The 576,716-nt window shown below is 40.9% G+C and overlaps 3 protein-coding genes, 6 long non-coding RNA genes and 5 pseudogenes across 38 annotated transcripts, besides 37 other annotated features; 6 read left to right on the top strand and 8 right to left on the bottom strand.

Annotated features, from left to right (window-relative positions):
• Positions 21,638–22,211: an enhancer, noted in NCBI's record as "H3K27ac-H3K4me1 hESC enhancer chr13:24269883-24270456 (GRCh37/hg19 assembly coordinates)". NCBI's record gives its function as "activates a minimal SCP1, AML or CMV promoter by ChIP-STARR-seq in primed H9 embryonic stem cells {active_cell/tissue: H9 hESC(primed)}" and the evidence as "EXISTENCE:reporter gene assay evidence [ECO:0000049][PMID:30033119]".
• Positions 41,862–147,543, bottom strand: TNFRSF19 (TNF receptor superfamily member 19). Of its 10 annotated transcripts, none has more exons than XM_047430440.1 (11): positions 147,107–147,543; positions 132,410–132,499; positions 127,703–127,805; positions 124,500–124,610; positions 101,910–102,088; positions 91,163–91,248; positions 58,741–58,905; positions 57,465–57,590; positions 49,873–49,975; positions 48,858–49,263; positions 41,862–44,583 (listed from the first exon to the last, which is right to left on the bottom strand). In XM_047430440.1, exons 3-11 carry the CDS (start codon positions 127,769–127,771, stop codon positions 44,575–44,577), a joined length of 1,254 nt encoding a protein of 417 aa, XP_047286396.1. In that variant the 5' UTR covers positions 127,772–127,805; positions 132,410–132,499; positions 147,107–147,543; the 3' UTR covers positions 41,862–44,574. The 10 variants fall into 10 exon arrangements, with proteins under 10 accessions (XP_047286396.1, XP_047286397.1, XP_047286398.1 ...); XM_047430441.1 differs by lacking the exon at positions 147,107–147,543 and adding an exon at positions 138,426–138,595; XM_047430442.1 differs by lacking the exon at positions 48,858–49,263.
• Positions 63,160–63,299: an enhancer, noted in NCBI's record as "active region_7460". NCBI's record gives its function as "activates an Ori minimal core promoter by ATAC-STARR-seq in GM12878 lymphoblastoid cells {active_cell/tissue: GM12878}" and the evidence as "EXISTENCE:reporter gene assay evidence [ECO:0000049][PMID:35858748]".
• Positions 63,540–64,041: an enhancer, noted in NCBI's record as "H3K4me1 hESC enhancer chr13:24228053-24228554 (GRCh37/hg19 assembly coordinates)". NCBI's record gives its function as "activates a minimal SCP1, AML or CMV promoter by ChIP-STARR-seq in primed H9 embryonic stem cells {active_cell/tissue: H9 hESC(primed)}" and the evidence as "EXISTENCE:reporter gene assay evidence [ECO:0000049][PMID:30033119]".
• Positions 78,272–78,773: an enhancer, noted in NCBI's record as "H3K4me1 hESC enhancer chr13:24213321-24213822 (GRCh37/hg19 assembly coordinates)". NCBI's record gives its function as "activates a minimal SCP1, AML or CMV promoter by ChIP-STARR-seq in naive H9 embryonic stem cells {active_cell/tissue: H9 hESC(naive)}" and the evidence as "EXISTENCE:reporter gene assay evidence [ECO:0000049][PMID:30033119]".
• Positions 84,721–85,529: an enhancer, noted in NCBI's record as "OCT4-NANOG-H3K27ac-H3K4me1 hESC enhancer chr13:24206565-24207373 (GRCh37/hg19 assembly coordinates)". NCBI's record gives its function as "activates a minimal SCP1, AML or CMV promoter by ChIP-STARR-seq in naive H9 embryonic stem cells {active_cell/tissue: H9 hESC(naive)}" and the evidence as "EXISTENCE:reporter gene assay evidence [ECO:0000049][PMID:30033119]".
• Positions 85,530–86,338: an enhancer, noted in NCBI's record as "NANOG-H3K27ac-H3K4me1 hESC enhancer chr13:24205756-24206564 (GRCh37/hg19 assembly coordinates)". NCBI's record gives its function as "activates a minimal SCP1, AML or CMV promoter by ChIP-STARR-seq in naive H9 embryonic stem cells {active_cell/tissue: H9 hESC(naive)}" and the evidence as "EXISTENCE:reporter gene assay evidence [ECO:0000049][PMID:30033119]".
• Positions 96,426–96,925: an enhancer, noted in NCBI's record as "H3K27ac hESC enhancer chr13:24195169-24195668 (GRCh37/hg19 assembly coordinates)". NCBI's record gives its function as "activates a minimal SCP1, AML or CMV promoter by ChIP-STARR-seq in primed H9 embryonic stem cells {active_cell/tissue: H9 hESC(primed)}" and the evidence as "EXISTENCE:reporter gene assay evidence [ECO:0000049][PMID:30033119]".
• Positions 99,056–99,557: an enhancer, noted in NCBI's record as "H3K27ac hESC enhancer chr13:24192537-24193038 (GRCh37/hg19 assembly coordinates)". NCBI's record gives its function as "activates a minimal SCP1, AML or CMV promoter by ChIP-STARR-seq in primed H9 embryonic stem cells {active_cell/tissue: H9 hESC(primed)}" and the evidence as "EXISTENCE:reporter gene assay evidence [ECO:0000049][PMID:30033119]".
• Positions 130,511–130,680: an enhancer, noted in NCBI's record as "experimental_32745 CRE fragment used in MPRA reporter constructs". NCBI's record gives its function as "activates a minimal promoter by MPRAs in K562 erythroleukemia cells, with activity observed for both the introgressed and non-introgressed 13:24161499 variant alleles {active_cell/tissue: K562}" and the evidence as "EXISTENCE:reporter gene assay evidence [ECO:0000049][PMID:34662402]".
• Positions 137,975–138,034: a silencer, noted in NCBI's record as "silent region_5175". NCBI's record gives its function as "represses an Ori minimal core promoter by ATAC-STARR-seq in GM12878 lymphoblastoid cells {active_cell/tissue: GM12878}" and the evidence as "EXISTENCE:reporter gene assay evidence [ECO:0000049][PMID:35858748]".
• Positions 138,235–138,714: a silencer, noted in NCBI's record as "silent region_5174". NCBI's record gives its function as "represses an Ori minimal core promoter by ATAC-STARR-seq in GM12878 lymphoblastoid cells {active_cell/tissue: GM12878}" and the evidence as "EXISTENCE:reporter gene assay evidence [ECO:0000049][PMID:35858748]".
• Positions 142,955–143,104: an enhancer, noted in NCBI's record as "active region_7459". NCBI's record gives its function as "activates an Ori minimal core promoter by ATAC-STARR-seq in GM12878 lymphoblastoid cells {active_cell/tissue: GM12878}" and the evidence as "EXISTENCE:reporter gene assay evidence [ECO:0000049][PMID:35858748]".
• Positions 143,575–143,744: an enhancer, noted in NCBI's record as "experimental_32734 CRE fragment used in MPRA reporter constructs". NCBI's record gives its function as "activates a minimal promoter by MPRAs in K562 erythroleukemia cells, with activity observed for both the introgressed and non-introgressed 13:24148435 variant alleles {active_cell/tissue: K562}" and the evidence as "EXISTENCE:reporter gene assay evidence [ECO:0000049][PMID:34662402]".
• Positions 149,108–149,619: an enhancer, noted in NCBI's record as "H3K4me1 hESC enhancer chr13:24142475-24142986 (GRCh37/hg19 assembly coordinates)". NCBI's record gives its function as "activates a minimal SCP1, AML or CMV promoter by ChIP-STARR-seq in naive H9 embryonic stem cells {active_cell/tissue: H9 hESC(naive)}" and the evidence as "EXISTENCE:reporter gene assay evidence [ECO:0000049][PMID:30033119]".
• Positions 149,620–150,132: an enhancer, noted in NCBI's record as "H3K4me1 hESC enhancer chr13:24141962-24142474 (GRCh37/hg19 assembly coordinates)". NCBI's record gives its function as "activates a minimal SCP1, AML or CMV promoter by ChIP-STARR-seq in naive H9 embryonic stem cells {active_cell/tissue: H9 hESC(naive)}" and the evidence as "EXISTENCE:reporter gene assay evidence [ECO:0000049][PMID:30033119]".
• Positions 155,821–156,050: an enhancer, noted in NCBI's record as "active region_7458". NCBI's record gives its function as "activates an Ori minimal core promoter by ATAC-STARR-seq in GM12878 lymphoblastoid cells {active_cell/tissue: GM12878}" and the evidence as "EXISTENCE:reporter gene assay evidence [ECO:0000049][PMID:35858748]".
• Positions 157,281–157,460: an enhancer, noted in NCBI's record as "active region_7457". NCBI's record gives its function as "activates an Ori minimal core promoter by ATAC-STARR-seq in GM12878 lymphoblastoid cells {active_cell/tissue: GM12878}" and the evidence as "EXISTENCE:reporter gene assay evidence [ECO:0000049][PMID:35858748]".
• Positions 185,438–212,701, bottom strand: LOC124903135 (uncharacterized). 2 transcript variants are annotated; one of them, XR_007063720.1, is made up of 3 exons: positions 212,501–212,701; positions 192,606–196,284; positions 185,438–186,816 (listed from the first exon to the last, which is right to left on the bottom strand). It is a non-coding gene; the product is annotated as an uncharacterized LOC124903135 (long non-coding RNA). The 2 variants fall into 2 exon arrangements; XR_007063721.1 differs by lacking the exons at positions 185,438–186,816; positions 192,606–196,284 and adding an exon at positions 201,714–201,881.
• Positions 191,044–191,639: an enhancer, noted in NCBI's record as "OCT4-NANOG hESC enhancer chr13:24100455-24101050 (GRCh37/hg19 assembly coordinates)". NCBI's record gives its function as "activates a minimal SCP1, AML or CMV promoter by ChIP-STARR-seq in naive H9 embryonic stem cells {active_cell/tissue: H9 hESC(naive)}" and the evidence as "EXISTENCE:reporter gene assay evidence [ECO:0000049][PMID:30033119]".
• Positions 209,592–210,119: an enhancer, noted in NCBI's record as "NANOG hESC enhancer chr13:24081975-24082502 (GRCh37/hg19 assembly coordinates)". NCBI's record gives its function as "activates a minimal SCP1, AML or CMV promoter by ChIP-STARR-seq in primed H9 embryonic stem cells {active_cell/tissue: H9 hESC(primed)}" and the evidence as "EXISTENCE:reporter gene assay evidence [ECO:0000049][PMID:30033119]".
• Positions 224,962–225,462: an enhancer, noted in NCBI's record as "H3K4me1 hESC enhancer chr13:24066632-24067132 (GRCh37/hg19 assembly coordinates)". NCBI's record gives its function as "activates a minimal SCP1, AML or CMV promoter by ChIP-STARR-seq in primed H9 embryonic stem cells {active_cell/tissue: H9 hESC(primed)}" and the evidence as "EXISTENCE:reporter gene assay evidence [ECO:0000049][PMID:30033119]".
• On the bottom strand, positions 230,491–248,443 carry LINC00327 (long intergenic non-protein coding RNA 327). Its single transcript, NR_038995.1, has 3 exons — positions 247,764–248,443; positions 247,265–247,441; positions 230,491–231,720 (listed from the first exon to the last, which is right to left on the bottom strand). It is a non-coding gene; the product is annotated as a long intergenic non-protein coding RNA 327 (long non-coding RNA).
• Positions 251,113–251,272: an enhancer, noted in NCBI's record as "active region_7456". NCBI's record gives its function as "activates an Ori minimal core promoter by ATAC-STARR-seq in GM12878 lymphoblastoid cells {active_cell/tissue: GM12878}" and the evidence as "EXISTENCE:reporter gene assay evidence [ECO:0000049][PMID:35858748]".
• Positions 251,383–251,662: a silencer, noted in NCBI's record as "silent region_5173". NCBI's record gives its function as "represses an Ori minimal core promoter by ATAC-STARR-seq in GM12878 lymphoblastoid cells {active_cell/tissue: GM12878}" and the evidence as "EXISTENCE:reporter gene assay evidence [ECO:0000049][PMID:35858748]".
• Positions 256,582–256,751: an enhancer, noted in NCBI's record as "experimental_32713 CRE fragment used in MPRA reporter constructs". NCBI's record gives its function as "activates a minimal promoter by MPRAs in K562 erythroleukemia cells, with activity observed for both the introgressed and non-introgressed 13:24035428 variant alleles {active_cell/tissue: K562}" and the evidence as "EXISTENCE:reporter gene assay evidence [ECO:0000049][PMID:34662402]".
• Positions 257,281–257,330: an enhancer, noted in NCBI's record as "active region_7455". NCBI's record gives its function as "activates an Ori minimal core promoter by ATAC-STARR-seq in GM12878 lymphoblastoid cells {active_cell/tissue: GM12878}" and the evidence as "EXISTENCE:reporter gene assay evidence [ECO:0000049][PMID:35858748]".
• Positions 268,490–269,329: an enhancer, noted in NCBI's record as "OCT4-NANOG-H3K27ac hESC enhancer chr13:24022765-24023604 (GRCh37/hg19 assembly coordinates)". NCBI's record gives its function as "activates a minimal SCP1, AML or CMV promoter by ChIP-STARR-seq in primed H9 embryonic stem cells {active_cell/tissue: H9 hESC(primed)}" and the evidence as "EXISTENCE:reporter gene assay evidence [ECO:0000049][PMID:30033119]".
• Positions 276,299–276,799: an enhancer, noted in NCBI's record as "H3K4me1 hESC enhancer chr13:24015295-24015795 (GRCh37/hg19 assembly coordinates)". NCBI's record gives its function as "activates a minimal SCP1, AML or CMV promoter by ChIP-STARR-seq in naive and primed H9 embryonic stem cells {active_cell/tissue: H9 hESC(naive and primed)}" and the evidence as "EXISTENCE:reporter gene assay evidence [ECO:0000049][PMID:30033119]".
• Positions 276,800–277,300: an enhancer, noted in NCBI's record as "H3K4me1 hESC enhancer chr13:24014794-24015294 (GRCh37/hg19 assembly coordinates)". NCBI's record gives its function as "activates a minimal SCP1, AML or CMV promoter by ChIP-STARR-seq in naive H9 embryonic stem cells {active_cell/tissue: H9 hESC(naive)}" and the evidence as "EXISTENCE:reporter gene assay evidence [ECO:0000049][PMID:30033119]".
• Positions 284,253–389,125, top strand: SACS (sacsin molecular chaperone). 16 transcript variants are annotated; one of them, NM_001437336.1, is made up of 11 exons: positions 284,253–284,340; positions 306,215–306,735; positions 342,686–342,836; positions 346,790–346,877; positions 349,468–349,553; positions 352,678–352,789; positions 359,474–359,620; positions 361,948–363,436; positions 364,079–364,170; positions 371,118–371,144; positions 376,265–389,125. In NM_001437336.1, exons 2-11 carry the CDS (start codon positions 306,716–306,718, stop codon positions 387,817–387,819), a joined length of 13,767 nt encoding a protein of 4,588 aa, NP_001424265.1. In that variant the 5' UTR covers positions 284,253–284,340; positions 306,215–306,715; the 3' UTR covers positions 387,820–389,125. The 16 variants fall into 16 exon arrangements, with proteins under 16 accessions (NP_001424265.1, XP_024305105.1, XP_047286213.1 ...); XM_024449337.2 differs by having other exon boundaries at positions 284,253–284,561; XM_047430257.1 differs by lacking the exon at positions 359,474–359,620.
• Positions 284,434–285,001: an enhancer, noted in NCBI's record as "OCT4-NANOG-H3K27ac hESC enhancer chr13:24007093-24007660 (GRCh37/hg19 assembly coordinates)". NCBI's record gives its function as "activates a minimal SCP1, AML or CMV promoter by ChIP-STARR-seq in naive and primed H9 embryonic stem cells {active_cell/tissue: H9 hESC(naive and primed)}" and the evidence as "EXISTENCE:reporter gene assay evidence [ECO:0000049][PMID:30033119]".
• On the bottom strand, positions 289,086–298,984 carry SACS-AS1 (SACS antisense RNA 1). The gene is made up of 2 exons (NR_103450.1): positions 298,654–298,984; positions 289,086–290,988 (listed from the first exon to the last, which is right to left on the bottom strand). It is a non-coding gene; the product is annotated as an SACS antisense RNA 1 (long non-coding RNA).
• Positions 333,536–333,765: an enhancer, noted in NCBI's record as "active region_7454". NCBI's record gives its function as "activates an Ori minimal core promoter by ATAC-STARR-seq in GM12878 lymphoblastoid cells {active_cell/tissue: GM12878}" and the evidence as "EXISTENCE:reporter gene assay evidence [ECO:0000049][PMID:35858748]".
• Positions 333,786–333,845: an enhancer, noted in NCBI's record as "active region_7453". NCBI's record gives its function as "activates an Ori minimal core promoter by ATAC-STARR-seq in GM12878 lymphoblastoid cells {active_cell/tissue: GM12878}" and the evidence as "EXISTENCE:reporter gene assay evidence [ECO:0000049][PMID:35858748]".
• Positions 339,346–339,485: an enhancer, noted in NCBI's record as "active region_7452". NCBI's record gives its function as "activates an Ori minimal core promoter by ATAC-STARR-seq in GM12878 lymphoblastoid cells {active_cell/tissue: GM12878}" and the evidence as "EXISTENCE:reporter gene assay evidence [ECO:0000049][PMID:35858748]".
• Positions 342,058–342,867: a silencer, noted in NCBI's record as "silent region_5172". NCBI's record gives its function as "represses an Ori minimal core promoter by ATAC-STARR-seq in GM12878 lymphoblastoid cells {active_cell/tissue: GM12878}" and the evidence as "EXISTENCE:reporter gene assay evidence [ECO:0000049][PMID:35858748]".
• Positions 342,908–342,977: a silencer, noted in NCBI's record as "silent region_5171". NCBI's record gives its function as "represses an Ori minimal core promoter by ATAC-STARR-seq in GM12878 lymphoblastoid cells {active_cell/tissue: GM12878}" and the evidence as "EXISTENCE:reporter gene assay evidence [ECO:0000049][PMID:35858748]".
• On the bottom strand, positions 343,939–344,532 carry RPLP1P13 (ribosomal protein lateral stalk subunit P1 pseudogene 13; annotated as a pseudogene).
• Positions 392,793–557,447, bottom strand: SGCG (sarcoglycan gamma). Of its 5 annotated transcripts, none has more exons than NM_001378245.1 (9): positions 536,972–537,019; positions 526,558–526,708; positions 514,066–514,260; positions 483,243–483,344; positions 467,238–467,325; positions 438,477–438,596; positions 422,468–422,540; positions 397,195–397,318; positions 392,793–393,587 (listed from the first exon to the last, which is right to left on the bottom strand). In NM_001378245.1, exons 3-9 carry the CDS (start codon positions 514,258–514,260, stop codon positions 393,414–393,416), a joined length of 876 nt encoding a protein of 291 aa, NP_001365174.1. In that variant the 5' UTR covers positions 526,558–526,708; positions 536,972–537,019; the 3' UTR covers positions 392,793–393,413. The 5 variants fall into 5 exon arrangements, with proteins under 5 accessions (NP_001365174.1, NP_001365175.1, NP_001365173.1 ...); NM_001378246.1 differs by having other exon boundaries at positions 536,880–536,976; NM_001378244.1 differs by lacking the exons at positions 526,558–526,708; positions 536,972–537,019 and adding an exon at positions 557,309–557,447.
• On the top strand, positions 393,582–407,070 carry LOC107984585 (uncharacterized). The gene is made up of 2 exons (XR_001749787.2): positions 393,582–396,389; positions 405,840–407,070. It is a non-coding gene; the product is annotated as an uncharacterized LOC107984585 (long non-coding RNA).
• Positions 396,216–396,305: an enhancer, noted in NCBI's record as "active region_7451". NCBI's record gives its function as "activates an Ori minimal core promoter by ATAC-STARR-seq in GM12878 lymphoblastoid cells {active_cell/tissue: GM12878}" and the evidence as "EXISTENCE:reporter gene assay evidence [ECO:0000049][PMID:35858748]".
• Positions 396,316–396,505: an enhancer, noted in NCBI's record as "active region_7450". NCBI's record gives its function as "activates an Ori minimal core promoter by ATAC-STARR-seq in GM12878 lymphoblastoid cells {active_cell/tissue: GM12878}" and the evidence as "EXISTENCE:reporter gene assay evidence [ECO:0000049][PMID:35858748]".
• SDAD1P4 (SDA1 domain containing 1 pseudogene 4) lies at positions 448,814–450,719 on the bottom strand (annotated as a pseudogene).
• Positions 449,275–449,484: an enhancer, noted in NCBI's record as "active region_7449". NCBI's record gives its function as "activates an Ori minimal core promoter by ATAC-STARR-seq in GM12878 lymphoblastoid cells {active_cell/tissue: GM12878}" and the evidence as "EXISTENCE:reporter gene assay evidence [ECO:0000049][PMID:35858748]".
• Positions 470,576–471,823, bottom strand: TATDN2P3 (TatD DNase domain containing 2 pseudogene 3; annotated as a pseudogene).
• On the top strand, positions 500,506–500,608 carry RNU6-58P (RNA, U6 small nuclear 58, pseudogene; annotated as a pseudogene).
• LINC00362 (long intergenic non-protein coding RNA 362) lies at positions 547,083–548,126 on the top strand. The gene is made up of 2 exons (XR_007063718.1): positions 547,083–547,403; positions 547,903–548,126. It is a non-coding gene; the product is annotated as a long intergenic non-protein coding RNA 362 (long non-coding RNA).
• An 831-nt stretch (positions 557,448–558,278) lies between the features above and the next one.
• On the top strand, positions 558,279–570,229 carry LOC124903134 (uncharacterized). Its single transcript, XR_007063719.1, has 2 exons — positions 558,279–558,789; positions 569,739–570,229. It is a non-coding gene; the product is annotated as an uncharacterized LOC124903134 (long non-coding RNA).
• Positions 565,269–565,367, top strand: RNY3P4 (RNY3 pseudogene 4; annotated as a pseudogene).
• Positions 570,167–570,336: an enhancer, noted in NCBI's record as "experimental_32684 CRE fragment used in MPRA reporter constructs". NCBI's record gives its function as "activates a minimal promoter by MPRAs in K562 erythroleukemia cells, with activity observed for both the introgressed and non-introgressed 13:23721843 variant alleles {active_cell/tissue: K562}" and the evidence as "EXISTENCE:reporter gene assay evidence [ECO:0000049][PMID:34662402]".

Genomic DNA, 576,716 nt, shown 5'->3' with positions numbered 1-576,716 from the left:
AAGGTCCCAGTACTCAGTTCACCAGGCCTCTATTGCACGTTATGTTAGTTTCCAAACAACATTGAAGCTAAACATCTTTGTAATTAATCTTTGTGTACATTTGTGAAAATTTCCTTAAGATAAATCCCTACAAGTAGAATTTCTGAGCCAAATGATATTAACAGGTTTAAAACTTTTGACTCACTTGGCCATATTTCCCTCTACAAAGTTTTATCAGTTTATATTGCCACAAGTAGTACAGTGTATGAGAACATGTTTTCTTAACACATACCCACTCTGCCTATTCAGTCCTTCCTTTTTGATCTTTGTGAATTTGATGGGCAAAACATCTGTGCCACAGTGTTATTTCAATTTTGAGCAGTCTTAATGGAGGAGTTGTTTTGGGGAACCAAGGTATAGAACATGTGAAAGAAACTATCTGAAGAGACTGAGCAATGTCTTCAAAGGCCTGTAGCCCTGCAGCTGCCCCTAGTACTTTCACTTTTGTGAATAATTTTATTTTCCAACCATGGAAGCATCATCGTGAGGTTGAAAGAGGATCATTCTTGGAAAATACAATTACTTAACAGTTATGTGACCTGGGACAAGTTGAGCCTAAATGTCCTCATCATAAAATGGAACTAAGTAACCCTCATAAGAATGACGTAGTGTATGGACACTGTTTGGCCCAGAGTGGGCAGTGAAAAAATTGTGGCCATTCTGGAATAATCTTATAGTCTCTATGGTGGGGAGATCTGAAAGCCGTTTTCTTTCCCCTTCCCATTTTGTGTATGTATCTGCCTCCACTGATCTGCACAGGGAAGGGAAGTGGTTGGTAACTCTCTGGGCACTCAGGATCTCTACACTTGGTAGTTGCCCAGCAGCCCATCACTGTGTCTTTCACCCCTAGGGCTCACAGTGACATTTTCTGGCCCCATCAGGGTGTGCTGCACACCTGTGTGGAGTCTTTGCCAGGTGAGCTCTCCCCATCCCATCCCTGCCTTCATCAATAAAAGGCTGAGTCAGGGAAAGGGAGTACCCAGCTCTCCTCCCCACCTGTTTGTTTGACTTTGGTTCCCACCTACAACTCGCCCTTGTCTTTAAACACCATAGAAAAGGTCTTGAATTCCCCCTCCAGTGGCCCACGGGTGTCCTGTACTGGCAGCACACACAACACTTCCAGACAGGAGAAGATCTGGCAGTTGTGAATTTTTCTTTTTCATCTTTTCTTTTCCCAGACTTGCTGCTGCTGCCACCACTAGCACTGATGCCAATACAACCACCTCTGCTGTCACCCTCAATGCACTGGCCCACCCTATAAGGCCCCTATCATCTGGCTGCCACAGGCATCCTCTTACCACTACAGTCAAGCTGCAGTCTCTGTCACCACCACCAACTGCAGCAAGGTGAGCCGCAGAGCCATGCCATCTGCAGGCTCCAGCCTCCAGTGTACCACATGTGGCTCCTCCTTCTCCTCTAGCCAGGCATGGAGCAGCTGGGCAGGCAAAGCCAGAAAAACCTAGAACAGGATGGAGGAGGTGGTAGAGTTAGAGCCTCACCTTGTCATGCCCGCCACTGGCCAGTTTCAGTGAAGGCACTCGCACCCTCCCTCCAAAGTCCAGCCTCTCCTTTTGGTCTAAGCGGCCAGGAACTGGGGCCTGGGGTGGGGACTGGAGACATGGCAGTGCCCGGCTCCCCACTCCACAGGAACCCCGGGGGACAGGGGATACCTTCCTCGGAGGGTGGGAGCAGCAGAAACTGAGACCCAGCCAACCCTCTCCACCCAAGTGCCCGTTCCCAATGCCTCAGCCTACAGGGCCCTCTCTCCCCATGGTATCTGCTACTCCGTGCCCAGGGGTCCCAGGTGGTCTCCACAACACAGAGTGAGAGGGCTCAGGCCAGGGAACCACGGTGGTGTGGGGGCCCTGCTGTGTTCAGGATTCCTGAGGAAATGCTGTGCGCCTGCGGAGCTCCACCAGGAGCAGGACGTTGTCGCCCTCTAGAGTCTGGAGTCCAGGAAGAGGAGAACAGCCCCTTCTTTGGAGGCCACCACTATTCGCTGCCACCTCTGCTGCCCACAGCCACCAGCAGTGCAGCCCCTGATAGGGCCCCCGACCCATCCCTGCCACAGGCATTCCAGCACATCGTAGGGCTTCAAACCGTGCCCTCCCTGGCACAGGCAGTGCAGTCCCAGATAGCACCCCCAACTTGCTACCCTCCATGGCCCCGTATAGTGCCCCCAGCCAGCCCTGAGCTGCCTGATAACGAATGCCCCACACCCCTGTCAGTGCCCCCAAACTGCCCCCCCCCACCCCCGCCAGTATTCTAGCCTCGGATAGCTCACCCAACCCAACCCATCACCCTGCCGCCAGCAGTCCACAATAGCGGACATAACCCGCCTCCTGGCTCGGGCAGTGTAGCCTCTGGCAGTGTAACCACCCCCCGCCACCGCCATACCGCAGCTGGCCCCACCGCCTGCAATGCAAACCCGGATAGCACCCCAAACCAGCCCCCCTTACCATGCACAGTGCAGCCATGGGCAGTGCAGCCCTAACAGCACACCCAACCGCAGTCTGCGGTTGCCCCAGAGAGCATACCTACCCTGCAGCAACTTTTCTACCACTCTGGCCGATCTGCAGTTTCCATCACCACCACCTACCACAGTGAGGCGAGCAGCACTGGTGCAGGCTTCAGCCTCCAGAGTGTGGCAGATGGCTCCCTCTTCGTGTTCTCTAAGCCCGGCACAGAGAATGTAGTCCCACAGGCACAGAAGAGCCTGGAATGGCTTGAGGCCTCCTCAGCATACCTTATATACTGAGGTTATGGGAATGTGGTTCCTGGTCTCCAAATTTGGATTGGATGAGAGTAAACCTCTAGACCTACTCTGATTGGACTTTATTTTCATGATCTAATTGGTTGTCCTCAGGCTTGCTCTCATCCAATCAGAACATGTAGTCCAGAAACCTCATTTGCATAACATCTGTATATAAATGATGCTGAAATCAGCCCATTTAAGGCTCTTCTGTGTCTTCCTGACCAGCTGCTCTGTTCCCAGCTTAGAGGACCAGAGGGAGAAGCCACCTGCTACACGCTGGATGCTGCAGCCTGTGCCACTGTGGCTCACATCGCTGTGGTTGGTGGCAGCAACGGAGACTGCAGCCAGCTGGAGTGGTAGGAGGAAGGAAATAGTTTTGGGGTAGATGGAGGAGTAAAGAGGGTGGTGAGTGCCAAAGGGAAAAGTGGATGGCGGGGCGAGCAGAAGAAGGAGTTGCAAAAAGATGGTGGGGAAAAGATGGTGGAAAAAAGTGGGTAGATGGAGGCGGAAAAACAGGGAGACAAACAGGAGGGGGAGAAGGTTTGCAAAGATGGTGGGGAAAAACACTGTGGGAAGAAAAGAAAGGCAGTGGGGAAAAACATTGTGGGTAGATGGAGGGCAAGAAAGAGGGTGGCAAGTGGGAGGAGAAGAGAGGGTGCTGAGAGGGAGGGGGAAGAGAGGGTGGTGAGCAGGAGGGAGAGAAGGTTTTGCAAAAAGATGATATGGAGAAAAGACAGTGGGGAGAAAAGTTTTTGGGTAGATAGAGGGGGAAAAGAGGATGGCAAGCAGGAGAAGAAAAAAGAGGTTGGCAAGCTGGAGGGAGACAAGGTTTTGCAAAAAGATGGTGGGCAGGAAAAGAAAGACCGTGGAGAAAGAAAAGATGGTGAGGAAAAAGTTTTTGGGCAGATGGACAGGGAAAAGAGGGTGACAAGCAGGTTAGGGGAAAGAAGATGGCGAGTGGGAAGTCAGGGTTGGGGGGAGGCTTTGTAAAAAGATGGGAAAAATTGGGTGGGTAGATGGAGAGGAAAAGAGGATGGTGAGCAGGAGTTGGGAGAAGGCTTTGCAAAAAGACAGTGGGGAAATGTTTTTGAATAGATGGAGAAGGGAAAGAGGGTGGCAAGGAGAGGGGGAAAGACGTGGGGAAAACAGTGTTTGGGAAGATGGAGGGGGAAAAGAGGGTGGTGAGAAGCAGGAGTCGGGAGAAGGCTTTGGGAAAAGATGGGGGAAATGTTTTTGGGTAGATGGAGGAGCAAAAGAGGGTGATGAGAGCAGGAGAGAGAAAAACAAGGTTGCCCAGAAGAGTGGGAAATGATGGTGGGGAAAAACGTGGGGAAAAGTTTTTGGGTAGATGGATGGGGAAAAAGTATGGTGAATGGGGGAGTAGAGAAGGCTTTGCAAAAAGACGGTGGGGAAAAAGTTTTGGGGTACATGAAGAAAAAGGCTGATGACAAGGAGAGAACTGAAGGCTGTCAGAAAAAGAAAGTGGGGAAATAATGGTGGGGGACAAAGGTTTTGGGTAGATCTTTTTCTGATTTTTAAATCGGGTTATATGTATTTTTGCTTTTGAGTAGTTTGTGTTCTTTATCTATTGTGTGTATTAACCCCTTGCCTGATGCATAGCTTGCAAATACTTTCTTCCATTCTCTAGATTGTTTCTTCATTCTACTGATTGCTTCCTCTGCTTTGCAGAAGCTTCTAAGTTTAATGCAATTCCATTTGTCTATTTTTGCTTTTGTTGCTTGTGCTTTTGATGTCTATTTAAAAATTCCTTGTCCTAATCAATTTCATGAAGCATTTATCTTATTTTTTATTTTCTAGTAGTCTCATAGTTTCAGGGCCTACACTGAAATTATCTTTATTTTGAGTTGATTTTTGTATATGGTAAGATAACAGTCTAGATTGATTCTTGTACATGTGGGTGTTGGGTTTTCCTAGCACAGTTTATTGAAGAGATTGTCCTTCCCAAATGTGTGTTCCTGGTGCCTTTGTTAAAAATGAGTTGACTGTAAATGTGTGAATTTATTTTTGAGTTCTCTATTCTGTTGTCTGTCTGTCATTTGTCTATGTCTGTCTGTTGCTCCCTCACTCTTTTTTTTTTTTTTTTTTTTTTTTTTTTTTTTTGCAGTACCATGCTGTTTTGGTTACTATACATTTGTAGTATATTTTGAAATCAGGTAGTGTGATGCCTCCAGCTTTTTTCTTTTTATTCAAGATTCTTTTATCTCTCTGAGGTATGTTGCATTTCTGTGTGAATTTTAGGTTTTTTTTCTATTTCTGTGAAGAATGTCTTTTGTAATTTAACATGGGTTGCATTGATCCTGTAGATCACACTGGGTGATATAGGTATTTTAACAATATTCTTCTAGTGCATGAACATGGGATATCTTTCCATTTACTTGTGTCTGCTTTAATATCTTTCATCTATGTTTTATGGTTTTCATTGTGGGATCTTTCACCTTTTTGGTTGTTTGTCCCTAGGTATCATTTTTTTGTAATGAAATAGCTTTCTTGATTTCTTTCATAGGTATTTCACTGTTGGTGCATGGGTGTGCTACTCATTTTTGTATGTTGATATTGTATCTTGCAACTTTACTAAATTTATCTAGTAGGTTTTTTGGTGGAATTTTTAGGGTTCTTTATATATGATCATATCAGCTGCAAACAGAGACAATTTGACTTCCTTTTCTTCCAATTTGGATGCCTTTTATTGCATTTTCCTGTCTAATTGCTGTAGCTAGGACTTCCAGTACTATGATGAATAAAAGTGGCAAAAGTAACCACACTTATTCCGGATCTTAGAGGAAGAGCTTTTAACCTTTCTGCATTGATCATGATGTTAGCTGTGGGTTTATCATATATGGCCTTTATTATGCTGAGATATGTTCCTTCTTGCACATTTTGTTGAGTTTTTATCATAAAGGTATGTTGAATTTTATTGTTTTCATCATCTACTGAAATGATTGTATGTGTTTTTTTTTAAATGGAGTCTCACTTTGTTGCCCAGGCTGGAGTGCAGTGGTGCTATCTTAGCTCATTGCAGCCTCCACCCCCAACCCCACCCCCTCAGGTTCAAGCGATTCTCCTTCCTCAGCCTCCCAAGTAGCTGGGATTACACCGCCATCATGGTGGCCTGGCTTCTTTTTGTGTTTTGGGGATGCAGGGTTTCACCATGTTGGCCAGGCTGGTTTCAAACTCCTGATGTCCAGTGATCCATCCACCTCAGCCTCCCAAAGTGCTGGGATTACAGGTGTGAGCCACCATGCCTGGCCTTCTTTTTTTTTTTTTTTTTTTTTTTTTTTTAAGACAAGGTCTTCCTCTGTAACCTAAACTGGAATAAAGTGGTGAAATCATACCTCACTGAAGCCTCGAATTCCTTGGCTCAACTTTTCCTCCCATCTCAGCCTTCTGAGTAGATAGAACTACATTTGTGAGTCATCAAACCTGGCTAATATTTTATTTTTTTGTTAGAGACAGGTCTTGCTATATTGTCCAGGCTGGTCTCGAACTCCTGGGCCCAAGCAATCCTTCTAGCTCAGCCTCCAAGGTGCCTGGGATTTCAGGCCTAAGCCACCACACCTGACTAGATTTGTTTCACTTTGACGTCTTTGCTAAGTCTATGGCTATAAATAAAATGACTATTCAATTATGACTAATGAGAGGCATGGGGAAAGCCAAGCCAGAGGGGGACTATCAAATTTTGTTTTTTCTATATATATTCAAATTATGATGGTATACATACATTGGAGTATATTTATGCTTTCCTGTAACAGTCTTGTAGGACCCTAAATGACCTGAATTTATCTTCGTAGATTGATTGGGAAAGGAGGAATTATTGAGAGACAGGAAATTGTGAAACAAGAAATTATTCTAATTCTAGCACTAAGATACCCAGAATGGCTTCTCATTACTAAGAATGGTAGAAAAACTCACCCATATTCCCTTCAGTCGAAATGATGCAGTTTTATTGGCATAATCACTACTAAACATCAATAGGTTTTGTAACTTTGGATTTGGCACTATTTTTCCATTCAGTGAGCATTTATTGACTGCTGTGCACCAGGAAAAGTCAGAGCTCTGCCTTTGCTGTGGATGAATGAAAATAACCTCTTTCATGTCTGCACTGTCTGTTAATGTGTATGAATATATGTGTCTGTGTGTGTGTTTCTGTCTTTTTACATGAAAGGGACTGGCAGCTTTAGACCTATTGCTGTTGTGAATCTTCATGAACCTATATTTTGCCTCTCTGCAGTGGACCCATCATTACTAATTTCATCCTTTTGCAACAACTGTTTGCATTTAGATAATTGTCAGCACTTAGCTACCAAGGTTACAGAAAATGTCAAGATTCAGAAGAAGATATACAAATTTTTTTTGTAAGGCCATGAATTAAAGCAGTAACACTTGTCTAGACCATTAAACAAGGAGATACATTTGTATGTAGAAAGTGACTGCCCTTGTGTCATTAGAGTCTCATGAACCTGTGACTATTACATTCATAAAAAAGTGCACTGTCTTAATTCAGTTGGTAGTTCTCATCATGTTTCAGGGATTTTAGTTGTGATGATTGAAATAGTTGCCTTTGGGTAGTTTGTATTCCTGTTTCATCAGAGATTGGCTGAGACTTGTCTTTTCTGTTTACATTTCTCTTGGACTTGTTTCATCTGCTCTTGTTTGCCATGGAAACCTGTCTGTAAATCATATATATACATATATATACACAAATACATGCATATACATATATACACACATGTATATACGTATACACACATATGTATATAGATATATACACATACACACATATGTATATAGATATATACACACATATACACATATATGTATATACATATATACACATATGTATATATACACATGCATGTGTATATATACACACTGCATGTATATACACACATGCATGTATATACACATACGTGTGTGTATATACACATACACGTGTATGTGTATATACACAAGTGTATGTATATACATATATACACACGTGTATGTGTATACACACATGTATGTATATACGCTCACACATGTATATACATATGTACATATGTACGTGCATATACACACATGTATGTATATGCATATATACACACATGTATGTATATACATATATACACACGTATGTATATACATATATACATATATATGTCTGTGTGTGTGTGTGTGTGTGTATATATATATGGCCATATAAAGTGTGAAAAAGCATGTTTGAGAGAGAATACCAAGGGTGTGGTCAAGTGACCATTTGCTAAAGAGATTACCCTGGATAGAAGGGAACCAGATGCTATTCAAGATAATGGGAGAAAGATCCTGAATACATTCCAGAGATCTTTGAGTCTTCCCCACCCATCACAGCCCCAGAGATCTAGGAGGGCAGAATGATTTCAGAGGATGGGCCTGGGGTGCCCTCCAGAGGCTTGCTGCCTAGAGCTGCCTTGGTCCCTGTTTCCCACATTCTGCCAAAGTGCCTGTGGATTGCCCCAGCTATGGCTCAGCTATTAATAGACTCAGATGTGGTTCAATCTGCCACTCAGGAAGGTGCAAGTAGTAAGCTTTGGTAACATTCGTGTGGTGTTAATTCTGCAGCCACACAGAATGCAAGAGCTATGGGGGCATGCCTACCTCCACCTGGATTTCAAATAATTTTTCAAATATTCTCTGGTGCCCAAGCAGAAACCTGCCACAGGGGTGGAGCTGTCACAGAAAGTCCTCACTAGAGTAATGCCTAGGGAAGCTGTGGGAGTGGGACCACCACCAAGACCCCAGAAGTGTAGAGCCACCAGTGTACAATTTCAGCCTAGGAAGGCTACAGGCGTTAGAATCCAACTCATGATAACTGCTCAGTGGACTGAACCCAGCAAAGCCACAGGGCCAGCTACCCAAGGCCTTGGGTGTCGAACTCCTGCCCCAGTGTGCCCAGGATTCAAGACATGGAGTCAACAAAGATTCAAGAAAATATATTTACTCAGTGCCTGGTTCATTGGTACCCAGTAATTCATGTCCAGGTTCAGTGGGAGGGATATGAAGCATGAAGAAAACTCTATAAAATAAATGTTCAAAGAAGTATTATAACTACACACAGGTGAGGTGCAGTGGCTCTTGCCTGTAATCCCAGCACTTTGGGGGGCTGTGGCGGGTGGATCACCTGAGGTTGGGAGTTTGAGACCAGCCTGACCAACATGGAGAAACCCCATCTTTACTAAAAATACAAAATTAGCCGGGCGTGGTGGTGCATGCCTGTAATCCTAGCTACTCAGGAGGCTGAGGCAGGAGAATCATTTGAACCTGGGAGGTGGAGGTTGCAGTGAGCTGAGATTGCGCCATTGCACTCCAGCCTGGGCAACAAGAGCAAAACTCTGTCTCAAAAATAATAATAATAGCTACACACAGATGAAGGTCATCTGTGTTGAAGTACAATGGCAATCTTACTGATGAGTCTTATTGTCTCACCTGGATATTTGCATTAAAAGACTGCTAACATTTGTAGCTGAAGCTTTAGTGCAGTTTGGTATGATTATTATGAAGTTAATGTTTCTGAAAATTTCCTTGAACTCAGAGCAACATATTCCTATATTCATTTCATAAACTTATTAAGCACTTACTGTGCATTTGCTACATTTTAGGAGCTAGGGATACAGCAGTGAACAAAACTGTCAAAACTCTCTAGCCTCATGGCATTTACATTCCAGCATACTGCGAATGACAAAAAACAAAGATGCTACATAAACTAGATGAAAAGGTAACTGCTTCTTTTTTCTTTTCTTTTTTTTTTTTTTTCTTTTTTGAAATAGGATCTTGCTTTGTTGCCCAGGCCGGAGTGAAGCTCATTGTAACCTCGAACTCCTGGGCTCAAATGATCCTCCCGCCTTATCCCCATGAGTAGCTGGGACCACAGATGCAGATGTATGTCACTACACCTGGCTGATTTTTTACTTTTTATTTTTTTGTAGAAACAGGATCTCACTATGTCTCCCAGGCTGATCTTGAACTCCTGGCCTCTCGTGATCCTCCCACCTCAACCTCCCAAAGTGCTAGGATGATAGATGTGAGCCCCTGTGCCTGGCCTGGTAACAACTTCTATGGGAAGAATTGGCGGGAGACTATAGAAGCTGGAGAAGTACACAACTTAAAATAGGGTGGTCAGCGGTGAGCTCACTGGGAAGGTGACTTGAAAGAGGCCAAGGAAAGAGCCATTTTGGTGTCTGGGGAAAGAGCAGAGGAAGCTTCATGTCCAAAGGCCCTGAGGTGGGAAAAGGAGCCCGAACTGTAGAGGGCAGTAGATAATGTCTTCAAGCACCAGACTCTGCTGAATACTGACAATATATTTTAAAGAGCACAAAACAAAGGATTTTTTTTTTACTCTTTATTTATTTTATTCATTCATTTATTATTTATGTACTTTTTTTTTTTTTTACTATTTTTTACTATTGCCTGACATTCTGCTTCCTTTATAACACAAACACCTGTTCAGTACCATAAAGTTAATTTGATCACTGTGCTCCCCTTCTGTATTTTATTAGAAAATATTTAAATAGAATTTACTAGATTCTGTGTGTTTTCCAAACACACTTTATAAATATAAACTCTCTTAATTCTCATAACCACCCTATTAGGGTAGGTACTGTCGTTATTTCCATTTTGCAAGGGGGTAAACTGAAGCACAGAGAAGTTAGGTTACTTGTCTAAGATCATACAGCTAATAAACACCAGAGCCTATAATCCCAGCACTTTGGGAGGCCAAGGCGGGAAGATCACCTGAGTCAGGAGTTCAAGGCCAGCCTGGCCAACATGGCAAAATCCCATCTCTGCTAAAAAATACAAAAATCAGCCGGGCATGGTGGCAGGTGCCTGTAATCCCCGCTACTCGGAAGGCTGAGGCAGGAGAATTGCTTGAACCTGGGAGGCGGAGGTTGCAGTGAGCCAAGATCGCACCACCGCACTCCATCCTGGCAACAGAGTGAGACCCTGCCTCAAACACACACACACACACACCAGAGCTGTGCTTTGTGCCCAGTCCACCTGGCTTTGGAGTCCATGCTCAGCCTCTGATAAAGGCACATCCTCTCCCAGAGGTGTGCTGGAGCCGGCTTGGACCAGCCCACAAGAGCCAATTGTGTGCATCTCTTGCCTCTTCTGCATCAGTAACATCACTTTGGTACTTAAAATTAGCCACAGTGGGAGTGTTTACACCACGGAAGTCGGCAAATGCTGTAAGTCCGGGCCTTGCATCCCCAAAACCTGGTTGTTGCACATTTACCAGCACGCCGTGATTCCCTGCCATCTTTTGCACCCCAATTCGGGTTGAAGCCCCTTGAAGCATCCCCCTGACTTCATCCTACCCGACACCCCCACTCCAGCTTCACCTGCCCTTCTGGCATTGTTACGTTACAACAGGGCTAACATCTGCCAGGGCTGTTTGACCACTGAAGTGAATGTTCTATTAGGAATTTCCAGTGCAGCATAGTGGCAAGAACAGGCAGTGATTAGGTGGACCTAGGTTCGAATTCTGACTCAGTGAGATACGTGGCTAATAGCAATTTACTTCCTGTCTCTGTCCACTGGTCTCCCTCATCCGTAAAATGAGACATAACAATTTGCACCTACTTGAAGCCTGGTTGTGGGGACCTGGAGCAAGGCCAGAGTCAAATCCAAACTCATGACCAGGCCTCCGTGGCCCCACAGAACACCTGCTTTTCAGCACCACCTCTCACCATCTTGTGCTTGGCCCCTGAGGCTCCACCACATCCCATCCTGGGAATTGGACCTGCTTTTCCTCCACCCAAATCTCACCACGGATGTGTGTGACTGCTTCCTCCATGTGCGGTCCACTCAAGCCCAGCAGCTCCACTCCAGGCCTCACTGCCACTGCCCACCCACCCCACGTGGCCTCCTGTGCCCCTCTGCTGTTTCCTCCATAGCACTCACAGGGGACTGGAAATTATCTAACCTATTTTTTCTGTTTTAGAAGCCCCTTGATGGCAAAGTCCCGTTTTACCCCTCCCTGTGTCCCTAGCACATGGAGTATCACACACTAGCTGAGTGGGGTATTGGGAAGAATCTTCCAGTCCTCTGGGATCTCAGGGAGTGGAGGTTGGTGGGGGCCCTGGCCATGTCACCACTGGCCTGTATCTGGGCCAGTGTGGAACTGAGCTGCGCCATCCATCCAGGGAGTCCCGGGGCCCTGCACTTTATCCAGGAAGATGGGGGAGAGGGTTCAGCAGAAGCTGCATTGTCAAATATTTATCAAAGCCTTTTGATTTGCAAACTTGCAGTTCCAGTGAGCACAGAGCAAACCACTCTCTTTCAAATGGCCTTTGGCAAGACCTCCAGCCTGTCACTGGATGCTGAGTGGGAATGTGTGGGCAGAGGGAGCACTGCTGTTGAAATCAGTATAGAATTTCCTGACTCCTGAGCCTTTTTTTTTTTACTCTTTACATTTTGTTTGCTGCAGCCAGAAGAGGAATCCTCCCCCATTGTCATCCTACCTTTAAGGCATCCAGCATTTTGCCTGGAAATCACCAACCTGATTATCGACCATGCAGAGACCTCCTGCCCTTGTGGGGTCACTCCCCAAACCTCAGCATTTTCAGAGGCTTTAAGAACTCACAAGCATCCTCTGATAAAGTGGCTTATAATTTGTACAAAGCCTGCATGGAAAGTGGTAGAGGAGAGGTCCGAGGGAAGTCACATTAATCCTGTGAGTGGCCATGTAGGCATTGATAGGACAGAATCACTTCTTGTGTGTTAACCACGAAGAGCGCTTAGCAGGCTTTGCGCAGAAGCTGTCCTGGGCTGTGGTGAGAGCTCTCTGTCATGGCCCCATCATCAGCACTTAGGTGACAGGGAAGGGGCACTGTCCAGGGCTGCAGGGGCCAGCCGTGATGGGGACCTAGGTGTGCTCATCTTTAGTGGTTCTGACGGTGTGAGAGGCTATTCCAGCCATGGACACAGGGCTATGGGATCTGGCTTTGATGCTGCTGTCTCTGGGCAGGAACTCCAGGCAGGAGGCCTCTACCCAAATACTATGGCCAGGGAAACCAAACAGTATGTTATTTTTCGCGGGCGTGCAAAGCATTGTGGAAACCAGCCTGAAACGCGTGGCTGAGGCCCGTGGCTTGATGGGTCCTCCTAGCTCCTGTGGTCTTCCCTGGCTGGATGCACGGGGGAGATGAGTGTCCTCACGTTTTTGACAGTGGAGTGAAGAGAGCTGGCCAGGCCCACCCAGGGGTCACCACATGGAGCAGGACGGAAAGTAAAAAACAGGAAGATAAAAAACAGGAAGAAGAAGGAAGGTGAAAAACAGAGACCTTCGAACACCCAGGAGCCCTGCTCACCGATACCTGTGGGCTGACGGTGACTGGACTCAGCTGCTACCTCGCTCCTTCATAGAAGAGCCGCAGGAGGGAGGAGCGGGTCCCCTCCACCAGGGCCGGCAGCCAGAGGCCTGCACCTTCAACCCCCTAGCCACAAAAAGTAGCATTTGCTGGGAAGTGGAGGAGGGAGAAGGAGAGGGAGGGACTGATTAAAGTATACAAAATTACAGCTAGATAGGAGGAATAATTTCTAGTGTTCTACAGCACTGTAGGGTGGGATTTTGAATGTTTCCAACCCAAACACATGATCACTATTTGAGGTGATGGGTAAGCTAATTACCCTGACTTGATCACTATGCACAGTATGCATCAAAACTCACTCAATATACCCCATAGACGTGTACAATTATTATGTATCAGTTTTTAAACATGTTTTTCAAATGTTTTTTAAAATCCTTGGGGTGGGAGGGGTGGGGGCAAGGGGAGGGAGAGCATTAGGACAAATACGTAATGCATGCAGGCCTTAAAACCTAGGTAACAAACTTGCATGTCTGCACGTGTATCCCAGAACTTCAAGTAAAAAAAAAACAATTCCTTGGGGGAAAGGATGCATATATTTTCAAGAAGCGTGGGTGAATGTATTATAAATTAATTTAAAAGTCAGTGGCTTCTGAGTTAGGACTTAGTAAGTATAGAGTTTCAGTTTTCCAAGGGGTCAAGAGTTGTGGAGCTGGAAGGTGGTGCTCGCTGCTTGGCATCATGAGAGTGGGTAATAACGCTGAGCTGCGCACCTCAGAATGGTTGGGATCGTAAGTTTCATGTGTATGTTGCCACAATTTAAAAAATTGAAAAAAAAAAATCAGTGGCTCTTTCCCTACCTAAGAGATTTGTGAAGACTTGTCCCGAGGTAGGATTCTGGACTTTCTAACCCCAGGCGTCCTCTGGGCATCCGCTTCTCCCTAAGCCCTAAGGTTCCCTTCCCCGTGACCTCTAGGGCGAGAGCCTGAAAGAGTGGTTGGACAGCTGGTCCAATTCATTCAGGTAAAGGACTTCATTCGCTTTAAGTGTCAACTCTTTTGGCTTTCACCTTTTTGGGTAGCCTGTTTTCGTAGAGCTCACTTTTTGTTCTCAAGCTCCCCGAGCACAATGCATTTTGTGAGCCAAATCATTAAAATAGGACATTTGTTTTTTGTTTTTTCTTTTGGCCACAAGTAAATACACGTTTAAGCAATAGCTTCCTACAGCTCTTGAATTATGCAATATAAAAATGCCAGTGTGTTTTAATTTTAGTTTTCTAGGTCATGTAATTAGAAAATGATTTGAATGAAAACAATGAAAAAAATGTAATATATCTTTTAATCTGTGAAACAAGAATGAGAAAGTTATTTCTCATCTCACTCTCCAAAAGTCCCAGGGCCTTGTGCCTCTCTGTGCCCTGGGCTGGCCTCACCGTGGGTCAGTCCTGCTCCCGCGCCTGCTGCTGAGCTTCCTGATGCCTGGCCCTGCCCATTCAGACCGGATTTGTCCAGATTCTCCCAGCATTGTAGAAAAAACAATCGCTCATATTTAATGAGTTCTTTTGTGTGTGTCAGACAGGGTTCTAAGGGTTCTACGTACACTAACACACATAAGCCTCATGAGCGACTGGGGCTACAGAGGGTCACCACCATGCCCAGCTACTTTTTAATTTTTACTTTTGTAGAGATGGTGTCTGGCTCTATTGCCCAGGCTAGTCTAGAATTCCTGGCCTCAAGCAATCCTCCACTGTAATTACAGCTGAGAGCCACTGGGTCCAGCCTATTTGTAATCCATATTTCATAGATGTGATGCTTAGGCACAGAGAAGTTAAGCAGCTTGCTGGGGGCCACACAGCCAGTGTGACTCCAGCCTCCCCACTTTTCATTCGGATGTTATACTTCACACCTTCGGAGAGCTGCCCTCTCTGCCTTGGGGGACCTCACCCCTTCCTCTGCTGGGTAGAGTCCACTCCTTCTGCAAGAACCTTCACATTGCTTGCTCTATTCGAGTCTCCCCTGCAGGCTTGGGCCGGCGGCTTCCCTGTACCTCCAAGTTCTCGCACTCACCTCTTGGCGCTGGAACCTCGACGTTCACCTCCATCCCCTTGTTCCTGTGGCCCCGCTGAGGCTCCTGCTTTCCATTGTTCGCATTTTAAGCATCTAGCACAGGCTAGGCATGCAGGAGCTCAAGAAGTATTTGCTGAAAGCATGAAAGAGTGGCTTGCACAGTACAAGCCCTGGCAGCAGGGGCGGGGCAGGGAGAGGGACCTGTTTTTCATGGGTGCTCAGGGCAGTGGCTCTTGTGCCTGAGCTGCCTGGGCCCCCATAAGCCGGGCCTCCCTGAGCTCCCCACCCTCTGCGCTGTCTGTGGTCCCTTCTGCCCACCACTGCTTTAGGCACTTCTCTTGGCTATTTCGAAAACATGGGCAGAAAGCGGATCACAGGAAATTATAGAAAGACCAGGCCTGAGCAGGGTGCGGGGCTGAGGGTGGACTCCAAGTGAGGAACAGTCTGTATCATGAAGCCCTCACAAAAGTCGGGGTCCGGGTGTGCGAGTGGGCACAGGCTGTGCAGTCCTTGAGCGGCTCAGCCTCTCCTCTCAGAGGTGGCGTCCTGACAGTGACAGTCTGGAAAGCCCTGCACAGAACCCCAGTCCCTCTCTCACTGAACACACCTGGAGCTCTTAGGGGCTTATGAGCGCCCTGCTGTGCAGATCCTGTTCCAGATCGCAATGCTGCATGCCTGCCAGGGCACCTGCTGTGCTGTGAGGGCCATCTTGATGGCCCTGAGGCTCCCAGGTGTCCCCACAGCCATGGCCCAGCACCCTCAGTTACGGCCTCTATGTCCAGCTGCTGGCCGCTGTGTCTGGCTGCTGGCCTGGGCAGTGGCCACGGCTCTTAGTCACCGCTTGCACAAGTTCTTCTGGTTCTGCTCAGTCCAGCCCTCCTGCGCCTGGCCCTTTGCGGTTGCTTTCTTTCCAGGCCCCTCCAGTGCATCTAAACCTCTCTGCTGTCCGAAGGCCCTGGCTGTGGTCTCTGGGGGCTTGTGGGGAGATCGCTTGCTTCCTCAGTCCATGACTTGATACCTCAACTATGCAATTCAGAATTATTTGTGTTTCGTGTGGTTGTTTCGGCTGTATCACGTTGCAAGCTCACATATAATTTGTTGGCCGTTTTCATTCCCCTGAGGTCTCTTTCAGCGTTTGTATTTTCCAAATACTTTATCTCCTTACCGTTAATAACTATGTTTGGGATTCTTGTCCTCCTTGGTGTAATAGCTTGCATTTTTTCCACATTGGACCTCCCTTTATTTACTGCCATTAATTACCGCCTTTTGCTATTTACATCATCTTCTCCTCCTGAGTGGGAGTCTGATTTAGTTTCAGCTAATGGACAGCCACCCACCCCAGGCTCTTCCAAGGGGAGGCAGTGTCAGAGGGAATTAACCCTACTATGGGGCTGACAGCAATCCATCGGTCTTCTCCTGGCTGAGACAGGACTGTTCCTCCAGGTCCTGCCCACCACGATCCATCACTGAAGCTGATGGAAGGACTTGGAGATAGGATCTGTGATGAAAACGTGAAATAACTGGGGCTGCTTCACTTGGAATGCCCTGTGTTCTTCTTGCGGGTGAGAAGTTATTACATCACAGAGGAAGACTAATTCTATTTCCCATCTCTTTTACAGGGTGTAAATCGGTTAATACCAGAGTAAGGGGTGGCATTTAGATTTGAGAAAAAGCTTCCCAATAATAATCTTGAGGCATGAGACAGGGACAAAGGAAGGTTTCCTGCATTGGGAAAGGGGAGTTCTCTTCCTCCAAGATCTTCAACAATAAAACAGGAATTCTTCTATCCAGAAGGGCCTAAATCTTCACCCCTTACAAAATGGGATCCTTAATGCCTTTAGACTCTCTCAATATTTTCTGGCTTTGATTCCAGCCCTTTGGACATTGTTCTCAATATTATGCTTTCCTTCTACTCTATGCTAGCCATTTATCTCAGTATCTTTAGAGTCATTTTGATATAAGAACAAATGAGTCTCAATAGGTTTACAACAGGCATTTTAAAATAAGGAACCTTATTTGATCTTCATACATCTCATGTCAGACATTGAAGATGGTTTGCTTGTGTCTGCCATCTTGGGATCTCATGTACCACATGAAACTGAGAGCTTCAGTTGCTTCAGCCTGGGAGTCAGTAACTCCAGGCAAGGATCTCAGCCGTGGGACAATGGGAACTAAATCCCTACACTGCTGGTTCTTCCTAAGTACTGCACCCCAATGTCCAATAACCATGACAGTGCCGAAAAAGTGGAGGACGCAGATTATGTATGCCTGAAACAGATTACGTGCTCAATACATACATTGGTGGCTTATGGTGATAACACAATGATGGAAATGATCCTAAGGCAGCTATTTTTCCTTTCTGTGTCTCCATATAGACATATTTATATTTATATTCAGGACTTAATTATATATACATGCATACTCAGAGATATTGCGGATTCCATTCCAGACCACTGTAATAAAGTTAATATTGAAATAAAGTGATTCACACAAGTTTTTTGGTTTCCCAGTGCCAAGAAAAGTTATGTTTACATTATACTGTAGTCTAACAAGTGTGCAATGGCATTATGTCTTTAAAAAAGTATGTACCTTAGTTAATAGTTTATCGCTTAAAATGCTAATAATCATCTAAGCCTTTAGCAAGTCATAATCTTTTTGCTGGTGGAGGGTCTTGCCTTGATGTTGATGAGGGTGGTGGTGGTGGTTGCTGAAGGCGGGGGTGGCTGTGGCAATTTGTTAAAATATGACAATAATGGCCAGGCACAGTGGTTCATGCCTGTAATCCCAGCACCTTTGGGAGGCCGAGGCAGGCAGATCACTTTGAGGTCAGGAGTTCGAGACCAGCCTGGCCAATATGGTGAAACCCCGTCTGTACTAAAAATACAAAAATTAGCCAGGTGTGGTGGCACGTGCCTGTAATCCTAGCTATTCGGGAGCCTGAGGCAGGAGAATCGCTTGAACCCAGGAGGCAGAGGTTGCAGTGAGCTGAGATCGCGCCATTGCGCTCCAGCCTAGGCAATAGAGTGAGACTCCATCTCAAAAAAAAAAAGACAACCAGAACTTCTTCCAAAATTGGAGTCAGTGCTCTCAAACTCTGCTGCTGCTTCATGAACTAAGTTTATGAAGTATCCTAAATCCTTTCTGTTCTTTCAACAATGTTCACAACATCTTCATTGGACTAGACTCCATCTTAAGAAACCACTTTCTTTGTTCATTCATAAGAAGTGACTCCTCATTCATTCAAGTTTGATCATGAGACTGCAGCAATTGCTTCACGTCTACAGGCTCCACTTCTCATTCTAATTCTCTAATTCACCACATCTGCAGTTATTTCCTCCACTGAAGTGTTGAACTCCTTAAAGTCATCCATGAGGGCTGGAACCAGCTTCTTCCAAACTCCTGTTAATGTTGATATTTTGACCTCCTCCCATGAATCACAAATGCTCTTAAGGGCACGTAGAATGGTGAATCCTTTCCAGAAGGTTTTCAATTTACTTTGCTCAGATCCGTCAGAGGAATCACTGCCTATGGAAGCTATGGCCTTACAAAATGTATTTCTTAAGTAATAAGACTTGAAAGTCAAAATTATTCCTTGATTCATGAGCTGCAGAATGGGTGCCGTGTTAGCAGGCAGGAAACAACATTCATCTCCTTGTACACCTCCATCAGAGCTCTTGGGTGATCAGGTGCATTGTCAGTGAGCAGTAGTAATTTGAAAGGAATCTTTCATTCTGAGCAATAGGTCTTAGCAGTGGGCTTAACATATTCAGTAAACCATGATGCAAAAATATATGCTGTCATTCAGGCTTTGTTTTTCCATCTCTAGAACACAGGCAGAGCAGATTTGGTATAATTCCTAAGGGCCCTAGGATTTTCAGAACGGTAATTGAGTATTGGTTTCAACTTAAAGTCACCAGCTTCATAAGCCTCTAACAAGAGAGTCAGCCTGTCCTTTGAATCTTTGAAGCCAGGCATTGACTTCTCTCTAGCTAAGAAAGTCCTAGCTGGGGCCGGGCACGGTGGCTCACGCCTGTAATCGCAGCACTTTGGGAGGCCGAGGCGGGCAGATCACGAGTCAGGAGATCAAGACCATCCTGGCCAACATGGTGAAACCCCGTCTCTACTAAAAATACAAAAAAATTAGCAAGGCATGGCGGTGCACACCTGTAGTCCCAGCTATTTGGGAGGCTGAGGCAGGAGAATTGCTTGAACCCGGGAGGCAGAGGGTGCAGTGAGCCAAGATCGTGCCACTGCACTCCAGCCTAGTGACAGAGCGAGACTGCATCTCAAAAAAAAAAAAAAAAAAAAGTCCTAGCTGGCATCTTCTTCCAATAGAAGGCTGTTTTTATCTACATTGAAAATCTGTTGTTTCATGAAACCACCTGCATCAATGCTCTTAGCTAGATCTTCTGGAAAACTTGCTGCAGCTTCGACATCAGTACTTTTTCCCTGCCTCACCTTGTACTTTTGTGTTAACAGAGCCAGGCTCTTTCCTTAAATCCCATGAACCAACATCTGTGAGCTTCACATTTTCTTCTTCAGCTTTCTCATGTCTCTGAGCCTTGACAGAATTGAAAAGAATTAGAGCTTTGCTCTGGGTTAGGCTTTGGCTTAAGGGACTGCTGTGGCTGGTTTGATCTTCTATCCGGACCACTCAAACTTTCTCCATATCAGCAATCAGCTTGTTTCACTTTCTTATCATTTGTGTGTTTACTGGAGTAGCACTTTTAATTTCCTTCAGGAACTTTCCCTTGCATTCACAACTTGGCTAATTGTTTCTCAAGAGGTCAAGCTTTTGGCCTATTTCAGCTTTTGACATGCCTTCCTCACTAAGTTTAATCATTTCTAGTTTTTTTATTTAAAGTGAGAGACATGTAACTCTTCCTTTCACTCAAACACTTAGAAGGCCAATACAGGGTTATTAAATGGCATAATTTCAATATTGTTGTGTCTCAGGGAATAGGGAGGCCTGAGGAGAGGGAGAGAGACAGGTAATAGCTGGTCCATGGAGCAATCAGGATAAATCACCATTTATTGCTTATAAATCACCATTTATTGCTTAATATATCACCATTTATTGCTTAAGTTCACCATCTTATATGGGGTTAGTTCATGGTGCTCCAAAATAGTTACAATAGTAACATCAAAGATTACTGATCACCTTAACAGGTATAATATCAAGGCTAGGAGTTTGAGGCTACTGTGAGCCATGATTACACCATTGCACTCCAGCCTGGACAAACTTGAAAGATCCCATCTCTACAAAAAGATAGGAAAATTGGCTGGGTATGGTGGCACACACCTGTAGTCTCAGCTCCTGGGACGCTGATGTAGGAGGATTGCTTGAGCCCAGGAGTTCAAGGCTGCAGTAAGCTATAATCACACCACTGGACTCCAGCCTGGGCCACAGATTGAGACTCTGTCTCTAAAAAACAAACAAACCAACAAATAAACAGATATAATGTTAATAATGAAAAAGTTTAAAACATAGTAAAAATTACTAAAATGTGACACAGAGACATGAAGTGAGCCTATACTGTTGGAAAAACAGCGCTGATGGACTTGCTTGATGCAGGGTCGCCACAAACCTTCAATTTATAAAACATGCAATATCTGCAAAGCGCAATAAAAGCGAGGTGTGGCCGTCAGGTCCGTCCCAACCCAGGTTTGCTCTATGCAGCCAGAACACCTCACCCTACCCCCACCCCCACGGACGCTCATACAGTTGGGTGGATTTTCCACCCCAATGCTATGAAAACAGAAAATCCACCCCATTCTCTTCTGGCCTTTTTATTTTTGAGGAAGAATGCTCTGCAGCATTGTAGCTCTGAGAAAGAGGGAGGATTCCAGTGTTCCCATGACTCAACGTGGAGGGTTCCCATTTCCATGCCTTTCTTCTTTCACTGCTGCTCCCAGCTCCCACCTCCTGAGCTGGGCATCAGGAATCTTTTGTGTGTAAAGCACAGGAAGGACCCAGCCCAACCACAAGTGACCGGCTGGCTTTCCTGTGATTCCCTGGGCCTCAAGGCCAGTGCATTACCAATGCCGTGGGGTCTTCAGTCCAGGGGGCCTCTCCAGCCTTCCCGATGCCTCTGCCGGGTGCTTCTGCTGTATTTAGAAAAGCATTTGGTTCCTCTGATTAGGTAATGTCTGGTAAGTTCCCAAGGAAGGTTTCATTCACATTTTCAAGTTAAGGTGAACTGAGATGCTTTAAACTCAGTGAAGCCAGAGGACTTGGGGCCCAATTCCGTCCTTGGGCAGGGGTGTGAGGGAGCTCCCGTGGGCAGGCTGTCCAGCATCAGTTTAGACCCCGTCCCAGTAAGCACGATGAGCGCTGTGAAATGAGAAGGGCAGGCTGGGCTGAGGGAGGGAAGAGCAAGAGGTAGGAAGGAAAGAATGTCTCAGCCCGCACCGCCCCTGGGCGGAGGCGCATGGTGCACCCCAGCCACTCTGTCGGCCAGCCCCTCCTTCTCTGGTAGTCCCCCGATCTCCCACTCAAATGAAGATCTGCTCTCCCTCCGAGCAGGCAGGCCTGATGCTTCCAGCCCGCTGGCGGGGAGGCCTGGCGTCTCGCCCTAGAGGGGCCCATGACGCGATGGGTGGGGCCCCATTTGAAATGAAAATGTGGGGTTCCTGTTCAAAAGAGTATTAAGAGTTCCGAGGGTGACGGCAGGCCGAGCAAGAGCCCAGAGGTGCTCTGAGCACAGGCCCTATGCCACTTCCTGCCGCACAGCCTGAGCCGCCCCAACCCCCGGGGGAGGCAGGTTTGTCAGCACTCGGCCTGGACTGAATCCGGATTAAATTGCGCTCTGCAGCACAGAGGCCCCGGTCAGGCGCCCGTGGGGGCACAGGCCTGCACCTGCTGCTGATATGCACTTCGAGAGCGGGCGGGCGCGGCCTTGCCAGAGGGCTCTGGGTTTGAATGAGGAAGCAGCGCGGCGGGGCGGCCTCTGCAGGAGAAGGTGCTGGCGGCAGGGAGGGGCGCGGACGCGGCCCAGCAGCTGGCAGGGACTTCACGGGAATATCGGCCGACAGCCCTCGAAGAAGCCACAGCAGGGAGGAAATTTTCCCTCTGCCCACTTCAGGCCAAGATGGCTGGTGTCGGATGAATGCCCCGGGGTCACCTGCTGAAAAGAAAAAAACCCAATGCCCAGTCTAATCGCGCGCGCAGGGGCTCCGGGCCCTCCCGAACCCTGGCAGCCCCGCAGGGCCCTTTGTGCCCGCGGCGTGTGGAGCGCGGAGTCTCCGGGAAAAGCCCCCCCTTAGGCAATCCGGGCCATTTCCGAGGCGAAGGCTGTGGCCGGCGAGGTGCTGGCTGTCTCTGAGCCGGCGCTCCAAGGCCGACACCCCTACCTGGAGAGGGCCCTGGGCGCCCGCCGGCTGGGGACCCGGCGGGCAAGGCTCACAGGAATTCCCGCCCAGGCCTTTCTGGAGGGGGCTCAGGAGCCAAGCCTGGAGTGTCCCCAGCTGACTTTCCCTGGATGCCTCCCCAGGTGGTCCTGCCACGACAACAATCAAATGAAAACTCAAACAAAAACACCAAACCCCTTTTATTTCCTGCAAGCATTAGCGCATGTCTTTCCAAAAGGCTTGGCCTGCGATCCTGTAGGCATGGAGGCCCAGGGGTGCGTTCTCAGCCGGCGGGGCCCCTCCTAGGGGCCTGCCCTTTCCTTACCCTCCAGCCAGTGTCTCCCGACCCCGGCTCAGCAACTTCCCAAGTGGGCCGCCAAATTGCACAATGTCATATGTCCATTCCTTCATCATCTTCCCTGTTAGGCACATCCTATGTCCTCTTAATATACATTAAGGCCGGGCGCGGTGGCTCACGCCTGTAATCCCAGCACTTTGGGAGGCCGAGGCAGGCGGATCACGAGGTCAGGAGATTGAGACCATCCTGGCTAACACGGTGAAACCCCGTCTCTATTAAAAATACAAAAAATTAGCCGGGCATGGTGGCGGGCGCCTGTAGTCCCAGCTACTCGGGAGGCTGAGGCAGGAGAATGGCGTGAACCCGGGAGGCGGAGCTTGCAGTGAGCCGAGATCGCGCCACTGCACTCCAGCCTGGGCGACAGAGCAAGACTCCGTCTCAAAAAAACAAAACAAAACAAAACAAAATGTGTATATATATATATATATATACACACACATTAAAGATATGGGAAACAGATACCTATAAAATCACACCTGAGATGAAATAGATAGTAACATTTTTCCATAGTTGTTTTAGAGGTTTTTTTAAATAAAAACATTACAATTTCAGCCACTCCCCACCTCAACCCTCAACCCTTTACCCTACCTTTTCTTGGCAACTAAATCTATCCACCATCTCAGTAGCTTCTTTTTTCTTTTTCTCATCAATAATGATACCAATCCTTTTTTGGTTATGTCCTTTGTAAATATCTTCTCCCTGTTTGTGGCTTAACTTATTAATTGATACATGGTGACTCTTTTGATAGACAAGTATTAAATTTGAATGTAGTCAAATATGTTCATTTCTTATAAACTGTTCATAAGCAGTTTATATTTTTAAAGTCAAATTAAAGAAAGCTTTCTCTACCCAAGGCCAAAAAAGATACTCTCCTCTATTTTATTCTAAAAGTTTCAAGCTTTGCTTTGAACATTTAGATCTTTAATTCACAGGGAATTTATTTTTGTGCATGGTGTGAGCTAGAACTCCAAGTTTATTTAAAATGTTCACATAGAAACCAACTGTCCCAAGGTCCACTGACCTGCGGTGCTGCCTGTCACATGTCACACTTTCATGTATGGATGGCCGGTGTCTGCACTCTATGTTATATTCTTTGTCTGTTGTGCAAATATCAGAGGTGTTTGAACCAGAGCAACTTCATCTTGAATAGGGGCTGGGTAAAATGAGGCCGAGATCTACTGGGCTGCATTCCCAGACAGTTAAGGCATTCTAAGTCACAGAATGACCTAGGAGGTCAGTACAAGATACAGGTCATAAGAACCTTCCTGATAAAAACAGCTTGCAGTAAAGAAGCCAGCTAAAACCCACCAAAACCAAGATGGCGACAAGAGTGACCTCTGGTCATCCTCACTGCTACACTCACGCCAGCGCCATGAGAGTTTACAAATGCCATTGCAAGGTCAGGAAGTTACCCCATATGGCCTAAAAAGGGGAGGCATAAATAATCCACCTCTTGTTTAGCATATAATCAAGAAATAACCATAAAAATGGGCAAGCAGCAGCCCTGAGGGCTGCTTTCTATGGAGTAGCCATTCTTTATTCCTTTACTTTCCTAATAAACTTGCGTTCACTTTACGGACTCGCCCTGAATTCTTTCTTGTGCAAGACCCACTCTCTTAGGGTCTGGACCAGGACCCCTTCTGGTAACATTAACACTGTACTATCATAATTATTTCCTTTCTCTAGTGTCTTGATATCTAATAAGTGCTTTACCTTGTTCATCTTCAGGAATGTGTTGGCGCTTCCTGACACTTAGCACTTCCAGAAAAACTTTAGAACGTCAAGTTCAGTTTTAAAATGATGAGGGTTTTGATTGAAGCTGTATTGCATTTATCGTGAGAAGTATATTAAAATCTCTCATTGTAAGGATAAATTAATAAATTTCACTGGGTAATTCTGTCCATACTGTATGTTGAAATAACCAAAAGGATGGGAATCTAGTTTTAAAGAGTTTATTTAAGCAAAAAGCTTGAAATAGTCATCCAGGAAACACAGACTCCAAACACACAGGGTCATGCTCCGAAGTTAAAAGTTAAGTTCTTGCTTATACAGGAAGAAGACAAAGAAATTTAACAGGATTGCTTTTTCCATCAAGGCTGGTTTATGAGTTACAACAAATTAATTAGTTACAGTTTGTTTTCTTTTCCGCAGGGCTTATTTTATTTTTCATAGCTAGTTTTCATTCTTTTGGCAATTTAAAAGAGTGTATTTTGTGTCAATCTTAAAACAGCATGATGGTCAATGAAATCTACATGTGAGAAAGTTAAGGGGGAGGTTAATCTATCATGGAGATCAACAGTGGAGACCGAGGAGGTCTTCCCCAGCACTCTTCGGTCATTTACAACATTTTGCCTGCAGGTAAGGAAGAAAGCTTCATCAGAGAAACAGAGGTTACAGCTGCCTTGGTTACACCTGGCTATCATGTGACTCGGGTTCTTAATCACATTCCTTTAAAGGGGCTCAAAATAATCTAGAGTTCCAAGAGTGTAGATTTTGAATTATTTATTTTCACAATATTTGGTCCGTATTTCATTTGTTCACTTATATATTTGAGCCTATACCATCAGGATCACATACTGCTATATTTTCCTGTTGTATTCTTGTCATTATACATTGACCTTTCTTTACCAACTCTAATAAAGATGTGTTGCCTTAAGTTCATTTGGTCTGATGTTAATGTAGCTATTCCAGCTTTCTGTTCCAGATCAGCATTTGCCTAAATATTTTTTCCCAACTGTTTAATCTTTCCTTTTTTTGTTCTAGGTATGTCTCTTATAAACCTCCAAAACCAGAGCCAGATTTTGTTTTTTATTTAATCTGGCAGTCTTTGCATTTGAATGTTGAGATTAGATAATTTACTGTAACTATGATTATTGAGATATTAATGATGTGATTTTATACTTTCTATTTACCATCTTCTTTCTTCTGCTTCTCTCCTTTCCTGCCTTCTTTTGGATTTTTACATTTTCTTTATTCCAACTATTTCCCTCTAGTGGTTTGGAAGTTTATACAGTCTGGTTTTTTTTGTTGTTGTTGTTGTTTTAGTAGTTTACAGTTAATTTTTTTTTTTTTTGTGACAGAGTCTCGCTCTGTCCCCCAGGCTGGAGTGCAGTGTCCTGATCTCGGCTCACTGCAAGCTCCACCTCCTGGGTTCACACCATTCTCCTGCCTCAGCCTCCTGAGTAGCTGGGACTACAGGCGCCCACCACCACGCCCGGCTAATTTTCTGTATTTTTAGTAGAGACAGGGTTTCATCGTGTTAGCCAGGATGGTCTTGATCTCCTGATCTCGTGATCCGCCCGCCTCGGCCTCCCAAAGTGCTGGGATTACAGGCTTGAGCCACCACGCCCGGCCCAGTTAATTTTTTAAAACACATACTTGACTTACCAAAGTCTAACGTTAATATCTTTAACCTTCCTCTGAATAACAGAAAGATCTTAGAAACTTTAACTCTGATCTTATCCCCCCATCTTTCATGTCACTCTGTTGAGAATTTTAGTTCTACTTTCTTTTTCTTAAACAGCTTTGTTGACATATAATTGACACTAATAATATTGGTCTATTTAAAGTGTAAAATTTGATGTAGTTTAGCATGTGTACACACCTCACCACAGTCAAGCTAGTAAACACCCAACTTTGTTTTCAAACCCCCATCAGCCAGAATTATCATCGTTATTTTATATAGCAAATTCATATTGATATGCTCAGATATTTATTTTTTATTATTTGTTTGCTCACCATTGCTTCTTTCACCTACTCTTTCATCCATGTTAATTTCCTTTTTCTTCAATAAAACTCTAAGTTTTATTATAAGTTTATGGTTCCTAAGTGAGGCTCTGTAAGTGGTAAATTCTCTTTACCTGCCTCAGCCTCCAAAGTGCCTCCCAAAGGTAGGATTACAAGCATGAGCCACTGCACCCAGCTGACTCTGACCCATTCTAAAGGTGGCCTAGAATGGGTCAGATTGGGTCTGCAGGACTTCTGGGGGGCCAAAGGCATGTCAGGTCCAGGACAGCCTCAGTACTCCACACAGGGCTCAGTCAGTGCCGGTTGCATGGACCTGACACTGGATGGAACAGATCTCCCCTGGGGAAGGACCTGCTCATGGCTGATGGAACCCAGGTGGCTACTCTGTTCTTTTCCTGACACCCTCAGTGACTAATATAGGCCCTGCCCTGGACACCAGCTGAGCCACAGCCTCAGCCCTTCCTAGGACTGAAGGGGAGGCTGCAGCTGCAGATGCTCACTGGGACAGGGCCTGTCAGCTCTCACTGCAGCGCCTGCAGCTTTGCCAGCTTCCTGGGATAAACATAGAGCACATGCAGGAGGGTCCCAGTGCCCCCCCGACCAGGGAGTAAGATTTAGGTTTTTTTGTGGGTGCATGATGGAGTTTCCCTCTGTCACCCAGGCTGGAGTGCAGTGGCGCAATCTCAGCTTACTGCAACCTTCACCTCCTGGGTTCAAGTAATTCTCCTGCCTCAACCTCCCTAGTAGCTGGGACTACAGGTGCGCACCACCACGCCAAGTTAATTTTTGTATTTTTAGTAGAGACAGGGTTTCATCATGTTGGCCAGGTTGTTCTCAAACTCCTGACCTCAAGTGATCCACCTGCCTTGGCCTCCCAAAGCGCTGGGATTACAGGCATGAGCCACCGCACCAAGCCTAAGGCTGAGTTGAAGAAAGCCTTCTTCTCAGCTCCTGCTTGCTGAAGTAAACTGAGCTAAACTGAGATTTCTGCAGCAGCCGTGTGCACAAACGTCCACCACAGTGTGCCACAGCCTGGCCTCCCTCCGCCCGGGTGCACTGCAGACACTGGTGAGTGACACTGAGAGGCGGGTGCCACTCTGTGTCTGGCAGGCCATCCCCAGCTTTCCTCCTGCTCTCCAGGGGAGCGTGTCCCCACAGGCATGCATCTCAGCAGAGTGTTGGGAAAAGCATCCTCCTCTGGAGATCACCATGGTGAGACAGCCCAGGCCAGGAGCCGGGTGCCCTTCCCTCTCCCACTTGCTATGCGAACGCACGGAAAGATCTCAGGAGCTTTGGCCTCAGTCTTCTCATCTGTAAAATGACAAGACTGGATGAACAGTCCCCAGATGCCAGTTTTATGAGAATCACCTGGGGCCCTTGTTCCACCGTCGAGGGGAGCCTCAGTCTGTTTTGGCTGGTCCTGACTTAGATAATAGACTACATTTAAAAAATACATATTGTGGTAAAATATACGTAAGATAAAATTTCCCATTTTAACCATTCATAAATGTACAATTCAGTGCCATTAAATACATTGACGATGTCATGTAACCATCACCATCTATAACCAAAGCTTTTTCATCATCCCCAACAGAAACTCAGTATCCATTGAACCCAGAGCTCTCCCCTCTTTCCTCCCTCCATTCTCCTTTTTGTCTCTATGAATTTGCCTACTCTAGTGGCCTGGAGTAAGTGCAATCATACAATATGTACCCTTTTGTGACTGGCTTACTTTCCTTAGCATAATGTCTTCAAGGTTCATCCAGGCTGTAGCGTATGTCAGAATTTCCTTCCTTTTGAAGGCTGAGTGATATTCCATTGTATGCATAGGCCACATTTTGTCTATCCATCCATTCATCGATGGGTGGAGACCATTTCTGAGAGAGACAAAAGGACTAGCGATCCTCCGCGGTCCCTGGCAGCTCTAACTGTCTGCAATCTGCAAAGCTTTTCTAGGAGATGGAGTGTTTGTGTTCCAACAGCGACCAGAAATGGTGGTGGCGGTGTTGGGGAATCAGCCAGGTCCTGCTGCTTTCCTGGGATGAGAATAAAATGAGGATGGAACCCTGGGACATGAACAGGAAATTTCAATGCTGTCACTCAGTCTGGAAAGTCACTTTCTAACTGCACTGCAGGGCAGGAAGATCTTGGTTTAGGGAGTCCAAAATTCAGGCTTCAAATTACAGCTCTGCCACTTACTGGATAAAAATGTCTCAAAACATTTTCTACCATTTTCTACTATTAACTGACTGTGGAGCTGGTTAGTTCATCTCTTGGAGTCTGCATTTTGCATTTTGTAAAACAAAATTAGTAACATTACACCCAGGATGGATGTGAAGATCAAACTGAAATAATGCATGTAAAAGTGTTCAATAAGAGATGAATTGTTTTCAAATATCACACATTATTTCAGCAGAGCCCCAGGTGAATACATCACATAGGGATGGGGACACCTTTCTGAGAAATGCATCGTTAGGCAACTTTGTCATTCTTCAAACATCATAGAGTGACTTACACAAACCTGCATGGGACAGCCTACTGCACACCCAGGCAATGAGAGCCTGTTGCTCCCAAGCTACACACGTGCACAGCATGTTGCTGTGAATACTGTAGCCAGTTGCAACACAGTGGTATTTGTACACCCAAATGTCTGCAAACATAGAAAAGGTACAGTAAAAATATGATATAAAAGATAAAAAATGGCACACCTATACAGGGCACTTATCATGAACTGAGCTTGCAGAACTGGAAGTTGCTCTGGGTGAGTCAGTGAGTGAATGATGAGTGAATGTGAAGGCCTAGGACGTTGCTGTACACTATTATAGACTTTAGAAATACTGTACACAGACACCACACTAAATTTATACAGATACATTTTTCTTTCTTCGATAATAAATTTAGCTTACTACAATGTTTTTACTTTATAAACTTTTAATTTTTTTTTTTTTGAGACAGAGTCTTGCTCTGTTGCCCAGGCTGGAGTGCAGTGGCATGATCTTGGCTCATGGCAAGCTCTGCCTCCTGGATTCATGCCATTCTCCTGCCTTATCCTCCCGAGTAGCTGGGACTATAGGTGCCCGCCACCATGCCCAGCTAATTTTTTGTATTTTTAGTAGAGACGGGGTTTCACCGTGTTAGCCAGGATGGTCTCGATCTCCTGACCTCGTGATCGGCCCACCTAGGCTTTCCAAAGTGCTGGGATTACAAGCGTGAGCCACTGCACCCAGCCAATTTTTATTTTTTACCCTTTTGTAAGATAGCTTAAAACACAAACACATTGTACAGCTGTTCAAAAATATTGTCTTTATCTCTTTATTCTATGAACTTTTTTCAAAATAGAAAAAAATTATTTGTTTTTTTTTTTTTTTACTTTTAAACTTTTTAATTAAAAACAAAGTCACAAACACACACTTTAGCCTTGACCTACACAGGGTCAGGACCATCAGCATCACTGCCTTCCGCCTCCACGACTCATCCCACTGGAAGGTCTGCAGAGGAAATAACAGGCATGGAGCTGCCATCTCTATGATAATGCCTTTTCCTGGACCCTCCTGAAGGACCTGCCTGAGGCTGTTTCACAGTACAAAGTCTAGCTGTTGATTATCGAGATTGTTTTCATTTATTTTAACAGCTCTTTTTTTTGTTTGTTTGAGACAGAGTCTCGCTCTATCGCCCAGGCTAGAGTGCAGTGGTGCGATCTTGGCTCACTGCAACCTCTGCCACCTGGGTTCAAGTGATTCTCCTGCCTCAGCCTCCCGAGTAGCTGGGATTACAGGCACGTGCCACCACTTCCAGCTAATTTTTGTATTTTTAGTAGAGATGGGGTTTCCCCATGTTGGCCAGGCTGGTCTCAAACTCCTGACCTCAGGTGATTCACCCACCTTGGCCTCCCAAAGTGCTGGGATTACAGGCTTGAGCCGCCGCACCCAGCATTAACATCTTTTTTTTTAAAAAATAAGTAAAAGGAGTATACTCTAAAGCAATGATGAATAGTATTATAAACACATAAACCAGTACATAGTTGTGTATCATTATCAAAGTATTATGTACTGTACAAATTGTGAGTGCTATACTTTTATATGCCTGGCTGCACAGAAGATTTGTTTACACCAGTATCACCACATACACACAAATAATGTATTATGCCACAACATTGCGACAGCTGTGACATCAGTAGGCAATAGGAATTTTTCAGCTCTGTTATAAGCTATGGGACCACTGTGGTATACGCAGTCTGTCTTTGACCTAAACATCATTATGCAGTGTATAATTGTATATTCGTCACTTCTGAAAGAAATGTCCACTGTGCAAAGTCTAGCTGTTAAGTATTGAGATTGTTTCTGTTTGTTTTAACAAAAAAGGCTTGAATATTCCCTTCAGAGATGTGGTGAGGGACGTGAAGGAAAGGAGAAAACAATGAAAGCAGCAACTGAAGAAGAAAAGTCTTCTTTCCACGAGTATTAATTCTAATCCCCTCCCCCAAATTAACCTTATGCTTCTTGAGTCTTGAAGAAACACCAGGATCCCATTTTTCTCTCAGGACCTCGGGATTAATTTTACTGACATCAGTATAACACATTCATTTGCAGAAAGATGCAAACTGAACCAAAAAGTGATAGGCAGGTGTCTCAAATTTTTCGAGGCTTATTTAGCCAAGGGTGAGGATGTGCCCAGGGGGAAATTCACACATCACAGTGTTACAGGAAAGGGGTCCCGATCTAGACCCCAGAGAGGGTTCTTGCATCTTGTGTAAGAAAGAATTCAGGGTGAGTCTGTAGAGTACAGTGAAAGCAAGTTTATTAGGAAAATACAGGAATAAAGGAATGGCTACTCCATTGACAGAGCATCCCAAGGGCTGCTAGTTGCCCGTTTTTTTAATTATTTCTTGATGATATGCTAAACAAAGGATGGATTATTTATGTCCCCCTCTTTTAGACCATATAGGGTAACTTCCTGATGTTGTCATGGCATTTTTAAACTGTTACGGCGCTAGTAGGAGTGTAGCAGTGAGAATGACCAAAGATCACTCTTGTCACCATCTTGGTTTTGGTGGGTTTTAGCAAACATCTTTACTGCAAACTGTTTTCTCAACAAGGTCTTTATGACCTGTATTTTGTGCTGACCTCCTCTCTTATCCTGTGACTTAGAATGTCTTAACCATCTGGGAATGCAGCCCAGTAGGTCTCAGCCTCATTTTACCCAGTTCCTATTTAAGATGGAGTTGCTCTGGTTCACAGGCCTCTGACATTTCCCCCCCTCCCTTTATAAGAGAACCCTTAATCCTAGATAAAGATCCATCTTCTGTAACTTCTTGAGGCTGAGAAGTGGCGATGCTATTCCTGCCCAACCATTAGGGTCTCTTGTATTCAGGGTAGAGCTCAGTCAGAAAGCGTCAGTATGGCGAGGGCCATTCAACTTTTTTGAGTTCCAACAAAAAGTTTTATCTGGAAGATTAACAAGTGTTCAATTTAAGACAACATTTAATAAGCTTATTCTGCATTCCTACACAAAGAGTACAACAGCAAGATATTTCACAATAATAAAGCAAAACAAGTAAAGTTATTTCAAGTAAACTAAATAAGTAGGCTTTCCATGAACTGAGTAACTGCTGGAATCAAGCTGATATGGGGTTGCTAGTTGATTCTAATACATGTCCAGATTTAGAATACTGATCCAGATTTCTACATTACCCATCTCTCTTGTTTCTTCTGAGCAGCAGTCAGAGCTCACTGGTTGGTTCATAGGAATAAACAGGATTAGCCTAAATTGCAGAAACAAACTTTAAAAACAACTGATGAGATTAGAATCTAATAACAGATGTTCCGTAGTTCTTGAAACATAATATTTCTCTCTCCAGTTTCCTATTTTTACTAAAAACAAATCACGGTAAGACTGATTTGTTTTATTATACTTTGCATGACTATTTGTGTAAAGTGCAGCAAGAATACTTATTTTTCACATAAGCTTTTTTTAAATTGGCTTTGATGGAACTCTGTTCCACAGAAGGAGTTTTAGATAAGACTTTTTTTAGAGCTGAGCCCTGCCATCGGTTTGTACCCTCAAATACCTATGAGCTGGGTGAATTCCTCTCCTCTTGAGGTTCCAAGATAACTTGGGGCTCCTGGACCTGTTAGAAAGTGACATTCTTTACTTACCACAGGTCAGAAACCCTGCACAGGGACTGCATAGGCAAGGTATAAGGCATTTCCCCAAGTGGCTTTTATTGGCTTTACAAGTCAGGTTTGATTCCTTAAAGGAAAGCATGCCATTCCAGTCAAAGCATTGGTAAAATAACCAGTTTTTCCAATTGTATCCTGTTACAAAAGAAAACAGATTCTTATTGCACTTACACAAATAACTATTTGCCATAAATTAAGAATACTCACAAATAGTTTCCAAACTCTGAAGAAATCAAGTAGAGAGAAACAAATACACTCCAAATTTTATTCACAGGAGTGTACTTTACTGAACTGTTAAAAACTGTAAATAGCTTCTGTTAGTTCAGTCTACGCAGTTAACTCCTGTTCTGATATTCATGAGCATTCCACTTCTCCATGAGAGTTCTGAAAATTGTTTCCTCTAATGTCGCAATTTTTAAAGTTATCAGAAACCTGCATTTAAGAACACCTGTCAAAGCCCTGTAGTTGATTATAAACCACCTTCTAAAAAGGAAAAAAACAAGACAACACTTGTTTGTGGATGACAAAATGTCTTAGGACAGCCGCGGTCAAAAATATGATTGACAAAGAAATTTGGTTACCTCTGTGGCATACAATGATTTTATGTAACGATTGTAATTATTAATAACATATGGTAAGCCATATTAGAATCATAGGAGTTTCTCATAATTTTTGGACACATACCAGTAACATATTTATACAAATACAACCCAAAGAAAGCCAAACACCATTTTATATTTGACAATGCTGCTTGTATGATTTTTTTAACCAAATAAGCCAAATGTCACTGTTGCATTAATGCATTATTGATGTCAAACCCCATTCTTAATAAAACCTTATAGACATATCTACCCAGTTTTACTGTTTGACCATAAGGTAAGATTATCATAAACCTTTTATAACATTTTACAATTTTTGTTAAAAAGCAGCTCATAAGCAGGATTTTGCTCTAAGAAAAACCTGCTGTGCTTTCATTCGAATGTTCAATTTATGGAAAAAAACAAATAGTACCCCTTTAATTTTAGCCAATATGTTCACACACAGAATTTCTTGTACAAGATTAATTTTTCACAAACCTTCCACAACTTGCTTAAACCTTTAGCTTTATCCTAACTTAAAACAATTCTTTAACCCTTTTATGTAGGCAAGAAAATCCACATTCCCATGACTTCTTAATAATCTTTTGCTAAAAGTACATTCTACTTTCCTTACACAACTTACATGTAAAACTGTTTTTTCAGTAGTTTCAAATACATGTCACACTGTTAACTCTTAGCAACTTTTTCTTTTGGTGAAAACTTTGGTAAGTTTGGGATTTTAATGATGTACTAGGTGTGGAGCCTAGCCCAGGACACACCAGGCAGAAGTGCAGATAAGGATTGACTCTTTCCAGCATAGCTGGGGGGCCTGGCTAACACCACATGTCCCCAGGCCTTAACTGGAATATAATGCTCCAAAGCAGGTAAATTGAACAGTTTTCAAAAGCCAAAAAAACAGTTTATGACCTTAAAGCATTTAGTAAACTTAATATCTGACCTGCGTAATTTACACCAAATGTTTACATTATTGAAGATATTTTTATTTTACCAATAATCTTTAAAACTCTTTATTTCCCAAAGATTAAGTCACATGAACTAAATAAAAGGCATTACATTTTTTACTTTTCTCACAAAATATTCTATTTAAGCTCTTATTATTACTAAACCAATTAATCAAAGTTCTTTGAGATATAAACATCACACACACAACATATATAAATACATAGAAGATAAAGGACTTATTACCTAAGCCAGGAATTGAACTCTGAACTTGGGCTGCCATTGGGAAAAGAGAAAGCCCATTCACGTGGTTACAAGGTCAAGCTCCCAAGGACATGACTGACCAGTTTGCTGGGCTGTCTTGAAAAGCAGGCTTACAGGTGTCCTAAGCCTTGTTCTATCCTAAGGTACACCTCTCCATGACAGAACAACACAGAAAGACCCACGAAGCACATCGATTTTGCTACAGCTTACGACTAGCCTCACAAATCCTTTTTCTCATTAATCAAAACTTTATGGGAGATAAACGGTGATTTTTACCATTCATTCAACCAGTTTGCACAGAGAGAGGAAAGGCAAGGGAGAAAAGCACTGCTTGTGGCAGGGTGGGGAAGGGGAGGCACTCAGTGAGGCCAGAGAAAGACCCACCCATGCAACAACCCTGAAAAGTTCAAGTGGTTGCTTGTCAATAGCAAAGGGATCTTTTACAGGAGTTCCATCAGCTCTCAAGTTTCCCCTTTTTGGGGAGGAAAAAGCTCCCCATGTCCCATGATACTGTACATGCTTAACCCTTTCACCCATAGCCATCAGCAAAGAGTGAAAGGTGATTAATCCAAAGAGAATAGAGGTTAACATCCCATAGTGCCAAACCCATTCTTAGCCAACAGGGATTTTACTGAGAAGGGTTTTATGGAATGGGGCCTCTAACCCTCCTAAGTTGGCTCTAATCCAAGGTCGGTCAAGCATCCTTGCCTTTTATTAAGAGAGGCCTCTAACCCACTCTGTCTTAGGAGAGACTCTAACTCTCCTAAGTTGGACCTCTAACCCAATTCCATTCTTTTCCCAAGTACCCCACCACTTACCCAAAGTTGTCTAATCAGTTCTGCAGTCTATTTCCTTTGGATGGGGGGGGTTTCCTCAGTATCATCCCTTACGTGGTTCATCAGAAGGATGTTATTGGACCCCACCACTTATCCAAAGTTAGCTGTTGGGTCGGTGGGGGGTTCCGCACTATAGTTGCTTCTGTGGTAGCCAGAAAGATGTTACAAGGAAAGGGGTACCAATCCAGACCCCAGAGAGAGTTCTTGGATCTCGAGCAAGAAAGAATTCAGGGTGAGTCTGTAGAATAAAGTGAACGCAAGTGTATTAGGAAAATAAAGGAATAAAAGAATGGCTACTCCATAGACAGTACCCCTGAGGGCTGCTGGTTGCCTATGTTCATGGTTATGTCTTAAAGATATGCTAAACAAGGAGTGGATTATTCATGTCCTCTCCTTTTAGACCATGTAGGGTAACTCCTGATCTTGCCATGGCATTTGTAAACTGTTATGGCGCTAATAGGAGTGTAGCAGTGAGGATGACCAGAGGTCACTCTCATCACCATCTTGGTTTTGGTGGGTTTTGGCCAGCTTCTTTACAGCAACCGTTTTATCATCAAGGTCTTTATGACCTGTATATCTTGTGCCAACCTCCTATCTCATCCTGTGACTTAGAATGGCTTAACCATCTGGGAATGCAGCCCAGTAGGTCTCAGCCTCATTTTACCCAGCTCCTATTTAAGATGGATTTGCTCTGGTTCACATACCTCTGACAACAGGGGCATCTGTGACCTCTGCTTTTCCTAAAGGGGGCTTTGTGAACTTCAGTATTTAAAGGGGAAAGAGCAAGCAGGAGGGGGGAAAAGGGAAGAGGTGAGGCAGTGAAACCAATGCTTACATCTTGTGCAGCTCTGTCTAGCTTTAGTAAATCTACATTTCACATGTGAAAAGATGGAGTAGAGGAGAATGTCAGCTATGCATTACCTCGAGCACAGTAAATCTGCATTCTACGGATGATAAAGCAAGCTTGTGAAAAGAGGGAGCAGAGAGAATGAGGCTGTGAAGCCAGGTTGTGAAATTACAGCTGTTTAGGAAAACATTATCAGTGACTCAGTTCCCAAGCTTAACTTTCCCTTCAGCATAGTGAGTTTGGGTCCTGGGATTCTACTTTTCTTTCACACAACACTACAGTCACGAGGGAGCTGTTGCCTTTTAGTTCTAGGCCTTTAGAGAGCACCAAGTGTGCATTCTCTCACATCTGATCATCGGATCTGGGGATTCTTGCATTTTCCGGGTGGCTTCTCCCTCAATTTTATGCTTGGGCTTCGCCTCTAGTAGGCCTATTTATTAACCTAGTTGCCTCTCAGTGCATTTATGTGTGGTTAAAATATCCAAACAGCTCTCAGATGCAGCCAGAAGCTTTCTGTCACTTCAATAATGCCAGGATGCTGGGGAGCAGCCGGAGTAGTCTGGGAGACAGGAGGGCAAGGGTAACTCCTCCTGAGCTACAGAAGGCAATGATGCAGAACCAGCTGCAGGCAGGCTGCACGGGCTTTGCTGTCCTCCCCAAGCCAGGGGCCAGCCTTCTGGCCCCATGAGTTTCCCGTGGGGAGGCTGCTCAGCCATGTGAGGGCAGGGAACAAAAGCAGCAGCATCTCCACGACAAGGGTAGGGTGCAGACAGACACCATCAGGCTAGAGCTAGCTAGCTTTCAGGTGAAGGCGACTGGCTAAGATTTAGAAATGGATGCACAAAGCTAAGATTTACAAATGGATGTGCCAACACTCATTGCCCTGAAGGCTGGCCCCGATCTGGTGGTAGGGTTGCCTGGAGCTCCAGGCTGGGCAGGACCATGAGAGTGCATCCCAGGCCCAGGATAAAAAGGCCACGAAGGTGCTTGATGCAATCCACAGGCACAGGAAGGCCATGGCCGCTTGAGCGCAGTGCACTAGCCTTTTCAGCCTTGTATTCTCAGGACTCCAGTGGAGCGTTGGTTTGATGTCAGCAGGTGGTTCTGCTGAGTCCTAAACTTGCACCTGAAGCTCAGCACTGCCCTGCTGGAAATCAGGACCAGACCAACATGACCTAGATGTTGCGGAACGAGCTCAGGCTCAGTATTTCCAAACAGGAGAGAGACTATCCATCTTCACTTCTGGCAGGGGGCTGGTCCCTCCCAGTGATTGGGGATTTTCTGCTGCTGGAGAGAGGTCCACTCACCTCCCTCTGGAACTCCGAAGCTTCTGGAAGACTATTTTGGTTTTTATGTCTGTCACCCCTTCACATAGAGGTAAGTCGGTCCCCCATGGGGGAAGCTCGAGCCCCAGGGCAGGGCCCATTGGATGCCTGTTGGCCTAGAAATCTGCCCTGAGCCACCTCACCCGTGTCCTCGTGCTCCAGCCTCCCTGCACTTCTCCCACTCCCAGCACAGGCTGAGCCTTTCCACCTGCAGTTCTAGCATTTTCCACCCCTCCACTTGCCTGGTGAATACCACATGAGTCTTCATGGCCCAGTGCAGAGGACTTTCCCTCCCAGCTTCTGTGCCCCCTCCTCACTGTCCCCAGAAGGATTTGCACTTGTATTTTTACAATTAAGAGCTATTTTATTAGGGACAGGTTCTTGCTCTGCTGCCCAGGCTGGAGTACAATGGCTCTAACACAGCTCACTGCAGCCTCAAACTCCTGGGCTCAAGGATCCTCCTGCCTGGTCCTCCTGAGTAGCTAGGACTACAGGCATGCACCACCACACTGGCTAATTTTTTCTTTTCTTTTTTTGTAGAGATGGAGTCCCAGATTGTTGTCCAGGCTGATCCCAAACTCTTGTCCTCACATAATCCTCTTGCATCAGCCTTGCAAGGTGCTGGGATTAGAGGCGTGAGCCACCATGCTGGCCCAGGTCTACTTTATAAACACTTAAAAGGCTTGCTTTCCTTATATTTCTTCATATCTTCTCTGGCCCTGGCACTGTAGTTAGAACCAAGCACATGCTCTATGCTATATAAATGTATGTTGAGTGCATACATTAAGGACTGCCACAGGAAATGCATCTTACTAGAGTGAGTCTTCTGAGAGGAATTGGACCTGTGTTTAGAACTTCAAGGGAAATGATTCATCTCTGATCTGTGGAGGGGTAGCATGCCTTGCGGTGGCGCAGCCTGCCTCCCTAACCTGCTATTAAAAGATTGCTGGCAGAATGGTCTGCAGATCTTCTATTTACTGTAAATAATCAACCCAGGTAAGGAAAATCCCTCTACATAGTTCTGCTAGTTAAATTCCACCCCAAACAAAGCTACCAGAACACAGCTATTTCAGTCTTAAGTAGGAATAGCTAATGCCATTAGAAATTATGGAAAAAAGAATCCTCTCTCTTTATAGAACAAAAAATGAAACCTGCTTCAGAAGACCACCCATGGTTCTAGAGAAAGTGGTTTTGCTGATAACTTTTAAAAATTCAAGTCTTCTGGAGAGGTGAATTTCAAGCAGCCATAGATCACACTAATTCAAACGCCACTGGCCATTCATGACATGACCTACCCTTGGCCAGCTGACTCTCTGGAGTAGAAACCTTTCAACCCTCCGTTGGTTGAAGTGTGACATAACTAATGCTAGTGTGAACTGCTGCCTTGACTCAGCATAATTATATCCCTATAATTGCATACCAGGACTTACTGAAACTTGTTTGACATTATAGACAATTTTGAAACCTCTCAGACCACTGTTCACTTTCAAGACTGAATGATAAACTTAAGCTCTATTTACAGACCTTAGTCGGTGCCAAATTTGTTTTTAAAAAATGTAATTCCAGCAATTTGGGATTCCAGCAATCCGAAGTGGGCGGATCATTTGAGGTCAGGAGTTTGAGACTAGCCTGGCCAACATGGTGAAACCCCGTTTATACAAAAAAAAAAAAAAAAAAACCCCACAAAAATTAGCCGGGTGTGGTGGCATGTGCCTGTAATCCCAGCTATGCAGGAAGCTGAGGCAGGAGAATTGTGTGAACCTGGGAGGTGCACTCCAGTCTGGGTGACAGAGCAAGACTGTCTCAAAAAAATTAATTAATTAAATTAAATTTTAAAAAAAGAAATCAGACAATACCTTCTTAGTTTAAAATGGGACACATTCAGAATAAGTACCCAGTTGCAGAGACCTTAATAATAGTGGTAATAATGAAAATATGTCATTGTTATTACTGAGGGGTGACAGTGTGCTGGCAGCCCTTGCTCGCTCTCAGCGCCTCCTCAACCTCTGCGCCAAGTCTGGCCACCCTTGAGGAGCCCTTCAGCCTGCTGCTGTACTATGGGAGCCCCTCTCTGGGCTGGCAGAGGTCGGAGCCGGCTCCCTCTGCTTGCAGGGAGGTGTGGAGGGAGAGGTGTGGGCGGGAACAGGGGTTGTGCCCAGCACTTGTGGGCCAGTACGCGTTCTGGGTGGGCGTGGGCTTTGTGGGCCACACACTCGGAGCCGGCCCGCCGGCCTGAGCAGTGAGGGGCTTTGCACCAGGGCCAGCAGCTGCAGAGGGTGTGCCAGGTACCCCAGCCGGCGCTGTGCTCGAATTCTCGCAGGGCCTCAGCTGCCTCCCCGTGGGGCAGGGCTCAGGACCTGCAGCCCACCATACCTAAGCCTCCCCACAAGTGGACTCCTGTGCTGCGGGAGCCTCCCCTAGGAGCCCCGCCCCCTGCTCCATGGCGCCCAGTCCCATCCACCGCCCAAGGGCTGAGGAGTGCGGGTGCATGGCGTGGGACTGGCGCCTGCAGCCCCCGTGCGAGATCCATTAGGTGAAGCCAGCTGGGCTCCTGAGTCTGGTGGGGACTTGGAGAATCTTTATGTCTAGCTAAGGGATTGTAAATACACCAATCAGCACTCTGTGTCTAGCTCATGGTTTGTAAACACACCAATCAGCACCCTGTGTCTATTCAAGGTTTGTAAATGCACCAATCAGCACCCTGTGTCTAGCTAATCTGGTGGGGACTTGGAGAATCTTTATGTCTAGCTAGGGGACTGCAAATAAGACAACAATCAGCACCCAGTCAAAACGGACCAATCAGCTCTCTGTAAAATGGACCAATCAGCAGGGTGTGGGTGGGGCCAGATAAGGGAATAAAAGCAGGCTGCCCAAGCCAGCAGTGGCAACCTGCTCGGGTCCCCTTCCATGCTGTGGAAGTTTTGTTCTTTAGCTCTTTGCAATAAATCTTGCTGCTACTCTCTCTTTGGGCTCGCACTGCCTTTATGAGTGTAACACTCACTGGGAAGGTCTGCAGCTTCACTCCTGAGGCCAGTGAGACCACGAACCCACCGGGAGGAATGAACAACTCCAGACAGGAGGAACGAACAACTCCAGAGTGCCGCCTTAAGAGCTGTAACACCGTGAAGGTCAGCAGCTTCACTCCTGAAGCCAGAGAGACCATGAACCCACTAGAAGGAAGAAACTCCGAACACGTCCGAACATCAGAAGGAACAAACTCTGGACACGCCATCCTTAAGAACTGTAACACTCACCGCGAGGATCCGTGGCTTCATTCTTGAAGTCAGTGAGACCAAGAACCCACCAATTCCAGACACATTACTATAAAATAGTCCAGACCTCCTGGGAGAACCTTATTAGCTTTGAGTTATTTTTGTCAGAGAGTTGATGGATTTATGGTACCTATAAGCTAAACCAGTCTCCATGGACACCAGGAAAGTCCACATGCTCTGGGGGGGTTGGGGTGTGAGTGGGGGTGTCAGAGGGGGAAGAAGTCAATGTCCTTCCCTCAGAGAATCCAGTGTCAACAGCAGAAACTCACCTGCTGAGAAAGCAGGATGTAACTGTAACATTTTTTAAAGTTTTTTTTTTCCAGAAAGTTTAAAGTCCTCTCTCAAAATCTAATAATAGCCTTAAAAGCTTTACTGAGTAGAGGGAAGAAAAGGATTGCTGATCTGTGGAAGCCTCCACCTTCCTCTCTTTAGTCCTCCTCTGCAGGAGGACACCTGGCTGAGCTCCATCAAGGATACAAAACTTTCTCTTTAGTTCCTTCCCTCTTTGTGCCATAAAAGGGAAAAAATGAAGAGATCATGATAAGACCTTGATGCCAAAGCTTCTCAGGGGCCGCAGAGCACCTTCCACTAGCCCAATGCGCCTGGTTCTGTTCCCAGGCTATCCCTCACAGGTCACCAGTGAGGATTACAAATAGCCCTCCAAAAGCCTGAGGAGGCAGAGAGGGTTCCATCCCTCTCTGGAGCACATTTTTTAGTGACACAGCCTCATTATGTTGTCCAGGCTGGCCTCAAACTCCTAGGCACGCCTCAAACTCCTAGGCTCATGATCCTTCTGCCTCAGCCTCCTAGTATCTGGGACCACAGGCAGGAGCCGCTGCCTGTGCCGAGAGAGCAGAACTCTGCAAAACCCTCACACAGACTTCTGAAAAGAAAAAAACATGTCTGCATCCACAAAATCAGTCATTCTCTCACTGAACACATAAATAAGAATACCAGGTGATAATTTTATTCACAAATAAAAAAGGTATTACAAAACTAAGAAAATGATAATTTACACATTTATAAATTCCAGTATGCAAAATAGTAATGATGAAATCTAAATTGATATAAGCTACTATAAAGCAATGATGGTTTTCCTTTCTTTTTCTTACTAGCACAGACAATAGTGCTTAACCTAGGTAATAGCAATATTAACACATTATCTAAAGTAGAAAAATCTCTATTTAAAAATATATTCCATATACACAAAATTAGAAAATTCATGACTTTACTTGGTTGCTCTTGAAATCCTCCTCAGTCTTGTCAACGAGCTTCTGCAGCACAAGAAGCCACAGTGGTTATGCCCATTCAGCCACACGCATTACCCGACACAGCCCTCCTGACATCGGCACTCTAGCAGCTGAGTTTATTGAGTGCTATGGGATATTCCAACAAAGTGAAGTGCAAATTGCATTTTTTTCCTCAAATGTTTCCAAGGAGTGTAAAATATAACATTGTTGTATATTTCTAGAGTAGGTAGGGTAAAATGTCTTCATCTTGATAAAAGTTACCCAGGATTTACCAAATTCAGTAGCAAATGAAATCAATTTTCAACCCTAAGCACTTCTCTACTGATTGAAAATGATGTTTTGGGATTTTTGGCCAAAGTCTCATTCCCATCAGTCTGGCTTTCTCCAGCCAGTGTTTGTCCTTGAAGTTAATCAGGGCTCTACATATGGAAAATATATACAGGCTACACAAAGGAACACAGCCCTGCCTACTTTCATCATCTCTCTGTCATAACAGAAATGCAAACATCATCTCTCTGTCATAACAGAAATGCAAACAGACCAGATTTCAAACAGTGGCACGTATGTGAATCATGGTGAGGTCACGCGAGGAAACTACTTGCATTTTCATAGCCATTGTGTGGTCAAATCCTAAATATTTTACATGTCCAAAAGGCAATGTTCCTAAGAGTTCTTGACTACCAAAGGATCATTGGTTTATACTTAAAAAAAGAAGTAATACAGGAAAAGTCAATTAATTATGACTAGGCACTAGGTTGACATGACCGCTTGGGGCTACAATGAAACATTCTCATTTCCTATTTCAGGTGAGGGAATTGAGGTCATGAGATGTACCAGACACAGGCAAGCTAGTAAACACATATCAAAACCTAAAACTATGGAGAAACGGCCACAAGAAAGAGGGCTCATTAAATTTTACTAATCTGTCACAAACAGAGAAAACCATGGATAATACATGAGAAGATAAAAACATACTAGGAAAGACAGATACATTTTAATATTCAGTTTAAAAGTTAAAAGACAGTGACTTGGGCAGGGCAATTCCAAACCAAAATATCATAGTACCCTCGAACATACTGATGTTCAGAAGTCTAAAAAATATGCCCTGTTCAAGTAGGTCTTCTCCAGGGCATAAAGATTAAGAGTAAATGAACCATTCCCTGCTTTGTGACTGAACGGGGTTAATTTCTGTCTTAGCTCTAGAGACAATGCTAATGTGTAGATGGTAGGGGATGGAGCACTTTAATAGAAAGAAGCACCGTCCTCTTAAATCCAACACCGGATGGCTAAAGTAGGAGATGATGTGCTAACTAATCTTACACAATTGGAAGGAGCACGACAATGTCCTGGTCAAACTACACTAGGGCAGTTACAGCTGCTTCATCCAAACCCCTACAAATTGTGCATTTTCTTCTAGTCCTAACATGTGGTGTGTTCTCACGGAAGGCTACTTCAGTAGTAGGGGAACCTGATATGTTGTAATTTCTAAAGCCTTTAGTATAAGATACAATGCAAGTAAAAGGTCATTTATGTTTATAAATACCCTTTTTCTATAACCTTCTAAGCTCAGGCAGAGGGACAGATGCAACAAATGTTTCTATAGCAACTAATTTTCATATAAATATGCCAACCTTTGCATACAAGTCTCTACAATATGTGTTAATTCTGGGCAATGGGCTGCCCTTTCTCGACCACATTCCCTAGCCCAGGTGTTCTCCTGAGATCAGCGGGTGTTCATGAGACCGAGGCTGAGGTCAGAAGTGTGGATTCTGGAAAGAGCTATCCTCCTCTGTCTGATTCCTCTGATTCAGTAAACTTCATCTAATAAACCCAAGATTTAGGCAGGCAATATGAGGGCCATTCTAACCACCTATGCGAATCAGTTTAGATGATGAAAAAGTGTCCTTCTCAAATAGAAACACTCACTTTTGAACCCATTCTACATAAAAGCTAAGGTAATTTATCTGATATTTCATAGGCGGTATGAAATTATTTCTGGAAAGAAAAAGTATACTCTGGGTCTTCAGTCTTGTAAAACCACAATCACCATGAAAATAAGCATGAGGGCATTTCTGTTTCTTGTTATATGTCCACAATCTCATAGGCTGCCAGCTCAACCCATCCGTCTTTGAAGTCACTTTTGTGGCAGAGAAGCTTCTCATGTAGGAAAGATGCAGAGTATCATGAGTCGGCCTGGAGTCTTTTCTTGTTATTCATTGAGGTTTCAGCTTACAGCTGGTCTGGCTCAGAAGCAACTGGCTGAAAGGCTTCAAATGCCGTCAGTTTGGTTCAGATTTATTTTTGCCCCAGAAGCCATGCAAGGTCCAGACTGCTCAGTCCATAAGCCTAACAAAGGAGTACTCTTTGGGTTCCAGCACACGCTTCTACTGCAGAAAGAAGCAGGTTCTTTAAGCTTCCTAAAACAGCAACAGAAAGGAAGCTTTAGAAATAATGTCTTACAAGTTAAATCTGCTAAATTTCAATGGTAAAGAATTATTATGCATAACTTTTACTAGTAGTATACATGGATATAATAATAGCATATGGACAAGAAACTCATTCAATAGTATCCAAATATCCAGCTACCCATGTAATCTCAGGATAAAATAAATATTTTCATAACAATTCGTAGTCACCCAATAACTGCAGAGTACTTAAAAGATGATACCGTAACCCATAGCAATCATAATGTATTAACAACAATTCTTTTGTGGGCTTTCAACCTTATTCAAACATTTAAAGCTTCTTTCTTCTATACTGTGTTCCTTTAAAGCATTTGTAGGTAAATATTTTAGGATTCTGTATTTCCTTTCTTTCAAAGAACAAAGATGAATGAATAGTACCATTCTTTATCTGCCAACTTAGTCTTTGAATGTACTTCCATTAAACTATTAGAGAATGTTCAGAAATAGTTGGGAATAAGATTTCTCTTATAACAATCTCCCTAGCATACTCACAGTCCTTATCGGGAGAATATCCTCAGCAAAGTGTAGCCATTAGACGTGTCCTCATCACAAAGGGCACTGACGTCAATGCCGGGAAGGGGACAAGTGAAACCACTGAACATTAATTTCATGTATTAACCCTTCACTAACTTACCACTAATTTGGCATTGGTGACATACCAGGTTAAGTGTATGCAAAAAAATTATTCCTAGGTCTAAGGAGATTATTTAGAAGTAAAATCTTATGAAACACTTCCAATAACAGGAGATAGTTTTATCAAATATGTTGATTAACTGACATGATTATAATAACTACATGAACCCTTCTGTGGGAGGCAAATTATCCTCATTTTGCCAATAAGGAAAAAGTAGACATTTCAATAGATTGAAACACTAGAACCCAGGGTCCTCTCATATGTTTTCTAACCTTCTTTCTGTCTGTTCCTGTTGACATTTTAAATGTTGCATTAAAAACAACTTCAAGATATGCTTTTCCTGTAGGTAAACAGGCTGGCTTTGTTCTCTCAAATATCTCAGCAAAAAATGTTCCAAATATCTCAGTTTTGTTCCCTTCTGGAGAGATGTGTATAGGAAAAACTTGATTAAAATTGAGTCATACAAACTAAAGAAGGCTCTCACACCTATTTGCTTTATCTGGAACCATAACTATCATCAGATTATGGGTCATCTTAAATCACCCACAAGAAAACTAGTGTGTGGAAATGCAGGTTGTGTAAACAAATGCATCATGCGCTGAAATCATGGCCTTACACCACGTAAAGACAGAAGTGCTGTTTGGCCACAGCTGCTCCTTTTCCACCTCCCAGATGGACACATGTTGTTTTCCTGAGCTATGAACGAGCCCACATCATGGAGCCAAGCTAATTGAACACAAACCTGTGGAATGGATAAAATTAACAAGAAGCCCTGTGCTTTGGTTCATAATAGTGAGCTGCTGAAATCAAATTATTTTATTTTATTTTTTAAGAGACAGGGTCTTGCTTTGTTGCCCAGGCTGGAGTGCAGCGGCGTGATCCTAGCTCACTGCAGCCTCAAGCCTCAAACTCCTGGGCTCAAGTCATCTTCCTGCCTCAGCCTAAAATCAAATTCTTTATGAGATGTGAATGTGTCCTCTAGTTGGAAAATTAGCCTGTTGGGGGAAATGTGGGTTGGAATTTAGATTGGGAAAGAAAAACAGAAGCAAAACTACTTGAGTTAAACACTTGGTTGGACCTTGAAATAAAGAGGAGGACCAGGCCCCCAAAGGCCTGAAGTAGCTTAAGGTTCATTTGCTACATTTCACAGATTAGTAAGTGCAACTAAAGTTTTTTTTTTTTCCAGCATCTGGAAATGATTATCTCGTAAAATGGGCTCAAAATATTATTCACTATTATAGGGGAAAAATCAAAATGGTTTATATTTTAACGCTTCCTTTTTTAAATTCAATGTCATACTTAGATTTACCTAAATTAATCTAACAATTATAGGGCTACACATCTTGAAAAGTTAGTAAAAACCTTTCATTAATAAATTATTATACTGTGCAACTTGAGTGTAATATTTTCTCATCAGGTTCAGTTTAGATATAATTGTAACTTTCTTTTCATAATGATTTGAGTTGAAAGTGTATATAAATCATGAGAACTACCTTGCATGTCTTTGAAAAAGAGTTAGTAAGTCATGATATGCCAATCTCATCAACTAAAACATGTTTCTAAAATATCATGTTCATACAGCTGTGATGACAGTGCTTATCAATCCTGTCCCCGCCACACCACCAACATACACAGAAAAAAAGCAGGCAATGAGTTGGCTCCGGGATGACCTCGTATGAAGACGTTTCATTCCTTAGTCTTGGCAATTGACATCACAAACTTGGGTACAAGCTACAAAATTAAGGTGAGTGGTAATTCTGTTTCCTGACAAAACTGAAAAACAGTCATTAGTCAGCTGGCAGCACCGTAACCCTAGTTCTTCAGATGATCTCCTAACAAGAGAGGCACGGATGATGCACTAGACATGGCGAGGGCCCCTCATTTAGTGCTGCTGGGAGGCAGCTGAGCCCTCTGTTGCTGAGCAGGGGGGTTCCGCCTGTTTCTAGCATCCTCTGATCCGTCAGTGGACGCTCTCTGCTTTGAAGGACTTGTTACCTGCTCTCGGCTGCTGGGGCCTCTCAGTTCCTACGTTGTGTGGGGCACAGTCCATTCTTGAGACTTACACTCAGCTAGGTTAATTCTTAAGTCTTTTCTTATTTATTATCATAACAATTTTACAAATTATGGATGGCTCAAAAGAACAAGATCAGTGAACAGCCTTTCCTAACTCCAGGCAGAGCTCAGAGGTAGATACTTTGTATGTGTTAACTGCCTAATTTGTTTTTCCTTCATTCACTCGTCTCCCTTCTCTTACTTCTCCATTCCCCCGTTTTGAGAATGAAACCAATTTTTTCCCTCCAAAGCTAAAAAATGTTTTGTCTATAGAATCCCCTAAAAGTTCTCCAGATAATTTTTTTTTGTACTTTAAAAAAGCAAACAAGGTGGGAAGATGGCTTGAGCCCAGGAGGACGAGGCTGCAGTGAGCTGTGATTGCTCCACTGAGCTCTGGCCTGGGCGACAGAGAGAGACCCCGTTTCAAAACCCAAAAACCAAAAACAAAAACAAGTACTGCAGACTTAGATCAGTATGTAACTTATGAACTGATCTTAAAAGGAACATATCAGCGTTCACACTTTGACTCTGCACTAAGTCTCTGATATAATCAGGCCAGGATACAGAATGACATGGAAGTGAGGCCCCTCTGGAGCAGGCTCAGCTGCCTCCTCAGCACCCACAACCCTGATCTGGGGCAGGGAGGGACAGGCAGTGAGAGCAGCAACCTCTTTGTGGGGCAGAGTCTTGTGGGCCTGGGAGCTGGACTGTTGCTGTGACTCTGCCCTTTTACACTCAAGGCTTGACACTTTTCTCCTAGAACTTAACACTAACAATACATGCACTCCCATTTAAGGAAATGTTTACAAACATTAGGTCAAATTCAGCAAAGGCCACATCCTCACCTGAAGAAAGCAGAGACGTGCCCAGTTATCCCTGAATCCTTTGCTGCCTCCAGCTTTGCAGCACGCAGAAAGCCCCCATCTCTCTGCAGGTGCCACCCTCGCTCCACCCAAACCTGATCTTAAACCATTCCACCTGAGAGGGTCTTATGACCTGGTCTCAGGTCACAACCAACAATCAATTTCCAGCCAAATCAATCAATCCGGTAAAGCAGAGTGATCCAGAAAACAACAGCCAAGGAGAGAGGAGGGAAAAGAGCAGCTTTAGGAGACCAAAATTCACATAAACTTGGCAGTGAATGAAGTAGATTTAAGTATTGGGCATAAGTAATATATATATAATAATAAGTATATATAACAGGAAGAAATGAAGGTCAGGAATTGTCTGCAAGATGCTCCCATACCCGACTCACCTCTCTCAACCAGGGAAGGAGGCAGCAGGTGCTGTGCTAAGTGGTTGTACTTACAAAGAGGAATAAAAGAATGCAGCTGTCCACTTTGCTCTTATATATTAGCTGTGTTAGTTTTTTAAAAAAATACTTGAAATTTATTTTAAAACATACTCTACAACATACAAGAAATTATTAAAGATGCAAAAAAAAAACTCATCAGGTTCCCCCAAATCTTATGCTGGGAACAGAGTTCTGATCTACTGTAAGTCAGTGCTGTGTTCACAGGGAACCCAGTCGCTGCCTTACCTGGAGGGACGTCTGAGTGGCTGGGTGGATGACAGCACCACTCTCCTGATCTAGCTGGCTTCTCATAGTTAGTGCATCCTGAGTTGATGCTGATTCTACCAGTGTGTTGTTATATCTAGATAAATCAGTAGCTGCTGTAAAGTTTTCAGAATGAGACTGGACTGGAACAGCCCCACCAACCAAATCTTGACTGCTATTTGAATCCAAAGACGTTGAGCTTTCAAGTTCTGGATTGAGAGAATGAATGTCTTCTCCAGTGAGTTCAGGATAAGAGTCACAAAAAGAGATGTTGTCACCACCCATGGGATTCTGCATCAGAGGCCAGGCATCTGAAAACTCGCCACAGATGGACTGCGTGAGGGATCCGAAGAAAGTCGGCACCATCTCCCCGGCTGGGCCTGCGTTTCTGCACACACGTTCAAAAGAACTTAAAGTTTTTGATGGGGAGAAAAACACTACTACAAAGAAGCATGTCAGCCGTAATTTTAGGTCTTCTAAATGAAATAGCAATTTACTGCATCAGAATTCTAGTGTTTCCTATTGTTATAAACTCATCTCAATACAATAAGTCAAATTACTCCATTTATTTGAAAACTGAGTTTTGACACCTCCTTCTAATTAATATAGTTATACTTAATCCAATGTCTAAAACATGCAGTTTCCTGGGTCTCATCTGAGTTTCTTGAGTGCTGTTCTAAAATTCTAAAATATTATTCCATGGGTAAAAATTACTTACATGTTAATTACTTACAGATGACAGAGGTGTCAAAAATCACAGACATAAGACAAAAATAAAATTAATGAAGAGTAAAGTGTAAAGAATGTTGCACTGGATATGAGTGACCTTGAGAGAGCTACCTAATTCTTCCCTGAGAACTGCACCCCACCAATATCCAGAATGTCATTAATATTTAAGAGGTGATGTTTCCATCATTTCAGATGAAAATCGGTAAATTAGTAGAATGCATATTTGCACAGGGGGTTATGAAATGATTGATTGAAAGCACCTAGTTACCTTGCCTGAAGACTGGCTGCAGAATGCACCCCACAACCAAGAGTCGCCGGGTTGGGGCTGCAGGCCTCCTCACAGCACATGGATGGGAGCAAGCGCACCGGCCCTAGGGAAGACAGCACAGGTGTGAAGCACAGTGCCTCCTTCTGGCAGCTTTCACTTTAATAACACTTCAACACTGCTCTCGGAAATTTAGATGTTTCCCTTTGGGTGACTTTTGGGGGAAAAGGAATACAAGGTTCTCTTTTTTTCTTATCTTAAACAAATGATGAGCCACTTATATAAGGTACCGAGAGTAGACAGACTCATACAGACAGATGAAGAAGGGGGGATGCTAGGGGGCTGGAGCAATGGGGAGACCAGGAGCTGCTGTTTAATGGAGACAGAGTTTCAGTTTGGGAGGATGAAAAATGTTCTGGAAGGTGAATGGTGGTGATGGCTGCACCACAGTGAGAATGTACTTAACGCCACTGAACTGCACACTTGAAAATGGTTAAGATGGTGAATTTTATCTTATGTGTATTTCACTACAATAATAAGCGGGGAAAAGGAATAAAGCAGTCTGTGGGAGACCACGAAGTGAGACTTCTTGGCCCCACTGAGGACAGGAGGAGCAGGACAACTTTCCCGCTGAGTGGCCTCCTAACACAGACGAGAGCATGAATGTTCGAACCCTCTAACTCCATATACACAGACACACCATTTCTTTTTATTGCTAGGAATGTCACTTAAGGAATAAGTAGATATGTGCACACAGCTTTACAAGCTGAATATATCACTGAAGCTGGATGTATTTTGTGCTACAAAGATAATATAAGCTTAAAAATCTAAAATATAGAGATTAGATAAGAAATTTAAAAATAAATCTTCTCAATCCTATAAGCTGAAAATAAACACTCAGCTTTTTGAACAGCCTTCTTGATTTCTCACTCTGTCTATACATACATATATATATATATATATATCACTCTGATTTATAGAACCACAAACACACTAAAGCACACACACACACACACAAAGACACACACATACACAAAGGAAGACTTGGAGAAATTATACATTTACATATATAGCTATTGGAGAAATTATACATCTACATATATAGCTATATGTTTGTGTGTATCCAAATTTTCCATGAGGAATATCTCTTTACTTTTATAAACAGGAAAAAAATTATGAAACTACAGTCTCTCTTTATAAAAATGAATGCCAAATATTGAGATGCAATTGCAAGCCCGTGAGAAACAGGATGACTGGCCTGCCTGCATCTAAGTCTCCCTCAAAGCAAGGCCTCCGTCCAGACCATCTAAACATACAGTGCTCTGACCCCGCTGAACTCGCCAGGGTTTACTGCCGCTTAACAAACGTGTGTCACGCTCACCATGAGACATTTCAAAATTGTTTTAAAGCAAAAGGCACTGCCATTCCTTATAGAAAGGCTGATTCTAGGGAAAGTACACGATAAACCTGGGACTTCTTTTGGTGGCAGAAAGTAAGAAAGTGCTAAAAGAATAATGCGGACATGTCAAAATGGCACATGAGCCAGCCTGAAGGGAGTTCCAAATGAAAGGCAACATGAGCATCAGAATAAATAGTGACACCAAAGGGCTGCAACCCACTGAATACAGTCCACGAGTCTAAACTAACTAAGGTATATAAATACATAAATGGAGAACGAAAGTTCCTCCTTACCATAGGAAGCCAACTAATAAATGTGGAAAGAATAACGGAATTAGAAAGCCAGCATTTGTTAACCATCATAGTAATGACTGATTCCAGTACAAATCATCAGAGCACGCTAAGCTACAGGGTGAAAGTTTGGGGTGTGACAGGATATTTACACAGCCTCCAAGTATCCCCTATAGGATATTTATTCATTACAAAGAGAACAGCGGACATTTTATACTGGAGAAACCTGGCAGACACCCCCTTAACGAAGTGACCAAGGTTACCCTGACCAGGCATAGGCCAGATGGACAACTCTGCCTCCTGATACAGTGCGCTGAGGACTCAGCATCCCCTCAGCAGTATTTCTGAATCTAATCCTGAGGAAGCATCAGACAAACCCAAATTAAGTGTCATTCTACAAAACTGTAGAATTTTGAAAAGTGCTGGCCTGTACTTTTCAAAAAAAATCAGTATCATGAGACACAAACATTAGGAGACAATTCCAGATTAAAAGAGACCAAACATATTTGACAACTCAATGCAACAGAAGTTTTCAGAATACTTTTTGCTACAAAAGACAATACTGGGGCAATTAAGAAAACACGAATACGCTCTGTAGATTATATAATGGCACTGAATTAACACGAATTTCCTGTTTTAATAATTATGCTGTTGTTATGTGAGAGAAAATGTTCTTGTTCTTAGGAAGCAAACATTGATGTACTAAGGGGTAGAGGGACATCATATTTGCAACTGAATTTAAAACAGAAAATGAAAAACAAGTATACACACACACGAGAGAGAGGGGATAAAGCAAATGTGAACATGGGTAACGTTAATATTTGGGGAATCTCGGTAAAGGACATGTGGGAATTCTTTGTTCTACACTTTCGATATTTCTGTAATTATGACTGATTTCTGAAATTATGTCAAAATAAAAAGTTAAAGGGAAAAAAGTATCTGCCATTAAGGAGGAAACATTTGAAATAAGCTGCACTGAACCAGTGCATTGGCATGGGGATCATTTCTGGCCCCAGTGTTCTGTTAGGAGGTCACACAACAAGGCCATCTGTATATTTAATCTTTCATTTCAGACTGAAGTAAGGTGAGGCAGAGTTTATACAAACTGCCTTTTATTACATTTAAAATTTAAAATTAGAGTTCATCTCTCCAGAAAGTATTCCTACTTACTCTGACTCTAGTAACAGTGTCCACGGTATTGTATCTAGGAAAATGTAATGCTTGGGGGTGTTTAAGGATCACACAGTTACCATTAATAGTGTCTAAGAGTCTTGTCTATATAGGCAAAGGCAAAACTAGATCCACACACCACAGAAAGTGTTGTATTTTATTCTTCACCCATTCCCAAAATAGGAGATAGTAATAATTAGCAGAAAAAGAATTAAAATGAAATCTTCTTATTCCATATAGCCATATGCTGCATAGCAATATTTTGTTCAATGATGGCCCAACTATACCATAGTGGTCCTGGAAGTTTATAATACCGTATTTTTACTGTACCTTTTCTATGTTTAGATCCACAAGTACTTATTTGTTGCAACTGTCTACAGTATTCAGTGCAGTCACATGCCGTACAGGTTTGTAGCCTAGGGCAATGGGCTACACCACATAGCCTAGCTCTGTAGTAGGCTATCCCATCTAGCTTTGTGTGCACTCTACAAGGTTTGCATAGAAGCAATGCATGGCTGTATATACAACATGAGACTGGAACACTTAACTGATAATTTCTTGAGAAGACTGATTAGACAGTTCCAAGAGGACAAGTCAATCTAATAGAATATGGTGAAAACAAATACAGATGGGTTATTAGACAAAATGGTGCTATTAGTTTTGCTTCCATGGGTGATAACAGAACTGTAAAGTAGTAAGAGGACGGGGGAACTGGGACAGACTTGTAGAGAGGGTGGTTGGCTATAGAGGGTTTTAATTTGCAGAGGAGGTAAGGTGGTAGGGTGGTGGGGGAGTGGGATGTGTAAGTGTAAAAACACGTGCTGAAGAATATAAATACATAGCAAAGAAAGTTGGTACTAAACACATGCTCAGACCACAGTGCAATAAAAATAGAAGTCAAGACTAAGAAAATCACTCAAAGCCATGCAATTACATGGAAATTAAACAACATACTCCTGAATGACTTTTGGGTAAATACTAAAATTAAGGTAGAAATCAAGTTCTTTGAAACTAATGAGAACAAAGATACAACATTCCAGAATCTCTGGGACACAACTAAGGCAGTGTTAAGAGGGAATTCATAGCACTAAACACCCAAATAAAAAAGTTAGAAAGATCTCAAATTAACAACCTAACATTACAACAGAAAGAATTTGAGAAGCAAGAACAAATTACCTCACCCCTAAAGCCAGCAGAAGACAAGAAATAACCAAAATCAGAGCTGAAATGAAGGAATTGAGACATGAAAAACCACCCAAAATATTAAAAAATCCAGGAGTTGTTTTTTTGAAGAAATAAATAATATAGGCCGCTAACTGGACTAATAAGAGAGAATATCCAAATAAACACAATTAAAAACTACAAAAGGGATGTTACCACTGACCCCACAGAAATAAAAATAGCCATCAGGAACTACTATAAACATCTCTATACACATGAACTAGAAAACCTAGAAGAGACAGATAAATTTCTGGACACATACACCCTCCCAAGACTGAACCAGGAAGAAATCGATTCCCTGAACAGAACGAAAATGAGCTCCAAAACTGAATCAGTAGTAAATAGCCTACCAACCAAAAAAAGCCAAGGACCAGATGGATTCACAGCCAAATTCTACCACATGACAAAGAAGAGCTGGTACCATTCCCACTGAAACTATTCCAAAAAAATGAGGGACTCCTTCCTAACTCATTCTATGAGGCCAGCATCATCCTGACACCCAAATTTGGCAGAGATACAACAAAAAAACAAAACTTCAGGCCAATATCCCTGATGAACACCAATGTAAAAATCCTCAACAAACTACTTGCAAACTGAATCCAGCAGCACATCAAAAAAGCTAATCCACCACGATCAAGCAGGCTTCATCCCTGGGATGCAAGGTTGGTTCAACATATAGACATCAATAAAGGCGATTCATCACATAAACAGAACTAAAGACAAAACCACATGATTATCTCAATAGATGCAGAAAAGGCTTTCAATAAAATTCAACATCCTTCATGTTAAAAACTCTCAATAAACTAGGTATTGAAGGAACATACCTCAGAATAATAAGAGCAATCTATGACAAACCCACAGCCAACATCATACTGACTGGGGAAAAGCTGGAAGCATTCCCCTTGAAAACTGGCACAAGGCAAGGATGCTCTCTCTCACCACTCCTATTCAACACAGTATGGGAAATCCTAGCCAGGGCAATCAGGCAAAAGAAAGAAACAAAGGGCATCTAAGCAGGAAGAGAGGGAGTCAAACTATCCCTGTTTGCAGATGACATGATTCTATATCTAGAAAACCCCACAGTCTCTGCCCAAAAGCTTCTTCAGCTGATAAACAACCTCAGCAAAGTTCCAGGATACAAAATCTACGTACAAAAATCATTAGTATTCTTCTACACCAACAACGGCCAAGCCAAGAGCCAAATCAGCAAGACAATCCCATTCACAATTGCCACAAAAAGAATAAAATACTTAAGAATACAGCTAACCACGGAGGTAAAAGAGAATTACAAAACACTGCTCAAACAAATCAGAGAAGACACAGACAAATGAAAAAACATCACATGCTCATGGATAGGAATAATCAATTTCATTAAAGTGGCCATACTGCCCAAACAAATGTACAGATTCAGAGCTATTACTATCAAACTACCAAAGACATTCTTCACAGAACTAGGAAAAACCTATTTTAAAATTCATATGGAACCAAAATAGACCCTGTATTAGCCAAGGCAATCCTAGTCAAAAAGAACAAAGCTGGAGGCATCATGTTAGCTGATTTCAAACTACGCTACAAGGCCACAGTAACCAAAACAGCATGGTACTAGTACAAAAACAGGCACATAGACCAATGGAGTAGAATAGAGATCCTAGAAATAAGACCACACATGTACAACTACCTGATCTTCAACAAAATTGACAAAAGCAATAGGGAGAGACTCCCTGTTCAATAAATCCTGGGATAACTGTCTAGCCATATGCCAAAGATTAAAACTGGACCCCTTCTTTACACCATATACAAAAATCAACTCAGATGGACTAAAGACTTACATGTAAAAACCAAAACTATAAAACCCTGGAAGAAAACCTAAGCAATACCATCCTGGACATAGGAATGGGCAAAGATTTCATGACAAAGACATCAAAAGCAATCACAACAAAAGCAAAAATTGACAAATGAGATCTAATTAAACTTAAGACCTTCTGCATAGCAAAAGAAACTATCATCAGAGTAAACAGACAACCTACAGAATGGGAGAAAATGTTTGCAAACTATGCATCTGATAAAGGTCTAATATACAGCATCTATAAGGAACTTAAATTTACAAGAGAAAAACAACCCCATCAAAAACTGGGCAAAGGACATGAACAGACACTTCTCAAAAGAAGACATACATGTGGCCAACAAGCATATGAAAAAAAGCTCAACAGCACTGATGATTAGAGAAATGCAAATGAAAACCACAAAGAGATACCATCTCACACCAGTCAGAATGACTATTATTAAAAAGTCAAAAAATAACATATGCTGGCAAGGTTGCAGAGTAAAGGGAATGCTTACACACTGTTGGTGGAAGTGTAAATTAGTTCAACCATTGTAGAAAGCAGTGTGGCAATTCCTCAAAGAGCTAAAAATAGAACTACCACCTGACTCAGCAATCCCATTACTGGGTTTATACCCAGAGGAATATAAATCACTCTACCATAAAGACACATGCACATGAATGTTCACTGCTGCACTATTCACAATAGCAAAGACATGGAATCAACCTAAATGCCTATCAATTACAGACTGGATAAAGAAAATGTGGCATATATACACCATGGAATACTATGCAGCCATAAAAAGGGATGAGATCGTGTCTTTTGTGGGAACATGGATGGAGCTGGAGGCCATTACCTCAGTAAACTAAGGCGGGAACAGAAAACCAAATACCACATGTTCTCACTTATAAGCAAGAGCTAAATGATGAGAACACATGAACACAAAGAAGGGAACAACACACAATGGGGTCTACTTGAGGGTGGAGTGTGGGAGGAGGGAGAGGAGCAGAAAAAGAAACTATTGGGTACTAGGCTTAAATAATTAAATAATCTGTAAAATAAACGTGTAACATCAGTTTACCTATATAACAAACCTGCACATGTACCCCCAAACCTAAAATAAAAGTTTTTAAAAAGTTGGTATTACCTTTGCCCCTATTTGCCCAAGTTAGAGACCAGTTTCCCTTTGAATTACTTTCCTAAACTTTCAATCTGTCAATAGTCCAAGGGGCAATTATGGTTTGTGTAAAACCTTGAAATGGACTTCTCAGCTCTCTCTTCTTTAAGAAATTCTAAAAATAGATATATTTTTATAATAGACATATTTTTAAAATAGGCATATTAGTGTTTGGTTTGAATCAACCAGACAGCAAAGGATATAAAGTCCTACTCTACCAAAGGTTACCGTGATTTTAAATAAACTGACTCAAAACAAGAAAGACAAACATGACCCAAAAGTTGCTGAAAAATTCTAGAATTTTAACGAGATGCTTATTTCCTTTTTAATGCTTAAGAGACTCGAAACACCCAAACCAACAGGAGATGGTGGAGAATAATTTAACAAGATTAGTTTTAACCAGAAGACTCAACACAGCCACCTCGCTGTGAGGTGAATAAACCAGGACCAATTCTTGCTGCTTCAGCTTCTGTGTACCTCCAGTCCTCCTAACGGCACTTCCCTGCTGAACTTACCGCAGGTCTGCACTGAGTCACGGCGGCACTGGCAGCAGGCTCTGTGGGCATATTCGTGGAGCTGAGGTCTGTCAAAACACGACAGCTCAGAGCCGTTGTACTGAATGTCCTGTGACCGCAGAGACCCTAAATGAGGGGTGAGAACTCTGTCAGGGAACACAGTCTCCTCTCTAGTGGACCTGTGCCATTCTAGCTTTTGTATTTTTAAAGAACAAATCAGCTATCCTTCCAATGTTTGATGACTTCTTCTTACATGGAAGCACAAACATGAAATAATTTGTTAAGAAAGTTCAAAATGTAGGGTACTAATGTTGCCATTACTGAGAATGATTTTTATTTTTGCCTAGTGGCGCAGGGACATCACAGCCTTGTAAGTCTCCTTACAAAGCTGTGCAACCTCAGTGAATTCTACAGATGACCCTTAAGCAACACGGGTTTGAACTGCGCAGGTCACTTATACACAGATTTTCTTCAGCCTCTGCCACGCTGAGACACCAAGGCCAACCCTCCTCCTCCTCCTCCTCAGCCCACTCAACATGAAGATGATGAGGATGAAGGCCTTTACAATGATCCGCTTCCACTTAATGAAGAGTAAATCTATTTTGTCTCCCTTATGATTCTCTTAGTAACATTTTCTTTTCTCTAGCTTACTTTAATGTAAGAATACAGGGCATAATACATATAATAGGCCGGTGCAGTGGCTCACATCTGTCATCTCAGCACTTTGGGAGGCCGAGGCAGGCGGATCACGAGGTCAGGAGTTCGAGACCAGCCTGGCCAACATGGTGAAACCCCGTTTCTACTAAAAATACAAAAATTATCCAGGCGTGGTGGCGGGCGCCTGTAGTCCCAGCTACTCCGGAGGCTGAGGCAGGAGAATCACTTGAATCCGGGAGGCAGAGGTTGCCATGAGCTGAAGTCACGCCACTGCCCTCCAGCCTGGGTGACAGAGCCAGACTCTGTCTCCAAAAAAACAAAAAAACAAAGAAACATATAATAAACAAGATGTATTAACCAACTGTTTATCAGTAAGGCTTCCCGTCAACAATAGGCTATTAGTAGTTAAGTTTTTGGGGAGTCAACACTGACGTGTGGATTCTTAACTGCTCTCCTAGCCCTCTGCTGTTCAGGGATCACCTGTGTTTCTTGTGCCCTGCGTTCTTTCACAACTCACTGGTGCTTGTCTCAGCCAAGTCTCTTGTGGAACACTTGCACGACAATAGTAATAAATGCCCTTCCCCTAAATGCTAAGAAATGTAATGAGCTCAAAACTTACAGCTGGGTTTCTTCTCCATAAACTGTCTCTTACAATAGATGACACAGAGGATGAGCAGGGCCAGCAGGACGGTGGCCAGAGCGCTGCAGATAACGGCAGCCAGCGCCGTGTCCCGTGGGCTGGAGGCCGTGGACGCGATCTTCACGAGGTTGACCTTGCTGGCACCTGAAACCACAGGAATGGGGTCAGCATGCTCTGAACAACTGCAGATGCAGTGTTTATGGCGAAGCTGGCAGGCACCCTTACCAGTGGCCTTCCCATGCTGTGAGAAAACTGGCATGAGATATTTAAAGATGGCTCAAGCACCCCCTCCACCCAGAAGATGTCTTTAATGGGACACCTTTACCCGGCACCCCACAATGTGCAGGGTGTCCCTCTCCTCTGTTCCCAGAGCGCTACGGACACACAATCCTCAACACATTGTGTTACTAGAATCTGCCTTCAGCTCCACCAGAGCAGAATTCTTTGTGAGCTGGGGGTCTGTCATCTTTACCTCTGGTTGCCCAGTACTTGGCATGTGGCAGGGAACTAATGTTTTGTACTTAATTGGAATTACACCATATTTTTAAGCAGACTGAATGCATGTATGCTTTTTGGGGCAACTTTAGGGGAAAACAAGGAGTTGGATCATCCAGAACCTTACAGTAGACCCCAGTTTTTGAGACAGTAAACATCTCTGAATGCCTTAGCTGTTAAACTACTGGAAAACATCTAAGTTTTGGAGAAAAGACTAATACTGTTATTACACTATGGAAAGGCCGGCATAGTCATGTGCTAAGAAAGTCAAGAAATAGATCTTATTTTAGAGGGCAGTACTGCTTTGTGGTTCAGGGCAGATTCTGAACCCCATGGCCTGGGTCAACCTCTACCTGTGTGACCTTGAGACACTGACTGGAATTTCAAGTTGCCATCTGTTCAAATGGAGGTAATAATAGTGACTGGCTCATGTGTTATGTAAAGTGTGTGGGACTGGCTGTGCTGTAGAATCATTAGCCACTGTAATGATGATGATAGTAATTACCATTTTAAAACTATCCTGAGGGTACCAGGATAAACAAACTCATTTAAATCAGAGATCTATATCTAGTGCAGTTAAACAGCATATCCTACTTAACTAACCCCAAAATAATGAGAGAAATGGATTTAAAAGGGGCATGAATCTACACAGAGGGGCAGTTACATTTTCTCTTTCCCAAGCAGATGCCCTGAGTGAGCTGAGGGGCCCTCACTCTGCTTCCCCGGCAGGTGCTGCTCACCACAGGAGCCTCCCCTCGACTGAAGATTACTCCAGGTAGAGGTATAATGTGTGCTTCACATGTCATTTCAGGTTGTCTAGGAACCACATTTAAAACGTAAAAGAGAGGCAAGGTGCGGTGGCTCATGCCTGTAATCCCAGCACTTTGGGAGGCTGAATTGAGAGGATCCCTTGAGCCTATGAAGCTGCAGTGAGCTGTGATCGCACCACTGCGCTCCAGCCTGGACGACAGAGCGAGACTCTGTCTCAAGAAAAAAAGAAGAAGAAGAAGAAGAAGAAACAGGTAAAATTAACTTTAGTCTATTTTACTTAGCCAATATATCTTAAATATTGCATTTCAATATGTATTCAATATAAAAATTATTTATGACATATTTTGCGTTCTCTATTTTGTATTAAAATTTTAAAATCCGGTGTGGTTTTAAAGACACAGCTCATCTGAATTCAGACTAGCCACACTTCAAATGCTCAGTAGCCACATGTGGCTAATGGCTATCATAATGGACACTGCAACTCTAGAGATTGAAGGTCTGTGTCTATATTTGTACAAGATGGCACCTAAACACAAGCCAATTTGTCATCTGGTGCCTTTCTCCTTCTCCCTGGCTACACACCCCTCACTCCCAATAAGATCGTATGACACCTGAGACTACAGCCCCAGAGAGAAACACTTGGGTTAATATTACTGAATCATAAAAACAGGATAGCAGGAACTATCATCTTGGAGCATGAGTCTTGGTATTTCCAGTCTCAGTGATTCTAGGCCACACATATAAAAGTCTCTTATTGCCATCTGGGAAGGCACACACACCATATGTTTTGGGCTTAGATGAATAAGGCTCATAATCCAATCATACATTTTAAAGGACATTTATTTGTAAACATGTTTAATATTCACAAAATATATTTCATCACTTCTAACTCTATAGAACACTATAATAAGCAAACGGCACACACTAAATGTTCATTATACAGCAAGCTAAAAAAAATTACAACCCTGACCTGATAGAGATTAAATCTAATCTGAAACAGCCTCTATCACTGGACAGAGTCACAAAAGGCCATATGAGCACAAGCACAGCTGTGCAAACACTGAAAATGCATAACTGGAGAGGAACTTGCATCCCACGCAAGTTGAAATAGCAGCCACAGAGAAGGGGAAGTGACTTGGAAATGAAAGCATTATCCATCTGGACCAAATGGTGAAGCTGTGGGAAGCTGTCATTTACATTGGTGAGGAAGGCGTTCACTTCAGAGGGAGAAGAGTCTCCTTAGCTTAAATTTTTGCTCAAATAACCCAGCCCTACACAATATGGGGTTTTGGCAATAGCTGTCGTAAAAATGAAGCTTAATACATGATTTGAGTGGAGGACTTCAAAGTTCTCAACTGTTGTAACCATTAAGCTCATCAATTGACACAAAACTGGATATTCAGAAAAATCCTGGTAAGAATAGGGATTTTGGGTTAAAGTAGTATCATAATTAGAGTCCTTTAAGTTCTTATTGTTTAAAATCCTTCTATAATACATTCGTCAACTTATTTTCCTTAATATAAAAGGAACTGTCTCTAACTTACAGATAGGTTAAAATGTCCCAAAAGTGGAGATTTTCTTCTTAATTTGGTGGTTTGTAACTCAGGATTTATGTTCTCTAAACGTGTCTTGTTAACACATATCTAATACTATAGGGCACAATACTGTAATGTCAATGATATATAGTTGCCACAGTAATATCAATTTTAAAGGAAAAGTACATCCAATATGCCCCTTCTCCACACATTTCCCCAGGCAGTGACATCTAAAGATGAACAAGAAAAATATACAAGTTTTACTTCTTGATTTTTGACACCTATATAACAACAGGCATCTTATTGATCCAAACACCCTCAGAGAGTGCTCATGGGAAGTAGGGCTCTGGAAACTGCCTTCTTGATTCTTGTTTATATGTATGAGTTTATGGTAACACTCAGAGCAAACATTCTTTTTTTCTAGGAAATGGGTTCGTCATTTTTAGTTCATCATTTTTAGCTTTGTCACATATAGCAATGCAGACATAAATAGGAGATTGAACTGAATATCATTTGATTTTAGAACAGCTCTAGAAACTAATTCTTTTTAGTTTCTAGTAAAAAAACTATTTTCTTATAATTCTTTATGACTTGAGCAGCAAAAAACAAAAACAAAAACAAAAACAAAACAAAACCAAAAATAAGGGGGGGGGGCAGATTTATACTAGCTATATAAAGTGGCTTCCACTCTATAAAGTTTTTGTTAATTGAGATATTGCTGATAATTCCTAAGAAAAGAACTTATCTACGCTAAAGGAAAAGGTATTGTTTTGCTAACCTGTGGCAATGATACTGAGATGAAAGATTCTTTCCACTCACATGCCTTGACTAAATGCCCCATTCTAGTTCACTAAGCAGACTGAATGCCAGCCAGGAATTCTGCCCGTATCTTATTAGGATTCCGAAAGTACTTCTGAAGAAGTGGAAATAGGAAGGTCCACATGCCTTGGAAAGTTTTTAACTTTTCTGGAATACAAAATATTTCTTACTCTAACCAATTAAGTTATTAAATTCCACCATAATGTTAGCACTACCCTTTAGCAATTTACTTCAGAGCAAGGATTGTTTTCTTTCAGCTTAAATTTTACCTACATTACATGGGTTCACTTTTATATTATGCATCTCCTTAGGAGTTCAACTCAACTGAACAATTATGTCCTGAGTGTCTATTACGAGTACGACATCCTACAAGGCATTAAAAAAGTTTGAGGAAAATCTGAATAGAAGAAAAGGAAATGGAGGTCTCCAGCAAAATCTGCCAAGTGTTTTTATAAAGTCCCATCTGAACTTCTTTGGAGTAGACCAAGGTGCAGAAATCCATATCCTCTCCCCACATTGCATCCCCTAAAGAGCTTCAAGCATAGCTGGAAAGCCTTGAAACACATCTATTGGAGAGACTTGTCACACTGGACAAAGGCAAGAGCAACTTCTCAGATGCTGCAAATGAGGAACCTATTTGCAAGCCACAGAGGTGGCTAAAACATGGACACTAGCTTCTGTAGACACAGCTTCTAACACACCTTCAGTGCCTCACCCTCCTCACTAGGTAAAGTGGTGAGCGTTCATTGATGAGCTTCATTTGATACCCAAGAAAATCAAGACCTTGAGTCACATGCTCAAGGTTACACAGCAAAGCAGAGGCAGCTTGAAAACTGGATTCAGGCCTTCTGAGCCCCTCTAGTAGACCGCACTGCTCCACAGATGCAGGTAGCTTCTGAGATCAAAACATTCTGTTGGGTAATGATAACCAAAGTACAGCTCATGTTTGTTTATGTAAGGGCCCTGCTCATTTCTGTGGGGAGAACTCAGCCAGGCCACAGAGCAGTCACAGGGCTTTCCAGACTGCAGAGCTGCCCCAGTGTGCATGGCAGCTGGTTCCGCAGGAGTTCACCTGCCCACAGAGATGTTCGGGGTCCTCCGCCTTCCCATTGGTCTTGGTGTCTGCATGACGGGCCACTGTGATCAGACGTGGGGGCAGTAAGCATGCTGAGCAACGTCTGGGTGTCCTGGGGCAGGGGCGGGGGGCATTCTGTGGAGGTGACTGCATCTGGAAAGGGCCCAAGTAGGGAGGGAAATGGGAAAGGATGTGCACAGGCAGTCACAGCTGGACTCCGCCTGGGCTTGCCAGGCTCCCTCCTCTGCCTTCTACTGCTACTCCCTACTTGCTTAACCTCTCCAACTTCCTACTATGCAATGTTTAAAAACCTGCTCAACAAAACATCCTTCTTCCTGGAGAATTTTCCTAACAAAGGGCCCCATTCAGGCGGGGCTGCTTGGGAGGAAGGGAACTGTTGTCCAAAACCTGGCTCTTGCCACTTTCCACCCTGGCCACAAACAAGACTTTTTTTCACAGCTCTTAATCTCAGTTTCCTCCCTGGGCAAGCTCCTCACGCAGACACCAAGACCCACTGAGGCAGAAGGGCCTGAACATTCTATTAGGGCAGGTGAGCTCCTGCAGAACCAGCTGCCAGGCACACTCCAATAGATCTGCTGCCCAGAAAGTCCCATGGCCACTGTGGCCTGGCTGTGCTCTCCCTGCAGAAATGAGCATGGCATTTACATGAAAGATGAAGTAGGATACTTGATTTCACTACTCTGAAATTTTCTTTCCAGTCTGATCTGCTCTCTTGAACTTCAGAGTCATGCATCTCACAGCCTACTTGGCACCTCCACATGGATAAAGATGCATCTCAACTCACCATGTCCAAAGCACGTGCCCCCAACTACAAGCAAATCCCTCAACACACTCCCTGCCCCTCCCACAGATCTTCCTCACCTGTCAGTGCCTCTGTCCACAATGCTCCCCTAGACTGCCGCAAGGACTGCACCTCAGCTGCTGGAGTCCTTCCGCAATGTCACCACCTCAGTGAGGCTTCCCACCAATCTATTTACAATTGCAGTTTCTCCCCAGCACTTCCTACCCACTGCCCTGCTTTCTCTTCCTTCACAGCACTGACGATCATCTGACATTTTGTATACTTTACTTGTTTGGTTCACTGTCATTCTCTCCCAAGGTAGGAGTTGGAGATCCCACCCTGCTTCTCAAACACACCCACCAGGCTCGTCGTTAAGCTAGGTCCAGCAAGAAGCCACACTGCAGCTGAGCCTGACCATATCCAGGTTAGAGTCAGTGGGGACGAAAGTGGGCAGAAGGGGTGTGGGTTATGTGTGGGTCAGCTTCACTTAGGGAGCCATTGCTTGACCTAGACTTGCCCCTCACTGTGAGCTGGGAGGTGAATGCAGCAGCCAAGCCTTGATCCTCTGTGGGAAGCAGATGTCTAAGGCTGGCTTAGCACAGGGGGCAGGAAGCTGGGCTCTGAGACATCCTGACGCAGAGCTGCTTTCCCAGGCTGAACTGCTAAATACGAGACAGAGAAACTTCTATCTTACTTAGGCCACGATATTTCTGGGTCTCTTTGTTACAGCAGCTTAGTATTTATCCTAGCCAATTACATCTCCCACAGAAAGGACAGGGAGTTTTGCTTGTATTTTTAACATCTATAAGGGTTCCTGGCACACAGCTGGTGCCTGATAAATATGTGTTAAATGACGGAATGAATGAATGTCTATGAAATAAAAGGAAAAATCCCAAGTATTCCAGAAAGATGACTTAATGGGGACTTGTCCAATCAATAAGATGAGATTATGCCAATGATGTGTTCATTGGTTGTCTAATAACCTTCCACCTTGGGCTATGTCGCTAATGACAATGCAGATGGAAACAGCTGGAGCAAAGAACAGTTTTGTTTGCATGCACTTAGTTTTTGCAATTAATCAGGCCATGCATGAGAGAGCAAGGGTGGCTCAGATATATATCAATAGAGAATCCATGTAGACCATTGACCACATCCTTGGAATGAATATCAAACAAAAACTTAGCCTTCTCTAGTCCATTTTAAGTAGCGCTTCATGGAGTCATCACAGAAGGATCTTATTATATGCCAAATGTAATCTTAGTTAACAATCTATATAAAATGATGACTGATTTATAATGAATGCCCAAAGAAGAAAACGGGAAGACCTTCAGGAGGTGAACCACTTCTTCCAACACAAGTGCTTTGGTACCAATTTCAGGAACTATCAGGTGAGCTGGATAATGGGGACAGTTAAGCATTCACATCATTTTACCAAATTAGTCGTATTAATCTGACATTTTTACTTACTCCCAACAGTAGACAGAGGTATGGAGAAAACAGTGAGTGCCTAGAGAGCAGTTAACCACAGGAACCTATATTTGTCTTTTGTACAAAAGTTAGCTGAATTATCATCAACACCATCACAGCTACCATATAACCACAAGTGCAGGGGCCAGCCCCTACATACCCACTTTCTGGGCGCTGTAATAACCCTGTGCAGAAAGGATCTCATAGATGGAGAAGTTGATATGTATCTGTACATACTTTTTAATGCCAAACAACCATTAGGTGGCTGGATCTAGATCTGAGCTCAGGTTAGTTTGACTCTTAAAACTTATGCTTTTTTTTTTTTTTTTTTTTTTTAGCATGTTATGTTCTTTCCAACCATTTAGAGTAAAAAAAAAAAAAAAAAAAAAGACTATAGTGTGAAGGATTACTGGTTCAGATTCTGTATAGACCAGTATATTCTAGTTAATCAGCTAACACATACAATATAGCTTGACCTAATTTAAAACACAAGCATGACTTTACAAATCCAACCTGTTTTATCTAAACCCTAGATTAAGGAGGCTATTGAATTTTATTGCAGTAAAAAACAACATATGGCTTATAAACTTCATTTTATGTGTTATTTTAAAGCTCTATGTGGTATCATAAAATGAGCATTAAATAAATGTAGTAGGGAAGATCAAGTTGTAAATGAACTAATTATGCTTTCTGTCTGGGCTTCCACCTTTGAGATTTCATTAACGCCTTATGTTTTCATTAGAGAGTTTAGCACATGAAAATAACACATCTGGTTTCCTTCTGTATAACATATCACTCTGGCAACTCCAACATAATTGGAAATGCAAGCATTTTTACTTATTGGTGACTATGTTTTGACACATGCAATTCAATTAGCAATTAGCAATAAGTACTGGAATATAAGCACAAAAATGAGACATTTAAAAATATTTTTCACTGAAATATTTTATCTTTGACCTTCATATTTGCTTCAAGTAAACTACAATTCAATCCATTGCTTTCTGTGCTCTTCTACCAGCACCAGTACCATCAAAAAGCCCAAATCAAATAAAAGTTTAACAAAATTAAAACCTGATGATGAATCTATTTCTAGTCATGCTCTTTAAAAAATTATTAACAAAGAGCTCTCTTCAATCTTAATTGAGACAAGCATACAGTTCTGAAGTGTAAGCTTTATCTTGTTAATCTAAACTGGTTAAGCAAAAATATCTATGTAACACTCAACATACAAATTCCAGATCTACCACTATAGAGTCTGCCAATAAACAAAATAGTTGAATTTGTAAAATACACTTTATACCAAGCACTCTGACACTGGATACATGTGAAAGAAGAAGGCTTCGTCATTTATGTTTTTTATATTTTAGACTTTAGTCTTAGGACTATGTTTCTTTTTCAATAACCAAAAGAAATATTATTTCCAAAAAAAGCTTGTTCTGTTTGCTCTTCCATTTATATCCATAACTACATTTTTTAAATTGAACTGATTTAAAATTATAGTAAAATAGACATAAGATTTACTATTAAGAAGCTGAATACATTCACAATGTTATGCCACCATCACCACTAATTCTAGAACATTCTTATCTCCCCAAAAGGAAACCCCATACCCATTAAGTGGTCACTCCCTTTCCCCCATCCCTGCAGCCCCTGGCAAGCCCTAATCTGTTTTCTGTCTCTATGGATTTGCCTATTCTGCATATGTCATATAAATGGATATACAGTATTATACAGCCTTTTATGTCTGGCTTCTTTCACTTAGTATAATGTTTTAAAGGTTCATCCACAGTGTAGCTTGTATCGGAGCTTCACTTTTTAATGACTGAATAATATTCCATTGTATAGATACACCACATTTTGTTTAGCCATTTCTCAGATGATGGACATCTTGGTTTTCCCAGCTTTGGCTCTTGTGAATAGTGCTGCTATGCACACTCATGTACAAGATTATTCCACATATTTAAAAACATTCCACAAAGATACATTGTACTTGTTTCACCTGCTATCAAAAGATACATTATTGCCATTACACTAAAGATTATGTTAATTAATAAGTCAGTCAAAAATACTTCCTAAGCAAGAGCTAGGGGAAGAATGGAGGGATTTTATGCCAGAAGAGCTGTTTGGGGTCAATTCCTGTAGGGATTTACAGCTGCAGTGAGAAGTCTGGATTCTATTCTAAGAATGACAGGAGGTACTCAACATCAGAATACACATTCTCTTCACGTGTACATGGAACCTTCTCCAGGACAGACCACCTGTTAGGTCACAAAACAAGTGTCCATAAGTTTGAAAAGACAGAAATCATACAAAGTAGCTTTTCCAATCATAAAGGAACAAAATTAGAAATCAATGAGAGAATGAAAACTGGAAAGTTCACAAATATATGAAAATGCAACAATATACTCTTAAATAATCAATGGGTCAAAGAAGAAATCACAAAGAAAATTAGGAAATACTTTGAGGTGAATAAAAGTAAAAACACAACATACCAAAACTTATGGAATACAACAAAAGCAGTGCTCAGAGGGAAATCTGTATCAATAAATTCCTACATTAAAAAAGAAGCAAGATCTAAAGTCAGTAACTTTACCTTCCACTTTAAAACATTATGGGAAAAAAAACCAAACTAAGCTAAAAGGTAGCAAATGAAAGGAAGTAAGGACTAGGGCAGAGATCAATGAAATAGAGAATAGGAAAATAATGGAAGAAAAAAACAAAAGTTGACTTTTTGAAAAGATCAGTAAAATCTACAAAACTTTAGACTAAGTAAATAAGAGAGAATAGTCAAATTACTAAATTCAGAAATGAAAGAGAATATTACTAAAGTCTTTACAGAAATAAAAAGGATTATAAGACAATACTATAAACAGTCATATGCCAACAAATTGGACAAATTAGATAAAATGGAAAAATTCCTAGAAACACATAAACTAACAAAATGGAAGAAACAGAGAATCTGAATTGATCTATATAACCGAAGAGATTGAATCAGTAATCAAATACTTCCTGAAAAAGAAAAGCCCACAACCTGACAGCTTTACTGGTGAATTCAACCAAATACTTAAAGAAGAATTAACTCCAACACTTCTCAAACTCATCCCAAAAAATGAAGAGGGGAGAACACTTTTAACTCATTCTACAAGGCTAGCATTACTGCATGCCAAAGCCAGATAAAGCTGCCATGAGGGAAAAAAACTACAGATCAAGATCCCTTATAAAGATAGAGACAAACATTATCAACAAAATAGTAGCAAATTGAATTCAGCAGCATATTAAAAGATTATACACCACGACCAAGTGGGATTTATCCCAGGAAGGCAATGGTAGTTAATCATACAAAAGTCAATCAATACAATAAGCAATAATAAAATAAAGGGGAAAAATACACAACAAAATTATTTATGCTGATAAAGCCTTTGACAAAATCCAACACTATTTCATGATAAAAACACTCAATGAACTAGGAAACTTCCTTAACATGACAAAGGTCATATATGAAAAATTCACAGCTAACATCATATTCAGTGATGAAAGACTGAACTGAACACTTACTTTCCCCCAAGATCAAGAAGACAAGGATACCCACTTTTACCAATTCTACTTAATATAGTACTGGAAATCCTAGCCAGAGAAATTACTCAAGAAAAAGAAATAAAAGCATCCAAACTGGGAAGGAAGAAGCAAAACTACCTCTATGTGTAGATGACATTACCTTACATGTTGAAAACGATAAGGATTCCACAAAAAACTGTTAGAACTAATAAATTAATTCAGCAACATTGCAGGATACAAAATCAACATGCAAAAATCAGCTGTATTTTTATACACTAGGCATGAACAATTTAAGAAGCAGATTAAGAAAATAATTCCGTTTACAAAATATCAAAAAGACTAAAATATTTAAGAATAAGTTTAACAAAGGAGGTACAAGACTTGTACACTCAAAACTACCAAACATTATTGAAAGAAATTAAAGAAGACCAAAATATATGGAAGCACCTTCCATGTCCATAGACTGAAAAAATTACTATTGTTAAGATGACAATACTACCCAAAGTGATTTGCAGATTCAATGCAATTCCTGTCAAAATTCAATGGCATTTTTTACAGAAGTGAAAAAGCCTATCCTAAAATTCATATGGAATTTCAAGGAACCCTGAAATAGTCAAAATAGTCTTACAAAAGAACAAAGATGGAGCACTCACATTTCCCAGTTTCAAACCTTACTACAAAAGCTACAGTTAAAAAAAAGGGGGGGTGGTGTGGTACTAGAATAATGACAGACATATAGACCAATGGAACAGAATTGACAGTCCTGAAGTAAACCAATACATTTATGGTCAACTGATTTTTTTAAATGAGTGCCAATACCATTCAATGGGGAAAGGGAAGCCTCTTCAAAAAATGGTGTTAGGAAAACTAGATGTCCACCTGCAAAAGAATGAAGTTGAAGACTACTTCACACCATATTTAAAAGTTGACTAAAAATAGATCAGAGACCTAAATTCAAGAGCTGAAACTAAAATTCTTAGAAGAGGCTGGGCACAGTGGTTCATGCCTATAATCCTAACACTTTGGGAGGCTGAAGTGGAAGGATTGCTTGAGTTAGAGACTAGCCTGGGCAACATTGCAAGAACCCATCTCTATTAAAAAAAAATGTAGCTGGGCATGGTGGTGTCACCTGTAGTCCCAGCTACTCGGGAGGCTGAGACAGGAGGATCATTTGAGCTCAGGAGTTCAAGGTTATAGTAAGCCAAGATCACACTACTGCACTGTAGCCTGGGTGACAGAGCAAGACTCCATCTCTAAATAAATCAATAAATAAATAATCTTAGAAAAAGACATAGAGGAAAATCTTCATGACCTTGGGCTTGGAATGGTTTCTTAAATATACAACAAAAGCACAGAAAACAGAAGAAAACAATAGATACATCGGACTTTATAAAAATTAAAAACTTTTGTGCTTTAAAGGACACCATCAAGGACATGAAATGACAGCCCACAGAGCAGAAGAAAATATTAGCATTTCATACATCTGGTAAGGATTTAATATCCAGAATATATAAAGAGCTCCTACAACTCAACAACAAAAAACAGACAAACAAATTCAAAAGTAGACAAAGGATTTGAATAGACATTTACCAAAAGACATACTAATGGCCAATTAGCACACGAAAAGATGCTCACCATTAATAATTAGGGAAATATAAATCCAGACATGATGAGATACCACTTCATACCCATTAGGATGGCTACAACTTAAAAAATAGAAAATAACAAGTTTTGGTGGAGATGTGGAGAAATTGGGACCTGTGTGAATGTATGACTATTATGGTAAGAACGTAAAATGGTGCAGCTGCTGTGGGATACAGTTTGGTAGTCCTCTAAACATTAAACACAAAGTTACCATACAGTCCAGCAATTTCACTCCTGGGTATATACCCCAAGGAATGGAAAATAAGGAATCAGATACTTGTATATCTTCATAGCAGCATTATTCACAATAGCCAAAAGGTGGAAACAACCCAGTCGTCCATCAGCAGATGACTAGTTAACAAAATGTGGCATAGACATACAGTGGAATATTATTCAGCCTTTTAAAGGAAAGAAAACTTGATACATACCACAAAATGAATGAATCTTGAAAACATTATGCTAAATGAAATAAGCCAGACACAAAAGGACAAATACTAATATAATTCCACTTACAAGAGATACCTAGAATTGGCAAATTCATAGAGACAGAAAGTAGATTATAAATTACTAGGGGTGGGGGAAGGGAGGCACAGGAGCTTTTGTTTAATGGGTGTAGAGCTTCTATCTGGGGTGATGAAAGAGATATGGAAGTAGCTTAGTGGTGATGGCTGCACAATATCATGAATGTTATTAATATCACTGACTTGTATACTTAAAAAAGGCTGAAGTGGCAAACTTTATGTTATATATGTTTTCCCACAATTAAAAAGAAAGCTAATAGGAAGTGATTGGGGGGGCTTCAGGGTGGAGGGTGCCAGGTTCTGCCTTCCGCTTCAGAAAGATCACTGCCCGCTGACCGGGGAGGGAAAGAGAGAAAGGGCAGGCCGGGGGGTGCCGCACTGGCCCAGATATTGATGGTGATGGCTTGGGTTAAGATTACAGTCATGGAGGCTTGTCAGCTGGCTTGATTTGAGAACTGTTTGTTCTAAGAGTAATTGGATACACTGATGGATTGTGAGTCAGGTGCAAGGAAAGGCAGAATCAAGAACACACCTAGGTTTTAGAGTAAACCACTGGATGAATTAGGTGCTGTCTATTAATTTATGGAGATGGTGAAGTTTTGAGGGACCATGGGTTTGGTGGAGGGAGGAAGGAGGTATAAAACATTTTAATTGTTAAGTTTGAGATGCCTATTTATCCACGTGGATCCGTTAAGCCAGCAGCTGGACATACACAACTGAGGCAGAAGAGATTGTAGCTGGAGATATAAATTCAAAAAGCATCAGTGCATAGGTAACGTCCAAAGCCAGGGACTGATCAGATCACCTAGGTGTGTACAGTGTAAAGAAGAGGACCCAGGGCAGAATGCAGGTAGGCTTTGAAATTAGGAAGTCTGATAGAGGAGGAGTCAGCCTCTGAGATAAGGGGAAAACAAGCAGGTATAAAAAAACATATTTCAAGAAACACATAAATAAACCAAGGCTTTGCGGGATGAATTCTTCTGATTCTTAAATAAGTAGGCTACAACAGGCCAGGCACAGTGGCTCACACCTGTAATCCCAGCACTTTGGGAGGCCAAGGCGGTAAGATCACTTGATGCCAGGAGTTTGAGACCAGCCTGGTCAACATGGCGAAAACCCGTCTCTACTAAAAATACAAAAAGTAGCCGGGCATGGTGGTGCACACCTGTAATCCCAGCTACTTGGGAGGCTGAGGTGCAAGAATCCCTTGAACCCAGAAGTGGAGGTTGTGGTGAGCTGAGATCACACGACTGCATTCCAGCCTGGGCAACATAGTGAGACTGTCTCAAAAAAATAAAGGTAGGCTACATCAGGATATTTTATTTTACAGATTAGTTACAGAAAGCAAGTTTGTACATTCTGAAGAAAAAGACTGGTGATTTTTAAAAAATTAATGACCCTGCCCATTGTAGCCCCTTCCAAATTTATTATTGAATGATTCTGAACTAAAATGAAACCAAAATGTGATTTGAAAATGTGATGTCACAAAGTAAGAGGAGCAGAGCTCAGTGGAGTTAAGAGTACTGGTGATCTATTACTGAAGTGGGTTGTTTAGAGCAAGAAAGTATCATTTTTCAAATAGAGGATCACAGAAGGATTACACTAGGATTTGCATCCTTTTCCTAAGGAATCATTCTGATGTTACTTTTGAAACTTCGCCCAAATATATATATATATACACACAGGGGCTTGATATCTCTGCTCACCAGCATCTGAGACTGGCAGACATACAGGCCAGCCTATTTCCTACCGTCTGTGTTTAGGACAGCTCACCGCAGTTGTACTGCACAAAGTAGAAGCAAAAGTTCATCATGTCAGACCACAGTCCTCAAATATGCTCTGAGGGCTGCGTTTCCAAGCTAGTGCCTGATATCGTTTTCACTGCTTTTCTTTTTTGAACTGTGTATTAGTCTGTTCTCATGATGCTAATAAAGACAAATCTGAGACTGGGTAATTTACAAAGGAAAGAGGTTTAATTGACTCACAGTTCAGCAGGGCTGGGGAGGCCTCAGGAAACTTACAATCATGCTGGAAGGGGAAGCAAACACATCCTTCTTCACATGGCGGCAGCAAGGAGAGGTGCCAAGCAAAGGGGGGAAAGCCCCTTATAAAACCATCAGATCTTGTGAGAACTAACTTACTATATCATGAGAACGGGATGAAGGAAACTGCCCCCATGATTCAGTTATCTCCCACTGGGTCCCTCCCACAACATGTGGAGATTATGGGAACTACGAGATGAGATTTGGGTGAGGACATAGCCAAACCATATGAAACTGAGGGCACATCAAAACCAGTACAGCTATGCAAGCTTTTCCCCTATGGTGAGCAATGTTGCAACATTGGTTTATAAATACAGAACTTCTGAGCTTGACTCTTCTTTTAAGTTCCCTTGGTAGGCACTGCCCTAATTATCAGCCCTTTTGTGATTTAAATGTAAGTGAATCAAGGCAGAACCCTATGGTGGCCTCAAGCTGTCTCTGTTTTAATATTAATACTGATGATTCATAACTATGCTTTCATTGTGAGCAGAACTCACTCCTAAGAGGTACACTTTTATATCTTTTTTTCCCACTTAGATTGTTGTATGAACTTGTGTCTAAGGGCTATGAGCCAGGGTAAGTAAAGTGAAATGTAAAAGATGAAAGACTATCCCTGGAACAAAAGAAATGCACATTGCAATGGCACTGATGGGATCTCAACTGGGGCATTGTGGGGTGGAGGTTATTTAGTTATTTAGAACAACACAGAGCAGGACTCTGGAGATATCCCATGGAGGATCTTCGCACCTTCTCGCCATCCGGCAATTCTGATTTAACTATTTCTGTTTTCCTCTGGCTGCCTGCCCATCATTGTTTTATTGCCATCCTCAGCCTGTTACTGTGTGTTGGAAGAAAACCAGAAGAAAATGTGAAATGTCCTCTGTGAAACTGGGGGAGATGTTTATATCCGTTCTGAAATTTAAAGCACTTGGTTCCTCTCACATTTAATTCTCAAGTTCTTACAAGAGTCACTTAAAAAACAGTTTCCTTTAGATTATTAATAAACATTACTCTCTTTTACAAGGCATTCAAAGAGACAGAATTACAGCTAATGTTCCAAAATGGTTTCTATTATCCCATTTTTATCTTCTGAATTATAGGCAGAAAGGTCCAAATCTTGCAATTACATGAATCAAAGCTCTCTACTGCATTCACAAGAGCTTTCATCAAAACATGTTGCTGAATTTATAAAACAGAAGAGGTATGCTATTAGAAAAGCAGAAACTTCTTTAAATAACAACTTCTTACTCTATCAGTTCTTAGATGCTACTTTATCTCTGCTCTTGGAAAATCTTAGGTAATAGCCAGTGGCTTTAAATCTCCTCTCAGAGAGAGAAATAAGTTTATTGTTATTAGTTTGGTACTGACAGAACATTACTCTGGATCGAAGGGTTAAAGGTAAGAACGCAATATCAACAATTAATTACAAAGAATAGTTGCTTTTAATTACACCTACTGATGAAGCAGAAAAAGGCAGCACTGACTGTCTAGATAAATTAATATACGTATGAAAAGACTGCATTTGCAGAATCGATGTGGTAAATTTTCATGTGCCTGTGAACACACATTAAAGTTGGCTTACATGAACCTGATTTTAGTCAATGAGGAGTAAACTGGAAACACATCTACTCCAAAGACCTGACCTGATTTTATTGCTGGAGCTCTGGAGTAGGTATATACTAAAACTGAAAGCATTGTTTATTGATAAATGTAAGCACTCTGCTTCTGAGGGATCATAGTTTAAATTTCTAAAAGGATTTAGATAGAGCCTCCCTCCACTGGTCCATGTGTGATAACAAGCACATCAACAGGCCATCATCCCTCTTTCCTTCCCTCTTTCTTGGCTTTAAAACTTACTGGAAGATGCTGCATATTAATGGTTAACAGCTTTGCAGCCAACAGTCTGGGTTCTCCTCCTGGCTTTGCATGCACTAGCTGTGTAACCACCAGCAAATGACAGCCTCTTGCCTCAGTTTCCTTATTGGTAAAACCAAGAAATAACAATATGTATTTCACAGGATTTTTGTGAGACCTGAATGAAGTACTGCACATAAAGGGTTAGCGTGGAACCTGGCACACAGTAAACTGCCATAAGTGTTAGTCATGCTTTCTCCAATTATTGTTCAGAATCCAGACATTATAATGATTATGTCAGAATCTGGAGTGTCTCTTGACTGAAACCGCCTATACAGTGGAGAGGCCTTTGGAAACGTGACGGAATGAGTGACTTGCAACTAATTGTTGATGCATGTGTCCCCATAGCCCTCAAGTACTAAAGTTAAGAAGGAGAATTAATGATTAAAAACAAACCAAAATAATCTTTTCCAGAAGTTCAGATTTCTTTCTTATAAAAGACATAGACACTGTTATAGATAATCCTCAACTTATGATGGTTCAATCTAAGATTTGCTGACTTTACAATGGCGTGAAACCATTGCAATTTTGACATAGTGTATGATACAGTATTCAGTAAGTTACATGGGATATTCAACATTCTAATAAAATAGGCTTTATGTTAGATGACTTTGCCCAAGTGTAGGCTAATATAAGTGTACTGAGCACATTTAAAGCAGGCTAGGGTAAGCGATGCTGTTTGTTAGATTAGGCGTACTAACACTTTTGACATATATCTTCAATCTGCAACAAATTTATCTGGATGTTGCCCTATTGTAGGTCAAGCAGCATCTGTACATTTATCTAAGTATCTCAAAGGACTTCATCAAAATGATTTCTTCATTGGTAACATCAAGCAATGTTATATAACAATAAGCAACAATTAGCAAAATAATTAAGGAATATTGTGAATGAAATGGTAAAGCCATTACTAAGAAAATCCTGGCCAGGCACGGTGGCTCACGCCTGTAATCCCAGCACTTTGGGAGGCTGAGGCAGGTGGATCACTTGAGGTCAGGAGTTCAAGACCAGCCTGGCCAACATGGTGAAATCCCATCTCCGCTAAAAATACAAAAAATTAGCCAGATGTGGTGGCATATGCCTGTAACCCCAGCTACTTGGGAGGCTGCAGGAGAAACACTTGAACGTGGGAGGCAGAGGTTATAGTGAGCTGAGATTGTGCCACTGCAGTTTAGCCTGGGTGACAGAGCAAGACTCCATCCCTCACCAAAAAAGAAAATCCTTGATCTGCAAATAAGAAAACATTTAATTATTTGTCAATTACATAGACAGCTCTCAGAATACATAGCTGAGGTGCCTCCTGCCAAATTTTTAAAGAAGTCATCATGGTAAATGTTCTCACTCAAGGGATATGGAAAACAAGCCCAAGATCTGAATTTAGAAGATTTTTCTTAAATAGATCATTAGAGAATTCTGCACAGGCAAGACACAGCTGATAGTACCATAATTGAGTGTAATTTTTGTACAAAGATTCAAAAATCTTTCATGGAATCTTTTATTAAACGAACTAAAACAGTATGACTATTTCCTCCCTAGCTGCTTGGGCACTACGACCTGGGTTTGGACTTATTAACCATGTAGCAACAAGAAAATAACAGCATTAATGAACATTAAGAAACAATAACATCACATATTTAAAATACATGCAAGAAAAGAGGCACTGAAGGAAAGGAGTTTGATAGAAATGAACCTGAAGAAAAAAAGGCAGAGAAGAAACCTGTATTTCCTTGGACCTATGTTTTTAGTTCTACTATCAACATTCAAATGGTCTCCCTCACTTACTGCAAAATTATGGCAGGAAACAAAGGCTGGTGAGAGGAGCATATGAGAATTCTCTTTGTAGACAAGCCAATTTGATTTAATTCATTCAAAGAATGGATTGGTGAACATTCTCAGATGAACATCTTGGCATACAGTTTGCCAACATGGAAAGACAAAGGCCTACTTGAGAGGAGAAGGTGTGCAGGAGAAAGGTGGTTAGGAGAAAGAAGACGGGAGGCCACCTGGCCCAGCCTAGCATTTATAACCAGAAAGAGCAGCTCATCTGGTGCCTCCCCTCTCTGACTGTTTTAGTTTTAACTAGAGAGAACCACACTCTCACTCAAAGCTGGGTACAGGTTAGTCATCGAGGAAGGCTGTAGTAGCACTTACTTGGCGATAAGCTGGCAGCATGAAGTTACACAGAAATCTGGCAGTTTCTAATGATTCTCATCAACACAGCTAGCTACATTTTCTGACCTGTATTAGCATCCTGTTTGGTTACTAAAATTGATTTTTAAAAGTAAGCTAGAAGTCACCAAGTCTCTACTTGGTGTGTGGAGATACGGGACTGGTTCCCTGTCGAATCAAGACCATTATTTTCCATTGCGAACCTCCTCCAACTACACAAACAGCCTCCCACAGCATGTTTTATAACAGAGCCTCTCAGGTAGCCAAACCCCTTTCTCTTGCAGGTCAGCACCACCCAGAACGTCTCCGCTGCCTGGCTTGACAGCACTACAGTGTCTTAGTCAGGTGTCAATGCTGTCTAAAACTATAAAGTGAGTTGATGGTCCTTACTAACCTGAGTACAGAGTATTGCGCTCATGTCAGCAGAGTTTTGTTTTGTTCCTAAGCCAAAACCCCACAGTATCATCATTCATTCTGACTGCAACAATAAGTCCTTTGTATTTCAATTGCTAGAAAAATAAAGAACAATTTTAGCATATCCTTTCAAATCCAGCCATGTGCAGCGCTTGGAAATGGTCTTTCCAAATCCTCTGGGCTCTCTCCTCCTCTCCCTCCCTCCCACCACTGCCTCAGTTCTCACTGTCGCCCGCTCCCTCCAGGGCCGGGTCAGGGCACGCAGACCACTGCCCTGCTGGCCAAATCTTCCAGGGGGCCTGACTGGTTTGTGCCAGGTGGTACTGGCTGGGGAGCTACCTAGGGAAGAAGCACCAAGCATGAACTCCAAGAGCTGTAATCTTTCATAGTCTGCTCCTAACACTGGTGGGAGACTCCAGGGAAAGGGGAGGACAAATCCCCCTGGCATGTGGCTATAACTGTGCACAGCAGGGCTCCTGAGGGGAGGCAAAGGAAAGGAGCTATGTCATGAATTGGTGTCCCCAAGGACACCTGCTACGGGGGCTATATGAATTTAAATTTTTTTTAAATTATCTTTTGAGATGGAGCCTTGCTCTGTTGCCCAGGCTGGAGTGCAGTGGCATGATCTTGGCTCACTGCAACCTCTGCCTCCCGGGTTCAAATGATTCTCCTGTCTTAACCTCCTGAGTAGCTGGGATTACAGGCCCACACCACTATGTCTAGCTAATTTTTGTATTTTTAGTAGAGATAGGGTTTCATCATGTTGGCAAGGCTGGTCTCGAACTCCTGACCTCAAGTGATCCACCCTTCTCAGCCTCCCAAAGTGCTGGAATTACAGATGTAAGCCACCACACCTGGCCTTAAAATTTCCTTAAGTTTGACTTTGGTTTTTATTTATTAGTATAAAATGTGAATGTTTCTATCAAGAAAATAAAAATTAATTGTTGAGTTGAACTAAACAGCTCTTATTTCTTCTCAATAGGACAAAAATAAATTACTGATGGACAAGATAAAGACATGAAGAGTTTTCCACTCTATGATGTGCATGTGTATTAATTACACAACAGACCAGCAGAAATGTTGGCATGATGCAGCAATGAAACTCAAGGAAAACAGGACTGAAGGGCACCCGGCAGCCCAGGGACAGGAACCCGCAGCGTGATGGGAGGCTGAGGGAGCAAAGGAGTCAAGAGGATGGTTCAGAGGCACGGGGTGAGGGAGAGAAACTAAGGCAGTAAGAGGGATCCTGAAGCAAACCAGGGACCCAGGAACATCAGCAGAAGGGAGGAAGTCAGGGAGGAAGCTGCTACAGGGGCTGACGGCCACCGCAGCTGAGATCTGGTCAGTTCCTCAACCAAACTTGATTTCTGCTCTTTCCATCTTGCTTCCAGATCACTTGGTCTAGAGACCTGCTGCCCACCAGGATGGACTAGGCCAAATATGATCACGCCTGTCTTTGAGTAAAAGAAAAGAAGACCGAAAAAGCAATGACCATGGGGAGGGGCTGGCAAGGCAGGCAGGTGCACCCCAGGCCTCAGCGCCTGGCCCTAACTGCAGGGCTGACTGAAGGCACCCCATTATGCCGGAGCAACTCACTGCTTCAGGATCCTCTTTGGCACTTGCCGGATTGTAAGTACAGCTGTTTTGTATGTTAATTACCATAAATACCATCATTAACATTGAAAACAATTAAAAGCTGCACAATGGCAGCAGATTACCTACAGTGTTTCTCACAAACATGAGAGAGTAAAGGAACCTTCCCTACCCGCAAGGATGTTTTTCTTTTTAATAGTCTACGGACCCATAACGTCTTGCTGTGTTTATCTGACTGATGAAACAATGAAGCTTTTAAACTTCTGCACCGAGAAACAGAAAAGACACCATAAAAGAAACACATTATTATGGCCTTGAACATCTGTGCTGAGGGAGAGCAAGCTCAAAAATAGTGTGCTTCAACTGGCGCTGCCATCTGGGAATCCAACAGAGACCAGAAACTTGGGCCTCCGCCCTCCCAGTTCCACCACGGACTCTCCTTAACCCTTTGAGTGCCAGGCTCCATTTTGGGCTCCGGCCTCCAGCCCCTGTGAAAGAAAGCAGGGAGTGTCCATTTTCCCTTGCATTTGGAGAAGGCCACGTGGAGACAGGCAGGTGTTAGCCTGCGGACCCTGATCCTGTGAGGCTGCCTTCCCTGTCATCAGTGGATAACTCTTATTTACCTCACTGCACTATTTGAAGAAGTAATCTGTGAAATTATTCTCAGATGATGACACTCAAATTATTTCCACCCATTAACTTCCAACTAAGAAAAAAATGTATATCTGTGCACAGTTTGGTATGGTTGTTTGAGTCTAGACTGAAAAGAAAATCTGGATTTAGACAGTGCTTCCTGCTATCCTCTATGCCAGCAGAATTGATACCGGTATTAATTCACTTATAATTTTACATTTGACAGGACTTACGGCAAAGCACAAAACTCCAGGTTAGGTTAGAAAGAGAATGTTTTTCTTGAGACTTGGAACAGGAAGTCGATTCAGGACTCAGCCCCGGCATTACTGCCTCTTTTACAATCACTAGCATCTTCATTTTAAGAAACAGGGATGAAGAAAAGTTAAATAATTTGTCTGAAAATTAAGTGTTAGGACTCAAAATCAAGCCTTCTTCACAGCGAAGCCTACATGAGCTTCCATGAAAAACATCAAGTAGATGGGTTTGCATTAGTCTTGGGATATCAACTGAGATAGTTATGAGAAAATTAGTAATCAGAGAGAGCTTCCCCTGATTTTATTTTTCAGGCCTTCATCTGTGTCCCCCGGGCCTAAAATCATAGAAAACACTCATGATAATGTAAAAGCTTACGGCAGAATATAAAAGCTTAAGTTAACCTCTTTCAAATACGTGTTTCACTTGGGTTTAGGAAAAAAAACAACAACTCTAATTTTCCTTGACTATCTGAAGAGGCAAACAAAACATAGCAAATATTATAATATTATTAACACATAACTAGTAAATACATGATTTATTTAAATTAAATAAATTGAATTAAATAAACTAATAACCAACTCTTGAGAAAGGGGTGAAAAGCCACACTATTTCTCAAAGCACATACATCTACTGTGCCAGCTAAAAATGCTCTGCTGAAACTAGGAGAGTGAGCTCCTGCTTCCTCCCTTGCTCCCCTCAACTCTACTTCCAACAGGAGTCCGAGGGAAGTTAAATGTATCTTCATAACGGCCCAGGAGCCCTACGTGATGCACCTATCGACTCAGTCACCAGCTGTGGCCTCTGCTGTGGGTGTCTCTGCCTCCTCCCCTCTTTCAGGGCCCTGTCCTAGGGTCACCTTAATAAACCTTCCCTCAGCACCTTATTGTAAATAATAGCTCTGCCCTGCAGCATCGGAATCTTAACTCCCTGAGAACTGGGAAGTTGGCCTGTGGTTTTCACCAGGGCAGCCCCAGTGTCCTCATCAGTGATACGGATATCTTAGCATTCAAGATAGCTGTCCCTAAAGGAGAAGACGAGGAGATCATTCACAACCTGGGAGAGATGTGTTTCTGCAGCACTTCATTAATATCTAGACTAGCATTCTGCACCCAAAACAGACTCCCTGACATGTTTCCTGTGTTAAACATTCCAATACCAAGAATTTTAAAAAGCAATTTTTCTCATTTTGAAGAAAACCATGCCTCCTACGACCCCTGGCAATATTTTCAGGAATTATTTTCAATGGCATTTTAGAAAGTTCAATAGTGAAGATTTTTCAGAAAATCATTTAAAGAGAAAATTTCATAACATAACCCGTTGGTCTCTTGACAGAGAATGAAGCAAGGACAGGAAACATTAACACACACATGCACACATTTTACAACAGCAATAGAGCAAAAAGATGCCTAAACCATATCCCCTAGACGTCTCACTAACGGACCCCTCTGAGGCCACTCCAAGAAGACCAATGCTTAAAAATAGTCACTTTCCTTATGGGAGGGTGACAGAAATGTTCTGTATCATGATGGGGGAAATGATTACATAAGTTATACATCCATCAAAACTCACTGAATTTTACATTTAAAATGATGCATCTTCTTGTATATACATTATATTTCAGTAAAGTTCAAAAATTATTTTGAAAGTTAAAACATCCTTTTAAAATTATAATTATCAAGAAAAATGTTTCTTAAATATTTAATTAAGAAAACTGCTGCATGACTTACAATAGATAAAACTCTCATGAATACTTAAAATATTTTCTCTGAGATAATCGAAATAATAAATGAAGCAATTAAAATAATGTTTTAGACCAGGCTCTGTGGCTCACACCTGTAATCCCAGCACTTTGGGAGGCCAAGGCGGGCAGATCACTTGAGGTCAGGATTTCAAGACCAGCGTGGCCAACATAGTGAAACCCCGTCTCTACTAAAAATACACAAATTAGCCGGGCATGGTGGCACACACCTGTAATCCCAGCTACCTGGGAGGCTGAGGCAGAAGAATCGCTTGAACCTGGGAGGCAGAGGTTGTAGTGAGCCGAGATCACACCACTGCACTCCAGCCTGGATGACAGAGTGAGACTCTGTCTCAAAAAATAATGTTTTAAAAACCCAAAGTGGGATATTATCTTCTAAATTAATTAATTCCTGTTTGAAATTTGACTTCAAGCTTCCATTTTTAACTTTCTAATGCCCTTTTCAACCTTTGAGATTCTTTACCCATTTTTTCAAGTAGGATGACTCAATTACATTTTATTTATAGGTTCAGAATTTTTCTTAATTTATAAATTATTTTAAAACTCTCTTAATCCTGTCCCTCGGAGTTCACCTGGAGAGGCAGTATTGAGCTTGGCCTGTCTGTGCTGCCAGGAAGGCCTGGGGTAGGACTCACCTACCCTCCACGTGACCATGTCCTGTGGAATGAGGGCTTTAAGGAAACACACACCATGGACCATTATGTGAAGGGCAGGCTGAGAAATGCAGATGAAATGCCTGGTACCTTTCGGAATGCAAGAAATACTTGCTATTTCACACTATTCTGGAACTTCTTTTTTCCCTTCTCAAAAACGACGGTACTCAAGTAAACCCCCTAGGAAGTGGCTAGACACCCAAGTTTAAAGACAAAACGATCCCAATCCATTGGTTAAGGCCACATCCCCTGGTCTTCCTTAGACCGTGAACCCAAGAGCTGTTTTCCCACACGGTGCAGGCCCTCACATGCCACCTCAAGAGGGTGAATGCTCCCTATACAAAAAGGAGTGATAGAGCCTGAACTTTGAGTATATCCACTACAGGTTTGGCATCAAATGTGAGTCTGCTTTCCTCCATAAGCTCACATTTATTTTAAGCATTTGATGGGGACACACACAAATCACTGATCCATGTGTGTGGCCACCAATGCACTGTTTCACTACGTGTGGACTTAAGTCCACCTTATTTCACTAAGTCCACAGCTTAATGAAACAGTCCTGCTGGATTTTAGATTTTTAAAAATAAACTGTACTTAATCTGAAAAACATTTAATTTAGTGATGCCCTTTAACAAATCACAACCTGTTGATTGTGAGTAAATATTTAAACCAGCTCAATGGTTTTAAATGTCTAACAGAGACTGAAGATAAAAGCCAGAGAAATTCGATTTATTGGTGACTGGGTAATAATCAACTGCTACTGTTCTCAGAAGGCCCCACCAAAGGCTCAGGCACACAGCGACTTTGAAGAGCAGCTCCCAATTCAAGGGGTGCTGTCAACTCACTCAGTCAAGGCATTCAACTTTTCCATTTTTACTGATAACAGACAAAGTCAATGACTTACAAATATTTAGCAACTTTATGGGAGAAAACTGCTAAATTTGAAAGATTTCAATTTGAGAAAAAGGGCATTTCTTGGGAGACAAGAATCAATGTAGGGCACATGTGTTTAAGAAACTTTTTAAAGAATTTTCTGATTTCTGTAACTTTAATGAAATTAGGGCTATGGAAACATATCTGGAGAATAAGTGTTTGAAATAGCTAAATAATTATATAAACCAATTACATTTATGGTGTATTTTTTCTCTAAACAGGCCAAGACATTTAAACTGCTCAGCTATTGTTTCTTGTTTTGTTTTATTTTTTATTTTATTTTATCTTATGTTTTGAGATGGAGTTTCGCTCTTGTCACCCAGGCTGGAGTGCAACGGTACGATCTCGGCTCACTGCAACCTCCGCCTCCCGCGTTCAAGTGATTCTTCTGCCTCAGCCCCCTGAGTAGCTGGGATTACGGGTGACTGCCACCACGCGCAGCTAATTTTTGTATTTTTAATAGAGACAGGGTTTCGTCATGTCGGCCAGGCTGGTCTCAAACTTCTGACCTCAGGTGATCCACCCACCTTGGCCACCCAAAGTGCTGGGATTACAGGCATGAGCCACCATGCCCAGCCCCAGCTATTGTTTTGAGCATCCTCAGAAAATGAGGAGTTTGCTGTAACAAATTTTCAACATATTTTCAGAAAACAATTGTTTACCTCAATAAGCAAATAACCTTGAGAGGGTCATTTCTGATGTAAATCATTTTTAAATGAATTACAACAGTTTTCTGCTTTCTTGAAAAAGACTTCATGGTCAGGTGTGGTGGCTCATGCCTGTAATCCCAGAACTTTGGGAGGCTGAGGCAGGTGGATCACTTGAGCTCAGGAATTCAACCTCAGCTCTACCGAAAACACAAAAACTAGCCAGCCATGCTGGCATGTACCTGTGGGCCCAGCTACTCAGGAGGCTGAGGTGGGAGGATCACTTGAGCCTGTGAAGTTGAGGCTACAGAGATCTGTGGTGATTGCACCACTGCACTCTAGCCTGGGCTAACAGAGTGAGACTGTCTCAAAAAAAAAAAAAAAAAGACGTCAACAAGTGTAATTTGATCATCCCTGCACCCCTTTTTGGGGTCCAGAATAATAATAAGAACTGTAATTATCATACTAAGGGGTATTAGAGAGAAAACCTCAGGGGTCAGTCATTAGGATGAAAAGGTCTGTTTGCTCCACACTAAAAGGCATCAAATGACAATGTGTTTGGGGTTCTTCATGCTGCTTTTTGTGAGTTTCTGACTCCTCCCTGCAGGCTGCGCTTTCACTTCTGGCTGCCTCCATCTCTGCCTCGATTAGCTTCTCCTCTCTCTTCTAATCCTCTCCACCATGGCTGGTTTGGCTTGGTACAGTAATGCTTGCAACAAAAAATAAATGAGTTCCAAGGGAGAGATTTAAAGGTGTCCTCTTGATAGAGATATAGAGCTGGGACTCTGTGGGGAGACCTGGTTTAAGTTTTCAGCTGTGTTTATTTGGTTTCCACATAAGCAACCTTTGACTACCACTATTTTAGATTATTTTCCAGTAAAATAATGAAATCACATGTTATTGACAAAAAGAAAGAGATACAGTAAAGAAAACCAAGGAACTCTAGACAATGGAAGGAAGGGGAGAAGGAGCAACAGTAACTTAAACCAACCATAAATGGGTGAACAATGGAGGGAATCCCTGCTTTGAACCTCCCAGGGAGGCCTGGTTGGGTAATCTGTCTTCCACAAACCATGGGCTTTCCTTTGATCTCATTGTCTTCCTATTCCCTGCCCTGAAAGTTCTGTTTGGCAGTAAAGAGCTAAGTATTTAAGACTTGCCTATAAGAAGCCACCCCTTCTCTGCTGCCTCAGATACTCATTTAAAATGCATAGTAGCAGTTATGTGTTCCTGAAACAATACCCAAAGCAAGGCCCCTTAAGAGCAGCTGTGCCAGTGATCCCCTGGCTGGACACTTAGGAGTCTTGGTCTGAGGACCACAGCCGACTTGAAAACCCTCAGTAAATGGAGCCCTTAATTAGTCCTTTAGGCACTGGCTTTGTGGGCTCATCATGCAGAGGCCCCAGGAAGTCCTCTTGGAAAAGGGCTGTTAAGTATTAGCAAACTCATCAGAAACAACTCCACTGCAGAAACAAAAAACCATCCACAAACAGAGTAAAAATCACATGACATTCCCAGCAAATGGAAAATGCTTTTGGATTATCTATATCTCATCTGCGTCTCATTATGCAGTCATTTACTCTGATCAGATTCAGTAAATGTTTCAGTGCCCAGGAAGAAGAGGATACCAAGAGCTGGCTTCTTAACTCCATGGTTTGGTTGGCTGAAATACCCAGGAAAGAGCTGAAGTCAACTTGGAATTCAACACGAGGAACTTGCTATTTCTCCCCCTCCCTCCCAGACTCCCTCCTCTTCCTTCTCCTTTAAAGGAAACCTGTATTGATTTCAAAATGCTCCCAATTTATTTCCTTTTAAATTTGTTTTTGTTTGGTTTAAAAGAGGTACTCTTACTTACCAGGCACTCTTACTTTAAAATAATTTAACACTGAATGTCAAGAGACAAAAATATGAGTACCTCTGGACACAGAAATACACTCATGGACATCCATCGTTAGTGCATGAATAAGGCATGACAGCTCGCACAGAAGGGGACAGCAGTGTCACGTGGAATAGGAACAGCCTCAGAAGTCCAACTGTAGGCCACATACCTGTGTGACACTTTACCCAGACAAGTCATTATATGAAAAAAAGTATATCCGAAGTGGCAAAAGAATCCAAAATAGTATGTACAGTGTAATTATGCTCATCTTTTCAAAATCAGTGGCATAGATAGAAAAAAGACTGAAAAGAAAACCCTTAGAATGCTTTGTTTTTGTAATGATCAATGCTGCAAATGCTCTGTTTTGGGGACTACTGGGGTTCCCTTCCACCACTCACTTTTTTCTACTAAATGTTAAAAATTATCTTTAATGAGCAAATACGTCTCAAAGTTTATTTTGAAATTGCCTTTATTTGTTATTTAAAATATATTTTAAACTTCCTTTGGAAAATAATAAACTTTTAATAATGTGATTTATTACTTATTGGTGCAAACAACTGCTTGCTGTCTTCTAAGACTATGAAGCCACATACAATTCCTAAGAGTTGCAGGTCAGCCCAGCTCAGGCTTTCTTTTCTCTCACACAGTGATTTATCTGATCCCTTATCTCTCCAGAATCACGTGGCTTGTCTTACAAAGCCCCCGAGAACAAAGCAAACATCTAGGTTAAACATACTTAAATAAAGTTTTACTCTGGTGAAAACCCCTTTGAATTTTTTCAAAACCATTTGTTCCAACCACAGTATTTGTTCCAAATTAAGTAAACATTGCTAAAAGAAATCATACTAAATCTGCATTTCTTATCAGACTGAAGGCAGGATATGGTTCTAAACTTTCTTGTGTATTTTTCTCTATTTCTCCTTGAAGCTCTAAGTGGGCACAGGTGATTAGGAACTGAAGTTACTTGGGGGAACAATGCCTGCAGCAGGCATTTCTATGTAATGGGTGTCTTTTATTTATCTGCAGTTTACAGGAGTGTCACTCATCAACCCTGAGCTCCATGCCCAGCCAGTCAGTATCACACATTAATGCCATTAGTGCCCAGACAGACGGGCTATGGGAGGATTATCATCACAAATCCATTGTTATTGGGGAGGCGGGGCATACAGCTCATCTGGTGGGGGTAGGGCCAGAGGCCTCAGATCCAGATAGAGAGGGGAGAGACTGGCCTAATTCGGGTCTCTTCAGCCTTCAGCCTCCCAGTCTAGCCATCTGAGTTTCTTCTTTTTTACCCTTTTTTTTTTTTTTTTTTTTTTAAGACAGGGTCTTACTCTGTTGTTCAGGCTGGAGTGCAGTGGCACAATCCCAGCTCACTGCTGCCTCAACCTCCTGGGCTCAAGCAATCTTCCCACCCCAGCCTCCCAAGTAGCTAGAATCAAAGGCACACACCACCATCCCTAGCTAATTTTTTATTTTTTGTGAATATGGTGTCTCACTATGTTGCCCAGGCTGGTCTTGAACTCCTGGGCTCAAGTGATCCTCCCACCTCAGCCTCCCAAAGTAGTAAGATTACAGGCGTGAGCCACAGCACCTGGCCCCCATCTGAGCTGCTCAGGCACAAAACTCCATGGAACCCACTTTCCGGTACCCTTCAGTGCTCACCCACCAGGGGAGGTGAAGCCCCAGAAGACAAACATCAGAGCCAGATGCACCATGAGATCCTCCCCGTCCAGGACAACTCCAAAGCAGCAGACCCTCCAAAGAACACATCTGGGTCAGGGTATGGCCGAGGACAGGCAGGGTCATGGTTTGAAAGAAGGCAGGCCAGCAGGTAGACAGTCATTACTGAGCTTGCCCCGGGGCAGGTATCATGTTGCTGGACTACTAGTTCATTTAGTTCTATCCAAAATCTGCAGACTTGGGCATTTTCCAGAGTAAACAGAGGTTCAAAGAGGGGAGACTATTTGCCCAAGGTTACACCATCAGTACAAAGCGCAGCCAAGATGTGAATCCAACACTTCTGGCAATACAACCACAGCAGGCAGGTGGGTCTGTTCCTTAGCAGGCAGGTACCACTCCATTTCACAAGGGAAGACCTAGCCCTTGGGGAGGGGAGTGCTGGCTCAGGTCACCAGCCACAGATAGGCGTGGTACTGGGGTGGTCCCTGGGGCAGCTGACAGAAATGGGAAATCCAGAGCAAAGAGACCCATTAGGTTAGGACAGACAGCCCCGCAGACCCAGAGAGCTGCTGTAGAGCATGCAGCATACAGGGTCTCCTTCTGCAGAAGGCGTGGTGTGCCACCAGACTCCGAGCCACCTGGGACCCCCAGGGAGGGCTACTCCTGGTTCCAGAGAGTTCTTGCCTCTCCCACTACCAGGCATGTCCTTGAAACAAACCCCACTCCTTAAGTTAGCTTGAGAGGTGTCACTTTCTTCTAGCTGAGAATCTAAGCAGCACAGGAACTCCTCAAGAGGGAGAAAAACATCACTGAAGCAGTAGCTCTTTGTGGATGAGCTAAAAAAAAAAAAAAGCCCAAAGTGGAAGAAATGAAAACATAAGGCGCCTTACAAAATTTTCCCAAAAGACTCCAAAATCTCTTTTGAGGAGATTAGCTGTGTTCTGGAATTACTGCCAAGAACTGTGCCAAAGGCAGCAAACTTTCTTTTACAGAGATAAGGACTCATGCTCACTGAAGACTACCAGCCTGTCTTGCTTTGTTATTTGAAAGGCTATCAGCTGTGCACACTGCAAGTTTTACTTTGACAAATAGCTTATTCTTCCTTGCTTTCTAAAAAGTTTCATATATGAAGAAACATATACACACACATATATATGTATATATATATATACTGGTTAATTTTCTTTTTAAAATACTAAGGACTTCACCCAACACTAAATTAGTAAGGACGTCACAAGACACTAAAAGTTACATGTGAGATCTACCTTCAAAGGCAAATTTGTGATATCTGAGCTTAGTCAGAACCCAGAAGGCAGAAAATCCCAAAGCCTCAGAGTTTTGACTTGATTGTATTAAATATAAATCCAATAAATTAATGGGAAAAAACCCCTAAGACTTTCTGACTCTAAAGTGGTAATACTGACTTCACGGAATCTCTGTGCAGCAGTCTGGGCTGCAGTGCATGATTTTAACTCACCTTCCTGACAGAATGGTGGCTGGGCTGACCTACAGGCAGGCCCAGGTCACTGCATGTTAAACTGGCAAGAGGGCTTGTCCTTTGATGGGTTGTGTCGTGGCATAAAGACACTCTTCCAGTGTCCCTGACATGTTAGATTTTTAGCGTTTTCTTTAAGTGATTAATATTAAAGCAAACAACACAAGAAAGAGTCAATGTGTAGGAAAGATGAGATAGCCTAGTTTTCCTTAGGGAGCTTAGGGAGACAGTACGTTGTGGTAGAAAGAATTGGACTGGAATTTGAATATTGTCTCTGGGACTTAGCAGCCAACAACAGAACAGGATTCACCTCTCTGGACTAGTGTTCTCATTGACAAATTTGGACTGATGATAGGATTATTGAGAAAAGTAAAACAAAATAAGTAAAGCATATGCATTGTGACTGATAACAGGCATTCAATATTGCATTTGTTATTTGCAATGAATTATTTGGTGAATGTTTACCTATTATAAAAATGAGGATCGATATATGTTTTCTATAAAAGAAAATCTTACAACTTCTTTTGCTTTTCTGTCACTTCAAATGAAGAATAGAAAATAATGCATTTTGGTAAAGGACACACTAATATGGACTGCAAAATTCCATGACACTCTTGGAAAGAGAAGTACTATGTGACCTTATCAAATGACGCACTAACTTTCAATTAGTTCAGAGGGGACTTTTACCATAGCAAAAAGCAAGAGGACAGAGCCCATGCATTGAAAATGACATCAAAACAATGCTCCCCAGAAAGGCATGAGCGACCTGTGTGTGGGATAGAGCAGCCTCCTCCGTCCTCCCTCCTGCCCTTCGCTCTCCCCTGAGCCGTGAAGTGCGGCTCTCCTGAGCCCTGCTGTGGCACAGACAAGCGTGCTCTGCCACATAGAGGCCACTCACCGGTTCCCTTCCTGTGGGTTTCTATTGACCAGGTTTGTACTTAGGATTAAAAAGAGTGAGAGGCCACTCTTCTTCCTATTCAAAATTGATGCTGGTTGATAACTTGAAACAAATACCTTTTATATCTACACAAAATACATAGTCAAAAGGAGTAACTAATGTTAACATAAAGAGGAAAAGGCACAATTTTCTCATATACAGTTGTATCCCCAGCATGCAATGGAGTTCTCTTTTCTCATTTATTTGTTAAATGAGAGAAAAGAAGGAATGGATGAAGTGAACTAAGTTCCATTTAGTGACACACAGTGAGGGCAGGTGACTCACAGAGAGGAACTTCTCTGGGAAGGCAGAGATGCCACCATATGATCCTGTCTGGGGACTAGGAAAGGAAAATCCAGGAATTCATGGGGCCAGGGCACGAAGACCTAAGAGTGAGGATGTGAGCCGCCTGGTTATTCAAAGTGGCCTGAATTACAGACCCAGGGTGCCAGGGAAGGCTTCAGAAGGAGCTGAGCAGTGGCAAAATGTCTGCACTCCACTCTGAGATTCAAATCCCTGGGACCGGTTTGCTGACTGAGGCACAGAACAAAGGGACTTTCTGTCCTGCCAGAAGCCTGATTAAAGAGGACACACTGTACACCCCACAGGAGAGACAGATTTGGCTCCATCTGCCAGAGAAGAAACGTTTACAAATTTAAACTTTTTCAAAAGGCCAGGCGTCCCCTTGGCTCTGCCTGTGTTGCGTTCACTCACAGTGCGGTTCGTAAGGAGGAGGAGGGTCTCCACAAGGCACACACTCCATGTCTTGAAAGCCGACAAGTTTCGTCTTCCTATAAAATCTAGAAGAGAAAGGAAAATACTCCTTGTTAACTCTTTCATCTAAGCTTACAGTTGTGGTCATAAATTACCAGCAGTCTCCATTACCAGTTCTACGGTTAAAAGTACACAGAGGCTTAAATAATAGTATCTTAGGTAGACACATTTTTGAAGAGGAAGCAGTGGACACTTAAGAAATATCAATTCCCCTAAACGTAACTTTGCAGATGCTTCTCAGTGCACTTCTTCTATATTGGGGTGGGGGTGCAGGTGGGGGAATATAAAGTCAGTGGTCTTCGGCATTTTTATTGAAACTTAAACGACAAAATACCTTATAAATGAATAAAGAACTAGGTTTTAGCATTTGGAATTCAGACACCAAAAAACCAAGCAACCATAAAAGCAACGGAAAAATGTAGGGAAATACTCATACAATCTTGATACAGGAATGTCTTTCTAGGCATAACAAGAAACCAGGAGTCAAAGTGGAAGAGATGAACAGCAACCACACACACACACACACACACACACACACACACACAGATTTTAAAGAAATCTGAAGGGCAAAAATAAATAAATATAGCATCATCAATAATAGGTAACGGGCAAACAAAGATTGAAAAATTGTACTAATTATGGTACTGTCTATACCTTCAGTCTATAAGGTAAAACTTAAAAATCTTGATCGTGGAAATGAACACTATAATTGAAAAATAAGCAAACAACTTTCATTCCCAAAAGAAGAATGTTTCATAATTTAAAAATTTCATAATTAAACTGAAAAGCACGACACAATTAAATTTTTTTAAAAAATTTAAGATGAAAATGTTTAACTTCATTATTAATCAAGTACATTCAAATTAAAATGAAAATATATCATTTTTACTTAGAAAATTAGTCAAGTGCTGGTGTGAGTGTAGGCCAATAGGTATATGTATATATTGCCTGTGGGAACATAAACTGCCACTTTTAGGAGGGCAATTTAGCAATCTGTCACTAGAACTCAATAAAATAGTTTACACTTCTTATCTAGTAATTTCATATTTAGAAACTCATCCTAAAGAAATAATCAACTGGGTAAAGATGTATGTGTAAGAATACAGGCCGGGCGCGGGGGCTCACGCCTGTAATCCCAGCACTTTGGGAGGCCGAGGCAGGTGGATCACGAGGTCAGGAGATCGAGACCATCCTGGCTAACATGGTGAAACCCCATCTCTACTAAAAATACAAAAAAATAGCTGGGCGTGGTGGCGGGCGCCTGTAGTCCCAGCTACTAGGGAGGCTGAGGCAGGAGAATGGCGTGAACCCGGGAGGTGGAGCTTGTAGTGAGCTGAGATAGCGCCACTGCACTCCAGCCTGGGCAAAAGAGCAAGACTCTGTCTCAAAAAAAAAAAAAAAAAAAAGAATACAATCACAGCATTGTTTATGAAAGGAAAAAAGCTAATTAGGCACAATCCCAATGTCCACCAATAACCAATCAGGGTAGACCCAAGGCAATAGAATGCCAGGTGTCCTTTAAAAATGATGATGAAGACCTACCATACGCATTTTTAAAAAGTCATGAAATATCATTAAGTGAAAACAAAGGAATGCATATAATTCCATTTTGTGCAGGCACACACTTTTATTATCAATTTTCTCAGATTCTTTACCAATACATATAAAAATAGTCGTGTGTGGCCAGGCGCAGTGACTCACGCCTGTAATCCCAGCACTTTGGGAGGCTGAGGCAGGTGGATCACCTGAGGTCGGGAGTTCAAGACCAGCCTGGCCAAAATGGTGAAACCCCGTCTCTATGAAAAATACAAAAAATTAGCTGGGCATGGTGGTGGGCGCCTATAATCCCAGCTATTCAGGAGGCTGAGGCAGGAGAATCACATGAACCTGGGAGGCAGAGGTTGCAGTGAGCCAAGATCGCGCCATTGCACTCCAGCCTGGGCAACAAGAGTGAAACTCCACCTCAAAAAAAAAAAAAAGTTATGTGTATATATTTGCAATGAAAAAATTTTGGGAGTATATTATATACTGTATATGAACAGCGACTATTTCTAGATTGTGGGAATTCAAGTGATTTTCTTTTTTTCATATATATAACATAAATTTTCTATGACAAAAATAGTAATATAGAGAACAAGTCTACAAAGGACAGGTAGATGCAATTATCTTGTGAAACTGCATAATGTAGTAGCAAATCTGTATAATTTATGGTAGAAGCAAAATTTGCATTTGAAACTAGGTAAGTTATCTCAAATGCCCAGATACATTCAGAAATTGCTCAACATTCTATTTTCACTTGATTATGACAATCTTTTCAAAGGATATATAATACAGTGACTTCCCATTAGATATTAATAAAATTACTCCTTTTGGAATTTATGAAGTAAAAATTAAAAAAAAAAACAAAGTTCGAGGACTCATACTTCCTGATTTCAAAACTTAATACAATGCAACAATAATCAAAATATGTAGTACTGGCATAAAGACAGACAACTAGACCAGTGGAATAGACAAGAGATCCCAGAAGTAAACCGTCATGTATATGGTCAATGACTTTCAACAAGGTGCCAAGACCACTCAGTGAGGAAAGAACAGTCTCTTTAAGGAATGTTGGAGAAACTGGACATCCACATGCAACAGATTAAAGACCTAAAACTATAAAACTCCTAGAAGAAAATATAGAGGAAAAGCTTCATGACATTAGTTATGGCAATGATTTCTTAAATATGACACCAAAACCATAGGAAACAAGAGAAAAAATTGACAAATGGGACTATATTAAACTTAAAATCAGAGGACATAAACATTCCTATGGAATGGAAGAAAATATCTGCAAATCATATGTCTGATAAAGGGTTAATATTTATAATATATAAAGAATTCCTATAAACTCATCAATTAAAAAATCAACCTAATTTAAAAATGGGCAAGGGACTTGAATAGACATTTCTCCAGAGAAATGTCTTTGGAGAAATATCTCACATGGCTGACAGGTATATAAAAACATGTTCAACATCACTAATCATCCCTGAACTGAAAAGTCAAAACCACATGAGATATCACCTCACACCCATAAGGATGGCTACTGTCAAAACAATAACAACAAACAAACAGATAATAACAAGTGTTGGCAAGGATGTGAAGAAACTGGAACCCTTGTATACTGCTGACGGGACAATAAAATGGTGCAGCCGCTATGGAAAACAGCACGTAGGTTCCTCAAAATATTAAAAACAGAACTACCATATAATCCAGCAATTCCACTACTGTGTCTATATCTAAAAGAACTCAAATCAGGGTCTTGAAGAGATACTTGCATGCTTGTATTCACTGCAGCACTATTCACAGTAGCCAAAAGGCAGAAGAAACCCAAATGTCCACTGATGAATATGGATAAACAAAGTATTTCACAGAATGAAATATTATTAGTCTTAACAAGTAGGAGGGGTTCCTGTCACATGCTACAACATGTATAAACCTTGAGGACATGGTGCTAAGTGACACAAGCCTGTCATAAAAAGACAGATACTGAATGACTCCAATTACATGAGGTACTTAAGAGTAGTCAAATTCACAGAAACAGAAAGAAAGGTGGTTTCCACGGGCTGGGGGAAGAAGCAAAGGGGAGTTGTTTAACGGGTATAGAGTTTCAGCTTGAGAAGATGAAAAAGTTCTGGAGATCTGTTTCACAACAATGTGAATATACTTAACTCTACTGAACTGCGCACCTAAAAATGGTGAAGATGGTAAATTTTATGTTATGTGTTTTTTACCACAATAAAAAAATGCATATACAATTTTTTTAAAAAATCACAAGACAATATAAAGGAGCTTTCTTCTTTAAGAAGTCTTGCTAAACATTGTAACACATCCAGACTAATACTTTTTATCTTTTCACCCCGAAAACTTGCCCAATAGAAGTTCATTGAATTAAATATCAAGAAAGCACAAAATAGTGTTTTATACATAAAAACTCACTTCATGTAAAAAGCAAAAAAAGTTAAAAAATGTAATATCCAACATTCTCAAGAATAAATATTGGGGATACAGAAATCCATCTTTTAACACTTAAAAAGTTAGGAAAATGGGAGGTATTGATGATCAAGCATAGACACTACTTAACATTTTAAAAATAAAGAATTCTAATTGTGACAAAACAGTTTAGAGGTCTGAGCCTTCCCTGACAATCGAAGAGAATATATTTGCCAAAATTTTTTTTAAAAGTTTGAGGACCATGAGACAAATGAGGCTAGAAGGTTGTCATGTTTTGAATGACCATTTTTATTTTTTAATTAATTAATTAAATAATGTTTATTTATTTCTTGAGATGGAGTCTCGCTCTGTTGCCCAGGCTGGAGTGCAGTGGCATGATCTCAGCTCACTGCAACCTCTGCCTCCCAGGTTCCAGCGATTCTCCTCCCTCAGCCTCCCAAGTAGCTGGGATTACAGGCACCCGTTTACCATGCCCAGCTAATTTTGTTTTTTGCATTTTTAGTAGAGACGGGGTTTCACTATGTTGGCCAGACAGGTCTCGAACTCCCGACCGTGTGATCTACCATCCTCGGCCTCCCAAAGTGCTGGGATTACAGGTGTGACCACCACGCCAGGCCTGAATGACCATTAAATACTAACTAGAAATAATAAGAAATGCTATTTAGAAAGGAGGGTGAGTGGGGCTCCCGTGTGACTACTACGCATGAAGAGGTGATGCTCAGACCTAGCTCTGAGAGCAGCTATCAACAGTATCTGGTCTGCTTGCTTCTTCATTCTTTTTTGTTTGTTTTGAGACAGTCTCGCTCTGTCACCCAGGCTGGAGTGCAGTGGTGCGATCTTGGCTCTGCCTCAGCCTCTGCCTCCTGGGCTCAAGCCATCCTCCCATCTTAGCCTCCCAAGTAGCTGGGACTACAGGTGTGTATCACCATGCCCAGCTAATTTTTGTATTTTTTTTTTTTTTAGAGATAGGGTTTCGCCATGTTGCCCAGGCTGATGTCACACTCTTGAGCTCAAGCGATCCACCTGCCTCAGCCTCCCAATGAAGAGGAATTTTTAACTGAACTGAATCCAAATAGCACTGGTTAGCCTAATGAACACAGTGTTTGAAAACTGCTATTTTAAAAAAATCTGGCTGTAGACTGCTAATTCTTCAATCAGTGAGTGCATTTCTGCAAGGAGATGGCATGCCATAGAACAGCTCCGGTTTTACAATGACCTCACTTAACACAAGGTTGAGGGCAGTTACTATGCCCTGTGAGTCACAGTCAAGTCAGGATGGGATTTTCTGAAGTGTCTGTGAGACACTGGATGACAGCGTTGCTCTGTCCTGGGCTCTTGCTAGCACCTTGGTGGTTAGTCAGCCTGCTGTTTGTGTTCCTCAGCAATCCACAGCAATAGCCCCTTATCTGAAGGTGAACAAATGCTAATGACAAGATTAATCATTAGAGTAAGAGTCTAGGTCTCCTAAACAGTGTCATGGTTACTAGGGAACACCCTGAGCACAGACCAGAGAGCTGAGGCAAAGGGATGCGAAAACCCAGGCAACTCAGGCAGCTTCCAGGAGCAAGGGGTCTGCTGAGGGTAGGGTGAGGGTGAAGTGGGCACACAGCACACACGGACGGAGGCAGTCCCTGTGATTCCCATCAATCAATCACGGAAGCCCCAGCGGTGACCTCCCAGTGATATCAGACATGCACCTAAGCATGGGGCAGAGGAGCTGCAAGGTGAATTCCAGTCCTTTCATTTACAAGCTGGGTGATTCTGGGAAGTCATTTATCCACTCTGAGAACCAGTTTCCCTCTTTGTTAAGAGGGGGTGGTAGGAATCCCTACTTTACAGAGTGGTTCGGATGATAGTAAGTGCTCAATGTTAGTTGTCATTGTCACCAGAAGAAGCAAAGAGCTGGCAGGGGCCAGCCTACTCTTCAGGGCGGGTTCCAGTTCCCCTGAGCCAGGAAGGACTCAGGAACCGGCTGCCAGCAGAGGAGCTTGGAGGCCTGTTGGCCACACTCTGAAAAAGTCATGCCAAGTTTTCACTGGCCCCCAAAATCATCAATTGGCAATAATGTCCAATATTCCATTAGGACTTCCTATGGCTTAGGCACTCTGCTAGGCACTTTACATGCCTTCTATTTCTAATCCTTCTAACAATTCTGCAGGGTGGATTCTTACAGCATGGTCATTTTACAGGTGAGAAGAGTGCATTTCAGAGAAGTTAAATGACTTGTCTAAAGTCACAGAGCAGATGTGGGAATAAGGGGACTGGCTCTCTCGAATGACTCAAATTGTGGGCACGGAGGACAGATGATTTCCACACCCTACCTGCTACTGAGAGGGAAGCAGCTGGTGTCCTGGGGGACCTCGGCCTATGGACAGCAGCAGGTTCTTGCTAGAGAATGAGGCCGCAGGAGGCAGAGTGGCACCAAAAAGAGCAATGCCTGCCTTTTGCCTGACTTCTGCATTGCTTTTTGGGGAGCAATATGCATTTTGCTCACGTCTTTCTGCCTCAGTTTTTCTGTTTATAAAATGGGTTCCAACTATTTGGTTTCTTCACAGAAGTACAGTTAAACTGGAAGAGTACTTTGAAAACACTTTGAAAAGACCTGGGTAAAAGTCACTATGTAATTACGCCTGCCTCATATACTAATGCTGACTTAGAAAAAAATGGGATTTTAAAGTAATCATATAAATAAATTGTGAAACATCACTCAACTGTCTATTCACTTATAACTTTCCTATAGCTAAGTATTTACCTAAAGAATAAACAAACACTGTAGAAACTAGAGCAGTGGGCTCAAATGACAAGGACCACGGGGAAGCAGGAGGAACCAGGCACGGTGGAGTCCCGGGCAGACCTGCTCCCCTACTCCGGCAGCACAGCCCTGCATGGGCTCTATAAAATCCCAGTCCTAGGTCAGGCCTTTCCCCACCCTCCCTGGGCACTGCCTATCTCAGCCTGTACATCCCCTGTAGACCTCCTCATTTCTCTACCTCCAGATGTAGAGAGTAGACACGCACAGACAGGCTTTTATCAGGGAACTGGAGAACACGAACAACAGAGGTGTGTGAGATGTTCCGTTCATGTCCTCAATTAGATTTGCACAAGATCAAAACTCTGAGTAATGCTATCCATAGATATCATCACAGGTCTGAGATTATAGACCGTTCCTTTTTTTTTTAAGGCACAGATTTATTGACTTATACTTTATATACCACACAATTCACCCATTTAAAGTGTACAATTGGATGGTTTTCCATACATTCACAGAGTTGTACAACCATCACCACAATCAATTTTAGGACATTTTCATCATCCCCCAAAGAAGCCTCATAACCTTATCAGTCACCTCCCATTCCCAACTCTCCCCAACCCCAGCCCTTAGGCAACACTAATTTCCTTTCTGTCCCTGTAGATTTGCCCATTCTGGACATTTCAATAGAATCATGTAATATGCCATCATTGGTGACTGGCTTATTTCACTTGGCATAATGTTTTCTAGGCTCATCCATCTCATAGCATGTCAGCATTTCCTTCCTTTTTACTGATGAATAATATTTCATTGTTTGAATATATCCCATTTGGTTTTTCCATTTATCAGTTGATAGACACTTGGGTTTGTCTTAGTCGGTTTTGTGCTGCTGTAATAGAATATCACAGACTGGGTAATTTATAAATAACAGAAATTTATTTCTCATAGTTCTGAAGGCTGGGAAGTCCAAGATCAAGATGCCAGTATCTGGCGTCTGGTGAGGGCCTTTCTGCTGCACTCTTCAGAGGGAAGAAATGCTGTGTCCTTACGTGGCAGAAGGTGGAAGGCAAATAAAAAAGGAACAAATTCCCTCTGTCAAGCCCCTTTATCAGGGCATATTTGTGAGGGGAGGGCCCATCATGACCTAATTACCTCGTAAAGGCCCCACCTCTTAATATAATCGCACTGGCAACAACTGAATTTTGGAGGGGACACATTCAAACCAGAGCTTGGTTGTTTCAGTTTTTTGGCTATTACGTAAACTGCTGCTACGAACACTAGTGTACAAGTTTTTGTGTGGACGTGTTTTCAGTTCTCTTGGTTATATACCTAAGAGTCAAACTGTCAGGTCACGTGGTAACTCTATGTCTAACTTTCTGAAGGAACTCTAAACTGTTTTCCAACCTGGCTGTACCCTTTGCCGTTCCCACCAACAGTGTATGAGGGTTTCAATCTCTCCACGTCATCACCAACATTCCAATCTCTCCATGTCATCACCGTTACCGTCTGGTTTTTGTTGGCTATAGCTATCTTAGTGGGGTTGAAGAATGTGGGTTTGATTTGCATTTCCCTGATTGTTAATGATGTTGGGCAACTTTTCATGTGCTTATTGGACATTTGTATATTTCTTTGGAGAAATGTCTATTCAAATCCTTCATTGTATTTTAATTGAATTATTTGTCTTTTTATTATTGAGTTGTAAGAATATGTGAGGACATATTCTACTTAAGATAGTTCCTTACCAGACATATGATTTGCCAGTATTTTCTCCTATTTTGTGGGTTGTGTGGTTGTGTTTTGTACTTCAAAGGATTTCCTTTGAAGTACAAAGTTTAAAATTTTGATAAAGTCCAACAGAGCTATTTTTTCTTTTGCTGCTTGTATTTTGGTGTTAGCCCACTACATCTTACAGCTCCCTAGGTGCTGGGTCTCTGTATATGACCACGTGGGACCCACTAGTCTATTTTCTACTCTGTTTCCACCCTTCAGGCCCAGAGCTTTATCTCCTCTCTGGCCTCAACAAGACCCCACCCCCGGGACATCTGGTCAAAACCACTCTGATCTTGTGGTCGATCCAGTTAGAGTCTTTTGTCTGTAGTGCCTCGGAGCATGAATTCTGATGTTAGACTCCCATGATGTGACTCCCAGACTCACCACACACAGGTTAGGTGATCTTGCCTGAATAAACTTAATCCTTAATAAGTCTCAGTTTCTTCCTTCTTAAAACATTGTGAAAAGTATAGAAAATAATTCATGAGAAGTACTTGGCCAGGTGCCTGGTACATTGCAAGTAATAAATGTTTGCTGCCCCTGCAATGCAGTTTCTGGTTGTTTCTTACTTTTGCAATACAGACTGGTTTCTGATGCTCCAGGGTTTCTGCTTCCTCTCTCTTCTGTCTTTGGTCAGTAACTCTTGGCTCCACTCTATCTCCATTAAGCTCTAAGGATATTCTGCTTCATCCCATTCTCTGCATACTTGGTGTAGCAATGGCTTCTCCCTGCCTTACAGATCACCCCCCTTGTCACCCTGGCTCTTCATCCAGACTCTCTCCTCCAGCTGTCTGTATTAATCCATCCCACAGTTACTTAGAAGCAGTCAGGAATTTAACTTCCTCCTCCCTGGTGCTCCCCCTGGCCCAGGTGTGGTCCCTCTCCTTTCCCTGGACCTGGCTGCCTTATTGACAAGTCTATTTAAGGCTTCTGCGTTCGCACCTGCCCACCCCTTCCTCTGCTCTCTGTAACTTGGTGTACTGCACGCCTCCCTCTCTCTGCCACTCCCTTGGCCTCCTGGCAGTTTTTTACCCACACCAGGTAGATGCCCACCTGAGAACCTCTTGCTGGAGGTTCCTTCTGTCTGCGGTGCTCTTCCCCACCTCTCTGCTTGGCTCCGTGCCTCGTCTCCTTCAAGCCTTTGCTCAGATCTCACCTTTGCAATAAAGCCTATCCTGACAACCCAATTTACGCTGTCACTGTCCTGCCCCTCACTGTGGCCATGCCCAATCGCCCTTGTCTGCCTTAGGGTTTCTTCCATAGCAGTTATCATCTTCTATCTTTCTGCATAATTTGCTTCTTTATTATTTACTATTTAAATATTTTTTAAAACCCTATAAGAAGCCGGGCATGGTGGCTCACACCTGTAATCCCAGCACTTTGGGAGGCTGAGGCAGGCAGATCACCTGAGGTCAGGAGTTTGAGACCAACCAACATGGAGAAACACCATCTCTACTAAAAATACAAAAAATTAGCCGGGCGTGGTGGCGCATGCCTGTAATCCCAGTTACTCGGGAGGCTGAGGCAGAAGAATCACTTGAACCTGGGAGGCACAGGTTGCACTGAGCTGAGATTGCGCCATTGCACTCCAGCCTGGGTGACAAGAGCGAAATTCCATCTCAAAACAGAACAAAACAAAACAAACAAACAAACAAACAAAACCTATAAGAAATAAGCTCCCCATGGGCAGGGATCTTTGCCACTTTATTTTCTGACATAGCCCAAGTATGTAAAGCAATGCCTAAGGTGGTTGGGCACGTCTCTGCTGAATGGCTGAATGGTGTAACCTGCCCTCCTCTGATGCTAATGAGGGTGAACATTGTCAGAGGATTGCCAGTCACATGGGTCACCTCTTTTGTGGGTTGCTTGTTCATTTTTGTGTCCATTTGTCCAAGTTTTCTTTTTTACTGATTTGTAGGAACTCCTTAGATTTTCATAACAGAAATCCTTTGTTAGCATGCCTATTCATTTTCTTTATAGCCAGTGTCTGCTGCATGCATGGCACACGGTACCACAGATAATCCAGTGGTTAATACTGAAAGAAGTCACAAATACTCCACCAGCATCTTCAGGTTAATACCAGCATGCATTCCAGTTTAGAATGGAACAAGGGAATTGCCTTTTTAAAAGTTACTTAATTAAATAATTACAAGTGAAAGAAACTGGCCAACTCACCCTGGCAAGCAGTCCCCGCAGATGGCATCACTGGTGGCTGAACAATTTGCCTTCTGAAAGCGGTTCACCACTGCGCAGTCCAGACAGGGCTTGCATTTCTGGAAGCCCCAGTCCTCCTTGAACCTGTGCAGCCGGCACGTCACACACTGTGCATCCTCCCCATAGCCGAAGCCACATTCCTGTGGGGATTAACGGGTAACAGAAAGCTATTCAGACTTTGCAAGCGTGAAAAGGAAAGACCGCTAGGATGAAACGAAGACCTGGTCTAATAATTACCAAGTGTCGGCCTTCCTAGACACAAAGGCAGCTCTTTCAGCAAGTTCAAATGTGTCTTCCACTGCTAATGATCTCTCTTACTATGGTAAGTCCACTTAGTCATCCACTTTATTCAAGAAGCCGTGAGCATGAGAATAATCAAGGGTCTCTCAGGCTCCCACTGCTGCGTTACTATCAGTGGATGGCAGAATTATGGCACTTCTTCTCCTCTAATTAAGCCAGTCATGTGCATGCTCAGAAGCTAACGCCAGGGAAACATTCACACACTCACTTCTAAGGCAGAAAATCAGTACTTTGATATCAGGGGTGTTATTTTCAAAAATGAGGATAAGTGCATAAGAAATTTCATTAGCGGACAAGCCTAGAAATCAATCCAAATGGAGAGCTCCTTGAAATAGTTAGCAATTTAGTATTTCCTGAGAGTAGAAAGAGTCTTACATATTTGTTAAAAGGATGTTAACTTCCTGTTGAGACAAATTCTGTGGTACTAAAGGTCTCAAGCTTCTCTAGATTTGAACATCAGAACACACTGTTTTCCAAGAGTGGGCAAAACAAATGGCTCTCTGACCCACATACAATCATTTCCACAAGTTCAAGAACTCAGTAAACTATAGCATATCATGTAACATAATTATAATGCAACTATAAAAAGAAGAATGTAGATGTGATCTGTGTTCACGACAATTTTAAAAATAAGTTTTAATACAGAATTAGAAGTATGATTCCATTGTTTACAAAAACATTCATGTAAGTACCAACATTTATGGGTGCTTACTCTAGACCAAGAACTTTACACCATTATCTCAATAATCCATACTCCTTCCCAATCAGGGCAGCACTGCCATTTTTCCCATTTCATAGATTGGGGGATAGAGCGTCAGAGAAGTTATGTACCTTGGGCTAGGTGACAGAAGTAGTGTTAGAACCAGGATTTCAACCTACATCGTCTAATTCCAGAGTCAGGCTTCATAACCACTACACTACAGGGCCTGCCAGGTACTATATATATATATATATATATATGTATTACTTATCCACAGGAAGCGGCTGAAGGACTACACACTGTTGGTAACACCTGTTGTCGGTCTTTGTGATGGTTTCTATAGAACACTCATCATTAACAAAAAACAGACAGTGGCTTAAGAGCAAGAAGGGCACCCATGCAGGCAGCAGGCTGGGCATGCCCACAAATGCAGACTGGATGCTGCAGAGGAAGAAAGGCTTGCAAGAAACCTCAGTTTCCTCATTTGTAAACCCTGGATGCTAAAATGCAAGTCCCACCTAGTTCAACATTCCCATTTTTTCTGTAAAATTTACATATTTTAATTTCTTCATCCATATTTGTATACGAAATCAACTAAGCAGTACTTATTGGCCAAAAATTAAATGAAAACCAACTTGAAGGATAGTGCTGCCTGTACTTAATAAACTACTCAACAAAGGATTCGGAGGAATCACTTCCATCTAGATTTTTACTAATTAACTCATTCACATTTTGGGTGAGTGATACTTTCTTTCCTCCTTTCAATTACTCTGCCTGTCTTTCAAACGTACATCGGGAGTGTGCACAACAAAGAAGTGAGGAGAAAAGGGTGGAAGGTCAGCCTCCTCCTCACTCCTGAGAGCTCCAGCCACACAATGTTCTATATCAGAGGCACAGAGAGGAGGGGGGAGACAAACAACACTTGATTTAAAGAACTGATTAACAAGTTAGAATTTCTTTAAAATTGTTAACAGGGATTATCTCTTTCAGAGGAGGGGAAGATTAGAATTACGGGGTGGTCTCAAGTTTTACAGTTCTGCAAAATGTAATTTTTGCAAAAAGCATCCATTACTCTTGTAATAGGAAAACAATAAAGATGCATATTCAAGGAGAATTTCTCTGGACATGTGCTGGGTCTTTGCGGGGTGATCATTGTGACTCTGGCTCTGGGCTGGGACAGCTGTGTTTTTGCTGAGCACTTTGGTTGCTGGGAGAGCTGTGTGCAGGCACAGGCTTTCTGAAGTATAGGAGAGAGCCTCCCACTCCCAAAGTCCCTTGGGATCAAGGCACAGGTGCACGTGACCTTCTGGGGGTGGTCTCCACCTTGTTCCCAAGCTAGGGTTCTCCACAGCAAAGGTTCAGGAAAGAGCAGAGTATTTCAAAATCACACTTTGATCCAGGCAGCTTGAGGTTGTAAGAGTCTCATGTACGAGTTAAAACACAACAAAGGAAAAGAAGAAGGAGGAGAAGTACAAGGGAAAGAGAAAGGAGAATGCAGAGAAAGAGGTGCATTAACTGGAAATAAATGTCCTTGGAAATTCTGTTTCAAGCCAGGTCAACATAGGAGAAAAGTATGTATTTTCCTACATTGGATCTAAAGAGACATGAGTTTGAATGCCAGCTCTGCCACTTGTTGGCCAAGTTATTTTGGGAATTCTCCGATCCTCAGTCTCTTCATCTGTGAGATGGGGATAAGAATACCTGCCCTAAAGGTTGTGTGAGGAATAAATGGGAATGCATATAAAGTGCTCAACTCTAAATCAAGCACGGAGTGCACATTTCCTAAACAAATTATACCTATAAGTGTTAGGATTTTGGATTTTCTACAATCCAATAAATAAACCAACTTTGCTGATTCAAGAATCATAAAGCTTCCCTGGAAATAAGGGGATCATCAGACCCCAATTTCCATCTAAGACATTTTTATTGACTAAGAATCTTTCAAAAAGAAATCATAATTTTCTTAATTAAAACAAGTTTAGTGGAACACAAACTCTAATTCAACCCTATCTGAGTCAACTGCTGCACCGTGCTATAAGAGCCCTGCGTTCCTGCCAGTCAGTCATTCAACTGTGGCTCCCTGTCCTGCTGACTGTCTCCAAGTCACCTCCTCCCTCCACTGAGAAACTGTACAAGTAATCCAATGGACTAAAAGTTTTGAGTGTCACAACTCTTTTGAAAATGAACATACAACTTAATGTGGTGGAGGTCTTTGTGGTTATTTTTTGGCAAAATAATAAAATTCATTGATCATATCCCAAATACTCATGGGAACTTTCATAAAGACTGTTTATTTGGGAAATTTTACTTAAAATAGATTTTCTCTAAAGTATTTACTATTTTCAAAAATGTAATATTTTTAAAGCCTAATATTAATTTGAAACTATTAAAAAATAGCCTGCAGTTCATAAAAGTCTAAGAAATTGATGAAGTGACCATTCTACACATTGAATTAACTAGAAACCATGAAATAACTAGAAATTCAAAGAAGGTGATTCCAAGAAATTAAATTACAGTATGGTGTCCATGACAGCAACTGCTTTTTGAGTTGACTGTCATATTTCTAATGCACCTTAAACACAGACTCTGTAATTACTCATAATCCAGGCTATAAAGTAAACTACATATAAATACTAAATTACCCCCAATATAAATGTCTGCTTTGATGTTTTCATTTCATTCAGTAAAGCTGGGTGGTTAAAATGCCTTGAAATCTTCCCCATTAAGTTCAATAAATAATTACCAAGAACAAAAGAAAGAGGGAAAACAGCTGAAAGGGAAGCTCGACAGCCTCCAACCCATGGTGACATTGGTTAGCACAGATTGACACTGCCTTCACAAACTTGTGTCACCACCCTGGCCGAGATCATTTCTTTTCTTTTTATCATTCGTATACTGAAAAACTATTACACACATGAGATTTAACAAAAATAATCAAACAGTACACCTTTCTTCCCATCCCTGCTCCTTAACTTCCCACTCCCCCAACACAGGTATTGGGGTGACCTGCCAAAAATATCCTCCTAGCGTGAGTGCATGTATTTAACACTGTTCTGCAACTAGATTTGTTTTCCCATGCCATACATCTTGGACAGTGCTCCATATCAGCAAATAGAGAGTATTCCCTTGCATGGATAGAGCTGGAGCTGTTCTTACTCACCACTGCACCCCAAGTCCTGGCACAGAGAGGGTATCCATTTAGGTTTGGCCCACTGCATTTGTATTGATCAGATGACCTAACCATGCAGCAAATGAAAATAGTATCAAATCTTTTTTGTTTTTTCCCCCATAGGGATAGAAAGAAGTAATTTCCCTAGGTATATTATTTCCTGCTGCAGGCAGACAAGTAAGCAAATAAATAATGAAATGAGCTATGTTTGAGTTTAGCCTTTTGACAAGGACTCTCTCCTTGACCAAACTCTAGATAGGTTCTTAGGAGCCACTCTCTGTTGGGCCCTGTCCTCAAGAGCCCAGTTTCCCAAAAACCTGGCTAAATCTGGCCATGCTCAGTATCTTCTCAGGTTCCTCAACCCTCACCATCTCCCAGGTGATGCCTGGTCACCCTGGCCTGTCTTCAGCAAGAATCCTGTGAGGTCATTTTAGCCAGAATCTCCCTCACCTCTGACGGTTCCTCTTCATGATTTTCCATCCACCAAACCCAGCCTGCTCCTTGGCTATATATCCCCACTTGCCTGTGCTGTATTTGGAGTGGAGCCCAGTTCTACACTGAGCTTTCATTTCCTCTACTGCAACAGTCCTGAGTAAAATCTGCTGTTCCACTGTCCAGTTCTGGGTTTTCTTTGACACTTTCCAAGTTGCACTAGAGTTGTCCCTCCCATCATGGCAAGAGAAGGAGTGTGTGTGTGTGTGTGTGTGTGTGCACATGTGTGTGTGTGTCTGGTGAGGGGAGGGCAAGGAGGGTATAGGCAGAGTATGTCCATCTTTAGCCTGGGCTTCAGGATAAGGGATATGTGATTATGTTTATGGAGCATGGTCCGCCATTAATATCAATGGTAGAAATGCATTTCTGTTTTAAAATACCCCGTAGTCTGTATTCTTGAAATTATGACCTGGTACCTTAAAAGCTTGAAGGAAGTACGCAGTACTTCCCCGAATCCTTGAGAAGACATTTTTTATCAATAAACTTTAAGATGGGAAAATATATGCATAGATAAAATAATAATGCAAAAAAAGGCATTATTATAGGGCCCCTACTTACTTCCTAAAATCATATGAGAAGTGAACAACCCATGGTATCCAATGCCTCCCTCCACCTCTCCTTCCCAAAAGCCTGGTATCTAACAGGCCGGTGAATAATAAATAAATGCCTGCTGATAAACAAACGGATGAACAAATATTGTTTAAGGTAGTATTTCCTAAATACTTTAAAAAAATCCTAGGGAGCAATAGCTTGTAACGGCCCCAGCAAGGGCTCCCATGTGGTGAGGCCATATAGTCCTCCTGGGCTGCAGGATGGCAGGCAGGGTGGGCTGGGCTGGGGATGTCTGGGTGGAGTGGGGTCAGCAGCTTTCCTTATCTTGGTCCCAAGGGAGCAGAGGGCTGGGTTCAGCTGGGCTACTTCCACCCAAGCTGTAGCTCTGTCACTCTGCCCAATATTTTTAAGCCACATTTGGTGGTTTTCCAGTAGCAAAATGACTCAAAGTAAACAGTCCCCAAATCCCCTTCTCTCTTTTCTCCTTCTGCAAATCCAGCCTTTAACAAAAACATAAGCGGGTCCTACCTACAGGTTGGAGGAGCAGCTCTTCAGACCACAGGGGAAAACTCACAGACCCTTGTTGTCCAGGAAACACATTCTGGGCCTTGGGTTGAAAGCACTATTTATTTGTACAGCCAGTGCGTTATTAACTGCAGTCCTTTGAACTTTCAAAGTTAAATGTTAAATTTTAAATGTGGATGGAGAAGTTATTTGAAGGGAGAATCTAGGGCATGCAAATGCAAATGACAAATTAGATTTATGTTGCTGGTGCTTAGAAATCAACTTTTAACTTCCTTTAATGAAACAACATTGAAGAGATATTTCCCCTCAACTTTCAGTTTCTAAAAGGCTGTGCTTGAGTTTTTTAGAGAAAACTGACAAGCAAGGGCTCGTTAATATCTTACAACCATCCCTAGGCTAGATCAGCTATAATTAAACATAAATAAAGTGAGCAACACTGTCATTAAATGGCAGAAATGAATCTCATTTTTTATGCTTACAAATTAATTTTTTTAAAACTTTCCTCATAGAGACAAAAACAGTTTTCAAAAATGTAAACATCTTCAGAAATATGAAGCTGGGTATGCCCCGTGCGGAGGAAAGTATGTTGTTGTTTACAAGAGTTAATTTTTTCACATTAACTAAAGTCCTCCCAATAATTGGTTAGAAAAGTTTACTTTGAAAACTGTGCCAGAGACTTGAAGCCTGTTTCAAGTGGTTCATGCAAAAACTAGTTTCCTGATTTACTGCTGCGAGGCGATCGTGTTACAAGCACACTGTTGGCATTAATACGAGTGAGGAGGATGGGCTGGGGCTGGGCGAATTCTAGGCAGTAAGAATTAAAAGTCTAATGTGGTTACTTCAGGAAAACAAAAATCATCCTCTCCCACATATCCCAAAGTTAGGTTTATTTTTGGGAGCTGAAAGGATGCCTGATGGCCGAGTAACCCTCACCATATTTATGGTTCAGAATGCCCAGCAGGTACTACTTATGGGGCGCCCAGAACAAGCTTTTGTATTTTTTGACTCTGAAATAGGAAAAATATTCTGAATTATCTTTCTCATACACTTTCAAAATCGAAATCCTGTAGTGGAGGAGAGATAGGGTAAATATGGCTCAATGGGATAAAATCCTCAGACTCCACATGGCTCAGCGACCTGTCATATATTTTCCTAAAAATGCAGGAAAGATAACTATGTATTAAGCAAAATTTCTAAAAAAGAACTGAATGGGAAGAGATGCTGCTTGGGGCTTACAGGGAAGGAAGCAAAGGAACTAGCGAGAGGCGCCTGCTCAGAACGCCCAGGGCAACAGCATCTGGCATGAGGAGCATGGAGGACCGGAAACAGATGGGTCGGGAACTGGTGGCAAGGTCGAGCGTAGCTCAGAGGAAGAAGGACAGGAAGAAGGCTGACCAGCAAGGCAGCTCCCGCAGTGCATGTGCGTTAGGTCAATATGATTCTGGTATCTCCTTGTTTTACAGGCTGGTCCCATGCCAGAATTACTGGAAGAAAGTTAATCATTCTAGAGCTGTACTGTCCAATACAATAGCCAGACCCCATGTGGCCTCATTTAATTTTCATCAATTAAAATGAAATAAAATTCTGTAAGTGTTCAGTAACCGCAGTGGCTAGTTGCTCGTATACTGGATAGAGCAGATAGAGACCACTTCCACCATCACAGACAGTTCTATCAGAGAGAATTGCACTAGGCTATTTACAAAACGAGCAAGAGATTGCTACTCCCACGTGGCTCCACCACTCCTTCCTCCCGCACTGTTACTTACTAGCAGTGACAATGGACAAATCAGTGAACCACTGTGTCCCAGTTTCCCTGTCCATAAGATGGGGATGGTTATATTCCCTATTTAAAACATATGTTGTAAGGATTCCATTATTTAATATACAAAGATCACATAGTACCTGGCTTACTGTATGAAAAATTAGCTAATATTATCTTAGTTGCATAATATGTATTACAAGAGATAGCTCATATTTATGTTAACAGATGTCGTTTACATGAACATAGCCCAAGATATCCAAGGTAAACAGTTAAAATAAGAATCTTTTAAAAGTGGCCAAGGAAGAGAAGGGTATCATCAATCTAAGTCAGCAACAGTATCGGTGGACCTGGAGCTGCTGTGCAGACTTCTTAATACCTAATAATTGAAAGGAAGTGAAAAGAGGCTGGGACCTACTGACCACACACCACTGGTGGGTCAAGGTGTAGACTGTATCCAGGAATACGATTCCAGAAGCCCCAGCCAGCCCTGACTACACATTTTTATGGTAGAAACCTAACTAACAATGGAAGAGATGCTCAGATACCTTGGGAAAAAATAGAATTGAATGCCTTCCAAAGAAAATAATAATTAGGAGAAATAAAACCGCAGAGGAAAGTTTAACTATACCTGCTTAACCAAAGCACTTCCAGGCTTTAGTTTTAAGGCACAGGTACATGTTTGTAATTGAAAGAACCTCATGACCCAGAGTGCGTTATTTTAGACAGATGGACTGGAGGACAGAAAATGTCAGAAGTTTTAAGATACCTTTAATACAGAGAAGCAAATAACATAACAATGTTACAATAAAAGTTATTTGAAAATGCTAATGGCCTACTAAAAAATGTACTTTTTACCCACAATATAAAAAAATCTTTTGTTGTATATATCAATAGTTTGGTCTAGCTTTTCTTCTTTTTCATAATTAACTTTAAAAAGTTTTATGTTTACTCTGCTTTCAAAATTTCAAATACCATAGGTAACCAAAATTCTAAGCCTCAGTCAAAAAGGGCCCTGAGACTTGTTTAATTACAAATTAAAAGGTATCCCTCCAAACTGTCTATCTATTTATCTATTTATTTATTTCTCACTTTGTCACCCAGACTTGAGTGCGGTGGTGCAATCTCGGCTCACCACAACTCTGCCTCCCAGACTCAAGCGATTCTCCTGCCTCAGCCTCCTGAGTAGCTGGGATTAAAGGCGCCCACCACCACACCTGGCTAATTTTTGTATTTTTAGTACAGATGGGGTTTCACCATGTTGGCCAGGCTAGTCTGGAACTCCTGACCTCAGGCAATCCACCTGCCTCGGCCTCCCAAAGTGCTGGGATTACAGATGTGAGCCACTGTGCCTGGCCCAAACTATACATTTAATATCTCAAGCTTTAAAAAAGATTATTTATAAACGTAGTTGTCTGAAAAAAAATTTAAAGCTTAGTCTTAGTCAAAAGACTAAATTTTCCCTTGATTTGTAAAGCTTGGAAGTGAAAATTAGCCAGTTAAATGTAATTTTAATTTCAGTGATTTATCTGACTTTAATATCCTCATAACTTATTTTTCTTTCCTCTGAAAGACATATGCTGTTGCAAAAGGAACAATGAAAAGAAGAAATCACAAATTCATGAATGGACAATTTAAAAACATCTAACATTAAAGTAACTGCTTATAAAAAGCTCAAGCTCTCTGAGTTAAGTGGGGTGGAAAATAAAAATATATTTATGTTTTCATTTGTGTATCTGAATCCTTTGCCTCTCTGTTGTATGTTAGAGCATGAGCAAAGTTAAGTTGCTGATTTTATTTATTATGAGCTAAAACTAAGAAAAAAGACTTGGCAAAATATATGATTTATAACATATACACAAATTCATTCATTTTTATATTACCAGATTTAAGTGTCACTTTTTTTTCCAAGTAATATTTGAGATTAACTGATTTGTTCACTCATGTACTGTGTCAGGAGCTGGGTGCTCTGTAGATACAGGGTAGAAGACTGAACAACATGGGCTTCCAGGTGGACAGCTCAGGGCAGGCATGTGGTAACATGGTATACAACTGTGCACCTGAGTGGGTCCTAAGAATCTCATTTTTCACTGGCATTATTACCTTTACTTTTATTGCTCCTCATTCAATTTGTCCTGGTCTTTTTTTTTAAAAAAATTATAAATATGGGAACAGAAGATGAACAAATGAAATAAGTACATAAAGGCAGAAATGTTCTGGTTGCTTCCCTTTGGCTCTTACTTCACAGGGGGACAGCTCTTTCAATCCTTATGGAAAACTGCTATCTAGAGAAAAATATTTCTTCTGGATAGCCATGGGAATATGAAATACAGCACCTGTTATCAGATACTGTTCTCAGAAGATGGAGTATTTCTGTTTAGAAACACAATTTTTTACAGCAGTTTTTAGGTTCATAACGAAATTGAGAGGAAGGTAGAGAGATAGTCCTTACATGCCCCGCCCTCCCCCGCCACACACAAAGGCTCATTCTTATCAGCACCCTGCACCAGAATGATACATTTTTTACAATCTATGAACACATCACTGTCACCTAAGTTCCACTGTTTACATTAGGGTTTATTCTTGGTGTTATATTCTGTGAGTTTGAACAACACAGAATGATATGCATCCACCATTACAGTATCACACAGAGTAGATTCCCTGCCCTAAAAATCTTCCATGCCCACATATCCATCCCTCCCTCACCCTTACCCATGGCAACCAGTGATCTTTTTACTGTTTCCATAGTTTTGCCTTTTCTAGAATGTCGTATAGTTGGAATCATACAGGAAGCAGACTTTTCCAATTGGCTTGTTTCACTTGGTAATGTGCATTTAAGGTCCTCTATGTCTTTTCACGGCTTGATAGCTTATTTCCTTCTAGTGCAGAGTAATATTCCATTGTAGGGATCACAGCTTATTTACCCACCCCTTACTAAAGTACCGCTGGGTTGCTTTCAAGTCTTCATAATTATGAACAAACCTGCTATAAGTATCTGTGTGCAGGTATCTGTATAAGCGTTAAGTGTCCATTCCTTTGATAAAATACTAAGTAGCTCAATTGCTGGATCAAATAATAAGAGTATGCTTAGTTTTGTAAGACACTGCCAAGTTGTCTTCCAAATGGCTGTACCATTTTGCATTCCCACTAGCAAGGAATGAGAACTCCTGTTACTCCACATCCTTAACAGCCTTCAATGTTGTCTGTGTTCTGGATTCTGGATTCTGGATTTCTAATAGGTGTACGGTGATATCGCGTTGCTTAAATTTGCATTTCCCTGATGACATACTATATGGAGGATCTTTTCATATGCTTATTTGCCATCTGTGTATCTTCTTTGGTGAGGTGTTTGTTAAGGTCTTTTACCCATTTTTAAATTGGATTTGTTTGTTTTCTCAGTGTTAAGAATTTTTTGTATGTTTTGAATAACAGTCCTTTTTCAGATATCTTTTACAAATGTTTTCCACCAATTTCTGGCTTGTATTTCCATTCTCTCAACAGTGTCTTATGCAGAGTGGAAATTTTCAATTTTAATTAAGTCTAGCTTATTAATTCTTTCTTTCATAGGTTGTGCCTTTGGTGTCATATAAAACAGTCATCACCAAACCCAAGGTCTTCTAGAGAAAATCTTCTAGGAGTTTTATAGCTTTGCATTTTACAGTTAGGTCTGTGACCTGTTTTGAGTTAGGTGTGTCTAGATTCATTTTTTGCATGTGGATGTCAAGTTGTTTTAGATCCATTTGTTGAAGACTCTATCTTTTCTCCATCATGTTGTTTGCTACTTTGTCAAAGACCAGATGACTACACTTAGCTGGGTCTATTCCTGGGCTCTCTATTCTGTTCCACTGATTGGTTTGTCTCTTCTTTTGTCAATACCACACTGTCTTGATTACTATATGTTTACAGTAAGTCTTGATGTGGGTAGTGTCAATCCTCCAACTTTTTCTTCTAAATAACTGTGTTGATTATTCTGGGTCTTTTGCCTCTACATATAAACTTTAGAATCAGTTTGTCAATATCTACAAAATAACTTGCTGGGACTTTGATTGGGATTCCATTGAATCTATAAATCAAGTTGAGAAACACTGACATCTTGACAATATTGAATCTTCCTCTCCATAAACATGGAATATCTCTCCATTTATTTAGTTCTTCTTTTATTTCTTTCATCAGAGTCTTGTAATTTTCCTCATAAAGATCTTGTACATATTTTGTTAGACTTATCCCTAGGTATTTTATTTTGGGGGGGGTGCTAATATAAATTATATTGTGTTTTTAATTTCAAATCCCACTTGTTCACTGACAGTATATATGAAAGTTACTGACTTTTGTACATTAACCAGGTATCTTGAAATATTACTATAATTGCTTATTCATTCCAGGAGTTTTTCTGTTAATTCTCTTGCATTTTCTACATAGATGATTATGCCATATGTGAACAAGGAGAAGTTTATTTCTTCCTTCCAAATCAGTTTACCTTTTATTTCTTTTTTTTTATTTTGTCTTGGTGCATGAGGTAGGATTTCTTGTATGATGCTGAAAATGAGTGGTGAAAGGGAACATCCTTGCCTTGTTCCTGATCTTAGTGGAAAGCTTCTAGTTTCCATCATTAAGTATGATATCAACTCTAGAGTTTTGGTTTTGTTGTGGTTGTTGTAGAAATTCTTTACCAAGTAGAGGAAATTCCTTTCCATTCCTAGTTTACTGAGAGGTTTTTGTTGTTGTTGTTGTTTAATCATGAATGGGTGTTAGATTTTTCAAATGCTTTTTGTGCACTTACTGCTATATGTGATTTTTTTCCCCTTTAGCCCACTGATGTGACATATTACATTAACTGAATTTCAAAGGCTGAACCAGCCTTGTGTATGTGGGATAAATCCCATTTTGTCACAGTGTGTGATTTTTTTAATATACATTGTTGGATTCAATTTGCTAATATTTTGTTGAGAATTTTTGTATCTTTGTTCATGAGAGATATTGGTCTATAGTTTCTTTGTAAAGTCTTTGGTTTAGGCATTAGGGTGATTTCTGGCCTCACAGAATGAGTTAGAAAGTATTTTCTCTGCTATATTCTGGAAGAAGTTGTGGATAATGAGTATAATTTCTTCTTCATTTTTGGTAGAATTCACCAGTAAATTCACTTTAACTTGGTGCTCTCTGTTTTGGAAGGTTATGAATTATTGATTCAATTTCTTCAGTCAATATAGGCCTATACAGACTGTGGATTTCTTCTTGTGTGAGCTTTGTCAGACTGCGTCTTTCAAGGAATTGATTCATTTCATCTAGGTTACCAAATGTGTGGGCACTGAGTTGTTCACAGCATTTCTAATGTTCCTATAGTGATGTCCATGCTTTCATTACTGATATTAGTACTTTGTGTCCTCTCCCTTATTTTCTAAGTTGGCCTAGTTAGAGGACCATCAGTTTTATTGAATTTTTTCAAAGAATCACCTTTTGGTGATTCTTCACTCTCTCCAGAGTTTCTGTTTTTAATTTCATTGATTTCTGCTTTAATAGTTATTTATTTTATTCTGCTTACTCTGAATTTAATTTGTTCTTCTTTTTCTAGTTTTATAAGGTATAAGCTTAGATCACCAATTTTGGCTCTTTCTTTTTTCTAATATGTGCCTTCAGTACCCCCTGAGCACTGGTTCACTGCATCCCACAAATTTTGACAAGTTCTGTTTTCATTTTCATTTAGTTCAAAATATTTTTAAATTTATCTTGCAATATCCTCTTTGACCCATGTGTTATTTAGAAGTGTGTTCTTAATCTCCAAGTATTTTAGAGTTTTCCAGCTATCTTTCTGTTATTGATTGCTAGTTTTATTCCATTGTGATCTGACAGCAGACACTATACGATTTCTATGCTTTTACCTTTGTTAAGGTGTGTTTTATGGCCCCATATGTGGTCTAGCTTGGTGAATTTTCCATGACAGCTTAAGAATAATGTGTCTTTTGCTGTTGCTGAATGAAGTTGTCTATAGGTGTCAGTTATATCCAGTTGATTGATGGTGTTGAGTCCAACTATGTCCATATTGACTTTCTGCCTGCTGAATCTGTCCATTTCTGATAGTGTTGAAGTCTCCAACTACAGTAGTGGATTTATCTATATCTCCTTGTAGTTCTATCAGTTTTTGTCCCACATGGTTTGATTCTCTGTTGCTAGGGGCATACCCATTAAAGATTATTATAATTTCTTAGACAATTAGCTCCCTTATGATTATATGATGTCCATCTTTATCCCTGACATCTGTCTTTGCTTTGAAGTCTGCTCTGTCTGAAATTAATATAGCTACTCCTGCTCTTCTGATTAGTGTTAGCATGGTATATATTTCTCCATCCACTTACTTTTCATCTATGTGTGTCTTCATATTTGAAGTGGGTTCTTGTAGACCACAGAGTTGGATCTTGTTTTTTGACCTGCTCTGATAATGTTTATAAATTGGTACATCAGATCACTGACACTGAAAATGATTATTGATATAGTTGGGCTAATAGTTACCATATATATTACTGTTTTCCATTTCTTGGCCTTCTTATTTGTTCTTATTTCTGTCTTCCACATTTTCCCTTTTGTAGTTTTAATTGAGCATTTTATGTGGTTTCATTTTATCTCCTTTCTTAGCATATCAGTTATACTTCTTTTTATACTTGTTTTAACGGTTGCCCTAGAGGTTGCACTATACATTTATAACCAGTCCAAGCCTCCTTTCAACTAACACTGTACTACTTCACAGATAGTGTGAATACCTTATAACAACAAAATAATTCTAATTCCTCCTCCTCACCCTTTGTATCATTGCTGTAATTAATTTCACTTATGTGTGTGTGTGTGTGTACACACAAGCATACTCAATCAAATACATTGTTTCTATTATTAGTTTGAACACACTATCATCTATTACATCAATTAAGAATAGGAAAATTAAAGTTTTTATTTTACCTTCACTTAGCACTTCTTTGATGCTCTTTTATGTAGATCCATGTTTCTGACCTATATTATTTTCCTTCTGTCTAAAGAACTTCTTTTAACATTTCTTACATGGCAGGTCTACTGGTAACAAATTCCCTCAATTGATTGAGAAAGTCTTTATTTGTCCTTAACTCTTGAAGGAAAATTTCTCAGGGTACAGAATTTTAGGTGCTATTTTCTCAATACTTTAAATGTTTCACTGCACTCTCTTCTGCCTTGCATGATTTCTGAGTAAAAGTCAGATGTCATTCTTATCTCTGCTCCTCTGTACATATGGCGTTTTTTTCCCTCTAGTTTCTTGGAGGGTTTTTTCTTTGTTTTTCTGCAATTTGCAAATGATATACTTGGTGTCATTTTTGGGCATTTATCTTGCTTGGTGTTCTCTGAGTTTCCTGGATCTGCAGTTTGGTGTCTGGCATTAACTTGGGAAAATTCTAAGTCATTATTGTTTCAAATATTTCTTCTGTTCCTTTCCCTGATTAGCATATTAAATCAGAATATTCATGATTAATGCTATTAGCATATTAATCATAGTTGTTCTTGATTCTCTCTGATAACTCCAAGATCCCTGCCAAGTCTGGTTCTGATGCTTGCATTGTCTCTTCAAATTGTATTTTTTGCCTTTTAGTATGCTTTGTACATTTTTGTCAAATGTCATACATGATACACTGGGTAGAAGGAGCTGCTATAAACAGGCCTTTAGTAATGTGGAGGTGAGATGTGAAGGAAAGGGCAGCTTTCCATAGTCCTGTGCAGGCCTGTGCCTCTGTACTGTAAGCTTCCCCAGTGCCTCTCCCTTAAATGGGAGAGAATGGCTGGAGCAGACTGAGTCAGTATTTCCCTTCCCCAGGTCAGTTAGGCTCTGATAAAACCCCAGCAGGTGAGCCTTTGGTGTATGTGTTTCTCTTGAGGGCAGTCCTTGTTAAGAAAAAGAGCACTCTAGCATATTTCAAAATGTTCCTTTTCTGCCTCCCCTGTCAGAAAAACAAGGGATTTTTTTGTTTTGTTTTGTTTTGATTTTGACATTTACTATGAAAATCGGTTTGAGTTCCTGGAAGTAAAACTCACAAAAGCATGGGAGGGTGCTCTATGAGTGGGTCCTCCTGGAGTTTTAACTCTCAGACTTTTCCAAACCTAGGCTACAGCAGGCTGTCAATAACAGTGCAGGTTTCCCACCCTGGTGCTGGCTCCAGGGGAGGCTTCTGCAGCAGTGTATTGTGATTCTCTGTAGCTGCCTGCGACCTCACTTCTCTTGCAGATCTAAGAGCTGCGGACTTTTCAGTTTGTTCAGCTTTTTACTTCCTGTTGGGATAGAGTGACAACCTCTAAATTCCTCATATATATGAAATCAGAAATGGAAAAATGATTTCTTAATCAACAAAAATATTAAGGCTAATAGGACTTTCATCTTATGGTCTGATTCTCCAAAAATTAACTTAAGGTTATATTCTGCAGATTCAAAGGATGAATATAAGACAGTAATTTCTTAGAAACTATTCACTCATGTCTCAGAATCTGTGAAGTTTCATTCAGATTTTCACTGAGATTTGGGAAAAGAAGAATGTTTGAGGAAAAGAAAATGTCATCATCTTTAAACGAAAATTAAAATTCTAAGCCCCCACCATCTGAATGGACCCCCCCTCTTGGCCAAGGACATTCCAAAGTTAACCTGAAAAACTAGTTCAGGACAGGATGGAAAGGGGGCGCCAGACATGCCTCATGGTACCCTCCTCCCTTCCGGAATTACTGATGGAACAGACTCTTTCAGTCTGATAAGAAAACACTTACAATCTATTCTCTCTGAAGTCTGCTACCTGGAGGCTTCATCTGCATGATAAAACCTTGGTCTCTAAAACCCCTTATCTTAACCCTTTCTATTGACATTCCTTTCTATTGACTCTAGGCATTCCTTTCTATTGACTCCAGGTCTTTAGATAATAACCAATAGCCAATCAGAAAATCCTGCAATCCACCTGTGACCTGGAATCCCCCTTCCCCTACCTGCTCCCCACTCCCAGTTGTCCTGCCTTTCCAGACTGAACCAATGTTGAGTAATGTCTTATGTCTCCCTAAATTGTATAAAACCAACTTGTAGCCCTACCACCTTGGACACATGCTGTCAGGATCTCTCGAGGGCTGTGTCATGGGCCACTGGTCACACATTTTTGGCTCAGAATAAATCTCTTCAAATATTTTACAGAGTTTCACTCTTTCCATCAGCAGTCTATTTTCCTCTTGGGCATGATGGCATTTTTAAATACTTTGTTCACTGATCCTAGATATGTCAACCTGTTAAAAATTAATCTTTTTACACCCCACACAGAAAAATCTATGTCTGAAAGTACTTGTTACTGTAATCAACAGGGGTTGAAAAATACCTGTTGAGATGCTACTGTTAATGAGATATCACACAGACTTTGAAGGTCAGTCAGTTTCAATCCAAATGTAAAGCCCAGGATACTAAAAGCCACCACTCATTTAACACAAAAGCCAGAGAGAAACGCTATCTATCAGAAGCCACTTGCAGAATGCATAATTCTTTGTTTCCTGCTGTTTATAGATCATTGATCAAAAATCTATGAATGACAAGACTCAACTGTAGATAATGGCAGTCTGTAGGGGAAAAGGACTTCTCTTTAAAAGTCCCTTTAAATAAAAAGAAAAATCTATTGTTCCTTTTCTAACAGAAAGGCTTTGATGTTTTATTTAAAACAAAACAATACATCACTTCTCCACAACTAGTAACATCTTCAAAAGATCAGCAAATAAAGCAAATGGATGTATAGCTCTGAACGTGCTCACAAGAAAAGGCAGGCTTCAAAACATCCAAGACTGTGAAATGTGTCCTGATATAACACACACTAACACACAGTTTCTTAGCACATAGTGGTTGAAATGAATATATTTAAAGTGCTCCTGGGAGTAACATACACTCACTGTGGTGAGATCAATAATAAGACACATACTGTCAAAGGAATGTTCAAAACCATGGTTTGGAAAATGCCTGCTATCTCAGAGCATCTTTATTTAAGACACTGGCAGGCTCTACTTCTTGACAAGTAATGCTGACATTCATTTTAAGAAAAAGAAGTCCCAGTAAGTAGTAGCATTCATGATTTCTGTTATCAATGATTTAGGGTTTATATATATATATAACTGTAAGTTCTGGGATACATGTGCAGAACGTGCAGGTTTGTTACATAGGTATAAATGTGCCATGGTGGTTTGCTGCACCCATCAATCCATCATCCACATTAGGTATTTCTCCTAATGCTATCCCTCCCCTTGTCGCCCACCCCATGACAGGGCCTGGTGTGTAATGTTCCCCTCCCTGTGTCCATGTGTTCTCATTGTTCAATGAGAATGGGAATGCTTCCAGCTTTTGCCCATTCACTATGATATTAGCTGTGGGTTTGTCATAAATAGCTCTTATTATTTCCAGATACATTCAATCAATACCTAGTTTATTGAGAGTTTTTAGCATGACGGGGTGAATTTTGTCAAAGGTCTTTTCTGCATCTACTGAGATAATCATGTGGTTTTTGTCATTGGTTCTGTTTATGTGATGGATTACATTTATTGTTTTGAGTATATTGAACCAGCCTTGCATCCTAGGGATGAAGCCGACTTGATTGTGGTGGATAAGCTTTTTGATGTGCTGCTGGATTCAGTTTGCCAGTATTTTATTGAGGATTTTCGCATTGATGTTCATCAGGGATATTGGCCTGAAATTTTCTTTTTTTGTTGTGTCTCTGCCAGGTTTTGATATCAGGATGATGCTGACCTCATAAAATGAGTTAGAGAGGAGTCCCTCTTTTTCTATTGATTGGAATAATTTCAGAAGGAATGGTACCAGCTCCTCTTTGTACCTCTGGTAGAATTCGGCTGTGAATCCATCTGGTCCTGAGCTTTTTTTGGTTGGTAGGCTATTAATTATTGCCTCAATTTCAGAACTTGTTATTGGTCTATTCAGGGATTTAACTTCTTCCTGGTTTAGTCTAGGGAGGGTGTATGTGTCCAGGAATTTATCAATTTCTTCTAGATTTTCTAATTTATTTGCATAGAGGTGTTTATAGTATTCTCTGATGGTAGTTTGTATTTCTGTGGGATCAGTGGTGATATCCCCTTTATCATTTTTTTATTGTTTCCATTTGATTCTTTTCTCTTTTCATCTTTATTAGTCTAGCTAGCGATCTATCTATTTTGTTAATCTTTTAAAAAAAACAGCTCCTGGATTAATTGATTTTTAAAGGGTTTTTTGGTGTCTCTATCTCCTTCAGTTCTGCTCTGATCTTAGTTGTTTCCTGTCTTCTGCTAGCTTTTGAATTTGTTTGCCCTTGCTTCTCTAGTTCTTTTAATTGTGATGTTAGGGTGTCAATTTTAGATCTTTTCCACTTTCTCCTGTGGGCATTTAGTGCTATAAACTTCCTTCTAAATGCTACTTTAGCTGTATCCCAGAGATTCTGGTACATTGTGTCTTTGTTCTCTTTGGTTTCAAATAACTTATTTATTTCTGCCTTAATTTTGTTATTTACCCAGTAGTCATTCAGGAGGTTGTTCAGTTTCCATGTAGTTGTGCGGCTTTGAGTGAGTTTCTCAATCCTGAGTTCTAATTTGATTGCACTGTGGTCTGAGAGACTGTTATGATTTCCATTCTTTTGCATTTGCTGAGGAGCATTTTACTTCCAAATATGTGGTCAATTTTAGAGTAAGTGCGATGTGGTGCTGAGAAGAATGTACATTCTGTTGATTAGGGGTGGAGAGTTCTGTAGATGTCTATTAGGTCCAATTGATCCAGAGCTGAGTTTGGTCCTGAATATCCTTGTTAATTTTCTGTCTCGTTGATCTGTCTAATATTGACAGTGGGGTGTTAAAGTCTCCCACTATTATTGTGTGGGAGTCCAGGTCTCTTTGTGTAGGTCTCTAAGAACTTGCTTTGTAAATCTGGGTGCTCCTGTATTGGGTGCATAAATATTTAGGATAGTTAGCCCTTCCATTCCTCTTGTTGCATTGATCCCTTATACCATTATGTAATTCCCTTGTCTTTTGCAATCTTTGTTGCTTTAAAGTCTTTTATCAGAGACTAGGATTGCAACCCCTGCTTTTTTTTGCTTTCCATTTGCTTAGTAAATATTCCTCCATCCCTTTATTTTGAGCCTATGTGTGTCTTTGCACGTGAGATGGATCTCCTGAATACTGCACACTGATGGGTCTTGACTCTTTATCCAATTTGCCAGTCTAATTGGTGTATTTAGCCCATTTACATTTAAGGTTAATATTGTTATATGTGAATTTGATCCTGTCATTATGATGCTAGCTGGTTATTTTGCCTGTTGATGCAGTTTCTTCATAGTGTCAATGGTCTTTACAATTTGGTATGTTTTTGTAGTGCCTGGTACCAGTTTTTCCTTTCCATATTCAGTGCTTCCTTCAGGAGCTCTTGTAAGGCAGGCCTGGTGGTGACAAAATCTCTCAGCATTTGCTTGTCTGTAAAGGAGTTTATTTCTCCGTCACTTATGAAGCTTAGTTTGGCTGGATATGAAATTCTGGGTTGAAAATTCTTTTCTTTAAGAATGTGGAATACTGGCCCCCACTCTCTTCTGGCTTGTAGGGTTTCTGCAGAGAGATCCACTGTTAGTCCGATGGGTTTCCCTTTGTGGGTAACCTGACCTTTCTCTCTGGCTGCCCTTAACATTTTTTCCTTTATTTCAACCTTTGTGAATCTGAAGATTATGTGTCTTGGGGTTGCTCGTCTTGAGGAGTATCTTTGTGGTGTTCTCTGTATTTCCTGAATTTGAATGTTGGCCTCTCTTGCTAGGTTGGGAAAGTTTTCCTGGATAATATCCTGAAGAGTGTTTTCCAACTTGGTTCCATTCTCCCCGTCACTTTCAGGGACACCAATAAAATGTAGGTTTGGTCTTTTCACATAGTCTCATATTTCTTGCAGGCTTTGTTTGTTCCTTTTCATTCTTTTTTCTCTAATCTTGTCTTCACGCTTTATTTCATTAAGTTGATTTTCAATCTCTGATATCCTTTCTTCTGCCTGATTGATTCAGCTATTGATACTTGTGTATGCTTCATGAAGTTCTTGTGCTGTGTTTTTCAGCTCCATCAGGTCATTTATGTTCTTCTCTAAACTGGTTATTCTAGTCAGCAATTCCTCTAACCTTTTTTCAAGATTCTTAGCTTCCTTGCATTGGGTTAGAACATGCTCCTTTAGCTTGGTGACGTTTGTTATTACCCACCTTCTGAAGCCTACTTCTGTCAATTTGTCAAACTCATTCTCTGCCAGTTTTGTTCTCTTGCTGGCAAGGAGTTGTGATCCTTTGGAGGAGAAGAGATGTTCTGGTTTTTGGAATTTTCAGCCTTTTTGCACTGGTTTTTCCTCATCTTTGTGGATTTATCTACCTTTAGTCTTTGATGCTGGTGACCTTTGGATGGGGTTTTTGTGTAGATGCCCTTTTTGTTGATGCTATTCCTTTCTGTGTGTTAGTTTTCCTACAAACAGTCAGGCCCTTTGCTTCAGGTCTGCTGGAGTTTGTTGGAGGTCCACTCCAGACCCTGTTTGCCTGGGTATCATTGGCAGAGGCTGCAGAACAGCAAAGACTGCTGCCTGTTCCTTCCTCTGGAAGCTTCGTCCCAAAGGGGCACCCACCAGATGCCAGCCAGAGCTCTCCTGTATGAGGTGTCTGGCGACCCCTGCTGGGAGGTGTCTCCCAATCGGGAGGCTGGGGGGTCAGCGACCCACTTGAGGAGGCAGTCTGTCCCTTAGCAGAGCTCGAGTGCTTTGCTGGGAGATCTGCTGCTTTCTTCAGAACTGGCAGGCAGGAACGTTTAAGTCTGCTGAAGCTGCACCCACAGCCACCCCTTCCCTGAAGTGCTCTGTTCCAGGGAGATGGGAGTTTATCTATAAGCCCCTCACTGGGGCTGCTGCCTTTCTTTCCCTTTCTTTCAGGGATGCCCTCCCCAGAGAGGAGGAATCTAGAAAGGCAGTCTGGCTACAGTGGCTTTGCCAAGCTGTGGCGGGATCCACCCAGTTTGAACTTCCAGGTGGCTTTGTTTACACTGTGAGGGGAAAACCACCTACTCAATCCTCAGTAATGGCAGACGCCCCTCCCCTCACCATGCTTGAGTGTCCCAGGTGGACTTCACACTGCTGTGCTGGCAGTGAGAATTTCAAGCCAGTGGATCTTAGCTTGCTGGGCTCCATGGGAGTTGGATCTGCTGAGCTAGACCATTTGTCTCCCTGGCTTCATCCCCCTTTCCAGGGGAGTGAATGGTTCTGTCTCGCTGGTGTTCCAGATGCCACTAGGGTATGAAAAAAAAACTCCTGCAGCTAGCTCAGTGTCTGCCCAAACAGCTGCCCAGTTTTGTGCTTAAAACTCAGGGCCCCAGTGGTGTAGGCACCTAAGGGAATCTCCTGGTCTGTGGGTTGCACAGACAATGGGAAAAGCGTAGTATCCGGGTTGGAGTGCACCATTACTCATGGCACAGTCCCTCAAGGCTTCCCTTGGTGAGGGGGAGGAGTACCCGGACCCCTTGCACTTCCCAGGTGAAGTGACACCCCATCCTGCTTTGGCTCACCCTCCATGGGCTGCACCCACTGTCTAACCAGTCCCAATGAGATGAGCTGGGTACCTCAGTTGGAAATGCAGAAAACACCTGCCTTCTGCACTGATCTCGCTGGGAGCTGCAGATCAGAGTTGTTCCTATTCGGCCATCTTGCTAGCCACCACACAATGCTTTAGTTTTAAATCTTCAGTGGAATTTCAGTTGTTATTGATTAATGCAAATTAACCTTAAAAATTTTACTGTTTTAGTGAAACACTACAAATTTTAAATTATATAAAACAATGACATCTGTTGAATTCTGGGTTTGAGAACCTATTTATCTCAGTAAGACACATGAATCAAAAGTATTAAAAAAGGAATTGTATGATATTTGGCTAAAGTGACATAATGATCCAATAATTCTGTCATGGTATCCAAAGTTTCATTAATAATTAACTCAAAGAATTGAGTTAAGACGAATGCATTTTACAAACACAGATACACAACTTTGCCATGTATCCAATATACCTTAGACAACTCCATGCCTGGCCCACACTGGTTGCAGGGAACACAGTTTCCAGACCGATCCCTGAATTCTTGCTGTCTACAGTCTCCTGATTCACAAGTCACTTTACATGACTGAAAAAAAAAATTTAACAAAATGTTATCTTAAAGTATGTTAAACATTTTTTTTTGCAAGAAAGGAACAATATTTTCAATATTAGTCACACAATCACTGAATGTAAATATCAGTTCAAGTCAATTCAATGTTCACTTTAGGAAGAAAACACACTTTCTGAATAAGTCAGTGGAACAACTAAATCAATAAGCCAAATTCTTCTCTGTATTCCAGAGAATACTCATTGATTCTCTAAACAGGGTATCCCATTTTCTTGGAATTAACTGCTATCCTCCTCAGATACCCTCTGGGACTCAAGATATGACATGACTTAGGAGCTGTTCTCTTCTCTAAGTAAGAAGATATTTAAAAAAAAAACAGTTATGACTTTCTTTGATATATGACCCAAGGTCCTTTTGCTACCAGAAAAAAATCTGAATTGAAAAATTTTTCAATCTAAGAAATATAAACATATTCAAGTATAATGAATTAAATAAATTGAATAATTAGTATAGCCACAAGAGCGTAGCCACAAGAACTTCGCAATTATCGTTTAGACTTATCTGCCATGCGGTTTTGATGAGGAAGTTTCAACCCTTTTCAACTGAACTACATTTCCTTAGAGGATGTCTTTCAAATAATAATTTCTAACAATCAGGACACCAGTAAAATCCTTGGTGATGATGATAAAGATGGCAGTAGTGGCCCAACTCTCGGAACTCTTCAAAGTAGAAGTGCCATCCAAATCTGAGCTTATGCCTTTACTGATTACCACTGAGCCACTGCCTGGGACCTAACAGTATGCTTTGGTTCACAGCATAGGACTTAAATGGAAAATGTATACTTAGGCAAAAACAGAGGTTATTTGTCATTTTCCAAAATATAGCTTTTTTCTCTTATTTTTTCTGAAAACAACAAGTTCTCCTTGTAAGATATCATCCTAGAAAAGTATGTTTATCTGCTTAACGGACAGTATTTCATGAGTAATGCTGGTATTAGCAGCATCACAGAATTGGTGAAGACGTTTGGTCCAACCCCTTACCCTAAGCAAGAATGCCCTGAATAGTGCTACTGACGCGGTTCTGTTTTCCTTAATGGAAGCTGAAAATCTTAGGAGGAACTGGGGTAACAGACACTGCTGTTCTGTCTAATGCTTACCACACAGTTGAGCACAGGACATTGTTTTTGATGCATATAATTCTGTACAAACCTTCTCCACCTTGAAGCAGGAATATCTGTGAAGATATCTAACAACCTCTTTAAGGTCAAAGGTTTAATATCTAGGGCAAGCAGGAGGAAGAATTCAAGGTGAGGTTTGAGACTAGAAAATTCTTTGAGACAGACAGGCACGGTGGCTCACACCTGTAATCCTAGCACCTTGGAAGGCCCAGGTGGGCAGATCACGAGGTCAAGAGATTGAGACCATCCTGGCCAACATGGTGAAACCTTGTCTCTACCAAAAATACAAAAATTAGCTAGGTGTGGTGGTGCGCACCTGTAGTCCCAGCTACTTGCAAGGGCTGAGGCAGGAGAATCACTTGAAACTGGGAAGCGGAGGTTGCAGTGAGCCAAGATCGCACCACTGCACTCCAGCCTGGTGACAAAGCGAAACTTCGTCTCAAAAAAAAAAAAAAAAGAAAGAAAGAAAGAAAATTTTTAAGGCTATAAAGATTCTTGCCTCAACTCCTCCTCAACTCCCAGTCTTGCAGTTTACTTATTTATAAGGGGTAGGAGCTTCCCTTCCACCACAGAGAGACCGTAAAGAGAAAGAAATTACACAACCTTCCTCTTAGACCATTATTCAATGTTTAACAGCCTCCAATTACAGCAGGGAAGCTCTCCTACATTCACCTGAATCCCACTTTGTCTTTATTTTTTTATTTTTTTTATTTGTATCTATTTATTTATTTCTGAGACAAAGTCTCACTCTGTTGCCCAGGCTAGAGTGCAGTGGCGTGATCTCAGCTCACTGAAACCTCCGCCTCCCATGTTCAAGCGATTCTCCTACCTCATCCTCTCAAGTAGCTAGGATTACAGGTGTGCATCACCACACCCAGGTAATTTTTGTATTTTTAGTAACAATGAGGTCTCACCATGTTGGCCAAGCTGGTATTGAACTCCTCACCTCAAATGATCCACCTGCCTCGGCCTCCCAAAGTGCTGGGATTACAAGCATGAGCCACAGCATCCAGCCTAACCTTGTCTTTCAAGAAAACTTTGCATACTGTCTTCAGTGTAAATCTTTCTTTATATATCTGTAGATCATTATTTTATCACTAGATTAAATAAACTTTGTTCTTTTGAACACATTCATAAATCTTTTGTCAAACTTTCAAATATTAAAATTTTCCATCTGTGTTTCCTGCTTTTTGGAACCAAGAAGAATATAAACAACTATATAAAATAATAACTTTTAAAAATCTATTCTAAATTATTCATAAACTGTGTAGGTCATGGGCTCCAAATTAGAATTTATGGTCTTTTAGCTTCTAGAATATGTTACAAGAGATATATGCCTATAAAGGCAAAATAATATCATCATCATAGTGCCACAAGTAACACTGCAATTTTATGACTTCACCTACATTTAAATAAGATAATTTCAACAATTGTTACATATATCATGAATGAGCAGCAATCTTTCACTTATTAATTACATGCAAAAATAATAAAATGCCATTTGAAAGAGATAAAAACATAATATTGGATCAGAAATAGAAAATAATTTTGGGCTGGGGGTGGTGGCTCATGCCTGTAATCCCGGCACTTTGGGAGGCCAAAGCAGGCGGATCACCTGAGGTCAGGTATTCAAGACCAGCCTGGACAACATGGTGAAACCCCATCTCTACTAAAAATACAAAAATTAGCTGGGAGTGGTGGTGGGTGCCTGTAATCCCAGTGACTCGGGAGGCTGAGGCAGGAGAATCACTTGAACCCGGGAGGCAGAGGTTACAGTGAGCCAAGATTGCACCACTGCACTCCAGCCTGAGCAAAAGAGCAAGACTCTGTCTCAAAAAAAATAAAAAATAAAATGATTTTGGTACTCCTACTACTTATTAGTACATGAATTCTTTCACCACATTCTTATGAAAGAAAAAAGGACTTTACTTACCAAATAGCCTAGTAATACTAAAAGAGTGAAAAACGTTTTCTCTTGTTCTAGTAGCACTTTTAAAGCCATCTTTCTTATCAAATGTATTTATTGTTGGAGAGTTCTAAATAAAAGATAGGAAGATGCAGTTAATATTAAAAACATCAGTGACTGTGCTTTGTTTACTATATAATATCTACCACTTACTATATAGACTAGGTAATAAATATTATTTGTGTTTTAAAAGAAACCACCTTTAAAAAAGAAAAAAGACAAATAATATATAATTATTTTATAACTCATATTATGAGAATTGAAGCTCTGTTTACCTATACATTATATGCAAAACTCTTACAGGCTCTGAGTTCCCAGGCTATACCCGCCTTTATTGATATTTTCTACCCATGTTCTCTACAGCAGCCAATCTACTTCACTCAGCATGAAATTCTATTCAAATAGTGACTATATAAACCTCCCATTTATCTGGGTTTGGACAATGCCAACAGGGTAATAATAGTGATAAAATAACAACTATGTGACAGGTACTATTTTCAGCATGCTAACTCACTTAATCCTCACAACTACTCTAGAAGGTAGATCCTATCATTATTCCCATTTTAGCGATGGGGAAACTCAGAGAGGGCTAAGTAACCTGCCCAAGGTCACATTGCTAGTGAGAGGCACAGCTGGATGCAAACCCAGGTGGAGCATCCCTTTCTACAGCTCCTGTGTCACATACGCCCTGACAGACAATGTGCTATTAAATGAAGACACCAGGCTTGTATCTTGACAACTTCGTCTTCACTAAGAAGCAGACAGACAATATTTTGCATTTATGAATTCTTTCCCAAACCAGAATAGAGCAAAGTATGTATGGCAGAAAAATAAGCATTCATCTTAAAACATCTAAAAGTCATTGACGAGTGATGAAATCACAGGCACTAACCTAACATTTCAATACAAGATAAACCAAGCCTCTTTATCTTTACCAGGAATGATCTAAAATGTAGAACCAAATCTGGCTGTTTTTTACAGATCCACACATGTCCAGAGAAGAGATCAAAAAGAAAAAGCGAAGCCTCATCTGGCTGCACCATCAGGTAGAGAAACAGCGGTTCTGTTTCCTTTAAAGTTGAAGTTTCCAAAACTAACAGATCCCAAGTGGATCATCTGACTTAGAAAGAAACCAGAGCACAGAACCAGAACCATGGGCAAACAGCTCAAGAAAAACAACAACGACAACAACCAAGGAGGCAGAGGGGGCAGAGCTGCCTCCGCTGCAGGCTGAGCGGCTATCAGGGGTGAGCTGACGGGTGCCCCGGAAGTGGCTGAACCCAGATGAACCACGTCCACTGCCTGGGCAGGTCACATTGCCGGGGCAATGAAAAATCATTTACCTTTGTTGAGTGAATGACCCATTTGAAGTGAATTCAAACAGCTTTTTTCACTTTTCCAGCTACTTGGTCATAACTTTTTTTCCTGCTGGCATATCTCAAAATCAACCAGCAATTACTCAACCATGCAACTTACTGCTTGTGTAGACACAGGGTTAGGGTGAGAAGATAAAAATCACATTCTTTGAAGCACATGCTTCAGGTTATTTCTTTCATGATACGATCTTACATTTTAAAAAATGTATTAAGTTCTAAAAGCAAAAAATGTGTAATTTAGGTGGAATTAAAACTAATAAGAAAAAACGGGGATAATGCCAAAGCATTTACACAAAATATGAGACAAAGAAATTGACAAGTCAATCAGTACATACCATATTCGAGCAATTAGTCTGGATAGAATCGTCTAGTGGGATGCTACACTAACTACTGAAAAAGGCAGACAAATTGTGAAGCATTTCTTAACATTGTCACTTTGATGCTACACATCCATAAGGAGACAAAAATAGAACCCATCTCACAGGGGCATTGTGAGGACTAACTGGGCTAACACAAAGTGCTGAGCCCAGCGCCCGGAGCAGTTGCTGATGCTGTTACTGCTGCTGTTGTTATTGAGACCACTACTTATGAGCTGTGCAACCTGGAATAAGTTACTTAACCCTGAGTCTCAGTTTCCTCATCTCTAAATGGGGCAGAATGATAGTACCTACCTCCTGAAATTGCTGTGAGGAATGAGTCTAACAGCTGTAAAGCACTTTCAGGAGAATTAGCTGATGTAAACCGTTTCTGGCACATAATAAGTGCTATAGAATTGTTAGCAACTACTATTGTCCTTCATGTTAATGACATTATTATTGAGGATCAAATGATCCATTAGGATGTGACAGTCCTTGAAGACTGTAATCCGTCGGACAAATAGGAGGCATCTAGGCAGCCGCAGTCAAGTGGCAACAGCTCAGGACCTGGGAGCCTGCAGAAGGCATCTGAAGACTAAGAATCCACTAAGAGTTTGAACCAAGCGTTTATAATGTTGAGTACTGTGCTAATGCTTTAAAAAAGGATAGCTTTTTCTCCTTTCTACCACACTCTAAAGTAGACATTTATCCCCATATAATGGAAGAGAAAACTGAAGGTCCAAGGAAACAAATACGAGAACCAGTGGAAATCAAATCCAATTCATGCCTGGCAACTCCATAACAGGGCTCCTCAGCATCCCGCCATGCTGACCTAGGGTTGTGTCCTAACCCATCACCAGCATCCAGTGACTCCTGCCATTCAGGACAGCATGGCTACCTCAACAAAACTGATGAGAGACACATAATGCAATAATACATTTAATCATGTATTTATTTATTCAACAAACATTGGTTAAACGGTCATTAGGTGCCTGAAAGGAGGCAGGACTAGGCTAGAAGACACTACAACTTGTTCCTTCAAGGGAGCTCACAGCTTGGCCAAGGTAGTGATCTCCAAAACACCTTTTGACATAGCCTGGCCTAGGAGTATTTTAGAAATAAACAATTTAGCTGGTGGAGGGTTATAAGTGTGACCTTGAATTTCCTGGAGTGGAATGAAATTCCTTAAGAAATTATTTGGCATTCAGAAAAAGAAGGAAAATTTAATGAAATAGCTTAAGCGTTTAAGTAATAATATTTAAAATAAAAATAAGGCAATCAAAAGGTTATTTATTAAAATTATTTTTAAATTCTGGACATTCAAGGTCTGGCCCAAAGATAGAAAAATGCTTTTATATGCTTCAGTGTTCTATTTACTTGGAGATGATTTAGCAAGCACAAGCCATACAAATAACTGAGATTATGTACCATGGGTCTGGATGCTGGGGTTTTTACCGTTTGCCAAAACCTCCAGTCTCCACAGCATCTGTAACAGTCTAGCATGCATTTCTTGGAGGACATGTACAGAGAAACTGTTTCTCTGTACATGTCCTCCACATAAGCACTAGGGAGAAGACTAATGATGCCTGGTTTACCGTATTCCACAAGCATGAAATGTCGGCCTCACTATCTGCTATTCAACAACAATACGCAGCTTGGCAGTATCAGGAGCATGCAAAGAAGAAGGGACACAAACCCCAAGTGCAGAGCGGGGAAACATGCTGTTCAGCTGCACACAGAGTGGCTGCTTCTCAAAGCTGCTCAGCCTGCTCATTTGAGTGAATGGTAACTAACACGGATGTGTCCTAATTGGCCTCCCTCTAACTAAGATAAATCCAATAGGTGTTATAATGCACACCCCTTGTGCCTTCTTGCCCAAAATCATGAACACCAGTGCTAGCGTGTCACCACGCCGAGACAGGGGAGCACTGCCGGGGAAGGGCAGCTCTGGGCTTCATCTCTGATTGGCTGGGCGGACCTCTGGATCTCAAACCACAGTGACTGCTTCCACCAGCAGGTCCCTCAACTGTCCCTTCCTCTACAATGCCTGCCCCCAGTCTGTCACAGGTCTTCTGGAATCCCCTTAAATCTGCATCAGCATCTCTTCTTTCTGCTTCCACAGCACCCTGGACTTCCACTCACTGCTATAATTACCTTGTTACTCCTCTCTCTTTCTAGCCTTTTTGTTGCATCTGGTCAGCATGTCTTTTCTTTTTTTTTTTTTTTTTTTGAGACGGAGTCTCGCTCTGTCACCCAGGCTGGAGTGCAGTAGTGTGATCTCAGCTCCCTGCAAGCTCCGCCTCCCAGGTTCACACCATTCTCCTACCTCAGCCTCCGGAGTAGCTGGGACTACAGGTGCCCGCCACTGCGCCCGGATAATTTTTTGTATTTTTAGTAGAGACGGGGTTTCGCCGTGGTCTCGATCTCCTGACCTTGTGATCCGCCCGCCTCGGCCTCTCAAAGTGCTGGGATTACAGGCGTGAGCCACCGCGCCCGGCTACATTTATTTTCTTTAGTCACTGCAGCACTTAAATCTTTAAAATTTGCTTTCAGTATTAAAAATGAAAAATGTTCTCGAAAAATTAGACAATCTGACGGCCCTGAGTCCCACATCAAAGCAATATGAGCTAGAGCTAATGATCAGTTGTCCCTTACACGGAAGGACATATCTTTAGTGCACTAGTCTCCACCACTCCCCACTGTCACACTGGGCTCCCTTCCCTCATTTTATCACCAACCCAGCCACTGGAGTTGACCACCAATCAAATAAGATTTGAGGGCTTAATGACAAGAGCTGTGATTTCACTATAGAACTGTAACTCACAATATGTGCCCAATGCATGCTAAATGAAGAGAGAAATTCATTAACTAGGGATAACAGTTTACTTCTCAGAGTTCTAAGGGATAAAATAGTATATGTGAAAAATATGAGCAAATATAACCTGAGGTTGAAATGCAAGTCACTGTGGTAGCACAAATCCAGGTCAGAACCCCATTTCTTGAAGGTAGTGCTCTAATACAGACAAGAATCACTAAGGAGGAAGAATGGTGATAATTAGAAAGAAAATTATATTATAATCAGTAACCTTTCTGAGAATCATTTATATTTTTGATGGTGTAAATGACGAAAACATATGTGCTTTGTAATAATTCTAATAATCTGGATACTCTTTTTTTCAGAATAAATTATTTAATTTTGTTTTTTTCCTATCTCTTGAAAGCTATTTATTATCCAACAGATGCAGTGCATGCAATTGGTAACAGTTTTCATCAAAAAAACTGTATTCACACTATGTAATGAAACTATATTCAACCCATACATTTTTCTAATATGTAATAAGATGAAACATTTTTAAAATGTTGATATTCAACTGGCAGTTTTACAATTTATAAATCAGCACTGAAATAAAGCCAATGCTATAAATACAGCCTTTGACATTTTAATGGCACAACATAATCACGAATGACTTAGAAATACTGCCAGTCCCACATGCAAAGAGAATAAAACATTAATTAGAAATTTAGAGTAATGCTATTTCCAAACAAAACAATAACCCCCGGCTTCTAGCTATTCTGTATCTTAGCTTTCAATCTCACTATATTCTGAAAATCATTCTTCTTACATAGTAGAGTTGGCAGATCTCTTTGTAGCCTAGGAACTCACAAAGGTGTGCTAAGAATATACGTATTGTTATTGGCTGGAAAATGAGAATGGTTTCTCTTTTTCAAATTACAAGGTATTTTCTACTAAAAACCCTAAAAACTTAAAAATTTTCTGCTGCCAAATACAGTATCTCCAATTCTCCCAAAGTTCAAAACAGTAAGGGCCTCTATTAGGCTGCTTTTTTTTTTTTTTTTTTAAATAAAACTTAACCTAGATCCAGCAATCCCACTACTGGGTATCTACCCAGGAGAAAAGAAGTCATTATACAAAAGAGATACTTGCACACACATTTTTATAGCAGCACAATTCGTAGTTGCAAAAATATGTAACCAGCCCAAATGCCCATAAATCAGTGAGTGGCTAAAAAAACTGTGGTATATATATATGATGGAATACTACTCATCCATAAAAAGGAATGAATCAATGGCATTCACAGCAACCTGGATGGGTTTGGAGACTGTTATTCGAAGTGAAGTAACTCAGGAATGGAAAACCAAACATTGTATGTTCTTACTCATAACTGGGAGCTAAGCTATGAGGATGCAAAGGCATAAAAATGATACAATGGACTTTGGGGACTTGGGGGAAAAGGGTGGAAGGGGGTGAGGGATAAAAGGCTACAAATCGGGTTCAGTGTATACTGCTCAGGGGATGGGTGCACCAAAATCTCACAAATCACCACTGAAGAACTCATGCAACCAAATACCACCTGTTCCCCAAAACCCTATGGAAATAAAGAAAAAATAGATAAATAAAAATAAAAACAACAACAACAAAAAATAACCTAGTGCAGGGTTTTCTGAGACTAATTCTTTTTATTTCTCTAAGTTGTACATTTTATCATCTTTGCATTAGGAAAATCACTGTCAGAATTCTCAAAATGTTCAGTCAACAAGCATACTGTAACTAATGTGTTTTTCCCAAAATTCATGAATGTTTCTCTACCCTGAAATGCAAATGGAACAATGGTAGCATCAGGGACTAAGGGGACCTCAAACATCTACACAGTCTTTCTTACAAGAATTGTGCATACCCATCTCTCAAACACAGCTGTTTAAATTTTTATTTTAGAAGGAAGTCTGGATACATTCCAAAACCACTCTTTACACCATTTGTAGTGTTCTTCTCCAGTGTAAGTAGCCCCTATTATTTCCCAGTTTCCACATATGTGACCAATCCAAGCTGACCAAAGAGCTGCTAAATAACACTCAGTCTTCAGACACACAAGTTCCTTTGTCTTCTGTAATTGCTGATGGGTAGTTGTTCTCTTTTTAAAACCCAGGTTTTAAAACTTCAGTTTAAAAGGTAAATAAAGGTACATATTATGTGACATGTGGACTAGAAGATAACCCAATACTGTTTAAACATCTTACTTTTAAATGTAAACATTTTAGACACATAAAATACCAAGAACTCACTACTCAATCACTAAATCATGAAAAAAAATTATGTTCATACCCACTTTAATTTTCTTTTTCTTCACCTAGAGGGTTACTTTATCATTTTTTTTTGGTCCAACATTTTTAGCCACTGGAGTGATGAAAATTAAATCCACAATGAACTATTATGGCCTACTTATTTGAATGTCTAAAATACAACATCTGGTCACACCATTGTTGGTGAAGATTTGGAGAATTCGAACTCCCATACACTGTTACTAGAAATGAAAGTGTAACAAACACTTTGGAAAACAATTTGGACATTTCTTAAAATGTTAAGCACACACCTTTAATAACACCTAGATATTCTTCTCCCAATATTTTGGAAAGTAAACTTTCATACAAAAAGTTGCACATGAATGTTCATAGCAGTTTTATATATAATAGCTAAAAACTGAAAACAACCATGTGTCCATAAACAAGTCAAGAAATAAACAAGTTATGGTGCATGCAATGGAATACTAGTGAGCAATAAAAATGATTTAACTTTTGATACCTGTAATAATGTGGATGAAACTCAAAATAATTATTGTGAGTGAAAGAAGCCAGACCCCTCCTCCCAGAATGACATACTATACGATTACATTTATATGAAATTCTAGAAAATGCGAACTAATACATAATGACAAAGCAGATCAGAGGTTGTCAGGGGCTTGAAGAGGGCAAGGAAATATGGAAGAAAGGGATTACAACGAGTTGTAAGGAAACTTTTGGGTGTGTTTTATGTGTTCACCATCAGGATTGTGTTGGCAGTTTCACAGTATGTCAAAACTTACCTAATTATAAATTTAAATATATGCCACTTACTATATGCGAATCAATCTCACTAAGGGTGTTAGTTTTGTTGAATTTCAGTTGACATGTAATAATTGTAATATTTATCGGAGACAGTGATATTTTAATATATGTATACAATGTGTAATGATCAAATCGGGGTAATTCACATATGCATTATCCCAAATCTTTATTATTATTTTTTTTTTTGAGACGGAGTCTCGCACTGTTGCCCAGGCTGGAGTGCAGTGGCACGATCTCAGCTCACTGCAAGCTCCGCCTCCCGGGTTCACGCCATTCTCCTGCCTCAGCCTCCCGAGTAGCTGGGACTACAGGCGCCCGCCACCACGCCCGGCTAATTTTTTTTTTTTTTTTTTTTTTTTTTTGTATTTGTAGTAGGGACGGGGTTTCACCATGTTAGCCAGGATGGTCTTGATCTCCTGACCACCTGATCCGCCCGCCTCGGCCTCCCAAAGTGCTGGGATTACAGGCGTGAGCCACCGTGCCCGGCCAAGCCTGTGAATATTTAATAATCAGCTGCCACAGGACAAATATATTTAACCGTTTAACTGTTCCCTGGCTCTCTTATCACATAGGCAGCTATCAATGTATTTATTGGGAGTGTGTTTTATTCAAGTGGGCATTCCTATTCAATCTGTAGTCAACACAAATAGAACATGTTGGCCTTTTTCAGACTTTTTAATGCTTGATTTTAAATATTGATGCATCAGTTTTAAAAGGGCTTTGGCTTTTTTCACCTACTAAAGATGCCTGGAGTTTTTGTTTGAATCGTGTTAATTTTTCAGGGGTAGAATTGGCCACAGGGGATTGAGTTAAGCACAGGTTCAGAGATTGCAATAGGTGAAAAAAGAGACTCAAATTCTTTTTATGAATGTTAGCAGAATTCCTTACTTATGTTTAAAAAGTCCCCAATATGCCCTAAATTCATGTAACAGAGCTGTAACTAGGAAATTAATATATTAAGGACAGCATATGACATTACATGTCGCAATCCATTTTCCATTATAAAATATATGTAAAAAGCCTATTATCATCTGAAGTTAAAAAAAAAAGTTCTGTCCCTTTAAAAAATCTCTTTTACAGCTACTTTTACATGTGAGCAATGTTCCTTATTCAGTCTTCTGGATAGAAAAGGCACATCGACGGCCGGGCGCGGTGGCTCAGGCCTGTAATCCCAGCACTTTGGGAGGTCGAGGCAGGCGGATCACGCGGTCAGGAGATTGAGACCATCCTGGCTAACACGGTGAAACCCTGTCTCTACTAAAAATACAAAAAAATTAGCCGGGTGTGGTGGCGGGCGCCTGTAGTCCCAGCTACTCGGGAGGCTGAGGCAGGAGAATGGCGTGAACCCGGGAAGTGGAGCTTGCAGTGCGCAGAGCGGGAGCTTGCAGTGCGCAGAGCGCCACTGCACTCCAGCCTGGGTGACAGAGCGAGACTCCGTTTCAAAAAAAAAAAAAGAAAAGAAAAAAAGAAAAGGCACATCGACATTGCAATTTCCAGTGCATAATGCTCTTCATGTGTCCATAACTGCATATTCAAGATCCAGCCTGGACTCAGAGTTGCAAGACACACTCCGGCCAAAGAAACAAATAACTTTTATGATTGCTCTGAAAATACTAACACCACCTCTCAGAGTTAGCACTTACTATGGAAAAAAGTTTCCTAAAGTCAGTAAAGCCATGTGGCTTTGGTAATAAAGTAGATATGGTAAGACATTTTCATAGATTAAAAAGTAAAGAACAGAGCTCATGATAATGCTTCATGCATTGATGCCAAGGCTATATTGTGCAAATGAAAATGCATTTCTATGTTTTGTTTTACTTTCAGAACAATTTGATAAGTGTTATGCAAAGAAGCTTTCTTTTTAAGTACTCACATCTCTGTGAATGTCAAAAATTGTCTTCCACACTAGGACTCAATTCTCACCCCTCCAGTTCTATACCTTTCAATTAGATAATAAGCACTGCCTGGAATTTTTAAGACTACATGAAAGCAGTGTTGGCAAAAACGCCTAAGGTGAAACTGCACCACAGAAAAGGTACTGAGTAAATCCTGAAGTAACGCAATGTAATCCTCCCTTTTGCATCTAATATCTGATCATGAAATGACAACACTAAGAAATATCGTTTGCATGAGGTATGTTTAACAATAACTGTTTCCTGTTTACATAAAGAAATTGTTTGGTTTTGTAGTCAAAGAAACTGTCATGGGGTAAAAACTACGTCTTCATACATATCTTGGGTTAAACTGTTTCAGTTAAAAGAAACACTGAACAATGGTGATGATTTTGTATGCATATTGAGTCCTTTATTAACATGCAAACAAATGACATGGGTTTCTTACAATAGTGAACGGAGACTGGATGACTAGTGCACTACCATCAAAACAGATCACAGAATTTTGATCCGCCAAACTTGATCTCCAGGAGTATATTAGCCAAATTTCTGTCCCATGAGATGGCATTACACGCATTGTAAGAGCTGGCTTTCTCACTCTCTAAATCTATCACAGGCTCTACTCATCAATATACTAATAATTCCTGCTGAACTCTAAGGAACTCTTTCCCACAGAAGGAATATACCCTGGGCCGCTCACAGACAACGCTCTCCCGCCGCTGGCGCTGGTCCGGGATGCGGCCCCGAGACCCCTGCAGCCGCGCGCTGGCTCAGGGGACCTCCGCAGGACGCGGGCGGGCGCCGGGGCCGGGTCGGGCTTGGGCAGAGTGACAGGCTCCCAGTCGTGAGCCTCACAAGCAGATCTATTTACAATATCCCGGATAGGAGTCCAGGTCGCGTCGCTCGCGTCGCCCGCGGGGACCCGGCGTGAATTCACACGCTCCCCTCCCACCGCCTCGCCGCCTGTCACGGCCCCGAGACCCGGTCAGCCCCTTCGGGGGTTCCCTTCGCCGCGCAGTACTCCGCCCGTGAGCAGCCCCCGCCTGCGCTCCTCCCTCCCTAGGGCGGCCGCCTCCACTCCCGGCTCCCACCCAGCGGGGATCCACCAGGGCGAGGGCTGAAGACCTCGCGGGACGCCGCGCGCCGGGGACAGCGACGCACCTACCTTCCCAGCCACCTGGGAGGCTGCAGGTCCGGGCCGGAGCCCGAGGCTCAGGGGCGCGCGGAGCAGTCCTGGTTAAGGCGCAGGGCGCGGGGTTGCATGGGGGTCCAGTCCAGCGTGCACACCGTGCACCTCCCAGCGCAGGGCTCCGCGCTCTCCCGTAGCCCGGCAACGGCCGCCACCCCAGAGCCCCGCCCACTAGGAGCCCCGCTCAGGGCACCGCCCACCCGGGCCCCGCCCTCACCGCGGCTCTCGCCGTGGCTCCGCCCCCGTCCAGAGCCCCGCCCCCAGCGCACACTGCGTCAGCCGGACTTGCTCTGCAGCTGGGTTCTTTGGAGGCCCCCACTCCGCGGCTACTGAAGCGGATGAGTGTGAGGCTGACTGGGGGCTTGGGGATGGGGGACCGGAGACCACCAAGAACATGGCTGTGTTGGGAAACTTTCCTTCAGAGCAGAGAGGGAGGGTTCCTTTCCGCCGGGGTGTTCCCCACCTTTCAGCCTTTCCCGCGTGGGCCCGCATCCCAGCCAGAGGGGATACGGCGGCCAGGTCTGCGCTGCTGCGCCTGAGCTCAGGTCGGCAGAGGTCGCAGACCTCGGCTCCTCAGCCGGCAGGGACTCGCAGGTGCGCGTTCCCACGGACGCCTCCCGGGGAAGCCCGAGTTCGCCTCCTGCAGGCCGGGAAGCACTCGCCCCGAGACGGCCGCACCCTCGCAGCGGAAGGGCGTCTGCACCACAGCTGTAGCACCAGCGCGTGCGAGGCGGGGCCAGGGCCGGGGACTCACTGGGCAGTTTTGCTGAAAGGGTTAAGAGAATCGCGTCTGTAAAATACTTTTCCACCAGTAGAATGCTGTAAAAGTGCAAGCAGTATTGTTCTATTCGTTCACCCAAGATACGGTGCATGACTTTGGTACCAAGGCATCCACCGTTTCTCACGTGTTGGTTTTGACTTCCCACTCAACTGCACTGTGTGGATGGACCCAAGTCCCTGTTTCTTGTCTATACCCCAAGGCCCACTGGAGCCCCTCCATCAGTATTTGTTGAATGAATGAGTGAATAGGTTGTTGTATTTAATTGCCCAAAAGCACAGCTTGTGATCCCAGGCTTCCAACGGCGTAGCACTATACTAGGTACTTGTGAACAATGTTAAAAATATTATTCCCGATGTCACACCTTGATAGAGGTTGTATATTTCAAATCTAACACATCCAGAATATAGATCCCAATAACGACTTATTGGTAAACGATTTCCAAATGATGTACGTTATCTAATTTGAACCTCAAGGCAAGTGTGTGCTTCCCTGTCCCATCTCCCAGCGGCTACCCGATCAGACTCCAGCCCTCAGTGCACATCACTACCATATTCATTCCCACATCCCGCTGAACTTCTTTATCTGTTTCCTTCCCCAGCTACACCTGGATCTCCCGAGGGCATCTCCTAATTCCTTGATATCCCGGGGCCTAGCACACGATGGATACTCAGCACTTCTAAGCTGAGTTACTGCATCTTCCTTTGCAAGGTCTCACGCAGTCCCCCATCGTCCTCTCTTTGTCTTGGTGCCCACCACCTCCTTCACCACCATGCAGACCCTCCCCACCCCTCACCACAGCACTGCCTCGGTCATCAACCCCGCTTCCCGCCTTTCATCACTGCTACTGTCAGGCTGAAGAGTCACAGGAGGTTCCTCACTGTAAAGAATGGATTCTGCGCTCCTTAGATTAGCATTCCGAGATGTCCAGGTGCAGCCCTACACCTATTTCCAGCCTTGCCTCGCCTCTGGAGCAGGCTTTATAAACTGCGCCGCGTGGCCCTTCCTTTGCTCTCTACTTCCTCTTCGTGCTCTCCCATCTTACCTCTGAGCTTTACCTACTTGTCTTACTCCAGTTTCAGCACCTCGCTCAAAAGCCACGGCTCTCACGAGTTTTCCCTCAATTCTGAGCCTATGTATTTCCTTGCTCCAAGGTTTGTGGCAATTTAGCACTTGCCCATTGTGTCCTGTATCATAAGATTCTGTGTACTAACTTTCTTCTTCAAGGAGTTAAAAACACTTTCAGAGAAGGGGCATATTTTGTTCCGATTTGTATCTCTGACAGTATCAATCATTCAAATAAATGTTCAACCAAAGCTTTCTGAGTGGAATTGAATCTGCCAGCTCAGGAACTACCTTCTCTGACTTCAACCAAATGTTCTTCTTCTCTCTGACCTCCTTTTGTCCTTAGAGACAGTAGTAACACATTACTCAGTTCATTAGTTCTTGAATCATTTTACGTGTTTTGACTGATCTTCCCGGTTAGCCTGTTAGCTTACAACAGAGAGAGAACCTATTGTTAGCCTGAATGGGCTTGGGCATCTGACAATCTGGTCCCAATGCCAACCTGTCATTCAGTAGTTGCATGACTTTGGAAAAGTTACTTAACCTCTCTAAGTTTCTGGTTCTCCATATGTAAAATGAGTTGCTTCATTGATGGTTGGTAAGTATTAATAGATAAGGTATTTAAAGTGCTTAGGCCAATGCCTAGCACTTACTAAATAGCCATTCTTAGTAGCAATATATCCTCTTACAATGCCTAGCATCAATCAATAAATGATCATTGACGGTGAGAAAAAGGACATTGAACCTCTGGACTCCAGCTGTTAGATTCATCTAATTCTTTAAAGAGACTCATTAAGTTAAACACAGTTGGCCCTCCACATCCATGGATTTTACATCATGGCTTCAACCAACTGCAGATTGAAAATATTTGAAAAAAAATGAATGGTTGTGTCTGTACTGAACATGTACACTTTATTTTGTCATTATTCCCTAAACAATATGGTATAACAACTATGTACACAGCATTGACATTGTATTAGATATTATAAGTAATACAGAGATGATTCAGAGCATATGCAAATTTATACCATTTTTTGTAAGGGACTTGAGCATTTGCAGATTTTGGTATCCAAGAGGGTGTCCTGAAAGCAGTCCCCCTCAGATGCTGAGGGAACAAACACTATAGTTCCCACTTTCCCTCATTTGAGTGTTGTATGATTTGGAGACAGTGTCTGAACAAAAACTCAGGCACACAATTGAGCACCATAGTAGTATAAAAAGAGTTCTGTGGGCCGGGTGCAGTGGCTCACGCTTGTAATCCAGGCACTTTGGGAGGCCGAGGCAGGCGGATCACCTGAGGTCAGGAGTTTGAGACCAGCCTGGCTAACATGGCGAAACCTCGTCTCTGTAAAAATACAAAAATTAGCCAGGCATGGTGGCAGGTGCCTGTAATCCCAGCTACTAGGGAGGCTGAGGCAGGAGAATTATTTGAACCCGGGAGGCAGAGGTTGCAGTGAGCCAAAATCACGCCACTGCACTCCAGCCTGGGGGACAGAGCAAGACTCGGTCTCAAAAAAAAAAAAAAAGAATTCTGTGATCCTTAGGCTCATGCAAAATGAAACTGGATGCTTGTAATTAGGACTGGGAGCATTTTACTTCCTTTAAAACACTGCATATCATTAATGGGTTAAAATTTTTACTGGAAAAGCAAAATTGCTATGACAATCTTGATAGAGGTGTTTGTTTTTAAGATTTATGTTAAAAGTTAGTTTTCTGAAGATAGTTTTAGCAATATCTGAGCTGACACAAAGTGCATTTGTTTAAAATATTTTTCCCCAAAAGTTGAACTAAGGAAAACTTGAAAAACCCCTGAAAGAATAGTTTCAGTGATAAATTAGCTCGCTGGTAGCAAAGCTAATGAAAAATTGCCTAACTTCTAGTCATTTCTAGTGTAAATCACTATTCCTTGGGAAAAAAGTGGAATAGAATGCAAGCTACAGGAGAATATGAAATTTTGTCTCTTTGGTTTACAGTTTCTGGCACATAGTAAGTTCTCATTAAAAATTTGTTGGATGAATTAGTAATTGAGAGTGAGAATCTCAAAGAGTAATAAAGTTTTCCAAATACAGTTAAGAAAATAAGTGGAGGAGGAACCCCCAAGACCTAGCTATTTAAGTAATTCCCGATACCCACTACTGCCAATTATAGACTATCAGCATGGGGCTGAGGGAGCACCGTGAGGCCAATGCCCAGTGACTTCCTGAATGCTGCACACCAAGTTAATTAACAAAGCTGGAATCAGAATCTGGGCTTTCTGTATCTTAACATAATCTTCACCATACCATGGGTGCGTAAACCAATATATATGAAAAACCCAAGGAGGCTATTTTTATAGCCCCCTCCTGTAAGTGGAGCTCAAGACACTTACAGAGCAAAGTTGTTACAAGTTGCAGCACTTGCACTGATCTTTGTGAGTTTGGCCCTGAGTACCTCATTGGCTAGACCCTTTTCATGAGTTCGATGAGGGAAGAGACAGTCCATTGACTCTCCTTCTCTCCTTCCTGATGAACATGGTGGACTCCCCGACCTAGGGCTGGCTTGAGGCCAGGCTGGCTGGGCAGCAGCCCATGGTGCTAAGCTATAGAGCCACCAAAGAATGGGGGGCATTTAACAGGATGGAGAAAACTATCTTTATCAGAACTCCTCTCAAAGACAGTGGGTTATGTTGGAAGGAATGGTTTTATGAAGTCATTGGAAACCCCCACATGACTTCTCCTTCCCCTTCTCATCAAAGAGAAAATTTAAGTCACAAAGGAGGGTTTTAAACTACCTACTTAATCTAAAGAAGTGAGTATTGATTTTGGCAAGTGGGTGGGTTTGAGGTAACAACTTTGGAGCCAAAGCTGAATGACTAGTGACAGTAGAGGAGAAATTAAAGCACAGCCAACACAGCCACCAGGGAGCCTCCCTCTGCCCTCCCATCACAGAGCTCACCCAGGTGGACAACGTTTTAAAGAACCATCCTTTAAAGGGGACAAAATCACTCATTCTTCCAGGGTGGCTTGGACTGGCCTTGCCATCACAGAAAGAGAATCCGACTAAACCAATGCCAGATGGTTGAGTTCAGTTCACTCCTGAAGCAGAGGGAGAACAGATTATGCCTTCATGGCTTAGGGAGGTCCTTTATGGCCATCCTGACAGAAAATACTATTAAAAATGTCTAATAGTTCTTACAAAATATATAAAAGGAAAAAAAAAAACTGGAGCCCATATTTTTGGCCAAAATTTTGGCTATAATGTTTGCTGACAGTCAAGTTCAGCTTTGTGTAATTCTTAAAAAGAATGAATCACCTAGCCCCAGAACAAAAAAAATGTAGATCACAATGCTGCCACTGAATTATTCCTATAATCTTGCACATGTTATTTATCCTTGCACAAGTACTTGATATTGAATTAATTGATAATGAGTGAATTAATAAATATTAGGTCATGTTAGTAATAATCTTGTATATGTAGGAATCCTAAAGAGGGTGATAAGCCCTATTATGAGGGCAGTTGTTTGGCCATGAGAGTCCTGTATTTGTATAAAATTTTATTAGTAACTAAATTAAAATTTTTCACACAAGATATAGATAGATAGATTTTTTTTTTTTTTTTTTTTGAGACAGAGTCTCACTCTGTCACCCAGGCTGGAGTGCAGTGGCGCCATCTCGGCTCACTGAAAGCTCTGCCTCCCGGGTTCACACCATTTTTCTGCCTCAGCCTCCCAAGTAGCTGGGACTACAGGCGCCTGCCACCTTGTCCGGCTAATTTTTTGTATTTTTAGTAGAGATGGGGTTTCACCATGTTAGCCAGGATGGTCTCGATCTCCTGACCTCGTGATCCGTCTGCCTCGGCCTCCCAAAGTGCTGGGATTACAGGCGTGAGCCACCGCTCCTGGCCCCAAGATATATTTTTTCAAGGAAGAAAAGCAAAGAGATAATGAAAACATGCTCAAGAGTCTTAACATAATCAAACATGATATGAAACACATATCATATCATGTTTGAAATGCACATTGAGTTTGTCAACTGAAGTTTCACAGAATCCCACTGGGAATTTCCCTGGAGGAAAATTAACCTTTAATTATTAAACTGTTTTTGGATGCCACTGGCATCATCTAAGAAAATATCAATTCCTTCAAAACACACAAATATGTGTTGATATAATGCCAAACTCGTATGTACACACACACACAGAGGCAAACACACAAATACATATATAATTCCACATCACATTGATGCATTAAACTTTTTGTGAAAATTATTTTACGTGTTAAATTATGTTAAATTATGGGTAGCAGCTACTGTGTTTAGACAGCTTAGAAGTCCAGAAGTAGAAGGAACAGTTGGAAAATAATCAGACGAATCCAGCTGACTGACATATCTATCATGGAAACAAAAAAAAAATGCACTACAATAGGAAGTGGCTGTCTTTATTTTTCAAACTAATATTGTTCTTTGATGAGCTACAGAGTGCATTTGTTTAAGCAGTTGTTGGAAAGCAGACCCTGCATGGTAGACTGGAAAGAACATTGGACTAGAACTGGGAAAATCAGCCATGTGACCTTGTTAAGATAGGGACATTCGTTTTCTATAGCCTCAGTTTCCTCATCTGTAAAATGGCCATAAAAATTCCAATTCTGCTTATTTCATAAAGATGATGTGATCAACTCCCTCACTTCACACATGAGGAAACTCTCTTGAGGTCATATAGCTAATTGGTGACAGTATCAGGACTCAACATAAAAGTCTTTTGAAGACTTGGACTTTCTGTAGTAACAAAGCTGCCATTGAAGCAACAGATAGGAAAGTGCTTTGAAAAATGTCACATAAGGGTTTTGTTCAGTAGAAGTAATAGGACTATATCTGCCAAAGTCATTTTGTGGCAATTAATTAGGAAATGCCTTTTGAGACTGTACCTGTACCTTCAGATACAACCATCTTTATTTTAAAATCAAATACACTCTATTTCATTTCTCAACAATGACACTAGAAGTAAACAATTAACTGAATTAATTCAAACACTGAAGTGGATTTTCAAGGACTTGACTTGCCCAAGCTAGTTTTCTACAAAGCCTAAATTAATCAGATAATTGCTAATTCTCCCCTTTGTTTTGTGCTGAGGAGAGCCTGTATTTGTTAAAATGATCCTAGTAGCAGGATAAACAGTCATTTTAAAAATTTTAAAATCCAAATCTGAACTAAATGAGCAAGTTTCAGACACACTATTTCTTTAGGCACCATCTCCAGTCATTGTTTTAAAAGGCTAATTTTCTTTATCTGAATGTGAACATTAATACCACTTTTGTGATTAAAAGGAAGATTTTAAGCAAACAAATTAAAAAAAAATCAAACTAAACCGATATTGCAGGATATTGTGAACATGATTTGTTGTACTCTTAGAAAAAAAAAGCAAATGCCTCTCCTGGCATGACTAAAAACAGCAGTTAAATCTTTAAGATTAAGTTATTAATGACACACTTTAAAAATATAATCAGTTTAGCATGGCTTTAAATAACCTCCACTTAACAACTAGCAAAGTTTTAAAATTAAATAAACAATGCTAATTACCCTTCTAGTATCAAGAGGAAAGTGTAGAAAGTAATTTAATTAATTGGCTGTGAAAAATTAATTACTTATGAAATGAGACTCATTAGACCTTTCCTGTTTCATCAGAATTTCAGACTAAAGGATAACTGGTCTTATCACTTATGGTTTCTTTATGGTTCAGCTAGCATCAAATAGACTTGTGATAATAATTAAATATTTTGCCCAGATAAATTTAGGACTAGAACATTAAAAAAAAAAACATCGCGAACAAAGTAACAGTGTTACTTTTCCATTGTATTTAGTTTTTATATTTCACTGTAAAGATTTTACTGTGTGTGTGTGTGAGCGTGAGTGTGTGTGTATCATGAACTGACAAAAAAATAACAGTTAACTTTCAAATTCGGTACAGCAATATAATTTGGTTTTGTCATGTTGGGCATTAGCTAAAGTGAAAATGTGACTAAGATACTTTATGTAACATAATAACTGTTGATTACTCAGATAGTTTTCATAAACAGTTGGCAAATTTTGACTTAAAACAGCTGTCACTATAAATGTAAAGTAAATGTTAATTTAGGAATATTAACCTTGTGAATGTTTCTGTAAATAAGGCTTATGCTATTTCCAAAGGTTATAGAAAATCACTGGAGTATTTTTAGCCAAACTTAGTGCAACTTTATCCTCACTGTTTTTAAATTCTTCAGTTTTACACATAAAAGTCTTTAATCATACTTGATGGTTTTTCAGTGATTCCCTTGAGTGTACAAACTGCATAAGGAAGTGTATTTGATAGATTTACATCTTGGAAGTGAGAGAATAAATAAACTAAAGAAACAGTATTGCCAGAGATACATTTTACTCTTTTATATAAGAAAACAAAGAAAGCATTTTCAACAAGCAAAGTTGCACTGACTGTTTACTAAATAAGGTAACCTGTAAATACTTAGAGCAATTATAGCTCACAGATCTCAGGGGTTGAAGTACCAGTTGCATGCTAAAGTGAGCGCTGTTCTGTTTTGTCCTGTTTGTACAACTCATTTCCAAGTAAAATTTGTATGACAGACTGCAAACCCTCTTGTACAAACTACTAAAAATTACATCAAGTTCCATAGTTACTCTGATACACACATTCAGCATCATGTAGTATTCAGCTGTATAAATGCTTTCTAAAAAATTAATTAAAACCATTCTTTTCTCAGAACACATGCGAAAAATGCAGTGAAAGCTATAACAAAGCTTAAAACAGAGTACCTGCAACATGCTGAGCTCTTTGCAGTACTTACCCGTTCAGCAACTTAGTTTCTCCTGGCAGCACTTCTGTGCCAAATGCTTCTACCTTCCCAAAAATGTATGTCAGCACAAGCCCAGACGAAACTTCAAATCCAGGAAAATAAAATTAACCATGCAGATCAAAGGCAGACGAGCAGGGAGATGAAATGCCTGTAATCTGATCAGTGAATCAGTTGCTGAACATCAAAGGCAGGGCTGAGTTTATATATATGCATGGATATCAAAGAAAGTTCACTTTCAGCAGGTAGTTACCCTCCCACCTCCTAGTCCACAGACTCTTTTGTTAAACATGGATCACGTTGTTTTCCTCCTCTTTTTTGCAATGAGGCAATGCTGGTAGTTCTCCCATGCTTGGGCTGAGTGGCTGGATCTGTAGCTTTTTTGGTTCCCAAGCTGTGTTGTGGACTGTGTGTTGGAAGCTTTTCCTAGTGCCAGCGGGTTCTGCTTTATCCCTTTCATCTCGCTGAACTGCAGATCCCATGACATCATTCAGCGCCGTGGGACTGGTAGGAGAGCTATAATTCAGCCTGTGGGGGAGTATAGCTCAAGAGAAGCCAGAGTTTGGCTGATTTCTAATCATGTTAGACTATTGTGCCTCACACAGGACAGTTTCTGTTATCTGTCTGCCAGCTGGAAAGGACAGCAACTGCTGCTGGATGCTTCTTGGGTGATAAGATCCCTGATGGATGGACGTGCCAAATGACAGCATTTAATTGCCTCTTCGCTGATAAAAATCACAATTTCCTACAGAGACTGGGTGTCAAATATTCAGCATAGTTAAATAGCACTATGAGACCACTCTAAAAAACACCCAAGGACACTGCCAGATGGACCGATAACATTTTCACATTTTGATTCCAGTTTTCAAAGTGACAAGTCTTTAAGGATTTTAAGGAAACTGCCCTTTCTTTGAAACATACATTATTAGGATCTGATTACCAATCAAACCGGGTTGTGTTAAGTAGTTAAGCAGCAGATAACCAACAATTCATGAATAAACTGCCATCTTCCACTGGCTCACTTAAGACTTTGGGCGGAGACTTAATCTCAATCTTTGCCTTAGTTCGGGACTCTGGAAATTAGATTTTAAAGCAATATCTACTTCTTAGACATATTTCATTAATACTTGTTGAGCATTTTAAAATTCACAAAAGAAGAATTATGTAGAACAAAGCATTTGCCCTGTGATTATTCCAAAGCCATGTTATTTGCCTTTTAGGGCTGTTTCTTCCGAACTCATAGTTTGGACTTTCAACTCACTAAAAAATTACCACCTTAGCCTAATTCTTCGTATTTTAAAATTAAATATATTGCTCATTATTTAAAAATTTTAAGCTATTTTCCTTAACAATGTCAGATTCAATACAATATGATTATTTTATTTTGAGTATTTAGTAAAATAGAAGATAAGAAGAAGTTTCATCTTCCTTGAAATCCAGGATATGGTGCTTTTCTGATTTTCAGACAGTTCTTTCATGGAATGAAGACAATTTTTCTATTTTATAATGGAAACTCACTAACTTTTAGAAAGTAAGTTAAAAATATTTTTGCAAAACTTAGGGGATAGTAGAACTCAGTCTTTTTCAATGTAACTTCCCTCCTTAACTGGTTTTGTCTAATTTTTCCTGACGCGATATTTGAAAACGTTATTTATGAAGTGTTTATTTCCAGATTTCTATGATTCTTGAATAATTTTAATAGCAAAATATTTAGTTTGAACTGTTCATAAGTTCTGTATAACATTTAAATAGTCCTGTTGATTTTTCCATGTTTCTTGTATAATTTTTCTACTTATACATCATTTCTCAAAAATGCACAGGGCTCAAATAGTATTTGAACTGGCAGGTGTGATGCTTAAGGACTTCCTTAAAGCAGACCAGGAAAATTCCTGTGACATCTGGGCTTCACATACGTTTCCTGGGCATCTTGAACCCATGAATACAAAGAAAATATTTACAAAGACAAAATATTTACAAGAAGGCATGTGCCCATTTCTTTTCTGAGGTAGTCCAAACCTACCACCAGCATGGAATCCATATGCCAACAGCCTGCACTCAGGATTAAAGTTTCCCGATACACTGATATATTAAATCAGAGCAACTAGACACTCTGTAAGGCTCATTGGCTAAGCAAGTAGATTTTATGTCTTTATAGATTTCAACACCAGTAGAAATAGGTGAAGGACTGAATTCGGGTTCTTGTGTTCCACTGAAAAACATACAGGAGGCACTTGAAAGCAGGGACTTGAATGAAAACCAATCAAATGATCTTCAATTTATACAAATCTCCCCAAGCAAGCTTTGTAGTTCAAGATACATCCAACAATGCAATACCATCTCCAGTGGAAGAGTTTATTCACCAAGTCACTGGATATTATTTTGAATTGGTCCTCTTGTGGCCAAGAACTCCCCATATGTGAGATGAAAGGGGACTGAGGCTAGGGCCCCATCTGTCGCCTGGACCAGAGTGTGGCTAAAGGTCGGCCTGGCTGCAGGAGTGACCTCTTGACCTGCGGCTCATTTAGCACTGTGCCCAGCCAGCCGAGCCCCCTTCGTTGTGAGGTGTGGCCTGCACCATTGTTGTTTCTGAACAGCACCAGGAAGGGGAGCTACTACAAAGCTTTTCTCTTTCCCCTTCAAGAAGCTTAGATTAGTGTGATTAAATCAGTGTGATACAGTGGTGATAAGAGATCCAGCACTCCACTCGACATCATTGTCCGTTGTCATGACACCAAGTTACAGCATTTGATCAATGGTTCCTGTGCCATGTTGCAGTACACTTGGCTCATCTTAGTCTTTTTGTCAAGCTGCCTTTCAGCGACCTGGTTCTGCAAAGTGGTTGTGGCAGCCATTGGATCCACAGTGGGGAGCTCCAGGCTACACTTTAAAAGAAGTGGTCAGTGTTTGAGATGACGGGCATGCCAGTTACCCTGATCTGATCACTATACCTTATAGGTATAGAAATGTCACTAGGTGCCCAGGGATATGTATAATTATTATTAATCAGTTAAAAAATAAAATAAATGATTGAGAAAACTTCAGTTGTTCATATCCAAGAAGGGAGGGGCTGCCTGAGATTCCTGATGGGGAGTGGGGTCTCATGTCACCCCCAGTCGCCACCATGTGCTATTTTCTTCCCAAAACTTGGAGCGTGGTTCCTTTGCTCCTTTATCTTGACAGGTGGATGCCATGAATTCTCACCATTTTAAGATATAGATCAGGTGATAACACATTTTCCCCATAAAGTTTCATAGTTTTTTGAGTTGTCTGCATGTCTTTTCTAATGCCGTCTTTTCTAACTTTTCTGTTCAGAGGATATATCCTGGATTAGATCAGATAAACACAGATCTATTACATACATTGAGAGGAATAATTTCTGCATTTGTTTCAACTGAACACTTTTTAGAAAATGAAATAGCTCATGGTTATGAAAAGAACACGGATGCTGGAGTCAGAAAGGCCTATGTTCAAATCCCTCTTACTACCTGTACTTGAATAACAGCTTAGGCAGTGTGGACGAAGGCTACCTAGTCCCACTGAGCTTTTTAATCCTAAGCTGCAGGAAGGGGATAACACCTACCTCATTAGTGTTGCCAAAATAACAAACTTATTTCGAAAGCATCAGGCAGAATAAACCCTCAACAGAAGAGCTAAGGTTCCTTTCTTTTCTCTGTAACTATTAAAATGCCAACATTTTAGCTAGGGGATCCAATTCAAACTTCAGTATTCTAAAGGGGCAGGACAGGCTCTCACACAGCTCCTGGGCTGGTTATTCAAAGCCAAGGTAGCCCAGACATCCTCAGGTCCTTCACAATGCTGGGACCACTTGTACATGATCTGGGACCAGTAGCTGCTATCTGGGACTGTGGTCCACATAATCACAGAAAGAAAAAGGCTCAAGCCTGTTATGGGTTGGATTGTATCCCCCTAAATTCCCATGTTGATGTCTTGTCTCCCAGCACCTCAAAACATGAGCTTATCTGGAGATAGGGTCTTTACAGGGGTAATCAAGTTCAAATGTGGTCATTAGGGTGGGCCCCAACCCAGAATGACTGATGTCCCCATAAAAAGGGAGATTTAGATAAAGAGGCAGACACTCATATAGGTAGAACACTGTGTGGACATGAGGATGACCATCTACAAGCCAGGGTAAGAGGCCGGGAACAGACCTGTCCCTCACAGCCTCAGAAGGAACCAACCCTGCTGATACCTTGATCTCTGACTTCCAGCCCCCAGAACTGTGCGAGGACATACTGCTGCTGTTGAAGTCTGTGGTACTTTGTTATCACAGCCTCAAGAAACTAATACAAAGCCACTATCCAACAAACTACAAAGAGGTACAACTCCCATTTTCCTACATATTCTGAAGCCTTACATTCTCCTCATCAGCATCTGCCTCCTACAAAGCACCCCCAGCTCCAGTGGACACCCCCTGCCCTTCTGGACTCCCTCCGACCTCGTGAGCAGAAGACGCCTTCCTTTTCTTAAAGGGCCAGTTCAGGGGTACTGTTCAGTGAAGCTGAGTATGACTGAAAGTCACTAAAGGTAACTGGGATAGAACCCAGTTTCTGGCTACTGTAAATAAAGCTGCCATGAACACTTCATGAACCTGAAAGAGCCAATCCTTCCAAATGGATCCTGAGTGGCTAACTGGGTCTAAATTCAGAATGGAGCCAGGTCACAAACGTCTTCTGCATTCTCTGAGAAACCACAGGCTCGCGTGATTTGGGGACTTTCATGGCTGTCTGCTCCTATTTATGCTCCCTGATTTGATGGGTGCTGGGAAGTCTCATCTTGACTTCTGGATCTAACAAATAGACTTGTGACTTGCATTGACCAATCAAAACCAAACATACTTGCATCCCTCTCACTTGCAGAGCAGACCAGAGTGGGAATCTGGGTGGGAGCTTTTTCTATAAAGGATAACCTGTCTCTCTGTTCTCAGGGAGAGCATCTTTGTTTTGTACTGAAGGCTGGGTCTCCCTGGTTTGCAAACTGCTTACAGGAATAAAATCATTCTCTTTTTTAAGGAAGATCCTTTTCAGTGGATTTGTTGATAATACTTGTGTACAAGTCTTAGTGTGGATATATATTTTCATTTTTGTTAAGTAAATATGTAGGAGTAGAATTTCTGGATTATATGGTGTATGTATGTTTAACTTCAAAAGAAACTGCTGGCTGGGCGTGGTGGCTCATGCCTGTAATCCCAGCACTTTGGGAGGCCGAGGTGGGTGGATCACAAGGTCAGGAGATCAAGACCATCCTGGCTGGCACGGTGAAACCCCGTCTCTACTAAAAATACAAAAAATTAGCTAAGCGTGATGGCGGGTGCCTGTAGTCCCAGCTACTCGGGAGGCTGAGGCAGGAGAATGGCATGAACCCATGAGGCGGAGGTTGCAGTGAGCCGAGATTGCGCCACTGCACTCCGGCCTGGGCAACAGAGAGAGACTCCGTCTCAAAAAAAAAAAAAAAAAAAGAAACTGCCAAATTGTTGTCTCAAGTGTTTGTTCCAGTTTACATTCCTGTTGGCAATATAGGAGATTTCCATTTGCTCTACATCCTTGGCAAAACTTGATATTGTCAATTTTTGTCATTTCAGCTATTTAAATGCAGTCTAATAGTAGCTTATGATAGTTTAAATTTGCATTTTGTTGATGCTAGCACTCAATTTATATATAGAGAGACACTTTACTTTTTAGAACAGTTTTAGATTGACAGAAAGATTGAGCAGCTACTACAGAGATTTCCCATACATTCCCTGTGCCCCACTCAGCTTCCCCTAGTATTTGCATCTTGCATCACTGTGATATATTTGTAATAATTAATGAATCAATATAGGTGCATTATTAACTAGAGTTCATAGTTTACACTAAAATTCATTCTTTCTGCATATACTTCTATGGATTTTTTTTTTTTTTTTTTTTTAGATAGAGTCTTGCTCTGTCACCCAGGCTGGAGTGCAGTGGCGTGATCTTGGCTCACTGCAACCTCTGCCTCCCAGGTTCAAGCGATTCTCCTGCCTCAGCCTCCCGAGTAGCTGGGATTACAGGTGTGAGCCACCACTCTCAGCTAATTTTTGTATTTTTAGTAGAGATGGGGTTTTGCCATGTTGGCCAGGATGGTCTTGAACTCCTGACCTCAAGTGATCTGCCTGCCTTGGCCTCCCAAAGTGCTGATGTGAGCCACCGCACCTAGCCAGACTTCTATGGATTTTGCCTAATATATAATAACATGTGTTCACCATTACAGTTTTGTACAGAGTAGTTTCACTGCTGTAAAAATCCCCTGTGCTCCACCTATTCATCCCTCCTTCCCCTAGAGCCCCTGGCAACCACTGATGTTTCTAAAGTCTCTATAGTTTTGCCTTTTCCATAATGTTATATAGGTAGAATTATATGGTATGTAGTCTTTTCTGATTGGCTTCTTTCTTAGCAGTATGCATTTAACTTTCTTCTATGACTTGCTGTGACTTGATAGCTCGTTTCTTTTTATTGTTAAGTATTCCATTGTCTGTATATAGTTTATCATTCACCTATTGAAGGACATCTTGGTTGCTTCCAGTTTTTGTGATTATGAATGAAGCTTCTATAAACATTCATGTGTAGGTTTTTGTGAGACTATAAGTTTTCCCTAGGAGCATGATTGCTGGATCATGTGGTAAGACTGCAGTTAACTTTTAAAGAAACTGCCAAACTGTCCTCCAGAGTGACAACAACATTTTGCATTTCCACCAGCAATGAATGGCAGTTCCTGTTGCCCTGCAGCCTTGTCAGCATTTTGGGTTATCAGTTGCTGTTGATGATGTTTTTAATTTTAGCCACACTAATAGGTGTGTAGTGGTATCTGTTTTAATTTGTAATTCCCTAATGATGTATGGTGTTGGGCATATTTTCATATGCTTATTTATCATCTTATATCTTCTTTGGTGAGGTGCCTGTTCAGATCTTTTGCACATTTTAAAACTGGGTAGTATGTTTTTTTATTATTGAGTTTTAAGAGTTCTTTGTACATTTTGGATACAAGTTCCATATCAGATATGTGTTCTATAATACTTTCTCCCAGTCTGTGGCTTGTCTTTCTAGTCCCTCAGCACTGTTAGCTTCAATTCTTAAAGGTCCCTCAGGCAAAATTGGAAATTAGAAATACTTATCCAAATTACCAGCTAATAGAGCAGCTAGTGATTTAAACAATCTGTCAAATCCAGAAGGTGCCAAAGAAGCAAACTGTCTGTGAATCGGGCAAAACTATCTGTTACATGGTGGTTCTGATACTGACAACAACAGCAACTACCACAACAAGGACAAGTTAATTCAGCAGATACACACATGCACACCCTGCATCAGTGATGGAAAGGGTGCTTTATGCTGGAAACTGCCGCAGACCATCCAACTGCACCCAGCTGCCTTCTGCTCTCCAACTTTTCATAAGTGACTCCAAGTCACTCTTACCTGCCATATTGCCCTCTAAATACTTTACTGAGCCCAGGCTAGTTTTCAGAGAAGCTATCCAACTCATGTCTTATAATTAATCAAATGTTTTCCATTTCCTTTTCTGCCTCCTCAGCATTTATCCTGATTAATATACCAGGCTAATTACGAATCTTGGTTCTCAGTAGAGTTTGATAATGCTAACAAAAACTGTTGGTGAAACAGCAGGAAAATGCAAAAGGAGGCACTAAGAAACATCTTCAGAATAATACTACCACTACCAAAAAAAGATCTGCGCTTCATCAGGAAGTAAGTTAGATAAAGACAGGCACGCTCTTAAAAATTGATTCAAGAAATGCCTATCTAAATAAAGTCAAAACATTTAATAATGCAACCACCCATCCAATGGAAGGGCACCCAGCACATAGTTGGGGCATTAAATACACAGAATAGTTAGAGTAACTGGTGAAAATCAGGAACCCACAAAATCTATTTTGGAGGAAAAAGGGAAAATAAAGTGGTCCTGCTAAATAAAATTGAACTGTAGTGTCAGGAGGTAATATAGATGGAGAATCCTTCAATTTCAGAGAATGAGAAATAAGAGAATGTTTACAAATACAGCTTATAGTATATTTTGAAAAGAAAATTCCTAAGGCCAAATTAGATTTTTTTTCTCCTCTAATACACGATAGAAAATAAAGGCAGTTTTAACTGTGTCAGAAATCCTATTTGGCACCATACTCAGCTTATCATAAAATTGCTTTGTAAAAACTTTTTGTTTTGAGATAATTTTAGATTAAAGAGGAATTGCAAAAGTAGTAGAGGACGTTCTCATATATCCTCCACCCAACTTCTTTGTATGTGAACAGGTTACATAATTATAGAACAATTGTCAAAATACTAATCTTGGTACAATACTGTCAATTAAACTACAGAATCTATTCAGAAGATTTACAGTGAACCATTCTATGGGTTTTGACAAATGCACAGTCATGTGTCCATCACCATGGTTCCATCACCCCCAAATCTCCTCATTCTGTCTCCCTTTATATTCAACTCCTCCCCACCTTTGTTTGTTTTAAGATGGAGTCTCGCTCTGTTGCCTAGGCTGGAGTGCAGTGGCACAATCTCAGCTCACTGCAACCTCTGCCTCCAGGGTTCAAGCGATTCTCCTGCCTTAGCCTCCTGGGTAGCTGGGATTACAAATGCCCGCCACAATGCCCGGCTAATTTTTGTATTTTCAGTAGAGATGGGGTTTCACCGTATTGGCTAAGCTGGTCTTGAGCTCCTGACCTCAGGTGATCCACCCACCTCGGCCTCCCAAAGTGCTGGAATTACAAGAGTGAGCCACTGCGCCTGGCCTCCTCCCCACCTTTCTAACCTCTGGAAACCACTGCTCTGTTTTCTCTCCCTGTTGTTTTGGTCTCCCTGTGTCAGATTGCTAAGTCATATATGTGAAAGATATAGGTTGTTTTATGAGAATCTTCTGAGCTGTTTTCCAAAGTGGCTGCACCATTTTGCGTTCCTTCCAGTTATATATGGTATTCTTTCTTCCTCAGGTATCAGATTATTATAAAGCATATACTATGGCACAGTTGCTATTTCTCATCAGCAGAAATTGACTACTTATGGAACATTCTTAAGTTTATCAAGGTTACTTCCTATCTGCTGCCTGAGTCTCAGAGTTTAGTTTATATTTATTTTCCAGCTTTATAGGTAATTGAAAAGCAAGTAAGAGATACATATATTATTGGATGTAAATATAAGAAATTTTATGAGAGGAAACTGTTTTAGTCAACTTTTTACCTTCCAGTGTCCTAGTTAGGTAGGCAGATGGCCTCTCACATGGGGTGGCCTTGGCTTGAATTCCAGTACTTATGTGTGAACTTCTGAGTATGAGTAAGTTACTTGAAACTTCAGCTTTCTTGTTTCTAAAATGGGGATGATAAGAGTACCTACACCGAGGGTTCTTGTGAACACCAGAATAGTACTGACATGCAGTAAGCATGGAACACACTTTAACTCTCAGCTATTTAAAGTGTTGCTAAAAAAAATAGCCTTGTCATCTTTGATTGTAGCAGGTGAGAAAAAATTGTTTCCCATCGGAAGAGAAAGTCTCTGTAATTCTGTTTTTTCTAAGCATTTCTCGTGTTGAAACAAAAAAGATATTTTGCATTTTGGCAAACAACATGTTTCATAGCATTTGAAAGTGGAATTTCACTTTCAAATCAAAAGTTTGACTTTGAAAAAAATTATGTAAAATTAAATAGTTAAAGCAAGAAGCAAAAGCCTTATTCTCTATACATATGAGAAATCCGAAGTGTGTTAGGACGTTTTTCAGAGGGAATATTTTGTTCATGTTAAAATTCATTGTTACATATACACCATTCTTTAGATGAAGGTATGAAATTACAATTGAGATTCTCTCAAAATAGAGAGAGAGTACAAAGTTCAGTGGTTGACAGGGACCTTCTTACACAGGTATAGCTAGACAGTAAGCGAGTCTTCCACTATCGCAGGGGCAGGGAGCCCCAAAAGACAGAAGGATGTTTGGTGCTTGGTCCTTCAAGAGTACATGAGCCAGGGGTGTAGCAGAGGCAGGCATCTCCATGGAGACAGGAGGAGCACCTGGGAACACAGGAGAGGTGGTCTGTGTGTGGTGGGGCGGGGACAGTGTTGGGCAGGGCAACATTTTGTGATTCTGCTCTCCTGGAGTGGTGCGGCCTTCCTAAAGACAGAGCAGAGACCCGAGGAGCTGGGGAGACACAGGACTTCTTGCACTATGTCTAAGGGGGGGGTCATCTTGAAGGGCCGGTTGTGAAACAGGTGAATGGTAAATATCAACGAGCAAAAGATGGCGGAAGTCTCGCTGGTGAAGTCAGGAGAGTGATTAAAGGGGAAGAGCCCCAAGGCCCACTATACATGGGACTCCGGCAGGAGAGGCTGTGTGGGCAGAAGCAGAAGGTGTCCAGCCCTGCCTTGAATGTCTTGATGATATGACAGCTTATTTGGGGTCTCTAAGAGGCTGAGGATACTGGGGAACTCTCAGTTTCCACACGGTATTCTGCTTGACTAGCTGCCCTTTGCCGGGTGCTCTGCAGGCTCTTAATCAACTCCCCCAGTTCACAGGCCGGGAAACCAGGGGTCAGAAAGGCTATGTCACTTTCCAAGGTCATGTGGCTGAAATTGACCTCAGGCCTGTATGACTCTAGATCATACTATTTCACTATTATCTTCTGTTAATTAAATCAAATATATTTCTAAAAGGGTGTTTTAGTTTTCACAAGCACAGAGCTCTGCCACTGAAGTGTTAATGGCCTCTGTAAATTGCCCTGGGCTTCTTGGGCCACAGAAATCGGCTACAGGAGGCTTATGGACTCCCCCTTTTAAAAATGTTTAATTTCGAAGGCTGAGGCAGGAAGATTGCTTGAGGCCAGGAATTTGAGACCCCGAACTCTACCCAAAAAAAGTGGTGAGTGCCTGTAGTGCGTGGTGAGTGTTTGTAGTCCCAGCTACTTGGGAGGTTGAGGCAGGAGGATCTCTTGAGCCCAAGAGGTTGAGGCCGCAGTGAGCTGAGATTGTGCCACTGCACTCCAGCCCAGGCAACAAAGCAAGACATATCCAAAAAAAAAAAAAAAAAAAAAACCACGGTTTAAGGTTTAATTTCAAGCATTTTTTTCTTTTTTTGTGATTACAAAACAGCATATTTTATTATAGAAAATTGAACGATTACGGAAAAACAAAGTAAAAAAATTACCAATCTCACCCACAATTCTAATTTTCTTCTTTAAAAAAAATTATGTAAATTTAAATAGTTAAAGCAAGAAGCAAAAGCCTTATTTTGCGCCCAGAGGTAACCCCTGTCAACAGCTGTTGAACACACTTCCAGACAAATATTCTTTGGATTTGAGAACACGAGCATAGCTCAGCAACTCCTGCCGCAGCAGTTCTTCCTTACTGGCAAATACTGGAGAGAGGGAGGTAGCCGTGCTGTGCTTTCTGCCAAGGGTGTTCTTTCTCTCTTATTTATTTAACCTTCTCGTTGGTATCTTAAGTGCTACTTCAGTGTGATATTTAATACGTGAAATGCGTTTCTGCTGCTTTATCTCACAATTGTATCTATGTGCAAAGCTTTATGAAACAAATACCTCTGACAATCACCCCCTTTGTTGGGAATGTCTCTGACACTGGGGGAGAAATTGCAAAATAAGATGCTGTCCTCAAATGAGGTTCCTAAGAAGAAAGGTCTCTTGTGTTGGAACTAGAATAGAAATTGCACCATTTCCTCTCTAAAGGTCTAGCATGAAAAGAGAAACATGACTCAGAGATCAGCACATCAGAGCAGGAGTCTGTAAGAAAAAGTCAAAGGACATGCGCACAGAGAAGGCGAGCGCCTTCCTCCTCCCGACTGTTCCAATCCCATAGCACACGTCCACGCCGCTGAGCCAAGAGGGACATCTCCTCAGTGTATCTGTGCCGGTGTGTGCACACCCCTCACAGGCACCTCACACATACCACACATCCACAGACATGCAAACACAACATATACACATTTCACACACATACACACCTCACATACACCTCACACACACCACACACCACACACACCACTCACACACATACACATACAAATACACCATATACACATTTCACACACATAGCACACCTCACATACACTTCACACATAACACACACCACACACTACTCACACACATACACATACAAATACACCATATACACATTTCACACACATAACACACACACACCACACACCTCACATATATACACATACAAATACACCATATACATATTTCACACACATACACACCTCACACACATACACACCTCACACACATACACTTCACACACACACCACACCATATACACATTTCACACATATACTCACCTCACACACCACACTCACCTCACACACATACACACACACCATATACATATTTCACACATATACACACCTCACACACACACCACAGGCACTCCTCACACACCACACACCTCACACACATACAAATACAAACACACCACATAAACATTTCACACACATACACACATTCACACGCATACATACGCAAATACCTCCAACACATACACACACCTCACACACACCACACACCTCCCACATCTCACACCTCAACCCCCCACACACCTCGCACACACACCACACACACCTCACCCCTCACACACACACACCTCACACACATACACACACACCCCTCAAACACATACACATACAAACACACCACATACATATTTCACACACATATACACCTCACACATACACACCACACACTTCACACACCCCATACTTCACACAGACACACACCTCACACACCACACACATACCTCCCATACCACACACATGTATGCGAACACACCTCACACATACACCACAAATGCACCTCACACAGACCTCACAAACATACACCACACACCTCACACACTATACACACCTCACACACCACAAACACACCTCACACACCACACACACAAATAGACCACATACACATCTCACATATACACACACACCTCACACACACACAAACCACACACAGACACATCCAGACCACACACGCCACACACAAACCCACACACCTCACATATATATACACACACCCCACACACACCATGCAGACATGTAACACACCCACCTCACACACAAACACACCATACACATGCTACACAAACTCACACTAGTGTCTCCTTGTTTCTAACAGCAAAATCAAGCCATCGAGTCACCTTCAGAGTACTTAGCCTCTGTGCTGGAGGGTTTTCAGTGTTTGCATGCCTTCTGATGTCAATATTTTTAGATGATTGTTGTTAAGGTATAAATGATTTCTTTACACGTGACAGTGCAGCCTGAGCTCTCACCTTGGGATAAAGTCTCCAATTTAATTCACTGGATACATGCACACACATACCACATACCACATACACACTTCACACCCCACACCCCATGCATCACACATGTACACACCACACAAATACCACACAGAAACACACCACGCACATCACACAAACACTTCATATACCTCACACATGCACACACACACCTCTCACAGACACACGTGCACACATCTCATACAGACACCCCCTATACACCCCACACATGCACACACACCTCACACTATACACACATGCTACACAAAGACACGCTCCACACAAACATGCCACACACACCACACACACACAACTCACACACACATCTCACATAAACACACACTTCACACACCACACACGTACAAATGCCTTACACAGAAACACACACCTCACAGACACCTATCCCTCACACACTTCATACAGACGTATACAGTCACACACACAACACACACACCCCTCACTCACACACTATACACACCTCACACAGGTACACATACCACACGTGCCATACACACACTCAAGCACATGGACACTTTTTTTAAACAGGTGCTTATAATATCCTCTACTATATTGTTTTATAACCTACTTCTGTAGATTAAAGATATCAGAATGCTAGCATATTTCTTTATTGGTAGACATTATTTCCAACCGGTTATGGTGAACGACATCATAGTTCATACCTTTGTTGAGTGTGCTAATATTTATACAGGGAAAATTCCTACAAGATTGCTCGGTTTGATGGTGTGCACATTTGAAATGATATGGCACTTCCACTCTACTCTCAAAAAGGTCGGATCAGTGGATGATATTGCCAGCAGTGTGTGAAATGAAAACACGTTGTGGACGCAAAACCTCACCTTTGCTAGCATTGAATTTTATCAGTATTTTCAAATCCTTGTCAATTAAATAGGTGAAAATATTATCTCATTGTTTTAATTTGATTAATATTATTTTAATTTGAATTCTTTATTAGATTATAAGTGAAGTTAGACAATTTTTCAAATATTGACTGGCCATTTGTATTTCCACTATTACGATTTCCTATCTCTTTTTCTATTATTTAGCATGTTCTGACTGATTCGAAACAATTTTATTTATTTATTTGAGACAGAGTTTCATTCTTTTGCCCAGGCTGGAGTGAAGTGGCGCCATCTCGGCTCACAGCAACTTCTATCCCCCGGGTTCAAGCGATTCTCCTGCCTCAGCCTCCCTAGTAGCTGGGATTATAGGTGCCCGCCACCACGCCCGCTAGTTTTTGTATTTTTAGTAGAGATGGGGTTTTGCCGTGTTGGACAGGCTGGTCTCGAACTCCTGACCTCAGGTGATCCACCCACCTCAGCTTCCCAAACTGCTAGGATTATAGCACCCGGCTGATATTTATGTTTTAAGTAATAATGTAGATCTCATATATTTGCAAATATTGTCTCCCAATCTGCTGCTTGCATTTTAAGCTTGTGTGTGTGTGTGTGTGTGTGTGTGTATGTATATAACACAATCAATCAAATAGATTATTCTTGGCTCATGGTCTACTATTGTTCACGTACAGACTTTTTTTTCCCTGATTTGTTTTATTTGTTGTATTGTATTATATTGTATTTTACTTCATTTTGTTTTTCCTTCCATTCTCATGTTGAATTTTGTTTTCCATTCCCTTCCCCCAGTATTACTCATGTGCATTTTACATTTCTTTTTCCCCTAATTTCTGGATTTTGTGTTAGGATTAGGAAAGCCAGGACTTCTCTGAACTGGAGTCTCCTTGTCGGTAACAGCAAAATCAAGCCATCAAGTCACCTTCAGAGTACTTCATTTATGTGCTGGAGGGTTTTCAGTGTTTGTATGTCTTCTGATGTCATTTTTAGATGATTGTTTTTAAGGTATAAATGATTTATTTACACGTGACAGTGCAGCCTGAACTCTCACCTTGAGATAAAGTCTCCAATTTAATTCAGAAGTGCACTAGCTCATCACCTTTCCTAAGAGGGCAAACAAGCATTTCCTTCACCATGCCCCAAAGTCTCAGCCCCTTTGAATCCATTTTCCTTATGGTCACCATTAAGAATCATCTAAAATCTCCCACAAGATCCTGTCATTCCCTTTACCTATAGGGTGGAGCCCACACTTGCTTACACAGGGGCATGTCGTCTCCCCTCCACTGAGCCTCCAGCCTGGTTCCTTTGCAACTCTGAGCTTTGTATTCCACAAACCCTATATTGTTTCTCAACGTGCACCCAATGCCTCGCACAGTGCCCAACACAGGGAATACCTAAGGGTGGCATGTACTAGGCACCAAAAGAGCATTTGTTGAATGAATAAACAAGCGAGTGTGGATGCATGCATTTAGTTCCCTGTGTGCTGGCCTCTCCTCTGTGCCTTCCTGGCACTGCTTCATCCAACACCTCCTGACCCCCACGTCTCCTTGCTCTCCTTCCTGCCCAATTCTGTCCCATCCTTCAAGTCCTCCACATATGAGGAGCTGGTGATGCACAGGGGATTGCATATTTGTCATACATTGACAGCGAGATTATAAATTGGTACAGGACAATGTGGCTGTATTTTTGCATTCTAGTCTTGGGAATGCAACCTACATGTGCAAGGGTAATTAAGAAGACTGTCTTTATTTTTTTTTTTCCCAGAGACAAGGTCTTGCTCTGTTGCCCAGACTGGAGTGCAGTAGTGCAATCATGGCTCACTACAGCCTTGACCTCAAGCAATCCTCCCACCTCAGCTTCTGGAGTAGCTAGGACTACAGGTGTGAGCCACCACACCTGGCTGACTTTTTATTTTAGTGTCAGAATCTTGCTATGTTGCCCAAGCTGGTCTCAAACTCCTGGGCTCAAGCAATCCACCCACCTCTGCCTTCCAGGTAGCTGGATTATAGGAGTGAACCACCATGCCCAGCCATCCATTTCAACATTATGTGTGTATTCACCTTTGCTCTCAGTAGAGAAACTTGGAGATTAGAGAAAAAAATATCGCTCATGGTGCCATTTGCCCTGATGGCTCATGCAGAGGAGTTCTCAGCTAACTAACGTGGGGACTTCATGATGGAAATTCGGCCAGGAGAGAGCCTGGTGCACCTTTGACTCAGTTCAGCCAAGGTGATTGTTTTGTAAGGAGTACAGTCTGGGTCAAAGTGACAGAAGACGTGGGGTTGATAACAAATTCCTCATGTAGATTAATGGTAAGTTATGTTTTCTTTAGGTACTTGGGGGATTAATCAGCCTTAGCTTCACTGGTGGAGAGACAAGCCATGCCTGTTTGTGTCCCTCCCCCTTCCTTGGCACAAGGGCTTGTGCATTTTCCAGAGACACCAGCATGACACAGAGAGAGGGAGGCTGCACTGAGTCATCATCTGTGTCCTCCAGGGTGGGGCTGATGCTCCTGAGAAAGGTGCGGACAGGGGAAGGGAGGACTAGGGGAGGAGAGGAGGCATCAGGGATACCTATCCAGAATGTCCTCCGAAGGACCAAACAGAAAGACATGGACCCTCTTGTGTGGAACAACAGAGGGAACACACAAACGAACAACTCTTTTTTTTTGAGACGGAGTTTCACTCTTGTTGCCCAGGCTGGAGTGCAATGGCGCAATCTCAGCTCACTGCAACCTCTGCCTCCCAGGTGGAAGCGATTCTCCTGCCTCGGCCTCCTGAATAGCTGGGATTACAGGCATGCGCCACCATGCCTGGCTAATTTTGTATTTTTAGTAGAGACAGGGTTTCTCCACGTTGGTCAGACTGGTCTCGAACTCCTGACCTCAGGTGATCCACCCACCTCAGCCTCCCAAAGTGCTAGGATTACAGACGTGAGCCACCACACCCAGCCACGAACAACTCTTGACCGCCACACCCCTCCATTTCCTCCCCTTTCTTGCCTTTAACACTGAAACACTTTAGGGTACTTAAAATGCCTCCTTAGTCTTTCAGGGGAAGTATTACTCAGGTACTCTGGAGGCCAATGTGTATTTGATCAGAAGAAGGTCTTAGGATCATACTGTTTTTTTTGGAAACAGCATGGGCCCTCATCCATGGTTTTCTGAAAAGCACCAGGCAGCCTGCTGTAGACCACCGGGTGAAGAGTGTGCTGGCCAGTGGAGGATCCCAGACCCCAGCGGCTAAATGGACGACCTCAATGACCCATCCCCATGTTCCCTGGGGGACAGGCAGATAGCCCCACTGGGACCAAAATGAGAGGAGAGGCTGTCTTCCAGATTACGTTAGCAATTAATAAAAATTAGAAACAACCTAATTGTCTAAAAGCCGAGAACAGTTAAATTGCAGAAATACATACTGTGTAGCTATTTTAAAAAATGAACTGGTTACGTAGGAAGGATGTGTATTTTTTTGAGTCTTTTAAAAAGGCAAGTTGCATGACAATATGTATGATATAAACCCATTAAAAACTCTATAGGAATATTTATTATGTATTTGTATATATATGGAGAGAAGTAGGACAGAAGGATGCTTAACAACCGAAAAAAAAAGACTGATCTGGAAGCTTTCCCTAACCTCACCAGGGTAAGGTGCCTCTTTCCTCTGTTTTTTGAATGCTCTATCATACACTTAACCTTGCTACACCATCACACCTACAGGACAGCCCTATAAATTGGTTTGTGTTGCCACTTTGCACATTAGACCCTGAGCTCTTTGAAGGCAGGAGCCATGTCCTATTCATCTTTGTATCACTTCTATCTAGCTCAGTGCTGGGGACCAAATAGGGAGTGAACAGAGCATAAGTCCAGGAGGTGAGATACACAATTCATTACCGTAAGATGCAGCTCACACACCACAATCATCTTGTCACTTGGAAATGTTTAGGTGTGAAAGGAAAATAAAATCTCAGGACCCAAAACTCACTATGCCAAAGGGAAAAGTGAAGATTGGCAACTGAATCATATAAAACTGCCTTCCTTTTGTTCCTAAACAGAGAGCGGTAATCATAGAAGACCACCTATCTACTCAGGTGGGCTCCCTCACAAATTGCTCACAAGAATTCCCTGTGGGCTTGCAAATCTTTCAGAATACATACCCCTCCCATGAACCAACCCCAAACAGGGTTCTGTTGAATATCATCCTGACAGTGTAAATTAACAGCTTATCTTTACATGTACAGGACAAAGACAAGACTAGAAATCAACTCTCTGCCCGCCAAAAGCATATTTGACTTCTTCCTCTACTCTGTGTTTACTTTATCCTATGTAAAGTGCAGATTTACCTAGCTTGGGATGAATGCATTATTGACAGTTCCTCTACTCCCTCTTTTCACATGTAAAATGTGGATTCAGTGAGCCCCATCAAAGCCCCACAAGAATGTAACTTTTGCTTCATTATCTAATCTTTCCTCTTTTTTTCCTTTCCTCCTTCCCCTCCTACCCACTCTTTCCCCTTTAAATGGTGAAGTCCTCACAACCCTCTTTGGAAAAAACACAGGCCACAGATCCTATTGTAACTTGTGTCTCTTTTTCCTGGGCATGTGTTCAATCTTGGCAAAATAAATCTCTAAATTAAATGAGACCTGTCTCAGTCACTTTTTGGTTTACATAGGTAAAGAAGAAATAACCATAGTTTAATTTTTGGTAAAATGTTTTGTTTAGTAAGAGTGTCTCCAAACTATGTTTAGCATGGTTCTTGACAGCTCAGGAGCTTCCTGTTTCAGATTCAGGCATGCCCCGTCGGAGGCTTGATCTAACTGGAGAATTTGTATTGAGCAGAGCTGTTCATTCATGTGTAGGGGAGCAGAGCTGTTCATTCCTGTGTGGGGGAGCAGCCTCCCCTCTCAGCCCAAGCATCTCATTGTATGAAAGGCAACAGATGGGTTGACTTTTGCTCAGGCCTTGCTATAAGGCCTTTACCATTAACAAACCTAGTTTAGAATTTTAAGTAAATCCATCCTAAGCAATAATAAAAGTGTGAGACTTTGGAAATCCAGCCAAGGAAAAAAAAAAAGTCCTAAAATTTGTTTGTCATAGCTTTTAGGAAAAAAAGAGAAATGGAAACTACTGCATTTTTTAAAAAATGAAAAAGGATTCCTCTGTAAGCTGAGGTAGGAGGATCACTTGAGCCCAGGAGTTTGAGGCTGCAATGAACTGTGATTGCACCACTGCACTTCAGCCTGGGCAACTGAGCGAGACACTGTCTCTAAAGGAACAGAAAGGTAATGCTACCTGATAATAATCAACCCCACTTCGGTGAGAACCTAGGTTTTAGTCTCTGCTCTGTTTTGTGCATTTTGCAGAAGTCTCTGGCTCATGCATTTTGTAGAAGTCACCTAGCCTCTCTGATCAGAGTGGATCACCTCAAGCTTGCCTCTGTTTCTTAAAATTCATGATTCTAAACTCTGTACTCCTGGATTAACAAATGTGCTGCATATGGAACACATAAAGTGACAACAACTGTTCAAATGCTTTTCTGTTTGCAAATTTCTTTCTTTTTTTTTTGAGACGGAGTCTCGCTCTGTCATCCAGGCTGGAGTGCAGTCGCACGATCTCGGCTCACTGCAAGCTCTGCCTCTGGGTTCATGCCATTCTTCTGCCTCAGGCTTCTGAGTAGCTGGGACTACAGGCGCCCGCCACCACACCCGGCTAATTTTTTGTATTTTTTAGTAGAGACGGGGTTTCACTGTCTTAGCCAGGATGGTCTCGATCTCCTGACCTCATGATCTGCCCGCCTCAGCCTCCCGAAGTGCTGGGATTACAGGTGTAAGCCACCACGCCCGGCTTCTGTTTGCAAATTTCTATCTTAGCTTTGCTACATAAATCATATTCTTCCAAAAAGTAGGCATACTGTCATTGATGGGACCCCTAAAGATGTTAAAGAATTTGGGTAACGGGTAGAAGGAGGTGAGTTGTTAAGTACTGAATGATGGGCTAATAGAGGCAAGAAAGACGTAAGACACAGCGATCTGCAAATAGAAATTGTTCAAGGTTACTTTCTGCTAGGGGTACAGTGGATCTAATGCTTCACATTGTGTAATTTTGCAGAAACCTCAGTAGTTCTTTGCTGGAAATAGATCCTGATCTTCTGGCTACATTGTTCATTCTTTGGTGTTACCTTTACTGTTTCACATTATGTCACCTCCAAGCAGGCAAAATTGGGCTTGCCTTCCTCCCTGTTAACACCTTTTAAATATTTGTAGACTCTTATCAAGTACCAGGTATCCCCTCTCCACCAATTCTTGACCTGCACTGCCAGGTCTTTTGATCTTAATGCACAAGTCATTCCTTTGATCATTTTGGTGCCTTGTTCTGGATCCTCTCAACTATATCAACTTATTTCTGTTAGCAAATATTGCTCTGAGCATTCCAACTGGAGTCTCTGGAGAAGCAGATTCCAGAGAGAACATTTTTTTTAGTGTTCCGTGATGTAAACTCTGGAAGATCCGAGCCAACTCAAGACTTTCTTTTTGACTATAACTAAAGTTATTTCAAACTTACAGTTAAATAAGTAGCCCTTCAAGTTCCTGTCAATAATAAAATGTGGGACAGCAATAATAAAATGTGTTCCTATCAATAATAAAACATAGGATACCTATGGGTTAACAGAAAGGGCCCTCTGTTATCATCTTTGGATGATGAATTTGTCTTCACCCTCTTCTGATTTGCTTTACTGGAGCCAGCCACATATCTCAATTGAAACAGATAAGTTTTAAAATATAAATAGCATTGGGAGAGTGTTACTCTGAACATTTTCATTCCCCTAAATCCAAATGCCAAAGCCCTAAGCCCCAATGTGATGAAAAAAAAAAAAAACCTATTTTTGCTGCTATAACAGAATACCTGAGACTGGGTAATTTATAATTAACAAAAATTTATTTGGCTCATGGTTCTGGAGGCTGGGAAGTCCAAGATCAAGATCAAGGGGCCTGCTTCTTGTGAAGAACTTCTTGCTATATCATCCCATGGTGGAAGGCAGATGGGCATGAGAACATGGGTGCACATGAGACAGACAAGCTCACTTTTATAGGAAATCCACTCTCTCTCAATAACAAACCCACTCCAGTGATAATGACATTAATCCATTCATGGGGGCAGAGACCTCAAGACGTAATCACCTCTTGAAGGTCCCACTTTTCAACACTGTTGCAATAAGAATTACATTTCCAACACATGAACACTGAGGGGCACATTAAAACCCCTAGCTGAGTGTATCTGATGATGGGACCTTTGAGAAGTAATTAGGTTTAGATGTGGTCATGAAGGTGGGTCCTCATTATGGGATTTGTGCTCTTACAAGTAAAAGGCACTAGAGAATTGGCTCACTCTCTCTCCTGGTGAGACTCCAAAGATGTCATGTGAGCACAAACCAATATGGCAGCTGCCTCAAGCCAGGTAGAGACCCTCACCAGGAACCAAACCTGTGGCATCTTGATCTCAGACTTCCTAGCCTCCAGAACTGTGAGAAATAAATTTCTGTTGTCTAAGCCACCTACTTTCTGGTATTGTGTTATGGCACCTCAAGCTGACAAATACAGGGAGGACACATTGACCTAAATTTGGATCAAAACATAACTACTCTAACCGTACATATAATTCCTAAGATAAGTTTTTAATTTTGATGACTAGAATTAGAAAATAAACCATAGAAAGGGGAAAAGGGCTGGGAGAAAGTTGCAAAAAGAGGAGTAGGAAAGCTGAAGATACATAGTGTATATTTCTTTTTCTTTTCCTTTTCTTTCTTTTCTTTCTTTTTTTTTTTTTTTGAGACGGAGAGTCTTGCTCTGTTGCACAGGCTGGAGTGTAGTGGCGCGATCTCAGCTCACTGCAACCTCTGCCTCCCAGGTTCAAGCAGATTCTCCTGCCTCAGCCTCCTGAGTAGCTGGGACTACAGGTGCCCACCATCACGCCCAGCTAATTTTTTGTATTTTTTAGTAGAGACGGGTTTTCACTGTGTTAGCCAGGATGGTCTTGATCTCCTGACCTTGTGATCCACCCGCCTCGGCCTCCCAAAGTGCTGGGATTACAGGCGTGAGTCACTGCACCCGGCCATATTGTATAATTTCATAATTTGTCTCAGGGCCAGCCCTGACCTTAGGGCACCCTTAGGGACAGATCAATCCCTTATACAAATTGGTAGCTATGCTCAGCATCTCAACCCGGCGTGGCACAACAGATGGCCAGTGAAAACTGGCTGAATAAATAAATGACTAATTTTTAGTAAGAACGACTTATGTATCAGACTTGGTCCCCTTGATTTTGTCATTCTTCAGTTCTTTTTTCTAAGATATGTCTTATTTTATAGTGTGTTACTTTTATTTTTCTCCTTTATAATTTCTTTGACTTTACTCTACAAATCTATTTGTTTTTAATGATGTTTCTCAATTTCATGTGAAAATTTCACTAGCTTATCTAGCTGTTTTCCATTCAAAACAGACATATTGGATAGGGTACAAAAAATAGAAAGAATGAATAAGAACTCCTATTTGATAGCACAACGGGTTATTATTGACTATAGTCAAATGTACTTAATTATACATTTAAAAATAACGAAAAGAGTGCAACTGGATTGTTTGTAACACAAAGATAAATGCTTGAGGGGATGGACACCCCATTCTCCATGATGTGATTATTATGCATTGTGCCTGTATCAAAACATCCCCTCATGTACCCCATAAATATATACACCTACTATGTACCCACAAAAATTTTTAAAAATCTAAAAATTAAAAAAAAAACCTGGATATTATTCAGAATTGTTCTATCTTCATCAAGACCAAATTTCCTACTCCCTGGAGCGCAGCTCTTTGCATCACAAGCCGTATCAAAACACAGCATCTTAATTCCCATGAAATAAACGCAAGGGAAACCGGAGATCTCTTAAGAAATTTTCATCAGGAGAATAGAGCTTTGTAGATTAAATCAACCCCTTTCAGTTACCTTCGAAAGTAAAATAGAAAACTTCTGTTAGAGGTCAGAGAAATCAGAATCCGGCAATGCAGACAGTGCTACTTGAGGCTGTTGTTGAAGTTTGTGCCTGAGATGCAAAGAAATTCCCAAAGGAATTTTCCAACTGGAAACTGCTGGAAACAAAAGACAGACTGTTTTGGCGTCATCCGCCATATGAGTTTTAAGAGACACACTCTGTTCTAAAACGTTTTGAAGTTAGGAATCTAGTTTTCTCTCCTAGCGTATTTTTTCTGCAATGGGAAAAGAGGACGTTTTCCAAGTTGGAAAATGTTGCGGATCCTGGAGGGCCAGTGTGCCCGAGCCCGCCCCGCGAAGACTGCGCGTCTCTCCACCGCCCTGTCCCGGTTGACTTTTCTGGAACTCAAAGAGGCAGAGCCTCCGAGCCCCTGGCCGCCTGCCCTGCGGTGCCTCCGTTCCTGCACTTGCTGAGCGCCAGGCAGCCGCGAACCCCCTTCCCCTCCCTTGCTCTTCCCCTTCCCCCTCTTTCTCCTCCTCCTTTCCATACGCCTTGCTCGCTGTCCCCCAAGGGAGCGGGGACCGCGGCGCGCCGCTAGCCTCGTACCCTGGACAGCAAGGGAGGCCAGGGAGCTGGGGCAGGAAGAGCTGGAGAGCGGGCCCACCCACTTGAAAATTACCTTCCGTGTGGATCCTGGAGTTAGATACACGTTAGTACAATAATATGGAGGGGAGAGAGGAGGGAGGAAGGAATGATCCTTTGAACCATATGTTCTGTCTAAGAGTGAAAGAGAAAGGCCTTCCCTTTTCTATTTTTTCCGATTAAAATATTTAATTACAAAATATTTCAAATATCCAAAAGCATGCAGGTGGACCTCATCAAAACATTACATTTCTATTTACCAAAAACACCATTAAAAAGTGAAAAGCAAACCAAAGACTAGGAGGAGATAGTCACAGTGCATACACTTGACACAAACTTCTCCAGAATAGATGAAGAATTCCTGCAAATAATAAGAAAACCTAATTTTGAAATTAAACACTCCACAGAAGAGAATATCCAAATGTTCAACAAGCAAATGCAAGTGTCCTGCATTGTTATCCATAAGGAAAGTACAAATTAAAACCAAAACGAGATGCCGCGCTATGCCCACCAGAATGGCTAAAATGTAATCCCAGCACTTTGAGAGGCCGAGGTGGGCGGACCACGAGGTCAGGAGATCGAGACCATCCTGGCTGGCACGGTGAAACCCCGTCTCTACTAAAAATACAAAAAATTAGCCAGGCGTGGTGGCGGGTGCCTGTAGTCCCAGCCACTTGGGAGGCTGAGGCAGGAGAATGGCGTGAACCCGGGAGACGGAGCTTGCAGTGAGCCGAGATCACGCCACTGCACTATAGCCTGGGCGACAGAGGGAGACTCCATCTCCAAAAAAAAAAAAAAAAAGAAAAAAAACTATTAGTGCTGACAACAGGGATGAACCTCCAAGATATTTTGTTGAGTGAAAGAAGCTGGACACGTAAGCATATATTATATGACTATATAAATTCCAAAAATTGGCAAAATTAACTGATAATTGAAGTCGGAATTGTGATTATCTGTAGGCAAGAGTGGTGTAAACTGGGAAGAAGTACAAGAAACTGGGGGAGTACAGGATGCTGAGTATATTCTCAGCATTAATTTAGGTGGTGGTCACATAATGTATACGTATCCTCGGCCCTCCTTATCCACGGGTTCTGCATCCACGGATTCAACCAACTCCAGATCAAAAATATTTGGAAAAAATTTAAAATAATAATACCAACAATAAAATATAATACAAATAAAACAATATGGTATAAAAACTACTTACATAGCATTTACACTATATGAGGTATAAGTAATCTAAAGACGATTTAAAGTATACAAGAGGATGTGTGCATTGGTTATATGCAAATACTATATCATTTCATATAAGGGACTGAGCATCTGTGGATTTTAGTATCGTTGGGGGCGTTCTGGAACCAGTCCACCCTAAGATACCAAGGGATGACTGTACATTCAAAAGTCATCACATTGTGCACCTTAGTGTACTTTATCTACTTTATTATATGGATATTATTAATCAATTTAAAGCAAGGGTATGAAAAATCATAGACAATATGTTACTGAGATTTGTTTAATGCTAGCATTTGTTAAATGAAGCCACATTTGCTTCAGTTGTTTTTCTTGATTAAAATATAAAACAGTGCAACATATATGTGCCATCCCACCAGCTTTCCCAATCCCTAGAGGCGATGAGTGTCCTGAAGCAGGTCTACATCCTGACCATTGTGCCTTTTCTTTCTGTTTCTTTCTGAGCCTTCTCTGGGCCAGGTATTAGGCTGGTTGCTGGGAATTTAGCAATGAATAAAACAGACAAAAGCCCCTGTCTTCAAGGAGGTGACATTTGGAAGGGTGTGGGGACAGACAATGAGCAAAATATTAAGTAAAATATGTGGTTTGTTAGATGATAAGATGTGCAGGAAAGGGCACAAGGGAGGGTGTGGTGGCTGGGGGAAGCTGCTGAGTTTTGGATAAACTTGCCAGGGAACAACTCAGTGGAAAGAGGACATTCAGGGAAGAATCCAAGAGGTGGAGGAGAAGAGCTTACAGATTACTGGGGACTGGTCCTTGGCTGAGGAGGCAGTGATGGTGAAAGATGAGTGCCTCGTAGGAACAGTGAAGAGATTGGTGTAGCTTCAGAAGGCACAAGGGGAGGCCGAGGTTCAAGAGGTAAGACTGAGCTGGGCAGATGTTTTAACAGGATCATTCCAGCTACTGTGCTGAGAATAGACTCCAGGAAGGGCATGGCAGAAACAGGAAGACCAGTTAGGAGCGCAGCAATAATCCAGGGCAGAGATGCTGCGATTTGACCCAGGTGGGTGATATGGCTGTGTGGAGAGAGGGTAAATTCTGCATATATTTTAAAGATGTGTATAGTACCTATACATGCACCAACAATATATCACATTGTTTTGTGCACTTATATAATTTACATGTTTGCATTCACACTCCAGAAAGTTTTATTGCAGGCCATTTTTCTTTGAAATTCATTGATGTTGATGCATGTAGATTCTTACCTGCTGTGTAACATGGTATAGAATTCATTTATTCATTCATTTAACAAGTACTTATTGAGCACCTACTATGAGTCAAACATTGTTCAAGGTTCAGGAGAGGACAAAAGAGACAGACATCTGTGTACAGGGATCTTCATGTTGCTTCGTTTTACTGGTGACAGGCATTTAGGTTTGTTTCCAGCTTTTCACAATTACAAAATGGGCAATGGGCCTCCGTTAACTATCTTTATATATCACTCTAAGTGCCCGTATTTGAAAGTTTTACTAGGAAACCTAAAGACAGAATTCAGAGATCTATTGATCATTGCAGAATTGTTTTCCAAAGTAGTGGCTCCAGTTCTCAGTGCTCTGGGAGTTCTCATTTCTCCTCAGCTCCTAACCAGTACTTATTTTTACACTTTGGCCACTATTTTAAACTGTGGCCACTAGTGGCCAAAGTTTATTGGCCATTAATAAACTTTGGCCAAATTGGCCATTAATAAACTTTGGCCAAATTATTTCATCATAAATAATGAAATAATATTTCATTATTTTTAGCTGCAGTTTTGTTTTTGTTTTTGTTTTTGTTTTTGTTTTTTTTGAGACAGAGTCTCGCTTTGTCACCCAGGCTGGGGTGCAGTGGTGCAATCTCTTCTCACTGCAACCTCTGCCTTCTGGGTCCAAGCAATTCTCTTGTTTCAGCCTTCTGAGTAGCTGGGACTACAGGCACGTGCCACCACGCCTGGCTAATTTTTTGTATTTTTAATAGAGATGGGGTTTCACCATGTTAGCCAGGATGGTCTCGATCTCCTGACCTCGTGATCCACCCGCCTCGGCCTTCCAAAGTGCTGGGATTACAGGCGTGAGTCACCGCGCCTGGCCTTTAGCTACATTTCTTTTACTACTAGTGAGGCTGAGTGTGTTTTCCAATGCTTATTAGCCACTTAACATTTCTTCTTCTGTGAACTACCCATTCATATACTTTGCCAATTTTCCCCTTGTTATGTCTTTTACTTATTGATTTGCCAAATGTTATATGTAAACTTTGAATGTTAATTCATAGCTGGTTATATATGTAGCAATAACCTTTTGTCTCAGACCTCTTTCTTTTTGTACTGAAGTTAAATAATACACATGAGGTTTAAATGCAATAAAATTTATGATCTTTTGGTGAATCAATAAAATGTTTGCTTTCTCTGCCTTGTTTAAGGAATATTTTCCTATTCCAAGGTGAAAAGATATTCTCCAATATTTTCTCCTTGTTTTCAACCTTTTAGTTTTCACAGTCAGATTTTTCAATGCATTTGGAATTTATCTTTATGGATGGAATGAAATAGATCTATTTTTTCTCCCTGAGGACAGGCAACTGTTCCAGTATATGCAATATAACTATTTATATGCAGTAGGATTATATGTGAAATATTACTAGTAAGAGATGAGATAGTTAGGCTTTTTGACTTTTATTAAAGTAGTTCCGACTTTTTATTAAAGGTTGCTAGAACTTGTAGATCACTGCAGAAAAAACAAAAGTAAAATTCCCTCTAGGTAATAAAAGGAGCACAATTTGTTAAACAGTTCATGCTTTTCTCATTGATTGTAATGCTACTTCTATAGTATCACATATATTATAATTTAAAACAAAACAAACAGTTCCTGGGTTTTTATTTTATTCCGTAGCTTTATTTACTGTTACTTTTTGGTACAATACTTTTCAAGTTAAGCAAGATTCCTTCTAATTTTAGTTGACTAAATTTTTTACAAACAATAAATTTGTTTGAAATTATATTTCAAAACTATGATAGGTCAAGATGATCAGAAAATTATTTTCCTTTTATCTGTTAATGTGACAAATCACAGTACTGCATTTTTTCTAAGTTAACTTTCTTGTGATAAACCCAAGTTGGTAAATTATAAACTGCTCCAAGTAACTTGGCCATGAGTAACATTTATCTAGTGTTTCGCTGAAAGCAGTAAACTCTAGAAAGTTTGAGATGGGAAAAAGTTAGTTACTATCCCATAATGTCCCTACTAGGTAGAATGAAAGCAGGTCTCAGACCGAATTCTGCCAACATACCAACATTTACTAAACAAATGTTGATTTAAAAATAGGCATAAATCAGTCAGGCGCAGCCTGTAATTATGGGCTTACGCCTGTAATCCCAGCACTTTGGGAGACCGAGGTGGGTGGATCACCTGAGATCAGGAGTTCAAGACCAGCCTGACCAACTTGGTGAAACCCCATCTCTACTAAAAATACAAAATTAGCTGGGCATGATGGTGCACACCTGTAATCCCAGCCATTCTGGAGCCTGAGGCAGGAGAATCGCTTGGACCCAGTAGGCAGAGGTTGCAGTGAGCCAAGATTGTGCCATTGCACTCCAGCTTGGGCAACAAGAGCAAAACTCCGTCTCAAAAAAAAAAAAAAAAAGGCATAAATTTATTCATACACCCTGTTGTTTAATCTAGGTGACATTCTAGAGCTCTGTACATTTGGGTGCTCTGCCTACCACTTTGCATAAAAAGCTTGACAACATTCCATAGTTGGTGTCAGGCAAACAGATATTTACCTAGACCAATGGCTGGAGAAGAGACTATTTAAAGATTAAGTCTCATAGCATCATCACTAAAGGTTCAGACTATAGGATCATTGAATTTTTATGCCCTGTGCACTATAAGGATGGAGAATATGTCTAAGATATCTTAGCCAATCTTCATATCCTGAGTATTTTAAATTTCACTGGTAGCCTGTTTTTGACATGCGTTATGACAATTAATAACATCTCACATGCTGACTTATGCAATACTAGTTGGGTTCATGATTATGGAAACTATGTATATCAAAGCTGCCATTTACTGGAACAAATATAGTATCACTCTTTCTTGATTAAAGTGCTTTAGAGTAAATGATAGTCAAGTAAATCATTCATTCGATAATTCAACAAATATTTATGGTACATTATGGGTAACGAAGATACAGCAGAAGTAAAACAGACTGAAGTCCCTGACCTTTTAGAACTTACATTCTAGTAAAGGCAGCTAAAAATTAAAGAGGAAGGAGGAAGAAATTTACATAGTTAGATAGTGTGTTAAAAGCTTACAAGCAATTTCCTCTTCCAGGCATGTTGTAGTCATTATTACCAGGCTTGCTCTCCTGCTATGAACAACTAGAAAAATAAACAAAATGTATTAACCAACTGTTTACACAAGACTGTAGTCCCTGAGAGAAGGGAAGGAAACATTGTGAGACCTGCTCTCATCCTGGGTTTATACCTGAAGGAATTGAAACCTGCTGTTCTAAATACGTTCAAGGATTTAAAGGAAAACATGTATGTAATAAGGAGGGAAACATAACATAGATCGTAGAAAGGACTTGTGGAGTTGAAAAATGTAACATTTGAAAAAAAATTCACTGGGTGAGATTAACAGCAGATTAAACACTGCAGAAGAAAAAAAAAACAGTGATTGATGATGTAGCACTAGATATCCAAATTGAAGCACAGATAGAAGAAAGATTGAGTGAAATGAATAGCGCTTTAGTGACGTGGGAAAATATAAAGTGATTTAACAAATCTATAGGAAAACAGCCTGTTCTGTGGCAAGAGTGATGCCATCTTGAAGTGAAACCACCTTGATGATTGCTCTTTGACCTCTGTGTACCAAGGTGTTCTGCACTAAGTTCTTCAAACAATGTATGTAGCATAAATAACCCCTCATAAAGATGTTTATCTAACCTGTACAATAGTAACAGGTCTTGTTAAGAAAGTCTGAAGACGTGACCAGTTGCACATGGTTTACCCTAAAAGCTTGCTGATAAAGAATATTTCTGGAGGGCAGGTGTGGGGAATCCATAGTCTCACAGCTACCCAAGACATTGCTTCTGTTCATAAGTCCCTATTAAATATCTCTTTCTGGGCTGGGTGTGGGGCTTACAGTGGTTCATACCTGTAATCCCAGCACTTTGGGAGGCCGAGGTGGGCAGATCACTTGAGGTTAGGAGCTCAAGACCAGCCTGGCCAACATGGTGAAACTCCATCTCTACTTAAATACAAAAAAATTAGCTGGATGTGATGGCAGGCGCCTGTAATCCCAGCTACTCGGGAGGCTGAGGCAGGGGAATCACTTGAACCTGGGAGGTGGAAGTTGCAGTGATTCAAGATAGCGCCGCTGCACTCCAGCCTGGGTGACAGAGCAAGACTCCATCTCAAGAAAAAAAAAAAAAGAAACAACCACTAAAGAACTTATCCATGTAGCCAAACACCACCTGTTCCCCAAAAACCTACTGAAATAAAAAATAAAAGTTCTTACATTATATACACAAAAAAATTTGAAGATAAGGCATGATAAAGTTTTTTTTTTTTTCAGACAGAGTCTCTTTCTGTCGCCCAGGCTGGAGTGCAATGGTGTGATCTCAGCCTACTGCACCGTCCACCTCCTGGGTTCAATGAGAAATTCTCCTGCCTCAGCCTTCCTAGTAGGTGGAACTACAGGCGTGCACCACCACACCCGTCAATTTTTGTATTTTTTGTAGAGATGGGGTTTCACCATGTTGGCCAGGCTGGTCTCGAACTTGTGACCTCAAGTGATCTGCCCTCCTCAGTCTCCCAAAGTGCTGGGATTATAGGCATGAGCCATTGCACCTGGCCATTATAAAGATGTTTATTATAAAATGTAGAGCAGTTAATTCTAATAAAAATGAATAGCTAATAAGTAAATAATAAAGATAGAATATATAAAAAATTAATCCAAAAGAAAGGAATAAAGGAGCAGAAATAAAGGAGCCAAAAACACATAAGATAACTATAAAATAAATAACAAGATGCTAGACTTAAACCCCAATATATGGACTTATATTGTAAACATAAATGATCCAAACAATTGAATTAAGATAGAACTTAGGCCTGGTGCAATAGCTCACGCCTGTAATCCCAGCACTTTGGGAGGCCAAGGCACGCTGATCACGAGGTCAGGAGTTTGAGACCAGCCTGGCCAATATGGTGAAATCCCGTCTCTACTAAAAATACAAAAATTAGCCAGGTGTGGTGGCACATACCTGTAGTCCCAGCTACTCTGGAGGCTGAGTCAGAAGAATCACCTGAATCTGGGAGGCAGAGCTTGCAGTGAGCCAAGATTATGCCACTGCACTCCAGCCTGGGCAACAGAGTGAGACTTTGTCTCAAAAAAAAAAAAAAAAAAAAAAAAAAAGAAGCAGAAGAACTTAAAACTGGATAAAAATGCAAGATCCAACTACATATTGTCTACAAGAAATTCGCCGTAAGTGCAAAACCACAGATACATTACAATTTAAAAGGTAAAATAATAAAAATATCAGGAATAGACAGTGATCAAAAGAAAGAAAGCCAAGGTGGCTATATTAGTATCAAAGCAGCCTTTATGACAAGAACTATCAGCCTAAATGAATAGGGACATTTCATAATGATTAAATAGTCAATTCATCAAAAGACCTAGCAATTGTAAATATGCATGCACGTAATCACGTTTGAAAACATATGAAGCAAACACCGATGAAATAAGAGAAATGAAGAGATCTGCATTTTCAGTTGGAGACTTCAACACTCCTCCCTCAGTAATTTATAAAACAAATACACAGAATATCAGTGGTATTGAACAGCATGATCAACCAACTCAACCTAAAATGTATAAAATGCTATACTGAGCATCTGCAGAGTGCTCATTCTTTTTAGGTGAGCATGAACTATTCACCAAAAAAGACTATGTGCTGGGCCATAAAACAAACCTCAAATTTAAAAGACTGAAAATACTATGAAATATTTTCTCTGGTCAAAATGTAATTAAATTGGAAATTAGTAGCAAGATTACTGAAAAATCCCTAAATATTTGAAAATTAAACATATACTTCTAAATAACCTATGGTATTATATAAAGAAGAAGTCACAATGGAAATTAGAAATTACTTTGAACTGATTGATAATGAAAACAAAATATGTAAAAATATATAAGGTGCAGCTTAAGTTGTATTTAGAGGTAAATATATAGCTCAAAATGCTTGCACTAGAAAAGAAAAATCTAGAATTAATGATATAAGCTTATACTTTTAAAATCTAGAAAAAGTAGAAAAAATGAAACCCAAAGTAGAAGGAAGGAAAGAAGACAAATTAGAGCAGATATTAATACCCTAGAAAATTAAGCAAACAATAGAAAAATTACTGCCAGCAAAAGCTGTTTTCTTTAAATATCAACACAATCTACAAACCTTCAGCTAGAATGGTGGAAAAAAAAAGACCCAAATTATCATTATTAGAAATGAAAGTGGGTCACCACTATAATTCATAGAGATATTAAAAGAAAAATAAGGGGAAAATTATGAACAATTTAATGTCAATAAATTTAAAAATGTATGTTAAATAGAAGGCTTACTTGAATGACATAAATTAACAAAACTCAAACAAAATAGAAAATTTCAATAGCCTTACATATTTTTATTTTATTTTATTTTATTTTATTCATTTATTTTGAGATGGAGTCTCGCTCTGTCACCCAGGCTGGAGTGCGCATGGTGCAATCTTGGCTCACTGCAAGCTCCGTGTCCCAGGTTCATGCCATTCTCCTGCCTCAGCCTCCCGAGTAGCTGGGCCTACAGGTGCCCGCCACCACACCCGGCTATCTTTTTTTTTTTTTAATTTTAAATTTTAGTAGAGACAGGGTTTCACTGTGTTACCCAGGATGGTCTTGATCTCCTGACCTTGTGATCCACCCACCTCGGCCTCCCAAAGTGCTCGGATTACAGGTGTGAGCTACCGCATCTGGCCTAGCCTTATATTTATTAAATTTTTTTTTTGTTTTTGAGACGGAGTCTCGCTCTGTAGCCCAGGCTGGAGTGCAGTGGCGCTATCTTGGCTCACTGTAACCTCTGCCTGCCGGGTTCATGCCATTCTCCTGCCTCAGCCTCCCAAGTAGCTGGGACTACCGGCACCCACCACCACGCCTGGCTAATTTTTTGTATTTTTTAGTGGAGACGGGGTTTCACTGTGTTAGCCAGGATAGTCTCGATCTCCTGACCTTGTGATCCACCCGCCTCGACCTCCCAAAATGCTGGGATTATAGGTGTGAGCCACCGCACCTGGCCTAGCCTTATATTTATTAATTTTTTTTTTTTTTTTTTTTGAGAGGAGTCTCACTCTGTCACCCAGGCTGGAGTACAGTGGCGCGATCTCGGCTCACTGCAAGCTCCGCCTCCCAGGTTCGTGCCATTCTCCTGCTTCAGCCTCCCGAGTAGCTGGGACTATGGGCGCCCGCCACAATGCCCGGCTAATTTTCTTTTTGTATTTTTAGTAGAGATGGGGTTTCACCGTGTTAGCCAGGATGGTCTCGATCTCCTGACCTCGTGATCCACCCGCCTTAGCCTCCCCCAAAGTGCTGGGATTACAGGCGTGAGCCACTGCACCCAGCCTATTAAATATTTTACACTGTGATTTAATCTCCCTTGATAAAGACAATTCTAGACTCACATAGTTTTGGACTGGTACATTCCACACAAATTTTCCCATTGATCTTACAGAAAATAGAGAAGGAGTGAACACTTCTCAACTCATTTTATGATTAAAGTATTACCCAGATACCAAATCCAGAAGATGAGCAAAGAAAACTATTCACCAACATATGTTGTGAACCTAGTGGCAAAGAAATCCTTCTCAGAAATTTAGCCAAACACATCCAGCAATCTATAAAAAGGGTAGTACATCAGGTACAAGTGGTTTTATCCTGGGAATGCAAGGATAAAACATTATATTTAAAAGTCAATCAAGATATGTCACTGTATTAATAGAATAAACATTGCCAACTGGATAATCTGAATACATACAAGGAAAAGTATTTGACAAAATTTGCCATCCACAGATAATAAATAATCTAAGCAAAGTAGGAATAGAAAGGAATTTCCTCAACCTGATAAAGAACTTCTGTGAAAAACTTAAAGCTAACATCACACTTAATGGAGAAAGACTGAGCACTTTTTCCCTAAGACTAGGAACAAAGTAAAAATATATGCTCTTACCACTCGAGATCCACATTGCCAAAAAGAAAGGAAGAAAAGAGAATGAGAAGGAAGAGGAGATGGAAGAGGATGAGGAGACAGGAAGAAAATGATATAAATTGAAAAAGAAATAATAAAACCATCTTTAAACAACATTATTTACAATGGCATCAAAACCATGAAGGATCTAGGGATAAATTTACCAAAACATTAAAAGATCTGTACACTGAAAACAACAAAACTGTCAAGAGATATTAAAGAATATCTAAGCAAGTAATGGACAGAAATATTGTGTCTGTGAACTGAATTACTCAATATTTTTTAAAAAGAGTATTTTTCCGAAATTGATCTACAGATTTAATGTAAAGTTAATTGAAATCAGCAAGCTCTTTTGGGGATAGAAATTGAAAACTGGCTGTAAAATTATACTGAAATGAAAATGACCTGAAATAGTCAAAACACTTTTGAAAATGAAAGACGAAATTGGAGAACTTACCCTACCTGATTTCAAGATTTACTAAAAAGTAATTAAGGCAGTGTGAAATTGATATAAAAGCAGACATAAATCAATGGTATACAATATAGAGTCCAGAAATAGATTCACACATATATGGTGAATTGATTTTCAACAAAGGTGCCACGACAATTCCGTGAGGAAAAGACTCTCTTTCCAACAAATGGTGATGAAACTAGATTTCTGAATTTTAAAAAATGAACCTTAGCCTTTCCCTCACAAAATAAACTCAAAAGATATATCAGACTTTAACACAGATTTATGATTATAAAAATTCTAGAATGCTGGGCATTGTGGCTCACACCTGTAATCCCAACATGTTGAGAGGCCAAGGCAGGAAGATTGCTTGAGGCCAGAAATTCAAGACCAGTCTGGGCAACATAGGAATACTCCATCTCTAAAAAAATATTAGCTGGATGTGGTGGCATGTGCCCATTGTCTTAGCTACTTTGGAGGCTGAGGTAGGAGGATAGCTTGAGCCCAGGAGTTAAGGGTGCAGTGAGCTGTGATCTTGCCACCACACTCCAGCCTGGGCAACAGAGTGAGACACTGTCTCTAAAACAACAACAAAACCAGCTTCTAGAAGAAAACACAGGAGAATGGTTTTGCAACTTCAGGATAGCAAAAATTTGTTAGGACATCAAAACATTAAGCATAAGATAAAATACTGATAACAATATTTAAAACTTTTGTTATTTCAAAAGACTTAAAAGACCAAAAAGGCAAGCCAGACTGGAAGAAAATATTCATGCTTTATTATATGTGATATATATCTGACAATAAACTTTTCCCCAGAAGATATATACAAATAACTCTTGCAACTCAATTATAAAAAGACAAATAACTCAATTTTTTAACTGGGCAAAAAATTTGGACAGCTATTTCACAAAGGAAGATATATCAATGGTCAATGAGCACATGAAAAACAGCTCACCCCCACCATGCCACCAGAGAAATACAAATTACAACCACAATGAACTATCACTGTGTCCCCAGCAGAGTGGGTGAAATTGAAGTCTGATGACACCAAGAGTTAGCAATGATATGGAGCAATGGGACACTCAGATATCCTGGTGCTGATGGAAAATTGTGCTACAGCTTTGGAACATGGTTTACAGTTTTTTATAAAGTTAAATCTACACTTACCATATATCCCAGCAATGCCATTCCTAGGTTTTTGCCCAAGAGAAATACAAACGTAAGTATGCCTACAAGGAGACTTATATGTGAATGCTTATTTGGCAGTTTTATTGACAATAGCAAAAAACAAAAACTGGAAACAAACCAATGGTTGGTGAGAGATGAGCCACTGAGGTCCACTTTCAAACAGAGACTTGCTATCCAGCTCTGGGAGTTTGGTCAATTCCAGGTGTCAGCTGCGTTAGGGGATGCCCCATGCCCTTTGTGGAATGACCCATGTCTTGTCACTGAGCGAGGTGGGACTATGAAGAAAAAGCCATTTGTGCCGCCTCTGGACAGTTTTGATGGTCACACCCGCTCTTGGGCTTTCTGAAGCACTGGCCAAGGTTTGGTCAGACCACATCACTGTTTACCTTCTCCGTCTTCCCAAGCCTGCTTCCTCTCCCTTCTTTTCACAGGTGTTGGTCCCCAGCAAGCACACTGCATCCCAAACTCCCTCTAAGCATCTGCTTAGAACCCAACCGGAAACAAACCCAATGCCTCTCAGCCGGAGGATGGATACATCAATAGTGGCATATTGATACAATGAAATCCTATGCAGCAACGAAACGGAAAAAAAAAATCAATACACATGACAACATAAAGGACTGGAATGCACTGTGCTGAATGCAGGGAGCATTCAGAGTTCATGTTGTATGAGTCCATTTACATATACGTCTAGAACAGGCAAAACTGATCTGTAGTAACAGAAAGCAGACCTGTGGTTGCCAGGGGCTGACCATGTGGGATTAACAGGTGAGTATATGTTAGTTAAGACAATTTGGGGTACAAATAATACAAAACCCAACCAACAATGATTTCAATAATGAGGCAAATGTGAGCCTTGCATAACATAAATATAGAGATAGCACAGGGAATTTTTGGAGGGTGATGGAAATGTTCTATATTGAGACTGAATGTAACCATGGTTGGTTACATTTGCCAAAACCCACTGAATTGTATACTTAGAATGCATGCACTTTATTGTATGTAAACAAACTTCGTGGCAATATAAGATACATGTAATAAAATGGTAAAGCTGGTGTAAAGAAAAAAGGCTCTTTAACATTATGGAGAAATAAAACGTTGCAATGTTGGATTTGCTAATCTTTAGAGTTTTTACATCAATGTTAATTAATTTGGTCTGTGATTCTTCCCTCCCTCCCTCCCTTCTTTCTTTCTTTCTTTTTCGACTGAGTCTCACAATCTCGGCTCACTGCCAACCTCCGCCTCCCAGGCTGAAGCGATTCTCCTGCCTCAGCCTACCGAGTAGGGCTGGGATTACAGGCACGCACCACCACGCCCAGCTAATTTTTGTATTTTTAGTAGAGATGGGGTTTCACCGTCTTGGCCAGGCTGATCTCAATCTCTTGACCTCATGATCCGCCCTCCTTGGCCTCCCAAATTGCTGGGATTACAGGCAGAAGCCACTGCACCCTGCCCTCTACCAAGTTCCTTAGGCATTTTCTATACTCTCCTTTTTCTTGGGGGTAAAGCTGAAATCTACTATCCCATTTCTCAGAGTTTAAGACATAATTGTTGTAATCTGTGCTATAAATTCAATAATATATTTTCAGGAAAAAGAAATATTTTCATATTAAATACATACATTGAAAGATAGATCATTTTAGAAGCATTAAATTATGAAAAACGAATTATAACCAGAAAAATATGGTGATTATTTTCTCTGCTCAAATAAATTTTCAACTTGGTAGAGATGAAACAATTAGAGCACTATTGGAGCTAAAGAGCATATAGACAGTTGAGTGTCTGTTAGCTAAGACAATTTTGGGTACAAATAATAAAATATCCAACCAAAAATGGCTTAAACAATGGGGAAAACGTGAACCTTGCACAAAATATAGAAATAGGGCAGTTTCATGGTGAATTCAAACATTCAAATGCTGTCTTTCTTGTGCAGCTTAATATGTTGGCTTGGCTCAGCACAGTCACAGGTGGACAGCCCAGTTCCACGCAGCACGTGTAGACCAGGCAATATACAACCACCAAGAGGGATCTTGCTTCCTATTGTGTCCGGAATTGGTGGGTTCTTGGTCTCACTGACTTCAAGAATGAAGCCGCGGACCCTCGTGGTGAGTATTACAGTTCTTAAAGGTGGTGGGTCCAGAGTTTGTTCCTTCTGATGTTCGGACTTGTTCGGAGTTTCTTCCTTCTGGTGGGTTCGTGGTCTCGCTGGCTTCAGGAGTGAAGCTGCAGACCTTCGTGGTGAGTGTTACAGCTCTTGAGGTGGCGCGTCTGGAGTTGTTCATTCCTCCCGGTGGGTTCATGGTCTCGCTGGCCTCAGGAGTGAAGCTGCAGACCTTTGCAGTGAGTGTTACAGCTCATAAAGGCAATGTGGAACCAAAGAGTGAGCAGCATCAAGATTTATTGCAAAGAGCAAAAGAACAAAGCTTCCACAGCGTGGAAGGGGACCCCAATGGGTTGCCACTGCTGGCTCCAGCAGCCTGCTTTCATTCCCTTATCTGACCCCACCCACTTCCTGCTGATTGGCCCATTTTACAGAGAGCTGATTGGTCTGCTTTGGCAGCATGCTGATTGGTGAATTTACTATCCCTGAGCTAGACACAGAGTGCTGATTGGTGTATTTACAATCCTCTAGCTAGACGTAAAAGTTCTCCAAGTCCCCACTAGATTAGCAAGGCACAGAGCACTGATTGGTGTATTTACAAACCTTAAGCTAGACACAGAGTGCTGATTGGTGCGTCTACAAACCTTGAGCTAGACACAGGGTGCTGATTGGTGCGTTTACAAACCTTGAGCTAGATACAGAGTGCTGATTGGTGTATTTACAATCCTCTAGCTAGACATAAAAGTTCTCCAAGTCCCTACTAGATTAGCTAGACACAGAGCACTGATTGGTGCATTTACAAACCTTGAGCTAGCCACAGTGTGCTGACTGGTGCATTTACAAACCTTGAGCTAGCCACAAAGTGCTGATTGGCACATTTACAAACCTTTAGTTAGACATAAAAGTTCTCCAAGTCCCCACCTGACTCAGGAGCCCAGCTGGCTTCGCCTAGTGGATCCCGCTCCAGGGCCACGTGAGGAGTTGCCCGACCATCCCATGCTGCGTGCCCACACTCCTTTGCCATTGTGTAGTCGATGGGACCAGGCTCCGTGGAGCAGGGGGGGTTAGGGCATGGCGGGCTGCAGGTCCCAAGCCCTGCCCCGCAGGGAGGCGGCTGAGGCCCGGCAAGAATTTGAGCATGGCACAGGTGGGCCAACAGTGCTGGGGGACCCGGTGCACCCTCCACAGCTGAGCCCACGCCCACCCGGAACTCGTGCTGGCCCCAGTTCCTGCCCATGCCTCTCCCTCCACACCTCCCCACAAACAGAGGGAGCCGGCTCTGGCCTCAGCCAGCCCAAAGAGGGGCCCCCACAGTGCAGTGGTGGGCTGAAGGGCTCCTTGAGCATGGCCAGAGTGGACGCCGAGGCTGAGGAGGCACTGAGAGTGAGCGAGGGCTGCTAGCACATTGTCACCTCTCAATCCCCCCTCTAAACTGGACACTCCAACTGCTGTTGGGAATTTGGCCGATGACTGCTCTAGCTACTTCCTGCTGGATAGGGGTGATGAAGGGGCCCTGCAGTTGTAGTGTCCTCCAGAGGGGAACTCTTTAGGCCAGTGGAAGGGCCAGCAGGTCAGTCCAGGTGTCCTCGGTAGAAGTTGTTAGTTGAACTCATTTGGGGTTCCATTTGTAAGACCATCTGTAGCTTGATGGCCTCGATTCTAGAGGAAACAAATTTGACAAGAAGGTTAAAAATACAGGGCCCAAAGGCAAGTAACAGCAAGATGGCTGCCACAGGACCTAGAAAGGGGAGGGAGAAGCCATGTGGCCCAACTCCAGAGGTTGGTATAAGAGTTTGAAAGACGTTGCCTGATTTCAGAAGCCTTTTCCTGTAAACACCGGGTGGCATCTCACACTATCCATGACTGGTTAGTGTAAAAACAACAGTCTTCCCCTAAGAAGGTGCAGAGTCCTCCTTTCTCAGCAGTGAGGAGGTCTAGGCCTCGGTGGTTTTGGAGAGTCACTGCTGTCAAAGAGTCTATTTGGGATTGTAGAGTAAGGATAGATTTCGTTATTTCTTGCAAACTGTCTGAAAAATCCTTTGAGAGTGTCTGGTAGTAGGATAATGAAGTAGATAAACTGGCTATTCCGGTTCCTGTAGCAGTAACTATTCCTAACCCTGTAAGTAGTGGTATCAGTTGTATGGCTCTGCACTGACAGACTTGAGTTTTGAGGGGTACTGATAGGCTCTGATTTCCTGGGGCAATGTTAATGTTGGGACTTAGAAAGACTAAGGTGCAGGTGCCTATCCAGTTAGTGGGGAGGCAGATGTAGGTCCACATTCCACATAGGAAGAATATACCTTGGCTGGGTAGACAGAACTTTACCCTGGCTTTTAAAGGAATAGGATACACTGTTTTTTCTTTACTACTTCTATCTCTGTCTTTGACTTCTTCGTCTCTCTCTTTCTGACTGCCTCTGTCTGTCTCTTCCTCTCTCTGTCTCCTTCTCTTTGACTTCCTGTCTTTCTCTTTCTCTCTTTGTCTCTCTATCTCTTCCTCTCTGACTTCTTGTCTCTTTCTGTCTTTCATTTCTTCTGCCTCTGCCATATGCTTATGCTGCTGTTCTCCCTTCTCCTTCCCCTTTTGATGGCTTTGGCAGTGTAAGACTGCCACCTTCTTCGGTTTTTGCACTATGTACAGTAACTCCATGATTTCCTTGTGGCATTTAATGGGGGTTCCCCGAGGTTGGGAACTCCCTTTCTTTCCATATTGCAGCATGGGCATGTAGGATTACATAAGCATACTTGCTATCTGTATACACATTTATTCTTTTTCCCTTTCCCAGTACTAAGGCTCGGGTAAGTGCCACTAGTTCTGCTAACTGGGCACTTGTCCCTGGGGGAAGAGGCTTACTTTCAAGTACAGTTACATCACTAACTATGGTGTAACCTGCCCTTCGTATCCCATTCTTCACAAATGAACTTCCATTGGTATATAGGTTAAGGTCAGGATTAGCTAAGGGGACTTCTAAGAGACCATCTCGGGTGGCATAAGTCTGGACTATAATTTGTTGGCAGCCATGCTCAATTGGTTCCCCATCCTCTGGGAGAAAAGTGGCAGGGTTGAGGGCCACGCACATGCATATTTGAAGCACCAGTCTCTCAAGAAGTAGTGCCTGGTATCTAAGTAGGTGGTTGTCTGATAGCCATAAACTTCCTTTGGCACCTAGTGTGCCATTTACATCATGAGTAGTCCAGACAGTGAGATCTTTTCCTTGTAGTATCTTGATAGCCTCTGACACTAAGATGGCCACCACCACAGTGAGGCCAGCCTTTTGATACTACATCAATTTCCTTACTTATGTATACCTGCCACTGGTTGTGTGGTTGTCCCACGAGTCTGAGTAAGGACTCCAAGAGCTATCCCTGCTCTCTCTGTGACGTATAAAGAGAAGTTTTGTCCTGTCAGAAGGCTTAAAACTGGAGCTTGTGCGAGGGCCTGCTTTAAGGTTTTGAAGGCTGTTTCTGCCTCTGGTTCCCATTCTACTAGATGAATATTTGCCCTCTGGGTTTCCTTGATTAGAGTATAGAGGGGCCTGGCTATCTCGCTGTATCTGGGGATCCATGGTCAGCAAAAGCCAGTAATTCCAAGGAACCCCCGCAACTGTTTTAATGTCTTAGGGCAAGGATAAGCCAGTATAGGCTGTATTCATTCCTTGCTGAGGGCCCTGGTCCCTCTGGCTAAGATTAGGTCTAGATATTTGACCTGCTGTAGGCAAAGCTGGGTCTTCGACCTAGACCCCTCTATCCTTGATTAGCTAGAAAGTTCAAGAGATCTAAAGTAGCCTGCTGGCATGAGGCTTCTGAAATGGTAGCCAAAAGTAAATCATCCACATACTGAAGGACCAGAGTGCCTGGACTTTAGAAGTGGCCTAGATCTTGGGCCGTGCCTCACCAAACAGATGAGGGCTATCCCTAAACCCTTGGGGCAAGATCATCCAAGTAAGTTGTGATGTGTGGTCTGTGGGATCCTCAAAGGCAAAGAGAAACTGGGAGTCAGAGTGCAGGGGAAGACAGAAGGCAGCATCCTTAAGGTCCAGAACTGTGAACCATCCTGCTTCTTCTGGTATTTGAGAGAGCAGGGTATAGGGGTTGGGTACAACTGGATATAGAGGAATTACTGCCTCATTGATGAGTCTAAGATCTTGCACTAATCTCCACTGACCATTCGGCTTTTGTACTCCTAGAATTGGGGTGTTGCAAAGACTGCTGCATTTCCTTACTAAGCTTGAGCTTTTAAATGTTTAACAATATCATGTAAACCTTTATGAGCTTCAGGCCTTAAGGGATATTGCCTTTGATAAGGAAAAGTGGCGGGATCTTTTAACCTGATTTGGACTGGGCAGGCATTTTTTTGCCCTTCCAAATTGTCCTTCCAATGCCCAGACGTCAGGGTTGATTCCCTCCTCAAGTAGAGGACAACAAATGGGTAACTTCTTCCCCATATTCATGTAGATAATAGCTCCAGCCTTGGCTAATATATCTCTCCCTAATAAGGGTGTGGGACTTTCAGGCATAACAAGAAAGGCATGTGAAAAGAGCAAAGTCTCCCAATTACAACTGAGGAGGTGGAAGAAATCCCTGGTTACAGGCTGTCCCAGGATTCCTCGGATGGTAACGGACCTTGAGGACAGTCGTCCAGAACAGGAGATTAACACTGAGAAGGCCACACCAGTGTCCAGGAGGAAGTCAATTTCCTGGCCCTCAATGGTTAAGCATACCTGGGGTTCAGTGAGGGTGATGACATGAGCTGGCGCTTGCCCCGGGCACCCTCAGTCCTGTTGTCGGATCATCTGGTTGGGGGCTTCTGACCCAGAGAACATTTGTCCTCTGGGGCAGTGTACCTTCCAGTGATTGCCTCGGCATAGTGGACATGGATGAGGGGACAGCTTGTGTCTCATTGGACAATCTTTTTTTAAAGTGTCCTAATAAACCACACTGATAATAAGCCCTACTGGGTGGTGATTGGCCTGCTCCATTTTCTGTCCTCTCTGAGCCACCAAGGTTTGTTTGTCTGAGGGCCATGATTAAGGCTGCAGCCTTTCTCTGATCTCGCTTTTCCTTTTGGGCCTGTTCCTCTTGGTCCCTATTATACAACACCAAGGTTACCAGGTTTAATAATGCCTCCAAATTTTTTTCAGGGCCCAGGGCTTGCTTTTGGAACTTTCTCCTGATATCTGTGGCTGATTGGGTAATAAACTTATCTTTTAGAATCAATTGACCCTCGAGTGATTCAGGTGACAGGGGAGTATATTTTCTTAAGGCCTCCCATAGTCACTCGAGGAAGGCAGAAGGATTTTCTTCCTTTCCCTGAGTTATGGTGGACATCATTGAATAATTCATGGGCTTTTTAATAATTCTCCTTAGTCCTTCTAGAACACAGGTCAAAAGATGTTTACAACTCCAGTCCTCATGATCTGAGTCAAGGTCCCAGTGGGGATCCATACTGGGGATGGCTTGCTGACCGGTAGGGAATTTATCCCTTTCTTTGGTTGTCATTCTATCATTTACTTGACTAAGATACCACGTATCTCCAAACTCTCAGGCTGCAGCTAAAGCTTCATTCTTTTCATTAAGGCCAGGGTTTGATCTAACAGTAGCATGACATCTCTCCAAGCGAGGTCGAAGGTTTGCCCTAGACCCTGTAGGACATCTAGGTACCTATCAGGATCATCTGAAAACTTTGCCAGGTCTGCCTTGATCTGCTTTAAGTCAGAGAGGGAGAAGGGGACATGTACCTGGGTTGGGCCAAATTCCCCTCCCCCTACAGCTTGAAGGGGACATAACCGATAGCCCGGGGGGGGGTTTGTGGTGCTTTGGATATTTCTTTGCTTATTTCCTTCTGGGCAGGGGAGATTAGAAGAGGATTATCATTAATAGGAAGGGGAGCTATAGGGAGGCTAGGATATGGGGGTAAGCTGAGAGGTCCTCCTGTGGGATGTAACTTGCAAGCTTTGCATAGTTGTGTATTCTCCCTCAATGAAAAGAAAGCTTGGACATAAGGTATTTCACTCCATTTGCCTTCCCTCTTACAGAAAAGATCAAGCTTCAGGATAGTATTGTAATTTGTACTTCCCTCAGGTGGTCATTTTTCCCCATCAGAGAGGGTATATTGGGGCCAAGCCATAGTGCAGAAAAAAATGAGCTTCAGGGTTTGTGGGTCAAATTGATCCCAATGGCTTAGGATGCATTTCAAGGGTGAGCCTGTTGATGCCTGAGTGTTTCCCATCTGAAAGACAAAACTGCCTGCGGTTTTGGTTTGTTTTGTTTCTCCCCCTGCCCAAGAACCCGCAACGGTCCCTGGACCCTGCTGATCAGAATAGTTGTGCTCACGGACACAGCAGCAGAAACAACCCTTACCCAAGAACCCGCAAAGGTCCCTGGACCCTGCTAATCGGAATAGTTGCGCTCACCGACGCAGCAGCAGAAACACTAGTTTTCCTCCCAGACCACATGAAGGACCAAGGAAGGTCGGATTTAGTGGCCCTTACTGATGCATTCTCAAAAACCTAAACCCTTGCCTGTCCTCCTGGACCACAAGGGGGACCGAGAAAAATCGGATTTAGTGGCCCTTACCGACACATTCTCGAAAACCTGTTAGAGTCCTAAGCATTCCCCTGTTAGTAATGGGACCTTACCCATGTCCTATAAAGATGTCATGCCCCAAAAATGAAGTGGAGGGCCATACCCTGAGGGAGGGAAGGGATCTCCAGGGTTGGAAGAGTGACACCTTTTATCCTCACTTATATGAATAGGAAGGATAAAATTTCTGTGGCTCCCCATATCCTAGCTTCAGGAATAGCTTTTGTTAGGCTTGCTAGTCTGAGGAGGGATCCTAAAATTCCAGGTAGTCCCCCATACGACAGGGCTTTGGGCAAAAATTATGTCTTTCTGATTGGTCAGCCTGGGTGCCTAAAGAACATAACAGAGTCCTGGAGTTTATACTAGAAATCATTCTTATAGGGGAAACTAGAAAACCACCAGAGACAGGGAGCAATTTTTAGAAGTGGGACTAGCCTCGGAGAAGAGAGGTGAGAGGAAGTTTGTCTGGCAGGCATTAGGACCCAGGGGGCAAGGGTCAGGATAGATAGGATAGATGGGCGAGTCTCGCTTGGGCGACATGCCTTTGAGAGTTCCACTCATGGCCACAGGATCAACCAACTTGTTGTTGGGACCCCGGAGCTGCAAGGCTTTCCTCTCTGTTGACCCTCGACTCAGCCCAGAAGTACAGGAAAAGCGGAAGCTGGTTCCAGGCAAACCAACGCTCCCAATTCCGAAGAGTCGGGGGTTGTTAGAAAGCCCTTTACCAGAAAGCTTGACACCCGTTTCTTTAGTCCAGCGGCCATGCTAGTCGCTTTTAACTGGCCGACAGGTGCCCGGTATTTAGCCCCCAAATTCTAAGGAAAAATACGACAGAATAGCAAGCAAAAGGGGTCTGATGGTACTCACTGCTTGGCGATAGGTGACAGTCTCACCACTCAGTGATAGGCAATGGTCTCACGACTTGGTGATAGGCGATAGTCCCATCTGGGTCGCCAAAAAGCGTCCGGAATTGGTGGGTTCTTGGTCTCACTGACTTCAAGAATGAAGCTGTGGACTCTCGTGGGGAGTGTTACAGTTCTTAAAGGTGGTGGGTCCAGCGCTTGTTCCTTCTGATGTTCAGATGTGTTCTGAGTTTCTTCCTTCTGGTGGGTTCGTGGTCTCGCTGGCTTCAGGAGTGAAGTTGCAGACCTTCGCGGTGAGTGTTACAGCTCATAAAGGCAGTGTGGACCCAAAGAGTTAGCAGCAGCAAGATTTATTGCAAAGAGCGAAAGAACAGAGCTTCTACAGTGTGGAAGGGCACCCCAGCGGGTTGCCACTGCTGGCTTGGGCAGCCTGCTTTTATTCCTTTATCTGACCCCACCCACATCCTGCTGATTGGCCCATTTTACAGAGAACTGATTGGTCCGTTTTACAGAGAGCTGATTGGTCTGTTTTGACAGGGTGCTGATTGGTGCATTTACAATCCCTGAACTAGACACAGAGTGCTGATTGGTGTATTTACAATCCTCTAGCTAGATGTAAAAGTTCTCCAAGTCCCCACTAGATTAGCTAGACACAGAGCACTGATTGGTGCATTTACAAACCTTGAGCTAGACACAGGGTGCTGATTGGTGCATTTACAAACCTTGAGCTAGACACAAAGTGCTAATTGGTGCATTTACAAACCTTTAGCTAGACATAAAAGTTCTCCAAGTCCCCACCTGACTCAGGAGCCCAGCTGGCTTCGCCTAGTGGATCCCACATCGGGGCCATGGGCAGAGCTGCCTGCCAGTCCCACGCCACACGCCCACACTTGAGGAGGTGCTGAGAGTGAGTGAGGGCTGCTAGCACATTGTCACCTCTCACTATGTGTCCCTGTATAGTGAACAAAATAACCTGTTCCCATCAATCCCCTAGTAAATTTCTTTCTTCTCCTATATCATTGTTCAGAATTGGGTAATCTCCCTACCCTTAAACCAATCACTGGCAAAGGTGAATGGGATTCTCACGATGTTTTAGAGCAGTTCTGGTTAACCACATGGACCTGGGGAAGAGCCCACCTTTCCTGAGCACATTGTGAGATACCTGAACAAGTCGGGTTCTTTGTCAGGAAGGTGAGGGAATAATTATTGAGTAGGCAAGAACCAGTGTCTGCAATGAATATCAAGACTATTGCATTGTTCCTTTAAAGAGTCTCTCATATGTGAGCTTAGCCAAGGATATAATAGGATAGCGTTCTCCAGATACCACCAATAAAGCTTTATTGGAAGTGACGATACCATTGGGCCTGAAAATGTGTGCATCTCTTGAAGTGGAACATTTAAAAGGCAATGTGCTGATTAATTTGCTAATTCTTTTCTAGTCAATGAAACAGCACTCCCTTTCCTCACCATCATTTTTGTTTCATGAGTCTCTTCAGGTAGAATTCTTCCTTAACTTACACTTTATGATCTCAACTTTATTGAGTCTTCTAAGAAATTAAGAAAACTCATTTATTTTTCAAATTTTTTGGAGAATAAACATAGTAGCATCTTGACCTTAAGGAAATTTCATTATATTGGCTGACTTATAAGGTTTAAACAGGGGGAATAAGGCTAGAAGTGTAGGCTAGACCTGCAACACGAAGGCTATGTATAACTTCTCTCTCTCTCTCTCTCTCTCTCTCGCTCTCTCTCTCTCTCTCTCTGTGTATGCGTGTATAACTATAATTTTTAGAAGTTCAGATTAAAGTTAAAGTTTACAGGAAAATTCTGAAGATATTAAAGAGAGTTTGCATATACCTCATACCAAGTTAAGAGAGTTTCCATAAACCCCACACCCAGTTTCCTTTATTATTAACATCCTACATTAGTGCTGTGGTTTAAATGTGTTTCCCCAGAGTCCTCCCCAGTTCATATGTTCAAATCCTAAGCCCCAAGGTAATGCTATCAGAAGGTGGGGGCTTTGGTAGGTGATTAGGTCTTGGGATCAGAGCACTCATGAGTGGAATTAGAAATTCTTGTCCCTTCCACCATGGGAAGACACAGTGAGAAGGAGCCATGTTTGGACCAGGAGATGGACCTTCACCAGACACCAAATCTGGCAGTGCCTTGGTCTTAGACTTCCCAGCATCCAGAACTGTGAGAAATAAATTTCTGTTGTGTATAAGCCACTCAGTCCATGGTATTTTGTTATTGCAGCCTGAACAGACTAAGGCAATTAGCGTAGTGGATTTGTCACAATTAATGAATCAATATCAACACATTGTTATTCACTGAAGTCCACACTATCTAGATTTTCTTAGTTTTTACCTGATGTCCATTTTCTGTTCCAGGATTCTGTTCAAACTTCCACATGACACTTAGTTTTCATTGTCTCCTGAGGCTCCTCTTGACTGTGACAGTTTCTCAGACTTTCCTTTTTTTGAGGACCCTGATAATTTTGAGGAGTGCTGGTCACAATTGGGGTCTGTCTGATGCTTTTTTCATGATTTAACTGGGGCTATGGGTTTTGTGGAGGAAGACCACAGGGGTGAAGAGCCATTCTCATCACATCATATCAAGGCCACATGCTGTCAATGTAACTTGTAACTGCTGATGTTGACCTAGATCCCCTGCAGAGGTGGTGTAAGGGTACTTTTCTCCACTGTAAAGGTACTCCATCCCCCCACCCTTTCCATAGTGTACTCTTTGGGAGGACACTTCCGGTTCTTTTTGCTATTGGTTAAATGATCTATTAACTTGAGTGAGAATAGGAATCATATTAGTGTCAGGGCCTCTCATACCAGGCTTTTTTTGTCAAAAGTCCTGCTAGTATGACATTCCCTCTTTATTTCTTATGTGGTACCCAAGTCCCAAATAAGCTTTCCCAGCTCTACTGCATGAGCAAGGCCAGCACTTTGAGGACACTTGCTGAGAGACTGCACTTTATCAAAAATACTGTTCTCGGAGCCATTAGGTCAGCACCTTCCCTTTCTTCAGGAGCACACCTTGGGCAGGTTCTATAGAACAGGGTATGAATGGCGCCCCTGGAGTTAAGGTTGGAGATGGTTTTCTTTCTTTTTTTTTTTTTTTTCTGAGACCAGTCTCGCTCCCTAACCAGGCTGGAGTGCAGTGGCGCAATCTCGGCTCACTGCAACCTCCACCTCCCGGGTTCAAGCAATTCTCCTGCCTCAGCCTCCTGAGTAGCTGGGATTACAGGTGCGTGCCACCATGCCCAGCTAATTCTTGTATTATTAGTAGAGATGGGGTTTCACCATGTTGGTCAGGCTGGTCTCGATTTCATGACCTTGTGATCTGCCAGCCTTGGCCTCCCAAAGTGCTGGGATTACAGTCATGAGCCACCGTGCCTGGCCCATTGGAGATGGTTTTCTAAAGGAAACTAGTAACGTGGACATGCGCTGTCAGCATGAGGGTCCATTTCCTTCCCCACATAGTCATGGACATTGTGGAAAAGCAAAGGCAGCTTGGTCCTGAGGCAACAAGATCCATGCAGGAACCATGGAAGACGACAGGCAAAAAGTGACGGGAAGTCCAGCAAGCCAGGAGGGACCCCAAGCAGGCCACTTGTGCTTTCCTAAAAGCCAGAGGCATATGGAAGCCAGAAACATTTCAGAAATAGGTTTGTTCTAAAAAAAAAAAAATGAGAGACAGGAATATAAATATATTGTAAAAGAGAAGCCCACAGAGATTTGATAATAACAGTGAATGTTTTTTGTTTTTTCTTTTCTTTTTTTTTTTTTTTTTTTTTTTTGAGACAGAGTCTTGCTCTGTCACCCAGGTCGGAGTGCAGTGGCACGATCTCTGCTCACTGCAAGCTCCACCTCCTGGGTTCATGCCATTCTCCTGCCTCAGCCTCCCAAGTAGCTGGGACCACAGGCACCCACCACCATGCCTGGCTAATTTTTTGTATTTTTAGTAGAGATGGGGTTTCACCGTTTTAGCCAGGATGGAAGTGAATGTTTATTGAATGCTCATTATGTACCAGGCAGTGATCCATGGTTTACATGGTTTAACTCACAGGTTATTTGTATCAGAACTACCTGAAGGACTTCTGATTTAGTGGGTCTGGATGGAGCCAGAGAATATGCATTTCTAATAGGGCCTGGGATGATGCTGTTACTTCTGGTTTGGGGACCATGTTGAGAATCACTGGTTTAACTAACGTAATTCTGAAAAATACCTATGAGGGGGATACTGTTATTATCAGCATTTTACACACAAGGAAACAGACGTGGAGGATTAAGTTGGAAACATACTCCCCATACACACTCACACAAATGAAGTGGGAAGGCTGGATTTAAACCCGGGCATTCCAACTCTGGTTTCCGGATTTTAAACACCACACCATACAGTGTCATATATAATTAGTTCCATCAGAGAAATCTTGTCCACCTAAGATAGGACCCTGACAGACTTATTGCCATCTAATATGTTTTTTTTCTTTCCTTTTTTTGTTTGAGACAGAGTCTTGCTCAGTTGCCCAGGCTGGACTGCAATGGCACGATCTCGGCTCACTGCAACTTCTGCCTCCCATGTTCAAGCAATTCTCCTACCTCAGCCTCCCCAGTAGCTGGGATTACAGGTGCCTGCCACCATGCCTGGTTAATTTTTGTATTTTTTAGTAGAGGCGGGGTTTCACCATGTTGGTCAGGCTGGTCTCGAACTCCTGACCTCAGGTGATCCACCCACCTCGGCCTCCCAGAGTGCTGGGTTTACAGGTGTGAGTGACCATGCCCAGCCATCTAATATCTTTTTAAAGATACTACTCCCAAAGGCAGAAAACATTTGACAGTTAGTGAAATAAACTATATTGGCAAATCTTGGTTATTTAAAAAAACAGTCATTGTGATAATTGTCTTTCAAAACAGTTAAGTTAGATACTAAAAAAAGGTAGATGGGAACCAAATGGTTGGTGAACCTTACAAAGCCCTCCAATTTTTCTGGAATTTCAAGGTTGAACCTTGAATGTGGATTATTGTTTGCACTGCATTTGAATGCTTTTAAAATCTATTTATGGTTTTCTGTCCTTGCTTCCTGCTGGGTTGGGCAGGTCAAAAAGTGTTATATAAATACAACAGGAAACATTTCCAAGTTAAATTTCATTATTATGGAGTCTAAAATCTAAGGCACAGTGGGCACGTAGAACTCATCTCAGATCTAACGATGGCTGCGGTTCCTAATGGAAATGACATGCAATATACTATATGTGGCTATCAGCACTTTAAGGCCTTAAAGCTAGAGTAAAGATAACATTAATCCATAGCCAAGTCAGTTCAGGAAATGAAGAGGAAAAACAAATCCAGATCAGAATGTCTAATGTTGGGTGGGTCTTCAGTACACCCTCTACAAGCCTCCTTGTCCTAAACTCTTGTCAAAGGGAAGAGCAACCTATGAAGAGGTTCATGTAGGTGCAATCATGAATTTAAAATGTCCCTGATAGCTTGTAATCGTTTCACAGCATCAGCTGCTGGTGATGAAAAAATGGAAATCATCATCTTCTGTCCCTTTGTTTTTTTTTTTCCTATTTCAAAAAACTGGATAAATTCCCCTAGCTGTGTAATTTAGAGTCTGATATGTGGTGTCAGGAAACTAACCTTCAGGTCCAGTCTGGACCAGGGCTTGCCAATCTCGCACTCCTGACATTTTGGGACAATAATTCTTCATTGTGGGGGGAATGTCCTGTGCACTGTAGGATGTCTGGCAACACCTGTGGCCTGGACCCACTAGGCAAAAGTAACAGCTGTTCCCAAACTCCAGTCATAACAATAAAAAATGTCTCCAGACATTGCAGACATCCCCTGGGGGAAAAGCATCCTCAGCTGTGAGAACCATTGATTTAAATCAATGTATCCTCTCTCTCTTAAAGTATTGCCACTAAGGATAAGGTCAAGCTTTACAGGCTTTGGAAATAATTATTAAGTAATCCCTTTGATTTTGTTTTTTTCTATCCAATCATAAGTACCTTCCCTTATCTCTGGGCCCCAGTCCTCAAATTTGGAAGGATTGTGTGAAATCCTGCACTCTAAACTCCCCGTACTTCAGATGAAGTTCGTGAAATAATATATTTGATATTAAACATATTTAATGGATAGAAAATAATGCAATAATGAATCAAAACTGTTTGAAAAGGGAAATAATGATTTATAGAAGGACTGTTGTTCTTAGTACCACTAAAAACAACAGCATTATAATTAGGTAACTGTGTAGCCATGTGCTTTCAGAAACTCACTAAACATTCATTGAAACCATGAGCATTTGATTAGTCTACACTAATCCAGTAACTCCATTTGCTAGTTTTTGCTTTACTGTGAGTGAATTGGGGCAGTTTGCTTATCTAGAAGCAGCTTAGTAAAGAATCAAATTAAAAATATTGTGAGGTGATTGAACTAAGGCAACGAAATGAGAGGGAAAATAGACAGTTATGAGAGATTTCAGGTACACATCAGAGCTTCAAAATGATGTGCGCAGCTTATTAGAGAGGATTTCTGTCTGGAGCAGGAAGGTAAATCAGTAGAAAGAGGGCGAATATACTCAGTTTGTGCACATTTTGTTTATTAACAGGAGAGGCATATTTGTGTGTTCAATGATGTATATTGATCAATATTTTAAATGAATCAACATTAATCATGTTTAGGAAGAGTAAATGACATGTTTCTGTAAGCGTTCAATTAAAAATTTCACTGTGCACTGATTCTTGCTGGCTGCAATGCTAAATACTGGGGCAAGAAGGCTTGTAGAGAACTCAGCTGCTGTAGCCAGAGAAAACTGCAGTGGTTTCACTAACTCTATCCCCAGAACTGGTGTTGTCAGGTTGTTATCTGGCAGCGCGGTATTATAACAAGTCCTTTATTTCTGGTACTTCAGGTATACTGAACGCCATTGACATGTTAAAGGATCCTATTACATCCAGGCTTCCAGTGCAACTGATTCAGCTTTACTGTTACTATTTAAGTAGACAAGAAGCTTAGCCTGCCCACAGAACTCCACAATAGGAATTATTCTATAAAGTGTTGGTATAAGGCAATGGTGTGAAGTGGGGAAGAATGGTCTTAAAAGTCACAACAGTTATGACTCTGACATTTACCAATTGTGAACTTCTCTGGATCTCAGTATCTTTTTCTAAGATAAGCATTGTCCTCACCATCATTATCATCCTTGTATTTGCTATCTCATTGGTAGACTTGAATGAGTTCAAGTGTAGGAAAGTGTTTTGCATTCTTCTAAGAACTATACAAACTCTGTTTCATAATAACAACATAATGATAACATACAGGTCACTTTTCCTTTTATTTTAAAAGTACCTACACACTAAGTTAACTTATATCATAATTTTGATTATGAAAACTCATAATTATAAGAAACCTGAGTGAATTTCTTTCTACTTTTAGGATTTTAATGTGAAAATGGCAACATGAGAAACGTATATAGTTTCCAAGGACCATCAGTTTCAGGAACTGCCTTTGCCAGCCTCCCTGTATGCCTTCACACCCAATACCCACCCCTCACAGGAACCCTGAGCACTCTCTTGCTTTGGAACCAAGGAACTGGTGCACGTGGGTGAGAAATAGTGTTGTAAGGGCAGAAGAGTTTTGCTCTGAGGAAATATGTCAAGTCAGTTTTTTTTTAAGCCTGCAAGAATATGTCTTTCTATGTGGTGGGCCAAAGCAGTGTTTCTGTCTACCGGTCTCATCCAGGTCCTTGCTCTGGGGTAGAATTATCCAAAAGGAGACAGGTGTCTCCCGGGCCACCCAAGACCAGCTCTTTGCCACCAGCAGCACAGGCTGGAGGGAAGAGGTGCTTAAAACGCAGAAGCCTGGAATTGGAATGGAATCACGTCTGCATTCTACTTGATGCATTTGTCCTGTGTTTAGTATATATTTAAATTGACTCCACTATATTCCTAGCTGCTTCTTGCATGTGTGTGGGATTTTAATCCTACTATTTTCTTTTGGCAGAATGGCCCTAGAGATTGCCTGCGATAGGTAGATTTTTTAAAACCCCACGGATTGCAAGAATGGGCACAACAGTGAAATAATCATAGAGTGTCTTAAACAAAATAATTACAAAATAAACAAATCCATACATCAAAGCGGCGGTAAAGATTAAACATTAAATGAAAGAACTGTGTGGTAAGAGAGTGCATCAGAAACCCTAGGTTGTACTTAGCTTTCATGAAATTGAGAATGATACCATTAAAGTCCTCAGCAAGATTCTTCACACTGTTTTGGCAACATGATTTAATTTCACCCCACAGCTACTAAATTACCCTTTGCTTCTTTTGAGTAGAGCAGGATTGTCCTGTACCATCTTGAAAAATTCTGAAGTAACTTTCCAGAAATTCTCAGTGAAATAAGATACTGTTTACTGGAGCTTTCCAATAAGATACTTCATAGCCTTTAGACAGCACTGCCTTTGAAATGAAACCAGTACGAATGTTTCCAAGAGATGAAGACTGTGATTGCAAACAGCTCATTGAATGTGTGTCTGTGATGTCAGTCTAGTCTGTCATTTGGAGATAATGGACTAAAAGAAAAGACAAACGTATCTCAGTTTTTAGATGTTTTTTCACTTGTGATGCATGCTCTCCAGACACATACACACAATCAAGCACTCACTTTCATGTTGCACTATGATAAATACATAAAACCTCCTCCACAAAGTCTTAGCCTTGCTATCATTATATCAATTTTATCCATGAGAAAACCAAGTCTAAAAGGGGGAACAACTTGCCCTAGGTACGCAGTAAGAGCTCAGTGGAGGAATAACACTCAGACATCCTTACCAGTCAAAGGCTCTCTGGAAGGCAAGACTAACCTTACTGAACAGATTCAGCCAAGAATCCTTCCACTGTGAACCTCTATTGTATTTGCGGTCTCTGGAGGCTCTTATCTTGGTTTCCCAGCAGGCAACAGCCAAAACAAAATCACTTCAGGATCTGAATCTCCCTGGACCTCCTTAAGACTTCAAAAGACACTAATGAATGCTAATGATTATGACCTTAACTGATTAAATCCAGTCACAGCTATGTAATACCCTACAGGTATTATAGTGAGGCTTTTAGGGAGACAGCAGCTTTTATTTTTCCTCTGCCCGTTGAGCTTTCTTAAACCAGTAAGTGGAACTAACCCATGCTGTTCTGAGTGAGTAGGTTCCGATACGCGCATTTGGTGTAGGGGGTCTTCTCAAGACGACCGTTCATCATAGTCCAGGAAGTCAAGAAGACCTGGCAAGAGAATTTAATTTCTATGTGTTGTACCTCTGTTTCCTCAACACCCAACTCATTGCTAGATCTCTAGGCACTTAACACCATTTCAGATATCTGCTCTCTCAACCTCCTCCTTCCTCACTGGAGGTTATAAACTGGCTTCCCTCCAGGTCAGGTAGGATCTGTTAGACCCACGTAGCCTTGGGCACACTATTTTTATTTTTTAAAACTTGAGTTAGTTGCTAAGATTTAATATTACATACATATCTGCATTCTGGCTTTCTCTGAAAACTCAGAAGCTTGGGGATACCGAGCAAACATTGTCTTGGCACCGAGTCCTGGCTGATCCCTCAGATGTAGCCAGGATCCTTCCTTCCCCTGTGAAATCTCGCCCTGCTGGCCCCAGGCATGCCCCCGCCCACGGGTGTGCATGTATTTCCCATCTCTGCCCTCGCAGCACAAGACACCAATGCCCTCTCCTTTTGGAAACCTCCTTTGGTTTGTCTGACATAGGGGCTCCACTCTCTAGTGGCCTCACTATTCTCTATCTGTCTGTGCCCTCCAGCAATGACATTTTCCTCTTTCTGCCATCCTTTAAATGCAGGAGTCCTCCGAAGGGGAAATCTATCCTTGATCTTCTCTTCCTTCTCTCTCTCCACTCTCCCTTGAAATCTCATATATCTTCACGATTTAAATTCACAATGCTCTGGAAATGATGTTTATATCCATTTGTCAATTCAACCAAATATCACTGAGCATAAATGCAAGGGTGAAAACAAAACACCCTTTCTTTCCTTAAGGAGCTCAGTGATACAGATATGTAAACAAACACAGTGCAATTTGATAAATGCTAGGGATAGTGGCACAACTCAATTGACTCCACACAAGGGGCAGCCTCTGAGCTGTGTTTTGAAGACTGAGTAGAAATTCACCATGGGAATAATGATAAACCTTACAGAATTTAGTTTCTCCTGTTTTAGGAAGCATTTCACACTGCCTGCTGTACATCTTTACTTGGACATTCCACTGGCGATAAAATTAAACACACCTAAATCTGATCTTCTATCTTCTTAACCACCCCCACCCCCACAATATTCCCACTCCAAACACCAGTTGTTTTCTTGGGCTTTCTTGTCGGCTACTGGCACCCCTATTCTCCCAGTAATCTCCCTGAGAGATATCTTTGATCTTTCTCTCTGATACTCAACCAGTGGTCAAATTCTGAGATTCTTCTTTTAAATGTCTTTTTTTTTTTTTTTTTTTTTTTGAGACTCAGTCTCGCTCTGTTGTCCAGGCTGGAGTGCAGTGGCGCTATCTCAGCTCACTGCAGCCTCCACCTTCTGGGTTCAAGCAATTCTCCTGGCTCAGCCTCCCAAGTAGCTGGGACCTCAGACACCCACCACCAACTACACCCAGCTAATTTTTGTATTTTCAGTAGAGACAGGGTTTCACCATGATGGCCAGGCTGGTCTTGAACTCCTGACCTCAGGTGATCCACCGGCTTCAGCCTCCCAAAGTGCTGGGATTACAGACCTAAATGTCTTTTAAATCCACATCTTGCAAGTTTAGGTCATCAGCATGTTTTGTCCAGCAGACAGCTTCAGCAAGTGGTCCTGTGAGTGCCTGACCTCTTCAGGGTGTCTCCCCTTCTGCACACCTGTCATGCAGCCTGCCTGGAGCTGGCTCTGAAAATGCCGACCCTTTGCTCTAAATGCTTTACATGTATTCACTTATTTAATCCTCACACTACTCCAAGTTGGCAGGGTTGTTATTATCCTCCCAGAACTGGTCCAAGTCTACACACCCAGTGGGTACAGGGCCAGGATCCCGGCCCAGAGAGTCTGACCGTGGAGGCCACCCACTTGCTGAGTAGCCTATGTTTGCAGGCCATGTTCTTGCTCAAAACTCAGTACAACCCCCCTTTGCCTCCAAACACCGTCTCAGTTTGTTAGAGCCTTGAAGGTTCTAATAACTTGGCCCTCAGCTAGCTCTTTCTTTTATGTCTTGGTTTCTTTTTCTTGTAGAGTTTATCCTGAGGATTTAGCGTTAACGCATCAGACACATAAAATACGGTGCTTAGTGCTTAGAAGGGGCACTGTTGGCTTTCCTTCTCATACCCAACCCTTGTCAAATTCTGAAGCATCTACTTTCAATGTCTCTTGAATCCACACCTACCTTTTCAGTTGGGTGGCTTTTGGTATTATTTCTCTCTGTTCTGCCTCACCAGGGGTAGGTTTTGGTAAAAAGTTAATTGCAGCTTCCCCACATGCTGGGGCCTCCCTTCTACTCTGACTGGCCATGCTGTGCTAGACTGGAATCTCCTCTTCATCCATTTGGACTGATGTAAATGCCCTCACCCTCACATGCCACAGATCTCGTCCTCTTTTCTGATTCTATTTCTGTTCTCTAGCCCTACAGTCAGCCAGAACAATCTCTCCCTCCTCTGTATTTCTAGACAGCTTTCTTTATGCTGCTGAGACTGTCTTACCTCATTCGGCATTTTAGTGGAACAGTTGGCTGTGCTCTTAATTGTTTCCCTTTCTAGATAATAAACTCCCCCAAGGCTAAGAGCATTGCTTGTTCATTCTTTTCTTCCTGCAGCTAAGTTCGGTGAATAGTATTTGGTTTATACTTCAACATTTACTGAATAATGTGGATACGAAAAAATGATATGTGGTCTTGATATCACCTGGATCATTCATTTGATAAACTTAATGCAAAATTTGAGTAGAAAAATTAGGCACCAATAGAATTAGTAAGGAAAAGGATAACATATATATCATATCAAACATTTATATTCTTGGTTTTTTTTTTTTTTTTTGAGACAGGGTCTCGTTGTGTCACCCAGGCTGGAGTGCGTTGGCAGAATCATAGCTCACTGCAGCCTCCTCCTGGGCTCAAGACATCCTCCCACCTCAGGCACTTGAGTAGCTAAGACAACATATCTATACCACCATGCCAAGCTAATTTTTAAAAACTTTTTGTAAAACATTTACATTCTTAAATATGACATTAAAATATATTACGAAGGAAATACTTCCTAAGGTATGTCATCTACAAATGTGATGAGAATCAATTGCATGATGTGTGTCAATATAAAATATGCTCTCTAATACAAGTTTACGGGATTACATATAAAATCTATATTCACCCTGTAGGTGAATTTAGGAACTGCACTAACAGAGCATATAGATTGTGTGTTTGGTGAGAATTAGGTTGGAGAAAGTAACTTTTGGGGATGAAATTGAGCTGCCTTCCCTGCTCTGTGAAAGGTAAATGATAGAAATGCAAAGGAGTGTTCGAACCGTAACTAAATAAGGTGGGGGTTAGTCTCAGAGCCTAGGAACCTGAGGGGCTGGGGCAGGAAGACTGTTCAGGTTCCCAGTGTAGCTCCTGCACAGCCTCAATGGTGAGCACAGAGGAAAGGCGGAGGGCGGGTTGGGCTAGGCTGGACTGCAGATGCAGAGAAGAGAAGGGAGCTGTGGGGGTGGCCACAGAGACTCAGTGTAGGCTTTGAAGCTGAAGGGGAAGATCCTGGAAGTGGTCCCAGGGCAAAGAGATCACTTAAGGGCTATCCAGTTTACCCAAAGACATCTTTGACCATCATAGAAGGGTGACGAGTGAGAGACAATTTGTCTGTTCTCCTACTGGAGTCTGAGAACTTAGACCTCTGGTGCTCTAAGTTGAAGGGAAGAAGATCACAGTCAGCTGTCTCTGTGATGGGGAGCAGAATGTCCAGTCCTTCCAGGATCATTTTTTCATTTGTAAAGTCAGAGTGATTTTAAAGCAAGTTGTGGGCATGTATTGGTGGCAGGTGAGGGGGGACGGTCTTTCCTGGTCAGCAGGCTGTGAGAGTGGTGTTCTCTGCAGCAAAGGAGGATCATGGCATTGAAGATCATCTTCAACCTATGGGTTCTCTAGAATCTGAATACTGGAGCCTGTGACCTGGGATTGATTTAGGGTTTATGAATTGGCATAGGAAGTGGGAGAAGCATTGGGAGGCAGAAAACCTGGATTTGAATCCTGGCACTACCCCTTTGTAGCTGTTTTACCAAAGTTTGTGAAAGTCCTTGGCACACTGCCTGGCACAGAGACTAAGGATTGAATATGGGTATCGTTGATTCTTTCTTCTCTGGTGCTTACAGTGTATTAGACTTCCCCACATTCTCTCTTGTCAAGTGGCAAAAATAGATTATGCCCAGTAAATAAAGACATAAATCGAGGCACAGAAGAGTTAAGAAGTTTGACTGAGATTATATAGGAGATAATCAAGTGGATCTTAAAGTGTTCAGAATTTCTATGATCATTTTTATTTACAAAGTGGCTAACATTTTTAGTTTATTCTCTACAATATGTCTCACAGTCCAATATTTCTGTTGTTAAATAATAACAACAGTGAATTGCTTTTGACCACTTTTGATTGCACTGGATCCCATCTCTAGGATGCAGAGACTAAGGTGGAGAATGGGATTTAGGCCAGCAAACCCAGAGCCCCCACTTTAATCCTACCAGACAGAGTGAGAGGAAGAGGGTGGGGCTCATGGAGTCAAGTTACAGATAGCTGGCCTCTCTGGGGAATGGCTAATGGTCTACTGCAGGGCTGTAGTCAACTTCAGGCATCTAGGGGAAGCAGATGGAATGAGGTGAGAGCTCCGAAATAGGACATTTGGGATTGTCAAAATGGCTAACACGAATCAAGTCTTTACAACCCAGTGTGTTGGAACCATTGTGGCAGGGTGGTTGGGATGGGGAAGAGGTGGTTCATTCTGGAAGTAACATAAATTGATATTAAATAAAGAGCCTAGTCATTGCTTCTTCCAGAAGCGATGGTCATGTGTTCCATGAGTCCCCACTGAGGTGACCTATGCTTTTCTGTGAATAGTACTTCTGCAAAAAGATTTTTGCACCACCTGCTGGCAAAGAACAGTGATCTTGCTGCTCATTGAAGAAAAGTCACACGCTTAAACTGCTAGTGAGCAAGGCACAGGGAGATCAAAACTGACTTTGGTGGGAACATGTAGCTACCACTCCTGCCTGGCATCCAATTCCTTGTCACCACCTTGTTAACAAGTTTTAAATTGTGCCAGGTGATACACACAGGTGGTTTCTTTCTGAAAGTGTCATAACAATATGAGAAGATTATTCTGGATTATGTTAGTGAGAAAGAGAATATTATTTTCAGTGATTAAGAGACAGGCTATCTAGTACTCATTTCTAACATACAGACTAATCTTTTTTTGGAAAGCATGTCTAGGCTACTCTTATTTTAAAATGCTGAAGCAACATCATTTATGCATTTGTTTGTTTGCTTATTGCCAAGGAACCATTTAGATGTTCCCGATTGAGCAAGACTTCTGGAACAATCTAGGAGTTTCATGTTCTACCTTGAGAGTGTGAAGTGGCTTTCTGGGTGAGATTTCCAGAGAACACATTGAGACATTTTTATTGTGCTCATTTTGCTGCTCAGAAGGAAATTGGCTTTTCCTTTTCTCTGCAGGGATGAATAATCTGAACTCATTTAATAGGGAGTCAAACAGACTGAAGACTTTGCCCACAACAATTTCAGATTCAACCCATCTCTACCACTGTTCTTTGATACTCTATGGCAGGAAATGTGGACTGAGGAGTGAGAAACTATCAAAGCTGCAAGTGGTGCACCTGGAGTTCAGAACTGGAATATTCCTTTTCTTCCTTTCCCACACACAAACCTTATCTTGCATGAGGGAGTAGTGGTTTATGAGTAAATATGATGGAATTCAAATACTTTTCTTAAGGAAGAGTCATCCTGTTTTCTAATTCGATGCAATGCATGATTAGAACAAATTTGTTGATTCTCTGACTCTATTTTTGTGAGTTTCTTTTGATTGTTGCCGGCAATCCCCCTTCCATCCTTAGTCTCCAGTCTCTTTCATGCATTGCTACCACTCTATCCCATTCTGTTTCACTTCACTCAACACTTGTTGAATAGTTACATTGTAAAGGGTCTGTACTTGAAAGACATTAGAGGAGACACAAAAATGAAGATAGCGCTCCTACCTTCAAAGAAACTGGCCCGTACTTTGGGTGAGAGACATGCACCCAAATCTCCTTTGCACAATCATGTGTTGCTTAACGACAGGGATGCAGGCTGAGAAATGTGTCGTTAGGCGATTTCATTGTTGTGTAAACATCATAGTGTGCACTTACACAAACCTAGTTGGTAGAGCTTACTACACACCTAGGCTGTGTGGTATGGCCTCTTGCTCTTAGGCTACAAACCTGCACAGCATGTGACCCTACCAAATACTGTAGGCAGTTGTAACACAATGGTAAGCATGTGTGCGTCTAAACATGTCTAAACACAGAAAAGGTATAGTAAAAATACGGTATAAAAGATAAAAAATGGTACACCTGACCTGGTGCGGTGGCTCGCGCCTGTAATCCCAGCACTTTGGGAGCCCGAGGCAGGCAGATCACGAGGTCAGGAGATCGAGACCATCCTGGCCAACACGGTGAAACCCCGTCTCTACCAAAAATACAAAAAAATTAGCCCGGCGTGGTGGCGGGCGCCTGTAGTCCCAGCTACTCAGGAGGCTGAGGCAGGAGAATGGCGTGAACCCGGGAGGCGGAGCTTGCAGTGAGCAGAGATCACACCACTGCACTCCAGCCTGGGCAACAGAGCAAGACTCTGTCTCAAAAAAAACAAAAACAAAAAAAACAAAACAGCCGGGCGTGGTGGTGGGCCCCTATAGTCCCAGCTACTTGGGAGGCTGAGGCACAAGAATCTCTTGAACCTGGGAGGCGGAGGTTGCGGTGAGCCGAAATTGCACCACTGCACTCCAGCCTGAGCGACAGAGCGAGACTGTGTCTCAGAAAAAAAGAAAAAGAAGAAGAAGAAAATAAAAGTAGGGTATTTACCAGAAATGGAGCTTACAGGTCTCCCTCACTGCTCTGGGTGAGTTTGTGAGTGAGTGGTGAGTGAATGTGAAGGCCTAGGACAGTACTGTACACTACTGTAGACTTCAGAAACACTGTACACATAGGCTACGCTAAATTTATTTTTAAAAAGGTTTTTCATTGTTCAAAAGTAAATGAACCTTAACTTACTGTAACTTTTTCTGTTTGTTTGTTTGTTTTGTTTTGAGATGGAGTCTCGCTCTTGTCGCCCAGGCTGAAGTGCAGTTGTGCAATCTCAACTCACTGAAACCTCTGCCCCCCAGGTTCAAGTGATTCTCCTGCCTCAGCCTCCCGAGTAGCTGGGATTACAGGCGCCCGCCACTACGCCCAACTAATTTTTGTATTTTTAGTAGATACGGGGTTTCACCGTGTTGACCAGTCTGGTCTCGAACTCCTGACTGCAGGTGATCCACCCATGTCAGCCTCCCAAAGTGCTGGGATTACAGGCATGAGCCATCACATCCGGCCCAACTTACTGTAACTTTGTTACTTTATAAACTTTAAAAATGTTAAAGCTTTTTGACTCTTGCAATAACACTTCACTTAAAACAGAAACACATTGTACAGCTATACAAAAATATTTTTTCTTTATATCTTTATCCTTCAAGCATTTTTTTTATTTTTAAATCTGTTTTTAAAACTGTTTTAAAACTGTTTACTTTTTAGTTAAAGACTAAGACACATCTGTAATCTCAGCACTTTGGGAGTCCGAGGCGGGCGAATCACGAGGTCAGGAGATTGAGATCCTGGCTAACACGGTGAAATCTGTCTCTATAAAAAATACAAAAATATTAGCCGGGCATGGTGGCGGGCACCTGTAGTCCCAGCTATTCAGGAGGCTGAGGCAGGAGCATGGCGTGAACCTGGGAGGCAGAGTTTGCAGTGAGCCGAGATCGCCCCACTGCACTCCAGCCTGGGCGACAGAGCGAGACTCCATCTCAAAAAAAAAAAAAAAAAAAAAAAAGAGCAAGACACAAGCACACCCATTAGCCTAGGACTACACAGGTCAGGATCATCCATGTCACTGTTTTCCTTCTCCACAATTTGTCCCACTGGGAGGTCTTCAGGGAAACAATAGGCAGGGAGCTTCCATCCCCTGTGATAACAATGCCTTCCCCTGGAATCCCTCCTGAAGGACCTGCCTGAGGCTGTTTCACAGTTACCTTTTTTTTTGTAAGTAGAACGTGTATGCCCTAATGATAAAAAGTATAGTAATACATAACCAGTAATACAGTTGTTTATTTTCTATCAATTATTATGTACTATACATAATCGTATGTGAGATATATATATATATATATATATATATATATATATATATTTTTTTTTTTTTTTTTTTTTTTTTTTTTTTTGAGACGGAGTCTCCCACCGTCGCCTGGGCTGGAGTGCAATGGTGCGATCTGGGTTCACTGCAACCTCCGCCTCCCGGGTTCACGTGATTCTCCTGCCTCAGCCTCCTGAGTAGCTGAGATTACAGGCGCCCACCACCAAACCTAGCTAACTTTTTGTATTTTTAGTTGAGACGGTGTTTCACTATGTTGGCCAGACTGGTCTCGAACTCTTGACTTCGTGATCCCCCTGCCTTGGCCTCCAAAAGTGCCGGGATTACAGGCGTAAGCCACTGTGCCCCACCTGTATGTGCTATGTTTTTATATCAGTGGTCCTCAACCTTTTTGGCACCAGGGACCAATTTCGTGGAAGACACTTTTTCCATGGACTGGGGGGATAGGGGAGGGAATGGTTTCAGGATGAAACTGTTCCACCTCAGATCATCAGGCATTAGTTAGATTCTCATAAGGAGTGCAAAATTTAGATCCCTTGCACTCACTGTTGACAACAGGCTTCCCGCTCCTTTGAGAATCAAAAGCTGCTGCTGATCTGACAGGAGGCGGAGCCCAGGTGGTAAGGATCCCTTGCCCACCACTCGCCTCCTGCTGTGTGGCCTGCTTCCTAACAGGCCATGGACTGGTACTGGTCCATGGCCCTGGGGTAGGGGACCACTGCGTTTTTATGACTGGCAGCATAGCAGGTTGTTTTACGCCAGCATCACGAGAAACACATGAGCAACATATTGCGCTACAATGCTACGACAGCTACGATGTCACTAGGTGGTAGGAATTTTTCAGTTCCATTATAATCTTATGGGACCACTGCCATATGTACAGTCCGGCATTGACCGAAACCTCATCACAGAATGCATGACTGCACAGTGACATCATTCTCCTCAGAAAAGCACTTAATGTCATGGGAATGTGGAGGAGACGCAGATGACTTTGGCTGAGTGAATTAGAGAAGGGCCTAGAAACAGAACCAAGCAAAAATGCTGAAAAGGAAATCCATACCTTGGATTCTCATCCTTTTAAACAGACTTCCTTTCATCTATTTTTTTCCCCAATGAAATCATTTCCTCCAGACTCAAATTTTAATTCTTTCTCTCTGTTCATGTCCCTGGCTTCCCTCTCCTGAAGCCAGGCACAGCGCCTCAGCAGAGGGATAAAGGAGGCTGTGCATCAACACATCAACACTTTCTGTTAACCTCTCTTTTGACAGGTACAAAATATCCCAGTAACCTTTTGCAGAGAACAAATTAACATTTTTCATCAGCAGAAGCTGGAGCTCTTAATGATAAGCATTGTTCTAAATGTTGCCTCCCCTGGGAAGCAGACTCCAAGCCTCTGTTTGTTATTTTTAAGTGGCATCTGGAAAAACAGTTCTGATCTAATATGGAAGTCCTCGTCAATTGCCTAAGCTGTTCCACATGGAATCAAATGCATAGACTGTGTCTTGGGAGGCGGTTTCAAAGACCAAGAAATTGAATTCGTATTTGGTGACAACATCAATGTCTTCCAGGCTCCCACAACCCTTTCATTTTCCAAATAAAGCCATGAAACAGATGTGCCTAAAGCATATTGAAGAGCTGCCAGCGTAAAGCCAACCAGCCACGTTAAAAGCACAAACGGCCTCCTTCGGAGCTGTCACTCTGGCTGGTGGTTAGATCAATTGCAATTCTGCCATGAGTAAATGAACTGACACTTAGTACCTCTTAAAACAAAAGAAGTCCTGATATAAATGTGACAGTATTTTGAAATAGCTTACACAAATCTGAGCAATGCAACGTGATTGGAAAATCTCAATAGTTTTCTAACATAGAACTTAGATAATTACAGTGAACATATTTTCTCTAAAAATGTAACATTTTATATTTCTAGTCAATTGGAAATTCTTTGATCAAAGTGTTTCTTAAATGTTTTCAAGTGAAGGGAAAAATTGAGAGAAGGTATAGAAGAAAATTTTACTTCTTTCCAAAATATTTACCTTCTGAATAACTGTTATCATTAAAGAATAAATATACAGTCAGGCAATTGATAAGGGTCCATTAGCATAAAAAATGAGATTATGAGATTGCATGATCTGTTATCAATGCTTAAGGAAAGCTAATATACTTGTACAAAAGTTATATTTTGGGGTACAGTTTGGTTTAGGTAAAATAACTATCATCCAGCATTTGTTGTTCCTTCTATAAGTTTTTTTTTTAATCTAAAAGATGATTGGTAGCTCTTTTCATTTTAGACATAAAATTGTCGTTCATTTCTTGTCTGCAGAGGGGTTTGGATTTGTTGGCTCCTCGAAACACATTCCTGCTCTGTTGTTCTGCAAAAAGAAAATTTGTAAAACTGGGAACATGAGAAAGCCAGACAGACCTTTGCTCTCTTCCACGAATGTGGAGTCATAAATGAAGAAGTGAAGCATCTACCACCAGACGGTCCCACTGCTTCCAAGTGGCACACTACCTCCGAGTCAGCACGGTTTCACCCCTGGGAGTGGTTCCCCTGGGGTTCTGCCTGCAGGACATCTGACCGCTCTCCCTGTGCCCCCGCGATTTGAGGCGTCTGTCTTCAGCTCCGCACAGGTCCTCTTAGCCTATTACTCAATTAGAAAGGTATGTGCTCCCTGGCTGGCATTCTAGGATTTGTGATACTAGAATTTAAGACTTTGATGATAAACATTTGACTTCTGGTGTTTATAATTTAAACTACAAAAATTGCCTCAGAAACAATTGCAGCATGTGGCTCTTATAACACAGTAACTGTATCTATTACTCCTTAGGGGAAAACAGTTCTCTGCAGTTATTTAAACTTGAGACACAACTTGCTTCAAAAATGTAAACAATAAATTTTTTGGGTGCAATCTTCAAGCAACTTAATGAAAACTGGCATTACTTTTACTGGCAAAGCATGACAGCTCAAATGGACACTGCTTGTTATCCCAGGTCTGATATAACACCAACCAGAAACATACATGACACGAGGACAAGTTAACCTTAAAAACATTACGAAAGCTGATTATTAGTAAAGGTATTTTTACAATGGCCTCTATAGTTTAAAAACATCAGATAACTTTCAGGAAAATACCATGCCTCCATTTTCCATGTGGACTGCATTATATATTTTCCTGAATTGATAAATCTCAAGAAAAAGTATAAGTTTGTTAGGAGCTAAGGCACAAAACCAGACGCAGGGTAGGTTTAGATAGCTAATAGACAGACTTAAATCATTCGGATTGGCTATGATGGTCAAGTTACTAAATGTTAATTACTAGACCAATTCATCTCTATTTCTTTTTATACTGCATAGGCCTCACACTTTGCTTTTCTCTGTTGTGAGAATTTATGAGATCTTTGCCAAAATACAGCCCTGATGTGAAAAGTGATAACCGTGTGGGAGGCTCAGATTCTCTACCCCATCATATAATCTGATTACTCACCAGGGTGGCTGGTTACCCAAGTGGTGCGGCATCGTGCTGATTAAACCCAGGTTATGAGTTTGATTGGTGCATGAGCCCTGGCCACAGATCAGAGCTTGGCCCCAGGCGGTGGCTTCCAATGTGTGTTGTGGGATGCCAGCAGGGCAAGTGAGGGAATGGGAACTGTGAATCTATAGCTAAAATGGCATCAGCAAAATGATCAACGTATGCACCCTACTCATAGTCAAAATGTCACCTTTGGGGAGTCCTTCCCCTTAGAAGGTAGAAAATGACAAAGGAACATCATTCCTACCCTAATGGGAACAAGAAGCCAAATAAGCTGCAAGATCATAACTTTGTAGATGCCCATTAGAAAGGTGAAGTCACAAGGCCACCAAGTCAACAGGATTCTAAAGAGGGATCTGCCAGGCACAGTGGCTCACACCTGTAGTCCCAGCACTTTGGGAGGCCAAAGCAGGACGATCGTTTGAGGCCAGAAGTTCAAGATCATCCTGGACATAGTGAGGCCCCTTTCTCTACAAAAAATTTAAAAAGTAGCCAGGCGTGGAGGTGTGCACCTGTGGTCCCAGCTGCTTGGGAGGTTGAGATGGGAGGATTGCTTGAACCCAGGAGGTTGAGGCGGCAGGAAGCTGTGATTGTGCCACTGCACTCCAGCCTGGGTGATGGAGCAAGAGCTTGTCTCTAAATAAATAAATAAATATTATAACTGTCCAGTCTGTGGTCATTTGTTATAGCTGCCCAAGCTGACTAAAGTGAACCCTTTGCCACTGGAGGGGTGAAAGCAAAACCCACTGGCTTGGAGAAGGAATGGAAAACTCTCCTGCCCCCGAGACATGAGCTGTGCACCTTGGCGTCTCTGGGAGAAGAAGAAACTAAGTTTCCTTGCACCTGGAGGAGGGATGAGACACCTTCTTGAAGCCAGGATTAATCTGTGCAATGCAGAAGTCAGCTATCACAGGGGGAGGGGCAGACACTCTCACCTGACCTAGCTCCAAGGCTGAATTCTATGCCATGGGGCAGGAGGGAGGGACTGTGAGAAAGCCCACCCATTCCTTAGCCCAGTGGAGGGCCTGAGACTAAGCCTGGGTGGAGAGAACAGAGAGCTCTCCTGCCCCAACCCAATCCTCCAAGTACCAAGACCCAGCGTCAACCCCTGGGGCAAGGGCAGGAACATGGAGAGTAACTCCCTCTGTGGCACAGGCTTCCAGGGGTTGCTGGAAGTTGGGAGTGGAGCAAGAACACTGAGAAAGCCCCTCCAACATGCCAGACCCACTCTGCACACAGGAAACAGCAGCCCACAGATGGGGGCATTGAAGTCCATGCACTGAAAGTATCGAAGCAACAACAAACCCAAGCCCAACTCAGCTCCTAAGAGATTGACTTAACCCCACAAGACAGCCAGACAGAGGAGGAGGTCTGTGGATTTCCTGGCTTCCTGGCCTAACTACTATTTACCTCTGTCTCTACTGTTCTCCTGACCCACGAAGTCCAGCATGCAAAATATTAGTAGACACACCTAAAGGCAACAAAGTGTCATTTTTATATTGAAATGGTGTTACAAGTTCAAAATTTATTCTCAAGAAATTGGATTGGTTTGATTTGTATTTTCATTCTATTAAAGTTAAAGAAAGTGGGCTGGGCGTGGTGGCTCACGCCTGTAATCCCAGCACTTTGAGAGGCTGAGGTGGGTGGATCACTTGAGGTCAGGAGTTCAAGACCGGCCTGACCAACATAGTGAAACCCCATCTCTACTACAAATACAAAATTATCCCAGCATGGTGGCTCACGCCTGTAATCCCAGCACTTTGGGAGGTCAAGGGGGGGCGGATCACCTGAGGTCAGGAGTTCAAGACCAGCCTGACCAACATGGAGAAACCCCATCTCTACTAAAAATACAGAATTAGTGGGGCATGGTGGCGCATGCCTGTAATCCCAGTTACTTGGGAGGCTGAGGCAGGAGAATCACTTGAACATGGGAGGTGGAGGTCGCAGTGAGCTGAGATGGTGCCATTGCACTCCAGCCTGGGCAATGAGAGAAAAAAAAAAAATTAAAGAAAGTGAATTAAAAACAAGGACTTTGTATTTTCTGTGTTAAATACACTTTCTTTTATACTTTTATCTTTTCAATGACTGTTTAGTAAAATGAGGCAAAGATGCAAAGATTTTTGAACTCTGGTCTATGATGAAGTGGGTTATGGCTTTGTACTGAAGAAAACCAGCATGGATCAAAGTAAACTGGGTCTTTAAGTTGTCACTTATTTAATGACTGATACCTTTGCAAATTTGAAGCAGCTTAAAATAAAACTAATTAGTAAGTTTAATAGACCAAACTCATAAAAGGGAATCTTCTTGCTATGGAGGCTAGTAGAGTTATGGATAGACTATAGTGCTTGAACATGGAATTTGGTTCTTAACTTGTTAGCTAGGGCAAAAATCTAAGCTTAGTAGCCTGAATAATTGTAATGTAGGATGCTTATGAATTTAAGGATTTAAGAGATAACCTTTTTCTTTTCTTTTTTTGAGACAGGGTCTTGCTCTGTTGCCCAGGCTGGGGTGCAGTGGTGTGAACCTGGCTCAGTGCAGCCTCATCCTCCTGGGCTCAAGCAATCCTCCCACCTCAGCCTCCTGAGTAGCTGGGACCACAGGTGTGTGCCACCATGCCAGGGTAATTTTTTAAAATTTTTTTTGTAGAGAAGGGGTCTTGCCACGTTGCCCAGCCTGGTCTCAAATTCATGTGCTCAAGCGATGCCCAGGGAAGGAGGAGTGTACTCCCTCCTCACAAACCATTTATCAATCCATGAGAAACACTCAGAAAATACTGTGTTTAGCAAATTTCCTTTAAATTGGCGTAGCAGAGAATCATTCAGATTCACTATTCTAGGAAGGAAAAGACTTATAACTGAAATTTTTTTGGATGAATGATCTCTAGCTATAACCATCCTGAATCAGTTCATTTTTTCCAGAAGGAGGTGCCCGTAGAAAGTGTACCGTTTATTGTCACTACTGTGTGTTAAGTACTTTGAGATTCATCAAGAAAAAAGGCGCCATAAATGTGTTTGAGCACATAGTTCTCATGCACCAACACACACACTCACTGTCCATTTCAATACCTAATTTTTATATAGTAACTCAAATTATCCAAATAATTGCTAGTTGAACTTTTAAAGAGAATTCTTTGCATGAGTCAAAACCTTTTATCACTTCAGAGAGTAAAATTTCCCATGGGGCAATGGTCTGAAATTTATCATGGAGGCTGATGATTATCTTCAGAGCTTCTGGAATGTCTCCCAGGGTGAATTCATCAGCGATCTAGTCATCAATCACTCATTTTGCTTATTTTTAGTTCAAAGAAAATTGCAGACATTTTATGTGAGCTTTTATTTATGCAACTTTTTGCCAGCGAACTCATATGGTAGTTACTTTTTGCTTCCTGGAGGACGAGCTGGTTTTAATTCAGTAAAGTAAATGGAAATATCCAGATGTTCGCTCTACATGAGGAAGCACAAAGGCTTACATAGTTGTTTTTGCAGTATAAGTTTTTAAAAAGCTGTTTGTAATTCAATGAAGTTAGGGCTCAAGCCAATGTCTTAAAAGCGTTGCTTTAGATAATATGGGAAGTATCAATATTTCTAAGGGATATTTGATATTTTAATAAGGTGTTATAATTTTGAAATTCCATAAATTAACATTGTTACGTTACTATTAACTAGACTCCAGATCTTAATTCAAATTTCAATATTTTTTCCATTAATGTCCTTTTTCTGTTCCAGGGCCCCATCCTGGACATCACATTGCATTTCATGGTCCTGTCTCCTTGCTGCTTCTGGTCTGTGACAGTTTCTCAGTCTTTTCCCTGTTTTTCATAACCTTGACAGTTTTTAGAAGTCATGGGTCAGGTATCTTGAAGAATATCTCTTAATTTGGGTTTGTATGATGTTCTTATAATTGATTGGGATTGTGAGTTCCTAGAAAGAATATCAGAGGAGAAGAGCCCTTCTCATATATCATATTGGGAGTACATGATATCTACAAGACATCGCTGGTGACGCTGACCTTCATCTCTTGGTTCAGGTAGTACTTGGCAGCTTTCTCCACTGTAAAGTTATTATTTGTCTCCTTTCATTTTCTATTCTTTGGAAGGGAGTCACTAAACCCAGACCACTCTCAAGGGAGGGCAACTGAGCTACACCTACTACAGAGGGGAATACCCACATATATTGTATGGAATTTTTCTGTAAGAAAAATTTGTCTTTTCCCCCTCATTAATTTATGTATTCGATCATTCTTTATATAACTCTGGACTTGCATATTTTTATTTTTATTTTATACTGTGGGCTATATCCAGTACTTCATTATTTATTCTGTTGCTCAGATTGTCCCAGCTCTGGCCATTGGCAGCATTTCCAGGATGGATCCTGCGTCCCTTTGACACGCTCCCATTTTGTTGTCATTGTTTGGGCACTTTCTCATATTCTGGCATACAAGATGCACCAGATACATTCTGCAGATTGGCCCTAGAATCAGATATTTCTCCATAAAACCCTGGTTCCTCTTAGTGCAGAATGGTATGTAGAAACCAAGATCTGGACTCTGGCTGCTGGGATGTCATTGTCCCTAGACCTTCTAAGCCTTATCAGCAGATGATCATAATCTCATGAGTGTTTAGAATTTTAAAAGGTTTTAAACTGAACTTACATAAGACTTCTGATACAATGTTAAGTACACACATTCACATTTCTGATTCCGATTTAGTCACTTCTCCCCATCCTTTCTTCTTCTGTTTCTTTCAGAAACTATCTTTTCTGTCTTAAATTCCCCTCTCTGCCTTATATTCCTTCTTAGATACCTTTCCCCTCTTTCCCTTTCTTTCTCCTTCTAGGTCACGAGGGTCTGACCTAATCATTAGAGGGAAAATAATCTGCTTAACTACATTTTTCTTAGAGGCGAATGACTGATATTAGTCTAATGAAATGAATGGCTCTAAAAATCCTATGTGCAGTGAATCAATCATGAGCTGTTGAAAATATAAATACTTTAGTCAGGTGAGGTGGCTCACGCCTGTAATCCCAGCACTCTGGGAGGCAGAGGTGGGCAGATCACGAGGTCAAGAGATCGAGACCATCCTGGCCAACATGGTGAAACCCTGTCTCTACTAAAAATACAAAAATGAGCGGGGCATGGTGGCGGGCACCTGTAATCCCAGCTACTCAGGAGGCTGAAGCAGGAGAATCACTTGAACCCAGGAGGCAAGATCATGCCACTGCACTCCAGCCTGGTGACAGAGGGAGACTCTGTCTCAAAAAAAAAAAGAAAATATAAATACTTGGGCCCCTCATTCCAGACGGAATGGAAATCTTGGAGCATACGGGGGGCATGCTATGACATCCATAATTTTATAACCTACAGTGCTTATGTTTTGTGACTATACACAAACTGAGATCACTTTAAAGATACTAAGATTACTAGTGTGTGTGTGTGTATGCGTGCATGGTATATCCATTAATCTCCATTATACACCCACATCCCCACATACGCGCACATATACATACTTTTTCAGCTTCTGAAAAATCAATTTCAGGCAGGCTCCAAATCAAGTCCAAGGTGTGTTGTTTCTTCCTTCTGCCCACCTCACCCCTTTTCCCACTCTTCTGTCTGAATGCTGGGAAACCAACCCCTCTGAACTTGGCTTTTCAGCTTCTTGTGGGCTAGCTTCAAGGCACGAGAGGATGGATATCAGGAGGAGAGAGGGGTTAGGATCTTTCTTCCCCTTTCCTTCCCCATGTCAGTACCCTGTTCAGACAATAACTGTGTCCCTCCAAAATTATAGCTACTGAGCTCTGATCACACTCTTTTCTCTCCTTGCTCCTTCAAGAGGAGGGGCCACAATGGTTTTCTAATCTTGCTAATCTCTGAGTGCCTCAGCATCTTTCATGTTGCCTACATTTAATGTGGTCTACAGCTCTGTAAAGAGTCCTTGCATTGGGCCGGGCGCGGTGGCTCATGCCTGTAATCCCAGCACTTTGGGAGGCTGAGGTGGGCGGATCACAAGGTCAGGAGATCAAGACCATCCTGGCTACACAGTGAAACCCCGTCTCTACTAAAAATACAAAAAATTAGTTGGGCGTGGTCGCGGGCGCCTGTAGTCCCAGCTACTCCGGAGGCTGAGGCAGGAGAATGGTGTGAACCCGGGAGGTGGAGCTTGCAGTCAGTGAGCCGAGATCGCGCCACTGCACTCTAGCCTGGGCGACAGAGCAGACTCCGTCTCAAAAAAAAAAAAAAAAAAAAAAAAGAGTCCTTGCATTTACATCTTATAAAGCAGGCCTTTGAATGAACTTTTGTGTCCTGCTGTGGCCCTGACTGATGCACAAGGAGTTAGGCTTGCCTCGTCTAACAACAGCTGCACGGCTTCTGGGGTTGGACGAAGAGTGAGACTTACTATTTTACTATTATAATTCACGAAACACGAAGAAATCCATGCTGATCTGAAGAACGCTTTTTTCTTTCTCTTGGTCTTCAGGGGGCAAGATTAGGATTTATTGTCCAGTTTTATAGCTGCAGTTGACTTCATATCAGACTTTAAATCAACCAAGAAGGTAGTCTAGCATTTCTAATGACATTATCTCTGGATAGCCTGCTGAAGAGTTCTTGGGATTAGGAAATTGGCCCAGGACGCTACTTCCAGAGCCTTTTGGGTTGGAATGTTTCAGAGAAGAAAAAATAGAGTTGCCGTCTTGGAATCCAGCACTAGTTTATTGATTTTATATGACTGACATCCTGGCTCATGTGTGCTGGCTTTGAACGTTACAGGATGCTCCCCTACCATTCCCATGAATTGGTTTATTATATTTTCTTTCTGATTGTCCTGCCCACCCAAGATGGGATGAGATTGTTTTTATGCATTTTCCCAACTTCGCTGGCAAAGTACAATTCACTAAAACCCCAAGAGATGGGAGCAGAGTGCACCGTCAGTCACTGTAGGGCCAGACAGTCGTTTGTGTGATGAGTTTCTTGTTCTTACTACTTCATAATAAGACAGTGACTAACTAGTCTTTGATTCCTGGTTCTTAGTGATTGTTTTTCTTCTCAGCCACCCAGAGGGTTGCAAGTCCCTGACGATTCCTTCTTGAACCGCCTGTCACTTGTAACTCGCCAGACTGAATTTTCTTTCTTGAAAACTGAGATTTAGAACTCCTGGGCATGTCTGGAGTTTAGATCATTTCTAATCACAAATTAGAAGTAAATTGAAGAATGGTCAAATATAGCCCAAGTCTCAACATCAACCCTTATGTGGGTCCAAGGTCATCCTTTACTGTGGAGAGAAATAACCTATCACATGGTTTGCCTTATGTGAAAACACTTGTGCTTAGGCACTGAAGACATCAGCCAACCCACAATTACAATTCATATTTTCATAAAATAATTTCAGCTCTTTAAAACTCATATGAGCCACTCTACTTTTCGCTTCCAGTATCTTTCTTAATTTTTATTACTTCCAGAAGATTTGCAGTTCCAGAAAACTCCAGTAATTTCTAACTCCCATGACTTTAAGTATATGTCTAAATTTTTGTTTTTTTCCTAATTGAAGCCAGTTTGGACAGAAATTTTGTTGGAAACTCCAGGTTTTATGGTACCGGGAGCAAATGCTCTCAATGCTAATTCCTCTGTTAGTTTGAATATTTTTGCATATGCTTGCCTTAGTTTTTACCAAAGTTATACATAACCAGAGTTTAAGCGAACAAGCTGGTTGTGAAAAACAATAGGCTCTACCCCCCCTTTCCCCTTATTTTCTCCTCCCAGAGACACCACTTTTCCTACTTTCAGCAAGTAAGGAAGTTTTACCTCCATTTCTCTGAATGGCTGCTTGTCTTTCTACTTTTCACCTTTTCAGTTGTAGGTGATCTCTCTCCTGCAAAAGCTGATCATTTGACTGTTGCTTCCGCCCCCTCTACCACCACGCAGACTCTTCCTATTCTCCCAACTCCCAAAATAGTTCTGTTGTAGAATAATTACCTCAATATTCACCATTTACATGTAAATGCTAGTCACAGTGGTGCCATCCATGTAGTAAATTATGATCATTTTTTGTCTCTGAATAAACTTTTGTTTTTCTTGGAGTTAATAATCTTTTTCTCTTGATTTTTTTTTGGTCTTTTTATTAATTCCACTCAAAAATTTCCCAAATTGTCTAAGTTTTCCCTCAAGACTTTCGGATACATCAGGTGATCTATTAATTTCATTTTTCTAGAGCCATCTCTTCTAATTTCCTCTACACTGGACTTCTTGTCTGCACTGGGCACACAGCTGGTCTTGGGATTTCTCATCACCCATGCTTTGCCTCTTCCTGTTCTGATTTCTCTTTTCTTTTACCCCATGTCTTCCTCTTTATTGGAATAAACTGCTCCTTTTGGTGGAACTCATCTTTTGTTAGCTTTCTGCAAGAGGCTGTAAGAGCCAAAAAAAAAAAGTTTGAGAACTTGTACATTTAAAAATGCCATTATATGTCCTCATGCTTGATTTACAGTTGGGCTTATGTAATTTTAAGATGGAAAACATTTTCCTTTAAAATTTTAAAAGCCACTGTTCCATTGCCTTCTGGCTTCCACTACTGCTGTTGAGATCTCTGAAGTTACATGGAATTTCTTTTTTCTTACCTTTAGAAGTTTTAAACCTCTTCTCTTTGTCCTGGAATTCTGAAAATTTCGGACAAAGTGCCCTGGTATGATGGTGCTCTTAAATTGCGTGGCTACTTGGCTGGCTCTTTCCATCTGGAATCTCATGACTCTTCGTTCTGAGAGATTTTGTTACATTATTTCTTTGAGGAGTCCCTTCCCTCATTTTCTTTGTTGACTTTTTATGGAACTCCAATGTTTTTTTTTTTTTTTGAGACGGAGTCTCGCTGTCGCCCAGGCTGGAGTGCAGCGGCGCAATCTCGGCTCACTGCAGGCTCCGCCCCCTGGGGTTCACGCCATTCTCCTGCCTCAGCCTCCCGAGTAGCTGGGACTACAGGCGCCCGCCACCTCGCCCGGCTAATTTTTTGTATTTTTAGTAGAGACGGGGTTTCACCGTGTTAGCCAGGATGGTCTCGATCTCCTGACCTCGTGATCCGCCCGCCTCGGCCTCCCAAAGTGCTGGGATTACAGGCGTGAGCCACCGCGCCCGGCCGGAACTCCAATGTTTAACTTTTATTTTATTTATTTATTTTTTTTGAGACAGAGCCTCGCTCTGTTGCCCAGGCTGGAGTGCAATGGTGTAATCTCGGCTCACCACAACCTCCATCTCCCAGGTTCTCCTGCCTCAGCCTCCCAAGTAGCTGGGTTTACAGGCACGTACCACCACTTCCAGCTAATTTTTGTATTTTTAGCAGAGATGTGCTTTCCCCATGTTGGCCAGGCTGGTCTTGAACTCCCGACCTCAGGTAATCCACCCACCTTGGCCTCCAAAAGTGCTGGGATTACAGGTGTGAGCCACCGTGTCCAGTCCAAATGTTTGACTTTTAAGGAAAGGGGAAATGAAGAAACTTCTTGGATGCCTTCTTTACTCTGGCTGTTTAAAGATCCCAGGAAAAAGAATTAGTAGGACAGAAAACAAAATTCCAATGAAAGTCAACAAGAGAACACAGGGTGCAGGGAGAATCATAATTCATCCAGTTCTTCTCCATTCCTTGTGATTGAAGTAATTGGACTGGAATAAAAGAGAAGAGGGATTTTGGGTATCTTCCTACAACTTTCTATTGGGGATAGTGAGGAGTGGAAGTGCAAAGAAACAAGACCATCTTCTTCATCTACCTTTGGGGCTTTACAAGTGAGCAATGTGTCCCAGCAGGGAACTTGGATAGTGGGAGGTTGGGTGAATGGTCAGGGAGTGAAACCCTTTTGGTATTGTCTGTGGTGAGCTTGTTAAATCTTTGAATTCAATAATCACCTTGAGCTGAGGCTTAACAGGAAGAGAGGTGCCAGCAGACAGGGCTGGAGAAAGGAGAATCAATGAGTGAGAAGAGAGCAATGCCCATCACTTATCCTTCATTTTTCCCAATTTTTGAACGGGATGTTCACCGATGTTCACCATCATTGGCATCCTCTCAGACACACACATACACACCCACACACACAGTGAGGGGTTCACACCGACATTAAAGTGAAACTGAACAGAACCCAACATCCACACATCTGTAGTGTGCAGCACACGCACACACACACACACACTCACCGTGTGACACTGATATGCTAAGTCTCTGTTGTTGCTTAGCACTTTTTTTTTTTTTTGAGACGTTGTCTTGCTCTGTCACCCAGGCTGGAGTGCAGTGGCACAATCTCGGCTCGCTGCAAGCTGTGCCTCCTGGGTTCACCCCATTCTCCTGCCTCAGCCTCCCAAGTAGCTGGGACGACAGGCGCCCGCCACCACGCCCAGCTAATTTTTTGTATTTTTAGTAGAGACAGGGTTTCACCGTGTTAGCCAGGACAGCCTCGATCTCCTGACCTCGTGATCTGCCCGCCTTGGCCTCCTAAAGCGCTGGGATTACAGGCGTGAGCCACTGTACCCAGCCATTGCTTACCACTTTGTTAATGCACCCTGTATAGCCAAGCAACTGAGAACAGACATTGTGTTAAGCCTCGTTATGTGCTGTGCATGTTGCCTGGGCATTCCCTGGCCATCCCCAAGAATGCTTGTAGACGAGGGTCCCCATGTTTTCCCCTTAGGTCTGAGAGAAAGCCAGAAAGAAGGGACCAGTCATGCCCAACTGGTGTGTCAACCGGATTTGCCATGTCACTCATGAAGAACATAAGCTGGTGACCAAAGACAAGTGAAAAAGTGTTTCCTAGCTGGACAAATATTATTAAGAAAATTTTCTTCTACTTACCTTAGTATGAGTGAGTTGACAGATTTTCCCATGCAATTCACCACAATGTTTTCTTGGACTCCCCCACCACCCCATTTTCTACGAGACTTTCACAAACAAGTCAGTTTGTGACTTTAGTAAAATACGTCAAGAGACTGATTATGCAAAGAATTCCCTCTGGAAAGTTAAATGAGGATAAAAAGTGAGCCAGGCAGTTGAGGGAAGGTGGGATAAGAGTTGGGAGGGCATAGGGGAATTGTCTGTGGGAGGAGCAGATGCTGAAAGTCATATTCCAGGGCTTGCTTTGAAGCCGAGAGAGGCATCATGTGCTCAGCCTAAAAAGAGGGGAAGAATGTCTGTGCTCATGAACAGACCCAGCACAACACCACGGTCTGGTTCTGTGCCTTCGTAACTGGCTTTCTCCCATAATTCAATTTCAGAGCCGGTTGAAGGACGATGTTAAATAGAAACAGGATTCTGAGGCTGGGCGCGGTGGCTCACGCCTGTAATCCCAGCACTTTGGGAGGCCAAGGGGGGCGGATCACCTGACCTCAGGAGTTCGAGACCAGCCTGACCAACATGGAGAAACCCCATCTCTACTAAAAATACAACATTTAGCGGGGCATGGTGGCGCATGCCTGTAATCCCAGCTACTCGGGAGGCTGAGGCAGAAGAATCGCTCGAACCCAGGAGGTGGAGGTTGTGGTGAGCCGAGATCATGCCATTGCGCTCCAGCCTGGGCAACAAGAGCAAAACTCTGTCTCAAAGAAAAAAAAAAAGAAAAAGAAAAGAAAAGAAATAGGATTCTGGAAAAAAAAAAAAAAACCCAAGCAAACAATAATTATTAGGCAATCATATCATAATCAAATACCATTCTTTAATTCTGATGGTTTCTTCATGAAAAGTTTCTGATATTTCATCTGAACTGCATTAAAATGGTCTTTTTCTAAGAATACAAGCATTTTTAAAAGTAGTTTCAAAAGTATAATTCCCATTTTAATGTAACACGCTCAGTTTTAGAAAGTTTATAGCTGTATGCTCCACATTTTATTTATTTATCTATTTTGAAAGAGGGTCTCACTCTGTCACCCAGGTTGGAATGCAGTGGCGCAATCTTAGCTCACTACAGCCTCCACCTCTTGAGCTCAAGCAATCCTCCCACCTCAGCCTCCTCCCACCTCAGCCTCCTGAGTAGCTATGACTACAGACGTGTACCACGATGCATGGCTAATTTTTTTAAGATTTTTTTTTAATAGAGATGGGGGTCTTGCTATGTTGCCCAGGCTGATCCCAGACTCCTGGCCTCAAACAATTTTCCCACCTTGGCCACATAAAGTGCTGGGATTACAGGCCGGAGTTGTCGTACCCAGCCACGTTCCACATTTTAGTTCTAAGGAAATGGAGGTACTGGAGCTGGAGTTTCGCTTCAACTCTATTACCAGCTCTTGGAAGTAGCTATTTCACGGGCACCTGGCAGTCAGTGTGAGCACAGAGGCTGCCTCCTGCCACTGGAGTATTGAAGTTCCTGCCATCTCTTTCAAGTTTGCTTTTATGTGTCTTCATGTAATAGCTTTGTTGTTAGTGTGCTTTAATAAGGAGGATGGATACTACTAATAGTCAATAGGTAGAATGCATGCTTCATCCTAGGCCCTTTTCTCACACTCTCTTGCATTTATCTCACTTAATCCCCACACAGACTTAAAAGCTTGGTGCTGTCATTATCCCCATATCACAGATGAGGAAACTTGCCCACAGTCCTGGGCTTAGTGACCGTGGAAGCTGGGATCAAACTTAGGTTGGCCCCATGGAACTTACCAACTTACTGACAGATTGCTGTTTTGATCCTTATGGCACCTCAAAAAACAGCCGGGAACAGCACAAGTTGTATCTGCCATGGTGAACAGAGGAAAGAGATTCTCCATCCCTCATACCTAATTCCACCGCAATCTCTCCTTTTATGTAGGAGAGATTGCTCCATTTATGTAAACCTTGCCATCAATGTTTACTTTATAAATCGGGCTTTCATTCTTTTGTTAAAAAAAAAAAAGTCCATACATCATTTCTCCTTTATTATGGGGTACATAACCCTAAAAGGATGAGATTTAAAAATCACCATCAAGTTTCATTAAATAAAAACATTTAGTGAGCAACCAGACTGCCCAAGAGGCTTGCAAGGATTTACATGCATTCCTTCACCAGTGACTTGATCCACTTGGAAGAGTTATTTTTATATCTACGTTACTGTTACTGCCATCTCTATTTCACATCCGCTGGAGAATACAGCTTTCCCAAAAGCCTGGGTTACAAGGTCAGAGAAATGGAACAAGTTCAAAATGTACAGCCTTAGAGACTATGTGAACACATATACCAAGACTTCATTTTTTTTTTTTGAGACGGAGTCTCGCTCTGTCGCCCAGGCTGGAGTGCAGTGGCGCAAGTTCAACTCACTGCAAGATCCACCTCCCAGGTTCACGCCATTCTCTTGCCTCAGCCTCCCGAGTAGCTGGGACTACAGGTGCCTGCCACCATGCCCGGCTAATTTTTTGTATTTTTAGTAGAGACTGGGTTTCACCATGTTAGCCAGGAGGGTCTCAATCTCCTGACCTCATGATCCACCCGCCTCGGCCTCCCAAAGTGCTGGGATTACGGGCATGAGCCGCTGCGCCCAGCCCCACCAAGCCCTCATTTTTGAAGTGAAATAAAGGAAAAGGCTTAAATAGCGTGAAAGCGAATGAAGTCATAATAAAACAGCTAATCTCTATTGAGAGCTTTCTCATAACCAAGGCTTTCCTAAGAGCTTTCCATGAATTAACTCATTTACTGTGTATAACAACCTTACTATTGACAGTCTGCCTTCAGATCCCAGCTTTGTGACCCAAGGCTTTGTGACTTGGAGCCACTTCACTTCTCTTGGCCTCAGTGCCTTCAATTATAAAATAGGAAAAATAATCATACCCGTTTCTTACCATATTTTATGTGTGCTCTCATTTAAGCTCATGGTAGTCCTGTGAGGTGCAGAGATGGAAGAGATGAAAGCTTGAAGGCTTGAGTTTCTGATAAAAGTTTAAAGGCCTGGAGTAACACCCCACAGCTAGGAAGTGGTGAGTCTAGTACCCCACCCTCACTGCACTTGAACCAGAGCGTGCACACTCCCAGCCACTAAGCATTCGCCTGAGTGGAGGCTGAAATGATCTGCTGTCTGCAGTAAGGCCACAGGAAATGCTCTTGGAACCTGGTCTCCATGAGATATCTATCAGGAACTTTTCACAACACCAGAAATGAAGGAAATTCTCATTTTTATTTTGATATATTATAAGCAAATATGTACGTTTTGGCACAATGAGAAATGTTTAGGAATTTTGACTAAAAAATTCTTTCTGGCAAGATTCTTTAGCCACTGAAATTTTAAGTGGTACTTACGGTTGTATGTATCTGACTCGCATCTGGGTGGCTACAACCAATTACCAACTACTGACAGCAAAAGAAAGACTTGCAAATATGATTTCACATCTGCATTTTTTATTTTATATTTAGCTCTTTGTCTTATCATGTTTGTCTAACTGTAGCTCTCTCTCTCTCACTGACAGGGTAATGTCTTTAAAATCTCACTACACAAAGTACTGGCTTTGTGAAAAGGCTCTGACCTATTTTGCCCTGCCTGGATTGGTTTTAACATCATGTAGATAGTAAGTAACAAACTCATTAAACCATTTCCATTCTTGTCTTAGGGGACAACGTGGTGCCCTCCCCTTTTACATGTTGCTTCTCTTATCAGCTTCACTGGCTTTGTCTACTAACCCCATGCCTGGGGAATTATAAGGAAGGGATTCGGGCACCGTGTTGTCTGCGGCATGAATCTTGCCAGGCTGTGGCTGTCACCAAGGTTATTGGACACTCCTCCCTGAGCAGGACCCACCTGGGAGGCATGCAGATGACAAGTGCCACTCAACCTTTTCCTCAGTGCCTGCTGGGCCCCGTGTGCATGTTCAGGTAATGAGAGGAACCTCGGAGCAAGTGGAGTAAGTGAGTGTGGTCACTCCAACAACAGACCAACCCATGAGAGGTCTGATTTCACGTTAAAATGGGAAATATTTGGTTGAATGGAATTGACGGAAAGGCAGGAATAGCCTTTCTCATTCCCTCATGGATAGAAAAAATGCACAAACCACGTTATCTGTTGGGTTGCATGGAATCGCTCTGACTGTTTTATTACCACCATTCACGTAGCATTTTATGTGAAAGGGAATGCTGGGCGCAGTGGCTTACGCCTGTAATCTCAGCACTTTGGGAGGCCGAGGTGGGTGGATCACCTGAGGTCAGGAGTTCAAGACTAGTCTGGCCAACATGTGGAAACCCTGTCCCTACCAAAAATAATAATAATAATAATAATAATAATAATAATAGTAATAAATTAGCCAGGCGTGGTGGCGGGAGCCTGTAATCCCAGCTACTGGGAGGCTGAGGCAGGAGAATTGCTTGAACTTGGGAGGTGGAGGTTGCTGTGAGCTGAGATTGCGCCACTGCACTCCAGCCTGGGCAACAGGGCACCACTCCGTCTCAAATAAATAAATAAATAAATAAGAAAAAAAGAAAGGGAATGCAGGTGTGAAAGCTTCCGATTCGTCACCTAGCAAAATTACACTGAAAAGTCCCCAAGCTCTTTGAACCAACTGCAAGGTCGTCAGCTTGTAGCCTCAAGTCCTCATGATCTATCCCATTACTTCATATCTCAAAAAGTCTTAATATGTGTTTTCCACAGTGATGGCCTCTCATTGGCCACCATGTCACTCTCACCTCAGGGTAAAGAGGTTGTGTCATGCGGCTTAAAACCTGGGCACATAGATGGTTACTTTGGCAGCGTTCTTATATAAACAGATGAAGACAGCTGATAACATTAGCAACTTCCTGTGTCATCTCGTTTTTCTCGGGCACTTGCTTCTCTGAGATTATTTATGTTTTCTGTATTAGTCCATGGCAACCGCTTAACACAGCTGCACCAAATGTCATTCCCAGAAAGATCAGTTGCTTAGTCTCCTTGCCTCCATTCTATTTTGGGAGTGGCATGGACTTTTGGCGATGCCCAGTTGAGCTCTTGTCCACATCAAGTTATGAGCGGTGGTTTGTAAGAGAGTTTGCCCCTTGGCCTTGGTCTTTAGGAGAAAAAATAAATTCTATTCATTTACTCACATGCCATCATTACTCATATTTAAATTCTAAAAGATTAAAAACAAGAAACATTTTTTTCTGCATTAAGAAATCTAAAGTTTTAAAAAATCTCTAATAATGAACTGAGGTAATACATGCATTGATAAACAAAATGGAAATAGTATAGAAAAACAGAACTGATAAACTGATAAAAACATAACTGATAAACAGCTGCCTCCATTTCACACTTCCTCACCCTAGCAACTCCTAGATCATCCCAGAAAACATTTCTACTTTTATTCCTGTTGGTTGCCTACAGAACTCTAAATAATATATTTTCACATCTCTTCTTTGACCTTTTTAAAAATTAGCCTTTTTTTTTTTTTGAGACAGAGTCTCATTCTGTCACCCAGGCTGGAGTGCAATGGCATGATCTCCGCTCACTGCAAGCTCTGCCTCCCGGGTTCACGCCATTCTCCTGCCTCAGCCTCCCAAGTAGCTGGGATTACAGGTGCCCGCCACCACACCCGGCTAATTTTTTGTATTTTTAGTAGAGACGGGGTTTCACCATGTTAGCCAGGATGGTCTTGATCTCCTGACCTTGTGATCCCCCCGCCTTGGCCTCCCAAAGTGCTGGGATTGCAGGCGTGAGCCACTGCGCCCAGCCTAAAAAATCAGCCTTTTTTTTAACACAGCTTTATTGATGGGTAATGTACATATCATAAAACTCACTAAATGTGTAATGAAATGAATTTTAGCAAAGTTACAGAGTTGTGCAAGCATCCCCACAGCCCAATTTTAGAACACACCTATCACTTCAGAAGATCCCTCTTGACCACTTGCAGTGATTTCACTCTTCAGTCCCAGCCACAGGAATTCCTAATTTCTTTACTGGTTCTATAGATTTGCCTATTGTAGACATTTCATAAAAATGGAAATAACCAATCAAATTCAGACAATATTTATTGACTTTCTGATACAAAAGATAAAGATTTATCTCGCTTATAGAACTGCCTTCCCTGTCTCTATTTTCCCCAATTTTTGGTAATTATATATTATTTTAAAAATTCCTATGTTGGCTTTTTTCTTTTTCAGACGGTCTCACTCTGTCACCCAGGCTAGGATGCAGTGGCGTGATCTCGGCTCACTGCAACCTCCGCCTCCCGGATTCAAGTGATTCTCCTGCCTCAGCCTCCCAAGTAGTTGGAACTACAGATGCACACCACTGCGCCCAGTCAATTTTTGTATTTTTAGTAGAGACGGGGTTTCACCATGTTGGCCAGGCTGGTCTTGAACTCCTGGCTTCAAGTGATCCGTCCGCCTCAGCCTCCCAAAGTGCTGGGATTACAGGCATGAGCCACCGCACCCAGCCTATGTTGGCTATTTTTGTCATTTTAAGCAATATATTCCTTCTATTTGTGTGCGTGTGTGTGTTGTTCCATAAGCCTCTGTCAACGTCTTTTGCCTCCCTTGCTCCATATAAAATGCCTTACATTCCTCCCTCTTTTCCCCTACCCTTATTCATGGAATAACTGTGAATCATTGTTAGGACTTTATTGTTATGAAAGCCAATAATCTTTTATCTTTTATTCTACAACTACAATTAAGTCTTACATGTCTGTAGGTTGATTCTAAAAGTAGAAAACTAGAGCAGCCTTTATGATTTTGTCTACATTGCTCAATGTAGAGCCAGGGCTGTGCCAGGATGCCATTTCCTTCCCTCCATGTCCTGTGCATCTGTCATGGTGCTCCTGGGGCGATGCTACTCACTTCATAGTTAAGCAGGCTCCCTTCCCACATCCTTCATCAAATGCTCCATGTCACAGTAAAATAAGGGTCACACGTGAGCCATTTCTTTATACCTTGTTTTAGATGATTTTTCCTCTAGTTTTAGATGATTTTTTTATCCTTCCTATTGGAAAAGGATAAAAAATCTTAGGAACTTCCATTGTGTCCTAAAATTTATCTGCCTTCCAATCACACTACCATGTGAAGTCCTTCTTCCCCAGAGTCCTTAATTGTTCTGAATTTAAGTGGATTTTCTCTGGGCTGAATGCACAAGCCTTCAGCCTGAGTCTTCTGTTCACTGGGTTCCTGGAGCCAGTGCTAATCTCCAAAATGTGTCCTTTCTTGGTTTCCATCTTCTTTGACTGGAGTATAACCTCCAGTAAACTCCTGGGGAGGGGAAGAAAGGTATGAGAGAGGTGAATTTCCAGTATCGCATCAAATGTATTATTTTCTCTTTCATCATTTATTGTTTGTCTACACCTATTATTGAACTTTCAAAATTGTTTTCCCTCTGAATTGGAGGGTATTGCTTCAATGTTTTCTAACATTTTGTGCTGCTGATAAGAAAACTCTGCTGCAGTCTAGCTCCTGCTCCTTAGCTGCTGGGCTGTTTTTTGCCTTTGTAAGATTTTTAGGATCTTCCATTTATTGTTAGTTACTGTTCTGAAGTTTCACAAAGATGCATTTCAGGCTTCTTTATTTTTATCCTGCTTGGAATTCAACCTCAAGACATAACATTTTTAGTTCTGAGAAAAGTTTTTAAAAAATGATTTTACAAAAATCACACACAGACGCACAGATGATTTCCCTTCATTTCACTGCTCTCTCTTTTAAAAACTCTTGCTGGTCTAATATTAGATATCCTGGATTACTTCTTTCTTGTAGTTTTTAAAAAATATTTTCCTATCTCACTCAGGAAATATACTTTTTCACCTTGTATAAGTTATTTTTTATCAATTTTAAAATAATTTCTTTGAAAGATTTTTTGGGGGGAAGCAATCATATTTTTCATTTCCAAACAATTTTTCTGTTCTCTGATCTCTTTTCAAGACATTCTGTCCTGGTTTTTATGTTTTAAATGAAAAATTACTTGAATCAGATAAATTATTTAAATTCTCCTTTGTCATCTCTAATGACTCAATTCAATTTTCTTTTAAAGAATTACTTTATGGGGGGCTGGGAGGTGGCTCATGCCTGTAATCCCAGCACTTTGGGAGGTCAAGGTGGGCGGATCACTTGAGGTCAGGAGTTTGAGACCAGCTTGGCCAACATGGCAAAACCCCATCTCTACTAAAAATACAAAAATTAGCTGGGCATGGTGGCAGGCACCTGTAATCTCAGCTACTCGGGAGGCTAAGGCCTGAGAATCACTTGAACCTGGGAGGTGGAGATTGCAGCGAGCGGAAATCACGCCATTGCACTCCAGCCTCGACAACAGACTGAGACTACGTCTCAAAAAAAAAAAATTCTCATCTGTTATCTGAATATTTTTCTTTTTCTGGTTTTTTTCTTTTTCTTCTCTTCAAGGTCACTTGCTCTGTTTACTTTCTTTTTTTTCTTTTCTTTTCCTTTCTTTTTTTTTTTTGAGATGGAGTCTCGCTCCCATCATGTAGGTGGAGTGCAGTGGCATAATCTTGGCTCACTGCAACCTCCACCTCCTGGGTTCAAGCGATTCTCCTGACTCAGCCTCCCAACTAGCTGGGATTATAGGCATGCGCCACCACACCCAGCTAATTTTTGTATTTTCAGTAGAGATTGGGTTTTGCCATGTTGGTCAGGCTAGTCTCGAACTCCTGACCTCAGGTGATCCACCTGCCTTGGCCTCCCAAAGTGCTGGGATTACAGAAGTGTGCCACTGCACCCTGCCTGACTTTTTTCTGAATTTGTTTGCTGATCCTTTCTTTTGTTTTTCAAGGTCTTAAAAACTTTTCTTTTGAGCTATTGACAGCTTTAACAATTTAGTACACTCCTGTGAACAAAATTTGGAACACATTTGTTTCTCTCTACCTGATTTCTCCAGAATTGTAAAGTACTTGCGAGTATTCTTAACTTACAGCAACACAGTTATTTGCATAAGTGCAATAAGAATCTGTTTTCATTTTAACAGGATGCAATTGGAGAAATTGGTTCTTTTACCAAGGCTTTGACTGGAATGGTGTGCTTTCCTTTAAGGAATCAAACTTGACTTATAGAGCCAATAAGACCTTGGAAAAATTAGCCTCATATTTTGTGTACACACTGTATAGGGTTTCTGACCCATGGTAAGTAAAGAATGTCACTTACTGACAGGCACAGAAGTCCCAGGTTTATCTTGAAACCCTGACAGCAGGAAATTTCACCCAACTCATGGGTATTTGATAGCACAATCCATGGCTGGGCTGGGCTTTAAGAAGTCTTATCTGAGATTCCTCTTATGGAACAAAGTTCCATCAAAGCCAATTTAAAAGCCTATGTAAAAATAATAATTATTTTTGCTGCACTGCATACAAATACTTAGGCCAAGTATAATAACCAAACCAGCCCTACCATGATTTATCTTTAGTAAAATGGGGAACTGGAGAGAGAAAAAAATTATTTCAAAATGATTATATATCTGTTGTTAGATTCTAGTCTTGCCTAATGTTTTTTTCCAATTTTTATTATTTTCTACAGTTTGGACCAAATTCTAATTTTTCTTGGCTACAAGTCTTCAAAATAATGTTTTCAATTTTTTTCCGTCTCTTTTTCATTTTTCCTAATTTGAAGTCACTGAAAACTAAGTTGTTCTTCTTTAAAACCCTGCAAGCTGGCCGGGCGCGGTGGCTCACGCCTGTAATCCCAGCACTTTGGGAGGCCGAGGCGGGTGGATCACGAGGTCAGGAGATCGAGACCATCCTGGCTAACAAGGTGAAACCCCGTCTCTACTAAAAATACAAAAAAATTAGCCGGGCGCGGTGGCAGGCGCCTGTAGTCCCAGCTACTCGGGAGGCTGAGGCAGGAGAATGGCGTGAACCCGGGAAGCGGAGCTTGCAGTGAGCCGAGATTGCGCCACTGCAGTCCGCAGTCCGGCCTGGGCGACAGAGCGAGACTCCGTCTCAAAAAAAAAAAAAAAAAAAAAAAAAAAAAAAACCCTGCAAGCTGAAGACAGACAACTTAAACTTCGGCAGAAAATAACAGTAACCTGTTTACATACATAAGGCACTTTCATGCCTGCCTACTAATGTATGGACTTCAGAGTAATGTGGCCCATATCAAATTTTTTTTTTGAGAAAGGGTATCTATCACTCTGTCACCCAGGCTGGAGTGCAGTGATGCGATCTTGGCTCACTGAAACCTCCGCCTCCTGGGTTCAAGCGATTCTCCTTCCTCAGCCTCAGAAATTTGAGACAGGTCTCAGTCTCAAATTTCTGAGGCTCACACTCCTATGCAAGGAAGGAAGGCAACATGTTTTCTAATGCCACATGAAATTAAAGCACAAAATGAAACTTGGATGCTTGAAAGAACAGACTTTCTGTAAGTTATTGTGACATGCTCCATAGTTTATTGACAGCAGAGTTGGTGATGATATTGATATTACACTGTCAAAATGTATCACCAAACATCTTTAAATTTGATAAAAGATTGTGAATTTTTGTTTTCTATCAGGAGAAGACAACATATAGGAAATTCATGGATCCAGAATCCATTTCTTTCATCAAAAGATAATTTAAACTTAACTATAATTTATGGATAAATTATTGAATCTGACTACTAATGAACAGTAGAAGATGAATTTAGAAATATAGTATCATTTACATTACTTTGAATGAAAGTTTAAAAATGAATATTCTGAGCTTAATAAAATGTTTTAAAAATCTCTTCTTCCACCTTATCAACATAATTCTGTGAGGCTAGTTTTGTACAGTGTAGATTATAAAAACACAACATTAAAATAGGTGACAGTAGTAAAAATGGCAGATTAAGAACATCCAAAATTTTGTTCCTTCGTAACAGTAATGAAAAAACTGGCAAAGAAAAGCAGAATCCATTTTTTCAACTCTCTTGGCATTAACCAAAGACTTTCAGCCATCCAGGGAGCATTTATTCAAGAAAAATATCTGAATCTTGGTAAGAACTGTAATCTTTACAACATTTGAAACTTACCTTAGGCCCATCTCCCACTCTTCAGCTCAGCAATAGCCTAGAAAAATAACAACTGCATTCCAGTATTAAAGGATCAGAACAGAGCTGGAGCTCATTCAAAGCCTCAGTCCCAAAGAACTGACATTGTTTGATCCATCCTTAGAAGGCTCCACTGAAAAGGTACATTTTTACTTGATGTGGTTTGAACTTGCCAAGTGTAAAAAGTCTCTCCCAGGGGTTAAGAGGCATTTATTGAAAATAATTTTAGGCACGTCTTTTAACTATCAGGCTGCATGAGATGGATGATAGTGCAAACAATAGACTAACCAAGAAGATTAAAGGGAAAAGCTGTGGAATAAGATGTCCATAGGAGCTTTGAAATGCTCTGACATATTCCTGAGAATTTGGAAGGTCAGGGGCATATGTAGGCCTGTGGGCATTCTGAAGAAAGAGCTGAGGAGGCCTGAGCTCTCACTTCTTGGTGACCTTAAGGTTCTGCACAAGCAGAAAGTAAAGGCTAAAACAGCATTGTGAACTGCCTGGTGGAGTGTTAAAGGTATGATCCAACATGTATATAGTAACCCATGGCAAAGATTTAGAGGTTTATTGGTTCCAGCATTTAAAGAAATCTCTGTTCAATCATTAGATGTCCAATCACTAAGCTAATTGATAACTCCCATGACCACATATAATAAACAATACATACTTTATAGAATTAGTTCAGAAAAGCCATGAAATAAATAAAAACAACATTTAAAAGCAAGGAGCAACAACACAATTCAGCAGGGAAGAATATGATTTTCAGACTTGTAATATTATATTTTTTTAAATGTCAAAATTTCAACATAAAATTGTGAGACATGCAAAGAAACATAAAATTATGTCCCATACACACACACGGAAAGCAATTGATAGAAGTTGGCCCTAAGAGGCCCAAATGTTGTGCTTACTAGACAGAGAGTAAAATTAGCTATTTAAACATATGTTCAAAGAGTTAAAGGAAACTATGTCTGAAGAACTGAAGCAAAGAATGATGTATTTGTCCATTTTCACAGTGCTATAAAGATACAACTTGAGACTGGGTAATTTACAAACAAAGGAGGTTTTATTGACTCACAATTCCACATGGCTGGGGAGGCCTCAGGAAACTTAGAATCATGGCAGAAGGGGAAGCAGGCACCTTCTTCACAGGGCAGCAGGAGAGTGAGGGAGAGACAGAGCAATGGAGGAACCATCACACACTTATAAAACCATCAGATCTCATGAGGACTTTCTCACTATCATGAGAACAGCATGGGGGGAACCGCCCCATGATCCAATCACCTCCCACAAGGTCCCTTCCTTGAAACTTGGGGATTACAATTCGAGATGTGATTTGGGTTGGGGCACAGAGCCAAACCATGTCAAAAGATAACTATGTTTAACCAAATAGAGAATAAAAATGGGTCAAAATTATTTAAAAAATAGTAATTCTGGAGTTGAAAGCTAGAATAAGTGAACTGAAAAATAAACCAGAGGCACCCAATAGCACATTTGATCAGGCAGGATAAAAATAATCAACAAACTTGAAGATAGGTCAGTTGAGATTATCCAGTCTGAGGAACAGAAAGAAAAAACAGGCAGAAAAATGATTAGAGACTTGTGGGACACTATTAAATATATCAACATATGCATAATGGAATCCCAAAAGGAGAGGTGAGAGAAAGTTTCAGAAAGATTACTTGATGAAATAATGGCCAAAGCTCCCTAAACTTGATGAAAAACACTAATATATACATTTAAAAAGATCAATAAACTCCAAGTATGACAAACTGAGAGAGATCCACACTGAGTCACATTATATTCAAACTGTTGAAAGCCACAGACAAAGAATCTTAAAAGCAGAGAGAGAGAAGGGACTTGACCTGTATAATGGATCCTCAATAAGATTAACAGTTTCTCATTAGAAAGCATGGAGGCCAGAAGGCAGTGGTATGGCATATTCAAAGCACTGAAAGAAAATAGCTGCCAACCAAGAATTCTATATCCACAAAACCATCTTTCAAAAATGAAAGAGAAATTAAGCCATTTCTAAACAAACAAAAGCTGAGAGGACTTGTCACTAGGATACCTATCCTACACGAAATACTAAAAGGAGCCCATTAGGCTGGACTTAAAGGAGAGTAAGCAGTAACTCAGGTCTACATGAAGAAATAAACGAAATAATAAAGATAAACTACATACAGATGAATATTAAAAATAAATAGTATAAGTGTATTTTTTGCTTGTAATTCATTTCCTTCTCCTATCTGTTTTAAGAGACAGCTGCATAAAGCAATAATTATAAATCCTTGTTGACAAGCATATAATGTATAAAGATGTAATTTGTGATGATAATGGCATACAGGAAGGGTAAAAAAAAGCTATATAGGAACAAAGTTTTGTAGACTATTGGAGTTAAATAATATCATTTGATTTAGATAACATTGTTATTAAGTAAGGTATTAGTGGTAATTGCCAAGGTAACCACTAAGAAAGAAAACTCAAAAATATAGTAAAAGAAATGAGAGAATTAAAATACTGTATAAGAAAATATCTATTTAACACAAAGGAAGCCAGTAATGGAGAAATGTAGAAACAAAAGAATAAAAAGGTAGAAAACAAACAGTAAAATGGCAGATGTTAATCCTAATTTATCATTAATTACATTAAATATAAATAAGCTACATATTCTAATAAAAAAGCAGAGATTGGAAAAAAGATATTTTTATTTAAAATTTTTTTCCTTCTTTCTTTTTTTTTTTTTAATAAAGCAGCTGTCTACAAGCTAGAAAGATGTTTTTAATGGCCCAACTATACACTGTCTACAAAAGACACACTTCAGATTCAAGGACATAAATAGATTGAATGATCAAGAACAGGAAAAGATACACTATGTAAACAATAATAAAAACAGAGATGGAGTTACTATAACTGATATGTGGTGAGATAGATTTTAAAACAAAAATTATTACTAAAGACAAAGAAGGGCATTTTATAATGAAAAAATGTTATTCAATAAGAATATATAATAATTATATGCATACATGTACCTAAAAGAACAGCTCCAAAATGCATGAACAGAAACTGACAAACTTGAAGAGAGAACTATTTCATGTATTTTAGAGCTTTTCTCTTAGGTAACAATAATAGTTGGATATATCATTACCTTACTTTCCATAGTTGATAGAACAACTAGACAGTATATCAGCAAGGAAACAGAAAACTTGAAAAACACTGTAAGTAAACTAAACCCCATGGATATCTATATCACTACCCTACAACAGAACAATACAAACTCTTTTTAAGTACTTTGGAGCAGTCTCCAGTATAGATGATATTTTACAGCATAAAACAAGTCTCAATAAAACTAAAAGGGTTGAAAACATAAAGTATATGTTCTCTGACCAAAATGGAATGAAACTAAACATCAGTAACTGAAAGAAATTTGGGAAATTCACAAATATGTCAACACACTTTAAATAAACAGTAAGTAAAACAATACATCAAAAGAAATTAAAGCATAATTTGGGATGAATGAAAATAAAAACACAATGTACCAAAATGTGCATGCAGTTAAAGCAGTGCCTAGAAGGGAAATGCACAGTTGTAAATGTGTACATTTAAAAAAAAGAGGGTTGGCCAGGCGCAGTGGCTCGTGCCTGTAATCCTAGCACTTTGGGAGGCCGAAGCGGGTGGATCACGAGGTCAGGAGATTGAGACCATCCTGGCTAACACGGTGAAACCCCGTCTCTACCAAAAATACAAAAAATTAGCTTGGCGTAGTGGTGGGCACCTGTAGTTCCAGCTCTTGGGAGGCTGAGGCAAGAGAATGGCGTGAACCCGGGAGGTGGAGCTTGCAGTGAGCCGAGATGGCGCCACTGCACTCCAGCCTGGGCGAAAGAGCAAGACTCTGTCTCAAAATAATAATAATTTTAAAAAACTAAAAAAAAAAAAAAAGGCTGGGCACAGTGGCTCACACCTGTAATCCCAGCACTTTGGGAGGCCAAGGCGGGTGGATCTCCTGAGGTCGGGAGTTCGAGACCAGCCTGACTAACGTGGAGAAACCCTGTCTCTACTAAAAATACAAAATTAGCCAGGTGTGGTGGCACATGCCTGTAATCCCAGCTACTCGGGAGGCTGAGGCAGGAGAATTGCTTGAACCAGGGAGGCAAAGGTTGCGGTGAGCCGAGATCCTGCCACTGCATTCCAGCGTGGGCAATAAGAGTGAAACTCCATCTCAAAAAAAAAAGAAAAAAAAAAAAGAAAGAAAGAAAGATCTTAAATCAATAACCTAACATTCAACCTTAAGACATGGGGCAAAGTAAACTAAGCCAAAGCAAGCAGAAGAAAGGAAATAATAAAGATAAGAGCAGAAATTAGCGAAAGACAAAAGAGAAATACAACAGAGAAGTTTAACAGAATAAAAAGTTGGTTGTTTGAAAAGAGGAACAAAATTGACAAAGTTTATCTAGATTCACCAAGAAAAAAGAGAGAAGACTCAAATTACTAAATTCGGAAATGAATGAGGGGACATTCCTATGAACCCTACAGAAATAAAAGGGATTATAAGGCAATACTGTGAGTAATTGTATGCTAAAAACATTAGATACCCTAGAAGAAACGGACAAATTCCTAGAAATACACAAACTACAAAGGCTTACTCAATAAGAAACAGAAGATCAGAGTAGATCTAGAATAACTAAAAGGATTAAATAAGTAATTGGAAAACTTCCCAAAGAAAATCTGAGGCCCAGATGGGTTCACTAGTGAAGTCTACCAAATGTTTAAAGAAGAAATAAAAGTAGGACAGGAGGAAATACTTTTTAACTTATTCTATGAGGCCAGTATTATCTTGATATCCAAACTAGGTAAATATAACAAAAGAAAACTGTAGACTAATATCTTTTATGAGTATAGATGTGAAAATCTTTTAACAAAATAACAGCAAACCAAACCAAGCAGTATATAAAAGCATTATTCATTATGACCAGATAGGATTTATCTCAGGAATGCCATGGTGCTTCAACAAACAAAATCAATCAATGTTATATACCACATTAATATAATGAAGAAAAAGAACCCCATATGATCACCTCAATTGACTCAGGAAAAGCATTTGACAAAATTACACCCTTTCATGATGAAAAATACTCAACAAACTGGGGATTGAAAGGAATGTTCTCATCCTGATAAAGGGCATCTATGAAAAATCCACAGTTGACATCATACTTAATGGTGAAAGACTGAAACAAAACACTGTACTGGAAGTTATACCCAGGGCAAGTAGACAAGAAAAAAAAAGGCATCCACAGTGGAAAGGAAAATGTAAACTATCTGTATGTGCAGATGACATAACTTACCTATAGAAAACCTAAAGAATCCATATTACAGCTAATGAGTGAGTTCAGCAAATATGTAGGATATAATACCAAAATTTACAAATCAATTGTATTACGCATTAGCAATGAACTGCCCAAAAATGAAACTGAGAAAATAATTCTATTTATAATAAAATCAAAAGGAATAAAATACTTAGGTATAATTTTAACAAAAGAAGTATAAGACTTGTTAATTGAAAACTACAAAATATTGTTAAATTACAGAAGACCTAAATAAATGTAAAGACATCCATGTTCATGGATCAAAATACTTAATATTGTTAAGATGGGAATACTCACCAAACTGATTTACAGTTGCAATGCAAATCACTATCAAAATCTCTGTTGATTCCTTTTTTTTTTTGCAGAAATTGACAGGCAGATACTAAAATTCATACAGAAATGCCAGAGATATAGAGTAGGCAAAATAAACTGAATAAAGAATAAAGTTGGTGAATTTACACTTCCCTATTTTTAAACTTGCTACAAAACTACAGTAATGAAGACAGAGTAGTACTGAAATAAGGATAAACATGTAGAACAATGAAATAGAATTGTGAGTTCAGAAATAAACCCATGCATGTATAGCCAATTGACTCTTTTGTTTGTTTTTTGTTTTCAGACGGAGTTTCACTCTTGTCACTGAGGCTGGAGTGTAATCGTGTGATCTCGGCTTACTGCAATCTCCACCTCCTAGGTTCAAGCAAGTCTTCCGCTTCAGACTGCCAAGTAGCTGGGATTACAGGTGCCCACCATCAGGCCCAGCTAATTTTTTTTTGTATTTTTAGTAGATACACAGTTTCACCATGTTGGCCAGGCTAGTCTCAAACTCTGGACCTCAGGATCTGCCCGCCTCAGCTTCCCAAAGTGCTAGGATTACAGGCATGAGCCACCGCACCTGGCCAGCTAATTGACTTTTGACAGGGGTGTGAAGATCATTCAATGAGAGAAAATAATCTTTTCTACAAATGGGTGGAGCAACTGAATATCCAAAGGTAAAAGAATAAATTTGGACCCCTAGCTCACACCATGTTAAAATATTTTAAAAATGGATAGTGTAGTGCCTGCTACTCTGGAGGCTGAGGTGGGAAAATCATTTGAGCCGAGGAGTTTGAGGTTGCCGTGAGCTGTAATTGCACTGCTATACTCCAGCCTGGGCAACAGAGCAAGACCCTGTATCTTGAAAGAAACAACAAAACACACATTTTAAAAAACCACTAAATTTAAAAAGAGCCCAAAGTATAAGACTCTTATATGAAAATGTGTGTAAATCTTCATCATTTAGGCATTAGTTTCCTAGATATGATCCCAAATGCCTAAGTAAACAAAGACAAAAATAGACAAATTGGATTTCATCAGCATCACAGCATCACAGTGCATTAAAGGACACTATCAAGAGACTGTCCTAAAGAAAAGAAAACCCACAGAATGAAATAAAATACCTGCAAACCATGTATCTCATAAGCATCTAGTATCTAGAATATATGAATGAAGCTCTCTGACAACTCAACAGTAAAAAACTCCATTAAAAAAGTGAGCAAATGATTCGAACAGACATTTCTCCAAAGAAGGCATACAAATGGCAACCAGGTATTTGAAAAGGTGCTCAACATCATTGATCATCAGAGAAATGCAAATCAAAACTACAATGAGATATCATTTCAGACACACTAGAATGACTATAATAATAATTTTTAAAAGGGAAATAATATTGGCAAGGATGTGGAAAAATTGGAACTCTAATAAATTGCTGGTGGGTATATAAAATGGTACAACCACTGTGGAAAACAGCTGGTTCCTAAAAAAGTTAAACATACAGTTCTCATATATAACCCAGCAATTCAATTCCTAGGGATATAGCCAAGAAAATGAAAATGTATGTTCACACAAAAGCTTACATTTTAATGTTCACAGTAGCATTATTCATAATAGCCAAAAAGTGGAAACAACTCAATTGTCCACTAACAGATGAATGAATAAATAAATTGTGGTCTATCCACACAAAGAAATACTATTCAGCCACAAAAAGGAATGAATTACTGACACATACAACAATGTGGATGAACCTTGAAAACACTATGCTGAGTAAAAGACGTCAGACAAAAAAGGCTACATGTTGTAGCCTTTTATTCCGTTTATATGAAATGTTCAGAATGGGCAAAACTATAAAGAAACAGAATAGATTAGGAAGTGTTCAGGGCTGATGGCCGGGAGACTGGGCAATGGCTGCCCAAGAGTATGAGATCTCCATTTGGGGTGATGAAAACATCCTGGAATTAGATAGTGCTTTTGGTTGCACAAATTGTGAATATGATACACTGAGAACCACTGAATTGTGCACTTTAATTTTTTTTTTTTTTGAGATGGAGGTTCTCTCGTGTTGCTCAGGCTGAAATGCAGTGGCACAATCTCAGGTCACTGCAACCTCCACCTCCCGGGTTCAAGCGATTCTCCTGCCTCAGCCTCCCAAATAGCTGAGATTACAGGCATGCACCACCTGCCCAGCTAATTCTGTATTTTTAGTAGAGACGGAGTTTCACCATGTTGGTCAGCCTGGTCTCAAACTTCTGACTTCAAGTGATCCACCCGCCTCGGCCTCCCAAAGTGCTAGGATTACAGGCGAGAGCCACTGTGCCCTGCCAATTGTTTGTACACTTTAAAATGATAATTTTATGATACGTAAATTGTATCTTAAAAAACAAGGGAAAAAATACGTAGAAACAGTTTAGACATGCATTATCTTCTGTGAATAGCATTGTCAACAATCCAACATAAATTAATTAAAAAACAAGAATCAGGCTCATTTTTTACAATAAAAGCTTTTGATATTTTTATACATGCTGTTTATTCAAAACTTATAGGTTTTCTATATGGGAAATTACAATTCCTTTCATAACCTTTTGTTTAGTTTCAATGGTAGAATGACACAAATATTTTAATGTAAAAATGATTGGCTACTTTAATTGCCTATACACACACTTTCAATAAGTATGTACCATTTTTGTAATTCTTGTCTTTTTTTCTATTTTAAATTTGTTCTGATAACATTGATTGAAATATAATATTTTGTCTAGGGGCCGGGCACGGTGGCTCATGCCTGTAATCCCAGCACTTTGGGAGGCTGAGGCGGGCAGATCACGAGGTCAGGAGATTGAGACCATCCTGGCTAACACGGTGAAACCCTGTCTCTACTAAAAATACAAAAAATTAGCCGGGCTTGGTGGAGGGCGCCTGTAGTCCCAGCTATTCAGGAGGCTGAGGCAGGAGAATGGCATGAATCTGGGAGGCAGAGCCTGCAGTGAGCTGAGATGGTGCCACTGCGCTCCAGCCTGGGTGACAGAACGAGACTCCATCTCAAAAAAAAAAAAAAGAAATATAATCTTTTGTCTCTTGAGTCTGGTAATAAAACATTTGGGCTTGTATTTTGTGTGCCTTTGCTTTTTAAATTTTATTTTTCTAGTAATTTATTTCTACTATATTTTAAAAAGTAACCTTCTGCAATGGATTTGAAATTTTAACACAAAAGCTGGTCCTTCACCACAGATGCTTTGCGAAGCACTTGTGTGGGGCACCTGGATGTGGACGGAGTACTCTGTAATAAATTATCTACAACAGAAGATTTACATCTTCCTAGGTAAATGTGTGAAATTCCTTCATTCTTTATCTTTTGTAACAGTGACAATGTTGACCTTCCAGATGCTCTGGAAGGGTGGGAAAGGGAGGGGTGACTGGCAGGGCTGTGACATAGTGGTGTACATATTCCATCATTCCCTTTGCTTCGCTCCTTCTCTTTCAGGTCTCCAATAGAGGAGGCTGGCTCCTTCTTACAGAGCCTCCAACAACGATTATATTCTGGGCTTCAGCATCCTTCGCTTGCCTGTACATTAGCTTTCTTATTTTATTTTATTTTATTTTATTTTATTTTATTTTATTTTTGAGACAGAGTATTGCTCTGTCATCCAGGCCGGAGTACAGTGGCGCGATCTCGACTCACTGCAACCTCCGCCTCCTGGGTTCAAGCAATTCTCCTGCCTCGGCCCCCCGAGTAGCTGGGACTACAGGCACACCCCATCACGCCCGGCTAATTTTTGTATTTTTAGTAGAGATGGGGTTTTACCACATTGGTCAGGCTGGTCTCGAACTCCTAACCTCAGGCGATCAACCCACCTTGGCCTCCCAAAGTGCTGGGATTATAGGCGTGAGCCACTGCGCCAAGCTTGTACATCAGCTTTTTGTCCTCTGGAAATGTGTTGAAATTTCTTGTCTACTGATACCCTTCCATGCTTTTTTTGTTGCATGAGTTTATTCCTCTTTGTATTTCTACGTTGTCATTTCATTGGGGTCTCAGGAGGGACACGAGGTAAACACATATGTTCAGTATGTCATCCTGAACTAGAATAGCCAGGTTTTGGTTATGGAAAATAATAATGCTGAATGTTTTTTGTCTAAGCATACATTTTCATTTCTCTGTGTAGATATTTAGAAGTGGATGTATTTAACTTACTGAGTCACTGACAAACTGTTTTCCAAAGCGACTGTATCTTTTCTACATTCTCACCAGCAATGTATAAGGATTCCAGTTCCTCTAAATCTTTACCAGAATTCAATATTTTCAGTTTTTCTGATTAGAGACATTCTAGTATGTGTGTCATAGTATCTCAGTATGGTTTTAGTTCGCATTTCTTTAAGCACTGATAATGTTGAGCAACTTTTCATATGCTTATCTGCTATCATAATATATTCTTTGGTGAATTATCTGTTCATATCTTTTGCTCAACATTTTGAATTGTCTTTTTTTAATGGAGTGATAAGAGTTCTCTATTCTGATGCAAGTCCTTTTTCAGACACATGATTTGCAAATATTTAGTCTTAGCTTGAGACTAAACTTCGCATTTTCTTTTTTCTTTTTTTTTTTGGAGACGGAGTCTCGCTCTGTTGCCCAGGCATTACAATAATAAATTTCCCAATATTAAACCATTCTTCAATTCCTAAAGTAAATTCTATTTAGCCTACTCTTTTAATATGTGGTTAAAATATTTTTATAATATTTTGTGATTTTACACCTATATTCATAAAAAGATCATAGCTTCGCGTCTTTTTAAAGGTTTTTATCTTTTGTTATTAAGATTGTTCTTGCTTCATAAAATGAACTCAATAATTGTCTTTGTTTTTTCTCTATGTTTTAGTACAGCCTGAATAGCCTATGAATGATGTATTATCACAGAATTTAAAGACATTTACTTCTAAAGCCCCTTAAGTCTAAAATCATGGTTCTCAAATCTAATTGCATATTAAAATCACCTGGAGAGCTTTAAAAACTCTCAATGCACAGGCCACACCCCTGATAAAAGAATTCAGAATCTCGGATGTAAGGATTTTTAAATGCAAAATAAAATGAAAGGCTCAATAGTTTATAAAGTTTGTGCTAGATCTAATCTTTTCTGGTTTTGTCTGTAATTGGTCCAATAGTAAATATTGATTCATCTGTAATTGTTCTGACATCAACTAATGGTGTCCATAGCAATAGCACTACAAGCCAGTTTCTCTGCCTTTATCTCGCTTTAATTGTACACAAAACTAATAAGGCAAAGCACGTAATATAATAACTATTTTAAAAGCAAATGAAACAAACTTTGGAAGGTTAAGTGGCAAAGCCGCTTGACTCCCATCACTTTGGCATTTCAATCAATAATAGAGTCTAAAGACCAAACAATAAAACAATGGTTAACATAGAAAAAAAGAAATACGAGTTCATTAACTAACCAGGAGATCTTATTTCCAAAGAGTAAATCTGATTACATTGTTCCTGTTTAAAACCCTTCAATGGCTTCCTTATGCCTAAAAGGAAAAAAAAAATCCAAATTCCTTTGTGTGGCATAAGAGGTTCTTTGTGTAACACAAGATCTGGCCCCTCATCACCTCTCCAGTCGTATTTCTCAAAAGACCTCTCTTGCTTCCTATACTCAGTCATGCAAAATGTTCTGCAATTCTCTGAATGCCCTGGCTTTTCTTTTCCTTTTTGTGCCCATGTCTGTGCCCAAGTTATTTGCTTTTTCTGAAAGATCTATCTTTCAAAACCTTCTTTTCCCTCCCTCCCTCCAACCCTGTTGACCAACTTATCTTTTAAAGTCTGATTCAGTTTCAGGGCCATCTCCTCCGAGACCTTCCTTCCTGACTGCTTCTCGAGTTCCCCTATAAAACAGTGACTGCCCAAAGAGCAGCAACAGTTTGTAAATCATTCCATTCATGCTGCCTAGAACAAAGCTGCAGTTGTGTTTAGTAAAGGTTTATCAAATGGATGAAGACTGGTCACTATTAGTCTTGACCCCTTCTATTTGAAATATGTGAAATACACAAAGTAAAATATAATTTCTGATAGGGGCTGATATCAGGAACTGTAGGAGATCTGTCCATTGAACCCAAGGTCTTACCTATTAAATCTCTACTGTTGCCAGTCTGCGCTCCTGGATTTTCAAGGGGCTCCGTGGAATTGGGAGGCTGATGAAGCTGGTGACCACCCTCCGTAAGCATGCTGTGTTGGTGATTCCAGTGCTTACTCCTTTCCTCAAATGTGGTCATAAGAAGTCAGGAAAGTCAATATGCTTTCACTAGGAAAAAAGGAGGAAAGCCTGCTTTAGTTGGTTGTTACATTTTTGATGAGGCGAAAATTCAAACAAAACTGTAACCACAAGGACCATTAATTGTTCTTTCCTGCTAATAACCATAGTTAGCCAATTGGATTGTGAGTGTGTGGCATGCTTGTATTGTGTATGTGAGTAGGGAATGCACGTGCGTTAAAGTTCACATGTGCTTAAGAGCTTAGACACACCCGCAATTTGCAAGACAGCTTCATGTCCTGATGTGGCCAAAGCTGTGTAAGAAGCCTGAGCTGTAATTACTCCGCACAAATTTACATCCTGGGGTACTCACATCATCCTGTGGTCTGTATGCTCTGTGGCTACACACCTGGCTGAGAACAGAATTAATGATGAGAAACGTGCCTGCTTCTCTGCATAAAAGATGATGTCTGAGTAGAAGGTCGCCAAGGGAGGATTAAGAGCAAGAATGCGAGAATGTGCTCAGGAATCCGTGCGTGAGATGATGAGCTTGTGAGCTGATGTTGATTCTGTGCAGTTCCCAGTGTCTTATTCACAGGCAAGATTTTCTTGCTCATCGTTCAGCCTTCAATGTTTTAAGCAAAGATTTTTAAAAAGATCTAACAGGAAACGAGGAGCTGCAGTGAAGCTTGGGCAGTCAGTTCGAATCTGAATAAATATTTGTCAGATTGGAGAAGCGCTGAAAGCATTAAGATACTTGGAGATTTCTCTTTTTCTTTGGCAAGAAGCATGACTGAGACAGGTAAGGGCTAGGAATTCTTCCGGATCACTCCCTCCAACAATGGTCTTTCCTTTGAATTTGCACTTTGGAGTCTGACACAGATTAGTGCTTCCTAGTCCTCTAACTGTAACACATGCCTCAGTTTCCCTTCTCCGATAAGATTGCAATATCTTTGGGTGCAGGAAAAAAAATAGTTGATCCTTTTCTTTGTAGCCCAGCAAGTTCCAGGCACATTAGAAACTGATTAGAAACTGGTACACAAGTGTTACTTGCTTAATTTATTATAAATGCTTTAAAAATGAGGCAATGACTATCATTGAAAAATAAAACCAAACTGTGAAGAACTTCTCTCTTCCTGTTAGTGGAGACTTTCCACAGAATTTTTTTTTTTTTTTGGGAGGCAGTGGACATGTTGAGTTTTCAATTGAATATTTTGCTGCAAACAACTTAGGAGGAGAGGAAAAAAGAAAACGCAAAGCCAAACAAAGCTGGTATTTTTCAAGTGCTCATTAATTTCAAAACCACGGTGTCTTTCATTGATTTTTTACCATTAAAAAGGACAGCAATGCCCATCTGCTCAAAATTCCATCCAGAAATGAAATTATGAATTAAAGCTGTGTTACACATGCACAATTGAGACATCCTCTGTTTGGGCCTGCCAGATGACACACTGAAACAGCCTGGGGTCTGCACTTGGGGTGCTGCCAAGGAAGCAGATACACGGCTGATGAAAATCATCCATCATTTCAAATCAGAGGTGCCATATTCCTGCAGACTCCTGTTATGAACAATCTCATTTGATCTTACATTGGAACAAGCTGTCTTCAACACTCAGGCCTGGCCCCAGGCACAACGAGGCAGATGGAATAGGAATCTCTCATTCCATGCCTGCATTTGCCGGAATTCTAGGATTTTGTCAGAAGTTTTCTTGTGTGAACCTAGCCTGACAGGATTAACTTCACTGAGTTGTGCTTCAATATCAGTTCTTACCTCCTTCAATTTGTGCCAAAACTCTCATGGAGGACAGTGTTCATCATTTTTTCACTTAAAACCATATATATGAGTCATTATATAGAGCGATTCTTTTTAGATTCAGTTTCCGGGAAAAAAATTAAAAAGTCACATGATCTTTCTGTCTGCTAATGATATTATGCACGTTGCTCTTGTCTCTATTTTTGCCTTGGCCTCCAGGAAGCTCACAGCCACGTTTTACACTCAAATACAGAAATAATATTACCATATGCTAGTATTACCGTATTTGTGATACTCTTTTCTGTTGATCCTTAGTTTCCATTTCCATTCTTCTTTTATTAAGCCTAACACGTTTTTTGTTGTAAGCTATATCAAAATCATTTTGGAGAAAGGCCAGGCTTATATAAATGATAAAGCATAACCATCTTTTATTTCCCAGCCAAGTGGTTTGTGTTTTAGAGTATATACTTTTAGAAGAAACAGATTGTTTCTTTAAACAGATGAAAATCAAATATCTTCCTTCTTCATGAAGTTAACCACGGTTAGATCATCCACATTGATACAGATGCCTGATAAAAGATCAGGATTGCGTTTGACAACCAGGTTTCTCTTACACATTCTCAGCAGCTTTCAGTCTCTGAAGTTTTTAGTCTTCTTTATTTACTACATTAATCTTGAGAGTAAACAAGGTTCTTATCAAAAATTAATATTTTAATATTAAAAGAATTTATTAGAAAATAATTTATTTAATCTTTTAATATTTAAAAGATATTAAATAAGTTTACAAAGACAACAGCAACTAAGAATGACCATGACTGAATAGAGCAAAACTGTACTAAAATACAACAAATAAAATAAAGGAATATATCCGTGAAATGTTAAGAAAGGCACTGGCCCAAATAATCAGTACTGAGACTCCATCTTGGGTTTGCTTTAAAGCCTCTAGCATGAAGCTGATGGCTGCCCAGTCATCTCAAGGGGCAGCACTGTCCCTTAGGAGCTTACAGTTGAAGCCGACTAGGCAACCCCTAGCCTTGGGCAGAGCTGAAACTCAGCACTTACACACAGGACTGATGTTATAACTCGGAACACAGACTCCTCAGTTTCCTTTGATGCTTTTTTTCTGAGGGCCACTCACATCCGTCTTCTGTCTTCTTTCATGATCCTATCTTAACAATCATGTAAACTCAATCCTTTATCAGACACTCAACAGAAGCAGACTTTGTCAATTACTGGTGGAGAGAGTGTCCTAAAGAAGCTATCCATGAAAACAAGGGTGACCCGGCAGGCTTCACGAAGCCTTCACGAAGCCAGAGGGCAGGGGACATCCACCCTCACTCAGGACACCCTTGGGGCACTCTGTGCATCACCCCGCACAGCTGCTACTAATTAAGCCCTTCTGGGCACCATGTGTTTCCGTGACCTGCTCTTCCTGTGTCTTGTACTCATAATTTTTTCCCATCACATCACATGATCCTGCAGTTTCGGGACAATGCTGACTTCCTCTGCCATCCTCCGCAGCACACAGTGGGGCTCCTGCCACCCCGGGCCTTCTTGTGTCCTAGCTGAGCTGTGGACGGCCCTGCTCTCCCACCGGATCCTCCTGGGTCATGGAAGGATTCTTTGGAGACATGATCAGCTTCCTTACCCACCACCTGTGTGCCTTGGGCAACTGGAGTTCTCAAGCTCCAAGGCCTTCGTTTTCTCAGCTGCAAAATGAAGAGACTGGAACAGCCTCCTGTTTTGAAGAATCCCACCTGAGTTTATATCAGAACAATCTGAGATAGATATATAGATATAGATATATATCTTTTTACATTTTTTAAATGTTCTTTCCCCCAAAACCATGTCCTTTAAGTGGAGGAATCTATTTTTTAAAAATGATGTGGTTGTGCCCTCCAGTGGTTGAGCGTGAAGTCATCAGGCTGTTCGGGTGACAGCAGGGCTCGCAGGAAAGCGCAGGCCGTGCTAAACCGCCGAAGGACGAAGGTGGGTCTAAAGATAGATGAATCTGCTACTCCGGAAAGCACCGAATCGCCGTGTAGACCGGTCACCAAGTATAACTGCGAGCCCCAAGGCGTCACCAGCATGGGCATCCCAGCCTCGGTGCTTCAAGTCCTACTTCTGCTTGGCTATCGGGAAAGGCACGGCTTCGGGGCCACTTCTAGGCTCTCAACACGCGGCCGCTGCTGGGAATCCTGGCGGCCGCGGCTCTTCGCTCTCCAGTGGACCCAGTACTCCGAGAAGCCGCAGAGGCCTGGCCGCTGCAGCCTGCTCCCGACACCCGCTGGTCCGCCCCTCCCGCTCGGCTGCAGGGCTGGGGCGCCCACAGGCGGCAGCCGTCAGCCCGCGCCCGGAGGAAGCCCACGGCCGCCCCGGCTCCCCGCCCGCAGACGCAGCTGCGCAGCCTAGCGGGCTGGGTAGCGGGACAGCAGCGCACGCTGCCCGCTTCCGCTCGCTCCCCCGCGGGCCCTGCTCGATCGTCAGGGTTGCTGCAGGCGGAACTGGAGGAATAAACGCAAAGCCCCAGCCCCTCGTGAATTTCAGGGCCCCTCTCACGTGCAGGGTGTTCCCGCTTATTTCCAGACTCCTTGGATGCAAAACAATGAGTGAAGAACTGACAGTGAAGGCGGAGGGACTTACCTAAGTTATGCAATGATAAATAAATGGCAGATGAAAAATGGGACCTTTGGTTTCTAGTCAAAGTCCTTAGGAAGCGATTCGGCAGACGCAGGCCCAGGTGGCGAGGAGAATGGCCCCTTAGCCAGCTTTTAGGGTTCCGTGAGGGCTGAGCTAGGAGGGAGAGAAAAGGTTAAAGACCCTTCCGGTCCTTAGCATCACCACGAATGAACGTTTACCGAGCACTTACTTTATAAAGAGCACTGTGATAGATGCTGGGGAATATTCAGAGGAATAAATAGGACAATCTCATTTTCCAGGTCTACATTCACTGGAAGGGTCCCCTCCTGCAGGAACTCATTACTGGTCAACCACTGTGCCCTGTATGAAATCTACATGCTGTAGATTTCAGACATGTTTTCTGCCTCCGAGAGATTTATATGCTAGCAAACAAAAAAAGACATATATATAAGGAGATAAATAATAGCCAAGATATTTTTTGAAAAGTATTTGGGGTAAAAATACACATAAAAACATTTACCATCTTAATCATTTGTATGTGTCCTCTTCAGCAGTGTTAAGAACATCCACACCATTGTGCAGCCACACTCCAGAACACTTTTCATCTTGTAAAACTGAAACTCCACAGTCATTAAACAACATTTTCCCATTCCCCTTCCCCTAGCTCCTGAAAAACCACCATTCTACAGATGCTCCTTGACTTATGATGGGGTTAGGTCCAGATAAACCCACAGAAAGTTGACAATGCATTCCATGCCCCTAACCTACTGAACATCACAGCTTAGCCCAGCCTACCTTAAACGTGCTCAGAACACTCACAGTAGCCTACAGTTGGGCAAAATCACCTAACATAAGGCTTATTTTCCAATAAAGTACAAAATATCCCACGTAATGTATTAAATACTGTACTAAAAGTGAGAAGCTCTAATAGTAAGTGCTCAGTAAATGCTCAGAATGGTTCTATGGTGTATTAGTGTGTTCTCACACTGCTGATACAGACATATGGGAGATTGGGTAATTTATAAAGGAAAGAGGTTTAATTGACTCACAGTTCCACATGGCTGAGGAGGCCTCACAATCATGGCAGAAGGCAAAGGAGGAGCAAAGTCACATCTTACATGGCGGCAGGCAGGCAAGGCAGGCAGGCAAGACAGAGCTTGTGCAGGCAAACTCCCATTTATAAAACCATCAGATATCATGAGACTTATTCACTATCATGAGAACAGTATGGTGGAAACTGCCCCCATGACTCAGTTATCTCCACCCTTGACATGTGGGGATTATTACAATTCAAGGTGAGAATTCAAACCATATCATATGGGTACTCAAAGTACAGTTGCTACTGAATGCATACTGATTTTTCACCACTGTAAAGTAAAAAAACCATAAGTCAAGCCATCTTACGTTAAAAATGGTTTGTACTTTGTCTCTATGAATTAGACTATTTTAGGTACCTCATATAAGTGGGATCCTACAGTATTCGTCCTTTTCTGTCTGGCTCATTTAACTTACCATCTTCAAGTTTCACTCATGTTGTAGCACGTGTCAGAAGTTCCTTTCTTTTTAAGGCAGAATAATATTCCATTGTCTGTTTATAGCGCATTTGTGTATCCATTCATCCATCGATGGACACTCGGGCTGCCTCCACCTTTTGGCTGTTGTGAATAATGCTGCAGTGAACATGAGTGTGAAAGCAAACATTTTCAATATTAGTTGGAGTGTCTGCTTTCATTTCTTCTGGGTATACATCCAGAAGACTCTATGGTAATTCTATGTTTATTTTTTTGAGGAACCACCACACTGTTTTCCCTAGTGGCTGTACACTTTTGCATTCCTACCAACAGTACACAAGGGATCCCAAGACATCATTTTCAACCTTAAAAAAAAAAAAAAAGCGGTTTCAGGTTCACAGAAAAGCTTCACAAAGAGTACAAAGAACACCCATATTCCCCAGTTGTTAGTATTTTACCACATTTGCTTCATCAGCTTTTGTCTTTATTTACAGACATATTCATTTTTGGCTACGATGCCCATCATCCCTAAATACTATTGTGTGGATCTCCCTAAAGCGAGGGCACTCTCCTATGTAACTACCACACAGCCCTCCCAACCAGGGCGTTGACGTCAATTCTGCATCATCTGGGCCTCAGACCCCATTCACATTTCACTGACTGTCCCAAAAATGTATTTCCTTTTTTTCCTTTTTGGTCCAAGATCAGAATCATGTGTTGCACTGAGCCGTCACATCTCATCAGTTTCCTTCCATTTGGAACAGTTTCTCAGTCTTTCCCTCTTTCATGTTTGTATTGGTTTGTTCTGGCTGCCATAGCAAAGCACCACAGCCTGGGTGACTTAAAGAACAGAAATGTATTGTCTCACAGTTCTGAAGACCAGAAATCCAAGTTCTAGATGTCAGCAGGTTTGGTTTCTTCTGAGGCCTCTCTCCTTGGCTTGCAAATGGCCATCTTCTCCATGTGTCTTCCTGTGATCTCCCCTCTGCGTGTGTCTGTTTCCTCATCTCCTCGTCTTAGAAAATCACCAGTTATATCAGATAAGGACCCACATCAATGGCTCGATTTTAATTTTAACTTAATTGCCCCTTTAAAGAGACTATCTCTGAATTATAGTCATATTTTGAGGACTGAGAGTTAAACTTCAACATATAAATTTTTGAGGGGGACATGATTCAGCTCATAACAGTGTTCTCGAGAGTCTTAAAAGGTACAGGCCCTTCAGAGTGTAAAATGACACATACAGAGATAACACTCTGATGTTATCTCACGTCTAGACTCAGTCCACACATCTTGGCAGGACTACCTCAGAAGTTATGCTGTGTTCTTTTCAGGAGCAGGAGCCAACATTTTTCAATTGACCAAGTTGGTGTCTGCCAGTTCCTTCATGATAAAGTCACCATCTTGGACTTTGTATTTGATTAGTGTTTGGGTGGAGAGATTTAATGTCATGTCAGTATCCTGTTCTTTTGTCAAACCTTCACGGGTATCCTTAGCATCCAGTTAGGCTTTTGAAGTTAAGAGAGGGGAAGGAAAAGTGGAAAGAGAAGAAAAGGTGGAAAGAATAAAGTTTAAAAAAAATGTTAAGATAGCATTTTAAGGTACTTAACTGGAATGTTTAAAAGGGGAGACCAGTAACCTTCTATTTTCAGTTCCTTGTTTTTCTTGTAGCTTTGCCTAGGATGGCTACAGTAATGCTTACATAAATCAAAAAAATGTGCTCTAAAAGAGAAATTTAACTGAACAAAATCTCATTAGTAATGATAATTCAGCAGATTTTTTTTTTGAGAGTTTACTATGGGCTAAGGTTTCTCTAAGTATCAGTTCTTTTCATTCCAACTGCAATTAGATGAGGTGGCATTATTGTAATTTCTGTCTTACAAGTGAGTAAATCGAAGTATAAACATTCCAGGGTCCTACAGCTAATAAGCCTCCTTGGAGTCTCTGGGTCTAAAGCCTGTGATTGTAATCATTACCTATATTGCTATCTGGGCACAACGCAGCTACTAGTATCTGCAGTGGTAGAGATCTGAGGTCCTACATGCTCCAAAGTTGAGTTCATTTCTACATTTAGTGTCAAAATGACGAAGTGGTTTCCAAAATTGGAAAATGAGTTTCCATTCCCTCTTCTAATTAGAATTTTTAAAATGTTTTCTTTGTTTTGTTTTTCAATTTCCAAATTTTGTTTTTCAGAGGAAGTAATGCCTTATCTTTCATTTCACTTAGCTAGCTCAAGGAGAGGACTGAATTCTTTTTTTGGAATACGCAATGACCTGAATATGCAGTGTAAGAGTCAGTAGCAACAAGTGCAAGTCAGTGAAACAATTAGTTTCATAAACACAAAACATGGCCTGGCCAGCAAGGGAGGGCCTGAGTGCAGTCTTTAGCACGTCCACACACCACAGGGCAAGATGTTGGACCAACCCTATTTTTACCTAAGACCGGGAGGAGAGCAAATATCTCCTGAAACTGGCTAATTTTCCAAGCCAGGAGCTTTATACAGTCTAAACGACCATGTGAAGTTAGCATTTTTACCTTCATTTTGTGACAAGCAAAGTGTGGTTCAGAGAGATTAAGGAGACAACCGTAGGTCAGTGCTGGAGCCCAGATGTGAACCCACATTTGTCTGGCTATCTCCAAATCTCATGTTCTTTTTATTTATATCACACTGACTGCTTTTCGGTGAGTGATATCCCACTAAGAATTGAGACTGATTCTCAACTCCCCCAAAGCCATGTGCCAGGCTCTCCTGGAATGTGGTCAGCATTCGATGGGTGGGAATGAGGTGCCCAGGATTGAAGGTGCTGCTGTCAGGGAGGACCCCAGCTGCACTCACAGCTGTGTGACTTGGGTATGTTCCTCAGGCCATGTGTTCACCATTGTGCTCATCATAAAATAGGGATTATATCATCTGACTCATAGAGTGAAGGGGATTAAATGAGATAGTTCATACCACATGCTTAAGACAGGGCGTTGCAAATAGTAAGTGCTCAATAAAAGTCAGCAATTATTAATTTATTATAACTAACTGGTCTGGTTAGACTGCTGATTGAATTATGAATTTGGAAAGCTGTTCCATGAGGGTTACAGAACAGCCCTATCCTATTCAACGGCTTAAAAGGGACTTGAGTATGTGTATGGCATACATACTCTTTACATTTAGGATGATGGTAGCTTGGATGGTAGGGTCAGATACCCAAAGCCTGGGAATCTGGAGTAGTATGCAGCTAGACTGTGTATAGATGCCTTAAAAAATCCACCATCAACTCAGTGGCTTAAACCAGCACTCATTATTGTCAGCTGATCTCAGCTCTAGGCTGGGGCACTTGAGCTGGGGCACCTGTGCTCCATGTGTCTCTCAGCCTCCTCTCAGGGCACAGCGGCCATCCCAGACACAGCCTTCTCATGGTGATGGCGGAAGCATATGCATCCAAGTCCAGTCATGGAAACACTGTTCAGGGGTGTATGATCTCATAACTCTTAACTTTCCATTGGCCAAAGCAAGTCACATGGCCATGGTGAAGGCTGGAGAATGACACCACCCTGCAGAGTGAGGGCTCTGCAAAGCTAAGCAGGACAGAGTGCACGGAAGAACTGGGACCATTCGTGCAGTATAATATAGGCTGGATTCAAGCAGGTGGATACATTTAAGATTTTTTGTTTTTGTTGCTTATGTCCAAATTTTATCCCAAGAAGACAAGCCTAAGCAACAGCAACTGTAGGAAGGAAGTGGTTGACGCTATGTTTCCTAATAGGTAAGGAGACCATGCAATTGTCATCCAAACTAGGACATTCAAGAGTAAAACAAGAGCATCATTAACAATTCAGCCAGGACAACAGGCATATTGGAGACTGTCCTGGGCAAAGTGAGACCTGCGATCACCTAATGTGTAGCTTAACATATTGCTATGGACATCATGTGCTCAGGCTGAATTACTGGGTGTATAACACTAGAGGATGAAGAAGACAGTTGTGCTCTCCTTAGTGCTGGGCTGGCCATACCTAAAGTATTGTCTTTATATTCGAGTTTTCAAACTAACTGCTCTGTTTAGAAGAGAGGTGAGGGTGCTGTGGGGTGTAGAAACTTTGTCAAATGACTCTTGATGCAAGGAACAGAGCATATTTGTGAGAAATAGGAAATGCTTATGGGACACTTGACATCTGTGGTCAACTATATGAAAGTCTGTTGCAGAAAAGAGGAATTAGACATGCTTGGTATTATTGCACAGGATAGACCTTAGACCAATGGTTCTAAAAAAAGAATATTGAAATCTGAATCAGAAAAATTATATCTTATTTCTACTTACCAGCTGTGTGACTGGCTAAGCCATGCAACTTCTCTGAGCCTCAATTTCCTCATTTGGAAAGAAGCAATAATGTAAATAAATAACTCAGTCTTGCTGTGAGGATTAAATGAGATTGTGTTCGTATTATCCAGGGTTCTCCAGAGAAACAGAACTGATAGGATATATGTGTGTGTGTGTGTGTGTGTGTGTGTGTGTGTGTGTGTGTGTGTGTCTATACATATATGTAAAAGAGGGGATTTGGCTCATATAATTATGGAGGCCAAAAAGGCCCATTATCTGTCATGTGCAAGCTGGTGAACCAGGAAAAATGTGGTGTGAATCAGTCTGTGCCTGATAGCCTGAGAGCTGGGGGAGCCAATGATGTAACGCTCTGTCTGAAGGTGAAGGCCTGGGAATGGGGCGGGGGTGGGGGCTCTGCTAGTGTATGTCCCAGGGTCCAAAGGCTCAAGAGCCAGGAGCTCTGATGTCCAAGGGCAGGAGAAGATGGATGTCCCAGTTCAAGGATGGAGAGGGGAAATTGAGAGAGAGAGAGAAAGAGAGAGAGAAGGGGAGGGTGGGAGAAAGAAAGAAAGAAAGGGAGGAAGAGGGAGGGAGGGAGAGAGAGGGAGGAGAGAGAGAGAGAGAGAGAGAGAGAAAGATTCTCACTTCTTACTTCTTTGGCCTTTCTGTTGTATCTGAGCTCTCAACAGATTGGATGATACCTTGGTGACAGCAGATATTCTTTACCCAGTTTACTGATTCAAATACTAATCTTTTCCAGAAACACCCTCACAGACACACACGCACACAGAAATAATATTAGACTGGGCATTCTTAGCCTGTTCAAGTTGACACATAAAATTAACCATCACCATGTGTGTGACTGTACTTTGCAAATTATAAAGTGGTGTATAATTTTAGTACGGTAATATGGGCATCAGATTCCTGTCCAATTTAAGAAAATGGTCTCGAGAGTCGGGATGGCTGCCTTAGGAAGTAATGAGACCATTTAAGTTGATTGGAGAACACTGAGAATCTCTGGAAAGGATGTTGTGGAGAGGTTTCAAACAAGGTGTGTGTCCTCAATTATCACAAAGGTCAGTTTCAGCCCAGGCCGTCTGCAGTTCTGCTGAAGAGGAAAGATGGTGCCAGTTATCTAGAAAGCATCAGGCAGACGCTGTTCTAATCTGCTGTCTGGGATGGGGAGATTCAGGACACTGGAGTACATAGTTTTAGAAGGGACTGTAATTTGATCATCCTGACAACCTTTAGTGCTGTTAGACTGCGTCAATCCTCCTCCTATCTTATGAACGCCTCCCTTAGGGAGGTCAGAATCACACCCATTGAGCTGCCTTTCTTCCTGAAATGTTACCTTTATTTCCATGATCCATTCCAGGGAGTAAGTAAGAGAAGTAGGCCGGGTGGATACTGTGTGAATGAAACCACTGCCACCCACTTAAAGAGGAGCAATCACATCCCAGCCTTGGCTAGTTGTTGACCATTGACCATTTGAAAATATGGGTCATGTATTCTCAGACCTTCCAGTTGTCAAGGGAAGCCAGAAACCTAGATCATAAGGGAAATCCTCCAACTTTTAAACCTTGACAAAATCCATTAAATGTTTATTTATTAAATACCAGGTTGGCCAGAAATGTAAACGCCAAATAAAACAAATCAGAGGCAGTAGCTCAACTAGGAGTGTAGAGGGAGAATGGCCGAACCCCTAGGTACAAGCTTGGAAAGCGGCCTTTTTTAAGGCCATAGTTTTACTCATGGGTTTTGAGGATTATAAGCAACAGCAACAACCAAAAAGACATTGGAGAATGCACCATGGAAGCTAGATATCAAGACAACTAGAGAAGTTCCTCAAAGAGTGACATTTTTTTTTTCTTGAGATGGAGTCTCGCTCCTGTCATATAGGCTGGAGTGCAGTAACACAATCTCGGCTCACTGCAACCTCCATCTCCTGGGTTCAAGCGATTCTCCTTCCTCAGCCTTCTGAGTAGCTGGGATTACAGGCGTGCACCACCACGCCCAGCTAATTTTTGTATTTTTAGTAGAGACGGGGTTTTGCCATGTTGGCCAGGCTGGTTTCGAACTCCTGACCTCAGGTGATCCACCCACCTTGGCCTCCCAAAGTGCTAGGATTACAGGCGTGAGCCACTATGCCCAGCCAAAGAGTAACACTTTTTAAAAAACTTGTAATTATTTTCCCCCCATTCTACAGAAGAGACTTCTCTCAGCTTGCCTGTAAACATTTGTCACTAATATCTTAATGTGATTCCAGTTTATCCATTATTAGCTTAGTTTTTCCACCAGAAACAGTAGTGCAGAGCACTACAACACTCTGATTTGGCATAGACCAAATTCAACTGGAAGGAGAGAATAATCAGCTGATTGGCCTAGAATACAGAGTTTAGTGGAGAATCCCAAGCCTGACCAAAGAGATTGCAAGTCTGACTGGGGCACCATCAATGGTAAGTGCTGGACAACTAAGCCTCCTAAAGCCCTTGTTTGTAGCATCTGCCTATTCCTATAAATGCTTCCCAACCATAGCTGATTTCAGGCTGCGAATGTGATGTCACTGAAAGCAGGATTGGATAGAAATGTGCACAGCCAGTTCCAGCATACCACTGGGCCCACCACAGTGGGACCCTGGATAGCTAGTAGAAAGCAGGAAGACACAGGCACTAAAGTATTGGTGTGAGGAGAAACACAGCCCCAATGCCTCCTCCCTGAGGCCTTCTCAGTGTCTGTTCTTCTGTTCTATCAGATCACGGAAGGGGTGTCCTTAACTGATTTGGGTATCACACACAAAATGTCATTAGGTGATATAGCATCCTGATAGGCAGTTGTAGATGCTCATGAGTGATTAAAAGGATCAGATAAGGGGATGAGAGAACCCCAGGTCTAAGAATATGAGCTCCATGAATGTCTCTTCCTATGAGGTGTCGAGTCCATCTCCACAGGCAGAGCCGTTTTCCCCTCTCTGTTCTCCCAGCACTTGGCAGGTGCGTCAGGCCACAATCACCAAGTCATTTTGTGAGCTTCCCTTTCTCATGACACCTTGCACTCCTCTTTCTATTCCTAGAACTCAGTGCGAGGTGTGGCACTGGTGGCGGGGAAATCTCAGGAACCTTTTCCTAAAGGAATAAGGAGTGTGGAGAAGGCTGAGGCAGGGGCAGGAAGTAGCCCTGGGCTGAAGGCAGGGCAGGCATGTGGCAGGGAGGCTGGGGCTGGCCTTGCCCCCACTTTCCTGGCCTAGCCTCTCATACAGCTTCTCTGCGGAGCTCCGTGTAACTCTTCAGCTGTTTGTGTGTCATGGAGTTGGGCTCCACGTCTTGATGGGTCGCTGTCCTCCACACTGCAAATGCTCATTCAATGTGAGGTTATGCCAACACTTGCTGGATGTCATTTGCAGAAGGCTTCACTGAGTTATGTCACCCTCTGACCTGACGCAGCTGCTGCTGGACCTTCAGAAGTCACCATCTCCTTGACAAAGTGGCCCCCACAAAGCAGCAACAGATATCTTTATGGTTTCAGAGAGAGGAAGCCCCAGCGTCAATTTTTGGGCATGAATATGCCTTTGCAGAATTAATAATGAGTGAAATCTAAAATGGCTGACTCCATCTTGCTCCCAGCTTCACAGGCTAATATTTTTTTTCTTTTTTTCTTATTATAGTGCAGAGGCCAAGATAACTGTGAGAGGAATTTAGCTTATAGTTACACTTTGAGGCAAGGAAAACTGATCCTCTTTCTTGCACAATGAAGCTGCTGCATTCATCAGACAAGGTTAGAATTATGGTGGAAGCCTGAACTCTGCTAAAGAATAGGCACAGTTCAGTAATGACCTGCCACTGCCTCGCTTGCTTTTCTATGGTGCCTACTGCCCCGAAGTCACGTACCTTGAGGCTGCAAGATATTTTAACTTCCACAACTACTCCTAGAGATGATATCACTATTGTGGAACTCAAAGAACTGGTCTTTAAGGTATTATTCGGATTTAGCATTTTGGCAGACCAAGAGATACCACCTGGTCCTGAGACCCCCTTCCAGGAACTGACTCAGCTGCATGAAGACAGTTCTGACACCCTGTGATTTCATCCCCAACCCGACCAATCATCGTTCCCCATTCCCCATTCCTTAGACCTCCTACCTGCCAAAGTACCCTTAAAAGCCCTAAGATGGATTTGAGAATTATCTTCCATCCTCCTCACTTGGCTGGTCCTGCCATTATTAAACTCTTTTTTTTTTTTTTTTGCTGCAACACCTATTGCTCTCAGTGCATTGGATTTTCTGGACAGTGGGCAAGGAGAACCTGGTTGGGCAATTACAGATGTAAACATTTTTTTGGCAGGGCTGTGCATGTTGGCTCATGCCTGTAATGTCAGCACTTTAGGAGGCAGAGGCGGGCAGATCGCTTGAGGTCAGGAGTTCTGAGACTAGTCTGGCCAAAATGGCAAAATCCCATCTCTACTAAAAATACAAAATTAGCCAGGTGTGGTGGCACACCTGTAATACCAGCTGCTAGGGAGGCTGAGGCAGGAGAATCACTTGAACCCGGGAGACAGAGGTTGCAGTAAGCCGAGTACCACTGCACTATAGCCTGGGTGACAGAGCAAGACTCTGTCTCAAAAAAAAAATATTCTTTTTTGTTAATAAGTGGATTTGTTTTAGCTGATAGTTGGCTATATGGAAAAAAGAAAATTCAGACTCTTGAGTGGCTATGTCTTTTTCTTCTCTCTCATTCCACCCGGAAGCACCATGGCTGGCACCTAGTGGTCATGAAATTAAATATTTGTTACATGAACAAATGAAAGGATGAACCAATGAAGAGTGTGCCTTAAGGTGAGAGGTTGCATTCTATAAAAACGCTTTAGTAGAAGATGACAGTGAAGCGGCAACTGACAACTCTTCTATTCACTTGCAAGAGTGCCCCCCATCTCCAGGAGCTCCTTTATTTCAGGTTTGAGCAGGAGCTCCTACCTTCCTCAAAGCCCATGACCTTCTTATGGTAATTGGACAGAACTGGCACCCGAGCTAACCGGGGCTAATACAAGAGTTTCTTGGTTGTCCTTCTCAGCCTGGGAGCCTCTGTCACTCAATGCCTCCAGCAAAGAGAATGAAACTGGCCAAAAAGAAAGATAGAGATAAAAGACAAAGGGAATTTTGTGGCATTTTGAGCTCTGCTTTTAGTAATTCCTGACACCAGTTTTTTTCCCATTTTGCCTACACCAGTTTGGGTTAGTTTCCTTGAAACAAAGAGAACTTGCTAATTGAGTAATGGTGGTGCTCATAATCATAGCTGTGTGATGAGTTTCACCGGGTGCTAGGCACTCTTCTCAGTACTTGATCATCATTGGCCCACCTAAATAAATCTTACAAAGAAAGTTTCCTCATTACCAAACATCTTCAGATAAAGAATCAGAACCCACTAAGCTAGTTAACATGTCCCAGTTCACACAGCTGGGAGTGTCAGAGACTAGAATCAAACCCAGGCTGTCAGCTCTGGAGCCATGCCTCGTCGGGTGCAGTGCTCCCCACTTCTCTGGGCTCTGGCACTTGATGATGGTGGTGACCTTGGTGACTCCCCACCATGATGTCAGGAGCAGGTTCTAGCCCATCAGTGAGGGGGAATCACTAACTTGGGGAAACGTGGGGATGTTTGTATTAATTGCCACTTGCTGTTCAATTTGGAGGCATTCTTTTTTCTTGATTGCTGCAGGGTGTTCAGCTAGGTTAGGACAGGCCTGGGGAGAAGGAAGTCCTTCCTTGTCTCGAATAAGCCAGAGAGAGGGGGACAAATGAGGAGTCCTGAGCCTGGCCAAATTTAGGGTGCTCATGGTCCCTATGTATACATGTGCTCACGCGTAGACTGACTCACCGCACTCAGTTTTGCTTCATTATTGTTGTTGCTGCTGTGGTAGTTAATTTCAAGTGTCAATTTGACGGGGCTAAGGGATGCCCAGGTAGCTGGAAGAGCATCATCTCTGGGTGTGTCTGCGAGGGCGCTTCTGGAGAGATTAGCATGGGAACCAGCAGACTGAGTAAAGAAGATCCACCCCCACCAACACGGGTGGGCATCATCCCATTCATGGAGGGCCCAGGTAGAATAATAAGGCTGAGGAAGGGCGAATTCTCTTTCTGTTTGAGTGCAGACATCTGTCTCCTCCCCTCGGATGGTAGGTCTTCTGGTTCTCAGGCCTTTGGATTCCAGGACTGATGCCAGCAGCCCCCAGGTTCTCCTACCTTTGGCTTTGACCTGAGAATTCCACTGTCAGCTCCCCTGTTTGCCAGACCTTTGGACATGGACTGATCACACCACCGGCTTTCCTGGTCTCCAGCTTGCAGATGGTAGATGGGGGAACTTCTCAGCCTCCATAGTTACATGAGCCGATTCCCATAATAAATCTGTCTATATTTCTATCTACCTATCTCCCATTGATTCTGTTTCTCTGGAAAAGTCTGACTAATACAGCTACCATACAAAAAGTTTGGTTAATGTCAAAATATGTTGTACGTATGCTATACCAAGCATGGTACAGTGATTTTTAGAGACATAAAAACACCTGATGTCCTCTTGAATACACCAAAGTTGACTCCTGCAGAAATCCTGCTGTGCTTGGGGACTTGGGAAGGTTTAGCCTGTAATAGTTTTCTGATTTTCAGATGGTGAATAAACCTAAATCCCTGGCAAATTGCACCTTAGATAGATAAAGAATTACGGAGTACAAGGGACTTTGTCATTCTGTTTGTACTATTGTTTAAGTGGAAACACAGAATTGTGATATTACTAATCAAAAAGCTACATTTATCCCTATTTGTCAGGCACCTGAAATGAACCACTCCTGGGCATTGGTGTCATATTCCCTGAAGCCATGGCACTGTCACTGTTGTGGTGGAGGTGGAGAACACGGGTCAGTGGGGATGCTAAGGAAGCCTGAGAGAGGGCGCCGGCATGATCTTGGTGCAGATGGAGACCAAGAGTCTCCAGAGACCAATTTGTTTCAGTGGGAGGGCCAGGGGCCCATGTGGGCCAGAGGCAGCGACACTGGCGAAAGCCTGCAGGTGAGAGTGAAAAGGAGAGTCATGAAGAGGGTAAGTGTGAGAGAAGGAACTCGAGAACCCGAGAGAGCCCACAGGGGCATTCCTGGGTGGGAGAGCAAAGGGTGTGCTTAGAGGAGAGGCTGGGGAGATGCTTAGGGTCAGAGCACGTTGGACATGCACAGGGTTGGGACTTAATATGAGTGATAAGAAAAATGCTCTGTCCATCCCTGAAGAGTCTGTAGATCTATTAGCAGGCAAACTTTCCTGGGGAAGGTTCTCACCCAGGACTAGGTGCCCACCTACACGCCCAATGAACCCAAGGGCCCCTCTACCATTTCCTTATCAGCGTAGAGGGTCACTTACATGCCTGTCTCCCTCACTGGACTGTACTTCCTTGGGTGCAACAATGCTCCTCTTTTCTCAGTAAACCTAAGGCCTGGTACAGCTCCTGACATATGAAAGGACGGCTTGAGCATCTGGTGAATGCTGCTGTTGCAGGAGTTTTTGTAGTAAGTGTTATTAAGGGTGTGTTGTTGGACTTTGGGAGGCTGAGGTGGGCGGATCACGAGGTCAGGAGACTGAGACCATCCTGGCTAACACGGTGAAACCCTGTCTCCACTAAAAATACAAAAAAATTAGCCAGGCGTGGTGGCGGGTGCCTGTAGTCCCAGTTACTTGGGAGGCTGAGGCAGGAGAATGGTGTGAATCCAAGGGGCGGAGCTAGCAGTGAGCAGAGATCGCGCCACTGCATTCCAGCCTGGGCGACAGAGAGAGACTCCATCTCAAAAAAAAAAAAAAAAAAAAAAAGGGGGTGTGTTGTTTGTACTGGGTGTGGTGGCTCACACCTGTAATCCCAGCATTTTCAGAGGCCAAGGTGGGTGGACCATTTGAGGTCAGGAGTTCAAGACCAGCCTGGCCAACACAGTGAAACCCTATCTCTACTAAAAAATACAAAAATTAGCTGGGTGTGGTGGCACACGACTGTAGTCCCAGTTACTTGGGAGGCTGAGGCAGGAAAATCACTTGAACCCAGAAGGTGGAGGTTGCAGTGAGCCCAGATGGCACCACTGCCCTCCAGCCTGGGCCACAGAGCAAGACCCTGTCTCCACTAAAAAAAAAAAAAAAAAAAAGGCCTGGTGTGGTGGCTTATTCCTGTAATCCTAGCACTTTGGGAAGCCGAGGTGCGTGGATCACCTGAGGTCAAGAGTTCGAGACCTGGCCAACATGGCAAAACCCCATCTCTACTAAAAATAACAAAAATTAGCTGGGCGTGTTGGCAGGCGCCTGTAATCCCAGCGACTCAGAAGGCTGAGGCAGGAGAATTGCTTGAACCCAGGAGGTGGAGGTTGCAGTGAGCAGAGATCACGCTGTTGCATTCCACCCTGGGCAGTAAGAGTGAAACTCTGTCTGAAAAAAAAAAAAAAAAAAAGAATGTCTTGCTTGCATTTAAAGATAATGCTACTGTCAGCTGGCTATGCACTTTCCAACAAATCAACATTGGTCAGGTGTGAGTGCACAGCAAGGAGGAGATGGGTGCATGGGCGAGGCTCAGGACCTCTGGGAGAAATCGATGGTCTTGGTCATGGTCAACCAGTGACAGACTCTTGGGAGGGAGGAGTGTGCAAATCAGAAAGAAGGAAAATGAGTATTCTAAGGAGGACAGAACTGGCAAAATAGGGAGTCAGGGAGGCTGTCAGGTGACAGATGAGAAGGGCCTAGGCCAGTGCAGTGCAGAGAGGGCTTATTCTAGACCCTGGAGGGGAGCCACGTGGGGCTGTTCTGCAAGCTTCATAGGCATGAAACTGCTTTATCCTCATCCCAGACCGGGAGGTGGGAACCATCAATACATCCCCATTTCACCTGCACCCAGAATTTAATTTATGAAGGGGACTGAGTGATCCATACGAGAGGCCAATGCCATTGAAAGGGGTTTCATGACTGACAGTTGCCAAGCTGTGCAGGGCCACCCGGGAAGTGCTAGGGTTCAGCAGGAGGGAAGAAGAAAACATGCCCAGAGCCCTTGAAGTTTTTGTGGGAAGGAATAGGTGAGGCAGGGGAGGCAAGTTGGAGCACATTTGGGATTGCATGCTTTGAATGATTTCTGGGTGCTTGGGGCTGTGGGGGAGGTCTCTAGGTGTCTGGGGCCTGGTCCTGGGGTGATTTAGGATAGAAGAAATACTGGCTTGGTGTGTGCAAATGTGATAAAGGAGGTGGTTGGAGACATGGACTTTGGATTAATTGGTTTGCATATGAAAGGCATGCACAGGGGCAAGTTGTTAGCTTTCTCTAGGAATTAGCCATGGGAGGGGCGGTCTCTCCCTGGCCAGCAAGGCCCCCAACGTGTCAAAGCATTATAAAATACAGAAAATAACAAAAAACACGATTAATACACTCCCCTTGACAGATGAGAGAATCCTGACACAGAGAGTGTAGTTAATTTGCACAAGGTCACCCAGCTAAGGGATGAAGCTGGGCATTCAATCAAGGAATTGTCTCTCTGCTTAATCACTGTGACAGCTGCCTCCAGATTAATGTTAATCTTTCTAAAAGTGATAAAGTGTAATAGTTCAGTTATTATGGCAAACAATTCTTTACAAACAAGTAAGGCTTATTTAATGGTATAAAAGAGAATAGGAGGCAGTTTTCCATAGTTCACATGAAGTCATAATCCGCTCTTGCAAAACTTGAATAAGTACAATTCTCTTTCGTGATCAAAGGAAAAATGCTGTCATCATGCACCAGAATGCCTTCCAGAATTTGAGAGGGCACGTTTGCCTCCAGATGTCATTTCTGATTAATGAGGAGCAGGTGGCATGACAGGCGAGGCTGACACTCATCTCTCATGGGTGGTTTCAATTTACGCTGCCCTGAAGCAGAGAGATGGTCTTTGATGACCTTGAAAAGTTCACTTGGGGCATAACATAATTTTTTCCAGTTTTATAGATCCACAGTTTCCTCCTTGTTTAAGCAAAGTGAGCCAGCAAGTTAATTGTTCAAAGTAACTTCTGCATTTTTCAAGTTTGATGGACTAGCATAGTGCTACAAATATAGCTATAACTTGCTTAACTCATTGTTTAAAATCTTTCCGTAAGTGGAAATACATATTTAAATGAAAACGGTGAATTTTCAAACAATAGTGTTTTTATGAAAAAAAATCAAATGTATCAGTTTTCATGAATAAAAAACCAAATATTTCAAATATTTATTTGCTCTTATGTGAGGAAAAGACAAAAATTCCTCAATAAACCATTTGCTTAATGCATGTTGTGGTGTATTAATAATTAAGTACAATTAAGCATACGTTTCCCATACAGCTTTCCTGTGCAAGGCACTGTGCTGGCCACTACCTTAAAACTCCTTCTTTTAGAAACTTGCTTATAGGTGTCCATTACCACATTTAATTCATATAGCAGTCCGCTGAGGGAGGCAGGACAGACATTGCAGCAGGTATTGCTTTTGTCTGACCGGCCACATTTCTTATTCTTAATAGAAAAACTATGAAAATTGGCTTTCCCCCAGTGAAATCTCAGTGTTCCTCTTACAGAAGTGTAGGTCCAGGGGCCAGCAGTGGTTGGCTTTAGTTTGACTGTTCAAACGACACAATTTGGCCATTTGGTGATGCCATTTCCTCTCCGGCTCTCCCCATCTTTCTTCCCAACCTTCTTTTGTGTGTTTGCTCTTGCCTCCATGCTAATTGCTGCCAACTTGCAACCTTTTGTTTAAATTTTACACAGAAAACTCTGGTAGAGTGATTCAGTTTGCCCCCTTCCCCCTGGGGAACAACTCTTTGTTTTTAGACTTGCAAAACAAGTACATTGTTGTCCATGGACCTCAGTTGTCAGTTACACAAAGCCATCCTTCCTGGGAGAAGAGGAAAGGGATGCAAAAGAATCTTTTCATTCTTTAGTTGAAAAACTGACTGCAGTGAGTGGGCAGATGAAGAGAATCTGAGGATTCTTTCTTTTTTCTTTTTTTTTTTTTTTTGAGATGGAGTCTCGCTCTGTCGCCCAGGCTGGAGTGCAATGGCACGATCTCAGCTCACTGTAACCTCCACCGGATTCAAGCAATTCTCCCGCCTCAGCCTCCTGAGTAGCTGGGATTACAGGCACCCACCACTGCGCCTGGCTAATTTTTGTATTTTTAGTAGAGATGGGGTTTTGCCATGTTGGCCAGGATGGTCTCAATCTCCTGACCTCAAGCGATCCACTCGCCTCGGCCTCCCAAAGTGCTGGGATTACAGGCATGAGCCACTGCACCCGGCCTTAGAGGATTATTTCTACATTCCCTTGTTAATCCACAGCTTTGCAGGGTTTTTCTGGATGTACTCTCTCTCCTCATAACCAAGTCCGTATTGGATTCTAAGTCTTGTGCTCCTATGGGGACACTGAGTTACAAGGTTATGGTCAAAGCTTTTGGCAGGAACAGTAACTTCTGAGTAGGACAGAACTTGGCCGGACGCGGTGGCTCACACCTGTAATCCCAGCACTTTGGGAGGCCAAGGTGGGCAGACCACGAGGTCAGGAGATCGAGACCATCCTGGCTAACAGGGTGAAACCTTGTCTCTACTAAAAATACAAAAAAAAAAAAAAAATAGCCAGGTGTGGTGGAGGGCGCCTGTAGTCCCAGCTACTCGGGAGGCTGAGGCAGGAGAATGGCGTGAACCCGGGAGGTGGAGGTTGCAGTGAGTGGAGATCACGCCACTGCACTCCAGTCTGGGCAACAGAGTGAGACTCCGTCTCAAAAAAAAAAAAAAAAAAAAAGAAAGAAGAAGGCATAGACTTCTGGCATGGCTGCATTAAAGAGCCCCTCTGGAGTTAAGAGCTGAGGAAGAGTGCAGTAGTTTTCTGACATTCAATTTGGTGAGTCTACCATCCAGTTATTCAATCCCACAGTAATCTAGGGGCTGCTGTGAAGATACTGTGTAGATATGATTAAAGTCCAAGAGCAGTTGACGTTAAGTAAGGGAGATGATCCTAGATAATCTGGGTGGGCCCGATTCAAACAGGTGAAAGGCCCTAAAAAGCAGCCCTTGAAGAAGAAAGTCTACTTGTGGTCGGCAGATCAGCCTGTGACAAAAATGCCGGCCTAGCCTGGAAATTTCAGACTTGCCCAGCCTGGCCCACAATAGACTAAGCCAATTCCTTCCAACAAAGCTCCTCATACATATCTCCCACTGGTCTGGTTGAACCCTGACTCACGCAGATCATTTTACTTAATAATTTGAGAGACATTGAGAGCTTCCATCTGCTGCAGGCAGTTTACAGTTTGGGAAAATTTCCTAGTGGATCTGTAATTATACAAAGAATTGAATCTGATCCTCTATGACCTAATCAACATGCTTTTTTTGTTTTTTGCATGAGTCATTAGTTTTAGGATTACAAATAATTTTGAAAACACTTAAAAGTACAGAAGTATGAATACATACAAGTAAACATGAACATACATATAAATCACAATATATTTTTCTTCCCTACAAATTGAGTTTTATTTGGTATTAATTAAAATAGAATATGTAATATAACCTCATGGCAGCCCATGGCAGTCTTTTATTCCACCGTGAGCATTAGTGTTTTCTTTTTTTTTTTTGAGATGGAATCTTGCTCTGTTGCCCAGGCTGGAGTGCAGTGACGCGATCTCAGCTCACTCCATCTCAAAAAAAAAAAGAATTGTTAGTAAGCTAACACACTCCAGATATATCTGGACTGCCTTGGGGGTCATTAACACTTGTTGATGCATTTAAATTAAATTCAAATCTAACTTCAAACACCTGGAAGAATAATGTAAAATATTAGCATAGGTTTTCTTTCTTTTTTTTTTTTAATTAATTTATTTTTTTATTATTATACTTTAAGTTTTAGGGTACATGTGCACATTGTGCAGGTTAGTTACACACGTATACATGTGCCATGCTGGTGTGCTGCACCCACTAACTCGTCATCTAGCATTAGGTATATCTCCCAATGCTATCCCTCCCCCCACCCCCACCCCACAACAGTCCCCAGAGTGTGATGTTGCCCTTCCTGTGTCCATGTGATCTCATTGTTCAATTCCCACCTATGAGTGAGAATATGCGGTGTTTGGTTTTTTGTTCTTGTGATAGTTTACTGAGAATGATGATTTCCAATTTCATCCATGTCCCTACAAAGGACATGAATTCATCATTTTTTATGGCTGCATAGTATTCCATGGTGTATATGTGCCACATTTTCTTAATCCAGTCTATCATTGTTGGACATTTGGGTTGGTTCCAAGTCTTTGCTATTGTGAATAATGCCGCAATAAACATACGTGTGCATGTGTCTTTATAGCAGCATGATTTATAGTCCTTTGGGTATATACCCAGTAATTGGATGGCTGGGTCAAATGGTATTTCTAGTTCTAGATCCCTGAGGAATCGCCACACTGACTTCCCCAGTGGTTGAACTAGTTTACAGTCCCACCAACAGTGTAAAAGTGTTCCTATTTCTCCACATCCTCTCCAGCACCTGTTGTTTCCTGACTTTTTAATGATTGCCATTCTAACTGGTGTGAGATGGTATCTCATTGTGGTTTTGATTTGCATTTCTCTGATGGCCAGTGATGGTGAGCATTTTTTCATGTGTTTTTTGGCTGCATAAATGTCTTCTTTTGAGAAGTGTCTGTTCATGTCCTTCACCCACTTTTTGATGGGGTTGTTTGTTTTTTTCTTGTAAATTTGTTTGAGTTCATTGTAGATTCTGGATATTAGCCCTTTGTCAAATGAGTAGGTTGCAAAAATTTTCTCCCATTTTGTAGGTTGCCTGTTCACTCTGATGGTAGTTTCTTTTGCTGTGCAGAAGCTCTTTAGTTTAATGGGCAAGGACTTCATGTCTAAAACACCAAAAGCAATGGCAACAAAAGACAAAATTAGCATAGGTTTTCTAGTGTAGTTTTCTTGTCAGTGCATCTGACAGGAAGCCTTCCACAAAGTTCTCTTTGCCCGTCACTCATGGACCCTGGCGAACAGGCAGAAAAGAAAATAATTGGAAGGATATTGGTTAGCTCATTGTGTTGTCAGGAAGGCTGGGAAAATAGGCAGAAGACAAGAAAGGCTGGGCCGAGGGTAGCACCAATGCCTGCATCATTTCCTCAGGCCCCCGATGATGCCCAGGAGTGTGAGTGGAGCTACTGTTACCACTGCCATGAGTTCTTCCTCAACCAGCCCCACACTTATGAAGCATTCCCTGAAGGTTCAATGCCTAAAGCATGGATTTATTTGCATAGCCTGTGCTTAGGTAATGGGCTGTGCCCTAGCTGCCAGAAACAAGGACGGAGCATTCCCCACAGTGGGTGTGTCCCCTCAGATAGGCATGTTGCTCTGATGCTGAGTGGTTAAAAAGAATGCAAATGTGCCCAGACTGCCCAGGCCATATGCCCTGTGGGGATTTAGAATCCTCAACTCATCAACCCACCTCCCTTCAAAGGTGGAGCCACTCCCCTTAAGTTTGGGCTGCATTTGGTGACTTGCTTCTAATGATCAGGATATCATGGAAGTGAAAGTGCATTGCTTCTGAGATTAAAATGTAAAAGGCATCAAGGTTTCCTTCTTGTTCTCTCTCTGACTTGCTTGCTCTGGGGGAAGCCAGCTGCCATGTTGTGAGGATACCAAGAGGGCCTTATGCAGAGGTCTGCAGGGTGGGTACTGAGGCATCCAGCCAGCAGCATGGGAAGGCACCATCTCGGAAGAGGAGCCTCCAGCTCTAGTCAAGCCTTCAGATGATGGCAGCTTCAGCCAACATCCTGACTTTAACCTAAGAAAAAACACTGAATCACAACCATCTATATAAGCTGCTCCCAGATTCCTGAGTTTCAGAAATTGTAAGATACTGTTTGTTGTTTCAAACCTCTAAGTTTGGGGATAATTTGTTAACAGCAATAGATAACTAATACATACCCTCTTCTTTTAACATTTACAGTTAAAAAAAGAAAAATAAAAAAATGCTTTCTTTTTATATACTGCAATAATCGGTCATACAACCAAAAATGACACTCATACCTTTTGTAAAGGTAGACAAACCAGTCTCTCGTGTTTGTCTGGCCCCGTATCTCAGGGTGCTATACTTTCTTCCTTAACTTCTTTTAAACTCATTTTATGATCTGCAACTTGTGGATTAAGCTGTAAAGTTCATTACCACCAACCAATATCCCACATATTAATTTGAAATATGGGTGGATGCAGTAGGCCCTGTTTCTGCAACAGGTTACAAAACTATTTAAGAGTTTCCTTCTTCACCACTCATTCTGGGTTCCTGTATTAGTCTGTTTTCACACTGCTGATAAAGACATACCTGAGACTGGGAAGAAAAAGAGGTTTAATGGACTTACAGCTCCACATGGCTGGGGAGGCCTCACAATCATGGTGGTACGCAAGGAGGAGCAAGCTGCATCTTACACAATAGCAACAGGCAGAGAGAGCTTGTGCAGGGAAACTCCCCTTTTGAAAACCATCAGATCTCATGAGACTTATTCACTACCACGAGAATTGCACAGGAAAGACCAGCCCCCATGATTCAACTACCTGCCACTGGGTCCCTCTCATAACACATGGAAATTGTGGGAGATACAATTCAAGATGAGATTTGGGTGTGGATATAGGCAAACCACACCAGTTCTCCTTGTTTTTAGGCAGCACCTCAACAATTGGGGTCCTTTACTCCATTGGGTTACTCAAACCTTCATTTTTGAGAGATCTGAGCCTGCATGTATAGGGTACAGTGGTCCTTCATTAGTCTTTACTGCCTTGCAACACAAGAGGAGATGGTGACTTTAGGTATCATTAGGTCCTGTTTTAGGGTTTTCCAGAGGGACAGAACTGGTAAGAGATATAGAGAGAGATATGTGAGAAGGAATTTATTAGAAGGAATGGGCTCGCTTGATTATGGAGGCTGAAAAGTCCCACGCCAGGCTGGCTGCAGGCTGGAGACCCAGGGAAGCTGGTAGGGTGGCTCAGTCTGAGTCTGAAGGCATCAGAATTAGGGAGGCCACAGGCCTGAGAGTGCTAGGGGGGCTGCTGGTGTGAGTCCTGGAGTCTAACGGCTGGAAAACCTGGAGTTCTGATATCCAAGGGCAGGAGAAGAATGGCATCCTTACTGTAGAAGAGAGAGCAAGCATTCGCCCTTCCTCTGCCTTTGTGTTCCATCTGGGTCTTCAGCCAATTGGAAGGTTCCCACCCACATTGAGGCCCACACCATCTTCCTCCAGAAACACCCTCACAGACACAGCTGGGACAGCCCAATCATCCTCATCAAGTGCCAAACCACCTGGATTTCCCTTTCAGCAGAAGAGGGATGGGTGCAGTGCCTACTGACTCCTTGAGAATAAATAATGTTTTCCCAGCTGTCTGGGTACCCTTCATCTAGTAAAGTTGCCACTCCAAACCAACCATCAATCTCCCTGATTTCCCATTCTCTACACAGCAGGAATGTTATTTTCCTTTGAAAACTGGAGGGAGAGAAAGGAAAGAGATCTAATTTCTCCATTTCTTGCAGTGGATGGCCTATAGCTTCTACTTCTATTTTAAACTTGATATATTGAGAAACAAACATTTAGACACGTTACTTAATGTTGTAAAGAGAACAGCTTAAATAATTGAAAGCAGAATATAAACTTCCCAAATAAAAAATGCTTAGGGGAAGAAAAACGAGGAGTGTATTGGAAAAGACGGAACTTGAAGTGGAAAGCAACAACAAAAAGACAAAATGCCCAGCTCGCCTCTAGCAGAGCTGCTGGTTCCCCTTCCACTGCTTGCAGTCTGAAGGCCCTGAAGCTGCCCCATATTACAATTCAGTATCATCAATGCTCATTTGCTCAGCTGTGGGCTTCAGGGACCCTTTGTCATCCTTGATTCCTCTCCTTGCCTTATTCAATCTATCAGTACAATTTATCAAAATATGCACCAAATCTGTCTGCTTCTCACCATCCTCATGTCTACAACTCTAGTTTAAATCACTATTATTTCTCACCTGAAATGATTCAAATGCGATCTGGCTGGACTTCCTCTTTTTACTCTTGCCCTACTCAAAGAGAAGCCAAAGTGATCTGTCTTAAATGTAAATCAGACCCAGTGCTTTCCAGGATAATTGTAATAAAGAGATGTTATTTCCCGTGCCAAATGCCTCTGTAATCTGGCTGCTGCCTGCCTCCATCACACACCTCCCTCCACTCTCTTCTCTCCTCACTAGGCTCTAGTCATAACCTTATGTTCCTTGAGCACTCTGTTCTTTCCCATCTCAGGGCCTTTGCACGTGATATTTCTTCTCCTTTGGAAAGTTCTTCTTTGCAGAGATTAGCCAGTTGCCTCTATCTCAGCACTAACATCTCATCATCCAGGTCTCATTACTATGTAAACTCTCCAAGGGCATAAATGTTCACTGCCGTATGCCCAGTACCCAGTAAATGTTTGCCATATATAGGCAATCAAAAAGTACTTGTTGAATTTATTGAATAAGCTAAAGTAATATCTCCTTGGAGAAACCTCTCTGAGCATCCTAGCTAAAGAACTCCCCCATCCCAGACACTTTCTATCATAACCTATTTCAGCCTCTGCATGGAAGTTACAATCACTGGAATCATTTACTTATTATTTATTTATATCTATTATCAACCTCCCCCAAAACTAAAAGAGGTTCAGATAATTTATACCAAAAATATGTTGTAAGTGTCAGTGGGATAAACTCACTTACTACAAGAAAATAAATATTAAAATAAGTAAAATGCCAAATCCAAACTGCAGATTATTATACAAGATACAAAGCTAAATAAATTATCTTAGAATGGTCAAGCAAATGATAGGAAAAAAATTGAGATAATATTAATATCAGACAAGGTTGAATTTAAGGCAGGAGCTGTTAATTGAGACAAAGAGGGACACAGAAATAATAGTAGTAGGAAAATTTAATTGATCGCTGTCAACCATGACAGAGCAAATAGGCTAAAATTAAGAGCATGGAGGATCTGAATAAAGTTGAGGTAAGAGTTATACATTGAACTTCATTATAAAAGAGAATGCACAATCTCTTAATTAGACCCATGGTACAATAATATATCATCAAGGACACAAAGAAAATCATGATAAATTAACAACAATTGGAAAAATATAACCTATAATGTCGGACCACATATTTTCAACATAAATAGAATCAAAATGAGTATTAACCACTTGGAAATGACAAAATTCTTTTTAAACCACATATGGCTCAGAGAAAAAGATCAAAACCCAGATTAACGTATATCTAAATAAAAATGATAAGAACACTGCATATTAAAGCAGAATAATTGGTTAAAGGGGTACTCAGAGGAGCTTTCATGACCTTTGTCACATATTTATTTAAAAATAAAGAAATAAATGGATAAAGCATTCAGCTCAAAAAGTTAGGGAAAGAAAAACAAAAGAAGTCAAAGGAAACAGAAGGAATAAATTGCAGAAATAAATTACAAAACAGAAAAAGGAATCGACAAATCCAGTAACTAGTTCTCTGAAAAACAATACAGATAAACTTGTAGTTGGTAATCAAGAAAACAGGAGAGAAAACATAAGTTTTCTTATATAATTAGAAATAAACCAAGGGTGGCTGGGCACGGTGGCTCATGCCTGTCATCCCAGCACTTTGGGAGGCCGACGCAGGTGGATCACCTGAGGTCAGGAGTTGGAGACCAGCCTGGCCAACATGGTGAAACCCCATCTCTACTAAAAATACAATATTGAAAAATCCAACTTGTGTGACTTCAGACCTAACTAAGAATTGAGTAAAAAGTGTTTATTATTATATGGTGGTTAAATCTGGAAGTGGCTCCATGAGCAGCCAACCAGCGTGATGAGGGACATCTACCAGCTGAGCAAGAGGCCCGGAGTGAGCCCTCTGGCTGTGCCACCCATCAGCTGGCTGTGACTCAGCTCCCGTCACGCTGGCTGTGTCATGCTGAGTGGCAGAGCCCTTAACCAGAGCTTGAACAACCAACTTAACGCAGGGGGCAGAAAGGTCCCCAGGACGGGGAAAGAAACAGGGATATCCCAAAGCACCCATTAGAGAAGAGCATGAGGCTGTGTGCTGAGAAATGCCACAGCATTCGAATCTCCAGGCGGCAGCGATAGTGGCTCATTTTGCTGGATGTGGTGTGCACAGACTGGGACCAGAGCTCTGGCTCTGCCAGTCACTCTGTGCACCCTGGAAACTTTGTGAACATTCCTGACTGAGCAGAGCAGGGGGCACCCCTGTCAACTGTGAGGTAGCAGTGGAGCTGGGTCTGCATGTGGATCATGTTGGTTTCACCTCGTGAACTGTCATGTGGTAAGAATGGAAGCACCTCCAAAGCCCAAATAAGGCTCCAACTAGATAGCAATTGGCAGTTTCTGTGCTCTGAGACTCTTCCTGAAAGGACCGAGGCCAGAACCTGAGAAGGCAGCCCTGTGGTGCGCTCCGGGCAGGCCGGCCTGGACTGAAACTCCCCACCCACTCTGAACCTAAGGCTCGTTCAGTGAGCACAGGCTACCAGACTTGGTACCTGGCAAAAATAGGCATCTCCACCACTTCATACACCATTTGGTCTTGTCTTTCCTCCTTACCAACAGACTATATGTGTGTTTTTTTCTCCTTGGCTTTCATTATCCTAGGGTAAGAGGCCTGACTGGCTGTCAGGCTCAGTTCTCGTCTGGTGCATGGCAGCAGCTCCACACCCAGGCTTTGTCCAGAGCAAAGGCAGCTGATTTTTTTAAGTTTTTTTGTTTGTTTTTGTTTTGTTTGGTTTCTGAGACAGAGTCTCGCTCTGTCACCCAGGCTGGAGTGCAATGGAGTGACTTCGGCTCACTGCAACCTCGCCTCCAGGTTCAAGCAAGTCTCCTGCCTCAGCCTCCCACGTAGCTGGGATTACAGGTCTGCCCACCACGTCTGACTAATTTTTTTTTTTTTTTTTTTTTTTTTTTTTTGAGAAGGAGTTTCACTCTTGTTGCCCAGGCTGGAGTGCAATGGTGTGATCTCAGCTCACTGCAACTTCCACCTCCCGGGTTCAAGTGATTCTCCTGCCTCAGCCTCCCACATAGCTGGGATTACAGGCATGTGCCACAACATCTGGCTAATTTTCTATTTTTAGTAGAGATGGGGTTTCTCCATGTTGGTCAGGCTGGTCTCAAACTCCCAACCTCAGGTGATCCACCTGCCTTGGCCTCCCAAAGAGCTGGGATTACAGGCGCGAGCCACTGCGCCCGGCCTAAAAGTTTTTGTTTTAAATAACTTTTTTTCACAAAAATAATATAAAGACCATGAAAGATTTTGCTACTCCATGATTTTACCACCTTAAAGTAGCTATTTTGGTGACTTGGAGTTAATTCCCAGGTTCTTTGCACATGCACGTATATACTACATAATCATAACCACAGATAGAATGCATTGTACTTCCCAGTTAACATATAAATACTCTTTGTTTCTATCTGGTCCGGCTTTATGAAGTCACAGAGGATCCCATGCCCAGAAGGGATTAAACAATGCCTGGTTTAATGCTCCACTGCCAATATCTCAAAATTCTTAATAATTTTCAGCAAAGTACCCAGTATTTTTATTTGGCAGTGGGACCTGAAAATTATGTAGCTGGTCCTAGTTTCTATTTTTATTTTATTTTTATAGACCATCAGATCTAGTGAGAAATCCCTATCACGAGAGCAGCAGCATGGGGGTAACTGCCCTCATGATTCAATTACCTCCCACTGGGTCCCTCCCATGACATGCAGGGATTATGGGAACGACAATTCAAGATAAGATTTGGGTGGAGACACAGACAAACCATATTATTCACATGCATTGAGAATCTGTTGCTTAGTGTAGTCACCTTCATCCGTTATGTTAGCTAGATCTTTTGGAGAACTTGTTGAAGTTTCTCCATTAGCACGTGCTGCTTCACCTTGCACTTTCATGTTATGGAGATGGCTTCTTTCTTCAAACCTCAGGAACCAACCTCTGGTAGCTTCAAACTGTTCTGCAACTTCTTCACCTTTCTCAGCCTTCACAGAATTCAGGAGAATTAGGGCCTTTTTCTATATTGGGCTTTGGCTTAAGGGAATGTTGTAGCTGGTTTGATCTTCTATTCAGACCACTAAAACTTTCTTCATATCAATTAAAAGACTGTTTCACTTTCTTATGATTCATGTGTTCACTGGAGTAACACTTAATTTCCTTCAAGAACTTTTCCTTTGCATTCATTATTTGGCTATCTGTTTGGAGTTAAAAGGCCTAGCTTTTGACCCATCTAGTATTTGACATGCTATACACATTAAGCTTAATCATTTCTAGCTTTTTAAAAAAATGATTTTAACTCTATAGATTCAGGAGGTACATGTGCAGGTTTGTTACACAGGTATATTGCATGATGCTGACGCTTGGGGTACAAATGATCCCATCATCCAGGTAGTGAGCATAGTACCCAATAGGTAGTTTTTCAGCCCTTGGCCCCCTCCCCTACTCTTTCATCTAGCAGTTTCCAGTGTCTTTTTCCCCCTATCTTTACGTCCATGTGTACCAATGCTTCGCCCCCACTTATAAGTGAGAACATGTAGTATTTGGATTTTTGTTCCTGCGTTAATTCACTTGGGATAATGGCCTCTAGTTGCTTCCATTTCATTCTTCTTTATGGCTCTGTATTGTTCCTTGGTATGTGTACCACTTTTTTTTATCCAATCACCTATTGATGGGCATCTAAGTTGATTCTATGTCTTTGATATTGTGAATACTGCTGTGATGACCATACAAAGTGTATGAGTCTTTTTGGTGGGACAATTTATTTTCTATTGCATATACACCCAGTAATAGGACTGCTGAATTGAATGGTAATTCTGTTTTTGGTTCTTTGAGAAATCTCCAACTGCTTTCCACAATTGCTGAACTAATTTACATTCCCACCAACAGTATATAAGTGTTCCCTTTTCACTGCAGCCTCCCCAACATCTATTATTTTTTGGCTTTTTAATAATAGCCATTCTGATTGTGCGAGATGCTATCTCATTGTGGTTTTGATTTGCATTTCTCTGATGATTACTGATGATGAACATTTTTCATTCATTTTTAGCTTTTGATTTAAAGCGAGAGATATGTGATTATTTCTTTCACTTGAACACTTAGAGGCCACTGTAGTGTTATTCACAGGCATAATTTCAATATTGTTGTGCCTCAGGGAATAGGGAAGCCTGAGTGGGAGCGAGAGAGAGAGGCAGAGAGAGAGGAGGGGAGAGACAGAGAGAGAGAAACAGTGAACAGCTGGTCAGTGGAGCAGTCAGAACACACAACATTTGTCAATTAAATTCACCGTCTTATATGGATGCCACTTGTGGAGCCCCAAGACAATTACGATAGCAACATCAAAGATCACTGATCACAGATTACCATAACAGATATAATAATCAGAGCTTGAAATATTGTGAGAATTACCAAAATGTGACACAGAAACACAAACTAAGCACGTGCTGTTGGAAAAATGGCTCCAATAGTCTTACTCAAGGCAGGATTGTCATGAACCTTCAATTTGTAAGAAACATAGAATCTGCATTGTGCAATAAAGTGATATGCAATAAAACGAGGTATGCTTCTATTCCCATTTCACAGATGAAAAAACTGAAGGTCAAAAATCATGTGACTTTCCCAGACAGTTCCTGGTTTGTAGATATTTAATCTCTATAATCCCTGACAAGAGCAATCATTACTATTGAGCATGCTGGCATGATGTGCCAGTGAGTTAGTAAAACCGGTGATATTGGTCAGGGTTCTCTAGAGGGACAGAATTAATAGGATAGATGTATATATAAAAGGGAACTTATTAAGGAGTATTGACTCACACGATCACAAAGTGAGGTCCCACAATAGGCCATCTGCAAGCTGAGGAGCAAGGAAGCCAGTCCGAGTCCCAAAACCTCAAAAGTAGGGAAGCCAACAGTGCGTAGACTCCTGGTCTTTGGTCTGTGGCCAAAGGTCCAAGAGTCCCAAAGCTGAAGAACTTGGGGTTCAATATTCATGGGTAGGAAGCATTCAGCACTGGAGAAAGATGTAGGCTAGAAGACTAAGCCAGTCTAATCTTTCCACATTCCTCTGCCTGCTTTTATCCTAGCTACTCTGGCAGCTAATTAGACTGTGCCCACCCAGATTGACGGTGGATCTGCCTCTGCCACTGACTAAAATGTTAATCTCCTTTGGCAACACCCTCACAGACACACCCAGGAACAATACTTTGCAGCCTTCAATCCAATCAAGTTGACACTCAATATTAACCATCACAGATACAGAAGCTAAGACTCCAAAACTATGACTAGATGCCGAGACTTAGCTTGTATCATTCAGGTTGAGCTGCTAACCTTTCTGAGTTGATAAAATCTGACCCTCATACAGATTGAGGAAGAGGCCAAGAAAACCATGTGGTCTCCAGGCCACATGTGAGCAGAGCTTTGGCCACGTGATATGGCTGGAACGAAAGACTGGCACGGTAGGAGCAGCAGCTGGGAGGATCCAGGGGAAGGAGTCAGCATATTGCAGCAGCTCTTTGAAACCTCTGGACAAGTGGCAGAGACTCATCCTCTAGCTGCACTTTTGTGGTTCTGGACAGCCGTGGCACCAGGTCATATTTTCTCATGTTCTAGGCTCAGCTTAGGGTAAGGTGGAGACATTGACTTAGGGTTCTCCAGAGAAACAGAACTAAAGATATTTATAGATATGTAAGAAGGGATTTATTATGGAAATTGGCTCATGTGCTTGTGGAAGCCAGTAAGTCTCCTGATCTGCCATCTGCAAGCTGGAGAACAAGGAAAGCTGTTGGTGTGATTCAGTCTGAGTCTGACTGCCTGAGAACCAGGCGAGCTGATGGTGTAAATCCTAGTAGAAGGCCAAAGGCCTGAGAATGAGGTGGGGTGCTGGTGTAAGTCCTGGAGTCTGAAGATCTGAGAACCAGGACCTCTGATGTCCAAGGTAGGAGAAGATGGGATGTACCAGCTCAAGGAGAGAGAGGGAGAGAATTTGTTCTTCCTCTGACTTTTGGTTCTCTATCTGGGCCCTCATGTGGGATGATGTCCGTCTACATGGGTGACAGCAGAGCTTCTTTACCCAGTCTAGTAATTCAAACGCTAGTCTCTTTGGCAGACACCCTCACAGACACACCCAGAGAGGATGCTTTACCAGCTATCTGGGTATTCCTTAGCCCAGTCAAGTTGACACCTAAAATTAACCATCACAGACAGATTGACCTCTGACTTGGGTATGTTAACGGTCAATCTTTGCCCAGAATGTGGAAGATCTGTGGTTCATGAATTATCCAGAAATCTTTGCTTTCTTAAATTTTTAGGACAAAGTCTAAATCTTTTGACAACAACATTCCAATAGCATAAATGGCACCATAAGTGTAAATGAACTCATATGGTTTATTTCATGTGCCATTGTATCTGGACAGTGGCATAGTGAAGGGCTTGCAATGCACATGAAATCACCTTCCAAATGTGTAGAAAGTCACATATAAACACATGCAATTTGTTGTAACAGTAACAAGGTGTATCACAGGCAGTGCTCACAAGGGTATTTAAGCTTTGACTTCTACATTGCAACACTATTTTTTGTCTTTTTTTTTTTTAATTTTAGAGATGAGGTCTACTCTGTCGCCCAGGCTGGTGTGCAGTGGTGCAATCATAGCTCACTGTAACCTTAAACTCCTGGGCTCAAGTGATCCTCCCACCTCAGTCTCCCGAGTAGCTAGGACTGCAGGCATGCACGACCAATGCCTGCTTAATTTTTTAATTTTTGTAGAGATGAAGTCTTGCTATGTTTGTTTTTGTTTTTTTGGGACAGGGTCTCACTCTGTTGTTTAGGTTGGAGTGCAGTGGCACAATCTCAGCTCACTGCAACCTCTGCCTCCCAGGTGCAAGCAATTCTCCTGCCTTAGCCTCCAAGTATCTGAGATTACAGGTGCACACCACTGCACCCAGCTAATTTTTGTATTTTTAGTAGAGATGGGGTTTCATCATGTTGGCCAGGCTGGTCTTGAACTCCTGGCCTCAAGTGATCCACCCACCTCGGCCTCCCAAAGTGTTGGGATTACAGGCGTGAGCCATTGCGCCCAACCTGAGGTCTTGCTATGTTGCTCAGGCTGGTCTCAAACTCCCGGCCTCAAGCAATCCTCCTTCCTCAGCCTCCTGAGTTGCTAGGACTACAGGCATGTACCACCACACCTGGCTAAGCAACACTATTTCTGAATAATCAATATTTCACTGGATACTTTTATGTAGTGTGAGTAGGTAGGCAAAATCGTCTAACCTCTCTGAAAACTATACATATATATTATATATATAGTTTATATATATGTAGTTATTTATAACTTTTCCCTTTGGGGGTGTAATGGTTTACAGCTGTGAGTAGAAGAGCCTGCTGGGGGAGCAACATACTGGGTATTCACCGTTTAGTCTACGGTGTCTAGCTGATGCCAGGAACAAGCAAGGGCTCAATATTTGTGTGCTGAATTAAACTGATTACAACTGAACCATGTAAGAATGGTGGTAGCCTCAGAGAGGCAGCCTCACTCCACAGGCGCATGCCACCGAGGGCCTGTTGGTCCACACGGTGCTACAGTGAGAGCTCAATGAAAAGGCCCTGCAAGACACCATTTCTCCCCAATAGAAATGTGCTTTGTTTGTGATTATTCAGTCCTTTTGTTAGAACAGGTCTCCCACCTATCTCCCAGGAAATAATATGTACACAAATCTGTGAGTCTAGGATGTGAAGGAGACACCATTAGATGTGGCATCTTCTGGGTCAGACCAGTGCAGGGCCAGGTACAAGAAGCAGGGGCTCTCCTTCCCCAGTTGCTGCTGACATTTGGGGCTTGCTTTGGTCTTCTCCCAGGAGAGATCATTTGAGCCTTTTCAGGTCTGGAGTTGTTTGAACTGACTTAAGAGGAATTTTCCGCAGGAACGAAGCAATAAGAAGCTTCCGAGATCCAGTATTTCCAGATAAGCCAAAATTCTAGATTTATATGGATAAAGCAGGCAGTTCTACTAGGAGACTATCATGAGGAATATGATGTACCCAGGCCAGTGGCAGGATAGCTGTGCGCCGAAATGAAATAAATGCTGGTGGTATTTCACATACCCCATCAGAGGAAGCAAGAAAATAGAGTTACAATATTTTGTATTATTAAATTGAGACTAGCAATTTCAACTTAGAACAGGATCAATTGTATAGCATTTCACAGTTTACCACACATTTTGAGTGAATGCTTTTTTTTTTAACCATTGGAACCTCATAAACAACTCCAAATAACATACAAAAAGCAGATTGTGAGCTACAACATTACCAGGTCACAGGTCTTCATTTCCCATGAGGTACTCGAGACCCATGAGTGACTTGTCTAAGGTCACACAACTGGTGTTTAATAGAGCCAGTCTTCTGTTAGCCATACCTACTGCTAAAAATTAGCCTTTGCAAGTGAAGAGAACAAAAACGTGTGGTTGGTTGTCACCCCCACAATGAACGACAATGCTGCACTTGCAGCATTATTGACACCTAAGGTTGATGACAGTCCTGTCTCTTTAAGAAGAAAAAAAAAGGCTGCTGGGTAGGGGGAGCGACTGACTGCGGCAGGAGCCGCCTGGACCCAGTGCGGCTGCGGGACAGTCACGCTGGGAACTGCTGATGGCACTGGAGGAAAACAAAGGCCGAGAGACCCTGATGCCCACAGCCCCCAGTAAGTCCAAGGTTCCAGCTGGGTGGCCAGCGAGGGCAGCTGCAGGAGCGGCCTGGGGACGGGCAGGCTCCATGGTGTTGTTGGCCATCCGTCCCCTGAGCCTTGGGAAACCAGGGCTCGGCCACTGCAGCTGCTTGGGGGAGGTAAGGGGCCACTTTCCTTTAACATACCCGCCTTCGGAGAGGACAGAGACGAGAGGGCCTTCAGCGTGCTGTACAGCTGTGAGTAATGAGCTCTTCTGAAAATGTACAGTTTGGGTTGGCTGCTTGTGAATTTGTGGGTGAGGAGCGGCTGCAGGGTGACTAGAGAGATCTGCCGCGGTCAAGATGCTGGACTAGCCGCTTTGTCATTTTAATTTCCACCCGGGTTGCCAGGCACCGCCACAATGGAGCTGTTGCAGTAACACAGCGTGGGGTCCAGAGTCTTATTGAACAATAAGATGGGATTCTCAAAGTAGCTTACGGTTAATTTGCAGAATTGCTCTCACTTTAAACAGCATGCCTTCAAACAATGCCATATGTTATGGTTATCTTATATAATATTTGAAAATCCTGCTTTTAGTTAAAAAATATTTCACATATTTAATTTTATTCTAATAAGCGATCATTAGATTCTTTGAAAGAGTATTCCAGCTTTAGCAACAAAACCTCTCTCTCGCTGTCTTTTTTTCTTCCTTAAAACGAGGTCAATACCTCAGAGAAGAGGACTGGATTTGTTTCTATTAAAACATATCAATTGTTTTGGCTTTAATCTTAATTCTCTCTGCCCCTGAAGATGGATAAAGCCCATTCCGCTTAAGTAAAAGGCAGAAGCCAGGTTGAATCCACGTGCTTCCCAAGCGCAAGCTGCTCTGAAGTTATTTTGAAGGGGAACTCTTCATTTCTCCATCAGTGCAGATAAAAGTAATTGATTCACAGGTCATGGATGAAAATAATAATAATAATAATAAATAATTGACAATCCCATTTTATTTGTCACATGACAAGTAGATTTGCCATTCTGTTTTTCTTAAGCTGCCCATTGATAACCAGACTCATTCTACGTTAATGCAGGGTCATGATGTCCCAGTAGTTTTACTTATGACCATCCAGACTGCCTTCCCTAATCTTGCCCTGAAGCCTCACTTTGGGCTGTGACAACGATCCCCAGTTTCCTTTCCTCTATCCTCCTTAGCCGTCCCTTTCATCCTTTCTTCTCCTTCCTGGGCTGTTTGGGCAATTTTTTCTTTCTTTTCTCCTTGGATCTTAAAGACTCCTTCAGTCTCCCTTTCAAACAAAGCAAGCCAGATTTTCTACATACCCTATTTTCCTTTAATCTTACTTGGTTTATAAGAACTTTTCCACGATTAAGTGTTTTCTATTCTTCACATAATAGGAAGAAAAGTCCAATTATAGAACTTGAAGACCAAGGTTTGCTTACATCTGAAGCATCTCAAAACCATTGCTTTACGCAGGACTTGCCCCCAGAAGCCCCGGGTTCCAATCTCAGGTCTACCACATCCTTACTCTGCAGCCCCTGACAATCCACATAACTTCTGTGAGCCTCAGTTCCCTCCTGTGTCAGAGATGACACAATTATTCACTTAATGGTCACAGGGTTGAAACCAGGTGATTTGTATGAAGGCGCCTAGCAGGGTTCTTCACACAGTGTCACTATTTAGTAAGAGTTTTGTCGTTTTCTCACTCAGTCCACCATCTACCTAACCACCATGGTGAAGCATGCTAAAGTGGTTCATGCACCATTTCCCAAAAGGAATAAATTTTGAAATGAACTTTTGGCTGAGTGCATCTGAATGAGTCCTGATCAGTACAAAATACATATTCAGTTCTTGCTATGCACGAAACACTGTTCTAAGCCCTCTTGTCTATAAAAGGAACGCTGATGTTTCCATGTTGCCATAGGAGTATTCTTTGGAAGAAGGAAGGCCGATTCTCTTTGTACAACTCTTCCTAAATCCTTTAAGACAGCAGCAGTGATGATGATATTGACCACTCCCACCATGAGCCTACATGAGGACTACTAAATGTGATTGATGCAGAGGATGCCAAATTGGAAGTCAGGACAATTCCCATTGCTATTCTGATCTTGGACAGCCTGGGTGGCAATTTGCTCTTTGCAATGACAATCCTGTTACTATTTTAATTTCTACTTTATGTGTCTTTCTCCTGCCGTCTTTCCTTTCCTTAACTCACACTCAGGATATTGTGTAAGATTTTAACGTCTAGGAGAGGCCGTTTCACCCCTACCTAAGGGGGAACATAGCGAAGTTGGGAAAAGCACTGGATTGGGGACCAAAGGGTGTGGCTCCAGCCCTGCTTTGACTTCTCTTTGTGCTAATTAGAAAGCCTTTTAACGCCATCTCTAAGGCAAGAGACATAGAATAATCTTTCAATTTCCTTCAGGTTCTGACTAGATGATTCAGATAGCTCTCTTTGGGGTAGCCTCAGTTTACAACAATTATTTGATCAAATTAAATGCTTTTATCTCATTGATTCTTACAATAGCCTTATGAAACAGGCAGCCCCATTTTGCAGATTACAAAATGCAACCTTAAGAGAGAGTAGAACCCCAAGTATTTCTTATTAGTAAAAGGAGAGACTGACTAGATGGTAAGACTCGATTCCCTTGGGGAGCATCACTGAGTTCTCAGACTGAACTCTGAGCTCTGTTCCTACCATGGTATCCCCCTCAAGGCACTTCAAATTGACGACGATGTGAAACCCAAGGTGACACGTTGGTTCTGGGTTTTGTCAGGAGAGATCTGTGGTCCAATTATAATAACCTTACATCCAGACAAACATTTGTTTTAAATATTCTGCTCGAGATTACACCATGAGTTTGTCATCTGGGGCAGAAAATAAGGGCTCTACAGTCCACATAGCCTTTTAATGTGTTCTGAAATGACATTTAAAAATAAATCAAAGCCATCCTAATATAATTATTGGTGATCATTTAAATCCTTACCTCATTAAAGTACTAAGTGCTAGAAAGGAGTATTTGAATTCTATACGTATCTAGAATTTGTGCACATTTTCACATAGTACTACTTTAGCCTTTTTCCTTGTTTTTAATGCAATGATAAATTTCACCATTTAAAAACCCTGATAGGATTACAAGATTAAATACAAAAAATATTGCATAAGACATAAACATACTAAAAAATAATTCGTGGTTTATCTGAAACTCAAACTTAAGGTGTATATGTTTATATTTATAATTTTTATTTGCTAAATTTGGCAATATGATATAAACAGAGCTTTACTTGATCAATGATAGTTACTTAGAGCTTAAGGATATTAGTTTGTTAGGTCTTTAAGCTTCAAACATAAATTACAACCAATCTTTATGAGTTTTTTGTCAATTACACCAAATATTCCTTTAGTTTTATTTATTAATTTTTTTTTTTTGAGATGTTGTCTAACTCTGTCACCCAGGCTGGAGGCCAGTGGTGCAATCTCGGCTCACTGCAACCTCCACTTCCCGGGTTCCAGTGATTCTCCTGCCTCAGCCTCTCGAGTGGCTGGGATTACAAGTGACTGCTACCACGTCCGGCTAATTTTTGTATTTTTAGTAGAGACGGAGTTTCACCATGTTGCCCAGGCTGGTCCTGAACTCCTGATCTCCAGTGATCTGCCCACTTCAGCCTCCCAAAGTGCTGGGATTACAGGCGTGAGCCCAGCCAATATTATATTAAATGTTTATGCTAAGTGACCATCCAGAGACAATCCTGATTACAAAGAACAGATCTATGTTCATTTTACTGTCATATTCCTGAGAGTCCCTGCTAAGAATAGTAATAAAAAGTACCCAAGATTTTAATGTATTTGGAGGAAGATATACTGGGTTTTGGAACCTGGCTCCACATCATACTAGTTCTGACACTTAACCTCTTGCAGCCTCAGCTTCCTCCTTCTTAAATGGGATTCATGATAGGTTAAAAATCCCTACCTCGGGCCTGGCACGGTGGCTCACGCCTGTAATCCCAGCACTTTGGGAGGGCCAGGTGGGCAGATCACGAGGTCAGGAGATCGAGACCATCCTGGCTAACACGGTGAAACCCCGTCTCTACTAAAAATACAAAAAAATTAGCCGGGCATGGTGGCGGGCGCCTGTAGTCCCAGTTACTCAGGAGGCTGAGGCAGGAGAATGGCGTGAACCCGGGAGGCGGAGCTTGCAGTGAGCCGATATCGCACCACTGCACTCCAGCCCGGGTGACAGAGCGAGACTCCGTCTCAAAAAAAAAAAAAAAAAAAAAAAAAAAAAAAAAAATCCCTACCTCAACGACTGAATCACAGTTTAGTGAGCCTCTGCCATGGTTGTACATGGTCAATCCTCCCCAAAGAATTAGTTTTTAAAGAAATAATTGAATATTATTTTTCCTTCAAAAAGTCAATATTATTAGATAATATCAATTAAGATATTATGTATTCTGAAATGACACTTAAACATCAAATATATTTTAGTCATATAATCTATTTTTAAAATTTCATTTAGCAGCTTTGAGATATTCACATACCATACAATTCACTCATATGTGATATTATTTTTATGTAAAATTTTATCTTTGAGAATAATTGAGCTTTTGAAGGCAAACCTAAGACTCTGGGAGATTCTATTTCGGTGCCAGCCTTCTAGTCTCCTGCCTCCACAATTAGCTCTGCCAGTTGACAAGCTAGAATCTGAGGCCAGATAAACTACATACAAAATATGTGTAGTTTTATTATCTGTAAATTGGCTAAAGAGACTAAATTATTCACTCTTTATTGAATACTTTCTGTATCCATAAACCTAAGTAGGAGAGTCAAAGGTGAATAAGATATTCTTGAGCAACTTTCAGCAAAGTAGATGAGAAAGATTTGTATGACACAGAAGGGATTTGGAGCACTGGGGGAATAATTTATATATTTTTCTTATTATTGAAATACAGTATTTTTTCTGTTGTACATTTTACATCGAAATCTTTATTACACACACACAAAAGATCAGTAGCACTCTCCTTTACCTTCACCTTTTGTGCTCTAGAAACTATTTTACGTACATATTTAATTTCAGGATTATATTTAAGGTCTGGTACTGGCTGTGGTGACCCCCGACCTTTCCTGCAGCACACTATGCCAACACAGGTCTTTCATTAATGTCATCCAAAATGCTTGCTGTGCCTTACCTTTAAAGGTCTATTGATTTATAGCGTGAATTCATCCGACTTTTCCATTTTGCAAATATTCTATTTTTAAACCAATTTAGTCTTTGCTGACTCATATTTTCTCCTGAAGTTAGGAGAGTGAGATGATTACTTCGCTGATAATTCCCATGGAGGCGTTCTGTGGGCCTGAAGTCTGTCTGCATTTGGCTCCTTGTTTTTGTAATGATAGCGGCTTTCAAGGGTCAGCTTTCACCATATTCCAGAGGATTTGGCCATGTATGAATTTGGTTGAACCAAAAGGATGAATTTTTCATTCCCATCTTCAGATGAACATGGACCCCATTTCTTAGGAGATCACCAAGGGCAATTCTGCCTCTATTCCTTTCTCAAAGAGCGTTTCTAGGGAAACTCAAGCTGTTCTGCCAGGTGCAGCTGCAGAGGCGTGTCTGTGAACACGGCAGCACTGAAAACTATGAAAAGCGAAGGAATCCTTCAGGGAAGAGGGGCTTTACTAGTCCCAAAGACACTCTTAAACAAACAGACAAGACAGCATATCAGAGGAGATAGAGTATTCGTGTGGTTCCTGATTGTATTTTAACCTCATTCCTGCAGGAGAGGCCTTTCTTGTCCCGTCCTCGTCCTCGGGGACCAGCCAGGTGTTGCTGTCCTAGTTTCTGGGAAGCAGCTTTATCCCCCCTTCTCTCCGGTGCAATTCACTTTGTCACCTCAGGAACTTCTTCACTTCCCACACTCTTCTCCTGCCTCCCTCTGCCAAAAGGCTCTACCTCTGCCAAAGGGCGGCGTTTAGCTCAGGGAACAGCTCCCATTATTTATACAATAGTTATGATTTAAGTCCCCAGTCTCCTGGCTGTTCCTGTTTGAAACTGTGTAACTCAAAGAACTTTTCCCATCAGTGAGTAAGTGCAGCTGGCATGTTTATCTTCCTACTCCTTAAATGAGATCATATGTACAGTAGTGCCAAGTTTTCCTACTGTGGGTCAAGCCCATATGCCAAAATAGGATATTTTTGCTGGGAAGGCCAAGAGGTCACTGCGTGGCACATCTGCTTGCTAGCTGTGGGCAGTGGCTTGAGGTTCCAAGCTGGGGAGGAGGGGAGCCCCTGTCCCTAACAGCTGCTGGACAGCACTGATTGTTTTGACCCCTGAAGCATGAGAGGAGGTCATGAATCAGTGGGCAGAGAGTATCATGAACACATTTCATGTCACTTCATGTGTTAAAAAATATTAGATCAGCAAAAGTAGTAGCATCTAATATTTGCAAAAACCGTCTGCAGTTGACTAAATGCTGTTAGAACACAGCTCAGTTTGGTGTTGCGGTGATACAGTTCATGGATAAGGCAAGCTGGCCCTGTTTAGGGATGAGGAAAGTTGGGCACAGCGAGATTATGCGATTCTCAAGCCATGGTGAGGAGAAGACCGAAGAATGTTCTCTTCCATCAGGTGGTGCTACTCCCCAAATGGTAGGGTAGAAGCAGCGTTCCTCTTCTGAAAAGAAAGAGAAGGAGGAAGAAGGAAATGAGGTTTGAGGGGGTGAAAGGAAAATATCTTAGGCCCCCAAAATCACTAAGGAAAACTCAACCCAGGAACTGCTTAGGGCAAACCTGCCTCCCATTCTATTCAAAGTCACTCCTCTGCTCTCTGAGATAGATGCATATCTGATTTGCCTCCGTTGGAAAGGCTAATCAGAAACTCAGAAGAATGCAACCACTTGTGTATCACCTGTCTGACTCACTTCCAGTCTTCTTGCTTTTGCTTCAAGTTGTCCCCCCTTTCCAGACCAAACCAATGTACTTCTTTTTTTTTTTTTTTTTTGAGACGGAGTCTCACTCTGTCACCCAGGCTGGAGTGCAATGGCATCATCTCAGCTCACTGCAACCTCCACCTCCCGAGTTCAAGCAATTCTTCCATCTCAGCCTCCCGAGTAGCTGGGATTACAGGCACCCACCATCATGCCGGGCTAAATTTTGTATTTTCGTAGAGACGGGGTTTCACCATGTTGGCCAGGCTGGTCTTGAACTCCTGACCTCAGGTGATCTGCCCGCCTTGGCTTCCCAAAGTGCTGGGATTACAGGCGTGGGCCACTGCACCTGGCCTGTACTTCTTACATATACTAACTGATGTCTCATGTCTCCCTGAATGTATAAAACCAAGCTGTGCCCTGACCACCTTGGGCAAATGTCATCAGGACTTCCTGAGGCTGTGTAAGGGGTGCGTCCTCAACCTTGACAAAATAAACTTTATAAATTAACTGAGACCTGTCTCAGATTTTCTGGGCTCACTGAAGTCCTATACTTGTGTCAGGCACTCAGTCGTGGGGAATAAGTAAGAGCTGGGAGCCACCGGGATTTAAACGAAGTATGGGCTGTTGCTGGACTCTTCTGGACACCAGTTTCCTTCTCTGTATAATGAAATTCACAATTCCCTACCAAATCACTAGGCTGTTATGAGACTGAAATAAGATCATCCCTATGAAATCACTTTAACAAATCTAAAATACCATGCCCCTGCAAGGTAATCTTATTGTATTGCATTTTAATTTTACTACCAGTATCATTCCAATTGTATAAAAATTTTGTATATACTAATATTCTCTGCCTTGTCACACAGACCCCCGGCGGCCATGCTCTAGCTCATAGGCACGAGCCCACTCCCGCAGGGAGTCAGGCGGGGTGGAGCTTCGGGGCCCCAAGTCCAGCACCCACCTGAGATCTTCACACCCTGAGCAGAGCAGTCGGGGCAACTTAACTGGGCACCAAGTGGGCAAAAATGGCGCCTTCCCCACCACATGTGCAGAAGGGTGAATTCCTGGATGTTGAGGGGTGGGGGCACAGAAACTCCCTGCCCGCTCTCCCCAGGAAGAGGGCAGGGCCCATGGGGACAAGGATTCCCACCTCTTCCCCACCACCATGGACATAAGGCCTTAGTGGACACCAAGGCCCCAGCACGACATCAGGCCCCAAACGACACTGGACTCTAGGTGGACACTGGACATCAGACACCAGGTTGATGCCAGGCCCTAGTCAAGTGGACTCCAGTCCCTGCATAAACATCAGGTCCCAGTTTGGCACATAGGCCCCAGGTGGACACCAGGCCCCTGGTGGATGCCCAGGTTAATACCAGGCCCCAGGTGGACACAAGGTCCCAGGTACATTCAGGTCCCGGGTGGAAACCAGGCCCCAGATGGACATCGGGCATCTGTATGTCAGGTCCCAGGTGGACACATAGGCCCCAAGTGGATGTCTAGTCCCCAGGTAAATACCAGGGCCAAGGTGAACAGGAGGCCCCAGGTGGACACCCTGACCCCAGAGGACCATCCAGCTCGAGGTGGACGTCAGGCCCCAAGTGGACACCAGTGTCCAGATGGACATCAGGCCCCAGGTAGACACTCGACTTGAGGTGTACACCAAGCACCAGGCTCACGCCCAGGCCCCCGATGGATACAATGAAACAACAGGTTCCATTCAGTGATATAATAAAGCACATCCCAAAGCTCCTTCACCCATATCTTCATGATAATTAACTGAGCTGGATAGTCACATGTTCATATATAGGCCTAATAACCTCAGAAATGTAATTGTTTAGATTCTACAAAACCTGTGTTTGGACTTGTTTAATGGAAACTCAGGTTCCATTCAGTGATTTAAAACAGCACATCACAAAGCTTCTTTGTACATAGCTTGGTTTTCGTTATTAGTACTGGACGTTCATATGTTGATATATAGGCCTGATAGCCCCTGAAATGTCATATCTGAGATTCTACAAAACATGTGTTTGGAACTTGCTTCATGGAAACACAGGTTCCATTCATTTATATAAAACAGCACATCAGAAAGTTTCTCCTCACATAGCTTGTTTTTCATTATTAGGGCTGAAAATCTATGTAGGTACAATAGTCTCTGAAATCTCATTTCCTTTTTTTTTTTTTTGAGACAGAGTTTCCCACTTGTTGCCCAGGCTGGAGGGCAGTGGCGTGATCTCGGCTCGCTGCAACCTCCGCCTCCCGGGTTCAAGTGATTCTCCTGCCTCAGCCTCCCAAGTAGTTGGGATTACAGGCATGCGCCACCATGCCCGGCTAATTTTGTATTTTTAGTAGAGCCGGGGTTTTTCCATGTTAGCCAGGCTGCTCTCGAACTCCCGACCTCAGGTGATCTGCCCGCTTTGGCCTCCCAAAGTTCTGGGATTATAGGCGTGAGCCACCATGCCCGGCCTGAAATCTCCTTTCTTAGATTCTCCAAAACATATGTTTGGAAATTGTATAATGGAGATTCCAGTTGCATTCAGTGATATAATAAAGCACATCAGAAAGCTTCTTCACACATAGCTTGTTTCTAGTTATTAGTAGTGGATATGTGTATATTCATATATAAACCCAATAACCTCTGAAATGTCATTTTTGTAGATTCTACAAAACATGTTTGAAACTTGTTTCATAAAAACACAGGTTCCATTCAGTGATATAAAACAGCACATCACAAAGCTGTTTTTAGTTATTAGGGATGGATACTCGTATATTCATATATAGGATAATATCCTCTGAAATGTCATTGCTTAGGTTCTAAAAAATGAGTGCTTGTAACTTGTTTAACAAAAACACTGGTTCTTCTCATTCATATGAAATAGTACATCCCAAAGCTCAAAGCTTCTTCACACATAGCTTGCTTTTAGTTATTAAGGCTCCGTATTTTTATATATAGGCCTAATAGTTTATATATAGGCCTAATAGCTTCTGAAATCTCATTAATTAGATTCCACAAAATGTGTGTTTGGAACTTGTTTAATGAAAACTCACGTCCCATTCAGCGATATAATAAAGCACATCACAAATGTTCTTTGCACATAGCTGTTTCTAGTTATTAGGGCTGGATATTAGTAGGTTCATATAGAGGCCTAATAATCTCTGCAATGTCATTACTTAGATTCTACAATACGTCCTTTTGGAACTTGTTTAACAGAAATGCTTGTTCCATTCAGTGATATAAAACAGTGCATCCTAAAGCTTCTTCGCACATAGATTGTTTTTTGTTATTAGTGATAGATAGTTGTATATTCATACATAGGCCTAATAGCCTATGGAATGTCATTCCTTAGGTTCTAAAAAATGTGTGTTTGGAACTAGTTTAATAAAAACACAGGTTCCATTCAGTGATGTGAGACAGCACATCACAAAGCTTCTTCACAGATTGTTTCTAGTTATTAGGGATGGATATTCGTATATTCATATATAGACCTAATAGCCTCTGAAATGTCATTCCCTGGGTTCTAAAGAACGTCTGCTTGGAAGTTGTTTAATAAAAACACAGGTTCCATTCATTGATATAAAACAGCAAATCACAAAGCTTCTGCTCACATAGCTTGTTTTTAGTTATTAAGGCTGGATTTTCATATGTTTATATATAGGCCTGATTGCCTCTGAAATCTCATTAAATAGGTTCTACAAAACGTGTTTTTACAACTTGTTTAATGGAAACTCACATTTCATTCAGTGATATAATAAAGCACATCACAAATGTTCTTCGCACATAGCTTTTTTCCAGTTAATAGGTCTGGATATTCATATGTTCATATATAGGCCTAACAATGTCTGAAATGTCATTGGTTAGATTCTACAAAACATGTTTCTAGTATGTGTTTAACAGAAACACAGGTTTCTTTCAGTTATATGAAACACCAAAGGCTGAGGCAGGAGAATGGCGTGAACCCAGGAGGCAGAGCTTGCAGTGAGCCGAGATCGTGCCACTGCACTCCAGCCTGGGCGACAGAGTGAGACTCCGTCTCAAAAAAAAAAAAAAGAAACACCACATCACAAAGCATCTTTGCACACAGACTGTTTTAGTTATTAGAGATGGATATTCAAATATTCACATAAGACCTAATAGCCTCTGGAATGTCATTCCTTAGGTTTTATAAAACGTGTGTTTGGAACTTGTTTAATAAAAACACAGGTTCCATTCATTCAGTGATCTGAAATACCACATAACAAAGCTTCTTCATGCACAGATTGTTTTTAGTTATTAAGGATGAATATTTGTATATTCACATGTGGGCCTAACAGCCTCTGAAATGTCATTCCTTAGGTTGTATAAAACGATAAAATGTGTGTTTGGAACTTCTTTAATAAAAACACAGGTTACATTCAGTGATATAATAAAGCACATCACAAAGCTTCTTCTCACATGGCTTGTTTTTAGTTATTGGGCTGAATTTTCATGTTTATATATAGGCCTCTGAAATCTCATTTGTTAGATTCTATAAAATGTGTTAGGAACTTGTTTAATGAAAAGTTACGTTCCATTCAACAATATAATAAGGTACATCACAAAGCTCCTTTGCACATAACTTTTTTCTAGTTAGTAGCATGTTCATATATAGGCCTAATAACCTCTCAAACGTTGTTACTTAGATACTTAGATAATACACCATAGGTGGACGCCCAGGCCGTAGGTAAATACTAGGCCCCAGGTGGAAACCAGGCCCCAGATGGATATCAGGCATCTCGGTGCATGTCTGTTCCCAAGTTGACACATGGGCCCCCGTTGAACACCAGGCCCCACTTAAACTTCAGGCCTCAAGTGGATGTCCAGGCCCCAGGTAAATACCAGGGCCACAGTGGACAGGAAGCCCCAGGTAGACTACAGGCCCCAGGTGGATGCCTAGGCCCCTGGTGAACACCACGCTCCAGGTAGATACCCTGACCCCAGGGCAACATCCAGTTCCCAGTGGACATCAGGCCGCAGGTGGATGCCCAGTTCCCATGTGGACATCAGTCCCCAGGTCAACATCAGGCCCCAGGTGGACACTGGACTTAAGATGTATATCAGGCACCAGGCTCACATCCGTGCCACAGCAGGACACAATGTCACAGGTGGACAGCCATCCCACAGAGGATACCGAGGACTCAGACGGACGTTCAGGCTCAAGGGGAACATAAGACACTATGTAGGCAACAGGCCTGGGTGCATATCAGACCCCAGGTAAATACTCAGGTTCCAGGAGTACAATAGGCTTGAGGTGGATACCCAGGTCCCTGGTAGATACCCAGTCCCCAGCTGAATGTCAATCCTCATGGGACGGCACACTCCACAGGGAAACTAGGTGCCAAGTAAATGCCTAAACCCCTGGTGAATATCAAGCCCCAGGGGTATACCTAGACCAGAGCTGGACATCTGGCCCCAGCTGGACATCCAGGACCCAGGTGGATATCTACACCTCAGGTTGACATCAGGCCCCTGGAGAACACCAGGTTTCAAATGACCACCAGGCCTCAGGTGGCTATGGAAGCCACAGGTGGATATCAGGTACCACGCTCACACCCAGGGCCCAGGCGGACACAAGGCCCCAGAGGAACAACAGGCCCAAGGTGGACAAAGGCCCTAGGTGCACACCAGGTCCTAGGTGGATACCCACACTTTAGGTGGACACCAGGCCCCAGGCAGACACCAGGTGCCAGGAGGATACCCAGGACTCTGGTGGACATTAGGCTCCTGGTGGACACCAACACCCAAGTGGATGTCAGGCCCCAAGTGGGCACTGAGGCCCCAGGTAAATACCCAGGTCCCTGGTCAAAAACAGGTCCCTGATGGACAATCCGGCCCCAGGTGGACATGAGGCCTCAAGTGGACACTTGACTCCAAATGTCTTGGGTGGACACCACTCCCCAGGTGGATACCTGGGCTCCTGATGAACATCAGGCCTCAGGTTCAATCTAGGTCCCATGTGAACATCCAGGCCCAGGAAGTCCTCAGGCACCGGGAAACACTCAAGCCCCAGGTGGACATCCAGTTCCCGACTGACACCAAGGCCTCAGGTGGACACTAGGCACTAGGAGAACTTCAGGGCCCAGCTGAAATCAAGCCCTGGGTGAATACCCAGGCCCTAGCTAAATACCAGGCCCCAGATTTACATTGGGCCACAGGTGGACATTAGGCCCAAGGTACACACTGGATTCTAGGTAGACTTTAGTCCCCAGATTTACATTGGGCCACAGGTGGACATTAGGCCCAAGGTAGACACTGGATTCTAGGTAGACTTTAGTGCCCAGATTTACATTGGGCCACCGGTGGACATTAGGCCCAAGGTAGACACTGGATTCTAGGTAGACTTTAGTCCCCAGGTTCACAGTCACACCTCAGGAAAATACCAGGCCAGGCCCCAGTTGACTGTCAGACCCCATCTAGACACCAGTCCCCACATAGATAATCTATGCCCCATCTGGACATCAGGTTCCAGGTAAACACCAAGTCCAAGATGAAGAGCAGGCCCCAGTTGGGTATCTAATCCATAGGTGGACATGGGGCACCAGATTGACACACAGGCCCAACGTGGATACCCACACCACAGGTGGACATGAGGCCCCAGGTACATACCCAGTCCCCCGGTGACTATCGGGCCCTAGGTGAACACCAGGTCCCAGATGAACATCAGGACCCAAATGGATACCTAGGTCCCTGGGGAACATCAGGCTCCAGGTGGACACCAAGGACCCATGTGGGCAGCTAGGCCCAGAGTGACATCAGGTTCCATGGGGACACCCAGTCTCCAGGTGGATACTGCGTCCCTAGGGGTACACACCAGTCCTCAGTGACCGAATGGTCACATATTCTCTGGCCAAATGCAATAAAATCACCTCCCCAAAGAATATATATTCTTTAAAACTGAAAACTACATTTCTCAATCATTCTGAAGATAAGGAACTCGCAACAGAATGCTGAACACACACAGAAACGATGAAACTCCCACAACCAACACGAGTGCAATGCTGCTCAACTAGTCCGAGAGCAAGACCCACCACAGGCTTTGCATAGAAGACGCACAGATTCGAATGGAAGAAAATGTGGGACCCGAAATTGCAATATAAGAAAAGAGAAAAAGGCAACCACGCACACCAAGAAATCCAAGAAGTAAAGGGTGACATGGAGACATAACACGCCCGGTTTCCCAAGAAACATTAGGAACCACATTGCGAAATGAAATGGCAGGCCCCATCAAGCCCTGTTGAGACTCTGAACTGCAGGCCTCTCCTAGACGGCCTCTAGGCCTACAAATTGCTAAGGCCACCCTTAACACGTCCTACCCACCTTGTAGAAATTCCCCACCACTAGGAAAAGACACTAAAACCCATGTTGGTCCCGAGCTTACCCTGCCAGAGCTTACCTTGCCGAAGCTTCCCGCAGTCCCTGGGTGCCACTAGCTGGCTCTGTGGCTTCCTTGGAGGGCCTGTGGCCTAGGCCCGGTCCCCTCTCTCAGCTCCCGTGCCTGTCCGCCCATGACCCCAGAGGGACGGGCCCCTGGTTCCCTGGCGGAGCTGCCCTGTCGGCTCACACAGGCGCCGGACGGCCGCGCTCTTGCTCCCAGGCACCAGCCCACTCCCACGGGCAGTCGATTGTGGCACTCTCTGGGGCCCCAAGTCCTGCACCTGCCCCAGATCTTCATGCCCTGAGCAGAGAAGCGAGAACATCTTACTCAGCACCAACTGGGCCAAAATGGCGCCTTCCGCACCACGTGTGCAAGAGGGCAAGTTTCCCGTGGTGGGGGAGGGGGCACAGAAACTCCCCACCTACTCTCCTAGGAAGAGGGCGGCGCCCATGGAGACAAACCCATGGGCACCTTGATAGTCACAAATGCAATGCTAGATCAAAAAATGATATTCTGGTCAGGCACCCTGGCTCAGGTCTCTAACCTCAGCACTTTGGGAGGCTGAGGCAGGGGGATCACTTGAGGTCAGGAGTTTGAGACCACCCTGGCCAACATGGTGAATCCCCTCTCTACTAAAAATACAAAAATTAGCTGGGCTTGGTGGCAGGTGCCTGTAAGCCCAACTACTCAGACAGCTGAGGCAGGCAAATCACTAGAACCCAGGAGGCGGAAGTTGCAGTGAGCAGAGATCAGCCACTGCCCTCCAGCTGGAGAGACAGAGCAAGACTCCATGTAAGGTAAAAAAAAGAAATGGGTGCTATACTGAAGCACTCAAATGTGGAAACATCAGATGAGAATTTATATACAAGGGAAACAAACATATATGTCTAAAAATCTTGTATAATGTTAAGCATATAATTATTAAGGAACAAAAAGCACTTCTGTAGTTGAAAACAGTAAAAATTAAGTTGAACTAAATGTATATTACTATTTCATTACAAGCAGAGATAGTCTTTGTATTATATTTAAATGAAGGTATTATCCATATGAAAGATAAATATAAATTAGAGCCTGTTCCCCAATTTCTGCTTTTCTCTTAGGTTGTTTCTTTTTTTATTTTCAAGAGTTCTTTCTATATTCTGAACACAAAACTTTTGCTGATTGCTGTGTGGCAAATATCTTCTATTTTATATAGCTTGCCTTAGGTGAGCAGAAATTCTTAATTTTAATGTAACTTGAATTTTTTTTTTTTTTTTTTTGAGACAGAATCTTACTCCCAGGCTGGAGTGCAATGATGCAGTCTAAGCTCATTGCAGACTGCCTCCTGGGCTCAAGTGATCCTCCCACCTCAGCCTCCCTAGTAACTGTGACTACAAGTGCGTGCCACCATGCCTGGCTAATTTTTGTATTTTTTGTAGAGATGGGGTTTTGCTGTGTTGCCCAGGTTGGTCTCAAACTCCTGAGCTCAGGGGTTCCGCCTGCCTCAGTGTTCCAAAGTGCTGGGATTACAGGTGTGAGCCACCGCACCCGGCCTTGTAGTTTGATTTTAACAATCCTTTCCTTGAGGGTTACTGCTTTCTATTTGTTTTTAAAGGAATTCTTATTTACCCTGAAGCCATAAAGATATTGTGTTCCACTTCCTTCTAAAATTTTTAAGGTTTGATTTTCTCACTTATGTGCTTAATCATCTAGAATTGATACTTGTGCACAGTATGGGGTTCAGATAAATTTTCGTGCTTGTTTCCATATAGTTAACCACTTGCCCCAGTAACATTTTTGGAATGGCCCAGCTTTCCCCCACTAAACCCTGCTGATACCTCTCTCATGTATCAGGTTCTCATTAATGCAAGGGTCTGTCTCTGAGCCTTTTACTCTCTTTGATTGTTCCCATGCGAATGCCACATAATTATTATGGTTTCATGTTAAAGCTTAATATCTTCTAGAGCAAGTCTTCCCTCTTCTTCTTAAGTAGTGTCTTTGGTTATTGTGTTTTTATTCTGCAAGGTTGCTGGGGTTTTGATTCAAATTGCTTTGAATTACAAGATCAATTTGAGGAGAGTTGACATTTCAATGATATTTAATTTTCTGGTTCATCATGTACATAACTCCATTTTTAAAGGGTCTTTTTAATGTCTTTCATTAAAGTTCATAGATTTTCTTCTTAAAATTCCTATGTAAGTTCTTTCATTATAATTATTCCAAGGTAACATTTTTTTCTTGCTTGATAAATGTCTATCATTAACACATACTTTTCTCTTAAACTCTTGCTGGTATGTAGAAATGCAATTTAACTTATATCAGTAATCTTGAAAAAATCTATTATTAACATTGTCAGTTTGTATGAATTTTTTTGAATACTCTATCCATGAATAGTGATGGTTTTGTTCCCCTCTTCCTTCCCCTCCTCCCTGTTCCTCTTTGTTTTTTCTGTCTTGTTCTGGCTGCCCCCTCCAAAACATGCTGAGTAAAAATAGAGATCAAGAAATATCCTTATCACTGCTAAGCATGAGATTTGCCATTTAATTTGCCCTTTAAAAAAGTTCCCTTCTACTTTTTTTTTTTTTTTAAGATGGAGTTTCTTGTTGCCCAGGCTGGAGTGCAATGGCGCGATCTTGGCTCACTGCAACCTCTGCCTCCCGGGCTCAAGCAATTCCCTTGCCTCAGCCTCCCGAGTAGCTGGGACTACAGACATGCGCCACCACGCCCAGCTAATTTTGTATTTTTAGTAGAGACGGGGTTTCACCAAGTTGGTCAGGCTGGCCTCGAACTCCTGGGCCTAAGTGATCTGGCCTCTGTGGCCTCCCAAAGTGCTAGGATTACAGGCGTGAACCACGGTGCCCGGTTGACTTTTTTTCTTTTACCTTAATCAATCTTCCACAAGTTTGCCAATTTTAGTAGTGTTTTTAAGGAATTAACTTTTATTTTTGCTGATAGTCCCCATTGTATCTTTGTTTTCTCTTTCATTAATTCTGCTCTCATCTTTATTTCCTATTTTCTTTGGGTTTATCCCCAAGACATTTTTTCATGAATTCCTTTTTTGAGATGGAGTCGGCTCTGTCCCCCAGGCTGGAGTGCAGTGGCGTGATCTTGGCTCACTGCAACCTCCGCCTAGTGGGTTCAAGTGATTCTCCTGCCTCAGCCTCCCAAGTAGCTGGGATTACAGGCACACACCACCATGCCCGGCTAATTTTTTGTATTTTTTAGTAGAGACAGGGTTTCACCATGTTTGCCAGGCTGGTCACGAACTCCTGACCTCAGGTGACCTAACAGCCTCAGCCCCCCAGAGTGCTAGGATTACAGACGTGAGCCACCACGCCCGGCCTTTTTCCTAAATTCTTAAAATGGATACTTAACTCATTAATTTTTAGCTTTCCTTCCTTCTGGATGAAATCATTAAAGGATATACATTTTCTCATAAATTTACTGATCTCCATTTTTAATAACAAAGAGCAGGTTAAAGACTTAGTGTTTTCAGCAGGCACTTCGATCAGCATTTAATGAGTCATTTTGTATTCATTTTATTTATCTTTAAAGTTATTCTCTATTTGTGGTACTGGGTTTCCATTTATAGTAGATGGAAAGTTTCTTTTCATAATACATTTATTTAATTAAAATATTTTGGGAAAAATAAATATTAAGTAAAGAATAAATAGATGGTGCACAAGTAGGCCAAAGATCACCAAAGTAGTATGTTGTAGCTCAAAAATGAAAAACAAATTATGAGAGTGATTCATCAAGGGCTGTATTTTGAGAAAAGAATGATCTGGGTAACGGCTGCCTTATCACCTTCACATGTATTGGCTCACAGCATACATAATGATTCAATCATGGTAGGTAATTTCTGACAATTATGGAGAGTATGGCAATTTCCAGGGAGATGAACATGTGTAAACGTTCTAAGTTTCCAGGAAAGGAACAATAGTGTTTGGAATTCTAAATTGTGAGTTAGATGTTAATGGCAGAAGTAGTATTAAAATTAAAAGACTGGGCTGGGTGCAGTGGCTCACACCTGTACTCCCAGCACTTTGGGAAGGCTGAGGTGGGTGGATCACCTGAGGTGAGAAGTTCGAGAGCAGCCTGGCTAACATAGTGAAACCCTGTCTCTACTAAAAATACAAAAATTAGCCAGGCATAGTGGTGCATGCCTGTAGTCCCAGCTACTCGGGAGGCTGAGGTAGGAGAATTGCTTGAACCTGGGAGGCGGAAGTTGCAGTGAGCCAAGATAGTGCCACTGCACTCCAGCCTAGGCAACAGAGCGAGACTCCATCTCAAAAAATAAAAAAAAGAAAAGAAAAATAAAAATGAAATTAAAGACTGGATTATTTGAAAGAGATTGCATTCAGAAGGTGTGAGATGAGGACACAGTGATCTCTGAGACCTAGCATGTGTGTATCAAGGACAAGTCATGTCATGTTTAACCCACTTCCCCCTTATTAATGGATGAGACTATCGGACTGGCCAAGCAGTGTAAGTCAGAAGGAAGACTGCAGCTTGGATTAGTAATACATTGGGCAGAATCATCCTATTCTGTTAGAAATGACAGGAATAAATGTGATTGATAACAGTATATTTATAATGGCTAAGAGAGTTACTGAGGAAATATTATCCAAAGATTGATTTTTGTAATAAATGTATCATTGCCCATGGGGAGTAAAATTTAATAATTTGCCACAGAGCTCTATGCTGTTTAGCAGTGTTATCAAACACGCCTGGTGATATGAAGTTAATTAATATTCTACATTACAGAACATGTATTCTTAAAGATATCCACAAACTGGAATTAGAGATTCAGTGAGGTCGACAAGCATGAATGTGCAGTGTTCCACTGAGATCAATACTGCTCTGATTGCCTTCTGATGTTCCTACAGAGGCCGAGCACTAGTGGCAGATAGCCCTGGAGGTCCTGCTTCCAGTGTAACTAATTCCAGATTTCCCTTGAGTTCTGATCTATCATATAAAACCTGCATGTTTTATATTCATATAAACGTGTTTATATTCATACTTTTTTTTCTTTTTGAGACGGAGTCTGGCTCTGTCACCCAGGCGAGAGTGCAGTGGTGCGATCTCTGCTCACTGTAGGCTCCGCCTTCCGGGTTCACACCATTCTCCTGCCTCAGCCTCCTGAGTAGCTGGGACTACAGGTGCCCGCCACCACGCCCGGCTAACTTTTTGTATTTTTAGTAGAGACGGGGTTTCACTGTGTTAGCCAGGATGGTCTGGATCTCCTGACCTCGTGATCCTCCTGCCTCGGCCTCCCAACGTGCTGGGATTACAGGCGTGAGCCACTGTGCACGGCCCCAAGTCCTATATTTTACAGATAAAGAAATTGATCCTAATCCTTTACTTTATTATACATGACCTCTTTTAATTTTAAACATTTCAAACTGGAGTCCAATTTTAAGTCTATTATCATACAAAAGGTTTCCATCCTCTTGCTAATATAGTTCCTTAATTTAATTTTAGTTCTTAAATCCTAAATTTACATATATAGTTTTCTACTTCTTAGCATGGCAATCAAAATTTCATGAATTATTCATGAAAGAATAATAAGATTTTGCATTGATATGTTTGAATTAATCTCACTCATGATGCCTAGTAATATTTTTAATTATAGCAAGTTACTGGGAAAGTGTTTTCAGAAAAGCATTTACAGTGAATATGGAGCTCTTTTCCTGGGTTTTCATGAACATCCAAGAACTGATAATGTAATCAGTATAGCTTAGGTTGTTATTCCTACATTCCTTTTTTTCCCCACAATGAAACATTGTTGCATAGCAAACGCAGAATAAGAAGTCCGGAGCTGGTCTTTCTGTTTCCAGTCCATCCCCTCCTGGTTGGATGGGCTGAAACAAGTAACTGACCTTCCTGTGCATCAAGTTTAACATATCAGCATCTCTACCTTTCTTGTTCTGTCTACTTGAAATTTAGTATGATAATGTCTAAGAGAACATCTTGAAAATTATGAAGTATTTTAGAACAATGAATGGGCAGAAAGTGCAGTCTCATGTGTCCCTCCACTTACCATTGTTTATAAAGTTTGCCGGCCGGGCGCAGTGGCTCATGCCTGTAATCCCAGCACTTTGGGAGGCTAGGGCAGGCGCATCACCTGAGATTGAGAGTTCAAGACCAGCCTGACCAATGTGGAGAAATCCCATCCTCTACTAGAAATACAAAATTAGCTGGGCGTGGTGGTGCTTGCTTGTAATCCCAGCTACTCAGGAGGCTGAGGCTGGAGGATCGATTGAACCCGGGAGGAAGAGGTTGCAGTTAGCTGAGATTGTGCCATTGCACTCCAGCCTAGGCAAAAAGAGCGAAACTCCTTCTCAAAAAACAAAAAAAAAGTTTCTCATTTTTCACTGAGGCTTCCTTGGGTTAGCCCAGATTGTGCCCAGCACCCTAAAAAATAAAAATTAAAAAGAAAGTTTGTCATTTTTTTCTTCTATTTATTTCTTAAAATGTTAGACTATTACAGGCACCAATAGTTACAAGGAATATTACTAGTAAAATAAAGCCTTTCTGATAACACATTTACCCTTCCTTTTCTAAGGTAAATATTTTGCTTTCAAACATGAGTTATTATTGTACACATAAAGTTGTAGGTTTGGGTCGGGTGCAGTGGCTCACACCTGTAATCCCAGCAGTTTGGGAGCTCGAGAGGCAGGGAGATCACTTGAGGTCAAAAGTTCAAGACCAGCCTGGCCAACAGGGCAAAACCCCATCTCCACTAAAAATACAAAAACTAGCTGAGTGTGAGGGCAGGCGCCTGTAATCCCAGCTACTCAGGAGGCTGAGGCAGAAGAATCACTTGAACTCGGGAGGTAGATGTTGCAGTGAGCCAAGATCATGCCACTTCACTCCAGCCTGGACAATAGAGGGAGGCTCTGTCTCAGAGAAAAAAAAAAAAAAAAAAAAGGGTTTGGATTTAAAGGGTGTCGTTCCTGAAAAAAGGCACATCACATGTGAGTGAAGCACATACTGCCACTTGGAAGAAGTCAGAGAAATAGAGGGAACATGAAACTAAGTGGTTAAGTAGATGTACTTCTAATTTTATTTTTTTTGAGACAGAATCTGGCTCTGTTGCCCAGGCGCGGGGAGTGCAGTGGCGCGATCTTGGCTCACTGCAAGCTCCACCTCCCGGGTTCACGCCATTCTCCTGCCTCAGCCTCCCAAGTAGCTGGGACTACAGGCGCCCGCCACCACGCCCGGCTAATTTTTTGTATTTTTAGTAGAGACGGGGTTTCACCGTATTAGCCAGGATGGTCTCAATCTCCTGACCTTGTGACCTGCGCGCCTCTGCCTCCCAAAGTGTTGGGATTACAGGCGTGAGCCACCGCGCCCGGCCGATGTACTTTTAATTTCTGTAGCTGCACATGTGCGTTTGTTGGTTGCCTGTCTTGTGAGGCCAGAAACGAATGCCATGCTCTTTGGCAGAGCTGTAGTGCCACTAGCAGAGTATAATTAGAAAGTCACTGGAGCTGAGTACCATGGCCCTCTTCAATGAGGAATTGCATTTTCAGTGCATTGACTTCAAGTGCTTTTCCTTAACCCTTTCTTTACCCTTCCTTGATTTTTCTTCCAGGATCACAGAAGTGAGGCCAAGATGCCCATGTCACCAGAGCCAGAAGAAAGGCTCCTACCAAAGAATATTTTACATCTGCTGAGATGAGGGTGAGAAACAAAATCCAAGAATTTCTGCGACGTTTTCCCCAAGAACCTTCAAAAAGAAATACAGAAAATTCTCAGATGAAAATAAATTGATTTTGCTCTGGGGGAAAGCCAAAAACCTTTAGCGAATCCACACTGTTTTATCCTGAGAACTTCCATGGGTCGCTGGATCAGCAGGCAACCATTATCAGACTGGAGAGTCATACTTTAAGGAATACAAATGCAACACACGACAATGTTTCCTGACATCAGATGATGAATGGACACTGAAGGGAAAAACAGGCTTTTTTTCCACCTGGCAGGAAGAGCTGAACTTGGAGTACACATTTAAAGGAAGCACAGAGGGAAGACTTAAACAGAAGAAAGAAGCGTACTTTCATGGTTTTCACAAACAAATATCCCAGGAGAAGTGATCATGGAGACCAAGGAGAACAGGTAAATGAGTTAATGTTTTAAATGACAATAATTTGCATTGGGATTTTAAGACTTGTTGGATTTTCCCAAATGAAACATAGGCAAAAACAAATGAAAGCACTCGAGAGGTAAAAGTGAACTAACCATCCATATCTCAGTTCTAACTGAAATTGTATATGTAATTTTTCAAGCCAAGGGTTAAAAATAATTTCTTTGACTTTGCCCAGATAGTTTTGCATTTTGTTTATACTGGTGAGGCTATTGCAATGGAGAGCTAACTAGATGTAGCCCATTTTCTCCTTCATAAAATGTATCTATGAGTGCCTCTCACTGCCATATGATTGTTTGGAAAATATAAAATAAACAACTGTGAAATACTTAGAATTGTATTGAATAACCTGAGGAGAGAGGGAGAGGGGAGAGAGAAAGAGAACTCCACTTTTCCCTTTATAAATTATGACAAAATATAATGCTTGCTCTTTTTCTCAAATTTAGTTGCTATCTTATAAGAATATATGCTTATTTTACAAGCTTGAGGATTTGTGCAAAAAAAAAGTATGTATATTTATATAATTATTCCTTAAATTTCTGTATGTGCTTCTTTTTTTCTTAAGCATAACAAAATACTCTTTCATTAATTCTGAATGCTGTATTTCGATATTACATTCAATAATTGAAATTTTAGTGCCATAGAGATCAGGGAATTCTTCACATCTTGTAACCTAAAGATATCAACAAATAAAACGTCTTGATATTTGGCTTTCCAAAGCAAAACATTGAAAAGAACTCACTGTATTGCTCTTTACCTTTTGAAAATTGTTACCCATTAGACAGTGGAACTAAGTGATACTTTTTCAGTAGTGTTGCCTCTTAGTTTCAGGATTCATTTTGTGACTGGTTGTTATTTAAGTGTGTGAATGGACAAGAGTATTGAGACGACTTTATGGGTTTGATTTTTATTAAATGATTGAAATATTTCATTGTTTTCCATATTTCTAGTATTATGAGAAGTCATGTGAGATTAATTTCCACACCATTACTGATGCTAAATTATTTAAACATGAGAGAAGTCTACTTACCTATCATCATACATGTTATCTTGCAGTATTTCTGTACATTTTTTTAAACCTTCTAAAATGCTTCCATATTAATGCATTCCCTCCTAGTTTTGGAACCAGACTTTTTTTCAAATCAAAGGTGAACCCATTTTCCTTTAACTTTCCAGCTGACTTCTTTGTATTGGTAATTTCGTCTATACATCCATTTTAAAGAGCAGTGACTATGTAGAATCATTGACGCTGACACTAACTATAAATGTTTAATAATTAGGATTGATTTGATGCATCTAAAACCAGCAGGTTATGCTGTCTTTGTATTCAAAATGCAATAAATTCCATTCATAGCTAGAAAAAATATGAATTAACTTTGCGTGTATTTTTGCAGAGATTTACATTATATAGGCTTTACGTACCAAATTACTTAAAGCTAAAATGTTAGTGACTAGATATAGCCACATTTATGAACACACAGAGTAGATGTTTTGAGAGTCAAAACATCAGTCTTTTTTAAAAAAATACACTTTTATCAAACCAGGCTGGTTTATATAAAACCAGCCAGGTGCGGTGGCTCACACCTGTAATCCCAGCACTTTGGGAGGCTGAGGTCAGGAGTTCCAGACTAGCCTGACCAACATGGCAAAACCCCGTCTTTACTAAAAACGCAAAATTAGCTGGGCATGGTGGAGCAATCCCAGCTACTCGGGAGGCTGAGGCAGTAGAATCGCTTGAACCCAGGAGGCGGAGGTTGCAGTGAGCCAAGATCGTGCCATTGCACCAGCCTGGACAACAAGAGTGAAACACCATGTTTAAAAAAAAAAAAAAAAAAAACGGCCAGCGCGGTGGCTCACCCCTGTAATCCCAGCACTTTGGGAGGCCGAGGCGGGCGGATCATGAGGTCAGGAGATCGAAACCATCCTGGCTAACACAGTGAAACCTTGTCTCTACTAAAATACTAAAAACTAGCTGGGCGTGGTGGTGGGCACCTGTAGTCCCAGCTACTAGGGAGGCTGAGGCAGGAGAATGGTGTGAAGCTGGGAGGCGGAGCTTGCAATCAGTGAGCCGAAATCGCACCACTGCACTCCAGCCTGGGCCACACAGGAAGACTCCGTCTCAAAAAAAAAAAAAAAAAAAAAAAAAAAAAAGTAAAACTTGTTTTATTAAGACCATAAATATGCCTAGTCTCATTATTCTGGGGAAAAACAATTCTTTTTTATTTTTTTTGAGACGGAGTCTTGCTCTGTCGCCCAGGCTGGAGTGCAGTGGCGCAATCTCGGCTCACTGCAAGCTGCGCCTCCCGAGTTCATGCCATTCTCCTGCCTCAGCCTCCCGAGCTGGGACTACAGGTGCCCACCACCACGCCCGGCTAATTTTTTGTATTTTTAGTAGAGATGGGGTTTCACCGTGTTAGCCAGGATGGTCTCGATTTCCTGACCTCGTGATCCACCCGCCTCGGCCTCCCGAAGTGCTGGGATTCCAGGCGTGAGCCACTGTGCCAGGCCAAAAAGAAAATTGTTAAAGAGGATCCACTCTAGGCTTCTGGAGCTCTGGTGTCCATAGTTGTGTGTGAGGGTGGTGGGGGCATGCTCAGAGTCACAGCATTAACACACAGGGCCTTCTCAGGCCCTGGCTTTATGGAAATATTGTGGGAAAAGCAGTTAAATTATCTATCTAATAAGGCATGTAGAACGTGATGTACACAATGAAATGAAAGCAGATATAGTATTAAATATATTCATCTGAAGTTTCAAGCTAAACGTTGCAACATAACGAATCTCATTTGTTGAAAGCTGCTTTGGGACTGGCTCCTTCTCCATTGCTTTCAGGAAGATGTTGGAGCCTCAGAATATGTTAGTGCAAAAGGCAGATTCCAGAGGTGGGCCAGATTTGGGGAAACTGCCCCAAGGGTCCTGAGGAAACAGCTCTAGTTACAGTGTGCGTAAGAGCAGGGCATACTTGGGCTTAATTCAGACGAGTGGAAATGTCTAGGAATCCTCTCTTATGTTGGGGGGCGGGGGCTTCATTTGATGAATGTGACAACTGAAGTCACATGACTTGCTCAAAATCATATTCTGACACCTATTAAAATAGTAAAGAAGACTTTACTCAGGACTACTTTGATAGGCATCAAGACGATTGCAACAGGGGAGAGGGATAGGGACTCAACTCCTAATACAGCACAGACAGCTGAGGATTCACAGCCAATGTGCAGTGTGAGGGGTCACTGCATGGAAAATTACTAAGGGGGAATGTCAAAAGTCAGGGACTCTTGCTGAACTGACTTGAAACAATGATCGGCTATCAAGGTGGGGTTGAGGAATCCGATGGGATGTGGAGGTGATCAGATAGCCGGAGTCAGGGGATTCTGTCTGAACTGACTTGGCGGGATGCATGCACCAGCTGGGCTAGGCAGGTCAAAGGCAGGACCCGAAGACAATGCCGTGTCAAAAAGAGGGCGTGGGGGAGCCTGTCTAATGTTTGGTTAAAGAGAAAGTCTATTTTAGTTCCCCCTGTTGTTCATGAAAGAACAGACATTCTTCTGTCTGAACCATCTAAGTCCATTTCTTGTTGGTTGTCTTTTTTGTTCATTAAGGACCAGCTGAACCATCTGTTGAGACTTGGTGATAGAGGATATTTGCTGGATGCTTCAATAAGTCAGACATTTATGAAAAACAAAAAGAAAAACAGGCCGGGCGTGGTGGCTCACGCCTGTAATCCCAGCACTTTGGGAGGCCGAGGTGGGCAGATCACGAGGTCAGGAGATGGAGACCATCCTGGCTAACACGGTGAAACCCCGTCTCTACTAAAAATAGAAAAAGATTAGCCGGGCGTGGTGGCAGGCGCCTGTAGTCCCAGCTACTTGGGAGGCTGAGGCAGGAGAATGGTGTGAACCTGGGAGGTGGAGCTTGCAGTGAGCCGAGATTGCGCCACTGCACTCCAGCCTGGACAACAGAGCAAGACTCCGTCTTGAAAAAAATAAATAAATAAAAAGAAAAACAAAGATGCATGGGTAGAGCAGACTGTAAACTCAGTTTCTGAGTCTAGATGTTGGGCTTACAGTATCTTCGGGTGGCAGAATGAGGATGGCAGTGGCCCTCTAGTGGCTGTCCTGGCTTTCAGTTTGAATGTCCTTGGTGATGGCATAGACATCAGTGTCACGGTCATGGTTATTTCCTGGAGCAGAGTGTGGAAGATACACTGTGCCAAATGGCTGACTTTAATTTGCAAAGAGGTGAAAAATAGCTCAAAGACAGTGAACACATCTAGAAACTGATAACCTACAAGGGTGTGCTGTAGATTGAAGCATAAAATATCTCTCTACAATGATGTCCCCTTTTTGATTCAAGATAACCAAAGTAAGATTGTTTTCATTGACAAAATGTCTGGTTTCATTAGATTTGGCCTGATTATTTACATAAATGCAAAAAATAATAATTGATGACGTGAGGGGTTTTTTTGCCCATTAATTTTTTAAAGTCAGGTTTAATAGGATACAATTTACCTATAATAAAATTCTCCCTTTTTGTAAATTTATTGTGATTTGAAAATACTAAAATTCATGATACGAATTCATGGTAAGAGAAGTGTTTTATGTGGAATTGGCAGTTATTTAGTTGATATTAGGAGAAATAATACTTAATATTAGAACTTTTTTTTATTATACTTTAAGTTTTGGGATACATGTGCAGAACGTGTGGGTTTGTTACATAAGTATACATGTACCATGGTGGTTTGCTGCACCCATCAATCTGTCATCTACATTAGGTATTTCTCCCAATGCTATCCCTCCCCTAATCCCCACCCCCCGACAGGCCCTGGTGTGTGGTGTTTCCCCCCACCGTGTCCATGTGTTTTCATCGTTCAACTCCCACTTACGAGTGAGAACATGTGGTGTTTGGTTTTCTGTTCCTGTGTTAGTTTGCTGAGAATGATGGTTTCCAGCTTCATCCATGTCCCTGCAAAGGACAGGAACTCATCCTTTTTATGGCTGCATAGTATTCCATTGTGTGTATGTGCCATATTTCCTTTATCCAGTCTATCAATGATGGGCATTTGGATTGGTTCCAATCTTTGCTATTGTGAACAGAGCTGCAATAAACATACGTGTGCATGTGTCTTTAGAGTAGAATGATTTATAATCCTTTGGGTATATACCCAGTAACGGGATTGCTGGGTCAAATGGTATTTCTGGACAGTGAGGAATCGCCACACTGTCTTCCACAATGGTTGAACTAATTTACACTCCCACCAACAGTGTAAAAGCTTTCCTATTTCTCCACATCCTCTCCAGCATCTGTTGTTTCCTGACTTTTTAATGATCACCATTCTAACTGGCATGAGACAGTATCTCATTTTGGTTTTGATTTGCATTTCTCTAATGGCTAGTGATGAGCTTTTTTTCAAATGTTTGTTGGCCACATAAATATCTTCTTTTGAGAAGTGTCTGTTCATATCCTTTGTCCACTTTTTAATGGGGTTTTTTTTTTCCTTGTAGATTTGTTTAAGTTCCTTGTAGATTCTGGATATTAGCCCTTTGTCAGATGGATAGATTGCAAAAATTTTCTCCCATTCTGTTCACTCTGATGATAGTTTCTTTTGCTGTGCAGAAGTTCTTTAGTTTAATTAGACCCCATTTGTCAATTTTGGCTTCGATTGCCATTGCTTTTGGTGTTTCAGTCATGAAGTCTTTGCCCATGCCTATGTCCTGAATGGTATTGCCTAGGTATTCTAGGATTTTTATGGTTTTAGGGCTTACATTTAAGTCTTTAATCCATCTTGAGTTAATGTTTGTATAAGGTGTAAGGAGTCCAGTTTCAGTTTTCTGCAAATGGCTAGCCAGTTTTCCCAATACCATTTATTAAGTAGGGAATCTTTTCCCCATTGCTTGTTTTTGTCAGATTTGTCAAAGTTCAGATGGTTGTAGATGTGTGGCATTATTTCTGAGGACTCTTTTCTGTTCCACTGGTTTATATATCTGTTTTGGTACCAGTACCATGCTGTTTTGGCTACTGTAGACTTGTAGTATAGTTTGAAGTCTGGTAATGTGATGCCTCCAGCTTTGTTATTTTTGCTTAAGATTATCTTGGCTTATACGGGCTCTTTTTTGGTTCCATATGAAATTTAAAGTAGTTTTTTCTAATTATTTGAAGAAAATCAATGGTAGCTTGATGGAGACAGCATTGAATCTATAAATTACTTTGGGCAGTATGGCCATTTTCACGATATTGATTCTTCCTATCCATGAGCGTGGAATGTTTTTTCATTTGTTTGTGTCCTCTCATATTTCCTTGAGCAGTGGTTTGTAGTCCTCCTTGAAAAGGTCCTTCACATCCCATGTAAGGTGTATTCTTAGGTATTTTATTCTTTTTGTAGCGATTGTGAATGAAAGTTCGCTCATGATTTGGCTATTATTGGTGTATAGAAATGCTTGCGATTTTTTCATGTTGATTTTGTGTCCTGAGACTGCTGAAGTTGCTTCTCAGCTTAAGGAGATTTTGGGCTGAGATGATGGGGTTTTCTAAATATGCAATCATGTCATCTGCAAATAGTGACAGTTTGACTTCCTATCTTCCTATTTGAATACCCTTTATTTCTTTCTCTTGCCTGATTGCCCTGGCCAGAACTTCCAATACTATTTTGAATAGGAGTGGTGAGAGAGAGCATCCTTGTCTTGTGCCGGTTTTCAAAGGGAATGCTTCCAGCTTTTGCCCATTCAGTATGATATTGGCTGTGGGTGTGTCGTAAATAGCTGTTATTATTTTGAGATACATTCCATGAATACCTAGTTTATTGAGAGTGTTTAGCATGAAGGAGTGTTGAATTTTATCAAAGGCCTTTTCTGCATCTATTGAGATAATCACGTGGTTTTTGTCATTGGTTCTTTTTATGTGATGGATTACGTTTATTGATTTGCGTATGTTGAACCAGCCTTGCATCCAACATCTACGGAACTCTCCACCCCAAAGCAACAGAATATACATTCTTCTCAGCACTACATCGCACTTAAAATTGACCACATAATTGGAAGTGAAACACTCCTCAGCAAATGCAAAAGAACGCAAATCATAACCAACAGTCTTTCAGACCACAGTGCAATCAAATTAGAATTTAGGATTAAGAAACTCACTCAAAACCGCACAACTAAATGGAAACTGAACAACCTGCTCCTGAATGATTACTGGGTAAATAACAAAATTAAGGCAGAAATAAATAAGTTCTTTGAAACCAATGAGAACAAAGACACAATGTACCAGAATCTCTGGGATACTGCTAAAGCAGTGTTTAGAGGGAAATTTATAGCACTAAATGCCCACAGGAGAAGGCAGGAAAGATCTGAAATTGACACCCTAACATCACAATTAAAAGAACTAGAGAAGCAAGAGCAAACACATTCAAAAACTAGCAGAAGACAAGAAATAACTAAGATCAGAGCAGAACTGAAGGAGATAGAGACACAAAAAAACCCTTCAAAAAATCAAGGAATCCAGGACCTGTTTTTTTGAAAAGATTAACAAAATAGATCGCTAGCCAGACTAATAAAGAAAGGAGAGAAGAATCAAATAGACATAATAAAAAAGGATAAAGGGAATATCACCACTGATCCCACAGAAATGCAGACTACCATCAGAGAATACTATAAACACCTCTACCCAAATAAACTAGAAAATGTAGAGAAGATGGATAAATTCCTGGACATATACACCCTCCCAAGACTAAACCAGGAATAATTTGAATCCCTGAATAGACCAATAACAAGTTCTGACATTGAGGCAGAAATTAATAGCCTGCCAACCAAAAAAAGCCCAGGAGCAGCCAAATTCTACCAGAGGTAAAAAGAGGAGCTGGTACCATTGCTTCTGAAACTATTCCGAACAACAGAAAAAGAGGGACTCCTCCCTAACTCATTTTATGAAGCCAGCATCATCCTGATACCAAAACCTGGCAGAGACGTGAGTTTTTTGAAGTTTGCTTTGCTGGAACTTGTGAGAAGGACTTTTTTTTTTTTTTAAGGTGGAGTCTCACTCTGTTGCCCAGGCTAGAGTGCAGTGGTGTAGTCTCGGCTCACTGCAACCTCCACCTTCTGGGTTCAAGCGATTCTCCTGCCTCAGCCTCCCGAGTAGCTGGGATTACGGGCATCTGCCACCACGCCCAGCTAATTTTTTTTGTATTTTTAGTAGAGACAGGGTTTCATCATGTCGGCCAGGCTGGTCTCGAACTCCTGCCTAGTGATCTGCCTGCCTTGGCCTCCCAAAGTGCTGGGATTATAGGCGTGAGCCACCATGCCCGGCCCTGATTAAACTTTTGAAAGCATCTGCAGGTTAGGAAGCCATGCTAAGAACTTGCTCTCAGACTTTATCTGCAATACCTATATATTTGGGTGAATTCCTCTTTTCTGGGTCCTAAGGTTCCTGGGCCTGCCAGAAAATGACCTTCTTTACTCTTCTGGAAGGCTGGGAACTCCATAAGCAAGGTACCAGGCAGATTTCCCGAGAGGGCTTTGTAAGCATTCTCTCCATAAAGTCAACCTTCATTCCTTAAAACTGTCTGCTCATATCTGATTCTGTGCATATCATTCTCAAATATGACATTCCAGTCAAAGCCTTTGTCATATGACCAAAGTTTCCAATTATGCCTTGTTACAAGGGGAACAGATTCCTATTGAACTTATGCAAATAAATATATAACTATGAAGATGAGTTTCTGAATTCTGGAGGGATTAGGTGGGAAGGCAAAGGTAAATGCTTTATTTCTGTTTACAAAGGCATAATCACTAAATTGCATGGTATAGATTGTGAATTATAGGTAGTTTAACTGTTATAGATAGCTTAACAGAAAAGGAATTTCTTAAATCCAACAGCAATATTCCAAACAAAAACCATTGTCATCATTTATTAGTTCATTCAGTCCCGTGTAATTAATTGTTGTTCTGCTTGATCTAAGGTTAGCAATTTTATGAATCCATAGCTTCTCTACTATATCTCTGGAAAGTCTTTTTTTTTTTTTTTTCGAGATGGAGTCTCGCTCTTTTGCCCAGGCTGGAGTGCAGTGGCGCAATCTCAGCTCACTGCAAGCTCCGCCTTCCAGGTTCATGCCATTCTCCTGCCTCAGTCTCCCGAGTAGCTGGGACTACAGGCACTTGCCACAACACCTGGCTAATTTTTTGTGTCTTTTGTGGAGACGGGTTTCACCCTGTTAGCCAGGATGGTCTCAATCTCCTGACCTCATGATCTGCCTGACTTGGCCTCCCAAAGTGCTGGATTAGAGGCGTGAGCCACTGCGCCTGGCCTCTGGAAACTCTTAGTCTAGTAGTGTGGCCTCAAAGTTAATAAGGAATGCCATCAGGAGTCTGTTCCCAGATTACCTGGCTTAGTTCTTTCCATGGATCTCTGAGACAGTCCCTTTTTGGTGAGGACAAGCACTTCGGCCTGTGATTGCAGATGCTTCTGGAAAAGCATCACAGTAGAAAGTAAAACAAAAGTGGTGCAAAAGCCTTAAGACGGTTAAAGAGCTAATGAAAGTTTATTTGACAAGGAAATTTTGTTATTTCTGTGGCATGTGTGAACCTCCAAAATTTGAGACAGGTCTCAGTTAATTTAGAAAGTTTATTTTGCCAAGGTTGAGGATCCGTCCATGACATAGCCTCAGGAAGTCCTGATGACATGTGCCCAAGGTGGTCACGGCAGAGGTTGGTTTTCTACATTAAGGGAGACATGAGACATCCATCAATATATGTAAGAAATACAGTGGTTTGGTCTGGAAAGGTGGGACAACTTGAAGCAAAGGCATGAAGACTGGAAGTGGGGAGGGAGCTTCCAGGTCACAGATAGGTGATACACAAGTGGTTGCATTCCTTTGAGTTTCTGATTAGTCTTTCCAAAGGAGGCAAATCAGATATGCATCTATCTCAGAGAGCAGAGGAGTGACTTTGAATAGAATGGGAGGCAGGTTGGCCCTAAGCAGTTCCCAGCTTGAGTTTTCCTGAGCGATTTTGGGGGCCCAAGATCTTTTCCTCTTATATGTGTAACATTTTAAAACGGTAACTAGAATTATGACTAAAAATATTACACCAGGACATGTCATGGACAATGCAGGTATTGACACATTTTCTAGGAACTTCTTATAATTTCTAAAATATTTATATTAATAATATTTACCCATTTGAATGTAACCTAGCAAAGGTTAGGTATCTTTTTTATTTGATACGCTTTTTATTCAGTTCAACAAATCGAATAAACTTAATAATTTTTAACACCACTCTATTTACAAGGTGAAAGAACAAATTTGGGAGGATTTTCCAAGGGCCTTATGGGAAAACTCAAGGTCAATTGTAGATCAAGGTTTTGTTTAGGATTTGATTTGGGGAAGGCAAAATTGTCAAAAATATCAAGAGGTTTGAACATTTGACTAAATAGGATGTTAGGTTGGTGTGAAACAATGCTTAGCTACCTATTTAACCAAAGTGACTGGCCGGGCGCGGTGGCTCACGCCTGTAATCACAGCACTTTGGGAGGCCGAGGCGGGCGGATCACGAGGTCAGGAGATCGAGACCATCCTGGCTAACACGGTGAAACCGTGTCTCTACTAAAAATACAAAAAATTAGCCGGGTGTGGTGGCGGGCACCTGTAGGCCCAGCTACTCGGGAGGCTGAGGCAGGAGAATGGCATGAACCCAGGAGGCGGAGCTTGCAGTGAGCCGAGATGGCACCACTGCACTCCAGCCTGGGTGACAGAGCGAGACCCCTTCTCAAAAAAATAAAATAAAATAAGTAAATAAAAATAACCAAAGTGACTGAGGACTAAGCTCTGATTTTTATCTTACCCAAATTCCTATCTAAGGGGTCTAGGGAGTCATGCCATATAAACCATAAATTCTAATCAGATGGGTTATATTTGACCCTATATATTGTGACTTACAATTCAGTCTCACTCTGGCATAACATTATGAGACAAGGGAAAAAGATTTAACCTCAAAATATATTTCCTTGCCATACCTTGAAATTGCCCTGCTAAATCTCTTGTGGGAAAAATCCACATTCTATAGAGAATCCCCTTCCCTTGTTTGTTTTCCTTCCTTCCTTCCTTCCCAGATCCAGGAGATAATTGTAAGAGTTAAAGAAAGAGGAAAGAAACACAAAATGTGGCTTGGCAGTCAAAGACAGGTTTTCTTTAGTTAAAACCTGAGAGGCACCCCTGGCCGATAGCAGTCAGGAGCACTTTCTCTTATAGGTTAAGAGTATATATTGGTTTTAGGGTGAGGGGGCTTATCACAAGCTTGGAATGTTTATGTGTGCGGAGAAGTTTATGGCAGGGTTGGAAGCTCTCTGGTAGGAGGGGAGGTTATCTCAAGGCTGGCATCTTCCTGGCTGGAGGGGGCTTATCTAGGGGCTAGCATGTCTGTGATGGGGGATGTTAGAAACAAGAGCTCAGAGTCACAAGGAAAACGAGCACTCAAAGGATTTCTCAGCAAGACAAATTTACTTCTGCAGAAGGGTGCCACTCACACTTCTGGCCACTGGGAGAACACACCAAACAAAGGAGGGAAGGGGGTTTCATCCCTAACGTGGTTAGTCCCTGCTTCTGTGTCCTATCCCCATAGGCTGGAGTAGGAGTGTACTATCTAAACTGACCCAATTGGCTACTGTTTAAAATTGAATATGGCTAATTAGGTGGGAAGGGAGAGGCTGTCCATTACAGTACAAGACATGTTTGGGCATGTCAGGGCACGGCAAAGGCGGGAAGGGTAGTTTCGGCGGGAGGGGCAGTTTACAGAATGGGTAGCCAGAAGTAAAAGAGGACTCTTCCCAAACAAGGAAGAGATGTGAGTTACAGATTGGGACCGGCAGAAGTTGTTACAGAGCAAGTAGCTTAGGAGAAGGGACAAGGAAGTTGATCTCGAGAACAAAGAACAAAGGAGGTCAGAAATTAAACCTTTGAAAAGGAACTTACTGTATCTGACAGGGAGGAGTTTGGGATGTTTCTGGTTGGAGATGTTATTTGTGGTTTATGGTCATGCTGACCTTAGCCATCAGGCTGATGCCGTTTAGATTTAGGTGTTTTTTTATTAAGGTGAACTTTAGAATGAGGGGCTTGTCCAAGATGGCGATGCTCCTGCTCTATCAATAATTAACTAAGAGCCAGGCATCCATGTTTTTTTTTTTTTTTTTTGAGATGGAGTCTCACTCTGTTACCAGACTGAAATGCAGTGGCGCAATCTCGGCTCACTGCAACCTCTGCCTCCCAGGTTCAAGCAATTCCCCTGCCTCAACCTCCCGAGTAGCTGGGACTGCTCCCAGCTAATTTTTTTTTGTATTTTAGTAGAGATGGGGTTTCACCATGTTGGCCAGGGTGGTCTCAACCAGGCATCCTTTTAAGTCCAATAAAAAACAATTTACAACCTGCTCTCTCTGAAGTCTGTTATCTAAGAGCTTCCTCTGCACAATAAAACTTTGTCTCCACAATCCTTTACCTTAACCTAAACATTCCTTTCCGTTGATCCCAGATCTCAATTGTCCTCAAATAATAATATTTGATAAGCTCAACCAATTGTCAACCAGACAATGTTTAAATTTACCTATAGCCTGGAAGCCCCTGCTTTGAGTTGTTCCACCTTTCTGAACCAAACGAGTGTATTTCTTTTTTTTTTTTTTTTTGAGACGGAGTTTCACTCTTGTCGCCCAGGCTGGAGTGTAATGGTGCCATCTCGGCTCACTGCAACCTTTGCCTCCTTGGTTCAAGCAATTCTCCTGCCTCAGCCCCCCGAGTAGCTGGAACTACAGGCATGCACCACCACGCCTCGCTAATTTTTTATATTTTTAGTAGAGATGGGGTTTCACTGCATTGGCCAGGCTGGTCTCGAACTCCTGACCTCAGGTGATCTGCCCACCTTGGCCTCCCGAAGTGCTAGGATTACAGGCATGAGCCACCACACCCAGCTAAAACCATGTATTTCTTAAATGTATTTTTAAAATTTAATTTAATTTTATTTTATTTTTTGAGATGGAGTTTCGCTCTTGTTGCCCAGGCTGGAGTGCAATGGCGTGATCTTGGCTCACTGCAACCTCCACCTCCTGGGTTCAAGCGATTCTCCTGCCTCAGCCTCCTGAGTAGCTGGGATTACAGGCATGCATCACCACGCCCAGCTAATTTCATATTTTTGGCAGAGACAGGGTTTCTCCGTGTTGGTCAGGCTGGTCTCGAACTCCCGACCTCAGGTGATCTGCCCACCTCGGCCTCCCAAAGTGTAGGGATTACAGGCATCAGCCACCACGCCTGGCCTTCTTAAATGTATTTAACTGATGTCTCATGCCTCTCTAAAATATATAAAACCAAGCTGTACCTCAACCACCCTGGGCATATGTTCTCAGAATCTCCTGAGTGATGTGTATGGGCCATGGTCACTCATATTTGGCCCATAATAAATCTCTTCAAATATTTTACAGAGTTTGACTCTTTTCTTTGATATGACAGTAATAGTATTCAAAAGTAAATAGAGGTGGTAACATAATTGTAAAAAACCTTAGCTCTTAAATGTGAGAGGACTTGGTCCTTTTAAATTGCCAAGGACATGGTAAAGGTTAGGACAGGAAATTATTCTGAGAAGACATAAAATCTTTGTTTCCTAGGTGGATTACTCAAAAGATAAAGAAAACCTTTTTAAAATATGTTACTAAGAGCAGATCAATAATCCAAGAAAACTTTGTCATTTTAACAGAGACTAAAATGCATTAAAAAAGAAACCTTATAAATAAATTAATCCAATCTTAGTGAGCTTTGGCCACATGAGATAAGATTCCTTTTGCAATATTTCTCACAAACCTTTTACAACTTTTTATAGTTATTCAAGTTTTGTCCTATATTTGTTTCTTTCTCATTCTGGAACAACCAGTCATTTTACTTTAGAACAAAATTACTCTCTTTTCCCTTAATGAAAACAGAGTTTGCAAACAAAGTTGTTTCACCTCACCCTTATTAATTGTAATAGTTTCCTTTACAAATATGGATTATAATTTTTAACCATTACCAACCTTTTTTTAACAGAGAGAACTAGGAAGTAGACAACTGTGAATTGTCTGTTGTGTACCAGCATTCTGTAGAAGGCTAGCAAGTTTTATGAATCTACCATCTCACAATTATTATAGGATTATGCTGTCTTATAGTATAATTTTTCATATTTATTAACAAGCCTAAATACATAGGCCCCCTAGACCATATAATAATAAGAAGCCAAAATTATGTAATCTTAAACTTAGGCTTAGTAATTAATGTTTCAGTACTTGAGATTGCTTAGAAATTGCTAATGAATGTCTATTACTTAGTATAACTCTAAGGCTGCCAGTTGCCAAAAAGATTTTAGAAACTGTTTTTAGCAGACATATTATAACATTATACAAAGCTAGCCATCATCTTAACTATTTAAGTTAACTTAACTGTTAACTATTTTCAGTTAACATACACATGTTAGGCATGTATCACAAAATTAAAGAAAAACAGTGAAAAGATTTAAATATGTGGATTTCTATTTGTTTTACTGCTTGTTTGATATATATGAAGTAATGTATGTCAAGCAATTCATTTTTACTGCATCTTTACTTACACATTTGTTCTTAGGTTAAATTTATAATTTAAAAATTAATCTTAAACATCTAGTGGTTATAATTTTACCTTAATTGACCGTAAATCCAAGAATAATGCTTATATTTAATGCTGATAATTCATTTTTATTAAACCAATAATTCCAAAATAGTCTTAGTTATTAAAAATTTACTCAAATCATATGAGCTTGAAAAACATTTGGGTTGGTATCTGGATTTCTGGGAGTTTTAGGATATTGAATTTATATAAGTTCTTTTTTTTTTTTTTTTGAGACAGATTCTGGCTCTGTCGCCCAGGCTGGAATGCAGTGGCACACTCTTGGCTCACTGCAACCTCTGCCTCCTGGGTTCAAGCAATTCTCCTGCCTCGGCCTCCCAAGTAGCTGGGGTTACAGGTGCCTGCCACCACGTTTGGCTAATTTTTGTGTTTTTAGTAGAGACACGGTTTCACCATGTTGGCCAGGCTGGTCGCGAACTCCTGACGTCAAATAATCTGTCCACCTCGGCCTCCCAAAGTGCTGGGATTACAGGCATGAACTACTGCACCCGGCCTGAATTTATATAAGTTCTGATTTATCTCTAAGCCAATGTGAATAGAAATCCTTAAAGGGATTTTATAAGTTAACTTGGCAATCCCATGCAGAGGTAGAAAAATACCATACACACATAACATACATGCATACGTATATAAAGTTACATACAGATGCAAATAGAGACCTTGTAGCTTTCATTCGAATATTGTAGCTACATGTCAGGTAAAAAGAGTAAAATAAATTTCACAGGTTTGTATAAAATACTTGGCTCTCATCTTTGCCCTGCTTCCTAAGTGTTTCTGACAGATAGAATAAGGTAAGGTTACCTGCTCACTACGAGGGCTAATGCTTTCCACCAATATTTATGGAGGAGACTTGTAAGATTTTCATTTGCTCATATATCTGATTGCTTTTGGGGGTCCTTTGAGAGCTCCTGATGTGGGTAGGAGGCCTAAGATTCCGGTGATTGTAGGGAGGTGGGAGGCTTGAGTGGGAAGGGAAAGTTCTGGCAGAAGTGGACAGGTGGATGGTGGAGAAGTAGGGGTTTCAAAGACAACATATTAAAGGATTCAAAGGAACTGAAGGGAAGATCAAAGGTGGTGAAAGGAGGAAAGAGGAGCAGAGGGGATAGGAAGGGGGAGGTCTTAAAGGTGCCCGTTTGGGGAAGCCATCAAAGTTCCAAATTATCCTTAGTAAAATTATGCCATAAGGAAGGAAGTGGACAGAGTGAGTGCATGCCCTAGTGGCCCTAGTGGTGGAGCATACAGCCATCAAGGGCTTGAGAAGGGGGGTTTCAGTGACTGAGAAGCTCCCATACTCTTAACTAATGGTACTTTGCAAGCAATGAAGCCTAGGACTCTGACCCAGCCTCTATATTTAATAAACAGGGAAGCCCAGGACTCTGACCCAGCCTCCATATTTAATAAACAGGGAAGCCCAGGACTCTGACCCAGCCTCCCTGTCGAATGAACAGAGAAGCCTAGGACTCCTCTAAACCAGCTTCTACAGTATACTCAATCTTAAGAATCAAAGTCTGTCTTTACCTGGAGCACTGGCTTAGGAGTTGGACTCATGAACGGATCCCTAATAAATCAGTCAGAACTGAAGAAAAGGCTTCAAAGGTGTGTGTCTGGGTATGAGAGGTCCAAGGATCCAATGATAAGATGAGAGGTCCAGGAGTCCAATGACGAATCTTTGTTTGTTTTCGAGAGGGAGACTTGCTCTGTCACCCAGTCTGGAGTGCAGGTGCGCGATCTCGATTCACTGCAACCTCTGTCTCCCGGGTTCAGGTGATTCTCCTGCCTCAGCCTCCCGAGTAGCTGGGACTACAGATGTGTGCCACCACACCTGGCTAATTTTTTGTATTTTTAGCAGAGATGGGGTTTCACCATGTTGGCCAAACCAGTCTCAAACTCCTGACCTCAGGTGATCCACTTGCCTCAGCCTCCCAAAGTGCTGGGATTATAGGCATGAGCCACTGCGCCCAGCCCTAATGATGAATCTGATCCTATGCAAGTCATGACACTGTAAGTGTTAAAGAACAAATTATTCTGACATTTGTTTAAATGGTGAGGAAGACTTTTTAGGGCTATTGCTACACAATGGGGGTGAGATTGGGCTCAACTCCCAATATGGCAAAGAGAGCTGGGGATTTCTAGTCAAGGAGCAGAGGGTTCAGTGCATGGAAATTCCCAAGGGGAGACATCAAGGGTAGAGGATTCTTGCTGATGGCAGGCCAGGTTGATCAGATATTAAAGGTAGGGGAGTCTTGCTAAACTGACTTAGCAGCATTCTTGCTACAACTGAATAGGTAGGCCAAAGACAGGGCCCCAGGACGAGGTATAGTGGAAAAGAGGGCCATTGGTGATGGAACTCAATCTCCAGCACCTCACCTCTCCCTGGAGATCAGGGGTGAGGCTGAAAGTTCCAGCCCATTAATCACGTGGTTGGTTCGCTTGGCCACCAGCCCCCACCTGGAAGCTATCTAAAGAATAACAAGAAGGCCAGGCACCGTGGCTCATGCCAGTAATCCCAGCCCTTTGGGAGGCTGAGGCAGGCAGATCACGAGGTCAGGAGATCCAGACTATCCTGGATAACACGGTGAAACCTCATCTCTACTAAAAATACAAAAAATTAGCCGGGCGCGGTGGCAGGCGCCTGTAGTCCCAGCTACTCGGGAGGCTGAGGCAGGAGAATGGTGTGAACCCAGGAGGCGGAGCTTGCAGTGAGCCGAGATCGTGCCACTGCACTCCAGCCTTGGTGACAGTGCGAGACTCCGTCTCAAAAAAAATAAAAAAAAATAAAAAAAAGAATACCAAGAATACTGAGGTAGGGCCAAAAGGGGCTCTTTATTAATAACAAAAGACACTCCTATCACTCAGAAAATTCAAGAGTTTTAAGTGCTGTGTGCCAGGAGTCAGGGACAAAGAAGAAATATAGGTTTTTGATGAGATCACAATGGGAGTACTAAAAATTCAGGTGGTAGAGCAGAGTCCAGTGTTCAGGAGAGTAGGCAGAACAGTGGGGTCCACGTAGCTGAAGACAAGCACAGCCAGGGACGAGCAGGTGGGCAGTAGAGGGCCAAGGAAATGAGCAGCGAACACGGGTGATGAGGGACAGGGGAGGACGTGGGCTTGGGGCCATGACCTAGTGCCAGTAACCCAGAAACAGAGCCAGGGCCCAAAGAAGGAACAAGTGGATTAGCCATATTCCACCTGTCCTAGGTTTCAGGAGTTCATGAGGATAAATAAAGTCAGTGAATATTTACACACATATCTCCATGGCTCCAAACTCCAAACTTGCTTGACAAGACCTTAACCTCCATGCTTCTCTCATCTGCTTAAATTCTTCCCCAGCTATTTCTGGGTGTCCTTGGAGAGGTGACGTCTCACATGGGCTTAGGAACAAGTTTGTTCATGTTCTTTCCATTTGAGCCTGTTGGTCCAGGGGCCCTGCCGTGGCTTTGCAGCTGGTGCCCTCTGAAAGACGTTACTGCCCTGCACCCAACTACCCTGTGAGCCCAAGGTGACTGCAACTTGTGGGTGGGGTGGTGAGGGTTGGTGAATGGCCTCTCCCGATGTCTGTGCTTATTGTGTTTTCTGGGAGGGAGGTGACTATGCATGAACTCAGTCCTGCCCAGTATTTCATGAACACTGTGGCTTCATCTTATGTTTTCAGAGGCTCAAAACCCGTCCTTCACATGTGGCCAGGAGAGGGGAGAGAAGGGCCTGTCTTGTCCCTTCTATGGCTTCTCCCTCCTCTTTTTCTTAGATACCTCTGCATCCGAATGAAACAAAACTCTCAACAAATATCCTTCCGCCTCCTTTAGGAGAAAACAAATTGTGTAATGGAAAGAGCATAAACTTTTAAGCCAGACATCCTTGGTTTGACTCAGCTTTGCCATTTGCTAGTCGTGTGGCCTTGAATCAGTTACTTTTTTCATATCATGAGGAAATAATGTTAGGGATTTTGCATGTAGAACACTTCACATAGTATCTGACACAGAATGAGTGCTCGAGAAAAGGCAACCATTGTTGTTATGACTCCCTTCTCCAGAAACAACACAAAGCCTAGTCATTGGAGGCATTGTATTTTCTAAGTGTGTGAATGACTCTCACACCCCAAAGTGCCTGTCATTTCACAGGCGTTCTAGGAAAGGTGCTGTCCACCACTGTCTCAGCCTAATAAGCAGTTAGTTGCAAACCTGGCTGTCTAATCCCACTTTGTTGATTTCAGGGATTTTCTTTTTGCCACTGTCATCCCTCCATATGTCCAAGTATGCCATAGTCTGTTTTGGGGAGAGGCATACCAAGTGTCTTTGGCCATTACATAGGAAATGCAAGATGGAAAGAGAGGGCCCGGTTACAGTCCTGATGAGTACCACACAGTATCTTTAGGAAAAGAGTCATCAAAAGGCAACAGGATGCCTCCTGACCGTCTGAGGTCCTCGTCAAGTTGGGGGGACCCGGTAGACTTGGTTTCCCTCAGCTCCCAGCTCCGGGCTCCATTTTACTGCATCCTGGGAGACAGGAAAGTCAGTCTGCATGCGTGATTCTGAGCCCTTCCTTGGAGTATTTGCAGTCTGCATCTGGTCTGCAAAAGGTGACTCATTGTTGGCTCTGTCAGCTTCTGAAGGGTAAGGGATCCATGTTCCATGTGCACATGAAGGAACTCAGGGAGGAAAGGAGGGAACCCACACTGATGGGCACTTTGCAGTACTTTCCTGCCAATCTGGCATGCTGTACCTGTCACAGTCAGTTTGATTCCCTTTCTCCCTCCTGGATGGAATAGGCGATCATACTGTGTGGAGTATTCTACCGGTCAGGCACCCCACAGTCCAATTAGGATCAATCATGGGTTTATGTGCAAAGGGGGAAACGGAACCATGAGAAGCCATCCTGGAACTTGGGGAAAGTAGTAGCTGTGGCATCATGACCCTCTAGACCCGAGGGACTAGGGGAGGAGCAATTACTTGAACCTTGAAGGGCGCAGAGTCCCGATGTAGAGCAAGCTCCCTGAGAAGGACAGTGACCTTGGGCTGAAGGACATAACCAGGCCCTGGTGACGCTGCAGGAGGCATGAATTCCCTGACCGTACTCTCTTCCTTACTCCCAGCTCCTGTGGGGACTCCTTATGGGCCAACTCCACCTGCAACCAAAGTGACCACAGCCCTGTTGCCCAAAGAGGCCAACCTGAGCCGGAGAGCTGGGTGGGCAGAGCCTCAGGGGCAAAGGGAAGACATTTGGAGTCTGTGGAAAGATGCTTGGATGTTCACCTCCTTCACCCAGAATTGACAGTAATCCTTTGCCTGACTTCCGTGCCTCTTGACCTCTTTTTAAGAATTTTATCATGAAAAATTTCAGGCATGTACAGAGGTATAGAAAAATATCACTGGGAGCATTCACAAACTCAGTGTGCAGATTCCACAATGATTGAAATTCCGCCACATGAGTTTATATTGACCTTTTTCCTTGTGTTGGTATTTTAAAGCAATTCCCAGAGACCCTGTGTTGCACTGGTCCCCAGGCACGGCCTGTGGTGGCGTCTGCACTGAGGGGTGCAGGCGTGTGGTAGTGTTTCTCAGACAGCATGGTGGTCACCTGGAGAAGCCCAGAGTGGCCCAGGGCAGGTTTGGGCTGGAGAAGGAGGGACTCCTGTGTGCAGCACCAGAGCGAGCTCAGTGTAAACACCTGAATGAGGGGCATGACAACACATGAACACGCTCGCTACTTAACATCTGCGGGCACTGGAATCAGTGCTCTTTAGACACGACGAGGGATGGCTGCCTTCACTGAAAAACAAACTGATAGCTTCTTCATGAGAATAACATAAAACAAATGTATTACCCAGTATAACACATTAGGATTTTATTTACTTATTTACTTCTTATTTATTTTTCTGAGACAAGGTCTCACTCTGTCACCCAGGCTGGAGTGTGGTGGTATGATCATGGCTTACTGCAGCCTTGACCTCCCAGCTCAGCTTTCTGAGTAGCTGAGACTATAGGTGTGTGCCCCCACACACTAAATATAAAATTAGTCCCCCAGCTAATTTTTATATTTTTTGTAGAGACGAGGTTTTGCCATCTTGCCCAGGCTGGTCTAGGACTCCTGAACTCAAGCAATGTGCCTACCTCAGCTTCCCGAAGTGCTGGGATTACAAGTGTGAGCCATTGTGCCCAGCCAGGATTTTAAATGATCTCATTTGTTAAATCTCTTAGGGGTGGAATCCCATGTAGAAATGGTAACTTGGAGTCAAACAGACTGAAGATTTTTTTTTAATTAATCAGGAAAAATGATCTATGTGTGAACCTTTACTATAAGTTATTCTTACTTCTAGTATGTTGTGATTTAGAACAGTAGTAAGAAGAAAAATACTGCAGAAATAAAGCACTAATTCTTTTCAGAGCCAAACACAGTTTGAAGCCTACAGAAGCTCCTAGACCAAGTAAAATAGGTTCTATAGAAATAATAAATTCTATACCCTGTAGAAAGAATAACTTTTAAACCCTTGTAGAGTGAATAGAAAAAAAACCAAATCCATTGAAAATTTGTAGAAAATATAAAACTCCATAATTGTAGGAAATATAAATATCAGAAAAGCTGCATAAAAGTGGTCGCATATTATTGTGACTTCTGGCATATGTAGATGCAGCCAAATAACTTGACATTTTGATGTAAAATTAAAATGCTCCCTTGTCCATCCCCCAACTCCCTGCAAAAAGAAGCAAAAAGCAGAAAGAGTAGAACTGATCCTTCTCACAGTAGAAGAAAATGATGGCTAAATGCAGAATACAAAAAGAACAGATTTTAGACATTGTAATTTGTTCTTTTATCTGCATAGAGGATGGAAGCAAATGTGTCCTTCAAAGAGAATCATGTACTACGTATCCCTTGTACACGTATTCCGTCCTTTTTTTAAATTAGAGAAAGCTTAGCTCAGACTTTCAGCTGAGACACAGAATAAGATCTTTCTAAATTCGGAGGTTGAAGTTTGGCAAGTAGAGCACATGTACTTTGCAGATACCATATTAAGTAAAATTAGTAACGTGGATGTAAAGACGACTTTCTAAGTGTTTGCCTTTTCCAGTGACCCTGGTCAGTGGGCAGAAATAAATCATCTTTATATCCACATGTTACTAATATATATATATTTTTTTACAATTCTGAATTTTATTTTGTAGTCATGCTGATTAGTAGACATTCAGTTCCTAGTTATAAAACCAACTCTAAAATTGCATTAATAAGTATTGGGCAACTTAATAAAGCTGTAACCTTTCACATCATTTCAGGAGCACAGTAACTATTTAAAGCCTTCCTGTAACTTAAAGACACAGGCTATATATATACACAGGCTATATACACACACACACATACACACATATATATATACACACACATATATGTTTTAGCTAAATGGTAGAGGGTACTAAGGAGTAATTAACAGATGGGTGTGTCTTTGGTAATTGACACATACAAGTTTCCATTTAAAATCTTATTAATAAATATATAAAGAATGTAAGACATTCAGCTCCATGCCTTGTCCATAGAAAACTCATGTTATGTATTTTTTGAATACATGGATTAAAATTTGGTATTTGCAAATGATACTTTCTTTTGGTTTCTGATTCTTTGGTATTTTATCACCCTGAAATACTATATTAAATTTATTTATTTATTTTTAATAGTTTTAGGGATACAAGTGGTTTTTGGTTACTTGGATAAACTGTGTAGTGGTGAAGTCTGAAATTTTAGTGCACTCATCACCTGAGTAGCGCACGTTATACCCAATATGTAGTTTTTTATCCCTCAACCCCCTCCCACCCTCCCTGCTTCTGAGTCTCCAGTGTCCACTGTACCACTCTGTATGCTTTTGTGTACCCATGGCTTAGCTCCTACTTATAAGTGAGAACATGCTATATTTGGTTTTCCACTCCTGAGTTACTTCGCTTTGAATTAATGACCTCCAGTTCCATCCAAATTTGCTGCAAAAGACATTATTTTATTTGTTTGTTTTTTTAATGGCTGAGTAGTAGCCTGTGGTATGTGTGTGTATATATATATATATATATATACACACACACCATATTTTTATATTTTATATATATTTTATATTATATGTACCATATATATATATATACACACACACCATTTTTTAAATCCACTCATTGGTTGATGGGGACTTCGATTGGTTCCATATCTTTTGTTTTTTCTTTTTTTTTTTTTTTTGAGACAAAGTCTCGCTCTGTCACCCACGCTGGAGTGCAGTGGCGCAATCTCGGCTCACTGCAAACTCCGCCTGCCCGGTTCACGACATTCTCCTGCCTCAGCCTCCCAAAGTGCTGGGATTACAGGTGTGAGCCACCGCTCCCGGCCCATATCTTTGCAATTGTGAATTGTGCTGTGATAAACATATGTGTGCAGGTGTCTTTTTGATATAATGACGTCTCTTCTTTTGGGTGGATACCCCGTAGCAGGATTGCTGGATTGAATGGCAGATCTACTTTTAGTTCTTTAAAGAATCTCCATACTGTTTTCCGTAGAGGTTGTACTAATTTACATTCCCATCAGCAGTGTGTAAGTGTTCCTTTTCACCGCATACATGCCAACATCTATTGTTTTTTGACATTTTAATAATGGCCTTTCTGGCTGGGGTACAGTGGTGTCTCATTGTGGTTTTAATATGCATTTCTCTGATGATTACACACATTATTACTTAATAGTACCTCACCGCCATATTCTCTGGATCCATAGATCATGTTGTAATAAAAAAGTTTAAGGGACAGATTAAGTTGCAAGTTCCTGCTAAGGAACTGAATTCTCTGCACCATGCTGTCCATTGGGTAAACTCCTGATATCACAGAAGCTGCATCACCTGAACTCAAACCACCACCCTACACAGGTGAATGGCAACTTCCCAGATAAATGGTTTAAAAACCAGCCGTCTATGAGGACCAAAAAGAAACGGTCAGGGTGACCAGGGGACCAGCTTATCTCTACAGGGTCTTCCAGCTTCGTAGTGAAAGTGAAGCCCTTAGAATGGCAAGTCCAGGAATACCTTATTTCATTCACAGACTTTTTTTTTTTTTTTTTTTTTTTCTGAGACGGAGTCTTGCTCTGTCGCCCAGGCTGGAGTGCAGTGGCACGATCTCTGCTCACTGCAAGCTCCGCCTCCCGGGTTCACGCCATTCTCCTGCTTCAGCCTCCTGAGTAGCTGGGACTACAGTTGCCCGCCGCCATGCCCGGCTAATTTTTTTTGTGTTTTTTAGTAGAGACTGGGTTTCACTGTGTTAGCCAGGATGGTCTTGATCTCCTGACCTCGTGATCTGCCTTCCTCGGCCTCCCAAAGTGCTGGGATTACAGGCGTGAGCCACCGCGCCCGGCCGACATTCGTTTTTAACAAATCGAAGGTTTGCAGCAGTCCTGCATCCAGCAAGTCTGTTGGCACCATTTTCCCAACAGCAAGTGCTCCGTTAGCGTGTCTCTGTGTCGCATTTTGGAAATTCTCATAATATTTTAAACATTTTCATTGTTATTATATCTGCTTTGGTGATCTGTGATTACTAATCTATGGTGTCACTATTGTAATTGTTTTGGGGTGCCACGAACTGTGCCCAAATAAGACAGTAAACTTAATCGATAAACGGTATGTTCTCTCACTGCTCTACCAACAGGCTGTTCTTGCCTCTCTCCCTCTCCTCCAGCCTCTCTTTTCCCTAAGACACAACAGTATTGAAATTAGGCCAACTAGTAACCCTATAATGGCCTCTAACTCTTCAAGTGAAAGGAAGAGTTGCAAGTCTCTCACCTGAAATCAAAAGCTAGAAATGACTAAGCTTAGTGAGGAAGGCAGGTTGAAAGCCAAGACAGGAAAGCCAGGCCTCTTGTGACAAACAGTCAAGTTGTGAATGCAAAGGAAGTGTTTTTGAAGGAAATTAAATAGTGCTATTCCAGTGAATACAGAAACTATAAGAAAGCAAAACAGCCTTATTACTGATTAGGAATCAATTTGAGTGGTCTGGATAGAAGATCAAACCAGCCATAACATCCCCTTAAGCCAAAGCCTAACCCAAACAAAGGTCTAACTCTCTCCAAATCTGTGAAAGCTGAGAAAGGTGAGGAAGCTGCAGAAGAATTTGAAGCTACCAGAGGTTGGTTCATGAGGTTTAAGGAATAAAGCCATCTTTATAACATAAAAGTGCAAGGTGAAGCAGCATGTGCTGATGGGGAAACTTCAGCAAGTTCTCCAGAAGATGTAGCTAACATAACTGATGAAGGTGACTACACTAAGCAACAGATTTTCAATGTAGATGAAACAGTCTTCTGGTGGAAGAAGATGCCATCTAGGACTTTCATAGCTATAGAGGAAAAATAAATGCCTAGCTTCAAAGGACAAGTTGACTCTTGTTAGGGGCTAATGCAGCTGGTGACTAAGTTGAAGCCAAGTTCATTTACCATTCCAAGGATCCTAGGGCGCTTAAGCATTATGCTATATCTACTCTGCATGTGCTCTATAAATGGAACAACAAAGCCTGGCCGACAGCACATCCATTTACAGCATGGTTTACGGAATATTTTAAGCCCACTGTTGAGACCAACTGTTCAGAAAGAAAGATTCCTTTCAAAATATTACTGCTTATTGACATTGCACCTGGTCGCCCAAGAGCTCTGATGGAGAAGTACAAGGCGATGAATATCGTTTCCTGCCTGCTAACACAGCATCCATTCTGCAGCCCACAGATCAAGGAATAATTTTGACTTTCAAGTCTTATTATTTAAGAAATACATTTTATGAGGCTATAGCTGCCATAGATAGTGATTCCTCTGACGGATCTGGGCAAAATGAATTGAAAAGTTCCTGGAAAGGATTCACCATTCTAGATTCCATTAAGAACATCCATGATTGGCCAGGTGCTGTGGCTCATGCCTGTAGTCCTAGCACTTTGGGTGGCCGAGGCGGGTGGATCAGCTGAAGTCAGGAATTCGAGACCAGCCTAACCAACATGATGAAACCTCATCACTACTAAAAATACAAAATTACCGGGCATGGTGGCACATGCTTGTAATCCCAGCTACTTGGGAGGCTGAGGCAGGAGAATCGCTTGAACCCAGGAAGCGGAAGTTGCAGTGAGCCAGGATCACACCCTTGCACTCCAGCCTGGGCAACAAGAGCAAAACTCTATCTCAAAAAAAAAAAAAAAAGAACATCCATGATTCATGGGAGAAGGTCAAAATATCAACATTAACAGGAGTTTGGAAGAAGTTGATTCCAACCCTTGTGGATGACTTTGAGGAGTTCAAGATTTCATTGGAGGAAGTAACTACAGAAGTGATGGAAACAGCAAGAACTAGAATTAGCAGTGGAGCCTGATGATGTGACTGAGTTGGGGCAATCTCATGATAAAACTTTTTTTTTTTTTTGAGACAGAGTCTCCCTCTGTCGCCCAGGCTGTATTTGTATTTTTAGTAGAGATGGCGTTTCACCGTGTTAGCCAGGATGTTCTCGATCTCCTGACCTCGTGATCTGCCTACCTCGGCCTCCCAAAGTCCTGGGATTACAGGCGTGAGCCACCATGCCCGGCCAGGAATGTACATTTTTAAAGACATAATGCTATTTCACACTTAATAGACTATAGTATAGTGTATAAACATAACTTTTATCTGCACCGGGAAAACAAAATATTATGTGACTTATTTTATTGTGATATTCATTATATTGCACTGGTTTGGAACCAAATCTTCAATATCTCTGAGGTATTCCTGTGCCAAAAAAATGAAATTTTGGCCCAAAAAATGAAAAAGTTTTAGATCCTGCATGAATGCCAATGATTCCTTCATTCTCTGGTCCTCCACAGTCTGAATCCCAACTCCCCTTGGGCCCTGTTTTTTTCACCATTACATCTCCCAAACTAATATAAAGTGAATGGGTGCATCTCTTCCTTAGGCTTTGAAAAATTGTTTTGGAGTTTGCTGTGAAAGGATAAATCAACTCACAACTTTCTCTAATAACTAGTTTATTAATATCTGTCCAATAAGAGAATTATTAAAGAAATGAACACAAAACAGAAAAGTTAAGAAGGACTTCCTTTTCTTCCCCTAATTTAAATTTGTACAGAGATGGTAAGTGGTTATAGTGAGTGGTCATGACAAGCCACACATGTGAACATCACTACATTCGCTTATTTGGCAGTGAATGATGTGGAACACAGAGTGACATACAAGAGGCCATGATCAAGAGGGACTTTCCATAGTTGATGAGTAAATGCATTTCATTCCTGTGCAGTCACTGATGAGTGGAAGTTAAATGCTGAAGATGTCTACGAAGGCGGAAGTCACCTTGCACGGGCTTGGCTAGAGAAAGCCTTCTGCTCTTCTGCCTGAGCACTGATTGATGGGTGGAAAATCAGTAATGTTATTTGAGTCTTCCCATCTCTGATGTCTTTTATTGCTACCTCCTGAAATGTGAAGGAGTGTTTCTAATACCCCATTCATGCACTTAACCACTTAAGTATGAGATCAGTATTCTTCCATTACATGATTTAAGGCTGAAGTTCTAGCTTTTTAACCAACCCTCCCCAGAAAGACCTTGCGATGACCCTTCTTACTGATCTCCATCCTGATTTGTGCACACATTTGCTGGGTTCTGTGCCAGGCACTGGGGTTGGGGAGAGGGTGATGGTGTGAACAAGGGATATGGAGGCATGTTTTCTGCTCTTGAATGTCTCCAGAGGGGGACTTAGCAAGTAAATATGTGGTTTGTGTAATATGGAAAGAGCTGGGATGGGTGGATATACAAAGTATTCAGAGAGAGTAAGAAAGGAGACATAAGCGTCGTTTGTCCTGGACTTATTGCCGTTTTTCCTTAAACAGTGTTGGGGGGAGAGAGACAATTTTGAAGTGACATTTGAATGGGGCTATCAAGGGTGGGCCATCAAAATTGAACATGGAGGGAGGAGCCAGATGCTGCAGGAGGAAACAGAATGGGCTGAGAAAGGTGCAAAAAAAGCAGTACAAAGGCATGAACAGGCCTGCAGAGCTCTGGGGCTGTTCAGGAAGGAGGGATGGAGACAAGGCTGGGAAACATTTGGACATTACGATGCAGGTAACTTGAACTACTAAAAATATCTTGATGCTGGGGAGGGATTTAGTCACACTCGATTATACAATAACTTGATGGTAATATGAAGGGTTGATTGGAGGAGAAAGGATGTGGGGCAGTGAGAACAGCTGGGGCCCTGAGTGGTGGCCTGAGTAAGGGACAGGAGAGAGCTGTGCCAATACCAACAGGAGGTGGCAATGAAGCCAAACGATATTTATCGTGGTCAAACACTTCGACATGGTGGCTGATTGGATGTGTCAGTGGAGGGTTTTCTGAGAATGACCACCGTTTATTACTTGCAATATTAATTTTGTAGCTATAATATTTTCAGATTATTTAAACCAAAATTGGAAAATATTCAGAAAACTGAAAAAGTGACAAAGGCTTAAAACCCAAACATACACATCACAGTTTTAATTACCAATGAATTTAAAAATATGTTTTCTATCCAGCCTGGGCGACATGGTGAGACCTCGTCTCTACCAAAAAAAAAAAAAAAAAAAAAAATTAGCTGGGCATGGTGGTACATGCCTGTAGTCCTATAGTCCCAGCTACCCAGGAGACTGAGGTGGGAAGATCTCTTCAGCCCAGGAGTTTGAGGCTGCAGTGAGCCATGATCACACTACTGCACTCCAGCCTGGCAGCAGAGCTAGACTCTATCTCAAAAAAAAAAACAAAAACCACACACACACACAAAACAAAACAAAACACAAAGAATATGTCTCTCTGCCCTAAATGGTTTTCAAATTTTTGAGTTCTTTATGTAAATTACTTAGCCATTATAGTTATAAAGATTATAGAAATAGTGAACAATCATGATTTGTTTAGATTTAGGATTCGTTGAGTTCAAATATACATTTGAATATTATTATTTGCTTCCCCGATTAAAAAATTCATTTTTGATGATTCAGAAACATCCATTTTTATAATTAATGAGTAAATAAACTTTTTTTCATTTTATAACTATTTAATATATCCAATGCATCTCTATCAAGAGAACATTTGAAATGGTTTGGGAAATGAGCAAAATGTAAGATTTTAACAGATGAAGCTTCAATTCAATTGTAATCATATAAAATCCATTTTGCTTTTTATGGATCCATTCCTAATTTTCCTTCAAAATCTCCCCTGACCTACAAAAAATTAGCCAGGCATGGTGTTGGGTGCCTGTAATCCCAGCTACCCGGGAGGCTAAGGTAGGAGAACTGTTTGAGCCTGGGAGGCAGAGGTTGCAGTGAGCCGAGATCACACCACTGCACTCCAGCCTGGGCAACAAAGCGAGACTCCGTCTCAAAAAAAACAAAAAACAAAAAGCAAAAAAACCTCCGCTGACCTATTTCTAACTGGCGTTTTCTTTGTGTCCCCTCCAGTGGTGGATGCCTGCCAACTACTATAATTGTTCTACAGAACAGCAAATGTGTGCAGCCGTTTATAATCTTTTCTGTATGAGGAAGACTGTAGCATGCTCCTCTTTTAATAATAGGCAAAGAAAATAAATTGGGTGTTAGTCTTCACAAATGCAAAAATCTGTAATTTTGTGGATGGAGTTTCTATGATTCATTTTTCCAAGTTACTGTGGCAAAGGCTCTGCACAGCAATAAAGTAATGATAACCCATTGAACTGTTCATTGACAATATCACCCTAACTCCAAATATTTAGAAATGGGATTTAAAAACTTGTTTTTATTTTAAAAAACCTTTAATGAATGTAAGCAAGAAATAGTAAAAATACAATATGATAAAAACAAATAGTTCCCATTTGTTTTTTATAAATAAACTCATGTTTCTCAATTACTTCTGACCAGAGGATGTTAGTTTAATCAAATCAACGTCTAGGGATTCTATCTGAGACAGCACCTCAAAACAAAATAAAGGGCAGAACTCAAGTGACTGTCAGTAACTGAAAAGAAGTAGAAAGTGTAAGATCACACCCTTTTTGCTGAAGGTATATATCTCTATTCTATAATTCATGCTTGTGTATTGATCCTGTGCAGGCTAGTAGGAGTGTTTGCCTGTGTGTGTGTGTGCGCGCGCTTCATGCTGCCCACGTCCAGCCAGAGTGTTTGCCTGTGTGTGTGTGTGTGTGTGTGTGTGTGTGTGTGTGTGTGCTTCGTGCTGCCCATGTCCAGCCAGACTGTGATATTGCCATGCGCTGGAGAGCACAAGACAGTGACAGGCCTGAAGAGAGACCTCAGGACACTGGGCCCTGATGAGCACTGCGCATGATCTTTAGAATCTCAAGCAAAGGGTTGATTTCAGTCCCTTTACTCCAAAGCTGCAGGCAGCACAGCTTAGGGAAAATCAAGTGGAGCCCTGGGTTCCAATCCTGACACTTGCATTTGCAAAGAACTTTAGACAAATTACAAACCATCTTTGGGTCCTGCGTCGTGATTTATGATGGTGGATGATAATGTCTCATTTTCAGGTTTATCTGGGAATTGACTGTACTAGTGTGGATGTGACGGGTTCTACACCTATTTGGTGATAAATGAGTTAAAATGAGTACTGTTCCAACTATTGAATTTTTTAAATAATGAACCCCAAATTTGTCCATCTCTGGCGCCACAGAAACTTTTACGGATGAAAGCCACTCTCCTATTTGAAGAGTATAGCATGTCCCCTCGGGTCATCTTTTCTTCAGGGTAAATCTCTCTGTTACGTCAATAACTGCTGCATATGGGGATATGTACAGTGATTAAAGGCTTTCAGCTTGTTCAGAGCACAGTTAGGTCATGGCCCTGTGTGTGGTCTTGGGCAATTACAACGTTCCTGACTCTGTCTTTCATCATGTGTAAAGTAGAAACAATAATGCCTCATAGGATTTTAGTGAAGATTAAATAAGATAGTGTTTGCAAAGCATTTAAGATGAAGAAGTGTTTGATGCCTACTAAGTGCTCAACTAGTGACAGCTTTATTATTATTATTGTTGTTATTATTATTAGGCTTGGTTTCGAGTTTCTCACCCTCCCAATTGGAGCTTAAAATGAATGATTTTGTGGCTATTATTTCAGAGACAGTTGCAGGACTGACTTTTCCAAAATAGGAACCCAGCGCCCCATACAGAAATTAAAATCCTTTGTTAAAATACAGATAAACTTGGAAGAGGTATTAGGTATTGGTTGTGAAGAAAGCCCTTTGGTTTCCTTCCTGTGCAAAGAAGCAAGCAGTGCTCAGAGGGCGCTACCAAGGCCGGTGAGAATGGTAAGTGCTGCTGACAGCTGCCCAGTCAGCATCATCCTTTCTAAAGAGGTGGGGGAAGTCAGTTCTCTTTGTAAACACACTCTCCCTCTCTTTCTCTCTCTCTCTCTCTCTCTCACACACACACACACACACACACACACGAGGGAATCCCAGGGCCACTGTGGGGTGAGACCTTCCTCAAGAGCAGGAAGGATGTTGAGGAAATAGTGTGGCCCAAATGGGAAGAATCAACGATGTCATGTGACAGGTAGATCAGGCTGGGAGCTGAGCTCTGGAATGTGCTTGGGGATAAAAACAATGAGGGAAGAAAAGAAAAAAAGAGATTTCATTCCAGGTATAAGACCAAGCAGGAAGGCAGTGTCTGTCCTGCCTGGGGCATAAAGCCATGGTGGTAGCCCAGGGAAGCCCTGTTCATAGAAGACAATATCTGGGCAGTTGGCAGCAACTAATGTCTTAGATAGGTTTCCTTGACTTTAGGACTCTCACTTTTATGTTGAAATTATATTTATGTTTGTGTATCATCCTATTCTTCAATCTCCTTACAAGCAGAGGTGTTGCTGTTATTCCCATTATCTTCAATTTCCCAGCACCCCACAGAGGGTCTGTCCCACAAGCAGTGTGCACAGTTAACGTTTACTCAACACCACAGAATTGGGGACAGGGTGGAGAAAAGAGTAGGGCACATAGGAGAGGGAGGTGAGGTTGAGGTGAAGAGATTTGAGGCGCTCAAGAATCCCTTTGCCTGCTCCCTGTATTTTCCAGCACTGGCCTTGAGTGTTCAGATGCCAGTGCAGAAGGAGAGGGAGAGGAAGAGTAAGAGGCCCAGAGTGAGGGGAGCGTGAGGAGCCCACCCTCATGTAATTCCTGCCTGGCTGCTGTGCCATGAGGTGAGCAGTCCCCGAGCACAGGCACCAGGCTTCTTTGTCGGGACACCAGTGCCTGGCACTGAGTAGGTGCTTCACATTTTATGACGTGAATGAACAGGAGAGGAACACCTCCCAGGTCAGTGCCTCCTGCCACCTCACAATAAGCCTGGGAGGAAGGTGGCACCATGTCCAGCTGTACAGGTGAGAAAGAGAGTTTAGAGCTGTGACCTGTCCACGCTTTCCCAGCAGCAGGCGCGAGAGCTGGGGTCACACCCTCGATTCACTACCAGGGAGCCTGGTAGAGGAGGGAGAGGGGCAGAACATCAGGAACAACTCAGAAAAATAAAGGAAAAGCAGAAGGGATATTAACTGACTGGAAGAGTAGCAAGAGTTGGAAGACAGAAAAAAGGAACAAGTGCATCAGAGTGTATTTTGGCATTTTTTACTCTATTCCCTTTTTATATTATTTCCTTTTTTCAGTGTATTCAGTTTTATGATGGAGTGTTTCACAAGTTTATATGATAAGTTTCCTACTATTGTATCTAGAGCTGAGCTTCTGTTAAAATACACTAATTATTAGCATGCATTCAGTTTAATCTACATGCTGCTATAGCCAGCTCACTCTCTTTCCATATTTTCTATAAAATGTTGCAAGAGCCAGGCGTGGTGGCTCACCCCTGTAATTCTAGCACTTTGGGAGGCTGAGGTGGGCGGAAACACCTGTGGTCAGGAGTTCAAGACCAGCCTGGCCAACATGGCGAAACCCTGTCTCTACTAAAAATACAAAAATTAGCCAAGCATGGTAGTGCTCACCTGTAATCCCAGCTGCTCGGGAGGCTGGGACACAAGAATTGCTTGAACCCAGGATGCAGAGGCCTGGGCGACAGAGCGAGACTCTGTCTCAAAAAAGAAAAAAAAAATTTGCAAGAGAGGATGTTTAATCAAAGGTGGTGATCGACGTAAGAGGAACTGAAAAACCTCATGTGGTTTTAATATTCCTTGAAATGGTGGGTGCAGCTCAAGATGTGTCCCTCCACTATCCGGGGGCCTGAGTCACGTTTTTCCTTTCTAATGCTAAGTCCTCTCGCATTACTCACTGACTTATGTAAGCGTGACTGTATTTCCAGCCCTCACTGGTTAATTTTCTTTGGCAAAGCTGTCTTTGAATAACCCAGGATTTCTGGCAACCAAACAACAAACTCTCATTAAAATGACCAGTAGACTCAAAAGCACCATGTAAAATCTGTACAATCCTGTTTTCTCCTATTTTGTACAGCACTCTAGGGAATTTGTAATGCCCTCTTTGGAAGGAGAAAAGGCAGGAATGCTAACTCAGAAACATGACCTCATTTCCCAAAGCATGTTTAATGTCGCTAAAAATAAAAGCGAAGCAATTGTGTCTACCTGAGCACAAAGAGAAGAAAAGTTTTGTCATTTTTCTGGCACATGGTAATTGAATCTGGCCTGTCCAATAAATTCCATCTGGACCACTGGGATATCCCACGGAGGATCTACTCTTGGGACTACTCTGTGCCAGGCAGGGATGTTGGAGCTGGAATCCAGGAGCCCTGTGCTGGGTTCACTCCTGGCTCAGAAGGAGACAAGGCCAGGAGGAGTGGGCCAGGCGTTGGACGGGAGTCTCGCAGCACTAATGCCTCTTGAAGTATCTGTCACTCCCACCACAGATGCTGGGGCTGAGGTTGAATCTGAAGGAGGAGTGGGTACCGGGGAAGGAAGGAACACATATGCACAGGCCACACAGGAGAGCTCCGAGAGCGAATGTGATGTGCTGGAGCCTGGCAGGAAATGTGGTGGGTAGGAAAGTCAAGTGGAGGGCACTGGATGGAGGGCATGGACAGGATAAGAAGATTTTATTTTATCCTGCTGATGTATCTATTTGGGAGCAAAGATGTCTGTTCTGACCACTCTGGTAGTGGACTGAGTACATTGTAGGAAGAGAGTAAAATGAACAAACCAACCACCAGGCTCCACGGAAAAACCGAGGTTTTTCATTCCATGTTTTCATTCAAATGGTTTTGTTCCCAGAGGTGGTCCAGGAAAAGCCTTTGCATTCACATCAGCTACATTGTGAATTTTTTTCAGGTATAACTCACATACCATAAAATTTGCCATTTTAAAGTGTACAATTCACCTGGTTTTAAGGATGTTCAAAAAATTGTGCACATTGCACTACTAATTCCAGAACATTTCCACCATCCCCAAAGAAACCCCACACCCATTAGCACTGCCTCCTCGTTCCCTCCCCCCACAGCCCCACTAATCTACTTTCTGTCTATGGGTTTGCCAATTCTGGACGTGTCATATAAATGGAATCATACAACATGTGGTCTTCAGTGACTGGCTTCTTTCACTTAGCAGAATGTCTGCAAGGGTCACCCATATTGTAGGATGATTCACTACTCCATCAAATTCTATGATGAGTTTATAGTTTTTCCAACAAGAAAACCAGGTGTGTGCCACCACACCCAGCTTATTTTTGTATTTTTAGTAGAGACAGGGTTTCACCATGTTGGCCAGGCTGGTCTCGAACTCCTGACCTCAAGTAATCCACCCGTCTTGGCCTCCCAAAGCGCTGGGATTACAGATGTGAGTCACTGCACCCAGCCAAGAAGTACATATTTGGCCCTTAGGGCTTTCTGGCCTTGTCTTTATACTGAATCACCATATTCTCCTCCAATTGATGGAGCATACTTACTTACCTCTCCCAAGTAGGAAGAGGCATGCATGACTTCTATCATTCCCTTTTTAACTGTGGTAAGAGAGATGGAACAGCTGTAGAACATTCTCTGTATTTACTACTGATGATGAGTTCTGAGTAATAATTTTTTTTGGGGGGAAGGGAGAAATGGCAATTTATTATCTATTTTTTGGGGCAACTCTAAAATTTAATTCTGTTCCATTCAAGGTATTTAAAATAAGGAGCACACAAGTTTACTTGTTCATGATGTAGCCTTTGAATTGCCTTAATAGATGTCACTTTTTTTTTTTGCAATGTGTATCATATATACCTAAGAGAAATAAGCCAAAGGAACAGCCTGAGGTTCCCCCAAGCCTCTAAGCCCCACACACTTTCAAATTACATGGCAACTTTACTTATCGTGGGGCGATTTCATCAACTCTTAAGACTCATGTTCCTGCTTTCAAGGAGCTTGCGGTTGTGATGGGAAGACATTCAGGCTACCAACAATATAATATTGCCAAAATAAGTTACAAATATTTTTAACGTGTCATAGGATACATTTATGTGCATTCTGATCTTACTTTGCTGCTGGCTCTCTTTCCTCCAGCAAACTGAGCCACTGATCCTACTTCTGTGCCTCAAAAACCGAGCACAGAACGAAACCGTGGAAGACACTTGTGTTCTGTAACCAGCACGTTCCCTTCTCGGAGGCCACTATAGATCTTACTGGAGATGCTTCCATGGAATGAAAGTCATTAGAGTTCAAGGAGACACAGGCCCTAGAAATGCCTAGTTCTGCATTTCAATGCACTGTTGAGCTCTAAAAGGGACAACGCACCTGTCCTCTAGCTGTACGCTCTGTATACCCTTATTGGGTTTGCCTTCTGGCAGAGGCGCCTCTGCAGGCGGGGCGGGGCCTGGCAGGCGGAGCCTGGTGGGCGAGTGGGGCGGGGCGGCTCCTTCGCTAACTGTCCGGATTGGGCAAGACAGAACTTGACTGGGCGGGGCCTGGATGGGCGTTCCCTGGGGGCGGGGCCTGGCGGGAGGGGCGGGGCGGATCCCCAGCTAACGGTCCCGGCGGGTGGGCGTGTCCCCGCGGGCGGCGCCTGCAGGGCCGGGAGTGGGCCGGGAGCGCGCAGTCCCCGCCCCCGCCTGCTCCTCGGCCGCCGCGGCTTCCTCTAGCGTTTCCTCCTCGGCGCGGGCTGCTGCGTACGGGACTGCGCCATGCGGATCCCGCCCTCCCGGCCCGCGCGGGGCCTGTGGACGCGGTAGGGCCGGCCGTGATCGGGCGCCGGCGTCAGGGGCGGGCGCTAGGGGCGCCTGCCGCGCCGCGATGTGGGAGAGGTAACGCGGGTGGAGGCCGCGCGGGCGCTGGGCGGGCGGGTGGCAGCCGCAGCCCGACTGAGCGTCCCTCTGCTTTCCACAGGTGGGTCCCGGTGACCGTGCTCCCCGGCTGCGTGGGCTGCAGGACCGTCGCGGCGCTGGCGTCCTGGACCGTGCGCGATGTGAAGGAACGTATCTTCGCGGAGACTGGCTTCCCGGTGTCGGAGCAGCGGCTGTGGCGCGGCGGCCGCGAGGTAGGCGGTGGCCGGGGGCGCTGGGCTGGGCTCCGCCACGCGGAGGAACGGCGGGCGTCGAGGGCCCGGGGTGGGCGACGCAGGTTTCCGCGGGCGGCGCGAATGACTCCGGCAGCGTGGCCGCCTGTGCTTGTCCTGAGTTGTGGCTTTTCATCACTTGCCTTTTCCGTTTGCATCCCCCACCCCGAACCCCACCCATCATTTCATCTGAATCTTCACTTTCTGAAATTCAGAGATTTTTTTTGGTGGACATTGGAGTCAGAAGTTTTTTTTTTAGACATCATCAATGAAGTGATTTAATCATTACTCATTTATTTCTATTTATGTAATAAGTTTAAGTAGAATGTTGGTAAATATCTTCACCTTTGATATATTGGAAGTTTTTTCTCCATTTTTGATACAGAAATTTGGCACTGAAAGAATCTTTAGACATAATTTAATATAGAACCTGTTATCTTGGGGAGTAAACATACTAAAACTTTTAAAGTTCAAGTGATAGGTTGACTTGATAGGTCAGAAAATTTTGGAAAACAAGAATATTGTTATGTATTCTTTAAGATTGGTTAAAATTCTATAGCTTTCTTAAAGGGAGAGTTCAGTTGAAGACATTTTACTGACAGTTAACTCTTTTAAAACATTTCTTTTTTTCTAATAAACATCTTCATGTGATAACATCATTTCCAGCATTTAAAAGAGTCACAAAGAGTTGAACAGATAATACAAGGAATACTTGAGCGTATAGGATGACATTTCAGGTGTTGAATTTCCTTACTACTCGATACAAATATTATTGGTGAAGTAGTTGGTATCTGTGATTTTTCCTGCTTCAGTGTAATCCTGACCTTCTGTGTACTTGAGTCAGTTTTCTAGTCCTTTGCCCTCCTTGACACACATTTATTACCTGTTTTCATGCTCCTCGGGGGATTCATCAGTCCTTCTGATCAGTTCCCCAAGGTGTTCGTTGGCATGCAGACATTGACTTGATTGAAGTCTTTATTATTTATTTTTACTTTTTTAAAGAGTTCAGCTTTTTACTGAACATGCTGTAAAACAGGTCGGGTCAAAAAGTCCAAAGCCATGTCATCACCAGAGTCGTCAGATTCTTTGCGTCCACTTCCTTGTGCTCAGCTGGAGCAGCGGCAGTGGAGGGGCATGACTGGCCTGTGGATGAACCCCTAGCCGCTGGAGCAGGTCCTCCAGCCCCTACATTGCAGAGGAGGCTCCTGATGTTGACATTGGCCAGGGCCTCTGCAAACAAGCCAGGCCAAAAAGGTTCAGCATATCCCCCGACTGCTTTTTTTCCTTTTTTTTTTTTTTTTTTGTGAGACGGAGTCTCGCTCTGTCGCCAGGCTGGAGTGCCTGCAACACTCGGCTCACTGCAACCTCCGCTTCCCTGGTTCAAGCGATTCTCCTGCCTCAGCCTCCCGAGTAGCTGGGACTACAGGCGTGTGCCACCACGCCCAGCTAATTTTTGTATTTTTAGTAGAGATGGGAGGCGGCGCGGGGCGGGGGGACGGTGTTCACCATGTTGGCCAGGATGGTCTCAGTCTCTCGACCTCATGATCCGCCTGCCTCGGCCTCTCAAAGTGTTGGGATTATAGGCGTGAGCCACTGCGCTCAGCCCCCCGACTGCTTTAATGAGGGCATTGATCTTAACCTCCATGATGGACACCTCATCGTAGTGTAGAATGAAGGCCTAGTGAAGTCTACAACCGCTGAGACAGAGGCATTTGAGTGCCGGGCTTGTGCTGCTGCACCGGGTGCTAGTTGCTGGATGAAGTGAGGGCCTCACCCCAGCATAGCCTTAGCTTCTTTGGAAGGAATGGACCTCTTGGTGGCAGTTGGAGAGGCTGATTGAGGACTTTAGGCAGACTTGTGAAGGAGCAGTTTGTCATTCTTACTCCTTTCTCTATGCCTGCCGACATCTCTTAACCTTCCTCTCCTGGGTCTATACCCACTTCTTTGGTTCCTCCTCTGGTTCTACTTGATCATCTTGTCCCCTAGATGTGGTCACACTGAAAGCCTCCGTTGTGGCTAGCCCTGCCATTTAGAAGTGCTTTTGCAGGGTGTCCCTGCAAAGCATGGATATGGGATGGTGAAAGTGGCAGGGTGTGTTGACTGTTTGGGATTGGGGGTGTGGGTAGACAGGGGTCTAAGTAGGACCCTTTCGTCCTGGTATGAGGTAATGAGGTTCTGGACTGTAGCTGTAAAGGTGAAACCAAAGGAAAGGATATACAAGAGACTTTGCAAAAGTCAAAATTGCCACAATTTGGTACCAAATGGATGTGGATGTGGGGGATGGGTGTAGAATAAGTTGGAAGGTCTTGCCAAGGACGTTGGCAAGCTTTGAGTCAGACCAAGAAAATAAAGACGTAATCATCAGAGATAAGCACATACAGAGGGGGAAGTATGATGACCAGTTTGCTTTTATATATAGTTCAGCTGTTGGTGAGACATAAGGCAGCATAGCATCTAGGAAACTAGGAAGCGGAGAGGTGGGTGCCTTAGGTCCTACTTCCTGTCCTGCCTGTGTATATGTAACAGTTGCCAAATTAATTCATGTATTGGGGACTGATTTCCTATTTCTAGTATGAATGGGATAAAGCTAATTCTAACCAATTCTAAAGTCTCTGCTAGATAGTGATGTTCAGTAGGCAGCTGCAAATCTGGAACTGAAACTCAAGGGAGAGAGGTCAGGCTGGAGATAGTAACTGATGCTGGGCACGTTGCTCCTTCTGTGTTTTGGTAAAATGTGTTGAGAATATGCTTATCATTTATTGAGCCGCTGTGTTACAGATACTGTTCTATGCATGAGGGATTTGTCCTGGTCTCCTTACTTTCTGTACATCATTTTCATGCTAGTCTCCATCTCTAGAACACAAAACTGAGTATGCTATTACAGGTCCCAGATTATAAATACTTTCATGCACGTATTCCCACTAAACCTTAAAGCAAGCCTATAAAAACTAGTTCACTCTTTGCACAGGTACTTCGGCAGGAGGACCATTCTTCACAACAAAAATTTAGAAACAACTCAAATTCTGTGACATATTAATGACTATTATACACCAATTAAAAATGAATTAACTAAACTGTACACAAATTTAAAAAAAAATTTTTTTCAAATAGAGACAGATCTCACTGTGTTGCCCAGGCTGGGGCTTTCTTTTAATAATTGTTTAACAATAGAATGATCATTTATGATGATGTCATTCAACCAGAGAACAAGAACAGTGTTAGTACTTACCTCTGTGCATCTTCTCCCCAGCCTGTATTCCTGTCCCTCTTTCCTTACCCCTTTGTGCTGATTATTCTCTTGCCTTTTTGGTAGTTTTAATAGTTCTATAAATGTGTGCATTTGTGTGTATACTTACGTATGTATGGATATGTGTTATGTTTGTATATATGTGCATATATGTTTGTGTGTGTAGCCTGAATACGTAACCTAAACAATATGCTGTTTACATTCAGTTGTTTTTAAACTTAAGAAACATTGTGTAGGTAGCAACTTAGAGCCAGCTTATTTTATGCAATCATATTATTATTCATCTAAACTAATTTAAAAACAATTTTTTTTGGTCCTCTAATATGTGTTGAGGTCTCATGGAGCTCTGTTATGAGCAATACACTTTGGAAATGTTGATCAGAAGAATGATTTTGTTTATGTTAATGATCCCGATTCATCATTTAAAAATTTAAATTATGTTAATGGAGAAATATATATATTTTTATCTATTTGTAATTAACGAAAAATCTTTTAGTCCCTTAAATTTTTAAATAAAGTTTTTGACTAAATCTGTGTTCCGTGGAATATTCACTTCTCCAGACAACTTCCTTCATGATAAGAAGACTTAACAAGCATTACTTAAGTGAAAAAATTTGAGATAATGTCTTGAATTTACAGTATTAGAGACTGTATTGCTTTTCATACATTTTCTTTTGCTTTTTTTCAGTTATCTGACTGGATCAAGATTGGAGATCTGACTTCCAAAAATTGTCATCTTTTTGTAAACCTTCAATCAAAAGGCTTAAAAGGGGGAGGTATAATATTGACTTTACCAGAAGTATATACCATGTTGGGTTGCACAAAGATTGAGTTTTTTTGTTTGTTTGTTTGGTTGGTTTTTGAAACTGAGTCTCGCCCTATCGCCCAGGCTGGAGTGCAGTGGCACAATCTCAGCTCACCACAACCTCTGCCTCCTGGGTTCAAGTGATTCTCGTGTCTCAGCCTCTGTTCAAGTGATTCTCGTGCCTCAGCCTCCCAAGTAGCTGGGAAAACAGGTGCCTGCCATCACGCCCAGCTAATTTTTACATTTTTAGTATAGACAGGGTTTTACCATGTTGGCCAGGCTGGTCTTGAACTCCTGACCTCAAGTGATCCACCGTCTTTGGCCTCCCAAAGTGTTCGGATTACAGGCGTGAGCCACCGCTCCCAGCCGAGATTGAGTTTTAACAAAGAAGCAGGGAGTAGAATGGTGGTTGCCAGAGGGTGGGGGCAGGGAGAAATGGGGTGTCATTGGCCAAAGGTACAAAGTTTGCTATATGAATAAAGAAGATCTGGAGATCTTCTATACAGTACAGGGCCCATGAATAACAATACTGTGTTGTATTCTTAAAAACTTACTAAGTGGGTAGGGTAGATCTGATATTAATTACTCTTACCATAAAAGTTTAATAAAGCACAACAGAAGAGATGGGAGGAAACTTTTGGAGATGATGGATAAGTTTATGGCACTGACAATGATAGTTTGATGGTTTCATGGTACGTACTTATCTCCAAATGCATCAAGTTGCAAAATAAATATCTGCAGTGCTTTGTATTTGAGTTGTACTCAATAAAGCTGTTTTAAAGATTATGTTTTAAAAATGAAATGAAATCATATCCCATTGGGATAGAGTGAGGGGACATCAGGGCCAGAGGAAGACAAGCGTGGATGGAGCTAGTTATAAGAATGAGTGGGGGCCGGGTGTGGTGGCCCACACTTGTAATCCCAGCACTTTGGGAGGCCAAGGCAGGCGAATCACGAGGTCAGGAGATCAAGACCATCCTGGCTAACACAGTGAAACCCTGTCTCTACTAAAAATAGAAAAAATTAGCCAGGTGTAGTGGCACGCACCTGTACTCCCAGCCACTTGGGAAGCTGAGGCAGAAGAATCGCTTGAACCTGGAAGGCAGAGGTTGCAGTGAGCTGAGATCGCTCCATTGCACTCCAGCCCAGGAGACAGTGCAAGACTCCGTCTCAAAAAAAAAAAAAAAGAAGTGTGAGTGGGATAGGCTGGGCATGGTGGCTCACGCCTGTAATCTCAGCACTTTGGGAGGCTGTGGAGGGCGGATCACAAGCTCAGGAGATCCAGACCATCCTGGCTAACACGGTAAAACCCCATCTCTACTAAAAAATACAAAAAATTAGCTGGGTATGGTGGCGGGCACCTGTAGTCCCAGCTACTCAGGAGGCTGAGGCAGGGGAATGGCGTGAACCTGGGAGAAGGAGCTTGCAGTGAGCTGAGATTGCGCCACTGCACTCCAGCCTGAGCAATAGAAGGAGAGTCCGTCTGAAAAAAAAAAAAAAGAATGGGTGGGATAGAAGTCTGTGGAAACAGAGTCTTGTTTGAGCTTGGTCTCAGTATGTGGTTGTACCAAAATGACGCAAATAAATTTATAGTGACAATTTTGCTTTTTTAAGCAGAGGTTTCTTTATACTGATAAACAGATTTTTGAAATGCTGTGTATTTGAGGCATTACTTCCCATTTTCTTGTTCTTCCTACAGCCCTGTCACTTGTCTGAAGGTGACCTGGTCAGTTGGTCTAAGAATATCTAGTTTAGGCAAGGCTTGAAGGTACTTGAAGTGGACAGCCATTGAGACAGTGACTGCTGAATTTCAGAACAATCAGAACACTGGTTGAATTTGAGAATATTAAGAATGTGATAATAGGCACCTCTGTCTCTGGCTTGTTATTTAATGGCAAAGCAGCCACAAAATAACATCATTTATTTTATTTGCTTTGGAAAATATCAACACTCCTCCCCACTGCACCATGCTTCTTGTTTTTGAATTAATAGTTATTATATTTTTGAACATTTTTTGAGACTTTATTTGTAGTTCAGTTAAAAATCTTGAGGCCAGGCATGGTGGCTCACGCCTGGAATCCCAGCACTTTGGGAGGCCAAGGTGGGCGGATCACGAGGTCAGGAGATCAAGACCATCCTGGCTAACATGGTGAAACCCCATCTCTACTAAAAATACAAAAAAATTAGCTGGGCATGGTGGTGGGCACCTGTAGTCCCAGCTATTCGGGAGGCTGAGGCAGGAGAATGGCATGAACCCAGGAGGTGGAGCTTGCAGTGAGGGGAGATCACACGACTGCACTTCAGCTTGGGCGACAGAGCGAGACTCTGTCTCAAAAAACAAAACAAAACAAAACAAAACAACTTGAGATTTGATACAATTGAATCTGCTTTACTTTCTGCTGAATTGCTTCGTCAGGTAGATTTCTGTACCAGGGTGCTGCAGTGAGATATATGCAACCATAACTTGTATAGTTATATGATGTCTCAGATTCAAGTCACACATTGGTGACAATTCATGGGATTTTTTTTCTAACTCACTTAAAATGTGCTCCGTATTTTAGGTCGATTTGGTCAGACAACGCCACCACTTGTTGATTTTCTCAAGGACATTTTGAGAAGATATCCAGAAGGAGGACAGATTCTTAAGGTGGGGCACATGTCGTGTTCATGTGTTATTTACTTTGATAAAAATGAGATGAAGTAAATTTACTTGAAAGTCCTATTAGTGTTTAAATTTTTAAAATGTTGTCTAGATTCAAATAGCTGTATTATACCTCTGTGGCTGCAGTGTATAGCAGTGTATAGCTCCATTTGAGAATGGAATTGATATAAATATGTGAGGTTTTCTGGGGCAAAGAAATGCGCTAAGCTACTGGGTGCTGTAATCAGCAGTGTCGCTCCGGGAATGTTCTCTGTAGATCATTGTGCAGGGCTTTACACGTCAACCAACCAACCAACCAACCAACCAACCAGCCAGCCAGCCAACCGGCCAGCCAAATACATTCTACGATTAGAGGCTTGAATGCATGCCCATTGGACTCCTGATTTTAGAGGTTTGCTATTTTGGGAGGGTTTATTTAATAGGATAATTATTTTATTTACTTATTTCTTTTTGTAATATGTTTTTTTAGTTTGATTATACTCTTTAAAAAACAGGCTGGGCGCAGTGGCTCATGCCTGTAATCCCAGCACTTTGGGAGGCTGAGGCGGGTGGATCACCTCAAGTCAGGAGTTCGAGACCAGCCTGGCCAACTTGGCGAAACCCCGTCTCTATTAAAAGTACAAAAATTAGCCAGGCATGGTGGTGGCTGCCTGTAATCCTAGCTACTCAGGAGGCTGAGGCAGGAGAATCGCTTGAACCCGGAGGCAGAGATTGCAGTGAGCCGAGATTGCGCCACTGCACTCCAGCCTGGGCAGCAGGAGCCACACTCCGTCTCAAAAAACAAACAAACAATAAAACAACAAAAAAAGAAAAACCAATAATCATCAAAGAAAGCAATAATGGGAGATACTGCAAAAATTAGATTTTGTGTTTAATAAGAAACTTCCTTAATTGTCAAAGTAGACCAGTTGTTATGCATTTTCCTTCCCATTAGCTTGTTTAGTGTTTATTACCTTCAGTATCTTGGCCCTGGTTATATTTTCTAGTTTAGATTGTAAACTGTGAGGGAATCAGGACTAGGTCTCTTTAATTTAAGAGAGTCATGCTCAGGTAGGCACTCACTGAGGACTGTTGTGTCTTTAGTGATCATGGTGAGACTGGGCTGTTGGAGCAGTCCATCTTTCAGCATAGGCACCAGTGGTTCACAGAAAGCGAATTCAAAAACAGTTTTTGTATTGACTTATTAGGAAAGTGAGGATGGAAAGAGTATTGCTACGAGGTGGTTTTGGGGTAGAAAGAAGTGAATAGAATACATTTAAAATAAAGGTATAGTGGTAACAGGAGTAGGTTGTCATCTGTTTAGAAGTGAGCGAGTGGGATCCTTGCTGAGAAATGAGAAAGGTCTATGGCAAACAGCTGAGGGCTACGCGCCTTCTGCTTTGCTTATAGATATATTTGTATTGTAGCCAGTTCAATGTAATCTTTGTTCCTTGGATGTTGTGGTAGAATTAGACTGTTTTAGATTTAATAGGAGTCTTAGAAATCACCAAGACCTACACCACCACCTTCTATGGTATTTGTGTTTGCTGAAACAGGTCCAGAGATCTTAGTGGCTTGCCCAAGACCAAATACAAAATGTATTGTTGCTGTTTCCCAGAGTTAGTTTACAAACAATCTCTCAGGATTGCAATTTAGGGGAAAAGCTTCCTATCCTATTTTTTATTCAACTTGAGAATGAGTGGAACCTGGGACTTAGATTTTATCTTTAGTTTTCTGCCTCTCTGCTCCCTAAAGTACACATAAATAATAAATAGATACCTGAATGAAAACAAGGTCGAACATCTAAAGTGCTATCATTTTGTAAGTTAACATTGTTTTTCACTACCTATTTAATTCTTATTTCCATCCTTCATATTATTATAATATCCTAATGTAAATAAGATTGTTAATTTTTAGGGATTCTCTGGGATTGAATGAGGCCTAAAAAATTAAAATCCCATGAGAAATAGTTAGTTACGTAACAAGGAAGAATCACTAGCTGATAATGAGGCTGCAGGAGGCACGACTTAGCTGTTCATGTTTGGGGTGGAACAGCTGGTGGGTACCACACTCCAGCCCTTTGGGATGCACTGGGTGAACTGAGCACAATCTCAGAACTGACTTTTCACTTCTGCTCCCTCAGTCTCCTTGTAGTTATTTTGTTTCATGTAGTCATCGTACCACCTCTCTACTCTGATGTAGGCATCACTGTTGACATTGTTGTAGTATCAGTTAAAGTGCTCTTCAATTTTTGCCCATCTGTACCTCCAATTTAGTGATCCCAAGGCTCTGGGGAAGTAAAAAAGCTCTTTTGATGATCATGGGGTTGGATCTAGGAGCTGATTCTTGATTCAGATTCTGGAGCTCCCTTCAAACTGAACGGAGCCCAGCGTGATTTTAGTAGGTGTGCAGAAGTGATTGGGGTTGTTAGGATTGGAAATTTTGTTGAGGCAAATCTTGCAGTTTGCCCTTTCCTTTCTACATTACGGGGAGCTGGTCACCCTTCCACTCACCCACCATTCACCAAACAAATGGTAGTGCTTTCTTCTTGATGAAAGGAATGAGTCAGTCCTGACCATCTGGAAGCTTTCAGTTTAGTGCAGGACAAAGACATTTTTATATCTCAGGCTCTCAAGAAAGCAGCCAATTGAAGGGTATATATAGATTGCTACTATTTGGTTTTATTGTTTTTCTGTGGAAAGGTAAGTTTAGTAAGCAAAGGATAAAAAAGGTCTATTTTTGGCAATCACTCAAGCTTAAGTTACCTGCCACACAGGACGATATGTGCAGCTTTTGGAAATAGAATAATTTCCTTTGAACAAAAGCTTTGGGTAGATTGTAAATATGAGACAGTTATAAATAGGGCCCAGGATTAATTTGCTAAGTGATAGCAAATTAAAAGACAAAATTTAAGTGCAAATAATTGGAGAAGGACTTTTCAACCATACTGTCACATCTATGTAACAATTACTTTCAGTAGTAGCCTCACCAGATCTTAAAGGTAATGTTGCAAATAGTGGGTTTCCTTTATTTAAGTATATTAACTTCTTAAATATTATAGATAAATACAAAGATGAGCAGTAGATTACTGTGTTATTAATTACTATTTTTTGGTATATTTTTTGGTTAGGAATTAATTCAGAATGCAGAAGATGCTGGGGCGACAGAAGTTAAATTTTTATATGATGAAACTCAATACGGAACAGAGACTCTTTGGTCAAAAGATATGGCGCCATATCAGGGTAAGAATCAATAATTAGGAACAAATTTTATTGTATGCACTAACAGGCAGTTTTTAATGATTAATAATGCTTTGTTTAATGAACAGTCTATCATTTGTACTTTTTGGCATGTTTATGTCCACTTCTTCAGATGTTTTTCTCTGCTTTTGGTGGGAAGGTGTCTCCACCAGTTGGTATTTTTAGAGAACAAAGAATAAAATCTGAAAACTCAAAATGACAAGCAATGTAATGACCAAAGCCTCTTATTCTATTCAAACAACTTGTATTTTATATTATCAGTAGGATAAAGGGACACCATTTATGTATAGTAACACTTTCCTGCATTTGGAAAGATGTTGTGAAAGGCCATGCTTTTGTGTATTTTCCGCTTTAGGAGTACCCTCGACATTGTTTGGAAGTTGGGTGGGAAGAAAGATTGAAGGAGAGGAGAGAACAAGGAAAATGAAAGGAAACATGATAAGAAAGCCATAAACTAATAAATTATTAATCCAATAAGAACCCTAACCAATAGACTCCTAATATCTCACTTCTACTCCGGGGAGCTTTGGTGTCAAAAAGAATGTTCATAAATTGTAGTATACCTCTGGCTGGGTGCGGTGGCTCACGCCTGTAATCCTAGCACTTTGGGAGGCTGAGGTGGGCAGATCACCTGAGGTCAGGAGTTTGGGACCAGCCTGGCGAACGTGGCAAAACCCCGTCTCTACTAAAAATATAAAAATTAGCTGGGCGTGGTGGCAGACGCCTGTAATCCCAGCTACTCAGGAGGCTGAGGCCGGAGAATCGCTTGAACTCGGGAGGCGGAGGTTGTAGTGAGCCGAGATCACATCACTTCAATTTAGTATACCTCTGAAGTCATTGTCAATGACTGTATGTGACAGAAAGTTACTGAGAAAAAGTGGGATCAAGTCAGACCTTCTGAGACACCTTTTTAAAGAGATTTAAGTCATGTATTTTTAAAAAGATGTTTTATGATTTAGGAGGCCAGTTAACATTTAGTTAAATATCTAGCATTTGTTATGTCTCATATAGTCATTCTTAGCTCACATTTGTCACTTGAAAGTTGTACTTTCTATACTCTATAAAAAGAGGTGTGTGGGACATAACATCAGGAGGTGTGCGTTCTAGTCCTGACTGCTGCTACCTTAGTGACTTGGGCCAGTCATCACAGAGGTCAGATCATTTTTATAATAAGAGGATTAGCCTGCAAGGTATCTTGTCTCTAAGAGCCTGTGACTTAATGTAACATTGGATTCAAGAGACTTCAGGTTAAGTCCTAATCCTACACAGTACTACCCCATTGTACTGCCCCCCAGGCACTGTTACACTCAGTGGCAGCTGTGACCCTCACACTGACTTACTGCTTGCCTGCAAGTGGTATGAGAAAATCTTTCTCCCACATAGTTTGAGGATTATATGAGATAATATATGTGATAATGTTTTATACCTGGTATCATACTGATGACGGTATGTGCTGTGGAACTGCTAAGGTAAGAGTGTAAGGAGAGCCTATGATGTTTTTGCTTCTAGCCTTGACTTCACCTTGTTTTAAAAAACATTTGAAACTGGATTATTTTGCGAGTTTATGCATAGGTATATTTAGAGATAGGCTCTTTAAAAGTGGCCAATTTAAAATAAACGTGGGCTGGGTGCGGTGGCTCACACCTGTAATCCCAGCACTTTGGGAGGCCAAGTGGGCAGATCACCTGAGGTCAGGAATTCGAGACCAGCCTGGCCAACATGTTGAAACCTGTCTCTACTAAAAATACAAAAATTAGCCAGGTGTGGTGGCGGGCACCTGTAATCACAGCTACTTGGGAGGCTGAGGCAGGAGAATCGCTTGAACCTGGGAGGCAGAGGTTGCAGTGAGCCAAGACCCCACTATTGCAGTCCAGCCTGGGCAACAAGAGCGAAACTGTGTCTCAAAAATAAATATATAAGTAAGTAAAAAATAAATGTAGGCCAGGTGCGGTGGCTCATGCCTGTAATCCCAGCACTTTGGGAGGCTGAGGTGGACAGATCACCTGAGGTCAGGAATTTGAGACCAGCCTGGCCAACATGGTGAAACCCCATCTCTAATACAAATACAAAAATTATCTGGGCGTGGTGGTGAGCACCTGTAATCCCAGCTACTTGGGAGGCTGAGGCAGGAGAACCCTTGAACCCGGGAGGCAGAGGTTGCAGTGAGCTGAGACTGTGCCATTGCAGTCCAGCCTGGGCAACAAGGGCGAAACTCTGTCTCAAAAATAAATACATACATAAATAAAAAATGAAATAAATGCAGGCTGGGCATGGTGGCTCCTGCCTGTAATCCCAGCACTTTGAGAGGCTGAGGCAGGTGGATCACCTGAGGTCAGGAGTTTGAAACCAGCCTGGTCAACATGGCGAAACCCTGTTTCTACTAAAAATACAAAAATTAGCCGTGCGTGGTGATGCATATCTGTAATCCCAGCTACTCAGGAGGCTGAGGCAGGAGAATCACTTGAACCTGGGAGGTGGAGATTGCAGTGAGCCGAGATCTTGCCACTGCACTCCAGCCTGGGTGACAGAGTGAGACTCCATCTCAAAAAAAAAAAAAAAAAAAAAAGGAATGTATTATATAAAAGCAGGTGGCAGTGATCTCTGATCTCTTTATTTAACAAACATTTATTGAGAGCCCTCCAGGCTCTTGTGTATTTGAGAATATCTTTCTCTTGCATTCAGATGTGAGCAGTCATCTTGTATCATGGCTTTTCCCCTTTACTGGCACTTTGTTTCACAGCCAGAAGCTCTTAAGGTCAACTTATTTTTATTCATTTTTATATAATGAGATAATAAAAGGCTCAGATTGTCAAATCACATGCACAAGAATGAGAGCTCTCACCCAGTATAACACACTTTACTAAGGATTTCAAGGATACAGCTGATTATAAGACACAGGGGAAGGAAGCACGGAGAGTCCCTCTGTGCTGCACTAGGACACACCTTGGCCTGGATCTCACGGAGTTGGTTTCTGAGTGATGCACACAGACCAGCACTTAACAGAGGGAGCTATTTCAGTCATAAAACATGTACATGATTTTCTCTGATAATCAACATAACTTGTGACATTTTCAAGGGGATTATGCCTCTTAAATATATAAATTCCAAGCTTATTTCCAATAAGCAACTTCTGTAAAGTATCCAGTAGCTAAGGACTCTTCCTAGTAAACACCGTGTATGTGCTTGCCTAGAGGTCTGTCATCAGCATGTTAACAAGGAGATTTGGCTGGGTCATCTCTTTCTTTCTTGGGTATTCCCTGGGGAAAGGGGGAAATAGACTGCAGGCCTGCTCCCAGCTCTTTCCTTCCCAGACAACCTTTTAATTTTTCTCTCAGGATGTTTATTCCTTTTTTTTTTTTCCTTCTTTTTCGAAACGGAGTTTTGTTCTTGTTGCCCAGGCTGGAGTAAAGTGGCGTGATCTTGGCTGTCTGCAGCCTCTGCCTCCTGGGTTCAAGGGATTCTCCTGCCTTAGCCTCCTGAATAGCTCGGATTATAGGCTTCTGCCACCATGCCCAGCTAATTTTTGTATTTTTAGTAGAGACGGGGTTTCACCATGTTGGCCAGGCTGGTCTCGAATTCCTGACCTCAGGTAATCTTCCCACCTCGGCCTCCCAAAGTGCTTGGATTACAGGCGTGAGCCACCATGTCTGGCCAGGATGTTTGTTCCTTTCTTATCTTACTTTTAGAACCAAGAACACATCGTTTTGATCAGAGTAGATACAGGCCATTTTAAAATTGATCTTGGTAATAGAGGCAGAGAGTGAACCAATGAGACTGAGTTGATTACAGCAAAGGCAGAATACTGCTTCTCTCCTAATTCCAGGATGAATATGATCAGAATTATACCTTGATTAAAAACATTAAATGATAACTAGATTCTTCCTGCCCCCGACTTCTCGTTTTCTTTACTGAGGAGGGCTGTCTGTATGCTCTGCCTGGTTCTGCCACTGAGCAGCCAGGGTGTAAGGAAAGCTCCAGATCCCAGACCCCGGGACAGTTGCACTCCTAGGGGTAATTTTCACCATGTTTCCTCTTCCCAGGAGTTGCACTGACGTTGTAGGGTGAGAGACAGCAGTTCTGACAGTCAAAAAACCTTGGAGGGTGGGGGCTCACGCCTGTAATCCCAGCACTTTGGGAGGCTGAGGCAGGTGGATCACCTGAGGTCAGGAGTTCAAGACCAGACTGACCAATATGGTGAAACCCCACCTGTACTAAAAATACAAAAATTAGCTGGGTGTGGTGGTGTGCGATTGTGGTCCCAGCTACTTGGGAGGCTGAGACAGAAGAATTGCTTGAACCCGGGAGGCGGAGGTGCAATGAGCTGAGATAGCATCACTGCACTCCAGCCTGGGCAACAAGAGTGAAACATTGTCTCAAAAAAAAAAAAAAAAAAGTACCTTGGAGAGTGGGGATCTGAGGGGAATTTTATTTTCATGCAAAACACTTACTTATTTGCATTTTTTAAGAGAAGGGCTATGATTTTGGAATTTAACAAATGCTTCCTATAAGCAGGCAGTAAGGGGTCAGCGGTCAGCTGTCCAGTTTTCCAGTTGACAGTGGGAAGGAAGGTGGGTGTCCTTCAGGCAAGGCGGACTGTGTTCCTGGTAATGTCATGTGCGTGTATCCCCTGCTGAAAATTTTAATTTCCTTCCACAGACCTTGTAGTTATTCGAGTTCTTTCTAGATTCTGGCAAGAGGTTCATTCTCGAGCCTGGTGTTCAGTGTTGTGACTTTTTGTGGTCCTTTTTTTTTTTTTTTTGTCTTTGTAGATACTTTTAATGGACATTTGGAACCAGACACTGCTTGTTAGAAGCCATTTTAAGTTAGCTGTTGGGTAGGAACAAGATATTTAATTACTATTCCTGTAATATTTAATATGTAAAATTATATATTACATAAAGACTGACAGTATCATATACTCATACTGCTTATAATAACAGTAATGATAGCTGATGTTTTTAGGGGTCTGCTCTGCTGGGTTCTATGCTGAGCCCCGTATTTGTGCTGTCTCATTGGGTCCCCAGCACTTTTGCAGTGGACAGAGTTCTTACTGTGCAGATGAGGAAATGGAGCCTTGATGGCTTTAGTTTCTGGAAGTGCTGTGGCTGTAACTGGAGAGCTGGGCCTGACATCCTGACTGCAGAGTCCCCACTCCACTCCACAGAAGGCCTTTGCAGCCTTGACTGTTTGCACTTTCCAACTTTAACTATTTTAAAAATAGTAGTCATGCCATTTTTGTAAAACAAACTGGGTCACATCCCCATGTCTGTCCCTGAATTGATGGGAGGATGAGGAGAGGCTTCTGGGGGTGCTGGGAGTGCCCTATATACCTCATGTGGATGGAGATGACACAGGTTCATCTGCTTTGTAGGAATTCATCAAGCTGCAGCCTCAAGATCATCATACTTTATTGTGTATATATTATACTTCAGTACCTTTTTGAATGAAAAATATTAATCATCTTTAAAGTAAGATGAGTGAATATAGTTGAATATATTCAAAGAATGTTAGAGATTCTGAAGGCAGGTCTCACAAAATGGAGTTCCAAAAATATTTTGTGCAGAAATATTTTATAAATATTACTTTTTGAAGGAAATACTTTGGAGATAGTTGATATTATTTTACATAGGTGGTATAATTGCAGTATTATTTAAACATTTGTCACATTAATGGTTTTTAAAATCATACAAGTAATGCCTTGTATAGAACAATCTAGAGGCTGATAAAAAAACTTCAAACACTTACAAGGTGATTATTAATCTTACTAAAGGATTATTTTTCACCTTATGAAATAAGATTTATTTTTTAAAATAAATTGTGTATATTTAAGGCATACAACATGTTAAAAGATATATGTGTGTGTGTATAGTAAAATGGTTATATATTAAAACAAATTGACATATCATCTCACATAGTTTCTTTACATAGCAAGTCTCCATATTTCTTTTTCTTTTTTCTTTTTTTTTGAGACGGAATCTTGCTCTGTTGCCCAGGCTGGAGTGCGGTGGCGCGATCTCGGCTCACTGAAGCCTCTGCCTCTCGGGTTCAAGCAGTTCTCCTATCTCAGCTTCCCAAGTAGCTGGGATTACAGGCGCGTGCCACCATGCCCAGCTAATTTTTTGTATTTTTTAGTAGAGATGGGGTTTTGCCATGTTGGGCAGGCTGGTCTGGAACTCCTGACCTCAGGTGATCTATACGCTTTGGCCTCCCAAAGTGTTAGGATGCTGGGATTACAAGCATGAGCCACTGCGCCCAGCCCATATTTTCATCTGTTTTATGAAATATATGAAATATTTTATATTTATTTGGTAAATATTTTCCATTTACCAAAAAAAGATTTAAATATACTATTTAGAACAAATTTCACGTAGAGTAGTAACTGATTTTCTTGTTTGCCTTATGTTTTTGGGTATCTGAGTAACCTTTAATTTTTCCTTTTTGGATTTTTGGCCAACAATAGTATATTTCTTCTGCTGCTAATTTTTACTTCAGTGTGTGTCTTTATTTTTATTGTAAAAACAGAATTATAGTGTGGAATTCAGTCACTCTATTCACTCCTCTCTATTTTCCCTTCGAATAAGAGATTTTGTATAGAGGATCTCTTGAGATAGAACAGAACACCCTGGTATCTTTTTTGAATTCCTGCCTGCGCATTTTCACACCTAGGGCCAGCTCTCTATGTGTACAACAACGCGGTTTTCACCCCAGAGGACTGGCACGGCATTCAAGAAATAGCAAGAAGCAGGAAAAAGGATGATCCTCTGAAGGTCGGAAGATTTGGAATTGGGTTTAATTCTGTCTATCATATAACAGGTAGAGTATTAGGCTTTTCGGTCTTGGTATTAGAAAATATTATATCTTACATTCTGTAATGTATTTGGTTAACTTCAGAGGTGATACTGTTTAAAAGCCATCTTACCCAAATTCTTCTGTCAGTAGCAGGAGGTATGTCAATGAAATATCAGTGCATACTGAATTTTCTGAAATTACCACAGTAACAATACCAAAGTTTTCCTTCATCATGTGATGCCAAAAGTTAACATCATCATGATCCAGTGGAATCAGTGTAACATATTAAGCCATTTGATGTGGAAATACAGCTTTTGAACACAAAATTTTTACTCTGAAAAATTTCAAAACTGCAACTCTTCAAGTCAAACAAACTGAGTATCACAGATCTTCTTGTACATGTTCTAAATATCAGAAGGTTAAACAGGAAGGTATAATATCTAATGGTATTGAATAACTGAGAAAGTGAAAATCTTTGAGGTGGTTCTGGTATCTCTTATTTTCCTTCCTCATTCTACTCTTTTTAGACTTATAAGCATTCTAAAGATTACTTTGAAATCATATTTTTAATCTAGAAAGAATATGAGGTTTCTGGTTCCTAGTTAACAATAGGAAATACTTAACTCAGTGTGGACATCTCTGAGAGTATATGGCTCTTGTAGAATCAAAGCTCTTAGTACTGATTATAGTTTTGTGATAAAAAATTTTGTAATGGAGTTGGTCCTTTTAGTTTCAAACTGTGTCTTGCAGGAGAAGGAAAGATTGCACAGGCAGGGCTATCACTGTAGCCAAGATGACTGTATACTTTATTATTCATACTGGGACACGTGTGAGAGTGAAGGAGGGTGGTACTATTCTCAGACTACTGGCCTGAATTGGGACTGCCCTGGGCAAGTGGGAAGTAGGGTCATCCCAACTCTAGCCAAATTTTAGTAAGCCTGTTGCATTTACATTCATACATATATATTCTATTAAATAATATTGACTAAATTACAAATCATATAATCAAAATTAAATTATATATTAAAATATGACTATTATCTATGAATATTAATACTCGTGTCCACCTCTTTGTAAGTTATCCCACAAGTCTGTGCCATGTAGTAGTTTGTAAATGTTGTGGGACACAGATGTGAGTAGCAAAAGCCTGGAGGCTTAAGCAGGAATGAACTGTGGCGTGAGAGCCCAGCTAATTGCCCAGCACCTGCATCTCAGTGTGGTTTTGATTGCTCATTGAGAATAAGCACATTTGTGTGGAACATTAACTGGAGGACTCTTCTCTAAACCAAGGATTTGAGAAGGTCATAGGTCATAGGTCATGCTTTTATCTTGTCAGGAGCCACCTGGCCTGATTTCATTCATGGGGGTGCGACTCTGTGCCTTGGGAGCAGGGTTGAGCATTCCCTAGACCCCACTGTCCATGGATTTAGCCATGTGGTTGGTGGACATAACATTTGCTAACTTAAAATACCCACAAGCTTGGGAGTTGGTGATTGTGACAGCTGAAGCTGTGCTTGACGACCGTAGGTATTAAAGATTGACTTCACTGGAGTTGCATCTTGCAGGAAACCCAGGTGCTAAGTAAGCATGTGAGGCAAGCATACATCACATCACCCTTGGGAGATCTTCACCAAAGCACACTGGGGAGGAATTTCTCTCATCACAGTGGGTCTCACACATCTGGTTTTTCTGCCAGTTTTTGAATACTACTCTGTCCTTGGTTGAGGAACAGGTGAAGCAGCTGGTATCAATTTAGAGGCCATGTTATACAAAAGATGGGTATCTTTCAATACTGTAATTAGGCTCCACGTGGTGAGATGCTCCCAGCAAGAGAAGTGCTTCCGCTCCAGAGGCAGAGAGGTTAAGACCCCTTGAGGGAATGTACCTCATGAGCTTCAGGGCAGGCACTCACTGAGCAACACAGTGGGCAGAGTCACCTGCATTGTACTGCTCTCTGTCTCTTCTTACAGAGTCTATGCTGAATTTGTAAAGTTGAGCATAGGATGCAGTCCTGTTCTGTCGAATTGGGCTCACATGGTGGTGGGGGTTAAGTGTATATATCCAAATACTCTGCCCATCTTTTGTGTAGTGAGTTTTTGAAGATGTCTCCTAGGTTTTCACAGTAATCATGCAAAGTCTCTATGCCTGGCATTTGTTATTGGATTGAATCAAAAGAGAAATCATTTTTCATGTTCAGAGAATTACATTTCTGAAGGTAAATTAAGTTTGTGTTTAGATAAATCTGTTTTAGTCATTTAATGGCTCATGCTTTTTCATATATTTATTATAATTGTAATCATAATTGTCCCTAAAATTTCAGAGTTGATCATGACTTAAATTTTTCTTTACAGATGTTCCTTGTATCTTTAGTGGTGACCAAATCGGGATGCTAGATCCTCATCAAACACTTTTTGGCCCACATGAATCAGGCCAATGTTGGAATCTCAAAGATGACAGCAAAGAAATTAGTGAACTTTCAGACCAGTTTGCACCATTTGTTGGCATTTTTGGAAGCACCAAGGAAACATTTATAAACGGCAATTTTCCAGGAACATTTTTCCGTTTCCCTCTTCGCCTACAACCTTCACAACTTAGTAGTAACCTCTACAATAAGCAGAAGGTTCTTGAGTTGTTTGAGTCTTTTAGGGCAGATGCAGACACAGTGCTGCTCTTTCTGAAAAGTGTGCAGGATGTTTCCTTATATGTCCGAGAGGCTGACGGAACAGAGAAACTGGTGTTTAGAGTGACTTCGAGTGAGAGTAAGGCACTGAAACATGAGCGGCCGAATTCTATAAAGATTCTGGGAACTGCTATAAGTAACTATTGTAAAAAGACTCCAAGCAATAACATCACCTGTGTAACATATCACGTAAATATTGTTTTAGAAGAGGAGAGTACTAAGGATGCACAGAAAACATCTTGGTTGGTGTGTAACAGTGTGGGTGGGCGAGGGATCAGTAGTAAGCTTGACTCTTTAGCTGATGAACTGAAATTTGTCCCAATCATTGGAATAGCCATGCCTTTATCAAGCAGAGATGATGAAGCAAAAGGAGCAACGTCTGATTTCTCAGGAAAAGCATTTTGTTTCCTTCCTTTACCACCTGGTGAGGAAAGCAGCACAGGCCTCCCAGTTCACATCAGTGGGTTCTTTGGCCTTACTGATAACCGCAGGAGCATAAAATGGAGAGAGCTGGACCAGTGGAGAGACCCGGCAGCCTTATGGAATGAGTTTCTTGTCATGAATGTTGTCCCCAAAGCTTATGCTACTCTGATCTTAGATTCAATAAAACGTCTGGAGATGGAAAAGAGCTCTGATTTCCCCTTGTCAGTTGATGTTATCTATAAGCTTTGGCCGGAGGCGAGCAAAGTCAAGGTGCACTGGCAACCGGTGTTAGAGCCTCTATTCAGCGAGCTGTTGCAGAATGCAGTGATTTATTCAATTAGCTGTGACTGGGTCAGGTTGGAGCAGGTGTACTTCTCAGAACTTGATGAAAATTTAGAATACACAAAAACTGTGCTCAACTACCTCCAGAGCTCAGGGAAGCAGATTGCCAAGGTACCAGGGAATGTGGATGCTGCTGTTCAGCTCACAGCTGCCTCTGGCACAACACCTGTGAGGAAGGTGACGCCCGCGTGGGTGCGGCAGGTGCTGCGGAAGTGTGCACACCTGGGCTGTGCTGAAGAAAAGCTTCACCTTCTAGAATTTGTGCTTTCTGACCAAGCCTACAGTGAGCTGCTTGGGCTGGAGCTGCTCCCTTTACAAAATGGCAATTTTGTCCCCTTCTCCTCATCTGTATCAGACCAAGATGTCATTTATATTACCTCAGCAGAATATCCAAGGTAGGGGTCCCCCTTCTAACATTCCTGTTCACTCTTAGGGTTCCCCTGCTCCTGCTCACTGTGAGAGTCCTTTGTTGTGAAATTCAATGGTTTTCTATGTCGATTTTATAGTTAGGAAGACTTTTGCAGAAATACATTGTTAAAATACCAAAGGATACATTTTATATTCTAAAATGAAAAAGTATTCAAATGTTTATCAGTTGAAAAGTTATCTAAGCAGCTGTTTTTCTTGGAAATTTCAATAGCAGAACACTGAAAACAATGTTTATAAAGTGCAAATAATAACAAGGCCAGATTAGTCACTAATGAATTATTTTGATAATATTTAAATTCATGAAAAATAGTATATTAAGTAATTCTTTATAAACGAGAGTGTACTGACATTTCAGGAAATAAAATTAATTTTACTGTAAGATGTTGAGAATATTTCTGAATTTGAGTAAAGTACATGATGCCTTCACGTTTTAAAGCAAAGTCTAGATAATATTTGATCAAAAATATTGTAATTTGATTTGATGTGTGCATTATAATTTATGTAAAATAAAATAGTCGGCTTAACTGACTTGAAAATATGTGATTGTTTTTTTAAAATCTTGGAATTGTGGGAAGATTATGATGATTGCTGTTCCTTTCCCTTTTCAGGTCCCTTTTCCCAAGTCTTGAAGGAAGATTTATTTTGGATAACTTGAAACCTCACCTTGTGGCTGCTTTAAAGGAAGCTGCCCAAACCCGAGGTATTATAGTTTAGTATTCTTTTAAATAAACTTCTATATAAAAATACAAGTTTTTTAAAAGTTTTCTGTTATTCATTTTAGACCTATAAATCAACAATTTCTTATGGCTCAAGCTAATAAACTTTTTGTGTTTTAAGATATTTCAGTTGCCAGAATGGCATCTAAGAGATGCTGTCTAAAAGAATCCAGAGGTGATAAGTGTAAAAATCTCTCCTGTCATGGTGTGATGGTGTAGTCAACATCTTATACCTGCATGGTGCTTTACAGTTTTCCAGTGCTTTCCCATTTCTTTTTTCATTTGAGCCTCCCAGCATAACTTGTAGCTTGTTTGGTAATGACAGTGATTATTAAATTTCACAGAAGAGGAGAGAGAAAGGTTAAGATCAAGACCACCAGCCAAGTGCCGAGAGGTCAGGTCTTCCACTTGCCCTGTCCTTGCTCTATTTCTGACACCACTGCCCCTCCATGGTTTTATGTAGTTATGATGCTGGGTTTGCATTAGGCTTGATCAGCTTCTGGGAAGTGTGGACAAATCCAATTAACTCTGTAACAGGGGCAGGAAAAGGGTCTTGCGGGGGTCTTAAAGTGATGGGTGTCTGATAGGTGTCCTTTTAGGAAAAGACAGTAATTTTGGGAAAACAGTCAACATGGTTCTAATTTTAATACTACCTTTCAACTTCTGCAAGCATCCTTTTCCTTGTGAAACTGTTACCTGAGCTTTTTCTAAGTGAGATGTTGTCCTGAAAAGTTCTGGGTTTGTCCTGCTGTTCACATTGTCAAGCATACTCTGTGATGTGTCTTTTATGGAATGTACTTTTTTCTTGTCCAGGATAATGGCTTAGGGAAAGTTGCTAATCATTGTACACCTTTATTCATTAAAATATAAGTGAAATGAGTTGGAATGGGAGAGGCAAGTTAGGTTGGAGTTAAAGTGAGAGTAAAAGAAAATGAGTAGGCAAATGTTGTTTCCCATCAGGGATTTGCATCTATGAGTTGGTAGCTGTGAGACTGACTTTTCAAACGTCTGAGTTACTCATTTAATTGTAATTGTCATCTTCAAAACAACCTTTTTGAAAGTCTAAGCCTGGATTCCTATAAGCCTGCCAATCTTTGCTCTAACGATTTGGAACTCCTTTTTTTTTAATGTTGTATTATATTTTTGTTAAAATTTTGTGTTGAAATATAAGATGCATATAGAACAGTGCACATATCATAAATGTAGGCTTAGTGAAATTTTACCATCTGAACATACCCATGTAAACCTAGATCAGAACGCAGAAGATTACCAGAAGATTACACAGAAGATTACCAGCCCCAAAAGCCCCTCTCTTGCCTTTTTCAGTCTGACCATTCCAGGGTAGCCATGACACTGGCTTTAACAGCATAGATTCACTTTGCTAGTTAATCATGCTTTGTATAGAAGGAGCCATGTGGCATATATTCTGCGTCTGGCTTTTATTTGCTGTGATGCTGGTGAGATTCATCCAGATTGTTGCATGGAGCTGTTAACAGTTCTTTCTGATTGTTACGGTATTTTACTGTGTGGTTTATTACTTTCTTTTAAAGAAAATATTTTTGTTGGTGGCAGATCCTTTCTAAGGTGGATGTGGATTTGGAAATCGGCCAAAAGTTATTCAGGGCCAAATCAGGTGAGAAGGGTAGAAGGTCAGCAGAGCATTCTGTTTTTGCTCAGCATTTTCCAAATATCTTGTGGCACAGAGTGTGGCTACAACTTGCTTCTCTAGCCCTGGGTGGATGGGGCAAACCTGTTATATTTTTAGGGATGAGTTAAATGTATAAATTAATATAGAAAACTTGACATCTTTCAAAGTTGCATTTTCCCACTTTTATATGTCTTCATTTTCTCTACTATGGATTCAAGTTGTTATTTTGGTGTCATAATGAAACACTGTGTTTTGTCTCTGGTCTTGGTTAGTTTTCTTGGCATTGTGACACTAGATGTTCATCTAGTGTTTCTGTTAATCACACATCATGTGTGGGTTAGCACTCCCAGAAATTGTCTTGATGGTCACTTTTCTTTATCTAGATTTAAGAGTTAGGCTACTATTTTCATGATTATTTAATAACCCTCATAACTAGCTGTATTAGTCTGTTTTCATGCTGCTGATAAAAACATACTTGAGACTGGGTAATTTGTAAATAAAAAGAAGTTTAATGGACTCACAGTTCCACATGGCTGGGGAGACCTTAGAATCATGGCAGAAGGCTAAAGCCACATCTTACTTGGCGGCAGGCAAAAAGAGAAGGAAAGCCAAGAGAAGGGGGTTTTCCCTTATAAAACTATCAGCTCTTGAGACTTAGTCAGTACCATGAGAACAGTATTCGCTACCACGAGAACACCACCCCTATGATTCAATTATCTCCCACCGGGTCCTTCCCACAACACATGGGAATTATGGGAGTTACAAGTCAAGATGAGATTTGGGTGGGGACACAGCCAAACCATATCACTAGCCTTTAAACTTTTTTAAACCAGTCATATGGGTATCTTCCCACTTATTTTTATCTGTGTGTTCCAGACAAAAATTAGTTTTTGATATAACTTTATTGCCATTAATGGTTTTAATGTTTTGAGAGCATGATGATATAGGGCCTTACGGGGAACCAGTAAGTGACACCTTGCTTTCCTTTCCTGAGTTGTGAGTCAGTGAAGACATAGTGAAGACATAGCAGAGGGATTGAGCAGATGGATGTCAGAAGCCACCTCTGTCACTGATTATTGTGATATTGGAGATTATAGCTGTGGCAGGCATTGGATTTCTATTGACTCCCAGAGTGAAATGGATTAGCTCACCAGTCTAGTCACAGGTAGCCCTGGAAAGCCACAGACTTCCTTCCAGAGGTCCTGCCCCTACTAAACATCTGTCCCTTTGAGTCCTGCTGAGCATGTGCAGATGCTTTTTCTCAACTTACCAATCATGTAAGTCATCTTGCTTTCTGGTGGTATGGGGCCTATTGGGGGAATTAGTGAGTACAGGAGAAGAAAGGCGGAGTATTATGTTTATGGAGCCCCCTTCATATATGGTAGGGAGCATCACAGACATGTAACTACATTTGATATTTTTTGCTCTACATAATGATTACTCCATTGCTTTGCTGACACAGAGCACTATGGAATTCTGTTTATGAGTGATCAGTAAACACTGATTGGCCAGTCTTGGAAGTACTACTGCATAAAATGGAAACATCATATGTTTTTTCTGATATGGAAACTTTTCCTCTAATTCTGTAGCTCAAACAAAATTTGTCACATTATTTAATAATTGTACCTTTTCCTTGTATTACATTTAAAATCCTTAGCTAAATATTGAGCTACTGCTTGTATTTTTAGTGTTTACTTCTACTGCCCCTTTTATTAGCAGTTAAATATGTTTCACTATATTTCATTTCAGGAAAAACAAAACAGACCTCCACCTTGATTTTCTTTCTTGTATTCTATCATAGTCCAGCTTCCGGAAAGAGTTGTCTTATTGTCTGTACTTCCTCCTTATTTATTATCACTCCAAACAGACTTTTGCTTCCACTGTCATTCCACTAAAATAGTCTGGCTGACGTCACTAGTTAATGATTTTTCTGTTACTCAGCTCAGTGGATTTTTCTGTTTCTTTTACCTGATCTCCCAGAAGCTTGGTATTCCTCTTTGAAGCCCTCAGCCATGATGATACCATTCCTTCTTGGCATTCACTGATTTTGCCTGCTTCTCAGAATTATTTGTGAACCTCTGTTCCTCACTTCACTCCCTAAATACGTGTTAGTGTGGGGGCTCCTTCCTCAGCTCTTTTACTTTGTTCCTTTCCTTGAATACATTCATCCACTCCCATGAAAGTGTTAGTGACCACCATATCTTCAGTCACCACCCTAGTCTTCAGAGAGGTAGTGTAGCAGAGATTAAAAACCTGGATTTTGTAGTTACCCAGATCTGGGCTTAAACTTCACTCCTCTATTGTGTGACTTTGAACAAATTTTCTACCCTCTCTGAGCCCCTGTTTCCTCATCAGTAACATGGTAATACAGTACTATCCTTCTAAGGGTATATCTCAAGGTCCCCAGGATTTGATTACAGAAAATTCAGGATTGCTTCACTGCAAGGATAATGAAATAAGGATTGAGCAGAGGATGGGAGCAACCACACCTTGCCAGTTGAGTTGTATCCAAGTTTGTGTTATTGCAGCAGATCAGGTTATTGAAAGCTTCATTGTAATATTTTACTCACAGCAGGCATTATGCTGAAGATCGAATGATGAATACGTAATACATATAGTTTAACATAATATCCGGCACTTAATATAATACTGACAAATGGTAGCTATTGTTAGCATTTTGCACTTGGAATCCCATAAGTATTTCAAAATCAATATTGCAAAACTTTAGTCTTCATCCTCTCCCCAAATCTGTTTCTCATTTTGAGTGATCCCACTGAAAATAACACTACTGTCCACAAGATTGCTCAAGAATGAATCCTTAAATTTTCTTCTTTGTTCCCCACAGTCTCCAGGATCTGTTGACTAAATTTTCTGTGCCAGTCCCTTGGTCTTACTCCACTGCCTATTACAGGTCCTCTAATTTCTCGTAATGTTGTTACTGGACTCTTGCAGTTGATGTCCCTGTCTACAGCGCTTGGGCTTCATCTGATCATGTCACCCTCCTGCTGCAGGTTTTCCAGTGGACATTGAATCTATCAGGATAAATCTAGCCCTGCTAGCATGAACTAGGGGACTTTCCATGATTGTAAACTTCCATGATTTTGGAGTGCTGTCTCACTGGCCTTGGTGCATGCAAGCGCCCTCTTCTGTTCTAATTGCCCTCTTCTGTTCTAATTATACAAGCACTTGTAGGTTGATGAACTTGAATCCTCCCTATATTTCATGAGAGCAGAGAGACCTGTCAGATTTGTTACCACCATCTAGCACAGTGCCTACTTCAGTGTAGGTGCTCAGTATTTTTTTTCCTGCATGAAAATTTTCTCATAGCTGCCCTTTTGTACATGGTGTTCCTTTTGCTTAGAATACTTTCTTTCCATCCTCTACTTTGCCCAGCTAATGTTTATTCATCATTCAGTACTGAGCTCATGTGTCACCTCCAGGAAGCTTTCTTTGACATCTTGCCCTGTGCCTCACCCCTGCCCTGCAGTCTGAGGTGAATGCCTCTCTTTTGCTCTTGGAACCCAGTACATAGTCCATATGATCCTCTTTGCTTTATTAGAATCATGTTTTTACTGTGCTACACTGCAACATCCTTGAGAGCAAGGGCAATCTTTATTTTTATATTTCCAAGGTCTGGCCGAGAGCCTGCTTGCCAAGTTTGACTGGATAAGTTGATGCTTCAGCTGCTGGGCTGGGTGGGGACCGCATGGAGGAGATGGGGCGCAGAGGCCAAAAGGCAAATCTCTTTCTTAGTGTCTGTGAGTTAATAGTTCTCTTCAAATCAGTGTCTTCTGTAATCTTGTTTATTCTTTACAACCATGAGATAATAGAGCCTGTATCTCCATTTGAGAGATTGAGACATTGAAGCTCAAAGAAATTGAGGGATTTAAATGACTTGCTTGAGTTGCAGAGTTGAAGCTATGATTTTTGTTTTTTTAATTTCCAGGTCTGAATTATTTCTGTATTAAGTTGCTTAAGTAAATGGATGGATATCAGAAATTGGAGAATAGTTAGAAGAGCAGGTAAATGGATTTTGGATGAAGAAAAAGGAAACAAGAACAGTTTAGTGGTACAGATGCTTGGTGTCGGGTCTTATTTATAATTTTTAAAATTTTCATACTTATTTATTAGATGAGACCAAAATCCGTAACCTTTCCTATGAGGCACTTCATTAGCTGGCTCCATTTTCTGGGTGTTATGAAGATGCCTGGTACATGGAAGGTTCTATTGATATTTGCTATTTTTAATCTCCTTCCCTTAGTTCCATGCTTTTTCCTGTTTGGAGGACAGCATGTTCTGTCCCTCCCTCAGGTGTGATACATGTGGCTTCCTTGCCAACTCCTCCATTCACTACCTCTGCTCATCTTTCATGCAACCCATGTGTGCTTCCATGCTCTGTTCTCCATGGCACTCACACACTGGTACCTGTTTAAGTATTTGTAATAATTTATCTGATACTTGCCTTCTCCATTAGACTGTAGGGCCAGGTCTGGGACCATGTCTAGTTGTCCATTTCTATATCTCTAGCACTCAATCAGTATTGCCTAACTAACAAGGTGCCTGTTGCTAAAGTGATTAGAATGATGTTAAGATGAGAAGAATTGAGTTTCTTTGGTTACACCTTTGCTCTCTATCTTAGCTACTAGTTTAGTTAGCCTAAGGGACCCAAATACACAGAAATCTCACAGAACTGTAGCAGTCCAGTTGATTAAAAGTTTCTTGCTTCATTCAAGCAGAGGAGGGATAGATGTTCGTGGAACAATTCTTAGAAGTTTGTAATTATTGTTGGTTACCATGGACAAGCAGTGGAAATAGATGATAAAATCTCTTTTTCTTTATTATAAAGTTGGAATTAATTGTACACTTTGTGTAGGTACTCCAAAACTTTTTAAAAATTAAAAATTTAAAAAATCAGGTTTTTTAATCTAGAATCTCTGAACATGATAGCCTGTGCAAAAAGCTCACTGGTAGCTTATCAAATGACGTTATGCAGCTATAATGTAATTTGCGCATATGAAGTCCATAATTCTTTCTTTGCTTTCTTTCTGAACCAACACTCCTGACTCTTACGTACTTCGATTTAGTTTGCACTGAAATATAGCTTTAAATCTTAGATGTGTATTCTGCTATGTTTGGAGTTTTGTTTCTGGGTTTTCTTTTACATAAGGATCTGTAAAGATTCTACAGACAGCAGTATCTTAAGATACAGAATAATTTCTGTAGCCATCATGTGAAAACTGACAATTCTGACCTCTTCTAAGAATGGATTTAATTGTATTCTAGCACAACAACAACTCTGGGGATATTCAGGTAGGATAACTGAATGTTGTGTTCATTTGAAGCCTGATGTTTTTGTTCATTTGGCTCTTCGAATTCTGTTTTTGCATTTACCTAAGTAGCTAGAAATTATGTCAACAATTTTTTTTCTGGTGGTAATAACTATAATATTAAAGGAGAGAGGAAACCATACTAATACAGATTTTTATTATTACAAATACCACGGTAAAACCATATTCAAATGACTTGGAAACATTCACTTCATAGAACATTTAGTCTCTAATCAAAGAATGGTGTGGGAATCTGTATTTTAAGCTGTGGTATTTAATGGGAAGTTTGATAGTGAATGCACCTCTATTATACGACGCACACAAATATTCCGATTAAAAAGCATAGAGGGGGCCAGGCTCGGTGGCTCACGCCTGTAATCCCAGCATTTTGGGAGGCAGAGGCAGGTGGGTCACGAGGTCAGGAGTTCAAGACCAGCTTGGCCAAGATGGTAAAACCTCGTCTCTACTAAAAATACAAAAAATTAGCCAGGCGTGGTGGCAGGCACCTTTAATCCCAGCTACTTGGGAGGCTGAGGCAGAAAACTGCTTGAACCCGGGCGGCAGAGGTTGCAGTGAACTGAGACCGCGCCACTGAGCTCCAGCCTGGGCGACAGAGCGGGACTCTGTCTCAAAACACACAAAAACAAAAACAAACAAAAAGAACAGAGAGGGAAGTAGATTCTGGGATCTGTGACTGTGAAGTTAGGCGACCACAGCCTTTCTGTTTTGGAGTCTGGCTCAGTGTGCTACGGTTGGTGACGGCAGGGACCCCCGTCCTGGGTGTGCAGAGGAAGGGAAGGTGGCCAGCCTAGCTCTCATTGGGGAGAGTCAGCCGATTGTTCTTACAGTGCCTCGTGTGTCATTTTACTGACTGCCTTTTTTTTTAATAAATAAAAAATTTTTGACTCAACTAGTGGTCCTATTTTCCCCAAGTTCATGTTCCATTTGGAAACTTATAGGATATAAGATTTGCTTTATAGAAATCATTTTTATGATAAATGTTATTATTTGAAGCAGGTGATACACTAAAATTAGTTTAGAAACCAAGTCATTATTATAGTGATAATTCATATAAAAATTTTTGGGTTTCTAGCTTATATTAAAAGTGGTTTATCATTCACGGTTCTTACTATTATATTTTTCTTAAAGCTTTGTCAATGTATCTTACATGTTTTAAGGTGGTATCAAATCAAAGAGGAAAACAAAATCTTGATATAAGTAGAGTGCATAATTAACACATGCCCTGGTACTGTCTGGTTACATCAGCGATTCTCTTAAGACGAAAGCTAAGAAGTCAGAGTGTCAGTGGTGATTTTTTAGGAAGAAATGTGGTCACTGGGGCTAATGTTGAACCACCCTGGCTTGCTGGACTTTTATGCTGGGCCCTGGGACCTGCAGTGCCACTGCTAGGCTGGAGGTGGAGGGAGTCTGACCTGGCAGGAAGGCTGCCCTTTTCTTTCCTTCCTTTTTTAGTTTGGTTGTTTCATTTCTTTTTTTCTATTCTCTCTTCATTTCTTTGAAGAGCGACTGATCTACAGTACACCATTTAATTGAACCTTGACTGTACATTTACAAAGAGATTTGCATCTCTGTGCTCAGTAGGGCATTGTTAGAACTCATCAGCTACGCAAGCTGCCAGTGCCTCTTTCTGTACAAGAGAAAAGTATAAAAAACTGTCACTGTGCTTACAGCTTTGGATGGATTGTTATTGTAGCCAGCTGGAGACTGGAGGAGTCTGGTTGAATGTAGTAAACTCTCAGTTAATTAAAGCATTCAGGACTGAGATTTCTTGGTTAAGTAAATTTTTAAGTAGACTATATATAATATTTCCATCTGTGCTGGAATTCATTCTCAAGGTTAGCACTGAACATAAATGTAAACAATAAAAAATAGTGCAGTCTTTGAGTACTGATTCATTATGTTGATGTTATTATTTTGAACAAATGAGGGATTGAACTGATAATAGTGAAGCAAAAGCTACTCTTGGAAGAGTTCCTTCTAAGTTAAATTTGGTAATTGTTTAAACCTTTCTGCCTCTTGGAATAATTTCAGTACTGTAGCTAACCTCTGAGACAGTGCTGATAATTTTTAAGGCTACAAAAACCATTTCATTTATTAAACTGCTACAAAAATTATTTTGCTGATCCTATTAGAGGTGCTTTACAATTTCTATGGCTTTCTAACCCAGGACATGGAGACTTGTTTCTGTGTTAACATTTATAACTAAAAAGCTGAATGTCTTAAATACAATGGATAGAATTCAGGACCTCAGATTGAACTGACTTAATTTACGTATACCGGTGTCTTACTACATTTTCTCTCTCCTTTATTTTCTTTCATGTTTTTTTCCGTTGAGCATGACCGATGTGTTAGTTGCATGCTATATGTAGTGTGTGTGTGTGTGTTTTGTTGGCATTTAATTTATACATTAAATGAGATAATTTTCCTGAAGGTAGGTATACGTTTTATAAATTGCCAAATTTCATGCAAGGCTATTGGGTAAGATTATCTATGGAATGCATGTCGTGGCAATTATTAACATAGAGCACAAAGTGGTGTATATTTAATTTTTTGTTTTCTGAGTGTTTTGAATTTTAATTTCTAACCCTTTTTTTGTATCTCTAGTATTATATCCTTGTCTTATGATTTGGATATTCCATTATAGTTAAATCTGATTCGGTGAGAATTTTTAAAGAACAATGTTGTAAAATTATATTTCAATAAGACTCACAGATCAAACAGGCTATACTAGTCAAGCTGCTGACAAAATTTTGTAATTTCTTAAATATTGCTGCTTGCATTATCGTAAATCACACAATGTAGAAACTGAAAAATATTCTGAATTTGGGTATTGACACCTTCCTAAAGTTGCAAAAGTGTGCCCTTGCTTATTAAATTTCTATGGCAGTAATTTTTAAATGTCTTATTGTTACATGAAAGGCAATTTCTTGGTAGAAGATAAAGTCATCTTTTTTATACGTAGGCCTCTGAAATAAAGGGTATGCTTTCTTGGATAAAAAAGTAACAATACGCAAAAGTTTCCAGAGCCTGAGGCGGGATTCCTCTTATAATATTTTCCAAACTTGCTCTTTTTATTTATTTATTTTTTTGAGACGGAGCCTTGCTCTGTCGCCCAGGCTGGAGTGCAGTGGCGCAATCTCGGCTCACTGCAACCTCCGCCTCCCGGGTTCAAGCAGTTCTCTGCCTCAGCCTCTTGAGTAGCTGGGACTACAGGTGCCTGCCACCACGCCCGGCTAATTTTTGTATTTTTAGTAGAGATGGGGTTTCACCATCTTGGCCAGGCTGGTCTTGAACTCCTGACCTCGTGTTCCACCCGCTTTGGCGCCCCAAAGTGGTGGGATTACAGATGTGAGCCACTGTGCCTTGCCACTCTTTCAAGAGTCTAGAAGTCATATGTACATAGGGAGAATATTGAATGTTAGTGTCTATACAAGATCGAATTTGAGATGTTTTTTATTTCTCTGGGAAAAATATACCTGTAGATGTATGGTGTTATTTTTTTTCATTTTGTTCCTACTGATATTATAAATGTTATACTCTGAAATACTAAATTCACTTAGAAAGAAACTGTTAATTTCTAGGCCAGTGGTTAAAATCAGTAAAAACTGCCCCCTTCAACCCAAGGAAATATCTTCTGAGTGTTTTAGTTTATCAGACATCCAAAAGTGGAGCTGCTCTGCTGCCTTCACAGCACTGCCCCACGTGCTCCCTTTGTTGCCTCCAAAGTATTTCTGCAAAAATCCCAGGGCTCTGAAGAGCACACTTTAATAATAAGTAGCTAGATAAAGGGTACTTTGAAAAAGTTGTAAATATGCTCTGTATTTGGGCATAAATATAGAGCAGTCTTTAGATCTAGAATCTCATCCCCATTATTTTTCCAAATGAGAGAATTCAAGTCCCAGAAAGATGAAATGGTACTTAAATTAGACATCTGTTTAGTTGTTGAAAGGAAACCATGTAAGTCTCATTGCTGCCTCAGCTTCAGAAAGCTCTGGTCAGCTGCAACTGAGACTCCAGTCTCTGTGCGCTGACTTCATGACCTTCTCTGTAGGTCATGCAGCTGTGTGGCTCCTGGAAACTTGAAGTTAACACAAAACATCCTTCATACAGGTTGGGTGTCCCTAACCCAAAAATCTGAAACCCCAAATGTTCCAAAATCTGAAACAAGTATCTACATGACACTCAAAAGAAATGCTCATTGGAGCATTTTGGATTTCAGATTTTTTGGATTTGGAATGCTCAACTGGTAAGTACAATGTAAATATTCCAAAGTCCAAAAGAGTCCGAAATGCAAAACACTTCTGGTCACAAGCATTCAGATAAGGGATACTCAGCCTTTATTGGGGTTGTGTATCAATTTTTACCTTTAAATAAAAAGATTCTTATATAAATTTTATCTGCATTTTTCCTTGGTGTTTTTATTTGTGGGCAAATAAGCGCTAAACATTGTTTTCCATGTTGATTTCATTTGCAGAACATTATAGGATACTTTAAAAAACATATTTAAATGCATTTTGTATATTTATTTCAAATAAGCATTTTCCAGGCAGAATTATTTTTGTCACAGGTTATTGTAAATATGGATTTATATATAGATTTTCTATCACTATTATTTAAAAATTATTTTAGCCCAGTTTTGCTGAATTTTTACATGTACTTCCAACTCTTAGAAAATTTTCCAGTACTGGCCGGGCGTGGTGGCTCATGCCTGTAATCCCAGCACTTTGGGAGGCCAAGGCGGGTGGGTCACGAGGTCAGGAGATTGAGACCATCCTGGCTAACATGGTGAAACCCCGTCTCTACTAAAAACACAAAAAAATTAACTGGGTGTGGTGGCGGGCCCTTGTAGTCCCAGCTACTCGGGAGGCTGAGGCAGGAGAATGGCGTGAACCCGGGAGGCGGAGCTTGCAGTGAGCTGAGATTGTGCTACTGCACTCCAGCCTGGGCGACAGAGCAAGACTCCGTCAAAAAAAAAAAAAAAAAAAAAAAAAAGAACCTTCCAGTACTGTGTTATTTGTGAGAATAGAAAGCTGTTGTAGTAGAATTATATGTATTTATGACATTTCTGTGTATGATTTACAGGAAGACCATGTACTCAGCTGCAGCTTCTAAATCCAGAACGATTTGCACGTCTTATCAAGGAAGTAATGAATACATTCTGGCCTGGCAGAGAATTGATTGTTCAATGGTATCCATTTGATGAAAACAGAAATCACCCATCTGTTTCATGGCTTAAGATGGTTTGGAAAAATCTTTATATACATTTTTCAGAGGATTTGACTTTATTTGATGAGATGCCACTTATCCCCAGAACTATACTAGAGGAAGGTCAGACATGTGTGGAACTCATTAGACTCAGGATTCCATCGTTAGTCATTTTAGACGATGAATCTGAAGCACAGCTTCCAGAATTTTTAGCAGACATTGTACAAAAACTTGGAGGGTTTGTCCTTAAAAAATTAGATGCATCTATACAACATCCGCTTATTAAAAAATATATTCATTCACCATTACCAAGTGCTGTTTTGCAGATAATGGAGAAGATGCCATTGCAGAAATTGTGTAATCAAATAACTTCGCTACTTCCAACACACAAAGATGCCCTGAGGAAGTTCTTGGCTAGTTTAACCGATAGCAGTGAGAAAGAGAAAAGAATTATTCAAGAATTGGCAATATTCAAGCGCATTAACCATTCTTCTGATCAGGGAATTTCCTCTTATACAAAATTGAAAGGTTGTAAAGTCTTACACCATACTGCCAAACTCCCAGCAGATCTGCGACTTTCTATTTCAGTAATAGACAGTAGTGATGAAGCTACTATTCGTCTGGCAAACATGTTGAAAATAGAACAGTTAAAGACCACTAGCTGCTTAAAGCTTGTTTTAAAAGATATTGAAAATGCATTTTATTCACATGAAGAGGTAACACAGCTTATGTTATGGGTCCTTGAGAATCTATCTTCTCTTAAAAATGAGAATCCAAATGTGCTTGAGTGGTTAACACCATTAAAATTCATCCAGATATCACAGGAACAGATGGTATCAGCTGGTGAACTCTTTGACCCTGATATAGAAGTACTAAAGGATCTCTTTTGTAATGAAGAAGGAACCTATTTCCCACCCTCAGTTTTTACCTCACCAGATATTCTTCACTCCTTAAGACAGATTGGTTTAAAAAACGAAGCCAGTCTCAAAGAAAAGGATGTTGTGCAAGTGGCAAAAAAAATTGAAGCCTTACAGGTCGGTGCTTGTCCTGATCAAGATGTTCTTCTGAAGAAAGCCAAAACCCTCTTACTGGTTTTAAATAAGAATCACACACTGTTGCAATCATCTGAAGGAAAGATGACATTGAAGAAAATAAAATGGGTTCCAGCCTGCAAGGAAAGGCCTCCAAATTATCCAGGCTCTTTGGTCTGGAAAGGAGATCTCTGTAATCTCTGTGCACCACCAGATATGTGTGATGTAGGCCATGCAATTCTCATTGGCTCCTCACTTCCTCTTGTTGAAAGTATCCATGTAAACCTGGAAAAAGCATTAGGGATCTTCACAAAACCTAGCCTTAGTGCTGTCTTAAAACACTTTAAAATTGTTGTTGATTGGTATTCTTCAAAAACCTTTAGTGATGAAGACTACTATCAATTCCAGCATATTTTGCTTGAGATTTACGGATTCATGCATGATCATCTAAATGAAGGGAAAGATTCTTTTAGAGCCTTAAAATTTCCATGGGTTTGGACTGGCAAAAAGTTTTGTCCACTTGCCCAGGCTGTGATTAAACCAATCCATGATCTTGACCTTCAGCCTTATTTGCATAATGTACCTAAAACCATGGCAAAATTCCACCAACTATTTAAGGTCTGTGGTTCAATAGAGGAGTTGACATCAGATCATATTTCCATGGTTATTCAGAAGATATATCTCAAAAGTGACCAAGATCTCAGTGAACAAGAAAGCAAACAAAATCTTCATCTTATGTTGAATATTATCAGATGGCTGTATAGCAATCAGATTCCAGCAAGCCCCAACACACCAGTTCCTATACATCATAGCAAAAATCCTTCTAAACTTATCATGAAGCCAATTCACGAATGCTGTTATTGTGACATTAAAGTTGATGACCTTAATGACTTACTTGAAGATTCTGTGGAACCAATCATTTTGGTGCATGAGGACATACCCATGAAAACTGCAGAATGGCTAAAAGTTCCATGCCTTAGTACAAGACTGATAAATCCTGAAAACATGGGATTTGAGCAGTCAGGACAAAGAGAGCCACTTACTGTAAGAATTAAAAATATTCTGGAAGAATACCCTTCAGTGTCAGATATTTTTAAAGAACTACTTCAAAACGCTGATGATGCAAATGCAACAGAATGCAGTTTCTTGATTGATATGAGAAGAAATATGGACATAAGAGAGAATCTCCTAGACCCAGGGATGGCAGCTTGTCATGGACCTGCTTTGTGGTCATTCAACAATTCTCAATTCTCAGATTCAGATTTTGTGAACATAACTAGGTTAGGAGAATCTTTAAAAAGGGGAGAAGTTGACAAAGTTGGAAAATTTGGTCTTGGATTTAATTCTGTGTACCATATCACTGACATTCCCATCATTATGAGTCGGGAATTCATGATAATGTTCGATCCAAACATAAATCATATCAGTAAACACATTAAAGACAAATCCAATCCTGGGATCAAAATTAATTGGAGTAAACAACAGAAAAGACTTAGAAAATTTCCTAATCAGTTCAAACCATTTATAGATGTATTTGGCTGTCAGTTACCTTTGACTGTAGAAGCACCTTACAGCTATAATGGAACCCTTTTCCGACTGTCCTTTAGAACTCAACAGGAAGCAAAAGTGAGTGAAGTTAGTAGTACGTGCTACAATACAGCAGATATTTATTCTCTTGTGGATGAATTTAGTCTCTGTGGACACAGGCTTATCATTTTCACTCAGAGTGTAAAGTCAATGTATTTGAAGTACTTGAAAATTGAGGAAACCAACCCCAGTTTAGCACAAGATACAGTAATAATTAAAAAAAAATCCTGCTCTTCCAAAGCATTGAACACACCTGTCTTAAGTGTTTTAAAAGAGGCTGCTAAGCTCATGAAGACTTGCAGCAGCAGTAATAAAAAGCTTCCCAGTGATGAACCAAAGTCATCTTGCATTCTTCAGATCACAGTGGAAGAATTTCACCATGTGTTCAGAAGGATTGCTGATTTACAGTCGCCACTTTTTAGAGGTCCAGATGATGACCCAGCTGCTCTCTTTGAAATGGCTAAGTCTGGCCAATCAAAAAAGCCATCAGATGAGTTGTCACAGAAAACAGTAGAGTGTACCACGTGGCTTCTGTGTACTTGCATGGACACAGGAGAGGCTCTGAAGTTTTCCCTGAGTGAGAGTGGAAGAAGACTAGGACTGGTTCCATGTGGGGCAGTAGGAGTTCAGCTGTCAGAAATCCAGGACCAGAAGTGGACAGTGAAACCACACATTGGAGAGGTGTTTTGCTATTTACCTTTACGAATAAAAACAGGCTTGCCAGTTCATATCAATGGGTGCTTTGCTGTTACATCAAATAGGAAAGAAATCTGGAAAACAGATACAAAAGGACGATGGAATACCACGTTCATGAGACATGTTATTGTGAAAGCTTACTTACAGGTACTGAGTGTCTTACGGGACCTGGCCACTAGTGGGGAGCTAATGGATTATACTTACTATGCAGTATGGCCCGATCCTGATTTAGTTCATGATGATTTTTCTGTAATTTGCCAAGGATTTTATGAAGATATAGCTCATGGAAAAGGGAAAGAACTGACCAAAGTCTTCTCTGATGGATCTACTTGGGTTTCCATGAAGAACGTAAGATTTCTAGATGACTCTATACTTAAAAGAAGAGATGTTGGTTCAGCAGCCTTCAAGATATTTTTGAAATACCTCAAGAAGACTGGGTCCAAAAACCTTTGTGCTGTTGAACTTCCTTCTTCGGTAAAATTAGGATTTGAAGAAGCTGGCTGCAAACAGATACTACTTGAAAACACATTTTCAGAGAAACAGTTTTTTTCTGAAGTGTTTTTTCCAAATATTCAAGAAATTGAAGCAGAACTTAGAGATCCTTTAATGATCTTTGTTCTAAATGAAAAAGTTGATGAGTTCTCGGGAGTTCTTCGTGTTACTCCATGTATTCCTTGTTCCTTGGAGGGGCATCCTTTGGTTTTGCCATCAAGATTGATCCACCCCGAAGGACGAGTTGCAAAGTTATTTGATATTAAAGATGGGAGATTCCCTTATGGTTCTACTCAGGATTATCTCAATCCTATTATTTTGATTAAACTAGTTCAGTTAGGTATGGCAAAAGATGATATTTTATGGGATGATATGCTAGAACGTGCAGTGTCAGTAGCTGAAATTAATAAAAGTGATCATGTTGCTGCATGCCTAAGAAGTAGTATCTTATTGAGTCTTATCGATGAGAAACTAAAAATAAGGGATCCTAGAGCAAAGGATTTTGCTGCAAAATATCAAACAATCCGCTTCCTTCCATTTCTGACAAAACCAGCAGGTTTTTCTTTGGACTGGAAAGGCAACAGTTTTAAGCCTGAAACCATGTTTGCAGCAACTGACCTTTATACAGCTGAACATCAAGATATAGTTTGTCTTTTGCAACCAATTCTAAATGAAAATTCCCATTCTTTTAGAGGTTGTGGTTCAGTGTCATTGGCTGTTAAAGAGTTTTTGGGATTACTCAAGAAGCCAACAGTTGATCTGGTTATAAACCAATTGAAAGAAGTAGCAAAATCAGTTGATGATGGAATTACACTGTACCAGGAGAATATCACCAATGCTTGCTACAAATACCTTCATGAAGCCTTGATGCAAAATGAAATCACTAAGATGTCAATTATTGATAAGTTAAAACCCTTTAGCTTCATTCTAGTTGAGAATGCATATGTTGACTCAGAAAAGGTTTCTTTTCATTTAAATTTTGAGGCGGCACCATACCTTTATCAGTTGCCTAATAAGTATAAAAATAATTTCCGCGAACTTTTTGAAACCGTGGGTGTGAGGCAGTCATGCACTGTTGAAGATTTTGCTCTTGTTTTGGAATCTATTGATCAAGAAAGAGGAACAAAGCAAATAACAGAAGAGAATTTTCAGCTTTGCCGACGAATAATCAGTGAAGGAATATGGAGTCTCATTAGAGAAAAGAAACAAGAATTTTGTGAGAAAAATTATGGCAAGATATTATTGCCAGATACTAATCTTATGCTTCTCCCTGCTAAATCGTTATGCTACAATGATTGCCCTTGGATAAAAGTAAAGGATACCACTGTAAAATATTGTCATGCTGACATACCCAGGGAAGTAGCAGTAAAACTAGGAGCAGTCCCAAAGCGACACAAAGCCTTAGAAAGATATGCATCCAATGTCTGTTTTACAACACTTGGCACAGAATTTGGGCAGAAAGAAAAATTGACCAGCAGAATTAAGAGCATCCTTAATGCATATCCTTCTGAAAAGGAAATGTTGAAAGAGCTTCTTCAAAATGCTGATGATGCAAAGGCGACAGAAATCTGTTTTGTGTTTGATCCTAGACAGCATCCAGTTGATAGAATATTTGATGATAAGTGGGCCCCATTGCAAGGGCCAGCACTTTGTGTGTACAACAACCAGCCATTTACAGAAGATGATGTTAGAGGAATTCAGAATCTTGGAAAAGGCACGAAAGAGGGAAATCCTTATAAAACTGGACAGTATGGAATAGGATTCAATTCTGTGTATCATATCACAGACTGCCCATCTTTTATTTCTGGCAATGACATCCTGTGTATTTTTGATCCTCATGCCAGATATGCACCAGGGGCCACATCCATTAGTCCCGGACGCATGTTTAGAGATTTGGATGCAGATTTTAGGACACAGTTCTCAGATGTTCTGGATCTTTATCTGGGAACCCATTTTAAACTGGATAATTGCACAATGTTCAGATTTCCTCTTCGTAATGCAGAAATGGCAAAAGTTTCGGAAATTTCGTCTGTTCCAGCATCAGACAGAATGGTCCAGAATCTTTTGGACAAACTGCGCTCAGATGGGGCAGAACTTCTAATGTTTCTTAATCACATGGAAAAAATTTCTATTTGTGAAATAGATAAGAGTACTGGAGCTCTAAATGTGCTGTATTCAGTAAAGGGCAAAATCACAGATGGAGACAGATTGAAAAGGAAACAATTTCATGCATCTGTAATTGATAGTGTTACTAAAAAGAGGCAGCTCAAAGACATACCAGTTCAACAAATAACCTATACTATGGATACTGAGGACTCTGAAGGAAATCTTACTACGTGGCTAATTTGTAATAGATCAGGCTTTTCAAGTATGGAGAAAGTATCTAAAAGTGTCATATCAGCTCACAAGAACCAAGATATTACTCTTTTCCCACGTGGTGGAGTAGCTGCCTGCATTACTCACAACTATAAAAAACCCCATAGGGCCTTCTGTTTTTTGCCTCTTTCTTTGGAGACTGGGCTGCCATTTCATGTGAATGGCCACTTTGCACTGGATTCAGCCAGAAGGAACCTGTGGCGTGATGATAATGGAGTTGGTGTTCGAAGTGACTGGAATAACAGTTTAATGACAGCATTAATAGCTCCTGCATATGTTGAATTGCTAATACAGTTAAAAAAACGGTATTTCCCTGGTTCTGATCCAACATTATCAGTGTTACAGAACACCCCTATTCATGTTGTAAAGGACACTTTAAAGAAGTTTTTATCGTTTTTCCCAGTTAACCGTCTTGATCTACAGCCAGATTTATATTGTCTAGTGAAAGCACTTTACAATTGCATTCACGAAGACATGAAACGTCTTTTACCTGTTGTGCGGGCTCCAAATATTGATGGCTCTGACTTGCACTCTGCAGTTATAATTACTTGGATCAATATGTCTACTTCTAATAAAACTAGACCATTTTTTGACAATTTACTACAGGATGAATTACAACACCTTAAAAATGCAGATTATAATATCACCACACGCAAAACAGTAGCAGAGAATGTCTATAGGCTGAAACATCTCCTTTTAGAAATTGGTTTCAACTTGGTTTATAACTGTGATGAAACTGCTAATCTTTACCACTGTCTTATAGATGCAGATATTCCTGTTAGTTATGTGACCCCTGCTGATATCAGATCTTTTTTAATGACATTTTCCTCTCCTGACACTAATTGCCATATTGGGAAGCTGCCTTGTCGTCTGCAGCAGACTAATCTAAAACTTTTTCATAGTTTAAAACTTTTAGTTGATTATTGTTTTAAAGATGCAGAAGAAAATGAGATTGAAGTTGAGGGATTGCCCCTTCTCATCACACTGGACAGTGTTTTGCAAACTTTTGATGCAAAACGACCCAAGTTTCTAACAACATATCATGAATTGATTCCATCCCGCAAAGACTTGTTTATGAATACATTATATTTGAAATATAGTAATATTTTATTGAACTGTAAAGTTGCAAAAGTGTTTGACATTTCCAGCTTTGCTGATTTGTTATCCTCTGTGTTGCCTCGAGAATATAAGACCAAAAGTTGCACAAAGTGGAAAGACAATTTTGCAAGTGAGTCTTGGCTTAAGAATGCATGGCATTTTATTAGTGAATCTGTAAGTGTGAAAGAAGATCAGGAAGAAACAAAACCAACATTTGACATTGTTGTTGATACTCTAAAAGACTGGGCATTGCTTCCAGGAACAAAGTTTACTGTTTCAGCCAACCAGCTTGTGGTTCCTGAAGGAGATGTTCTGCTTCCTCTCAGCCTTATGCACATTGCAGTTTTTCCAAATGCCCAGAGTGATAAAGTTTTTCATGCTCTAATGAAAGCTGGCTGTATTCAGCTTGCTTTGAACAAAATCTGTTCCAAAGACAGTGCATTTGTTCCTTTGTTGTCATGTCACACAGCAAATATAGAGAGCCCCACAAGCATCTTGAAGGCTCTACATTATATGGTCCAAACTTCAACATTTAGAGCAGAAAAATTAGTAGAAAATGATTTTGAGGCACTTTTGATGTATTTCAACTGCAATTTGAATCATTTGATGTCCCAAGATGATATAAAAATTCTAAAGTCACTTCCGTGCTATAAATCCATCAGTGGCCGCTATGTAAGCATTGGAAAATTTGGAACATGCTACGTACTTACAAAAAGTATCCCTTCAGCTGAAGTGGAGAAATGGACACAGTCATCATCATCTGCATTTCTTGAAGAAAAAATACACTTAAAAGAACTATATGAGGTGATTGGTTGTGTACCTGTAGATGATCTTGAGGTATATTTGAAACACCTCTTACCAAAAATTGAAAATCTCTCTTATGATGCAAAATTAGAGCACTTGATCTACCTTAAGAATAGATTATCAAGTGCTGAGGAATTATCAGAGATTAAGGAACAACTTTTTGAAAAACTGGAAAGTTTATTGATAATCCATGATGCTAACAGTAGACTAAAGCAAGCAAAGCATTTCTATGATAGAACTGTGAGAGTTTTTGAAGTTATGCTTCCTGAAAAATTGTTTATTCCTAATGATTTCTTTAAGAAATTGGAACAACTTATAAAACCCAAAAATCATGTTACATTTATGACATCCTGGGTGGAATTCTTAAGAAATATTGGACTAAAATACATACTTTCTCAGCAGCAGTTGTTACAGTTTGCTAAGGAAATCAGTGTGAGGGCTAATACAGAAAACTGGTCCAAAGAAACATTGCAAAATACAGTTGATATCCTTCTGCATCATATATTCCAAGAACGAATGGATTTGTTATCTGGAAATTTTCTGAAAGAACTATCTTTAATACCATTCTTATGTCCTGAGCGGGCCCCCGCGGAATTCATTAGATTTCATCCTCAATATCAAGAGGTAAATGGAACACTTCCTCTTATAAAGTTCAATGGAGCACAGGTAAATCCAAAATTCAAGCAATGTGATGTACTCCAGCTGTTATGGACATCCTGCCCTATTCTTCCAGAGAAAGCTACACCCTTAAGCATTAAAGAACAAGAAGGTAGTGACCTTGGTCCACAAGAACAGCTTGAACAAGTTTTAAATATGCTTAATGTTAACCTGGATCCTCCTCTTGATAAGGTAATCAATAACTGCAGAAACATATGCAACATAACGACGTTGGATGAAGAAATGGTAAAAACTAGAGCAAAAGTCTTAAGGAGCATATATGAATTCCTCAGTGCAGAAAAAAGGGAATTTCGTTTTCAGTTGCGAGGGGTTGCTTTTGTGATGGTAGAAGATGGTTGGAAACTTCTGAAGCCTGAGGAGGTAGTCATAAACCTAGAATATGAATCTGATTTTAAACCTTATTTGTACAAGCTACCTTTAGAACTTGGCACATTTCACCAGTTGTTCAAACACTTAGGTACTGAAGATATTATTTCAACTAAGCAATATGTTGAAGTGTTGAGCCGCATATTTAAAAATTCTGAGGGCAAACAATTAGATCCTAATGAAATGCGTACAGTTAAGAGAGTAGTTTCTGGTCTGTTCAGGAGTCTACAGAATGATTCAGTCAAGGTGAGGAGTGATCTCGAGAATGTACGAGACCTTGCGCTTTACCTCCCAAGCCAGGATGGTAGATTGGTAAAGTCAAGCATCTTAGTGTTTGACGATGCGCCACATTATAAAAGTAGAATCCAGGGGAATATTGGTGTGCAAATGTTAGTTGATCTCAGCCAGTGCTACTTAGGGAAAGACCATGGATTTCACACTAAGTTGATAATGCTCTTTCCTCAAAAACTTAGACCTCGATTATTGAGCAGTATACTTGAAGAACAATTAGATGAAGAGACTCCCAAAGTTTGTCAGTTTGGAGCGTTGTGTTCTCTTCAAGGAAGATTGCAGTTACTCTTGTCTTCTGAACAGTTCATTACAGGACTGATTAGAATTATGAAGCATGAAAATGATAATGCTTTTCTGGCCAATGAAGAAAAAGCCATAAGACTTTGCAAAGCCCTAAGAGAAGGATTGAAAGTATCCTGCTTTGAAAAGCTTCAAACAACATTAAGAGTTAAAGGTTTTAATCCTATTCCCCACAGCAGAAGTGAAACTTTTGCTTTTTTGAAGCGATTTGGTAATGCAGTCATCTTGCTCTACATTCAACATTCAGACAGTAAAGACATTAATTTCCTGTTAGCATTGGCAATGACTCTTAAATCAGCAACTGACAATTTGATTTCTGACACTTCATATTTAATTGCTATGCTAGGATGCAATGATATTTACAGGATTGGTGAGAAACTTGACAGTTTAGGAGTGAAATATGACTCTTCGGAGCCATCAAAACTGGAACTTCCAATGCCTGGCACACCAATTCCTGCTGAAATTCATTACACTCTGCTTATGGACCCAATGAATGTTTTTTACCCGGGAGAATATGTTGGGTACCTTGTTGATGCTGAAGGTGGTGATATCTATGGATCATACCAGCCAACATACACATATGCAATTATTGTACAAGAAGTTGAAAGAGAAGATGCTGACAATTCTAGTTTTCTAGGAAAGATATATCAGATAGATATTGGTTATAGTGAATATAAAATAGTTAGCTCTCTTGATCTGTATAAGTTTTCAAGACCTGAGGAAAGCTCTCAAAGCAGGGACAGTGCTCCTTCTACACCAACCAGCCCCACTGAGTTCCTCACCCCTGGCCTGAGAAGCATTCCTCCTCTTTTCTCTGGTAGAGAGAGCCACAAGACTTCTTCCAAACATCAGTCCCCCAAAAAGCTTAAGGTTAATTCTTTACCAGAAATCTTAAAAGAAGTGACATCTGTGGTGGAGCAAGCATGGAAGCTTCCAGAATCGGAACGAAAAAAGATTATTAGGCGGTTGTATTTGAAATGGCATCCTGACAAAAATCCAGAGAACCATGACATTGCCAATGAAGTTTTTAAACATTTGCAGAATGAAATCAACAGATTAGAAAAACAGGCTTTTCTAGATCAAAATGCAGACAGGGCCTCCAGACGAACATTTTCAACCTCAGCATCCCGATTTCAGTCAGACAAATACTCATTTCAGAGATTCTATACTTCATGGAATCAAGAAGCAACGAGCCATAAATCTGAAAGACAGCAACAGAACAAAGAAAAATGCCCCCCTTCAGCCGGACAGACTTACTCTCAAAGGTTCTTTGTTCCTCCCACTTTCAAGTCGGTTGGCAATCCAGTGGAAGCACGCAGATGGCTAAGACAAGCCAGAGCAAACTTCTCAGCTGCCAGGAATGACCTTCATAAAAATGCCAATGAGTGGGTGTGCTTTAAATGTTACCTTTCTACCAAGTTAGCTTTGATTGCAGCTGACTATGCTGTGAGGGGAAAGTCTGATAAAGATGTAAAACCAACTGCACTTGCTCAGAAAATAGAGGAATATAGTCAGCAACTTGAAGGACTGACAAATGATGTTCACACATTGGAAGCTTATGGTGTAGACAGTTTAAAAACAAGATACCCTGATTTGCTTCCCTTTCCTCAGATCCCAAATGACAGGTTCACTTCTGAGGTTGCTATGAGGGTGATGGAATGTACTGCCTGTATCATAATAAAACTTGAAAATTTTATGCAACAAAAAGTGTGAAGATATTTAACGAAAAAAAAGGTAGATCTTGAATGTGTTGTAGCACGAATAAATTGCTGTACTTCATTAAGCTTCATTGCCAATTAGCTAGGAATTGTTAAGCACATTGCAGATTGTTCTTGGAGAATTCTGGAGTTGTTATGAACATGAATACCAACGGAAAACCTTAACTGAATCTAAAAGAAAACTATTTTGAAGATGGTGGTGAGCTGCAAAATAGCTGGATGGATTTGAATGATTGGGATGATACATCATTGAACTGCACTTTATATAACCAAAGCTTAGCAGTTTGTTAGATAAGAGTCTATGTATGTCTCTGGTTAGGATGAAGTTAATTTTATGTTTTTAACATGGTATTTTTGAAGGAGCTAATGAAACACTGGACATATAATTGGTTTAAACATAAGGGGAATTAAGTCTTTGTAGTCTGTCATTTTTTTAAGTGGATCCTCTTGGATGCGTTATTTTCTCATCAGCTGGCTCTGATCATGAATTTGTTGTAATTTTATGTTGTACTCAGTGCATTTAAGAAATGGTAGAGTATTTTAATCCTATTACTTGACTAAGAGTGTGAAGGTAGTACTTTTTAGAGTGCACTGAGTGCACTTTACATCTTTATTTAAATTTTTTTTTAACATCTTATGTTTACAGGCTTCCTGTTTGATGAAGATAGCAACGGAAAACTCAAAATGGTGGCAGTTCTTATTACCAGTTGTTAGTATTGTTTCTGGAAACTGCTTGCCAAGACAACATTTATTAACTGTTAGAACACTTGCTTTATGTTTGTGTGTACATATTTTCCACAAATGTTATAATTTATATAGTGTGGTTGAACAGGATGCAATCTTTTGTTGTCTAAAGGTGCTGCAGTTAAAAAAAAAACAACCTTTTCTTTCAATATGGCATGTAGTGGAGTTTTTTTAACTTTAAAAACATCAAAAATTGTTAAAATCATTGTGTTATCTAGTAGTTTATAATTATCGGCTTATATTTCCCCATGAATGATCAGAACTGACATTTAATTCATGTTTGTCTCGCCATGCTTCTTTACTTTAACATATTTCTTTTGCAGAATGTAAAAGGTAATGATAATTAGTTTATATAAGTGTACTGGCTGTAAATGATGCTAAATATACTTTATGCAATTAAGGGCTTACAGAACATGTTGAAACTTTTTTTACTTTTATTGGGAATAAGGAATGTTTGCACCTCCACATTTTATTGCTTCTGGATGTGAAATCATGTAATTATTTCTGCTGTTATATAAAGTGCCATACTTTTAATAAAGGAAAATGTACATATGAAATCATCGTAATGGGTGTTTCCTGAGAAATAGTTCATTGGAAATCAAACTTAACATCTTAATATTAAGTTTTAATGTGTGTGTATGTGTGTATTTATTGGAAATATTAGGAAAATATTTTCCTGTATATTTTCATGCTGGAATTATAGATTTTTAGGATTAATAGAATATGAAGTGCTTGTTATATACTAGGTTTAGGTGCTCATTGATTTAGTTGAGTTTATGTCACCTTTTTAGGGAATCAGATTAGCTGATATATGTGGTATATATGTGTTTGGAAACAGATACATTAAATATTTTTTTCCTCTAGGTAGAGCTGAATTGATATTTCCATTGCCTCAGGGACAGCTGCATGTCTGGGACTAATTCACACTTTATTACTGACAGATAGGAGTTCTTCATCTTTATAGTTGAGGCACAAGTCTTCAGAGTTAGGCAGATGAGGGCTAAGAGTGCTCTCTGTTCTGGAGCTACCTGAATTCTGTGCCTTCAGCTTTATTTAAAGTACTTGCTACTTCGAAGCTTCAATTCAGCATTTAGATTTTATTGCTTTTGAATATTAAAATTTACACAGAAAACCTCATTTGGCCTTGATAGTTGATCTAGTTGGAGTTTTGTGTTTTTCCAGGCAAAAAAAAACCCCTCATAATTTGATTTTAGAAAGTTAATACAATTATATATAACTTTTTAATGAAGTGCTCCCACCAGGGACAGGCTGTACCTGTAATCAAACGCATTAGTATTTCTGCAGTTAAGGCTATGAGGGTTCACAGTAAATTGAATACACAGACCTGATCAATAGCCTTATGTAATTTGAATCAGCTTTTGCCACCAATAGTTTACAGCAGACTTATTTGAAAATTTTCACTTTTTCAAGCTTTTTAGATACTGAAATTGAGGATAAGGAATTTTGGACCTGAACTATTTTGTTATTTTACGCTTCCTCCACCCTCTTCCATAGTTTGCTTCTTTTAAAAAGAGAAAGGAAGCTGTCTACTGCTGTGTGGATCAGCTGCTCCTGAGTAGCATGCAGTCTAGGAAAGGGATGGAGCAGCTTCTGCACTCGTGAACAGGGTCTTTGCTGCAGAGGCTCCAGGGACAGGGACAGGGCATCCCCAGAGGGATGGCTCGATTGTTCATAGTCTCCGGGAGGAAACAAGTGAAAAACTTGCACCATACAATTCGTTAACGGAGCAGGGAGTGCCGAGAGCCCAAAAATGATTTGGGAAAAATCTTAAAATAGTATTTAACAGAATGAAGAGGAGTTGTTCACAGGTCTGAGTTGTTCACAGGTCTGATTTTGGGATGAGTAGGATTTATTTCTTTCATTGGTGCCAGTTGACATTTTTGGTAGTTTAAATGTTTTGTAGATCTCAAGGATGACATTTATATAGTGCTGGTAGAAAATAGCATATAGAAGCATATTTGAAGTGGAATTTACTATGTGAAGAAGACTGCTAAAGCCAAGTAAGAGGCGATGTTTCAAATCGAAGGGGACACAAAGCTGCATCAGCAGACACAATCTGAAAACCATCGTGCACAAAATTCTGCTCGTTCAGAAGAGCTTCTACCCTCATTCCCTGTTTCCCATAGGAGCACAGACTGAAGTTTTTGGATGACCTAGTGGGGGTTGGCGGGGGGAACCCAACACACATGGCTTGACTCTTCTAATGTGAATTTGACTGCTTTCAGAGAAGGCATCTGTCCATCCTCCTCATGTAGCAGTTATAGAAGTTGGGAGCCTTTAGTTCTGCCTGTGACCAGAGTGGTTTGTGTTTTATTCAGCTGTGAAGTTATTAGGAAGTCCATTTTGCTGCAAACCAGCTATCTTTATCATTATTTTTTATTTTATTTATTTATTTTTTTGAGATGGAGTCTCACTCTGTTGCCCAGGCTGGAGTGCAGTGGCACAATCTCAGCTCATTGCAACCTCCACCTCCTGGGTTCAAGCAAATCTCCTGCCTCAGCCTCCTGAGTAGCTGGGACTACAGGCACCCGCCACCACGCCCAGCTAATTTTTTGTATTTTTAATAGAGATGGGGTTTCACCGTGTTAGCCAGGATGGTCTCGATCTGCTGAGCTCGTGATCTGCCTGCCTCGGCCTGCCAAAGTGCTGGGATTACAGGCGTGAGCCACCGCACCTGGACCACTATCTTTATTATTAAAGCATAATAGTAGTAGATTTTGATCTTCATCTTTTTGACTGTATCTACTTGTCAGTTCATAAACTGGGAAATAAATGAGTGCTATTTTTAGATCCCTAATGTAGCAACACTCAATAGTCTATAGGAGTATCAGTCTATATACCCCGTGATGTACGTTTATAACCATGACTGTATGCCTTCAATGAAAATTTATATGTTTAATAAGACAGATATATGTAATGCATTTTAGAATACAGCTCATCTAAAAGCTTTGATTCTAATGAAGGATAAATTCCTTATTGTGGAGAATGCATTTATCTGTAACAACTTCTTTCAACATTATTCCATATAGCTAAGGATAAAAAAATAGAATTTAAACCTTTTATTCAAAAGGTTCTGTTCTCCACACTTTCTACTTGACTATTTTTATTTACCTCACTTTATCATCTACACACAAATTTTTGGACACATAATATGAGAACCAAGCTAGTTTATAAATGTTTAGTGATCTAGTGATCCCGTGTTTTATCAGCTGGGCTTGAAGACATATTTCGCACAAACAGGGAACAAAATACCAGGAACCATTTACTATGACAATAGGAATGTCACAGTAAGAAAGCAGTTTACTCAGGACTCAACCAAATGGAAAAAGGTAAATATCAATTTATAAGTAAAAGCACCCAACTGCCTGTGAAATGTGAATTACACTGAGTTGAGTTTGCTCTTAACTGCTTGGAAAGCACTGTATTTTTATTTTGCAATTTCAAGTGTTTATGCATTCTGGCCATTTAAACATCAGGGAGTTGTTATGAGCAGGCTATGCTGTTAAATGAACATCTTACTAAGCATTAGGAATAGAGTTCACTTTTGTACTTTCTCTTGATTCTGAGACTATGGAAAATGAATTTGAACTTATATTGATAGTTATTAATATGTCATATCATTAGAAAGTTGCAGTGCTGTTGGTCTCCCTACACCTATTTGAAGATTCTTCTTATAATAAGTAAAACAAAAACAAATGCACCACTTTTTGTGATAGAGGGCATTTTACAAAGTGAGTGGGTGGCCTACACAAAACGAACCTGTCTTCAGAGGTTCAGTGTGTCCTATTTGATTTCTATAGCACCTTACACAGCCAATTGGCACTAAACATGTTCACAAGCTCTGAGTGTCTTGTTTCTATGAAGTTACGTCCAGACTTGTGTCTATCATGTGGAGGCAAGTACCACAGACTAGCCCTTTGATCTTGGTAGAGACAAAACCTCTTTGGGCTTCAGTTTCTTTGTTTGTCAAATAAGTGCTGTACAATTATCACATAGACGGGTGTTTTGGAGACAGCACATGAAACTTTTTCAAAGTGAAAAGAGCTATGTAAATTTAGGGTTACATTTTGGTTTAATTTCAGTAGTTACCATGTGACCTTGTGACTTGTTCTACCTGAGCCTTTGTCACCAGTAACTTGGGGAAAAATAATAGCTACCTCAAAGATTTGTGAGGATTAAAAAAGACACTCTTAAACTGTGAACTCTGAAAAATGAGGTTTTTATTGCTTATTGACTATATACAGAAAGTTTAATTTTGAGTGATTTATTCCTTTAACTACATCTTGAAAACCAGATCAACCTCAAATTCCCTTCAAAACTTGAAAATTTTCTTGTGAAACCTGACTTACTTGCATTAAACTGAAGGGAGGATGTGAGGTTTGAATGCTATAAAGGAAATGCTGTATAGAACTTTGGGGCATTTTAGTACTGAGCAAGGCTACTCTCAACAGGGCATTAGATATCCACAGTGGAGCGTCATACATTAACTCCACACGGCAACTCAACACTCAGTGTGTGCCCACACGGACAAGATAGGGGGAGGCGAGGCAGAGAGAATTCGCAATTGTTCCGGTGAAAATTAATCCAGTGGAAAAACACATTGCTTTTCCATTTTGTCAACTTTTGTGTCTCACATCCACGTGCATTTTGAGATCATGTAGTTTTTGTCCAAACACTTTCACTGGCACATAATTTTTTCTGAGTTCCTCTGGAAGCGTTTACTTCCCATCCACGCTGCCTCAGTCTTTCACGATGTGCAGCTGCTCCCTGGGTGTGAGGATCTGGGGCCGGCACTGCACAGCTCACCGAGAGGACGCAGGCAGCTCAGAGGCAGATGTGGTTGTGCTCCTGGCACGTGGTGCTCACACCGGCCACAGACAGGTACAGCTTCCCATCTGGACACACACAGATTTCGTAGAGGCTCTGTGAGCTGCCAGAGGGACCCCACGTCCCCTGCACCAGCTTGGGTAAGCACACAGTTTCAGCATCAAGCACAAGCTGGTTGGGAGAAGATGAGAGACGAAGAGTTAAGGAAGGGCCACCCTGGTCAGCAGCAAATCCCCATTCTCACAAGATTTCCAATTAGTTTCTTCTCCTCATAGAAAACAAAATAGGCACCTGACTTTATGTAACTCATTTCGTAATTATCCGATTCTTTTAAAGCCCAGTTCTATTTTACATGCAGGCTGGGACTTCACAATTCCTTCCACATTGGAGGGAGGCGCTTTTCCGGTTTGTCATTGTTTGAGTGCAGCTGAGAAATGTGGCCCCATTGTGAAAACATGTTTCACCTTTACAGTTTGTTTTTGTTTCAATAAACTGGGTTGCTTTTCAGTTTTGTGATGCTATGCTTCTCAAAACGCCTTTCAGAATTATTTGTCAAACATATTAGAATTCTCCCGATTCACATTTATCTTGTGACTCACTTTGACTTTATGTAAATCCTCTCCTCCCCATTAGGATAAAGTACAATCCATTAGAATAGATTCATCTTAATAATTTTTACCCATGAATGATGAAGTTTATCCTGATTTTATTCCTGATTTTGTTTTCCTATGAGAGGCAATTAAATTCATCCTATTAGCTGGCAACCATTTCCCTAATTTTTATATATTATTTGAAACTGCACAGCCTCCTATTAGATGCTGAAAAGCAGTAGACACGCAGACTAAGCCAATTAAAATGAAATGAAAACTACTGGATATTCTGGTCATATGATAATTTAGTTAAACTGAAGTGCAAACAAAGAGCCGTAGATTGAGGCTTGGAAATCTTTTTGATAAGGAAATAAAAATCGTCACATCCAGCAGCCAAACGTTGCCCACTCCAGGGCACTCACTTGTTACAAGGAATTAAACTGAATGTGGGTAGGCATAATTCTGTCCTTGCCAAGGAGAGCTCCTTCCTTTATGTTATGTGGCTCTTATCCTTGCCTTCCAATCTATTAACAACCTGCTGTCTGCTGCACGCATTCGCCGGTGTGCACCTGCCAGGTGAGGCTTGATCACACGACCCCACAGCATTGCAGGCAGCTCTGTGCCGTGCATGGTCTGGTGCAGTCACGGTCAAAGAAGTCAAATAGCTGTTAATATGTTTTTCAAGTAGAATCTTTAGGTTATTATCTAACGCCTCATTCTTGATTTTTATTTCTGCATTTCTCTGCTCCTGACATCACAACTTCATAGGTTATGACCTGCAGTGGCTTCCCCTGAAGACCTGTGTTCCACTAGCAGGCTGTCATCTGATGGGTCCTGCCCACACACTCTGGTGCTGTTCTCGCAGCTGGCTTGATGATGGCACCATATCCACCTACACCTTTACTACACGTTCCTATTAATATCACAGTAATGTAGTTTCAAAATGTTGGCACCCATATTCCTACAGTAGTGTCTCAAAACCCTATGACATAATTAAGCAAATATTATATTCCCTATTTGCTGAGACAGGCCTAGAGAGGGCCGGATAAGAGTCCTGAATTCAAACAGGTAATGAGGGAATTTGATCTAGCACTAGGACTCAGGCTTCCTGACTTCCAGGTGAATCCTCTGCCCGCGGCACCACGTTACACCTGTTGGCGGGGGGGGGGGGGGGGGGAGGTGGATGGGTGGGGGGCGGTCTGTGCATCGCCGCAGGTGCGATGATAGGGCCTGGGCTGGGGAGGAGCTTGGAAACCCATGTGCCTTCTTGTTGTACTAACAGCGTCCATGGATGTTTATCCCAGCACATTCACCCGGTGTATGGAGATGCACCTGACTGCAATAACTCAGGCAATCCCTGAGAATGACTCTATGATCCAAGAAGAATGTGTGTTCAGCCTTCTGAGCTAAGGAGTCTGGGAGTGGCAAACCCTGAGATTCAGTCCACATCTGTGAAGGACATCGGAGCGCCTGGCCCATCCCTTGCAACACAGGCCATATGGGGGATCGAGGCCCTTTGTTTTGGGTTAAATGGAAGTTGTTGCTAAGTGAAAATGCTGTATAACCTGCATGCTTTTTAAAAATGGGAGCAGTTTTCCAGTCCAGCTCGCTGCTACTGGACCGCCCTGTCTGTTAAGTCCTCAATAAACCCTATGTCCTGTTCCATGGCTCTGGGTCTCTTCTTCAGCCTTTTGGACGTGGTGCCATCCCTATTGGATTCCACAGGGTCTGTCAGGCAATGGTGGCATGAGTGAACACAACCCATGTCACTCACTGCACTCACTCTTGGTAAGACAGAGCTATGTACAAGACAATTCTTGCAGCAGTGGCTTATTTTGAGCACATTCATACATATGAAAATATCTGGGGTTAGGCCAAGAAGATGAGATCAGTTGTTTGCACAAATCTATAAATATGGCATCATACAATTGGAATGAGCTTATAAACCAAATCCTTGGTTTTCTTCTAGACCATTTAGGAACATCCCTAACATGTCTGATTTTCTGGTTGACCGAAATTGAGCTTTTTCCTTTTTTTTTTTCTAACAAACAGGGTTCCAATATCAGTATTGAGCACTGTGTGCTGTAAGCCTCATTGTGACTTTGGCTTGTGTCAGTGAGGTTTTAGCAGCTCCTCCCCTGCTGCCTGCTGTTTCACTTTCTTTGGTTTTAGTTTTGATTTTAGTTATCTGCTGTCAACTTTGGTCTGGATAATATTAAATGGAAAATTCCAGAAATAATTTATACATTTTAAATGGCACCCCTTTCTGACTAGCGTGATGGAATCTTGAGCCGTCCAGCCCAGGACATGAATCATCCCTGTGTCCAGCATCTCCAGCTGTCTACGCTCCCAGCCCGTGAGTCACTGAGGAGCCATCTCCACGGTGAGATCCACTGTTAAGTTATTGTGGTACTTGTGTTCAAGTCACCGTTAATTTTAATTAATAATGGCTCCAAAGCACAAGAGCATTGATGCTAGCATATTGTCATAATCACTTCATTTTATTGTGAGTTATTGTTCTTAATCTCTCACTGAGCCTTATTTATAAGTTAAACTTTAGCAGAGGTGTGTATGCACAGGAAAACAGATAGTGTATACAGGGTTCTGTACTCTCTGTGGTTTTAGGCTTCCAGTAGGGGTCTTGGAACAAATCCCCTGTCAATAAAGGGGGACAACTGTATTTCTAGACTTGAAGTCCCAGATTTTATCTTTATTGTAGTTGACTTTGAAAAAAACACTCTTATTTTTCATCTTTCATTTTCATTTAAACTGGAAATGCAGCTTAAACGCAGCACTCTGGGCAGTGAAAGGTGACAGTGGTTGTTAGTGGGTGACTCCTAGTGACAGCCATCCCTAGGAAATGGCAAAATGGACATTCTCTGTAAACTGTGAACGTCTGTAGTGTTTTTTTTTTCCGACTTGAAAATAACAAGTCACTAAATCACTTGATAGCATAAATGCCAGTTAAAGAAAGCTGTCTGGATCTAATACAGAATAATTTTAGACTTTCTTGGCCCTTCTTTCAATGCTAAATTGTCTTTTGCTTTCCTTGTACATTTGCTACTCTATGACCTTCACAATGTTTTCCTACAAACTACTAGAAATTTAATACTGATAGCTTTACAGACATGGTACTCAGGAATATCATCAGGACATACAGTAGGAGGCTGATCTGTGAATGAACTCACCATTCCATCACTACTATGAAAAAGAATATCCATTTGAGAAAGCGCCTCAATTTTCCCAGCGTGAGCTTGAATATGCACACCCCTTGGGGCATCCATGCTTAGACTCCGAGTGGGGGATTCTAATCTGAGATGAGGAAAAGAAGCACAAAAAAAAAAAAAAAAAGTATTAAAAATAGCCACTCCAGCAATCCCTCAACTTAGCATGGGAAATATAACTAGTAAGATATGTAAGTCTTCAAGTCATTCTCAAATGGTAACATATTGTGCATTATTCATTGATAAATCTAGAAATAATGTGAAGTAAGATATAAACTTTGTATCAATGAAAGCCTATGAGATTAGTATCCTCTAAAAGCCGATAAAAACATTAGGCAGTCCTAATCCCATGCAGCAGTTTCCGATGGCATAGTTAAGTACTCTGGCATACTATTTCAGAAGAAAATGCCATTTATGAATTACTATACAAAATTATTTTCGTTATGTTGCCCAGGCTAGAGTGCAGTGGCTCTTCACAGTTGTGATCGTGGCACACTGCAAAATCGAACTCCCGGCTCAAGAGGTCCTCCTGGCTTGGCCTCTCAACCAGCTGTGGCAGGCTTGTTTTTTAGTTAAAACACCAATTTATTTAAGAAAAAAAGATAGATTTAAGGACAACACATGCATTTTCCACATGTTCATAAGACAGAATATAAGTTTGGTCTTTTCTTTATTATTATTTAAAAACATTACAGGGCAAATGGAAAGATTTCTTTTGGAAAAAATACTAAACTGATAGAACCGAAAGGAGGGAGGTTGGCCTCAGCTGGCTTTTGGTTTTGTAAAATTTATCAGACTTTCCTTGTGGTTAAGCCAAATATAGAAAGAGAACCAAAAATATAAGAGCCAGAGGAATTCTCTTACTTGCCTCTGCCTGGAAAAGGCTGTATTTCCACCAGATGGCACAATGTGATCATTTGAAACACTTTTCAGCTGCTCAGCCCCAAAGTTTGAAATGCTGATTTCAAGGAAACGCTTAAAGGGCAGTAGGAAGCAGAACAAACAGAAAAAGATACCTAATTCGGAAATCCTACCCATTGTAGGCTAGGGTTTCATGGGAGGAGAGGGGCAGGGAGCAGAGAGAAAGGGAAGTGGCTTAAGAGAGAAGTACCCTGATAATGAATCTGCACTTAAATTGACTGAACATTTATTTAACAGACTTTTTACATCTGATGAAATTGCTCCCTTGAATTGGCAAGTTTTTTTTAATCTATGACTATTTGTTATAGAAGACAAAGTTTCATTTTCTGAGCATGTGAAGTTTGACCTGCCCCACATTTTGAAGTCTTACCTTGAGTATGAGAAAACGCTTAGAGACATTTATGGAATTTATTGGTCAAGTTAGGCTGGGGAACACTTTGGTACAGCTCCATGTGCATGGTCTGGCTGCCTGCCCAGTTTGCTTTTTGTCTTTTTTTTTTTTTTGAGACGGAGTCTTGCTCTGTCACCCAGGCTAGAGAATACAGTGGTGTGGTCTTGGCTCACTGCAACCACAACCTCCTGGCTTCAGGCGATTCTCCTGCCTCAGCCTCCCAAGTACCTAGGTTTACAGGCACCCGCCACCGTGTCCAGCTAATTTTTGTATTTTTAGTAGAGACGGGATTTCACCATCTTGGCCAGGCTGGTCTCGAACTCCTGACCTCGGGATCCACCCGCCTTGGCCTCCCAAAGTGCTGGGATTACAGGCGTGAGCCACCACGCCTGGCCCCAGTTTGCTATTTTGACCTTGGATAATTGTCTACATTTTTCTTGCGTGGAGGAGTGGAAGGAAGGAAGAACACAGAAGCACCTTTGAAGCCTGGTCAATTTCAGGCAAACTATCTGTGACCTTGAAGATCCTTGTGAAAGTGGGTGTTTCCAAGATCAGTCATTAAACGACAACAAAATGACTTCAACCTGATCATTTACTAGTTTTTAACCATGTTATAATGGGACGCTGCTAAGAAGAGCAAACTTCTTACCCTTTGCATTATTTCTAGACTTGGAGATGAGAAATTTCAGTTCAACCCAGATTGAGACACATTTTACCAAAAGGCTGAGATAAGATTGCTCTGAAGTATACATTTCCATTAACACATTGAACAGTACTCAGATACAAAATAACTTGTTTTCTGTCTTTGTTATATTTTAGTTTACCCTCTTTTCTGAATAGGTAAATACATAAATATTATGACTTCAATGAAAAGTAAAAGAGTTTTGAACAGTGTCACAGAAATATATCCAAATGCTTATGTGTGTGTGTAATATTAAATATATATTATATATAAATATGTATATTTCTATATTAAATATTTAGGTCCCATCATGGCAGTTTTCTTCTTAGGACATAAGACACTGGACATAAGGCACTAACTTTGCTTTCAGAATTTGATTCACTCTCTTCTCATTAGTTCAATTAAAGATGTATACAAAAGACTTGGAAGTTGACTTTGAGAGATCTCACAGTTGATTGGTGTATTAGTCAGGGTTCCCTAGAGGGACATAACTAGTAGGATATAACTAGTAGGACATAACTAGTAGTTATAGTAGGACATAACTAGTAGGAAGGGGAGTTTATTAAGTATTAACTTACATGATCACAAGGTCCCACAATAGGCTGTCTGAAAGCTTAAGGAGCAAAGAGAGCCAGTCCGAGTCTCAAAACTGAAGAACTTGGAGTCCAATGTTCGAGGGCAGGAAGCATCCAGCATGACAAAAAGATGTAGGCTGGGAGCCTTTTCACATTTTTCTGCCTGCATTATATTTGCTGGCCACTGATTAGATGGTGCCCACCCAATTAAGGGTGGGTCTGCCTTCCCCAGCCCACTAACTCCAATGATAATCTCCTTTGGCAACACCCTCACAGACACACCCAGGACCAATACTTTGTATCTTTTAATCCAATCGAGTTGACACTCAGTATTAACCATCACAAGTCCACCCCTTGAACCCATACACATCTCCTGAGATCACACATAATCTTCAAATAAAGATAATAAGGTCATAATTACACCCAACATAATACAACTATCCTTCCTACAACTGGAAACGCACCAATCCCCAACCCAAATACTATTACATAAGTTAACAATACTTAAATGCTGCTATGAAGTCAATAAATCTTATGTAAAATGATAAAGGAAAAGAAAATAAAGATATTTTCTTAGTACAAGTGTATACATGCACAAGTATGTTTTCAGCAAAAAAAAGGAGAAAATACTCATAATTACAGTCCCCGTTTCTGAAGCTGGTCACGTGTTCGTAGCTGGTATTGATGACTACCTTCTTCAACTACCCATTCTGTATTCCCTTTGCCTTCAGCAAGCACCTCAGCAGGTCATGGCTTTTTTCCTGGTGGAGTGAGCCAAACCTTCATTCCTGAGAGGTCTGGGCCGTTTGTAGCCCTGCCTGGATTGGGCTGTTGTAGTTTCCCATTGACCTTAATCACAGGGCATGGTAATACTAAGAGATGCCCTAATGGATCTCCTGTATTCCATGCATATTCTTCCTTACCTCTGTGGTGTAGTAGACTGATTTCATCTTTTTTTTTTGAGACGGAGTCTCACTCTGTTGCCCAGGCTGCAGTGCAGTGGTGTGGTCTCGGCTCACTACAAGCTCTGCCTCCTGGGTTCACGCCATTCTCCTGCCTCAGCCTCCCAAGTAGCTAGGACTATAGGTGCCTACCACCATGCCCGGCTAATCTTGGTAGAGACAGCTTTCACTGTGTTAGCCAGGATGGTCTCAATCTCCTGACCTCATGATCTGCCCACCTTGGCCTCCCAAAGTGCTGGGATTACAGGCATGAGCCACCGCGCCCGGCCAAATGATTTCATCTTGATAGTCTGGGTCAATCACCCCAGCCAACATTGGAACTCCCTTCTTAGCCTGTTGACTTAAACATAGGAGGAGCCCAAAGTGTCCAGGTGGCAATCTTAACTTTCAATTTAATGGAATCATTGTTGTGTCTCCTGGTGGCAGCAGTCCTCCCTCTGGAACTAAGATCTCTAGGCCAGCAGAACGTAATGTCGCAGGAACAGGAAGCAAAAATTTTGCTAGTGGATCACTGGGGTGATGGCGAGTGGTGCCACTTCCACTTCCACCCCTTGATTCCTGGACCCATGAGTCCTGGCTATGGGAGAAACAGTACCACATATTGGACGCTGATTCAGAGCATACACGGCCTTCTGGAGAACTCTGCCCCAGCCCTGCAAAGTATTGTCACCTAGTTGGCACTGTAATTGTGACTTTAAAAGAACATTCCACCGTTCTATCAATCTAGCTGCTTCAGGATGATGGGGAACATGGTAAGACCAGTGAATTCCATGAGCATGAGCCCACTGCTGCACTTCTTTAGCCATAAAGGGAGTGCCTTGATCAGAGGCAATGCTGTGTGGAATACCATGATGGTGGATAAGGCATTCCATGAGTCTACAGATAGTAGTCTTGGCAGAAACATTGCATGCAGGATAGGCAAACCCATATCCAGACTGTCTATTCCAGTGAGGACAAACCTCTGCCCTTCCCATGATGGAAGAGGTCCAATATAATCCAACTGCCACCAGGTAGCTGGCTTATCACCCCAAGGATGGTGCCATATCAAGGGCTCAGTGTTGGTCTCTGCTACTGGCAAACTGGGTACTCAGCAGTGGCTGTAGCCAGAATAGCCTTGGTGAGCGGAAGTCCATGTTGCTGAGCCAATGCGTAACCTCCATCCCTGCCACCATGGCCACTTTGTTCATGGGACTATTGGACAATGACAGGGGTGACTGGGGAAAGAGACTGAGTAGTGTCCTCAGAACGGGTCATCCTATCCACTTGATTATTAAAATCCTTCTCTGCTGAGGTCACCAGTTGGTGAGCACTCACATGGGATACAAATATCTTCACATTTTTTGACCACTCAGAGAGGTCCATCCACATATCTCTTCCCCAAATTTCTTTGTCACCAATTTTCCAATCATGCTTCTTCCAAGTCCCTGACCATCCAGCCAAACCATTGGCTACAGCCCATGAATCAGTATATAATTGCATATCTGGCCATTTCTCCTTCCATGCGAAGTGCACAATCAGGTGCACTACTCAAAGTTCTGCCCACTGGGAAGATTCCCCTTCACTGCTGTCCTTCAGGGATGTCCTAGAAAGGGGCTGTAGTGCTGCAGCTGTCCACTTTTGGGTGGTGCCTGCATATCATACAGAACCATCTGTGAACCAGGCCCTAGTCTTCTCTTCCTCTCTCAACTGATCATAGGGAACTCCCCATGAGGCCATTGGTGCAGGCTGGGGAAGAGAAGGCAGGGTGGCAGAAGGGGAGACCATGGGCATTTGAGCCATTTCCTCATGTAACTTACATGTGCCTTCAGGACCTGCTCGAGCACGATCGCATATATACCACATCCATTTGATGATGGAATGCTGTTGTGCACGACCCACTTTATGGCTAGATGGGTCAAAAGGCACCCACCCAGTTTACGATAGGCAGTTCAGGTCACATGGTGACTTGATGACCCACAGTCAAACTTCCAGTTTCCACCAAAGCCCAGTAACAGGCCAAGAGTTGTCTCTCAAAAGGACAGTAGTTATCTTCAGAAGATGGCAGGGCCTTGCTCCAAAATCCTAGAGGCCTCCACTGTGATTCACCTGTAAGGGCCTGCCAAAGGCTGTAAACAGCGTCCCTATCTGCCACTGACACCTCAAGCACCATTGGATCTGCTGAGTCATATGGCCCAAGCGGCAGAGCAGCTTTCACAGCAGCCTGGACCTGTGGCAGAGCATTCTCGTGTTCTGGACCTCACTAAAAACTGGCAGCCTTTTGGGTCACTCGATAAATGGGCCGAAGTAACACACCCAAATGAGGAATGTGTTGCCTCCAAAATCCAAATAGGCCCACTAGGCATTGTGCCGTTTTCTTGGTTGCAGGTGGGGCCAAATGCAGCAACTTATCCTTCACCTTAGAAGGAGTATCTTGACAGGCCCCACACCACAGGACCCCTAAAAATTTTACTGAGGTAGAAGGTCCCTGAATTTTAGTTGGATGTATTTCCCATCCTCTGGCACACAAATATCTCACCAATAAGTCCAGTGTGTTTGCCACTTCTTGCTCACTGGATCCAATCAGCATAATGTCATCAATGTAATGGACCAGTGTGATATCTTGTGGGAGCGAAAAGTGATCAAGAACTCCACCCTTAATATTCTGTTCCTTTAGAACCACTCCTGGTACTAACATCTGTATTAGTCAGGGTTCCCTAGAGGGACAGAACTAATAAGATATATATCTTATATATATATACCTTTATATATATCTTATATACATATCTTATTAGGGACAGAATAAGATTATATATATATATATATATATATATAACCTATAGCAGACATCATTTCATTTAAAAAATTTAGAAGCATTTCTCAAAGTCAGGAAGTAAACACAGATGTCCATCAATGTAAGATATTCCAAGTCCATATCTTATTAGTTCTGTCCCTCTAGGGAACCCTGACTAATACACCAATCAACTGTGAGATCTCTCAAAGTTCAAAACTCTCTCTCTCTCTCTCTATATATATATATACTGTTCAAAACTCTATATATATAGCTATATAGATACAGATATAGATATATAGATATAGATATATATAAAGGGGAGTTTATTAAGCATTAACTTACATGATCACAAGGTCCCACAATAGGCTGTCTTCAAGCTGAGGAGCAAGGAGAGCCAGTCCAAGTCTCAAAACTGAAGAACTTAGAGTCTGATGTTCAAGGGCAGGAAGCGTCCAGCATAGAGAAAGATGTAGGCTGGGAGGCTAGGCCAGTCTCACCTTTTCACATTTTTCTGCCTGCTTTATATTCGCTGGCAGCTGATTAGATTGTGCCCACTGGGGTTAAGGGTGGGTCTGCCTTCCCCAGCCCACTGACTCAAATGTTAATCTCCTTTGCCAACACCCTCACAGACACAACCAGGATCAATACTTTGAATCCTTCAATCCAATCAAGTTGAGACTCAGTACTAACCATCATAATTGGTGTTATAAAAAATACAATTAAGGTGACTTGATTGCTAAGGCAGGAGTAGTATTTTTCCTATGGTACTGAGCTGCTACAAAGCAGGCGAGTTTTAAGTTGTGCTCCTTTTTAAATAAAAATAAATAGAAGTCAGTAATTTTCCAAAGTTTACCCCATATTCATTTTTAATTGAATTTATAGACTATGAACAGTCAAACATGTATGACCTTAATAGTTATTGCTCATGTCATATTAATGTCATTTTTAAAAAAAGAGAAGGCCAGGCTCAGTGGCTCACGTCTGTAATCCCAACACTTTGGGAGGCTGAGGCAGGTGGATCAATTGAGGTCAGGAGTTTGAGACCAGCCTGGCCAATATGGTGAAACCCTGTCTCCACTTAAAATACAAAAATGAGCTGGGCATGGTGGTGGATGCCTGTAATCCCAGCTACCTGGGAGGCTGAGGCAGGAGAATTGCTTGAACCCAGGAGGCAGAGGCTGCAGTGAGCTGAGATCCTGCCACTGCACTCCAGCCTGGATGACAGAGTGAGACTCCATCTCAAAAAAAAAAAAAGAAGAAGAAGAAAACTTACTGAAAAATATGAACAGTGCATCAATTTAAAGCTTTTTCAGGCTCTTATTAAGCCCAAATTTTACAAATAGGATGAGAGACCAGGAAGCATGAATATAAGTATGATAAGAAAACCTAATCTTTTATTTTCAGGAAACAGTTCAGAGGATTATCAATGGCTGAAGAATGGGTAACTCACCTTACATACCATACAAAAATTTCCAATTTTCAAAAACTTGAAATCTAATACATGTACTCAGCACTAAGACTAAACTGAACATGATTTTTATATTTCTTTAAAAATTTCCTAGTATTACCTAATACATGTTTTTGGAGACACCATTTTTTTTCAAATGTCACATTTGGAAAAACAATTTAATATAAAAGAAAATCTCCATATTTATCAGTACAGTTTAAAAATATGTATAGATTTAGGGGGTACAAGTGTCGTTTTGTTACATGAATATATTACATAGAGGCAAAGTCTGGGCTTTCAGTTAACCATTGCCCGAATGGCATGCACTGTACCCATTAAGTGATTTCTCATCCCTCACCCCCTGATCCTCCCAACCTGCTACGGCTATCATTCCACACACTACGTCCATGTGTACACATCACTTAGTTTCCATCTATAAGTGAGAACATGTGGTACTTGCCTTTCTGAGGTATCTTATAGAAGTACAGTTATTAAAATGTCATTGAAAATGAAAACTGGTGAACACTTCCATATTTAACAATATGTTTTTAAAATCTTACTTCATGGCTTCAAGTACAATTATTCTTAAAATTTAGTCCCTTTCTAGTTTTCAAAACACCAAAATCAACCGGATTTACTCCTCTGGAAAAGAATGTGAAAGGCTTTTTGAAGCTGGCATTGAGCATCTTGTGGGTTTTTATAAATTGGCATAGAGACTGTGTTGAATTTCCACAGCTTTGTATTTAAAAGAGGAATTTTAGCTTATAGAAATTTCCCTTTGGTAGGTTCTTAGAAAGGATTCTATGAATATGACATCTGAATGAATCTAGATGCAATAAATTGTCATTGTTTCATTTGCAGGCACCTGGATTACTTGGAGCCAAAGAAGAAGCTAGAGTCCGCAGAGACACAGAAGGTGATTATGGGAGGGGATGGCACCAAGGACATAGGTGGCAGATGCAACCTTGGAAACGATGAGGCTCACCTTCTTCTATAAGGTTGCAAAAAAGCAACGAAAACATGCACATTTACAGCAAATTAGAGAACTGGGCAGGAGAAAAGTTGAAAGGAGTTGTCAGCTGACCTAAGTGATCTGTCCAGAAAGGGTCACGGTGGGGGGTTTGGAGGTCAGAGGAGAAAGAACAATAATTTCAATGAAAAAAATCTATTTTCTAATTTGAGAAATTAGATAGAAAGATAACTGAAAATATGTTGAAAGTGACCTTGCATCATTTAGGAACTGTTGGGTTTTTGTACTCATCTTTAGTAATTTTATCCTGAATACGCACATGAGGTGTTTGGGATCAGAGGCTGATTCCTCATCGAACACCTCAGTATAAGTAGCACATGTCAGCCTCACTTTGCCCTCATCTCTACCCCAGGCCAACGTGCCGAGCACCAAGCCAGTTGTCCTGTAGGAGTAGTCAGACACCTTATAGGTGAAGGCTGAAGAAAAGTGACTTTATCAAGGGGAAGGAGGGAGCTCGCTACCACCCCAGTGAAAAGGTCTCTTGATGGGGTCCACAGACTACAAGTGAAAAACCTCTACCCTCTAGAGAATGAGGAAGACATACATATGAAGAACTATGGCTAATAATTTTCCAAAATTGAAAAAGAACATGAGTTTCTGAAACTGAAGAACTGAAGAAGTTCACTGATACTCAAGTATAAACTAACACATACCAGACACCGTGGTGAAACTGCAGATGGCCAACATTAACAATAAAATCTTAAAAGAATTCAGAATGAAAATCACATGATCTCTAAAGAATCAAAAGTGCACTAATGAGTAATATATTTTAAAATACTCGTGTAAAATTATTGTCAGCCTAGATAGAAATCTGGCTCAGCCTAACCAGCACTTGACTATAAAGGAAACTGGACATTTCAGACACAGGGAACAAATGTACAATCTATAGATCTTCACCAAAAAATGTACTTATGGAAATTAAATAAGAAGAAAAGAATGTTTCCAAGAAGAAGCAGTGGACATTACAAAATGTGCTGGTAAAGCTAAATAGATATGGCCTGAAAAAATAAAGCAGGGAGATGAATAAAAGCAATGCTGAAATAAAACCACAATGAAAGGGAAGTTTGGATGGAAGTGACTAAGTTTTTAAAAATATTATTTGGGAAGAAGGTGGTATTGATGTAGACTTGGTTGACAAGTATTAATTTGTGTCTGTGCATATAAACAAAAGACAATCATTGAAAGAATAAAAATAGAACTATTGGGGGAAATATGGGTGGAGAGGAGGAAAAGTTTATTAATCCAACAAAAAAAGAAAAAGGAGAAAAAATGAAAAGAAAAAGCATGGTAAATAAAACAAAATGATAGAAATGTGGCAAATAAACCAGTTACCATAATAAATATAAATGGGCTAAATTAACCCATTAAAAGAAAATCTCAAACCAAAAAATTTGAAACATAGAGAAACAACTGAAACATAATGCTGCAAACATATTGAAAATAAAACACTTGGAAAATGTAAATCAGTGCAAAAGAAAGTAGGACCAGGTATAGCAATTGTAATACCAGACAAAATAAGGGCAAAAGGGTAACATTACTTATGATTAAAAGGAAGAATTCAGGCCCGGCGCGGTGGCTCACGCCTGTAATCCCAGCACTTTGGGAGGCCGAGGCGGGCAGATCATGAGGTCAGGAGATCGAGACCACCCTGGCTAATAGGGTGAAACCCCGTCTCTACTAAAAATACAAAAAATTACCCGGGTGTGGTGGCGGGCGCCTGTAGTCCCAGCTACTTGGGAGGCTGAGGCAGGAGAATGGCGTGAACCCAGGAGGCGGAGCTTGCAGTGAGCCGAGATCGTGTCACTGCACTCCAGCCTGGGCAACAGAGCAAGACTCCGTCTAAAAAAAAAAAAAAAAAAAAAAAAAAAGAGAAAAACAAGGCAAAAATACTAAGTATATAGAAGATGTTAACAATGTAATTTGCAAGATTGACCTAGTAGCCGCTTACATACAAACCTTGCATTAAAGCAAAAGATAACATGCTTTTAGCATAAACATTTATGAATAATTATGAATAATTATATGCTCATAATGAGTAACAAGGAAAAATTTCTAGCAAGGAAACAACCAAAATGGACCTGAAGATGTACAAAACTTGAAAAGAGAAACTTCATTAAATACATTGAAGTGGAAGTGTAAATAATCCAACTTCCCCAAAATGTACTGGCTCTTTCATTTCATATGTGAGTTTACACCAAACCTTTGATTGCTCTTACACACACTGTTTGAAAGAAAAAGGAGAGGTGGGTACTTAGACCAAAATGGAACTTTCTTAATTTGATAATAGGTATTAATATTTACCAAAAACCTATAGCAGACATAATTTCATTTAAAAAATTTAGAAGCATTTCTCAAAGTCAGGAAGTAAACACAGATGTCCATCGTTACTCTTTCTAGCCAACATTTGTCCCAGCCAAAGTAACAATACAGGGATCTGAGAAGTAAGAAGTATAATAATAAAAAGGATGACTCTTTTTTCGGCACTATCATCATCTTAATGGAAAAATCAGTTGAGTTCTACAATCAAAATATTAAAACTAAGCTGGGTATGGTGGTGTGCATCTGTAGTTCCAGCTACTTGGGAGGCTGAGGCAGAAGGATCATTTGAGGCAGAAGGATCATTTGAGCCCAGGAGTTCAAGGCCAGCCTGGACAATATAACAAGACCCCATCTTCCTCTTTCTCTCTCTCTCTCTCTCGGCATATGTATGTATTTTTATATACATATATATGTAAACTAATAACAATGATCAGTAAAGTTGCTGGCTTAAAAACTATCATGAAAAAATCAATAATAATCACTTTGAAAATTTAACAGAAAAAAGAACCCATTCTCAATAGAAACAAAAACTATAAACACCCTGGTAATGAATTCTAATAATTATGGGCCAAACCTAAATGGAGAATATCATAAAATATTAAAGGACATATAAAAGGCTGTGTGAATAGAGAGATATACCATATTTATGGACAAGAGACTTCACGATTATAAAGGCATGAATTCAGTGTAATTCCAATAAAAAAAAACCAGGAGAGTTTTTCAAAAAACCTGAAAAATTGATTTTAAAATTTACATGAAAAACAGTCCAGGCATGGTAGTTCACACCTGCAATCCCAGCACTCTGGGAGGCCAACGTGAGTGAATCACTTGAGGTCAGGAGTTTGAAACCAGCCTGGCCAACATGATGAAACCGCGTCTCTACAAAAATACAAAAATTAGCTGGACATGGTGGCATGCACCTGCAATTCCAGCTACTCAGGGCGCTAAGGTGGGAGAATCACTTAAACCCAGGAGGTGGAGGCTGCAGTGAGCTGAGATCATGCCATTGCACTCCAGCCTGGATGACAGAGTGAGACTCTGTCTCAAAAAAAAAAATTACATGAAAAATAAATGTCTAAAAACAGCCAATACAACTCTGAAGAAGACATGGTGGGGACACTTGCCCTAGCAGGTACCAGATGCATTGTACAGCTATTAGGGAGATACTGGTTTAAGAAGAAAAAAGCCAGAACAACAGACGAGAATAGGGCACCCATTAAAAATAGCTTTATATATGACAAAAATAGCATTACGGATAAAGAAGGAATGGACTGACTTTTGAGACAACTGGGTATTCCCACTCAGAAAGCAAAAGAAAATTATTTGCCTACTTCACATCCACATGAAAAATAACTTCTTGTCTGATTAAAGAACTGAATACAAAAACAAAAATGTTTTTGAAAGAACTCATTCCCTCCTTAGTGCCCAAGCAGTGGTTTCTAAAACACCCAAGTTCCTGAAAGTTTATTTTCATAGAATACTACAAGGATAAATTAACTTTCATACTGGCCAAATACTCTCCAGAGAAAGATCAGTGTCTATAAATTCATGATTAACCAGTGAAGCATTCACGATCTTCAGCAATCCACTTCTTGTTAGACTTGACCACAACATAATGTAACATTACACATAGGTGTAATGTTGACATTTATAGAGACCCATATGTGGGTTTTTATTTTTATTTTCTCACTTCTCTACGGAATGTTTTTGTACATAAAAACTTGTGTTTTGGTTTAATAATGAACTATGCAAAGATACTACTGTCTATATGTAGTTGTATTTACACAATAAATGCCTGCATTTTAATAGTTATGTATTTATGATATTCTTTATGATTTATGACAATGATGAGCCTTGAAATTAAAGTATTTCACTTGAATTTATGGAATCCATGCTTTTAAATACAGATATAATTTGATACATTGATATTAATATTATTGCCCTATATTTCTTCTCCCATGCATCTGTACTGACTTCTAATATTTTCTTTGAATTGAATCACCTTTCATTAGAACCTTGAAAAAAACCCATACAGTTCTGTAGAACCTATCTCCTAAAAGATGCATAACAGGGCATAGTTCTAAGTACTGCCCACAGCCAGTGCTGGCACCATCCCACAGTAATCCAAATCACTCCTGGGATTTCATTATTTCTGTAAAGTGTACTTCTGTCTTGAAAAAAGATAACTTTTTTTAACTCACGAAAAATATAAAATACACTTCTAAGCTCATCAAGACTGTACTTCACAGAAAAAAAGACTACTAATATCTGAGGTCTACAAGGGAATGGAATGACACTGCAATGAACAGAAATTTGTGAAAGATTATGTTGCACTATAGAGTAACTAATGTCACTCAGATAAGATGGCTATGATTAAACATCTATGACATACCCAATTCAGTCTTCAGGGGAGTCTCAGACTTTTAATTACTGCAGAAGTCAGTGAACTATAAAAGTTCAGTTTGTCCTTAATACCTCTGTTTCAGTAACTTTGTTTAGTATTTTGCATCTTACTTGTTAATCTTAAAAGGAATTAGAAGCTTCTGTTTGTTAAGAAAAAATACTAAATCTTAAAAAGTTCTGTTTAGCTAAAAGAAAATTAAATCTAATATATTTGTAAGTCCTTCTTGAAAAGGGCAACTTATACATTTACATTTGGAGTATTACTTTTCACATAATGTATTTCACATTCTGGATTTAACAGCACTTTATAGCTCAGGAGCCCAAGATGTCATCAGTGAATTCTTGTATGAGCACTGACTGTGCTCTTCTGTTACTGGATGAAACTTTCAATCCTGAAACTGTTTCCAGTTGTTGAATTGATGATATGTACTTTTTTTTCTGACATTTTGTATTTTTTTCCTTTTTCTTGGAATTGCTAGAATTAAGGAAAATAAGCCACACCATAAGTTGTCAGTTACCAGAAGGAATAAATTGTTTTCATTGTTCAAGTTAAGAAGACTTAAGATATTAACTTGTGACAAATAAAATATACATACTTGGAACTAAGGATGTGATTATGCGAACAGTGTTAGATCACTTCAGTGATCACTTGTATTTATAGACATTGATTTTTATCAATGAGCTGTATAAAACCATGAAAACAACAGGAATTTAAAAATTCCTATGAGACTACTTTCAGACCACTACACAAATACAGTTAAAAACTTAGATTAAGTGAATAATTTCCTAGGGAAATACAGTTGGCCAAAATCAACTCCCATTAAAGTTAGAAAGCTTAAACACAATTTTCCATAAAAGAAGAAATACACTATTAATATTAAAACACTGTCTTTAAAAATTTCATCAGGCCCATATGGTTCCAGAGAAAATTCCATCAAACCTTTAGAGACCAGAACATCCCAATACTCCACAAATTATTCCAGAACATTGAAAATGAGGAAAAACTTCCTAATTATTGAACCAAGAGTAACAGGGTTACTTAAACTTTATAATCATAGCATAGCCAGGCACAGTGGCTGACACCAGTAATCCCAGCACTTTGGGAGGTGAGGTGGGAGGATCACTTGAGGCCGGGAGTTCAAGACCAGACTGGGCAACACAGCAAGACCCTGTCTCACAATAATAATAATAATAATAATTGTAGTGCATTCCTGTAGTCCTAGCTACTTGGAGGCTGAGGTGGGAGAATCGCTTGAACCCTGCAGCTGGAGGCTGCAGTAAGCTGAGATCGTGTTCTTGCACTTTAGCCTGGGCAGGCAGCAGAGCAAGAACAAAAAGAAATGCAGACTAATATGAGTTATGTGTATGATATTTCATGGCCAAAGTAGGATTTATTCTCAGAATGCAAGATTGGTTCAGTATTAGAAAATCCATTAATGTAATACCCCATATTAATATATCTAAGAGACATACATGACTATCTCTGTAATTACTAAAGACTGTCTTACTAAATTCAATACCCATTCAACACAAAATAGAAATTGATATGTGCTTTCTTTATAAAACACACATTCACATCATTTTGGTTAATGGAGAAATACCAGAGGCATTTCCACTTTGACTGGAAAAAGGCAGTGATGCTTACTATCTCCATTTCTTTCTCACATTGCATTGAGGACATTGGGAAATCCAATTAGCCAAGAGAAATTGATTAGAGATATTATACTTGGAAAATAAGGTGTAAAACTATACCTATTTGCAAATGATCTGATAGTATACTTGGAAAATCCCAGTGAATCAATCATCAAATGGATCCAAACCATAAAAGGTTTAGTAAGGTAGTGAGATATAAAATTAACACACAGGAATCAATAGCCTTCATATCTAAAACAGTAACAGGGAATAATGATGATGTAATAAACCTCCTTTTAATAGCAACAAATAAATGTGGAAAACACATATGAAGAAAACTTTTCAATGCTCCTGAGAGGTATAGAAGTAGCTTTGAACAAATGGAAAGACACCCCCTGTTCTTGGGTAGATGACTCAACACAGTAAGTTGTCAGTTTTCCCTAAGGTAATTTAAAAACTTAATATAATCCTAATACAAAATAAGTTTTCTGGAAGTCGACAAGTTAATACTCAAGTTCATGTGCAAAAATACATAACCAAGAATAGGCAGACTAATGTTCAATGATGTACAAAGTCTTGTGTGTGTGTGTGTGTGAGCACGTGCACGCCTGTGAGCACGTGCAAGCCTGTGAGCACGTGCACGCATGTGTGCACAACTAGTCCTACCAGACATTAAAATATCTTCTCTGTAATCCCAGCACTTTGGCAGGCCAAGGCGAGTGGATCATCTGAGGCCAGGAGATCGAGACCAGCCTGGCCAACATGGCAAAACCCGGTCTCTACCAAAAACAAACAAACAAACAAACAAACAAAATACAAAAATTAGCCATGCATGATGGCAGGCTCCTGTAATACCAGCTACTCAGGAGGCTGAGGCAGGAGAATCGCTTGAACCCAGGAGGCAGAGGCTGCAGTGAGCTGGGATCCTGCCACTGCACTCCAGCCTGGGCAACAGAGCAAGACTCCATCCGCTCCCCTCCCCGCCGCCAAAAAAAAAAAGCCTATTTAGTTAACAGACTCCTTACTGGCTCATGAATGGAGAGACCGGTGCAATAGAATTACAATTGCAGGAACAGCCCCAAGTGTATAGAGACATTTGGTGGTAAAGGTTGTATTTCAAATCACACGGGAAAAAGTAGAGTTTGTAATAAATAATCTAGTTGCTGGCACATCTGGTTGGCCAACTGGAAAAGATAAAATTAGAATTAGACCTCACACCTTATACCTCATACCTCACACAATAATCAACTCTAAGTGGATCAGAGGTCTAATTGTAAAAGATAAAGCCATGCAAGAAACATGTTAAATTCAAACTTAAAATCCAGATACAATAAAAAAGATTAATAAACATGAGTATGTAAGCATTAAAAAGTTTGCACAGCATAAAGTACAATAAGTCAAAAACCAACTGAAGCTGGGAAAAATTATTTAAAACATATATCAGGGATGAAGGGCTAATATTCCCAATATTTAAAGAAGTCTTAAAAATTGAGAGGAAAAGTATTTTTAAAAAGTAGAAAAAGACAAACAATTCACAGAAAGGAATACAAAAATGGCCTTTAAACATATGAAAAGTTGCTCCACCTCACTCATATTAAGAGAAATGTAAACTATAATGAGATGTAATTTCTAATCTATCAGATTGGCAAAATTTAAAATATTTAAAACACATTGTGTTGGGAGCCATGGGGAAAGGAAAATAGAATTTATTGTAACAATGCTAGTGTGCAAATTGGTATACCTCAATGGAGGGGAAAGTCACCGAAAGGGGAATTTGGCATTATCTGAGTAAACAATATGTGCATTTATCTTTTTCACCCATGGATTCCTCTTCCAGGAATTTATCATGGAGCTATATCTCCAACAATATGAAAATTTACCTGCACAAGCACATTGTAAATAAATCAGGTGCCCATATATAGGGGAGCAGTTGAAAAACCTCTGATACGTGCATACCTGGGAACTTGTATGTGATTTCCGGAGCTCTTTCCTGGCATATGCCCTCTTCTCTGATCCTGTGCCCCACAGACTCCATTAGCCTCAACTCCCCACTCTCGGATCTCTTTCTCCTCCACTCCCAGAGGTTCCCGTGCACTGACTGGATTCCCCTTCCCTGTGCCCTGATTCTGAACATGCCTGTGGGCAGAGAGCTCGGGCAAGTGTAGGGCTCACCTCATTAGTTTCTGTCTTGTTTTGCACTTCGTGCTATCCAGTGTCTGAAAGTGGTTGTTTCATATATTTGTCAAGTGTTCTCCTGGTTACCAGAGATGGTGCATCCAGTCCCAGTTACTTCATCAGGGGCAGAAGAGGACTGTTGCCCTGAACTGCCAGGCTGGGAGCTTGCAGGGGTTCCCCTTCCCAGATCCTTTTTAACAATCTCCTTCTCCCACTTTATAAAGAAAGACATGCTCATTGATTCTGAATCGATTATGATGTATTACACTGGGGTAGAAATACTTCCAGGGGTAATGTGCAAGGGAAAATTAAAAAATTGGTGACAGAATTGACAAATTGAATGACTACAGTGATTACGAGGTAATCATTTGGCAAGTTACACAGTTTCTAATTCTTTACTTTCAACAAAAATTGAAGAAAGACCTAATGAATTGTCGCCGATAGTCATTACAAATAACTTTTAATGGTGTATATTTAGGGAAGAGTTCAGAACGTAGAGTGACTTTTTAAAAAATAAAACTTTTTGATTCATACCTACTTACTTATGTGAACAGGCTCCTTGGGACATCTACTTAAAAAACAGGAAAGATATTGATGCCTGATCTTGACTCCTTCTATTAATAAGCTATATTTATTAGCAGATCTATCAAATAGTTTTTAAAAAGTTCCAACCATTCACTAAAAGATGTAGTTTTATACAATTTTACTTTTTGTTACTATCAAAAATCTTAATATATTGATTTTTTCTTTTAAAAATTATTTTTAATTGATATGTAATAAATGAACATATTTATGGAGTACAGAGTGATATTTTGATACATATACACAATATGTAATAATCAAATCAGAGTAATTGGCATATTTATCACTTCAAGCATTTATGATTTCTTTATGTTGGGAACATCTGAAATTCTCTCCTTTAGTTATTTGAAAATATACAATAATGGGAGGAGGAGAGGATAGGGAGGGGCTGGCTAATAGATACAAAATTACAACTTACATAGGAAGAATAAGTTCTAGTGTGCTATAGCACTGTAGGGTGACTACAGCTATACTGTTTTGATCAATTGTTTTCTCCTTAAATTATGACTCTATCCAAAAGAAATTTTAAAAATTCTATAGTCACTAGAAGTAATTATATATATAATTATATAAATATATTTCTTGTGGAGAAATAGGATAGAGTGATCAATGAAATACTGTCAATCACTAAGTAGTGTATATTGGGAAAAAATTTTGGGTAAGTGAACTGTAAGTATTAGGTCAAGGACAAAAAGAAAACTTTTCTGACTCCATAAGAAGAGCTTGTTTGTATGTTTTTCAGTTCTTTGATGGTGGGCATCAAATATCCATGCTTCTTAGATTCCATCCGTACGTTTTAAAAAGTAATGAAAATAATTTTATTTCAAAATGATTTATGTTATTTAAACCATAAAAGGTCATCATTGCTAAACTGACTTGGTAAATATTTCCTTTTATCATCAAGTAGTGTTCCCATTGATTTTTTTTCTTTTCTTTTTTTTTTTGAGATGGAGTCTTGCTCTGTTGCCCAGGCTGGAGTGCAGTGGTGTGATTTCAGCTCACTGCAACCTCTGCCTCCCGGGTTCAAGCGAATTCTTCTACCTCAGCCTCCCAAGTAGCTGGGATTACAAGTGTGCACCACTATGTATGCCTGGCTAATTTTTCTATTTTTAGTAGAGACAGGGTTTCTCCATGTTGGCCAGGCTGGTCTCAAACTCCCGACCTCAGGTAATCCACCCGCCTCGGCCTTCCAAAGTGCTGGGATTACAGGCGTGAGCCACCGCGCCGGACCCCATTGATTCTTATTAATGCTATTTCTTTCCTAATTTTGATTCTGTCTGCTATTAATATCGCGATGCCTACTTTCTTTTGGTTAGCATTTCCCTGAACTTTAGGCTGCTCCAAGCCCCATCTTCACCATTCCCTGGCCCAGCCCTGGGATCAGCCACTTCTCTAAGAAGTCCCGGTTCCTTGGAGAATGGTATGAGAAACAAAGTTCTGGGGGCCAGTGATTTTATTTTAATTACTTCATGTCTCATTTCTATAATTTCTATTTTGTTATTTCCCAAATCTGCCATTTTTCAAAATATCTTGTCTTTGTCTTACATTTCTATTCATTTTTTCCCTCATTTCTATTCATTTTTTTCCTCATTTGAGCATTTTATTTATACTTGTTCTAAAAATCTCTTTGCTTTGCTCTATGACATAACAGTTCCAGGAGATTATTTGTAGCAGCTGCTAATTCTAATTCTTCTCCATGGTAGTTCAATTCCTTTTTTTTGAGATGGAGTCTCGCTCTGTCGCCCAGGCTGGAGTGCAGTGGCGTGGTCTCGGCTCACTGCAAGCTCTGCCTCCTGGGTTCACGCCATTCTCCTGCCTCAGCCTCCTGAGTAGCTGGAACTACAGGTGCCTGCCACCACACCCGGCTAATTCTTTTGTATTTTTCGTAGAGATGGGGTTTCACCGTGTTAGCCAGGATGGTCTTGATCTCCTGACCTCATGATCTGCCCGCCTCGGCCTCCCAAAGTGCTGGGATTACAGGCGTGAGCCACCGCGCCCGGCCCTTTTTTTTTTTTTTTTTTTTTTTAGTAAACTAGTCATTAGCAGGTATTGTTTTCCTTAAGTGTCTTTATGTCATGTGTGATGGGATAACTTCTTCAATGTCGTTTCTCTCTGTTTTTAAATGGTTCTATGAGTTTCACAGACTTTGGTGCAGTTTTTACTGTTAATTTGCCACCTCGGAGTTCCTATACCGTGAAGTAGTATGCGTTTGCTTCTACCTCGGCCAGGCAACGGCTTGCAGGTCATGATTTCTTGTGGGTAATTTTTCAACCCATGGCCTAAAATAGCAATCTTTCTTGTGACATCGTTGGGCTGATGGGCATATTGTGTGAAATACCTGATTCATGGGAGGTCAGGATTTCGGAGGTTTCTCAGCCAGGGTGTTTCATGCACACTGAACAATCACTTGGAATCTCACTCCCACATCAGCATTAATGTCTCAGCAGCTAGTCTCTATGTATCCTGATTTCTCTATGAGTAGCTTAGCTTAACTCTTCCTCTACTCTGACCATGAGCTGCCTCTTTATTGTTGGGACCTGGGAATTACCCTTTCTTGGTTTCTAACTGAGCTTAGTATTTATAAACACTTACTAGGTAAACTTTCGTATTTGCAAGTGCTTGCAACAGGTGCAAATGTTTCCATCCACACAGTAGTATATGTGTATCTTCCTTAGATAAGTAGATGAACAGACGTGGAAATAATAACTTACTTAATTGACATCACATCCTTATGGTGTTACACAGAATTCAACTCCTCCCTTTTCTGGGGTATCATCCCAGATTACCCTGGGAAGATTTTATATTTATTTGCCTATGCCTCCAATAGAAGTTGTACTTTTATCATAGCAGTTAAATATACTTTTCTAACTTGTTTGCAAGTTTCTTTTCTCAATAGACTGTAAACTCATTGAGGTCAACGACCATGCCTTTTATATCTGGCACATAAACACTTTAATACACTTTTGCTGACTTTTTAAAAAAGAATGAATTACATCATGTGTGAATGCAAGGTTGCTTTAAGGTAGTTTGTCAGCGTTCATACTTTCCTTGCAAATGATTTTGCCATAAGAAATGTAAATCTAAGGCCGGGCACGGTGGCTAACGCCTGTAATCCCAGCACTTTGGGAGGCCGAGGCGGGCAGATCACGAGGTCAGGAGGTCAAGACCATCCTGGCTAACACAGTGAAACCCCATCTCTGCTAAAAATACAAAAAATTAGCCAGGCATGGTGGCAGGCACCTGTCATCTCAGCTACTCAGGAGGCTGAGGCAGGAGAATGGTGTGAACCTGGGAGGTGGAGCTTGCAGTGAGCCGAGATCGCGCCACTGCACCCCAGCCTGGGGACAGAGTGAGACTCCGACTAAAAAAAAAAAAAAAATATATATATATATATATATATATATATATATATATATATATATATATATGCCAACTAAGATATTCCAGAATCTTTTTACTGTAATCAGGCCAGGAATAGTAATGCTGCTGGAACCAGAAATAAAAAGTGGAACATAGTTGATGGCAAGAAGTTGCAGAAGAAGAAGATATGACCATCATATAATCAGTCAGAGGCATCTCAGTGTAAATCAAAGAATCAATCTCTCAAGGATCCGCTGGGTGGTGGAGACAGCAAACTGGATGTACATGGGCTCTGGAGTCAAAGCTGGATTCGATTATGAGTGGCTACCTTTTTAGTTTTGTGACTTACAACATGGAACTATCTAGATCTGAGTTTCTGCCTTTATAAAATGGGGATAAAATTGCCAATCACTTCATAATTAAATGAAACAAATTCTGTGACAGCACTGAGCACAGTTCCTGGCAGTCAAAAGCATTCAGTGAATGTTAGTTCCCACCTCCCATCCTCACCACACTCCTCGAGCATTTCCTTGCAGTTTTGTTATTTTTTTCAATTGCCTTGGTTTTAACACTCAAGTTGCTCAATCCTTCCTCAGTACCGCCTTTTAGAAAGCAAAAGAATACTCTTGTGCCGTTTCTTTTTCAGTAAGAGCCTGCCGTATATACAGTGAGAAGATTTAATGGGATAACATGAGATGAATTATTTAATTGAGATCTATATATTTTTTAAATTGACATTTACTTTAAAAGTGTTTTGGCATTTCTACAATCTATATTATTTTATAATTTTAAATTGGCTTTAATGGGATTATTTCCACAGATTTGAATGATTTTTCTAACCTAGGAAAATAAAATGTTTTTCTTCTCTATAAAAATTCTTTAATGTTAATCTTTTTATCCATTTTCAAAATTAAACCTTGTTATAATTTAATTATAGTCACAATCTATTTTTATGTTACAAATGTTCACTTTGTGGGTAAGATAAATTGAACTCCTATTTGCTTTTGATGAATATTTAATTGGACATTAAATATATAAAAAATGCTGCTTTTCCTAATCCTTTATTATTTAGGGAGAATATCTATGTAGTATAATAACAATTTTTTTTTCCCTTGATAAAAAGACGGAGTCTGGCTCTGTCGCCCAGGCTGAAGTGCAGTGGCATGGTCTTGGCTCACTGCAAACTCTGCCTCCCAGGTTCAAGCAATTCTCATGCCTCAGCCTTCTGAGTAGCTGGGATTACAGGCATGTGCCACCACGCCTGGCTAATTTTTGTATTTTTAGTAGAGATGGGGTTTCATCACATTGGCCAGGGTGGTCTCAAACTCCTGACCTCAGGTGATCCACCTGCCTCGGCCTCCCAAAGTGCTGGGATTACAGGTGTGAGCCACCATGGCCGGCTGTATAATAACAATTTAAAAAGTGATTGTTGGCTGGCCGCGGTGGCTCATGCCTGTAATCCCAGCACTTTGGGAGGCCAAGGTGAGCAGATCACCTGAGCTCAGGAGTTCAAGACCAGCCTGACCAACATGATGAAACCCCGTCTCTACTAAAAATACAAAAATTAGCCAGGTGTGGTCGTGGGCACCTGTAATCCCAGCTACTCAGGAGGCTGAGGCAGGAGAATCGCTTGAATCCGGGAGGCAGAGGTTGCAGTAAGCCGAGAGTGTGCCATTGCACTCCAGCCTAGGCAACAATGTTGGGAACAGGCCCCCCAAAATCTGGCCTTAAACTGGCCCCAAAACTGGCCATAAGCAAAATCTCTGCAACACTGTGACATGTTCATGATGGCCATAACGCCCACGCTGGAAGGTTGTGGGTTTACCAGAATGAGGTCAAGGAAAACCTGGCCCACCCAGGGCAGAAAACCGCTTAAAGGCGTTCTTAAACCACAAACAATAGCATGAGCAATCTGTGCCTTAAGGACATGCTCCTGCTGCAGATAACTAGCCCAACCATCCCTTTATTTCAGCCTATCCCTTTGTTTCCCGTAAGGAATACTTTTTGTTAATCTAATATCTATAGAAACCATGCTAATGACTCGCTTGCTGTTAATAAATATGTGGGTAAATCTCTGTTCGGGGCTGTCAGCTCTGAAGGCTGTGAGACCCCTGATTTCCCACTTCACACCTCTATATTTCTGTGTATGTGTCTTTAATTCCTCTAACACTGCTGGGTTAGGGTCTCCCTGACCGAGCTGGTCTCGGCAAACAAGAGCAAAATTCCATCTCAAAAAAAAAAAAAATAAAAGATTGTCTGTGTTTGACTTTTCAGTTTACAAAATGCTTTTAACATAATATCTTATTAAATCTTTCCTAGAATACTCTGAGGTAAGGATTACTATCAGTAATGTTTAATATGAGAAAAAATAGTCTGGAAAGGTTAGTTTGGCCATGGTCAGCCGGCTTGTCTGTGTAAAGCTGGGATTCCTACTGTACCTTGTATTCCCTATTATACATAATTTATTAAAATATATTAATTGTCCTGCATTCACTTCAAGTTTAAATTCTAAATGTGATTTTAAGTGATAGCATGAACTTTAAGACCATTTAAAATATTATTTGGTTTTGTTATAAAATACAAATATATTATTGGAATGAATAGTTATAGGTGTAAATGACATTCAGTAGCCTAGTGGTAAGGTAAAATACACATAGACACAAAGATTCTGTAAAAAATAATAAATTTATGTATGGAACTGGGTGATTTTTATATATTCAGGGTATTATGTACAGATATACCAAAGGGTGAGGAAAGTATGCTAAGTCGGATAAACTAGGCACAAAAGGAAAAAACTGTATTATTTCGCTCATATGAGAGGCACCCAGATTAGTCAAATCCACAGAGACAGAAAGTAGAATGGTGAGTGCCGGGGTGACCGGGAGAAGAGAATGAGGACTTGTTAAATGGATACAGGGTTTCAGTTTTGCGAGATAAAAAGAGTTCTGGAGATGGATGGTGGTAATGACCACGAAGTAATATGAATGTACTTAAGACTACTGAACTGTACACTAAAAATGGTTAAGATGGTGAATTTTATGTTATGTGCATGTTACTACAAATTAAAAAAGAGATACACTAAATGTTTCCAACTATTTTGCAAATATGGATTTATTGTGCACTTGGTTTTTATAATGTTATTTTCACTACTAATAGTGCATATATCTTTTAAAAATTTAAAGTAAACTGACATTTTCAAGAGTGCCTTTTGCACATTTCACGGCCACATAAGGCACCTTTGTCTTCCACTAAAAAGTGCAAAGGTTTTGCCTTGTTTGCAGATAGTGTAGAGATGGATAATGTAATATATATATGCACATGCTTTGTGTTAAGAATTGTAAAAAACTTCAGGAAACGTATGCTGACACTTTTCAGGAGAAAATAATAGGTTTGTAAAATATATGAATCATAAACCTGTAGCATCTCAATTAACACTTGAGGGATGAGCAGACATTCATGAGGTCTCCTCGGGGAGGGGGGCACCCCAGGGAGATGCAACAGTCAGTGCAAAAGCACAGAGGGGATGGTGTGGGATGGGTGGGCGAGGATATGGCAGTCACTCATGTCTGGGTGACAGGGTAGGGGAGGAGGTCCCGCCAGTCACAGCCCAGACTATGAAGGGCTGTGGGTGCCCAGTGGAGCACTTAGGATTTTCCTATGGCTGATGTGATGTGGGAGCGATGAAGCATTTTAACCAGCTTGCATTTAGCAAAGTCATTTTGATACCAGTGTGAGAGGCAGATTGGAGAGGAAGAAGGAGGAGGAAGGAGGAGGCTGTGAACAGGCACCAAGTGTGGAGTCAGTAGGACTTTTTGACCTCCTTTGGATTTTAATAAATACTATCTAGTTATAAGCGGAAAGTCTTGAAAATAAAGGCAACTGATGAAATAAGAAACAGTCAGGAAGTAGTCACTGCTAACATTATTCCAGCACATACCCTCTTGTCTTCTACAGGAGAGGTTGTTAATATTTGAACAAAAATTCTTACCTAAGGTCTTGAAACGGGTCGGCTCTGACAAGGGGTGTCTCCACTGAATGTTCAAAAAGAGCCCCTTCAGGCCCTAAACAAAAAACAAAGATGTATCAGGAGCAGAAGTAAAATAAGTGACACCAAACAAAATAAACATTTAGCCTAGATATTAAAGAACATATGGATTTTGTTCTTTCTTGCAGAATTTTTGCAGATGTTTGAGTTACAGGTAGAAAAATAGGCCCAACTCTTTCCCTACTTTTCTGAGGCTATCACAATTTCATTATGTTCCTATAAACAAAATATGTTTTTCAAAGCAATTACAAATTAGCAGGCTTATTTTAAAACTAGAAAGCAATATTAGTCTTCAAATCAAAAAAGAAAAAAAGTCCTTCTGAAAATTGCATACACCCATATATTTTAAGTAATAGTAATTTAACTAATTCTCTAGATTTTATGTATAAAAATTGTATCTTGTATTATTTGTTTCTAAGGTAGTCAGGATATTTACAGAAAAATTAAAAGCTTTAAATATTTAAAATGAACCTTCTAATTCCTAGAAATCAGTATGTTCCCAGTTGTTTCATGAGTCTGAGAACCTAATTATATGCAAGGCCCTGTGTCAGCTGGGGTGCAGAAAAACACAGGTGAAAGTGACATGCTCTTTGATGTATCCTAACTTGTTTAATACTCAGACCCCTGCAACGCAGGTAGTATTTTCCTATTTACCCATGAGGAAGCTGAGGAAGAGAAAGGTTAATTAACGTGCCTAGAGTTCCACAGCCGAGAAGTGGCAAGGCTGTAATTTGAATTCAGAGCCCACACGTTTAATCTATATGCTATAGGGGTTTTCATACATAAATAACAATATGTGATAGAAAGTAATGTGCCAGTAGCAAAGTGCAACAAAATTATTTGGAGGGTCATCAATGGGGAAGAATTACTTTAAGGCATCAGGGACTATTTCCTATTTTCACATAGGAAAATGAAGTGGGTCTGAACCTTAAAATAAATAAACTTTTATGAACATATGGAGATTGAGAGCAAGAATTTCAAAAAGAGCAGCAGTCCAGGAGCAGGAAAATGTGCTGAGTGTCCAGGAATAAACAAATAATCCAATTCACTGGAAGCAACGAATTCTACATGGAATACAAACGTATCTTTCACATTATATTTAAATCTATATCCTCTTGAATTTTATGGGCATATTCACAGATATAAGCAGCACCACATTGCTTATATATGTGCATCATGATTTCCCCAGGTTGCTCATGCCTATCTTAGGCCCTGCCCTGCCTAGGGTCCCACCTCTGGCTCAGGTCCTACCCTTGGCTTAAGAGGCTGTGGCTGCCACTTGCAAAGAGTTTTTCTCTCTCTTGTGGTTCCACAGGAATCTCAGGATTCATCCTCACACTGTGCACTTTCCTCTTTAGGAAATACAGAGGGTCCCCGACTTGCCATGGCTTTGTAGAAGGCAAGCCATTGCAAGTTGAGGAGCTTCTATAATGAAACAATTACAAGGTTTATTTTTAAATCAACCCTTGTACTAGTTTCAATATTGGACACTGAAGAAAAATTGCCTGGGTAAAGGTTTCCCAGCCTCTGTGTTGAGAAATCCTCATCCTGGGCAAAAGATCTTTTGAGCAGCCCTTACTAATTTTTTTTTTTTTTTTTTAAGACGGAATCTCACTCTGTCACCCAGGCTGAAGGGCAGTGGCAAGATCTCCGCTCACTGCAATCTCCGCCTCCCAGTTCAAGCAATTCTCCTGCCTCAGCCTCCTGAGTAGCTGGGACTACAGGTGCCCACCACCACACCCGGCTAATATTTTGTATTTTTAGTAGAGACAGGGTTTCAACATGTTGGCCAGTCTGGTCTCAAACACCTGACCTCCGGTGATCTGTCTTCCTTGGCCTTCCTAAAGTGCTGGGATTATAGGCGTGAGCCACCGCGCCCAGCCAGCCCTACAGTTCACAGTACCTTCACATTTTCTCCACAGTATTACTGGCTATATTAGCTTTGTTATTATAATTACTACTTCCTTAGTAATTTTATTTAAATATGAAGATATGATAAAAACCCACGCTGGAAAAAAGCCCTTATCCAAGAAATAATAGCTTGTGGCACAAAAGCAAAACAGACTTAAATCAGAACAAAGTGAAATTTTAAAATTACAAACAGATTTAGTAGGATGATTTACATAAAAACTATAATCAACTGAAATAAAGGAACACACAAAAGTGAAGGTTAATGTTTCATGAAAATTATAATTTATGTAAATTATACTCAGATAAGAAACAGATCTTCGTGTATGCTGTAACAAGTCACATTTTCTTAAAATACCACTTAAGCAAACCTAAACGATAATGGAGATCATTACGTAAAGTTAGGCTATACCAACCACTGGAGTTTCCACAATAAATGTTGCCAGTCAAATTTTAGAGTACAATGTCTGGTTTGCTGATGTGTTGACAACATTTCCTGCTTGGCATAGAGAGGAAAATAATTTAACATACTAATTTGTATAATGATATGTATTCATTTTATCCTTTTCTTTCCTCCTTGCTTCTTCTGATTTGCAAAATAGAAAATGTAAATTTTAATACACCTCAAGTCAATTCCCAAGAAGACAAGCAGAGCTATGCTTAATTTTATATAAGTATATTTACTGTGGTTTATGTAACATTGTTTGAAACCCAAGTAATGCTTTGTTATCACGAAACTAGAGTGAGCTTTATGAATCATCAAAAAACAATGATTTCTTTCCATAACTAAGATATAAAAACAAAAGGAATGTGGGCATAAAGTTTTCTGTAATTATTTTCTCTATTTTTATATAAACAAGATGATATTATGACTGAGAAAAAAGTCAACACATTTAACTTTCTATAACACATACCCTTGTAAAACAAAACTGGAGACTGCAATCTATTCCACTTCCATAGGCAATTTTTATTTGAGCACAGTGTTGGGTCAAAATAAATACAGAGATGAATCTCTAAATTAAATGGTTTTTGGGGCAATCACAGAATTGCAATTTGGGGCATATCTCCAAAGAACAAAGAGAAAGTTGGGAGTTTTATTAGAAAGAGAAACGTCGGTGGGCGCAGTGGCTCACGCCGGTAATCCCAGCACTTTGGGAGGCCAAGGCAGGCAGATCACTTGAGGCCAGGATTTCGAGACCAGCCTGGCCAACATGATCAAATCCCGTCTCTACTAAAAATACAAAAATTAGCCAGGTGTGGTGGCGCACGCCTGTAATCCCAGCTATTCTGGAGGCTGAGGCATGAGAATCATTTGAACCTGGGAGGCAGAGGTTGCAGTGAGCCAAGATCGTACCATTGCACTCTAGCCTGGACAACAAAGTAAGACTCTATCTCAAAAAAAAGAAAGAAATGTTATGTATTGTTTTGAAAGAAGGCTCATTGGCACTAGAGAAGCTTTTGGGAGCTGGCAAGCTCTGATTGGTGAGTGAGGGCAGCAGGTAGAACTCTTGGTGTCACAGCAGGTTGTTTCAGCATTTACTAGGTAACACTGGTCTTAGGGTGACAGCAGGCCATTTCAGCAGCTAGGCTTGAGGAAAATTCAGTTCTTGAAAAAGGTGCTACATGCCCTGAGTGCTTTTTCCCCAGCCCCTCGATTTACTTGGGTATGACAAAATGACCCATTTCATATAATCAACTTTCACAGCAGCGTCAATTCTTTTCCCCCAATAGCTGAATTTATTCAAAGAGTTTCAGTGGCAATAAAACTCAGTAATTAGTTTTTAAATGCATGCCAATTACTTACCTTCTAATGTAACTATAATTAGTGATATTATATTGACATATGATTATGGTAATGTACTTACAGGGAGATATAAAATCTATAAACTGATATGTATTATCTTTAAATAAGAGCAGCAGTTTCTCTACATTGAAATGATAAATGTCCAAATTATATGCTCTTGATTATATCATCACTATTCAGCCTCAAAGTTAAATGCTCCTCAGAACCTATTTGCGTATAATAAAATGAATTTTCCTAAATGATTTCATAAAATGATTCTCAGGAAATGGTTGTTGATCTTCAATTTAATTGCATTTTCTTTATGTTTGCATTCATTTAAATATTCACAATCAAGATGATATAAGAAATATAATTGGTATAATACCTCTTCTTTGTGGAAAATGAAACATATTATTTGAAGTCATATAATCTAAAATTTTAGACAGGAAAAAAGTTCTACTATAAACTATCATTATATAAATCATGCATTAAAATGACCCTGTATAATATGCATTATTTATATAGGAAAGTATAAATAAAAAGGAAAATAAAAGAAAGCCTAGTCTAATAATGTTAACTTTTTTATTTTTAGAATATGTCATTGAGATTAGACATGGTAAATGGTTTGTCCAATTCTACTGTGAAGGAGTAGTACTCAAACAACACCATTCTTCCCTTCTGGATCCTAGAGCATTATATGATGAATGATGCTCACATGAAGATCTGTAATAAGACTGTGGTGCAAGATGGATTGAGACGGTCATGAAGGCAGTTGAAAAGATCATGGTACAGAGCCCAGCAATCAGGGTGCTCTTGGACAGAGCTCAGCAACTGAACGGCAAATAACTCTAAGTTGTTCCATTCTTTGCAACATACTGCTGTTTCTAGGTTCCTTCAATTATAGAAATACATTGAATTCAATATTAATACTTCTGTTCAGACAGTAATATATATCTCAGACATGCATTCATTTTTGTATCAACACTGATAACTATTTGTTAAGATTCATTCTACACCTTCATTGAGCATTTATGGACTGATACGGTCTTTTCAAGTGATGCCAAAAAAATTCCATTTCTCTCGTTCAGCCAAACTTCCGCTTAATGTCACCACATAATGCCTCTACTGCCTCCCGTCCTATTCACTTTGTAACCACTTCAACCTGCCTTTTGCCTTTATTACTCCAATGAAAAATGCTCTCCTTAAGATAGCAATAACTTCCGTAATAATAAATCCAATGACAATTTCTGTCATCTCTCCTGGGTCCAAATTCTGAGAAAATAGTCTCTCTTGACACCAGAAAAACGATTATCGTAATATCCCTCCCACCGCATTGTCTGTCCCTTATTCTCCTTTGGTGGCTGCTCTGCCTTTACTTGGCCTCTACTGTTGGCATTTTTTGGAGCTCAGTTGGTTGATGACACCCACATTTATCTCTAGTCTAGACTTCTGCTCTGAGCAGTAGCTAACTCACATGCCCAATAGCTGACATGACATGCACTTGGCAGTTTTCCCAGATTATCTTCAATTTACGTGTCTAAAATATTAACTGTTGATGCTGTCTGCCCTGCAAATGAATTCTCCTCCTCCTCAGGCCTCTCCGTTACCCAGAGAGTAATGCCATCAACCAAAACAAATATCATCTTTGAGTCTCCTCCTGGCTGCCTGCCATACACCCGATTCATAGGCAAGTCTGTAGCTGTCAGATCTTAAACTGGAGTAATTCACTTCCCTCTCTGACCATTGCTACCACCCAATCCAGGTCACCTTCGCTGATTACGTGTACTACAATTGACATCCTCCTAACTGGTCTTACTGCCTCCATTCTTTCCTCCAACCTCCTTTGTAATGGTTGGATTGATCTTAAGATGTATAATGAATCAAGGAGTACCCTGTTCAAAACAATTCAATGCCTCCCCATTGAACTAAAACAAATCCTAAATTCTTAAAATGGCCAGCAAATCCCTGCATAATCTGGTCCCACTCTATCTCCCTTTATACCAGGCTTTTTTCAGATTCAAACCTGGTAAGATTAAAAAATAAAAATCATGAAATAATATGGCACAGATAAGACAAATAGAGAACTTATCACAATGAATGTCAGTTTTAAATTCCACATTAAAACTCAAAATAAATTATGTTATAAACAATAAATCCAGCCAAACGCCACATACAAAAGAAATTCAAATAATTTAATCTGAGAAAAATTTCAGCTGGGAGAGTAACTTAAGATGCCAAATCACTGAGGCCCTCTTATAGATAGATGTTTAGAGAAGTCTTTGCAGAGGCAAGTGATGTTTGCAATTGATGGAATCATTTTGCAACCCAAAAGGGAAATATCAACATACTTGCAGAGAAGAAAGGTAGCGTAAAATATTACTTGGCTACTAAATTAATCAACAACCTGGAGTTACCCTTTCCCCAGCCTTCCTATGTGAGATAATACATGTCCTTCCAGTTTAAGCCTGTTTTAATTGGGACTCTTGTTCCTTTCAGCTGAAATACCATGGACTGCAGCACGGCGTTGATCGCTGCGTGCAGTGCTGCATCAGACAGTGTTCTGTGCCCTTGGGTATGTGTTTGAAGGATATGGTACTCCTAAAAGCACCTTCCAGATATCTGTCTTCACGTCTTTTTCGACTTAACATCCTTGTTTATTTTCACTTCTTCAGTTGCTGAACACTTTGTTCTCCAGGTCCATTTTTGTCACTGGCTTTATGGGTGACTCTGGCATTTCTACACTATCACTTTTGACTTTATGTGATCTTGCTTAGCTGCACAGAAGGCATAAAGAAATGGAATTGGGACTATTGCTAGATCTTATTTTTTCTTATTAGTGGTGGGAAATGGATACTATTATAGAACTCTGTTTTTAAAGATAATATTGGGAAATGGACTGAGCCTAGCAAATTGTTGCCAGGGAGCTAAAATACACTTAGGGCAGCCAAACTAACAATTTGTCATCTGCCAGAAGTCAGTTCTGGCAATGGTGTAGAATAGTTTTTTGAAGACAACATTTTGATGTTATTCCAATAGTATGTTCTGTAACTTGGGTTAATAAAAGAAATGTTAACTTTGGCCACTTGGTGTCTAATTTTGTGGGGGAGGAAGATGAGCCTGCTTAAAGGCCTAAATTGGTTTCAGACTGAACTGCTGAAATTGTTTAATCGCTTCCATAAATTTCGCTTAAAAACTATTATTCAGTATCCTAGTTGACTAAAATCTAAATGGAAGCTGTTTAAGAATTAAAGAGAGGTTTTAGCTTATTTGAGTAATTAAGAGAATAGCAACAGCAATTGTCTTAATTGCTCAAAGAATGGCAATTTGAGTCAGGATTAGGACTTGGTGCAGTCAGGAGTTTCGAGTGCACCATCTTAAGGAGAGAGCCACCTTATCTTCCCCTTTCACCAGAGCTATGGGCTGCTGTGCAAGTGACAAGGGCGGAGAAAAGAAGCAAAGAATTGGATTTTCTTTCCAGTCCTCAGAGTGAGGCTGCCCGTCTCTTTTCCTATCACTTCTCTTTCCTTGGCTGTCAACTACTGTTGCGTTTGCTGACCTGAGAAACTCCAAAGGCTACCTGGAGTCAATCCACTTGAAATAGGGACCCAACTGTTATCACAGGTAGTGGAGAAAAGTTTTAATGGGAATTTGTGTGGAAGCATTAAAGCTTATAAAAACATTCTTATTGGCTGGGCGCAGTGGCTCACGCCTGTAATCCCAGCACTTTAGGAGGCTGAGGCGGGCAGATCACGAGGTCAAGAGATCAAGACCATCCTGGCTAACATGGTGAAACCCCATCTCTTCTGAAAATTCAAAAATTAGCTGGGCGTGGTGACATGAGCCTGTATTCTCAGCTACTCGGGAGGATGAGGCAGGGGAATTGCTTGAACCCAGGAGGCAAAGGTTGCAGTGAGCTGAGATCGTGCCACTACACCCAGCCTGGCCACAGAGCAAGACGCTGTCTCAAAACAAAACAAAACAAACAAACAAACAAACAAAAAACCCTGGTCATAATGGTAACAAAAAACTGTGAAATTATATGAAATAAAAAAGAATAAGTCAAGTTTTTTGGTGTCACTTTTTCAAACATAGTTGGAGTTGTAGGATGGCTCTATTTAGTCTTCTATTTCTGTTAGGAATTATGGCAAACTTAGCTACTTAAAACGATCCTCATGTGTTAGCTCACAGCTCTGTTGGTTTCAGGTCCTACCCAGAGTGTCTGACCAGGTTCTGTGCTCAGGGTCTCACAGGTGTCAGCAAGGCAGGGCTCTCGTCTGGAAGCCCAGGGCCAGACTCTACCTTCTGTGTCATGCAGGTGTTGGCAGAATTCATTCAGTTCTTTGTGCTTGCAAGACTGAGGCTCATTTCTTGTTTCCTGCTGCCAGCCAAGGGCCTCTTTCCCTTTCTAGAGGCCACCACTTCTTGTCACATGGTCCCTCTTTCTTCCTTCAGCAACACAGCAGTGAATTTTTCTTGCTTTTCCAATTTATCTGACTTCCCCCTCTACTACCAGCCAGATTAACCTCTCTGGTTATAAAGGGCTCATGGGATAGATTGGGCTACCCAGATTACCTTCCTCTTACCATATAAGTGACATAATCACAGGAGAGACATCTCATATTTACAGATTCCATCCACACTGAAAGGAGAAGGAAATATACAGGGCTCAGTGGGGGCATCCTTAGAATTCTGCCTACCCTAGTGGCACAATAGGACATTGTTCACTAAATGTTTACCATTGGCGATAAAGCTATAATTCAATAGTCCCCCCTTATCACAGTTTTACTTTCTGCAATTTTGCTCTCTGAGGTTTCAGTTACCCACCGTCCTAAAATATTAAATGGAAAATTCCAGAAATAAACAATTCATAAGTGTTAAGCACTATACACAATCCTGTATCATTCACCTCGGGTCATCTTATCATGTAGGCATTTTCTCATCTCACATCATCACAAGAAGGGTGAGGACAGTCAAATAAGATATTCTGAGACAGAGAGAGAGATGACATTCACACAACTTTTATTACAGTATATTTTTATAATTGCTTTATTTTATTATGAGCTATTGTTGTTAATCTCTTACTGGGTCTCATTTATAAACCGAACTTTATCACAGTATGTATGTATAAGAAAAAACACAGTGCAGCATATATAGGGTTTAGTACTATCTGCAGCTTGAGGTATCCCCTGGGGCTCTTTGAACGTATCCCCTGAAGATAATGAGGAACAACTGTAATAGTTAAATTGAGGGCATTGTCAGTCATCACAAGAGTGAATATTAATCTTGTGAAGTTAAGGTTACCGATCTTTGAAATGACTATCATGTCATCATCATGGCTGATTTTCACTTCTTTAGTTGCTGGCAAATCTAACTTTCCTGGTCTTTTGTTAGTGGCTTTGCCAGCAATTCCAGTATTTCTCATCATTTCTGACTTCCTAAACCCTACATCTTTTGCAAGACATGCAATTTAATTTCACGATCAATTTGCATCTGCTTTGTTGAATTCTGTATACTGTCCTGTAATGGTGAGAGACCAGTGGCTACAGATCTTTGTAGTATAAAGCACTGAGAGGTGAAATATTCATTTGAGGTCATGTGCTTACTTAATGGAACAGCTGGGATTGGAACTCAGTCTAATTCTCAAAAAGTTACCCATTGTTGGTTGGTGGTGTCTGGCAAGATGGCCAAACAGGAACAGCTCCGGTCTGCAGCTCCCAGCGAGATTAATGCAGAAGATGGGTGATTTCTGCATTTCCAACTGAGGTACCTGGCTCATCTCATTGGGACTGGTTAGACAGTGGGTGCAGCCCACGGAGGGTGAGCCAAAGCAGGGTGGGGTGTTGCCTCACTTGGGAAGTGCAAGGGGTTGGAGAACTCCCTCGCCTAGCCAAGGGAAGCCGTGAAGGACTGTGCCATGAAGGATGGTGCTATTCAGCCCAGACACTATGCTTTTCCCATGGTCTTCGCAACCTGCAGACCAGGAGATTCCCTCAGGTGCCTACACCACCAGGGCCCTGGATTTCAAGCACAAAACTGGGTGGTCATTTGGACAGACACTGAGCTAGCTGCAGGAGTTTTTTTTCATACCACAGTGGCACCTGGAATGCCAGCAAGACAGAACCATTCATTCTCCTGGAAAGGGGGCTGAAGCCAGGGAGCCAATTGGTCTAGCTTAGCGGATCCCATCCCCATGGAGCCTAGTAAGCTAAGATCCATTGGCTTGAAATTCTTGCTGCCAACACAGCAGTCTAAAGTTGACCTGGGACACTTGGGCTTGGTGAGGGGAGGGGCGTCCACCATTACTGAGGTTTGAGTTAGCAGTTTTCCCCTCACAGTGCAAACAAAGCCGCTGAGAAGGTTGACCTAGGTGGATCCCCACCGAGCCTCGACAAAGCTGCTGTAGCCAGACAGCCTCTCTAGATTCCTCCTCTCTGGGCAGGGCATCTCTGAAAGAAAGGCAGTAGCCCCAGTCAGGGAGTTATAGATAAAACTCCCATCTCCCTGGGACAGCACCTGGGGGAAGGGGCGGCTGTGGGTGCAGCTTCAGCAGACTTAAATGTTCCTGCCTGCCAGCTCTGAAGAGAGCAGCGGATCTCCCAGCACAGCGCTTGAGCTATTCTAAGGTACAGACTGCCTCCTCAAGTGGGTCCCTGACCCCTGTGCCTCCTGACTGGGAGACACCTCCCAGCAGGGGTCGACAGACACCTCATACAGGAGAGCTCCGCCTGGCATCTGGCAGGTTCCCCTCTGGGACGAAACTTCCAGAGGAAGGAACAAGTAGCAGTCTTTGCTGTTCTGCAGCCTCCACTGGTGATATCCAGGCAAACAGGGGCTGGAGTGGACGTCCAGCAAACTCTAGCAGACCTGCAGCAGAGGGGCCTGACTGTTAGAAGGAAAACTAACAAACAGAAAGGAATAGCATCAACATCAACAAAAAGGACGTCTACATGAAACCCCATCCAAAGGTCACCAACATCAAAGAGCAAAGGTAGATAAATCCAGGAAGATAAGGAAAAACCAGCATAAAAAGGCTGAAAATTCCAAAAACCAGAATGCCTCTTCTCCTCCAAAGGATCACAACTCCTTGCCAGCAAGGGAACAAAACTGGACAGAGAATGAGTTTGATGAATTGAACAGAAGTAGGCTTCAGAAGGTGAGTAATAACAAGCTTGTCTGAGCTAAAGGAGCATGTTATAACCCAATGCAAGGAAGCTAAGAACCTTGAAAAAAGGTTAGAGGAGTTGCTACTAGAATAACCAGTTTAGAGAAGAACATAAATGACCTGATGGAGCTGAAAACACAGCATGAGAACTTTGTGAAGCATACACAAGTATCAATAGCCGAATTGATCAATCAGAAGAAAGGATATCAGAGATTGAAGATCAACTTAATCAAATAAAGCATGAAGACAAGATTAGAGAAAAAAGAATGAAAAGGAATGAACAAAGCCATCAAGAAATATGGGACTATGTGAAAAGACCAAACTTACATTTGATTGGTGTACCTGAAAGTGATGGGGAAAATGGAACCAAGTTGGAAAACACTCTTCAGGATATTATCCAGGAGAACTTCCCCAAACTAGCAAGACAGGCCAACATTCAAATTCAGGAAATAGAGAGAACACAACAAAGGTACTCCTCAAGAAGAGCAACCCCAAGACACATAATTGTCAGATTCACCAAGGTTGAAATAAAGGAAAACATGTTAAGGGCAGCCAGAGAGAAAGGTCGGGTTACCTATAAAGGGAAGCCCATCAGACTAACAGTGGATGTCTCTGCAGAAACCCTATAATCCAGAAAAGAGTGGGAGCCAACATTCAACATTCTTAAAGAAAAGAATTTTCAACCCAGAATTTCAAACTAAGCTTCATAAGCAAAGGAGAAATAAAATCCTGTACAGATAAGCAAATGCTGAGAGATTTTGTCACCACCAGGCCTGCCTTACAAGAGCTCCTGAAGGAAGCACTAAATGTGGAAAGGAAAAACCGGTACCAGCCACTGCAAAAGCATACCAAATTGTAAAGACCATTGACACTACGAAGAAACTGCATCAACTAATGGGTAAAATGATCAGCTAGCATCATAATGACAGGATCAAATTCACACATAACAGTATTAACCTTAGATGTAAATGGGCTAAATGCCCCAATTAAAAGACACAGACTGGCAAACTGGATAGAGTCAAAACCCATTGATGGGCTATGTTCAGGAGACACATCTCATGTACAGAAACACACATAGGCTCAAAATAAAGGGATGGAGGAAGAGCTGCCAAGCAAATGGAAAAAAGATAAAGCAGGGATTACATTCCTAGTCTCTGATAAAATAGACTTTAAACCAACAAAGATAAAAAAAGACAAAGAAGGGCATTACATAATGGTAAAGGAATCAATTCAACAAGAAGAGCTAACTATCCTAAATATATATGCACCCAATACAGGAGCACCCAGACTCATAAAGCAAGTTCTTAGAGACCTACAAAGAGACTCAGACTCCCACACAATAATAGTAGGAGACTTTAACATCCCACTGTCAATATTAGACACATTAATGAGACAGAAAATTAACAAGGATATTCAGGACTTGAACTCAGCTCTGGACCAAGCAGACCTAATAGACATCTACAGAAGTCTCCACCCCAAGTCAACAGAATGTACATTCTTCTCAGCACCACATCACACTAATTCCAAAATTGACCACATAATTGGAAGTAAAACACTTCTCAGCAAATGCAAAAGAATGGAGATCATAACAAACTATCTCTCAGACCACAGTGCAATCAAGTTAGGACTCAGGATTAAGAAACTCACTCAAAAGCACACAACTACATGGAAACTGAACAACCTGCTCCTGAATGACTACTGGCTAAGGATGCCACTAAATGGCTAAGAATGCCGCTAAATGTCCTGCAATGCACAGGACAGTCTCCCCCAACCTCCACCAAAAACATTATCCAGCCCAAAATGTTAACAATGCTGAGGTTCAATAGCAAAGACATAGAATCACCGTAAATGCTCATCAGTAACAGACTGGATAAAGAAAATGTGGAATACTATGCAGTCATTAAAAAGAATGTGATCATGCATGCCCTTCTAGGGACATGGATGGAGCTGGAGACTATTATCCTTAGCAAACTAGCACAGTAATAGAAAACCAAATACTGCATGCTCTTACCTATAAGTGGGAGCTAAACGATGAGAACATGTGGACACATAGAGGAGAACAACACACACTGAGGCTTACTGAAGGGTGGAGGATGGGAGGAGGGAGAGGATCAGTAAAAATAACTAATAACCTGGGTTAATACCTGGGTGATGAAATAATCTGTACAACAAACCCCCATGACACAAGTTACCTATATAACAAACCTGCACTTGTACCCCTGAACTTAAAGTAAAAGTTTAAAACAAAAAAACAGTGTTAAGATCGACAAAGCCTGCACTACACAATGTTTAGAGAGTCAGACCTTGGATAGAGACAAAACAAGAAGCGAACCATCAAAACCGTGGAATCTCTTGGTTTCTTTAATCACAAAATGTAAGGAAGCCATTAACATACTGGAAAATTGAGAAGAGTTATGGTCTGCTCAAAATTGTACTGTCTGTACACTCACAGTTCATGGTGTCTCTGGCAATAAGAACTAGAAATGTTTGCAACACCAAAATAACAAGGAAAGCATATAGTCATTAGAGGTGGGGTATATTTTGCTCTAGTTAGCTGCACCTCAGAGGAGGAGTTTGGGAGAAAATTGTGCCTCAGGCAAAAAAATTATGAAAGAGAAGATTATAACTTGTCCTTTAAAAGGATAACTTGAAAGCATGTTCTAGAGCAGGGACTCTGGATCCCTGGGCCATAGACGGATACTGGCCTGTGGCCTGTTAGGAACTGGGCCTCACAGCAGGAGGTGAGCAGTGGGCCAGCGAGCGTTACTGCCTGAGCCCCGCCTCCTATCAGATCAGTAGAGGCATTAGATTCTCATAGGAGTGCGAACCCTACTGTGAACTGTATGTGTAAGGGATCTAGGTTGCGTGCTCCTGATGAGAATCTAATACCTGATGATCTGAGGTGGAGTAGTTTCATCCCAAAACCATCTCCCACACTGTGAAAACATTTTCTTCCATGAAACCAGTCCCTGGTGCCAAAATGGTTGGGGACTGCTCTTCTACAGAGAGCGTCAACATGTTGCTGACCTGTTGTTTCTCCTGCTGATTCATGTTAGTCCACAGCAGTGGTTCTCAAAGTGTGGTCCCCAGAGCTGTGGCATCAGCAGCAACTGGGGACTCTCTAGAAACACAGATTCTCAAGTCACATTTCAGACCTGCTGAATCAGAAGCTCTGGGGATGAGGCCCAGCACTATTATTATTATTATTATTATTATTATTATTATTATTATTATTACTGAGACACGGTCTCACTCTGTTGCCCAGGCTGGAGTGCAGTGGCTCAATCTCTGCTCACTGCAACCTCTGCCTCCCAGGCTCAGGTGATCCTCCCACCTCAGCCTCCCAAGTAGCTGGGACCACAGGCACGCACCACTACGCCTGGATAATTTTTGTACTTTTTCTTTTGTAGAGATGGGGTTTCGCCATGTTGTCCAGGCTGGTCTTAAACTCATGAGCTCAAGCGATCCATCCACCTCAGCCTCCCAAAGTGCTGGGATTACAGGTGTGAACCACTCTGCCTGGCCCCCAGCAGTATATTTTAAACAAACCCTCCGGATGGCTCTGATGCATGCATACAGGTAATAAATAATACAGTTGCTTATCAATTTTTCTCACCTGTTCCTCTAATTGATGTCATGGCCCGGAAGGAGCCCTGGGCTAAGGAAAAGTTCATCTTATTGATTCTCTGAGTAGGAGGGCTTGGGTTTGAAGTGAACTAAGCTGTTAGACTATTTTCCCTGCAGATTTCACTGCCCTGCAGTACAATGATACTCTACCAAGAACTCTGCTGTCCTTTGCACATTTAATCCACTTAACCCAGCAATGATAGTACAGTTGATATTATCAACTCACTTTTAGAAGTTAGGAAACAGAAAATAAAAATTAACTTGCTTGAAATTACGCAGCTAGTAATTGCAGAGGTAGGAATGGAATCCAAGTCTACCCAGCCCATATTCTTTATCCTACACAACAGTGCATTTCTGATGCTTAAGGTGCTTTGTTGGACAATTACCAATTTCCGTTAATTAAATGCGCTAGTGTCCTTCATTTTAGTAACAAAACCAGATACATTACTGTCTTAGAGTATGCAACATTAGGTTATGATCTTTATAGTTTGTTAGGGCCTGTAATAGGGTGGAGTCTACTTCCTTGGCCAGGAAATATTATTTCTTTTTCATTTGGGAGTATTGGTAGTATTGTGTGAGACAATAACATTGCTATTGGTTTTCACAGTAGTACAGAAAGGCACTGGGATAGATTTAACAAGTATCTGCCTGTGTCTTCTAGTCTTTGGCAAGTGAATTTAGAATATGTTCTGAAACATTTTTTTCATAAAATTTTCTCTTCTCAGTCTTAAAAATGAGTGCTATGAGACCCCTATTCAACTTTTAGTTCAAAAAGAGAACTTTTTTTTGTAGAAATATGAGTAATTCAAGTACATGATGTGATGAGAATAAAAGAAACTTGGGAAACAGGTACTTGAACTGCACAGATAATAGTGACATTTGATGAGTCTGTGGGTTACTCCAATTAGAAAAAGACAAAGGGTGGCAGGGTGTTGTGGCTCACACCTGTAATCCCAGCACTTTGGGAGGCCAAGGTGGGTGAATCATTTGAGGTCAGGAGTTTGAGACCAGCCTGGCCAACATGGAGAAACCCTGCCTCTACGAAAAATACAAAAATTAGCCAGGCATGGTGGCGGGTGCCTGTAGTCTCAGCTACTCGGGAGGCTGAGGCAGGAGAATTGCTTGAACCCAGGAGGCAAAGGTTGCAGTGAGCCGAGATTGTGCTACTGCACTCCAGCCTGGGCAACAGAGCGAGACTCTGTCTAAAAAGAAAAAAAAAAGAAGGAAGGGAGGAAGGAAGGGACAAAGGGTAAAACTGTGATGGAAGAAGGGTGGGCCAAGATCTGTGGGGAGGATTTTGTTCTTCTAGGAGAGCATCGAGGGAGTTCAACAGAAATGCAATGGAGAAAATGCAACACATTCAAACTCTCTTATCTGCTTGAAAGATTCCACATAAACTTGTCAATAGTACAATGTGTTTTTGCAGATGTGTACTCCATGGAATGTTGTGTTTTTCTCGAGTTAGTACATACCAGTTACTCGAAGTTTATCTGTACCAACCACAACTTCCTTCTCATCTACAGTAAATAGTGGCTTGCCGTCGTTGGAGTTGATCTGAAACTGTTGATTCTGGACTTCTACCATTTTGGGACCTGAAGAATTAAAACAGTTTATTATAAACTGTTCACTACAAGCAGTGTCCAAATCTCTATTTTTACACATGCCACGTCAACCCTACAATACCAAGTATCTAAAGACTTGGTATTTGTTACCATTAGTGGTATTGATTGATTCTGTGATTAAACTTTGCAACTTTTAAGTCTAAATCTATTGTATTATTAAAATTAATTGTGTCAAACATATGTTAACCTATATCAATATATGTACAAATACATTATTTAAGAGTTTCTTCTTTAAGATTTTAAATACTTGCCCAAAATAATATAGTTTTCCTATTCATGGTTAAACTTGTATTCTTTTGGTTATTAACCACCTAAGAATCTTGCATTCTGAAATGTGAGATTTGTGAAAGACCATCTTACGAATGGCTCACTTTAATGGTCAAAGTTAACCTAGAAGATAAATCATATCCTGAAACTTTTCTCTGCCATTATTCTCAGAAGGGCTGCTCACCCCTTACCCCACGGGGAAAACAGGCATCACTGTGGAAGAACACCTTCCTGTTTTTGCCCTTCCCCTAAGACATTTTTGTCTTTGCCATGCCTTCTGTTTCACTTTTGTATCCAAGGTTATGCCCTTCACCTGAGCTCTAGACCCATTGCCTTCCAGCTCTTTCATCTATTCAGCAGGTGTTTTGTGGGTGCTCACTCACCCTGTGCCATCCAGACATGTGAGGGTGAGGTCACACCTCCCACTCACTCAGCTACACACGCACCTCAGGCACTCATAATTATGTGTTCCCCAATTCCTCTTTGATGCTTCCACACTTTCTAACCCAGGCCTCATGGATTAATCTTCCTAGAGCACAGCCTTCATCATCTACTTAAGAAATTAGGAGTTCCCCAATTTGTTTATGTTAGCTTTATATTCTTTTTTTTTTTTTTTTTGAGACAGAGTTTCGCTCATGTCGCCCAGGCTGGAGTGCAATGGTGCGATCTCCGCTCGCTGCAATGTCCGCCTCCCAAGTTCAAGTGATTCCCCTGCCTCAGCCTCCAGAGTAGCTGGGATTACAGGCATGCGCCACCACGCTCGGCTAATTTTGTATTTTTAGTAGAGACGGGGTTTTACTATATTGGCCAGGTTTGTCTCGAACTCCTAACCTCAGGTGATCCGCCAGCCTTGGCCTCCCAAAGTGCTAGGATGACAGGTGTGAGCCACCATGTCTGGCCTATATTCTTATCTGTAAAAGTAAGTTGAGGCTGGGCACAGTGGCTCACACCAGTAGTCCTAGCAGTTTGCCAGGCCAAGGCGAGCCAATCACCTGAGGTCAGGAGTTTGACACCAGCCTGGCCAACATGGAGAAACCCCATCTCTACTAAAAATACAAAAATTAGGCTGGGCGCGGTGGCTCACGCCTGTAATCCCAGCACTTTGGGAGGCCGAGGCAGGCGGATCATGAGGTCAGGAGATCGAGACCATCCTGGCTAACACGGTGAAACCCAGTCTCTACTAAAAATACAAAAAATTAGCTGGGTGTGCTGGCAGGCATCTGTAGTCCCAACTACTCGGGAGGCTGAGGCGGGAGAATGGCATGAACCTGGGAGGCGGAGCTTGCAGTGAGCCGAGATCACGCCACTGCACTCCAGCCTGGGCGACAGAGTGAGACTACCTCTCCAAAAAAAAAAAAAAAAAAGGAAGTTGAGAAAATAAGTCATATGTTATAATTTTTTTTGTGTGTGTCCCCTCTGACCCTAACAGTTCTCATAAAAATTTTTGGATACCTGGTAGACATTAAGTAAAGCCTTTCTATTAATGCATTGATCCGTTTTGGACATGGTCATCCAAGTGTTCTTAATTTTATTAATTTGTATTTAAAACCCTCCAGTGAGTCTTCATTTAAATAAATAAATATTTTTGGCAAGAGTGCCAGTTATAAAGTTGACTTTTTTCTCTATGTTACATCTCCTTTTTTTTTTTAAAAGCTTCACTTTATTTTTTGGTATTTGTAATGTTATTTTCCCCATCTGAGACTCAGAGTTCCTGTTTATCTCTTCTGGGTCACTGATATGCCTATGTATTTATTATATAAACACTGATTTGCATTTAATGGTGACTATCAAGTTATCTGACTTTAAAATTGAGAAATAATTGGAATAATTAATCCAGTAAGAGTTCACTGTTTTGCTCACTAGAGGTTCATCTTACAATTCTAGGAGGCCTTATTAAGTATAAGGGGTTGAACTGTGACAATTTTTTTTCTATAGTTATTATATCAATAAAATAGTCAACAAATAAGTTTATTTTCATAGTAAGTCTGAGCAGCAAATCCACATAAACTGTTCCTCAAATCAAAGAAAATGCAGGAAAGTGAATGGTTCCATTCAATACAAATCTATTGCATGCTTTTTATGTACAAGGTTCTGTGCTAAGCATTGACAATGTGCAAATGAGTGAGATATAGCTCACAGCTTAAAGAATTCTGTGGTTCACTAAAAAGAAAAGCATGTAAGCCTGGTTTCAGGACAATTTGCTAAGCATTGGGATGCAAGCATGAGAGAGTCTTGACTAGGAATCCATGGTCCATCCATCGAGGCTAAGAGCAGCGTCCGGAGACGCGATGCCTGCAACTGATTTGGAAGAAAGAGTTCATGCTTCCTGCTGGGCGCGGTGGCTTACGCCTGTAATCCCAGCACTTTGGGAAGCCGAGGCGGGCAGATTGCCTGAGCTCATCAGGAGTTCGCGACAACCTGGGCAACACGGTGAAACCCCGTTTCTGCTGAAAATATAAAAATTAGCTGGGTGTGGCGGCGTGCGCCTGTAGTCCCAGCTACTGGGGAGGCTGAGGCAGGAGAATTGCTTGAACCCGGGAGGTGGAGGTTGCAATGAGCTGAGATCAGGCCACTGCACTCCAGCTTGGGCAACAGAGCGAGACTCTGTCTCAAAAAAAAAAAAAAAAAAAGAAAACTAAAAAAGAAAGCGTTCATGCTTCCCTGATGAAGGAAGAACAGGGATCTCCAGGTAAAGGAAACTACTTGAGCAAAGGCATAGCGGTGAATAAAATCCCACCTCCATTTTATTAAAAATAGACCCTGCATGTTTAAATTTAAATACGCTTTCCACTTCAGAGGCAACTGCACTTTCTTCAATAGTTATGGAGTTTGTAATTAATCTTCTAACTTTTATTAATATTCTAGCGGTTTTTTTTTTAACCTAGTTGGACATTGATTAGAGCTGAGGATGTAATCGTCTTTTGCAGTAGAGGTCTTTAAGAAATAAAATTTAAATTCTACCTTGTTGATAAGAAAAGAGCTATCTGTACAGCACCATTTTTAATGAAAGGCTTTGGTACAAAGAGAAAAAGTTAATGGTTTTGTGATCTGATTAATTAAGTTTGGGAAATTAGCTTAAGGGTTTTTCTGGTGAAAATACCATCAAATTCTTCCTTATATACAATGTGTCTCATTAGCAAACTTCTTTTGTTCCTCAGGATATCTTTAATTTAAAATAAAATCATTTAGAAACAAATATTGCAAAGTCCTTTTAAAAAAAGGAAACGTATATTCTGCTGTTGCAAATGTGGTATCACAGAGAAAGGACTGGGCTGGAAGCACAAAGCTGTGCTTGTTAGCTCTACTACTTTTGTGGCAAAATCTTGTATTATACAGTTCTACTTCATAAGCCTGGCACTAATGACCTTTACTTGTGTTAAATAAAATAAAATGAAATAAAATAAGAGACCAGGCTTGAGAATTTCCTGAGCAGACAAAGCTAGTTATGCTATGCCAGTGAAACTTAGGTTATTTCTAGTAAATGTCCCTGATAATCATATGCAAAACTTACACAGCCTTCCAAAAATGCTGTAAGATGATCACTTTTTTTTTTTTTTTAAAGACAGGGTCTCGCTCTGTCGCCCAGGCTGGAGTGCAGTGGCATGATCTCAGCTCACTGCAACCTCCGCCTCCCGGGTTCAAGCGATTCTCCTGCCTCAGCTTCCTGAATAGCTGAGACTATAGGCACCCGGCTGACTTTTGTATTTTTAGTAGAGATGGAGTTTTGCCATGTTGCCCAGGCTAGTCTTGAACTCCTGGCCTCAAGTGATCCGCCCACCTCTGCCTCCCAAAGTGCTGGGATTACAGGCATGAGCCACTGCACCCAGCCAGATGATCACTTTTAACCAATCTTCTGCCATCTGGAAACCCTGACTGTAATAATCAATCATTGTAAAGGTTAAACAACGTCCTCATTTCTATATATATATATATATATATATTCCATCCATTAGAACACTATCCTACCTGCCAACTGGTTTCTCAGCCCATCCCATCCTACACAATCTTTTATTCATTCCTCTCTTCATTTATTTAACAAAAATTTATTGTATAACCTATTAAATATAAAAGGGTAGCCTGAATTATGAATTGTGGCATTAACTGAACTGAAAAAATCTAATTTCAATTAGTGAATCAAATTATTATACATGTATTCCTTGAAATATTACATAGCCATTAAAATAATGCTATGAATTTTTAAAATTTCATAGCATTATTAAATTGGAAAAGGATGGACTTCTGGGTGGCTGATGACCACGCTGGCTATATAGTAATCAGTTTCCCAAAAGGTCATCCCCATACTCTAAGGAATAGTTTCACAGCCATAAAAATTCCACACAGACCGGGCACAGTGGCTCACGCCCATAATCCCAGCACTTTGGAAGGCCGAGGCCGGTGGATCACGAGGTCAGGAGATCGAGACCATCCTGGCTAACACGGTGAAACCCCGTCTCTACTAAAAATACAAAAAATTAGCCGAGCATGGTGGTGGGCTCCTGTAGTCTCAGCTACTCAGGAGGCTGAGGCAGGAGAATGGCGTCAACCTGGGGGGTGGAGCTTGCACCTGGGGGGTGGAGCTTGCAGCGAGCCAAGATCGCACCACTGCACTCCAGCCTGGGAGACAGAGCAAGACCCCATCTCAAAAAAAAAAAAAAAAAAAAAAAAAGAGAAAGAAAGAAAGAAAAACACACCCTTGCATTACTTAAAGGCAGAACTGTGAGTTGAGGGAGAAAAATTAACAAGTGCCAGGACTACAACTTCTCACACACCTGCTCCATCACAGGAATTATGGTGAGTGAAGGCCACGGAGAGGACAGATGAGGAGACTTAGTGAGAAGCCACTTAAGGAATGGACAAAAGTAATGCAGGAAATGAATACTAAATGAGCTGGGATAAAAATCCTGATATCAGACAAAGTGGAATTCAAGTCAAAAGCGTTAAATATGACAAAAAAGATTTTTAATGCTAAAATTACAACCCACAACACAGACATAATATTTACAAATACCTATCCCGCAAATATCACAGACACCACCTTTATGAAACAAAAATAAAAGATGTGAGGACCCACAGAACACACTAATAATGCTAGATTTAATACACAACTTTCAGTACAAGACAGGTCAAGTGGAATAACAAGTGAGGAGATGACCTAAAAAGAACTCAACAAGGCAAGTCTTATGACATATACTGACGGTGAAGTCCTGATAATGGAGGATGCACACTCTCCTCAAGTGCCCGGGGCACATTCACTGAAACTGATCACACATCAGGGCACAAGGTAAACAAACATCAATGACTTTCATAACGTAGAAAGACCACACATAATACTCCCTAAACACAATACAATAAATCTAGAATTTGCTGACACAAATAAAAAGCAAAAAGACCCATTCACCCAGAAATTTAAAAGTCTCTCTTTAAATAACTTTTGGGTGAAATACAAACAGAAATTACAGAATTAAGGAAAATTATGACTTGAAAACACTATATTTTAGAATCTGTGGCATGCATGTAAAGCAGTGACAAGAGGAAATTTCATTGTACTAAACATCTCTGTCAATAAAAATATCAACTGGCTGGGCGTGGTAGCTCACATCTGTAATCCCAGCGCTTTGGGAGGCTGAGGTGGGCAGATCACCTGAGGTCAGGAGTTTGAGACCAGACTGGCCAACGTGGTGAAACCCTATCTCTACTAAAAATACAAAAATTAGCTGGGCATGATGGTACATGCCTGTAATCCCAGCTATCTGGGAGGCTGAGGCAGGAGAATTGCTTGAACCCAGGAGGCGGAGGTTGCAGTGAGCTGAGACCGTGCCATTGTACTGAAGCCTGGGCAACACAGCGAAAATTCTGTTTAGAAAAAAAAAAAAAAGAACTAAGTTCGTAATTCAAAAGCCTAGAAATAGAACAACAAAGTGAGTCAAAAGAAAGCACAAGGAAGGAAATAATAAAGATAGAAGCAGAAATTAACAAGGAAGAAAACAGTATAAAAGAGATCTAATAAATCAAAATTCTGTTTTTTGAGAAAATTAGCAAAATAAATAAAACACTAGCTAAGTTGATAAAAATGAGAAAACACAAATACACAACACATGGAATGACAAGTGAAAAGTAACCATTGAATTAGAAGAAATAAAAAAGGAGAGACAACTATGCAGAACTCTGCAAATAAGCTTGAAAACCATGATGAAACAGGCAGTTCCACAGGGAAATAGTGATTGCTAAAATTGATCTCATTAAATGAGAAAGTTTGATCAGACCTGTGTTTATACAAGAAATGGGGAAGTTAAAAAACTACCCCACATAAAAGAACCAAGCACAGATGGTGTCACAAGCGAATTCTAACAAACTTTCAAAAGCTGGATAGTCACAATGCTCTGTAAATTATTCCAGAGTATTGAAAGTAAGTAAGCTTAGCACTGATACTTAAATGAGAAAAGCAAGCATAAGGAAAAAAATACTATAAGCTAGTATTACTCATGAATGCAAAAAATTCTAAATAGAAGTACCAGAAAGAAGCACAGCGCAACACCACATTAAGAAAATAATATACCTTGATAAAGTGAGATTTATTCCAGGAATGCAAGATTGACTTTAAGTGAGGAATGATTAACATCATACTAATTAATCTAATAAAAATAAATCATATTATCTTCATAGATGCTGAAAAAGTATTTGGCAAAATTCAGCACACATTTATGATCAATGAACATTCTAGAAAATAGGCATTGAGGGATGCTGTCTTAACATGGTAAAATGATGTATTTTAACCCTAAGGCAAGTATTTTACTTAATACAGAAAGACTAGAAGCATTTCCACTAAGATTGGAAACAAGGCAAGGATATCCACTTTGTCCACTGCTACTCAACATTGTGGAGCAGAGGTTTTAGTCAATGAAACTTATTTATAAAGTAAAATCAGTTAGAGGTGTGTGATTGAGTAAAGTAACATTGTATATTTGCAGATGATATAATAGTGTATCTGACAAACCCCAAAGTCTCTGATAAAAGTAACTCAACTAATAAAAAATTCAGCAAACTGGCAGGATATAAAATTAACATACAATAACCAATAACTTGAATACATACAAACAAAAGTTAAAATAAATAATAGTGGAGAAAGTGCCATTTACAATAACAACAAAGATGATTAAAAATTTAGAAATTCATTTAATAAGATGTGTGTGAAAAATATATGAGGAAAAATTTGTAATACTTCTGAAAGACACTTGAATAAATGAAAAGACATTCCGCATTCTTGGATAGGGTGACCCAACATTATAGGATGTCATTTCTTCCAGAGTTAATTTATAAATTCAATGCAATACAGTAATAATGCCAATAAACTATGTTATAGAATGAGCAAATTGATGCAAAAGTTCATATGTAAAAACAAACATACAAGAATAGCTTGGAAAAAGAAAACACAAGAAAGGCCAGCCCCACTAGACATTAAAACATACCATGAAGTCTCTATAATTAAAAGAATGTGGTATCTAGGCATGGAAACACGAACAGACTAGTGCAAGCTTGTCCAACCTGTAGCCCGCCGGCTGCATGCAGCCCAGGACAGCTTTGAATTCAGCTCAACATAAATTTGTAAACTGTCTTTAAGCATTATGAGATTAATTTGCAATTTTTTTTTTAGCTCATCAGCTATCATTAGTGTATTTTATATGGGGCCTAAGACAATTATTCTTCTTCCAGTGTGGCCCAGGGAAGGCAAAAGACTGGACACCACTGGACTAGTGGGATAAAGTAATAATTAGACTCTGATAGACATGGAAATCTAGTATATGATAATGACGGCATTTCAAGTTTAAAGATGGACTTTTTTTTCTTTTTTGGAGACAGAGTCTCACTCTATCACACAGGTTGGAGTGTAGTGGCGTGATCTCGGCTCACTGCAACCTCTGCCTCTCAGGTTCAAGCAATTCTCCTGCCTCAGCCTCCCAAATAGCTGGGATTACGGGCGCGTGCCACCACGCCTGGCTAATTTTTGTATTTTTAATAGAGACGGGGTTTCTCCATATGGTCTTGAACTCCTGACCTCAGGTGATCTACCTGCCTCAGCCTCTGAAAGTGCTGGGATTACAGGTGTGAGCCGCTGCACCTGGCCTAAGGATGGACTTTTAAGTAAATGATGTTCAGATAACAACTTAGAAAAGATAAATTTAGATTCATATCTCATACCACACAAGAATAAACTTCACATAAATTAGGGAACTAAGTGTTAAAAAGTGAAATCATACAAACACTACAGGAAAACATAGGTGAATTCCTTTATAACCTTGGTACAAGGAAGTCTTTCAAGCAATGACTCAACATCTAGAGGCAATGAAAAAAAGATTCTATGTTTGAATACATAACAATAACAAGTAAAAATAAAAGTGTTACATGATTTAAAATACCTGATTAAGTTAGACGACAACTTAAAAATTGGATAGAAAAATCTTAGCAACATATACCCTGGGCAGAAAGTTAAAATGCCTAATTGGTAAAGAATTCTTAACTACTGAGGAATAAAAAATGACAATTCTGATAGAAAAATGGAAAAAGAGTCATGAGATAATTCACAACAAAGATACAAAAATGGCCCTCAAACTTATGAAAAAAATGTTCAAACACACTCATCATTACAGAAATGCAAATTAAAGCAACACTGACATGCCATTTCTCACCTGTGAGACTGGAAATAATTTAGACACATTGTGTTGTCTGAGGCTGTCAGAAAATATACTCTCCTACACCGCCGCTGGGAATCTAAATTGTTACCATCTTCTAGAGCACAATTTGATAAAACTGAACAAAACTAAGTATGTACATATCCACAATCCCACTTCTAGGAATCTACCCTGAGGATATACCTCCAAGAAAACAAAATACAGCCGGGCACGTGGCTCACGCCTGTAATCCCAGCACTTTGGGAGGCCGAGGCGGGTGGATCACGAGGTCAAGAGATGGAGACCATCCTGGCTAACACGGTGAAACCCCGTCTCTACTAAAAATACATAAAATTAGCCCGGCATGGTGGCGGGCGCCTGTAGTCCCAGCTACTCGGGAGGCTGAGGCAGGAGAATGGCGTGAACCTGGGAGGCGGAGCTTGCAGTGAGCTAAGACTGCGCCACTGCACTCCAGCCTGGGCGACAGAGGGAGACTCCGCCTCAAAAAAAAACAAAAAAAACAAAAAAAACAAAAAAAAGCAAACCAAAAAAAAAAACAAAATACATATGCAATTGTTACTCTTTGTGACATAACTGCACAACAGTGAGAACAACTTAAATGTTCATATATATGGGTGAATAGCTGAATAATCACGGCAACTCCACATAATAGGGTACTATGCAGCTGTGAAAAATAATAAGGAAGATGTTTATGAATTAATATGGAGTAATTTTGAGGGCCATACTATTCAGTGAAAAAGTAAAGTTCAAAAGACTACCTACCGTATGCTATCCTCATGTAAGTATGATGGGAGCCTAAGAAAACATATATGTGGTCATTTTTTGCAAATGAAATGGAGGATGGATAAACCTAAAATGGAAAAGACTGGCTACTGAGAGGGTGTGGGTGAGCAAGAGGTAGGAAGGGGCTGGGGACTGAGGCAGACGGGATGAAGAAGTCACACTTTCTTGACTATATCTTTTTGTTCAGATCTGAGTCTGCAACCAATAGTAACGATGCATGCACCCCACTGCAGCACACACCCTCCAAAATAGCCACTGTGTTATCCTGTCCTTCAAATAAAATTCCCTTTATCTTTTTACAAACTGTGGTTTTCAAAAATATCTTATCTCTGTACTTTTAAACATAAGCAAATATTTTTGGATTGACTATTGACTAATATTCAGAGCAATTACACAAATTCAGCATTATCCTTGGAATGAAAAACTGGTTTGGAAGATAATTTATTCTATTTCCCTTTTTTCCAAAAGTACATCTCATGGTGCCAGTTGCTTTTTTTCTGAAGGAACATCTATTTTTTGACTGGACATTCTGGCTATAATACATTATCATATAAAGTTAGTTTTCTTCTCTTTATTTGGGGCACTGGAAACTGCACTCATATTGGTTTTCTTTCTAACATATTCTTTTCAGTCAGTCTTTCCAGCCACTGCAGCGGCTAGTCTTCCTGAAGATGAGTGTTTTTTTTTTTTTTAAAGCGTTCAATATCCTCAACTGACAGTAACTTGTCTCTTGGCCCATCAATGCTGTTTATTTCAGTATCTTTCAGTTTGTGGCTTTCCCAGGGCAGCCCTGGGTTCATTATACAGTTGGGCCATGTAGATTTTCTGGAAGTCTTCCTGGCTTAGAAGGCAACTGGTGCTGAGGGCAGCAGATTTGGCTCCCTCCTCCTCCACAGGCATGCTGGGCACCTCCTTGGAAAGTCCCTGCTGTTTTTCACAGAAGAGTGACACACGTCAACCCACCCACCATGGGCATCTCCCTCCTCCTCAGGACTGGTACTTCCCCACCCTTCTTTACTGTTCACAACATTCTCTTTCTTGACTTCAGAATTCCCCCTCCTGAAATGTAATCTGTAGCATTTAGTTATCCATATTCTTGCACTCTTGCTTCTTTTGAGGCCTCTGTAGGCTTGTCTCAGAATCTCTTCTGTAGTATCTGAGAATTTGGCACTCAGAAGAACAGAATCAAAATCCTAGCAGAAATGATCACATCTTTATGTTTGTGTATTCCTCACTGGGCCAAAACTGGGGGGTTCTTTAGTCACAATGTGAGGGTATCAAGTTGTTACTTTTTTTATAGCATTGATTCCTACTGTCATGACACCCCAGGGCTCCTCTCCCTTACAGAATTGTTGGCCACCTACTTGTGGAGCAGACAGAAGGATCTGATTACTTCTCTTCGATTAGGCTGCAGAAATCTCCGCACGAGAGGATCAACACAAAAGAGAAAAAGCCCATAAATTTCCACCAATCTGGAGATTAGGTTCCTGGGCATCAGCCTCACTTCATACCTCTCCTTACAGCTCTCCAGCTGCTTTAGTCATTTTTCTGCAGAACTTTGAGGATCATTAATCAAGTAATGGCTGGAAATTTAAATATCTCTGCTACTGTTCTTTTATTTCTTCTTCTTCTTCTAGTATCAGCACTTCCAAAGCCTGTTCCAGCCTTGCGTTTGAAGCTTCTCCTCCCTGTGGCATCTACGCTGGAAGGTCCTTCATACTCAGATCCTGAGTTGCCACCCCGTTTCCTTAGAAGAATTTCAAAGCAGCAGCCTGTATCTTGGTGACTTTAGTGAAACACACACTTAAGATAACACTGACAGTTTGGGCAGCATTCCAAATGTTTCTTCCATTGAGTTCAATCATTACACACAAGGATATTTTAGCTGTGATGGCATTGCTGTCTCTTAGGTGTGCGTGGAATTCTGAAATCCTATATTCACTTTATTGTTCTTGTATTTTACATTTATATTCTTGATATCAGCCACACTCTGAGTGTACAAGCCTTCTGAGAAGCTTGTAACTGCAACTCTTTGAATGCTGTGATTCTTATTTCAAAGGAAGATCAAAGATTTGCAAAATGTCATTGAAGTTCTGGATCCAAGACGGTGTGGCTGTAGCACAGCAGATCGTTCAGCAATTGAAAAAAGTGACTTGGATTATCTGGGTGGCAGTGACCAATGTGTGCTACAAACATCACCAGCTCCCCCAGGGGTTGATTTCGTTGTAATTTGTCAATCTCCACATCAGGTCTGTAGTGACCATGCTCCTGTAGACACTCCTCAGAGTAGAGGCCAGTGGTCCTGGTGGATCAGATTCTGTTCGTGCATCAGGCTGCTAGGCAGTTGGGACAAATTAGCTGCAGCCTGGCTCAGTGGGTCTCAGAAAACCCAACTGCCAAACTTCATCAACTTGTGTGGGCACAACTTGCATCTTTCTGGGTGTGTCTCATATTTAAGTTTAACAAAATTGATTTTTCTTATTGGAAATAGAAAGAAAGTGAACAACAGTAACCAGAGCTGTATTTATCAGTGGTAAGATTCCACTGTTGTTTATAATTTGGTATCTTTTATTTCACAGATTTGAAATGCTAGTTACTAGTGCTTGCTTTTCAATGTTTGACTTTCTTTGGAATTTGTGTTAGTTCATTATTGCATTGCTACAAAGAAATTCCTGAGGCTGGGTAATTTACAAAGAAAAGGTATTTAACTGGCTCATGGTTCTGCAGGGTGTACAAGCATGATGCCAGCATCTACTTCTGGTGACGGCCTCAGGAAGCTTCCAATCATGGTGTAAGGAAAAGAGGGAGCAGGTATATCTTATGGCAAGAACAGAAGCAAGAGAGAGAGAAGAGAGAAGAGAGAATTTAAATTTATTTATTTACTATTCTTTTATTTCAATAGCTTTAGGTGTACAAATGGTTTTTGGTTATGTGTGTATAGTTGTGATGTCTAGGATTTTAGTGCACTCATCACCCAAGTAGTGTACATAGTACCCAATAGGTAGTTTTTCATCTCTCACCCACTTCTCACCCTCCACTTTCCCCTCTTCTGAGCCTCCAACGCTCATTTTACCACTCTGTATGCCTTCGCATACCCATAGCTTAATTCCCACTTATAAGTGAGAACATGTGGCATTCGATTTTTGATTCCTGAGTGTTACTTCACATAAAATAATGGCCTCCAATTCCATCCAAGTCACTGCAAAAGACATTATATCACTCTTTTTCATGGCTGAATATATTTCCATGGTGTATATATCCACACACCACAATTACATATATCATATATATATATGTGATATAGCACTTTTTTTTTTTTTGAGACAGAGTCTTGCTCTGTTGCCCAGGCTGGAGTGCAGTGGCGTGATCTCGGCTCACTGCAACCTCCACCTCCCAGGTTCAAGCAATTCTCCTGCCTCAGCCTCTTGAGTAGCTGGGATTACAGGCGCCTGCCACCATACCTAATTTTTGTATTTTTGGTAGAGATGGGGTTTCAACATGTTGTCCAGGCTGGTCTCGAACTCCTGACCTCAGGTATATCACATATTCTTTATCCACACATTGTTTGATGGGCATTTAGGTTGATTTTATATCTTTGTGATTTTGAATTGTGCTGTGATAAACATGTGTGTGCAGGTGTCTTTTTGATATAATGACTTCTTTTCCTTTGGGTAGATACCCAGCAGTGGGATTGCTAGGTTAAATCTACTTTTAGTTCTTTGAGAAATCTCCATACTGTTTTCCATAGAGGTTCTACTAATTTTACATTCCCATCAGCAGTGTCTAAGCATTCCTTTTTCACCACATTCGTATCAACATCTATTGTTTTTTGACTTTTTCATAATGGCCATTCCGGCTGGCATAAGGTGGTATCTCATTGTGGTCTTAATTTGCATTTCCCTGATGACTAGTGGTATGGAGTGTATTTTCATATTTGTTGGCTATTTTTGTATCTTCTTTTGAGAAATGTCTATTAATGTCTTTTGCCTACTTATTTTATTTATTTATTTTTTTTGAGACGGAGTCTCACTCTGTCTCCAGGCTGGAGTGCAGTGGCACAATCTTGGCTCACTGCAACCTCCACCTCCCAGGTTCAAGCGAATTCTCCTGCCTCAGCCTCCTGAGTAGCTGGGACTACAGGTGCGTGCAACTGCACCCAGCTAACTTTTGTATTTTTAGTAGAAACAGGGTTTCACCATGTTGGCCAGGATGGTCTTGATGTTTTGACCTCGTGATCCTCCTGCTTCGGATTCCCAAAGTGCTGGGATTACAGGCATGAGCCACTGTGCCCGGCCCCTTTGCCTACTTTTTAATGATATTATTCATTTTTTTTTTCTTGCTGATCTGTTTTATTTCCTCGTAGATTCCAGATATTAACTTTTTTAAAAATCTTTTTTCCCAAGTTAGATATTAGTCCTTTGTCAGATGCATAATTAGTACATATTTTCTCCCATTCTATAGGCTGTCTGTTTACTCTGATGAGTATTTATTTTGCTGTGCAGAAGTTTTTTAGTTTAATTAGGTTCCATTTATTTTTGCTTTTGTTGCATTTACTATTGAGGTTTTAGTCACCTAAATCATTGTCCAGAAGAGTTTTCTATAGATTTTCTTCTAGAATTTTTATGATTTCAAGTCTTAGATTTAAGTCTTAAACCCATCTAGAGCTAATTTTTGTATATGGTGAGAGTAGAAATCCAGTTTCATTCTTCTACACGACCTAGGCAATCCAATTTTCCCAGCACCATTTATTGAATAGGATGTGTTTTCCCCAGTTTATGTTTTTGTATGGTTTGTCAAAGATCAATTAGTTGTAAGTACTTCACTTTATTTCTGGGTTCTCTATTCTGATCCATTGATCTATGTATCTACTTTTATACCACTACCATGCTGTTTGGGTTACTACAGCCTTGTAGTATAATTTGAAGTCCGGTAATGTGATATTTTTAGATTTATTCTTTTTGCTTAGGATGTATTTGGCTATTCAGGCACTTTTTTGGTTCCGTATGAATTTTAGGATTATATTTCCTAATTCTGTAAGAATGATGCTGGTATTTTAATAGAAATTGCATTGAATTTGTAGACTGCTTTGGTCAGTATGGTCATTTTGCAATATTGATTCTTCTAATACATGAATATGAGATGTATTTCAATTTGCTTGCATCATCTATGATTTCTTTCAGCAATGTTTTGTAGTTATCCTTGCAGAGATCTTTCATCTCCTTGGTTAAGTATATTTCTCGGTATTTTTTTTTTGTAACCATTGTAAAATGAATTGACTTCTTGATTGGATTCTCGGCTTGGTTGCTGTTGGTGTATAGCAGTGCTACTAATTTGTGTACATTTATTTTTGTAACCTGAGACTTTACTGAATTCATTCATCAAATCTAGGAGTCTTCTGGAGGAGTGTGTAGGGTTTTCTAGCTATAAGATCGCATCATTGGCAAACAGAGATACTTTGATTTCTTTTCCAATTTGGATGCCCTTTGTTTTTTTATCTTGCAATGATTACTCTGGCTAGCACTTTCAGTACGATGTTGAATACAAGTGGTGAAAATGGGCATCCTCGTCTTGTTCTGTAATAGTTCTTAGGGGGAATGCTTTCAACTTTTTTCCTTCCAGTATAATGTTGGCCATGAGTTTGTCATATATGGCTTCTATTATTTTGAGATATATTTCTTCTATGCCTAGTTGGTTGAGGGTTTTTATCAGAAAAGAATGCTAGATTTTGTTTAATGCTTTTTCTGCATCTACTGAGATGATCATATGGTTTTTGTTTTTAATTCTGTTTAGGTGACGAATCAAATTTCTTGACTCGCATATGTTGAACCATCCCTAGAATGAAACCAACTTGCTCATGGTGAATGATTTTCTTGGAGTGCTGTTGGATTCAGTCAGCTAGTATTTTGTTGAGGATTTTTGCATCTATATTCTTTGGGGATATTAGTCTGTAGTTTTCATTTACTAATATTTTCTTTCCTGGCTTTGATATCAGGGTAATACTGGGTTCGTATAATGAGTTAGGGAGGATTTCTTTCTCCTCAGTCTTTTGAATTCAGATGTGAATCTGTCTAGCCCTGAGCTTTTTTGTTGTTTTCAGCAGTTTCTTCTATTACTGATTCAATCTCATTGCTTGTTATTGGTCTGTTCAGGAATTCTATTTCTTTCTGATTCAAACTAAAGGAGTTGTTTGTTTCCAGGAATTTATCCACTTCCTCTAGATTTTCTAGTTTGTGTGCACAGAAGTGTCTACAGGAAACTCAAATGATCCTTAGTATTTCTGTGATGTCAGTTGCACTGTCTCCATTTTCATTTCTAATCGAGCTTATTTGAATCTTCTCTCTTCTTTTCTTGATTAATATAGCTAATGATTTTAAAAAATATTTTCAAAAAGTCAGATTTTGTTTCATTGATCTTTTGTATTTTTTTTTTGTTTCTGCTCTGATCTTTGTTATTTCTTTTCCTATGGTAGCTTTGGGTTTGGTTTATTCTTGTTTCTCTAGTTCCTTGAGGTGTGATGTCAGGTTTGCAATTTGTGATATTTCAAACTTTGATGTAGGAATTTGGGCTATAAACTTTCCTCTTAGTACTGCTTTTGCTATATCCCAGAGGTTCTGATAAGTTGACTCACTCTTATTCACTTTGAAACATTTTTAAATTTCCATTTTAATGTCATTGTTAACCCCAAAATCATTCAGGAGCAGATTCTGTAATTTCCATACATTTGTATAATTTTGAGGGTTTCTTTTGGAATTTATCTCCAGTTTTATTTTGCTGTGGTCTGAGAAGATACTTGATATTATTTTGCTCTTAAAAAATTTATTGAGACTTGGTTTGTGGCCTATCATATGATCTACCATGGAGAATGTTTCATGTGCTGATGGGAAGAATGGATATTCTGCACTTGTTGAGTATAATGTTATTTAAATATATTTTGTGTATTTGTTCTAGAGTACAGTTTAAGTCCAGTTTTCTTTGTTGACTTTCTGCCTCAATGATTTGTCTAATGCCGTCAGTGGAGTATTGAAGTCCTCCACTGTTATTGTTTTGCTGTCTATCTCTTTTCTTAGGTATAGTAGTAATTTTTTATTATCTATCTAAGAGCTCTGGACTTAAGTACGTATATATTGAGGATTGTTATAGCTTCTTGGTGTACTGATCCTCTCATCATTATATAACTACATTTTTTGGTTTTGTTTTTACATTGTTGCTTTCAAGTCTGTTTTATTTGATGTAAGAATAGCTACTCATTCTCACTTGTGGTTTCCATTTGCATGAAATATTGTTTTCGACCCCTTAACCTTGAGTCTATGAGAATCCTTCCATGTTGTCTGCTGAAAACAGCAGATATTTGGTTTGTGATTTTTTAATCCATTTTGCTAATCTGTATCTTTTAAGTGGAGCATTTAGACCACTTACATTCAATGTGAATATTGAGATGTGAGGTACTGTTCGAGTTATCATGTTGATTGTTACCTAGTGACTGTTTTTCCTTCATTGTGTTATTGTTTTATAACCCCTGTGAATTTTGTGCTTTCAGGAGTTTCTATTCTGGTGTGTATTGACCTTTTGTTCAACATTTAGAATTCCTTTCAGCATTTCTTTTAGGGTTAGTCTAGTGCTGACAAATTCCATCAGCATTTGCTTGTCTGATAAAGACTTTATTTTTCCTTCATTTATGAAACTTACTTTGTCTGGATACAAAATTCTTGGCTGACAGTTGTTCTCTTTAATGATACTAAAGATAGTACCCCAATCCTTTCTGACTTGTAAGGTTTCTGCTAAGAAATTTGCTGTTAGTCTGATAGGTTTTCCTTTATAGGTTACCTGATCCTTTTGTCTCACTGCACTTAGAATGTTTTCCTTCACATTGACTTCAGATAGCTTGATGACTATATGCCTTGGTGATGTCCTTTTTGCAATGAGTCTCCCAAAAGTTATTTGAACTTCTTGTACTTGGATGTCTAAATCTCTAACAAAGCCAGGAAAGTTTTCCTAAATTATTCCCTTAAATACATTTTCCAAACATTTTGTTTTTTCTTTTCTCTCAGGACACCTAAGATTGTTAGTTTGGTTGTTTTACATAATTCCATATTTTGTAGAGATTTTGTTCATTTCTTTAAATTTGTTTTTCTTTATTTGTGTCTGATTCAGTTAATTCAAAAGACTTGTCTTCGAGCTCTGAAATTCTTTCTTCTATTTGGACTAGTCTATTTTTAAAACTTTCCACTGCATTTTATAGTTCCCTAAATGTGTCTTTCATTTCCAAAAGTTCTGACTGGTTTTTGTTTTTTGATCTATCTCTTTAGAGATTTTTTTTTACTCATAACTGAAATTAAAAAAAAAATTTTTCAGAATAAAAAGAAATGAACAAAGCAAGAAATATGGGACTACGTGAAAAGATCAAATCTACGTTTGATTGGTGTACCTGAAAGTGATGGGGAGAATGGAATCATGCTGGAAAAATTTCTTCAGGATATTATCCAGCAGAACTTCCCCAGCCTAGCAAGGGAGGCCAACATTCAAATTCAGGAAATACAAAGAACACCACAAAGATACTCCTTGAGAAGAGCAATCCCAAGACACATAATTGTCAGATTCACCAAGGTTGAAATGAAGGAAAAAATGTTAACGGCAGCCAGAGAGAAAGGTCAGGTTATCCACAAAGGGAATCCCATAAGACTAAGAGCAGATCTCTTGGCAGAAAGTCTACAAGCCAGAAGAGTGTGGGGGCCAATATTCAACATTCTTAAAGAAAAGAATTTTCAACCCAGAATTTCAAACTAAGCTTCATAAGCGAAGGAGAAATAAAATCCTGTACAGATAAGCAAATGCTGAGAGATTTTGTCACCACAAAGCCTGCCTTACAAGAGCTCCTGAAGGAAGCACTAAACATGGAAAGGAAAAACCAGTACCAGCCACTGCAAAAACATGCCAAATTGTAAAGACCATCGATGCTAGCAAGAAACTGCATCAACTAATGGGCAAAATAACCAGCTAACATCATAATGACAGGATCAAATTGACACATAACAATATTAATCTTAAATGTAAATGGGCTAAATGCCCCAATTAAAAGACACAGACTGGCAAATTGGATAAAGAGTCAAGACCCATCAGTGTGCTGTATTCAGGAGACACATCTCATGTGCAGAGACATACACAGGCTCAAAATAAAGGGATAGAGGAAGATCTACCAAGCAAATGGAAAGCAAAATAAAAGCAGGGGTTGCAATCCTAGTCTCTGATAAAATAGACTTTAGACCAACAAAGATCAAAAGAGACAAAGAAGGCCATTACATAATGGTAAAGGGATAAATTCAACAAGAAGAGCTGACTATCCTAAATATATATGCACCCAATACAGGAGCACCCAGATTCATAAAGCAAGTCCTTAGAGATACATAAAGAGACTTAGACTCCCACACAATAATAATGGGAGACTTTAACACCCCACTGTCAATATTAGACAGATCAATGAGACAGAAGGTTAACAAGGATATCCAGGACTTGAACTCAGCTCTGTAGCAACCTGACCTAATAGACATCTACAGAACTCTCCACCCCAAATCAACAGAATATACATTCTTCTCAGCACCACATCACACTTATTCCAAAATTGACCACATACTGGGAAGTAAAGCTCTCCTCAGCAAATGTAAAAGAACAGAAATCACAACAAACTGTCTCTCAGACCACAGTGCAATCAAATTAGAACTCAGGACTAAGAAACTCACTCAAAACTGCTCAACTACATGGAAACTGAACAACCTGCTCCTGAATGACTACTGGGTAAATAATGAAATGAAGGCAGAAATAAAGATGTTCTTTGAAACCAATGAGAACAAAGACACAATGTACCAGAATCTCTGGGATGCATTTAAAGCAGTGTGTAGAGGGAAATTTATAGCACTAAATGCCCACAAGAGAAAGCAGGAAAGATCTAAAATTAACACCCTAACATCACAATTAAAAGAACTAGAGAAGCAAGAGCAAACAAATTCAAAAGCTAGCAGAAGACAAGAAATAACTAAGATCAGAGCAGAACTGAGGGAGATAGAAACATAAAAAACCCTTCAAAAAATCAATGAATCTAGGAGCTGGTTTTTTTGAAAAGATCAACAAAATTGATAGACCGCTAGGAACACTAATAAAGAAGAAAAGAGAGAAGAATCAAATAGACGCAATAAAAAATGATAAAGGGGATATCTCCACCGATCCCACAGAAATACAAACTATCATCAGAGAATACTATAAACACCTCTACGCAAATAAACCAGAAAATCTAGAAGAAATGGATATTTCCTGGACACATACACCCTCCCAAGACTAAACCAGGAAGAAGTTGAATCCCTGAATAGACCAATAACAGGCGCTGAAATTGAGGCAATAATTAATAGCCTACCAACCAAAAAAAGTCCAAGAGCAGACGGATTTACAGCCAAATTCTACCAGAGGTACAAAGAGGAGCTGGTACCATTCCTTCTGAAACTATTCCAATCAATAGATAAAGAGGGAATTCTCCTAACTCATTTTATGAGGCCAACATCATCCTGATACCAAAGCCTGGCAGAGACACAACAAAACAGAATTTTAGACCAATATCCCTGATGAACATCGATGCAAAAATCCTCAATAAAATACTGGCAAACCAAATCCAGCAGCACATCAAAAAGCTTAGCCACCAAGATCTAGTTGGTTTCATCCCTGGGATGCAAGATTGGTTCAACATATGCAAATCATTAAACGTAATCCATCACATAAACAGAACCAAAGACAAAAACCACATGATTATCTCAATAGATGCAGAAAAGGCCTTCGACAAAATTCAACAGCCTTCATGCTAAAAACTCTCAATAAACTAGATATTGATGGGATGTATCTCAAAATAATAAGAGCTATTTATGACAAACCCACAGCCAATATCATACTGAATGGGCAAAAACTGGAAGCATTCCCTTTGAAAACTGGCAAAAGACAGGGATGCCCTCTCTCACCACTCCTATTCAACATAGTGTTGGAAGTTCTGGCCAGGGTAATCAGGCAAGAGGAAGAAATAAAGGGTATTCAGTGAGGAAAAGAGGAGGTCAAATTGTCCCTATTTGCAGATGACATGATTGTATATTTAGAAAACCTCATCGTCTCAGTCCAAAATCTTCTTAAGCTGATAAGCAACTTCAGCAATGTCTCAGGATACAAAATCAATGTGCCAAAATCACGAGCATCCCTATACACCAATAACACACAAACAGAGAGCCAAATCATGAGTGACCTCCCATTCACAATTGCTACAAAGAGAATAAAATACCTAGGAATACAACTTACAAGGGATGTGAAGGACCTCTTCAAGGAGAACTACAAACCACTGCTCAACGAAATAAAAGAGGACACAAACAAATGGAAGAACATTCCATGCTCATGGATAGGAAGAATCAATATCGTGAAAACGGCCATACTGCTCAAGATAATTTATAGATTCAATGCCATCCCCATCAAGCTACCAATGACTTTCTTCACAGAATTGGAAAAAACTACTTTAAAGTTCATGTCAAACCAAAAAAGAGCCTGCATTGCCAAGACAATCCTATGCAAAAAGAACAAAGCTGGAGGAACCACCCTACCTGACTTCAAACTATACTACAAGGCTACAGTAACCAAAACAGCATGGTACTGGTACCAAAACAGATATATAGACCAATGGAACAGAACAGAGGCCTCAGAAATAACGCCGCTTATCTACAACCATCTGATCTTTGACAAACCTGACAAAAACAAGCAATGGGGAAACGATTCCCTATTTAATAAATGGTGCTAGGAAAACTGGCTAGCCATATGTAGAAAGCTGAAACTGGATCTCTTCCTTACACTTTATATGAAAATTAATTCAAGATGGGTTAAAGACTTAAATGTTAGACCTAAAACCATAAAAACCCTAGAAGAAAACCTAGGCAATAACATTCAGGACATAGGCATGGGCAAGGACTTCATGACTAAAACACCAAAAGCAATGGCAACCAAAGTCAAAATTGACAAAAGGGATCTAATTAAACTAATGAGCTTCTGCACAGCAAAAGAAACTACCATCAGAGTGAACAGGCAACCTACAGAATGGGAGAAAATTTTTGCAGTCTACTCATCTGATTTACAGCACTAAATGCCCACCCCTGTCCATGGGGTGGGGGAATGGGGTAGGGATAGCATTAGGGGAGATACCTAATGTAAATGACTAGTTAATGGGTGCAGCAAAGCAACATGGCACGTGTATACATACATAACAAACTTGCATGTTTTGCATGTGTACCCTAGAAATTAAAGTATATAAAGGGCTAATATCCAGAATCTACAAAGAACTTAAACAAATTTATAAGAAGCGAATCAAAAACGTGGGCAAAGGATATGAACAAACACTTCTCAAAAGAAGACATTTTTGCAGCTAACAGACACATGAAAAAATGCTCATCATCACTGGTCATCAGAGAAATGCAAATCAAAACCACAAAGAGATACCATTTCACACCAGTTGGAATGGCGATCACTAACAAGTCAGGAAACAACAGGTACTGGAGAGGATGTGGAGAAATAGGAATGCTTTTACACCGTTGGTGGGAGTGTAAACTAGTTCAACCATTGTGGAAGAGAGTGTGGCGATTCCTCAGGGATCTAGAACTAGAAATTCCATTTGACCCAGCGATCCCATTACTGGGTATATACCCAAAAGATTGTAAGTCATGCTACTACAAAGACACATGCACACCTATGTTTATTGTGGCACTGTTCACAATAGCAAAGACTTGGAACTAACCCAAATGTCCATCAATGATAGACTGGATTAAGAAAATGTGGCACATATACACCATGGAATACTATGCAGCCATAAAAAAGGATGAGTTCATGTCCTTTGTAGAGACATGGATGAAGCTGGAAACCATCATTCTGAGCAAACTATTGCAAGGACAGAAAACCAAACACTGCATGTTGTCACTCATAGGTGTGAATTGAACAATGAGAACCCTTGGACACAGGAAGGGGAACATCACACACTGGGGCCTGTCGTGGGGTGGGGGAATGGGGGAGGGACAGCATTAGGGGAGATACCTAATGTACATGACGAGTTAATGGGTGCAGCAAAGCAACATGGCACATGTATACATACGTAACAAACCTGCATGTTTTGCACATGTACCCTAGAAATTAAAGTATATAAAAAAAAGTTTTTCATGTTAGTTTTCACTTTTTTCTTGTATTTCCTTGAGTAACTTAATAATAAACACTTTGAATTATTTATCTGGTATTTCAAAGATTTCATTGGTTTAGATCCACTGCTGGAGACTCAATGTGAGCTTTTGCAAGTTTTATAAAACCCTGTTTTTTCATATGGCCAGAATTATTTCTCTGGTTCCTTCTCATTTGGGTAACTATTTCTTCTAATTAATTTTGCATTTATTTTTTGATTCTGCTGGGATTTTTAAAATTCTTTTTTGCACCTTGAGGATATGACTTTAATATTTATAGGTTATTGTCAACTAGCTTTGGCTATGGGTACTTTCAGTGGTGAAGAGTCTGTATGAGTTCCTTGGTTATAGAGAATCTGTGTGATGGCTTTCTAAGATGTTGGTTGTAGTAGTGACATGCTGGGTGTGTGAGCAGGTTCACTGTCTCCTGTGGGGAGCTTCCCATTTGGTTCATGGTGTAAGCTGCTGCCCACTGCTTCTTTCAAAGTGTGCTTTCTTTCAGCTTTTTAAATTAAGTTCCTGTGTTGTTTCTTGGAAGCAAGTTCACAGCATAATTCTCTACAAACTGTTATGTCTTTCCAAGTAGGAAAGGCATGCTAATAATGCCTCTAATCTTCCATCTTGGAAAAAAACCCTTAAAACCCCGACTCTTAAACAACCAGGTCTTTTGTGAACTAACTGAGTGAAAACTTACTCATGACCAAGGGGATGGCACTAAACCAATCATGAGGGATCTACCTGTATGACCCAAACACCTCCCATCAGGCCCCAACTCCTACATTGGAGGTTACGTTTCAACATGCAACTTGTAGGGGACAAATATTCAAACCATATCACTCTTCCCTTGCTCCCCCAAATCTCACATTCTTCTCACATTGTAAAATACAATCATCCCTTCCCAAAAGTCCCCCAAAGTCTTAACTCATTCCAGCATGAAGTCCAACGTCCTAAGTCTCATCTGAGATTCATCTCTTTCCACTTTGAGTTTATAAAATACAAACAAGTTATTTACTTCCAAGATATGATGGTAGTAGAAGCATTGGGTAAATGTTGCCATTCCAAAAGGGAGAAATCAGTCAAAGGAAAGGGGCAATAAGATGGCACCTCAAGGTGACCAGCACCACTCCTGTGGCTTTACAGGGTGCAGTCCCAGTGGCTTCTCTCATGGGTTGGAGTTGAGTGCCGGTGGCTTTTCCAGGCTCAAGATGCAAGTTTCTGGTAGCTCGACGATTCTGGGGTCTGGAGGGCAGTGGCTCCCTTCCCATAGCTCCACTAGGCAATGCCCCAGTAGGGACTTTGGGGCTTTCACCCCCACATTTCCTCTCAGCCCTGTTCTAGTACAGTATCTTTGTGGGGCCTGTGTCCCTGCAGCATGTTTCAGACTGGACATCCAGGCTTTTCTACACGTCTTCTGAAACCTAGGTGCAAGCTGCCAAGCTTCCTCTTGCATTCTGCGGGCCTGGAGACTTAACACCATGTGGAAGCTACCAAGGCTTATGGCTTGCGCCTTCCACAGCGATGGCCTGAGTAGTATCTGGGGCCCTTTGAGGCACAGCTGGAGCTAGAGCAGCTGTGATGTGGGAAGCAGTGTCCCTGAAACCATGGTTTCCTCTTAGGCCTCTGTGCCCGTGATGGAATGGGCTGTCACGAAGATCTCTGAAATGTCTTCAGGGCCTTTCCCCCATTGTCTTGGATATTAGCACTTGGCTCCCTTTTAGCCATGCTGAGCTCTCTAGTAAGTGATTGCTCTGTAGCCTGCTTGAATTCTTTCTCTACCACAGTGCCAATCAGCAAATTTTCCAAACTTTTCCACTCTGCTTCCCTTTTAAATATAAATTCAAATTTTAAAGTTTTTTTTTTTGCTCTTATATCTGATTGTAGGTTATTAGAAGCAGCCAGACTGCTTCTTGAATACTTTGCTGCTTAGAAATTTCTTCTGCAGTACACGAAGTCATCACTCTTAAATTCAAACTTCCATAGGTTCCTAGGTTGTGGACACAATGCAGCTAAGCTCTTTCCTAGGGCATTACACAGGTGATGTTTATTCCAGGTCCCAATAACGTCCTCATTTCCATCTGAGACCTCCTCAGCCTGATCTTCACTGCCCACATTTCTAACAGCATTTTGGTCACAGCCACTTACTAAGTCTCTAAGAAGTCCCAAACTTTCTGTCATCTTCCTGTCTGAGCCCTCCAAACTCTTCTAACTTCTGCCTGTTACCCAGTTCCAAAGCTGCTTCCACACCTTCAGGTATCTTTATAGCAATGGCTCACTCCTCAGTACCAATTTTCTGTGTTACTCGATTCTTACACTGCTATAAAGAAATAACTGAGGATGGGTAATTTATAAAGAAAAGAGGTTTAATTGGCTCACAATTCTGCAGGCTGTACAAACATGGCTTCAGCGTATGCTTCTAGTGAGGGCCTCAGGAAGCTTCCTATCATTCCAGAAGGCAAAGAAGGAGCAGGTGCATCACGTGGTAAGAGTAGGAGCAAGAGAGAAGAGAGAGGTCCCAGACTCTTTTAAACAACCAGATGTCATGTGAACTAATGGAGTGATAACCCACTCTTCACCAAGGGTATGGTGCAAGCCGTTTGAGAGGGATCCACCCTCATGATACAATACCATCCATTAGGCCCCACCTTCCACATTGGGAATCACATTTCACCATGACATTTGGAGGGGACGCACATCCAAATCATGTCAGAATTTAATTGGGATTTTTGGTTTTGACTGTATTGAATGCAAATTGTTTTCAGTGGTTTTGTAGAAAACACTTATTCACTTAATTAAATGAGATTAATATGGCTAGTTCACATAAATTACATTTTAATACCCAAATTGGCAAAATTTAACTTCTTCCAGGAAATATGAGACTAGAAGGGTTGCAACTGTGGGAAGTCATGTACGGAAGAAAACCTTGGATTTGGTGAGCTTGGTGCTATTTCCTAGCTCAAGGTTCTCAATATAACAGAGACTTTCCAACTAAAGATTTACTAGAAATCACTAATTAAATCACTTTCTCAGGCATGAGACACCAAGGTTAAAACTAGAGATTGAGGCGAACAGTTCAAACCAAAGAGATTTTGATGTGTAACTTATTTTATTTTTATTTTTAGAGATGGTCTGACTTTCTCACCCAAGCTGGAGTGTAATGGCGTGATCATAGCTCACTGAAGCCCTGAACTCCTAGGCTTAAGCAGTCTTCCTGCTGCAGCCTCCCAAAGTGCTGGGATTACGGGAGTGAGCCACTGACCCAGCCTTTTTAAAAAAAGAAAAACTAAACAAAACAAAACCTTTAAAACCCCTGGTAATTTCTTGGTGACAAAAATGAAATGGAAACTATATTTGAAGCAACTAGAACAGTTACTAGCATGCCATAATTTCAAGAAATCTGATTAGAGAGGAGGGCCAGTGGAAACAGCTGGCTGAGAGAAGTAAGCCCTCAGTCTTTCCTGTTTTGACTTCTCTACTAACTAGCTATGTGCTCTTGAGCAAATCTGCTTTTTAGTCCTTCAGTTTTTTCATCTATGAAATGAGAGGCAGGTTTATATTATATCTAAATTCCCTTGCATAATATACGAAAATCCACACCCAACAAAAAGATAAACAGAGGAATGTGTACTTGTACTAATTAACTTTTTTGTTTGTTTGTTTTGTTTTGTTTTTTTTGAGACACAGTCTCACTCTGTCGCCCAGGCTGGAGTGCAGTGATGCGATCTTGGCTCACTGCAAGCTCCGCCTCCCGGGTTCACGCCATTCTCCTGCCTCAGCCGCCCAAGTAGCTGAGACTACAGGCGACCGCCACCACGCCCGGCTAATTTTTAGTATTTTTAGTAGAGACGTGGTTTCACTGTGTTAGCCAGGATGGTCTTGATCTCCTGACCTCATGATCCACCCACCTCGGCCTCCCAAAGTGCTGGGATTACAGGCGTGAGCCACCGTGCCCGGCCGCTAATTAATTTTTATAGGAATATAAGAAGATTCTTCTACTTTTATAGCTTCTAAGAAATAATTACATAGTCTTTATTATTATTACTTGATAGCATATAAGGTAGCCCATAGTCATTCAACAAATATTTGTTGGAATGAATGAGAAAAAATGGGCAAAAATTCCTCAAACACTTGAAAGCTATAGGCAGTTGAAGATTTTCAAGAAATGATGGTAAAGATAAATGATAATACTGTATAATTTATCAAGAAAATATAATTTGTTTTAAATACATCTTAAGAACGTATATGCAGGAAAAACTGGAGTTCATCTCCTGATCCACAGAGAATTTCACTGGACTTAGTTATTAAACAAAACTTCCAGGCCAAAGAGAGATACAAGTTATGATCAAGAATAAGTTATAAAGCAGAGGATAAAGTACAGAACATCTTGTATTAGTATAAGAAAAAGGAATCATCAGATTAACATAAGGCTGTAGTTTCCCATGTAACATTATTCTGTTTTGTAAAAGTACCATTAAAAAGAGAGACATTGGAAGTTTGTGTTGGCAGTACACCTCTCATTTATTTTCTGATAATGACAAGGGCCATCCAGTTTCCTAGACTTAGCAAATCTATCCAATGTTAATAGTATAGTGAATATATATATCTTCGTTATTCTTATTCTCTTTTTTTCAAACAAAGGGTCTCTTCCACCACAGAATTGAATTCCTAGGCTCGAGTGATCCTCCCTGTCTCAGACTCCCCAGTAGCTGCGACTACAGACGTGCACCACCACACCTGGCTAATTTTTAAAATTATTTTTTTAGAGATGTTGCCCAGGCTGATCTTGATCACCTAGATTCAAGCAATCCTTCCATCCTGGCCTCCCAAAGTGCTGGGATTACAGGGGTGAGCCACCATGCCTGGCCTGCATTCCTTCTTACCAGCTGGTTTGCTCTTCTGATATTGCTTTCATCTGTATTTCTTCTTGCTGACATTTTTCTCCCTTTGCAGGATTCCATGTGACCTCACTCCCATGTGACCTTATCCTCTGGCCTTAGTTGATTGGATGGGTGTACATAGCTGACTGACCCAAAGGAATGTGGTGGGACAGATGAATTGGGCTAATTAGAGTACTTTGTGGATTTAGAATTTGCGTAATTGAAGACTAAACTGTTTGATGTTGATAACTACAGCCGAGCAGGTAAGAATCAGGGAGGCCCTATAGGTTCTGTACAGTGAGAAGTGATACAGCCAAGTGAAAATGGTGGCAAAGATAAACTGGAAAGGAGGAGAATGGAGCACATGGGGAGGAGAGAAAAGAGAAGAAAGAACGGGGAGGGAACTGAATGTATTCGTGGCTCTCAGCCACTGGTCTCTGTGCTCTTTGAGGCCAGCTACTTGGGTTCCTTCCCTTTGGTTGCTGCAAGAGTCTTTGGTAACCCACAATAAACATTTTGTTTCTTGTACTAGCTTTAATTGTCCTCTATTTCTTGGAACAAAAATAACTCTAATCAAAGCACTTCAGGCTGTCCCCTCACCCCCCACCCCACTCTGTGGTGCTAGTCTGTGGTCAACACAGCATGATATTTAGAAAATTCATATTTTGTTCATAAGTAGCTTTGATTTCTTTAGAAGAAAAAACAATGCATTCATTTAGCACTATTCATGGACAACATGCATGCAAAGCACCATGATGAAGCTGGACTCACCGACTTTTAACCTGCCTGTGACCTCCCCTTCTGAGTTGCGCGCATTTACAGTCACATTCTGGGTTGATTGTAGAAGCAGAGATGAGTCCTAGAAAGAGATTTATAAAATTTGCAAAATAGGTGCTGTTTAAAATGATTATATCTTTATAATTCTGTGTAAATTTAGGATTTTTATAAAATTATTTATCCATTGTTACAGATCCTGGAAATCCTATAAATTTGTGGCTAAGACAATTAAAAATTCCTGAATCATATTTTTTTAACATTTTGAGTATTTATTGAAAGATAAAAGAATAACAATCATAAAATGAGCTCCAAACGCAAGATAGGGATAGAAAAAAATATGAATTATTTAGACAAATATGCAATTTAACAGAGCTATATGGTCACAGCTATGTCAAGGAAAGACACCTACAACAGTGGGGTTCTAGGTAATAGAAATGCCATATACTTTTTCCTGCTACTCTCTATTTCCATATTTTTGTAATACATTTGTGTTTTTATAATGTGTAAAGTAAACTTTATCAAAATAAAAAAATCTATGTATACAGCAGAGTTATAATTACAGACACATTTGTGGTATTGACTGCTTTGTTCTTGCTCTCCAGATAAAAAATAAACTAAGCATTTAGCTTAAGACATTAGAAAATACACAATAAAATCGACATCAGAGAACAGAAAGAAAAATAAATTTCAAAGCACAATTTTATGTATCAGTAAACAATAGTTTTGAAAAAGCACATGCAGTCTGAGTTGATTATTTAAAACAAACAGAATTATACCTAAACAAAAAAATTTTTACTTTTTTCCCCACTGCAAGCTACTTTAATTCTTTGAACAATTTTTCCATGCAGGTAAACTATTACCATATTTTCCTATTAAGAAATATTTTCAACAGATTTTTTCTACAATAAAATTTACTAAAAACATTTGGTTCATTAATTTTTGTCTATATGAATGCTGTCCATTGTGGCTTTTGACAGTCTGAGTTTTCTTTGTTGATCACATTTCTACCAAGATCAATTTTCCTGAGTCAAATTTTGTATATCCAGATTTTGCCAATATTTGACTCTACTATTGATTTAAAAAAAATCAATTTTACCATGTACGTTTTTCCTTCTGTTGCTTTTATTTTGTTTGGGTTTTTTAAAAATCACATTTTTTTCGCTTTACTTGTCTCAAAACTTTTATAATAAGCAGGTATGAATTTTGAAGTTAGATATGAATAAAAACCAACTGAAAAAGCAAATTCCTCTGTCTCCCAAGACAAAATGGGCAGTTTGCTTCTTTTGAGCTTTAAAGGTAGAAATAGCTGCCTTTCTAAAATTTAAGTGAAGCGAAATGTTGACATGCCCTGAAAGGACTGCTAAGGTTGGGGGAGCCTGTTAATGGGCCTTGAGAGGCTCTGTGACTCCAGACTAATATCCCAGGGACCACTAAGAGTAAACTGAATTTCTAGATTACTGGCTACCTTCACAACTCTGATGTCTCCAGGATGGGAGGGTAGTCACACCAAATGCCATAAAAATAAATGCTAAATAATAATTCTTTGAGGTTAAATGGAATATCTATCACTTAAGTAGAAAACTATTTACAAAGTGTCCCAAATTTTGCACATTTGCATTGCAAGATTTTACTAGTAACATGAGTAGGTGAACTGTTCTTTACCTCACTAATGGAATAAATAAATGAAAATTGAGGTTTGTTTTTTTTTTTTTTTCTTTTCTGTGACAGAGTCTGGCTCTGTCGCCCAGGCTGGAGTGCACTGGCACGATCTCGGCTCACTGCAAGCTCCGCCTCCCGGGTTCACGCCATTCTCCTGCCTCAGCCTCCCAAGTAGGTGGGACTACAGGTGCCCGCCACCACGCCCCCTAATTTTTGGTAGTTTTAGTAGAGACGGGGTTTCACCGTGTTAGCCAAGATGGTCTCGATTTCCTGACCTCGTGATCCGCCCTCCTCGGCCTCCCAAAGTGCTGGGATTACAGGCATCAGCCACCGAACCCGGCCTTTTTTTTTTTCTTTTTGAGACGGAGTCTAGTTCCGCCGCCCAGGCTGGAGTGCAGTGGCGCCATCTGGGCTCGCCGGAAGCTCCGCCTCCCGGGTTCCCGCCATTCTCCTGCCTCAGCCTCCGGAAGAGCTGGGACTACAGGCGCCTGCTGCCACGCCGGCTAATTTTTTTTGTTGTAGAGAAGAGTTTCACTGCGTTAGCCAAGATGGTCTCCATCTCCTGACCTCGTGATCCGCCCGCCTCCACCTCCCAAAGGTCTGGGATTACAGGCTGAGCCACCGCGCCTGGCCAGATTGTGCTTTTTGATTTAGGCTACTCTTGATAATACTACACTCAGAACTACAATGCTCATTCCTTTTCCTGAAGAAAAAAAGATAAATTACAGCAAGGTTCTCTCCTGCATGTTATAAACACCGCAGAGTGTAACACTTAAATTTGCCACACAAAAATGCAGGGAGAGAGGAGTAGGTTGGTTTTCCATCTAAAATTAAAAAAATTTTTTTTTGATAGAAATTTTTTTTGGAAAGGAAAACTCGGTGTGTAGATCTCGCTTATCTTTTTGAGTGTATACTTACATTTTTTATTTAAAAAATGTTTTTTAGAGGCAGGGTCTCACTATGTTGCCTAGGCTGGTCTCAAACTCCTGGGCTCAAGTGATCCACCCGCTTTGGCCTTCCAAAGTGCTGGGATTACAGGCGTGAGCCACTACATCTGGCCTATTTTTTGTTAAAAAACTTTTTTTTTTTTTTTTTTTTAAGAGATGGGAGTTTCACTCTGTTGCCAGGCTGGAGTCCAGTGGTGTGAGTATACAGTTCACTGTAGCCTGAGACTCGTGGATTCAAGTGATCCTCCCACCTCAGCCTCCCAAGTAGCTGGAATTACAGGTGTGTGCCACCACACCCAGCTGATTTTTTTTTTTTTTTTTAAATAGAGATGAGTTTTAACTATGTTGCCCAGGCTGGTCTTGAATTCCTGGGCTCAAGTGATCCACCTGCCTCAGCGTCCCAAAGTGCTGGAATTACAGGTGTGAGCCACCATGCCCGACCGATTTTTAAATTTTTAAATAGAATTCCTATAATATACGAATATAATATACAAATCACCTACCTCACTTTTAAAATTCTACATTTTTTTAAAGACAAGTAGAAGGGTGACTTTATTCACCAAGTGATCAAAAGCAGGCTGCAGAGGACAGGGATTTAGATTGGGAAACTCTTTGTATTCTATCAAACTCTCTTCTTTACTGGCTACCTTAAGGCATTTTTGCTGGGAAGAAAAACCTTAATAACATCAAGGGCAGTTTACCTTAGCCTTCCTCCCATCCCATTGTACCCCACCCTACCAGCCAGAAGCAGAAGTCTTACGAAAAGGTTTTGAGGAAAATATCCTGTCCTGGTTTACTCCATGCCAACGAATTCTTCAAACACATCCTTGACCCGGGACATAGAGTTCAAATCTAGTTCATGTGTTTTGTCAGGCTACTGGTCTCCTTTCTTAGGAAGACTCCTGACTGTGCCTTTTCTGTTTAAAGATGGTAGAGGTGACAGGTGTTCTCCTGCAAGATGGCCAAGGTGTGGGAAAGCAACAGATCTTTGATTCTGGCAATCTCTCGCACCGTATGCAGGGCCAGGCCTGGGTGGGCATACTGGCAACGGCTTTTGGAAACCTAGTGAGGGAGGAAGAAGGGAGCATTGGTTTCTACAATAATTCTCTCTAATGGGATCTTTTTCACAGTTTCTCGGGCTTGCTCAGCAGAAGAGTAAGTCAGAATTGCCATGAAGCCCACATACAGGTTGGGAAAGTGGCTCAACAGGGGCTCGATGACTGGGTAACTGCCAGTGAAGCAATGCTGGTACATCTTGTGGTCAGAGGGCACATATTTTTTCAAGATGCCCAGTAGGTCTTCATCGGCTTCTCGGCAGTGGATCATCATGGGCTTCTTTAAGAGAGACGGCCAGCTGCAGCTATCTTTTAAATACCTTCTGCTGCTCTGGGACATGTGTGGTGCACATGTTGGAGTAATCCAAGCCCATTTCTCCAAATGCCACAGACTTGGGGTGTTGTAAGGCTTTTAAAATACTTCTTTCTTGATAGTCATTATAATAATGGGCAAAATGAGGGCAACAGTCAAAGGCTATCAGCCAAAGGCTGATCATCTTTCAACGGATGCTCCCACAGCCTGTCCCTTAGGTTTTGAGGATTGTCGAAGCAAGAAATGCAACCCTGAAATTCCTTGGGGAAGGTGTTGCTATACATTTTTCTGAATTTGGTAAAGGTGCCTTTGAAAGGCAGCCTGGAATACAGCAAGTCCAAGTGACAGTGGGTATCAACAATGAAACCCTGTTGCTTTGGCTGCCAGAGGGTACTTGGCAGAAAGCTAGATGCATGTCCTCCATAAGGACGTTGTAATGTCTCCTCTTGATACACTCCCTCCTCCTTCGCATCTGCTTCCACATTTCTGGAGTAGTGAAATAAGGAGGAATTCTTGGATCTGCCTTCCTCTGTCATCTTCAGGTCTCTGGACATGTTTTGGGCACTCACTGGAAAACTGGTGGAATAATCACTCAGGAAGCTCTGGTGGCTGCTCCTCTCATTCTGGAATATGTTGTTGTTGCTGCTGCTGCTGCTGAAGCTGCTCTTCCCAGCCTGGAATGTGTTACTGCTGCTGCCCAAGGAGGGATACCAAGAAGACTTGGTATTGCTGAACCAAGAGCTGGTGTAGTCATGCCAAGGACTATAATGAGGTGGAAAAGTGGTATAGTCAGTGGCGTAGTACAGAGGCTCTGACACTCCAGGAAGACACAGTGAGAATGGCTTCTCTTCAGAGAATACGACTGTGGTTCCACCTACATCAGATCAGTCACACCCTAAAGAGGGGCGCTCAATCACCATCTTGTCTTTGTGCTTTTGGAACATTGAATGGGAGCTCTAGTCTTCCGGGAAAATTTAAAGGTGGAGAGTTTTTTCACAAATGACTACTTTGGTTGCTAAGTCGCTTTTGGATTATTGAATGGGGGTTATAATCACCCAGAAAATTTAAAGGCGGAGAGCTTTTTTCATAAATGACTCTACTTTGGTTATTAGGTCGCCCCTTACTGAATTTCTTAGGAGGATTAACAATCACCCTCTTGTCACAGGAGCTGCTCATCTCTGGGGCTGACTCTTTCTCTTTTTGAGGAGCAAAGATAGTGGCATTCCTGGCTCGTCCTTCTCCGTAGTAGAGACACTCTCCTAGGCTTGATTGTGAACTAGTGACAGCCTCTTCCTTTCCTTTTGGCATGTCATCTCCCAGGATCTCCTGGAGAACCCTCACATAAGTCAATTAAGCGTCGCTATCTTTAGGTCTACCCTACCTGTTCTGGAACTTGTTTGGTTCCTCAGTTTCATTTTGACCCTCACTTCCAGCTGCAAATTGAGGGTTCATGAAATTATAGGAGCTACGTTTGGAATTAATTTTAAGGCTGTAGATGCCCTCCTCCAGAGAAGCCATTTCTTTTAGAAAGGGGCTGGCAGAATGCATTGGGGATCACAAGGACGAAAGGAACCCCAAACGCTCCAAATTAGGCAGTCTTTGTAGCCAGTCCTAATCACGCCAGTGGCTGAGGAATGGGAGGAGAAGGAGGAGAAAGAATTTCTGTGGCAGGATGAACCTTAGGAAAAACCTTGGTGTGCAGGCCACAAAGTACTCCTTTTGGGCTTTCAGGCCTTTGGGGCCTCTGTCCCCTTCCAAACCACGTTACTGAGCTCCCGGGGCACCTGTGTTTGCTGGGGAATCCTACCTAAGTGCCACTCCAGTGGTACTTTTCCGGGTGCTGATGGGCCCCAGAGCTGGAGGGCCTTCACGCCACTCCGGCGCCTCAGGAATGTTTCCTCCTTTTTTCAACTCTTTATCACAGTTCTTGGTGTTCTAGAGATGCCAAAGCCCTTCCATGATGATTTCAAAGCGCCTTGGAGAAGTCGTAACGATCCAGGCCCTGTATGGTGTCTGAGCCCACAACATACTCCTAAGGCTGCCCCAAATGGTCACCTGAATCATATTGTTAAGGAAGTAGATGTATTAACTTTTCTCATAAAATGTGAGAATCCCATGGGTTTACAGTGCTTGTGCGCACTGGTTACAATGTGTCAAGGCAGTTCACAAGGTAAAGATCTAAAACAACCACGTTTTAACCAGTGCTTTTGCTTTTTCAAGGAATTAAAATTCTATTTTTAGGGATTATTTATGTCCAGGACATGATATACTTTAAGAAGATGAATCCGAGAAATAGTTAACTTTTCTATAAGAAATACCATGTTACTTTAAAAACACAAAGGCTTCTCATAATTTCAAATGAATTAAGCAACATTTTTGGATGGCTCTGTTTTTTGCACTTTTTGTTGAAGATAAAGTGGCTTTATGAGCACAAAAGTGTTATACTTTCTTTGTTATCGTAATCCTGATACGATACAGTGATCCTGATACGGCGGTTTTGTTTATACTTTCTCTGTTATCGTAATCCTGATATGATATGTAATCCTGATACGGTGGTGTTGTTTTAGAGAAGATTGCTTGTTTTTATATACACAATTTTCTTCAAAAGGAATTCACTAATTTTGCTGTTGGATGCAGGTAGGTTTACGGTTCACTCAGAGGAAACCAAATATCTTCCAGAGTGGTAGGGAATTATGTGATGTTTCAAAAGGAAAATAGTCTTAAGAGCCCTTGGGAGCTCTATCTAGGATGTCAGAAATTCTCCAACTAGCTTTGTGGAAGCAGATGGACCTATCAGCTTCTTATGGTATCCAATGATGTCACCTTAACACTTGTTTCTGCAATGTTAGAAAATAATTAGCATGATAATGAGTTAACACTTTATCAATTAAATTGAGCATTGATCCTTTCATTTTATCCTGTATTTTATAAAGTAGGCACCATTATTGCTAATATAGGGATGAGGAAATTGAGATCCCAGGGAATAAATTATAGCTGCCTCAAAGCCACACACAGCTGCAGATGACAGTTCCGTGGTGGAGCCAATCTTTAGATGCCCACTTCCAGGCTCTCTCCACCATTCTCCTGGAATGGGAGGACAGGGTTCTGGTGAGAGCAGTGAGATCCACTCCCAAGCGCAGAGAAAGTAAGCTGTTCTGGGATTCACTTCCTGTCATCTAATCCAACAGTCACTTTCAAACCCTTTTCTTTTTCTGCTTTCCACGACAGGGGTTGCCTGCTTTCTCAGACTGTCTTGAGGCTAGGGGTACCCACGGGACACAATTCTGGTCAATGGGAGATAAGCTGAGATCTGCAGAGGGTGGAGCTCAGGGTTTCTAGGCAAGCTTTTGCATTCCTTGTGAAAAAGGCACATGCACCAGCACTGCACATTTCCCGGCTGTGTGTCTTGGATGTGGCCTCATAACTGTCTAGTGATTATGAGGGGCAGGCGGGTGGCTGGTAGATACTCTGGCCTTAACATGGTTTAGTGCTGAACCAAAGCTGCAGCTGCCCCCTCCAGCTTCCTGTTATGTGAGACTAAAAGCTCCTATTAGTTTATGCCACGGCTAGCTGGGTATTCTGTGTTCACACGGTAAAGCTCTTTTAATTGACAGAGCAGAATTGACTCTGTATCTATATTACCAACAAAATTGTATTCATAACTGCTATAATGAAACCTCTTATATTGAATTATACTTGCTCTTTAATCTATATTTTTAAGAAGTACCTTAAAACAATCAACGTGTACATTTTTAATAAAAACTGATGTTTTTTGTGAAGTCCAGAGACTTTATTTTCCATTTTCTAGGTAAGAAAACTGAAGTTTATAGATTGTGAATGTGATTTCCAGGTTTTTGTTTTTGTTTTTTGACTTTTTAAAACTATTTTTATTGTATTAAAATATAAATATACTATGTATGTAAGTTATAGATAGCACAAAATTTACCATTTCAACCATTTTTAAGTGTATAGTAGATTGACATTAGGTACATTCACAGTATTGTACAACCACCACTATATCATTTCTAAAATTTTACATAAGGGATTTTCAGTTTTTATCATTAGCTAATGATGCCTTTTAGAAAAATTTTACGCCATTTAGAGAATGACAGCAAGGTATAAGGAGAACATTTTATTTTTCTATTCATCTCAATTGAACTCTGAATGTACCTGTTTGAATACAGCTGTTGTGTCAACACTACACCTTAGGGAGTAGGTGAAAGAATCATAGAACGTAGAACTTTTTATTACTTTTCTCAACAGTGCATGACATATAGAAGGAGCTGTGAAAGAAAGAGGTGTATAAAAAGACCATTAATAATGTAAGGGGTAATTGGTATGGCCCAAAGATAGATCAAAACTGCTATAGGAGTTATCAATACCCTATGAGATTGATGTTTTAAGATACTTTTTGAAAATGTAGATTAGAGGGCAAGTACAATTCACCACTTCATTTATATACATAATTAACTACTTCCAACTTGAACCTAATATGGGAATGGCAGAAACTAATTTAATCATTGAAGCAGCAATCCTATATCAAGAATTCTGTCAAACAGTATGTGGAAAAATTACATTTATTGGCATAAAGTTATTTGTAATATTTCCTTACCATTCTTTGAATGTCTGTGGGATTCATAGCAGTGTCCCTTCTACCATCACTGATATTGATAATTTGTGCCCTCTCTTTTTAAAATATTCAGTCTGGTTCAAGGTTTATCAATTTTTATTGATCTTCTAAAAGAATCCATTTTTGGTTTCATTAATTTCCTCTATTGTTTTATGTTTTCTATTTTGTTGATTTCTTCTCTCATCTTTCTTTTCTTCTTTGACTTTTGGTTTATCATGAAGAGATGCTGAATTTTATCAAATGCTTTTTCTGCATCTATCGAGATGACCAAATGGTTTTTGTCCTTCATTCTATTGATGTGATGTATGGTGTTTATTGTTTTGCATATGTTGACTCATCCTGGCATTCTTGGGATAAATGTGTTGTATTTGGTTTGCTAGTATTTTGTTGAGGATTTTTACATTTGTGTTCATCAGAAATATTGGTCTGTAGTTTTCTTTTTTGTTTTGTTCTTGTTTGGTTTTGATATCATGGCTATGCTGGTCTTGTGTAATGAGTTAGGAAGAATCTCCTCTGCTTCAAGTTTTTGAAAAAGTTTGAGAAGGACTGGTATTAATTCTTCTTTAAATGTTTGGTAGAATTCAGCGGTGAAGCCTTCTGGTCCTGGACTTTCCTTTATTGGGGAGACTTTTTATTACTAATTCGATGTTGTTACTCATTATTGGTCTGTTTAGATTTCCTGTTTCTTCTTGTTTCAATCTTGGAAGGTTGTATGTATCCAAATATTTATCCATTTTCCCTAGGCTTTCAAACTTATTGACAAATACTTGTTCATGGTAGCCTCTAATGATGATGTTTTGTATTTCTGTGGTATCCATTATGATGTCTCCTTTTTCATTTATGATTTTATTTGTTTGGATCTTCTGTCTTTGATTTTTGGTCTAACATGTTCTTCTTCTAGTTTCTTAAGGATGAAACTGAGGTCATCGATTTTCTTCTTCTTCTTTTTTTTTTTTTTTGAGATGGAGTCTCGCTCCGTCACCCAGGCTGGAGTGCAGTGGTGTGATCTTGGCTCATTGCAAGTTCTGACTCCTGGGTTCATGCCATTCTCCTGCCTCAGCCTCCCAAGTAGCTGGGACTACAGGCACCCGCCACCACGCCCGGTTAATTTTTTGTATTTTTAGTAGAGACAGGGTTTCACCGTGTTAGGATGGTCTCGATCTCCTGACCTCGTGATCCGCCTGCCTCGGCCTCCCAAAGTGCTGGGATTACAGGCGTGAGCCACCGCACCCGGCCAATTTTCTTCTTTTTTAATATAGGCATTTAATGCCATAAATTTCCGTCTAAGCACTGCCTCAGCTACATCCTCCCAAATTTAATGTTATTGTTTTCTTAATTGTCATTCAGTTCAAAATACTGTTTAATTTCCCTTTGGATTTCTTCTTTGACCCATGGTTATTTATAAATTTTTATATAATTTCCAGTTATTCAAAAAATTTTCAGATATATTTATGTTATAGTTGTCTTATTAAACCCACTATGGTCAGATAACATGTTGGAAGACTTGAATGTTTTTAAATTTATTCAGATTGTTTTATGGTTCAAAATATGATCTATCTTGATAAATGTTCCCTGTGCACTTGAAAAGAACTCTGTCTGCTGTTGTTGAGCAGCATGCTCTGAAAATTTTAATTATATCAAGTTGGTTGATAGCATTGTTCAAGTCTATATGCTTACTGTTTCTATATCCATTTCTCCTATCAGTTATTGAGAGAGGGGTGCTGAAATCCCTGAGTCTAAATGTGAATATTTCTATTCCTTTCTTACAATCTATCAGTTTTGCTTCATGTATATTGATGCTCTGATAGTGGATTCATGAGTGTTTAGAACCATAAATATTGAAGAATTTATTCCTATGTCATCTTAAATGACCCTCTGTATCTCTAAAATATTTATCTGTTTGCTGTGAAATCTACTTTGTCTGTTTTAATATAGTCACTCCAATTTTCTTTTAATTAGTGTTAGTATAGTATAGGTTAGTACAGTATGGTATAACCTTTTACTTTCAACCTATTTGTGTTTTTATAATTAAGGTAGGTTTCTTCTAGATGGCATATAGTTGGACCTTGCTTCTGTGTTCAGTTTCACAGTCTGTCTTTCAGTTGGGGTGTTTTGACCATTTATATTTAATGTGATTATTTTAATGTGACTATGAATTGGTTCAAATATACCAAATTGCTATTTGTTTTCATATTCAACTAATTTTCTCTTTGTTTCCTTTGCCTCCTTTTGGATTAATTATTTATCATTTCATTTTTATCTCCTTAGTTGATGTATTAGCTATACTTTCTGTTTTACGAGTTTACTTTAGATATACTAAGCATCTTTAACTTATTAAGGTCCATCCTCAATAATTTTTGCCACTCACGTGTGATGTGAGAACATTATAGCAGTACCTCTATCTTTTTCTGTTACGGTCTTTGTTTCATTAGTGTCATACATTTTATGCCTATCCTGTTATAACATCCCAAATACATTGTTCTTTTGGCTTTGAGCAAAGTGTCTTCTAACATTTTTTAAAATTATTTTTTGTATAACCACATACTTATGAGTTCTGGTATTTAAAATTTTTTTCTGGTGAACATCTAGATTTTTCTTCTAGCATCATATTCTTTTTGCCAGAAAGGCTTCCTTTAATATTTCTTGTGGTGCTAGTCTGCTGAAGTAACTTGCTTTCAGCTTTAGTAAGTCCAAAAAAGTCTTTATTTTGACTTTGTCTTTTAAAGATACTTTTGCTAGGTAAAGAGTTCTAGGTTGGCCTTTTTTTCTTTTAGTACTTTAAAGTCGGTGCTTCAGTGTCTTCTGGCTTTAAATGTTACTGACTAGAAGGCTGATGTCATATTTTTTTCACTCCTTTGTATGTTATATATCCTTTTTCTCTAGCTACTTCTAAGGCTTTCTCTTTAAGATTTTTCTCTCTTGTTTTTAAGCAATTTAATTACAATGTACCTTGTAGTTTTCCTTGTTTCTTTTGTTTGGGGTTCATTGAACATGTTTTATCTGTAGGCTTAAAGATTTTATCATGCTTGGAAAAAAAGTACACTTTATTCTTTTTAAATAATATTTGTCCTCTCTTCTTTCTTCTTCTTTGGAGATGCCAGTTACACATACATAAAGCCCCTTGACATTGTCCCTCTAGTTACTGATACTCTGTTGCTTTCTTTTTCTAGAAAAAGAAAGTTACTGATATGCTGTTGCTTTCTTTTTCTAGTCATTTTTCTCTGTGCTCCATTTTGGAGAGTATCTATAGCTATACTTTAAATTGTTATTAATCTGTTAGTCCCACCATTGGCTTTTTAAAAATTTCAGTTGTTATACTTTTCATCTCTAGAAGATTCTTTTGTGTTTTTTCTGTCTTTCCATATTTTATGTCTCTCCTTAACATGATTATGCTTTCCTCGACTTTTGTGCACAGATGAAATGTAGTTTTTTAGAACTCTGTTCTGGGATGGAGCAAATCACTTGGAAAAAGCATGCCACTTTCAAGGATTCCTGTTAAGCTTTGTTAGAATGGACCAGAGCAGGATTTTTTTCCTAGTGTTGATCTTGTACCACTTCTGAGCCATGCCCTTCTGTATTCTACCTGATGCCCATAATTTATGAAGTTTTCCACTCTGACTGGTGGGAATATGAACTGTTCCCCACCCTGTGTGAGCTCCAGGCATTGTTCCTTCTGCTCCCTTAGAGTGGGTATTTCACTAGTCTCAAGGTAGCTTCCTCACACACACACACTGGTAAATATTTATCCATAGACTTGGTGGGGGTGGGATGAGGTGAAGTCTCTGCCATCTCTGGAGCGCTGTCCACGTGCAGCAAGCCCCTCCTCTGCAGTACTCCGCCTTGCAAACTGCAGCTGCCTTGGATTCCTTGGCCTCCCAACCCTGTCTCTTCAACTCAGGGAGACCACCTGTGTCTGCATTGGCTCCCCTCCCTCATTGCAGCCTGGAAACTCTCTTCATGCAGTGAGTTAAGGCAATTTGAGGAGTCACTCTTGTTTTTCCTCTTGCAGGGATAACTCTCCTGAGCTGCCCATTGTCCAATATTTGAAAACCACTGTTTCATATATTTTTTTTTTCATTTTTTAGTTGTTTAATGCAGGAGGGTAAACCTATTCCCTGTTATTTCTGCCCTGTAATTTCTCTTCTGATTTTATAATTTCATGTTATTTTAAGGAAAACTCCTTTAAAAATAGCTTTATCTCTTTGAGAATCTTAAGTGTGTTTTTCTAGTCATTTTCAGATTGACTTTTTATTTAGTTGGATATTGATCTTCCTTTATGTAAAGTTTATTGGGCTTTTTTTTTTTTTTAGATGAAGATTTCATCATATGAAATTTCAAGTTTTATGTTCCACTGTGTGGATGTGTCTACCTTTTGGCTCTTACCAGTCTGTCTAAAGTCTGTCCTGTTGTTTTCACTTGGTCCACAGGGCCTCCCAGTCTTTCAGTGGTGGCTTAGGGCTTCTGTCCTCATGACATTCAGGTTCTGGACTGGCATCTTTGTAGCCTCCTCCCCTCAGGTATGCTGCTTTATTCAAATAGTTGTAGCTACTTTTTTATATGCTGCTTTATTCAAATAGTTGTAGCAACTTTATTCAAATAGTTGTAGTTGTTTTCTGTCTTCAGCACTGTCTTATGCAATGGGCTTGCCTGGAGTCCCAGTGAGGTGCCCTTTTGGTCCCTGTCACACTGTGGGCTTTGGCTGTAAGCTAAAGCTTCTTTTCAGGGCTGAGAACTTCACAGATGATCATTTCAAGTAAGGCTTTATTACCACGTATTTGTTTCATTTAGTTTTTCATCATGGCTCTGTAGTTTTTTAAAACCCTTTTTGTTTAAAGGAAATAATTGTTATGTGTTTGAACTAATGGGCATGGTGGATGGGTTTAAGCCATGAATTCAAAGTATGAATTCAATACAGGCCCTCATGTATTACTTTTGAGGGGTTACTGGGTGATCAGATGTTAGAGGCCAGAGTAGCATGTTGAATTATATTTATAAAGAAGAAATTCTCTCAGCTCATCAGTACACATAAGTGAGTTATGTGTCAAATTTTGCAAATTCATAAAGTAATTTCTTTTCTGTAATTTTATGGAAAATTGCTTCCTAGACTCATCTTTGAAAAGGAAATTTATAACTAATATATCAATCCATACAGAAGTTAGGAAGCATAGTTTTGTTCTGGGATGGCTCTTATTGGAAACCATGTTAGTTATAAAACACTGTACAGCTCTGTTATCACATAATATTATTCAAATTGTTACTGAATTTTATGTGTTGATTGACATACTCATTAATGCCACATTCTAAGACTTTAATATGTGATTATCTAAGATATTCGCTATAATTTTGCTTTTTTTAAAAGCATACTGGAGATGAAAAAGCCTGATAAAATATAACTGAGAGTTATTATTATTATTATTGTTATTATTTTTGGAGACGGAGTCTCACTCTGTGGCCCAGGCTGGAGTGCAGTGGCATGATCTCGGCTCACTGCAAGCTCCACCTTCCAGGTTCACGCCATTCTCCTGCCTCAGCCTCCCAAGTAGCTGGGACTACAGGCGCCCGCCACCACGCCCGGCTGATTTTTTTGTATTTTTAGTAGAGACGGGGTTTCACTGTGTTAGCCAGGATGGTCTTGATCTCCTGACCTTGTGATCTGCCCGCCTCGGCCTCCCAAAGTGCTGGGATTACAGGCGTGAGCCACCACGCCTGGCCAACTGAGAGTTATTATTAATTCCAGAATATTAAATTTGCTGTGACCTAGTCACCTGATTTCAGTCACTGGACCATTCTACCAGTCTGATTCTTCCCAAAATATGGCAGGAGATCAGCCAACACAACTCTGGGGAAAAAAGAAGACCAAGTTCTAACACTTGAATGCTTCATTCATGTCTGACTTCCCCTTTTACAAAAGGGAAATCCTGTAGGACAGGATTGTTTCACACTGAAATGCCATCACAATTAAGGTAAGTGTATGACATAAGGTAAGGGTAAGCCTCACAGAATCAGGCTCTTACCTGCCTATTATACTGCAGGTCATCTTCTGGCTCCCACTGCCAATAAGATAGCCCCAGAAGTAACATAACAGCACCTAAAACTACTTATGTACTTTTCACTTACTGGGATCTCTCTTTGTGATATTTATGTGTTAGTCACATGCCATGTCATTTTGCAATTGGTAACAGAGCTTGGCGAATGTCTGGTTCAGGAGTGTGTTTTATGTCTCTAACAAGACCTCATGTTTCTTAGTAAGTCTTTTGTTTCTTTTCTAATTCTCCTATAGTGGCTGGTACAGCCTCTGCAGTTAGGAGATACTGAAATACCCTTTCATATTCAGAAATATGAAAGGAAAATGAAGACTCTGCTCTTCACATAACTAGAAAGTTATAGCTGGGTGAAGTTTTAACTTTTTGTGCGTCAGGGAGGTAATGCCATTTATCAATAATCTAGCAAAATGTTCGTGCCTACTATAATGCTCATAGCATCACTTAAGTAAAAATAGAACATATTGCCAACATTGTTTGAACGTATTTGCACTTTATTCTTGGCTGTCCTTCTTATAAGCTCCATGGAGGTAAATGAAGAAAACCTTGATTTACTTTTAAAGTCACATAAGTATTTAATAACAATGCTGAATCTACTTGTTCAGAATCTTACAGGATCATAATCTGTAATTAGTATAATAAGTGCAGAACATAATACAATGAAACAAATTTCTTTCTTTTTTTTTTTTGTTTTTTCTTCTTTTTTTGAGATGGAGTTTTGCTCTTGTTGCCCAGGCTGGAATGCAGTGGCGCTATCTGGGCTCACCACAACCTCTGCTTCCTGGGTTCAAGCGATTCTCCTACCTCAGCCTCCCGAGTAGCTGGGATTACAGGCATACGCCACCATGCCTGGCTAATTTTGTATTTTTAGTAGAGACGGGGTTTATCCATGTTGGCCAAGCTGGCCCCACCTCAGGTGATCCGCCCACCTCAGCCTCCCAAAGTGCTGGGATTACAGGCGTGAGCCACCGCGCCCAGCTGAAACGAATTTCTTTCTAAGCTTCTTAGATAATTTTGAATACCCTAAAATAAATATATTTAAGTTAGTTGATCTAACATAAAGAAGTTTAAATTGTTCTTGGTAAAAATTTTCATTTCTAAAACCTTTAGTTTATTATGGTCTAAACTACTGAGGCCACCAAATTCAGATCTGAAGCATATTAAATTGAAATATTTTTAGAAGGTAATATCAGAGATAAATTCTGCAATAGTCAAGCTTTTTATAAAGAGCATATCATGAATATGTGCACATGTATGCGCTTTAAAAATCTTCTCTAAACTGTACTGAATTTTTGTGCTTAAACATGATTTATTTTTCATAAAGCACAAATTATTTGTCTTAACATTTTCTTACCACTCTGGAGTGTATTTCTTTGGCATACAATGGGAATAAAAATTCTGATTCCCCTTCCAAGCGCAGTCCATCTTTTGTTACACACAAGTGGCCCATTCCTGCCTGTTAAAAAAAAAAAAGAGACAATGCGTATATTTTTATTGCTTGCTTTTTCATTCCTCTTAATATTGACTTAAATCACACATGTATTTCCATATATTGCCTACCACCTTTTCTGCATTTCTCCTAGTGTATTTAAAACTTTGCATCTTTAATTGAATATTCAATGTCATTAAATCTTGTATAAATACAAAGAGCTCTTTAGAAAACATATATAAAATTTCAAGAGTCATTTTATAATACTCAAGAGCCCATCACCATGTAAGAAAAAGAATCCATTTTTTTAAAAAAAATTAAATTAAGGTACAATAAAATTAATTGTTTTGAGGTGTACAGGTCTATGAGTTTTAACACATATATAGATTTGTCTAATCATCAACACAATCAGAATACAGTATAGTTCCATCACCTGCCCCAAAATACCATAAATACCATCATCTGAGTTCACTCTGTAGTAAATATTTATTGAACACTTCTTAAGTGAAAAGCAAAACAGGAGGATATAGAGGTCTGTTCAAGGTGCCTGCTCTCAAGGAGTTTACAGTCATGAAAGATTACCAGATTGGATGGAAGACATGATTCTGGAGGTCACCAATGACCGCTGTGCTGTTAAAACTTGTGGGCATTTCCCAATTCATGCCCTTTGCATTCTCAGGGGCATTTGGCACTGGACCCCTTCCTCCTTGAAACACTGTCCTCCTTTGGTTTCCATGATGCTGTGCTTGTTTAGTTTCCTCCCACCTGCAGAACCACATTCTTCATCTCCTAACAGGCTCGTCCTCCCTACCCAGCCCTTGACTACCGGCTCCCTCAAGTTCAGTCTTAGGCCCTTTCCTGCGTTCATGCTATGAATTGGCTTCCATTACTATTTCAGTTTGGAGGCTTATCCATTTTTTTCCAAATTTTAAAAATCATGGTAAAATATGTTACATACATTTTACCATCTTAACCACTTTTAAGAGTACAGATCTGTGCTATTAAGTACCTTTGTGATGTTGTGTGACCATCACCACCAATCATCTCTAGAACTGCTTTCATCTTGCACAATTAAACACTATACCCATTAAACAACTAACTCCCCATTCTCCCCTCCACCCAACCACCTGGCAACCACCGTTCTACTTTCTTGTTTTAAAGTTTTAATATGTAATTGAGACATTGTAATTGTACACATTTTGGGGTACAATTTGAAATATATGTATATGGCTATAAGGTCAAATCTTATAGCGTTTCTGTCTCTATGAATTTGATTATTCTAAGTACCTTATGTAAGTGGAATCATATCATATTTATCTTTTTGTGGCTGACTTATTTCACTTAGCATAATGTCCTCTAGGATCTTTCACGTTATAGCATATCATGACATTTCTGTTTTTTTAAGGCTGAATAATATTCTACTGTGTGTACAAACCATATTTTGCTCATCCACTCATCCCATTGATTGATACTTGGGTTGCTTCCACATTTTGGGCATTGTAAATGCTGCTGCTATGAACATGGGTGTGCGAATATCTCTTTGATGCCCTGTTTTCAATTCTTTCGGTATAGAGCCAAAAGCAGAATTGATCGATCATATGCAAATTCTATTGTTAATTTTTTGAGAACTGCCATACTGTTTACCATGGTAGTTATTCAATTTTATATTCTAACAGTGCACAAGAATTCCAATTTCTCTGCATCCTCCCTAACACTTGGTATTTTCTGTTTGATAGCAGCCATCCACATGGAAGAATCCATTTTTATCTGTATTTTATTTTAAATAGTCTGTTCTGAGCTTCATACCCATATATCTGATTGCCTAACTGTCCTCCCCTTCTGACTGTCTTTTTTTTGAGATGGAGTCTTGTACTGTCGCCCAGGCTGGAGTGCAGTGACGTGATCTCAGCTCACTGCAAGCTCCGCCTCCTGGGTTCACACCATTCTCCTGCCTCAGCCTCCCGAGTAGCTGGGACTACAGGTGCCTGCCACCACGCCTGGCTAATTTTTTGTATTTTTAATAGAGACAGGGTTTCACCGTGTTAGCCAGGATGGTCTTGATCTCCTGACCTCATGATCCGCTCACTTCAGCCTCCCACTGTCTTAAAAGCATCTGAATTCAACCAGTTGAGCTTTGATCTTCCCGCTCTTCCCCAAATAGAAAGCATTATTTAAAAAAGGAAAGCAGGACAATCCAAAGGATGAAACAAAGCAATAAGGGACATTTTACGTTGTGACAGGTGAATTTCTAGGATAGAGATATGTTACCCTGAACTGAATATTACCTGCTAGGCAATAGACTTCTACTTTCAAAGACATCATCAGTTGAAAGCTCCATTAACAAGAACCAAATTAAATATGTGATTATGCCTTGTGGTTCAATCCATAAACTACGATTCGAACTGACATTTGGGAGTGGTGGCATTAGCAGTGTGCATGTGGAAGCCCCACACACTGCTAGGTGCAGCTACCTCCCATACTGGGTAGATGAGCTTTTCTGAGCTTTTTTTTTTTTTTTCTTTATGGAATCTCGCTCTGTCTCCCAGGCTGGAGTGCAGTAGTGAAATCTTGGCTCACTGCAACCTCCACCTCCTGGGCTCAAGTGTTTCTCCCACCTCAGCCTCCAGAGTAGCTGGGATTACAGGAGTGTGCCACCTCGCCTGGCTAATTTTTGTATTTTGAGTAGAGATGGGGTTTCGTCATGTTGGCCAGGCTGGTCCTGAACTCCTGACCTCAGGTGATCTGCCCACCTCAGCTTCCCAAAATGTTGGGATTACAGGTGTGAGCCACCGTGCCTGGCCTTCTGAGCTCTTTTATACGTGTGATGCACTGGGAGATTTTGTTTGAAGAAAGGGCTCAGAGTCTAAAGAGGTTGACAACTGCTGTTTGGGATTTTCTCATGGGATCCAGCCAGGCATTTATAATATAGTTTATAAACTTAAACCAACATTAGTAAATTATAAAAATCGATCATGTATGCATAATAAGCCACTTTTTAAAGCAAACATTTCCATTAAAGATTTTATGGCCTAGAGTTAAACAAAGCAGAATTTCAAGACTACAAATTCTGTTCCAAAAATTTGCTGCCAAATTTCTGGGTTCAAGTAAACATATGGTGGCAGTTTTCTGGACTCTATTTGTTATATCACCAAAAAAACCCTAATGTTAATCCTAGCTTCTGTGGTAGCTAATTTACATAGTCAGATTGCCAAAGCTGACTGTTCATTGTCATTTCTTTCTCTGGCTGTTACTTTCCTTATTTGAAAAACATGCAGGAAAATACTAAAGCTACTCAAAAAAAAAAAAAAGAGAAAGAGGGACTCATTCCCAGCTCATTCAAACAGGCAGCATTATCCTGACACTCAAACCTGGCAGAGACACAACAAAAAAGAAAACTTCAGTTCTATATCCTTGATGAACACAGATGCAAAAATCTTCAACAAAATACTAGCAAATCGACTCCAGCAGAAAATCAAAAAGCTAATCCACCATGAAGAAGTAGGCTTTATCCCTGCAATTCAAGGTTGCTTTAACATATGCACATCAATAAATATGATTCATTACATAAACAGAACTAAAGACAAAAAGCACATGATTATCTCAATAGATGTAGAAAAGGCTTTCAATAAAATTCAACACCCTTTCGTGCTAAAACTCTCAATAAACTAAGTATTGAAGGAACATACTTTAAAATAATGAGACTTCTATGACAAACCCACAGCCAATATCATACTGAATGGTTAAAAGCTGGAAGCAGTCCCCTTGAAAACTGGCACAAGACAAGGAAGGAGGCCCTCTCTTACCACTCCTATTCAACACAGTGTTAGAGGTCCTGGTCAGAGCAATCAGGCAAGAGAAAGAAAGAAAAGGTATCCAAATAGGAGGAGAGGAAGTCAAAGTAATCCTGTATGCAGATGACATGATTCTATATTGAGAATAACCCATAGTCTCTGCCCAAAAGCTCCTTGAGATGATAAGCAATTTCAACTAAGTTTTGGGATACAAAATCAATGTACAAAAATCAGTAGCATCCCTATACATTAACAGCACCCCTAAGCTGAGGGCCAAATCAGAAGTGCAGTGCCATTCACAATTGCCACAAAAAGAATAAAACACCTAGGAATACAGCTAACCAAGGGGTGAAAGATCCCTACAATGAGAATTACGAAACACTGCTCAAAGACATCAGAGATGACACAAACAAATGGAAAATATTCCATGCTCATGGATAGGAAGAATCAATATCATTAAAATGGCCATACTGCCCAAAGCAATTTACAGATTCGATGTTATTCCTATCAAACTACCAATGACATTCTTCACAGAATTAGGAAAACTATTCTAAGGTTCATATGGAACAAAAAGAAAAGAGCCCGAATTAGCCAAGACAATCCTAAGCAAAAGGAGCAAGGCTGGAGTTATCACATTGCCCAACTTCAAACTGTACTACAAGGCTACAGTAACCAAAAGAGCACAGTACTGGTACAAAAACAGACACAGACCAAAAGAACAGAATAGAGAGCCCAGAAATAAGGCCACACACCTGCAGCCATCTGATCTTTGACAAAGCTGACAAGAACAAGCAAAGGGGAAATAACTGCCTATTCAATAAATGGTGCTGAGAGCTGGCTAGCCATATGCAGAAGAGTGAAACTGGACCCCTTCCTTACACCATATAAAAAAAATCAACTCAAGATGGATTAAAGAACTAAAAGTAAAACCTAAAACTATAAAAACCTTGGAGGATAAGCTAGGAAATACCATTTAGGATATAGGAACCAGCAAAAATTTCATGATGAAAACAGCAAAATCAACTGCAACAGAAGCCAAAATTGACAAATGAGGCCTCATTAAACTAAAGAGCTTTTGAGCAGCAGAAGGAACTATCAACAGAGTAAACAGGCAGCTGACAGAATGGGAGAAAATATTTGCAAACTTTACATCTGACAAGAGTCTAATATCCAGAATCTACAAGGAACTTAAACATACAAATGAAGAACAAACAACCTCATTAAAAAGTGGGGAAAGGACATGAACACTTTTCAAAAGAAAACACACATGTGGTCAAAAAGCACATGAAAAAATGTTCAGTGTTACTAAATGGAAATCAAAACCACAATGAGCTACAATCTCACACCAGTCAGAATGGGTATTATTAAAAAGTGAAAAATAATAGATGCTGGTGAGGTTGCAGAGAAATAGCAAACACTTATATGCTGCTGGTGAGAGTGTAAATTAGTTCAAGCATTGTGGAAAGCAGTGTGGCAACTCCACAAGGAACTAAAAACAGAACTAACATTCAGCCCAGCAATCCTCCCATTACTGGATATATACCCAAAGAATAAAAATTGTTCTACTATAAAGACACATGCATGCGTTGTGTTCATTGCAGCACTATTCACAATAGCAAAGACATGGAATCAACTTAAATGTCCATCAACAGTAGACTAGATAGGCTGGGCATGGTGGCTCACACTGGGATTACAGTTCCTGTAATCCCAGCACTTTGGGAGGCCAACGCAGGTGGATCATCTGAGGTTAGGAGTTCAAGACCAGCCTGGCCAACATGGTGAAAACCCATCTCTACTAAAAATACAAAAATTAGTTGGGTGTGGTGGCGCATGCCTGTAGTCCCAGCTACTCGGGGGCTGAGGCTGGAGAATCGCTTGAACTCGGGAGGTGGAGGTTGCAGTGAGCCAAGATCGTGCCACTGCACTCCAGCCTGGGTGACAGGGCAGGACCCTGTCTCAAACAAACAAATAAAGAAACAGTAGACTGGATAAGGAAAATGTGGTACATATACACTATGGAATACTATGCAGCCATAAGAAGGAATGAGATCATGTCCTTTGCAGGAACATGGATGGAACTGGAGGCCAATTATCTTTAGCATACTAACACAGGAACAGAAGAACAAATACTGCATGCTCTCACTTATAAGTGGGAGCTAAATAATGAGAACACATGGAAACATAGAGGGGAACAACAGACCCTGGGACCTAATTGAGGGTGGAGGGTGGGAGGAGGGAGAGGTTCAAAAAACAAACAAGCAAACAAAAAACTATCAGGTACTGTGCTTAGTACCTGGGTGACGAAATAATCTGTAAACCAAATGCCCAAGTCATGAGTTTACCTATATAACAAACCTACACATGTATTCCTGAACCTAAAATAAAAGTTAAAATATTTTTTAAAAAGAAAAAAAGTAGGAATTGACATAAGATGACCTGTTTCCTTTCACTTGCAAGATTCTGTTATTTAAATAAAAAATAAATCTATAAACTTCTGCAAACAACAAATCACCAAATAAATGCTTGAAATAAAAAGAAGATGCCTAGCTTTTTGTTTAGTTTTTTACAAGTCGGACAAATTCAGGTGTAATTTACAAACAATAAGATTTACCCTAAATACAATTTCATGAAATAAAGTTCACTAAATAAAATGTCCCTGAAAGTAAATATTTCTGTGAATTTTCACAAGCTCATATAGTTGTACAACTCATCAAGATACAGGACAGCTCTACCACCATAAAATAATGCCCTGTGGCCGGGTGCTGTGGCTCATTTTGGGAGGTCTAGGTGGGCGGACAGCTTCAGCCCAGGAGTTGAAGACCAGCCTGGGCAACATGGCAAAATCCCATCTCTACAAAAAATACAAAAATTAGTTGGGTGTGTTGGTGGGTGCCTGTAGTCTCAGGTACTCTGGAGGCTGAGCGGGGAGGATCCCTTGAGCCCAGGAGGAAGAGGCTGAAGTGAGCTGTGATTGAGCCACTGTACTTTAGCCTTGGCATTGGAGTGAGACCTTGTCTCGAATAATAATAAATAACAATACTAATGTCCCGTGCCCCTCTGCAGGCTCCTTTCTTGTTCACCATGCCCATTCCTTGGTAGCCACTGATCTCATTTCTGTCCCTGAAGCTTTGCCTATTCCAGGACATAACATAGATGGTGATGCAGTATGTAGCCTTTCCAGATAGGCTTCTTTCACTAAAATACTACATCTGATGTCCATCCACGTGGATGTCAGTAGCTTGTTTCTTTCTATGGGTGAGTTGTATTCCATTGGTTGTGTGCCAAACGGTTTGTCCATTCAAGGACATTTGAGTTGTTTGTTGACAATTATGAGAAAAGCTGCTACAGACTTTTACATACAGTTTGTATGGCGGGTCTAAGGTTAACTTTTTAAGAACAAGAACTGTCAAAATGTTGTTTTCCAAAGAGGCCACACCATTTTGCATTCCCATAAGCAATATAGGAGAGTTATAGTTGTTCCGCATTCTTGTCAGCACTTGGTACTGCCAGGTTTTTGTTTTTTTTTTTTTTCCCATTCTTAATAGGTGTATAATGAATTTTTTTCTTTCTGGGATTTTAATTTCTTTAAAAGAATTCATCCAAATGATTATGGTCACAAACATGATTTTCACAAAAAGATTGCTCACCTACCACATCAATGCAGGACAGATGTGGACAGGCAGCCAACACATTGTGCATTACCTAAGCTCTCCTCTTTGAGCTGCCTCATGATGCCATCTTCATTTGGAACAAGGGGGATTCATGCCAAAATTAGGAAAAAGAGCCTCCATTTTCTTTTTCTACATTATTCTAAAAATAAGACAAGCAGGTAGAAAAACAATGCACTGTGAAGATAAAAAGAAAAACTGACATGATTCATTGTCCTAAAATTTGCCAGCTGCCTCATTCCGGGACAGCTTCCCACATATAAAAGGAAAAATATCCTCAAATTGACTTGCTGAACCCTCCTTGTTTTCCTTTTTGTTGACAGCTCAGTTTTCTTTTTTGTTGTACAACCATCACCCCTTCCAGAACTCTTTTCATCTTCCTAAACTGCAACTCGGTACCCACTGAACACTTTGCATTTCCTCCTGCCCCCAGCCCCTGGTAACCAACATTCTACTTTCTGTCTCTATGAATTTGACTACTCTAGGCACCTCGTGTAAGTGGAATCTGAAATATTTGTCCTTTTCCACTTATTTCACCTTATTCTAGTTCCTTTGCCTTTAAATATAAGTTTTTAAATAAGCTTGTTGATTCTACAAACATTTGTGCTGGGATTTCAATTGGCATTGTGTTGAACACAAGTGTCAGCTTGGGAAGAATTGACATCTTAATATCAAGTATTCCAGTGCATGAACACTGTCTATTTTTCCATTTATTTAATTTAAGATGTCTTTCATCAGTGTTTTTTTTTTGCTCTCAGCCTACAGATATTATACAGTTATAATACATACAGATATATTTTTCTTGGTTTTTGCATAATTATTTTATGTCTCTTGGTGACATTATAAGTGATTTTAATTTTTTTTCATATCAGCTTTCATTTAGTCAGTATTGATTTGGTATATGCTTTTTCTTTTATTTGCAAACTGTTTCAGTTATTTTCTTTTAACTGTCTCTTATAAGCAGCATAATAGACGATCTTTTTAAAAATGCAAATTGATAATGTCTTGTAGTAATAGTTTGATGTTTATAGTCACTGTAATCACTGGGTGAGTAGAACCCCCACTGCCCAGCACTGAAATCCCCCAGTGCGGGGTGTTGGAGCACAAGTGGAACAGGAAGGGCATCTGCCTGAAGGAGAGGGTGTGGCAGAGGTAGGAGAATGGAAACATGAATGGGATTGACTGAATAAGTAAATGAATGAACAATGGGAGCCAAGCTCCTCATTGTAGGGGAAGGAAGGTACAAACATAGAAAGGGAGAAAACCAGGTTAAACCCTGTGATATTGAACAGAAATTGAAATTTGTCTGAACTCACCATTTTCTATACATATATAGATAGGCACAGAAATAAATGTTGATGTATGTAGGGGTGTGTGTGTGTGTGTGTGTGTGTGTGTATGACATGTCCTCTCAGAGGGCCTGGGAGCAGAATCACAAGAGCAGTGAGCATATCTGGCTCTGGACTCATTCTCCACTAAAAGGAGCAAGAGCTCCTTGGAGAAACAGCTAATTCCAGGGCTGGAGTAAGGAAAGGACGAGGTGAGCATGGAAGATCTTGTGTCAGAAAGGAAGGGCTCAAAGAGTGTTATGGACAGTGAAATGACAGAAAAGCCTGCTCAGAAGGGCTCCCACAAGCCAAATCAGAGAAAGTTTGAGCATCAAAATAAATGTCAGTAAAAGACTATGAGAGCCCATTGGATAAAATTGGAAATTATGAGTCCAAGTGGATGTGCATAAATTAATGAATAAATTGAAAGGTGCATGAAGAACAAGACACTTAAGTAGTTTCAAACTACCTCCTCACGAAATAATTATAAGTGGGAAACTCATAATTTTACAGTGAAGCCTGGCCCTTTAATCAGCTGGTGAAAGTGATGAATAATACAAAATAATGTTTCAATTTCAGGACCCTTAATGTAATCACATCTGCAAAGTCCCTTCGGCCATGGAAGGTAACATTTGGGTGTTAGGATGTGGACTTTGGGTGTTAGGATGTGGACATCCTTGGGGAATCACCATTCAACCTACCAACACTCACTCACTGAGGATGAGGTGGTGGAAGGTGCTGAGGTTCTTGTCAAACTTCCATGAGTATTTACACCAGCTGGGATCTAGTTGAAGTGCAGACACTGATTCAGTGGATCTGGGGTGGGAACTGAGATTGTACATTTCTCATGAGCTCGTAGTGGGTGCTGCTACTGCTCCAGGGACCGTGCTCACTGGCAAGAGCATAGCAATGGTTCAGAACCTTGACTGCACGTTGGAAGCACCTGGAGAGCTGTAAGAATCAGACACCTGGGCCCTACTCTCGGAGGTTGAGATGAAATTACTCTATTGTATGATCTGGGCATTGGGAATTTATGAAGCTTCCAGGTAATTCTATTGTGTAGCTAGGGTTGAAAACCTTGAGTGTTGTGTGAGAATTTTCTATGGCCTGTGCCTGGCTTAGTAGGAAAAAATGTACTCGCTAGTTAGCAGTGCTTGCACTGGTGTGGGGTGTGTGTGTGTGTGTATGTGTGCCCTGTTTGGGGTTGGAATTTGGGGTTGGTGGGAGATTTCCATTCTGATGCATTTGCCCATGTAGTGTAGGCTCACTCTGGGCTAGAAGTAAAGATAAATGAGATCTAATTTTTCCAAACATTTCACATATTGTGCTCTGTGCTGGGGGCCCATTCCACCAGCACTTGCCCCCTCCTCTCTGTATTATGCGTGTCTAGCGCTGTGCCTGGAACATCATAAATGCTTGTTGAATTCTACTGTATTAGACTAGATCCCCATCTGGAGGCATTCATACTTCGGCAGGAGAAAGAAAGAATAATAAGAACTGTAGTAGATGTGTATACTATAATGTAGAGAACAGTGTGGAATGGGAGGAGCCTGTAGTTTCACCTTATTAGAGTGGCTCTTCAACTAACACATATGTTGGAGTAAAACCTCAGAAAATATTGGGGTTTTCGGGTTTTGTAATTACAACAAAATCAAATACAATTGAAAATTACCTGATTGAAGCTACTTCAATCTGTATAGACTGACTCAGAAACAGCAGGATCTGTTACCATCGTGCAGGCTTCCTACTGTTCCAGTCACATACATAGAAAATGGAAACCACTAAAATGTCCTATTAGATACCAGCATGACACATACATGCCTGACCTAAACAAAAGTTAGATCCACAACACCTTTGATTGAATCTCCCTCTTATCTTTTTTTTTGAGATGGAGTCTTGCTTTGTTGCCCAGGCTGGCATGCAATGGCGTGATCTCAGCTCACTGCAACCTCCACCTCCCGGGTTCAAGCGATTCTCTTGCCTCAGCCTCCCGAGTAGCTGGGATTACAGGCACGCACCACCACACCTGGCTAATTTTTGTATTTTTAGTAGAGACGGGGTTTCACCATGTTGGTCAGGCTGGTCTCAAACTCCTGACCTCATGATCTGCCCTCCTCAGCCTCCCAAAGTGCTGGCTGGGATTACAGGCATGAGCCACCACGCCCAGCCCCTCCTATCTTTAAGTGGCAACAAAATATGTGAGGCAAAACCATAAGCTATGTCAATGCTCTAAAGACCAAAAATGGAAATTTCTATGTTTTTCCTATTATCTGAAACGTGACTATTTTTCTATTAACAAGTAATTTCTTTAAAATAATAGAATCTAATATATACATTTTCACTGTTGAACTAATCTTTAAAATTTTATTCTTTTTAACTTAATGCATTTGTGATAATTTAAAGTCATTGGCAGGGAACAAAAGTAATAATGTAAAATTAATTTTTCAAATATCAACCTAATTTATTAGTCATTATTAGTCTGAATGCTTTAAATTATTTCATCTATAGGTGGAGAATGTAGGGGCATAAAATATGGGCCTCTATTTGTACTCTTTTTTTTTTTTTTTTTTTTTTGTGACAGAGTCTGACTCTGTCGCCCAGGCTGGAGTCAGTGGCATGATCTCAGCTCACTGCAAGCTCCGCCTTCCAGGTTCATGCCATTCTCCTGCCTCAGCCTCCAGAGTAGCTGGAACTACAGGCGCCCGCCACCACACCCCGCTAGTTTTTTGTATTTTTAATAGAGACAGGGTTTCACCGTGTTAGCCAGGATGGTCTCGATCTCCTGACCTCGTGATCTGCCCACCTTGGCCTCCCAAAGTGCTGGGATTACAGGCGTGAGCCACTGTGCCCAGCCTATTTGTACTCTTATTCTGGGCCCCCGAAATGTTGAGAAGCCCATTCTGAATAAGGAGTTAGTCATAAAAAATAGGAAGAACATATACCTTTTAAAAAAGAGATAATAATATAAAAAATGCCCATGGAAGTTTCAAAGTATAAGAAATGCTTTTCTTTCTATTTATTTAGAAACAGACTGTTGCTCTGTCACCCAGGCTGGAGTGCAGTGGCATGATCTCAGCCCACTGCAGCCTCCACCTCCTGGGTTCAAGCGAGTCTTATGCCTCAGCTTCCTGAGTAGCTGAGACTACAGGCACACGCCATCTACGCCTGGCTAATTTTTTGTATTTTTAGTAGAGACAGGGTTTCACCATGTTGGCCAGGGTGGTCTCAAACTCCTGGTCTCAAGTGATCTGCCCACCTCAGCCTCCCTAAGTGCTAGAATTACAGGCATGAGCCACTGCGCCTGGCCAAGAAATGCTCTTCTTAATCAGAAGGGGGGAAAGAACATTTTTGTAAAAAAAAGTGCTGATTGAATTAGATACCTATATGGAAATAAATGAATCATAATCTCTCTCACATCATACATAAAAATTAATTCAATATGGATTGCACATAGAAATGTAAAAATAAAACAAACTTTTAGAAAAGGACAAAGAACATCTGCATGTCTGTGAAGAAGGCAAACATTTCTTAAAGAGGGCACAGAAAACCATTTTAAGAACATCACTTTGTCAAAGGACACATTTAATAGAGTAATGAGACAATCCACAGAGTGGAAGAAGATGTTGCAATACGTGTACCTAAGACTAGCATTCTGAATATATAGCATACTCCTTCAAAAATATAAGACAACAGATAGACAATCGACGGCCCTTCATAAGAAAGAGTATCCAAAAATCTGATACATGGGGAAACATCTAGGCCAAAACTACAAGGAGGCAGATTTAGGCTAAACTTAATTTAACAACACTTAATACATGATAGATACTCAAACTTATCACCTTCCACTTCAGCAATCCCTCCTTAGTGCTCCCTAAATCATTTCCCTGAAAACTAATCGAACAAGTTATTTCCCTCTTTAAAAGTCTCCGATGGCTTTCAGTCAGTGCACAGGATAATATATGAATGGGTACTAGGGCATACATAGTTCTTACATCTGGTCCCTGACTATTTCCACAGGTTCCCCTGTCCTTTGTTGAACTCTTTTAGCCACAGGAAACTTCTCACTCAGCAACCTCTTGTTTTCTGTATACAGCATCCTCAAATCATCTAAGTCCTGTGTGCAGCCTTTCCTAACCTCCTTAAACCATTTTGAGTCCCTCATAGGATCCCTACAAAGGTTTGAGCCTATCTCTCATATAAGCCTCACCACATTGTGCCACATGTATGTAAACTTCTATTCCACAATGGGCTTTGTAAATAGTATTTGTATTTGTAGCGCTTAGCACTGTGCCTTATACATCATAGAACCTAAGAAAACTGTGTTCAATGACTGAATGGCCCTGGCAGCTCTAAGATCCACCATAGACAGCACAGTGCTTATATTAGGTGCTCAGTATATATTTTTTAAAATTAATAGGTTAATAATTGGCATTGCTTCAGAATTCACAGGCCTAAGATGATAAATAGTGTATAGTAAGTGACTCTGCATTTTAGTTTGTGTTATATAGTCCTAATTCAAAAAAACTTTTAACTTGTGCTTTCATAACTTCACACCAACAATTCCTAGGTAACATATAATTATATCAAACCCATTTTCTTTATCTTTAATTATCCTAACAACTATTCTTTTCTTACTTCAGGGTTTCGTGTTTTTAGTCACTTCTGGTAGTTTTCTAAACTTTCATTTCTTGCTAGGATGTTAGTAACAATTTTAGGCATCAGACCTAAGTTGCAGTTTATAAAATTCTTTTCCTTGTAAAAGGAATAATGATTGCATGCATGAATGCTTACACATTTTAAATCTGACACATCCTAAAACATTGCTGTAGATGAATAACATAATTTTCTCCTTCAATGATACGATTTTTATAAAATTTCCTCTCAATGTTACAGTGATCCTGGTTGCTCATATATGCAGACAGGGAATTCCTAGGATTTAGCGGGAAGGTTAAAGCATATTTTCTATAAAGATGGATTCTGAAAATAGTCAGTGATTGATTTGGCTTATCTATCTTCTAATACTCACAAAGAGACTAACTCACTCCCCTTTCCATAGCAATTTCAATATTTTGTGAGATTTTGACCTTTTGTTTATTCTGAATCATTCAGAAGACTGGACATGAATTTTCTTGTTGGTTAAGCATAAGAAAGGGTAAAGATTGGTGGAGTTGATCATCTAAATTGTGAGGAGTGGGAATTTGTGACTCTAGAAATATGCACAGAAATAAATTTGTCAATTTATTTATTGAGCTTATATTTCATTTAATGAAATTGCTATTTCCCAGAATGTCACTATAGAGAATAATTTAATTTCAACTGAATGATATCTTCTAATTGACTCTCAGAAAAAGTCAAAAATATATTCTTGTATTTATTTTTTTGTTTATTTACTTATTTATTTTGGGATGGAGTTTCGCTCGTTGCCCAGGCTGGAGCGCAATGGTGCGATTTCGGCTCATCGCAACCTCCTCCTCCCTGGCTCAGGCAATTCTCCTGCCTTAACCTCTCAAGTAGCTGGGATTACAGGCATGCACCACACGCCCGGCTAATTCTGTATTTTTAGTAGAGACGGGTTTCTCCATGTTGATCAGGCTGGTCTCAAACTCCCGACCTCAGGTGATCTGCCTGCCTCGGCCTCCCAAAGTGCTGGGATTACAGACGTGAGCCACTGCGCCCAGCCATATTCTTTTATTTTTAATTGGTAAATATTGGCCTGGCGCGGTAGCTCAGCCCTGTAATTGCAGCACTTTGGGAGGCCGAGGTGGGCAGATCACGAGGTCAGGAGATCCGGACCATCCTGGCTAACATGGTGAAACCATGTCTCTACTAAAAATACAGAAAAAAAAAATTGACCGGGCGTGGTGGCAGGCACCTTGCAGTCCCACTACTTGGGAGGCTGAGGCAGGAGAATGGCGTGAACCCAGAAGGCGGAGCTTGCAGTGAGCCGAGATGGCGCCACTGCACTCCATCCAGCCTGGGCGACAGAGCGAGACTCCGTCTCAAAAAAAAAAAAAAAAAAAAAAGGAAAAGAAATGTAAACCTAGTTTCAGTAAAAGTTAGTTATCAGACAGAGCCAGACTCCATCTCAAAAAAAAAAAATAATAATTGTGTATGTTTATGGGGTTTAAAGGGATATGGTGATACATCATGTATACATTATAAAATGATCAAATCAGATTAATGAACATATCCATTATCTAAAATATTTATTTCTTTGTTGTGAGAACATTTAAAATCCTCTCAGCTATTTTAAAATATACAATATGTTATTACTATAGTCACCCTGCTATGCAAAATAAAATAAACCTAAAAAATATCCTCCTCTTCTAGAGGAAGAAAAATTCCTTTAATACTACCGCAGCTATAAATAAACAAAATCCCCTGAAATCCCACTTGCTGGAAAACTTGTTTTCTGATAAATATGAATACCTCTATTTAGACATTAAAAGTAATTCTAGAAATGATCCCAAATCATTTAGGATAAAAAGCTAATAAAAAACCTATGGCCGGGCGTGGTGGCTCACGCCTGTAATCCCAGCACTTTGGGAGGCCAAGGCAGGCATATCAGGAGGTCAGGAGATCGAGACCATCCTGGCTAACACGATGAAACCCCATCTCTACTAAAAATACAAAAAGTTAGCCAGGCGAGGTGGCAGGCACCTGTAGTCCCAGCTACTCGGGAGGCTGAGGCAAGAGAATGGCGTGAACCCAGGAGGCAGAGCTTGCAGTGAGCTGAGATCGTGCCACTGCACTCCAGCCTGGGCGACAGATCAAGACTCCATCTCAAGAAAAAAAAACAACCCATAAAAATATATAGCATATAAATATTATATATGTAGTATTTGTTAAAAAAAACTATGCTTTTTGGTATTGAGAATTCTATGGTGGGAAAATTATGAGCCAAAATAATATATATTTATACTAAATAATATATATATTTATATTGTTATTTTGGCTCATAATTTTCCCACCATAGAATTCTCAATATCAAAAAACAATAATTTTCCTGAGTTTTTCCTATACTCAAATGGATATACTTATTTCAACAAAGTAAGGTTGTCCCTATCAACCATCATTCAAATGCCTTGGTCTATTTGTATTAATACAATAAAAGCAGCACAATACCTGTCATGGAAGGAAATGAACACAAGTAAGTATGGCATGTCCAATCTCTGTTCAATCAGCAGTTATATTTGAGTGTGTGCAGAAATATTGGTCACTCTCTGATATTGATTTTTAAATTAACAATATGTTGAGTTTACTACCCTTTCCCAACAAATTTTATTTTTTAAGTTTATGAATTTAATATTTATCATTACTACCTTAATAAACAACTTAAATAATTTTAGTGTTACAGTTTATTTTACATTTATGTTAGTGAAGCATAACATCTTCAGAAAAGTGAACAAATTGTAACTCTACTGAATGTACCAGTTTATATCCCCACCAACTCTTTCTGAAATCTCTTTATGTTCCAGTGGTATATTTGGTGTTTATATGCCATAAGGGTTGAATTATTGTAGTTTTATAAAGAACTTACATATATCTTCCAGTATGATGTGTGATTTTTCTTCTAGCCCATTTTCTAGCTAGTTGAGACCAAAATATAGATGTATAATGAACACTAACATGTTTTCTTACTAAATACATATATTATAAACTTTTTATTTGTTTCAATAGTTTTCCTTTAATTCTCTGGGTTGCATAAGGTAACACTAAAATTACTTGCAAGTTTTTTTCTCAAATCATCTTCCATTAATCTACTTCTATTCCTTATTTAACTCTGTTGTTGCATTTGTCAAACTTTCAGAAAAATGCCAAATTACAGTAGTGATATCAGACATACTTTTCTTGTTCTTGGCTTCAGTGGGAATGCCTGTGGGCTTCTGGTAGTATGTTCTTGGCTGCTGGTTTGTTGTAAATATTTTGTATCATGTTAGGGAAGTATACTCATCAGCTACTTATTCTCACTACCACCATTTATGACATCTCATATAGGGCCATTGAGTAGGGTTGATTTTTGAATCAAATGGAATGGATATAAATCCTAACTCTCATTTTCTGGTTGTGCGATCTCAGTAAAAGCATTTAATTTCTGACATTTCAGTTGAAGTGTACCTGTATTTGTTGAGTACCTATTACATGGTAGCAGTATACTAGATGCTAGTAAAAATAATAAAAATAGACAAGCCTACTTTCATGTCTTGTAAAGTAGAGCTGATTAAAAGATGCAGGAGAGCAGCTACCATAGGACAACAACTCCAGACACAAGAAGAGAATCACGGGACAGAAAAGACTCAGGAATTCTCAGATGTTATGTTCATTTAGCAGTACAGATGATACAACTGGAAAATCAGAAAAGATTGACGTGGCGCCTTATAAGGATGACACACAACTTCATGAAGAATTCGTGTTTTTAAAATATGCATTTGAAAATTTTCATAATAGACTGTAAAGGCAAAAATTAATCGGGGGACTGGCATATATATATGAAAACAATGATAAATTTATTATAATTGGAAATGTTGGGTTCTAAAACACTAGCAAAAGAGGCAACAGAAAGGTAGATACAACATGTAGCTCTGAAACAGTCTCTATTCATAAGAGCTTATAGTATGATAACAAATGCATAATAACTAATAGGAAACATAGTTATTCAATAAACTGTGTTCAGGAAACTATTTGAGGATAAAAATCAAATTAGAACCTCTCCTCATATGAAATATTTGGAACAGTAGTCTCTTAATTTGGAAAAGGAGACATTGTAAAGAGTATTTATATACCCGGAGTGGTGGTACTTCCCACATTCTAACACACCACACAAAGGTTATCATCATCATTATCATCATGCTCATCATTATAATTGTCATTTATGACTACCCAGGAATTAAAAACACATTTCCACATAGCTGAATGTGCTTCTCAATATATTATGAACAGTGTGGTGGAACCCAGACCAGATGATCAAACAGAATATACTTTAAGATTAAATTAAGACTGTCAGGATGACTGGCGTAAGTGTACAATCAATCAATTAGTCCACATCATTTTATGTAATTAACAACAGAGAACTATATTACAGTTGTATCATCAACTGTACTGATGCTTTTGCTACTAACCTGGACATTTTACATACAAAGAAAAGTCAATGTTAGACAACAATGTATATATACCTCTCAGCAAATTTTGGAAAGCAACAACTTTAAGAAAATACATATTTTATACAACAGTTTACTCAAGTGCATTTGCAAAGAGATGGAAAAATTTGTGAGGGAATATCATGGTCCATTAAATATCATATTCTGTTAACAAAATAATAGACTAATAAATTTTTACAGTTATATTGGCTCCATCAACCTGTCTGCAAACCCTTCAGTAATTTTTTGTTATCAATCTAGTAATAAATTTGTGTCATTCCTTCTTGGTCATTGCTAACTTCATATACACATACACCTGTGAAAGTTATCTTTCATATTTACACTTTTTTTGAATCATAAAATATTTATTGGGTACCAAATTATACATATGGCACTGTGATATGGCTCAGGATTCAAAAAAGTATAGTGTTCTATTGGCCCCTGAATTCCTCTGACATAAATAGATACACCCGTAGTATAGACAAATTCAGGGGTTCTGAATGGGACTTGAATAAAGAGTATTGGAGAATTTGGAGAATGCCTCTCAGAAGACGTGAGATTTGCACTAGGTCAAGCTGGAAGGGTGCATCTTGAGAGAGTTTTAGGTATTTAGTGGAATGTCCATGATAATTCTGTCATGGAGAGATTACTCTGGAGAAACATGTTCAAGATTCTAATATGTTTCATTGCTAAGAAAAGGTAGATAATTATCCTCTTTTACATATCTCGTTTTCTGAGTACTGTCATCTTTGAAATTCTGTTATTTCACATTTTGTGCACATAGTCTTGTAAGCTACTGAACATCTCAAATTGGTCTTCCACATTTGGCCGTTATGTATAGCCTACATCTTATTGCTATATGATGATGGCTACTATCCACAAAATATGTCTTTGTTTTAGTTTTTTTTTTTTTAACTCTCAGCTTACTCTATTAACACCTACTAAATCATCCATGCTGGGATCCCTATTTCCATATTGTACCAATGGGGTGGTGGTTTTTGTCTGAGTGTAACTTTTCACATTATTTTTATAATGAGAAGTTTAACAGGGTAGCAGGTACTTTTTCATGTTATACTAAAAATAGAAATAAAGAATAACTTTCGCCAAAGGATTTCATAATTTTGTGCCAGGCTTAAACTGAGCATTTAATTAAAATAAGTAATCACTAATGGTTCTTGTTCTCTGAGTGTGTGTGTGCTATGGGAGAATCACAGATTGAACATAATCCTAATTAAAACCGAGACCCTTACCCAGTCTGAATCCTAAGCTAATATTCTTTTCACTATTTTTACAGTATCTCAAAGTAGGCTTTTCTAAATAAAACCTAATCAAGTAAATAAGATTAGTTGGTTTGTAATTTCAAGATATTATCTTTATTAGCATTTGTGAGAAAAAAACTATGTTACCAGAAGACATTAACAGTTTCATATTATTGGTAGAAATGGGAAGAAAGTGAATAGATCTGCATCTGGAGCCCATTAATTTTGTTATAAGAATATTCCCTGTGACAGGAAAGTGAGCTGCAGTTCCAGTTCAGGCTGATGAACGTCCCTCCTTGCAGCAAGAGCCTGAAGCTTAGGAGACCAAGTGTGCTGTTGCCTTCTTTATTTCCCAATTGCTGTAATATGGTTAAATCACTCATAAAAATTATAATAAAAGAGAAAATTGAAGGCATATCCCTGGGATAAAAATTAAAACTATAGTGCTATTTGTATCTTTAGACACCGATAATAATGGGATTTGTATCACTGATGTCCATGATAATGAAATTCCTCTGTACTTGGAATAGCTTTAGGTTTATCTTCCTCCTCCAAACTCAGTCCTAATAATATCTTGTCTTCTAATGATTTTTGGACTGGAAAGCACTGATATAATACCTTTTAGAAAGACATAAATAATTTGAGAAAATGCCAGGGTACTGGTTAAAAATGCTACAGCGTTGTATTTTTCTTTTAATCATAGTTCCATTCATTTGAAAAACAAATGGGATGGAGATGCAGGTGGTTTAAGGCATCAATATCACACTGCTGAAAATCAAATGGCAGTGTGAGCCGGGCATCATTAAGGCAGGGATGGAGGAGAACAGCAGGGGATAGGGTTGGTCTGGGCACCAGACACATCTCTGCCACCAGCACAGTGCAGAGAAAGGCAGTTGGAAGACCAGTGGTAAAATGTTTCTAAATGGAGCCACCAAGAATGTCAAATAGGCAGAGCAAAGAAGTTGATGTGTCTTCCTTTGTTTATGTGCCAGATAATACTGCACTGCTCTTCCTTCCCACATATTGCTTTCCCTGGGGAGATGTTACTGAAACAGCAGGGGTTTGGTTTAGGTCCTGCTGTTTGCTGCACAGAAAGCCAATGACTGAAGTGACAAGGAAGAAGGCTTTAATTGGGTGCTGCAGTCTGGGAGATGGGAGCTCAGTCTCAAATTAATCTCTCTGATCAACTAAAACTAGGGGTTTTTATAGCAGGGAAGAAATTTAACAATGTGTAGGAAAACAGGAACTAGGATGGGACAAGGAAGCAACCATGATGAACGTGGGGTCAGGCATTTTATTGTCTGGATGTGGTGACCTGGTAAGTTTCAGTTCTTTGATACTTTGAGAGGTCTGAAGGCCCTTTCCTGAGAAAGGAACTCAGATAAAACAAATGTAAGTTTCAAGCTTTAAGACCAGAAGGGTCAATTTCTGTTTATCCAAAAAACTATCTATGGAACAACTGGGTCAGTTTCAGAGAGTTCCTTTCATGGCCAAGTTTGTTAGAGGCCTTCCTGCAGCTGAGGCCACACTGCCCTTCCTTAGGAAGCACACAGAAGCCAGCCCCAGGGAGCAGAGCAAAACCACCCCTAGGCTGAGCCTCGGTAGCCTACAGGTGGCTGCATGCAGCTGCCTTAGGGGCACCTGCCAGCCTCTCGATGAAGGCAAGCAAAGTGGAATGGGGAACAAAGATATCTTAAGATACACTATAGCACTAGTCACTAAAAATATGATAGACAGTCTTTTGTTCAAATAACTATCACAGTAAGTTTTTTAAAAAAATAAAATCTGTCCAATCTGATGTTATTTATAAAATATATTTGTAAAGTGTGTTCATAACACGCTCCCAGAAAGCATTTTAGTAGAAGTCATTTTGGTTTTGGATAAATTTGATCTCTTTAAGTTCAGTAAATGATCAAGGACAGATACAATATAATTTTAGTAGTTTACATTGTCATCTTTTCTTATTTATTTTTGAAACGGAGTCTCACTCTGTCACCCAGGCTGGAGTGCTGTGGAGCCATCTGGGCTCACTGCAACCCCTACTTTCTGGGTTCAAGTGATTCTCCTGCCTCAGCCACCCAAGTAGCTGAGATCACAGGCACGTGCCACCACGCCCAGCTAATTTTTATATTTTTATATTTTTAGTAGAGATGGGGTTTTGCCATGTAGGCCAGGCTGGTCTGAGTTCTTGGCCTCAAGTGATCTGCCTGCCTTGTCCTCCCAAAGAGCTGGTATTACAGGCATGAGTCACCACGCCCCCTGTTGTCTTTTCTTAAATTAATTAATCCTATAAATTGCAACCCTAATTATTTGCCAGTGAAACCACTGCAAAGATATGGGTACTTTGCCAGTGAGACCACTGCAGAGATAGGGTAATAAAACTGACAGCTCCGTACAGAAAGTTTCCGTGTGTTGTATGATTTCATTCAGGCATACTCCTTTTGCTTCCCTTTCACCAGTTAAGAAATGGAATGCCTCTATCTATATCACATCAACACTGTCAGCAAAAAACATTACAAAGGAGATAATATGGGAAAGAATGTGAAATCCGAGTCAAGGACTCCTGCTACTCATGCTGTATTCCCTGAGTGTAATTTAAACTTTAGATGACCCTAAAGTTTGCAGTGTCTGCAAACCAAACCTGCTCTGCAACACGGACTTAGCTGGAGCCCCTCCCCAGACCCAATCCACCAGCCTCTCTTGGGAAGCAGCTTAGCAGTATCCATTTCTAAGAGCCTTCCCAAGTTAACTGGAGCCTCTCTTCTCACTCCCTCATATCATGCCCATGCTTTCACATCCTGTCTAATTTGCCTTTGAGGGGTTCAGTTATTCTTCTACTAATTTTTAAGCATCTGTGCTTTTTCTAGGTTACTTTGCCTCTTTCTATACTCATTTGCTAAAATCATATAACAACAACTATATTGAAATAAAAAGAATACATCCCTTGGTCATTTAATCTCTTATTTATCAACTCAAGAAATACTTACAGAGCATAAGTTTTATGCTACCAGGCTCAACTGACATGATCCTACGGGGTTAGCAGACATTTAACAACCAGAAAATTGTGGTGTGCTATGCTGGGAAAAATAAGTCCGAGTCTTACAAAAGAGAATGTAGGAGGATCCTGTCTTAGACCAGAGGTGATCAAGATAACCTCAGCAAGAAAGTATCATTTTGAGCTGAGACCCTGTATTAGTCCATTCTCGCATTGCTACAACGAAATGCCAAAGACTGGGTCAATCACAAAGAAGAGGTTTAACTGGCTCATGGTTCTACAGGCTGCACAGGAAGCATAGTGGTTTCTGCTTGGCTTCTGGGGAGGCCTCAAGAAACTTATAATCATGGTGGAAGGCAAAGCCCTAGCAAGCACGTCTTACATGGTAGGAGCAGGAGCAAGAGAGAGAGGGGAGATGCTACACACTCAACCAACCAGATCTCATGATAACTCTATCAGGACAACAGCACCAAGGGGATGGTGCCAAGCCATTCATGAAGGACCTGCCCCCATGATCCAATCACCTCCCACCAGGCTGCACCTCAACACTAGGTATTACAATTCAACAGGAGATTGGGTGGGGACACAGATCCAAACCATAATGATGTGACTGTACGTGTGTGCCTGGGTTGGAGTGGATGCTCTAGATAGAGAGAAGAGCATATACCAAAACACTGAAGCAAGAGAGAACTGTCTGCAGGATTGAAAGCCAATGAGCAACAGGAGGGCAGTTTAGAACAAGACTGCAGAGGTAACTGTGCCCAGCCTGCGGTCAAGAAGCTGGTGTTTCTTTTGTTTTTCAGTGCAATAGGAATGGATCCACTCATGGATTTTCAATAATAAGTAAAATCAGATAAATACAGTGAAGGCATTTCGTCTTCCCAATTCCCACAGGCAGAACTTTGAAACAGCCAGAAGTGATGTGCAGGTAAGTGGGAATAATGATTAATCACTTGGTCTCTATGGTGAAAGGGGGGGTCAAGCTCTCCTCTCCACTTTTCTACCCCCTCTCCCCGGTTTCTGACTTATATCCTCACTCTGGCAGACTGAAAAATCAACATGAGATTACTTAAGTGGTGGATGCAGGAGGGACCTTTCCTGAGAGAAACACTCTGCCCTTCTCTGCACCGCAGGAGAGTGATGTGTGTGGCTGGAAAGTTAGGAGAAGCACAGGCTTCTGGCTCCTCTCCTCCTTCCCCAGGGATCTACTTACCCACGGATTTCTGGTCTGCTGTGGGTATAGGCAATCCCACCAGGAAGAATGTCACAATATCAAGTCCTTGCCTCGCAGCAGGCATCGGCAATTTTCCATGCTGCCTGTGACTTGATGGGTCATCTTTCTAATTCTGGGGTGCAAGACGTTTGGCCAAATCCAAGCCAGTACCCTCCAATCAGCTTTTTATCAGTAATACAGATGGTATTTTAAGCTATCCCTACCAGATTTCTTTTTGTTCCTTTCAGTTGGGTTTGAATTTGGATGGGGAAAAATTTGTATTTATTGGGTCCCATGAAACCCCAAAAGGACTTTTTTCGGACATGGTTCAAGGACAACAAGTCTGTGTACTGCCTTCATCGTACCACCTTCTGAGTTGGTTTTCCTGATCTTCATGGATCCTGATATCTGCTAGGATACACTTAGCTTTGAAATCACTGAAATAACGATACATAAAGCTGATGCCTGTCAATCTCAAACTCATGGGATCATTATGAGGATAAACTGAGTTAGCAGGCATGAATGGATTGTGAAATCTATTTATTTTTTATTTTTTGAGACGGGGTCTTGCTCTGTCGCCCAGGCTGGAGTGCAATGGCATGATCTCGGCTCACTGCAAGCTCCGCCTCCCGGGTTCACCGCATTCTCTTGCTTCAGCCTCCCGAGTAGCTGGGACTACAGGCGCCCGCCACCACGCCCGGCTAATGTTTTGTATTTTTAGTAGAGACAGGGTTTCACTGTGTTAACCAGGATGGTCTTGATCTCCTGACCTTGTGATTTGCCCGCCTCAGTCTCCCAAAGTGCTGGGATTACAGGAATGAGCCACCGCGCCCAGCCGTGAAATCTATTATATACTAAATGGTAAGTCACAAAAATAAAAAAGACAGTCTTTTAAACACAATCTTTTTTCACAATAAATACTACATCAATATATACACTGATTTCCTCAATTATGATGAGCTAAAATGATCACTCATATTAATGCATCAAAGAACATTTTTGCTGTTAAAATGAAAAAATAATTTCATTTCAAAATATTTCAAAAAAGAATAATTTACTTCATAAACAAATAATTTCCCAGTAGGAAGTGGTTAAAACATACATGATTAGATTAGGCTAAATGTTATCTTATTGCTGCTTCCCTAGTTATTTAAAATATATATCAATATCCAGTAATAAAAGATTAAAAGCTAACCATTTCTCTGTTAATAAATGGTCAAGAGTATGGGTCATCAGGTACGTTTATTTAGGTAATTTTAGAGTTTTTCTCTTTGCTTTGTTTTTGTCAATATCCAGCAAGAGAAATTAAACACTTCACATAGTGTAGTAACATTGTACTAGTTTTCTATTTCTGTGTAACAAATTTCCAATGAATGATCACTAACTGCTTAATGACAAAACACAGCAGTTAAACAATATAGATGCTTTTTGATTTATGAAGAGAGCTGAAAATGCATTTAATACACCTCACCCATCTAATGCATAGCTTGGTTTAGCCCACCTTAAATATGCTCAGAACCCTTACATCAACCTACAGTTGGGCAAAATCATCAAACACAAAGCCTATTTTACAGTGTTGAGAGTCTATAAAATGCAAATGGGATTTCAGAAAATACCACTACAAGGGTGATATTTTAATAACCCTCCATGACCACTGTGCATTCACAGACAGCCTGTGGTCACTTGCATATCTGCATTCTTTCCTAAGTTTTAAAAATCCTTTTCAAATGATTATGTTAATATAAGGCTGAAATAAATGTCACTAAAATGCCATCTAATAACATTTTCCCAGCTTCCTATGAATAATCACTAATTGTTTAATGACAAAACATTTATCTAAGGAAATATCTACAAAGGCTGTCTAGCAAGGGTTTACTTTCTTGCTAAATGAAAGATTCTTAATGGGAAAGTCCTTAATGGAGAATTCCTAATTGCTAGTTTCCAAAATGAATTAATTTTAAATCCTTGTTAAGGATAGATCTACCAGGGTTTCCTGACCTCCTAAAAAGGGCAATGTAACTTATTACCACAATAAATTAAAACAAACAATACTTATCAACGAAGTATTTTATAGAATTATAAGCTTAATGATAACATTTAGTATTATGATTCTTCCTTGATCACTTATATCTTTTTTCCCAAATAAAAGTGCCCCCAAGATTTAACTACTAGAGTTAATATAGTTAGCTTAGAATCATTCATCTTACCTTCATGATAACCTAAAGTTACATTCACTAAATGCACTAAAATATTTTATATGCAAACAAAGGTTGATAACTCTAAAGGTCTTCTAAAAAATCAATATCATTAAAAATTAAAGATGTCTTATTTTAACATACAGATATGACCCATGTATATTATTCTATACTCATGAACACTATAACTAAACTAATATTGCATAGTATTTTTATAGAATGAAAATATAATAAGGAAAAAGCATAATAAGGTACTCTACTACACTGATTTAATAACCGTGTTCCTGACTGATTTAACTATTATGATGGCTAACGGAATATTTTAGAATCTTTATACTCAGCATCAGTTGTTACAATGTCCTAAATATTATATTCAACAGATGTCTTTCCTGGAAATTGTGAAAATTTATCTTACATCAAGTTTTAATTCTAAGAGTAGAATTGGATTTGTGAGATACTAGTAATTTGGGCTCTTTCTAACCCCAGCTGGGCAGATAAAACCAGGCTCAGCCTTATCTGAATTCAGATTTATTCTCTTGGTCAACATTTTGCTCTAGTCTTCTCTCTTTTAAATTTTTAATATTCTTTGGTGTCCTTATGCGTTCATCTTGTGATGTTTTACTGGCTTTCTCGTCTAATGTTATCTGGGCATTTTTGAATATATCATTTGTAGTTAGTTTTACTGTTTTCTACAGTGAAACATTAAAGTATGATGAGGTGTTGCAATGACAGTACATGTAAAATAATAAAGATGCCATTGCTACACTGTTGAGGATCTGAGCAGAGAAAGCCATGCCAAACTTTGTTAATTTGAAAAATTATGGTTTTCCCTATATTCTGACTAACAACTGAATGCATGATAGAAAAGCAATTACACTGAGTTTGGGTAAATAATTATATGGTAGTTGTTACAAGTTCAAAACTATGCAGATCTCTACAAATGCTCAAAGCCCTATTTAACTTTACCATTTCAGCATCAAAGGGCTCAAAAAAGTTCTTTTATAGACGTATTACTTCTTTGGGATGTTAATGTTCAAGAAAATACATTGGTTTATATATGAAAATAATAAAAAGAAATTGGTTTCCATTCTTTTGGATAAATACCTAAAAGTGGAATTGTTGGATCATAAGGAAGTTTGATTTTTAATTTTTAAAGGAATTTCCATACTGTTTTCCATAGTGGCTGCACCATTTTGCATTCTTATCAACAGTGCACGAGGGTTCCAATTTCACCACACCCTCGCCAGTATTTGTTGTCTTTTGTTTTTTGATAATAGCCATCTTGACAGGTGTGAGGTAGTAGCTTATAGTGGTTTTGATTTGCGTTTCCCTGATAATTAGTGATGCTGAACACTTTGGCCATTGTATGTCTTCTTTGGAGAAATGTCTGTTCTGATGTTTTGTCCATTTTTAATCAGGTTATTTGTCTTTTTGCTCTTGAGTTATAGGAGTTCCTTATATATTTTGGAAATTAACCCCTTATCAGTTATATAGTTTGCAAATATCTTCTCCCATTTCATGGGTTGCCTTTTCACTCTGCTGATTATTTTCTTTGCTGCAGAGAGGCTTTTTAGTATAATGTAGTCCCATTTGTCTATTTTTGCTTTGGTTGCCTGTGCTTTTGATATTCAAGAAATCATTGCCAAGATCCATGTCATGAAGCTTTTCCCCAAATGTTTTCTTCTAGAAGTTTTACAGTTTTAGGCCTTATGTTTAAATCTTTAATCCATTTTGCATTCATTTTTATGTATGGTTTAAGATAAGGGTCCAAATTCATTCTTTTGCATGTGAAAATCCAGTTTTCCCAGCACCATCTGTTGAACAGACTATCTTTTCCTAATTTGATACTCTTAGCACCCTTGTCAAAGACCAGTTGATCACACATGCATGGATTTTTTTCTGGGATCTCTATTCTGTTCCAGTGGTCTATATGCCTTTCTTTATGCCAGTACCATACTGTTTAAATTACGATAGCTTTGAAATATATTTCAAAATCAGGAAGCATGACGCCTCTAGCGTTGTTTTTCTTTCTCAAGACTGATTTGGCTGTTTCAGGTCTTTTGTGGTTCCACATGAATTTTTGGATTGTGTTTTCTATTTCTGTAAAAAATATAACATTGGAATTTTGATGGGAATTGCACTGAATCTACAGATCACTTTTGGTACAATGTACATTTTATTAATACTAAGTCTTGCAATTGATGAACATGGGAGGTCTTCTCATTTGTTTGTGTCTTTAATTTTTTCATCAGTTATTTTATAGTTGTCACTGTATAAGTCTTTAATCTTCTTAGTTAAGTTTATTTCTAGATATTGCATTCTTTTTGATGTTATTGAAAATGGCATTGTTTTCCTAATTTCCTTTTCAGATAGTTTGTTGTTTATCCAAAAGAATGGAAATCAGGAACTGGAAGAGATATCTGCACTTTCATGTTCATTGTAGCACTATTTATAGTAGTCAATCAAGATGTGGAAAAAAACCTAAATGTCTACAGACAACAAATGAATAAAGAAAATGTATATCAATACCGTAGAATATTATTCAACCTTAAACAAGAAAAAAATTCTGCAATGTGAGACAACATGGATAAACCTTGAGGACATTATGCAAAGTGAAATAAGCACAAAAGGACAAATATTGCATGCTTCCATTTATATGAGGTATCTACAGTAGGCAAACTCATTGAACAAAGAGTGGAATGGTGGTTACCAGGAGCTGAGGAAGTGAGAATGGGTGCTATTAAACAATGGACTTCACATTTCAATCAAGCAGGATGAGTAAGTTCCAGAGAGCTGCTGTACAACATTGTACCTATTGTTAATGATATCGTATTGTACAATTAAAATCTGTTAAGAGGGCAGATCTTGTGTTAATTGTTCTTGAAATAAAATTTAAAATAAATAAAACATGAAATCTTGTATTTTAAAATCTTTCAAATCAGTAAGAATTAAAGCATACGTTAATTTACAATTTACTGTTTCAAAACATATAGGATAATTACAAAAGTAAGAAATCAAACTCATGCACCTAAGGTAATTACGTCATTTATGTCATTCCACATTGAGAATAATGACCCAAAGTCTAACCAGCATCTTCCAATTAAGGCCTGGCATTTTCTGTAGCTTAGTGACTTTGGGTATCTTGCCTTTTGATTCCATAAATGTTAGTGGTAGTTTTTCTTATTTTGTTAAAGACAGCACTAAAGAATCCTGAATACTCGCTACCAATTAGCAACAGGTTCCTAACTGAAGCAAATGCCATGCTCAATGACCATATCTCACTAGAAAGGGCAGGGGATGGGCAGCTGCAGTGATGGCCGGAAAGGCTGTGCTGATCTCTGTGGGAAGCCCTTCTCCATCAGTGAAATGGACTCAGCTGCTGGCACAACTTAATTTAATCCAAATTTATAATACCTCAAAGTTGTTTTACATGCTACATGACAAGAGTATAAAGTAGACATATTGTCACTTTACAGTCAAACCGTTTACAAAATTAATTCACCCATATTTCATAAATAATGCACATCATTCATTCCAGATAAAGTCTGTCCTTGTTCAGCACGTGCTGGGCTTCTCGTCACTCCCAGGCCCTTCCATGGGCCTCCTACCCAGGACACTGCCTCTCTTAACCTTCTGCATAACTGACGGTCCTACAGCAGGCTGATGCAGGGCTCTCTATTCAGTTGTCTCTGGCAAATCCCATAGTTTATAATTTGAGGACTTTAACACTGCTTCACTCTCCAAAAAATGTTAGAGTATTTTACATTTAGATACTAAAATGTATATGATGTGCAAAAACATGCATCCTGTTAGTTGTGCTACTTTCATGAAGTAACATTGTCCAGTGGAACTAAGTACTATTGTGATGCTGTAGAAATAGTGATTTTATGAATTTTAACTAAGAAATCACAATTTAAATTGGATTAATTTGAATATATTTATATAATTGTTCATGTATTTATAATATATGTAATTTAACAGCTTATATCATATATCTATATTGATTACATTCATATTAATATATCAAATATGCTAACACCATTTCAAACTATATTTTGATTTGATTGGTATTTTACCTCTTTGCATATGTAAAAACATAAATATTTATTTATGATGTCAATAAAATAAATAATGTATCTACTGGCTAGAACTATAGTGGGATAGAAACAGTTGCATAGAAAGTGAAGAAGAAGAATAATAGAAGGTGTTTCAGAATGAATGACTTCAAGCATTGCTCTCAGAAAGAGCCTGTGCAGAGGTGGAGGTTGCAGTGAGCCAAGATTGCACCACTGCACTCCAGCCTGGGCAACAGAGTGAGACTCCGTCTCAAAAAAAAAAAAAAAAAGGAAAGAAAGAAAGAGAGAAAGAGGAGAAAGAAGGGAAAGAAGGGAATGAAGGGAAAGAAGAGAAAGAAAGGAAAGAAAGGAAAGAAAGAAAAGAAAGAAAAGAAAGAAAAGAAAGAAAAGAAAGAGCCTGTGCATATATCACACCTTCAGATGCATGTAAGCAACAGACTGACCTGCCTGCAATGTTCTCTGCAATATTTTTATCTCACTGCAGCTATCTTGTAAAATTAAGACATTCTACATTTAGCATTTTTTCAAAAGTACACAAAATATTATCAAAGAATACAAAATTATGTAGCTGTCTTTAAAACATAAGAATGTTTAAAATAGAATATGAATTCCTCAGGATTGATGTTTTTACTGTACATCAGCATAGGGTTTTTAAAAAATGAAAGTGTAACTTGATTACCACTGTAAATAAAAAAGTTTTTAAATGAGTGTCATTTAAATATTTATGAATTAATGAAATTAAGAAAATGATTTATACCATTTTACAAACTGAATTAAATAATCAGCAAATAATCCTGACTCAATCAACCACAAACTAAAGACTATTACAATATTCCCACTATTTCGAGATGACTAATGAAAAAAATTACAGCAAAAACACAAAACCAACACACTATAGTTCACAATGAGGTTTAAGGAAAAGGGAAAAACGTAAATGCTACATACATATTTTGCTCCTGAAATTCAGAGCCAGACAGCAAAGAAATGAATGTTAATTACAAAAGGAAACTCCTATCAATACAATACAGACTAAGTGATACAGTGAACAAAACAAGAACATGCTTACCAGAAAATAATGATACTTACTGGAGAAAACCACATCACTTTAAGAATCCAAATTGTAAGAGCTAAATTCACAACGAGGATGATGAGTAAAAGAAGAACAAACAAGTAGAGACAGCGCTTTCTCCAGCCATAAATGCCAATTTTGTAGACATACTGATTCTCTGGCCTCTCTATGCAGATGCCTTCTGTGGCTGTAGTGTACTGCTCACGCACCATCTGCCACGGAGTGTGTTCACGAGAGGAGAGAGAAAGAGACAGAGAGGGAATGAGGGAGGCAACTTGTTTAATACTGATTTACTATGAGCCTGAAAACATATTTTTCATCCCAGTCATAGATTTCCAAAATTAATGATTTTTAAAAAGATAATTAAATATTATTTTGAAACATGTCACTGTGTTTCAATCACAGGGAGATATTTAATCTGCCATTTAAAATATTTTATATATGATAAACGTTTGAAATCTAGTGACCATATTTTCAAATGTTAATAAATTCAGATGTTAATAAATTCTCTGTATCTATCTATCAGAATTCTTCAGGGTTAAACTTGGAATTGAAACATTAACCTAAAATAATCAAGTTACCGAGTTCTACAAAGGTTAATTGGGAGGAAAATCAAACTGGTATGTGTAAATTTAAAAAGGAATCCGCAGCCAGGCGCAGTGGCTCACGCCTGTAATTCCAGCACTTTGGGAGGCTGAGGTGGGCGGATCACGAGGTCAGGAGATCGAGACCATCCTGGCTAACATGGTGACACCCCGTCTCTACTAAAAATACAAAAAATTAGCCAGGCATGGTGGCAGGCGCCTGTAGTCCCAACTATTCAGGAGACTGAGGCAGGAGAATCGCTTGAACCCAGTAGATGGAGGTTGCAGTGAGCAGAGATCGCGCCACTGCACTCCAGTCTGGAAGACAGAGTGAGACTCCATCTCAAAAAAAAGAAAAAGAAAAAAAGAAAACTTAAAAAATTATTCATTTTTCCCTTTATACAAATAACAGAAGTACTTTTTAGCTATGAAGCTAAAATTGGAGATTATGACTTTCCTGATTGTAAATGTAGTAAAAAGATGAATCAGAATATAAATACTCTTCTCTGGGATTTTTTGTGCAAAAGTCACACATTTATTTTTAGGGGTGATTTGGAGTTGTCCTTATTAAAAATAAGTTATGGTCTAAAACAAATCTTTAAATCTCCTTCCAATTTAACAATAGGCGTTTTCACATATTCTGATTATCTACAATGAGGCTATTCATCACACAGTATTTTCAAATATCCAGGACTGACAGCCAACATTATTCAACCCCTAAATGTTTAATGATTTCGTAAGCACATTATTCATTGACTCATTTCTTTGAACTCCTCCAGTCTTCCTTATATTAGAGCCAGTGGCTCGAACCAAACTACCAGATGTATTCCTGATGGTTCTCTCTTCCCTCAAGCCCCATATCAGCAAGTCCTATCAATTCTACCTTCCATATATATCTGAAATCTGTCTACATCTCTACATTTCCATTGCTACCACACTAGTTTAGGTTACTCTGAATGCTCGTAACTACACTGCTGAAAAGTCCACTTTCATTCTTTCCCTTCTTGAAAACCATTCCCCACCCAGCAGTCAATGTGTAAAATGTCAGTAAGCTCCTGTCACTCTATTTTTCCAAACCTTCTGATGGCTTTTCGCCACAGTGACAATGTCCAAACGCCTCTATCACCCACAAGACCCTATATGAGCCGGACTTCGCTGATGTCTTTGGCTTCATCTACTACCACTGTGTCCTTTGCTCACAAGACTGAAGCAAAGAGTAGATACTCTTCAACAGACCAGGCTAATTCTCACCCCAGGACCTTTGTCCTGGACTTGGTCTGCCCCTGCTGGTCCTGCTCATCTTTCAGTAGCAGCACACATGCCATCTCCTCAAAGCAGCCTCCCTCTCTGGACACGCAGTCACTCTCAACCTCTTCCCTCTATTATATTGATTCCAAAGTGCTTATCATTTGAAATAATGGCTCCAGAATTCCTATAAAGGACAGACTAGGAGAGTGCAATTGGATGGGGAAGGGTGGCCAGGGAGTCTGAACCAAAAGCAAGCACAGACTTACAATATTGCTACAGGTGAATACAACTAGCAAAGTTTTCTAAGAACACATGTGAGTATATTTCTATTTCTACATATTCCCAGTCCTATATATATAGTTTCCTATTGTTGCTGTAGCAAATTATCAGAAACCTAGTGGCTTAACACAATTTTATCTTATAGTTGTGGAGGTCAAAAAATAGGTCTTAATGAAAGCGTGGGCAAGGCTGTGTTTTTCTGGAGGGTGGAGGGGAGACGTTGCTTGCCTTTTCCAGCTTCTAGAAGCTGCCCACGTTCCTTGCTCGAGCCTCTGCTTCCATCATCACACACCCTCCTCTGGCTCCGATGCCTCTGTCTGCCCCTCACAGGGACCCCCGTGATAACACTGGGCTTGCCCGGATTACCCAGGATGGTCTTTCCCTTTCGAGAGCCTGGGCATAACCACACCTGCAGAGCCTCCTCTTCCACGTAAGGTGACCTCTTCACAGGTTCCAGGGGTTATTAGAACACGAATGTCTGTGGGGGCCATTATTCTGTCTACTAGATAATGCTTTTGTTCACCCTTACATAACACTGAGAAAACTTCAGTATCCATTTAAGACAATTTTATCGTGGTTTGCTGGAGAGCTGACAGCAATCCTGTTATGAGGCCAGCTCTTAGGTCCCCTAATCAGCACCTCTGCCATCGTCTTTCACCTGGGTCACTGCAACAGCCACCTGACTATCCCCCTGCCTGTGGCTCTAAATCTCCTACAGTCCATTTCTAACATCGAGGCTGGAGTGGTCCTTTCAAAACATGCATCGGCTCATGCCCCACCTCTGCAACAAACCTTCCCGTGGCTTCCCATTTCACTCAGAGTAAAAACCAAACTTCTCACCCCGACGGACATGGTTCTCTGCCTTCATCCAGTCCCTCTCGCCCTGACTCCTCCTGCTCCAGGAACAGTGGTCTTACTCGGCCAGGAGTCCCCCAAGTGTGACCCCACCTCAGGGACTCCACAGTTATAATTCCCACTACCTGGAAGGTCTCCCGATGCCTGCATGGCTCCCCTCAACTCTCTGTGCAAAGATCGCTTATCAACGATCTTCCTGATCATTCCTATTTCAGTAACAGGCCCCACCAACACCACCACAGAGCTCCCCATGCTCCTCTGACATTTTTTCTTCTGTAGCACTTAACTCCCCAGGCATACTACATATTTTACCTACATATTTTATTGTAAATGCTCACCCTCCACCTATAAGCCCTGAGAGGGTGAGGTTTTCAACTATTTTGTTATTTTGTTTTACCCTCGGCCCCTAGAGCAGCAGCCAGCATGTAGTATGTGCTTAATAAACATTTGCTGAATTAACTACATACAAATGTTGAAAGGAAAAATTCCCAGTTTTTTTGTTTGTTTGTTTGTTTTTTGAAACAGATTCTTGCTCTGTTGCCAGGCTGGACTGCAGTGGCGTGATCTCAGCTCACTGCAACCTCCGCCTCCAGGGTTTCAAGTGAGTCTCCTGCCTCGGTCTCCCAAGCAGCTGGGATTACAGGCACATGCCACCACGCCCAGCTAATTTTTGTATTTTTAGTAGAGACGGGGTTTCACCATGTTGGCCAGGCTGGTCTTGAACTCCTGACCTCAGGTAATCCACTCGCTTCGGCCTCCCAAAGTGCTGGGATTACAGGCATGCACCACCACGCCCGGCCAACCCAGACATTTTTTATTTAAGCGTACAACAAGCAATAAAATAGGTTGAGTGTTACTTCAGAATTTCCTCAACTTTTTATAATGAGTTAATTTGAAGCCTGTGCATAAACAGAGTACGTTTAGTGTGATTAGTTGTTTAGGACTCAGAAGAAGACTCAGCAAGATCTCCTTCAGTCTGGTGAGGCTTGCCCAAAAATGGGGAGCCTGGGGAATGTGCTGTCTTTGGCTCTTGAGTCCCCCCACATCTGCCCACCTGCCCTGCTGACAGCTTGAGTAAGAAGCTGGACCCCACATCCCTGGAAGAAAATACTGACCACACACTGCTTTTCGGAAGCTGGTGACCTGCTTTCTAGTCCTCCCATATTTGAGCTGTATTTACCAATCTTTGTTTTTTTTAAGTTTGCCAGCTGTAATTCTTTTTATATCGTTTTATGACAGCCTTCTTTAATGTTTTGAAAGTGCCATCTACCAGTGTTCACTGCATTGCATAAAAAAGTCCTTTTACTCTAGATAAGCATGAGTTAAATCACTAGGTGAAACACTCAATTTAAATATTTCTCTAAAAAGTTGATTTGTTTATATTTCTCACAACTCACAAGTGGCTTTCATTTTTATTAGACACTATATTAAATTTTTGCCAGGAGAGACTTTCAGAGGCTATCTGGTTTAACCAGCTTCCTTTAGGTATTTACTCAAATTAGGCTTGAGAAGAATATCAATGCTTCAGCACTTGGAGGTCAGGCAACTGCATTAGTGGTATTCATGTCAGCAAGAAATTGCATTGGAATAACACACAGCACTTTGTGGTCTTCTTATAAACCCTTTACAAAACATAATTAGTGAAATAAGTATATTAGAACTTAAAATCTATATTCCAAGATAAATAATTCTAATTTTTAATGTATCATGAACAAAATTTATTTTCATAGACTTGTTCATTAAAACAAATTTTGTCATTAAAAATTACATTATTTCTCCTGCTAACCATCCTTCAAAGTATGTTGGTGCTATATTTAATTTTTTTTTTTTTTTGAGACGGAGTCTCACTGTGTTGCCCAGGCTGAAGTGCAGTGGCACGATCTCGGCTCACTGCAACCTCTGCTTTCCAGGTCCCCGTCATTCTCCTGCCTCAGCCTCCTGAGTAGCTGGGACTACAGGCACCCGCCACCACGCCCCGCTAATTTTTTGTATTTTTAGTAGAGACGGGGTTTCACCATGTTAGCCAGGATGGTCTCGATCTCCTGACCTCGTGATCCGCCTGCCTCGGCCTCCCAAATTTTTTTTTTTTTTTTTTGAGATGGAGTCTCGCTTTGTTGCCCAGGCTGGAGTGCAGTGGCACAATCACGACTCACTACAACCTCCACCTCCCGGGTTCAAGCGATTCTCCTGCCTCAGCCTCCTGAGTAGCTGGGATTACAGGTGTGCGCCACCACATCCAGCTAATTTTTTATATTTTTAATAGAGACTGGGTTTCACCATGTTAGCCAGGATGCTCTTGATCTCCTGATCTCGTGATCTGCCTACCTCAGCCTCCCAAAGTGCTGGGATTATAGGTATGAGCCACCGCGCCCGGCCATGCTATATTTAATTTTGATTGCTTTTCAATGCATCTCTCAGGTATAGTTTTCAATCCTTTAATGGATAGGGCTCCAGATGTGAAGCACTATACTTGTTTTGGTGTAAATATCTGCTTTCATATGCTTCTGAATTCATGATCCCCAGTTTGTTATTTAAAACAAAATGACCTTAAGGACAGATAATCTGTCTTCTACATTATGTGATTATTGTCATAGCATATAATATAGTGAATCGAACATAGTGTCTTCATGATATTCTTCATTTCAACCAACATTTATTGTCATGCCTAGTTTGGGTAGGCCATTATCAAGAGTCTGAGACACAAAGATGATAAATGCAAGGATAATGCCCAAAATGAGTTAATATCATATGATTTTTGAAAAGGTGAGTTTGAGAAAGAACAAAACAGACCTTTTAGAAATGACATTTAATTCTATCTAAGAACTCAAAGAATGAGTTATAATAGTTCGAAGTTATCTGTCTGATACTGACTTTGGTATGCCACTTTTGGTTTCAATGTTTTTCTGGTACAAATTTCCACCACTTTGCTTTCAACAGTTCATTCAACACGTATCTACAAAGCTTTTTTCAGTGTTACGTCTTTTTTTTTCCATTGGGACTTTTAAAAGTTTCTTTACTTTTAGTGTTTTCCAGATTCAGAATGATTTCATTTCATAAATTTGAATTAATTTATTCTGTTCATGAGTCAGTGTCTGTTTTCAATTGAACTTGTCTTCAGTTATAGAAAACTCTTGGCAATTGCTTATTTAACCATTGTCTTTCCTATATTTTCTCCGGTTACTTCCACTGGGGCTTCAATTAAGATATATTTAGACCTCCTCATTCACCAGTCATGTTTTTTAAACTTAGCTTTATATTTCCACAGATTTATCACTCTGTGGTGTTTTCTAAGATCTACCTTCCAATATACTAATTCTCTTTGCAGCTGTATGCAATCTGTCAGATAAGAGAGTAAGCCATCTTTCTAATCTTCATGGGAGATTCACCTGAGTGTTAGCGATGGCATTCTACCTGCCTTGGGTAAGGTCCTTTCCGTTCACAGGGCTTGCTGACTGAGGGCTTAGCAAACCTCTTATAGCACTTATGATGTCAATCTGAAAACTCCTGAAAAATTACTTTCCACAGTTTCAAAAACTGTCTTTCATAAGCCATGTCACCTAGCTCTAATATCCAGATAGATAATTTCTTACTAGGTAACAAGCACCATCATGGTGCATCGTCCCTCCAAATGACAAGGTAACCCACGTGAGAAGTCAATTACAACGATGTGACTAGGTGACCGTGACCAGTATCAGTTATGTGCACATAATAGGCAATCAGTAAGTGCTTGTTGAACACACGAATGCATAAGGAGTGGGACTTACCCTACAGGTTGTGATGATACAGCTTTGTGCTACAGTAACAAAAAAAAATGAGCTAGTGACAGATAATTCACAAGTAAAAGAAAATGGAGAGTCTAGAAACAAGCCCATACACACAGATCATAATAAGGCAATGAAAAGTGAGAACTAAGAGGCATCCAGTCTATACAAGTTGCTCTTCCAGGAGGTGAGCTGGCAGGGAAGGAGCAAGCTAGTGGGATGGTTAAATTCAGGCTGCCTATGTTATGCTAGTATTGGGAATGACTGCATGGGTTTTACTTCTATTTTCCTTTAAACTTCCAAGAAACATCTCATCTCACGTTAATTAGTGGCAGTAATTCTCAGTGTGTTTTCTGCCTTACTGTTTGCATCATAACTTACATCATTCTGAAAGAGCTCCAACATTTCAGAAAGGAGGAGTGGAGAGGTGCCTGCCCTAGGAGATGTGTGGCACAAAGAACACCATGGCAGATAAATTGGGAGAAGTATTTGCCTTAAAGATAGGACAAGGTTAATATCCTTAAAATATAAATAATCTCAACCAAGCAAAAACAGAAAAAAATCCAATAAAACTCAAGCAATGAATACACGTATACATCAAAGAAATACACGTGACGAATAAACATACCAAAAATGTTCAGCTTCACCCTGAATTAAAGAAATGCCAATAAACACCATCACTGCAGCAGTTTTCAAAGATTAAGGGAAATTTAAAAACTGATAATAGATAATATTGGCCAGGTGTTTGAAAAAGAGACATGCTGCTCCTCTGATGAAGAAAGTGAAAGTTAACAATAACCCCCCCAAAAGATATTGGGCACTAAGTATTAAGAACATCAAACAAACAATAGTAATTCCAATTCTAGTAACTTACCCAAAGGAAACAACTAGAAACAAAAACTAGAATTTGTGCCTAAAGATCTTTAATTTACCATTATCTGTACTGGGGCAAAACTGGACATTAAATGAAGAAGGATTAAAATTAGAGTAATTAATCCATCAAATTACTATAGTATTACAAAATTAGTATTTTGGGTATGTGAAATATGTTTGAAAAACATATAACAACCTAGGGAAATTCTAGTGATATAATGTTAAATGAAAACTTAGAATATATACATATTAAAATATATACTCATAGGAAAAATACTGTAAGGAAACTAAAAAATTATTAATAATTTCCTCCTATAATCCACCTTTTTTCATTTAAAATAGTATTTCCCAAATTTCTTTTGTATTTTTTCAATTTATAGAATTGATATATATATTTCTTTTGTAACAGTAAATTTAATAAATTTACCATACTCATCCCAACTTCATTACTGTATTTAGGATGACCAAATAATTTCAAGAATAGTTCTCCTTTATCTTTTAGTCAAATTGCTCAGCACAGCACACTAAATATAGCAAAATAGATGGATCATAATTATCAATTTCATCCAAAGTTATAATCAGCATAATTCTCGAATAATAATACCCTTATTATACACACACACACACATCTAGATTAAAAGATCATCAAATCATTCTCTCTTCTTTACAATAGGACTGACTTTTAAAATAAAATGGCAAACTCTGCCATTTTAAAAAGTTCCCTACAAAATACACCAAACCAACAGAATAAATGCCCTTTAAGTATCTAACAGACCTGAAAAGAGAAAAAAACAAAACAAACAAACAAACAAAAACCTTTATTTAAACGAGCAAGTGACTAAAAGGGAAAAAAAAAATAAAAACAAGCTCAAACCCACAGGCCTACAAATGTTAGCTTATAAAACTGGTCTTGTTTTGATTTTTACTTCAGCTACAGGCTCATTTTAAAACACAGTTTTATATTTACACGGGTAGGCAATTCAGACAAACTCTTCTCATTGCTCTGTCCTGGTTTTTATTAGATGCTCTCAGAAATCAGAAATCTAAAGCTTTTATGGTGTCATTAGGTTAGTACTTGACTAAAGAATAATACCAACATCCAGAAACATTAACAAGTTAGCAAAAACAAGACACAGAATGGCAATAGAGCAAGACCAGCATTTATGGATACCTAGCCTCTTAACCAAGACCGGTTGTTATTTGGTACCAAATTTCCTCTAGCTCTTGGCATGATTTATACCTACCCTCAATCTCTGACTTAGTGCTCACATAGCTAATTGTTAAGTTAGTAGTTGGCTGCAATGAAAGCTGAGTTAATGTTAACAAAGAACTATATGGAGGAACTGTTGGAAGCTCAGCTGCAACCCTGTGTCTACTTCAGTATCCTATTACAGTGGGCACCTACTGTTTTCTTCTGTGTCCTATTACAGTCGATGTCTACTTTTTTCTTCTGTATACTGTTATAGTGGGCACCTACTGTTTTCTTGTCTGTCCCTAGAACACTCCTCAGCTCCCCACGGTTGTGGTCCAGCTATCGGTCATGTGGACACATGTCCAGTAACACAGGTGTGTATGTGGTACATGCTGACCAATCAGGGTATGTCATCAATCCAGACATGGTGAATACCATTAGGAAGTCATGGGACACAAGCAAGCCAGTGTCAGTTGTCCCAGAATTAATATGAATGCTCCAAGAGAGAAGCTGGCCTCTGCTATCAGAAGTTAATGGACCTAACACTGCACTGCCAACATTCATCCCTCCGCCACTTGGAGAGAGCTTGCCAGAGAAGAAATCAGGAAGAATGAAAGAAGAGGGAGAGAGTGTGAGAGTAGGGGTGAAATCCTAACAACATCATTTGAGATCCTAAATTCAGCACTGTCTAATTTATTTTATAAATTAGTAAGTTTCATCTTCACTTGAACTTCTTCGACTTGGGTTTCCGTCACTTGCACCCGAAACAGTCCTGGATAATACACATAGCAAGAGGCATAAAGGCAGGATGGCTTATGATGGTAAACCATGGAGTAAGAACACCTTCTACCAACATGGTAAGGAATGCTTGCAACTATTTTTGACCTATTTTCCTTCTGCACCAAACAGGTCCTTCTAAAGAACAGGCAAATCTTTAGATAGAAGGATGTATTTCCAGAAGTTATTTTGCCATATTTAGCTTTGGCTAATATCAATCAGAGGGATCACATAACCTCCTTGCTTCCAAATCCAATATTCACTTTCCTATTTTATTTCCCTCACTTTTTAAAATTTATTTCACTCTTCATTTTATTTGAAATGGTTGGCTATTTCCTCCTTGAAAACACTTTTTTCTTGTTTTCTTAAAATCAGTATTCTCCTAATTTTACCCTCTACCTTTCTAGACTTTAATTCTCAGGCCCTTTCATAATCTTCTCTTTTTCTCTGGCCTCTAAATGGTGGATTTTGCCTGAACTGTTCTGGGACCATCTCTTCTCTTCCTTCAATTTTTCAAGGTGATCCTATTCATTATCATGTCTTTAAATACTATTTACAGGCTGATGGTTCCCAAATTTATATTTCTACCTAAAATATCTCTGAACTCTCTACTCTAATCTGATAATTGCCTGTTTGACATCTCCACTTGGTATTTCGAACTGCACTTGTTAAAAAGTAACGTAATTTTCAATAACTTTCTCCTCACCTCCTGAATTTCCCCCCTTCTCTTCTCTATTCCCATCTCAGTCCATGGCATCGGCCATTCCCAGTTGATCATCTCAGAAGCATGAGTGCCATCACAATCTCTCTGCCACCTCACGTCTACTTCATCAGCAAGCCCTGCCTGCCACATCCTGAGGACAGCTGTGCTCATCCTGGCTTCCCCATCTGCACTGCCCCTGCTCCACTCCAACACTGACGGTGCAGCCTCTTCAGGGTCTCCTCCACCCACTCTGCCTCTCTTAATCCAATCTCCACATGGCACCCAACAAGAGGACCATTGCTGCCCTGTTTAAAGTCACTCGTGGCTTCCCACTGCATGTCAGATGAAGCTTCACTCCATCTGGTCCAGCCAGCCTCTCCAGCTCCATCTCACCTCACTGTGCCCTTCCCAACAGCACCAGCCTTTCCATCCCTCAAATGGAATAAACTTTCTCCTATCTTATAGTCTTTGGACACGTTGTTCCCACTGCCGGGAAAACCGGTCCATACCACGTGGCCACCACTCTGTCCTCCTGACCTCAGCCTTCCATAAACACCTGCTCTTGTCCCTTTTATCCTGTACAATCTGCAACTGTGTCCTGTTCATTTCCTCCAAAGTTCCTTTTAGGACATAATGATGCATTTATTTGTTTACTTTTTATTGCCTGGTCCTCATTAGACTCACCTCCAGGAAGACAGGAAGGGTGTCTGTTTGCTTATTATATAACTGGCACCTAAAGTAGGGTCTGGCACATAGTAACAGCTCAGTTATACGTATTTGTTAAAGGAAGGCAGAATAAAGTATATCCTCATCCACAATGTATTGGTCAAATAGATTTCCATGTTTAGGATATAGCATTACAATTAAAGACCTAAATTATTCTATCTTTACTCATACTTCATACATCTCTCATAACTGTTCTTTAATAAAGACCCTACCAGCCGGGCGCCATGGCTCACGCCTGTAATCCCAGCACTCTGGGAGGCTGAGGCAGGTGGATCACCTGAGGTCAGGAGTTTGAGACCAGCCTGGCCAACATGGTGAAACCCCGTCTCTACTAAAAATACAAAAAAATTAGCTGGGCGTGGTGGCAGGCGCCTGTAATCCCGGCTACTCGGGAGGCTGAGGCAGGGGAATCATTTAAACTCCAGAGGTGGAGGTTGCAGTGAGCCGAGATCGCACCATTGCACTCCAGCCTGAGCAACAAGAGTGAGACTCTGAGACTCCGTCTCAAAAATAAAATAAAATAAAACAAAACAAAATAAATAAAATAAAATAAATAAAGATCCTACCAACTTCAACAGAAACTCCATGAACAGCTGGGAAAAGAATCGAATGAAGGAGAAAATGATAGAGTTACATATTATTACTTCCAGACCCTTTAACTTCTGTAATAGTATGATTGATGCATATGCCATGATTCATAGGCTGAAACTTCCTTCATTTTTTTTTTTTTTTTTGGGACGCAGTCTCACTCTGTCGCCCAGGCTGGAGTGCAATGGCGCGATCTCGGCTCACTGCAAACTCCGCTTCCCGGGTTCACGTCATTCTGCAGCCTCAGCCTCCCGAGTAGCTGGGACTACAGGAGCCCGCCACCACGCCCGGCTTATTTTTTGTATTTTCAGTAGAGACGGGGTTTCGCCGTGTTAGCCAGGATGGTCTCGATCTCCTGACCTCGTGATCCGCCCACCTAAGTGCTGGGATTACAGGCGTGAGCCACCGCGCCCGGCCGACACTTCCCTCTTTTTACATCTCAGTGTCCGAGTACGCTACTCTGTTTCCTAGCATATATGTTAATCCGTAAGCACTGTCTTTGAATAGTGTATTTTAGGGCTTGACGTCATATAAAATTCTACCTTCATATGATGAATGTGTTGGATCGGGAAGGAAGATTAGTATCTGAAAAGCATTATTCCTACTTTTGCTTTTCAAATCTACTAGCTGAGGCCACTTCCCTTTTGCTATCCTATAAACCAGACTGAATGTCAAAGACAAACCTTATTTAGCTCTACAAGGATAATTTTATGATGATCAACTCTGCCAAGTGATCAACTCAAATGGCGGGCTTCTCCTCACAGCTGGGGACTGCTGGCCAGCACAGGTCTAGGATGCATCCCAACATTTGGTGGAATACATTTGTAATGCTCTACAGCAGGGCTCTGTGGTTTTGACATCTGGTCTTGGGCCAAGCAGTGGTCCATGGAGTCATGTTTCTTTCTGACCCCTGCACCCGATACCTTGACAACTGAAGTTCTCCTTGCTGTCTCTCCTCTTCCTTTCCTTCTTCAGACTGGCATTCCCTCCTTCAACTCTACTCCAGTCTGAGGTCTTACTAAAGCTCTCGGGAAGATGGTGTAGAAGATTTATTCATAGTTTCTGAAAATAAGACTTCCAAACAAAGTGGCAGATTAAAGGCATGCTATTATTTTGGCTCATAAAATATAACTGGAATTACTATGGCTGATCTCTGCTTTTAAAATATACAAATTGATTTCGATGTCAAATGAAGAAGATGATTTATGTCTTGATTTAATATGTAACTTTTTAGTAGACTATATATATAGATGTATTTTTTAAAGTTTCTGTTGTTGATTTTGTGTTCTGTTATCCAGAAAATATTTGCAAATTACTCAGAAAGTACCTGCAAACATGTGGCATGTTTGATTGCACAGTATTTTCTGAAGGTTATTATCAACAGAAAAGTTTCACCAAATATAGTTTTCAATTATTCAAAAAACTCTTTAACACACGAGGATTTTACAGGGCCATTTATTAGCATTTTCCTAATATCGTCAGTGATATAATAGTTCTCTTCAAAGTCCTGTGATGCTGTGAATGAGGCTTGCAATTGTGAATCTGACTTCTTAAGGTTTATCTGACTCCTGTACCTGCTGGCTGTCTTCCTCACAACAGGTGGATTGTAAATATAGTGGGTCAATTACAAGAATTTAATGTCATGAGAATTATAAGTTTCATAAAGGTTATCATGCCTCACTTACTATAATTATTTCAAACAAAGCCATTTTATTACGGCCGGACATATAACTTTCATAACCAATCCAGTTAACTTTGTAATTGTGATGCACCCCCAATATATGCAGGTAGCATATGTGTCTGGAGGCCTATGTTTTCTTAAAATTTATCCCCAAAGCTCCAAATGGAAAATACAATGCTCCCAGAATAATGTTTAGCATAGAGAAGTCATTATGCTTGCTATTACTGCATAGCATGTATAAAATTTATGGTTTTGGAATCCAGGCAATCTTAATATTTCAAAGATGATATATTTACAGAATATGATGATACTACATCCATCTTGACAAAGTTCTGGAGATTACTACTACAGACGTTACTCATATCAAGTCAGAAGAACTCTATAATGCCATATATTATTAATATTATCAATCAATCAAGACTCTCAAATACCAATTTACTAAAATTATTATATAATTGATCTATAATGTTCATGTACTTTCCACATATACTCATACAAAAATATTTTAAATAGAGCCATTATACTAAAATTATTTTCAGTATTGATTCCCCTCATTATTAAACACTTAAACGTTTATTTTATATTTTTATTCTTTTAAAATAGTTTGATAGCAGAATATTTAATCACACTATCAATGACCTCTAAGTTGTCTATGTTGAGACTAAAGGGGTAATTATTTAGTTGTCCTTTGACACAACCCTTTGAGCATAACCACTATTTAAGGTAGACTTTGTGCAGCTCTGAGCCTGAAGGAGCGGGCAGGGGGGTGAAGGAGTAGGGTAGGGGAGTTCAGTTCTGCTGATAGCTTTAACCTATTTCTCTAATTCTGAAACCAAGAAAATTACTCTTAAGTTCAAGTCTTTCTCTCTTGTCTCTTATCTTATTCAACATCCTCCCAAATTGCATCTATCTTCTCATACTATTTGCCCCACCTCCATGAAAGCAAGGTGATAGTTTTCTCTGTTAAGCCCTTTTTGAGGCCAGTCCCCATGTCCAGAAATCCTACCAATATCTGTTGACTGAATGCATGAATATAATGTAACAATGAAATCTCTACCTCAACTATTTTTAATTGTTATTCTACAGGACTACATGTTGGTCATATCTACAGAAATAACACAAGTAGGGAAAGAAAATTATTTTCCAAAAAAATTTCAGGAAAAAGGCCAGGCGCAGTGGCTCACGCCTGTAATTCCAGCACTTTGGAGGCCAAGGCAGGTGGATTCCCTGAGCTCAGGAGTTCGACACCAGCCTGGGCAACACAGTGAAGCCCCATCTCTACTAAAAATACAAAAAATAGCCAGGCGTGGTGGCATGCACCTATAGTCCCAGCTACTCAGGAGGCTGAGGCCAGAAAATTGTTTGAACCCAGGAGGCGGAGGTTGCAGTGAGCTGAGATCGCGCCACTGCACTCCAGCCTGGACGACAGAGGGTTTGGAACCACCAAACGGTCATTTCCCTGGTCAACAAATATGTAAGTGGAAAGGGAATATTTGATAGCTGGCAGAACTGCCACATGGGGAGTTCCTGTCCCTGTGTAGTGAGAGGACGGGGGATGACCGCCCGTCATCTCTCCACATCCTAGGAAGAATGGCAGAGATTAGTGCCTCTCTTGAAGAACAAAAGGTTAGTGGTCTCCACCATATTCCCATTTAATTCACCAATCTGGCCTCTAGAAAACCAGAGGTATCGTAAAGAATGAAAGTGATCTGCCTCAAAGCCAGCTGCACAGCTGCTGTGCCGGGGGAGGCATCCTTGCTCCTGTAGATTGGCGTGGCACCAGGCATGTGTGCCATTGAACTGGCACAGGCATCTTCCTCCCATTTATCTCACATAGAGGAACTGCAGAGCTTCATAGGCCCATGAGCTAGGCTGCAGTATTTACTTGCCACATTCCTATCCTCAGAAGGGATCTAGGCCATTTTGGACATTCTCAGAACAGCATTTGTCCACTAACTTCATGATACCATGTGGACCGGACTAGATGAGTGAATGCGACAAATATGTTAAAAGCCTTCTTAGGCTGGGCATGGTGGCTCACACCTATAATCCCAGCATTTTGGGAGGCAGAGGCAGGCGGATTGCTTGAGGTCAGGAATTCATGACCAGCCTGACCAACATGGTGAATACCTGTCCCAAAAAAAAAAAAAAAAAAAAAATTAGGCAGGCGCCTGTAATCCCAACTACTCCAGAGACTGAGGCAGGAGAATAGCTTGAACCTGGGAGGTGGAGATTGCAGTGAGCCGAGATCGCTCCATTGCACTCCAGACTGGGTGACAGAGCAAGACTCTTATCTCAAAAAAAAAAAAAAAAAAAAAAAAAAAAAAAGCCTTAGTAAAAGATGTGTTCAGACGGTGAGAGAGAAATCCTACCAAGATCTGAACCTGCCAACTTAGTGGTTTTTAGGATCTAGTGTTCTAGGGCATGCAGGGAAATCCCCTGCAAAGTAAAGAATTAATTATTGTATCTTGCACTTACCACCACTGTAAAGGAAAAATGATGCCTCCTAGACCACTTCAGGTTCTGGCCTTGGAAAAATTAACCCATTTACAGAATGACAGCTTTAGTGTGGCCAGAACAGGGCTCTGCATCAGGGCTGCACATACTGCAGGCTGGACCTGCTGGTGCCCCTGTGGGGTTAGATGCATCCTTGATGGAAAGAAGGTAATGTGGCATTTATGGCAAGCTGCAGTGGAAGAATCACAGCATAGGCCTCCAGGAGTTTGGAATCAGGCCATGCCATCTGCAGCAGAGAAATATATGCCATTTGTAAAACACTTCTCCGAGTGCTACTGGGTGTTGGTGGAAGACAGAGCACCTGGTCATGGGACAGCATAATCCCATGCACAGAATTTCACATCATGACCTGAGCTCTGTGAGATGCACCAAGGCCTCAGGTCAGGAGCCAGCAGCAATCACTGTTAAGTCAGAAGTGGGGCACCAGGGATGAGGCAGGCAGAGGGAACATGTGCGAGGGACCCAGAGTCCCGGTCACCCACCACTAATGCACCTCTCCTGGCCACACAGGGGTGACCCTTATGGCCAGCCTTCCAGGGAGGAAACGGGCCACATTTGGTAGGCCTCTGTGGGTGCAATCCACAGAAGGCCGGCTGCCACACTGCAATGGGTGGCCCTGAAAGATTGTGGTGAGAGAAAACCTCCTCGCTGACAAAGCTACAGGCAGCGCACCTGTGTATCCACTTCCTGTGGAAACAGAAATCACCTGAGGCTGAGGTTAGACTATACATGGTCTCATGGATGGTGGTGAATGGCTTGGGTGGAAGGGGAGAGTTTGGAATAGGGAGGACAGAGAAGTCTGAGGAAGAGGCTTGTGGATGGACCTATTGGGCATCAAGGAGGAAGATCTTTTACCACGTTAACAGCCTCCAAGCCGTCCACTGTAGAAGGGGCACCATAGCGAGAGTGGCTCACCCAGTTGACACAGCTGGCCCATCACCATCCACTCCAGGGCTCCCACAATGGGGTCATATACAGAGCAGCCCAGAATGGTGGCAGGGAGGGAGGCCATGCATGGGCCCAGTAGCTAGGCCTCCTCTTGGCAAGGCTGATCCAGCCACTGCCCCTGCTGAATGTCTAAACTGTCCACAGCAGACACTGATGCTGAACCTGGATACAGCAGCATCCCTCAATAAGACCAAGCAGCCACTCGGTGGCCAGGGGGTTACATCATCTTGAGGGGAACTAACAGGTAGGCTGGGGTGGATTTTTCTTTTCTACCTGCAGGGCCTTGGCCAGCATCACTATCCAAGAACTTACAGAATGTGTGATCCACTGATGTGGAATCCCATAGGAGATGCCAACAAGCCAAATGACCCACCTTATGGCAAAGGCAGAGGGGCGCTAGGTACATGAGCCCGGGATCCCCTGTTCTTGCCACTTTCTGTATTTCCCAGCAGCTGCTGGCCTGACAGGGTGATAGAACAATCTTTTAAAGCTGCCGTTGAGGCCCCCGATCCCCTGTGAGGATGGGGGATACTTCAGAATGCAGTTCTGTACATCCAAAATCAATGACCATTATGGCGCTCCATCCCCAGTGGATAGGATATATCCCTCTGGAAACCAATGGTGAGCGTAGAAGTGGTCATGTTTGCCAGCTGGGAAGTATGTGCCTCCCATCCCCATTACCATGGGCTCTGTGGATCTGGAAGTCTGCTCCCAGCAGGGAGTGCTTCTACCAGAGGACACAATGTGAGTCCCAGTCATCTTCAAGCTGCTGCAATCGCTTCACCTCCTCAGGCTGGATACCACTGGTGAGGACACGATGCACCATTCTGACAAGAATTGTCTGGGAAGAATATGTTTGTCACCCAGGCGGACCAGCAAGGCATTTGCTGGTATTCCTCTGGCCATTTTGAGAGCAAATGCTCAGCCATGTGTGAACCACAAGTGCATTGGGACTGGTTAGGGGTTGGTGACCAAGGCTAAGACCCTTCAGAGTTGAATGTCAGGGTCACCCCAAGGCTACTCAGACCAGCCAGGGTGTTAGATGAGAATGAAGCAAATGCTGAATGGGTAGGTGAAGGCGGTGGGAGGGAAAAAGGATGGGTAAGTATCAGCTGTAGTCATGAGACCATCTGCATAAGGGGAGGCTCTAGTTCCTGCCATTAATATTCCCTCAGTGTTCCCCCAGGAAAAGAGATCAATCAAACCCTTGGAGGAGCTGTTCCCAAATTAGGTAAACAAAGCAAGAGGATCTGAGTGATGCGAGGGGTGGACTCGTGCTATGTCACGCCCATCACCCTTCAGAACCAAGACACTCCTTCCTTCAGTTGTGGAAGTGATGGCTGATGACGAGAATGACTTCAGAATGCACTAAGCTGCCTCGCCCATGGCTGTGTTTCCCCATGAGAGGCACACTCCAACGTTTTATCAGTGCACTGGGTGAAAGCCCGGCCCCTCTCTGGATTTGGGAACAGCCCTGCAGGCCTCCAGCTCTGTGGCAGCTACAGTACTATTTGACATCTCCTTCTGCCCACTTTGCCGCCTTTGCTGTCCTACAGGGATTTTTTTTCTTTTTTTCAAGATGGGTTCCAATACATGGCACGCATATCTCCAGCTTGGAGTCTGTTTCCCAGGGAACCTGTCGAAGCAATTGCTGTTGGAAAAATTGGAATTTAAAAGTGATCGGGGACCGGATGCAGTGGCTCACGCCTGTAATCCCAGCACTTTAGGAGGCCAAGGCGAGCAGATCACGAGGTCAGGAGATCGAGACCATTCTGGCCAACATGACGAAACCCTGTCTCTACTAAAAATACAAAAATAAGCCAGGCATGGTGGCAGGTGCCTGTAGTCTCAGCTACTCTGGAGACTGAGGCAGGAGAACTGCTTGAACCCAGAAGGCGGAGGGTGTAGTGAGCCAAGATCGCACCATTGCACTCCAGCCTGTGATCAGGTATGCTGATGGAATTCTCAGAATACCATTCAACTTTATCTATGTGAAAGTTGTCAGGATCACTAATGTTAAGAAAACTCTGACAAACAGAACCAGGGAAGGCCATAAAGAAAAATTTTTTATGCTTGTATGCTGATAACAAAAATTATCACAAAAGATTGCAAAAACCACAACCTTAAACACTTCTGCGAGGACATCTGCCTACAATCTCATACTGGTGTTACTCTTGTTATTGATCTCTGTAGCCAAGGATAATAATTTCAGAACAATTATGTAATCCTCATAGTCCCACTGCAATGCTCTATTCACAAATGAACATCTTTTCTTTGGGAGCTCGCTTGTTATTTAGGTTGACACTATCTCACATCAGGTTCCCTGGAAGCAGCCTGAGATGCGGATTCTTGTTCAGGTGTTGTATTAAGGGAATGCTCTCAAGAGGAAGGCACCAGGCAATGAGGGAAGCCGGCTAGGTTAGGAGAGGAAGATGGGCAAGGTGTGGGCTGAGGCCAAGGACACTTCTTAGAGAAGTGAGACAGGGAGAGAGAGAGAATTAAAAAGACCCCCTTACTGGCCATCCAGAAACCAGTTCATTATGTACTAGCCCTGTGAAGGGGACCAGCCTACATTGCAGTACCATTTATCCTGTATAGACATGACTCTTAAATTTGCTGTTATTTACAAAGGAGAACAGAGTTTAGAATATTCTTAAATTAAAATTACACATGAAGTTTGTGTTTAACCAAACAGCAAATAAAGTAGCCTGTAATCTATTTTATAAGTATTTTGATTTTTATACTAAGCCTAAAATTTTTAAGCAAATCAACTATCACTGCCCCCTCTAGAAAAAAAAAAAACCTTCAATTTGCCTAGTCCCTAAAAATTGTGTATAACTAAATTCTAACTCTGAAAAACATTCACACAATATTAAATTAAAATTTTAAGAAAAGGAAGTTATTTCAATGTATCAACTATACTGTGCTTCTAAATGCGTAAAGAAATTCTTGAGGTACACTTAAGTTTTTTATCAAACGTGGTATATATGTGTTTTTCCTATGGCCTGGCAGTTCATTTAAAAAGTTTCAGATGGCCTCAGGGCCATTTATTCACTTCCTTATTATCACCTTTGCTTTGAGATATGAATGGGATGATTTAAAGTGACTTTCAAATGTTGCCAAAATACAAACATTCAAATGCATTCCAGTATGGAGACAACACACTTATATTGTTTCACCAAGATTAACATTTTAGAGTATTTTATGTAGGCTGGGCATGGTGGCTCATGCCTGTAATCCCAGCACTTTGGGAGGCCGAGGCGGGTGGATCACGAGGTCAGCAGATCGAGACCATCCTGACTAACATGGTGAAACTCCGTCTCTACTAAAAATACAAAAATTAGCTGGGCATGGTGGCATATGCCTGTAATCCCAGCTACTAGGGAGGCTGAGGCAGAAGAATCACTTGAACCCGGGAGGTGAGTTTGCAGTGAGCCGAGATCATGCCACTGCACTCCAGCCTGGGCGATAGAGCGAGACTCTGTCTCAAAAAAAAATAAAAATAAAGGGAGAATATTTTATATAAAGTTTTCGTTACAATCAAAAATGTTGAAGAAAAGGAAGATTTTCATGGGAAAGGTAAACAGTCACTTGCCTTTCTTTCCTTCATAGACCTTACCACTAGGGATAGGCAGGCAGCCACCAGGAATGCCAGGAGGGCTATTTGTATCCTGGAATGCACACACCCCTTCTGAGCAGCCATGGCTGCGTGCAGAGAACGTTCTCCACAGAAACAGCAGAAATAGCCTCAGCCTGGAGTCTCCTGCCTGCTTAGGGCTCCTTTCTGGTACGCCTTCTTAGGGGACTGTGAGAAGCAGGTTCAAGTTCCTGACCAGTTACCGTCATTTTCCCGAGGTCTTCCTGACTTCCCCGCAGTGTGGGGTCAGGATAAGAGGGTGCATTGATGGGTGATGCCGATGGAAGCTACTATTTACTAAGAAGTCAGAAACTTTCTAATTGCCTTATATAGACTAAATTTGATACTTGTTAAAATGGTAGCTGCTACAATGCAACTCCTCTCACCTTACAAATGAAGAAACTGAGACATAGAAATTAAGTAATTCACACAAGGTCAAATGGCAGTCTGGCTCCATAGCCTAAACTTTTAATCATAGCCTCTTCATTGATGTTAGACTTTCCAGAGATGTTTCTCAAGTAAAATTAATTGAGCATTTTAAAAACAGAGTTAAAGAAGTCACGAAGGTGAAGCTAGGTTTTAAGGTACTCTTCACTGCCGCCTCCACTGCCCTTAATCCATTCTCCATGTCAACTGCAGTGATCCTTCCAAAGCACCCATGTGACTGGGCTGCTCTCCTTTTCTAGAGGTTCAAAGGTCTCACTGGTGCTTAGGATGAAGCACAAACGCCTTTGGGCACAGCAAGCCCTCCTGTCCCCATTCCTCAGTGGTCCTACCCACCAGTCATACTGAAGTCGAGCAGGCAGTGAGATTTTCACAGGTTCTGAGAAAAGTCTTGAGACCTTTACCATTCACAAATTACTAAATACTCCTGTACCAGTGTTCCCATAAAACTATCTACAGCATAACATATAAAATTAAAAATGAAGCTGGAATCCAAAATGGCCAAAGTAGCAAGTGATGGATCCTGCAATCCTCATGAGAACGTCGTAGAACTATCTGGCCCTGCAGTAGGTCTGGAGAAGAATAAAGCCAGACAGGTGCTATAGAGGCTGAGAGAAGGGGAGGGAGGGAGGGAGAGACAGGAAGGTGTCATGAAGGTCAAGGTGGGTTCTGAAGGAGCAGGAGAGTAGCAGAGTCATCCTCAGGACGCTGTAGTTTCTCCCCTCCCACTGGGAAACCACAGCCCTGGTGCCTCAAGCTGAGAAGACACAAGCGCTGTGATGAGCCACAGATTAGGGAGTGGAGGGAGATCCTCAGGCCCTATAAGTTATGCAAAACTGAACACATTGGGAACCCACTATAATTTACAACTATCATTTAATTTTTAATGCAATTTAATAACAACTTAGTTTAATGACTAGCAAGTACATTTTTTAAAGGACAATATGGAACAATTTCATTTTCCGCATTTTAACTGCAAGCTTAGCTGATATCTTTTGGACACCTGAATTTGTTAGTCTTTGGAATGCTATATCTAACTACATTGAAATGCTACTTTTCATTTGTCTTTGAAAGACAATCTGAAATGAATCCTAGAACCTATAAAACGAACCCCAACTTGTAGCATTACTTTTTAAATTCCACAAAGGTGCCTTTTTGTACCTACAAAATGTTTGCAAGAAAATAAGCAAAAAACAAACGGTGTATTCCGTAGTTCGTTTTTGTACTGGTCTGCTGGCAAATCTTTCAGTCAGCTGAGTTATATTTTTCCGTATTATTTTTTTCTAATCCTTCCTTTAAAAAAATTGTGTTTGCTAGTTGTCATGTATTAATTTAGAAAACGCAAAGAAAGAACTCATAACTTCAGTAAGCTGAAGCATTAGCACATGTGTACTTTTACCCCACTTATGTTTATTTTTTCATACATATTTTGAGCAGTATTTTATATTTTCCAGATTTAGGGAAAGAAACATTCTTCCCTTTTCACTCCAAAAATAGTGAAGGAGTCAGGTTGCTATTTTGCTCTTGTTTTGTTTATTTCCAACTTATAAAACCACTGGACTTTTGTTGTCATTCATTTTAGTTTATTTCTTAGTGTCTATAACAAAACTATCAAGAAAATCTAAAGCAAATGTAATTCTACCACTAAAGTTTAAGAGCAGAATTAGAAGTAGGTGATCTTAAAGATAATACTTTGTTTAAATTAACTACAGGATCCAATTCAATGCCCAATAATACAGAAATGCTACCTTTGGCATTCTACAAATTAAAAATGTTAGAAATATAGGATTATGCTAAAAATATGTAGCATATTTGTAGTCAGAATAACTTAGTTGAAATGAGAATTTCATTGATACTTGATATGTCATTATGTTGTGATACACCAATTTATTCAACATTATTTTAAATTTATTATTATGCCACCAAAGAAGAAAGAATATTAAGAAACCTCTTAAGCGTTTGGTTTTTAGGTAGTACTTTGTACTGATATAAAATCTAAGTTAAAACTGAGCACTTACCTTAGATATTAAGAAAAGCACACTGGCGAATGAACTACAGCTGGCCCGAGCTCTACCACAGACAGAATGTTTCAAACTTTTCTATGACTTACAGAATGAGAGCAAAGGATGAAGCTTCAGCAACTGTCCCTGGAGAAAGGGCTCTCACGAGTTTCGCCCTGTCTCATGTTTCATCCCCTCACATTAGCAACAGACGTGTCTAATTTTACTCAGTGACATAAACAGTTCATACCACACTTAAAATTTTTTGGGCACCAATTCCAGGACACAGCTCTTCGCATGCCAAAAACAAACCAAAACAAACAAACAAACAAGAAACCAAACTCTTCTTCTTACAAAACCAACTTTCCAACATTTAAACCCTAAAGCATGATAGTTTAATGTAATTATAACTTTCTTAAAAAAACTTTACCTCAAACAAACAGCAGAAAACTTCTAAGACTGGTTTCCATTAGAAACTAATGTTGATAAAATTTTACGAAAAATCTCTTCAAATTAACATGCAAGTTAGAACTTGTGACTATTACCTATATACTAGTCTCATCCAAATGAACGGCATATTACCATGTAACAGTGACTCTTTAAAAATCACTTTCCCTAAGCCTCTTTAAGTGAAAAACTTTTAACATCTGAGGAGAAAATCTTAAACAAAGATCACCATAATAGAAGGTAAACAAACTCTGCATGTTAAAATTATGACAGTTCTTTTCTAGTAAACTAACATTTCTATTGTGTTTAACAAATTATGTGAATGTAACAAATGTGACCTTAAATTGTCTTTATGTTTATTTAAGAGTAATTAGGTCATTCCATTTTATAAGGTGTAAAGACAACAGAATAAATATCGAACTTCTGAATAATTTTAATATTTTATTTTGCATTATTTTTATGTGACCTGGTTTGCAGCAGGATTAAAACTTACTAAATTATATACTTCATATTTGCATTTTAGTACTAAACCTTGAATATAAGAAGCAGTGCCTTAGTATACATGCACACAGAGATGGGAACAATCAGATACTGGGGCCTGCTTGAGGAAGGAGGGAGGGAGAAAGGTGGGGTTCGGAAAACTGTCTATCGGGTACTGGGCTTACTACCTGGGCGATGAAATTATTTGTACATCAAATCCTGGTGATATGCAATTTATCTGTGTAACAAACCTGCACATGTACCCCTCGAACCTGAAATAAAAAATGAAGAAAAAAAGGAGCAATGCAATAACAATGCATATGCTTCATTCTCATTTTATTTTCTTCTCAGGAGACTTTTCTCTTCATTCTGCTTATTTATACTCTACCATAATTTCTTTTGAAATTTGATACTTCTATCATACCAGCAGCTGCAGGCCTTAAATTACAAGCTGATACAGCTTCAAATAATCTTACATTTGTAAGACATTTTAAAACCTTTCATGAATTCTCTGCACATTAGTACTTCTACTTTGGGAATTCAGCTAGACATAAAATTATAGGACAACTATCAATTTTAAACAAAAATAATATATTAAACAATAATGATATGAAATGTATTTTTGTATGAGTGTATGTCTGAAAAGTCAAAGTCTGAAACTGCTAACTCAATATTCTGATTGAAATGTCATGCATGTAAAGGTTACAATTGAGATACCTCTTCATCAATCGTAAATTGGTTTTGTTGCAATGAACTTTTCAGTGTTTTGGGAACTGCTTTGTAAAAATGTTAGTCAGGTGATGTGTTTGATCCCCACTCATATTTACAGATTCATTTAATACTATCCACACCTATGTTTAGTAGGGCAGAAGAATCACATAAAGAAGCCTTTGATTTTATCAGTTAGTTGAAATTATTAAAGCAAGACCTTCAGTTTGTAATGTAGGCAGCTTAAGTTTGTAACTCACACACACACATTTTGAAATGTTCTCAAAGGAATCATAATACTTTAAAGCTCCAAGAGACCTTAAAGAAATCTAGTCTAACAGTCATTTAGGTGTAAAATAATTTGTTCCAGATTACAAAGCTAGTAAGCCTATGGGTAGAAGTGACTTTGAAAGTCCTTAGGCCTAATTTGGTGCTTGGGTGCTCCACTGTAAACGTGCTCCAACCATGGTCCTACGAACCTATGGGGACCTTTCTGGCTTCCCCCTCATTCTCCCTCTGCTTCCATTTTTGACTACTGCAGTCATCAGTTAGCGCTGACCTTTCTTCCTGACACCATCTCATCAAGCTCTTCCTTCAGTTTGGGCATTGATAACCCTGTTTCTGGCTTAAGTGGTTGGGTTCGGGGGATCACTTTCAGAACCAGTGAAAACAAGGAATTTCAGTAGTGATGTCGTCAGTTTTGGAGAAATCATTTCTATTTTGAGATGAAGTAAGAGGTGAGGTTATCTGTAGAGAGAGAATGTGGAAATAGGGGAATGAGAAAGTTCAACATTTGAAAATAACGGAGTATTTTAATGATTTGGGTTGTCAATTGACTAGTGAAACATATTAGGCCATGTCCAAGGCCCAAATGAAGTTATAAATATATGGATAGTAGTCTCATTTTAATAGTTCTCATGACGTTATAAGCTAACTGCAGTCATGGATTACTGTGACTAAATCCCTCAAAACTGCTCAGCCTTTCCTCCAATACAACACGCATTGTCTCCCCACAATTCCTCCAATACAACACCCACTGCTCTTTTGTCCATCTTTCCTTCCTCGGTTGACGATGCCATCCCCCAGAATGTCACAGAAGACAGACTTAGGGCTCTCCCTCACTCACCAGTCTACCAGTCACTAACTTCAGTGGATTCCCTCTGCAGAACCTCCTGCTCTGCTTGCCTTCCCTCCTTGCTCCTGCCTGACTTGGAGATTCACCTTCTCTGGCATCACCTATTGCTATAGCCAAGTACCTACTTCCTCTGCTTCCGGGAACTGCCAGCCCCCATCCTACACACCTAGGGACTGCCAGAGGAATGATGAGAACAGGTAATTCTGTCCATATCACTCCTTGGCCTAAAGCCCTTCATCAAGCCTCCAGGTGCAGGACCAAGTTCTTGACCTGACACACATGCCTTCAGTGATGGGCCCTGTTCATCTCTTCTGTGCCTTGTCCTGGGGAGTTTGGAATCACAAAAGTGACAATGCCCTTGGGTGCCTGGCTATCTTTGACTAGGGTTACCTCCCATCTTTTTCTACTGATGAACTATAATTTAACTTTTAAAAGTCTGCTCACAGGCCGGGCGTGGTGGCTCATGCCTGTAATCCTAGCACTTTGGGAGGCCAAGGTGAGCAGATCACTTGAGGTCAGGAGTTCAAAACCAGCCTGGCCAACGTGATGAAACCCCACCTCTACTAAAAATACAGAAAAAAAAAAATAGCCGGACATGGTGGCAGACACCTGTAATCCCAGCTACTTGGGAGGCTGAGGCAGGACAATCGCTTGAACCTGGGAGGTGGTAGTTGCAGTGAGCCGAGATCACACCACTGCACTCCAGCCTGGGTGACAGAGCAAGACTCTGTCTCAAAAAAAAAAAAAAAAAAAAAGCCTGCTCACATGCCACTATCAGTTTTCTATACTTAAAAAAAAACGGACACATATTAATTGTATATATTTACTGGGTACAACGTGATACTTCAATACATGTATACATTAAGTAATGATCAAATCAGGATAATTTTTTATCCCGATTTATCCTGATTAGCATATCCATCACCTCAAACATTTATAATTTCTTTAAGGTGGGAACACACAAAATCCCCTCTTCTAGTTATTTTGAGATACACAATACCTTTGTGTTGACTATAGTCACCCTACTATGCAACAGGACACCAAACCTTTCTAATTCTAACTTTTTACCCACTGACCAAGCTCATCCCTTTCTTCCCCTTCCCCTCCCCATTCTCTGGTAATCATTGCTCTACTCTCAACTTCTAGGAGATCAACTTCTAAGGTTTTGCATATGAGTGAGAACATGCAGTATTTGTCTTTTCATGCTTGGCTTATTTTACTTAACATGATGTCCTTCAGGTTCATCCATGTTCTCAAAATGACAGGATTTCCTTCTTTTAAAAGGCCGAACAGTATTACACCATGCATATATACCACAGTTTCTTTATTCATTCATCTACTGTTAAAACACATAGGCTGATTCTATATCTTGGCTATTGTGAATAGTTCTAAAATAAACATGGGGATGCAGATGTTTCTTTGACATACAGATTTCATTTCCTTTGGATATATACCCAGTAGTGGCACCACAGAAAACCTCTAAACCACAAAGGTAAACAACAAGGGAGGAAGGAAGAAACAAAGAATCTACAAAACAGCCAGGAAACAATTAATAAAATAGCAGGAATAAGTCCTTACCTATCGACAATAACCTTCCATGTAAATAGGTTAAATTCCCCAACTAAAAGGTATAGTGTGGCTGAATGGATAAAAAGACCCAACCGTATGCTGCCCACAAGAGACTTATTGCACCTATAAGGACACACATAGACTACAAGCAAAGAGATGGAAAAAGATACGCCCTGCAAATGGAAACCATAAGTAAACAGGGGTAGTTGTATCAGAAAAAATAAACATTAAGTCAAAAACTATAAAAAAAAGATTAAAATGGTCATTATATAATGATAAAGGAACATTTTCAGCAAGAAAATATAGCAATTATAAATATATATGCACCCAACAGTAAAGCACCCAAATATATAAAGCAAATATTAGATCTATATGTACTTTGAAACTTAACTGTAGTTACTTGTATTTTTGTTGTCATTACTTGTCTATGCTGTCCTCTCTACCAGACCATAAACTCTTTGTTCAATGTCTACATGTAGTGAGCCGTCAATGAACTAAACTCAAGTTACACCAGCTTTATTAGTTTTTTTTAAAATGATATTAATTCCATTAAAAAACTTGAGCTATCATAGTATATGGCTGACATTATAGGAAGTATCCAGAAGAGGTCAGTATAACAGTAATAAAAGTTTGGTTTTGGGGACAAATTAAATGTGAATGCAAATTAAATTATTTTGTAAGTAACAAACTTTAAAAGCTTTCAGAAATACTATGTCAATTATTTGCCTCTTTAATTAAAGTTACAATCTTCAAAATAGATGGCCATAGATCTTTCACATAAACAAAATGAGTAATCAAATGATTTTATGTTCAACTGAAAACTAAGAGTTTTCATCTGGATTGTAATTACTTGGATGATTCTCACTCATATTCTTTGATTATTTATCAATAGGAATCACACAGTGAACACATTTTAACTAATATAATTAATATTCCCTGTAAATTGTTATATCAATTAAATATTTGATCATTAGACTACTAAATGTATTTTTTTCATGGTACCTTTGGGGAATTGGAAGTCAATATTTATAAAAATTGAACTCAGTATTCTAAAAGAAGATAGAGGGGAGAAATTCATATGTAATAAATAAGAAATCATTGAGATGCTGGAGAAATTAGGTGTAAGAAAGGCTAAAAGAAAAAGAAAACTCAGATTTCAGGGGAGAAAATAGAGTACTACCTAAAATTTCCGTATTATGTTATACACTGGCTTCCATGAACTCATGACCTTGAATAATTTGTAAGCAACAGATATTGCAACTCCATCAAGTATAGATTTCTTGGGCAATGATTATTTGGGCAGAGAATGTAAGTGTGATGTGTGCATATCAGAATCACAGGAAATATGTTAAGAGTAATTATCAAAGTAGAATCTATGCATGGTAAAAAGGAAATCAATCAGAAAGGCTTAGAATAAAATCTCCTGCTTAGAATAAAATCTCTTCTTTTCCCCACTACACCTCTACCTCCATGTGTCTGAGGTCACTACTTAGCTCATCCTTTTCATACTTACCTCTTACCTTTAATTAGCCTCCTATTGCTATGTCTCAGTGTATTAACTCCAGACATGATCTATCCAATTTGTTCACGCAGGTTTTCATCCTGCAGCACTTTCCTCCTTTCTCCTATGTAGTTCTATCACCTCTTTCAGCTCCTTCTGTGGTCAACTTGGCAATTTCACAGTCTACTTACATATTTATTTCTTGTTTCAAAATTATAGAGAGTATATCCTGACCCTCGTGCTCTTTAACTGAGTGCACTGTTGCTGCGGCTGCTCCATCCTCCACCTGTGACCATGGTGCACGCCGCTCTCGTCTCCAGCCCTCCTTTCAGTTTACCTGCACTTTTACATGGTCAAAGCTGATTCCATTCCATTCCATTTGAAAACCATAATGGCATCTCCTGTGATTTGACCAGCTTGATTAAAAAAATAAAAATGCAACAAACGGTGTTCACATTTTTATAACTATGTTTCCTTTCATAGACAAATACTGATTTTATAACCAGTGCCACTCAGTGTTTCTATTACCAGTTCCAAATGGAATCTACTTTTAAAACTATCCCTCTGAATATTTTAATTGCTTCATATTGACATTACGGCTTTTCCCACACAGCTTTTATTGTTGGAATTTCTGAATTCCTTTGTTTTTCTCTGTTACAAGAAGAAATTATGTGAAATATGTCTCTGACATTCTATCTTAGTTGTCTCCTGACTTTTATTTTTAATCTACTATATGGAATCGATTCCATTTTTTTTCCTTGAAATGTACTTGCCTTCATTTTCCATTATAAACAGTTTCTGTCATGGTTGGATCATGACTTTCTCGTGTGACTAACCTCCACTTCCCTTGTTTTTTAACTATCTTCCTTTTCGTTTCTTGTATTGTTTACCTCTATCACATCCTCAAGCTTCGGCCAAACTTGTAGTAATCATGACCATTGTACACAATCTCCTTTTTCTGCGGTATTGGTGTGATGCAGGCTCTCCCTCTTCCTGTCCCCATCTGCAGGTTGAGGCTCCCACAGCTGTGGCCTTGAGTAGGTGTCAGTGTTCTCTTGAGCTGGGCTAATTGTTCTCTGGACCTTCACTCATGTTCTTTCATTTACTCCCTTGCTTTGATGGAGTGCAACCTCAATAATTATTCAGAAAGGAGGGTTGGGAAGCAGATTGTCTGACACTTTTGGTGTCTGAAAATTTATCTATTCTGCTCTCAAATTGGTTAATAATTCATTTCATTTAGCATAGAATTCTGGATTGAAATAGTTCCTACTGAACTTTGAAGTCCTTGCTGCACTGACATCTATCATTAAGAGTTCCTGCAGAGACGTAATTCTGTCCTAATTTTCATTTCTAGTTTACACTGAGTAAGATATATTACTGTTTAAAGGTATCTGTGCCTATCTTTTGGTAAAATTAATATTATTCCCAATTTATTTCCTTTTACATTCATCTGACATTTTATATATCTGATGTGATCAAAGAGAAGACAGCATGCAGTTATAAAATTTAAATGTATTTGTTCTTATTGCAAACTAGTTATTATCAAGTAAGAATACTAAAGTTATATTACATGAATGTTCCTAAATTTCTTTACCTTGACCAGAAATTTCTGATGATGGGTTAGAAAGTGGATGATGGTAGCAATTATGAAAATAATAATAGATGACATAAAGTAAATTTGGAGGAAAATAGCAGAACTGAACAGAGAACATCAGAAGTCTGGATATAGAGAAATAGAGTGATCTGTGCCCAGGAACTTTGAAAGTATGTTGGCCATTGAAAATCTTTGGAAATCTTCATTTGTGTAAGAAACACTCCTTCTCTGAGATGATTTCTTCCATTATAGTAACATTCCTGGACTCTCTTCAATTTTTCTTCCCAAGAAAAGTGGATTTATGCACCTCATCTGTGAGCTGGAGTAAGAAAGCAGGCCTGCATGTGTGACTCCTCCTCCTTCTTTAGGGACCTGGCTTCATGTCTGCAGAGAGGACACTTTTTGCATGGATCTTTGATGCTGAGAGTTTAAGATGCAGTCTTCCCTTTGGAGACCCATGATTTCCCAGCGCTACCTGGTGGGTGAGTGGGTAGATCCTTGCCCAGAATGTAACATTAGGAGTCCACCACTGCTGCACATCTAGGATATATTCTCTAACAGCTCCATTTATAAAATAACTGACAGAGCTTCACTGGCCTCATTCTTTTGTCTGTTTTTCAATTGGTTCAGAAAGTGGGCGGTAAATAGAGATATGATTTTTCTCAATCTTCTCAAACACAAAAAATATTAATATCAGCATTTGACAACCACATATCTTTGTTGAGAATCTACTACGTAGTAGGGGCTATTCTGTATCAACATGTGTCCTTCTTTAACCCTTTTCTCCCACTTCCTCCTTTCTTGCAGGACTGGTGTCCCCCTAAGCACCTTCATCCTACTCCTGGCCTTCAGCATAGGCTAATCTGTGACTGTTCCTTGTCTATAACCTGTTCATCCATCACTTGATACTAAGTTTGATGGCAGAGACTGAGTCTTGATACCTACATATCCTTAGTCTCTAGATGCTCATTAATTATTTGCTAAATTAATGAAATGATCAGTAAACCATTAACTTTAAACCATAAACTTTCTATGCTTAAGTAGCTTTCTTTCCCACTGAGGAGGCAGATAGCTACATACTCAATAATATGGTTAGCAATACAATTTAGACGTGAACTAAGGGCTGTGGAAGCAAATAAAGGAAAACTTTAATGTATTTGGAAGAGACCTAGTGGTAGTTGATTCTCCAACAGCACAAATCGTTATTACTAATTATTTTAAATTTTCTAATATTTGTATGTATTTTAAATATGCATACTATAGTAATATTTGAATATAATTTATAAATGTATAAAAGTCAACACATATTGAGATATGTCAGTGACTTTCCTAAGTGTTATGTTTTTTATTAATTCATGAACAAACGTGGAGATTGCCAACCTAAACCTTAAAACAAACCAACTTTCTTCTTTGAAAAGAAGAAAAAGAGAAAAGAGAAAACCACATATTCTTAGAGCTTATTGGACATCTCCCTCAAAGGCTCCCTGGAATACAGACATGAAATCACGCAATATCGCAATTGCAACATTGCAAATGCCTCAGGGAATAAAAGTATGGGTAAGGAGAGGTTAATCCAGGAGTAAGAGGTAGTGGAGATGACTTGTGATCAGACATTCAAGTCCAAAGGCAATCTTCCCACTACAGGAAACCTGACTCCTTTCAATTATACGGTATGGGTCTCAACCCTGGCCTCCCTGATTTTGAATAGCATCCTCAGTGTTGATGACTTTGGCTCAGCCTCTTAGATCAGAGGTTCCCAACCCCCAGGCCATGAACCGATACTGGTACATGGCCTGTTAGGAACCGGGCTGCACAGCAGGAGATGAGTGGCTGGTGAGTGAGCATTAATGCCTGAGCTCTGCTTCCTGTCGGATCAGTGGAGGCATGAGATTCTCATAGGAGTGTGAACCCTATTGTGAACTACTCATGAGAGGGATCTAGGTGGCATCCATCTTATGGGATTCTAATGCCTGATGATCTTATCTGGAACAGTTACATCCTGAAACCATCCCCTATGTCCTCCATCTATGGAAAAACTGTCTTTCACAAAACTGGTCTCTGGTGCCAAAAAGGCTGGGGACTGCTGCCTTAGATCCCAAAAAGTCAGATGCAGATGCCTTATAGCCTCCTTGGTTTGACAGCTTGGCTGATATCCTGTACTCTGATTCTGATTAACATTACATGGCGTTAATTTCAAAATCTTCTGTTCTCTATCTTTCCTTAGAGATAACAAAAATCTCAGGCTTTGAAGTCAGCTGAGCTTTAAATTTACTTTCTTAACAGCAGTGTAATGTTAAGTAAGTTATCTTCTTCAATGGTCAATGTTCTCCTATTAATGTTGGGAATAATACTATCTCCCATTTAAGGTTAATTAAATAATTAAATAAGATAATGTACAAAAGGTGTCTGACATGTAGTAAAATACATGTTAAATGGTTAGCTATTATAATTATTCCTTAATGCTGAGTGAATTTATCAAAAAGAAATAAGATACATGACTTACAGATTATGATACATGTAGCCTTTATGATAAAAGTATCTTGGTTTACCTAATGATATGCCTGATACGATAAAGACATTTTGACTTAATGGTGTATCTTACCATTTATGTGCTCAATTAGTAATTAACTCTCATAGGCAGACCATAGCATAGCACTTTTATACAATCAAGCCAAATTATACTATTTTCTTTATAGTTTAGCTTTCAAATCGACATCATGGGTCAACAGCTTCCTCTGCTATGATGCATGCAGGTCATTAGGCTTGACCACACACAGGGGCACGGTCATAGGCTGAAGGCAGAGAAGCTAGACTCCCATGCAGCTGCACTTGTCTTGCTCCTGACACTACCTCTCTCAGGTTACTTCTGAGGGTCACTGCGCTCCTCACCTCTCATCCTCATGCCAGCTACTTAGAAGTCTTTACCATCCTGTTCCCTCAAGAAATCTTTGTCCTCTGAAAATGTGTGCCTGGATACCAGAGGCACCATAACAGACATGCTGTGTCATGAGGTCACAAAGGTGGTGGCAAGACAATTAACGTTGAGGCTGGGGGAAAAGACACCAGAAGAAGAAGGCAACAACAGGAAGAGGAGAAGCAGCAATTCAGGTGGCTTTAGCTCCTTGTGTTTGAAGACTCATAGGCAGGGACATTTCATGGACACATAGACAAGCTCACGTCTTTATCATCCCTCCTTCTACTCAAACTTTCTTTGCATTGATTCTCTGCCATATGTGCCAGTTGGCTCCAGCAAACATCTTACATCATTTAATTTAAATCATTTCAATTAATGTGTGTATACTACCCTCACTAAGCTAATGATCACAAAGTCCATTTGTTTTCATAGGAAAGGAGGATTCCAATTAAAGGAAGAAATGAAGGGTTTGGCCCTAAGTACATTAAATATATCACCCAGCCCAGTTCCTTAACATGAAAGAAATAAAGCTGTTTGATACCAAGAATTAGATTCTGTGGGATTTCATGTGACTCAGGACAGGCCAGGCCAATCAGATATTCTCTTGTTCACAGAGATTATTTTAGAAGGATTCAATCCAAGCCAATTAGGCTTAATTAGAGCAAATTCCACTACTTTTATTTCTGCCACTAGAAAGACACACTTTCTTCTTCGCTTGCCCTGAATCGGATAGTGCTTGAAGCCTGGATTTGTCAGCAGCCACACAAGCCAGCCAACGCAGCAGAGAACAGGGCTGAGGACAGAGAAAAACTGATGGCCATGCTTAGGCCATGGATCAAGGCATGCCCAAACCAGCCCCAATCTTGTGCTTCTCCGTTATGCCAGTCAATAAATTGCCTTTGTTGTTCAAAACTGTATAGTTGGTGTTTGATCATTTGCAACACGAAGAATCCAATACAAGTTTGAGGCAAACCAATGCAATAATCTAAAGAAGTTGCGTGTGTGTGTGTGTGTGTGTGTGTGTGTGTGTGTGTGTGTGTGTATGAGAGACAGAGAGAGAGAGAGAGAGAGATGGAGTCTCTCTCTGTTGCTGGGCTGGAGTGCAGTGGCAAGATCTCGGCTCACTGCAACCTTTGCCTCCCTGGTTCAAGCAATTCTCCTGCCTCAGCCTACTGAGTAGCTGGGACTACAGGCATGCACCACTATGCCCAACTAATTTTTGTATTTTTAGTAGAGACGGGGTTTCACCATGTTGGCCAGAATGGTCTCGATCTCTTGACCTCGTGATCCACCCGCCTCGGCCTCCCAAAGTGCTGGGATTACAGGCGTGAGCCACCGCGCCGGCTACCTTTTTTTTTTTTTCCACAGGGTGATGGTGGTGTTAGTTCCTGACAAATGGAAGAATGAGGGAGAATGCAACCAGAAGTAGAAAGAAGTATTTAAAAATGAGGAGAGAAGGTGGACACAAATTTGAATGACTCCCTGCCATCAGTCATGCAAACCGAACTTACAGGTTATGGAAATCCACATCATCAGTGTTGGCTCACATGAATGAGGAGGATTGTTCAGTGTTCTCCTGTGCTCTGGGTGGGAAGGGGGTCAAAAATGAGGGTAGAGAAAGATTACTAGGTTTTGCAAGAGAGGACTAGTGGGAAAACTTCAGATGACAGTTCTAAATTTAAAAAATATATTTATATATATATAAATTACTAAACCTTATGGATGAGTTCTTGACTTTCTGATATACTGTATCTCAACAAATCTAAGAATGATGATTATAAGAATACCATTAATTTTGTGCTATTAAGAAAGGAAATTCCAATGCAAATTAAACCATATTACTGAATGTAATATGCCTCACAATTTCAGAGCTATTAAATGTGAGAAAAATGGGCATCTTAGATTTGGTAAAATATGATAATAACACAATGGAGTGCATATTAATAGCAGATGCCTATCAATCATGCCTTATTTAGATAATTGTTATCAATGATTATCTCTGTCATGTATGTGAGCAGGCCTTTGCTAATATTAAAAAATGTTTGTCTGCTAGAATAGATGACAAATGTAGTTCTTGTTGAAGACAGAAAAGTAATAGATTTTTAAGTAACTGCATGGAAATGTCCATTATTGTATACAGAGGTTACAGTGATGCAATTAATTACCAACTGTCCTCAAGCCTGTACTGAGAAGCTGCGTTATGTACTGAATTAGCTGTATGGCAAAGGCACGAGCACCCTGCTGGGGCTACTACTGCTGTCTTTGGTCCAACAGGCACCAACTAGGTGCCAAACACTGTTCCAGGGCTGAGGATACCACCATGAACAGGACAAAAGAGGTCTCTTGTTCTAGAGACTTCTTAGAGCTTATATTATAGTTTAGGGAAAACAGCCAGTATGTATGAAAATTTCTCATATTTAAATATGAAAAATAAGACAATTTTCTATAGTGACAAATTAAGGGAATAAATAGGATCACTAGGAGTATATTTTAAATATAATGGTAAAGAAGGTTTTTCTGGCACATCAAGTTAAAAAGCTTCTGCACAGCAAAGGAAACAAACAACGATGTGAAAAAACCAGTCACGGAATGGGAGAAAATATTTGCAAACTACCCATCTGACAAGGGATTAATAACCAGAATATCTAGGGAGCTCAAACAACTCTATAGGAAAAAATATAATAATCCAATTTAAAAAATGGGCAAGGGAGCGAGGCGCAGTGACTCATGCCTGTAATCTCAGCACTTTGGGAGATCGAGGCACACGGATCATCTGAGGTCAAGAGTTCAAGACCAGACTGGCCAACAAACATGGTGAAACCTCGTCTCTACTAAAAATACAAAAAGTTAGTATGGTGTGATGGCACGCGCCTGTAATCCCAGCTACTCAGAAGGCTGAAGTAGGAGAATCATTTGAACCCAGGAGGCAGAGATTGCAGTGAGCTGAGATGGTACCATTGTACTCCAGCCTGGGTGCCGGAGCAAGACTCTGTCTCAAAAAGAAAAAAAAAAAAGGGCAAAAGATTGGAATATATATTTCTCAAAAGAAGACATACAAATAGCAAATAGCATATGAAAAGGTGCTTAACATCATTGATCATCAGAGGAATGCAAATAAAAACTACAACAAGATACTGTCTCACCCCAGCTAAAATGGCTTACATCCAAAAGACAGGCAATAACAAATGCTGGCGAGGACGTGGAGAAAAAAGAACCCTTGTGCACTGTTGGTGGGAATGTAAATTAGTACAACCACTATGGACAACAGTTTGGAGAAAAAGACTAAAAATAGAGCTACTATGAGATTCAGCAATCCCACCGCTGGGTATATACCCCTAAGAAAGGAAATCAGTCTATTGAAGAGGTATCTGCACTCCCATGTTTGTTGTAGCACTGTTAACAATAGCCACGATTTGGAAGCAACCTATATTCATCAACAGATTAATGGAAATGTGCCACAAAGAAAATGTGGCACATGTACACAATGGAGTACTATTCAGCCATAAAAAAGAATGAGATCTTGTCATCTGCAACAACATGGATGGAACAGGAGAACATTATGTTAAGTGAAATAAGCCAGGCACAAAAAGACAAATATTGTATGTTCTCACTTATTTGCGGCATCTAAAAATCAAAACAATTGAACTCATGGAGACAGAGTAGAAGGATGGTTACCAAAGGCTGGGAAGGGTAGTGAAAGTAGGGGCAGGGGTTTGGATAATGGGTTAAAAAATAGAAAGAATAAGACCTAGTGTTTGATAGCACAACAGGATGACTATAGTCAATAATAATTTAATTTTACACTTTAAAATAAAAAGAGTATAATTGGATTGTTTGTAACACAAGGGATAAATGCCTGAGGGATGGATACCCCATTCTCTATGATGTGATTCTCTCACATGGCATGCCTGTATCAAAATATCTCATGTACCTCATAAATATATACACCTACTATGTACCTACAAACCTTACAAATAAAAAAGGTTTTTCTGTGATGACACACGAGCTAACACTGAATAATGAGATTGAACCAACCATGAAAAGTGCAGAGCAGACCTCCCATTTCCCCTCTGGCACACAAGAAACTCAGGAGTTGCCACTCCATCCTAACCACAAGTAAAAAACTGAACAAACAGAAAAGTCCCCAACTTTTCTTAGACCCAGAAGAGGAATAAGGTCATAGTGTAGACTGCTATGGCAAATTTGAGAGACAGACAGACAAATACAGGGAATCACAACTTACTGGAACAGAGGCTGGGCACGGTGGCTCAGGCCTGTAATCCCAGCATTTTGGGAGGCTGGGGCGGGCAGATCACGAGGTCAAGAGATTGAGACCATCCTGGCCAACATGGTGAAACCTCATCTCTACTAAAAATACAAAAATTAGCTGGGCTTGGTGGCGTGTGCCTGTAGTCCCAGCTACTCGGGAGACTGAGGCAGGAGAACCACTTGAACTCGGGAGGCGGATGTTGCAGTGAGCCGAGACTCTGCCTCAAAAAACAAACAAACAAACAAACAAAACTCTCGGTAAACTAGAAATAGAGGAGAATTGATAAAGAATTTGTACAAAAACCTTCAACTAACATCATATTTAATGTTGAGAAATGAAAAGCTTTTACACCAAGACCAGGGACAAGGCAAGGAAGTTCCCTCTCACCGTTCCTTCTCAACATTGTGCTGGAAGTCCTAGGTAATGCAATAGGACAGGAAAAGGAAATAAAAGGCACATAGATTAGAAAGGAAGAACTAAAACCGTGTTCACAAATGACAAGATTGCCTATTTGGAAAATCAGAAACAACAGAAAACAAAACTGCTAGAACTAATGAGCAATTATAGCAGGGTTGCAAGATACAAAGTTTATATATAAAAATTGACTGCTTTAATAAATGCCAGCAATGAACAAGTAGAATTTGAAACAGGCTGGGCACGGTGGCTCATTCCTGTAATCCCAGCACTTTGGGAAGCCAAGGCAGGTGGATCACCTGAGGTCAGGAGTTCGAGACCACCCTGACCAATTTGGTGAAACCCCGTCTCTACTAAAAAAATACAAAAATTAGCTGGGCGTGGTGGCAAGCGCCTGTAATCCTACCTACTCAGGAGGCTGAGGCAGCAGAATCGCTTGAACCCGGGAGGTGGAGGTTGCAGTGAACGCACACAGTGCCACTGCACTCCAGCCAGGGCAACAGAGTGAGACTCTGTCTCAAAAAAAAAAAAAAAGTTTGCCTCCTACTGAAATGAGTATTTTAGAATGGGGAATCTCTTAACTTTTGCATTAAAAAATTCACTGTTCATCTCCTCCCCATGGTTTTGTTCTTTTTTATCCATCCCAACATTTGTAGTTCAAAACTTAGTCCAGGAAATCTCAGGCATATATTATTTGCCTTATCTCATATATAACATAATTATGGACTTGAGAATAATGCTGCAATATTCATTTTGTTTATCCTCTTTCATTGTTCAAAAACAGCCTGAAAACACTCTTTACCCAAATGTTTTAACATTATGATGAAATAATTTTATTAACATTTTCTACAAATATGAAATTAAAATAGGCCCCCAAACAAGATTAATTCAAATAGTTCATTGCTAGGCTGATAATAATTTTTCTATTTTCTGTTTCTAATAAACTAGTCATAAGTGTAGCTGCCATCTCTCTCAGAAAGTCCTTCTTTGACATAACCCTCAAATAAGTATCTAATCTTGAGCTTATGCTCAAGGGAAAGTGCAGGAGAAGGTGCAGTGGGAGGGGAGGGCCACAGGAGAGGGAGAGGGCTGAGTAGGTGAAGGAGAAAATGGGAAGGGAAAGGGTGTGGAGCAGGCTGCCCTGAAGAGGGAAGGGTACATGCTGGCCCAGATGGAGGGTGTCACTGGAGAGGGCAGGAGCAAATCAGCTTCCACCTGAGTGCCACCAGAGTAGCAGGGAGGTCATCTGCTGTGAGTGGTAGGGAGCAGGGCTGGCAGGAGGCCGGAGGAGAGCAGTGGAGTTATGGAATTGCTTCTAAAGGGAGTAGGAGACGGACTGTGTCAAGCTTAATGGGACAGCAGAGTGGCACCTCTCCTGTCTCTTGCATCCTTTCTTGCCGAATGATCTCTGCACAGGCCAGTTCCTATTTCCCTTCTGCCATAACGGAAGCTTTCTGAGCCCTCACGAGAAGCAGATGCTGGTGCCATGCTTCCTGTACAGCCTGCAGAACCATGAGCCAAAGGAAACCTCTTTTCTTTATAAATGACCTGGCCTCAGATATTCCTTTATTCCTCTGCAGTTTAACTACCTTAATGAATTACAGCCTCTCTGGGCCCAGTTTCCTTCCGTGTTAAATGAGGTCCTAATTGCAGAGTGTGTATGAAAGTGACATGAAATGAAACACCTAAAGTGACTCTTAAAGTAGGAGTTCCATCAACACAATAAACAGAGCATCTTTCTTTTCAGAGCAAGTGCTCGAAGACAGAGGTAATGGTACAATGATATTACATGTACCTGTGATAATTAAACTATCTGGAGAATAATCTATTGCATATTTTTGGCAAGTAATTTTGGATTAAGGGGAGTTATAAACAAATAATACATATTTTTGGCAAGTAATTTTGGATTAAGGGGAGTTATAAACAAACTGAGTCAACAATCTTAAAGAAAAAAGACAGGAAAACAAAAACCTGGTTACCAATTGAGGCGACTGGTCAGGACAGCAGGGCCTACCAGGAGAGAAGAGAAAAAGAATGCAACCAGAACTTAATATGCAGGGGGCATTTGCAACTACAATTTCTGTGCATCACCATGCCTTTAAAATGCAAGGCAACCCCAAGTGTAACACAATCCATGGAATTTCATGCAAATAATTCAATGATTTTCATAAACATTCCTTATAAAAGTATAACTTTATTACTTAGTTTTAGCCTTTTTATATCTGGTTGCTAGTTAGGCCTTTGTCTTCAATTCAATATGATTTTAGTTAAATTTTTCATGTTTAAAAATTTTCCCTTTTCTTATTCAGGTAACTTACTATATCTTAGTTTTGAAAAAGAGTTTAGCAACAAATATTGAATAAAGTCTACTAGACAAAAAACAGTGTATTTTTACAAATTGATATCTGATTCATGTTACTTGTCCAGTTCAGCTTTCATTATTTAATTACTGATGTAGCTATACTTTGATATAATGGAATGACTCAAGGTTTTGTACCTGAAGCAACCAAGCCCACATCCATGCTGGGATTTAATTTAGGTGATCCCACTCAGGGGTCCAGAACTGGGTCCCCTCTTCAAACCAAGTCTGAATTAGGTATTAACCTAATTGAAATTGAGTCCAAATTAGGTATTAGGTCCAGACATTTTTCTAGACAGCAGATCTGTAACTATTACCAGATTCTCAAAGGGCCCCAGGACCTTAAATTACCTTGGAAAGTATCATTTTACCCTTTTCTTACTTTACCTGCTGTTTCCTATTCCGGCATAAATATTTCCCTCATATGTAACAAAATGAAATGTCAAAATGCATGTTGCTAAGGTAGTTAATTTTATTTCCTAATTTTGAAGATGTCATGTTTAGAAATGTATATGCTAGTTTACTTTAACCAGGGATCCCTGTATAGAAAACATTGTATTGTTACCACTGTCAACACACAACCAATTTTTTTACTTCACATTTAACTACAGAAAACCTACGAAAATTGGCATTCAAAAAATACAAGGTACCATCACTTAAGTATGAATTATTGTACCACTATTATCATGTCCATATAAATCATTTTCCTACAATTTTAGAATAAGAAATAAAATTATCTTTATCTTTTTTAGTTAACTATAACCATGTCCCTAGACATTTATGTATTTTACCCACAGTACAATAAGGTCTCTTGTAGGACACAGTCTTATTTTTTAAATTATTTATTTATTTATTATTTATTTATTTATTTTTGAGACGGAGTCTTACTCTATCGCCCAGGCTGGAGTGCATTGGTGCGACCTCAGCTCACTGCAACTTCGCCACCCAGGTTCAAGTGATTCTCCTGCCTCAGCCTCCCGAGAAGCTGGGACTACAGGCGTGTGCCACCACACCCAGATAATTTTTGTATTTTTAGCAGAGATCGGGTTTCACCATGATGCCCAGGCTCGTTTTTAAGAGACGGAGTCGTGCTCTGTTGCCCAGGCTGGAGTGCAGGGGCCTGATCTCGGCTCACTGCAAGCTCCGCCTCCCGGGTTCACGCCATTCTTCTGCCTCAGCCTCCGGAGTAGCTGGGACTACAGGCGCCTGCCACCACGCCCGGCTAATTTTTAAAAAAATATTTTTAGTAGACACGGGGTTTCACCGTGTTAGCCAGGAGCCAGGATGGTCTCCATCTCCTGACCTCGTGATCCGCCCACCTCGGCCTCCCAAAGGTCTGGGATTACAGGCGTGAGCCACCGCGCCCGCCCAGGATACAGTCTTAAGCAGTAAACATCAAGTGAGAGTCTGACAAATAATAAAAAACCATTCCTAAGATAACATAATGATGCTGATTAAAATGTAATAGTGTGTGTATATATGTGTATACATATTTAAATAAAAATGATCTTAAATATTACCAACCCACAATTTATAAAATGTTACTTTTAAAATGGAGTATTATTATCCTGGTTATCTCTGAGAGGTGTTTTAGTAGTTTTAAAATGTAAATAAATTATTTGTACAACGTGAAAGTTTATTGATTTTATAGTCTGTTATGTAGACTAGCTAGGCTATGTAGCTCTGATCATTTGAATTTATTAAATGAGCTATTTATCACTACCTTTTTTCTGAGATTTAAGAAAGATTGACAGAGTACAGTCGTGGCACATGTGAGGCCACGGTGTTAAGTGTATCATACACGTTAATTATTTACGTGTAACATCCACTAAATATTGTGTCTGTCTGATTCAGCAAAAACATTAAAGATGAAAAGAACAGAGGACTTAAGTACAATATTTGAAGATATAACTGCTGTATAACTTTAAAAGTTTACTGTAAGATATTTTAACACATGTGGATGGATGCCTGCTTGCTAGTCAATTTGGAAGCATATTGTCATGAAAGGAAGTTTTAATACCAGAGACACTGAACCTGTTAGCAAAAGATTACGTCAACAAAAACGAAGATTTTAGCTTATGTGTACTTTTGGAATAGAATTGTGCAATCTCTTCTTTACAGCTTCTTTACAGTCTGTTCATATCAAAGGAAGAAAAGCATGGGAAGACCCATATTACATTGAAAAATGTAAATACGATTCCATTGCTTTATTAGCACCAATTTACCTGTGTTAAGGAACAGCCAGGAGTATTAGTACATGAATAGTACGGATATACATGGAGCGCCAGCATTACAAAATCCGCCTGTACAATATTATCACTGGATGAGTAGATGTTTCACAGATCAACTGGCTGGTGCCGTGCTAACATTCAGAAACATCAGAATACTCGGTAATGATGTAAGAACAAGCAACTTGCTAACGCTGATGTAACCAAGTGACAGCATGCAAATATGTAAATATTAATTAGTGGTACTTAATGGAGGTAATGAGTATAAGGGTGGTGAGGATCATCAAGTTATTATGTAATCCCATTGAAGACGACAGAGCCCCGCTGCTGCGCTTCAGTTCCCCTCTAAAACCCCCAAGTAACCCCTACGCAACTTTGCACTTGGTGCAGACACTCCGCTTACTCAGTGTTACAGACTCCCCAGCAAGCAACCCAGGGCAAAGTTTTTGGCAAAATCATTTGCAGAGAACCAATTCACTCTGATTCTCTCACACCACACACACGCACACAGGAAGTTATTAAGTCTCATTGCAGAATGAGGATCAGTTAGTGAAGTCTTTGGGCAAAGAAAAGCCAACTGTCTAAATTACATTTTACTCTTGTCCCTGAGCCCCCACAAGGGGGCAGGGGAAGGAAAGTGCTGTCTGGGGCAGAGAAGGCGAGGAGAAAGAGGGCACGGGTGGTGATGGAGTCCTAGGAGGAAGGCTGGAACCGGCATAGGGACGTCTAACAACAGAGGGGTTAGTTTAGGAGGTTGGAGGAGAAGGAAGGGACCCAGGAATTGGGGGAACTGAAGGCGAAGTGGCGGGCCGTGGCTATTCTCTTTACCTGCTGTACTTCTTGGAGTCCCGGGGCGCAAACAGCCGCTGCATTTCCCTTCATTCCCGACGGGATGACACCACAGTCTTCTCCCCAGACAGCGCGGGCCTCTGCTCCGTCCTTCCTCAGCGACCGCAGCGACGACTCTGCTCCAGGGCGGGGGAGCAGCTTCCCAAGCCGCGGGCGCCCACTTCCCCGCCCGGACTCCGGGCGGTGCTGGCCGGGGCGCGCGGGGAGGCGGGGACCAGGGACCCCCCAGGAACTAGCCTGGGCTGCTGCACCGCTGCCAGGGCCGTCCTGCGCCTAGCCGAGCCCAGGGCGCCGCCGGCTGGACGCCCGTCAACTCCCACTGCGCCCGGCCCCCGAGCGCGCCCGGCTGGATCCGGCGCGCCCCTCCGCCCCAGGCGCCGCCAAGTCCCAGCACTATGCGCCCCTCCAGATGTCCGAAAGCGCCTCTCCAGGGCAGCCTATGTCCCTCTGTGTCCTTCCCGCGACGGGCCGGGCCCACCACTCCACACCTCCCGGGTCCTTCCATGTCCATCACCGTGTGCCTCTCCAGCATCCCCCCTCCCCTCCAAGTTCCAACATAGCACTCCTTCACATATTCCCCGCGTCGCTTCAGAGGTTCCTCCAGCCACTGCCCCGCCCCTCCACTTTTCCAGTTTCTCCAGTTCTATCGAGGCGCGCCCCTCCAGCACGTCCCCACCCCTCCACTCCCTCCCCGCGTCCCTGCACTCCCTCCCCGCACCCCTGCACTCCCACTCCGAGCCCCTCTGTGACCAAACACCGCGCCTTTCCAAGCGCTCCTCCTTCGCGCCGCCCCAAGATTCCCCTCCATACCCTGCACTCCTTCCGCACCCACCCACGCACCCCTGCGCGCCTCCACCCGGCGGCCTCTCCACCCTCAGACTCGCCCCCGCGATCCAGCGCGCGGGGCACTGGGCAGGGACATTTCTCGCTCCCACGCGAGTCCTTCGCTGCAGACGCTGGGTGCCTTCTTTCCAACCCAACTACTCCTGCTGAACGCATCTTGGGCTTGGAGCGCGGGACCACAATCTTTACACTTCTGGCCCTCGTCCTTTACTGTCAGAAAGGGTCAGCACCTGAGGAGATTTAGATAGTCCCTCTGGAGGGAGTGGTTCCATTTGCGAGCCTTTAAAAGTCTTGCCACCCAGCCTGTCCCCCGCAAACCCCTTGGGTTTATCACAGTTTACTCACTCTCGCGCAATGCTAGTTCTCCATCCGCCGCTAGGAGGCACCCCGAAGGGTTTGCTGTGGTGAAAACAATGCTGCATGCAGTTTATGCTGCACTTTAGTTAGCTCTTGGAGGCGAGCTGGGAAATAGTGACTGCTGATCCATGGACAAAGAAGCCGCTTTTTACTATGTTCTATTTTCAAGGCCTGAAGAAGTTCTCTGTAGCACATAGTAGTCTGGAGTTGGTTCCTGCCGGTGGGTTCGTGGTCTCAGGAATAAAGCCGGGACCTTCGCGGTGAGTGTCACAGCGCTTTTAGATGGCACGGACCAAAGAGTTGGCGGTACCAAGGTTTATTGTGAAGACCAAAACAACAAACGTTTCACACTGTGAAAGGAGACTCCAGCCAGCATGGGGGGCAACTTTTATTCCCTTATTGTCTCTCCCTCCCCTGCCCCGCCCCCATGTTGCTTTTCTGTCCTACCAGAGTGCCCTTTTTTCAATCCTCCCCATGATTGGCTACTTTTAGAATCCTACTGATTGATGCGTTTTACAGAGCGCCAATTGGTGTGTTTTACAGAGCGCTGCTTGGTGTGTTTTACAGAGGGCTGATTGGTGTGTTTTACAATCCTCTTGTAAGAGAGGAAAGTTCCTCAAGTCCCCACTTCACCCAGGAAGTCCAGCTGGGCTCACCTCTCAATACAGTTTTCTAATTAGTGCTTGTGTATTTAACTCACTTATTTATTCGTTGACATTCTCCGTACACATGCATCACGGGGGAGCATCTTGGTTTTACCAGCTTTGTGTGAATGGTATGGGTATCTGAAGATGTTTGGTGAGTGTGCTAAGGAGGTAAACTTTCAAATATATTCCCGAAAGGATCATGCTGGTGTATTTTATGATTTTTTACAGTAAAAATCTGGTACCATATTTGGGACCAAGTAGAAACATAAAGATGTTGGACCGTTTTAAAATGTTTTTAATGTAACAGAATGGATAACTGCAAGGCAGAAATGTTTACAACTTCTAGATTACACTTTTTAAAAGCAAACTTTTGCAAAGGTAGAAATTGAAACGAGAAAAGCCAATTTTCCAGAAGTGTCCAGTGCAATACTTCTCTAATTACTTCTCTCTCTTATAGTTGATAGACAGTGATAATCATTTTCTAAAAATATCCCCCTCAAGGAGCAAAGGATAAACAAGATGGATATAGAGATATATTATTAAGGGTATATTAATAATTTCCTACATATTTCACAGGCAGCAAATGACAGATATTGTGAATTATTACTCTAAAAATGTCCGTACTAATCAGTAAAGGCTGCAGTTTAATATTTCTGCCAAAGAATTCAAAAGTTATTAATGTGTTTTAATTGCCAAAACTAATCTGATCTCAGAGCCAGAACTTCTCCTTTGTTGGCTTAGAAATAAATTATTAGCAACAGTTTGTGCTGGTGATGACGATCGCAGTGGGGATCTAGAGAACTTATGAGTCCCGTGATAAAAAGCTAAATATATCCGAAGTGGTGTATGAAAACAACCAGGGGTGTGGGCAAGGGATACCATCTCCAGACTGGACCGAACATCTTACCAGTAATAAGAATTTTGAGCAACTCAATACATGTATGTTTATTTATAAGTTATATGCGTTTATGAATTTATTGTATATTTTCTGTGAATGCCAATATATTGTTTATATTGTAAAACAGAAAGATAAATTTTAAAAGGATATATGAAAGTACATATAAATAAGAAAAGCAAGGAGGCTGAGGCAGGAGAATCGCTTGAACCCGGGAGGTGGAAGTTGCAGTGAGGCGAGATGGTGCAACTGCACTTCAGCCTGCGCAATGGAGGGAGACTCCATCTCAGGGGAAAAAAAAAAAATCAAAGAAAAGCACTGGAATGGTGACATGCAGATCTCTCTGTAGATCCTCTCCCCGATGAAACAACTCTACCTGATCGAACTATTTTTATTTTATTTTGAAATTTATTTTTAGCTGTAATGAACTTTATTTTTTAAAATTCTGATGATGTAATTGTTTTTTTTTTTTTTTTTTTTTGAGACGGAGTCTCACTCTGTCGCCCAGGCTGGAGTGCAGTGGCGCGATCTTGGCTCACTGCAAGCTCTGCCTCCTGGGTTCACGCCATTCTCCTGCCGCAGCCTCTGATGATGTAATTTTTAAATTTCAATAGTTATGTGGATGAATTGTAGAGTGGTGAAGTCAGAGGTTTTAGTGCACCCATCACCGAGCCGTATACATTGTACACAATATGTAGTTTTTTATCCCTTGCCCATTTTCTGGCTTCTGAGTCTCCAATGTCCATTCTACCACTCTGCATGCCTTTGTGCACCCATAGCTTAGCTCCCACTTATGAGTGAGAATATACGGTATTTGCTTTTTCATTCCTGAGTGATTTCACTTAAAATAATGGCCTCCAGCTCCATCCAAGTTGCTGCAAAAGACATTTTATTCTTTTTTGTGGATGAGTAGTATTCCATGGCATATATGTACCACATTTTCTTTATCCACTCATCAGTTGATGGGTACTTATGTTAGTTCCATATCTTTGCAATTGTGAATTGTGCTGCAATAAGCATATGCGTGCAAGTGTCTCTTTGATATGGTGACTTCTTTTCCTTTGGAGTAGATACCTAGTAATGGGATTGCTGGATTGAATGGTAGATCTACTTTTAGTTCTTTGAGAAATCACCATACTGTTTTCCAAAGAGGTTACAATAATTTACATTCCCACCAGCAGTGTATAAGCGTTCCCTTTTCACTACATCCACACCAACATCTGTTGCTTTTTGAGTTTTAATAATACCTACGCTGGCTGTGGTAAGGTGGTATTTCATTGTGGTTGTAATTTGCAATTCCCTGATGATTAGTGATGTTGAGCATTTTTTCGTGTTTTTGGCCATTTGTACATTTTTCTTTTGAGAAATGTCTATTCATGTCATTTTCCCACTTTTACATGGGTTTTTTTTTTTTTTTTTTTAGACGGCATTCTCGCTCTTTCGCCCAGGCTGGAGTGCAGTGGCGCTATTTCGGCTCACTGCAAGCTCCGCCTCCCGGGTTCACGCCATTCTCCAGCCTCAGCCTCACGAGTAGCTGGGACTACAGGCGCCCGCCACCGCCCCCAGCTAATTTTTTGTATTTTTAGTAGAGACGGGGTTTCACCGTGTTAGCCGGGATGATCTCGATCTCCTGACCTCGTGATCTGCCTGCCTCGGCCTCCCAAAGTGCTGGGATTACAGGCGTGAGCCACCGCACCTGGCCTTTTTTTTCCTTTTTGATTAGTTTCAGTTCCTCATAGATTCTGGACTAATATCCTTTGTCAGTTGCATAATTTGCAAATATTTTCTCCCACTTTGTGGGTTGTGTGTTTACTCTGATGATTATTTCTTTTGTGGTGCAGAACCTTTTTACTTTAATTAGGCCCATGTATTTATTTTTGGTTTTGCTGCATTTGCTTTTAGGGTATTAGTCATAAATTCTTTCCCTAGAGCCATGTCCAGAAGAGTTTTTTCCTGAGTTTTCTTCTAGAATTGTAATGGTTTCAGGTCTTAGATTTAAGTCTTTGATCCACCTTGAGTTGATTTTTGTAGTTGGTGAAAGAGATCCAGTTTCATTCTTCCACATGTGGCTATCCAGTTTTCCCAACACCATTTATTGAATATGGTATGCCGTCCCCAATTTATGTTTTTGTATGCTTTGTTGAATAATAGTTTGTTATAAATATTTGGTTTTATTCTGTGATTTCTGTTTTCTTTTTTTGATGGAGCCTCATTCAGTCCAGGCTGGAGTGCAGTGGCGTATTCTCGGCTCACTGCAAGCTCCGCCTCCCGGGTTCACACCACTCTCCTGCCTCAGCCGAGTAGCTGGGACTACAGGCACCTGCTACCACACCCGGCTAATTTTTTGTATTTTTTAATAGAGACGGGGTTTCACCAAGTTAGCCAGGATGGTCTCGATCTGACTTCGTGATCCTCCCGCCTTGGCCTCCCAAAGTGCTGGTATTACAGGCGTGAGCCACCGCGCCTGGCCTGTTTCTGTGATTTCTGTTCTGGTCCATTGGTATATGTATCTACTTTTATATCAGTACCATGCTGTTTTGGTTACTGAAAATTGTTGTTGTTGTTTTTTAAAACTAACTAAAGCCTCTGGAATCATCCTAAGGGCATACAGCAAATGGAGAAATATTTATTTCTAAAATCTAACAAATATTGGTAAAAACAGTGTGAGTTTGTGGCATTTGAACCACTACCCACTCAGTCCCCACCCCCAACTCAGTGTGATGGAAGCTGTACTCTTGGTAGGTGTGGCCAAGAAGATAGACTCCCTCTACCCCAGTTACCAGTCCAGGATTTTGTTTTTTTCCAGAGGTGGTTGGCCTCCATCATTCTCACACCTAGTCCACCAAAGCATGTATGTAAACTCCATTCTAGTCAAGTGTGGATGAAAGGACTGGGGCTTTACCCAGCCACCTGCTACCCAGCCACCACCGTAAGGTAGAAGTTCTATTCAAATTGTGTCAGGTGAAGAATACTGGACAACTACTACCCCTGCCTTAGCCCACACATGGGGCGGAGGTTCCATATTGGGAGAGGCAAGCTGAAAAGACCAAGGGCTACTAACCCCACTCAGTGTCCTGCTCACGAAGCAGGGATGTCACTCTGAGAGAAGCAGCCTGTTGTCCCCACCCCCAGCTCTGGAGCAGTGGAACAAAGTTTCTTCCTAGGGCGAGAGGGAGGATTTAAGAATAGAGGACTTCATAGCTGATTTTATTTGAAACAGAATGGGGGAGAAGTTCACTATGAAAAACAATGGAGATCTTGGCAGTAAGCAATTAAGAGAAGACTGCTAGCTTTATGATAACAAAAAGCTAAATGGTAGACCAGCTAGAAAATTAAGAGACCATCAGGAAAAAAGTCGCAAAAAAGAGTCCTCCTAGACTTGTAGGAGGTCTCAAAGACTACCCATGAAAAGGGGACTGGGCTGTAATTAAATTAAATTATGGAACAGTTTATGCTCCAGATGTTGTCAAAAATATTAGAGGAATCAGCTAACAATTAGTAAAGGCTAAGAACTGGTGTAATACTAATAAAGGCAGATCAGCCAGACGCTTAACAGGGAGATCAGGGAGAGAAACAAACAATGCAAACCTAGCTAACATCACAGGAATATGGGGAGGGTTGGTCAGGAATATTGTATACATGCCCAAGGTTGCCCCATATGAGTTTCTGTTACAAGCTACATGCAGAGGGGAAAATCAACTTCTCTGAAATAGTCTAAACAAATCATTAAACAAGTAAACAAGGAAGCAAAGAACAAACCCTGGGGATGGAGGGGAAGGAATTAGAATCCAGAGTTTCTATGATACACTATGAAAAAATGTCCCAGTTTCCCAAAAAAGATGAAATATGCAAACACACATACATACACACAAACCAGTAAAGTGTAACCCATATCCAGCAGACAAAGCAGGCAATAGGAATGGTTTCTGAGATGTTAAACTCAGCAGAGACTTCAAAGTGTCTATTTTAAATATGTTCAAAGAACTTTGAAAACCATGGTTAAGAATTAAAGACCCTCCAACAGAATCAAAGACGGGTAGGCCTGACTTGCAAGAAACACTAGAAGCTTTTCAGGCCGAAAGAAAGACATTAATTCAAATACACACACACACACACACACACACACCACACACACACACACACAGCACTAGTAAATGTATTACATAGGTAATTGTAAAAGACAGTATAATAGTATGCTTCTTCTTCTCTTAATTGATATGCAAATCAATTGCACAAATCAATGTGTATATAATTCTATTGTTGGGCCTGTAATATATACATGTGTAATATACTTGATAATAAGGAAAAGAATACTTTGAGATAAATGAAAATAAAACAGAATATATGAAAACCTATGTGATGCAGCTAAAGCAGTGCTTAGAGGAAAATGTTTAGTTATGAATGCCTATACTAGAGACAAGAAAAATCTCAAATCTCTAACTTTACCTTTTACCTGAAGAAACTTGAAAAATAAAAACAAAAAATATAATGCAAGTAGAGGGAAGGAAGTACTAAGATTATATTAGAAATACATGAAATAAAAATAGTGGAAAAATAGAAAAATGATAGAAAAAGGAACTAATATTTATAAAAGATTAAACTGAGAAACTTTTAGATAGACTGATATGAGAGAGACAGACAGACAGGCACACACACACAGAAGGAATACTCAAATTATAAAAATCAGTAATAAAAAAGGAAACATCATTATCAACCTTAAAAAGCAAAAGGATTATAAGGGAATACTATGAACATCTCTATGTCTAAAAACAACGTAACTTAGATAAAATGGACAAACTCCTACAAAGATAGAAACTGCTGAAAACTGACTCAAGAAGAAATAGAAAGTCTCAATACAAATAGAAGTAAAGAGATCGAATTACTAAATGGAGAAACTTCCTAGAATGGCCCATGCCTCTATAGATTCACTGGTGAATTATACCAAACATTTAAGGGAGAATCAATATAAATTTTTTATGAACTCTTACAAAAGATAAACAAGGAGGAACACTTAACAATTTATTCTGTGAGGTGAGTATTACCCTGAAATCAAACCACACAAAATCCTCACAATAAAATAAAACTACAGGCCAATGTCTCTTGCAAATATAGAAATAAAAATACTATGAATATTAAATATAAAAATTACTAGCCAACATAATCTAGGAGCATATAAAAGGCATTATACACCATGACCGGCTGCTCCAAATGCAGTGGTGACACAAATAATTGATCACAGCCGGTTACAGATTTCTTTGTTCCTTCTCCACTCCCACTGCTTTACTTGACTAACCTTAAAAATTTTTTTTAAAAGTTTAAAAAGCATTATACACCATGACCCAATGGAATTTATCCCACAAATGTGAAGCATCTAAAAACCATCCATTGTAATTAACCATATTTAGAGAATAAAGGACAAAAAACAAATTATCATCTTAATAGACATAGAAAAGCCATTTGTCAAAATGAAACATTCTTTTCTAATAAAAATATCCAACAAACTAGAAATAGAAAGAAGTTTCCTCAACTCAATAAAGGGCATTTATAAAAAACCTATAGCTAACATCACATCATACTTAATGGTGAAAAACTGCTTTTTTTTTTCCCAAAGAAACAAATATTAGTAGATCTAAAGGGAGCAATAGAGAGCAATAAAATAATAGTAGGGCACTTCAACACCCTAATTTCAGCAAAGGACAGATCATATAGATAGAAAAATCAATGTACAGCCAAGAAGCATATGAAAAAATGCTCAACCTCGCTAAACATCCAAGAAAGGCAAATTATATTGACATAGTTTGGCTGTGTCCCCACCCAAATCTCATCTTGAATTGTAGTTCCCATAATCTCCACGTGTCTTGGGAGGGACCCAACGGGAGGTAATTGAATCTTGAAGGCGGTTACACCCATGCTGCTGTTCTTGTGATAGTGAGTCCTCACTGGATCTGATGGTTTTATAAAGGGCTTTTCCCCCTTTTGTTTGGCACTTCACCTTGCTGCTGCCACATGAAGAAGGATGTGTTTGCTTCTTCTTCCACCATGATTGTAAGTTTACTGAGGTCTCCCCAGCCATGCTGAACTGTGAGTCAATTAAACCTCTTTCCTTTATAAATTACCCAGTCTCTGGTATGTATTTATTAGCAGCATGAGAATGGACTAATATGCGTATGATCTAGCAATCCCACTACTGGGCTTATGTCTGAAAGAAATGAAATCAATATGTCGAAGAGGGACATCTGCACTGTCATGTTTGTTGCATTAGTATTCACAATAGCCAGATTATGGAATCAAGCCAAATGCTCATCAACAGATGAATGGATAAAGAGATTATTATATGCAATGAAACAGTATTCACCCACAGAAAAGGATGAAATCCTGTCATTTGTGACAATACGGATGAGCCTGGAGGACATTTTGTTAAGTGAAATAAGCCAAGCACAGAGACACATATATACTATAAGATATCACCCATATGTGGAATCTAAAAAAATTAACTGATACAAGTTGAGAGTAGAACAGTGGTTACCAGAGACTGAGGAGAATAATGAGAATGGGGAGAAGGGGAGAAGGTGGTCAACAGGTGAACTGTTACAGTTAGACAGGAGAAATAAGTACTGCTGCTCTTTTGCACAGTAGAGTGACTATAGCTAACTATAATGCATTGTATATTTCACATATCTAAAAGAGAAGATTTTGTCGTGAATGTTCTCATGACAAAGCAATGATAAATATTTAAGTTGATAAATATGCTAATGAACATGATTTGATTATACAGTGTATACATGTATGCAGACATCACACTGTACCCCATGCATATGTACAATTATTATATGTCAATAAAAAATAAAGTTCATTAGCTTCAAAAGAATGGACAAGCTAGTATCAAAAGTCATATAGGAATGCAAGATTACCAAAACAGAGAAAGTAATATGGAAAAAGAAGAACAATGTTGAGGCCTCATGATTTCTGATTTAGCAACTTACTACAAACCTATATGGTACTAGCATAAGACATATACATCAATGGAACAGAACTGAGTTCATAAATAAACTCTCACATTTGTAGTTAATTGAGCATTCAATGGGAAAAGAATTGTTTTATCAACATATGTTTATAAAACAACCGAATATTCACACACAAAAGAATAAAGTTGGGCTCCTTCTTCCTACCATACACAAAATTTAACTAAAAATGTATCATATGCCTCAATGTAAGAGCTAAAACTAAAAACTCTCAGAAGAGAACATAAATTTTTATGAACTTGAGCCCAGCAAAAGCTTGTTATGCACATCAAACTCAGTAGTAACAAATGAAAAAACAAATTAGGCCTCATCAAAATAAAAAATGTTTCTGCAGCAAATTATACCATCAAGAAAGCCAAAGAAAACATGAAAATGGTACAAAAGATTTGCAAATTCTATATCTGATAAGGAGCTCAATAAAAGGATGAGCTAACTGAAAATGAACATTTCTCCAAAAAAGATATACATAGGAAAGGATACTTGAAGCATTAGCCATTTAGAAAACACGAATCAAAACCACAATAAGATACCACTTCCAGCCTCTAGAAATGCTATAGTAAAAAAGACAAATAATCACAAATTTGCGAGGATGTGAAGAAATTGGAACACTCATATATTGCTGGAGGGAATGTAAAATGTTGCAACCATTTTGGAAAACAATTTGGGAGTGCTTCAAAACATTAAACATAGCCTTGTCAGACGACCCAGAAATTTTCTTCTATTTATCTATTCAAGAAAAATAAAAACAAATCCATAAAAAAACTTGCATACAAATGTGCACACTAGAAGTATTCATAACAGCAAAAATGGGGAAATAATCCAAATGTACATCAACTGATGAAGGAATAAATAAAACATGATATATCCATACAATGGAATATTATTCAGCAATAAAAGGAATGAATTACTGACACATAATACAATATGGATGAACTTTGAAAACATTATACTAGGTGAAAGGAGTCAACGACAAAAGATCAGATAGTATAATTAATAGACATAATATGAAAAATAGACAATTAGGGGCTAATAAAAATGTTCTAAGTTGAGAGTTTGGTGCCTGCTGCATAACTGTGAATATAGTAAAGCCTTTTTCATTCTGTACCTTAAATGGGTGAATTTTGTGTGGTATGTGAATTATATTTCAGTAAAGCTGTGAAAAATGCATATACATAAAAATATTAGCTTTTGTTTTTCTCTCATGCTCCAGTGAGTTGCAGAAGTCAGAAAAGAGAGGATCAGGAAGCCATCAATTCTGCTTTTACCTGTACATTTTTTTCTTATTCTTTCTTATTTAGTTAAAACGAAGTAAGAGTCAGCTCTCAGGTCATTTCCGTAAAATCCATCCCCTTTCTTATTTGTTTATTCCTTTGATGATGTTCAAGGTTCCTTTTTTTTTCCCCTTCAACACTATATTTTATAAGACTGTCTGCAAGCCAAGGGCTCTTCTTGTACCTACATTTGTATGTAAATTGGTACAGGTGATGTGTTAAACTATAACTTTAAATTTGTGACTTTAAATTTCAGTTGAACATCATGCTGTGATGAAAGAACATTGAACTTTATGCTAGAGGTCCTGGTTAATCCAAATTCTATTCTTAGATCTAACAATCTTTTCTGTGGTAACAGCTACCTCTGTGGGCCTAAGGCTTTTCATCAGTGACTGAAATGCTTGTTAAAAAAAAAATCCCTAACACTAATTTTTTTAAATTGATGTTTAAAAATTTCCTTTCTCTATTTTTTTCTTCTCAGCTTTTTTAGTATTCAGGAATGTGTTACAAGAAAGGCTAAAGGTTTGAATGGTCCTGTGTTTCTTAACTGTACAACATGTGGGCTCACTGCACCTGAAATTACTATAGTTCTAAATGTCAATGATTCTGAATATTAATAACTTTCAATTATGTAAAGACCACATAGTATAAGGTTAGGGGGCCCTCTGGGTGTAGAAACTGTGGGTTCTGATCTCTTTCTATTTGGTCATTGTATGATCTTACGACCTATGGCAAGCTGTATAAATTCTTTTTTTTTTTGAGACAGTTTTTGTTCTTGTTGCCCACGCTGGAGTGCAATGGCTCAGCTCACCACAACCTCCGCCTCCCTTGTTCAAGCGACTCTTCTGCCTCAGCCTCCTGAGTAGCTGGGATTACAGGCATGCGCCACCACGCCCGGCTAATTTTGTATTTTCAGTATAGACGGGGTTTCTCCGTGTTTGATCAGGCTGGTCTCCAATTCCCGACCTCAGGTGATCCACCTGCCTCAGCCTCCCAAAGTGCTGGGATTACAGGCATGAGTCACCGCGCCCAGACTGTAAATTCTTTATGCTTCTTTTTCCCCGTCTAAAACATGAGGGTAAAAATTAAGATGTAAATGATAGGAATGTTTTAAGAAATAAATGAATTAAGGTATGCAAAATATAGAACACAATACCTAGAATTTAGTAAGTTTTTTTTTTTAGAAATGCCAACATCTTTTCTTTTTTTCAAATTACACTTGCTAGTATGGGCCACTTTTCATTGGCTCCTCCAAAGGAAAGTTAATATTAAAGCAAGTTATGTAGGTAATTAATTTCGAAAAAATTCCTTTAATGTTTTATTAGAAAAATTAATGTTTGCCCTTGATTTTTTTTTTCTCATTTAAACATGTAGTGCCCATATGGAAGTGCCGGGAAGGGAAGAGCATGGCCCCTTTAAATGATACTGAAGGGAGAAAGGAAGTGCTGGGTAGAGGAAGGAGTGACCCCTAGCTAGGACTCCACCCCCACGGACCTAGGTGAGGACAGATGAGACCACCCTGGCCTGCCACGCCCCCATCCTGTGCCTAAAAATCCCGAGACCCTGCAGGCAGACACATAGGCGGCTGAACAGCAGGAGGAGCACATCAGCAGAGGAATACACGGGATGTGGAGAGACAGGTATTGGCATGCCAGCAGGCCACCAACCACCGATGGCAGAAGCAGAATGACGCCTGCAGGTCACACTGATGGACAGAAGCAGAACCATGCGGAGTTTGGCTGGGGCAGCCGAGGAGAGCCCAGGATGCAGAGTGGCCCAACTCCAGCGGAAAACTATCTTCCTTCTGGCTCCCTTATCTGCTGAGAGCTACTTCTACTCAATAAAACGTTACACTCATTCTCCAAGCCCACGTGTGATCCGATTCTGGTACACCAAGGCAAGAACCTGGGATACAGAAATATCTCTGTCCTTGTGATAAGGCAGGGGTCTACTTGAGCTGACCAACACAAGCTGCCTACAGATGGCTAAACTAAAAGAGCACCCTGTAGCATGCCCACTGGGGCTTCAGGAGTTGTAAACATTCACCCCTAGACACTGACTTAGGGTGGGAGCTCCACAGCCTGCCCATCTGTATGCTCCCCTAGCGGTTTGGGCAGCGGGGCACTGAAGAAGCGAGCCACACCCCTATCATCCGCCCTGCGAGGAGGACAAGGGAACTTTTCTGTTTCCGTGTCAAAAAGTTCCTCAAGACAAAACCTGATGAAACTATTCAATAGAGACTTTATGAGCCTTTAGACTCAAGGAGAACTGTTTCTGGGCCTGGGTAACTAAGTAACACAAAATCGGGGAGTAGCTCCCCACTACCTGGGGTCAGAAGTTGTGGGAGAATCAGAGGCAGGTCTGTGACATGGTTAACAGCAGGCTGAGACGGATGGGTAGACGCATCACAGTGACTGCAACAGACGGTTTTCTTTGGAAGCATGAGTGTGCAGCCCTGAAGGCTGTCCAAGAAATAGCTGCTGATAGTTAATGCATGGCAAAGGGGGATTTAAATCTCCTTACAAGTTGTAGCCAGTTTATTTTTGAGCTATATATATTTGGATCTGAGTATTCATGACTCATCTCTCTGACTGAAACCTATGCGTATATATTAAAATCTCAAAAGCAGAAGTTTGAGTTACATAAAAAGCAGACTTTGATTTCACAATAATTGTCAGACGCATGGTTTGAAAAAGTGGCTGGTGAGGATGACAGGACACATCCTGAAAATATTAGCAGTGAGTTTTAATAGCATGATTATGTTTTGTAAGGCAGTGAGTTCAGAAATATTTAGTTTTCTGTCATGTTATATGTCAACCATTGCAGTTTGGCTTCTCTGCTGCTCTGTTTCATATTTTTTCTCATTCCAGGACCTAGGTTAAAGGAGAACCTCTTATTTGAGATGTGCCAAGCATCACAGTTTTGGATTTATTTGGGAAAAATCAAGGGAGCTGGTGGAAACACACAATAGATCTTAAAGCTTCTGTTCCACCTGGCATATGTTAACACAAGTATACTCCTACACCAAGGCAAGTCGCCTACCCATACCTGGTATCAACAGAGCCTGGATGTATATGCTTATCCTTCACAAGATGCTGCAGTTCACTTGTCTGCAGATGGGCTTGTATAATCCTCTAAATTATTTAGAAACTAAAAGTAAGGGAGAATGATGACCGGTTCAGAACAATAGTGCAGTCTACCACACAGGTCAGTATCCAGCTTGTATTCTTCGATTTTCCTTGCTTTTATTTTCTGTCTTCAAAAATCAGCCAGTTTTACATTATTTCAAAACAAAAAGCTTTATTTGTTTTATCATTGAATTAGCTCAACTCATGTAGCATGACGCTTCTGTTTCCAACAGTTACACATTCTGGTTTTTTCTAGGACACTGGTTTTTAAGCTGAGACAGGCTTCCTTAAGTTTATGGGTCACTTGGTACTGACTCAGAAATAACAGTTCTCTAATTGATTCATGGCCTTTTATGTACAGATTCTGCGTGATTTTCTTGTTAACTCTACCTATGATATTATAAATCATAATTCATGGGCATAGGACCGTGTTTCAAGTTAAATACTATTTCTGTCGTATTTTAATAGTGCAACAAATATATTAGATAATAAATAAGAATGCTTCAAAATATTCCTGTAGCTATCAAATATGATAGATGTTTCAGATAGTCTTCACGTCTTAATTTTTATAGCTAAACTTGAATTATTTCAAAGCATTTCTCTTTGCTATAAATAATGAAACTAATGAGCAGTGCAGTGAAAATTTATTTTAGAGTTCCAATAGTCCACCATTAATAATCAATGTCTTTGGCCGGGCACGGTGGCTCACGCCTGTATCCCAGCACTTTGGGAGGCCGAGGCAGTTGGATCACCTGAGATCAGGAGTTCGCAACCAGCCTGGCCAACATAGTGAAACCCCGTCTCTGCTAAAAATACAAAAAATTAGCTGGACATGGTGGCAGGCACCTGTAATAATCCCAGCTACTCGGCAGGCTGAGGCAGGAGAATCACTTGAACCCGGGAGGCAGAGGTTACAGTGAGCCAAGATCACACCATTGCACTCCAGCCTGGGCAACAAGAGCGAAACTCTGTCTCAAAAAATAAAAATAAAAATAATAATAATAATAATAATAATGTTTTCATGCAATGTCTGTGTGGCCACTTCCTTTTCTATTTTGTTCAACTCAGTTATTTTGTGTAACGAACTTTGCCCATTTGTCTTTGAAATTTATTCCATGGCCATAGTAACTTTTGGCTTTATTTAACATTTTAATTTTCAAAGTTTTCACGTCAATTTTTTACTCTAATTTCTTAATACCAATTCCAGGTGATCTGTTAAATGATTTGTTGTAGAGCAACAGATTTTGAAGTTTCATTGAAATATTATAATGTTCTTACCTTTCTATAGACCTAATACATTTTTCTTCATTTTATTTAATTCAATCTGATTATGTGATAATAAAAGCTAATAACCCAGGTTCTTTAAGTACATCAACATATTGGGAGAAGTCAGACATGTTCTGAAACAGAATGGACTTTTTATGGCCTAACACCATTTGTGTTTTACTTTTTCAGTATACTAAGTGTACCTCAGTGTCTAAAAGTAATTATTGCAACTTAAACTGTATTATTTCTAGACAAATATTTATCCAATAAAATAGTATTAATATGTCTTTAGATATTTTCCTGTAAGTTTTTTACATTTATTTCTGTTTACCAAGTAATTTTGTGGGCTTTTTCATAGGAGAAATCCCTTTTTCTCAAATTTCATAATCTTAATTTAGAATAGTTAAAATTATTGCCATGATCTCATGCCAACTACTTAATTTTACTAAATCTTAACTCTATCAATTTTCATATAATTAAAAAATCATTTTAGCAAATTTCTAAAGACACGCTACTGCCATACACTGTCACTGCCATTCGTTCTCAACTCTCTTCTCTTTCCTGCTTCTCCTTTTTATATCAATAGACAATTTCATTTCAACTTTCTTTCCTAGTCTCTTGTGTTTTTGTGTCACTTCCCCCAGTTTTTCTTCACTTTCTGTTTCTTCCTTTTTTTCCTTTACTTTGGTCCATCATTCATTTTTCATCCCCATTTATTTATCTAATATCATTCTTGGGATTTTTATCTACTTGATGTTTTCACTCAAAAATTACTTGATCGTTTTCTTTGTCCTTTAATAATTTATGATTGCTATCACAGCACACTAAAATCTCTGCTGTCTTCTAATGTGAGGGACGCTTTGAGAGGGAGCAAGTCTTCATTATGCCTGTCTGATGGAAACCAAATCTGGCAGACCAGAAGAGAAACCTAAAGTCACTGAGTAAATGGGAAGTTCAGGTATTAGCACTTTAGATAAAAAAGAAAAAAAAATCATTAAGACTGAAGGAGGTAATTTTCTTTATAACATAAAGGTAAAAGAAAGACATGGCAATTGTGGAGAAAACACAAACTGCTTAGAGGATAGATTTCAAAGACAGAAGAAGTAAATTACAGGAGTTCAGAAACAGAGAAAAAGAAAGTAGAGCTGCTAGAGAAAATGGAGCAGCAGGAAAAAAAGAGGAAATTTCTCTTAAAGATGCAAATATTTAAAGTTTTACCATTTTTAGCAAAATTAAAGAAAACAATTTTAATTTTTTTAGATATTACAAAGATAAATACTTGACAGCATCCAGAAAGAAAAATAACTAGTTAGTAATGAAATTGGGGAGGTGGAGGTGGGTGGATCACGAGGTCAGGAGATGGAGACCATCCTGGCTAACACAGTGGAACCCCATCTCCACTAAAAAAAAAAAAAAAAAAAAAAAAATTACCCAGGTGTGGCAGCAGCGACCTGTAGTCCCAGCTACTCGGGAGGCTGAGGCAGGAGAATGGTGTGAATCCAGAACCTGGGAGGTGGAGCTTGCAGTGAGCTGAGATCGCATTCCAGCTTGGGTAACAGAGCGAGACTCCATCTCAAAAATAAAAAATAAAATTAAAGAAGTAAAATAAAAATAAATATTAGAAGGTAAACAGATTTGCAGGTTTAGGACAGTATGATTTTTGACTTCTGCTACTATACCACCTATGCTTGATAACGAGAAATACCAAACGTGTGACAACTATAAAACTACACCATCATATATTATCTCTAGACATATGCGTCAATATTTTTAAAAAGCAGACATTGGGGCCGGGTGCAGTGGCTCACACCTGTAGTCCCAGCACTTTGGGAGACCGAGTCAGGCAGATCACACGGTCAGGAGATGGAGACCATCCTAACACGATGAAATCCTGTCTCTACCAAAAATACAAGAAATTAGCGAGGCTTGGTGGCAGGCACCGGTAGTCTTGTGTCGGGCATTGGTGGGTTCTTGGTCTCAACTGACTTCAAGTATGAAGCCACCAACCCTAGTGATAAGCGTTACAGTTCTTAAAGATGGTGTATCCTGACTTTGTTCTTTCTGATGTTCAAATGTGTTCCCAGTTTTTTCCTTCTGGTGGATTTGTGGTCTTGCTTGCTTCAGGAGTGAAGCTGCAAACCTTCTCAGTGAGTGCTACAGCTTTTAAGGTGGCACATCTGTAGTTGTTCATTCCTCCCGGTGGGTTCTCGCTGGTTTCAGGAGTGAAACTGCAGACTTTCGCAGTGAGTGTTACAGCTAATGAAGACAACGAAAACCCAAAGATACATTGAAAAGAGCAAAAGAACACAGCTTCCACTCTATGGAAGTGGACTGGATTGTCACTGCCACCAGTGCAGCCGGCTTTTATTCCCTTATCCGGCCCCACCCACATCCTGCTGATTGGTCCATTTTACAGAGAGTTGATTGGTCCATTTTACAGAGAGCTGATTGGTCCGTTTTGACAGGGTGCTGACTGGTGCCTTTACAATCCCTGAGCTAGACACAGAGTGCTGATTGGTGCATTTATAATCCTCCAGCTAGACATAAAAGTTCTCCAAATCCCCACCTACTCAGGAGCCCAGGTGGCTTCACCTAGTGGGTACTGCACCAGAGCCACCTGAGGAGCTGCCTGCCACCAGAACTGCCCACCAGTCCCGCCCTGCATGCCCACACTCCTCTGTCCTTGGGCAGTTGATGGGACGAGGCACTGCGGAGCAGGGGAAGGTGCCAATGGGGAGGCTCTGGCCTTGAGGGAGCCCGTGGCTTGGGGCTCAGGCATGGCAGGGGGTCAGGCATAGTGGGCTGCAGGTTCCGAGCTCTTCCCCCGTAGGAAGGCAGCTGAGACCGGCGAGAATTTAAGGGCAGCACGGGCAGGTGGCAGTGCTGGGGGACCTGGCACACCCTTCACAGCTGCTGGGCCGGGTGCTAAGGCCCTTACTGCCCGCCGGTCTGCCGCTCTGCGTGCGGGACCTGCTGAGCCTGTGCCCACTCGGAACTTTCGCTGGCCTGCGAGTGCCATGGACAGCCCCAGTTCCTGCCTGTGCCTTTTCCTCCACACATCCCGCAAGCAGGGGGAGCCAGCTCCGGCCTTGGCCAGCCCGGAGAGGGGCTCCCACAGTGCAGTGACGAGCTGAAGGGCTCATCAAGCGTGGCGAGAGTGGACGCCGAGGCTGAGGCGGCACCGAGAGTGAGCGAGGGCTGCTAGTACGTTATCACTTCTCAGTCCCAGCTGCTGGGGAGGCTGAGGCAGGAGAAGGGCGTGAACCCAGGAGGCAGAGCTTGCAATGAGCCAAGATCGCACCATTGCACTCCAGCCTGGGCAACAAGAGTGAAACTCCATCTCAAGAAAAAAAACAAAACAAAACAAAATACAGTTTTTGTGGGTTCCTCCATAAGAAACATAGAACTTTATGTTATTTAATATTTTTATAATATTCTCTTCACTGCTGTCTCCCAATGTCTGCTTTTTTTTTTTTTTTTTTTTTTTTTTTTTTTTTGAGAGGGAGTCTCTCTTTGTTGCCCAGGCTAGAGTGCAGTGGCGTGATCTTGGCTCACTGCAACCTCCGACTCCTGGGCTCAAGCGATTCTCCTGCCTCAGTCTCCCAAGCTGGGATTACAGGCATTTGCTATTACGTGGAGCTAATTTTGTGATTTTAGTAGAGACAGGGTTTCACCATGTTGGTCAGGCTGGTCTCAAACTTCTGACCTCAGGTGATCCGCCTCCTCGGCCTCTCAAATTGCTGGGATTACAGGCATGAGCCACCATGTGTGGTCTGTTTTTTTTTTTTGTTTGTTTGAGACGGAGTCTCCCTCTGTCACCCAGGCTGGAGTGCAGTGGCGTGATCTCTGCTCACCGCAAGCTCTGCCTCCCAGGTTTATGCCATTCTCTTGCCTCAGCCTCCCGAGTAGCTGGGACTACAGGTGCCCACCACCATGCCTGGCTAACTTTTTGAATTTT

This window comes from Homo sapiens, chromosome 13, assembly GCF_000001405.40.
Source record: "Homo sapiens chromosome 13, GRCh38.p14 Primary Assembly".
Taxonomy (NCBI): domain Eukaryota; kingdom Metazoa; phylum Chordata; class Mammalia; order Primates; family Hominidae; genus Homo; species Homo sapiens.
The sequence above is the reverse complement of the archived record's forward strand: the minus strand, read 5'-3'. Positions and strand labels throughout refer to the sequence as shown.

Coding starts and splice junctions, on each gene's coding strand:
- TNFRSF19 (NM_018647.5), bottom strand. CDS start 127,771: ATGGCTTTAAAAGTGCTACTAGAACAAGAGAAAACGTTTTTCACTCTT. Junction 58,906..91,162: donor TCCTCCTTACGAACCGCACT/GTGAGTGAACGC, acceptor CTGTGGTTTCAG/GTGCCAGCAAGGTCAACCTC. Junction 57,591..58,740: donor TATGGAGAAGAAACCCAGCT/GTAAGTTTTGAG, acceptor CCCCTCATTTAG/GGTCTCTGCGGTCACAGGAC.
- SACS (XM_047430254.1), top strand. CDS start 342,484: ATGCGGATCCCGCCCTCCCGGCCCGCGCGGGGCCTGTGGACGCG. Junction 364,171..371,117: donor GGAAGCTGCCCAAACCCGAG/GTATTATAGTTT, acceptor ATTGTATTCTAG/CACAACAACAACTCTGGGGA. Junction 371,145..376,264: donor ACAACTCTGGGGATATTCAG/GTAGGATAACTG, acceptor TATGATTTACAG/GAAGACCATGTACTCAGCTG.
- SGCG (NM_001378244.1), bottom strand. CDS start 557,362: ATGAAGGGAAATGCAGCGGCTGTTTGCGCCCCGGGACTCCAAGAAGTA. Junction 514,261..557,308: donor GACTCCAAGAAGTACAGCAG/GTAAAGAGAATA, acceptor ACTCCGTGGCAG/ATGGTGCGTGAGCAGTACAC. Junction 393,588..397,194: donor TTCATAGTAGTGATGGAATG/GTGAGTTCATTC, acceptor TCTCCCAACCAG/CTTGTGCTTGATGCTGAAAC.